At 42.2% G+C, this 576,716-nt stretch overlaps 2 protein-coding genes and 1 long non-coding RNA gene across 6 annotated transcripts; 2 read left to right on the top strand and 1 right to left on the bottom strand.

Moving 5' to 3' along the window:
- Positions 1 to 173,616: 173,616 nt before the first annotated feature.
- PDGFD (platelet derived growth factor D) lies at positions 173,617 to 395,972 on the bottom strand. Of its 4 annotated transcripts, none has more exons than XM_045895156.2 (7): positions 395,673 to 395,972; positions 248,530 to 248,716; positions 245,412 to 245,592; positions 204,884 to 204,946; positions 201,084 to 201,282; positions 186,692 to 186,906; positions 173,617 to 177,580 (listed from the first exon to the last, which is right to left on the bottom strand). In XM_045895156.2, exons 1-7 carry the CDS (start codon positions 395,794 to 395,796, stop codon positions 177,455 to 177,457), a joined length of 1,095 nt encoding a protein of 364 aa, XP_045751112.1. In that variant the 5' UTR covers positions 395,797 to 395,972; the 3' UTR covers positions 173,617 to 177,454. The 4 variants fall into 4 exon arrangements, with proteins under 4 accessions (XP_045751112.1, XP_045751111.1, XP_064433594.1 ...); XM_045895155.3 differs by having other exon boundaries at positions 248,530 to 248,734; positions 395,673 to 395,915; XM_064577524.1 differs by lacking the exon at positions 395,673 to 395,972 and adding an exon at positions 274,327 to 274,704 and having other exon boundaries at positions 248,530 to 248,734.
- DDI1 (DNA damage inducible 1 homolog 1) lies at positions 283,077 to 284,341 on the top strand. Its single transcript, XM_045895157.2, has one exon. It carries the CDS (start codon positions 283,121 to 283,123, stop codon positions 284,231 to 284,233), a length of 1,113 nt encoding a protein of 370 aa, XP_045751113.1. The 5' UTR covers positions 283,077 to 283,120; the 3' UTR covers positions 284,234 to 284,341.
- A 301-nt stretch (positions 395,973 to 396,273) lies between the features above and the next one.
- Positions 396,274 to 516,601, top strand: LOC135362435 (uncharacterized). The gene is made up of 4 exons (XR_010407132.1): positions 396,274 to 396,743; positions 406,959 to 407,014; positions 515,740 to 515,871; positions 516,409 to 516,601. It is a non-coding gene; the product is annotated as an uncharacterized LOC135362435 (long non-coding RNA).
- Positions 516,602 to 576,716: the final 60,115 nt, after the last annotated feature.

Genomic DNA, 576,716 nt, shown 5'->3' with positions numbered 1-576,716 from the left:
CCCCTCAGCCAACCCTGGAGGTAGCCTGCAGTCAGTTCCTGGCAGGCTAAAGGTTTCCTGGAGGTCTCGGCTTCAGAACACTTCCTAGACACCACAGGGTCTCCTTCCCAAGTGGAGCAGGATGGGAGTATGGGCAAGTTTAAACTCCAGGAACAAACCCTAAGCCGTGAGGAACATTGCTGGTGGACAAGTTCCCTGGCTTCCTCATCTGTCAGGGCCGAGTTCTCAGACTTGCTCCACACTTTATCATTCCCAGTGGGCTGGGGAGCCAGTCGCCCAAAGCAGAGACCCAGTCATTCATGGATCCTTCCTTCACTGGCTTGTCTTCCTCTCCAGCACTCCCTCCCCACTTCCTCAGGTCATCTTCTCAAGAGACTTGCACCCAAATATTTGACCCTGGGTCTGCTTTTGAAGAAACCCAAACTAAGGCAATAAGATTCATAAACTTGCATCTTTATTGCTCTGTGAACTTGAGTGATTTACTTTCATCTTTAACAGGGTCTATTTGCTCATTTATAAAACATGGGTAACATGTTCATAGCAGCAGTGTCCGCAATAGCCAAACTGTGGAAGGAGCCCAGATGTCCATCGACAGATGAATGGATAAAGAAGATGTGGTTCATATATACAATGGAATATTACTCAGCCATCAGAAAGGATGAAATCTTGCCATTTGCATTGACATGAATGGAACTAGAGGGTATTATGCTAAGTGAAATAAGTCTGTCAGAGAAAGACAACTTTCATATGATTTCACTCATATGTAGAATTTAAGAAACCAAACAGAGGAGCATAAGGGAAGGGAAAAAAAAATAAGATGGAATCAGAGATGGAGATGAACCATAAGAGACTCTTAACTACAGGGAACAAACTGAGGGTTGCTGGAAGGGGAGGTGGGAGAATGGGGTAACTGGGTGACGGGCGTTAAGGAGGGCATATGATGTAATGAGTGCCGGGTGTTATATGCAACTGATAAATCACTGAACTACCTCTGAAACTAATAATATACTATGTGTTAATTGAAGTAAAATAAAATTTTAAAAAATAATATTTAGGATTATTTTATGAAAACCTTGAGTACTTGCCATATTCGAGGACCTTAGTAAATAATGGGTATTTATAGATAATATGCTATTTGGCACATTGCTTTCCTACTTAAATTTCCAAAGAGCCAGAGGGTGGCTTTGCACTGTCCCAGGTCTGCTCCCCGGGAATTAAACACTGAGTGACCACAAAGGGAACCACATTCTTAGGTGGTAGAGAAACAGCAGTGAATAAATCAAAGTCCCTGCCTTTCCGAGCTTACGTTCCAGGGGCAAGGATTTGGATCATGGACAAATAATGAATCAATAGAGGATAAGGGGAAAAGGATTAAAAAAAAAACAAAAGAAAACAGAAAACGCAGGATAACGAGGATAGAGGGGAACAGGGATGGGGCATGCAGGTTATAATTTATAGAAGAGATCAGAAAGTCTTAGGTACGAGTTTTTTCTAGCTTTGAGATGTAATCAACATTGTGTAAATATTCGATTATATCTAATTGAAATGAGATAACAATCACATTGTGTAAATTGAAGGTGTACAACGTGATGATTTGGTACACATATTGTGAAATGATTGCTGCCATAAAGTTATGTCACATAATTTACTTATTGTGGAGAGAACTTTCAAGAATTGCTCTTAGCAATTTTCAAGTACAGAATACATACTGTTAATTACAGTCAGCATGCTATTGGATTCCAGAACTTTTTTGCCTTCTAACTTTAAGTTTGTATCCTTTGAGCAACATCTCATTGCCCGCCCTCACCCCCACCCCCACCCACCCATCACCGCCCCACTCTGTTTCCATGAGTTTGGATATTCTAGATTCCACATGTGAGATCATGCAGTAGGTCTTAGGCATATCTCACTTGACCTAACGCCTCCAAGGTCCATGCAAATAGGAGTTCCTTCCTCTTGATAGTGGAATAATGTAGGTATATACACACATACTTGTAAGTCACAGGTCATCCCTTCATCCATCGATGGGTGCTTAGGTCGATTCTGTGCCTTGGCTACTATAAATGCTGCTGCCATGAACATGGGGATAGGATAGCTCTTCATGTCCCTCACATATATATCCCCTCCTGGGAGAATTGCTGGATTATAGTCTTATTTTTAATTTGAGGGACATCTGTACCGTTGTCTACAGTGGCCACACCAGGTGACCGCCTGCCCACAGCCCACAGGGTTCCCTCTTCTCTACATGCACTTCAGTAGTTGTCATCTTGAGAAGGACATTTTGGAGCAAAGACTCCAAGGAGGGGAGCCAGTCATAGGGTTTCCCCAGGAAGGGCCAGATAGACAAGAGGGAAAGAAGCTGAAACATACTGTGATCTTGGAATCACAGGGAGGTCAGGGAATGGAGAAAGCCACAAGAAGGAGACAAAGACTAGATGGCTTTTCTCATCACTAAGACAGCTGCGACAAGATGGCCTTGGACTTCACAGCTCCTAGCGTGGGCTTTGAATTTTACTTAGAGTCCTCAGCAGAGACGTAGTACTATCTGAATTGTGTGTTCAAAAGTATGCTTCTGGCTGCTACGTGGGGAAAAGGCAAGAATGAGAGTTCGTAGGCTAGAAAGGAGGCAGGGGAGAAGTGACTGGATTGGCCCAAGTAGCCGTGGAGAGGATAAGTGTTGGGTTCTTACAGAAGGATTTTCCCATGAATTGGATGTGGGCTATGCAAGAGACAAGACTCAAGGACCATCCAGTATTTTTGGACTAAGTAACTAGAAGGCTGAACATGTCATTTACGTATCTGGGGAAGACTGTGGGAGGAATAGGCTTTTCTAGATAGAGAGCAGGTTTTTGCACGTGTTGGGTTTGTAATGTCCATTACTCATCCCAGCAGAGAACACCTCAGTGCATTGGTTAAGAACATGGATTCTAGAGCTGGATTTCCTGGTTTTGGTCCCAGCTTTGTCACTTACTTGCTGTGTGACCTCAGGATACTTGCTTTACCTATCTGTCCTCAGTTTCTTCATCTGTAAAATGGGACTAATAGTAAATTATTTAGTGAGTTAATACCTGTAGAGTGCTTAGTATAGTGTGTGAGGTAAACTGTATGTAAGAATATGTCAAATAAAATATTGGATGGGCATACACAGGAGGCTGGAGTTCAGAATAGAGGTCTGGGCTGTAGGCAGCAATCTGGAATCATCAGAGTGTAGATGCTGTTTTAAGCCATAGGATAGATGAGGTCATCTAGGGAGTTAAAGTAGACAAGGTAGCATCACAGGAGACCATCCTGGAGCAGGTCAAGGTTTCAAGTGAAGAAAATGTAAAGGATCCAAACCTACCAGTTGTTGATTCATTTTTAAGAAGTTAACGTTTTTTCATGTGCTTTCACATTACTCCTTGAAAATTCAGCTGAGTCACTTCCAGAGAATAGCATTCGCTTGAAAACGTGTCTGTGGTGGGTTCTGCCATGGAGCCAATGCTGAAATATCATTGGTCATTCTGGGAAGGCGGCTGGTGGGTCAGAAACTGCCAGCCATGCGTTACACGTTTTATTCCCATGAATAAGCAGGGGTAAAGCAGGGAGACATGATCATTTTTTCAAGACCAGGGTAACTTTCAAAGTATTCCCTTTGGCAGCCAACAGCTGTACTTAAATACCCCTCATTTCAGCATGTTGCTTTTTCATACACTATTTTGGGAATGAATGGTTATCAAATAACTAAGAACTATAAAAATCAGTTTCTATCTTTTATGGGTGACATCTGCTCTTAATTGTGGCCATTCAGATAACATATTTGCCATTCTAACCATTTTTAAAAGTGTAGTTCAGTGGCGTGGGTACCATTCACCCCACTATACTTCCAAACCTCTTCCCTCACCCCAAAGAGAAACTCTGTACCATTAGGCATGATCTTATTCCCCTGCTCACTCAATTCCTTACTAACCACTAGCAGACCTTCTCTATAATATTTGTCTGTTCTAGATATTTTAAGTGGAAAATAGGCTATTTGTCCTTCTGGCATCTTATTTCACTTAGCATACTTTAAGGTTCAGCCATGTTATAGCATGTATCAGAACTCAATTTTTTTTCTAGCTCACCAATAGCGCATAGTATGGATAGACCACATTTTGTTCATCCATTCTTCTATTGATGGACCCTTGGCTCATTTCCACCTTTTGGCTCCTGGGAATAATGCTGCGATGAATACTGGCATACAAGTATCCCTTTGTGTTCCTGTTCTCAATCCCTCTGGGTATGTATCTAGAAGTGGAATTGCTTGGTCATATGGTACCTGAGGTTTAGTTTTTTGAGCAATAGCCCAAACGCTTTCCACAGCAGCTGCACCACTGTGCATTCCCACCAGCAATATCCCAGGGTTCCAGTTACCGTGCATCCTTGCCAACCCTTGTTACCTTCCTTCCCCCCTCAGCATAGCCATCCGAGGGGGTACTTAGTAGCCTCTCACTGTGGTTCCCTTTTACATTTCCTTCCTTACCGTAAGGTTGAGCATCTTTTCATCTACTTATTGACCATGTGTTTAAGTTCTTTGGAGAACTGTCTATCCAAGTCCTTTACCCATTTTTTTTTTTAAGTTTGCATGTCTTTTTAAGTTGTAGGAGTCCTTTATATATTGTAGAAATTAATCCATTATCATATATATGGCTTCTAAGAAGTTTTCTCCCATTCTGTAGGTTATCTTTTTACTTTTTTGTTGATGCATAAAATTTTCATGAAATCAATTCTTTTGTTGTTTGTGCTTTTGATGTTATAGCTAAGATTTTTTTTGGCAAATCCAAGGTTATGAAGATTTACTATGTTTTCTTAGAGTATTACGGTTTTACTTCTTATATTTAGGTCATCAGTTCATTGAGTTAATTCTTTTGTATGAGGGGTAGCAATCAAATTGCCTTCTCTTGCACTAGAAATCTAGTTGTCCTTGTACTGTCCATTAAACAGACTATTCTTATCAAAAATCAACTGACCATAGATTTTTAGACTCCTCGTCTACACAATTCTATAAATACCACACAATCTTGGTTATTGTAGTTTTAAGTTTTGTAATCAGAAGTTTTTCCTCCAACTTTCTTCTTTCTCAAGATCGTTTTGGCTTTGCAGAGCCCTTTTCTACTCCTTGTGAATTTGAAGATCAGCTTTTCCATAATGCCAAGAAAACCCACAAAAACAAAAACAAAAACCCCCCAAACAAACCCATAGAATTTTGATAGTGGTTACTTTGAATCTGGACATTACTTCAGGTTCTATTGATATATTTTTTTAATTTTTTATTTTTTGACAGAGAGAGAGACAGCGAGAGAGGGAACACAAGTAGGGGGAGTGGGAGAGGGAGAAGCAGGCTTCCCGTGGAGCAGGGAGCCCAATGTGGGGCTCGATCCCAGGACGCTGGGATCAAGACCCAAGCCGAAGGCAGACACTTAACGACTGAGCCACCCAGGTGCCCCTCTATTGATATCTTAATATTAAATCATCCTATCCATGACACAGGGATATCTTTGCATTTATTTAGGTCTCCTGTAACTCCTTTCAGCAGTATTTTATAGTTTTCTATGTATACATCTTTCACCTACTTGGTTAAATTTACTTCTAGGTGTTTGATTCTTTTAGTTATTCCTGTAGGTGAAATCTCTTAAATTCCTTTACAAATTGTTCATTGCTCGGGTATCGAAACAGATGGGTTTTTGTGTGATCTTTAGCTTTCTTGAATTCATTTATTAGCCCTAACAACTTTTACATACTTTGGAATTTTCCATGTATAGGATCAGGTCATTTGTGAATAGAGAGTTTTCTTCCTTATGATGTGGATGTTTTTGATTTCTTGTCTCATTTCTGTGGTAGGACTCCCACTATCATGTTGAGTATGGATGGTGAAAGTAAAAGTCCTAGTCTTGTTCCTGACTTTAGGGATGAAGTCTTCAGTCTTTCACCATTTAATTTTTCATAGATGTCCTTTGTCAGGTTGAGGAAGTTACTTCTATTCCTATTTTTCTCAGTGTTTTGAATCATGAAAAGGTGCTGAATTTTGTCAAATGCCTTTTCTCCATCAATTGACATGGTCATGTGAATTTTTTCCTTGGTTCTAATAGTGTAGTGTATTGCCTCTGACTTTCTTAGATTGAGCCACCTTGGTTCATGATAAATCCCACTCGGTCCTGGTCAATATGGGTTTAATATGCTATTGGACTCAGTTTGTTAGTATATTGTTGAGGATTTTTGCATCTATATTCACAAGTATTTGTCTCTAAGTTTGTTTTCCGCCTTTAGTATCAAGGTAATGCTGGCTTTATAGAATGGGTAAGGGAAGGTTTCCTATTTTTTCCTGAAGAGTTTGGCAAAGATTGGGGGTAATTCTTCAGTGTTTGTTAGAATTCACCAGTGAAGCCATCTGGTCCTAGATTCTATTTGTTGGGAGGTTTTTCATTATTAATTTGAAATGTCTTAAATTGTAGGCATTTATGGCTATCAATTTCTGAGTACTTTTTTTTCCTGTATCCCACAAATCTTGGTGTGTTGTATTTTTCATTATCAAAGTATTTTATAATTCCCCTTGTCATTTCTTCTTTGACCCATTGGTTGCTCAAGAGTTATTTAATTCTAATTGTGTGTTTTCCCCATTTTCCTTGTGACAATTTCTAGCTTTGTCCTGCTGTGATCGGAGAAGATACTTTTCATCATTTAAATATTTTTAAATTTATTGTAAGCTGTTTTGTAGTGTAACATATGGTCTAGTCTAGTCAATATTCCACATGCACTTGAAAGGAGGGGAATATTAATGGGTTCCCAGGATTCTCGTGTCTGCTCTCCCCTTATTTTTAAGTAATCTGAATGCCCTATGTGGGGCTTGAACTCACGACCTTGAGATTAGGAGTTGCATGCTGTACCAACTGAGCCAGCCAGGCTCCCTGTCATAGGCACTTGAGATCAACCTGTGTTGTTCAGTGGAGTCTTCCATATATGGAGGATCTTCATTATTCATAGTTTCCCTATTCCATAATTAGCTTCCTCACTAATATTTGTATTTCTGAAATCACTACTTCTGATCCTTTTGCAGTCATTTGTGGGCGTGCATTCACTAAAAGAGGTGTTGCCTCAGGACATATTCCCAGCTCACATTGTGATGCTTTTCTTTTTTATTCCAGTTCTTATACTATAAACAAGTATCCTTTTGTGATTTAGTGCAATGTGTTTCAGTTTTGTGCTTTTTATTGGTGATTTTACTGTTTAAAGTGGATCCCAAGCATAGGGCAGAAATGCTGTCCAGTATTCCCAAGTGTAAGAAGGGTGTGATAGGTCAGATAATCTTTATTCAGATATGTGGTACAGTGCTGTTGGCTGGGAATTCAGGGTTGATGATTATACTATATATCAAATAATGTTTGGTTTTTTTTAACATTTTATTTGGGAGAGCACGCGCGCGTGCATGAACAGGGCAAAGGGGGAGGGAGAAGCAGACTCCCTGCCGAGCAGGGATCCCAATGTGGGGCTCTCTCCCAGGACCCCAGGATCATGATCTGAGATGAAACCAAGAGGTAGTCACTCAGCCGACTGAGCCACCCAGGCGCCCCATGTCTCATTGGTTTTTATTGTTCAACTGTATCTCCTTATTAATAGCCATCTAAACATTCTATCCATTACTGAAAATGGTGTTGAAATCTCCGATTGTTCCTGTAGAATTGATTTTCCCTTCAATTCTCAGTGTTTGCCTCATGGTTTGTAACTCTGTTGAGTACATAATTTCCTTGTCTCTTGTAATAGTTTTTGGTTCAAATCTATTTTGTTTTGTATTACTATGGCCACCTCAGCTATCTTGGTTACTAGTCGCATTTAACAGGTTTCTCTACATTCTCACTTTCCAGCTATTTCGGTCTTTGGATTTCAAGTGGGTCTCTTGTATACAGTATATAGTTGGTTTTCTTAAAATCCATTTTTCCTAGTTGGTTTTCTTAAAATCCATTTTTCCATCTGTGCTTTTATCAGAGTTTCATCCATTTACATTTGAAATGATTACCAATAAAGGGCTTATGTCTGCCATTTTGAGGTTTGCTTTTTGTATGCTTTATAGCTTCTGTGTGGGTGTCCGTTATCTAGAGATCGAAAAGAACGGAAAAAGGCTTACAATCCTCACAAAAAAGACTATCTTTGTGAAAAACCTTAACCTTAAAGCAACACTAGTTTAGAAAGATCCCCTCTGTGAGCTGAAGACCCATGGGGCTTTAGCACAGTGGTTTACCACCCCCCTAACTCCTTGGGTCCTAAAGTTAAAGCTGAAAGTTAAAGAATAATTTTCACCAGTGTAATTCAATATCATCCATCTATAGCTTTCAAATGTACTTTTAAAAAGAATATATATGTGGAGCTTCTAGTGGACTTGAGGCTAGACCATTGCATTTTTTCATCTTGATGGAGACTTATGTTCATCAGGTAACATCCATTAACTACCTGGGTCTTGAGGAGCCTTACTACATTTTCTTATGGGGTCTTCAATCATTTGCATCTGTAGCCCCCCAGCTTTTTCTGATGGCATCTTCAGCATTTCTGAGCTAGCTTCCTTTCTTCTCCACAAACTTGCTGAAATCACCCTGCAGTGCTTGAGCATAGAACAGAAGCATCCTACGCTCTCCAAGGCCTCCCAGAATAAGATAGAACCAGCTCTCAGCTTTTACCCATATATTTATCTTTGTGATTAAAAGTAAAACAGAGCCAACACTTTTCTTTTTGTTCACAGACATGAAGCGAACTTGAGTGAAAGGTTAGCCTTCTGCATTCGAACAATAAAGTCTCAAAAGAAAAAAAACCCCCACAACACAATAAGGCACCACCAAAAGCATCAAACATATAAGCGGAGCTAGTCAGCTGAAAGTCACAGGGAAGGGGAGGGTGTGCAGGCCTGGAGCCATGGGCCTCCCCCTGGTCTCTGTTCCACAATTTTGCCTACCAGTTCTCAACCTTGGCTACATTAGCATCACCAGGGAATTTTTACAAATCCTGATAGCCAGGCTTCTCCCCAGACCAATTAGAATATCTGGGAGTAGGACAGAGGCATTAGGACGTTTGAAAATTCCTGAGGCGATTCTGATGTGCAGCCAAGTCTGGAACCAGTGCAAGGGAGAGCAAAGCCACCGAAGCAGAGTCTACTCCATACTGGGAAGCAGTTTTTTTTTTTTCCCCCCTCCCATGAAGAACAGCCCGGGATGGTAGGAACAGCTAGATAGCTGGATTAATATAATTCCCTTTGCTTTGCTGTCATTTCACAAACAGGGTCAAAACAAAGTGAGATTTCTGAGGTCATGGAAATGTTAGCAGACTATTTTTTAAAAATAAAACAGGCCATGTGTTTAGAACCAAGCAACTTGATCTTTTGTAATAGGACTCCCGCGAGTATTTTTCAGATGGAATTATGCACGCCAGAGTTCAGAAGAAAGAAAAATAAGAATTATCCCATTCCCTACTTTGAAAAGTTAAATGATTAGAGAAAAATCCGTGGGGAATATTTCATTGCTTTCCTTGTGTGTACCCTCTATTCTATCAGGAGAGCACAAAGGGAATTAGTTAAGAGGCTCTCTGTAGCAACTCCACTTTGTCTGATTATGATTGGAGGAGATCCAAATATTGCTACTCTGAAGATCAGAACTATAAAGCATTTTTCCCCTCTTTACTCCATTTCAGGGAGATCTCATTGTCCTTATTTGGTGTATTTAGATATTAAAAAAATCAGATGAACAATCACAACACTATAGAAACTGCCAAGGTATAAGCTAGTAAATACATTTTGGAAAGTAACGTTCAAAATTGGTACAAGGAAGGTCTGGTAGTGAATGGCTGGACAATAAAAACAAAGATAGGGATTTCCAGAGGGAAAGGACTCACCCATTCTGATTTTTCAAGTTTTTTACATTTTGCCATAAGCGACCTTAATTCCTGCAAAGTATTCCTTGTAAGGAAGTCTCCCTTCGTGGTCTTGTGCAGATGGAGACCAAGTACAAAATGGAATCCTGGGAAGAGCCTTTTTGTTCCCACACATGAAGTCAACTGGCCAGTGAACACCCACCCCTCAGCTCCATCTGACCACAGGGAGCCCCAGGCATGACCAGCTTGAGGGCACAGCAGGAACAGAAGAGCGGACAGAAGGGGAGGGGAAGGCAGACTCACCCAGCAGTGAGTCCCATATTCACATGGAGACGATAGGGAAGTAATTTTCACAGTAACCTCCCATTTCCAGGTTTTAGATGTCACAGTGTAAAAATGGAAGAATTAACATTCTTGAGAGCGTCTTGCAGGTTTCCCAGGACTTAAGGTCTTTGCACGACTATGGAACCATACCCTTAGAAATCTGGAACCACTGCATTGGGCAAACATCCTTCAGCGCCACAGATCGAGCCTACAGGTCAGGTTTTAGGTATGAGGAAGAAAGGACATTTTCAACCAAGGCCAAAATTGCAAGTTTTAGCATATAAGGAAGAATTAAGTGAAGGGGAAGGGAAGGCAGAGTTGAGGAGAAGTAACAGTTGGGATTATTTTTTTGTATCCAAGGTATGGTGCAAGTGTGCTTGTCAGGCAGAGAGAGAGACTCAGGTGGGTTAAGAGACTTCCCTAAGTCTGGTCTGCTGGAAACTGGAGACACCACAATTCAACCCTGCTCCCTTGGGCTCCAGATGCCATCACACAGAAAAGAAAAACGAATATGCAAAACAAAAAGTACAAGAAGACACCATACCTCTACTCTCTACCCCTTCTCATTGTCTAGATGGGGTAGGATGTACACATACTCAGCAAATTGGTCGAAATATACTGATAGGCATACCCACTACTGCTCCCACTGGTGTTGCAGGTCATTCCACTGCACGTGGAGCCTTCCACTGCTCGCTGTGTCCCTGGCCTCCCATCCCTCTGAGGCTGAGAAGCCTCCTCTGCCAATGCTGGAGGAACGGTTCAGCTGCTGACAATTCTTCCCCACCTCCTCCATGCCCAGGCCTTGTGAGGGCTCAACATGTAGCCAACAGTGCACAGGTGGGTCCAGAAATTTTATGGTTCTGGAGCTGAGAATCCAGAAAAGGCTTTCCAGAGGGATGATGACTGAGCCCCAAGCCTGGCCACTCAAAGATGTGTTTGTTTACCAATCAAATGTTTAGAGTGGTCTCTGGATTTAGAGTGGTCTCGAGAACTACTTGACTCTCATTAAAATGTTATACGTGACTGTACTGAAGATGTGTAAAGCCTTTATGGGTACATGGCTCATATCTTCACACCGACTCTATGGTGAAGTCTTGGCTCCCTGTAGGTGAAGAAGTTAATGTTCAGACAGATTAGACAACTTGCCCAAAAGCACACAGTTCCGTTGTAGAATATCTGTTGTACAACCAACTGCTCTAAGAGGATGTAAATTCAATGTGTGTGGGCTCACCTGGCAAACTGATAACCACTTAAATAGAAAAAAATTAACACAAATGAGAAAGGTCTTTAAAAATGTACAAAGTACGCTATCAAAGATCTTCCTATATGCAGATCTACCTCATGTTTTTATGACTTTTGGTTTCCCTTTTTATGCATGTATTTAATGGATCTCATGTTACTGGGTGTCTAAATGGTTTCCAGTTTTCTGTTATCCCTAACAATGTTGCAGTGAATTTTCTTGCATATGATTTTGGCTTAGTACACTAGTTTATAAATTTTTAGCAGAACTGCAAAGTCAGAGTTAAAGCATTCCAAACATTTGAAGGGCAATTAACAATGTCTGTCAGAGTTGAATCTACTTACATTCTGAGCAAAACTGTATGAAAGGGCTTATTTCACCACAAACATTGGAATACTAGACATTATCAAACTTACTGTTTCCCCTGATTGGAGGGAGAGAACAGGGAATTTCATTTTTGAGATATAATTTACATGCCATAAAATCTGCCCTTTTAAAGAGTACAATTTTGTGGGGTTTTGTGTATTTATATTGTTGTGCAATCATTATTACTCTCTAATTCCAGAACACTTGTCACCCCAGAAGGAAACCACTCATCAGCAGTCCCTCTGCCTTCAACCAGCCCTCGGCCAACACATTCACCTTCTGCCTCTATGGATTTGCTTATTCTGGACATTTCACATACATGGATTGCAGATAAGCAATCGGACACATCTGGCTTCTTTCACTCAGCATAATGTTTTCAAGGTTCACCCATGTTGTAGCATGAGTCAGTCTTTCCTTGTTATGGTTGAATAATAATACTCCACTGGGGAGATATATGGTAATTTGTTCACCAGTTAATGCACAGGAGTGATTTCCACTTTCTGACATTGTGAATTAATGCTGTTATGAACATTAACGTACTAGTGTTTGGGTAAAGCTGGGTGTTGGGCTCTCTTGGGCAGATGTGTAGGAGTGGAATTGTCAGGTCACATGTTAACGCTGTTCCACATCTGAGGAGCCACTGAACTTGTCCAAGGTCCCTGAACCACGTTGCATTTCCACGATGAATGTACAAGTGCTCCAGTTTCTTCACATTCTCACCAATGCTTATTATCTTTTTATTAAAGCCATCCCAATGGCTGTGAAATTGTTCAAGGTAGACAGATTTACAGCTCCCTGCAGGTGCCCCCACCCTCTTCTGCCCCCTCCAGGGACGGCCAGGTTGCTGGTTTTGGAGCTAGATGAGGGCAAGTTGCAAAATGGTAAGTTAGAGTTTCCAAAGCTTGCTCCTCTTCCTAGTATTTTGCTGTATTTCTTCAATAAACTGTCTGGATTGCAGAAAGCCCTTTCCTAATTTCCATGGTCATGAAAAAGTTATTTTTTTATAGTGTTTGCCAGTTCTCATTGCTTTTATGGAGGAGAAAACTTCAGAGGTCCTTCCTCTGCCATTTTTACTGTTACTCCCACTTAACTTTTGAACTTCTTTGTAAATACTCATTCTGAGTTACAAAACCATTTTACAAGCGTACTTTTGGAAACACTTTATCCTGCTTATTAGGGAGAGCCTAAAATAGTTCCTCTCTCACCACTTGCAAGAACACACAGCTGGGCCAGTTCTCACAATCACACAGCCACCCCCTCATGCCACGTGGTTCAAACATTAGCCAGTCCTGCCACCTCTAATTTTTTTTTTTTTTTACCAGCTCATACTATGAAACTGCTACCATGACAGCCACTAAGTGTTAAGAGTACAATATAGATGTGGTGATCCACATCAAAAACCAATGATATATTGTATGGTGACTAACATAATTAAAAAAAAATCAAAGTAAAAATTTGGCAAGGGGGAAAAAAGTACAATATAGACACTGTCTATAGCTGTCTAGTGGAAATTCAGTATCATAAAGCTTTCCTAAAAAGATTCATTTCCTGTTAGATTATCTACTTGATAGACAACGTGGTTCCCAAGATGGTAAGACATCAAACAAATAGCAAGATGCAGGAGGGAGTAACCCCTAGCATGCTAAGCCTGGAGGAATTTAGGAAGGCAAAAAGGAGGTATCACAGTGGGATAGAACTTAAACCCTTCCAATTTACCCTAGGTGACTTTGCAGTATTCGATCGCTCATCTTTTCTAGTCTTACGGTCTTTATTGGGAAGTTGTATGGGAGAATCCTTGCCTTGTAGGGTTGTCATAAGGACGACACCTGTACGATGTGGCCTGGTCCAGGACCTGGCATTGACCAAGGGCAGTGTTTGCTGGAAGAGGAGGTCCAGATTTGATGAGTCAATAGGGCCGGAGTGGGGGAGATGGAGGACTGGGAGGGCTCTGGGATGGAGGAGAGATGGGGCTGCCACTGGCTGGGGGAGGTCAACCCCTCAGCAGCCAGAACCTCACTCCTGGTCCGCAGCTGAATCTCAGAGCTCCACGCAGGAGCTGATGCACAGCAGACAGCGCATGGAATACTGGCCTATCCTTTGTTTCTTCCATGTCCCTAAGATACCACCATCTCCATCCGTCATCACGGACTCAAGGACTCCTTCCCAACAGCTCGCGGCCACCTCTTGCTGCAGCTGGAAGCCACATCCCCTGGCTCCATTCTCAGGGCAAGGTCTCAGCTGCTGTTGTACTGGAGAAGTGCGCTGCCTCTGGCTTAGCGGTGAGTGTGGACTTCGAGCACTACTATCCATTGTAACTCCAACCAAGCGGACAGACAGGTTCCTCTTGTTTAATTGGCACCGGGTGAGCTGCAAACTGCATAGTGTGGACGAGTGAAATACCAGGCTCTGGCTGACATTTCCTTGTTGACAAAATTCAGCAAGCTCAGCCTCAGCAATGTTCCAGGAAGAACTACAGAAACAGTGCCGATTGGAGGGACCAAAATGTTCCCATGATTTTCTCCTCCTCTTATCTCTGCAGTTGCACAAAGAGCTAGTGTAGATGAAGGTGGGTCATGGCGATTTCTATGTGAAAAGACAGGCTTATTACTGATGAGGTCAACAGTCAAGATTGCACAACTCCAGGAAAGGTGTCACATAGGTCCCTGCAGAGCGCCAGCGAATGATGATATCTAATCTGCAGGGACCAGCAAATATTTAGTATTGATCTGGGTACTTGGGTCAGCACACCACCTCCTAGCAGCAGACTGCAGAAAGAAATTGTGACGATGTCAATGATGAGATGCCATAGACATAGCCAAGGAAAAAAAAATATAGAAAGTACTGGGAGTCGAGAAAAAAAGCTTTAGAAACAAATTTCTCTTGTGTGCATGTGTCCGTATCCACTGCACCGAAATTTGATCCACCGCCCACACAGCACATGGCTGCAGAGAAGACCGCCCAGGTACAAAATGGAGTACGGACATTATTTACTTTTGTTAATTTTTAAATCCATTTAAATGTGGTCCCGTTTTCAGTTCTTAAAAATTTTGTTTTAGAGGACTGTCCTGATAAACATGGATTCTTGAAGTGGCAAGATGTCGATTTTCATGTGACCTGAGTTACAGTTCCTATCAATTAGCCACTTAGCCTAACGGCTCATGTTTAATACAGGGCCTATCATATGGGAGGGACCTACAGAATGTTGTACCAGATAGGATTTATGTCTGAAAACTATACAAGGTTGAAAGTTTTAGGCTCCCACTGATGCCCCAGAATGAAGGGATGGAATGAAATTTTTACTTTTTAGAAATGAACATCAATTGTCAGATGAAATAATACAAGTAGAAAAGCCTTTAGTTCTTGTGATTTAGGAAAAAACCACTGTTCTATTCATGTATTCACAAGCATTTACTTTTTCTTAGAAGTCATTCTTGGTATCTGCAGATTTTCCTGTGACCATATGGGGGCCTACACTTCCATGACCCTCAATCCTAAACATTGTTTTCTTTGTTGCTGCTGCTGGCTATGGGTCCACCTGTCATTTTGTGGGTATTTCCGAGGGTGAAGGATGAGTCCCTACAGGCCAATTTGGTGGCAGAGGGAAACAGCCAAAGAGCAGGTAAAAACTCCTGGTCCCCCTTCTCAAAACTTCTGTTCAGAAATGGCTTAGGTCACGGCCACCTCCCCTCATTTGGTCAAATAGTGTCCTCGGGCTAAATCCAAAGTCAGTAAGACTAACCTATATTGCTCCCATGGCAGGAAAGGCTGAGTCCCAGGCCACAGTCCAGGGGTTTAGATTGCCAGATTCAACACTAGACTTCAGTCCTATTTCAGTCAAAAACAAGTTTTGAGTGTCAATGTGCCCAAAATCTTGAATGGAACATACTTATTGTATTTTTATGTTCTAACTGATGATCCTAGGCAGGGATGGATAATCCTGGGCCCAATACAGTACAATCTACTAATGCATCTCTGTGTTGCTCTACATTTATAACCAACTGATAAATTTATCCTTAATTGATCAGAGCTCAGAAAGCCTGCTTATTCTCCACTTCCTGAGTTTTTCTCTGCATTCACCTCGTCTAATGCCAACTGCTGTCATGTTAATGCCCAAATGACCCAGGCCTCTCTCCAAGAATTGAACTCCCCTAGAAGCACATACACTTACTCTCACCCAGCGCACAAACGAGTCCTGTGTGGGCAGCACCCATCGTCTCTCTACCTCTCCTCTTGCAAACCCCTGGCTGATCTCCACTACCTCCGTGCTGGGGACAGAGCTGGAGAGCATGGTTTGCCAAGGGGCCAGGGTCCCGGGCCCCAGAGTGGCTGCATGTCCAAGCACCAGGCTGGAACTGATGGAGGGTGGTCTTCTCTGGGCTCTGAGGGCTACTGGCATGGGGACCAGATGGACTGATCTCCAGGGCCTTTCACGAGAACCTCTGTAGCAGGTTGACCTTCAACTTCTAACTGGAGCAGCTCAGACTCTGTCCCAGGGACTTTGGGTTCCCCACTGTGCAGCCAAGCTTTAGGGTGTTTCCCGTGGGCCACTGCACCGCCCCCCCATGGTACTCTTGCCCTGGTGGGTCTCCCGCACCCTCGACTGCTCACATGCCACCTGCTTGCTCTTCCTCACACCTCCTGCTGGGGGTGGTCTTTCTCCTGCTTACCTGTGCCTCCTGAAGTTCGAAACTATTACTGCCTTCTCCTGGTGTGTTTGATCCTCCCCCCACCTGTAGTGGGCTTCATGGTTGATTCCCCAATATCAATTCTATTTGCTCCTCAATGAGGAGCAGCAAGCATGACGGAACGGACTTAAGGGTCACCCATCTGTATACCTGTGGTTGGTTCCCACCACTCAGTTCTGGGCCATGTGATACAGAGGTTGGCTAGAAGCTGCTGGAAAGGTCTTTGTTGCTCTGGAGAGAATGGGGTTATTTCTTCTTCAGGATGAACAAGGAAGCACAGAGCGGTAAATTCTATGTCCACCCTCCTGCAGCTGTAAGAGGAGCCAGGGCCAGGACAAAGCCAATGTGGGGCTAGCGGAGGACACAGAGGACAGAAACCGGGCCCTCCAGGACATACCCTCACCTGTGGCCCCATCAACTTCGAGGCTCACCCTCCTTCCAAGATGGCTGTGCTCGCTAACAAATGTGCTTGCTGTTCAAGCCGGTTTTGGTTTTCCATTCTTTGTAGCTGAAGGCATCTCGACTGACCCATCCCTAACCCTGTGTCCTCTCCCGCTCCCACGGAGACATCAAGATGGGGTTTGAATGTCATTTTCCTGGCGACGCCCGAGCCTGGGTTAGGGCCCTGGACTTCCCGCCTAGTTCTTGAGATGCTCATCACTGGCGAGGTAACACTTGTACCAGTCGCTACACGGTGATTCCCAAGGGGCAGGGACGGCTTCTGTCTTGCCCACAAGCACATCACCGTCACAATGCCAGCCACAGAGGGGATGTGTACTAAAGATCTGTTGAGGGAAGGGGCTCTAAGGCCTTGCTGTTTGATGTGCTGCTATGGGCATGTTTAACCACCGAGGCTGTCCTCACCTCTGGGGCCGGGTTCTTGCCTCCAGTTGGTTCGGGCAGCATTGCTTGCCCTCCTCAGTCCAGCCACTGGGGTTTCGCTCTCTCGCTAGAAGGCCTGGTCTTCACCTGCCTCCCCATCCACCAAGCTTGTCCTTCTAGGTTTCCCAGCTATCCGCTTTCTCATCACCTGATTTTTCCCAGGGCCATGTGATCAGCGTTGGGCTGCCTCCCCTGCCATGCCTGTCGGACCTGCATCAGCTGCACCTGCTGCTTCCCAGGCCCCCCACACGGGGTCATGGCAATGGTCAAGCTTCTTGCTTCTGAGGTAGCTTCCAAATAGGAGATAAACCTTCTGCAGGTTTTCTCTCTTCTGTTAAATCTACCGAAGGGGCAATGAACTAATGGGGTCAACAAGGCTCAGATCCCAAGGGCCTGGAAGTTCTTTGAACATTTTGTCAATACTGGCATTTTTTTTCCATGTAGCTCTGATGAAAAAGTTGAAGACATTTGAAAAAAAAAATACCAAAAAAAACCCCCACAACCCAGAAGTTGACTTTTTCACTTACACATGGAAATTAAAAGGTGTATGCACTGCGACAGACTATCAGACAATCTTTGGTGTCATGAATAGTGTGAAAAACTGGTCTATTATTCCTGAACGCACTCTACAATGGTCCTAATAGTTCTCAGAGTGGTATTGTGAGAACAAATATCCACTGCATTCCACTGCTGTATTTATCTTAGAGGAAAATCATGTGCAAGTATTTGTAATCTCTGCACAGCACAGGAGTTAAGTAAATAAGCAACACCCAGGGCTTTATTTTCAGGAGGAAAACTAAAGTGGTCTTACCCTACATTCAATTTAGGCCAATTCTTCCCTTCTGTCCCATGCCTTGGATGAACCAGTGCTTAAAAGAAAGCGCATGGAGGACAACGTAACTTTTCCTAGGTTACCAAATACAAGTAGAGGGAATCTTACAGAGAGCTGCCATCAATCAGCTTCAACAATTAGCTGAATATGGCCAGTCTTGCTTCATTGATATCCCTGTCCTGCTCTCTCTCCACCATTCTCTTATCTAATACCCTCAGTGAGAGAGGGACAATCCTAGCCCCGTCTACACTGGGGGAAATGAGGTTGAGAGAGATTGAAGGATATCCAGGTTATAGAGGGTGACAGCTGGCCAAGCCAGAACCCGAGACGACCTTGGACTTGCGTAATCTGAGCCTACTACAGCTTCTCAGCAAACATACCAGGTATGCACAACAATCACGAATGGATTTGCCAGTATCCACAGTGAATTGGTAAGTCGGTTAACTGGCTGAGCTTTAATTTTATACCCATACTGTGCTAACTACCAAAAAGGGAAAAATTGAGAAAGCAGAGTTACTAGTGAGTGGGTTTCACAATGGCAATTTTTAAGCCGCTTTGTGGTGTAATTTTAATACCACAAAATTCACCATTTCAAGTATGATTTAATGACAATGTATTTACAGAATTGTACCATCAATGGCAGTAATTTTTTTTTACTGTGTAAATCTGACTTGTTCCCCAGTGTCTGGAAATAGTGCTTGGAATATTGTGTGTTCAATAAGTATTTGTTAAGGTAAATGAAATGATTTAAGGAGTTTCCTGTATAGTTGGTTAGATAGGTAGAAACTGGTTTATAATAGCATACCAAATTTATCATTAAGATAATTAGGACACTGAGTAGTTTAATAATCACAAAGTACACAACTCACTATCTTTTAATTTGTTGGGTTATTTCCAGGGTGAGAATAAAACTTTCAGTAGCAAGAATTTCACCTGGTATATAGGGTAGGCTTAATACCTGCATAAGGAACAATAGTTTTCTCAGTATTTACAAAAGGGCACCTGGGTGGTACAGTTTAACATCAGACTCTTGGTTTTGGCTCAGGTTGTCATCTCAGGGTCCTGGGATTGAGCCCCAGGTCAGCCTCCATGCTTGGTGTGGAGTCTGCTTGAGACCGTCTAAAATAAATTTTTAAAAAAATTCCTGCTTCTGACAAGAACCAAAGAACACAGGATACACACTTGTAGCCCATGGTCTGAAGTCCCTAAAGACAGACACTGATGAGACACTATGTGCATCAAGAAGGCTTTTCTAGATGTTGGCTTGATGTGGGAAAATGCTTTTAGAAACAGAAGTTATAATTTGAAATGCAGGGTCATGAGATATGAATTCTCAGTCATACCCAGAGCTTGAGTTTTCAAAATAGAACTTCAGCTTTTAAATGAAATCTGAATCCTTACTGTCGTAAATAAAATCTGGAAGCATTTGTTGAATTTCATAAAGAGTTTTCATACAGCATGATGAAATTAAGGAATAGAAGCATACGCTGAAGTTAATTCTTCCCAAAAAAAATAGTTTAGTGATTGAAGTGAGACTATAAGCTCTATTCATATTTTTTAATGAGCAAACTTTTCAAATGTCAGTCTGGAAGTGTTCTAACTTTGTATTACATCCCTTTATTGTGGAGGGAACCGTTAGGATACAAAACAGCTTCATCTAAAAGAAGCATGAGGAACAAAAATAGAAACCAAACTTCAATTTTATAAAGTTTAAAGTTCATATAGATCTGACTTTGGATAATGTTTTAGTTCCATTTCTATTGGAGAAGCTAAGGTCAGCCCACATTGCTTGTGTACCTTCAGCTTGGACCGCTCAGAAAAACCTCCCCTCAAGTGTACCTTGCTGTCCTGTTGCCTTCCGAATACCTTTATAGAACTACATTTAGATCTGTTTCTGGAAGAGTACTCTGTCCAGCGTCTGTGTCCATCCGAGTCCATGAGTTGTACATTGTTCAGGACCACATCCAAGCTGTATTTGAGCTTCATCCATGAATAGAGCCCCATCTGTGGCCCAGAGCAGAGAGGTCAGCTCTCTTGGTGCGATTAAGCAGGGCAGGGGCCTCTGTGAGGACAACACAAGGAAGCCGTGTTGTGGGTGACTGATCATCTGGGTTCCTGGATTACTGGTTATGGAGGCAACCTAGTCAGCTAGGAAGGGTCAGAGTTTTAGAGGATGCATTCTGAAGTTTTAGAGGATGCATTCCGAAGTTTTAGAGGATGCATTCTGAAATTGTTGGATGCTACACACCTTTTTTTCCCACAAGCAATTTTCTGTGGGTACTCATGGGGGGTGGTCTTTGGGGACCAGCCATCTTTCCATCCAGTTTCTAAAGGCTTGCTATGCAATTCAGGGTGACTGGAGGGTAAGGAGAAAAGTACCATCTTGAAGTCAGTCAGACCTAGGTGTGAATCTCAGCTCCCCCGTTTTCTTGTGTGGGCTCTAGAAGGGAAGTTTCCTAGCTTCTGTTAAGCGAGCATAAGCACACTAGCTCTACCCCAGGCTTCTTGAAAGATGCAAATGAGATGCTGCTGCTGAGTGACTGGTCTGGCATATATTAAGCACATAACAGGGGAATGATAACATGGGATCCTGGATGTCCTTGTCAGCATCTAGATAACTCAAATTCATTTAAAAAAAAATTGGTTAAAGTGCTTGAGAAGTGAATAGGACCGTTTCCAACTTAAAATTTTGTGAGACCAACAGGTGTATTTAGCTGTATCACTAATCAGAATATAATCAAGTGGTCTAAAGCCTGGCTACATCAAGTATGGTCCATGGACCAGGAGCATCACCTCGGAGCTTATGAAAAGGACTCGAAGCCCACTCCAAGCTTTCTAGAGGAGAACCTGTATTTTTAACAAGGTCTCCACTTAAATCACAGGCACAAAGGAGTTTGCAAAGCTGTGGTGTCATGATTTTAGAAAATTCTATGGTGGCAGTTGGTACCAATGGGGAGATTGGAAGTCTTACCAGCAAGGTTGGGTCTTGAAGGATGACATGTTAAAGGACATAGAGCACATCCCAGGATGAGGACGTAGTGCCTCAAAGACACGAAGAGGTGAAATTTTGTTTCTCCCTTAAGACTTGTGATGTTCTGAGAAGCGATCAGTAGCTTCATCCGCTGGATTACAGAGAACATGGAATAGAACACCAGGAGAGGAGAGTGCGGGTGGTAGCAAATGGTGACCTGTCCTCGACGCCATGCTGTCAAGCATGCATAGTCTATGCAGAACGAGGACACGGCTATTTGGGGGCTGAAGGAACCATGTGAGGAGCAACTATGGAAGACTGGCTGAAGCCTAGAGAAGCAGGAGAAGCTGCTCAGGCAGCTGTTGTAAGAGCCCATCGAATGAAGCGGGCTTACAACATGTGGGCTAAAAAAGGAGACACAGGATCAGAAGGCCTTGCTCTGTGGAAAACCTGGCCACATGGGAGTGGTGTCAGCAACTCCATCAAGGAGGACTGATTTCAGAGTGGAGATGATGGGGTGAAGACCAAGAGATGAATGGAGATCATATGGCTAGGGAGGGGGAGGATCAGAAGGTGACCAGTTCAGTGTGGAACATATTTGACGTGCGGAGCTGACGGCCATCAGTTTGGAGGTGCACTGAAGGCGGTTTGGGCAGTGACAGGTCAAGGCAGAGATGCACATTTTGGAAGCATTTCTATGTAGATAGAAGTTTCAACTTGCGGCAGTGACTTAAAACCACCAAGTAATGAAGATAGTGTAAAAAAGACAAGAAACCAAGCACAACACACTGGAAATCACTTAAAACGTGAGAAAAAGCCATGCCAGTGTTCCTCAACTGTAAGACACTCCTTATGGCCACTGAAGACCTACCTGCCCCATTCCACCATATTCCTTTTCAAAATTGGGTTTAATATTAATGTGCTTCTTTAAAATCTCCAGGGATTTTTCCAGGCTCAGAACTTTGGTAGGAATGGCTTTAACTTTCAGAGTTCTGTCAGAAGGGAGACCAAGGAGCCATCCCAGTTAACTCCTTCCCCCGCAATGGCTGTCCACAGCTTGTCCATGACCAGAAACCACTGTTGTAACTACCCAGAATCTCAGTACTTCATTTGTGAAGTTTATCTTTTGCTTTTTGTGTAGACTCTCATACTCTTGTCTCCTGAAAACTTGAGCATATAAATAACTGGCTTGTTTATGGTGCTTCCTGTTCCTGTGATGATTTATGACTTAACTCCTTTATTTCTAATAACCCGGTGAGGGAAGGTTTTTACCTCCATTTGACAGATGACAGCTGAGGCTTACAGCAACTTTTCCCAAGGTCTCGTAGAGTGTGGTCCAACCCAGGTTGTGGAGTTTGAATTCCAATCTGTGTCCCCACTTTGTGCTCTTGCCCTTCACCTGTTAACATACCTCCCATCTACGCAAGCTCAGCGTCTTTGTCCACCCGGGCTGATGGGGTCACAGAACACCGTCAAGTGGGCGGCTTCTGAACAGAGACGTAGCTCTCAGTCTGGAGACTGGGAAGCCCAAGGCCAAGGGGCCAGGGGATTCGGTGTCTGGGAAGAACCAGTTTTCTGGTGCACAGATGGCCCTCTTTCCCTGTGTTCTGGGGTCTCATCAAGAAGAGCTCATCTCTGCGAGTTATCTACCAAGGGCCCACCTCCTCATATCCCCCCTTAGTAACCAGGTTTCAACACAGGATATTTAGGGGATACAAATATCTGGACCATAGCACTTAGAGGATGTACTTCCTGCAGATCACAATGATCCAGTGATTTCATGCGATAGAAAATACCCAGATTTCTGCCCTGGTTCATTGAGGCGCTGTCACTGCTGTTGACGATCCTTTCTCCTTGAAGCTGCGTCAAGGGCATCCTGTATTGATTAGCATATGGTAACCACACCAGGTAGATTGTTAATTGGAAGCCGTAGTGCATATAAAGTTATTTTTCTCTCAAAACTATACTAGGAAAAAAAGCTTTGCTTAGGCAGGATGTTGGGACAATTGTCCTCTTATTAGCAACCGTGCATTTGTCAACTAAGGACACACTCTGCAGCCTTGGGGGTTGTCCGAACAGGAGCTGGGTGAGGTCTAGACACCCGTGATGATACAATGGTCATGCTAGGGGTGGGCTGGCCAAAAAACAAAACTATCTTGAGGGGTTATTTTGAAGCAACTATATGGTGTGACAACCTTTATAACTTTTTTTTTTTTTACTCAGAACCATTCCTTTTTCTATATCTTTCTTTTGATACAATCCTCAAAAAGTAATAATTGCATAGAAAGTTGTATCTTTTTTAAGATTTATTTATTTATTTGAGAGAGAGAGAATGAGAGAGAGAGAACACATGAGAGGGGATAGGGTCAGAGGACAAAGCAGACTCCCTGCTGAGCAGGGAGCCCGATGTGGGACTTGATCCTGGGACTCCAGGATCATGACCTGAGCCAAAGGCAGTCGCTTAACCAACTGAGCCACCCAGGCGCCCAAGTTGTATCTATTTTTAAAAATAGACATGCACGTGGGAGCAATTTTAGAGTGAAGTAGAAAATGTGATGTCAAGTTACAATGTACTTTTTACACAGGAGGTTCCGTAAGAAGTGAAGCAGAGCTGAACAAATACATTTTAAATACCCCTACGGGCCAAGGGTCTGCGTGTTTGATGTCCACCATCATCCGAGAGTTTGTGTTGTCCTAGTGCATCAGGACACGGAGTATCACAGCCGCCATGTCAGGTAGGGGTGACCATCCTCTCTGAAGGTACATGTAGAGACAGAGGACCTCGCCAAGACCGTAGAGCTCCGAAGGGAGGGGAGAGCAAGGCCGCAACTGCAGAGAGCTGGGCTCCCGCGTGCTCCCCATCACCGCCCCGCGTGCTGATTTGCTCATCACAGCGCACCACCCGCGACCACTGGCGGCACTCGGGTCTGCTAGCTCCCTTTCAAGACGGGTCTCGGTTTACCTCTAGGAAAGCCGAGCAAAATCAACTGGAGGTTAGTGTTCGTTTAAACTCCGGACACCTGAGCACAAGCTTCTAAGCTTCCTTTCACAAGCCCCAAGCTGGAACCTTTAAGAGGCCCGGCCCTGGGTCCCCTGGGGGCACGGAGGACTCCTCTTCCCTGAACTCCATCACCGGACTTCCAGGAGGATCCCAAGGTGAAGCTCAAGGGACCCCAATATGCCCATGACAAAGCTGCCGGGGGCAACTGGGCGTAGTTCAGTGAGGGCAAGTATGGAAAACGGAAAACAGGAGTAAAACGCTGTCCTGAGAAGCCTGGCAGGCGGACTGACTGAGCCGATGAAGTCCCATTGTCATGCTGCCCAGTTAAGGCTGCGGTGACTACATGCGGGGACAGACAGCAATGCTTGTCTTGCAAGGCCAGCCATCAAACACACCCTACAGATGGGCCAGGCCCAGTTCTGCCATCCGGCAGTCGCCCAGAGCAAGGGACAGGTGGGGCCGGATGGTCACAGCCAGCCGATGTACCAGCTCTGGAATTGGGGCCTTAGTTCTTAATCCTCCCATATGGACATGCATGTGATATATATGCTGTGCATATGAAGTGTTTGTTGCTTGTTTTATGTATTTTTATAGATTTTGAGAAAGAGCGTGTGCACAAGCAGGGGGAGTGGAAGAGGGAGAAGCAGACTTCCCGTGGAGCAGGGAGCCTGATGCGGGGCTCGATCCCGGGACCCCAAGATCGTGACCCGAGCTGAAGGCAGACGCCTAATGACTGAGCCACCCAGGTGCCCCATTTTAAGTGTTTTATAGACCTTTACTCATTCTATTTATGTAGATGTATTACAAATCAATACACAAACATGCACTCATCCTACACTAATGAAGGAATCTTAGAAATCAGCCCGTATCTGTCATTTTACTGAACAAACTAGATCCCAAAAAGGTTAATCCCCACAGTCACAGACAGAAGCAGCGTGCCCAGTTTCCGTTCGCTGCGGAGCTCAGGCTGTGGATCAGGCAGAATCCAGGGTTGCTGACCAGCAATGGGGCTGGTATTCCCTCCCACCTGGGCTGCACTTTTCCCATCTGCACAATGAGGAGACCGTCTCCCCGTTATGTGGGGGGACAGCAAGGTTAAGTGAGGTCCCTCCTGACAGGGATGCCCATCCCCCATTCCCGGTACCTGGACGCTGCTCAGAGTCGTCTTCGCTCAACTTTGATTGCTCACAGCTACACAACATGCATTTTCCTCTAACATTACTGGGGAGTTAACATTTAGCCCCAGGTTATTTTCAGGATGTTTTGCAGCAACTGGTGGGGTAGACCTGGATCTGAAGTAACCCAGAGATGGCAGTCCCTACCTAGAGCGAACCCAGGCTTTGGGGGTGTCCACATCTCTTCCAGACCCCACCGTCCACAGGGCTGCCAGCCGTGTGAGGGTCTCGTATTATCTAGGAGTAAAGCACTGTTTCCTGGTTCCATCTTACGAAGGTTAGTAATGTAATGAGATAAAGCCCTCAAAGAATGCAGTGCTTTTTAAATCCTATTTTCAGATTTTTATTTCACATAGCTCAGACTTCTTAATCTGTCATAATTCAACTCCACATTTTCAACACTATGAATCATAAATAATCTCCTATTGTACAAGCTCACCCAGTTGCTCCAGGGAGGAGTTTTCTGGGACTCACCTAATTTCAAATAAGACAAAAAAAATCGATGAGTGCATGTTTCTCGTTTCAATAGGACTTCCTGAAAGGAGCCGTCACAAGTCTGTGTGCATGCCGACCTGAGGTCCAACAGACTCCTCTCTCCAGGATCAAGTTAAAATGTGTGAGTGGATGACAGAAAAAAAGCAGATAGGGATTCCCAATGACCTGTGGTTTCGGTTCATTTTTGAACTCCACTTCTGAGTACCGAAGACTTCTTCCACCCCTCAACCTTTTCCTTTTGTCCTTTATGACCTTTTAGGCAACACACTTAAATTAGCCATGACTGCCAGGTGCTCAGCTACTAACTGCAGTCTGGTCAACGTATGTTCTATCGTTCCCCGTGGCTGTAGCCACGCAGGGAAGATCAACCACCACAAACCGAGTGGTCAGTCCACTCATCTCACAAAAGCAACCGCTGAATGAAATTTAAGGTCTTAGAATTTCTGGTGGCAAGAGATGATCATGAGCAGTTGACCAGAATGTTCGGGTTTCCTTGGCCATCCTATTTCCTACATAAGTTGACATATGAGTTTCTAACTCTGAGTTTGGGGAGTCTTTCCTCAATATTGGATTACCATGGGGTAAAAGCCACAGAACCACAGGGCTGAGTCTGTCCTGCTGAGAAAAGGCTTTGAACCCTCAGAAATGCTAACAGGATGTGGACATCCCTCTGAAGGAACGTTCAGCCCAAGATGCTCACCTCTAGGACCTCCTGGTAGATAAAGACAGGTAAGTGGTGTTTGGGCTTTTAAGAATGCTGAGTCTCTAGTTAGAGCAACATTTGGGCAGAGGGAACAGGGACTGACCAGATGATCAGTGTCCACCACACATAGTCTCACATGCTTGGCTTGAAGCAACTCTTCACCCCAAGCCACACATTCGGCAAGGAGGTTTGAAATTGGAATCTAGATGCCCATTCTGCCTAGAGTCTTCCCCAGGATTAGTGGATATATCAAGATCTACAAAACTCTTTAGGCTTATTAGCACAGCATTTCCATATCTAAGTGTTCCCAGGAAATAACCAAAGAGGTCCACAAAGGGTATCAGGAATGTCCACTGGTGTTATTCATACTAAAAAAGGGTGGGGAGAATGAAGCCAGTCAGTAAGGGAAACAGGGTTCGGTTATAATGCAATTGTATGATGAAACATTATCTGGAAAGTTAAACATTTGACAGGAAACATTTAATGACAATGTTTATCAATGAAAGGATACAAAATTGTAAAGTTATTTACTCCACTATTTTTAAAATGTACACAAAAAATTCTAGACGGAAATAAGCATATACTTCTGAATAAGGAGCATACAATTTTTCGGGTTTTCAGTAACATAATATTGTACATGTTTTAGTGATAAAATATTTCTCAAGTAGTTGTATTAATTGAGGCTCTTGATCTAGTGACCGAGTTTTCAAAGGCTTTTCATAGAGGTTATCTTTAATTTCATGAAGTCATCTAGTGAATGGTCCTTCATCTTTGCAGGTGGGGAAACAGAGGCTCAGAGTAAAAGGAACCTGGCTGAGCTCACATGGTGGGACTTGGGGCTTGAACTCTGGGGACTTTTTTCATTTTCTTCCTGACCCTCAGACCATCTTTAAAGAGCCTGTGATTGGAGGATTCACCATCTATCATCTCTAGGGAGTCTCCTCTCAGCCTGCCTCTCTGCTTTTCTGTCGCACTGCTCTGGTTGTGGTTCTTAGACTTTGAAGTGGGATCTTCGCGGTAGTAGGCAACTTTTAAATTTCAGAGGTAGAGGTCAGTGCTTCATCAGTTGCATACAACACCCAGTGCTCATTACATCACGTGCCCTCCTTCATGCCCATTCCCCCAGCTACCCCATCTTCCCACCCTCTCCCCTCCAGCAACCCTGTTTCCTAGAGTTAAGGGTCTCTTATGGTTTGTCTCCATCTCTGATTTTGTCTGTTTTCCTCCCTTCCCCTATGAGCTTTTATATTCCACATGTGAGTGAAATCCTAGGATAACTTTTTCTAATCTGAAAACTCGAGTTGAATTGATAGCTGTGTTGCTCTTTATGGCTATAAAAAAATTTTAAAGTAGTTTTAATATCTAAGAGGCAAGGTTTATCACTAGATACTTGTGAATACACTCGAAGGATATTTCGTCACTGTTCAACTGTTTGAAGGACCCAAGTGATTAGTGGTCTACAGAAGGCCAGTCATTACTACTTACAGCTTACTACTTTTCCTAACCAGAAGGGAACACAGCCCCATGATTCTTCCCAGGGATGGAAAATTAATGGATTCATGTCAATAGGTCAAAATGAGTCATCTACATAATTCAAACTATATATATGTATGTATATATATATTATAGATCTAGTATTACATTTGCCTCATGAAGGATTAAGCTGTTCTATTCTTCTGGGTCCAAACTCTACAATGAAGTAGAAATTTAATAAAGAGGTAAGTTCTGGGGCCAATATAGTACAGTATCTTTAGCTTGTACTCTGTTTCCTCTGGAGATCAAAATTCATGTAATGCAATGTATTACTACAGGCAGAGTTGGGAGGCTCAGTCTTGGTGCTTCTGGGGAAAGCATGGCAAGAATGAACATGAACTAGCCAGTGTGTTCCTGATAATGTGAGCCTTCAGGCCAAAGAACCCAAATCTTGCCAAGAATCCAACTTGTGTCCTTATCTGATTAACCCACTAACAGAATACCATGGATGGGATGGGTTAAACAATTTCTCATAGTTCTGGAGAACTGGCAGTCCATACACTACCTTGCCTTGGGCAGATTGAAGCCAAAGGTCTTTTCTTATAAGACTGTCATTCCATCATAAGAGCCCTACCCCCACAACCTATTTCCCAAGACTTCATCTGCAAAGAGCATCCCATTGGGGGTTAGGGCTTTAATGTAAGGAGTTGCTGGGGGAGTTACCCAAACACTTTTTTCCATAACAACTTGCATGGATTGTCTAGAGCTAACCAGATTCCCAAGAGTTGCTAAATCCTGGGAAGCACGGAAGAATGTCTCCTTCACTGGACTGGAGAGGACAGCACCCATCCCTGCTTTCCTGACGGCTGGCAGCCAGTAGACCGTGCTTGCTCCGCCATCGAAGAGTGATGCTTGCTACGCCTCTGCTTTCCGGCTCAGACACTTGCTTCCGGGAGCCAGCTGAGCCTGCGGCCTTGCGCACTTGGAAGACACTACCTAGAACCTGGAAAGGGCAGGAAAGGAAGGGGATGAGGGACCATCACAACATGAATTGTCAAGAATCAATCAGGATCTGTTGTCAGTCCCAGAACTAATCCCTCGGTTTCCTTTATCCTTGAGCAGATCAGGGAGTCGTTTGTATTTTAGGTCTCCATGGCCATTGTTCCACGGTCACAGGCATTTGCAACAGCTCCCTTAAGATCACTTTGACTTAAAGATTCCCCTTTTTACGAAAGCAGCTTAATAAACTTGCAGTTAAAATCGTTTGTGCGTCCTCCTATGTGCATTCTCCTACACGAAGGGAACAATAGCATTTATGCTGGCAGAGGACATGTGAACATTTTTTTTTGGCACAGAGTATTTATGAAGAAAGGCACAGTATTATCTCTAGTTAGACGATTCACGCTTTGATGAGGCTAAGTTTAAGGATATAGATCCTGGCAAGCTAATCAGACTTGCTCCTCTTTCTTCTTCTAAAATGGACTGAGGATTCAAGTACGTTTTTCTCAGATTTTCAATATTCATGGAAGTCTGGAAAATAATGGTTAATCTTCATGTTCCTAGCACACCTCAGGTTCTCTGTGATAACAAGTTGAAGTCACGATTTCAAATTAACAGTACGTGAATATTGAGTATTTGCAGAATGAAAATATTCCCTCAACAGTGTTGGAAGCCAGATCAGTGTGAGATGGTGTAGAGCATGTTATAGGCCTCAAGCGAGGTAGCAAGGGTCTCACTGTTGCATTACCCCCAAATCCTTATGTTAAGACCTCATCCCTACTGTGATGGTGTTTGGAGGTGGGGTCTTTGGGAGGTGATTAGGTGAGGAGGGGGCCCTCAGGAACAGGATTCATTGCTTTTATAAGAGCATTTCTTCCCTCCTGCACTATGTGGGGACACAGGGACAAAATGGTCATCTACGAACCAACAAGAGGCTCTCGGGCAGGTACCTGATCTGCCCTCCATCTTGGACTCCTCAGCCTCCAGAAATGTGAGAAGTGAGTTTTTGTTGCTCAGAGGCCACCTGATCTGTGCTATTTTGTTAAAGCAACCCAAACACAGATGAAGACAAAGACTGTGTACCATGGTTATGAGCCATGGGAACCCAACCTGCATAAACGTTAGCTGGTTTGGTTGCATGGAAGCATCACCTGGGAAGAGTCTTGATGCGCATGCCCCATCCCCACAGTTAAATCGGAATCTCTAAGGGCAGGACCCAGGCATCGGAGAACATTGCCACGTGCTAAGTGAGAACTAATGCACAGTAGAGTTTGTCACTTAAAGCTGCTTTTGCAAACAATCTGTCCTGTGGACATTCCTGTAAGTGAGAAATGGTGGATACATGGTCCAGAAACTAAAAATTCCTCCAGCTTCTCTTAGGACACAAAAGGTCAAGGTGTGTTGGCAATTATCAAGAAAGTCTACTCAACTAATTGCTAGAATAAAGCCATTAGAAATTCAAATTCAGGTCTAAACATTCATCTGCCTGAAGATAAACATGAAAACTAAACGATTTTCATTTCAGTTCTATAATATTACTATCAAATTATAAGTGATTAGATGGACATGTCTAGAAATTCTTCGGATGTGTTGAACTTTCCAGGGATTTATAGGATTCATTTATTCAGCAGGTATTTTTTCGAGTTATTATGTACCAGCTCCCATTCTAGGCACTGGAGATGCTATAGTGAACAACGCCAAGTTCTTACACTTGTGGAATGGATATTCAGGTGGCAAGAGATGGCCAAACATTAGCATCTCTGGCCTGCAGCCTGGGATCTCATCCAGGCTCTTGGATAATGGTTCTCAAAACTCATGGCACAGCAGGGTCATGTGGGGGTGCTTGCTGAATGGTGGCTGTCTGGATCCTACTCCTGCAGCATCAGAATCAGCTCTAGTGTGGACATGTTCACACACACTTTTGGTAATTCTGAGCCAGGTGGTCCATTTACCATAGTGAGGAATACTAGCACCCATCTCATTTCTACTGGTGTCCAAGGAGCTCTATAGAGAGCAGGAGGATTCTTCAAGGCTTCTCTAGTAGTATACTCAGGTAGGAAGATGGAATCTTGGGAGGATAATGCTTGCTCTCTATAGGTGAATGGCTCTTGCCAGGAACTCTTCCTTTTAGAACAGAAAACATGGTTTCTAGGAATAGGTCTTAGGAGTAAGTTTGGCATACTAAAGATTCCCTTGAGATAAATACAAACTACTCAATTTACCTAGGTCACCTCAAAATGTGGCCATTTTGAGGGCAAAAGAAAGCCCAATAAAATAAGTTGTGGTTTGAGATTTGGATGCAACCCCAAAGCACCCACTATGGTCCAGGAGTGGAGGTGGACAAGCAGCTGGGAGATAGAAGGCTAGGGTGATTGTTAATATCTTTCTACAATTTTGATGAGACTTTAGTCAGTTCACTTCATCTTGCTAAGCTCCAGTTGATACAAGTTTGGTCACATGAGTTCCTGGGTTCCATTCTAACTAAGAATGCCCAGAGACCAGCCCAAATCTGCAGAGCAGGTCTAGCTCAAAGTGTTTTTACTCTGTAAAAAACCCACTAGTAGTTGTCATTGTTGAAGTAACTGCTTACGTGTTGGTCAGTGTTTCTTATATCACATGTGGCAGGAGGAAGACTAACTCTTCGTAGTCTTTGATCAAAGGGACTCAAATTAGTCCTTTAGTCAACTGAACAATCCATCCCCTACCAGGGTGACCAACTGTCTTTTTCTGGTTTCTGATTGAGACACTGAAGGGGTTCCTGGAACAGGGCACTTCCAGTGCTAAGGAAAAAGTGGGTCACCCTGCTCCTTGTCCAGCAGGTACTGCAGCATTATCTTCTCCGGGCATGACTAGCTTCATTTCAAAGACACAGGGCAGCACATAAAAAAAAGTTATTGAATTCCTTGCTAAACTGGGTGATACACTCTCCCAGTACAATAGGAATTCCGAGAAAGGTCAGAGTGGTCTGCAGTCACTGTAGAGCGTTTCATGAATTAGGAGGGACTGGGTCCAAGTTTTGTTACTTGCAATCCTGCTTCCTCCTTTACAAGAAATGTCATGCTTTCTTTTCTTAGAAACATGAAGAGGACTTTGAATATCCATTTTGAACTTAACAGGAAGGGGCAAAGAAGGTGGTTAGTTTAAAAGTTGAGAGAGAACATTTTGTCTAACCAATTAACATTCGTTCTTACAATAAAGATGAATATAGTTCCTGCCCTTGATGTGTTCATGTCTAGTGGGGTGTATGTATATTACTATGTAAAAGTGCTAAGTTCAGAGGTGCCTGAGGGCTCAGTCGGGGATGTGTCTGCCTTCAGCTCAGATCATGATCCCGGGGTCCTGGGATCGAGTCCCGCATCGGGCTCCCTGCTGAGCAGGGAGCCTGCTTCTCCTCCTCTCTGCCGCTCCCCCTGTTTGTGCTGTCAAATATTTTAAGAAGTGCTAAGTTCAGTTTTATGAGGGAAACCTGACAAATACTCCGTTACGGGCAAACCCCCCCCCCCCAACATGTGAAAGGAAATTGAAGTTCAATAAGTAGCCCTTTATTTAGTATCAATCTGTTGAACATCCTTTCAGGGCAACCAGAGTAGTTTGATTAATACTTTGTAGTGAAATAGCCCTGTAATGAGAAAAAAAATCATGCTGCCTATTTTAGAGTCTAATCATTTGTTTCTCCGTTTATTAGGATGCACCCCCTGTGCTCACTTTGGGGCAAACTCAAAAAGGTAGACTTCTCCAAGAGCAGTGGGGGTAATGAATGGAAATGCACAAAACATGCCCTTGGTGGACTCACGGCGGCCCCAGGAACTTGAGCTGTGTGGGCCTTGAGGTAGCCAGGTAGAAGTTAGTTAGGTGGTGGATTGGCTTTATGTGCTAGTGGGCTAACCCACAGAACAATTCTGAAGATGAAAAGTTCGAGATCTTCATGAATTCTAGCTGCTACTGCTAACAATCAGCACGCGAAGGAAGAGCTTTGTGCCCAGCACTGCACTAAGCGCTAGGGCCTCACTAATGAGGGAGGACCTGGACGAGCTGGCTGAGTCCAACAAAGGGCTTCTTGGTCTAGGCCTCTCCAGCAATGCCAAATAAATGCTGTATTATTGCTTATAAAGGAAAGGAGGAAAAAAAGGATGAAAGGAATATAGAATCAACTAGCCTTGTAGGTCAAGACACAGGATGGTAAGAGTTTGGGGACCCAACAGTATGGTGGATAGAAAGGATTTAATTTTCATGGCCTATCTCATGGACATCAATAGTATTTTTGGTAATTGCCACAGGGACATTATCTTTAGCTGTCAACACACAAAATCGGCAGCTGAGGGAACCCAGATAAGTTGCCTAGTGGCTGTTCACATAACGTAAAACCACACATATTGAAGGGAGGAGGGAGTTTGAGCCTCTTGCCTTAGACATTTAATCTCCCTAATGCCCCGAGAGATCTAAGATCCTGGTCTGATGCCAACTTTTGTATGACTGTTCGCTTAACCTGGGCATGTCTTCCTGCCTGGGAGCATCTGGACCATTTGCATTCTGGAGAAGAGAACCTGGGGAGGGATCACTGCCCCAGGGGCTCGAAAGGCCTGTGGAATGACCTACCTCTCCCTCTTTGAGGACACTGGTCCTCTGTGGGGGTCATGGGTTTTCCACCCACAAGTAACCAACTCCGAAAGACAGCATGATCAAGGTAAGACGCCATCACATCAAGCACTTAGATGGTTTGCAAACTGGCTTTGGGGATCCCTTGATTCCAGCCTTGTAGGTCTATAGTTTGAGAGAGAAGGGGGATGGGGGGGGGGCAGAGAGGATTTAAGCAGGTTCCACACCCAGTGCAGAGCCCTTCACGAGGCTCAACCTCACCACCCTGAGATCGTGACCGGAGCCGAAATCAAGTGTCAGATGCTTAACTGAGGGAACCACCCAGGCGCCCCCAGCCTTGTACGCATCTTGATCTGTGACTTCCAGGGTGAGCCGTCCTCCTCCCTGGAGGCTCTCTTTTGCTCCTTTCTGCCTGGATGTGCGTGTACCTGGGAGTGGTATTCTGTGCCCTGGGCTCTGAAGGTTTGGAGGTCTGGTGCATGGGGTCAAGTCTGGTCCCTGCTGTGTATCTGTCACTGCAGAGTTCTTTAACCTTTGTCACTTGGTTTTCTCTTGGGGATGTTCACGAGACTCCATAGCAGAGGATTAAATTAAGGACTGAAGATTATGAATGCAAAGCACCTGCCCAGTGCCTGACCCACGGGAAATAAATCTGCTCTTTTCACATGCCCTCCGCACAGGCAGCCCTCACTTTTCACTGACTTGCTGTGCCCTGGGCATGGGATATGGACAAGCCATGAGGAGCACACTCCCAGAGCCCGTGGCCAAGGCCGGACACCCCGCTGCCCCAGCTACACCCTCCCGTTTCCATACCAATTAGCCGGCAGAAGCATAGCTCCTAGTTATGATAGACAAACGGCGCTCAAGTCCTCTGCCCGTTCCTGCTCCCTGCGGTGACAGAGCGAGAACACTCCGGATGAGGGCTTCTCTGGGCTGTAATTTTGGGAGTCGGCCTTGGAATGAGGCTCTTGGTGTGGGTCCCGGGAGGCAGATAGGATCATCACAGACCAGCTTCTAATTTAGCAGGACACAGTCAATGAGCATGTGTGGTTCCAGGAAGTCCTTCCCAAGCCCAGAGGGCATTGTACCAGGCAAAGCAACCTGCATTTCCTGTGGGCAAGCTATCAAGGCTTTTTAAAAATCAGCATTTCCTGTTTTATATTTATTGGGGGCAGAATAAAACGAAGATCTCTTCATTGGTTTGCTCTTTTTTTCTGCTTTGTCTGCATAAAGATGCCCATCAGTTCAGAATCCTGTTTATACCTTTCCCTTGGTCAGGAAAATAAAGCAAGCCTCCCCCTCCGGCCCCCACCACCACCCGCACCTGAGCTCCGGGCCCCAGCATCTGACCACGGGCAATCTTCTCCCTCCTAGGCGTCAGCTCTTTGTAGACCGAGAACGGTTTAAGGTACAGCAGCATTCCTCAGGCCTTTGGCACAAATAATGCACATTTGCAAACGGACCTGCTGATGTTGCAGCTTGGGGTCATAAAGCCTGAGGTTCTGCAAGAGGCACGAAATTTCCTGCTGGGAGCAGGAAGCCATTGCTCAGTCCTTTGCAGGGCAACGGGTTTAATTAAGGTGTTTTATACAAACTTTTACACTTTTAAATGCAGGAATTTAAACATCCATAATATTAATTGTCTTTAAAAGCCTATTTTTCCCCTCAAAAAAAGACTGGCAGGTTTTCACTGAAGCAAATACTCCAGCATCAAGCTGTCTTGTTAGCTGCCAGGCTTCGCTTTGTCTCAGTAAATTAGCAGAATGTAGATGAGCCAGGGGCCGTGACAAATCTTGCTGATTGCGTCTCCTGGTTTTGCCTCAGACCCTTCAGGGCTCCCGATCTGGCACCACTTTCATGTGTAGCTGCAGGAAAATGACAGCGCTTTGTTCCTCCCTCAGAGTGCCTAGAAATGGTTACAAGGCATTTTGACAAGCGATAGGCCCCCTTTTCCCCCAGAGACGTGTGCTTTGAAATGGTGAAACATTAGACGGGGACGTGCCGTCTTGGGTGAGGGCTAGCCACGTAGAGCGCAGAAGCTCCTGGCGGACCCTGGCTGTCCTTGTTGGCCCCGCAAGCCCCTTTTCTGGAGGTGTGGCCGAGACACGTGAGCAGACTCACCCCCTAGGGGGCCTGCTTTGGTCCCCGTGCTAAAAGCCGGTCTCTGGGCTGACTCTGAACGCTACAGTTGAGGTAGTCGAGGATGACAGGCTGTCACGGACCTAAAAAATAGCAGCCCCGACCAGGGAATTAGGACCTGGTTCTCGCGTGGTTTCTGACACGGTGGCCTTAGACGAGTCAGTTCCCGACTGCAACTTCCCCTCAGCCATGACAGGGGTTTCGTGTTGGGGCGACACCCAGCGTCTACAAACCATAGCACTTAAGGCTTCCACGAGAAGCAAACAAAAGCAGGGCGCCTGGGGGGCTCAGTTGGTTAAGCGTCTGCCTTCAGCTCAGGTCATGATCCCGGGGTCCTGGGATCGAGCCCCAAGTCGGGCTCCCTGCTTGGTGGGGAGTCTGCGTCTCTGTGCCCTCCCCTGTTCACGCGGTCTTAAAGTCTTAAAAAAAAAAAGAATGCAGGTATGATAGGGTTTCTTCTACACAGAACTTGGAAGGCTAGCCAATTTTTTTTTTTTTTTTTTTGAAGCAATTTACTTTCGAGCTTTGACTTTGCTCTGGGTATCAAACTCCTTGTGGTAAGGATGTTTGATGGCGGTAAGTCAGGTGGACACAGCCTCATGAGCACCCCTGGGTTGGGTTGGGTTGGGCTGGGCTGGGCCCGGCCGGCAGGCCCCCCCACCCCGGGGCTGGTGGCCTCCTGCATGGCGGGGGGGGGGGGGGGGGGAACAGGGGAGGAAAGACTTTGGAGATATTTGAATGAAGTGGACATTGAATTCTCTTGTCTTTAAAGGGGAATCGATAATGACCACTTAATGGTTTAAGGAGCAATAAAATGCTGAATATAAAGTGCTTCGTATGAACTGGAAGGAGGTATGCAGATGCCAGGAATGGGCGAGGCTGGTCCAGAGCAAGATATGTGTGTGCATTCGAGTGGACAAGGCCCTCGTACAGAGACCCCGGCCCAGAGGTGCTGCCCACCCAGCCAAGAGCTGGGCACAAAGTACATGATCCCTATTTGTTGAAGGATTGAGTGAATGGTGGGACAGGACTACACAATGGGATTCTGGGGAAGGAGAGCCACCAACGATGGGCTGCAGGACACACCCATTCCAGCCCAAACTTCTAAGTCCATGTACCAGGTCTAAGAGGGGACATAGCTGGAATGCTAACCACTCCAAGGAAACATAGTATATGGATTACAATCAGGGGCTCTTAGGTCAGATCACCTGCATCCAAAACTCAGATTGGTGAACATCTCAGATAGCTCATGACCAACTTCTTTATCACTTCTGTGCCTTAGTCTCTTCATCGGTGATATGGGGAAGATGGTGATGAAGGGGATGGTGGGGTTATCTACCTTACAGGATTCCTTCAAGGTGTGTTCATAAGGCCAAGCACTCTAAGCGCTTAGGTAGAGCTTGAGCATACAAAGTTGGGTAATTATTCTATTTCAACAATGAAGGATCTTCAGTACCTGATGGTGTGCCATGTATTTATACACACATTTTAACTTTACCAAAACCTTGAGTGGGAGATATCTAGCCACCAGAAATTTAAAAAGCTTAGTACTTGAAGTCAGAGAAACAAGGCTTGAAAACTTGCTGTTTATGGACTCCGTGTACCTGGTCACTTCACATTACTTACAAGGAGATGCGTGCTCGTTTGGGCTGTTCTAGAGAAAGTACCGTAGCCTTGGTGGCTAGAACAAGGGAAGTTTTTTTTTGTCATGATTCTGGAGGAATCCAAGACCAAGGGCTGGCCAGTGCAGCTCCTGGCGAGAGGCCCTCTTCCCAGCTTGTAGACAGCCATCTTTTTGTGCCCTCACAGCAATCAGAATGTCAACACAGGAATTTGGTGGTGGTGGTGGGGGGGGGCACATTCAGTCCGTAACAGGAAAAATGCATCAAGGTTATGATGGCCAATATATATGAAAGGGATTTTTAAACCTTAAGGATTGCCTTACCTTTCTATAATGAAGAATTTTAATGTGTTTTCACATCTCATGTCAAGTAACCTATGGCTTTCATACCATAGGTTATAGTATTGTGATCTGTATAAGTTACATTAACACTTCATTACTGTTGGTAGAATAGGCTCAGCTGAGGGGGTTCTGATCTAGTGTCCCTCAAGTGGGTGAAATTAGACATTGGCTGTGGCTGGAGGCCCCTCAATACTGGACTGGGCAAGACAATCAAGATGGCTCCCTATATCGGCCCCAGGCTAGGACAGCTGCAGGAGCTAGGGGTGGCCAGGACTCTTCCTCCATGCAGTTAATGTGGGCTTCCTATCAGCAGGACAGCTCTACGTGGTCAGGATCCTCACATGGGGGCTGACTCCCACCAGAATGAGTGTTAAGACACCGAGGGAGAGACTCCAATGTCCTTCAAGCCTCCCCTCCCGTCGCCTGTTGGTTCTATAGGGCCAGCCCAGAGTCCTGGCAAGAGGACCACAAGAGTGTGAAGACCAGGATGCATGGCTATCTGGGAAGCCATCCCAAGAAAGGAGCTACTAGAAGCATAACAGTCACTTGGCATAGGATTCCCAGATTTAGGGGAGCATTCCAAGGAAGAAACTTTTGTTGTTTGCTGTTCAGACTGGAGAGTCCATTCATCCCTAGGAATCTTCCAGAGACGGTCTACAAATTCGAGACCAAGTTTCTTCTATCAACGTTCAACTTTAAAAGTGGTGTTGCTTCAGTATTGGTATGTACAGAATGCCCTGTGCAAGAACAGCTAAGGAGGACCTCAACACTTTCTCCAAGGTAAGTTTGACGCTATATTCCCCGGGTTCCTGGTAAGCCTCTGTCCGTGCCCCAGACCCTGGAGTGAACCTTCATATGCTTGGAGGCTCTGGGATGGAGATGTTTAAGGAAGTTCATGACAGTTCCCCTGGAGAACCTGTTCTAGCGATGGCCACTGAATTGGACTCAATTAGGAAGACCAGTCCTTTATTCATTCATCAGATTATCCTTCATAGCTCAGCCATGGGTTTGGCATCATGTATTAGCCTAAGTTTGGTGTCTGTACACACACACACATTAAAATAAATCTCAATGGTTTCCAGAAGGATCAGCTTAGGATTTAACCCGATGTTTGCACTAGGCAAGTTGTACAGCTTACTGTCCTCCCGATATTTTGTGCTTCAGTGTGCTTTAATTCAAAGTTCAGTTCAAGATCCACTTAACGGACCTGTTCCAGGAGTATTGCAACCTGCAGGAAATCCCGCCTGCCCCCGACCCTCCTAATACTGTTGGTTTTGCTTCCTGACGTGTACCTGCTGCCTCATAGCATATCCCGATCTCCCACATTTATTGAAATACCTAAAAACCTCCACTCTAATTCTTTATGATCTGTTTACTGGACTTGTTACGTATTATATAAAACCAAAATAACCAAATAGACATTTAAAATAGTAAACCATTTGGGTTAACTAAGTTCTACACTGACATGGGACTTGAACGGTCACTCCTGAGATGGAGTCACATGGTCTGCCAACTGAGCCAGCCAGGTGCCCACCCCAAATAGGATTTGGGCACCTTAAAAATTTTTTTGTTCACGGCTGTATCTTGAGCACCCACAAAAGCACCTGATGCAGATAATGTCACTGGAGTGTGTGGTGATGGAATCTTCTGGGCCTGTGCATGCCCTTAGCGCTTGAACCTAGGCCCTCACCAGTGGGTAAGTGGGCAGATGGCTCACGCCTCCGCTTCTCTGTACCGAGGGGACAGTAGACCCCTCCCCTATCCTGCAGAGATGTTGTCATGACAACTGTGTCCAGATCCACTGAGAGTTCACATATTCCCACAGGGGCAATCAGTTTCAGTTTGTAAACCTGTGGTTACTTGGATTTAAAAAAAGAGCATATAATCAAGCTACATTCAAATCTAACTGTGAAATGTGTCAGCTTAATTAGCCCCCTGTAACAGAACAAATTAACCTTCACCGTTGTCATCCCCCAGTGAGCCCATTTCTTCCCACTGGATATGGTTCCAGCTCATCTTTTTAAACTTCTGATTCCAGACAACATGGGGTACCCCAAATTCACCCAGGGCCACAAGTTTAGATTTCCTTGTCCCTCCGTCTCTGCCATGCCAATTATGGCTCTTGGCTCTGAGCCTCCGAGAGCGCAAGTACAGTGGGACGCTGGGCTACGGCGGGCTCAGAAGACCATTTGTAGCAGCCGTGGGATCCTGAACCCTCGAGGCCACAGCTTTCTGCAGACAGCAGGCTGGCTGCACGGGAATAATTTTACCCAGGTATTTTCTGTAAACTCCAACCAGCAGGCTCATGCTCCGAGCACTGGACTTTCCCCCGTGACCTCCATGGTGAGCAGGGGAATCAACCAAAACTTGGAGGCTGAAGACCTTTTGGGGACTCCCCCCACCGTCTTTCGTAGCCCCAAGCATCCTTCTTGGGGCTTTTCTGGTACCTCTCCACTTCTTTCCATGTTTGTCCTTCATGCACTCATTCCTTTAAGCAGGACACGATGGGATGTCCACACGCCAGGCACCAGGATGGAGGACAGCAGGTCAAGATGGCCAAGTTAGGTACATAGTTCCTGCTGCCAAGAGTTCAAGGTCTAACACTAGGGAGGGGCTCTGTGGTGCTCGCTTTTCTTCGAGCCCATGTTCAGCTAAGTAATTCAGCTTGCCTTGTGTGAACACGTGTTTAGATCTGAGCACTGACCCTGTGCAGAGAGTCAAGTAGGCATAGCGAGCGAATGCTTGTGGAAGGGCTAACTCACCTGGAAGGTGGGTTGGAAGGCCTTCTGGCTGACAAGGTGACTTACAGACCCAGGAAGTGTGGAGGAGAGAAAACTGTTTAAAAGATGGCTTTAAATGCCCAAGCGAGAGGAGAGCTTCACTGATTCTCAGAGGAGTCCCTGGAGGCTTGTGAACGGATTCACAGCAGATTGCTCGGCACGGCTGTTAGACTTTTCAGTCACAGGTGGGATGGGCTGGAACTGGGAGCCCGGGGGCCACAGAGTAGATTATTCTGGGAGTTTGGAGAAGTCATGAGGTGGTGGCAAAGGGACCAGTGTGAAGAGACAGCACTCAAGTTATGCTCCTGAAATTAGCCTTTTCAACTCCGGGAATGTGGGGAGTCAGAGGAAGCTGCCGCCAAGCTGTGCGCTCGCAGCCAGAGGGCATGCCCTCCCTCTACCTGGGATGAGGTTTGCATCTTAAGAGGCTTCCTTTCATCAAAATGGAGCTGTTAATCCTCAGGCTTGCACTCTGACTCTGGGCATTTTTACAACAGGGCAGACACCGAGAAACACTTGAAGCAGGGAATAAACCTAAGCTGCATGATCAATTCTGAAAGCTTCAAGTTTGTGTGTGTGTCTTAGACCTTTCATTCCATTCCCTGTGCATCTCTGGCCCTGCAGCTTTGTTGTGGTGCTGCCACTCACGGACCCTCAGCTTCGCTTCCCTCAGCCTCAGATGTGAGAAAATTAACTCCTAGGATCTGGGAGAATGGCCCGAACACATCAGTATAAGGCTTGTCAAGGGGTTTCTAGCAGCATCCGGAGGAACGGGCTTGGTCCCTCCCCTCCTTCCCATACGGTCCTTCCTGCGATCCGAAGTGGGCAGGTTCGTCCTGGTAAACAGGAAGGCCCAGGGGGCCCCAGGAATCCACAGCATCCACATTTCTCTGCACGGACCGAATGATCGCAGGTGAGGCAGGCGGCACCCCCATGGTGCTGGGGGGTGAGACCTGCTCTTTAGGTCCCAAACCATCTTCCCCTCTAACCCGTGAGAACTCTATTCATGTCACCCAATCAAAAATACGCTTAGGCAGACACTGCCCCAATATATACACACACCCCCACCCCCAGTTAGGACGAATACTTTATAGCTTGTAAGCAGTCACTGTCCAGATCCTTCCGAGCACCCGGTTGCTTCAGACAGCCTGGTAGCCCCAGCCCTTCCTCAGGGGCCCTGGTCTTCATATACACATCCTTTCCTAGAACCCCCAAACTAGAGGCCTCCCCCTCAGGCCAGTCCTGCAGCCACCATCTATTTCAAATGGCTGGGGCCTGTTGACCACAGAGGGACACCCGATTTCACCTCCTACCAGGGGCAAAGTGAGCTGCTAGAACGCTTGAAGCAGGCGATCATTTTGCCTTTGACTTCCCTCCATAGGGCCTTTGAGCAGGTGCATGAGGAACTGGGATGTACATACGGAAGGTGTGGTAGACAAGTAATAGCCCCAAAAATCTATCCATGACCTCATCCCTGGGCCTGTGAATGTGGAGTGGCTGGGACTTTGGGATAGGACTGAGAATCTTGAGACGGAAAGACCACCCTGCATTATGTAGGTGGGCCCTCAATGTCATGGGTCTTTGTACGAGGCAGAGACAGATGGACACAGGACACGGCAATGTGACCCCAGAAGCAGATTGAGAACCCAGCTATGAAGCCAGGAAGGCCGGCAGCCACCAGAAGCTGTAAGACCATGGAATGCCTCGCCCCTAGAGCTTCCGTAGCAAGCAGGGCCCCACCCATACCTTGATTCCAACCTCCGGATACGGATTTTTAACTTCTATCCCTGAGAACCGAGAGAAACTACCCAATTTGTGGCAATGGCTCCCAGCAGTCACAAACATTGAAGACAAAACTACATGCCCTCAGATAGACTAAGATTCTAGGGCTGGTACAGAACCAAGAACATAGTTCTGAAAGCATCAGAAGAGGCTGCAGAGACATGGTGGCCACAGAGCTGGGCCTGAACGGGCAAGCATTGGGTATGCCGAGACGTGTGACAAACAGTGTCTGAGAACAGGCAGTCCTTCCATCTGCCTGCAATGCCGTTTACACAGTGGAAGATGATAGGACCGTGGGAGACCACGGGCGGGGAGGGGGCACACAGAAGGGTACACACCCCACACGGGGGTGAAGATTCAGTGAAAACAGCTGTACGAAACCAAGCTAACCAGATACCTGTCTAGTCTGGGCGCAACCTTCCTCCTAGCTCTGCATGGACTGGCAGGAATGAAGGTCACGCAGCAGGCTTGGGGGCAGACCCCCAACAACCGTGCAGGACAGGCAGAGATTGCAATTTCACCATTGTCTACATCTAACCAATCAGCCCGAATAGGAAATAAATGGAGCTTCGGCAGAATCCTTTCTTTGACCTAGACAGAGCTAGAGCTGCGCGATTTCTAGATCACTTTAAAGTGTGCCTGAAAGGAGATAAAGATCACGGGAAAGTTCTCATGTGAGCAGATCCCTATAGGGACTGTTCAACAGTTAGCTTCCAAGTCCCCATGGCCGGGCCTGAGTGGCAGAGTGGACAAATGGGCACAGGGATGACAGGGGACCATCACTGGTGCTAAGCTCCTACTTGTGATCACCTTGGGACCCCGAACCTGGGTCCAGCACTCAGAGACCCCACCCTCAGAGGGGAGCTCACATTTGTCCAAGGTCAGGAGGCCTTTATAAGACTGTTTTCCAGGACAGTAAGAAAGGAAGTGGGGCTGAGCTCATTGGTTTTTCTTATTGATTTTAGAGTTCTTAAAAATTGCATTTCAAATGATTCATCTCAGCAGAAATGCTTATCATGCTTCTCACCCACTTCAGATTGCAATTTTTATTAGTTGGCTTTGGATGCTCTTAGAACTCATAATTGACTTAAATGCCAAATGGCTTCCAACTGTCACACATACCCTAAGGATTCCTACACCAGTTCTCATTTACTTCACATGCCTACCCAGCACATAAAGGGAGGCAGAGAGGTGCTTGACTATTGAGCTGCAGGGGGAAATCCATAGGATGCACTCAACAATGTTAAAACCAAAGAATTCTCTTTTAGAGAATTGCTAAGATCGGTCTGGACTAGATGTGCGTGATGTTCAGTTACCAGGTTGACTTAGAAATCCAGTTTTGGTTCGAAAGTCAGCTCAGGAAACAAACCATGTGTAGACAAAGCTCCCTTTGGCATTCCTGGATATTGTCCTAAACCAATAGTCGCTAGTGTACGTCAGTTAATGCTACAAGCTATTATGGGTCAAGGTGCAAAATGCAATTCTCTAGAGAACATGTCATGGCCACCACGTCTCTGGCCATGCTACTCAAACCATGGCAGACGGGCGAGAACGAAGGCATCCAAGGGATTAGGTTAGCCTGTGGATTTCTTCTAAGACACCAAGCATCCTCCCCCCTTATGAACTTGGGGATGTACAGGCCCCACCAGGGAAGCTTCCTCCTGTGGGACTATGGGAGATGCTCCTTGCTGATCAGATGTCCTCGTACCAGAGACCTTCTCTGGCCTCTGTACCACAGGCAGCTGCTTCCATTTCCCTTGAGGATTAACTCGAGGAGTCCATCTTTACTGAAAGCCTAATTCAAATTACCCTTCGTTCTGCTACAGGCGGAATTCCAAATATCTCGAACCCAAACGTAGTGCACCTTTCACTCCTCCATGCATTCAGCGAGTCTTTACTGAGCAGCTCTGTCCCAGGCAGTTGTAGGCGCAGTGGATGCAGTTAACTTTCAATGGGGAAGGGAAGAAATAAGCCAACTAATTTTTTTTATTCTTATGTTAATCCCCATACATTACATCATTAGTTTTAGATGAAGTGTTCCATGATTCATTGTTTGTGCATAACACCCAGTGCTCCATGCAGAATGTGCCCTCCTCAATACCCATTACCAGGCTAACCCATCCCCCCACCCCCTCCCCTCTAGAACCCTCAGTTTCTCAGAGTCCATCGTCTCATGGTTCGTCTCCCCCTCCGATTTCCCCTTCATTCTTTCCTTCCTGCTACTTTTGTTCCTTAACATATATTGCATTATTTCAGAGGTACAGATCTGAGATTCAACAGTCTTGCACAATTCACAGCGTTTACCAAAGCACATACCCTCCCCAGTGTCTATCACCCAGTCACCCCATCCCTCCCACCCCACCCCCCACTCCAGCAACCCTCAGTTTCCTGAGATTAAGAATTCCTCATATCCGTGAGGTCATATGATACAGGTCTTTCTCTTTTTGACTTATTTCGCTCAACATAATACCCTCCAGTTCCATCCACGTCATTGCAAATGGCAAGATCTCATTCCTTTTGAGAAACCAACTAATTTCAAAGTTTAAAAAAACACTAAAGGAGTACAGACAGGATACTGGTCTCGTGGGTGCGAGCATCTGTCCGGGCATAGACCGCATCTGCCGGATGCTATCGAGGGGGAGGAAGGAGTCCACTTGTGATGAGAACCGGAGTGTGTATGGACAATCCAGTCTTGCCCACCACCAGCTCCTAGCTCAGGCCATGGACGTGCTCCCCCTACCCTATAGCCATCCTTTAGCTCATCTACAACCCCCTAAAACGGCTTTCTCGGGACTCGTCTTAAAGCACCTACTAACTGTGGGATGCTTACTGCTCAAACCCTAGCATGTACCTTTTTACCTAAGGTCTCCTTTGAAACCTCAGGATTTCATGTAACAAGTCACATGCCCTAAGGATGCTCTTCCAAGAGGACCCTACAAGCAGATGAATCATCTGGAGGCTGCCAAAAGGCAGTTTTAATACAGAATTCTGGAAAGGTTTACCTAACCCCTGTTTAGAGGATGTTCGAAAAAAGGAGTCTCCTGAACGGTCCTGTTTACATTGGGCACCCCAGTACCGAAAGTCCAGGGGCCTGGGCATGAGTGGAGTTTGTTTCTAGCAATTTTATTATGGAAGAAGTTAGATTTCAGGTCTCTGCAGCTGTTAGCAATCCAGCTTGGCTGGGCCAGTGTTGACCAGTTTTTACCTTTCCACTATCCATTTCACCTTCTACCTGTGTTTACACCTCTAAAACGCTGTGAAATTTGCTGGTTTTGCATTAGTTTTTCCATTTTCTCCTAATATCAACTTATGAAGAGCTGAGCAGAGCACTTAAGTTCTCCAAGTGCTCTAACCAGGATGTCACGGAGATCAAGGTCTCCTGATTCTAAGCCCAGGACGGTTTCCTCTGCCCTATCGCTGACCAGACACCTACCACATGGATGAGTGGTATTTACGATTTATTTTTGGTTAACTTTCTAAAAATTCTCCCATTTTTGTTTTGTGTAAGTCAATTCATGAACTAAGTTGAAGAAAATTCAGTTACATAGAGAACACATGGATGGTCACCAGAGCCGGGGCGGGGGGGGGGGGGGGGAACAGGTGATGGGGATGAAGGAGTGTACCTGCCGTGATGAGCACCGAGTGGTGTATAGAACTGTTGAATCACTGTTGTACACCTGACATCTAACATGGTATGTTAACTACACTGGAATTAAAAACTCACAAATGATATAAATAGGCAGTTCCCCCTTGGTACTCAGTACAACACTCTCTCCCCCTGGAGAGACGGCTTTGTTCTTTTTTAATGTATTTTTACATATATTCTTATCAAAGGCATTTGTCATCCAAATATTAAGGGCACATTTAAAAATTTGATATACCGTTGACAAATTTATAAGGTAGCACTAGAAGTCCCTGTATTCTCAGTAAAGATCCCTTATTCTACCCCCTGAATCTGGAATTCTTTGATAGGCCGGTACCAGAGGGGAGTCCATGGGTGTGACTATGCTCCACTCAATTTCCTCATCTGCATCAAGAGTCCACCCGCTCTGCAGGGGTTTTGACACAGAATTGTGGGACTCTCCCTCCATTTGCCTCCTCCCTGGGGCAACTAATTATGCCTCTTAACATGGTTTATACCACCACTTCATTATCCCTTGAATTCCTGATTTTGTTTTGATTTTTCCATACAAGACTCACTCATCCAACACCAGACTTTGCCAAGTGTCCAGCTCTCCCAAGATGTTCAGACACATCAGGTATTCGGTTAAATTCACCTTCCCCAAAGAGTCTCTCCTGACCTTGCTCTGAATTCACCTGCTTTCTCCCTTAGCTTGGCATTCAGCCGTCATTCTGTGGTTTCTCTGTAATAAACCAGAGCATTCTCTGCCTTCTCTCAGGTTGCATTTCCTGTAACCCGTGTCTCCCTCCTGGTATTTTAGGGGATGGAGCATATTCTGAGCTTTCTAGGATGTGGGAAGGCAGTTGGTCAGACGGTCTCCCCAAGGTCTGTAGTCTACTCTCCAACGTGATTCAATTGTCTGGCCAAAAAAGTTGGAAATTTTTTCCTTCAGAATTTTGAGGGCATTGTTCTACTGCCTTCTGGTACCTGGGACTGAGAAGTCTGAAGTCACTCTTATGCCGGGTCTTCTGTAGGAAATCTACTTTTTGCTCTTTGGTAGCTTGAGAATCCCTCTGATGTTTGAGAATTTCCTAGCAACAGGACTATGGGTTATGTTCATACACAGAGAACAAACAATGGGTTACTTCAAAGGGAGCTCATTCTTTAGTTTGGGGGAATTTGCCATTTTATATAAAAAGGTGTATGTAAAATATTTTATGGTTTGCTTCTGATCGCATTTTCCTCTGGTCATTTTAGAGGCTCGAGAAGGAAAGTACATGCTGGATTCAATCTGCCTTCTTCATCCAGAGCTTCTGATTCTGCTTTTATGTAATTACCCCTAGTGATATTTTTCAAATTCATTCCAATGTAATTCAGCTAATGTCACGTCTACTTATTGTTTTGTTTGAATTTCCTGGAAGGAAAAAAATCTTCCTTGGTTCAACGGTCCTTCCAAGGAGGAACAACTCACCATCTCAACTCCATAGTCTCTAGAACACATTTCCTTTTCTACCAAGTAATGCTCTTAGGTACTAGGCATCGTGCTGAGGCTATCGGAGGAGTGAAGGTTATTGCAGGCCAGCCTCCTGTTTAGTGAGGATCTCTCCAGCACCTCTTTGCTAATGCTGCCATGTGGCTAAATGTGATCTTAAACAGATGAGAGCAAAAGTGTGTCTGGGACAACCGGGTACATGTAGGGAGATACCTTTCTGTAATTCCTAATTCCAAAACAGGTTTTTCAGGGCAGGATGGACGGGGGCTGCTAGGTACCAAGGCCGGGCCATATCCCAGTGAGAGGAGAGCAAACAACGCAGGGACAAGCAGGTAGACCCGTGGGAACCTTCAACATCCCCGGTGGCAAAGCTTGGGCTCAGGCAGAGCACTTTCCTGGGCAATGGATGGCTTAGTGGTGCTCAGGTTACAGGATCAGAGGAAGGAGCCCAGCACTCCATCACTATGGGGGTGGGGTGCGGGGTGAGGGGACCCAGGATCAAAGCAGGTAAGGATTCTGCTAAAAAAAAAAAAAGTACCAGATGGAGTTAAAGGAAGACTGCTGTAACAGAGCTCAGGACTATAATAGGGGTGAAAGATGAAAACCTCATTGAGTTACAGAAGGTGGGAGAGTTAAGCATGGGGGTGAGATACTGGAAAATTATTGGAGGTTACGTAGGAGGCTGGTCAATGTGATTAGGTTCTCTCCTTGCTAACCTATACTTAAGTTAGGCTACTTTGGAGACTAGGGGAGGCCCCTGAAGATTACAGGTCCAAGGGGAAGGCCTCCAGGTCCCTGACCGGTATTTCTGGGTTATAAAAGTGGTCTGAGGGTGAAGATTTACATCTTAGTCAAATTTAGGATTGCCAACTTTCTAAAGTAAATGCTTTAAGGAAAGGCAGGTCAAGGGCCTATAGTTAGGAAGAAACCGGTCTGAAACTTAGCCAACAGGAGAACATTAAGTCCGTCATAGTCAATGCCAGGTACCTCTGCCCCTAAGGTCTTGGAGGGGGCATCTTTTTCTTGGCCCCCTTAGCTCAGAATCTACCCACTGCTGTCCTCCCTGCCCCCCCAGGAAGTGGCACGGATCTCCTGTTGGATTACTCGAATCAACGGCAAAATTTTACCTACACATTTTAATCGGCCCTTGAAAAATTATAAATTCATTTAGCTAATAGAAACAGCTGTCTGTAGATATTAGCATTTTAAGGGCTAAGCAGCACTTTTTCCCCTCATCTTCAGTAATAGAGGTAACTGAAGGGTAAGAGGTATACATTACTCTGCATACACACGTGTACAAGGTTTTTAATCCTAGGAATCCATACAACTGATTTAATATACTTTAATATGCAATTCTTATTTCCCTATACTGGCCATCACACACAAAATGCTCTACCTTGCCACAGCCCACTACTGGATAATTCAAGTTGTCAGAACCCTAAATTATTGTTATATTTTTACCCACCCAGCTTATATTTGCCTTCTGAATTCTATTTCTATGAACTAATTCCAATCCTGGTGTATAGGCGGTCTCTGAAATAGGACAGAAATAAACCACAAGGGCAGGCAGGAATCCAGGGCAAGATCTTAGGATCTTAAGAGGGGAAACTGAGGAAGGTATTATGTGCAGAAAGGACCAAGATGGTGAAAGATATTAAAAAGCCTGCTTTGTTAGCAAATGGGGTCCCGGCCTGGAACTCTTTACTGGACCTTTGCATTTCATCAGGCCTGTCTCCACAGCATATTCGGTTCACAGGCGGAATGAAGGCTTTTGATGTCAGGTCAGGATTAAGTCAGGGAGAAGTCTGAACCAATTACAATTGGAGAGCCTCAACAGTGACCTTTCAGCAAAGGAGAATGGTCTTGTAAGTGGAATTTTCTAGTCGAAGGATATAAATACAGAGTATTTCTAGGAGCTCAGAAAATACAGGGTGTGGTCATGGTGCAAGGTTTAAGTGAGGAGGGTGTGCAGAATCTGGATTGGGAACCTAGGGTTCTCCCCTGGTGGCATCATCCATTTGCTCAACTCAGCTCAGTATGGCACCCACGTGAGGAGTCCCTGTTGGGTAGAATCATGCCCTGCTCTCCAAGTGGTTCCCAGACTGAAGGGTGGGTCAGAATAACCTGGGAATCTGCTTTTAAATCTTCTTCCAAGAAGTCTTCCAGGATGTTCAAGATGTTCAATAGCTTTCCCAGGTCATTCTGTTGCACCTGATACATTTCCAGCCCAGAAGCAGGAGTCTGAGCAAAGACTTTGTCCAGCTGAACAAAGGTGTTAACTAGGAGGATGGCAAAACTGAGCCCAGGGGGGAACATTTTGAATACATGTGGGGAGTGAGCTGCAGGTCAGCTGTGCACTTGGAACAGGAAATGGGGAGGAACAGTACTAGCCGGTCCTAGAGGGGGTATGACTGAAGCAACGTGGCTGTCAGTTTGGAAGTCACATGACATTCCTGGAGGACAGGTCCCAAGACAGGGGGAACAACTTTAACCATGGCCACTGGAAGGGCTTTAAGAAAAAAAGGAAACCAATTGCTGGTGGGGCATGGGAGGTGGGGGTGGGGAGTAGGCTCTGAAAGGACTGGTGCTGTGGGGAGTTTCTTCAGGAAAGGAAAAAGGGAGGATACCACGAGTCAAGGGTGCAGGTGGGAATCCTCAGGCACAAGCCAGCCCAGAGGAGGGGCTCACCTGGTTGGGCAGGGAAGCAGCTCGAGATTACGTCTGCACCGGGTCAGGACCTTGGAACAGTGCTCTTAAGGAACACTTCAGAGGGTTTTCCCAATTTGAGTTCTCCCCTGCCCAAGTCCATAGTTTTTGTTTTTGTTTTTTTTAAACAAATCCCTAGGCAGTGATATGGCTTTTTCAGACGTCCCAGATTTGTTGCAAAGGAAGAGACAGGACAAGACTATTCACTCTTGTAAAACCAAACCTAGGACCTGTCCCTAGACTTCACAGGGGTTTGATTACATGGAGAGAAAAAGCTGCATTACTCCTTAACCTACTATGCTTTACCTGGAAAGGATTGAGGGGGGCTGGAAAACCTCCTGTGAAGCAGAGGATTTTTAGGGTCATGAAGATACTCTGTAGGATGTTATGGTGATGGGACCAATACAACGTCTGGGACTCTAACTCCCAGAACGGACGCCAAAAGTGAACCCTAAGGTCAACTTGAACTTCAAGGGATTATCCTGGCTCCATCATTGTATCAGCATCGTTCTGGGCAGTAATGCTGATAATGGGGGTGGGTACACGTGTGTGGGGGCAGAAGTGGGGAGTCCCAGATCTCTCATTTGTGTTGAGCCTAAAACTGCTCCAAAATTAGTTTTTTTTTTTAAAAAAGAGCAAACTTGGCCTAGGCAACAACCCCGTGCCTTTTAGGATTGTATACACATCTGTAGAGAATTGCTATCAGTACTTCAGCCTTTAAGCAACCGGATTCCTTAGTTTCTAGAAATAACGGAGCATAGGACAAGTTACAACAGCAAATTAGGAGTTAATTGGATGCATTCTTTTACTTTTAGCTGCTGCAGGGCTATTAATACCACCTTTCCCTGAGGGGGTGGGGTGCACCTCTACCCTCCAAATGTGTAAGGACCCCTTTCTGCAAGGAGCTCTAGGCTTTTGACTGGGCAGTCCTAGCCTCATTCTTCCCATAGGGTTATCTGCAGAAAAGCGAGACTTGTATCCCCACCCCTTCCATCTTATGCCCCATGAGATTTAAATAGGATTTAGTTAGTACTCATGGTGCTGTGGTTAAGGACATAGGTTAGGCTCAGCTTGCACTTGAAATCTACTTTTTGCTACGTGAAGTTGTTAACCTCCCTGAACTTCACTTTTCCTCAAAGTAACATGGAGGGTGATCCGGCTTTCTTGACGGTTGAGATTTAAATGGCGTGATGCATGCAAAATGCTTAGCAAAGTACACTAATGTTCTAGAAGAGATGCCCTATCTTAGCTGTGCTCTTATAGCTGTCTAGATCAGCCGCCCAGTAAACCCAAGGGCAGGCAGGACGGCTCTAGTTCGTGAATCACTGATGGGCAGAGGCAGGAGATAGATCTAAAAGCAAGCCCAGAATACATGGTTTTTAACATTTCTGGCCTTACTTTAGCCCGAGAGGTGGAAGACTAAGTTAGGAACTCCGGTAAGGGAGGACAAATTTAGGACTGGCTGCGTCATGAGCAGGGTCGAGTGCCAAATGAAAACAGCTTGTTCAAGAATTAAGCTTCTAGGACAGAAAACAGAGCATTAAACCAGCCACAGGGCCTTCTGATTCCAACACCCTGTAAGTCTTCACAGGTGCTCCTCCATGAAGCTAACCATGAGGTCAGCTCAACTATTAAGTCATTTAATCTGGAATAGCCTTTTTCATTAAGCCACTAAAATTATCTCCAGGACCAGAACACCTGCAGGCCAGTGAAAAAGACAACAGGTAGTGCTTTCCAGGGCAAAACCACCACTAAGTTTTGAGCTTGAAAAGCTAAGGAAGAGGGAGAGCCCAACAGGAGAGACGGAACATGAGAGACCCTGTATTCTCAACTCCAGGAAAAGTCCTTCCCTAGCCTTAGGGCCTGACCCCCAAACTCCAGCAGGACTGGAATCAGAACTAAAGTGCACCCCAAACAGGCTCCCAGATTCCTCAAACCACAAAAAAGGTAGATTATAGGAATGGAAAGAAACAGGAACATTTGGGGCGCCTGGATGGCTCAGTCGTTAAGCGTCTGCCTTTGGCTCAGGTCATGATCCCAGGGTCCTGTGACTGAGCCCTGCATCGGGCTCCCTGCTCAGCAGGAGGCCTGCTTTGCCCTCTCCCACTCCCCCTGCTTGTGTTCCCTCTTTAAGTCTCTCACTGTCAAAATCCTTAAGAAAAAACAGGAACATTCACTTAAACCAACCACCCTTGTGTGTTGGAAGGTTTTGTCGGGAACAGAGCTCAGGTAAGTCTCCTACGAAAGTGAATCAGACATTCTAAGTTCCGACTGTTTAGAAGCAGAAAGTAGGTGTGGGATAGTTGGAGTCGGGGTAGGAAAGAGGAGCTTCTACCCGTTCTCAGCTGGCAAGACTAGCGGAGGCGGGGAAGGTGCTAGACTTAGCAAGGAAGCTTGGGTACGAAGACCCTGCTCGCAGCCTCCCTGGGAAGGCCGCTCTGCTCCCTCCCAGACCCTGAGCAGCGTCTTTGGGAAGCCCAGGCCCCGAGGTCCCAGCGGCCCTCAACCCACCAGCGAAGACCCTAGGGACCCAAGAAAGAGCAGCCCCTGACAGCAGCGAGTCTGGAAGGAGTTTGGTCGGCGGCATCGCTCTCATTTCATACCACCTTTGGTGTTCTTCGGAGCGCAAGGAAAGAGAGCAGAGTCAGGTGCCCAGGCTTTGACCTCCGGGGCACAGTTTTGGATTCAGAGAGAGAAAAAGGGAAGTCCCCCAATTCAGTGTGCCCCTCTCCCCCCACCCAGGCAGCAGCAGACTCCTCTCCAAGGAGGCCAACGCACAACAGCCCCCACAAGTTAGGCGAACAGAGTTCCCCGTCTCCCACTCCTCAGCCCACAGCTTCAGAAACAGAGGACGCCTCCAAGTGCCACCTAAATAGAAGGTGAGCGGGTGGGCTTGGTCAGAGCGGAGGCCCTGATTGGCCGGAGCCAAAGAGCCTTCTGGACGTGTTAAACCAGAGGCGAGGCCGCAGCTGAGGTTTTAATCGACAGACACGGGAGTATGTGCACCTGCGACTCGTGGGTCTAACTCACACTCCGCCCCGGTCGCTGCCAGTCACGAGTGGCACCTGCCGGAAACGGGCTTGAATCCGAAATTGGATCGGAAAGAAAACAACAAACAGCAATGTTACCCTGTTCCATGTAAAGAACAACAAGTATTTCTTTTCTTACGTAGTACAGAGAATGACCCAAGTCACATCACCTGCTGTGGGTGCAGAAAGTCCTGCCCACAACGTCTTCCGTTTAGGGTTTGTTTCATTTTTTTTTTTTTTTTGTTTTCCCTGCCCAGCTTTCTTTCTTTTTTTTTTTTATTCTTCCCCTCCCGCTATCATCTTCTTCTCCTTCTCCTTCTCCTTCTCCTTCTCCTTCTTTCTTCTTCTTCTAACATATATTGCATTATTTGTTTCAGAGGTACAGACCTGAGATTCAACAGTCTTGCACAATTCACAGCGCTTACCAGAGCACATACCCTCCCCAGTGTCTATCACCTAGTCACCCCATCCCTCCCACCCCACCCCCCACTCCAGCAACCCTCAGTTTGTTTCCTGAGATTAAGAATTCCTCATATCAGTGAGGTCATATGATACATGTCTTTCTCTGTTTGACTTATTTCACTCAACATAATACCCTCCAGTTCCATCCATGTCGTTGCAAATGGCAAGATCTCATTCCTTTTGATCCTGCCCAGCTTTCACCTTCTCCCTCAGAACCACGTTTGAGCAAAACAAGGCGGTGTCACAAGCCGCCGCTGAATCCCTCGCGCTCTCAGTTGTTCCTCTTGATGGTGCGGCCGACGTCAAGACCCACTTTTTAGGTTTAGAATTTTTCTCATCCTCAGGTTTGAGCTTCAGGGGCTGGATGAAATCTCTAGAGGACCACTGGAGCGAGACTCTTACTGTCACCCCACCAAAGCCGTGTTAGGTGAGGAGAGTTCATGTTGCCAGAATATTCACATTTGTTTGTTTGCTTGTATCTTGAGGATGCTGGTTTGCGGGGCGTCTGCGGGGCTCAGTCGGTGAAGTGTCGGTCTTCGGCTCAGGTCATTATGGGCTCCCTGCTCAGCGGGGAGTCTGCTTCTCCCTGTGCCCCCCCTTTAGTTCTCTCTGTCTCTTTCTCTTAAATGAGTAAATAAAATCTTAAAGAATGCTGGTTTGCTAATCAGAGTGGCGGGTGATAAGGCTAGAAACGTAGACAATAGTCATTTTTCTTCAATGCATTTTTGTAAATGGTGGTAAAATTCAGAACATAAAATTTGCAGTAATCACCATTTTTAAACACAGGGTTCAGTGGCGTTCGGTATGTTCACATTGTCATGTGACAGATCTCCAGAACTTTTTATCTTGCAGAACTGAAACTCTATGCCGATGGAACAACACTCCATTTCCCTGGCCCCCCGCCCTGGGCAGCCACCATGCCACGTTCCGATTATTTGACTTCTTTACGTGCCTCATATTAGTGAAATTATGCGATATTTGTCTTTTTGTGACTGGCTTATTTCAATGAGGATCCTGTCCTCAAGATTTATCCATGTTTTAGCATGTGATAGGATTTCTTTTTTTTAAAGCTGAATGATATTCCACTGTATGGATATATGACTTCTTCCTTATCCATTTACCTGTGAATGGTATTTGGGCTGCTTCCACCTGTCGGCTACTGGGAATAATGCTAATGAACATGGGGGAGCAAGGATCTTTTCATGAGGCTCTCTAGTTTCTTTTATAATGTGAAGGAGTGTGTAAGCACACTCTATTGCATATTGAAATATAAAAACTTAAAAGCTCATAATTTGTGAATTTATAAGTGAATTTGTATTCAGCGCAAACTTCTTTATTTTATTTATTTATTTATTTATTTATTCTTATGTTAATCCCCATACATTACATCATTAGTTTTAGATGAAGTGTTCCATGATTCATTGTTTGTGCATAACACCCAGTGCTCCATGCAGAATGTGCCCTCCTCCATACCCACCACCAGGCTAACCCATCCTCCCACCCCCCTCCCCTCTAGAACCCTGTTTGTTTTTCAGAGTCCATCGTCTCTCATGGTTCGTCTACTCCTCTGATTTCCCCCGCTTCATTCTTCCCCTCCCGCTACCTTCTTCTTCTTCTTTTTTTTTTCTTAACATATATTGCATTATTTGTTTCAGAGGTACAGATCTGAGAGTCAGCAGTCTTGCACAATTCACAGCACTTACCAGACAGTGCAAACTTCTTTAAAGCAGAAGGTCACTTTTTTGAGATATAACTGACATATTAATTCTAGGTGTACAACATAATATTTTGATATTGGCATACATTGTGAAATGATCACCAAAATAAGCCTAGTTAATGCCTATTACCATCCATAATTACACAATTTTTTCCTTATGATGAGATTTTTTAAGATCTACTCTTAGCAACTTTTGAATACACCATATACAGTATTACCAACTATATCACCATGTTGTACAATGTATCTCCATGAATTATTTTATAACTGGAAGTTCATGATTCTGACTTTCTTCACTAGTCTCCCACCTACCAGCCCCCATCTGGCAACCACCCATTTGTTCTCTGTATCTATGAGTTTGGTTTGTTTGCTTAGATCCCACAAATAAGGGGGAACATATGGTATGTGTCTTTCTCTATCCGACTTATTTTACTTAGTGCAATGCCCTCAGGTTCCATCCATGTTGTTGTCACAAATGGCAAGATTTCGTTCTTTCTTCTGGCTGAGCAGTATTCGTAGCATAAGTACATGTTTCCTTCATCTGTTTATCCATTGATGGACACTTACATTGTTTCCGTGTCTCAACTACCATAAATCATGCTGCTATGAATGTGAGGGTGCACATATCTTTTTGAATTATTGCTTTCATATTCTTCAGATAAATTCCCAGAATTGCAATCACCAGATCATATAGTAGTTCTATTTGCAATTTTTTGAGGAAACTCTGTACTGTTTTCCACAGTGGCTGCATCATTTGTATTCCCACCAACAGTGTAAGAGGGTTCCTTTTTCTTCACATCCTCCCAATATGTGCTATTTCTGGTCTTCTTGGTAAGAGCCATTTTAACAGGTGTGAGGTGATATCTCATTGTGATTTTGATTTGCATTTCCCTGATGATTAATGATGTTGAGCATCTTTTCATGTACCTATTGGTCATCTGTATGTCTTCCTTTGGAGAAAGGTCTATCCAGATACTCTGGCCATTTTTTAATCAGATTGTTATGTTTTGCTTTTGAATCCTATGAGTTCTTTATATAGTTTGTATACTAATCCCTTATCAGATTTATGATTTGCAAATATTTTATCCCATTTAGTAGATTGATTTTTCATTGTATTGATGGTTTCCTTTGTTGTGCAGAAGCTTTCTGATCTGATGTAGTCCCACTTGTTTATTTTTGCTTTTGTTGACTTTGATTCTGGAATCAGATCTCAAAAAAAAAAAAAAAAAAAAAAGCAAGACTGATGACAGGGAGCTTACTACCTGTTTTCTCCCAGGAGTTCTAGGCTTTCAGGTCTTACATTCAAGTCTTTAATCCATTTTGAGTTAATTTTTGCTCATGTAGATCTCCATAGGTTATTTGAAACTATGGGATTCCTGGTCCTGGATGTGTTTCCTTCCCCAGGTTAGGGAAGTTTTCAGCTATTATTTCTTCCAGTAACTTTTTTGCCCCTTTCCCTTCTCCTTCTGGGACCCCTATAATGAGAATGTTAGTCTGCTTCAGGTTCCCCATAAGTCCCTTATGCTATCTTAGTATTAGAGTTTATTATTCACATCAGGTTATTTTGGAAAATTGGCTAAAATGAGAAATAATAAGGTTAAAGCCACATCGATTTGTTCATCCAATCTCACGACAAAAGCTACGTGTGACTTTAAAGCCCTGAGCTCAGGTACTATTATAACCACGTACAGACTATTTCTATAGTAATGAGGAGAGAACACATTCAGCAGGATGGACTGTTTTCATTTGCTGTTATACAATACGATTCAGTAGGAAAGCAACTGAAGGGTATCTTCAATTTATGCTGCAGATTTGCAAATCAGCTACCGTTCTGTGCAGCTTGAAGGAAGAAGGTGTCCATCACCCAAACTCAGAAACCACTCCACACAAAAATGCTGCTGTGCCCCAAAGGGAGAAGTGTGGGGACATCCCTGTAAGCTGTGCCCCACTGAACCCAAGGTCAGTTCTCATCTGCGCTTCTCCTTGGACCATTCAAGGATCAGACTGGCCATGAAGTAGGTAAGATTATAGGCCTTCAAGAAAATAAGACAATTTATTGTGCGTCTGAGCAAAATGTTCATGAAAATCATTTTGTCCAAGGAGCTAGTTACTAAGTTTCTCTCTCTGGTTTGTGGGCTTGTCTTACTCCTCACTTTCTGCTATGTGAGGTGTGGCACTTCGGCCACCACGCCGTGCTTGGAGGGAGGCTGTCCCCCACAGCGGCTCCGGGCCTGTCCCTACGGAAGCAGGGTCACCGTGGGGCCTTGGCAGGTGGTGAGTGGCCGATGCTGGATTGCCAGCATCTCATAATGCTCCCACCCAGCCTCTTTCTTGCCCTTGTTCCAGCTCTTCTCTGTTCGCCGCGTCTATCCTGGAAAATCAAGCTCTACTTTTTTATTCTTTTCATTTCGATACCAGTCACATTATTGTACTGTTCTACTAGACATTTCATGGACGAGACACTGAAATGATCATGATTTAGCTCTGTGTTTAAAAAAAGTACCTGTTGCTTCATTGCTTTTTCCTCCTTTGCTAAAATATGGATGAGTGCAGAGAACCCAGCATCTGTAAACACTGGAAGTGTATCTCGCTGCCAGAGTCCCTGTGGTTACATTCTGGAAAGGAATGGTCCTGTGAGTAATACATCCGTGTCTTCCATTGGGATTTTATACATTAGAGAGTAAGCCACGTTGAACTCAAAGTAGGAAATACAAGTACCAAGATGGGATGGAAATAAGTTTTTCCATGATTCATGGGCCACTCCCTCAACAATAACTGCCGGGTCTCCCCCTGCCACAACGTATGGCTGGCTCTGGGGCACGAGGTCCTTCCTCATGTGGACCTCACAGTCGGATGCGGGAGCACAGACACTGGACTCGCTTGAAGAGATAGTGCAAAGTACATCAGAATGAGTCTTTGTGAAATTAAAAAGAAATTGTTAATGATCATAATCTTATTCTCTCATATGTTAAACACAAAATTTATCAGATTTTAGGATGTTTAGTAATAGGAAAGGCTGTGCACCCAGTGTAAATTCCACATGTTTAACCCTCTTATTAAGATTTCAAAGAATGGCCCCTATGGTTAACCTTTGACATCTTAATCCACACTCCAAATTGAATCCAAATATTACGACTTTTTATCTAAGAAATCTGAAGCAATTCACTAACCTGAATTAATCCTGGCGTCAATGCTGAGGGTTTGTCTGTGCATATTCGGAAGTGCTCTTTCCAGACAAGCTATCGGGGTATGAGGATTTCACCTGCAGTTACAGCTGCTTAAACAAATCCTTTAGCCTTTTGAGGCCTTTGAATATATCATGCAGATGGATAAATTATGTCTAATTACTTTGCAGCTCTGAAGTTAATGACATTGTGACTTTTATTAACTTACAGAAGATATAATATTCTTGACAAGGAAATGCCATTTCGTCACAGAATGAAAACACAATTGTCCATGTTTTCTCCTTGCAATCTTCAGTTACTGTCACGGTGTGCGTGAGAAATGAGCCTCCTCACCTTTGCACACCCTCGTATCTTTACTTTCTGACTTCACATCCCAACCTAAGACGTAACCCTCGATGACAGCCCATTACTATTCTGGGCCCAACATAGCTAAAAAAAACCCAAAACAATGTTATTTCTCAAAAATCTTCTTTTCCCAAAGGAAGATATTCTTTTCAAGAGATGGATCAGAATAAGAACAGTCAGTCTTCTAGGTGGATGGGTGAGGAGGCATATATGTTTTTTAGACTTCCTTGGGGAGACTTGTTTTCTCTCCATGGTTGTTTTGAGAGATCGTACCCTACACAGAATTTTTCTAGCCTTCTGCCTAATATTCACAACTGGTTTCAACATAACCCACAAATCTACTTGAATCTTGATTTTATTCAGTGTATTAATTTTGCTTAACCTCTGGCCTCTTATTTTATGTAAGTTTAGTCTTCTATTTTATAGCTGGAAAAAATCTATCATCTTTAAGTCCCCTTGGAGAACAACAGAATGTAAGGCCAAATGAGGTGCATGTAATTCTAGCTTTAAATAAGCAAAAACTTTTGATTTATGATAGAAGCCTGGTTTGAACCCTTTGAGCACATATTCCCAGACTTCTTTATAATATGGGAGGCTGAACAAAGTCCTGGAGTCACCCTTTTCATAAATACCTTTCTGAGAAGCTACTGTGCATAAGGCACTATTCTGGGTCTAAAGATAAAACAAACGAGATCCCTGCCTTCCTGATATTTAATCTCCTAGTTCAGGGGTCAGAAAACTCCAGCTGATTGGACAGATTTGGCTTGATGACTATTTTGTACTGTCCGTGAACTAAGAATGGTTTTTCTATGTTTATTTATTTGTTATTTTGGTTTTTTTGTAAAGATTTATCCATCTATTTTGAAAGAGAGAGAGAATGCGGAGAGAGAATCTCCAGCAGACTCCATGCTGAGTGCAGAGCCTGATGTGGGGCTCGATCCCAGGAGCCCGAGATCATGACCTGAGCCAAAATCAAAGGTTAGATGCTCATCCAGCTGAGCCACTCAGGTGCCCCTTGTTTTTCTATTTTTAAATGCTTGTAAAAAAATCGAGAAAAGCAGTATTTTGGGAGGTGAAGAGTATATGAAACTCAGACTTCAGTGTTCATAAAGTTTTATTGGAATATAACCATGCTCATTTGTCCACATATTGTCTACGGCTGTGTTTTCAAAGTAATGGCAATGTTGAGTAGTTGGAATGGACTGTCTGGTCTGCAAAGCCTAAGGTAGTTGCCATCTACTGTTTTATAAAAAGTTTTTAAATAGGTGGTCAGTTAAACAAGAAGCTTGTGGATGTGCTGAGGGCTCTCAGGGAAAGACATTGGGTGAGGAAATCTCATGTCTACTTTGAATAGGGTGAGAGGGAAGACCCCTTGGCGGAGGTGATATTTGAACTGAGTCCAGAAGGATAAATGTGTTTCAGCCATACAGACACTGGAAGAAAAGCATTCTACGTAGAGGCAATAGCAAGGCCAATGACCTACAAAGGTGAGAAAAGACTTGTTCGTCAAGGCCAACATGGTAGGAGCATCCCAAGTAGGTAGGAAAGAGGATCAGGGGAGATGCAGCAGTAGGCAGAGCATCTCAAGCAGGATCTTGGAGGCTTTGATAAAGAGTTTGGGCTTTATTCTGAGAGCAGTGGAAAGCTATGGAAGGATTTTAAGAAGAGGATATGATGTGGTCTGATCTACATATTTTCTGGAAGACTTCTTGGGCTATTGAATGGAGAATGGGTTTTAGGGAGGACAAGAGTACAAGCAAGGAGACAGAATGGAATACTATTATAGTCCAGACAAGTGATAGCAGTGGTCTGGGTTAAGATGGTACTGGAGTTGGAGAGATGTAAGAAGCTTTGAGATACATTTTGCCAGTGGCACCTGCCCAACATTACCCAAGTTGGAGATGAACTGGCCTTGGAATAGAAGGAAAGGGAGACTTCAAGATTCTTTCTTAAGTGTGTATGTGATCAGGGGCACCTGGGTGGCTTGATTGGTTAGGCGTCTGACTCTTGGTTTCAGCTCAGGTCATGATCTCGGGGTCATGATCTGGAGGTTGTGAGCTGGGGGTCGTGGGATTGGGCCCTGTTTTGGGCCATGTTCAGCATGGAGTCTTCTTGAGATTTTCTTCCTCCCTCCCTCTCTGTCTCTCCCCCCACCATTAATGCATACTCTCTCAAATAAATAAATAAAATCTTTAAAAAAAAGGTTGTACTTGATCAGCCAGGGGTATGGTGGTGACATTAATTCATTCAACAAATGTTTATTGAATGCCTACTGATCTAGGTTATAGGAAACAGCAGTGAACATAACCAATGAAGTCAATAATCAAATATGCACATAATTATACAAAATGTCAGATGAAGACAAATGCAGTGGGGTAAATAAATCAAAGCAGGATTAGAGGGACAGGGAGTCCTGGGAAGGAGTTTGTTGTTGCTATTGTTATTTTTTTTTTAAAGATTTTATTTATTTATTTGACAGAGAGACAGCGAGAGCAGGAACACAAGCAGGGGGAGTGAGAGAGGGAGAAGCAGGCTTCCGGCGGAGCAGAGAGCCCGATGTGGGGCTCAATCCCAGTATGCTGGGATCATGACTTGAGCCAAAGGCAGACCCTCAACGACTGAGCCACTCAGGCGCCTCTGTTGCTATTGTTATTTTAGAATACCCAGAAAGGTATTGGCTGCTAAGATGACATTTCAGAAAGCCTGCAAAGAAGGAAGACGAAGAAAGAATTTGGTGAATTAATTGTGCACATCTAGGGAAAAAGCATTCCAGATAAGTGAGCGGCAGGAGCAAAGACCCAGAGCCAAGTGCGTGCTTGACATATTTGAGGATGAGCGATGAAGGGAGAGTTATAATTAGTGGGATGAATGGTAGAAGCAGCCCAATCTTGTAGAGATTTGAGGGTCATAGGAAGAGTAGGCTTTTACTCAAAGTAGGATGGGATGCCACTGAAGGATTTGAGTCCCCAGGACTGATGGGAGCTGAAATACATCCAAACAGGAATGCCCTGGAAAGACTCTAGCACACAAGATTGTCGCACATTGCAGCCACGGAGGGACCAGTTAGGAAGACTTGGGAAGAAACCTGACAGGGAAAGAAAGCAAGAGCTTTATGCTGAACATGTTAATTTTAAGACCTCTAGTTTATGCCTGAATGCAAAGCAACTCTACCTAGAACTCAATGCCAAATAAACGATGGTATTTCCATTTTCCCTGTTAGAACAAACACTACCCTCAAAATATGTTTTTGGCCAACTTGTCTACTTAATACTATTGAGTTTAGTTAAGCACACATAATTAAAAATCACATATTATATAAAATAATTTTTGAAGTATAACTTTAAAATCAACTACACAAAATTTACTGATTCTTTCACTATGGCCATGTCTGTTTTTTCATTTTACAGAATCAAAAATTTTAAAGTATGCTGGCGGTATCAATTATCATTAGAAATTTGGTTTGGGAACTATATTCTCAAAATCTGCGAAGACCTGAATATAAAGCACTTCTTTTTTCCCCCTTAAACTGTGCTTCTGGGTAACACCGGAAGGAAGGAAAGAAGGAAGGAATACATGCGGGCATACGTACGTACATACATAGATCATCTCTGTGTTCAGGTGCACGCGATGACCACCTAGGAGAGTGGCTAAGCAAGCCTCTGGGAGAGTAAGGGATGAAGGCCAGGTAGCAGTCAACACAAGTGCACATTTATGAACAGCAGGAAAGCTGCTAAACCGGCTGGAGCTACGTCTCCAGCAGTGTTCAGGGCTCAAGTGACAGTGGCTCATCCAGGGCAAGAGTTCTACCAAAATGCCTGAGTGGGAATGCGTGAAAGGTGGATGGTATTTGCAAGGGCAAGGCTTTAGATGAGAAAAGACCAAATAGCAGATGGCATGAAGTGGAGAAATCCAAACTTCTCTTCTCTCACTCTCTTGGGGACTCCGGGATGCTGGTAAATCAGTGCTCAGCCTGCCCAGCGGAGCCCGGGAGCTCCATCAGCAAAGCCTCAGGTGGTGGGGCTGGAGTAGGTCAGGTCTCCGCTCAGCACTCTGTTCATACTCTGCGGCTGATTCCCAGCAGCCTGTGAGAGCAGCTCTGGAGAGAGCCGGAGTGGCCCTACGACCATGGGGCTGGGGTCCCTGTCCCCCAGCTCCACCCCTCCCCACACTGCCTCTAGCAGGGACACATAGCATCTTCATTTTGTTTTGGTTCTTAGAAACATCTTTATTCAAGTGGCTTTTTTCCCTTCAGCTTCATGGAGACATGATCGACATCCCATGCTGTGAACGTGTGAGGTGCGCACATGGTGTGTAAAGGTTTGACCTACCTGTGCTGTGACATGAGAGTCATGATAGGTTCACACCCAGCATCTCATTAAGATACAAAAAAATATGTGTATTGTTTACTTTTTTAAAAGGTCAAAAAGCAGAGCAAAAAAGAGGGAGAAAGAGGCAGAGACAGATGGGGGTGTAGGGACAGAACCTAAGAATGCATTGGAAAACATAAAAATGTCAAAGGAAGATGACATTTCTCTCCGTGAAGTCATTTTCTAAAAAGATTTATTTATTTAGGGGAGAGAGAGAGAGAATCTCAAGCAGACTCCTCCCTGAGTGCAGAACCTGACGCGGGGCTCGATCCAAGGATCCTGAGATCATGACCTGAGCCGAAATCAAGAGACAGACACTCAACCGACTGAGCCACCAGGCGCCCCTGTGAAGCCATTTTTGTCTCTCTTTGTTCCCCACACACAAATTTGAATGGGACATTTTTTTTAATTTACCACATTTTTCCAAAGACATGATTTTTCAGGGCAGCTTAGTTTTCCTTTTTACAATGTAGTTTATGAGCCACCGAATGATCAACATCACTACTGCTTCTATGTGCCCTAACACCTAAATGTGAAGGAAAGGTGTGGACAGTTTTCCCAAGGCCTCTCGGCGGAATGGGGTCTGTGAACTTACCTCACAGAGTTGCTGTGTCCAGTAAGGAGAATGTACGCAAGGGGTCTGCAGGGTGGTGGCTGGTAGTTGGTGCTCCACCATTGGTAGCAAGGGTCCCAGGAGGTCGGGGGCCCTTGAGGGGTGGCCGGAGGTTGGCTCAAACCCCAAAATACTGCTGCTTGCCACACCACCTTGGTCAACTTAACACCTCTACTCCTGTGAAAACCACACAGCACCTACCTAGACCAGACCTTCAATAAAGGGTAGTAATTACTATTACAGTTACCCTAGAAGGTGATGGCTACATGGTACTTGTTTGAGACACAAACTTCAAGCGTGGTTCCTGGCCATTGAGGGTGTGTGTGTGTGTGTGTGTGTGTGTGTGTGTGTGTGTGTGTAGGAGGGAGGAATCTGGTGAATGAACTTCCCACGCCTAGTTGTACTTTGTGCAGAAATGGGTAATGGACAGAGATCAAGAAGCTTCTTCTTAGCCACTTTTATCTGAGAAGATTTAGTTGTTCTTCAGAGAAGATAGTTAGCTGGGGGAATGTGAGTCAGGGGAGAGGGAAGGAACAGGCAGGCAACCAGGCTGGCGGGGGCAGGGCGTAAGGATAAGACACCAGGGTGCTGCCTTCCCGTCATCTTCTCACCCAGCCCCGCATGCCTCTTGACGAATATTTGCCTTATTAATGCACAGGTTCCATTTGGTGGAGGCAGGAATGAGCAATATTGGTTCATTTCATATTTACAGACATCATCAATCTTCCAGTGCCTTTAATCTTTGCTGGGTAATGCAACTTTTCCTGTTATTTCTCATGGAAGGCTGAAAAAAGTCAACGAAATTATGCCAACCCGTGTGTAGGACAGAAGACATTTTATAAGCAGCGATCATTTCACCACATGACTATTGGGTAATACCCTTTTTAAGAGCAGATATTTATATTTGTCTCATCAGAGAGATAGTATTCACTATCGGATTCACTGACTGATGCATTAAAATTATCTATGACTTCTACCTTTTCTACATAGAAACCTAAGTTTTGCATTAAGCCAGTTTTGTGACTGTCTTGCCAAGTGAGTTATGTTTTACAATGAGCAGAAACAAACAGGGAAGAAATAGGCTTCAGCACTAGTAAGACTTGTCTTCCCTTCTGCTTATACCCATGTGTTAGCTCTGCAGCCTTGGGCGATCTGCGGCTCAGTTTCTTATCTCTAACAGGGAATAATATTGGTCCCCCCAGGCTTGTTGTAAAGATCAAATGAGATCATTACATATAAAGCACTTAGCACAGTGCCTGACCTCCTATAATTGCTCAATAAATATTAACGTCCCACTCCCCCTCCTTCCCCTCCTTGGTTCTGGGCAGTGATCTCTGTGCTCAAGGTCATTTGGCTTCTGGCATCTGAGGAGCAAGAACCTCAGGGTCACTAGACACAGCTTTGCCATGTGTTTCCATTAGTCACATCTCTTCATTTTTCTGTCTGTAAACAAGGGGGTTGATACCAGAGCATCTAGCAACCTCACTGGCAAGGAATCAATGGATCAAAGAAGGAATGAGTGACAGGTGTATTTTATTTTATTTAAATTCAATTAATTACCATATAGTTTATTATTAGTTTCAGATGTAGAGGTCAGTGATTTATCAGTCTTACATAACACCCAGTTCTCATTACATCATGTGCCCTCCTTCATGCCCATCACCCAGTTACCCCATCCCCCACCCCTGCCCCTCCAGGAACCCTCAGTTTGTTTCCTATGATTAAGAGTCTCTTATGCTTTGATGGTATTTTGATAGGGATTACGTTGAATGTGTAGATTACTCTGGGTAGCATAGACATTTTAATAATGTTTGTTCTTCCAATCCACGAGCATGGAATATTTTTCCATTTTTTTGTGTCTTCCTCCATTTTTTTCATGAGCGTTCTACAGTTTTCAGAGTACAGGTCCTTTACCTCTTTGGTTAGGTTTATTCCTAGATACCTTTGGTTTTTGGTGCAATTGTAAATGAGATCAATTCCTTAATTTCTCTTTCTTCTGTCCATTGTTAGCATATAGAAATGGAACTGATTTCTGTGTATTCATTTTATATCCTGCCACAGTGGTGAGAGTGGACATCCCCCTGTGTTCCTGACCTTAGGGGGAAAGCTCTCAATTTCTCCCTGTTGAGAATGATATTTGTTGTAGGTTTTTCGTAGATGACTTTTATAATATTGAGATATGTTCTCTCTAGCCCTACACCGCAGAGAGTTTTAATCAAGAAAGGATGCTGTACTTTGTCAAATGCTTTTTCTGCATCAATTGAGAGGATCATATGGTTCTTGTCCTTTCTTTTATTTATGTATTGTATCACACTGATTGATTTTCAGATGTTAACCAAACTTGCACCCCAGGAATAAATCCCACTTGGTTGTGGTGAGTAATCTTTTTACTGTACTGTTAGATCTTATTGGCTAGTATCTTGGTGAGAATTTTTGCATCCATGTTCATCAGGGATATTGGTCTGTAATTCTCCTTTTTGGTGGGGTCTTTGGTTTTGGGATCAAGGTAATGCTAGCCTCATAGAAAGGGTTTGGAAACTTTCCTTCCATTTCTATTTTTTGAAACAGCTTCAGAAGAATAGGTATTAAATCTTCTTTAAATGTTTGGTAGGATTCCCCTGGGAAGTCTTCCAGCCCTGGACTCTTTTGTTTGTTGGGAGATATTGGATGACTGCTTCAATTTCTTTGCTGGCCATGGGCCTGTTCAGGTTTTCTATTTCTTCCTGTTTCAGTTTTGGTAGTTTATATGTTTCTAAGAATGCATCCATTTCTTCCAGACTGCCTGATTTGTTGGCATAGAGTTGCTCATAATATGTTGTTATTATTGTATTTCTTCGGTTTTGGTTGTGATAAGAATATTTCTTGACACATGCATATTGTATGCAGTTCAAATTTCAGTGTCCATAAATAAATTTCCATTGAAACACAGCTGCCTTCATTCCCTTTTTGGCATACGGCTGCTCTTGCACTATCATGGTAGAGTGGAGTTGTTGCAAGAGAAACGAAATTTTTTGATCCTCAAAGTCTTAAGTACTTACTATCTGACACTTTACAGAAAAAGTTTGCCGACCTCTGGATTAGGGGGTAACTTGAACTCACAATGGAGTCAGTTTTCCTCTACAATTTTTTTCATTGCTGTTAGGATCTCACACATCAGTCTTCTGCCTGTTGGTATTAGACTCAAAGATATGGACGACCTTCTCTCCTATCAAGGTGCTGTGCTGGGCCCTGCAGGTCTACACCGCCGGGAATCCCAGAGTTTCTGCAACGGCTCTTCTTAGGGAGCGACTGGTCAGGCTGAGTCTCTCGCTCTTGCTCTGTTCAGCCTCACACCGTGCCAGGATCTGAATGTTTGTGTCTCCCCAGAGTTCTTATGTTGAAATCCTAACTGCAAAGGTGATGGGGCTTTGGGGAATGTGATTAGACCATGAAGGTCCTGCCTTTTATGGAGACCCCAGAGAACTAGCTTGTCCCTTCCACTGTGTGAAGACACGACAAGAAGTCAGCAGTCTGCAACCCAGAAGAGGAGCTTCCCCAGAGCCGGACTGTGCTGGCCCCCTGATCATGGACTTCAGCCTCCAAAGCCATGAGCAATGAGGGTCTGCGGCATTTCGGTGTATAGTTGCCTATACAGACTAAGACGTACTCTCACAACATCAAGGTTTTCTCACATACTTGGGACTTGTCTAATGCACAGAGGAGAACTCTGATTTTCAGCTTTAAAAACAAACAGGTATTTCTATTTATTAATAGTCTCTTGAAAATGGACATTAAAATCTATGTCTTTCTGCCTAAAAAACAGACTGGTCTCATCTCCTTTGAAATAAAATGACCGAATGTCTATGGAGACTTTTCATCACTATGGGAGCTTGCTTACCTTCAGACAGGACCCTGAGATGTGGTTCTTCATCACCGGAGTCTGTTCTCTGCCTTCATTGGTGGAAAATGATGTAAGCTTTCTACCCATCTCTCTCACCAGTACCTTGATATCTCATAGGTTCAGCGAAGGTCGCACCCTCGGATTACTCAAGAATAAACTGCAGTGAATGAGTAAATGAGAAGAATCTGGGAAGTCGAAGCGAGAAGCATTCCTGCGAACGAGCTCTGTGAGTTCACGGAGAACTGACTGTAGACACCCGACGGTCTCTCTTCTGTCTTCAGAGAGAGCGCAACAGCTACTTCCCACACAATGTTTCCCTTGAAAACACCTTCAGAAGTACTCGTGAAAAATCTTGAATCACAGCCAAACCCATAAACCTGTTTTACTGATTCTTCGTAATGGCTCCAGGTCAAGACTAGTCAACAGCATAATCTCTGGCTTGGGGCGTTGTCCGGAACTGAGGGCTGTGGGCCCTCGACGGTGAATTCTCTATTGTTTTTGGCTCTCAGCAATCACAACTAGCCCAGACATGTTGACCTAAGCTAGCCATAATAGGCAGCTCCTTCCCAGCTCAGTCATCACAAGAATTAATGTGTCAAGAAAGATTTAGGAACTCAAGTTTCCCTCTGAGCCCTTGTTTCCATGGGCACACACTGCTCTTTTCTTTGTTTTGGGTACTTGCATGGTTAATACAAATAATCATGTAAAAATAAATAAAGACAAATAAATAAAAATTTAAAAATTATTGACTGGGTCATTCAGACACACATCTGTTATAAAAACATCCTATGACATAAATGTGATTATTTCCAAAACAGGTCAGGGACTTGCTCAAAGTCCTGCAGTTATTTCATGAAAGAAGCAAAATTCAAACCCCAGGCTCTGTGGTTCCAGAAATGAAACCTTTAATTTGAATCTATGTTTAGTCCTCACAGAGTGACTCTCAAATCCTGCTGCTGGAGTCTGGGGTCATGCAGGCTCGGGGAATTCTGCAGGCTGTGTCCCCCTCCTAAAGATTTATAACATACATTAGCCTAGTAGTGGCTCCAGGCTTATTAGTGGCTTCTGTATATGAATCTATTTATATTTCCTTAATGCTCCATTTCTTAAATTTATTTTCCTATGGACCCCCCTGCCCTCCCCCTCCCCCCTTTCCCCATAACAACTACGAACAACATGTGAGACGCACTGTGGGAAATGTTGTACCGGGTTGTTCAGGTACAACATTTGGCGTTAATGTTGTCCGCATTTGAAATCAATTGAGAAAATATTCCAGGATAAAAAAGAAAGAAAAAAAGCAGGGGTATGGGGGGGGGAGTAAGGAGGGAATAAAGAAGAAGAAAAAGAGGAGGAGGTAGAGGAGGAAGAAGAGAAGACAGAATGATCTGTCCCGAATGACCTGAACATAGGAAGAGGAGAGAAGAACGCATTATGGCCAAAAACATTCATTTGCCAAATCATTCACAGATTTGAGAGCATCTTGACACAAACTGAGTTTTTAACATGCCAGTATTTTGAAGCAATTAAAAAAAAGATTTTGGTAAGTAGCAAAAACATCTTTCAGCATGTTGTGAGTCCCTAACAGAGGGACACCAAGATTCAGTTGACACTGTCTGTCCTTCCGGGGAATCATAAGATATTAGGGCTTAAAAGACAAGGATAGAGATAGCATTAACAGCAGGGAGTGCATGACAAGTGCCCCTGGAAATGCAGATCGAGGGAGTCACAGTAGTTTGGGTGGGTGGGGGGCTTTTTTGGACATGTGACTGTGGGGCCCCACACCAGGACGCTGGTTCTTAGAAACTGCTTTTACAGCTAGATACCCAGGGCTCAAACTGGGCCCCACCACGTCTCAGCTGTGTGTTCTTAGACAACTTACTTAACTCATTTGTGCCTCAGTTTCCTCATCTGTAAATGGTGATCACAAGAGAATCTGCATCACAGTGTTGCTGTAAAGATTGAAGTGCTTCCAACACGCCAGCACACATAGGCCTTATGAGTGTCAATTATTACTGTGAGCTAAATTACTTTTTTGGAATACATTGGTGAAAAAGTGGAGATCTGAGAAACAGAGAAAAGGGTCTGGGAATGCCAGGCAAGACCAAGACGCACAATTTAGAAGTCACATTTGGTCTTGACCTATGTGCAGAAGAGAAGGAAGACTGGGAGGAACATGGGGTTTGAATAGCTAGAGAAAGTGGGATCTGGTCGCTCAGAAGGGAAGCGGGATGACCGCATATCCCAAAAATGGTAGCCGCACCGCGAACAGGTTGGCCTGGAAGTGACAGGGCAGGCGATCGGCCATTTTGACACCTCATGCTTACGAAAGCCCCAGCTGTTAGAACCGCCCACCCTGGAATATCAGTCGAGCAGCCCCGTGCTGACCCCGTAACAGTGCTTGTGGAAGGAGAGGTAGAGGGGGAACGGAGAACAAACAGGCCACTGTCGGAGGGCATAAACTTGAGGCAGAATACACCCCCAAGGGTGGGAGGATCGGTCTTGATTTCATCTTGAAAAACAAGAAATATGTTCAGGCAAATTGACGTTCTGTTTGTCTCTTTCAAAAGCTGGGGGTGGCTTATCATTGTTTGTCCCACAGATTGGTTTGGAAATTGCCAGCCAATTAAAATACACAAAGTTAGCAAAATTGGTTACTCGTTTCCCCAAAAATGCATACTGAATGTGCTGTAAATGAGCTTGCTTTCAAAAGTTCAGTGAAGTATATAGATTCCAGTTACTGGTAATGACTAAAAATAAAGCAATAAAAACCACACTCTGCTTTTTACCCTATATTTTCAGTTCTTGATGTGGCTCGCTGAAAAGTATAATTGAAAAGACTGGTTGAGTTATGCCTGCCAAAATCTGTCTTTGTTAACGTGGAAGTAAGAGAAGGTGTGGAGGTAGGGGACTGGTGGGACTGGTGGGAAGGGGGCTTGGGGGAGGGGGCAGGCTTCCACGGATGGAGGAGAAGATCCCCTGTATCTGCATTCCTCACCATAATTAGTGGTGGGTAAATCCCTGCGGTTTCTTGACCATCTGTCGGCTTCATAAAGACTGAGATTAGAGTCTCTCTGATATCAGTTGGTTCACACTGTAATGGCATTCCATTTTAAAATAGCTCCATTTGAGCAAAACTTGCAATATAATATTTACAACAATTATAAGAGAAACTGGACTGCTCCTTAAGCCACATGGGCCCATATATCTGAAGAACAAGTTACAGAAAAATTAATCTCAGGGGGTTTTAAAATAAATGACCAGAGAAAACTGGAACAGAATGATGAATGTGTAAGGTAACAGAAAACTCCAAAAAAATGAGCTCAAAGAAGGCTACTCTAACAAATGTGTTACCAGAGCACAAAAAGCAATGCGTCCACGTGTTAATTCCTTCAAGTCAGTAGTTCTCCACTGGTTGTCACAACTGGAGGGAGTGGGAGATATTGGCATATGGTGGGCAGATGTGAGAGATGGTGCCCAGCATCTTGCACAAATGTCAGACATACCAAGATGGAGAACTCCTGCTTCCTACTACGCGTAATTTTTGCAAACCCACTGTTTTTCTCATTGGAGCAAATGGTTGCTGGTGTATTGTCCAGGTCCTTCACAGACATTTTTCTGCTTTTAACAGCACTGGGTAACCCAATATTATAAAGAAATTGAATAAAATATGAATATGCAGATTAATGAATTACTCTGCCCTGGATACTTGCACAACCACCAGCCAGGTCAAGAAGGGTTGTCATTTTTTGCCATTCTAACTGGTATCTCAGTGTGGTTTTGATCTGAATTTCCCTGATGGCTAATGATGATGAACATTTTTTCATGTGTCTGTTAGCCATTTGTATGTCTTCTTTTGAGAAGTGTCTGTTCATGTCTTCTGCCCATTTTTTGACTTGATTATTTGTTTTTTGGGTGTTGAGTTTGAGAAGTTCTTTATAGATCTTGGAAATCATCGCTTTGTCTGTAGTGTCATTTGCAAATATCTTCTCCCATTCTGTGGGTTGCCTCTTCACCTTCATGATTGTGTCTTCAATGAACAATAAGTTTTTAATTGTAATGTAGTTGGTCAAATGTACATGTCTTTTACAGTCTGCTTAAGAAATTTTTTCTACCTTGCAATCATGAAGACAATCACTTATATTATTTTCCACAACGTTTATTATTTTGCCTTTTGTTTTAGGACCGTAATCCACTTTGAGCTGATTTGGATAGATGGTGTGAGAAAGAAGTTTTATTTTTCATTTATCTGTTTATTTATTTTAGTACATACTCCAGCCATAGGCATTGAGATAACTGTTTTTCCCCCACTGGTTTGCAGTGACCCAGTTATCACAAATCTAAATGTCCTTAACTATGTAGACCTTCAATTCTACTTCAGCGTTGTGTTGATGTTTGAGTTTATCCCACATTATCTTAATCAGTACAGCCTTATAGTAATCTTGGTATCGGAAGAGCAAGGTCTGAGACACCCTCTTCTTCAATAATGCCTGAGCTCTCTGCAGGCTTTTATTCTCGTGTGAATCTTAAAATCAGCCTTTCAGTTTTTTACACACACACACACACCCCACACATACATTTTAGAAATGTTAATGCCACCGCACTGAATCTATAACTTTTCAGTGTTGAGTCTTCCAATCCATAACACAATACAGCTCTCCAATTTGGAAGGTTTTCTTTAAAATATCTCATTAATGTTTTGTAGTGTTCCTTATAGGTCTAAAATAACACAGGGGGTAGAATTGTCAACTCAGACACACATGAATTATAGATTTTATTCCACAGAAAGCATTACTAATAATTCAAAGGATGCAGGATACAGAATAGAAGACTCAGGCAAAGTGCCATTCCTTTGGAGAAGTCCAAAGCTGTCAACATAGCTCCACAAAGATGCTGCTTGTTCCATGGGAGGGTGTGTTCTGGCTCAGACGTAACATGTGATGTGTAACCGGTGTATGTGGAATGCTGCTTACATCAAGGGAACCAATTTGATTAGCGATCATCCTCATTCTACACTCAACCTATGGCACAGCTTATGTGATGCTCTTCAGCCTGTCATGCCCTCAAGACACCATATGGTCCAGATTTCTTTACAAGTGGTAAATCGTGCTAAAAGCAATTTATCAGAAAAGGACTCTTATTTATCTTTCTGCTACTAAATACCATGAGCATGTTTACCAGCAGTTGATCTTCATCATCCTTTTTTTCTGAGCAAAGACAGAGGTTTGTTGATAAGCCTGCTACTCCCAACTTTCCTGCCAAGTAGCTTTATTAGGTATACTTCTGATGATTTAGTGATATTGGTGCTATTTTCAATGATGTCTTTCTTTTAAATATCATTGCTATCTCTTCATTGTTGGTATGTAGAAATATAATTTTTATATTTATATTGACTTTGTTTTTAGTAATAAAAAAACTTAAAAACTTACTAAGTTCTCTAAGTTTCTTAGACACTTATTAATTCTAATAATTTATCTGTAGATTATGTTATATTTTCTACTACCTGGGCATATAATTCTCTGTAATGAAAGCTTTCTTTCTTCCTTTTTTTCCTTCAGTGCTTATATTTTCTATTTGTAGGTCTCCTCATATTTCACTGACTGGGGCTCCAGTACAATGTTGAATAAAGTGGTGATAACATGGGCATGGCTGCTGATTGCAAAGGAACATATGTCGATGCTTCACTATTAAGTATGATATCTGCTGCGGTTTTTTGCAGATAACCTTTTTATCAGGTTAAGGAATACCCCTTCTCCTAATTTGCTAAAAAGCTTCATATTAAAGAGATGTTGCATTTTATCAGATGCTTGTTCTTTTTTGGTGCCCATTAAGATGATCATATATTTTTCCTTTTTTTATTTACGTGACTCATCACATTGATAGGTTTTCGACTATTACAACAACTTTGCCTTTCTAGAATAAATCCAACCTTACCATGATATTATATACTTACACACTGCTGAGTTCAATTTGCTAACATTTTGATTTCCATTTTCTCATCTGTATTCATGGGTGAGATAGGCCTGTGGCTCTTCTTTCTCGTATTATCCCTTATGAAGTTATGGCAATTCATAAAATGAACTGCTTAGTATTCATTTTTTCTTTATTTCACGGGAGAATTTGTGTACATTGTTATTATTTCTTCCTCAAATGTTTGTGCACTTTGCTGGTGAAACCATCTGGGGTTCACAGACTCTTTAATCGAAGCTTCTAAGTACAAGTGACTTCAGGGCTAACCTGGTGTTGTATATATGTGTAGCAGCAGAAAGTAGAGTAGGAAAAAAACATGGTGACCTACTACGGTTAATTGGGAAACACCTCAATGCATTCAAGAACAAATAAATCTGCCCACGGGTGCACAGGCATGCAGATGGACCAGCCTGCCACAGGTGCTGGAAGCCACGTGTCCTGAGTTCCTACTTTGAACTTCACCATACGGGGAATGCTGTAAAATACAGGGCCTTCAACAGCCTCTCACAATCCGAAGCCTTTATCTTAAATCATTTGTTTTTCTCACCCTAAGTACTGCATTCCTACCTGTTCCTCAGCCTAGATATTTCCAAAGAAATTGTGTTCTGGATGGCCCCAGGTAGGGTTGAGATGCAGAAAGATGGGCATGGGACCTTTTAAGACTTCATTACTCTATGCCTTGCTGAAAAGATAGACCCAAAGCTAAACAGATAAGAACTATTGGTCTTCCTAGAAGGAACATTTTGAGCCCAGCCTTTAGGAATGCCTTCTTGATGGCCTTCAATAGGCCATATTTGGGAAGTACAGCCTGGAGTTGAAGGCAAGCTGATTTTGTTCAAGGTTGCCAATAAAAATGGCTGTAAATAATGGGTTTCACTCAGTAGCTAATGCACACAGGGAAAAATAACTGAGAAAAAGAGAAGAATACCTAACATGCTATAATTACTTGCTGATCATCTATCTCTTTCTCCAAGCTTTTCCCGTATCATGGGATTTTCATTCCAAAGTATTCTCATTGAATATAAATTTCCAAATTAGTGACTTTAAATTATACCCACTGTACAGATTCAGCTCAAATTCTTTTTTCATCATGAAGCCTTTTTAGAACCAGCTCTGTGACCTCTTCTGTCCACGCTATCTATGTTTGCCATTATAATGCACATACTATTGACACATTCTTCATACTTCCGAGACTGCCTACACCAAACAGCAAGTAAATGGTGGGTATGGCTAGAACCCAAACCATCTGACCCAGCCCAGTTGTCTTTCCAGTAGAATCTTCCATCCTGTGACGTTCAGGGGCCACTACCTGGCCTAGTAGGAGGTTATTCCTGACATAAGGTTCAAGGCAAGTGTGCACAGCAGGGAATGAGGAGAGAGGAATTACCGAGTTTGTGCATAAGGATTACACTTTATGTCTTCTGTGGCACAAATAAAGAATTTGGGAGTAAAGGGACCCCTCTTACAAAACTGAGCAATGCACTTTCCCACCTGCTCCAGGGAGGAGACGTTCATTATTTCCTCCTTACCAGCCAAAGTCTACCCAATCGCTTCTCAGAACTGAAAATCATCCTTTTAATTTTGATAAGCACCTGGCCTTTACTGCAAAATTCTCTCCTTTCCCTGCCTGTTAAACAATTTTTAAAATAAAATCACATCATACTAATGGATGGGATTGTTGGATTCTCCGTGATCAGCTCCCGTCGGCAGCTCTCTCTTTAAACAATCATGTCAATGATTGCAAAAGGAAGGAAGGCACAGGGGAGCTTATGTTGGAGCTGATGCTGATGCACCTCTCATAAATGGTGGTGTCATGAAGATTTAATCACAAAACATCTATAAATGAGGGTTTTAAAGAGCCTATTCATGGTTCCTAATCTTTTTTCACCAGACTCACCAAATTCTGCAGCAGGCAGGGAGGAGACTGTATTTATGGCTCATTAATAAAGATTCCTTTCTAAAAAGCATGTCTTTTGCATAATCATGAAGATGAGGGAATCTTTAAAGGAATTATATCATTGCAAAAGCGACTGGTGTGTCTGATCAGCAATGATTCCATTCTTAACTGAGGTTTTATATTTGAATAATTCCTGCAAGTCTATCTTCTGTGCAAATACATTTTTGATTGGTAATAAGTGTTACTAGTTATTTCGTTTTCAGCCTACAGACTGATCTGATATGATCCTCTGCCTTTTCTATGTGGCCTTGATCGGCATTCCAAAAATTCATGTATGGAGATGGCAGAAGAACTGGGATGACACAGCACCTGAGGGGATAATGTGAAGAAAGTGCAAACAGTGGATAGAGCAGTCACTCTGGCAATTATGGGGTGTGAGAACAATATGGGTCTTCCCTGTGTTTGAGAGCAAGAAGAGAAATTTCTATTTTCCACATGACTTGTCGAAGACTGATCCAAGTACCTCCTTGCAAAACTCCTGGTTGCCAGTTTGTAAAATGGCACCATTAAAAAGCCCTTATTAATATTTCCAAAGCTGTGTGAGTTTCTGAGGAATATTTTGAAGCTCAAAGCCAATGTAATTATTGACATTTGACTTTGAAGCTCCTTGGCTATGAATGGTCATCTAGCATTTTCATTGCCCCCTCATTGCTGCGACTGTTGCCTCCACCTGCAGGACCACCAGCAGCCGCCACGGTGGGGGGGCCTCACCGCGTCCAACAGACCAGGGTGCTTGGCATGTGTTACATCTCATTTAATCCTCTTAATACTCGAGATAAGTTCTCCATGGACCTTTTCTCTGTGAGAAATCGGATTTAGGTAAGTTAATTAACCTGACTAAGATAACGGAGTTCAAAAGTTGGCAGTGGCTAGGATTGAACCAAAGCATTTTGAGGTCAAAATCCAAGGTTATTAACCACTGAGATATTCTGCTTCTAATCTGCTATGGAGTTAAAAACCAGGTGGTCAAACTCATTAAAACTGTATCTAAAGGTAAAGTATGTAAGTGCTGCCTTCTGTTTGAGAAATTCTAATAATAATGTCTCCGGGATTTGGGGTTGTAGATTCCAGCCATCATTGGGGAATGCAGAGGCATTAGGTCTATGAAACTATGCAAAATAGCTTACAATACACATATGGCTACTTTTCAGATGTGTGTATTTTCTTTAAGTCCCTTTGGAATGGTGCCCCCCCATCTCTCAGGACTGCCTGCCAATGGTCAACCGCTGTTCACAGGTGTATGTATTTAAAGGTAATGATTTCAATGTGTTAATAGAGTCATAGTCTGTTTCGTTTATTAGTGGAAAGAAGGACAGCACAGCGGTATGATTGAGCACATAAATTCTGAAGCCATATTTCCTGAGTTCATATCCCAGCTCTTTGACTCTCTAGTTGGGTGGCCTTGGCTACCTAGTCTCTCTAACTCACTTTCCTCACATGTAAAATGAGTTTTAAAATAGTAAGTCCCAGGGCGCCAGGTTGGCTCAGTCAGTTAAGTGTCCATCTCTTAATTTCAGCTCAGGTCATGATCTCGGGGTGGTGAGATTGAGCCCCATGTTGGGCTCTGCGCTCAGCGGGGAATGTGCTTGAGATTCTCTCTCGCCCTCTGCCCCTCCCCCCCTTTATTTTTATATAGTTATTTTTTAAAAGATTTTATTTTATTTATTTGACAGAGAGAGAGAACACAAGAGAGGGAAAACAAGCAGGGGGAGTGGGAGAGGGAGAAGCTGGCTTCCCACCGAGCAGGGAGCCCGATGTGGGACTTGATCCCAGAACTCTGGGATCATGACCTGAGCTGAAGGCAGACGCTTAGCAACTGAGCCACCCAGGCGCCCCATTCTTCCTCTTTAAAAAAAAAAAAGTACCTACCTCATAGGACCTTGTGAGGATCAAATGAATCAAATTTATATAACACTTAGAACACTTTCCAGTTCCCATAGTAAGCACCACGTTTTCATGGGTGCCAAATGCTAAATACATAACAAACTATCCATAAGAAGGTCTGCAAATATTTCAGATTAACCTGAAAATGCTAAGAACCCCACTGCTCTAGAACAGATACATTGAGATACCCTGTTTGGTTGTTTCAGAGAAGCTTTTAAAATCCTTCCAGGTTCTCACTTGTGTTGTGAGTGGTGCAGAGTGCTGGATAAATATTCTGTTCAGAGATAACCTCTCTGCCGTGTGCGAGGAATTAACATGCATGGGATTTGCACTTAGGTGCTGAAACACAGTCAATGCAAAATCATGCCATCTCTGGAGATTAACCTTTAATGCAAAGGCAACATGATACACAGAATCTAAACACAATGGACAAAGAAGAAATTGAAGGAAATACATTTTTCTTTTCCTACTCTTTCATTTTTATGTTTGGGGAAGTAAACCATTATTCTCACTTTTTTTTGTTTGTTTGTTTCATTAACCCAGTTTATATAATGTATTTCTCTCCCTGCCCATACATCTATACGAGTAAATAATTCTCTCATCAACTGAATTTTAAACTCAGATTCTTCATTAATTGTTATTTTTCTTCTCAAGCAGAAACTGGTTTATGCTCTGAATGTTGTTTGATAAGCCCCTGTATTTCTTTGTATTCACAGGTCCTGCTGCTGTCTGCTAAAGTCATTTCTTGGCAGTCTTGGGTGATTGCAGATGAAAAGGCTATGCGACTAAGTCCCCCGAAAGAAAGGGAGGAAGGATACTATTGAAACTCAGTAGAAAGATTCCAACCCAGGCAAATAAGGAAATAATTAAAAGCAGGAAAAACAACTGGGCTGTATCCTATCTCATGCAAATTAGAGAACCCAGGATTCTCTAAGAAAACCTTCACTCCCCCCCCCCGCCCCCCTGGCTCAGTCGGTTAAGCGTCTGCCTTCGGCTCAGGTCATGATCCTGGAGTCCTGGGATCAAGCCCCCTGCTCAGCGGGAAGCCTGCTTCTCCCTCTCCCACTCCCCCTGCTTGTGTTCCCTCTCTCGCTATGTCTCTGTCAAATAAATACATAAAATCTTTAAAAAAATTGTGGAGCTGGAACAAACACAGGAACAGACCCCCCCAAACAAGGCAGCAGGTAGCTAACACATTAGCATCCCAACGCCTGAGGACTGAGGCTCTGCATTGTGCCCTCCTCACTTGGGCCAACTGAGTCCTATGGGATTTGTTGACAACGTCTGAACAATGAACGGGAACTCTGTGAGGTGATACAAATAAAATGCTAAACATTTCCTACTTACATTTCCTCTCCCTTGGAAGGACAATAGAGTCATCTCTGGTACAGGAACAGAAAACAAAACCTGTCCGTCTGACGTACACGCTGAAAGAATGCCCCGCCTGTGTGTGTGTGGTACCAAAGGGAACAGACCAACCCTTCCTCTGGCTCTCTGGCTGTCTTTTACAATAGGCTGCACGCTTACGTTCATGTCATCCTCAACATCCAAAGGGCACATACTTTTCCACATTCATTCCACATGCCACAAGGACACAAAAGAGGCTGGACCACTTCTAAACGATTTCTTTAACACATCACCAAAAGCTCTTTTTTTAAAGAACGATTCTCAAAATTGAGTGCACATTAACCCAAAGATCTTGCTAAAATAAAGCTGCTGAGCCTTATCCTCCGTTTCTGATTTAGGATGTGTCAGGTGAGGCCAGAGAATTTGCACTTTTAACAGGTTCCCAGGGGATGCTGAGGCTGTCGGTTGTAGGACTACACTCTGAGAAACACTGGAACAGAGATTCATGCTAAGGGCCCAGAGGCTTCCAAACTTTTCTGCACGTTGGAATCATCTAGAGATATGGCAAACCACTGATGCCTGGCACCATCCCAGAAATTCTGATTTCACTGGTATGGGGGGTGACCTGTGTATTAGCATTTTACAGAGCTCCCCGTGTGATTCTGAAGTACAGCAAAGTTTGGGCCCTGGAATATTAGGTATACCTCTCTCTGCCTGTCCTTGTGACTAACATCTAGCAAAATCCTGCAAAGTTTTAATGCCCTTATTCCCTCATCCTTTTGTTTCACCGACATTTGGTAAGCAAAAGTCCCAAACTTGGGTCAGTCCATTAGCTGCATTGGTAACTTCTCCATCCATGTTGCTGTGCACTTCTGGAGAAAATAATGCGCCCTCAAACGTTTCCTATTGTCATGCCACAAGGCCTGATTCAGTTCATTTATTGTCATGCTCATTTTCTCTCTCCCCTGTGAGCTCTCTTTCTTCCTCTCTCATTTCTCATAATTTTTTTTCAAGCTCTCTCAACACCTTAAAACCTATTTCAGTGGGGCTGGGGCAGGTTTGCCCTCCAAGGGACATTGACAATGTCTGGCGATAATTTGGTTGTCACAAATGGTGGCAGATATCTATGCTATGGGCACCTAGTAGGTAGAGGTCAAGGATGATGCTGAACATCATACAAGGCACAGAAAGCCCCCACGACAAGGAATTATTCAAGCAGAATATCAAAGGAGCTGTGGTTGAGAAACACTAGCATCTCCACGTCACCTTCCCCAACTCAGCAGATGACAACACTTGAACTTCATAGAGAAAAGAGAGCCTGCCACCACCCCCCCCAGCCTCACGCTCACATATCCAAACATATTCTTACCTGTTCAGTTTGGTGTCTATAGACAGGTGAGTCTACAGCTAGTGTCATGCAGGTGCTCCTCCTCCCATCTTTAATCTCTTTGATCACTTCTGGAAGATAGAAAAGTACAAAATGAGTACCCATTATTCACTGATTTATTGTTTGATTCACATGGAAAATGTTATCTACTATGTGTCAGGTATTGTGCAAGGTGCTAGGAATATAATGCTGAACAAACTAGAAAGTCTCTGTCTTAAGTGATTTTCATGTCCAGTGGAAGAAACAGACATTTAATTAAATAATCCCCAAACAAATATTAATTACCAAATGTGATCAATGCTAAGCAAGCCTCTCACTGATGAACTTGACCTAGTACGAGAGGTCAGAGAAGCTTCTGTGAGATGGTGTTGGCTTCTGCTAGCATTAGGCTAGCTGGGCAGCAGGGGTGGGAATGGGGAGGAGGACCAAGCCCAGGCAGAAGAAATAGGACTCACTGAGGTCCTGAGGCCTGATGTCTAAAGCAAGTCTCACTGGAGGACATGAAAGAAGGTCAATGCTGATGGAGAACAGACGAGAGGGAAAGAGGCCCAGATGAAACAGGAGAGCAAGCCAGGGCCGGTTCTTTAATTCTTTCATTCATTCGACATGTAAGTATTGAATATTTCCTAGGATCCAGACCACCTGCTCTAGACACAGGAGATTTAGAAGTTGAGTTTTTTCTTCATCCTGGATGATACAGATCATGAAGACCAAAAGAAAACTATGTTTTGTGGTCACTGAAGAAGAGATGACTACATTGGAGGAGGGGAGTGGAAGCATGGTAGGAATAGTGAGTTTCCATTGTCACGTAGGGCACTGACACCTGGGTAAACCTGAGAAGGATGAAGGAGCAGACTCTGCCAGGAGAAACACCTTTCCCGCCAGAGGGGCCAGACAGAGCAAGAGCCCCGAGGGGAAGCACACCTGTTCAGTTCACACCTGAAGAGCAGTGAGGTGTGTGTGTGTGTCTGAGGCAGAATAAATGCAAGGGGAGAACAAAAGGAGGAAAGGACCAAAGGTAAGGGGAAACAGAGATTGACAGAGGGGATTAAAAACAGGACCCAACAATTATGCTGTCTAAACACACACACACACACCTCACTTTAAATATAATGACAGACAGGTTGCTAGTAAAAAGATGGAAAAAGATATGTCATGCAAGCGCTAATCAAAGAAAAGCAGAAGTGGCTACATTAATATTGGATAAAATAAACACTGGAACAAAAAAATTAATAGAGACAAAGAAGAACATTGTGTAATGATTAAAGGGTCAATCTACCATGAAGACATAGGAATCCTAAATGTGTGTGTACCAAACAACAGAGCTACAAAATATATGAAGTAAAAAGTATCAAACTACAAAGAGAAATAGACATACCCACAATTGTTGTTGGAAACTTCGACACCCTCTCTCAACAACTGGTAGAACAACTAGATAGAACATCACTGAGAATGTAAAATAATATCATCTACCAAGATCTTACTGACAGATATAGTCGATCTCATCTAATGGCAGCACAATACAGTCTTTTCAATTGCTCATGAAATATAAACTCAGATCAACCATATCCTGCATGATAAGACAAACCTCAGCACATTTAGAATAATTGAAATCATGTAGACTGTGTTCTCTGTCCGCAATGGGATTGAACTATAAATCAATACAAGAAAGATAAAAGGAAAATTTCCAAACACTCAGAAACTAAAGAACATACTGCTCGATAATCCATGGGTTAAAGAAAAAGTCTCAAGGAAAATTTTAAAAATTCAAGGAATTCAATGAACATGAAAATGCATGACATCACCATTTGCAGGACACAGTAAAGCGCCATTGCAAAGGAAATTTATAGTGTTCTACGCATACATTAGAAAATAAGAAAAGTCTCAATAATATAAATTCCCATGTGAAGTATCTAGAAAAAATGCAAAATAAAATCAGCAGAAGAAAAGAAATAAATATAAGAGCAGAAATGAATGAATATAAAAAACAGAAGAACAAGACAGAAAATCAATGAAACAGAGATGGTTCTTTGAAAAGGTCAATAAAACCAACAGATCTTCAGCAAGAGGAATGAGAGAGAGAGAGAGAGATTTACCAATATCAGGAGTGAAACAGGAACTATCAATACAGACCCCACAGATATCAAAAGGATACCCAGGGAATATTATGAACAACTCCACATGCATAAATTTGACAGTATACATGCAATGTACTAATTCCTCAAAATCACTAATACAATTCACCCAATATGAAATAATTTGAATAGCTCTATAAATAATAAGAAAATTGAATTCGTAACTTTGAAATTCACATAAAAGAAATTTCTAGGCACAGATGATTGCACTGAAGTATTCCCCCAAATGTTTAAAAAAAAAAGAACTAACACCCATTCTACACAATCTCCTCTGGAAAACAGAAGAGGAAGGAATACTTCCCAATTCACTGCATAAAGCTATTATTATTCTGATAGCAGAACTAAATGAAGACATACCACACCACTCACCCTCCTAAAAAAAAAAAAAAAAAAAAGCAAAAAAGAATGAAAGAAAACCACAGACCAATATCCTGCATGTATATGGATGTTGAAAACCTTAATGAAATATTAACAAACAGATATATTTAGCAATATATAAAGAATTATACACCATTATAAGTGGAGTTTAGTCCAGGGATGCAAGGTGGGTTAAATATTTGAAAATCAACCAATGTAATCCACCATATTAATAGGTTAAAGAAGAAAATCACATGATCATATCAATCAATGCAGCAAAAGCATTTGATAAAGTTCAACAACCATTCATGGTAAAAACTCTTAGAAAACTAGGAGCTTTCTCTTTTTGATAAAAAGCAAATACAAAAAATGCTGCAGGTAACATTACACTTAAAGTTGCAAAATGGAATGCTTCACCTCCTAGGATCAGGAACACAGTGAGGTATAGCTCTCATTTCTCTTATTTAACATAATGCTGGGAGTTCTAGTCAGTGCACTAGTGTAAGAAAAGGAAATAAAATGCATACAGATGAAAAAGAAAGAAAGCCATACAGATCAGAAAGGAATATGAGAAAATAAGAGACATACAGATCAGAAAGGAAGATGGTGGATGACACCATTGTCTACATAACAAACTTTAAGAGAAATCTACAAAAACCCTCCAAGAACTAAAAAGTGAGCCCAGTAAAGTCACAGTTTTGCAGGTCAATACACAAAAATCAAATGTATTTCTATATACTAACAATAAACCCATGGACACCAAAATTAAAAATACATAACATTTACAATTGTTCAAAAAATGAAGTACTTTGGTGTGTATCTAATAACTTTTATACTGAAAACTACAAAGCACTAATGAAAGAAATAAAAAAGAAGTTCTATATAAATGAAGAGACATACAATGTCATTGATTGGGAGACTCAGTGTAGTGAAGATAGCAATTCTCCCCAAATGGCGTACAGATTTAACACAACTCCTACCGAAATCCTAGCAAGATTTTTTTGTAGACTTAGACAAGATTATTTTAAAAATTATATGAAAACCAAAAAGAACTAGAAGAGGTAAAACAATTTTGCTAAGGAGAAAGTAGGATGAATTACCCAATTTCAAGACTTATTACATAGCAATCAAAATCACATAGTAATCAAAATCACATGATATTGTCAGAAAGATAGATCCACAGGTCAATGGAAGAGATCTGATTTTTGGCAAAGGTGCAAAGAAAATTCACTAGAGGAAAGACAGTCTTTTCAAGAAATAGGGCTTGAGCATTCTATAAGCGAAAAACAATAACAAGAACAAAACCCCTTTGACCTAAGGTATAAAAAAATTAGCTCAAAAGGGATCACACACTTCAGTTAAAATGTAAAACTATAAAACTTTTAGAAGAAATACAGGAAATCTTTGGAACCTACAGCAAGTCAAATAGTTCTTAAATCTGACACTCAAAGTACAATCCATTAAAGAAAAATTAATAAATTGGATTTTATCCAAATTAAAGACTTTTACTCTGTGAAAGACCAAACCAGCCAAATTGAAAATGCACGAAAGTAATAAAGAGACATTTCATCAGAGAGGATGTACAAATGGACCATGAGCACATGAAAAGATGTGTAGTATCATTAGCCACGAGAGAAATGCAAGTTGAAATCACAATTAAATATTGATTCACACCCATCAAAATGGCTAAAATAAAAAACCAGAGGAAACACTAAATTTTGGTGAGGATGCAGAGACATCAGATCACTCCCGCACTGCTGATGTCATGGAACGTGGTGCAGCCACTCTGGAAAAAAGTTGGCATTTCTTAAAAAAAACTAAGCATGCAACTACTGTAGGACCCAGCAAGTTCACTTCTGGGCATTCACCCGGAGAAATGAAGATGTATGTTCACACAAAGAAACCTAAGCATGAATGTTCATAGCAGCTTTACTAGTAATGGTCCCAAACTGGGAACAACCCAGAGGTCCATGGATGGGTAAATGGTTAAACAAAGTGCGGTCCATCCACACAATGGAATAGTACTTAGCACTGAAGAGAAATGAACTATGGGCACACACAACAGCCTGGATGAATCTCCGGAGAATTATGTTGACCACCCCCCCCAAAAGAAGCCAACGGCAAAAGGTCACATTGTTTAGAATTCCATTTAGATAACGTTCTTAAAAATGACCAAATATGGATCTGGAGAAGAGCTTAGGGATCGTCAGGGGTGAGGAGAAGTGGGTATGGCCATAAAAGGGTAACATGAAGGTCTTCGTGGGGGTACCAGCGTTCTGTGTCTTGACCCCATCAGTATCAAATCCTGCTGTGATATTTGCACCGTGGTTGTGCAACGTGTTATCACCGGAGGAAACCAGGTAAAGGGTATGGGGGATCTCTCTATGTTATTCCTTATAATTGCAAGTGAATCTACCATTATCTCAAAATATAAAGTTTAATCAAAAAAGTAATTAGCTCCATATTAACATAGGGCTCTGTTGGCACACCTCCTATGGGGCACCAGGATTGCTAACCCCCTTCTGCCCTCCTACCCCTGCCTCTCTCCAGCAAAAAGAGAGCTTTACTTTGAGGTGTGGCTTCTCCATGCAGATCCTACCCGCCAGCCACTTCAAGATGAGATTTTTCAGTGCATCATTTATGATTAGAGTTGGCCTTAACTTTTCTAAAAATGGAGGGGAAAATTACAGCAATGACTCATTTTATTTAGGAATTCTCGACCTCATTTTTTTTGACTTTTCATACTCAGTATCATACTGTGAGAAAATTAATTGGCAGATATTCTGAAAGAATGATGAATAAGATGATACGATATTTAAACTGTTTTTAAAGAAGATGAATACAACGGTTGATTTGTTTACAGTTGTGTTTTTGGGAAGACTGTGGGTTGTCCAGATGATGGTGCTAGAACAGTGTTGTTAAGTCGTGTGAGAGCAGGAAATTCACTCTGGGTCATTCAAAGTCAAAGGTGGATCCTTATTAATCACATTTTTAACTGTTTTTTTTTTTTTCCCAGGCCAGTTTTCATTGTCACCATCTTCATCACCAGATATTTAGTCGAAAAATTCATAGTCTGCATGGCAATGACAGAAATCCTTAGAAGGCCAGGCAATCCTATTCAAACCAGGAATTGTCGAACAAACTTCACTTATTCATGAAGCACCTGTTTAAGCTATTAAAGGGACATAATCAGTAAGAGAAGACTGTGTTAAAAGTGTCAGTTAGCCCCTCTTAGTACAACATAAATATTTTTTAAAGAGCTTATCAGAAGGGTTCATAGCCAAGAAATTTTCTCATAGGTTGTATATATACAGAAATTGTTTAAATTGTAACTATTCACATAAGGTAAGGAAATTAAACTGAATGAAAAGTAAGTTAATTTCTAGGGGTCACTAGTAGTCAAAAGAAATATACAACACCCATATTTTATATTAACCAGAGTGAAAAGCAACATGGTCAGAGACCGAAATCACACTGGATGCAGCCATGGTTCTGCTCTGGTTTATGAAAGTTGACCTTGAGGCTTTTCAAGTTGGAAAAAAAACCCCACAAAGAACAGACAACAAGTAATGGAAACAAAAGTCTTTTCCTTGCGTTCCTTTAGTTTGCAAAGTGTACTTTGTCATTTCTCACCTGGCTATGAAGTCTTTCGTCAAGCTGAAGAGTTACGAGAGAGAAGAAAGCAGAGAAACAGCTTCTCAAGAAGAGCATGTTGATTGCGTGCACTGAACCCTCTTGTAGGCGCCGAATCACAAGGACCACAGCACCCGCAAGTGACCCTTCACAAAACACGAACTTTCCCAGCCCTCAAAACTGCAGGAAAACTGGTGTGTTTTTACATTGAATACTGAAAAATAAGTCCTCATTCCCTCGCTCTCTCTCTCTAACACACACACACACACACACACACACACAGGGGATAATTCAATCACTCTTTAGGTTACCAGGGCGTCCTAAAGGCTACTGTTCCCTACTTGATAATGATCCAGAACTGATCTATAATTATCCCTTTACACTTTACAGAGCAGTTCATATATCTTAGAGACTCCACAAACGTAGTTTAAACATTGACTGCTTTTATTTCGAGCGCATGTCTTATGCAGGCTGAAAATGCTGACCTGGTTCAGGGGTGACAGCAGAGGAGGAGTGAAGTAGATTTCTTACAACATACAGGGGCCTCTGAAGGATCACACACGTGAAAGAAGGAAGCAAAATTTAAGACACCCTCTCTGTGGAGATGACCCTAAGGCTCTACTCTAAACGTCCCTCCTGAGCTCTGGGAGAGGCTTAGCTTAAGAAAGGTGTGTGGCTGGGGGTGGGCGGGGCAGGGGGGCACCTGGGTGACTGAGTCGGTGAGTGACTTGATTTCAGCTCAGCTCGTGATCTCAGGGTTGTGAGATCGAGCCCCATGTAGGGCTCCATGCTGGGCATGGAGCCTGCTTGAGATTCTCCCTCTGCCTCTGCCCCTCCCCATTTGTGCTGGGGTCTTTCCCTTTCTTCTAGATTGTAAGCTTCTTGAGGACAGGTATAATTTAAAATCTTATTTTCTCAAACAACCAGATCTGAGTATTTAATATAGTGGAAAGTGTATATTTATTTAATTGCAGTGAAATGAATTAAAACGGAGGTAATACTGAAGATTTTTATTTTTTATTTTCTCTAATGGTGTCCCCTTTCTCTTACTCCGCTTTCACACGTTACTTCAAAAATTGCTGCCTACCTGGTTCAAAAGCACCTCTTTTAGTTTCCATGGAAGATTGTCATGTTTGAGTATACATATATAAAGTTGGTTAGAGCTGGGTTTCCATAATATCGACAACAAATTCTCATTTGTTAACAGCATTAATTCAAACAGACTCTCCAAGGTAAACCAATAACTGATTTGAAGCTAGAACTACAAACAGAAATAAAATTGAAGTAATTGTCCAGTTTTTTCCCCACTACTGTGCTACAATTTTAATTTTTATGTATGGTAACAATTTCTACCCTTAATGCTAGAGAACAACTTTCGCAGCATGTTTTATTCTTCCTCTTAATCCACAAAAATTCATTGGGCAACTGGACACAAGGGACCAAAAATTATCTCCATCTTTGCTGTTAAGTCTACTCTAGTTGGAATCAAGACAGACTTGAAGCTTACCGTAATCCATGTTAAATTCTCTACGGATGTTTGGGTGCTCAAAGGACTGTAGTTTATGGGGGAAGGAGAATATAGATTTCTCCAGGAAAGTCAGAGGTCTTTCAGATAGGCAACATTTGGGTGGGGGGATTGGTGAACTTCTAGCTCGCCACCCAGACAAGCTCTCTGGGGAAAGGAGATGCCTGTGAAAAGGCACAGGGTGGTAGGGTGCCATTTTGAACTTGGAGACTCTGGGTCTCTAGAACGAACCCAAGGAAGACAGGAGTCGGTGGCTCTGCTAAGCTGGGACCCAAGGAAGACAGGAGTCGAGTGTCAGCAGGCTGAATGAGCCAGCTCATGGAAGGTACACACTACCGAGCCTTTGGGATTTTACGCAGGCCTCAAGGTATGGGAAGATCCCAAGCAAGGGGATGCTTCAGAATTTACTGCAGAAACAGCACTCTGTGACATTGGGGTAACAGGGCAGAAGGGTGAGAATGAATGAGCCCACATCTTAGTGGTGATCAATGAAAAGTTCATTCCCACTTACTGGTGGGTCAGTAGCGTCCTCAGATAACTCCTTACTCAGGACACAAGAAGGATTTCCATCTGGGGCCAAGCTTTACAGCAGAAGAGAAGAAGTTACATCAAAGTGACATTTAGTCACGTTTTAAAGTATGGAAGCATTCAAGCACTTATCCCAGCTAGGCTATGTGGAATTCATCCCAGATGCGTGAGTGCCTATCCGTGTCCCAGACGAGGTCAGAGGAGGAAATGCTCCAACCACCTGGCTTGCAATGTTACACAGACCTCAGTCTGGAAACCCCTTTGGTCCAACCTAAATTTATTTTCCTGTAGTTTAAGCTGACTTCCTTTTTCCCATCCTTGGGGAAGGTAAGGAACAGATGGTCGTAAACCACCAGATAATGACCCTTTATAGACTAGAGACACATATTTAATCATCTCCTCCCAGACAGCATTTCCCTGAGCTGAACAACAGAAACTCCAAACCAGTTTTATTCTTGGATACGTGGTCCGAAATCTGTGCCTTTGTTTGCTTACGGTGACCGTCCAGTTTCCTCTCTTCTTGCTTAGGTGTTCATTCACAAACAGGACAAGAGTCTTCAACAAATGGATCATGGTGTCCAAGTGCACTGGAAGCATTTCTCTGGGGAAACTCTATCCTGTAATAGTTGAATGTCCTTTTATGTGAGACCACTAGGCTCTCCACAGACTTTTGATAAATCTGTGCGGAGCCGTTTTCCCATCCCATGTTTGTGAACTCCGAACTTTTTGACGTGGCTACGGTTGCAGGAGGACTTTGCTTCGCTTCTTGGGACCTCTCTGCCCCTTGCCATGGACTTCCGGCATTTTTCTCCTTCTTTGGTATTGCATGACAGTCATTATTTATTTTACCTCGAGTTACAGCCAGAAATGGTTCAGATTTTCTGCATCTCCGCACTTCTAAAGCTCTGTCGGCTCCACACCCTCTGGAAAGTGTCATGGATTTCCCCTTGTACCAGGCTTCTGGGGCTCAAACTGAGGACTTCTGTGTGCACTGTTCCCCTGCCCACCTCACGCTTCCAAGCTCCTTAAAAGAAACACTGAAGGTCGAGTAATAACATTTATGGAGCACTCACTTTGGGCCACACACTGGGGAGGGCTAGGGGATAATCGTGACTCCTGCGGTCAACCCCTGCTTTCCGGGAGCTCAGAGCCCTGTAGGGGTCCGTCTGGCACATTCTTCATAGCGGCTGGATGCAGAGGAGAATTTCAGCCGCGTGAACTCCAGATGATCATCTGAGATGCGAATTATTCCTGAAGCCATCTGAGGAGCAAGGAAATGTTAATTTCCCCCATGCCATCCCTGCAAAGGGGGAAATGCAGGCTGCCTTTACTAGTCTATTAACACCCCTAATTTTGAAATAAGTTAAGGTTTTTAAATACTCTCCTAAGATTGTGTTCAATAAAATATACCGAACAGGACAATTCTGGGATGAACAGTTGAAATATGCCAAGAATAAATCCAAGAGCCCCTACATAACTCCTCACCAAGTATTGGGGAAAAAAGAGTAATCCCCCTTTTCTCTTGTCCCCCCAGTCCTCACAGTCTCTCTGGATCCCTGTAGGTTCAGACATCCGAGAAGAGCCTCAAATGAGCTCTCAGAAGGGAGCGTTTTCCCTGGTCTTCCATTCACATGACCATGTTTCCTGAGTGGATAGTGAGCGCCACAACTTCCTTTCCCTGGGCCCTCACGGTGCTGCAGACTTCATGTCCGCGGCCAGGTTCACGGCCAGGCACGTGCGGGACGTCTCCTAGCCGAGCGCTTGCCCTGAGGGAAGGTGGAGTTGGGCACCAGGAGGTTTGATCGGTAACCAGGTGTCAGGGCTGAGGGGGTGCAGTCACTGAAAACAGAGCAGGTGTCTTTAATCTTGTCCTTAGTCTGTCCCACAGAATGTGAGGTGGGCAGGACAAATCTCAAGTCACAGGTGAGGCGTGGCAGGTGACTGTGGGCCGTGCACCACGCCCGGGACACCTCACCTCGCCGTCTGTGGGCCCGGGCGCCCCCAGCATGACTGCAAGCTCTAGGCTGGAGCGCGGGTCTGGGGGATTCCCCGCTGACCCTGTCAAGGAGCCGGGATCTGTCCGGATTTAAGCCATCTCTTTCTTCTGGAACCAGCAGACCCAGAGGGCGGACCAGGACCCCCAGTCCAGTCACTACGACTAAGCAAGTTCCCTATTTCCTCTGGTCTGGGTGAGATGTTTATCCCCTGTAGAAGTGACTTTGGTGCTGGGCTTTTGTTCTAGAAGATCTCAGCCTGGAGTTTTGTTTGCTTGTTTGCTTCCTCATCTGCATCCTTGTTTGGGTTCCCAGCCCTGTTTCCTCCTCTGCTTGTTTGCTTGAGAGACACCCTGCCCTGTGTGGCTTCCTTCATTGCTGGCACGCACTTGGCACTGTTCACGGCCTGGGGCCCTGGAAGGGCCTGTGGGGTGGACGTGCAGAGCCGTGATCGGGGGCCTGGGGCCACCGCACCGACCTGGGGAGCACCAGCTCAGCTCCGGACAGATAGCCAGACAGAGAGATGACAAACCTCAGTTCCTGCACAAAAATAGGCCCGATTTGATTTTGCTACAACAGGCCAAGATCCTGCCTGGGCTCAGCAAAGGGAAGCGGACATTCACACCCCCCTACCGTCCTCCCTAACTCACATGCACGCTCCTGGGGGGCACTTCTCACCCACATTGTTGTTGCTCTTTTGTTATTTTTCTTTCTTTTTAATACAGATCACATTTTATTAAGACAAGAATAACTTGAGGTTTTTGAAACTCTTGGCTCATCTATTCTTCCAATGCCTTTGGTATTCAGCTGAACATCTAAACGTAAATTCTTAAATAATTAATTTTCTATTATAAAAACTGTAACCTGCTCATTATAGCAATTTTGAAAAACTAGGAAAGTACAAAGAAGAAAATCACCTTTCATCCCACCACTGGAACATAATCACCAAAAGTTAATTTATATTTATATTTATATCTATATTTATATTTATATTAACATACTTCTGATTGATTTTAAGGCACAGGTATGTCTATTTGTAAAAAAAAAAAAAAAAAGGAATAATGTTTCCATGGTTTTGTTTCAGTAGTTTACTTGTTTTAACAGTTAACATTTTAGGTATTTTTAAAAATATATTTTATAGAGAACTTTATATAAGCTTTCACTCTGTATTTTTAATTTTAGCGTTATTTTCATATAATAAAATGGACCAGTTTCCAGTGTTCAAATATATGCACTTGTGGACCCATGACAAGCAAGATGAAAAGCACTCCCATCACTCCGGGAGGTCACTCTGTGTACCTGATCCTCCCCGGTCCCTCCGCTCTGCGTCAGGTAACCACTCCTCTACTTTGTCACTATGGATTAGTCACTTCTAGAGTTTTATATAAATGGAATCATACAATATGTACCCTGTGTGTCTAGCTTCTTCCACACAACATAATTCTCTCGTGTGTTAGTAACCACGTATGATTATACTCACATAACCACCTGAAAATCTGCATTTTTCCATTTTATAAACCTACCATGAACATTTCCCACATCACTAATTATTTGCTTAAAAGTTAATTTTCAATGACTACATAGCATTTTGTTTTAGGGATATATCATAGTTTATCTCATAAATAAGATCCTTTTATTAATTGCTTTTGTTGTTTCAATAGTTTGCTTTTATAACCAAGAATGATTATTCATTCAAACCTGCACGCAGATTTGTGTACATGACCTAATTTCTGTGGGATAAATTTCTATGAAAGGATTTGCTAGGTTAAAAGGCTTTTGACATATATGGTGCCAATGTAATCTCCCACAAGCAACATACAAAAATATATGAGGGAAAACAATGTTTTGAAGCTGGAGGGGAACCTGGAGAAAAATCTGTTCAGAGGGCCTTAACCAGTGGGTGGGCGTATTCAGGGAGCTCTCTTCAAAGGCACCTGCATTTTATTCTAATTTGGTACCTATGAGGCTTAAGAGCTGTTGTTTTCTGTTTTAGGTTCTGCAGATGACTCAGTTGCACATTCCACATTAAGAATCCCTTCATTTTTTACAGATGAAGAAACTGAATCCCAGAGAGGCTAATGAAAGCCTCCTGATCCCGAAGCCCTTTCCTGTCCACTGGGGTGAACTTCCCTCCACACTGGTCACCCCTTATGTGCAAAGTGAGGCAATCAGCCACCAGCACAACTCGCTCTCCCCTCAGCAGCTGAACGGGGTGTCCCTCCCTGGTGGCCCTACACGTTCAAACAGCGCTTGAAGGTAATGAAGTTGATAAAGTGCCAGGACCACCTCAGCGGGCTCTCCACATGGAAGGGCCCCCAGGAAAGGTGTGATTCAAGAATCTTCTCGGAAGGTGTGGCTGCAGTCTGATGGCGGCCTTCCCTTTCCTGGCCACCCCTCGTCCCCGACTCCATTTCTTCACATCCTGTCCTCAGGGGAGACAAAGAAGCAAGGAGGGTCTCAGGGGAGCTCAGCAGTGAGTCCTTCTACCTGTCACACCAGCACATCCGGCCGTTCTGGGCTTCCTCGGCTGGGCTGCCTCTCCCGCAGGGACAGCTTCCGTTCCCGCCCTTTCCCACGGTGGCCGCAGGGTGGTCCCTTCCCCGCGTCCGCGTGCCCAGCCGATCTCGTGGCCGCCTCTCAGCTTCTCTGAGCCCCAGCTCAGCCCAGAGCCGGGCGAGCGCCTCTCCCGCCGTGCGCATTACGGAGACCGCACTGCCTTGCTTCTTGGAGCTCCCTGGGCGTGTGACGGAGAGGGGGTCACTCCATTCCTGATGGCGGTCCTCCCACAGGGCTAGACAGGAGTCTGGAGAGCAGCCTTGTTAAGGCTTCCAGTAAGTTCCTTCTCAGGAGCCCCTGAAGTAAGTAACACCCCGTGGAAACCAACAGTTGGTCCATTCTCCTCCGGAGTTCTCCAGGCATGCCTGCCTCCTGGGAGGGAGGGGACCCGTGTGACCGTCAGGGTTGGGGTGCCCTATTTATACCCACCGAGGCAGTCCTAGACATGTTGTCCGGCACGCCGTCAGTCCCCATAATCACAGCATTTCATTTGCATGGAATCAGGATTTTAGATGCAGATTATTATAAAGCCAAAGCAAAACACTCCTAAAGAGGGCCTTTAAGCTGCAGCTAATAACTTACAATAAGAATTTTTTTCTACACACAAGTCCTCAGAAATCAGTTAAAAGGAGATATCTTCATAAATCATGGCAGGAGAAACTGCTTGACCAGCAACGCCTCAGGGATCAATCCCCTGGCGAGGATGTATTTGCCTCTTCTTCCCACAACTGCTTTATCACTCTTGACCCCCCAGATCCACACCTATTCATGTCTTTATCCCCGTTCACAAATTGATATAAGAGAGGCCTTCATCATCGATCACTTTTCCTTCCCGAATGACTGACAAATTAATTATATTTTAATGGAAACTCTTGTTATCCAGTGAACTCAAGACCCTATTTGTAGGATGAAACCCATTTCACCAGTTTAAAAAGAAAAACAAACTCAGGCCATCAGAAAAGAGATGGGGAAAACTCGTCATCGTGGACATCCACGAAGTCCCATGCAGCCACCTGACCGATCTACCTGGCATGACGGCCCCAAGGCGTAAGTTCTGTTGGGCAAGATGCGCCTTCTCTCTTTTCCTAAAACTGGACTTAATTTCTACCTTGAGACCTGTTTCCGTAGGCTTCTCCAAGGTGACGCAAGTCACTCAGTGATTCCTCCATCATTTAAAATTCCAACTCAGCCAAATCCAGGAACCCCACCTTGTCGCAGCCCCGGACCCAAACCGAGAGAGTGCAGCATTGGTGAGAAGAGGACCAGATTATCAAATATTTTCTTCCAGAATCTTTGTATCTCTCACTTAAATCAAAACCTTTAATTTTAAAATTAAGAATATAAATTTTGGGGTTTGGGGTCCCCTCCCTCCACCATTGGACAATGTCAGCCTCATGCCTCCAAGCTAAGGTTGTGGGTGGGGGGTTAGAGTCTGTTGTAGGATTAAGGCAAATGCAAGAGAAATGCCCCATCTTCTGTGGTATTGATGTCATAGCTTAATTTACCAGATAAGGCTGATCAAGGCTCATGAAGGTGACATGAAGACAAGCAAGCAGGGGTGTGAGAGGGGCCACAATGATTTCCTGCAGCCCCTCCTAAGAAATCTGCAATTCTCCTGATTCCTTGGGAAACAGGCAGGCTTCTGTTGGCTCCCCGCAGAGCTGCCTGTGGTTGGGAGAAGCTGTCCCTTTGGTGCTGGCTTAGTGTTCCAAGATGCAAAGCCTGCTTCTTCTAGCCCAGGCCAGAAGGCAGCGTCCCTCACCTCCGTAACTCCCCTGCCCTGCGTTTACCGGCCAGGTCCCTGCGCACAACACCTCTAAGCTCACCTCCTTCTTCATCGAGATCCCCGCATATAAATTCCGTCCTTTCTAAATGTTATTATTAGCTCATAATTTTTATTCTACACCCCTCCTGAACTGACTTTTGGGAATGTTGCCATCTTTCCCACATTATTTTTCCTTCCCTTACGACACCTCTGACAAAAAAATATGATGTTGGGATGCATACTGCAGTTAGCTGCTGATACACCTTTCTCTTCTGTGAGATGGTGAGTTCCTTAAAGGTAGGGACCAGATCAGATTCAGCACCGGAAATCAGCACCCTGTTCAGAGCCTAACCATGCAGCAGGTGCTCAATGCATGTTTAGTGCAGAGTAAATGAAGTTATCCTTTCTGCTAATAAAAAATGTCAGGGGTGCCTGGGTGGCTCAGGGGGTTGAGCATCCGACTCTTGGTTTCAGCTCAGGTCATGATCTTGGGGTCCTGAGGTCAAGCCCTGCCTCGGGCTCTGCACTCAGTGGGGAGTCTGCTTGAGGATTCCTCTCTCCCTCTGCTCCTACTCCCATGCTAGCATGCTCTCTCTCTAAAAACAAAACAAAACAAAACAAAAAACAAAAAAAAAACAAAGAGAGGCGCCTGGATGGCTCAGTCGGTTAAGTGTCTGCCTTTGGCTCAAGTCATGATCTCCAGGTCTTGGGATCGAGCCCCATATAGGGCTCCCTGCTCAGTGGGGAGTCTGCTTCTCCCTCTGCCTCTCCCTGTGCTCATGCTCTCTCTCTCTCTCTCTCTCAAATAAAGAACTAAAATTAAAAAAAAAAAAGAATGTCAGATATCCTTTTAAAAGACTCATCTGCTTATACCGGATATAGTCAAGGTGAACGCCAAAGGCAATCTGCAGTCATTTAAATAATTTATCATTAATTACTGATTTGCTGTAAAAGGGGATATTGTCTAATCCTCTTCCAAGCAATGATTCAAAGCCCACAGACCAGGACACTTTAGACTTCTACAATAACATAAGAGTCAGCTCTCTGCCTGAGTCTGTCAGAAGCTACTGATTTATTAATATCACAATAGGGCCACAATAGCAAAACTGTTTCCTAAGCTACACTCCAGTTTTTTTCCCCATCATCTGGAATTGAACTACACAATAGGTATTATGAACTAAACTCACTGCTTGCTGTGCATCTGTTACCATACACACAGAAATCAAGATGAGAACAAATGGAGAAAATAGCAGAATGTCACCTCTTCTACCCAGTATATGCAGTGTGACTAGATTCAAGGCAGAGCAAGCCCTTCGTGTGCTTATAGATCCCTTTCAAATTCTTTGAATTATATATGAGCTCCAACTTGGAGTTGAGTAAGCTAATGTTTGTTTCATGAAGAATTTGTTCAGTGTTACATCTGGTGGGTAGTAGAGAGAGAAATAGCATCTAAATTCTAAAAATCTAAAAATGTGCAACTTAAAACACTCTTTGTCTGATTATATTGTCTCATGAAAGGTACTTGCAGCAATGAGAAACTCTTTAGCGGTACTTACTGGAAGGAATTAAAAATAGTTACACCAAGTCTCCAAATTCAGCTCATTTTAGAAAACAGGAAACAACCAGACTCTCACCAGCTTCAGAACTGTAAAAACTGTGAATGCTATTGCAAATACTCAGAAGTCATGTTTTTCATTGTGTTTTCATGTTCACATTTAAATATTTACTGACAATAAATGAGCAGAAGACATGAACAGACACTTCTCCGAAGAAGACATACAAATGGCTAACAGACACATGAAAAAATGTTCATCATCACTAGCCATCAGGGAAATTCAAATCAAAACCACACTGAGATACCACCTTACACTATTTAGAATGGCAAAAATTGAGAGGGCAAGAAACAACAAATGTTGGGAGAGATTGTGGAGAAAGGGGAACCCTCTTACAGTGTTGGTGGGAATGCAAGTTGGTACAGCCACTTTGGAAAACAGTGTGGAGGTGCCTCAAAAAAATTAAAAATAGAGCTATCCTATAATCCAGCAATTGCACTCCTGGGTATTCACCCCAAAGACACAGATGTAGTGAAAAGAAGGGCCATATGCACCCCAATGTTCATAGCAGCAATGTCCGCAATAGCCAAACTGTGGAAGAAGCCGAGATGCCCTTCAACAGATGAATGGATAAAGAAGATGTGGTCCATCTGAGAAACAAACTGAGGGTTTTAGAGGGGATGGGGTTGGGAGGATGGGTTAGTCCGGTGATGGGTATTACGAAGGGCATGTATTGCATGGAGCACTGGGTGTTGTATGCAAAAAATGAATCATGGACCACTACATCAAAAACTAATGATGTAATGTATGGTGACTAACATAACATAAATAAATAAATATTTACTGAACACTACTAATTCACTCATTCTGACTCGCTGAAATTACAAAAAGATGTGACTCAGTGCCAAACCAAAACTAAAGTCAACTTAGCTGATGAAGTCTTGTTAAATAAACTTAGTGAAATATTAAGTCATATTCAAAATGTTAATAAATACCAACTGATCTTTACTAGGGTGGAGTTGAAGATAATAATGTTACATATTAATGATTTTTCCCACTAATGAATAGCAGCTAGTTTTCACCAACTGAAGAAACATGACTCAGAGGTGGAATTTTAGTTAGAATGTTTAATAATTTCTAAGACTATGTTAATAAAACAATCAGAAACAACTGATATCTGTGCAGCTAGCAGTGATTTTGAAATTTTCCCAATAATCATCCCCCAAACATAGCGCCATTATTCACTGTATCTGACTTGACTGTTAGGACTTGTCTAATTTGATTGTGCCAGCTTATAAGAGTATTCAGCCCCCTCTCCCAGAACATCACGAGCCACATGGATGTAGCAGAGCTCGGTGGCTGGAGCTGGAGCTTTAATCCTAGCACCACTTTACTGGCTGTGTGGTCCTGAGTTCCTTAATCTCTCTGAGCCCCAGTTTTCCCAACCTATAAAATGGGGTGAAGGATCTTTGCTCTTCTTTGAGAATTAAATACAATTACGTAAATTATGGGCTTACTATAGGATAATAACCAATAAATGATATTTAGTAAGCAATTTTTATGGAGGATCAATTCTTAGGATGTGCCTCTCTTTCTGCATCACTAGAGACAAACACAACAGTCTGGTGTCAGCATGAGAAGCCAAGAACCACTCAAGTAATTGTTTGATAATAGCTACATTAGGTAGGACAAGGTCACTCTCAGAAGGTGGGTAACAGGCATGGAACGCTGTAAGAGGAAAGTGTTTTGTAAATATCCAAGAAGAGTTTAATCTAAAATCTTAACAAGGGAACAGTCTCATTGCTCCAGAAGAACAAATATTTATTGGAGACCTCAGTGTGCAAGGCCAGACCCTGTAAGAGACATACAGAAATTCATTTAGTAAGTGTTTATTTTGTCTCTACTGTGTGTTGGGCACTGCTCTATGTCCTGGAGTAAGAATGGTGAATCACAGAGTCAAACTGTCCAATCTCCTTCTAGAATAAGAAATATAAAGAAATCATGGGGCGCCTGGGTGGCTCAGTTGGTTAAGCGACTGCCTTCGGCTCAGGTCATGATCCTGGAGTCCCTGGATCGAGTCCCACATCGGGCTCCCTGCTCGGCAGGGAGCCTGCTTCTGCCTCTGACCCTCCCCCCTCTCATGTGCTCTCTCTCTCTCATTCTCTCTGTCTCAAAAAAAAAAAAAAAAAGAAATATAAAGAAATCATTCTTTTCTTCAAGAAATCATTCTTTTCTTCATTCATTTATTTAAGGATACATGAACTTTTCTACTTAAGAAAAGTATAACAACAATAACTGCAACAAAGGATACAAGAAATGTCACCAGGAGATTGGCAGGAACCCATGGTGTCCAAGAAACCAGAGTTCAAATCCAGATTCTGATAACACCTTTGGACCTCAGGACAAGAGGCCTTTTATTAGAGTCTCATATTCTTATGTGTAAAATATACCTATTTTATAAATATGCTTTCTAAAGTTGTTCTGATGGCTCAGTGGAATTACATGTGGAATTCTTTTGGGGAGTGACAAGGTAACATGCATGCTTTCATTGAGGAGGATACCAGACCAGTACCTTGAAGGACACGTAGGATTTGGCTAGACAGGCAAGGAGAGAGAATGCACTATGGGCCAAGGAAAGAGTTTGATGAGAGACATGAATTTGGGGAAGTAGAAGGAGTATTTGGAAGAAAGGGAGCTGACTGATTTGGGTACAGAAGAGTTCCTGCAGATAAGCAGGTAGAGAAACAACTCGAGGGATAGGTGGGCTCTGGATCCCAGACGAAGGAATTTCTGAGAGGTAGAACAGCTCACCCACAGTGGTAGACACTGAAACACCGATGATCAAGTGAATTTATCAAGGTTATATCATTAACAGTACAAGGAGAATCCCAATGTCTATCTGGTACTCTGTCTCCCTGATGGCCTGGCCAGTGGTTGAGATGACATCTTGTCATACTCCTGGTCAGTTCCTATCTGAACACTCACGGCCTGGTAGACATTTTTCATAATATACAGCAGATATCCTACCCGGCCCTCTAGTTTAAGTGTTGCATTTATGGCAAGAAAAAGCAATTCTTTTTTTTTTTTTTAAGATTTTATTTATTTATTTGACAGAGAGAGACACAGTGAGAGAGGGAACACAAGCAGGGGGAGTGGGAGAGGGAGAAGCAGGTTTCCTGCCGAGCAGGGAGCCCGATGCGGGGCTCGATCCCAGGACCCTGGGATCATGACCCCAGCTGAAGGCAGATGCTTAACGACTGAGCCACCCAGGCACCCCAAGAAAAAGCAATTCTAAAACGACCAACGGGAATGCAAAACAAGGGGTTATTTCTCAAAATGAGATGGCGCTTTGCAAAAATGAGCTGACTTTATGATGCCATCTGGAAAATGCTTTTGTATTCCCGACACACTGCACTGAGCGTAGCTTAAAGTTGACCAACCAGCTCTGAAATACTCTCTTCTGCTTCCCCACATATGGAAGGAACATACAGGAATAGACATTATTAGTCCTTGGACAACATATCTGGTGTGACTCATCAGCAATAAGGTGCACAGTTCTTGGCTGAATTTCCACTGAGCACATCAGCCTGACTCTGAGAATTCTGCAGCATTGAGCCAGTCCTTGGTTATTGACCTTGTTCAGAAACTGGTGCTTCCAAACCATAGTCCAATCGAGGAGATTTTTTTTCTCTCTTTCCTCCCTTTTTCCCTCCCTCCCTTCCTTTCTCCCTTATTCCTTCCTTTCAACATGTACAGGATGTCTGGAGTGTGTAATGCCCTGTGGAATACTCAGACCAAATTCCAAGGGGTCTGACCCCTAAGACACTGTATCCTAGTCAGACCTGTCACCTCTTTGGGTTTCCTCACAGTTTCCCCAGAACAACAATTTGTTCACATAATTTATTGTAATTGGATAGTGGAATTATGAGCAGAGAAATTCTCCTTTCTCAAATTCAGCAAGAGAACCTAATTTTAACACCAGTGGAAAAGATTTAGAATCCCATAAAATGAAAGAAACTTTCATTAATTTGGATAGGAATTAAGCTGAAGTTAACTTTGCTTTATATATAAAAAAAAAGTTGCCAATAAAATAGTCTAACACTTGCATAGAGGAACATTTAATTTGCTGAAGAGAACAAATTGCTTCCAAACAATTAAAAACACCAATTTATGTGTAAACAACCAGTATGTTAAGTACAAATCATTCTTCTCTATTTATTGAAGTAGCTTCCCAGCCCCCTTTCTTGATAGTACTTCATTAGTCTAACTTGAATTACTTTATTTAATTGAAATTAATAGACAACATTTCCTTTAAAAAATATTATTTTGTTGAAACTGACCACCCCCCAATTTGGCTACCCACTGAAAATGAGTAAGTCTGCTTTTAAAAACAATTCCTTTTTCTGTACAGTTTACAATAATGGTCAATACATTTTATATTTATGTGGCTGATTATATATCTTGGCTCCACCATTTACTACCTCTGTGACCCTTGAGGATTCAAACTTCTCTGAGCCTGACTTGAGTTCACAGTACAAATAATAGCTATTTAGCAACTGCTACATCACATTTATTGGGTGCTTAAAATGTGCCAGGCACTGTTGTAAGGGCTTTATACATATTAATCCATTTAATCCAACCATCAAGCCTATGACATAGATATTTTTATTTATTTTTAAGATATTTATTTTATTTTTTTAATTTTATTTTATTATGTTATGTTAGTCACCATATAACACATCATTGGTTTTTGATGTGGTGATCCACGATTCATTGTTTTCGTATAACACCCAGTGCTCCATGCAGTGCGTGCCCTCCTTAACCCTAGCTCACACATGTGCACTCTAGGTATTTATTTTAGAGAGAGAGCACACATGTGTGAGCTGAGTGCAGGGGCAGAGAGAGAGGGAGAGAGAATATCAAGCAGACTCCATGCCCAGTGGAGTCTGATATGGGGCTCCATCTCATGACCCTGAGATCACGACCTGAGTCGAAACCAAGAGTCCGATGCTCAAACATGTGAGCCACCCAGGTGCCCCTATGGCATAGATATTTTTATAAATCCATTTGACATACAAGGAAACTAAGTTTCAAAGAGGCTAATTGATAAGCCCAAGGTCACACAGCTGGCCAGTGGAGGGCCTTGGGTCCTAAGGAAGACAGTCTGAGGCCAGTCTTTACTTTCTAACTAGTTACACAAGTTGAAGATTAGAGAGGTTGATGTGTATGAAAAACTAGCAGGTGACCTCACACATGACAAAGCCCTGTTGCATGTATTTGCCTTACATTTCTGAGCACTGCTGAGGCTCCTTTTCCTCTCTGAGGTGTCAAGATGCTGCAGGGCCTCAGAGGTCGCTCCTGTCCCTTCTCTTCTCTACCCACACTCCCCCCACCCGCCCCCATGTGAACTCCTTCATGCCACACCTGTAAACACCATCTCTGCAGATGGCTCCATGAAGGAAACCATGCTCCTGTGTCTTTCCTCTCACACACTGACAATACTTCTGACCCCTGATATGTGGGTTTTCCACTCATTAACTAATGCTCAGGCACCAACTAGATGACCTAGAATTTAACTCAACTTTGACACTATCCATTTAGAGAGAGCCTCAGATCCCACAGATTCAGGGCTCAGTCCCATAGGATGGCCTCCGACCCCCACTTCAGACACCAATCGAAGTCCCAGGGTGTCCTTTGTACTTCTGACTGACAGGCTATAAATTGGGGTTTCCATGAACTGCCCCCTTGGGTTTGATTATTTGCTAGAACAGTTCACAGAACTCAGGGAAACACTTACTTATGTTTACCAGCTTATTATATAATAAGGGATGTGATAAAGGGACAGATGAACAGACAGATGAAGAGTACATAGGGTGAGATCTAGAAACTTCAGATCTAGAAATCTGAAAATTCCAAGACTACCTATGGCTTCATATTTCTGATGACCAACTCCCATGCAGAAACTACCCAGGGGCCCACAAGGAATCACCTCATTAGAGAAAACAAGACCTGTCTCTCACCTAGGAAATTCCAAGGGATTTAGGAACCAGGGTCAACAGCTCTCCATTTCCAACCCTGACATCTCCCACCTTCAGATTCATATGCCACACTGCTTATTTGTCAGATTTACATCATGTCTAAGAGGCAACTCAAACTCACACAGCCAAAAAGAGCACACTACAGTTTTCTCCTTCCAACATGTTTTTCCCTTTCAGTCTTTGTCCTTGGAAAATGGCATCACTATCAGCCCTTTTGCTCATGACAAAAAATCTAAGATTTTTGATTCCCACGTCAAGTCCTGTAAATCCCACAGATTCTTCCTCATCTTTTCTTCACTTGCACATACGTAGCCTCGTCCAAACCTCCACCCCTCCTACTTAACTCTGCCAGGAGCTTCCTAACTAATAACTATAAATCCCCCTCCTTTAGAAGTGGTGTTCTCCTTTTAAAATGTAACTCAGATTCTAAGTTGCTCACCTCCTTAAAATCTTCAACTGTCTTCTCATTGTATTCAAATTAAAGATTCATAAAGCTCCTGAAGATCCAGCCTCTGGCAAAACCTTCAGCCTCATCCCAGCTCCTTCTTTTCCTACACACTATGTCCAGCCGCACGAAGGCTCAGATGTTTAGGATCATTCCTGTTTTTGGACCTTCCCCCAGCCCTCCCTTACTCTGGAAACATGTTCTATTTGATCATCCAATGACGGGCTCTTTTATGTTACTTCAAAAGTCTACTTCAAATGCCACCTCTACAGAGAGTCTGTGAGGTGGCTCTATCACTTTACCCCTTCACATTTTCTTCACTGAGCTATTTATCACCTGATGATGGTTTTTAATGTCTGTTCCCTCTTTCCAAAAAGAGCAACACACACACATACACGCATGTGTGCATGCACACTTAAAAATATAAGTTCCATGAGAATGGGAATCTTGTTTTTTGTTGTTGTTGCTCTGATTCCAACACTTAGGGTGTAGGAGCCAGAAAAAGATACTCACTGAACTAATTATTGTACTAAGTTTTTGCTGAAAAGTTGCTGTTATTAATGGCCCTTCTTCACATCAAGGACAATTTGTGTCTCCTACATGGCTAACCATATTCCATGACAGGATGAGGTTTGGCCCAGTTCACTCCACTAGGTAGACTGAAAGGTGTCAAAGGGCGATGAAACTTCCTATTTTTCAGAAGCTGAGCAGCCATCCAGACTACTAGGCAGAATTTGGCATCTGGTGAGATTAGCTCTAAACCACAAGTGATACCTGGTAAACAGTTAGCTTCTACGTTCCCACTTGAAGTAATGGTAGTCCCCACACCAGAGGCCAGAACGCGGTGATGGGGAACCAGCATCAGGTCCTGGGAAGCACACGCAGGCTGGCAGGTGTGACGGATTTGGGGCAGGAGCCCAGCCACATGGCTGGGCTCAGAGGCCAGCTTCCAAGCACAGGGAAATAGGACTGACAGACACCAAGGGCAAAGCCTCATTTCTAGAAGGAATGGACATTAAATGTGCTGACAAACTTCAGGCACCTGAGCTCCAAGAACAAAGTAAGTTTCCACATATTCACATAAAGTAGAAAAGAGGGATGTGGCTCAAGAGTCAAGCAGAAGGCCACCCTCAGGGCTGAAGAGGGTGCAGGGGACTTGCCGCCAAGCATCAAGCTAGAAGCAGCCTTGAGAGTGAAGGAGGTCATCACGGGAGGCTGTGTTCCAAGCAGTGGGCAGTCCAGTCCGCCAGGAGGGCCCTATGGATCGCCTTTCACTGCATCATAACACTGTCAGACACGAGGCCCGAAAGCCCATCTTTCCTCCTGCTGCTTTCAATCAATATGATAGATCTTCCCCTCAGAGGCCTGTCTGAATCCTATTATTCTGCCTACACGCATGTGCAGTGAAATTAATGATGACTCCGGGCTTCAGAGCATCTGTAAACTGTTATTAGCACCATCCACACCAGCACTTTATTGACCTGCTCTATTAGGCATCGACTCCGTATGACCATTCTTTTTTAGGAAGCCGATGGGTTAACCTCCTCCTTCCTCTCTACCAAGAGTCAGGATAAGTGTAGACCAGATGAAGAGGGGGCTTCTGTCTCTGCTTCAGGACCAGACCAGGGATCATGAGGTTTAGAGCCCTGTGGATTTAGGTACACCTGGTAACACGGGATATTCTCTCCTCCAGGCTTGGGGCAGGCTCAGGAATTTGCTTGGAGGTAACTATGACACTGGTATATGAAGTGAATTTACCAAACGCTTAAAAGTGAAAAATCACAACCCCAGGATGAATATATAAGAACAAATTTAGGTTGGACCACTGATCACACTTGGTGCACAGATTGTTGAACATCCTCTTGTCAGGGACAATGAGGACAATATTTCAGTCCTGTCATTGTGAACTGCTGTAAGCTTTAATTCTGATGTGTTCTGATGGGGTGGCCAGGGGGCTCAGTGCCTCCTTCCAGTGACTCTGTGTTTGATGATGATTCCCATCAGGTTTGTGGGGTCTTCTCTGCAGCCTGTCCCCTTCCACACAATGGGCCCCAGTCAGGATCTGGCACGCAATGGACACTTAAGTCATCATGCTGAAAGAGTGTGCGAATGCTCCTTCCTTGGGAACATTGACTCTCTGGTTCACATACGCGGGACTCCCGTGATCAAAGCCCTGGCCTATGGTTTTCTGAGTGTTGTAGTAACAGAGAGTCCTGGTTGCTGCAAAGCAATGTTTAACAACCACTGGAAAAAACATGAACTCATTAATTCTGTAAGGCATATGTAGAGATCCACACATATGTAAATGCACAGACAGACAGAGAAGCACAGGTACTTCGTGAATGCATGCAGCCACATCCGGTGTGTACCCCACGGCTCATCTAAATGGAGGGGTGGGACTGCAAGATGTTCATGCTTGTCATGTCCTCTCTTCCACATACCAGAGTCATTGGCTGTAATCCAATTCATGTGCACTTCTTTACTTTTCCAAACACTGATCTTTTCTCAAAATCCAACATTCACGTAAGCGTTTTTGGAAGAGAACCCACAAGAAGGATTTTAGTGTCTTTGGGTGTGGGGGGAAAAATCTAGAGTGCTTCCCCATCAGGGTCCACAGAAGGGGTTAGGATAGATGGGGTGCCTTTTCATGGGAGTGGCAGTGTTGAATGCAGCGCCATCAGCAAGCAGAGGCACCCACACGGGGAAGGAGTGAAGGTGGATTTCCATCTCAACCGTGATTGCACTCTCCTCTAGCCAACGTCCTACTTCAGGGAAACATCAGTGACTATTTAACAGCTCATTCAAACATTTTCCACCCTTTAAGAAAGCTCCAATGTATATGATTGACAGAGATGATAACATTACAAAACTATTTTTCTCTGGAGAATCCTTGTTAAATTTGAGTCATGAATCTTAAGCAGGGAACTTTGGATGTGACATTCTATTTAAGCATCTGTTCAGCCAATATGTGATTACATATTATAATCTGCTTCAGTCACATTTGGTTCACCATTAATCAAAGACCAAAAGTTCGCATGATAGCTTTTTCAGTGTTGTTTCCCTAGTCTGTATCTGAGGAAGTGTATTTAGATGATTGTCGGGTGATAAGTCCCTATGAAAGTTTCTGCTGTGGAATGTCCAAATTATGGATTTTATGATTAAGAGATGTTAATCATTACAAAAATAGTCTGAAAAACTAGGGAAACTAGGAAACTAACCATCAATTATATCAACATTCTTTCCGTCTAAGTTGTTCAATATATTAAAAATGAAATTCTATGTTGTAGGAACTACTGGATCAAAATAAATAGGCTGTATTAATCCTTTCTCTTTTCTTTCTGATTTTCAAAATAACATCAGATTGAAAAATCGGTACACGTTTAAAGTTTTTGTTTTTATACTGCATTGTTTTTAAGAAGGTAAATCAGCAGTACCTTAATCCACAGGATTTGCTCCCATTGCTTACTAGTCGATATTGACATCAGAAGGTCTCACAGATAAATCCATTGCAAGTCTTCTACAGCAAGAGCCCTCGGTGCTTTATCAATCATCAATCTCAAAATTCAGCAAAAAAAAAGATGGTTTGGTTGTTGTTGTTTTCTTAACACCTATCACTTGGGCTTGTTTCTTTGGCCAATTTCTGCAGAAATAGTTAGAACTTCTCTTATTACTCTCTGAATAGGCTTTTCCAGTTTCTTCTTACAGAAGGGGGAATCATTTTATGAACACTTACAGGAAGTGAGACAGCATCAGGAGGTGACAGGACCTGTTCCAGGGAGAGACCCCTGTGTGGTCAGAGTCCAGGGAGAGGAAGCTCCTTCACAGAACATGGAGCCCGAGAGACTCTGACCACTAAAAATTCAACCTAAACCTAAACATTTTTATCAAATGTGCATTAATGGGCAGTGTTTGTGTGTGTACCTGTTTGAAGCATGTCTTTTTGAATCAAAGAAACCATGGATTTTATTTCTATTGAAGATGACTGAGGATTTGGGACAAATTGTCTTCAGACTGAATCTTATGTACTCTTCTCTCCCTGTGGCAAAGATAATGCTTGTGCATCAGCAAGGGTCTCCGTGCTCACTGGGCTCTGTGTTTTTTTGTTTGTTTGTTTGTTTCAACTAAAGCTTAGATTATCCAGCATTGACTTTTAACCAAGGATCAGTTTATTTTCTCATTTAAGGAATCATTTTCTTATAAGTGGAAAATAAATTGCACAGAACATTAATAAATTTTGCTTCTTTCCCAGATTTCTGCTGGCCTAAAGAACTCTATAGTTTCTCAAGCATGATGTGTATTACTGATTAATCCTAACACCAAAAGGAAGAAATGAGGAAACTTTATGTGCATACATAGATTATGCACACAAGTACACACACACATATCCCTTCAATACAGGTACTGATGAAACCAGGATTTTTGGGTGCATATGTACCACCCATTGACTGGACAACCACAACCTAGATGCAAGCAGACAGCAACTTTACTATTTTTCACAGCTTTTGCTTTAAACCCGCTCTTTCTTCTCTCCCTCTAGATGGAATCTGAGGCAGTCCCCATAACACTTTTAACCATATTTAGCTACTAACACACACTGTGTTAACATCCAGATCATTCTAATACCTATCTTCAAATTCTCATCAATTGTGCCTGACTCCGTGGAGACAGTGTGGTCATCTCTGTCCTCAGATTTGCTCTTCCCCTGCATTCTGTCCACACACCAGCCACCCTCAACTCTACAGGACAGGACACGACAGGGAAGGGGTGGAGAGGATCATGTCTGACTGGAACGCTGTGCATCTGGAACACTCCGCACATGACAGAGGTTCACATACTAAGTCCTTCTCTCTTGGAGGTTTTTGGCAGATTTTTAGAACCATGACCACTAAGGACTTTATACCTAAAGTTCTCAGTGGACGATGCCTTCTCACAAGCTCCCCCTCAGCCTCCACCTTCAGCCAGCACCCCACACAGAATCCCTCTTTCGGGATCATCTTCTCCGCCTGGGTAACATCTCCTTTGGGACAAATCAAATCCAGTCTTCCTTCTGCCAATGGGAGTGTAGCTCTCTTCTTCCCTTTGTGCCAATTTCAAGGATCCTCTTACTTTTAACATTTCTGAGCATGAGTTTCAAATTCCTAAACTTCATGTGAGCTTTGAATGATTCTATGAAGTCCCATCACTTGACTTGTGAGAAAAGGAGAGCACCTCTTTTCCTAAAGGAAAGGAGGGGAAATACGATGATGCTCCAGTAACACTCTCTGTTTCCAAAAGAACTCGCTCCCCATTTTCAGCAATGACATCAGAGCTGAACATTCTGTTGTCTGTCCTGCAGGTGGGGGTCAGGCAGATGCTAGCACAACCCGCCCCGGCCCCCTGATTTGGAAGTCCTGTATGTGGCGGGAGGAGGATGAGAAGGAACAACTCCCCATTCCTTCTCTGCCTTGATGGTGGGATTAGGAAGATGCCTCGAAGAAAGAAAGAAGGTTACCCAGTTGACAGACTTCCCAGAAAACAATGACCAGTGACTGCAGGAGAGTCTACTGAGGGAAGACTTGCAGTGGGATGTATGCGATCTCCCTAGGATGGCTCATGGAAAACAAACCTGCAATCCATGGATTTATCAGGTGTGGATCCTTGGAAATGTCATTGGAGCTAAATATCTATCTGGATGTAAAATGGAGATGTTCCACTGACTGAAACACCGCCTTTCTATGTAAGTAAGATCTCTGCACACACAATTTAGAGCCTTCTTACTTTGGGCCAACATGTATCTCTACACAGTAAGAGAGCCTGGGGACCTGCCTGGACCTCCCTCTGCTTTGGCTCTGCCTTGTGATTACTTGGATCCTTGAAATTCTTATTAAATCTTGAATTTGCATAAGATCTCTGATTCATGAAGAGTCTGAACTGACAATCCAATCTTCCGTGTTACTTCAGTGTTTTAACCCCTTGCTTTAAAAGGTAGGGTTACAAAAATAAATTAATAAATAATTAAAAAAAAGACAGAAAGAAAGAAAGAAAGAAAAGAAAAGAAAAGAAAAGAAAAGAAAGGGTGACTTTAAATCTATTTTTTTCAGGTTTGGTACCAGAAAAGAAAAAAGGATTCCCCGCACCCCCCCACTGGATATCTTCATTTACTAGAAAGTGTAAAGGAAACATCCCAATTTCCTTCGGTTCTGTTTTGGGGGCTCAAATCTGACAGGCACTGCCTGATACAAGAATTCTCCTGGTTCTAATATTCAGCGCAGCATGTCTTCAGGGTGACTGCCCTGAGAGCCCCCAGATGATGAAGCAAGTCCTTAAGGGTCAGGACCGCGTGGGCTTTGCCTCTGGATCATTGGTGCCTCGCACAAAGGAGATGCTCCAATCAATGAGCAGTGTTGATTTAAGTTGGAAGGTAGGGCTTTTCCTTTGCTGGAGTTTGGGAATGAGAGATGGGCCGGAGATAATATTTAATCTCGTCTTGGGGCTTTACTTTTGGCTGCAGGAAAAAGACCGCGGCACAGGCTGGGGCAAGAGAAGGCAGAAGGCACCGGAGAACCCAGAGAAGGCAGCCCTTGTCAGGAGGTTATGCGGAGACCTGGGCGGGGTCGCTTTGCTTTGGTTACAAATCATGTCCCAGATGAAGAGAGAAAGGCATTCTATTTATTCTTGGAGCAGGACTGCGCACGCAGTGTGACAACCAGGGGGATTACACAGCAGCAGGGTCCCTTGGAGAGTCGGGTTACTTTGGAAGCACCCAGAAACCCCAGTCTCGGCGAGAACCAGGGAGCTCGCGGGGAAAGCAAGGGTCACATGAAGGTGCTGTCCTCAAGCCATATGGTAGGAAGGAGACGACTATAAAAAGAGCATTACTGGGAGAACACAGAGGATTGTTCGTGACCAGGCGGAAGAAACGCCTGACGATTCAAAATACAAAGCTTCGGGGTCCTGGCTTCAGCAGAACAAGTCTGATTTTAAGAACTCGGGTACCAGTCATCCCAGATGATGCTTGAACGAAAAAGGTGACAGCCAGCCTGCATGGCTGTGGGGTACACGACTTTGGGAAGGACTTCCGAGATAGATGTCGATGGATCCCTTATTTTGGGGTTTTTAAATAGAGTACAAAACATTTAAATGTTTGTGAGGGTTTTTTCTGTTTTTGTCTTTACATAGACACATTTTTGTTTTACATAGACACATATGTTTGTTGAGTGCATCCAATGCCTCAGACGTTCCCCCGCCCACCATGTTTTATAATCCAAGTGAAAAAGGATTCAAAAAGGCATCTCATTGTGCTCAGTTTTAAAAAATACAATGAACTCTAGGATTGCAGGAGTTTGCTAATAGGCTGAACTGAAAAGGACACCGAGACTAGAGGAAGTTTTGATGGGGGAGAAGGTCCTGCCTTATGCAGGTTGGAGCAATGAAACGGTGACGTGTGCATATTCATGTCCAGGCGTCCTCAGACTGAGCTACTGGGCTCTGGAGAAATGCTGACTATAAACATTGGCCCGGTGAATGGAAAGATCTGATTGTTTCTTTTTCTAAGTGCAATAGGGTCAAATATGTTTCAGACCAGTTATTAAGGCAGGTACCCAGAAAAGTTGCCTTGGAGGGGTGAAGACAGATGAAGAGGTCATGAACTTGGGCGAGGATGCTACAGGAGAGTTAGGTCACAGACAAAGGTTTACGCAAAAATAGATCAATTCTGACGTACTGAGGGACTTACAAAATCTTTGGAAAGACTGGAAACAGGCTCTGGCTTGAGCTTCCGGAACTTCTCCCAGGGATGGGGACCCCACCTGAGCCGCGGTGTCAGATCAGGGGGCTGCCGAGCACGGTTTTTTTTTTTTTTTTTCCTTATGTTAATCCCCATACATTACATCATTAGTTTTAGATGTAGTGTTCCATGATTCATTGTTTGCGTATAACACCCAATGGTCCATGCAGAACGTGCCCTCCTCAATACCCACCACCAGGCTAACCCATCCTCCCACCCCCCTCCCCTCTAGAATCCTCAGTTTGTTTCTCAGAGTCCGTCGTCTCTCATGGTTCGTCTACCCCTCCCGATTTCCCCTGCTTCATTCTTCCCCTCCCGCTACCTTCTTCTTCTTCTTTTTTTTTCTTAACATATATTGCATTATTTGTTTCAGAGGTACAGATCTGAGATTCAACAGTCTTGCACAATTCACAGCGCTTACCAGAGCACATACCCTCCCCAGTGTCTATCACCCAGTCACCCCGTCCCTCCCACCCCACCCCCCACTCCAGCAACCCTCAGTTTGTTTCCTGCAATTAAGAATTCCTCATATCAGTGAGGTCATATGATACATGTCTTTCTCTGTTTGACTTATTTTGCTCAACATAATACCCTCCAGTTCCATCCACATCGTTGCAAATGGCAAGATCTCATTCCTTTTGATGGCTGCATAATATTCCATTGTATATATATACCACCTCTTCTTTATCCAGTCATCTGTCGATGGACATCTTGGCTCTTTCCACAGTTTGGCTATTGTGGACATTGCTGCTATAAACATCGGGGTGCATGTACCCCTTCGGATCCCTACTTTTGTATCTTTGGGGTAAATACCCAGTAGTGCAATTCCGAGCACGGTTTTTATACGGCCTCACGATTCACGTCGGAAAACGAACGCCAGGGCCTCTGACCTACTGGCTCCGTTTCAAGCGCAAATCTCATATGAGCGTCCAGGTTAGTAGAACCTAGATCATACCTGTAACTCCAGCTGCCAGGAAATCTGGGAAACATCGCTTTGAGCTTTCTGGCTTCGATATTTTGGGAAGACACGGGAACGAAGCCAGCCATGCCAGCTCGCTTCATCCCCGACCTTATGTTGTTTGTTTGTCCATATTATAAATATACGCTGAATTCCTGCCGTATTTTTCAGACACTATCTCTTGATCCAAAAATAAACAAGATAAAAAGGTAGAGAAAATAAGGTGTGTTCTTTTTCTCTTTTTTGTTTTCTTTTCTTTTCCCTTTTATTCCACTTCGGAAGTAGAATTTGGGGTAATAGGGTATGAGGCTGAGTGTGTGTTCTGGAGAAGGAAGAAGGCCAGGAGGGGCCCAGGGAACCACAGGCGGGAGCCGGCTGCGGGTCCTGGCTGCGCTCGTAGCCTCTGGGGAGGAGGACGGTGGGGTCAGGAGGCTGTGCAGGGGGTGAAGAGAGAGCGCCCGGGGCACAAGCCTGGCTCAGGACAGCACTGATCTAGGCCCGGCCAGAGGAGCTAGAAGGAAGGAACTGGAATACTCTACTGAGAAGAGAGCACACTGGCACCCAAGCCAGCAGGGGCCTGCCTGCAGCAGGTGGGCGGCAGTTAGGGGGAGCGGAGTGCCAGGGGCTCCCGGCGGCCCGAGAGGCAGCGGGCAGGGAGCGCGCCGAGCTCCGTGCTGAGTTCCAGTAGGCGCAGTCTCCCACCTAGAAGGAGGCCACCTATTTCACAAGAAGATTCCACCCATACGTGTTTCCTATTCCCAGTTTCTGGCTTGGACTGGAAACACTGTGAAGACATCTGGATACTAAATCCATGAAAATATGGGGAAAAATGAGTAAAGAAACAGTCACAGTTTGGTAATAGTTTAAGGTTTGGGTGAAATTATTATTTGAGAAAGAGTAGCTTAACCTTTTTCTTTAAAGATTTTATTTATTTATTTGACAGAGAGAGACACAGTGAGAGCAGGATCACAAGCAGAGGGAGAGGGAGAGAGAGAAACAGACTTCCCACGGAGCGGGCAGCCCGATGCGGGGCTCGATCCCAGGACCCTGGGACCATGACCTGAGCCGAAGGCAGACGCTTAACGACTGAGCCACCCAGGCGCCCCAAGAGTAGCTTAATCTTTAACATCTAACTTGAATTCTGCTCTTCCCTCCCTTCCTTTTCCTTCTTTCTCCAGGATTCTTGAAGGACTCTGTTAAGTGGAATTGTCCTAAATGTCACCTCAGGTGTCAGAAATCCAGCAAGGACTACAACCGGCCCTGGAAGCTAAGCTCCTGTGATTTCCAAGCCCATGTTTTTTTTCTGTGCACCTCACAGCTCTCTCCAGGACTGTTAATTGAATCAAAGTCTCCATAGTCAGGTCAGCACTTTGCTGACTTGGCCATAGGTAAATGAATGAACACGTAAACATCTGTCTCAGCACTCCCACACTCCACGTATACCTTGTAGTCTTCCCTCCTCGGAGCTTCTTCCCTTCCCATGTTCTTTCTCCTGTTTTCCTCCATCATAAAATCAGCCGCGAGGTTGCTCCTTGCCGTAGAAAACTGGATGGAGGGTGTCTCGGTGCTCTCAGGACACTGCACCAGTTGCCCATTACTGTTTCTACACTGTCTGGATGCACACAGCCTCTGCTGACCAGCCCTGGCAGGGGCCGTGAACCCCAGCCAGCCTCCGAGAAAGGAGAGCTTGAATGACCTAATAGGCAAAACCAAGAGTCTACTGATTGCTGGAGGCCGTGTCCCCAGTCCTGCAAGTTTAGGTCCACAAGATCGTGTGTCCATTGTGTAGAAGTCAGCACACAGCAGCTGTTACTTGGTCGTAAACTGATGCTCAGTCCCTGCCAATGGCCAAGGGCAGGACTGGGAAAGGACTGCTCTCGGCAGGGCTCACCTGACCCTGGGGCAGAATTTGGGGTTCCTCTGCTGGGTTTTCCTGGGGAGATAATCTTCTGAAGGACTAGGGCTGTGAGAACAATAACCTCATTTACCCCTTGAATTTTTCGTAGCCTATTTCTGCAAATGACCGATTCATAGGGTGAAAATAGCCTTTTATTTGAATTTAAGATACCAAAACAGAATAATGTTAAAGACGATTTTTAGTCAGGTCAGGGGCTCTTAACCTAGGGTCCACATGTGGAGTTTCAAAGGATCTATCAGTCCACAGAAATTAAAAGAAAGATGTGATAATTGGCATAGATGTACACTTTTGGTTTGTAGAGAAAAAATACACAAAAATAATATGAAATAAAAGAAGGAAGAAAGCTTAAAAATGCAAGTCTGGTAAATCGAAACACATGTGGACTGTGAAAACAACGATAATGTGTGCTTTGCAGAGAAAAACTAACTTAAATATTGGGCAGCAATGGAATCTAAGGTGGGAGGAGAACAGAGGAGCTTAAACAATCTCAGGTCCTCTTAGTGTTGCAGAGGAGGATTTAAATAATGATTAATTTTAGATCCTGTAGAGTTAAAAAGGCACGTAAATATTTTAAGATCAACACTAAAAGAAGAGAAATAGGATGTTTAATATTCAAGCTCTAAGTAATCAAGGGGGAAAGCAAACAACTCAGTTAATCCAAAGGAAGCAAGAAAGGATAAAGCTAAAAACAGAAAAGGCAGTTTAATGAGCACCAATAAGACAACATCTACGAATTCAAACAAATCAATAATCACAATCAGTAAGATGGAATGGTTCTTCAGGTTCAAAGACACAAAGTCTCACTATGCGCTCTTTTTCAAAGGCACATCTAAGTCAGAACATGGGACAGTTGAAAAGATGGTAAGAGATAGACCCGAAAAATACTAAACCAAACAAAGACTTGCTGGTCAGGACTTTAAGGCAAAAATAATCACTTGCAAACAAAAGAGGGTGAGCACATATTGATACAAAGTACAATTTGCCAGGAAGGTAAAACGATTCTAATGTTAGAGCTTATGGACACCTAAAATATTTCTTCAAAATATATAAAGTAAAAACTGATAGGCTACCATAAAAATCTGGTAAATCCACTATCATAGTAAGAAATTTCCACATGTCTTTCTCAGTCCTCAATACATGAAGCAGACCGAGACTCAGCAATGTTGCCAAAAGTGTAAAAAACACAAGTAACACAACTGATCCAACAAACATATAAAGACCCTTTTATCCAGTTTTTAGATCATTCTTTCAGACGCACAAGGAACATTTGCCCAAATTTATCACATACTTAGCCAAAATAGTCTTCAGATATTTCAGTCAGTATCAAATACATTTTCTCACTTCAAGACATTAATTTAGCTATAAATAAAAAAAGGAGGACTAAGAAAATCACATACATTTGAAAGTCTACAAGAGATCCCTTTTCTCCATAACCACACCAACCCTTGTTATCGCTTGTCTTTTTGGTGATGACCATTCTAACAGGTGTGAGGTGACATTTCATGGTGGTCTTGATGTCCATTTCCCTAATGACTAGTGATGTGGGGCATCTTTTCATGTACTGTTGGCCTTTTGTATATCTTCTTTGGAGAAAGATCTATTCAGATCCTCTGACCATTTTTTAATTGGGTTATTTATTTTTTTGCTATTGAGTTGTATAGGTTCTTTATATATTTTGAATATTAACCTCTTAGCAGATATATGGTTTGCAAATATTTTCCCCACTCACTTCGTTGATGGTCTTTGCTGTGCAAAAGCTTTTTAGTCTGATGTAGTCCCACTTGTTTATTTTTGATTTTGTTGCTTGTGCTTTAGGTGTATCCAAAATTTCACTACCAAGACCCATGTCAAGGGGCTTTATTCCTCTATTCTTTTCTAGGATTTTCATAGTTTCAGGTCTTACATTTAAATTAATCCATTTTGAGTTAGTTTTGTGAGTGGTGTGAGGTAGAGGTCTAGTTTCAATCCTTTATATACAAATACCCAGTTAGCCAAACACCATTTATTGAAGAAACTTTTCTCTACTGAGTATTTATTCTTGGTTCTCTTATCAAACATTAGTTGCCTGTATGTGCTTGGGTTTATTTCTGGCTCCTGATCCTGTTCCCTTGTCTATTTGTCTGTTTTTATGCCCAAACCATTTTGGTTTGATGACTATAGATTTACAGCATAGCTTGAAATGAGGAATTATGATGCCTCCTGCTTTGTTCTTCTTTCTCAGGATTGCTTTGGCTATTTGAGATCTTATGTGTTCCACATAAATTTTAGGGGTGTGTTTGTGTGTTTTAACATCCGTAAAAATTGCCCTTAGAATATTGTTAGCAATAGCATTGGTCTATGGATGTGGTAGTATCGATGTTTTAACAACATTAATTCTTCCAATTTAAGTTTAAAAGCAAACTTCTAAATATCTCTAAAGCAGAGAATAAATTATAATGGAAAATAGAAAATACTTGGAACTAAATGATAATGAGGATTAAGTATAAGATGTGTGGGTGACAGAGTCACAGAAGACTTCAACTGTGCCATGACTATTAAAGAGATGGAATCATAATTTAAAAGCCAACTGTACATAGGAAACCAGATACAGTTACACAGAAATTTGTACTGAATGTGTGTCAAATGGCTGATACCAACTGTATAGAAACAATTTCAGTAAACAGAAAAACGAAGGAACTTCTAAGGAGGCTATTTTTGAACTTGATAACTCTTGCAGTTAAGAAGATCATCAAAAGGGGCGCCTGGGTGGCTCAGCCGGTTAAGCGTCTGCCTTCGGCTCAGGTCATGATCCCGGGGTCCTGGGATCGAGCCCCGCGTCGGGCTCCCTGCTCAGTGAAGAGTCTGCTTCTCCCTCTCCCTCTGCCTGCCTCTCTGCCTACTTGTGCTCTCTCTCTCTCTGTCAAATAAATAAATAAAAAATCTTTAAAAAAAATCATCAAAAAATGAAACATTTCAGAACAATGCCATCCACAAACATGCTTGCAAAAATCTGAAACAAAATATTTAGACTTATTTCAGGCTTTTATAAAAAAAATAAGAAACATTAGAACTGAAGTATATCAATTTGAGGAAGACAAGACATCTTTTATGATCTTTAGGTCTCCTGACTTTCATCATTTTTTGTGTGTGTGTGAAGAATTCAGCTCTCAGGCTTTCATTGTTATTTTGAAATTAATGTCTTTTTTTTCCCTGGATTCTTTTAAGATTTTGTCCTTGTCTTTGGAGTGTAGCACTTTTACACTGATGAGTCAGAGTGGAATTACTTTGTATCTATCTTGTGTAGGGTCTTCAGAGCATCTTCATTTGGTACGCTAGTTTTTGCAAGTGTTTTGGGAAATTTTTGGTTATGATCTCTTCAAATATTACTTCTTCCCTATTCTCTTCCTCTACTCCTTCTGGGTCTCCAATTACATGCATATTACATATTTCACTATGTTATACATGCCTTTTATGCTTTTTTTGGAATTGGGTTTTGTGTGTGTGTGCTTCAGTATATTTTCTACTGGAAAGGGAATGCTTGGAAGCATGTTCCTGGCTGCACTCGATTTTTGTCCTGTATCTTTCCTGTTTGCTTTTTTTTTTTTTTTTTTGCCATGATACACCATACCATGAATACAATAGCTTCTAAGGTTTGTAAGAACTGCTAGTGAATCATCAAACATGAGGGAGGTCTTGGGGACCCCCAACACACACACCATTTATAAAAGCAATAAAATTAGCAAATCAAAGAATAGAACAAAGATGTGCAATTTCTCTAGACAGAAAATTATAAAACTTTAATGGAAAAACATTGAACAATATGTAATACGTCTAAAGATACTTCACATTCATGGATAAGAAGATTCAGTCTTAAAAATGTCAAATCTTGAAGAGTTAGCAATAAGATGATTCAAAATTTTACACGAAAGAGCAAAGAGCTGAGAATATTCAAAAGGATGAACACATTGGGAGAATATGGCACATTAAATATCAAAAGTTATAAATTTATGTCAATTAGGACTGGGAAGTATTGGATACAAGGGTAGTCAAATTGATCAATGAAGTGAGAATAGAAAACTCACATATCTGGAAGTTGTTCATTCTCACCTGATTAATAACTTAAATGTAAAAGTCAAAACTTCAAAACTTTTATTTTTATTTTTATTTATTTATTTATTTTTTAAATTTATTTGACAGAGAAAGACATAGTGAGAGAGGGAACCCAAGCAGGGGGAGTGGGAGAGGGAGAAGCGGGCTGCCCGCTGAGCAGGGAGCCCGATGCGGGGCTCGATCCCAGGACCCTGGGATCATGACCTGAGCCGAAGGCAGACGCTTAACGACTGAACCACCCAGGTGCCCCAAAACTTCAAAACTTTTAAAGGAAACATTGGAGAATATTTTTCTGGGCTTTGTAGAGAAGGGTTTCCACATAAGAGTCTAAAACCATAGTTCATTAAGGAAAGTATTAATAGGTCAACTTCACAAAAATAAAGTCCTTGTGTTCATCGAAAGATATCATACAAGAAGGGAAAATGGGAGCCACAACTCATCAATAAAGGACTAGGGCCTATAATGTACAACTACTAGAGCTAAGAAATTAGTAAGAGGATCACACCAAGATGGTGACATAGGAGGTTCCCGACCTTTCCTCCTCCCGTGGATGTGCAGAATGTATGGTTACATATGGATCAATTTCTTCTGACAGAAATCCAGAAATTACTTGAGTGACTCCTACATATCAGACAAATGAGAAAGTATCCACACTGAAATGGATAGGAAAGGCCAGGACACACTCTCACCCTGCCCCCCCGCCCCCACAGCACTGTGTTAAAATCGAGAGGGGTCTCCCAAGTTCTCATTGAGAAGCTAAGTATTTAAACCACTCATCTTGTGCCCCAAATTTTAAGGCTACTATCTAAGGGGGGGGGGGCTGCAATATCATTTAGATGTGAAACCTAACTGGGGCTGCATTCCCAAGTCTGACAGGACGATAACAAACAAAGGTACACAAACACTCCCTGAGGCTATCCTCCCCAGGCTCAGTGCAGAAGGAGCAGACAAAAATACCCTTCTCCCAGTTTTTCACTGGACAGGGTTTGAGTGCCTATTTTCCCAGCTGCTGCCTGAAGTTCCAGCTTCTCATCAGCTTGCATTTGGGTGTTGAATGGGATCCTCCCAGGAGACTAAAAGAACTGGTGGGTACTTCCCCTGGCTTTTCCCTCTGGCTTGCTCCAACAATAAAAAATCACATCACCAGCTTCTCCCTGGAAGGAGCTTGTCCACACATTCATCACTCCAACTTTGTGGTTGCTACACAAAGGACAGGAGCTCAAATCACCTCACTCTGATAGTAAATGCAGCTTGGCATTCACAAGTGCCATAGAACCTTAAACAACAACAACAAAATTGTTAAATGAGCACACAAACATATCCTAGAGTTATCCCCCTTGGACTCAGCACTGAGGAAGCAGGCAAAAATGCCCATGTCCACCTCTCAGTTTCTTCATGGAAGGAATATGACTATGTACTTCCCCAGCTGCTGCCCAAGATTTCAGCATCTAATCAGTCTGCATATGGGAGCTAACTGGATCCTCCCAGGGGCCTAAATGAGCTGGTGAGCATATCCCCTACTATCTCCTTTAGGCTACATCCAGCGGTAAAACCACATATCCAGCTTCTCCATGGAAGAAGGTTGTCCACACAGCTAGCACCCCAACCAATACAGCTGCCACCCAAAGGACTGGCTTCCAAATTGCCTAGTTCTGGGACCTGATGGGGCTTGATATTCACAAGTACCCCAGGACTACACAAGACAAACAGGTGGTTCTAATTAGGCACATAAGCCATTCTAGCAGCTATTCCCTTGGGTTCAGCACAAGAGTGAGGAGGCAAAAACAATCAGCTTCCACTTTCTTCCTGATAGGGGCTAGACTGCAGGTCTAACCTCATGATAGTCCCATCTGCTTCCTGAAGGCCAAGCTTCAAATTAGCTGTCATTGAGGAGTGGAAGGGTCAGGCAATCAATATTCCTCTGGGAGCCTGAACAGGCATATGGACCTTTAGGTCACTGAAAACTCTTGACATGCCCTCCTCTACTGGGAGCCGCTAAAAACAAAGATAGTAGCTTGGACAATCACAAAGATTTAAAAGGCAACCAGGAGTTCAGCCTGGGCTGCTGAAGAGGTTCATCTCTTCTATGAGGCCACTCTGTCAAGACTAAGAAAGGTGGACATTTCATCTAATGCATAGAAATAAATACAGAGCCAAAAAGAGAAAAAAAGAAAAAAGAAAAATCTCAAATAGAGACCCTAAATTCACAACTCCAGGAACTAGAAAAAGAATAAACTAAGCCCAAAGTTAGTAGAAGGGGGAAAATAGCAAAGAAAGATCAGAGCAGAAATAAATGAAATGGACTAGACTAGAAAGACAGTAGAAAGAATCAGAAAAATAAGAGTTGATTATTTTTTAAAAATTTGACAAAGCTTTAGCTGGAGTAACTCAGAGACAAGAGCTTCAAATAAATAAAATAAAAAATGAAGGAGGAGACATAGTAAGGGTCATAAGAAACTACTATAAATGATTATATGCCAACAGATTAGATAACCTAGAAGAAATGGATAAATTCCTAGAAACATACAGTCTATCCAAACTGAATCATGAAGAAATAGAAAATCTGAGTATACCAATTATTAGTGAGGACATGGAGTCAATAATTAAAAACCTTCCAACAGAGAGAAGTCTGGGACCAGATGGCTTAACTGGTGAATTCTATAAACTCTAAAGAAGAGATAATACCTATACTTCTCAGCTTTCTCCCAGAAATAGAATAGGAAGGAACACTTCCAAACTCATTTTCAGAGGCCAGTATTACCCTGATACCCAAGGTAGACCAAGGATGCCACAAGGAAAGAAAATTATCAGCCATTATCCCTGATGAAAATAGATGCAAAAATCCCCAACAAAATACTAGCAAACTGAATTCAACAGTTCCATAAAATGGTCATACACCAAGATCTAGTGAGACTGATTCCCAGGATGCAAGGATAGTTCAACATGTGCAAATCAATTCATGTGATACATTGCATTAACTAAATGAAGCTTAAAAATCATATGATCATCTCAATAGATGCAGAAAAGGAATTTGACAAAATTCAATGTTCTTTCACAATAAAAACTCTTACAAAGTAGGTGTAGAGGGAATATCCCTTGACATAAGAAAGGCCGTACATGGCAAACCCACAGCCAACATTATACTCAATGATGAAAAGCTGAAATGTTTTTCTTTAAAACAGGAACAAGACAAAGATGTCCACTCTTGTTACTGTTATTCAACACAATATTGGAAGTCGTACTCAGAGCAATTAGGCAAGAAAAGAGATAAAAATCATCCAAATCAGAAAGAAAGAAGTAAAACTGTCTGTGTAGATTACATAATCTTAAATATAAAAAACCCTAAAGATTTCACCCAAAAAACCCTGTTAGAACTAAGGAATGAACTCAGTAATGTTGTAGGATACAACATCAATATACAAAAATCAGTTGCATTTCTAGACACTAACAACAAACCGTTGGAAACAGAAATGAAGAAAACAATCCAATTTGCAAAAAAAATAATACATTTTAAGATAAATTCAACCAAGAAAGTGAGATATCTGTCACTGAAAAATATAAAGCACTGATGAAAAAAACTGAAGACACAAATAAAGGAAAGATATTCCATGCTCATGGATTTGAAGAATTAGTATTGTTGAAAATGTCCATACTACCCTAAGTGATCTACAGATTCAGTGTAATCCCCACCAAAAGTCCAGCGGCAAAAAGAAATAGAAAAAACACTCTAAAATTCATATGGAACCACAAAAGACCCCATAGTGCTAAAGCAACCTTGAGAAAGAAGAACAAGGCCAGAGGCACCACACTTCCGGATTTCAAACTATATTACAAAGCTATAGTAATCACAACAGTATGGTGTTGGCATAAAAACAGATACATAGATCAATGGAGCAGAACAGAGAGCCCCAAAATAACCCCATGTATATATCGTCAGTTAATTTGCTACAAAGACATCAAAAATACACAATGGAAAATTATGTTTTTTTCAATAAATGGTGCTGGGAAAATTGGACAACAATGCACAAAAGAATGAAACTGGAAGCTTCTAGTTACCATACACAAAAATCAACTCAAAATGGATTAATGACTTGTATGTAAGACTGGAACCATAAAAATCCTAGAAGAAAATATAGGGGGTAAGCTTTCTGACATTGATCCTGGCAATGATTTTTAGATTTGACATGAAAAGCACAGGAAATAAAAGAAACACTTAACAATGGGACTACATCAAGCTGAAATGCTTCAGTGTAGCAAAGGAAATCAACAAAATAAAAAGGCAATCTATGGAAAAAGAGAAAATATTTGAAAAACATGTATCTAGAAAGGGATGTTACCCAAAATATATAAGAAATTCATACACCTCAACAGCAAAAAATAAATAACAATTTAAAAATGGGCAAAGGACATCCATAGACACTTTTTTCATAAAAGCCATACAAATGGCCAACAGGTAGATGAAAAGGTGTTCAACATCACTCATCATCAGGAGAATACAAATTAAAACCACAATGAGATATCACCTCACATCTGTTAGGATGTCTGTTCTCAAAAATGCAAGAGATAATAAATGATAGCAAGGATGTATGCAAAAGAAAGTCTGATACCTTTGGTGGGAATGCAAACTATGGAAATAGTATGGAGATTCATCAAGAAATTTAAAATAGAACTACCCCATGATCCAGCAATCCCACATCTGGATATACATCCAAAAAAAAAAATTGTCGTGAAGAAATTTCTGTACTCTCATGTTCACTGAAGCATTATTTATGATAGCCATGGTATGAAAATAACATTAAGTGTCTATCAGTGGATGAATGAGTAAGGAAAAGTGAGATGTATATGTCATATAAAATATATGTAATTCTGCCTTTGGAAAGAATGATGAACTTGGAGGGCATTATGCTAAGTGAAATAAACCAGTCAGAGGAAGACAAACATGACATGATATCACTTATATGTGGAATCTTAAAAAAAAAAAAAGAAAGAAAGTCAAACTTACAGAAACAGTGTAGAATGATGGCTTGTGGGGTTGGGAGTGGGGGGTGGGGGAAGGTGGGGAAGGAAATGGGGAGAGTTTGGTAAAAGGGTACAAACTTTCAATTACCGTTGAATAAGTTCTGAGGATCTAGTGTAGTTTGTGCTGACTATAGTTTACAAACCTGTATTGTATAACTGAAATTTGCTAAAAGAGTCTTTAAAGAGGGCACATGATGTGATGAACACTGGGTATTATATGCAACTGATGAATTACTGACTGCCACATCTGAAACTAATGATGTAGTATATGTTGGCTAATTGAATTTAAATAAAAAAAGAGTCTTGAGAGTTCTCAGAAGAAAGAAAGAAAGAAAGAAAAGAAGAAAGAAAGAAAGAAAGAAAGAAAGAAAGAAAGAAAGAAAGAAAGGAAAGAAAGAAAGAAAGAAAGAAAGAAAGAAAGAAAGAAAGAAAGAAAGAAAGAAAGAAAGAAAAAGAAAAAGAAAGAAAGAGGGAGGGAAACGTGTGTATATCAAATCATCACATTGTATACTTTAAATCTATTATAATTTTGTCAATTATACCTCACTATAGCCAGAAAAAGGCTATAAGAAGATTACATCCCAATAGATGAAATGGTCAATAAAGAAACAGATAATTCAGAACATATACATATGAATATGTGATCAATGTGATCATTAACCAGAAAAATGTCTAAGACAATGAGATACCACTTTTTACCAGAGAGATTATATGTTTAAAAAAAAAAAAAGATAGTAGGAAGGGAAAAATGAAGGGAGGGAAATCGGACGGGGAGACGAACCATGAGAGACGATGGACTCTGAAAAACAAACTGAGGGTTCTAGAGGGGAGGGGGGTGGGGGGATGGGTTAGCCTGGTAATGGGTATTGAGGAGGGCACATTCTGCATGGAGCACTGGGTGTTATGCACAAACAATGAATCATGGAACACTACATCTGAAACTAATGATGCAATGTATGGTGGTTGACATAACATAATAAAATTAAATTAAAAAAAGAATTTAAAGAAAACAAAAACAAAAAAATTTAAATTGTCTAGAATGCGAAGTTCCGGAGAAGATACAGACTGGTGGAAATGCATTTCTGGTGGAGGAGTAATTTGGGGGAGCCACTTTGGAGACAGCCTCACAATAACACGTAAAATCAAACATGGATGTTCTCTATGAGTCAGCAGTTCAACTAGCGTGTACTCTAGGGAAATTGTTGTACACGTGGGCTAGGAGTCATATGCACGAGTCTTTGCTGCTGGGCTGTTGATAACAGCTGAAACTAGAATACCGGTATCCAGTAAAAAGTGGACATATAAATGGATTTATTATTTGCAGTATCACACAATGGAATGTTATGCAGCTGTCCACCAGTGTGGATGATTCTTAGAAAGCTAATTCTGAGAGAAGGAAAATTCAAGTATTTGAAGATTCAAAGATATAAACCTCAAAGCAAGCAAAACTGTACTATTTACTGGTTAGGCATAAATACACATATCGTTGAACGTTTTTTTAAAGGAAGCGATTGATCTACACAGAGTATCAGATGCCTGTTATCCAGGGAGAAGGAGTAAAATCATCTGACCTAAGAGACATCAAGGTAACAATGTTCTCTGACTATTGGTGGCTGGTGAGTAGGTAAGTGTTTGCTTTAATGTTGCTCTTTAAATTGGACATACATTTATATATACTCTTTTTTTTAGTAGAACGTATTTCAAAATAAATGAAGGAAAGTATTCTCCTAATAATTTAAAAGATTAAATGTGGCTGATTTCCACAATAACAAACAAGTCCCCAGAGCAAAGAACTATATTATGAATTAAGGAAATTTCTATATTTCTTTGTCTTATTTATTTCATACCATTAAGATATTCTGACTTATTTCTTGAGGTTTTGTTTTCAATTTCTCTTTCTCAAATTCACCAATCCTTTCATCGTCTGACACTTGTAATTATGGTCTAAGATGAATTTAGCTTAAAAATTCCTATTCTTCCAAATAGAAATATATGTGCAGATTGTCTTCCAAATTAGTGTCAGGATGTTTTCAATAATCTCTTCATTAATTTTGAAGCTAGAATTATTTAAGTGCCTTAAGACAAAGGCATTTATTTGGCAAAATCTTTCGTAGCCAAAGATAGCTTCATCCATTAGAATTACAAGGGTGCCAAGACTCAAAGACATAACTAATAGTCTGTTGGGCATCACTGTGCTTCACAATGAGAATATGTGATGTTTCTCAACGAATCAGGGGAAGCAAGGTACTGTAGGTTTTGTCTCCAGAGTGGCCGCAGGGAGGGTCAGCAGCTCACCAGAAACACCTGCTTCGGTGACACGGATTCAGTCTGGCTAACTTGGATGCTCGCTGGAAATAGATGCCTAGATTGCAGGGCCCCCACAGCGGCTATATTCACTACCGCTCTTATGTTTTCTGTGAGGGCAGTGTTTAGACACTTGTCCTTTTCTGAATGACCGTCCTGTTCCCAAAATAGTTATTCAGCAAAATCATCAGGGGACCACAATATCCGAGCGTCGAGCTGTCCATATGGCAACATGCCCGGGATACTAAATGCCACAAGATAAACAGAACCCATCATCCAGGAGTTTTCACTTCACCCAGAAACTTGGAGGTGAACATTTAGGTGATTTAATCTGGTATGAAATTCAAATCGTGTTTACATTAAAACAAAGAAACATTATGCAAGACTAAAGATTAAACTTCAGGCTTAAAGTGAGTTTCACATTTGTTTCCGATCCCTTTGGGATGCAGGCTCCCAGACCCCTTACCTCTCTCCTGTGCTGATGTACTAACTTCTGCCGCCTTGATGGAGAAACTTGGAAACATACTGCTCTCGGTTATTCCAGGATTCCTAGATCTTCAAGGACGGACCTGTGTTAACAAGGAAAGAGACAAGCGTGTTGATCCTAATGGGGGACTGACTTGCTGCTATAAAAGAACTTTTCTTTTCCTACATTAAGGATCATTTCACTGCCAAAATTCTGTATACCTGGGCTGATGAATTTTTAGCAGGAGTTGAGAGAAGTTTCGTACCTGAACAGGGGGCATGGAGAGAAGGAAGAAGTCCAGACCTAACAGCTCTTCTTAGCCAGAGGGTCATTCTCCAGAGAGAAAGCAGGTCTTTAAGGTAGAGCAACACAACCCATGAACTAGTCTGTGGGGAGAGAGAGGTGGTCTGCCTCAGTAAGGTGGAGGCAAGCAAAGAGTGTACCTGAAAGCACCCAGGGTTACCACAAGGCAGGGAACGGCGAGATGTGGCCAGTCAACGGTCAGGGGACAGATGGCAAAGATGAGCGAAGATGTTGGCCGGAGGTTACGTGGTGGAGAAGATGGATTGACCCCAGCAGGGGGTGCCAGCAAGAACCCTCACCTATTCGTTCAAACAAATTAGGACAAATCAAATGGTTTGGGGCAGAATTTGAAATAGTAGTGCCTGTGTCTCAAGTTCCTCACTTATAAAATGGGGAAATGCCTCCTTTGGGGGCCACGTGGGTTTAAAGAGCTACCTCAAATCATCTGGGATGGCACCTACTATAACATGGGTGCTCCGTAATGGAAGCGATTGCTGTTACCACCATCGAGATTGGCTGGTATGAGACCTATGTTGACTTCGACGTTGCAAAATAAACCCAAGAGTTTAAGGATCCGGATAGAAAAAGTGTGAAAACGGTCAATAAGACAGCAGCTATGAGCCACCCGGAGGGCTCTGTGACATGCAAGGGACTGTCACCCGCCAAGTCCTGCATGACCCGGTCTGCAGACACCAAAGGATGTTTCTTCTCCTTTCTCCTTCCCAGCTACTCAGTCCTCAGCGTCTTCCAGCCTTGACCTCCACTGACCCTCACTGAGATGGATGTCCTTCACTAGAATTCCCAGAAATCTGAGAATGGTTGAACCTACAACGAAGTCTCCCTTTTACTAAGGATCCATGCCTACGGAGCCACCCACCCCGGCACGTGCCTTCTTGCTGAGAAGGGCTGTCACATTTGTAATGGCTCACATCTGCTCCGCACTTGCTGCCGGTGGCCGGTCGTCAGGCCGCTCTTCTGATATTTCCTCCCACTCGCAAGGATGGCTTTGAAGGCCCAGGCTGCTGGGCACCACGGTCTTGGACTGGAACTTTTCAAACTTTCCTGGGGATAAGAATTACCCAGGTCTAGTCACAGCGCAGACTGGGACTCAGCAGGTCTGAGAGTCTGCAAGTCTAACGAGCTCGCGGGGGCTCTTAATGACGCCGGTCTGCAGAGCTCATGTCCAAGAGCAGGGCCCAAGCTAGGAGAAGGCAGGATGGGCCACTGTTGGGGCTCACTGGCTGCTTCCCCACATCTTGAATTTTATGTCGTCTGTGAGCAGCTCGGCAATGCTCATCCACCTCGTCCACCGGCCCCCAAGAGAGTGACCTAGCTCTAGCTTTTAGTGTGTTTTCAGAGACCAGAAAGGCCCAGCTCACTCCTGCTGCGGGGCTCCGCAGACGTGTGCGGGGTCGGCGAAACCGGTGAGCGTGTGGATTCTGCTAACCGGTGAGGGCCATGCATGTCTCATGAAAGCACATTGAGTCGTGTATCTGTGCTTACAAAAGATGAGGGAGAAAGTCAACTCCAGAGAAAATCCTGGTTGTTAGCTACGGAAGAGTTTAGCTGATTCCCTTCATTCTCCATCCCTTTTATCTTTCAGCAAAGCTGGCCCAGCCAACCACAAAATGGCCCCGGGAGGCTCGGCTCCCAGCAGGGCAAGAATCCAAGTCTTCTCCGCTTCACAAAAATGCCCTCTCTTTCAGAGGTATTTGTTTGAGATCTCTCTTTGCTGTTTTCACATCGCCCTGAAGTTATTTTCCAACAGAGTGTATACACGTTTTAATCAGCAGCATCTCAAGAGGAAAAGCTACCCTGCAATTAATGGCTCGAGCCATCGTGCTAGGTATAAGCCTGCCTCACAGTCATAGCCTCGTGCCGCGTGGCCGTGTTCACGCCAAAGCCACCCGCCATCCCGTCCGGATCGCCCGCATGGACAGCAGTAGCCAGGCGGGGCCGCCCCGCCTCGCAGCGCGTCTCAGCCCCCAGGCCAGGAGGAGGCCGCGCTGGCGGGGGTTCCTCTGCGGGCTGGAGAGGACGGTGAGGGCAGGCTGCGTTTTGTAGCTTCAGGGAGATGTAACCAATTAAAGGCAAATCGTGTCGCGCCCGAGATACGCTGCAAGACACAGTGCTTGCGGGGTCTCTGTTCTTCCTCTTCCTCTTTGGGCCTGATGCGTGGGAAAGCGCCCTGGCTTGTACGGAATACGACGTGCAGAAAGAATATTGCAGCATGAGAGATCAGAGTGGGTACCACTTACCAGAGCCATGCTGAGCCGTGCTGAAGCCTGAGGCCAAAGGAGGAGTCACTCCTACTGGAAACACTGACAACAGCCTGCATTTCACATTCTGATGTTTTGTTCAGGGTGGAGTTGGCATTTAGAGTTCTAAAAAAATCATGCGAAAATATTATTTTGATTGCCAGTTTTTGAATGCCCAGCCCCTAAATTTTGTGCAAGGCGAGTACCTCCCCTTCGTCTTGGCCCTGTCCTTAGGGGGGAAATCGTCTATTTAACTTGCAGGAAAGCTTATAAAGGCGGAGTCAGTGGCGCTACATATTGAACAAAAAGAAAAAAAATGATGGGTTTTCATGAACTGGAAATCAAAGCTAATAGGGTGTGGATGTTTTGCTGATTCTTGAATCTGCAGTGAGCAGAGGAAACGCTTTGAAACTCTTTCTCAAAGGCTCTTCTGTCTCGAACCTTAAAACACCTTATAAACGGAAAGCCCTTGTTGCATCTGACTGTATGAGATTTCAGTTTATTGGGTTTTTCTTCATCTTCCCACATCTTCTCTATAGTGATTTGCAACTTTTATCGAAGTTGAACTTTTAAGGCGCCTGACTGAAAGGCTGAGCTCCAAGTGTGGTAGTTACGGGAGGCAGGCGTCCCTCCCAAGCCCAGAGCATCGTCGAGTGCTCACTTTCCCACCGAAGTCTTCATCCGGGAAGACGGAAGCTGTCGCCTCCTTCCCCAGTCTCATCTCAAGATGGTCCTCGCAAGCTTGGCCGCGGAGCTGGGCTCAGGGGAGAAAGGACCGGCCTCTGACCCCCAGTCCTGTGACACTGGATGGGCTAAGCGGTGTGTTCCCCGTGTCCGTCCCCTCTCCTGTCAAGTGGCAGGAGCAGGACGGGACTGACACACTTACCTTACTGGGCTGTTTCCAAAACCGTTGACGTGAAACTGCTTTGTGAACCATGCAACGTCATGTTCAGTCTCATGGGTTGACCGCGAGCTTACCGAAGTGTAGAAGCCACTCCCCCACATTCACCACACGAGGACATTGTCACGAAGGGGGAATCGAGGAACTGCATGTACCGTCGCTGAGCTCGCCTGCTCTACCCTGAGTCAGCAGAGAGCTGGGGGCCCGATCGAGACAGCCAGCCTGGGCCGGGCACCCATCTCGCAACCAGGCCCCCCGGCCCCTCCTGGGGTTACTGTGGTGGCTCCGCTCTTGACATCCACACCTCGCCCCCCGCCCCCAGCCCTGCTCATCAGCGCTTCTCACCCTCGCAGCCAGAAGGATGAGTTTTAAAGATTTACTTATTTATTTAACAGAGACAGAGATAGCGAGAGCAGGAACACAAGCAGGGGGAGCGGGAGAGGGAGAAGCAGGCTTCCTGCCGAGCAGGGAGCCCGATGCGGGGCTCGATCCCAGGACCCCGGGATCATGACCTGAGCCGAAGGCAGACGCTTAACGACTGAGCCACCCAGGCCCCCGAGAATGATTCATAAATGCGAGTTGAATCGCATCACTCTTCTGCTCAGGACCCTCGGTGGTTTACCGTCTCCCTCAGCATGAAAGCCGCCTTTCCTGCCATGGCCGCTGAGACCCTCCAGAATCTTGTCTTGCTGCTCCTCCTGGTGCCTTTTTCCTCTTTTCCCATTTGCTTCCTGCATTCCTGCCACCCTGGTCTCCTCACTGTCCCTGTCCCTGCCCTCCTCTTGGGCAAATTACTTAAGTTCTCAGTGCTTCAACGTCCCTGTCTCTAAAATGGGCATAATAATAGCAAGAGCTTTAGGAGATTTCTGTTAGGATTAAATCCATTCGACAGTATGTTGAATGTTCAATATTATATTATCATTGTCATACTTTTTATTACCTTCATCTGATTTTCCCAAATCTCTGATGATTTGACTCCCGCACAGCAAAAATCTCTGAGATACTTTGTGGCTTCTTCCTACAAAGCATCTGTAAGACCCTTGCTGCAGAGAAATAAAACTCAGAGACATCAAATCTTCTCAGGTTCCCTGTTCCCTTGCTGCTAGGTCTTATGCACTTGTCGTTTGTCCTGAATTTTCTTCCTTACTCGTTGTCTAGTGAAAGTTGTTTTATGTTTCTCAATTCTGTCTGAGCTTCTCCCTTCGTTTCAGTGTAATGCCATTTTCCATCTTACCTTCATATTCTAGTTCATGCCCACACAGACACCCTGCCCTCCACTCTGTCTTCAATTCTTTCTGCAATTTTCACTCTGCCTTCTCTGCTCTCCCATGTGGGGGCAAGGGCACATTTATGTAACCTCTCTGGAAATCTTGTGTTTTGATGGAGAAAGATTGGCTTTCTGGCAGTTCTAAATATAGAGTAATTCCTTGAAGGAATGCATGATGGGGCCAGATCGTAATTCAATACATGGAACTTGACTACAAGGTAAAGATGTTGTCACAAGGAAAACAAATTCTCACTCACCTGTTCGGAAGGAGTCCAGCAGCAAGCTGACTTGATTATAATCTTCAAGCCACAGATCCATCAGTGTTTTGTTTTCCTAGCCTGGGAGGGAGATTGGAGTTTAGGTAGGAACTAAGCGATGAAGCCAATAAAGCAAGTCAATAAACCCTCTCCAGGTGAGGGGTAGGGGCCCGGGGAGAGTAGCGTAAGGCCGGGCAGGACGAGGTGGGAGCACCAAGCCAGCGCCTTCATGCACACTCTTCATCTTTTAAAAAGGAAGGACAGAGGGATGCCTGGGTGGCTCAGATGGTTGAGCGTCTGCCTTCGGCTCAGGTCATGATCCTGGAGTCCCAGGATCGAGCCCCGCATCGGGCTCCCTGCTCAGCGGGGAGCCTGCTTCTCCCTGCCTGCCACTCTGCCTAGTTGTGTTCTCTATCTTTGTCAAATAAATAAATAAAATCTTTAAAAAAAAAAAAGGAAGTACTAGAATTATAGTCAAAAGACTCCCATATCTAAAAAAAAAAAAAAAAAAGAAGGAAGGACAGAGCTTAATTTCATTTGCATTTTGTGAAAGAGTTTAAGCTTAATCATTTTAATATTCAGGGCTGAGTTAGATTCTTCAAAAGCACAATTAAATGGAGAATCATGTCCTCAGTGGCTCATACTTGTAAGAAACCAAATGGTTTGGATCAAAATACTTCCACAGCGCACCAGCATCAGCCTGTATCATTAAAATTATAAGGACAGACATAGCAACGCAGGGGGAAGAACATCGCTTGGGGATGTCTTACAGATTCAAATACAGTGAGGGTGACATTTGCAGGATTTAAGGAAGCTTTGCTGCTTTGGTCCATTGAGCCAGGTCCCTGTTTCCTTGTTCTATCAACAGACATGGTGATGCCGTCAAGTGTCGCTATGGGAATTAAATGAGATAACATAGGGCATGTCTTTACCTCAATGTTTGGCATGTGGATGAGGACCTGTATTTACTTTCTATGACGTCCAGCAAATTACCATAAGTTTAGTGGTTTTAAATAACAGGCATTCATAATCTCACAGTTCTGTCTGTCTGAAGTCCAAGCAGTATGGGCTGATTTCTCTGCTGCGTTCCCCTCCAGAGACTTGACTAGGGAAGGGTTTCTTTCCAAGCTCACTCAGGTTTTCTGCAGGATTCAGTTCCCTGCTAGCTTCGGCTGGGGCTTGCTCTCCCCTACTAGGGGCCCCTGTCAGAGTCAAAGTCCACGACAGAGAACCCCCTTCACTGAATCTCTCTTATACTTTTAATATCTGTGACTTCAGAAAGGGCTCGCCTGATGAGGTCAGGACCACCAGAATAATCTTCATTTCGGTTAGCTCAGAGTCAGCTGACGAATAACTAAGCCTGGGAGTGATAGCCCCTCCCATTCACACGGCTGACCGCTCTCAGGGAAAGGGATCATACAGGCACGTATGGGGCCGGGAATCTTGGCAGCCTTCTTGGAATTCTGCCCATTCAACAATTGCTGTTGTGTTTTGTTATGAGACATAAGTAAAGCAGACTGTCTCGGTGGGGAAAATAGCTCCAGTCAGTAAGGATTCCATATTGTATGGTGAGGCATTCCGCAGAAGTAAGACAGGTGTGAAACACAGCTGCATGGGTTAGAGCACCTGGAAAAGGTAAGGGATGGGGGCTTCTTAACTTGGCAGACCAAGGGGTGACTTAACCAATGACCCGACCCCTATGTGGAATCATGTTTGGCTTCAAATCCACGGAGGGCAGCGGAGGAGAAAACATTTAACCTAGAGCACACAGTTATGGGATGATCAGGAGGGAAGGCTAGAGCTCGTCTCCCAACGGGGACACTAAGTGTCCCATTACTCCTTCCCGTCCTGGGACTCTGCACTCCTTCCCATCCTGGGCCACACACCTGCTGGATCAGTTCTCTCCCCAGGATCCATGACAGCACCCTACTGTGTCGGTGAGAAAAATAGCTGGAGTCAGGATTCCTCCATTAAGACCCGTTAATAAGGGTGTACCGCCCACATAGCTTCTGGCGGCAGTTACAGAAAGAAGGGCTGTGTAAGAGAATCACAACACAAACCTCTTACAGTCCTCTCTCCCCTCCCAGCCCCCAAATCCCATTTGGCAGTGCGAGGACCAGAATTGCGCAGGACTTGGATGCTTTGCTCTCTCATGTCATTGTTGTCCTGAGCCCTTCCAGGCATGGACAGAGCTCACTGCTCAGGAGATTAACTTTCCAAACCGAAAATGCTTGACCCACTGGAAATCTATTCGTGGAACTTATTGTTATTTTCATCATTGGACCATGAAAAATAAATTCAACAGATAGAGTCCTAAAACCCTCGCCCATTATGAAATAGCTCAAACTTCTCAAAAGGTCCAAGAGTCAAAGGAGCTGGGAGATGTAGCATTACCTTCATCTACTTCTATATAATTTTTCCTTTCTCTTTTTTATATCTGGGATTTATGACTTGAGAAAGAGGTATTGTTGCTCTGATTACTGCCTGTTTCCCTGGCTAATGTGGCTTTCTCACCAGAAATCTTGAATACTTCTTTTTTTTAAGTTGAAAGCAAAGAGAAATTGTGATAGCTTCATCTGTTATCACTTAGACAATGAAATAATAATAATCTCTCAACTAGTAGAATAAGAAGACACTGTATACAAGGAGTAAATCCTTATGTTCTTGATTCTCATGAGGCACATGATTTTTCTCCTACCATCGAAAATTCAAGTATCTGGTCTTGAACTTCAAGAAGCATTTACGACTTGTTGATCTACTTATGGAGCTAAAAGAATATTCTACCAAAGATTATCCCTGCTGTTAAGTAACTCATTCAAGAGTTAAAGGAGACAGAAAAGGAGAGAGAGAGAGAGAGAGAGAGAGGGAATCCCAAGCAGATTCCCTGATGAGCACAGAGCCGGACACCGGGCTCCATCCCACGACCCTGAGATCATGACCTGAGCCGAAATCAAGAGTCATATGCTTAACTAACTGGCACTTCAAAATTTTTAAGTGATTTGTTGCGCCATTACTATTGCGGCATAAGAATTTGTGCCAAAATGTAGGAGTTTAAAACAACTCTTTTTCTTTCTCAAGATATACCGGTCAGGAATTTGGAAGAAGCTTGGCCAGGCAGCTCTCACTTAGTCTCTTGGGTGGTAGAAGCCAGATGTCACGGGTGCCTCCATCCTTGAAAGGCTAGACAGGACCGGGTGCCAGGATGGCTCGCTCACAGGACTGGCAGATGCTGCTGGGTGTCAGCTGGGGACACAGAGCGTACTGTTGACCTGACCACCCACAGAGAGCCTCTCCAGCCAGTGTGGTGGTCTCAGGATGACAAGACTTCTTACAGGATTTCTGGCTTCCCCCATAATCAGTACAGGACCCTCTGTGACCAGCTTCAGGAGTCCCAGGGCATCACTCCTGCCATACTCTAGTGGATGGAGCAATCGGAAGCCCACCAAGATACCAAAGAAGGGGTCATAAACTTCACCTTTTGGTAAAAGCAATGTCAGACTATGTCAGGGTTATGTTTATAAATTACCATACTTGGCTCAAAAACAGCCAGTAAGATCCTGCTCAAATGTATTATAAACAACAAAGCCTCTGATTGCAGCTCAAGTAATATATAGCAAAGGAGTCATTTTATTTGCAAATGAGAGAAACTTAATGCTACTGAGGTCAAGACTGAAAGAGGCTATAGGTTTGTGAAGCAGGTCATAGGAAAGACCGGATGAATCTGGCTTCAATCAACAGTGGTCACCAGGTACCACTGTGGGAGCTTTAGCCTCAAACCACATCTGCCTCTCTGCATGTGGGCTACTTGTCATGCCCTGCGACCACTGTCTTCACAATACTCCCAGCACCAGCCAAGGCCACCCAGAAGGGGTGCCCTGCTCCTTGGTTCATATCTGACACATCGCAGGGAAGGATTCAGAGACCCAGTGTTTATCACGTGTGCATACCTCTTTAATCTGTATGACAGATCCTATTCGAGTCACGTGGTTAGAACAGTCTTTACTAGAGGGCTGAAGATGAAATGGGGCGAACAGAGTGGGAAATGTGCACTATCGAGCAGTCAAGGGAGTTTACAGTGATTAGTGAGCTACCAACTTCTTTTGCTGAGAACTGCTTAATGAAACTTGTATAAACCTTGCACAGAGAGAAATCAGTCTTTAGCTCTCAGCAAACCTCTGTTGTCCAGAGAATCCATGGAAAACTGAGTGAAAGGCTATTTGATTAACTGATAAAGTAATGAGCCAGAAGTCAGAGCTGACACACACATACCTTCATCTATACGTGATGGCCAAGTATTTTCCCTTGATTATCTCATTTGGCTGTCACACAACAGCCAAGGTGATAGGGCAGGTTTTATCTCCACTTAGTAGAGGAGACACCCAAGACCCAGGAATTTTAAGTGACTCAATCCCAATCACGCAGGGAATAAATAGTAGAGCAAGCACTCAAACTCAGACTTCCCCGGATCTAGTACATTCTCCACCTCGCCACAGACTCTCCTGATGTAAAACTCCAGGCTCCCCGATGGCATGATAGACAAGAAAGGTCTTCTCTACTACTGGAAGGTCAACTACTTCACTGCTGAATCTTGGAGTAGCTGCCAACTGGAGCATTTCGGCTTCCACCACCGAAATTAAATAGGCCATCTTCATGCTGACTATATGAATCAACACATATCAGATAAATAAAATGCATTAGCTTCAACTCCTCTTTGCCGGTTCCCAGGAACACCGGATTTGGTCAGTCGGGCTTCATGGCAGGTGGAGGAACTGGCGTCAGACAGACCTCGGGAGTTATCTGTAGCTCCCGAAGTCAGATGTGGTCGGCTCAGGCTCATTTCACAGGTCCTCAGATCCTTGGCTCAAAGTGAAACCAAGTGGTCCTCAAAACTGTCTATGCTCAAAATGAAACACAAGCTCGGAACACACTTTGCTTGTGAAAACACAGTGAAAAGAACGTACACGCACATTTGCGTCCACTGGCTATGCCTCGTTTGCCTTTTGAAAGACTTCTGGGGGCGCCTGGGTGGCTCAGTCGTTAAGCGTCTGCCTTCGGCTCGGGTCATGGTCCCAGGGTCCTGGGATCGAGCCCCGCATCAGGCTCCCTGCTTCGTGGGAGGCCTGCTTCTCTCTCTCCCACTCCCCCTGCTTGTGTTCCCTCTCTCGCTGTGTCTCTCTCTGTCAAATAAATAAATAAAATCTTAAAAAAAAAAAAAGAAAGACTTCTTAAGAATCAAATGCCTGAAATATGATTGGTGGCAACTTTGGTATCAATGTAACCATCACTGAGAATTTCTTGAACTCAAGGGCTGAATTTTTTTAATCTTAACCCATGAATCCCTGAGGTCCTTCATTTGGTCAACATAAGCCAGAACCGATCATCTACCAAACTATGAAGTATACAGGTTTTCTCTGATGCCCTGGATCTCCTTTTCTACACCCATGTTCCTTCTTCTTTCCTTCTCCTCTTACTGTGGGCCCATCCTCCACCGGGAAGACACTGTTTGCATTAGACACATGCCCAGAAATGATGAGGAGGATGACGAGGACAGTGCCTTCCACTCATTGGGTGCCCACCATTTACACATTATTTACCCAGTGCTGATTAGGAGTCAGGTCAGGCTTTAAACTGTTTTGTGTAATCCTATCTGCCCTATGAGACTAATACTCTGTTTTCCCATTTTACAGATGTTAAAGCTGACATTCCTAGAGGGAAATAATTTGTCAGAAGCCCCACAGCTCAGGAGGGGTAGGCAGAGACTCAGTCTCCTGTTTGTGTGACTTCTGAGTCCATTTCCTTTATTATTCCAATCAACGTCATAAAGGGTGGCTAAATCAACCTAGTGTCTGTCCTCAGGTATTTTCACGTCAAAAGAGGATGGGCAGTAGAAAGTTGTGCTTAGTGGAAGTTTAAGAATTACAATTGGTGTGGCTCTTACAATGAGTAATAGGCTAATACCTAAAATATTTTCAAGTTGCTGGAAAAGGGCTTCCCAGCATCCCCCAAACCACACCACGTGGAGCAATGCTCTGTGCCTTCTGTGACCGCGATGAGCCTGAGGAGACCCAGTGATAGCGCCTAGCTCCTGGCTCTTGTTTCTCATCTGTAAAAGGGGGGAGTGAGGCCAGGTCACCCCCAGGGACTGTTCCAGCCCCGACACCCGGTTTGTGAAGGACAGAGCTTATCTTAGGGCTAACTGGTAACCCTGAAGTCCTAGTGTCCTCTCCTTTCAGAGCACCAGTTTCTTGGACCTTCTGTAAGTCTCCTGTGAGGTGCAAGATATCCTGTAAAACACAGTGAAGGCAATTCTTCAGTGACATGTCATAACAAATTACAGCCCTGAAACTGCTTCATCTCTCAACCTCCTTTCCCAGGAATTGGTAGTAAAGACGTAATGCTGTTTCCAGCCCCTTTCATCTTTAAAGCTCTTACTAAAACATCGAATTAATCTTCAAAATGTCACGAAGGGAGGCACAGTCCTAGCGCTGTCCCTCCTCTTGCCTTCTCTTTATTTTTCCTTGTCAGTCATGTTTTGAGAGTAGCATCACGGGAGACCTGCAAGGTCGTTTGCTTGAAAATCACATCTGATGCTTGGTTTTCACAAACATTCTCGCCAGGCACTCATCCAGCATGGGGAATAATTTCGGAGTGTCTTCCAAGCCCAAAGACCAAGCATTGCCCATCTGTCTATACATTTTATCCAACGAAGTAGAACCCCAAGTAGTGAGGTGAGTACACCCAACTGATGACTCTCCATCCAACTGATGTTGATTGGACTCTGCTTGGACCCCTGCAGCAAGCCGGGCCAATCAGACGACTCTCCTCCACAGCCAAAATGCCATGAAGCTACTACAGTATCAGCCTGGAGCCTGGACTGTCTTCTTAGATGGAGTTGATGATATTGGAAGGGAGGGTACATCTGCCTTCCTCAGTGAGCCCACCTGCAAAACTAGAAAGACGAGGCAGATGTGCAGCAGGGAACGGAGTCGGGACGTGGAGAAGAGAGTACGTCCTGGGTCTCATTCACTTTTCATTCACTGGCTCCATTCCTTGACTGCACCTTTTTATTGTGTCAACCTAGCATCTTCACTAACACCTGCAGCATGTGCTTGAACAACCCGAGTCACACATGACTCCCTGGACGTTTCTCTAGCACCTCTCATAACTCCCCATTCTTCTGGAATTCTTGGGGTCCAGAGAAAGACTCAGGAGTCAGAGATGTTTTCCTTTCCTCCAACTAGGGGTGGGGGTAGGTGTGGAAAAGGAGATACAGGCGAAAAGATCTGAGTATTTGTCTCTATTTTTACTGCCTTCTTTTGAATTCATTTCTTGCTGACAACACATGGTTTCCTGCCTCCTTTCCAGAAGGACTCTCACAGAGTTACATCCATTCTCTGCGTCGCTATAACGGAAAACGTAACAACAACATAAGCCCACTGCCTAATGGATTTGCCATTAGTCATATAAGTAGAAAGAATGGAACTTTTAAAATAGCAATGATGTTAATATTTTCTTTTTTAAAAAAATATTTTATTTGACAGAAAGAGCGAGCGTGCATGTGAGTGTGAGAGGGGGTAGGGGGAGAGGGAGAAGCAGACTCCCTGCTGAGTAAGGAGCCCGATGTGGGACTCGATCCCAGAACCCCTGGATCATGACCTGAATCAAAGGCAGACACTTAACCGACTGAGCCACCCAGGTGGCCCACTAATATTGTCTCATGTTTTCTAATTTATGCTTTGACCTTTCTACTTAATTTAATCGATCCTTTAAGTTCTTAGGTTGTGCCAAGCCATGTCATAAAATCATGGACTGTCAGAATGAATCAAAAGAAGAACATTATCCAAAGTATACACAACTGTAAATAACCCCTTCCTGGGTCCCCTGCCTGATGCAACCTGGAGGTGGCTACCGATAAAGCCAGCAGAATGGGATTTCAACTGGGAGCAATGACAGCTTAATGGAATCGGGAAACTTAGTACTTAACCCCCGGCTAGCTTTCAAAATGTCCTTTTGCCTGAGCTGACCTGAAGTGGATTGTCTCCTCCATCCCTGCCCACCATCTCCAGCCCCACCCATCTCAGAGGGGGGCCTAGGAGGCCAGGTCTGGGTTGCATCACTATTGGAAGGAACTGGTTAGCATTCCAGGGAAGGGTGTCAAGAACGGTGGGGGAGGGGTGCAGGGGAGCTCGACAGAATAGAGGCCTCTGAAGCCAAATTGAAATTCAACCTCGGTCATGGTTGTACCCTGCCCTAGAACACGGGGGTGGGCATCAGAGTGCCACTGTCCCCAGTGTCTAAAATATGTCATCTTGTCCTGGGCAGTAGAGAGCTGAGCCCTGCCCCCCTTGCCGCCCCCCCCCCCCCAGCCCCATGTGAGTAATGACGTGCTCTGTAAAAAGACAAAGGGTAGGAAATTCATCTTCAATATTCCCCTCAGAGTATACTTCCTGGCTGACCTCGGCACTATGACATTTCATTTGCTCACTCAGTGATCAAAAGCATTTGCCTTTAGAGGAGCTCCTACTTTGGGTCCTATTGGCTTATTATTTCATGGCTTATTATTTATAGTGGTTCTAAAAATGTGATTTCCTACATCAGCAGGAACCCCATTACCTGGAACTGGTTAGAAACGCACATTCTTGGGCCCCCCCTTAGATCTGCTAAATCAGAAGTTCTGGGTTGGTTTGGGGTTGAGCAATCTGTATTTCCACAAGCCCTGCAGGTGATTCTGCTGCCCGGTACGGATGGTGAGCCCCTGCGTGCTCCAGAGACCAGCCACTCCAGACAGGAGGTCTGTTTCATCTAATCCCTGGAAACGAGATTCTTCCCCTTCAGCAGTACAATGACGAGCTATACCGGAGCTTACAGCAAAAGTTAAAATCAACAAACCAATTCTGTCTTTATTTAAAATTCAGATATTTTGTCCACCATAAATTTTTGCCCTTTGTTTTGTTTTTTGAGAACATTTGTCCTTATTCCTGAGGGTTTTGGTGATGCCCTCGATTTTGTGCCTAGAAGGAATGCCTCACTCGCAGACCATGGTCCTGCCCTTGGAGAAGCCATTCTCACTGGAGAGAGGGGACAGCCTTTCAGAGCCATCAGCTTAATGCCATTGGGTTCTATAAGGCAGAGGACAGGCGCTCTGGGAGTGGGTGTGGAAGGCTCGCACGTCCTCCCTGCGGGAACAGAACTGCGAGCTGGCATACCACAGGCTGCCCTCAGCTGTGGGCTGTCGGGATGGGAATCTTGTAGAATTGCCAGGTCCGAAGATCTTTTTTCAACTTCAGGGATTTAAACAATACTTTCCGAAGTGGTCCTAAGACTTTTCTCCTCATGAGCGCAGTTTCAGCCAGAGGTGATGACTAATTTATTTGCTTCTGAGCGAACCCATGTTAATCAGGATGGACTAACTTGATTTAATGTGATGTCATGTGTACCCAGAGTTACGTTCCATTTTCTCGTCCTGTCACGGCTGATTAGTCACTGAACTGTGACAAGAGGGAGGTAATTCTCTCTGCAGGTCTGGAGCTCACCCCCGCCTATAGTTTTAGCTACAAAAGGGCGGAGCTGCTGAGGAGAGGGCCCGACACCGGATTGCCCAATAAACCAACCACCTTCTCTCCCATCTTCCTTCTTTTCATTCCTTTTTCATTTTAAACCACAGGGACAGAAAATAGAATACAAAAGCTGTGCATATAAAAGTTATAATTTAATTAAATGAAATCAATGACTCTCTGTAAGTTTTTAATTTTGGAAGAGATGCAAGCTTCTTTACCCAGCTAAGCTCATCTGCAGTCACCGAGGATGCTGAACCTACTTCTTGCTGAACAACAAACTCTGATTCAAGCTGGCTGCATATTTGGTAGGACATGACTCAGCGGCTGTGGGGGTAGTAAATGCCGTGGTGGTGCTCCCCGCCACAGACCTTCTTTAGATCTGAGGCACCCAGCCCCTGACTTCTGGGATGGTCGGGGTGATGGCTCTCACTGGAATTGCCCTAAGTCATCAGGATTGGCCTTGCGCAAAGTTACACCACCTCCAGGAGGGCATCCCACAAACCACAATATGCTAAAGCAGGGAGACAAAGACCCAGCCCCCATGGCACTCAATTTGGGACACTGGGAAGGACATCTCAGCTCCGAACATTCGACAGAATCAGCTGAGGCCTCAGCCACAAATGAGCTTCTCCTTCTGCCCACTCTCTGCCTTCCTCACTTCCTTAAAGCTGTCTCTCCAGAGAGACGCCCTCCCTTTATCCCACCCAGCTATCCATCTCGGTGGTGTCTTGGGATCTGTCCTCACGGAATTCAGGGGAACTATCATGGCTCTAGGAAGCAGACTGTAAATGGGACTTTGGAAACAGATCATCTACTGGCTGGTAGGCAATGAGGACCCCATCATTCAGTGGTAGGTGGAGAATGAACAGCACCTGGAATGCTGTAGCAGGGTGGTTGTTCAACTCTCACTAGTAGTGATCTGGGGGAAGAGTTTGGTCAAAAAGGATGCATTGACTTAGGTGACATGTCTGGTGTTCATGGAGTATAAAGGCAATGATAGCCATGAGAACCATGGGGTAGGTGGTTGATGCTGAGTACCAGGGATGAACTCAACAGATACAAGAGGCTCAGGGGGAGAAATCACCAATGCAAGATGGAATGGGAAGGCAAGAGAGGACTCCTTGGCAACATTTAAGGGATCTCCTGTGGCTGGAGGATCAGGCCCAAGACCAGGCTGAGGACTCAGTCATGAAAGTAGTGGTACTGAAGAGAAGGCCGGATTCTCTCCTGCAGCAGGCTTCCCATGCCAAAGGGATGACTCCACTAGGGAAGGAGCGGAGCCCTGAGACTTGGGGCAGGGATAGTGGCGTAGATGCATTTGGGAACCTTGAATTCCCAGATTCCTCTGACTGTTCTGGGCATTAAGAAGTGACCCACTCTTCACTTAAAGATAATACAGAGGCCTCAAATGAGGCAGGTGCCCTACAAGGTAAGGTCCACTTATGTCCTCCTGGAAACCAGAGCAATGACAAGGGTCTGGAATGGGGCATGCGCTGGGCCTGTGGAGGGAAGAAAGGAGCTATTCGCTGAGGAAGCTGTAGAATTTGGCTAATATGTTCTGGTGGAAACTGGAAAAAACACATATGGAACTGGATCTTGAGTGTTCTAGGTCAAGGACAGCACAATATAAGGCTGGCTACAGGAGAGCTTATTGATATGGAGTACTCTCCTAAATATAGGATGCAACACCGGGGTGCCTGGGTGGCTCAGTGGGTTAAGCATCTGACTCTTAATCTCAGGTCTTGATCTCAGGGTCATGAGCTCAAGCCCCACATGGGCTCCACATTGGGTGTGGAGCCTACTTAAAATATATACATATTTGATATACCACCTTAGCAAGGACCCTATTAGATGTGTTAACACACTCCGAGAATGGCTCTTGAAAGCTGGAAAAGGTAACAGCGTGGAATGAATAAAGTAGAAATGCCAGAGCTTATATGGCCGATTATAGAATACATGAACAAAAGGCTCAGAGAAGAGCACATGCTAGAGTGGATTTACTATGTAAAGCTGGAAAACTCTCCAGCTGTATACATTCTTCAGAGGGGTTCAGGGAACACTCCCTTTATCTAAGCAACATGCAATTTACTGCGCCAGAGTCCTGGGAGCCCACTTCCCAGCAGGATGGTGTGAGGGCTCAGCTGTGTAGTGTCTGTGGGGTGGGCCCTGCTGAGGTAGGTACTAGGACAAGACACCTGAACTTGCAAGGACCTGCATGCTCTGGACAAACAGCGGGGCCAGAGTCTTGCCATATGTGCTGCTGGAGCCCATGTGGTAGGAGCAGGGAAAATACAACATGGCGGCATCCCAGTACCAAGAAGAAAACATCTCCGTCCTGCAGTATCCCATCACCCTCCACTGACGTTATGCTTGCTGCAGAGGTGAAATGCTTGGAGTCCAGCTCCATCATCACAGAGCAGGTAATGCCTGACAGATGTGGAGATGAAAAGCAGCAAGTTGATTGATGTTGCGGTCTATGCTTTGGTAATTCATCCTCCTGTACACGTGCTACACACGTTTCATGCCATGTTTAAACAACTCTGTATTTCCACCCTCCTAAGACACAGTTATCCTGACAGGTGAAGAATTCCCACCCTTTCCCCAAAAGTCAGGAAGTGCACAGCCCCAAAGCTCATCCATGTCTGGCTGTATTAAGGACTCCCAAATTCCATCCCATTCCCACTGAATATTTTGTTAGTTAATGAGTACATTTGAAAATTAACCCAGAACTTGTATGTAAAATAAAATAAAAAATGGGCAAAGGAGAAAGAAAAAAATAATCTATACAAGTGAACACATACAACAAGCAAAGAAAAAATATGCAAAGCTCCTATAGTTCTTGTTCCTGTGATTGATTACAAGACTCCAGTGGATATTCAATTACCCTTTTTTTCTCCCACTATGATTTCTGTATTTCCCCCATCCTCAGCCAGAATCTTGGCTGATTTGGGTTATTTCCCAGCTGAAATGTCCCAAAGATCAATTCCCAAAGGGCTGAGGTTATCAACTGGCATCTCTCTTTGATGCTGTCATTTTCATTGCCTTTTTCTGTTGGGTCTGGAAGTACCCAGAGGCATTCCAGAAGTCCACTGGGTTGCAAACAAAACCCTCCTTGGCCGTACTGCAGCAGCAACCCAGTTTCCCCTTGGTATTCAAGATCCGTGACTCCAGCAAACACAGGAACTCTCCCACCTGTTTGTTCAAGTGGCATAAGGAGCCCGAAATGGTCAGGTAGGAGCCTCGTCTTCGAATTCAGTAGAAGCACCATTGTGTCCTTTGGTGAAGCATTCCTCTGTGAAGTCCTGAGACATCCAAACTCACAGAGCTCCGAGTCTCTCAGTTGATAAGCAGGAATTCTGGGAATGGGTTATCAAGCATCATGGTAAGAAGAGCCATCCCCATCCTTTGATTCCTGAAATGAAGACTCTTAGAGCAGAACTGACGGAGCCCTGATGCAGGACTATAAAGGTACACTGGTTACCCTGCCAAGTAAAAGCCAAGTGCGTTTTGTGTTCCTTCCAAATTGGTGTGGAAATGAAGGCATTGACGGGGTCACCGGCTTTATACCAAGTGTCAGAGTTCCTGTTGATCTGTTCCAGTGGAGATGATACCTCTGAAACAGCAACTGGAGTCACTGTCTGAGTTAGTTTGCAGTAGTCCCTGGTCATTCCCCAAGATCCATCGGACTTCGTCACAGGCCTAATGGTGAGTTAAATGGGAATGTGAGAGATATCCTCACCCCTTATATTTTCAAATCTCTGATGGTGACACGAGTCTCTGCAGTTTTTCTGGAGATGACGTACTGATTCTGGTTCACAATCTTGATCAGGAGAGGACATTCCAGGGACTTTCACTTAGTCATTGCTGCCATAATGACACACACCCCATGATCAGAGAGTTAATCTGGGGGCAAACTAAGCCCACTGTGAGTCAGATTGGAAGTAAGGCTCTATTCTTTCATTGCTGCCAGCCCCCACTTGACTGTTGAGTCAGTGGCATCAATTAGCATCAGTTAGGAACGATGACTTCATACTCCCTTAAAGATCGTTTTATTATACCCTCTCACTCTCATCAGTGACTACAGGATTCTTTTTGCGGTGGGGGTTTGCAACAACAGCACAGCGTCCTTCCTCAAGTTACTTGGCCTCTCTGGGTCTGCAAACCGACCAAGGTCTGGAAACCACTGAGAGGCCATGATTCTTCACTGTGGTGATTCAAGTCAGGGTTTTGGCTCCAGATCTAGAGTTTGTTACATCAGTCAAGAAAGATACTAGTGGGTTACCAATCTATTTCATTCCTAGAGCCACTCTGATCAGTTTGCCTCCTGTGGGATATCTCTGTAAAGCATTTTGGTTTCTGGTACATTTATGCTACGCTTTGGGGTAAATATTTCTATGTTATCTTTGTAGCTGAGTGCCGCGCTTGGTCTAACACCCTTAGAGTTCACTCCTGCACATCTTCCCCAGAGTTTACAATTCTTTTAGTGTGCAAGCTATTTTCCCTTGGGTTATAGTATGTCCTAGCCCCTTAGCACATGGGAGGGATTTGATCCTGGATTTAGCAGCAACAGAGTATGTTTGTGGTGTGTCTTGAGGGGGAAATGAGAATCCATTTCCAAGGCGTGTCTGAGGTGAGTTACCACAGGGCTTCCAAGCAAAGATAGGCTATCCTCCTCAGACACTGGAGAAGCTAGTGCTTTTGGTTAAGGGGGGCTCAGAATGACATGGGGATTCAATGTCTGCTTATGGGGGTCCAACCAATTGTTTCCACTCGAAGTTCCATGATTGCGTTCTTTCCTAACCAATGTCCTAAATGCCACATGAGAAGCTTGACAATACCGTGAATTTAAGTGTCACTGTAATTCAGCAACCCGCACAAGTAAATGTATTTTACTTCCAGCAATATTAGCCCCGTGGCTATAAGAAAAAGGAGATCCTTTCCAGGCTGTCATGGAAGCTCTCAGCCACTCAAGCTGGAAGTTAGAGGGACTGAGTGTGTCATTTTCTTTTCGTAGACGTTCAAGTGCATTGAAAAAATCAATCCCAAGTCACAGTCCTTGTAGTTATCGTTACTGCCATAAAAGTCAAGTGCAGCAACCACTTGGGGTCCCAAAGCACTTACTTCACTTGGCACTTCATCAAAATCAAACAAAGGTTATAGCGTGATTAATTAAAATGCCACCCTGTGCCAAGGGTTCCTACTACCCCGTCCCCCACTGTCAAGGAGCTTAGCACTTTAGCTGAAGGGCAGGACCAAACCGATTCCCAAATCCCATCTTTGACATATGACTGCCTCTACCAATCCTTTATCGGTCAGGTTCCCGTTTGGAGGGAGAAAACAAACAAGGAAAGTTTTTTCTTATATTTTATTTTATTTTATTTTTTAAAGATTTTATTTATTTATTTGAGAGAGAGAGAGAGTGTGAGCATGAGCAGGGGGAGTGGCAGAGAGAGAAGCAGGCTCCCTGCCGAGCAGGGATCCCAATGCGGGACTCAATCCCAGGACCCTGAGATCCTGACCTGAGCTGAAGGCAGACGCTTCACTGACTGAGCCACCCAGGCACTCCACACAAGGAAAGTTTAATATCAAACGTTATCATTATAACAGGGGAGTGACCCTAAATAATTCTGCAGGGCCTGGAAACAATACCTCGAAAAGGAACAAACTTGGAACAGAGGCCCCTGTGCAAAGCTGGGATTTAGACCTCGTCGGAGGTTCAGTTTCAGTCCTCTGGATGGAAAGAAGCTTCCCTGGGTTGCTCCAATTCCAGGCGAGCGAGGACGTCCCTGCTGGGCATGTCTGGATGATGATGGCGATGAGCCCACAGAGAGGGTCCAGGGTGGGTGGCCACTCACCAGCAGGGCAACAGGAGGGCCCCGCGGAGCGGTCCACGGGGAGGTGAGCACGTGGCCAGGGTCGGGACTGGGGCTGCAAACACCCAGGGGGCTGCAGAGGAGGGCCACCAGATCCTCCTCACGGCCAGGGCTGCGGCCATGTGACGGGAGCCGGAACGAACCGGAACGGCAGCTCTCTGGAGCCAGAAGGAGAAGCCCCTCCTCCTGAAACGCCTTCCCACCCCCAGGGCTCCCTGCTGACAACGGCGAGTTCATCCTTCCTGCAGCAGGGAAGCCTGACATGGGCCTCCTCCCATCATCACAGAAGCAGGTGCTGAGTGGTGGATTTGGGGCTGAGAGGCAATCCACTGGTAACTGAGCCCCGCTTCTCGCTTGAACTTGACCTTTCATACGTCCCTAGTTTCCCTGCTCCCCTTCTCCTCTCCGCTGTGGTCTGAGTCCAGCCACACACACGACACAGCCGCAGATCTAGGTTTCGGAGTCCAAGGACCCCATCACTCGAGGGGGGAGGTTCCAGGGGAGAGCGAGGGAGGGGGCGCAACCCACCCACTTACGTTCTTCAGTACAGAAGCTCATGCAGTGAGGGCGAGAAGCAATCCAGCAGTAAAAATGCTCCTGTGACCTTAATTCTCTCTCTCCCCTCCTCCTCTCTGTCCTGTCCCGTCCCGTGTCACAGGTCACACAGTTCTAAAAACCTGAAGACATCTTCCCCGTTCCTTCTGATCAGCCCCGGCAATGACTGACTTCAGTCCAGAAATACTGCTCTATTACCTGGCTCCCAGAGGCCTGGAGGGAGGGGTGCTGGCTCAGAATCTGCATTTGAACCTGTCCTAAGGCAAGTCGCTGATCAAACCTTACAGGAATTGCTGGTGGGAGGTTATCCCTGAGCAGGGCTCGCAGAAGATTTCTGTGACAAGTCTTTCCTGTGACACCATGTTCGCTTTCAACGGCAAATAAACATTTTCCAATTTCTGAGTCAATAAGCAATATGGCTTTCTAGAGACGGAGAGCAGGGTCTGGGGCTCGGGCACTGAAGCCTGCTAATTCTGCAGGAGGGCATCCCGTAGCAATTTCAGTACCATGCTTATCATGGCGCTGGTGGGCGAGGGAGCGGCTGCGGCAGGTGACCAAGGGCTCTGGGATTTGGGGCTGTGTGCGGCCGCCAGGCTACCAGCGACAGTGAATGACAGACGGAGCCGCGGCTCTTTCATTCCGAGGGACTCACACCGTTTGGATCGGTCAGCGTTCTCGCCTGCAATCTACAGAAGGGGTGCGGCAATCTCAGCCAGAAAGGGGGTGTGTTGGGAGGGCCCGGGGGGCTTGGAGAGCTAAGAGGAGACTGGAAACTCTGAGAACACAGGTGGGGACCACGGGGGCGCTAGGGGTTGGCAGCAGACGCGAGGCGAGGCTCGAGGGCAGACACTCACTAGTTGATCTGCTGCTGAGGAGGTGCCCTCCCGCCAGCCCGGGACCCCGGGTCACAGTTAGGGGAGAGCACATCTGACTGGCTGAGCTCAAGACACACGTCTGTCACCACCTCAGGGGAGGCAGTGCAAAGCACTCTGGCTGCCTTTGGAGACGGGATTGTTCACCCCCAAACTGTGCTTACTAAGAAATTCGGGCATTGATAGGAATTGGGGATTGGATGCTAGACAAAGATGGACGAAGGTCCCTCAAACAGTTCTTGCCCATTGTACCCCCTTTCAGGTGACTAGAGCTTAAGTCAGGTATGGGATGGAGGCAAAACCATTTCAGATCCTTCATACATTCATCCAGTCCGTCGTCTGCCCAGCTAACGAGCGGTCAGCATGGGCAAAGCGCCACATCCGGTCCTGGATTCGGTGAAGCCCACTGGCGCCCATCATGCACCCCCGGCCCCTCTCCCTTGTTCCTCTCCTCAGTCACCCACTCCCTCGTGGCTGTCTCCCCCAGCCCTGTCCCCTGAGCCCCTCCCCTGCCGCCCAGCCTTGGTCGGAAGGGAAATGAAGGCAAACCCGGACACGTCGCCAGGACTGCTATAAATCGTTCCGATAGGACCTAGCATCAAAAACATTTTCTGCCTTCTTTTTGGATTTCGGGGACCTGTGTCCTCCCTGGCCGCAAGCATCCCAGGCACCGTGTGGTGCACGGCCCGTGTGTGCTCAGGAAGGCAGCCGCCGTGTCCCGCAGAACCGGAGGCCCGACGCGGCTCCGCGGTGCCTCTTCCCAGCTGCGTGAGCCATTTCACTGCTTTTTCAAACACGGTGCAGTGCAATGCGCGCCTACAAACACTCACACGCGTGCCTACACGGGCGGCAAAGCTGTGGACGGGCGCAGGGAGGTGTGCGGGCTCTGGGTTCAGATGGACCTGCCATCGACATCCGGCTCCACCACAGACTTGTTGTGCAAGTTATTTACCTTCTTTATGTGAATTTCTGCAGCTGTCAAGTGAGACTAATGATCGTACCTATTTCATGGGGTTGTTGCAAGAATTAGAAGCTGTAACGCACGGAAAGCTCTTAGTTATTGCTCTGCGTAGAACACGCACTCAATAATAAACAGTAGCTCTTGCCAAACACATACATGTATACGCGTATCTTTGAATTACTAGCTCTGTAACCTTGAATAATCCCCTTAACCTCTCTGAGCCGCCTTTACAATTTGACATTAATAACCGCCTCCCAGCTTTGTTGTCAGGACTAAAGAAAAAGAGCAACTAGCATTTACTGAAGCCTTGTGACTCGGCCTGAAAGGCCTCTGCACAATGTAAAGCGCTGTGAGGAGGAAGACGTTGCGCACAGCCCCTGGCTAGAGGGTTTTCAACAGAAGGAGGAGGTTCACATTCATTTCACAATCACCTCTGACTCAAATGCCACTTGGGAAGCACAGACCTTTCGTTCTGAAGTGATCCACGTTCCAAACAGAAGGTTAAATAGCAAGTCACCATTCTGACCTTGCAATCAAAGGTAAGATCAATCTGTCGGCCTGTATTTATGAAGAAGAGAGGGAGCAATGACAATACCCTGCAATGAAGTTCACCTTGTTCCGGGGAAACTTCTCTGTGGCACACTGGAAACCGACACTGGGAAGTCTCTGGCACGGCTGTGCGTCCCTCCAGGAGGCGGGGCACAAAGCCACCCGGGGATAATGTGAGGGCCCGGGAGGGGCCATGCAGAATCGTTTAGCAGCCAGGAACTGAACAGTTACAGGGCCCCGTGACACCGCGGGTCCCTGAATGGGCTCCGGAGTCATGGGGGTCAACAGAAGGAAACGTCACACACAGGGGCCATTCACAGAAACCTACAGATGAGAAGGGGGGTTAAGGGAGCTTGGCCCTGATGGTGCGGGGCCAACAGGCTTCACATGAGAGCTGGCAAGAATCCAGGGCCATGGATGGCTTGTGTTTGCCTAAAAAGCCACCTTCCCCTTTGAACCTACAGGTGTTGGAGAATGCTGTTAGGGAGGAGACATGGGCCTGGCAAGCCGAGATCTTTTTCCTCTCTATCCTGGGGAACAGGTCGGGGGCTGGGAGTAGCAGCTTCTCACTCTTCACTCCAGGAATAAGGTAAACGGCCCGACTAACTTGGAACTCTTCCTCTCCAGTGAGTCGTTCATCACCTTAACTTGAAGCTAAATAAAAGTGGCGGCATAGGAGTGAGGGGCATTAATCGGGGTTATCCAGAGAAACAGGGCCCATAAGGAGGATAGGGAGGGAGGGCAGGGGGAAGGAGAGAGAAAGGAACCGGCTCATGCAATTATGGGTGCTGGCAAGTTTGAAGTCCATAGAGCAGTCCCAGTGAGCTGGAAATTCAGGTAAGAGTTGATATCACAGTTTTGTGTCTGAAATCTGCAGGGTGAGCCTGCAGCCTGGACACTCAGGCAGGATTTTTATGTTGAAACCCTGAGGCAGAATTCCTTCTTTGGGGAACCTCAGTCTTGGACTTGCAAAACTTCAACTGATTAGATGAGGCCCACCCACGCCATAGAGGGTAATCTGCTTTACTTAAAGTCAGCTGATTACAAATGTTAATCACATGCACAGATACCTTCACAGCAAGATCTAGACTAGGATTTGATCAAACAATTGGACATCATAGCCTAGCCAAGTGGACACATAAAATTAACCATCATAGCAGGAAAGAATAGTGACTAATTTTGCATGGGGTGGCTATAAAAACTCATAGAGGGGTTTATATATAAGATTTAGTCTTTAAGAAGTAGTAGAAGTTTGTTCTCTAAGACAACAAGGAAAGCAAAAAAAATTGCATGCCCGCAGACGCATGATGAGGAGAGTATGCTCCAGGAAGAAGCAATTTCTCAAGGTAGCTGAGCAGTGAGGTCCATATAGGGCAGGGGAAAAGGAGGCCGGAGAGCCTGCCTGGTGGGTCCTATTGGGAGTGACTTCAAAGGGACACATTTACCAGGTAAAGTTTGTTTGAAAAACGACAGAAAACCATTTAAAATGGGTATGAAAGCACCAGGGTAAAAATCTAAGTTCTAGAATAATGGTTCTCAAACCTGAGTGCAAACAAGAGTCACTTAATAGTTGATGAAAATGCCAATTCTCAGGACGTTCACCTAGATTTTACGAGTCTGTAGGCCCTGTTTGAGGTCTAGCCGTTGAACAGATTTTTAACAAGCATCTAATGATTCCCCTGCAGGTATGGTGGAGACCACACTTTGAGAAGCACTGTTCTAGAAGAGAACTCTGGCAGCAGAAGGTGCAACAAGCAGAGGGAGCAAGACAGCCACTGGCCTCAGTCAGGCGTTATTCCTGGGCACGAGCTCTGCTCACACGCGTCAGTCCTTCAGAGGTCGGGGGAGCGGAGCACTCTCTGGAGACAGAGAGCGTCACGGGCTCACCGTCTCTCTCCTCACTTGGATATCATTTGCTTACATATCAGGGGTGTAAAGTCGTGATTCATCTGCTTGGATGCCTTACAGGACAGTCAGTAAAACCATCCTTGAATTCTAGATTTTACCCCCTCAGACGTAAGTCCTCAGGAGAACAAGGATGGAGACAAATCCGCAGGGCTGGAACAAGGCTGACACAGAATGGGTTTGTGAGTGGGCAGAACCGAATGCCCCTGTTCTCTTGTGACAGATGTGTTTGCTCCCAGATTCCTCGGCTCCTGATAAAAGTCAGCTCCTGATGGTCTTTTTTCGCTAGTTTACCCGAAACGACCAGATGTTTCTGAATCCCAGGAGGCACTAAGACTCGGGCTCTGGTAGCAACTCCCAGCCCACATAAATACCAGTAATTCCATGCAGGCTGTGATGAATGGATTTGTCTTCCTGTCTCTTCTCTATCAACGTTCCTGCCTTTCCTTTGAAACTCATCTGGTCTAAGTAAAAATCGAAAGGCTCAGACCCACCCTCAAAGTTGGTCTTGCTTAAAAAAAAAAAAAAGAAAGGGTACAAGACATGGCTTCTGTGTTCATGAGGTTAATGACTCCAGGAGGAAAAAGACACACACCATAGTCAACATTAACCAAAAGTTGTTTTAGAATTGTCATACTGAATGATGATTACATTGCCAAAAGGTAGCAGAATTAGGAAGTAAAAAATAAAATAATATAAATAAAACAAAATAAAATAACAGAGTTGCTCTTGATGCCAGTGTCCCTAAACAGAGCCCCGGGGACAACGTTACCGACGAGGCCTTGCCCTTCTCCCTCATTCCCACTGCGGAGCCGTGGCTTGCCGCTGGGCCCTCCACTGTCCTCCTGGAGAGTGGGTCTCTGCCCTGAGCTCTGTCCACTTACTCAGGGCCCCGACTCATGGCCTAGCTCTCTCTGGCTCCTTACGCTACAAGCTGGACTATGTTCCACCCAAGGCGTCAACAGGGTCTCCATGCCGGGCCAGGGCTCCCGTGTGTCGGTGGCCTGCCCACGGCCGTAACTCACAAGGGCTCCGCATGGTGATTTGGGCCCAGGTGAAGCCATTTGCTCATTTTGTTCCTTAGGATATTATAGTTTGCATTTCCGGTCACCTCACTCCATGGGCCGGTTAGTCCTCAGGATAAGCTCTGCCTTGTCCTGGCTTCGTCCCCTACAAGACGATGGGGGAGGAGCTCGTGGATTCCACTTCCAAGCCTAAATGGGACGTGGCCTCACGTGAATGATCAAAATGCTGTGCTACGTCAAAGATATTTAAGTTTACATTTAAGTAGACTCCCTATTCAAATCCACATAACATTTCAGGAAATGCTGGAAAGACGATCCAAACTTGCATCCTGTTTTTCAGGGAAGACCCAGCATGAGCTACCTCCGTTCCTGCCTTTGAAGGAGGGTGGCACGTCAGAATGAATGCAGGGAAGGATGGAGAGGACTTCCCAGCCACACTTCCTGGTCTGGGTCGTCTGCACCAGCACAGATGTTGTTAACAGAACGGTATTTTCCTTTCTGGTTGGCAATTGTTCCTTGAGCATCTGACTCTTTGGGGTTAAGACCCCAGAGAGAGAGAGATGGGGTCAGCGGGAGGATGTGGGTACCGAAACCACTGGGAACTCTCAGGTCACGTATGTGAATCTAATCCGTGAGCTCCAGAGAACTCTTCCAATTGTGGCGTCACAGTCGTTCCAGGTGTAACATCAACACTTCAAGAATGGTCCACCCGTCCTTGTTAACAGAGCCTACTCATGGCCTCTCTGCGAGAAAACTCACTGTCTAGGGAGTCGTAGACAGAATATGCAGCAAGGAGATACTGTTCATAAATGCTAGGACCTCTTTGGTAGGAAGCTACCGCAGGAATACTAAGTTCCATTTTCACTTTCCAATGTGCCCGGAGGGGACACGGTCGCATGGTCCCCCTCGCTCTGCTGCAGACTCTTCCTCCAGAGAAGTTACTGCATCATGATAGACCATCAATGTCAGCTACTGGGCAACTGGCATCCATCTATGCTGATGTGGAAAATCAGTCTTGGTTCCCGAAGGCAGAGCAGCTGTGAGCAAGGGTCACAAAACAATTTCAGTTGCTCTTCTACTCTGTGCTGCTCTGAGGTAGCAGGTAGAAGAGCTCCTGTCCTGGCCACTTTAAGGGAAGGAATGATGGAGTCCAAATCACCGAGGGTGAGAAAGCCAAACGAAAGGCTGTCATTTTTTAAAGACTATAAAGGAGGTTAACCTGACCTTAGATATATGGAAGATTATGCTATTTCAAGTGTCGCCCACATCTGCCACGGCATCCGCCGAAAGCCCGATTTGGGTCCATTCAGCTCGCCCTGATCTCTGACAATAGTGGATATGATTCCAGCAGGGCACTTACCATCAGCGGGGGCTCCATTTCCATGCGTCCTTTACTCCCCCCAGCAGACTGCTCATTTCTGTCAAATTGTTTCCTTTCGGAACATCTCTCCCATCTATCCCGATTTTTCCTTTCCTTCTGGCAAAACGATCATCTAGAATTGCACCTAGATTTTTGAAAGATCCCTCTTTTAAGACTCTCGCCCTCCCATCCACTCCTTGAACTCACCACGGCAGTCCTGTTCTGTGCCAGGCATCCCCCATACACATATGTCCCCGTTTGAGAAAAATATTAAGGCTCAGAAAGGGTAATTGTGTGGAAAGTTCAAAGTCACATACCCAATACTTGGCAGGTCTGAATTTGACTCTGGATCTGAGTCTCCTGTTTTCCGTTCCACCCCAACCGTGGTCCCTCCACGCGACTTCCCCCCTAACCTGCTCCAACAAAACGCTTGTTCTTTCACAGCTCACTCAAAAATCTGCACTGGCCGACCCATTGCCAGGTTCCGGTCGCCATTTATAGAACCTGGAGCCAAAGCACTTCAGAAAGCTTGTTTTCCTTTCCTCTTTCTTAGATACTCTTCACTGGAAAAGGCAGCCTACTGATTCATGTCAGACATATCACGTATTCTGCCAATTCTGGACCCTGGTTCTCAGAATAACGCCTTCATTTGAAATGTTTGTCCAACTCCTACCTATTCAATTCACCTTCAATCTTGAAGGTCACACTTTGTCCCACATCTTTCTATGATTTCCCCAACCCCTGATGACTTTTTCTTCCTCTAAACTCTGGAAACACTATCTGTACAGATGGCTGGATTCAGGATTCAATTTAGAGAGACTTGATCTCACTGGAGATCCCTCTTGGGTGCATCCTGCAAACCGAGCCACACTGCGCGGCATCTCTGTCTGGACGGCTTCGTGTTACTTGACATAATGTGGACTAATGATTTCCTAAACTCCACTTCTTGCACTTGCCACAATGTTTCTTTTCTCATGCTACATCTGATGTCCATGAGGCTCGCTCACAGTGTCTCTTGGAACTCTTCCCCCCCGCCCCACTTCCAATTCATCCTTAAATCGTGATTTTTTTTTCTGTGACGTTTCTACTTGCTCCTTCTTTTTCCAAAGCTGCTATTTTAATTTAATTTCTTTTTACCTAATGTAGATGTAGCCACCAGCATCTAATACTAATCTATTCAGTGTATCCCAGTCAGACTAGTGTCCCTCTAGGATGCCTTGTTCTATTCGCAGTCCTTTATGCATGGCTTGGCCCTTCATTTGAGATCATCTGGTTCACCAGTTCGAACATGCATGCACGTCTTATTTGATACCACTGGATTATAAATTACATAAGACCTTTTGCTGCTTTTGTATAAATGGCTCGTGCTTCATGAAAACGTGCCGGTTGGGTGAACACCACTGCCATCATTTCACTCCCCATCTTGAAGTCCTACAGCATATCCACTGTCCATTTCCCAGCATCGCATTTCTACTTGCTCAGTTTCACTGTTAAAATCAAAGATCAATTCTGTTTTGAGGTTTATCCGCCAGGCTTTGCCAACCCCTTCCATGTTATTTTCTACCATAACCTCGCTGCTCTAAATAAGTGAGTCTGTATACTCTTACTGACCCTAGCCCTCTATCCCCTAAGGGATCCTGCTTTTCCTCTTACCTGGATGTCTGAATTCTCGATTGCTATGGACTGAGTATTTATATCCTCGTGGTAAGTATTTCATGTTAAAACCTATCCCCAGTGTGATGGTCCCAGAGGTGGAGGCTCTGGAGGTGATTAGATCATGAGGGGCGAGCCCTCATGGAGGGGAAGACAGTACTTATAAAAGAGACCCCAGAGAGATCCCTGTCCCTTCTGCCCTATGGGGTTGCAGCGGAAAGATGGCCATTGATGAGGGAGGGAGCTCTCATCAGACACCCGAGTCTGCCGGCGCCGTGATCTTGGACTCCCAAGCCTCCATGGGAGAGGTCCACTTTCGTTGTCAATAAGCTGCCCACTTCGTGGCATTTTGGTTATAGCTGCCCAAATCGATTGAGACCCCGATGTTCCAGCAGCTGTGTGTGTGCCATGCGCCATGCCAAGGAGGACGATCGCACGCCATCATGAAAGATGACCAAGAGCAGAAAGTGACAGAATAATTTATGGACGTTTCCTGATAACTCAACATGGAAATGTCCCAATTGATAGTTGGCTCACGAATCAAACCCTCACACCAAGCAGAGCAGAGTCACATTTTACCAAGGGATGAGGTTTTAGAGACAGCACGTAAGGTGGAAACTATGCAGAACATTTCTTAGGAAATGTTCTACTGACGCACGATCCCTTGCTAAGTCGGTCATGATCATTTTTCCTTTTTTTTTTTTTTAACTGGAAACTAGATGAAATTGTTGGCTTGAGTTGAGGACACATGTTAGAGAAAACAATTGTAACTTTAGATAACCAGTATTGTTCAGCTCGGCCAAATGCGCACATTATGAGAGGCTTGTGGGAAATGATACTGGCCGTGGGAAGAGCAGATCTGCATTCAGCCAGAGCGTAAATTCACTGTCAGAAATGGCAAGTTCTGCTCATGCATCACACTGCACAGACATGTGGTCGCTCTTTTTCCCAAAACACCATGAAGATCACAGAGACGTACTCAGTAGATGCTTGTGATTAGATTCATTAGTGTCACCCTTGCATTTGAGGAATCAGATTGCTGCCCCATCGCTCCCCTTTCCCCCACTTCCTCATTTTTGGGCCAATGGGCACCTGCCGCAGAGACCCCACATGGCCACACCAGCGGAGCACTTAGGGCCAAGCCGGGTGGGAGAACTTCCTGTGTGGTCTGGGGTGATGGGGACATTCGCATTCACTTTCTTCATTCCAAAGACAGAAAACAGAACTGAAGCCTCACCCAGGTTGACTCCATGGGGGAGTTCTTGCTAAGGAGAGAGTGGCTTATGGAAGTACTGCCTGTGATAAAGCTCTTTAATAATACTACAGCTTTACGGATCTTAGGAAAAGCACACCACCCTCATGTGAGTGATAAAAACCCACAGAATCTTTAAATTTCCTAACTCTGAGCAGTATTCATGTAGTGATCATACTCTTAAATTTTAGGTAGAAAAAATATAGGCTCTTGTCATATCTATGTAGTCTGTCCCAAATTTATAAATGGAAGAGTCCCCAAAGTTACTTGTAAGTCACATCTTTGGAATTTGGAACTATTTCCCCATAGGAATGCTGTAACCCACAGTAGTTCAGGGCCTAGGCCAGCCCTCAATGCCCTTTTTAGCCCATGATGAAGGTGAAATCAGGCAGGTGAAAAACCCCAAGCCAGCCCTCTCTCTCTGGGCCAACACTTGGCACCAGCCCTCGAACCCTAAGGACAAGATTAGACGCTGGCCGGAGGGTCCTCCAGTTATATCCTGAGGCAGCAGGAGAACAGGTTCAGGAGGCAGCTGTGGGTTGAAGCTACTGCTGGGGGGGACCTGCTACAAGGAAAGGGACTTCTCTTGAACATAACAAGTGCTGTGTTTTCACCACAGAAAGGACTCTCCCCTTCCTTCTCCTCTCCTGTCTTTCCACGTTATTTTCTTTTCTTGAAAGACAAGCAACTCTGAAATCTTCCCTTTCTACCCGAGAGACCTTAGTTACCTGTTGGTGCTTATACGTTGTAATAAATCACATTTAGCTGGCGCAGACCAGCCTTTTAATACCCAGCGGCTAATGTTATTATGGAGATGCTTTACCTACGATGTTGTACAGGAATTGACAAACCTGGGCATTTTCACAGGCAGGCAGCCTCGCTGTGGTAGTATTTCCTTAATGTTAGTGTGGTGGGGGGGCGCCTGGGTGGCTCAGTCGGTTAAGCGACTGCCTTCAGCTCAGGTCGTGATCCTGGAGTCCTGGGATTGAGTCCTGCGTCAGGCTCCCTGCTCGGCGGGGAGTCTGCTTCTCCCTCTGACCCTCCCCCCTCTTGTGCTCGCTCTCTCATTCTCTCTCTCAAAATAAAATCTTAAAAAACATTTAGTGTGGTAGGTACCAAACCAATGTGCTGGCAGCTACAGAGAGGAGCAAACAGAGTCACTTGGAAAGTAAAAGATGCCTATCACCTCACTCTCACTGAGGACCACTCTGTTGACCTTGCTAACAATGAGCAGCCTCTTCAAACAAAAGAGCCTGCTCCGGTCAGAATACAGGCTCTCCGCTGGTCCTCCATCAGGGGCCTCGGTTGACCAGAACTCTCCATCTTCGTGAGGTGGCCTATCCCTGAGCTCACTTGGGAGATGCAGGTCCCGACCCCATTACCTTGTCTCATTCACCATCAAGAGAAGCTCCTCTCACCCACTGAGCTGCTGGAGATGCAACATCTACACACTAAGGGCAGCCTCGTGGAACTTTCAGCCTAGCCTCTTTGTCTCACAGGCTGACCAGTACTCTCACATAAATAACCGCTCGGTTTCTGCTTGTCCCAGCTCAGGGCGTCCTAGAAGCGAAAACGTTTCCCGGCTTACCTTATGTCTGTTGCTCAGAACTCTGAGTTTGGCTTTCTTAGTTTAGTTAGGTCTCCTGGACCTCAGACGTGGGGCCATTCCAGAAAAACGGGAAAGCCTTAGGAAATAATGAACCAGCTTCCTTTACTGTCTTCAACTTTTCCAGTTGATAACTGAGAATCTCATGTGACACACAGGTGACAGGTGTAAGTCACGAGGTGGTGCCGAATCGCAGCCCTCCTGCTCATGGGAAAGTGGGCTCTGATCCTACCACTACTTAAGGTGAGACCCCGAGCAAATACTTAATTTCACCCAACTTCAATTTCATTGTTTGAAACAAAAATGATGAAGCCTGTTTCAACTCTCGGTACTGTTTCCTGGGTCAAATTAAAGAAGAGGTAATAATACATTTTAGGGAACATATGGCCTATGAAGCAATCACAAGGAATCACAGTGTTGGTCATCACCATCACCATAAACCTGTTCTGTAGCCTTTCAGCTGCTCTGAGGACAAGTGCCATGCTGACCTCCATGTGCCGCCAGCTACTTTCCCAAAGGATGCTCTGACCTTTTTGAAACCGTTCCCTGTGTCTTGGTCTGTTGCATTCCCCATTGAATGGCCTGTGCCCTGCCTCACCAGCAGTTATCAGCTCTCAGCTTTGTTTGTAAGCTTCTAAATCCACTTATTTTCCTTTTACTGTATATTGATGTCAATCTATAAATATTTATTGAGCACCTACTATATGTGTTAGACCCCTCACTAGTTCTTTGGAACGCAAAGAAGACTAAGGCACTGCCCCTGAACTAAAGGAATTTACAAGTGCTCTCAGGGACAGGAAAGGAAGGGGGAAGAAACACAGGAGGTTCCCTGGGATATCCTCAAGGGCCACAACCGGGAATAGCTCCCATTTACGCTGTATCGGTGAAGATCCGGCACATAACCCCAATAGGGCGATAAAAGAATCCGGGAAATGTGTCCTTCCTGTGTGCCCAGGAAGAAGAAACATGGGACAGAATGCACGGGCCACTTCACACTGTCTCTGCTGTGTGGCCCTCTTGTAAATCGTGATGTTGGTGCAGGCATGTGCACGGTGCTAGGGACGCGGGGAAGATCACCATCATTGAAATCTGCCGTGAGCCTGGGGAAGGGGACGTGACAGCAGAGCCTGGAAAGCTGAGTACACCTTTCTAGAGGAGCCAAACAGAGGAAGAAAACTTCACGGGGGGAATCAAGTGAGGTCATTGTTGAGGCATGGAGATGCATATGCTTCTGGGGAGAACAGCAGATTTATTAAAAGGAATGGTGCAGCTTTACAAAATATGGCAAAATATAGAACTGGAAAGATAGGTTGAAAGATTTCTAAGGCTTGCGAATACCAGGTTAGAATTTAAATTCGTTTTATCATGCCATGGGAAGCTATTCAATATTTTTAATGAGAAACGTTGACATAATTTGAAAAGAAAAGGTCTCCCGATGGCAAAATACAGCAGAAGTTGTAGTGTGCGGGACTAATTAAGAGATGAGCAAGACCGGTGGTTTTCACACTAGAATTTCCTGAGGAGCTTTAAAAATACAGATGTAAAGGCCCTCCCCTCTCCAGTTCAATCAGAATTTCTGGAACAAGTCCTGTATTTTTCAGAGCTGCCTAGGTAATGCTCATGGAGAGCCTGGACTGAGAGTCACTGGTGTATAGCAAAGTATAAATGCTTTAAGGGCAGTCTTGCTTATTAAACATTTTAAAACTCTGACTTTGGCAAATAATAAGATGACATGGTAATTTAATTGACTGATGGGTGGATACTTCTGGTCCTGAGTAGAATTTGTCTCACGCAGGCTGATGTAAAGTCTTGGATGGTCTCCATTCACAGGAGTAATTGACTCGGGACAGCAGTTTTTCCTGGATGAGGGGAGACTTCCTATGGCCAAACCCCGTGCCAGGCACTGTATTGAGGTCATCCTTAAATGTTCCTTATGCACACGTTAGATGCTGTTAGGTATAGGATTCATTAGCACTATTTAAGCACCTTCTAAAGTCATGTCTGTTTTGAAATATCTCCTTCAATAACATAGAGACTCATCAACCTATCTCCAAATCATTCTGATGCTTCCACTTTTTCACACCTTCTCCCTCTAGGAATTAGTGGGGCCCTTCTACTCACATCCTTGACCTCTGCCCCAGGTTCTGAGATCCCCACCCTCCTGGTCACCACCTTCCTATTCATGGTAGAATGAATGTCCCCCTTCCCCGGGGTGATCACATCGAGAAGAGCAGACACGCATGTTCCCCTTAGGAATGGGGTCCTCTAAATCTGGGGCACACTCTGGAGACTTTAAGCAGGGGAGACCTAGGTGTTATTGAAGTGTGCCTTTTCTCTGTGGATGCCCCTTATGTCTTGAACTCTCTGTATGGTCCATCACAGGCCCCGAGTTCACGTGAAGTTCTAAACTGTTCCCAGTATCCACGTTCACCATCTGGTCCTGGAGGGTCCCCTCTCAGCAACTGGACCCATTTGCGGGGAGTCTGTGCTCTTCCTCCATCCAAAGCAGTAACCCTAAGGAGTTCTTAGCGGGGGGAGCTGCGGTGCAACCCGGCTTTAAATAATGAAATTCTCCTGAGCCCCTCCACGTTCACATTCACAGTCACGAAGGAATCCAGCCTCTATGGTGCCATGCGGTCTCATGACCTGGGCGGTGCCCCCGCGCTAGGCCGCTGTGCCCTGGTGCGCCTCTGAGCGCCTGCAGTCCGCACAGCAAATGCCGGGCTTCCAGGCACCCACTCCCCGCCGCGCACACGCCCCATGCGCGCACCGGCTGCAGGGACCGTCGGCAGGAGCCTCCGGGATCCCCGTGGGCGCCCCACGCGTGCACCGGCTGCCCCGACCGTCGGCAGGCATCTCCGGGTTCCCCAGGGCCAACTGGAGAAGGAAAATTCGGCAATGCCCCCGGTCCCAGCTGTATTTCTCGAGGAACACATCAGCCTCTTCCGCGAGGCTATTGTGTGTGTCTTAAACGTTACACTGTAGTTACAAACAGTGAACACGCTTTACCTAAACCTGGTCACTCCATTTCTTACCTAAATTTCTGTCACTGATCTCCAGGGAACTGTATTCGGTTTATAGAAACGGCCACCTCCTTAGGAAGATGACACCGGATGCGGCTCGGCGGCAGAATTTGCCACTGTGTTTGCGCTCAACAGCTCGTGACTGGTGGGTCCCCTTCTCTCGGGCTCTTCCACGCTGGTGGGAGCGTGGGATGCAGAGAGAACTGCAGCTGTTCGGCCTGGGGGGCTTTGCAGAGGTAGCTCAGGGACCCTGCTGGAGCCAGAGGTGGCCCACCGGCTGCCCCCCGGCTGACCAGCTGGAGATGGAGCTGCTGGAGATTTTGACTACGGTTAGTCAACATCTTATGGGTGTTCAGATCCCAGTCTTGAGAAAACATGAGTGGAATACAAATCCTTGACATCACCCTTAACATCTCTTGTAATTTTTCGACACTGCTTTCAAAGTGAAAAATTTCCTCCTCACAGGAGTACAAAGCTGCCATGTGCGAAGCTGCGTGTTCCCATTTGCGTATCAGGCCCAGGAGGCTTTTCTAGCCTCAGCTCTTCTGTTCGCTGTTTCAGGCAGAAGAAAGAAAAGGCGGAGCTTTTCCAGTTTGGTGCAAATTAGACCTCTGATATGCAAAGAAAAGAAAGAGCAAGTTTTCCCTTTGCCCTAAGCTGAGCGTGACTTCGAATGACACAGCGAGAGCTTGGATGGAGCGAGAGGCTAATATGTCCACCCATCACCCCTTTGAAGTAACCTTGGAGTGCTTGGATGCTAGGTACTTCCAAACAGCTTTGTATCTCACTTCAGCGGTGAGCCTCCTGCGTTCAGAGATGTTGAGCCCTGGAAAGGACTGTATGGGTCTCATCTAGGGCATCCCAGGCGATGGAGCATCATCTCCGCAGGGTTGCTCAGCTGGTGACCGCCACCGGCTCTGCTCTCCATGAGGTGGGCTTGTCGACGCTTGCCTGGGTGACACCCGACCCGTGACTCAGGGACCAGAAGTGCCATTCCACCACCACCTCATGTATCTACGTCCACCCAAATAAAGCCTACACTTCTCTTGACCTTGACGGTTACTCTAAGGGAAGCAGGCTGAGGCCAGAACGGGTAGGGCTTCCCCAAGGTTGTATGGAAAGGTGGCAGCAGACTTGAGATACAAACCTAGGGCTCTGATTCTTCGCTCAGAGCTTACTCTGCACTCATATAAAGTGGCCATGGGTACTTGCCGTGACCACGCAAGAGAAAAAAGGAGAGCTCTCTGCTTTCAGGGACTCTGTACCCCAGCAACACACTCAGACATCACCCACAGGTGACGACCAGCAGCAGTGAAGAACCAGAACAGCTGAAATGAGCCGATTTATTTTTTGAATCCTCTCACTTCCCCGTAAGGAAGGGAAGGTTCTGCATATGTTTTTCTGACAGACATCTAGACCAAGTATCCAGTTAGTGAAATACAGTCCTAGCAACTCAAGTGCCAAGAAAGACAACGGCTTCCAGGACATTTAAGTGGCTGCTTAATTGATCCGGTTTCCTGGACACCTCTGATGTGTCACACACGGTCTTAGGCTTTAGGAAGTTAAAGGTAAGAAAGACAGCATCTGTCGGGCCTCTAGGGCCCAGGGCAGAGCAGGGGAGGGTCCTGTGAATGGAAGGGAGACTAGAGTGAAATGTCGCTGTGGGCATTAGAGGTCCGTAGGGGATGGTCTGACCCTGTCCGTGACAGCTCAGTGCAGGAGGTGGGGCGCAGGGGGACAAGGACGGCCTTGAGAGGTGGCATTTGGGCTCCTTGGAAGGATGTGTGGCCGCTCACCAAACAGAGAAGGCGGCATGGGCTCGAGCTGGCCTTCAGACGGAGCGAGCGGCGTGAGGTGCGCTCCCAGCCCTCAGTGTGGCTGGAGTCCTGTTCGAAACCCAGCTGCGCATGTTCCGCGGGTGAGGCAGACAGACCAGGGGAGCAGCCTCTTCCCAGCGGTCCGGGGTCCCATGCTTAGCGCTTAGGAGCACAGTCCCCGGAGCCAGACTCCCTCAGTTACGTTCTTAGCTTTGCCCCCTAAAATCTTCTCTTACTTTTCTCACCTTTAAATTGTGCACAGGAGAAGAGTAAGATTTTTGGAAGAGTTAAGTGAATGAATGAAGTACTTAGCAGAGTTCCTAGCACTTACTCGACGCATGGTACAGCGATTCTTGCCTGGACCGTGGGGAGAGTTCCTCGTCTTAAGTGCTTCTGTTCACAGAGCGCAGGTCTCTTCTCTCGGAGCCCTGAAGGGAGGGCGCTGATGGAGAGAGCACGGCTCAGTCGATGCTCCCTGTTGGGGGAAATGGCAGGAACCTTTCTTGTCCCTGGAAACAGTGATGTCACGCCTGGGATGGGGACGGAGGGGGTTGGAACGTGTAATTTCCCTTCCCCGTTTCATTTTAGCTCAGTTTTTACCAACATCTATTTACAATGCATAAAATAGCTCAGGTGTGTGGGCAGCCCGGCGCCCCCAGAAGGACGTTTGGTAAATGACAGGCCTCACGCGTTAGCTCCTCTCCAATGGAGGCAGGGACCAGCTCTCCCTGCGCTCCAGGTCCTTCTCAGCCCCTCCTGAGTTTTCGTTCGGTTTGGTCTGTGGGCTTCTTGTCCCACCTCCTACTAGTTTTGGTCCATAAAAAGTAAGATGCTTTCTGTCAGTTTGTCAGAGCCCTGGCCTCCTTGGCTGGAGAATAAAACTATAGTTTTCGGTTGCCACCCAAAGCCCACCTCGGGTCCCCCCAGCCGGACCGGCACAGAGCTCCTCACTCACAGCCCCCCATCCAGTCCCCCTTCCTGGGCTCCTTCTCGCCTTCCTCCCCAGCATCACCATCCAGGGTACCAACCCACTCTGTCACCTGACCAAAAGCACATTCTACAAAAATTCTATTGACAGTAATCTCCCTGTATCTCATAATTTACATTAGATGGAACTATTTGTCCTTAATTTTTTTGAAGATTTATTTATTTTAGAGAGAGACAGCATGAGAGGGAGGGGCAGAGGGAGGAAGCGAGAATCCCAAGCAGACTCCCCACTGAGCGCGGAGCCTGACACGAGGCTTGACCTCACGACCCTGAGACTGTGAGCTGAGTGGAAATCAAGAGCTGGATGCTTGACCCACTGAGACACCCAGGCGCCCCTACTTGTCCTTATTTTTAAAATTTTTCATAAGCAAAAGGAGTACAAATTATTTTTTGAAGGAAATAAAATTTACTTTTTACCAATGATAATGTCTTTCTCTGGGCAGGATACAGGACAGCCTGATCACCCAGCTTCCCTTGATGAGTTGCCAACTCCCCCCACACCTTTGGTCCCTGGCCCCTGGCTCTTCTCAGATGACTTTTAACAGGATCATTAGCATCTCCACAAATTCGATGCTTGGTCTCAGCCATTTGTGGATGTGATTCTAAATCAATATCTGATGTTTGGAAGATGGAATATTTATCCTTTCAGAGGATTTTAAGCCATGTTTATAGGAGATTGGATGACTGTGGAAATAACACAACTGGGTTCCACAGCAACACAGAAGTGCGTGGTGACCCTATGGAGGTGGTCTGGAGAGACAGCCCTGCTTGGTGCTTTATAAGAAGCTGACCAGTCTGTTTTCCTGAAAATGCTGAGTACTCTCTCACAGAAAAATTGCAACTGTTGGTGCAAGACGGGTTTTGAAGGAAAAACTCTGAAACAGGGATGATACCACGTAACTGGTAAGAGAAATCATTAAAGTGCTTAAAATAATTTAAAAACTCCTGATGGCCCCGAGCTCCTGATGGTTCCCGAGAGAGATCTGAAACCATGTTTTGTGAGACAAATAAAAAACTTCAGAGTTCAGTGTTCTCATGCTTTTCCTACAGGTGACTGAACATTTACCTTAACCTCTTCCCCGCATAGGTGATGGGCCTCACCTCGGCCTGTGAAGTCAGAGATCACACACTTAAAAGAAAACCCAGGAACTACAGCACAAAAGCCCCCATATCCCCACAACTTGACTTTTTTTGACTTACCTGTTGTCATGAGACGGTTTGGAGGGTGTGGTGGTAATTCGGGCGAACGTCATGAGAGCCTGGACTGGCGCAGGATGGAAAGGAGAGGTGGGGTAGGAGAAATCTCCGACAGAGCAGTGATTCCTAAAGCGTGGCCCCATGACCAGCAACGTCAGCCTCACCTGGGAACTGGTTCAAGAGTCAGTGATTGGCTTTCATCGCAGAGCCCGGGAATCACAACTGCGGGGGAGGGCCCATCGTGCTGGTTTACCAGGCCCTCCAGGTGATTCCGATGCTTCCTGATGTTGGAGGCCCACCCTTCAGCTTGATTTACAGGATGTGGACTTGTCTTGATGTTAGGAGAACAGGGGTGTGGGATGCCTCCCAGGTGTGAATGTCTGGTTCCGTCGTTGGCAAATTGGCCCACCGATGGCAGAAGGCCTCCTGGTCATTGGCCTCATATGACTGAGGACCCTAAAGAGGACTGGATTCATTTGCAGATATATACCTCCTACCACTCTTTCTCAAATGCTCCCTGCTTGACCTCTGACTCCAATATTCCACCGTGGCCTCTAAATGCTGAATGCAACGGTTGTTTCTAAACCCTTATCCTGCTGGTCCCTTCAGCAGCATTTGACACAATTGGCCAGGTGTGCCTTTTCAAATTGCTTATTCATTTGTCCCCAGGTGACACTGGCTCACCCAGATTAGGGTAAGTCAAGGAGGATGTATTTCCAAAGAAAGTAATGACCAAGTTATGAGTAGGGTGTGGGGGAAGGACAGGTGATACCCCAGGAGCTCGGGGCCATCAGGAGGGAAGTGCCACCACCTTTGAGATGTTGAGGGCAGGAGGAAGCTCCTGGAATCCCAGGGGAAACTGAGTCATGTAGCATGGGCCAGTCCTGGAGGAACAGTGACCTTCTGCTGAGGGTCCCAGCGGGCTGGAACCATCTCACAGGGAGAAAATGCCGTTGTTCTCAAAGCGTGGTCCCCAGCCCAGCAGCATCAGCATCTCCTGGGAACTTAAAATGCAAAACCTTTTCTCAGCCACGGATCAGAGAAGAATCAGACCTTCCGAGGATGGGGTCCAGCACTCTGCTTAATCATCCTTGTAGGTGGTTCTGAGGCATTTTTAAAGCCGAGAGCCACCGACGTGATCCTATGCTCTCCTTCCTCATCTCCTGTGGGGCTCCTTCCCAGGAGCCAAACCCGACCATCCGCTGGAGGAGGCGGGGGTCATTCCATTAGGATCAGCCTCCTGGGAATGAGTCCGTCCCTGGGATACGAGGCACAGCGTAGGGAACACAGTCCGTGGGGTTGAGATAGCGCTGTGGGGTGGCTATGCTCGAGGTGAGCCCCGCACACACAGACACTTGTCCGGTCACCATGTTGTACGCATGCACGTGACAGAACGCTGTGTCGACTCCGCTTCAATCATAAGTAAATAAGGGAACCTGCCCCCTCCCCCCGGCACTTCCGGGGGGGAGGATGGAGCCAAGGAACACACTACCTGCCGGTGGGTGCGCTCACTTGTTTTTAGGAAGTTTCCTTTCCCTTTCTTTCCTGCGCTGTTCACGCTCATCCCCCAGGGTATGTCATATTATCTTTATTTTGAAGGATATTTGTTAGTAAAATAACTGTTTCGAACCTAATTGGGAACAAGTGAAAGCATTTACTCCTGTATGCTCGGGCGCAGAGAAAAATATTTCAAATGTACGATTAAAAAAAGAGTAACAGCCAACAAAACAGATGTGCCTCCAGGGACAGAGATCCAGGTGGAGACCCGGAAGAAAGGAGCTGAAGGTACAGCAGCAAGGTGTTCGGCGCGACCACACACTCGTCAGACCGTCGTCTAACTTCCTGGCTGTCCCTGGCCCTTGACCCCTTGACGCCTCTCTTCTACTTCCTGTCCCCTCCCTCGTGGTGTCATCCAGGCTCCTGGCTCTAAACGCCAGCCCGGTCTGTGCATCACGATCAGCCCCTGCCCCCGGACTGGCTGTCCCCCTCTGTCCCTGCCCACGACGGGGGTGCTGACCCCCCTCCCCTCCCCGCCACAGATTCTCCAACTCAGACCCTGCGGCTCTCCCATCCCCACTCCGCCCCAAACCTGGGGCCATCTTTGACTCCGTCCTTCCTCTACGGCATCCTGTCCACCACCAAGTCCCTGCAGGGCTAGTTCCCCAATGTCCCAGGCTCCGAGCCTGGGTCAGCTTCCCCACGGCCACCACGGGCCTGGGTCCCCGTCAGCCGTCACCGTGCTGTGGCGGTGGTAACCACCTCCGAGTCTGTCTCTGAGCCTCGGCCCCCCACCCGCCTCAGCCCGCTCTCCGCAGAGCCGAGGTCTCCGTAGGAGTCACATCCCCTGATGCCTCGCCTCGAATCCTGTAGAGACGTCCTGTGCCTGCCGGGCCAGGTGATGCTGCAGAATCAGAAACCGGTTACCGCAGGCTCCTATTTCTCAGGAGGTACAGCTAGTCTGAGTCTCAGGGCTCTGCTCCCACAGTCGGGGAGACAGAGGCTCTTGTGCGCTTCCATCACCCCTGCAGCTGGAAACCGGGGGGTGGGTGGGACAGGCAGTATCTTTCCAAGATTCCACTCCCACCTCCCCTCCGCTGGCCAAACCGGGGCCGAGCTGTCCTGCAGGCCCCGAGGCACGCAGCAAGACGCCTTCGCCTGTCCCGCGTGTGCGGGCAGCGGGCGCAGACCAGGCTCGCTGGGGTCGGCTGCGCGTCATCTGGGGGAGCCCTCTTTGACACGTTTCTCATTCTCTCCTAGAGTCCGTGGACCAGAGCCGGGCATGTGTTTGGGTTTTGTTTGTTTCGTTTTGTTCATGGCGACGGCAGAAGATCAGGAGGGCAAGTCTCGCTTGGCAGGCACATCTCAAGGCCTTGCTTACATCTTGTCTCTTACATCCTGTTGTCCGAAGCAAGTCTCGTGGCCAAAACCACAGTCAAGGTGAAGCCAGGACACGTGTGCAGATGCAGAGAAGGAGTGAGGACTGGGGGGGAACATCCAATTTAGCACACCCTAACTTTAAGGGAGCAGGGTAATGTAATGTGCCTGGAAGGATGATTTGAAATGTTTGTTGAACCCCACTAACAATCCTTAGGAATATAAATTAGTGTCCTCATAATGGCCTACAAGACTCAATAAAATCTGGCTCCTATTAGCTTCCTAACTTCATCTCCTACCACTCAACCTAGCTGATGCCATTCCAGCCCCGCACCAAGCCAGCTTCTACCTCAGGGCCTTTGCACTTACTGTCCATTCTGCAGGGAATACTCTTTACAGATCTTTCCATGGCTTTCTCCCTTATATCCTTTGGGCCTTTACTTTAGATGAATACCTTATCTAAAATAGAATTCCCCTCCACCACTGACCCTCTTTCCCTGATTTTATTTATCTGTAGCCATAACACTTATTTCTGTCTCACACAGTATGTGCATCTTACTTATTTATCTGCCTCCTGTCATTATAAACTCTTCAGGGACAGGGATCTTGGTCTGTTTTGTCCCCTGTCCCCAGTCCCTGTAACTGTGCCTGGCATATACGAGAGTAGGCATTTAATGATTTTTTGTTGCTGTTGAATAAATGAATCAATATCCTGGAAGTTAATAGTTTTGTCATCAGAAACAGTGATTGTCTTTATATTTCAAAAGCCGATGGAGGGGTTCTGCTGCGTTCTCAGCCAGGTCCAGCCCAGGGGTACCGGCCGGCCCCTCCACATTATCCTAGTCCTCCATCTCATCTCTAAGTAATAACGTTAGGGAAAGGCAACTTTGCAGAATGAATGGGAGACCCCAGAGAAAGCTAGGATCTCCCGGCTAAGATCATGCTCTCGGGTCAGCGGTGGTCCCACGAGGACAAATGACTTCCCCAGGGACATCTGGCACTGTCACTAACGGGAAGACTGTTCTGGCTTCTCGTGCATGCAGTCCAGACGGTGCCACACAGCCTGTAAAGCACAGGACAGCCCCCGCAACAAAGAATCGTCCAGCGCCACGTGGTGACAGATCCGAGCTTGAGAAATCCTGTTCCAGGGGGAGCGGAGAGGCCCCCATCACAGTGGTTCTGGAAATTGCTTCGGGTAATCAGTTTTACCACCTATTCCGTGTGACCCAGTAAGAACTACAAGGGCAGGAATTGAGATGGTATTACTCATGGTGCATTCCCGGTGCCTTGTACGGTGCCTGATACATAGTAGATTCTCAAAAATCATTGCTGACTGAGTCACTGAGAAAAGGTATAATATTAAAACACTAGATCTATTCTAGACACATTACATTCTAGACATAAAACACGATTATGATTAAACTCTGGCTCGCCACCCTTATTTTGAGATCAAATTGAGAACTATTCACAGCTCTGTGTCTCTTAGTCTATTTTAATTTATATGAGAAGAAAAAGGAAAGTCATATTTGCTCCAATCTTGTGCAAAAGTTCATATATTTCTTGAAAATGTTTGCTGAAGGAATACGCCTCCTCCTATGGATAAAACAGCAACTGACTTTAGTTCCTGTGGAGCCTAGGCAGGGTGAGCTGGAGTGGAATTCAGAGAATTATTTCTGGTTTGTTTTTGAATGCATTTTTTGGCAAATAGTGGACCAAAATATTTCCTCATTTTCCTTTTTTTTCCCCAATTAATACACTTGCTATTTGGTCTGGGCTTTTCTCTCCTTCACGATGAGTGAAAGTTGTCTTTCTCAGCAAAGCTAACGTGTCCATCTGTTCATTGCTTCTTGTCAGAGTTTCTATCACGCCCAAGGGTCACTTCATTTGACACACAGGGACAAGTAATCTGTCTCACGCAAACCTCCACTTTTATGTAATAACCAAGATCAAATTTCGTATTGAGATAAGACTTAACCTGAAAAATATTAGTTTTTTTTTTTTAAACAAAATAGGGGTTTAGGTGAATCAGCAAAGTGATTGACTCCTATGTATTGAGAGCATACTTTCCCAGGAGACCCAGAAATCAACTTTTTCTTTTAAAAAAGAAAAAAGAAAAAAGAAAAAAACCTGACTCCAGATTCTAGGATTTACTAAAAGACTGTGCAAGTCTGAAGAAAACTCCCACCCCCAATCCTCCTGTATCAGGACCTTCCCCAGGGAGGTGAAATGTCCTAGCATCCACCTGGGAGTCGGGGCCATGCTCCCTGGAGACATTCTTGACCCTGCTCCCTCCCTCACACTCTACTTTTAAAGCTTTGCTTTTTAGGGTGCCTGGGTGGCTCAGTTGGTTAAGCGACTGCCTTCGGCTCACGTCATGATCCTGGAGTCCCGGGATCGAGTCCCGCATCGGACTCCCTGCTCAGCAGGGAGTCTGCTTCTCCCTCTGATCCTCCCCCCTCTCATGCCCTCTCTCTCTGTCTCATTCTCTCTCTCAAATAAATAAATAAAATCTTAAAAAAAAAAATTAAAAAAAAAAAAGCTTTGCTTTTTAGGTATCAGGAAACTGTCTGCTCTCACCTCCTCCACCGAGCCTCCCTCTCCCTCCTGAGCCTGTGGCCCCCGATGGTCTATCAGCTTCTACTCTGGTTTCCCACAGTCAACTCTCTACATAGTGATGGACCTTTTAACCATTTGTCCTAACATTTGCTCCCCTGGTCAAAACTCCTTGAGGACCTCCCAACACATTGAGAACCCAAAGTCCTTGCCATGACCTAAAAGACCCATATGAATTAACCCTGCATACTTCTTTCACTTCTGTTTTCTTCTGCAATATCCTAGCTCTCTTGCTTCTCCTCACACCATCCCTCACTTGTTTCTGCCCCAGGACCTTTGCACTTGCAAATGGTTTTCACTCAAAACCTCTATTTCAACACAATTCTTCCATCCACAGCACATTACCCTCGGATTCACACCTCTCCACGAGACATTCCTGGAGAACCCAGGAGTGGCATGTGGCCAGACCTCAGGACCCAGGGACACCAGGGATTCCGCCCCCACTACTTCTCCACCCTGGTGTCATTCTTCCCCTTCCTTTGTCTTGTCGCGGGAACTTCTCTGGGCTTTCTGGTCCATGTGGAAGCAGTGTGGTGCCAATAGCCATTGATGTTTACGTCTTACCATCCCAGCAACCCGAGAGACTATCTGGATTTCTGCTCAGTTCCATATATCGTGAGAAAGACTTAAGTCCTAGTTTGGGTCAGGTGCCGCTACCCTGGATATTCAGCTGAGATGTGTGTGTGTCGTTCCGTGAAATGTTACTTTGGCTGCAAGTCTGTGGGTGATGCCTCCAGTCCAGAGCTGCTCTGTCTGATGCATATTCATGTGTGGCCGTTCATACTTAAATGTACATCAGTTTAAGTTAGTACAACGAAGACGTCTTCAGCCTACAGCCACATTCTAGGCGCTCAACAGCCACACAGTTAGTGGCTTCAGGAGTGGGCTGGGCATCACGGCACCAAGTTCTGCACAGGGCCATAGCTAAAGCAGCTTTCCCCCGAAAAGGCATGGGGGGGGGTCCGGAGGGGTGTTTCTGGGCACGTAAATCAGTCGGCGTCTGCTACATCTTCTCTGCTGTACTTGATGAAACAGGCCCAGCCCCTTGGGACAATCTCTTCCCCTGCCACCCAGGCTGTTTTTATACTCTTGCAATTGTCCTGTCATTCTTTTCCCCCTTGGTCTTCCCCCTCCTCCAAGTGACTCAACCATTCCTGTAACTTTTAGTTGCTATATGATGATAGCTCCCAAGCTTATCTCTCTCACTCCCAGACCCTCTTCTGAGCTCCAGACCCACAGACCTAACCGCCGACCTAGTATCTCCGACTGAGTACGTCAAAGACGGTTTGCCATTATTGTCTCATATCGAGTTCTTGATCTACCACAAATCTCTTCTTCTTTCCGGGTCCCCATCTCAATAAATGGCATCTCTATCTGCCCAGTTTGTTATGCCAGAAGCCCTAGAAAAATCCCTGGCATCCTCCTCCACCTCCTTCTCAACACCCAATCCAAATCAACTGTGGTCAATTAAAAATTCAAAATACTTCTCTAATCGAGTCACAAGTTTATTTTCATTTCTAATACCACAGTCTCCTTCCACTTTCCTGCTGGCTAACATTTCTTCAAATTTCTGTTCCTGCTCTAATGTCTCCAGGAAATGACCATTTCTTAAGGAATCCCTTCCCTCCCCTGATGGAAGTTCTACCTTTTAGTGTCATCTCACCTCATGCTTTTGCTTTTCACAAATACAATGGATTATTTATTTAATATCTACCATCCCTTCTCTAGTTTGATAAGGGCAGAAAACGTGGCTGTTTTATTGTTTTCCAAATCTGTTATGTCTGGCACATGCCAGACACTTAACCAGCCCTCAGTTTTTACCCCATTTTGGAAACTTACTTGTGAGCTTTGCGAATTCCTCTTTTTTCGTCTTCTCTGTAGTTACGGGTGTCCTTCAGGTTCTGTTATTTATCTTCTTTCTCGTGGGTTCAGCTTTGCTCTTCTAAGGATGACTCCCAGTCATTTCACAAGCCCTGGCTCTTGAGACAACTGTGATCTCTTCTCTCAAAATTAGCCTCTTCTTCCTGCCTCCCTAGCGTTCTGTGGAGAATACTCTCAAAAGTCCAGCTCACAGGTCTTCTTCCTCTAGGACATGCCCTGAGCCTGCACTGCTCTCCTCAATTGAGTCATTAAGACCTCTGAATCCTCCTAACTTTCCTGGCAGTCCCAGCCCACCTTCTGGAAGTTGCAGTGCAGAGCCCCCACAACCACATGGGGCCTACACTCCTCCTGTCTCCGGCGTCTCGTCCCAAGAACTCTGAGGGGCTTTATAATTCACATGCCTACCCCCATCCTTCCTGCAGGTTGCCATTTCCAAAATGCAGAAATGTCCTGTTGGAAAGGCTCTGTCTTACCCTTCTGATTTTGTGAACGAGGAAACAGGTCCAGAAAGTGGTTGGCTGGTCACTGTACCCAAGACCTTTTAAGGTTCTCTCTGACGCATTGTGATGCTTGCAGCCCCACTATGCTTAAAAGCCCCCATGGCTTCCTCTCCTCCATGTAGAGGATAGGACTTTGTTAGCCATCCACACAAGACTTTGTGTAACCAGCTGCTTTTCTGCCTTCTCAAACTTACCACCAATTGTGATTCCTTCCGGCCACGTTACTTTTCATTCTTTGAAAGGCCCATGTTTCCCTCATGCATTTTTGCTGGGAGATCTTTGTTCTTCTTGTTTATCCCCCCTAGAATATCTGTCTCTACTTTTATCCTTTGTTGTAGACCTTGTATTTTGGCCCCAAAGCAATCCTGATACACAGTGTGTTTTTATACATTTTGTTGTTCAATGAACTAATGAAACATTTAACTTAGTCAGTTTTCCCCATATTGATGGTGACTACGTATCCTTTGATAGAAGTCAATAAATATCCACCACCACATTCTGAAGTTTGTATCAAAATGGACAATAATGGCAAACATTCATTTGGTGTGCTCAACTCACAAAAACCAGTGATTTCTTAACAGTTGGCACTCTAAGCTTATGAAGTGCTCCCTTGGGAAACCATTTGCTCTCCTGGTCTCCTTGAATGGCCCCCACCTCCTGTGCCTTCCCAAAGCAGACGCTGATCCTGATTCTCTCCGACCCTAAGATTGGTGGGTAGAGACTGGTGGGAAAAAAAGGAATGTGGGGGTCACAGGGAGAAGAGAAAGGCCAGAAGATACCAGAAGAGAATGAATTTGTAATATGACCTCAACCAGAGAGGTGGAGATTAGAGAACATGACCCAGAATATGTTCTTAAAAGAGAATCTATATTATAGGAATTATGTAAAATATAAATGGAATCCAAGAGTAATCTTAATGTTTGGTTCCTGGCCACTAAACCTGGCAGCCTGTATCCAACAGTTTAAAATAATTAAGAAGTCAGGGGCGCCTGGGTGGCTCCGATGGTTAAGCGTCTGCCTTCGGCTCAGGTCATGATCCCGGGGTCCTGGGATCGAGCCCCGCATCGGGCTCCCTGCTCTGCGGGGAGCCTGCTTCTCCCTCTGCCTCTCTCTCTCTTTCTCTGTGTCTCTCATGAATAAATAAACAAAAATCTTTAAAAATAAAATAAAATAAATAATTAAGAAGTCAAATGGTTTTATTGGAAAATGAAGGTTTCTTGGCCCATAACATGCTACATGAAGTATGGCCCCACTCTCTTCTAATGGGGTCTGCCAAAGAATTTTTACAGATCTCTATATAAATGAACTTTATTTAAAAAAGATACAAGTTAACTTGCAAATTCCGGACTGTAACCTGAAGGGCAAGCATGAAGTCTTAAATGAGGCGAATCATCCATTCCCCTTGGTGATGTCGCCCCCCCGGCACTCAGGAGACACCCCCTCCCACCCCAGGGCGGCAGGTCCTTAACTTGATCTTTAAAAACAACACAATTTAAGCGGATGTCAATAAAAACCAGTGAATTATAAGTATTCTCTCTTCCAGCATATTTGATCAGAGCTGTCGTCAATAAACAGAACTGTACTTCCTGGGATTTCAGGCATGAATACCAATCTATGAATTTTAATTTAATATTCTACCAGAGGACCCCGGGAGGATATGAACAATTTGGACATCTGTAAAGTTGTTCTTGGAGTAAAACTGGACACATGTATACTTCAGGAAATAACATAAGATGATTAAGGTATCTGCATTAAGATACTGTGTATACACACACACACAGATACAGATATATATATATTCAGATAACTTGTATATATATTCAGACAATTGTATACATATATATATATTCAGATAACTTGGATTTTTATATAAAAATCGTGAAAACCAAGTTATCCGAATTAACAACCATGCACAGCGTTATTTGATTCCTTCCTTCCTGTCCTTACCCACACTTTGACTCACACGTTAGCTGGTATTTCCGATGGTAAAATAGATTCTTGGCACAGAATACACGTCTCTACTCCCTTTCCCTGAACAACCGGAAACCGCTCACTCCACGAAGTGGCCGAGTTTCAGCCAACATGGATCAGCTCCTGTCCAGCCTCACGTAGGACAATGATGAAGACCAAGCTGCAAGCAAAAGCTCAAATTCTTGCAGTGAGCAGAGCTCTCTTTACACTGTGTCCCCGTGCCCCGGTCCCCTGATCGTACATCAAAGTCCATAGGCTCGCAGCCCCTCTCTGGCCTCCCTGAGCTGGGAGCACGCCCCCTCCGGCTGGGGGGCCCATCTAGAAAGACTTCCAGGGCAGACAAAAGGGAAATGAGTCGGGATGGTACTGATGTCAGGCCCCTAAGGAAGAGACAGCCTGTGAACTCTCTTCAGTGAGGAATGTCAGAGGCGACTGTATTTTGTTAAAAGGCCCGCGGGCAAACAGTCAGAGGCACAAATAGCAACAACAAGACCGCGAGACCTCAAGTCCCGCCGGCTGCCCAGCTCCGGGACAGAGACTGAGCAAAAGCCTGCTGCTAGGGGACAAGGTTCGCGCCGGTCCTACTTCCTCAAACCAAGCCCTCAGCCATCACCCCATCCTGTCATCCCAAATAGCTGCATGCATTGGTGAAAGTAAGGTCGTAACGCTGTATACCTTTTAAAACTGCAATTGGGAACTAAATAATGGAGTAGTTTTGTTCAAAAGCAATATATATTTTTCATGAAGATAAGAGCCATATTACATTTGCTATAGAAAAATGCTGCGAGAGGAAAAAGCCGCGTGTTACCGATATGACAAAAAACATAACAAATTCCACTTATGAAAGTGTTCTGCCCTATAAGAACATATTGAATGAAAGGCATTATTCCAGGTGAGTGAGCCATGCAGAAATGCAGATTGATTAGGGTTTGTTTTGAAACGTAATTTGTACGGCGAGCTTTTTTATTCCTTTGATGGCAATGAAACAGATTTATTGGCTACATGTTGCAAGTGCAATAGATAACAGATAACCAAGGGAGATGTTTTAATAAAACCCTCAGGAAAGAAGAAAGAAAAGTGAGTGAATATGCCTGCTTACATTTCAGCTAATAAATAAAAAGTACAGATAGGGCTTTAGCCGAAAACCATCCTGGTTATTGCAGCCTGGAAGGTTTATTGAAAATTGGGGTAGAACACTCTAATTTTTCATACTTACAACTACGACGTGAGCTGCACAAGCCAGAGAGGTGACACACATTTTGATTTGGGCACCCATGCCGACGTTTTCACGGTAAACTTGCACGTGCTCGTGAAGGGGACAAGGAGGTCCCTGACGGTGAGGGCCTCTGCTGTGGCTATTTCTGACTGTGCTCTGGGATTCTGGACAACTGAACAAGACAGTGATTTCACCACTCACTCCCTGCGGTCAGAACACTGGGCGCTTCTAGGGAAGTTTCCCATCTTCAATAAGCAATGGCCTTTTGTCTCAAAGAGCTGAGAGGAAAGGAGGATACGATGAAGGACGGTAGAGAACAGGGCCAATGCTTTGAAGTCCAAGCATCTGAGCCCCGGGGCTTACCCAGACCGCATCACACACCCCTCACTCAAACTGGTTCTAGTCACTAGGGACCTAGACTCATGGAAGAAATCGGCTCTCTTTTTGTTTCAAGGCAGCAGGAAAACTGGAACTCTCTCTGAGTAGCCCTGGAGCTATCTGGATTTCAGTGGTGCTCTCTCCCAAGAGCCTTGCTTTGGAGAATGATGAATCACCTCCTACTCCGGGAGTATCTCCTTTCCAATAGACACTGAGGAGCCAGGGAGGGAAAATGACCTTAAATACCAAGAATGACTGCTGATGCGAACTCAAGGTTTCTAGTGGTGGAGAGAGGCCAAATTTGTGTTCCTGTAACTTGCAGGACAGCTTCTTAGAACAAGCTCCACAGATCTGGAGAGAACCACAGACACCAGATCTGATTTCACTTAGTTCAGAAACAGGAATTCAGAATGGTGAGTGAGGGTACGATTAGGAATGTACATCAATAAAATCGGGTGGTTTTAATACACAAAAGCTTTTAGGCTATAAATAATTCATGATTCTTGCCAAATTTAAATGCCATTGTAAATCCACGTTTTTTGGAGAGTTTTGCACCCATTATTAAATATGATCCAATCAAATATTCCATCTGATTTCCAGTTCTGTTAATATTTCTGCATTCACTGTTCTTACTTTCAACTACCCAAATCTTTCAACGAACACTATTTTGAAAGGCTCATACAGAGTCCCCATGCCATTTTCTAAAAGGAGTTACTTCTGTGGAGGGGTTTCCAGAATGAAACAATTAAAAATTCTGCTACAGTTAATAAATTGTCTCTGGGAGGATTATAATAATAAACCTTCTGAGAAATTTTTTTGAGACAGGTGTTAAGTGAATTTGCATGCCTCAGCAAGATGCATAAAAAGAAGACTTAATGACTTAATTTCTAAAGCATCTATATTATTATGGCATGCTTCTGGAGATAGGTAATTATTGTCTACAGAGGTAAGCATGTAGTGCGTCCCATGGGAAAAACGGTCTGTGCCTTTTCCCCAGAAACCATAGTTTTCCTTTTTTTATATAATTAAGATGTTTATATAAGAAAAGCTAATTTATTGGCTTTTAATATACAAGGTGTTTTCTTTAAAAGAGCAAGATCCAAGATTGTTTTGTGATTCGAATTTAAAAATAAACAAAATAATCTTCTGAGTCTTCCAAGGCCATGTTTCATCTATTTAATATGTCCCTGAATTAGTCAAAAGATTTTAAGGGTCTAAATAACTCCACCATATGTCAGCTCTGGTATATCTGGTTGTATACACTGAATAAACCATTTGATGTATTTACACATAGACATGAGAATATATACGTATGTATAGATACATGTACATATTCTCTGACACTATTATTAAATGCAATCCTATATTCTGGGATATAGAAGTTGATGATATACCTTTCTACTTGCCATGGCTAACAAAGCTAGGTTGAAACTCAGCAACCATTTGTATTCATTGCTTTGCAGGCTAGTAGTTAAGTTCGGTTGCTGGTGGGAAAAGGGCCTCTTACCACACCCTCCTTAAACTAAAGATTCATTCATGCTCAGCGTAAGTATGTGCACATTCTATTATCGAGGCGGTCGTGAGCTGCAAATGCAGTCACAGCGTTCATGATGATCCAGCTGGATGTCAACGAGAGCCATGTGCTTTGCTCTGCCCCTCCTCTTGAAATGGCCGGGTTCAAACTTTAATACCTAGGACGAGAAGCATATCTCCTGTTAGAAAGCCCTGAGAGTTAAGCACAACTAGATGCCCCTTATGCTCTTTATGACAACTGGTTCCCAACCTTTTGAGAAGCCAGTGGGAACTCTGGGCTTGCTATTATGATGCACTCATGTAAATGTTTTTACAATCACCAGCTTCCTGACGTGGGTAGAGTGGTCTGCTGACCACAGAGTAACAGGTCCTACATTACGAGCCTGCAGTACCAGGACGAGCTCAGGGTCCTGGCAGGCACTTATCGATAGCTTTCAAAGGGCCTGTTTTGTGCTGAGTGTTGCTCCATGAACATAATACGCTGCTGTGGCTAAACGTTTGGTTAATGTAAAGTATTTTTGCCATGATGAAGGTGATTACTGGCCAAAATTAGGTGAAAATGTGTTTATGTTCTTATACATTTGTTAACACATAATACCTTTTACAATTCAAAACAGACCAGCTCCACTAAAATCTTCTACATTGATCTGTGTATCAGTACAGCATTTCTTCATAAAGCATATCCTTAATTTTTTGAATTAATAAGTTGATTATAATGACATGGATGGAGCTACAGAGTATCATGCTAAGGGAAATAAGTTAGAGAAAAACAGATACCATATGATTTCACTCATATGTGGAACTTAAGAAACAAAACAAATGAGCGAAGGAGAAAAAGAGAGAGAAAGAAAAGTCAAGAAACAGACTCTGAACTACAGAGGACACACTGATGGTGGCCAGAGGGGAGGGGGGCGGGGGGATGGGGGAACAGGTGCTGGGGATGAAGGAGGGCACCTGTCGTGATGAGCACCAGGTGATCTAGGGGAGTGTTGAATCACTACACTGTACCCCAGAAACTAATATTACACTGTAGGTTAACACACTGGAATTTAAATAAAAACTTACAAAAAATCTAAGTTGAAACCTAATTTTATAAGTTTACATGGAAGCTAGCTTCTTCCCTGCTGTGGCCTTCGCTGAAATCAAACATTACTCATCTCAGACACAATTACTTGGAAAATCATGTATGCACTATCACAGATACTATCTGGTCGGTTTAACTGCTTCTCTTCCGTATGTTCTTAGGTTCCTGTTAGCCTTTACTTTTGACTTTCTTCTTTTTTCCTTTCAGACTCTAAACTCCAGCAGGCGCTACCATACAATGATGTTGTATTTTATACTTTTCAAAGGATTTGCACAGACACATTATTTCTTTTGCCCTGCGACAAACCTTGTCACCTAGTAGAGGATGTCTCCTTATCCGCATTTTATAGATGGGAGGACTGAGACCCTCAAGGAGGCCGTGTGCCTTGTGCGGGGTCTTCTGGCTACTTCGACTCGCACACAGAGCTCTGTCCGCTAGGGTCCCAGCATGCTGGGACCAACGCCTCTTCGCCTATGATTTCCTTTTGTGTCTCCAAAGGGCGTCGGGCTCCACATGGGAACTGGAGTGGGGACTGAGATGCTTTGGCTGGCATACTCTGGTCTGTGGCAAAATCTTGCTTTAGAGTCTACAAGACTTTTCCTGGCATTCTTCCGACTCTTGACTATGAATTCTCTTCCCAGCAATTTGCTCCTCCTCACATCATTACCTGCCTTGAGTCACAAACAGACCAAAACCATCGACTAGGAAAAGCAGGTTCAGAGCCCTCAGCACTTTGTACCCCTTTGTGTAGCCAGGCTGGGCCGTGGGGGCCCCAGCAAAGAGGAGAATAAAGCACCTCGTTTGTTCCATGTTCAATCAAGCTACGGGGTCTGGTCTCTGCTAACACGGAGTGGGACATGGATTCCCACGTGTAGCAGAGCTTCAAAAGAATGTTTATGAGTACACAGTGGGGGCGGAAAGGGGTGCCCGACGAGGGTTCATGCCAGAGGCACAAAGACTCAAAAGTATCTGCTGTCGGTGAACTAGTCCAAACGGCAGTTCTGAGAGCTAATTCTGTTGTTCTCTTTTTCTCCTTCAACAACATGTATTGCACAGTTCACCCGATTTATTTTGTATTCTCTCTATTCATTGGATCATAAGTGCTTCGAAGGCAAGGATAGCAGAAACTACTACTAATATTGAGTATTTACTAGAAGCCACACACTGTTGAAAGTGACTTTGAAATACTACTTGGGCTTTCCTGCAACACTATTAGGTACTTTTCTAATTTTCATACGTAAGGAGAGAGATCAAGCTACTTGCCCAAAGTTACACAGTTGGCACCAGAATTTGACCCCATGTGGATAAGCTCACCTACGAAATGGGAACGGATGTTTGTATGGCTCAGTAGCATGTTGCGAACATAGCAGCTGGCGAAGAAGCGCCCCCTGGGTGGGTGGTGGCGCCAGCGGAGAAGTGAACACTCCTGTTCTCTCCTTTTCACCTCCTCCCTGCATCTCCTCTCATTACCTCCCTCCCTGCACCTCCAACAAACACAGGGGACAGACACACAAGCCAGGAAGTAAAGCAGAGGCCAAAGTAAGTGCCCCACGTGTGGGGCCACTTTTACCGATTTCACAGTTTGGGAAGAAGATTTAAAGTACTAAGAGCAGAATCACAATGGCATCTGCCTTCTGTGTGGGGCTCCGTGGTCTCTCTTGCAGGGAATTACAGGGGAAAAGAGATGTGGCTTCTTCATGAAAAAAAATAAGTAAAAAACCAAAAACGAAAACTACTCCTCCCCAAAAAAACCACCCAACAATAAGGGTTGAAGAATGTCTGGCATTTTGGGGTACTGAATAGCCCCGCCCATGACGGATCAGCAAGTCCAGCTGGGCTATATTTGGTCGGAGTGCCTTGGAAGGTGTTAGAGGTTTGAGTCCTACAGCTTCTCCGAGAATTTCTCCAATATGCATTAGTCACTGTCGTCCAAGATTCTATGTAAACCAGATTTGGGGGGTATGCAGATGCAGGGGAGGGAAATGACTCCTAAGACGATGAGCATATGATAAGCATAAGGCTGCTATGAAAGCCTAATGAGTGGTGATGACCGGCCCCTGGACACTCAGGGCTCTGGCAATCTGCTTTCTCATTTGATGGCAAACAAAAGAGTGTGAGGTGGGATGAGCGCAGAGCCCCAGCAGGTCTTCTAACTGGTCTCCTGATTGTTCAGGGATTTTCCCTGTGTTTTATATTAAGCAACATGAGCACAGTATAGATGTGTTTTGCTGATAAGAAGAGAAAAATGAATTGGCAGACACTTTCCCAGACAAGACCGGAAAGCACTGTTCGAACAAAGTGGAAATTGCGCTGTTTTCCTGGCTGATCACAGCACTGATGTTCAAAGCTTTCAGACCATGTAATAGTCTTAGGTTCAGGTACACAGCATTGAAAGGAGGAAGAAAGCAAAGCTGACTTGAGAGAGCATGGAAAGTTAAAAGAGAAATGAAAAGCCTTTATCTGGGAAGGCAAACTGGCTGGTTATAGGTTATCTGGTCACTTTCAAAGGGAAGGGATTAATTACAGCTGCCGAAGGACACTTACTAATAGGACCATCCCAAAATGCTTTCCTATTTTCCCAGCTAGGGTTCACAGCTGTGAGCACACCCTGAAATAAAATCCACCAACGAGCAGCCAGCCATTTCTTTTTACCTGTGGACGGAGATGGAAATCCTGAACCCTCTCCACCACCTGGAAAACCACACGAAGCCAGGCAAAGTTGACTTTTACTAATTGGACAATGACTAAGCCGGCTGGAGACTTTCATCAACACTACACAAAGTCAAAGATGCCCAGTCTGCAAATTACCACATCACAGAAAATATTTCACCTTGGTTACTCGCCTCGTTGCCAATAAACCACTGAATGAATCATTGCCATAAAGCTATTACACTAATAAAACAATACTAGGCAGAAAAGCTATTTGTTGAGTTGGGTTCTTTTTTATTGGGAATATAAAGAAAAAGGCTGTTAAGGCCTTGTAATAGTTCTCAGATTAATGGCTGACGTAGGAACAAAAACACATATTTCAGGACAAATGCATTGTATAAGCTGGAATCATTAAGAGTTTATTTAAGATTCTCCCCAACTTCTAAAGCAAGTGGTAGTCCAGATGCATAGTTTCTGATCTTAAATAAAAAAAAAAAAATCCTCCTAGTTTTGCCTCCATTTTGAATTTTTCCATGCTTCTAGGCTTTATGAAAAATGTGCGGAGAGTTTAGATTATTAAGGGCTGCTAGTCCATTTCTCTGAAACCTAGGTGATTACAAGCAAAAACATCTTGAGAAGGGATAACACATTATTTTCTGCCTGGGTAATTACTGAACTTGCAGCAGCCCCAGTAGATGCGGAGCGTCCTAGCGGAAGGGCTGACTGCACGTCATAAGATAGGGTACTTGGTAAGAAAGACCCCGATGACACAGTTTAGCAATGCTTCCCTGGACAAAGAAGTCTGCGGGGGACCAAAGGCTGGGATTAGAGTCAGGGTCCGTAAAACGCTCACGAGTACTGAAAATGCAATCTTGCTCTCTGGAGACATTACGTGTTCTGGGAGCACTCTGGGGTTACTGCAGGGTGCACCCAGCTGCAGTCCAACCTTTTTTATGCAGTCCATAACTCTGACAGCACCGTACAGGGCTCATGACTACCCACTGCAGAAAACGTAATGGAAGGTTAACCGGACACCAACTTCAGAGCATGGGATTAGCATGGAGGACCATTCATGTCACAAATGGTTTTGTCTATCTGAGAGGGAGCACACCCCAAGGCAGGTTTGCGAAGCGACGGCAGGAAGCTAGGTCTAGAAGGGAAAGAATGCGCACATTCAGTTGTACTTAAATGCAGGGTCCATTCACTCGGGGAGTCATCGAGGCTGCAAGGAAGCCAGACCTCTCCGAAAACTCCACCCACATCTGTTCTGGGCTTTCCATTCTTTAGCCTTTGTCCAGTATCCCCGTGAGCTAAGCATCAGTGTTACCACTGCTGCGTGAGTGAACTTTTCCATCAACATTAACTGTTCCCATCCTATCTTTATTCCTTTACATTGACCTAGCACTTCCATCACCAATTTGCTTACATTCTTCACGTAATGTCAGTTAAGGTAGGATCTGGGGGGTAGGATAGTGTAACAGTTAATGGATGCCATGTAACTTCAGGTCTGCCTGGGAACCTGAAATTGTGGGTTATTGTGGGGATGAAGTGAGAAACCCCCAGGGCCCCAGGCTGCCTCCCGTATGGCAAAGTTGGAACCAGAGGCCACGTCTTCCTTCCAGTCAGGCCATGTTTTGCTCTGTTGCCCTGTCTCTCATCGGAAACACAGGAAAAGCCCACGGGAGAGTGGTCTCCCGGTCTCACCCAAAGAGAGAGAAAGAGGAGGAAGCTGGGAGACGCTACACTAGCTCTAGAAATGCTACTTCCAGAAAAAGGGAAGAAATTTTCTTGACTTTTGTTATGGTTGGTTATAATCATAACCCCACATCTCACTGCTTTTGCCACAGAGGAGAAACTCTTTGGAAACAAATTTTTTTTTCTGTCTCCTTGATCTCAATTTCCAATTTTAGCTAAATTTGTTTCTATGGCAGATGCTTAAAACATGTAAAAACTAAAAGTACTATTCTTTTATCTCAAGTCTGAAGCTCAACAGTTTAAAACCTCTAATTAATCTTTTTGTTCATATATAAACATCTGCTTACATTTCCTAACTCTCAAGCTGTAATAGGAAGCAAATTTTTAATATAAAATTCTAGAGTGAAATAAAAATAATCATCTAGGGTCATTATTTTTGTCCAGAGACAGGAATGGTTGTGCCAGAAACAGAGACGGGTCTGGGCCGTGCCCTTCAATATGGCAGCCACCAGCCAAGTGTGGCTATTTACGTTTACATTAGTTAAATCATAGAAAATTCAAAGTCCGGTCTCCCGTTTGCGTTCCGTACACGTCAAGTGCCCCCTAGCCACACGCTGCTGGAGATTACTGTACTGGGCGGGGCAGGAAGGGAACATTTCCATCACTGCAGAAAGTTCTACTAGACAGGATAGCTGGTTATAGCAGCATCCGAGAGGAAGGACAGAAAAATTAACTCTGATCTTTCTCTCTCTGCTGCTTCGTGAGTTTTTGGCTCTTGCCCGAATGTCCATAGACAGGGGACCAGATGATGAAAAGCAGTTAAGTATTAATTTAAAAGGTCACTGTATTTCCAGGGAAGATCCTATTCCTTCATGGTGCATTATCAAGGCAAGATGGGAACTGAAATAACAGCATCCTCTAATTGTCTACACAACATGTTTTCTGGAAGCTTCCTTTTGAAAAATCCCTACCCCAAAGTATCTTTTGTATCCTATACATTCCAGGAGGCATCAAAAAACTATTATGAGCAAATAGGAAAAATACCTTAACAGGGTACCCACAAACTTTTGGAAAACAGAAAATCATAAAGGAAGTAACACTGTATCGCACAGTGAAAAAACGCTCAACCCCCTACTGGAGAAACAGCACGACCCGTGGAAAGAACAATTATCTAAGCTTCATTAGGAGCTTTATAATTTTTCAGATTTTATGCCCTAAACACTGAGTGCTGAAATATTTGCACAGAGTGACACAGGTCTGCTTATGTGACAAGTTCCAGTTACCCCTTTGAGGGTGCTCATGGCCCATGGAGACTCATTTCACATCTCATCAGTTATAACCAGAAGCTGAGGAAACTGGTTTCTCGTGTCTCTGGGGTAAGAACACAGACACAGAATACAACAAAGAACGAGGATTTTTCCCTAATGAGCCTGGCTCAAGCAACCCCCATTGCTGGAAACGGAACAAGCCTTCTACTCTTTTCCACCGGGCACTCAACAGAGTGATCGCTGGGACATGCTGCAAGGTATTTTAGGAGTCGCGGGGCAATGTGCCAGGCATGTTTGTTCCAGCTATGCAGCGGCTGAGGGAGGGATTGATGCTGTTCTGTCCGTTTGTCCAGCGCTTGGCAGAGTGATTTTGTGTAGAGCTCTGCAGACCCCAGAAGTAAAAATACTGTGATACAATGTTTCAAAGAGCTGCTTCAGAGAGCAGCTTCAAAAAGATGCTGACATCTCAGACCTGCTCATGTGATGAGCAGAGATCAAGGACTTCCCTTTCTAGATATTAATTGTGAACAGAAATTTACAGGTAACAGCTCTGGTGTGCAGAGACAAGAAAAGACGCAAGAGAAGGACCCTTCAGAGTCCTTTAGCGTTAACACTCTGGGAGGCGAGGGTTTTGTTTTTTTTTAAGGGGTTGGGTGTATGTTTAACTCTGCCATTTCCGCAATAAACAATTTAAAAAATGAAGCTGTAACTTTTATCTGAGCAGAGTCCAGAGGAAAATAAAGCACTCTACAGATAGATCAAAGGCCCCCACTTGAATGTTTTTTCTTCAGCGTTCTGCGTAGTAGAGATCTTGTCACTGGCTAGATTATTTTAACTCTGGCTTGATGACTGCATTCTGCACTGATCCTCAGGGTATGGCTAAACATTACAAAATGCAGCTTCTTGGATGCAAAGGATAACATCCAATCTAGAGTTCATCAGGTCATGCAAAAATAGAACACAATGAACATAGACTATAGCATTCTCTGGATATGAGAACATTTTTTTCCCCTGGAAAATTGCAGGGTGGAGTAAGGAATTCTTATGACTAAGAAAATAAGCTTTATGTAGGTCTAAAATAATGTGTTTCCCCATGTAAGGTAAGCATGGTCACTGTGGCATTTGACTTCTTACACTTCCCAAGTTGAAAATACCAGTTATGACCTATCCATTCTCTTTTAACTCCAAAGTCACCTCCTTAAACTTGTTCATATTGTTTTATTGTTTTTTAGGATTAAAAAAAAAAAACCCACCACCCAGTTTTACAAAGCTGAAGGCTTTATTTAGGGAGCACTCTCTATTCTTTGTTTTGAGTACAGAGGAAAAGCAACTCAAACAATCATTTCTAACAATAATGCCTGCTTCATTGTTTAGATTATATTCTTAAACACATTTCTGTATGATGTTTCACATCTTAGAAAATGCATTCCATATGCACTATTTTATTCAATCCCCAGAACCACTTTATAAGTGATTATCTGATATAATTTCTTAGTCCCATTTCACATATGTGAAAACCGAGTCTCTAAATTTTGTGACTTACAAATGTTCCCATGATTGGCAAGTAACAGCTGCTGCCGAGGTCAGGAGCAGCCCTGACTCCCCTTAAATCTACTCTTTCTTTAATGCTCAATAAAGTGCTATGTGTTTACAAAGGAAAAAGCACAGTGTTACTAGTGATAAGAACAGACTCTGGAACACAGAGTTCTGCTCTCTGCAGAAACTTGCTCTCCTTAAACTTTTGTTCCTCTTTGATCTTCATATTTACTTTTGTTTATTTTTGCATACTTTCACGGCTGATTCCCCAGGTAGCACTCAGCAGTATTTAGGAAAAATTGGTATTTTTAGAAGAAAAAGAATATCATATTTAGAGAATTAAAAAGTCTCAACTATAAATATTTTCTGTCAATTTACATTTTGCTGTCTTCACTCTGCTTAATTTCTTAAGGACTTGATTGAATTCAAGTTTGGCCCTTAGGATTTTCTTAAAGTAACCTAGATTTTGTAGTGATAGTCTTTATGAATTCTATCATATTACTACAAAGAAGCCACGTAAGCTCTGAATCACTGTGTCATGCATTTGATTATATAATCTAACAAGGATGTTGTCCCACAGGTTGTATTATGATGATTAGGAAAAAGAGTCCAGGGGCACCTGGCTGGCTCGGTCGGTTAAGTGTCTGCCTCGACTCAGGTCATGATCCTGGGGTCCTGGGATTGAGCCCCGCATCGGGTACCCCACTCGGTGAGGAGTCTACTTCTCCCTCTCTCTCTGACCCCCCCACCCCCTCGTGCTCTTGTTCTTTCTCTCTCAAGTGAATAAATAAATATTAAAAAAAAAAGAACAGAAAAAAAGAGTCCATCCTTCAGGAAGGACTTAACCTCTCTGGGGCATTTGGCTTGGCAATTTTAGCTCATGTATAATTTCGGCTCCCAGGCATCCCTCTGGCTGGGTGCCTTTGTGCAGTGAACAACCTGAACAACTGTACGCAATGTCCCGTTCGTCCAGCACCCTACGGATTACATAACATTGTGTTGCAGCACTGCAGCACGGACATGTGAGAAGGACATACCTCATGATACTTTTTCACGGTTTTCCCGGAGCTGCACGTGCAGGATTTCCAGTTGATGGTCCCACAGCCACAGTTGCCCCCACAACGCTGCACAAGGAGGCACCGGGGAAAGAAGACCACGTGCGTCAGCTTCAGCTCCTCTCTCAAGTTGACGGAGTAATTCCTGGGAGTGCAACTGTAGCGCTTGACGTCATCGTTGAGCCTGTCCAGGTCGACTGCAAGAAACACACGGGAGTGAGCGAGCACACGACCCGGAGCAAGAACTCCGGCAGGCGCTTTGGGAAGGGGTGGGAAGATGCCGTGAGGTGACCTTAATGCAGGGATCGAATCTGTCCTCGGGGTCTCCGTTAGGAACCTAACCTGGAAGGTGGAAAATCTGATTCTCTTTTGATCCCATCTGCTCTTCCAAAATAATAATAATATTAATAATACATAAAATAGTCAACAACAAAGGAAAAACAAACAAAAAAACTCTCAAAAACTTGGCTAAATCTTTATCTTGGTTCAAATTTCCTTATACCTTTTTTTAATATACAAAAAGAATTCTGAGGAAAGAAAATGAAATGTCCAGCAATTTAAAATAACTGCCTTTATCTTAAAAAAAAAAAGCCACCAAAATAAATCAGCTCTTGATTCTAAATAAAACCTGAATTCCAAACCATTATTTAAATATAATTTGAATTCTATCAGGGACCCATTAGGGACCACTACTCTATTATGTTTAGCTGGTGATGAAATTTTACAGTGGAGTGTGAAGAAGAAGAAGGTTTCAGTTTCATTTTAACTCCAAGGTCAACCAAAACGTCCCAGAAAACGGCATGTGGGGGCTATGCAGATGATGTGTGTTTGTGCGCTGGGTCCTGGACGGTGGCAGAGCCCAGAGGGTACAGCCTGGGCTCTGAAGCCAAGCCACAGCTTCCTGCCTCCCGGGAGCTAGAAGGTCACCCAGCTGCTTCCAACCTCTGCCTCCTCATCTTTACCTGTTTCACAGCCATGTTTGAAAGACTGAATCTAGTGATTGTCAAGGGGGAATGGTTACTGGGACTTCTGTGAATTAGGACCAGCACCCTCAATTTCCAAATTCAAGTCACAGATATTTACTTGGATTAAATTTATATTATCGTATTTACATAGGTTACATTCAACGTTCTCAAAAAGGCACCTAATCCTCCATGCACTTGGCGTGCAAGCCCTCTGACCACGCCCTGGAGTGCCTCCCTCGTCACCTGCCGGGCGGGCACAGGAGAAATCCCACAAAGGCTGGGCAGACAGCAGCAGGCTTACTCTGGACTCCAGCCCCTGCAAGGGTCTTGGTCTTAAACCCAAACTGCGTGAGGAGCAGTGAGAGTGCTCTTTTGGGGTGGAAGCCAGAGGCTAAGGATGCTGTCGGGAGAGCGCCCGTGAGGGAAACCAAAAGCAAAGAAGGTGCAGGTGGATGAAGAGTCCCCTTGACACCATGAAGTCAGTGGAAAGTCTGTCCATATGGCCGGGTGACCCCTTGAATAAGGAATTAATGGCAGTTGGATCGATGCCCTGCCCTGAGAGCCTTTCCTATGTGCGACTAGGCTTTGATTCTCAAGGGCAGGGAATTTTCCCCCCACTGCTACCTGCTGAGCCTGCGACACTGGGAGTGGGGGGCAGGGGGAGTGGGTGCTGAATAAATGCTGAATAATTTCTGTGCATCATTTATTGCTGTTTTTTCCTTCCTTTGTAAAGACATGTCCTAAGTTTAGCTATAATCAATGCAGATTTAAATTGAATGAACTGCGTCTCGGGAAAGGAAGCACTTTATTGCTGCTAAAGCCCTGAAAATAACCGCAAGCAAAGCGGGAAGGATTACATAAACGGATTACGAAGTGCAGCCGTCACCCATTGCACGTGTCACCTTGCGATACATAGTGACGCAGGGCCGTGCAGTGGACAGGGCTGGGCAGGCGGCCGGATGCGGGGGGCAGTGGGGGTCTATCTGGTCTGAGGCTGAGGAGTCAAGGCTGTTAGCAAGGAGACGTGGTGGGTGCGGGGAGGCAGAGGGGGGCAGGCAGGAAGGCGTGGTGCTGAGGGTCTCCAGGTCAGCCCCCTGCTAGGCACCTTCTACCTGTCACCGCACTTCACTGTCCCCCCCACCCTTTTAAGGTGAATGGTTAAGCGGGAAACTGGGATGTGGAGCTCTTCCCCCCTCTGCTCCAGTTTCTGGCACATCTAGGAGAACGGGGGCAGGCCAGGTCCCCCAGAGCCGGAGGAAGAAGACGGAGCTCCCTGGTGCTGTAGTGGGTCTGTGGTGGCGCAGCCTTCTCTCGGGGATACCCCCGAGCCCTGTGACAGCACGCCTCTCCTCTGGGGACTTAGCCAAACCCCAAGGTGCCCTCAGCAAACCAGGAAAAGGCACGTCCTCCTTACTCGTCTGGAAGCAGGACTCTTCCCACTGGGTAACTCTTTTACTGACCAGCACGGGTCCCCTCCGTTCCCTGCCCGCTGCGAACAGATGTACGACGCGGTCCGTTGTGGACATCCATTCACCGACGGGACCGATTCAGCCGTGGCCCAGGGTGACCGCCGTAGCCTCCAGCTGCCCGGCGCCTCGGGGCATTGAAAGCACCAAGGCACTCGGAGGAGACGGATGAGGCTGCCCCCAGAGCAGGACGCCGGACAGGAGGCTGAGGGGCCAGCGAGCTTGGGGGGCCTCCCCGGGCGGGGGCTCTGCTTGAGCCTCTGGAGGGAGAGCCTGGGAGAGGGCTGTGCTTTTAGAGGAACAGGACAGGGCAGCAAGGATGTCCCAAACTTAATTCAAAGTCCCGTGAATTTCATCTATTTCCCCTTATTTCACTCCGGGTGTACATAATGTTCTAATCCCTCTCTTGCTGTCCTTCTGAATTTGAGTCTTGTCTTTTCATGGGTCTCTGACATCTGTTTTCTGGGCTGGGCACCGACAATCTGTTGGAAGGGCTGAGAAGGGGCCACCGTCCTCAGAGCATCCCCCAGACAGGTTAGTCCAATGTGGGGCACTGCTCAGGACAGCAGGTGCACCCCTCTTCTTGCAGCCCTGGCCTCAAAGCCCAGGTCATTTGCAGAAGACCCTTGTGCTGTGATGAGTTCTGGGGTCTGAGCACTGGGTGGGGACGTGTCAAGCAGGGGACAGTGTTCAGTCTCCAACCCACTGAGGCTCAGGCGTACGAGGACAGGACGGAGAGTCAGCCCGGTCTGTTTGATCCCAGCCACCTACAGCCCTGAGTCCCCGGGAACGTGAGAAGCTCCTCACACACACGCCTGCAAGAACCACCCCGCCCCCTTCAGTGCTACGAATTACAAACCATTATTGCTCTCACTTTCACAGGGCAGGGAACTGAGCCTCTGAGAGGTTAAGAAAAACACTTGTCCACGGCCACACACCCAGTCAATGCCTAGTAGAGCTCGAGTTTGATCCAGGCTTTTTCATGCCTCTGCACGCTTATAACCGTAGTCTGAAGATCTGAAGGGAGGTGCAAAGGGCAGTTTCCACGAGCCACGCTGGGGTCTCCCCTCTGGGGGGCCGCTCGCTGTCCCAAGGACCAGGCTTCCCAGGTGTGTGACAGACGGTCACCTGCTGAGGAGGAACACCCAAGCCTGTACGCCCCATGCACACACATTCATTTATCGGGTGCTGCTGGAAAAGGTCACCAGGTTCTGGCTAACTGCCTAGAGCCTATTTCTTCTTTGGCGTCGAACAACATAATGAGTTTCTCTGTTTCCCCCAAACTGAAGGAGACTGTGTCTATGCACGATCTTCGTTTGAAGAAGAAATGAGGACAAATGCGTTCTTGCCCTCACCTGCCTGTGGTCTTAGTCATGAAAACCGGTTGGAAGCCCTTGCAAAGAGCTGAACAGATTGATAACAAAAATTTGTCTTCAGAGGGAACCCATGTTAGAGTCCTAAAGATTCTTTTTATGGGACAGATAAAGCCAGGACGGGAGCAGTTCATTGTATTATGTCTCGCTTTATGACGCTTTGCAGATACTTGTAGGTACTGCCTTTTTTCACAAATCGGAGGTCTGTGGCAACCCCGAGTCGTGTGAGTCTATCGGTGCCATTTCTTTTCCAGCACCATTTGTTCACTTTGTCGCATTTTGATGAATCTCACAATATTTCAAACTTTTTCATTATTATCATATCTGTTACGGTGATCTGTGATCAGCGATTATGACTCACTGAAAGCTCAGATGATGGCTAAGTATTTTTTAGTATTAAAGCATCTTTTAATTAAGCTACAAACATTGTTTTTTCAGACATAATGCTATTGCACACTTGACAGACTACAGCATAGCGTAAACACAGCTTTTATACACACCGGGAAACCACAACACTCATCTGACCTGCTCTCTTGCAATATTTGCTTCCTTGTTATGGAATAACCGGGCTGGAACCGGCTGCTCGGAGTCTCCGACGTGTGCCTGCAGGAGGGCTCACACGCTTGGCACGCACGGCGTGGGCGCTGATCCGCTCGTGATAACATTTTAGAAGTCTTCTGTAAGTGGATCATTTCAAGTTTTTTTGGTGTGAATATAAAAATTCACTGTGAAACAAAATAACGTCCTCCCTTCGAATGTAGGAAAGCATGGGTTTTTTTCTCCCCATGCATGTTTAATTTAATTCATGCCTGTTTGCTTAATAGGAGGATGATCCCCGTGGGTCAGTCTCTGGGTGTCAAGTTTATTGGCGGCTTTCATGTGCTGGTCTTTCCTCCACCTGCACTTACATGTCACTAGCCTTATCTTGATCTCCCTGAGTCCACTGGAGTCTCCAGTGAGATGTGCAGTCCTTAGAGAGAGCAGGAAGCATTTTCTAACAACCAGACCAAGCTTTTACAGCGCTAAGATTCTTTATAAACTCTTTCAGCACGCACTAATATGTACATACACATATACGTTTAGTATGTGGTAAGGCATGGGAAGTGCGTGTGCTTGACGTAGGGATCCATACATACATATATAATTTTTTATACCATGCTTTTGTCATTCTATTTCATTTTCCCTAGCACTCAAGTCTCCTAAGTCATTTTAATCTTCTAGGGCTCAAGTCAAAAGCCATATTCAGCCTCCATCTCTTCTGACTCCCTGCTATATGCTCACCACACCTTCTCTGCCTTCTGTTACAGTACGTACTTCACAGACCTTGCTTTGTCACTTTCTTTTATTTAGGTGTTTCTCTTCCATTAAAATACAAGGTTCTTGGAAACAGAGAGTTAATCCCCTTTTGATCCCTCCTCTCCTAGTGCTTTGCCCATAGTGGAGAGCCCAAATATAGGTCATTTAAGTCCTGCTCTCCTAAAATCATTTGGTTTCAACCAGGTCCTGATGGAGGAAATAGGGCATCCCTGAAGACAGAGCATGCGTGTGACATTTCAGGGTATTTGAAATAACTAAGTGCAGTAAAAAACAATTCAAGTCCCTATGGCACCCCAGACAGGTGTTTCTGATTTTCCTCAAATCTTTTGTGACTCTGAATGGATACCCATAAACTTAAAGTCAAGATCAGAAAGAATTTCGGACATTGATACCCCTGCTCATCAATCTAGATCTCCTTTGCAAGGATTAGGTCTGTAATGATGACTATCTGAAGGAATCAAACTGATGATGGTGTAGGTCAGGACTGAGAAACCAGCCTTCTGGAACCAACTCTCCCAAGGATGAACGATGACGCACGAAGATGGTTGGCACCAAGACCCACGGAATCTAGAAGCTGTGGCACAGAGAAAGGGTGGAGTCAAGAAGGCTCGCTCCCTGATTCGCACCTCGACGTGCTCAGGAATACGCCCTTTGCTTTCCCCATGGGGAAAAGTGCCACTACGTAAAGCACTAAAAATGGGCCTTTGATTCTACAACACTAGATTTACGAGGCTTTGGGTGAGGGTGGGAGGCAAGGGGGATATATGAATGACGGTAGTATTTTACACCAAGTAACTAGGGTTTCTCAGCCTTTTTCAAGGTTCGTAAATTCCCCAGGTGGAGTCTGTTCATCTTTATGGACATTACAACCTCACTGTGACTTTCAGATTCCCTCTTCTATAAATCAGCACATAATTGTGAAAACTGTTTCCACACCTCAACCCCAATTTGGAAGTGCAAATAAACCTGGAAAGAGCAATGATTTTATAACTTCTATTGAGAAAATATCAGGATATTTTAAACTTCAAATCATGGATTCCATGACTCCATTTGCTGGTTTAATTTCTAAAGAACAGATATATTTACCATGTGTATTTATAATGATTAACCTAAGTCACAAGGTTCCCAATCAGACAACACTGAATTTTCAGGGTTTAAAAACACTGCTAAGCGATGAGTGAATGGAAATGTACTGAGCACCTACTTTGTGCCTGGTTCTCTCTGAGAGGCTTTCATACACGCAACTCTCAGTGAATTCTGGTAACAAACCCTCATTGTAGACACGACTATCCCCATCTGATAGATGTGGGACCCGAGAGGCAGAGGAGTTAAGTGACCTGCCTAAGGTCCTTGGAAACATAGTAGGCATTTGACAAACACGTGGAACAAAGTGGGTGAGTGCTTGGCCATCTGCAAGGTGCTGAATGAGGCATGAAGGCAGTTGACATCATCAGAAGGCAATTCTCTGAACTCTAAGAACTGTGACCTGGCAGGATATGTGAAGTACATCTATGCAACGAAAAACAGGAAAACAAGCTAGGAGGTGAGTGAGAATCAAGGAGATCTTGAGACATCTTTCTCTCATGTACTAGACTGAGTCTCTGAGCTTGAAATACCACTGAGTTCCCCCACCTGGCCTGTGCAGCGAACAAACCCAGATTCATGGCATGGTTCTCTCCTTTGTAGCTGTTGCAGGACTGTTCCGATTTTCTTTTAGTATATAAAACGGGAATAACAGTACTCTCCTGCCAAGAAATTTATTAAGATGGAATGAGTTAAGGGGCGCCTGGGTGGCGCAGTTGGTTGAGTGTCTGACTCTTGGTTTCGGCTCAGGTCTTGATCTCAGGGTCGTGGGATCAAGCCCCACGTCAGGCTCCATGCTCAGTGCGGAGTCTGCTTGAGATTCTCTCTCTCTCTCCCTCTCACTCTGCCCCTCCTTCTCATGCTCTCTCTCTCTCTTTAAAATAAATAAATAAAATCCTAAAAAATAAAAATTGAATGAGTTAAGAGTATTTGAAGTACAGATCTAAATCCTAGCTCTCGGGAGTTATCCCCCACGACACTGTCGAAACGAGTGAAACAGATAAATGAGTAAGGTTAAGCACAGAACGCCCCAAAGAGCTGAGATGCTGCAGTTGGGGATCACTAAGGAAAGGAAGGTCATGTCCACCTTGATCTCAGTGTCAGACGGCAATGATCTTGTGTGTTCAGTTTAATTCCCTGGGACTGAGCACGGTTCTTTGCAAGTCAAGACTTAATGAGCCGGTCTTCCCAGCACCAGAAGTTCTGAAAGGACCATGTGCTGTAGGAAGGATGTGCTTCCTCCCTAAATCCGCAGGGGCACAGAGCAAAAGGATGCTGTGTGGGGGTGTCCCAATGCTTCCCAGAAAACGTAGGTAAGGGACCCACAAGGCAAAGACATCCATCATTAGCCAGAGTGACTGCTGTGTCCCTCCAGACACCGAAAGTTACCTACTGTTCTCCGCCATTAAATGGTGTTTTCCAAGCAATGTGCCTTCACAGGGGGTGGGGGCGGTAACAGGTGATGAAAGGGGGTCAGGATACCCACAAAGATGGACAACCTCATCATCTAGGAGAAAAGCAGAGGCGCCAGAAGGAAAAGGACTAAAATCTTATCCCTGCGCTGAGACTTCCTTCAAACCTTTTATGTGCGCCCGCATAGACACACACAATGTGATGGACAAAAATGCGGCTTTTATTAATGCCTTCCGGCGAACTGAGTGGGGAATCTAGATACTTACAAGTCATACGGGTCATCAACAGTGGCTATAGTCTAAAAAAAAGTGCTTTTCAAAGGAAACATCCAACAAGCAAAATGGCGCCAGAAAAGTTTCTGGGTAAACAGTATCCTAGAAAAGTTTAGTACTGCCAATCATTTTGTAAACTTGTAAGGAGTGTACTGATTTTACAGATCCTTAAACCTGACAATATTTGGATACTCTGTAGGAGGCTCTCCAGATTAGTGATGATTATCTTACCGCCCTAGCGGAAGAGTTCGCAGAAATATCTTGGTTCTGTGCAGTTTTACTGAAGTAACAATAGTAGCTATCATTCACTGGGGGCCCATGAGGTGTTAGTCTCTCTGATTAATCCTAACACAACTTTGCAAAGTGGTTATAATTAGAGCCATTTTGCAAAGTGCAGAACGCAGAGGCTCAGGGGTCTACGAGTGACTTCCCCGAGGCCATGTCCTCTGGATGTGAGTTAGAATTTTATCGCAAGTTTACTTGACTACAAAGTCCATGCTCTTCCCACTACGGCATCCTTTCTTTTGCTCTCTTTCTATCAAATTTGTGGAAGACAATTTTCACACTTATTAATAAAGATTGCTTTTACCTGGGGCATACCACATGGTTCAGCAAGTTCAATGAAGCCAACCCTCTTTCAACATCAGAAATTAGAAAAATAAATCCATTTTGATTTAACGTCCCCAGTACCTCTGTTTAACTGACAGAGAGGTAGTTACAGGGGACGATACCTCAAGACCGACTTACCGGATTCATCACTAGTGTCAGCCAAAGGCCTTTTGCAAGTTGCTACCCAGATAGCAAATAGGCAGATGAAGTTGCAAGCATTCATTTTGTGATGGCCTCAGTGTGTCCTAAACTATGTTCATGTCTTAATATACTATGAAATTACTTCCCTCATTTGAAATCATTTTGAAAGAGCAAAACCTGTACTTTCCTAGTTAATGGACAAGGGCATGACAAAGAAATGGCAATAAATGACTAATTTAAAAATTAGAAGTATTTTGATTTAGGAGAATTCAGAACCAAGTCAAACGTTTTGATATTAAACATATTTCTGCACTTAATCCTCAGCTTCTATGCCAGTTATTTACCTATAAATCATTTTCAAATGGTTAAGTGATTTAGATCTTAGAGCAAAATAATGTCACGTAAGAAATCACAGAGTTGGTATCTGAGCCTCTCAAGTCGGTTAATAACTGTCCCAGAGTTAGAACACCTAACCATTTAGCGTCTGTAAAAAATCACATATTTCAAACCCTGTCACTTAGAATCAATTTAATTATCAATACATTTACTCCACTCAATGTGGAAATACTGATTTTTTTTTTTTTTAAAGAGGAGTGTATGTGAATTTTGGCACAAGCATTAAAAAAGAGCAACACTTTGGGGAAGAATTTACTTGTGGTAAGTAAAACTGTAGTTCAAAACTAGTAGGTTGGAATGCTCCAACAATTATATCCATATTTAATTTAATTTAATTTATTTATTTTTAAAGATTTTATTTATTTATTTGACAGAGAGAGACACAGCGAGAGTGGGAACACAAGCAGGGGGAGTGGGAGCGGGAGAAGCAGGCCTCCCGCGGAGCAGGGAGCCCGATGCGGGGCTCGATCCCAGGACCCTGGGATCATGACCTGAACTGAAGGCAGACGCTTAACGACTGAGCCACCCAGGTGCCCCTATATCCATATTTTAATGCTAACACTGATGCTGTGGAAACAGGCTTCTCCCTTGTTGTAATTTGTTGGATTTTTTTCTATGACAAACACACTATTGTTTGGGAAAGGTAAGTTCTTCTGGAATAAGTAAAAAACACAACAGATCTCATTTACATTGTTAATGTCCATAAATGGCCTCTCGATGAGTGCCCACTCTAGTAGAGTTTAAGGCTGATCATTTCTTAATTTAAAGATATCCACTGTCATGCTATGAACTTGAATAAAGGTGCACTGCCCCTAAATTCAAAGGACTGTGTTTTAAAGAAATCACAGTACGGTTTCAGTTAGGCTACAATGGTCCTACGATGATTATATAGTTAACTTTTTACCTAATTACGTGCAAGGGTGTTATATCATTCGCGTACTCATCAGAAAAAGTAAATGCAACTTGAACTTGAAACAACTTTTTTTTTTTTTTTTAACTTTTAGGCAGCTTTCAAGTGAAAGCATGAGGTTGAAATTATTGGTTAAAAACTGAGTTTTGGAACTGCAGTTCTGTACAGATTTCGATGATACATGTTACCCTTTTCTCCAAACCCCCTAAGAAACTGAACATTGGATATATTAACTTGTTTTATTGTCTTCAGTCCAGAAACTTTTATAGACAAGTCTGAGCTTACCTATTACATGTGAGTTTTATAAAAGTCGACCTTGTGTGCTGAAGTTCTGGCTCCAATATGTGCAATGTTATTGTCCCTTTTCTCTCTCTCTTCTCCCCAAACCTTATTGTCCTCTTGCTTCCCATGTATGAGTCTCTTCTTAGAGAGACCTTGAATCTCACTGTCCCCAAATCTGCTTTCAAACAAACATTAGAAGCAAAGCACATAATTTAATTTTAAATATGTACTATTTTGACCTTGTTACAAATGTTCTTCACCCAGTGTGTTTGTGTATTATTTTAGAGTTTATAAAACTCCATGTTTGTACGTTCACATTGAAGAATCATCTTAGAATACTGCTCTTTGGTATCATGAAAAGTGCCACTTCGATTGATCTGGGCAAATCAGAAGAATGGATATTCAATAGCTATCCATAACTGATGTTTGTTTTTGTAAAACATCATTAAAGAATTACCATACTGCCAAGAGGAAAGTTTTTCAGGGATCCTATAAAGTTCACTCTTCACTGGACATTCAGTGGACCTCCATTATTTGTAACTATGTTTCCGTCTCCACTTTCCATTCGCTGCTCCCCTTCTTATATACCGGAACATAAACCGTGAGTTTGTACTTTTTAAGTTCTAAAAGCTGACGATGACAGCTGAGATATTAAACCGGACTTCTCTTCGTGTGTGAGACAGGCACGTAGGTGGTTTGGCAGCTGTGGTACGATAAACCGTGAAAGCCACACATTTATCCAAGTGCAGAGAGAGTGGTGACTGGCCAGGGTTAAATGAAACAGTACAGATCTGCCTTAGGGCCATTCTAAACAAGAGATTAAGAAGTGGAACCCAAGCCAACAAGGGAAAGAAATGTTGACTCTGTTAGGAATAAGTAGAATGTCACCTTGAATGTTCTTGCAAGGTCTTATCAGTAACCAAAGGCATTCTTAATAAAGCTACATTCCTCAGTCCTATGGGTGGGTTTCTGTAAACTTTGGAAATATACTCATGCTGGATTATTAGTATCTTTAATTCCACAAACATTAACGGAGCACCTAAAATGTGTCAGAGGCCGTGCCAAGAGCCCGAGATACAGATGAACAACGTCTAACACAGAGGCTCTCAATGCTGGCTGCCACTCAGGATCGATCTCAATCTCCCGCGGGCCATAAAATAACATCAACAGCTCAGCCCCACCCTCAGGGGTTCTGAGTCACTGTGTCTGCGACTAGGCGTCTGCAGCTTCTTACAGCTCCCCAGCGGACCTACTCTTCAGCTGGAGCGGAGACAGGACCCTGAGGTCCTAGGCTCTCATACTGCCTTAGAGAAAACCCCAAGACGTAGTTGACTACAGTAGTAGGACGGAAGGATGCCGTGGCCTCCCAAGTACCCCAGACTTTGTCTGGGGTGGCGGGCTTCACAGGCAGAGGATGAGGGACAAGGAAGGCTTCCCCAGCGCAGTGACGCAAACCTATTCCAGAATTCTCAGTAGCCAGAGCTAGCTAAGGTTGCTTGAACAAGTGGTATGTGCCAGGTTCTCTTGATGGCACCGCTAACAGCTATCAGAGGTAGGCGTGATACACACATTGCCAGAGGAAACTGAGGCACAGGAAGATCAGCGACTTGTTGAAAGTTCACACCACTTGTAAGTGGCAGAGTTAGGATTCGAACCAGACACTCTGCCTCCAACTCAACATGATCTCTGGGTGAAAGAAAGTAATGGATGTAGGTGATGTTTAAATTTTAAAAACCCAAAAGATAGATGTCAAGGAGAACTGCCTCTCAAACAGCTATCGTAGTGAACATACTTGAAGACAGTCAGATTTTATTATTTTTTTGGTCCAGTCCCATTTTTCCTGTTTTTCTGGGGTTTTCGAAACACTGTGAATCTTTTACTTTGCTTCAAGCTGACGTAAGTAGAGACCCAAAGACAGCAACACTACAGAAAAGCAATTTCTTGTCTGAGCTGAATCCAACCTGAGCCTCGGGGAGACTGTTTGAGAGCTACAGTGATCTGCCTACGGCACACCTCCATAATGTCGGGGCCACTAAGGACTTCTTTTGGTCCACCCCTTAGCTGTATGTTTTAAGTAGATAAGTTTCCAGACCTGAGCCATAAGCAGCAGACCTAGGCAGGAGTCAACTAATTAGTTATTCCAGTCCAAATGCTCCAACAAGTCACGCTTCCTGACAAGCATTTCCTACCAGAGTGGGCCAAGTTCACGGTTCTTCAAAGTACCCCTGACATTATAAAATGTAGGAAACAAGCTGTATGTTAGCTAACTACCTTCACATTTATGATGCAAATGAGCCTTACGAGATTCTTAGAGAAAATTTTAATGTAAATTTTAGCAAATAAAGCAAGAACGAATTACAGTTTTATTCAATAAAAGGTAATAAGATATTTTGCTATTAATTTGAATTAAACATGCAGAGATTCTCATCTCAGATCATATTGCTCAGATGTACAGGTAAGATATTTATTTTTTGCGACTTTCAGTATTATTGTTTTGACTCAAGATGTTTTCTTGGGAATGTTCCTCTCTCCTCCCTTAATATTTTCCTGAAACTCCCAGTTGAATGCATGCCCACACACAGACCTCCAAATCATCCCAGGCCTTCTTTGTTTCTTCTCTGGGACATGTATGTCCTGTGAAGCCTCCAGGACACCAAGCACGCAGTAGATCCTCATAAAACCATTTAAGAATAGACACTGAATGGGTTGAGGTGAAATCTTCTAAAGAGTTCTGACCACTGCTTTCCCAGGAGCCTATCTTGCCAGCACTGAGTCCTGAGCTAAATCAACATTCACATCTATTGGAGAGGTACAGCAGACCATCACGTGGGCACTGCCCCCAGAGGTGAGAGACCATGATGCTCATCTCCTCTCTACTACCCACTGGCCACACAGCTAGTACCAAAGTATTTACTTCCCCTGACAGGGAGGCTAATAATACCTTACTTGCCAAGATGCAAGAAGTCTGTCCACATGATTTTACAAGGTTTCTTCTAGCTCCTAACTATGACCCATCTTTGACTGCACCAAACCTTGCTCTCTTTCTTAGTCCCATACAAACAATACAGTTTGTGATAAACACAGAACTTCATCTGAAGCTGCTGTGGGAGAGATGTGTGATAAGACAGGCAGTAATCTGGGTATTTACCCCAAAGATACAAATGTAGGGATCCGAAGGGGTACGTGCACCCCGATGTTTATAGCAGCAATGTCCACAATAGCCAAACTATGGAAAGAGCCAAGATGTCCACTGACAGATGAATGGATAAAGGAGATGTGGTATATATATATATATATATATATATATATACACACACACACACACACACACACACACATATACACAATGGAATATTATGCAGCCATCAAAAGGAATGAGATCTTGCCATTTGCAATGATGTGGATGGAACTAGAGGGTATTGTGCTGAGCTAAATAAGTCAGTCAGAGAAAGACAAGTATCATATGATCTCACTGATATGAGGATTGAGAAACAACACAGAGGATCATGGGGGAAGGGAGGAAAAAAGGAAACAAGATGAAACCAGAGAGGGAGACAAACCATGAGAGACTCTTAATCTCAGGAAACAAACTGAGGGTTGCTGGAGTGGTGGGGGGTGGCATGGATGGGGTGGCTGGGTGATAGACATTGGGGAGGGCATGTGCTATGGTGAGCGCTGTGAATTGTGTAAGACTGATGAATCAAAGACCTGTACCTCTGAAACAAATAATACATTTTATGGTAAAAAAAAAAAAAAAAAAGATAATAGGAAGGGAAAAATGAAGGGGGGGAAATCGGAGGGAGAGATGAACCATGAAGAGACTACGGACTCCGAGAAACAAACTGAGGGTTCTAGAGGGGATGGGGCTGGGTGGATGGGTTAGCCTGGTGATGGGTATTAAAGAGGGCACGTTCTGCATGGAGCACTGGGTGTTAAACAAAAACAATGAATGGTGGAACACTACATCAAAAACTAATGATGTAATGTATGGTGATTAACATAACATAATAAAATAAAATAAAAAAAGAAGACTGGCAGTAATCCTCTGATTTTAGTGAATTAAATATATTGCATTTTTGTCCTTACTGAGAATAACTATCAGTGGTCTTATCTGTTTGTGAAGAACCTCCAAGGCTCTGTTTCTTACCTTTTGACTTCCTGTCATGGTAGGACCTGCCTCGATAATGGGGGGTTTCCAAATATAGATTCTCAAGATCTTCTTGCCACGATTCTGGATTAAAGTGCTTGAGCAGATCTTCCACGGTATCAAATTCTGCGACTGTTTTGTCCAGAGCATCCGCAGTGAGGGTGGGGTCCGTTACTGATGGAGAGTGATAGGATACCCCCTAAGAGTGACATACAGCTCAGTGTACTCAGAAAAAGTCCATTGCTATGAAATACAATAGTCATACAACTCTATGGAAGGAACATAAACAGGCTTCTGATGGTAAGACATTCTATGCATAAATATCATGCTCAAGTCCTCTGCCATAGTCCTGCCATATTCTTAAATAAGAGCGATTAATTGGTAAATGATAGTCATTCACATTTCTGCAAATCAAAACCAGGCAGATCATAAAACTTCCAGTTCATCTGAGATATAATCATTAAAGAAGATATTGACTAAATGGCAATATCAAAATTACATCATCCCCTGTCTTGGTTCGAGCTCCCAAGTCATCCGCATCTGCATCAGCAGTTAATGATTAGAATTTAAATTCTAAACTGCTTTCATAATCCATGCTCTCCTCCCACGTTTAGCCCCCACGTTTCTTCTTCATGGGTCACCTCGCATTGCAGGCATTGGGTGAGCAGGGTCTGAATCTCCTCTGGAGAGAATCTGATAAAATTTGGCATTTTCACCAGCTTATTTACTGGTTATCAACAAGAATAATTAGTCATGAAGCTTGCTCTCTCGACCAAGACTGGGAGATCCCAATGGGAAGCATATATATGTATTTTTAAAGTGCTGTTGCTTGCTCGTGATCCCAGCTGTCATTAAAATATTCTCAGAAATACTCTTTAAATGGGGAATGCAACATCACTGAAAATCTGGGAGGGATTATGTGGACTATGTCCCCACATAAGTTCCCAAGCACTTACTTCACTAACCCTTGGATAATCTAGAGGCAAATGAGCCATGATTCAAACATCTCTGTAAAAATTCATGACCCGTTAACAAGGAAATAGCACAGTCGCAAATGGTTTCAAAATGTCTTTCAAGAAACTGCCAAACAAACAAGATCCCTCAAGGGCAAATATCTCCTACCATTCCGGGAACGGGAACACGGGAATTAACAAGCACTCGTGTTCCTGAAACTTCATGCAGCATCCTAACAAGAACTACTATGTGCCACAGGGTTTCAGACAGCAAAGCCCACACTTCATGGTCTCACTTTCAGCTTAGGGTCTCTCTTTTTAACCAATCAAGGTCCAAAGGTCCGGAAGCCAGGGACTGGATGCCCACCTGCTTTCAGAGGAATGACGGTCCCTCTTTAGCAAACGAAGGCATTTTGCAAAAGCATTAACCCACACTCGTGTACCTTAAAGGCAGTTTTCAAATATGCCTGGTAGGGGAAAGGGAGTGGGGAAGAGGCTGGGAGATGTGAGCTAGACTGGTGAAGACAGCTGGCCAGCTCCCTATTCCAGGGGTGCACACGTGCGCATGCGTGTCTCATATAAACTGAACCCCGACCGAGGCACATCATTTCTGTCTTTCACATCCTTCTTGGCATCACGTGCTAGAGTCAGATATTATGACTCAGTCTCAAAATTTCAAACTCCCATTCAACTTTGTATTATCCGGATAATGTACAGTCCACCTGGCTCATCGTCACCAGATGATTTACAACTCCATCCCAAAGATGTGGGTCTGAGATCCAAAAATTCAAAAAGAGCTGCCCAAAGTTAGGTGCATGGCATCTCTATAAAAGCTCTGAAGTTAAAATGCTTCCCTGTGTTTGGAAACAACAGGAAGCCATTTTCATGCAAGTGCAGGCCTCTGTCAGTGGCTCTGGGGAATCCTTGGCAGAAAGTTTCCTGGGGTGGCTCCTCACAGGACCTAGAGCTTAGTGTCTACCTACACATCTCTCCAGGAGAAAGCTGCGAGGGGCTCTCCATGCCTGAGGGGGAGCCAGAAATCTAATCCCTCTGACATTTGTCTGCAGAGCAAATCCAAACAAACCACAGGTAAAATGTAAAACTGTCCTTAAGTGAGATAGTTAAGAAAATACTCATGGGTGATTAGAGGACCTAAAAAACTCACCAGAACATGTTTATTTCTGGGGTAATTATTTAAAAACTATTTTTGTGAGAAAGAACTAACTGGGTGTGCCCTTTTCCACACCACTGTAGATCCTATCTCATTCAGCTTTTGTTATATATTTATAAAAATCCACTCTAAAGCTAACTGATTGGATTTAAATTAACAATTTTTAAAAGAAAAATAATGCTCAGAAAACTAGAAACCACTTCCCACAAAAACAAAATATGGTTTATACAGAGTTAATGGTGGGTCCAAGGCTCCTTACTGCTATTCCAGAGGGTTCCTGAAAACCGGAACCCTGAGGAAAGAGACTGTTTCCCTGCTATTTCCAGAGGACGAAGCAGAACCTGGCTTTCGAGCTCCAACCAGAGAAGTGTCCAGGGGATATGGACCCAGTGCTGAGCTTCTGCTGATCCTCCAAACGGACGGTCAATCCTTTTCTTTAAGAGGACCTGCATTATCCTGCATTCGCTAAGCGTCCCTTAAGCTTGTAATTTCTGCACGTGGGGCATGAATGACTCAGCCCCTCTGAGCCATCACTAGAAGATGCTTGAGAAGCCAGAGGATTCGACAGAGTAGCACACCAGCGCCTGGCGGCAGAAGCCGTTACACCGTGAATCGTCGGCCTCAGGCTGCTAACCGGCCAAGCCTCCGCCTGGCCTCCCAGAGCGAAGGCTTCACCTGCCTCACAGTGATTGCCTGCACTTATCGAGGTTCAGAGCGTGCATTCGGGGCTGTCAAGAACAAATTAAACACTCTTAATATCACCATTAGAAACCCCACTGACCTCTTGAGTAGGCCATGTTGTTCTAGTCCAGCGGACACACCAGGTGAATTAAATAGTCACAGAACCCATAGCTAAGGAAACCCTGCCATCCGAAGGTATTGCTTTAAAAATACCCCAGAGAGCAAAGGATGGAGTATCACTTGAAAAAAAAAAAATCAACTCTGACTCAGCCACATGGGCTGACTTAGACCCATGGGCAAGCTTTCTCCACGCTCTTGACCTTCTAATGAACACCTACATTTATTATCTTGTATTTTATTGCTACATACGTGCTACTTATAGGATTGGTGAAAACAAGGTCTGTTCTTTCTGAACAAAGAGAAGTAGAATACTGAGAAATGACTAAATTTGGAGGAAAAAAATGGGGGGCATGAGCCATTTTACAGTTTCAGGGTGAGTTATGTTTTATTTCTAAGTCAAATAGAACACACGCCTGGTTTGTACTTAAGTTATCTTATTGTAAACACCAGGATTTTTCACATCTGAAACGATCCTTGAAAACACAAAGGTTAACAGCTTTCCCTGGAATATTCAAAACACTATTTCAAAATACCCCACTTGAGCTTGGGCCATGGACCAGTTGATACATTTGATATGTCTGGACAGTCGTCTAGTTGGAACATTCTACTTTGAAACTGATAAATACTGAAGTCATTATCTAGCCCGTGTTCCTACAATGGATACTGGCATTTCCTGAGAGCCTTTTTGAAGAGAGGGGGAAAAGGGCATGCGACACAGCCCGCTGAAACCATAAATGAAATGGAAGGACACATCATGATTGCAACGTGGCTTTTGGTGAAGCCCTAGGTCCTTCATGCAGCTGACGCTGTTCTGGGGTTGACCTTAGTTTCTCCATCAGCTTTTTTCACTGGCAACAGAAAAACACATTACTTACTGAGATAGAGCTTGTGACTGACTCCCAGTTGGTCTCTGAGTCTGCTGCGGGTTGGAAATCTTCCTAGAAGGCAAGAAACATCCACGTGAGTCAATCAAACCTCTGTGCAATTCATTACGTGCACAGTTTCAATATCTCAGCCCTCAGAATCTTCTTTCAACTAAATGACAACAGATATAAGGGCTACATTCTTGCCAGACAGTTCACCATTTGTCTTCAGCACCTCTCCTCAAGACCCCTTCTCATTCAAGACACGGACATTTATGGACATAAGGGATATATTCACATTTACTCTTAAGTACTGGTGAAATGGAAAATGTGCAGACAAGAGTTCAAATTTTAAGTTGGCCATCTGCCAGCGGCATGACCTCAGGCAATCTACCTAGCCTCTGCAATCCTTCTCTTCCTCATCTGTATGGGATGGTATGGGATGCTTAAATTAGAGGGTAGTTTTGAGAACTGAATGCACTAATTATATAATTATAACTAGCAGTTAATAAGGTCCTTAATAGAGAGTAATAATAGCCATTATCCGAATTGATGTTTATTTGGTTTGAACTAGGTTCTGTATCATGTTCAGTCCTGCCTCTTGAGCTGGTCTATGATATCAGTGATCTTTTCAAAGATAAATTCACCAGCAAAGGGCTATTCCTGACTCTGTCAGGAAACACCAGGAAGAATGGCAGGGGGAAGGAGATGGCCGTGGAGTGACAAAGTATTCCCCAAAGAACAAGATAAAAGGCAGACCCGAGAAAATTATCTCAGAGAGGCCTTGAAGGATTTGTGATAGCAATGGATCTCAGAGAAAGGAACTTCTCTTAAAAGGAAAATGTGTCTCCAATTTGTGTGACTTTCTTGTTAATTACTCTAGTACCAGTAACTTTAAAAAACATAATGGGAAGAAGAGCTGATTTTACCATTTTTACATGTCACAGATGGTTTCTTGACCCTGCTAACGTCAATCAACTTGGTTAAGGTCTTCTAGCCAGGCCAGATAGTAGGGTGTATTTTAAGATGATGCTGAGAAAAATTCAGATACTCAAATCTGGCAACCTATTTACCCAAGTATACTCACTGAATGAAGCTAAGTATCAGGTCTAAATTTCATTAACATTTTGAGGGGCTGCAAGTGCATTTGTTAATTGCTCATGATGAGACTGGATTATATATAAATGTCTGTGTTAAAAAAATTTAGTTGTTTACCAAGAAAGAACTAAGTCAAGTGTGAGGTTCAATGAAGGAACATCTATTAAAAACTGGCAAGGCATCATTATTCTTGTCTCTACCTCAGGAAAGATAAAAAAGAAAGAGAAAATTGGTCTCTGCACTCTGAAAGGTGAATTCCCACAGCAAAAGGATGGGTGCAAACAAATGAAGGTTGGTATTGATATGAGTCTGCATAAGCAGGTGAACAGGTGAAACTGGGCAAGAGAGCCAATGGCTTCTCCATATTGTGAAGGAACCACTGGTGGGAGGACATATGCCAGGTACGATAATAACCTGAGCAATCCTCACATCATAGAATTTTCATTTTCACTCATTCAATTCAATATTTGCTCATCACCGACTATGGGATACATTCTAAGCTTAGGGTAGAATCATGAGGAACTGAGAAACTATACCTCCCCTCAAGGAATTCAAAATGTAAACGTATTTATAACCAGGTAAAGAGCTCCTGCAATAAACTTATGTGTGTGCTGTAGAGACATTAAGGAAGGCAGTAGAAAATTTACCTGAGAGGAAGTGGGCTTGGAAAAATTTCACACAAGAACGTGACTCTCGAGCTGAGTCTTGTAGACTCAGGTAAGTAGATGAGTAAGTAGACGGCTACTTGCAAGAAAGGTCGGGTAGAAGACTCAAAGAAAGATAGATGTCTAGACGAATGTGAGGAACATATACTGGAAAAGAAGTTATTGGGGAAAATTAATGAGTCATGTTGGGTACAGCGTGTTTGAGGTGCCCACGCAATATCCAGCTAGTGACGTCCAGGACGCCATTGGCTATATGGGAGTGGTCCGCATGAGAGAGACCTGCACTTGGGATATAGACCCGAGAATCATCAGCACAATAATGGTAATGAAGCAAGTGATGGATTATGTTGATCGTGTGTGAAAATCAGAAAAGGGACAATCTTAAAATCTTGGAACTGGAAAGAATTTTAGTATCATCTCATGCAATCTCTTCATTTTAATGATTAGGAAACCAATTCTCAGAGAGATAAATAATGTGCTCCTTTATCATGTAGGCAAGTTCATGCAAAGCAGGACCACCAATGCACACTTCTAAGGAGGTGCTGTGTGGTGGTCTTTCATACCATTGTAGCTGGCTTGAATGAAACAGTGTCCAGAAGAAAGTTAGAAGTACAGCAGGAAAGACATAAAGCAGAGTACTGGTGGAAGGTTCTACAAGGATATCCTTTGAAGTACTCTTAGCAGTTTAGATTTTACATCTACACTTACTAAGTTCTGTGACTTCAATTTACTTTATTTTCTTGCATAGATATATGGTAAAAATGTTTCGTTAAGCATTTTTAAGTATAAAGGGCCTTCATGCCCATGAACCTAGACAAGCGTTGCACAAAGAACTTTTCATTTCTTCACTGTCCGGTTAGAAACTTTAATAGGCACCAAGGACAGAGGATTTCATTAAGTTCCAGATAAAAAGTAAATTCATCTTCTCTTAGCAGCATGAGTATTAGACTTTTTTAAAAAAAACAACCTTCCTTTAGGTTATTTCAAAATTTGCCATTATTTATAAATGACACATTTATAATGAGCTTTAAAAAAGGGAAAATTACTCCTTCTAAGAAGGAAGTACAGAATTTAGACCCGAAAGGACAAACTTGGCATCGGAAGGAACATAGCCATTTGCTTTCTAACGCTGTCGTTGGCATGAATTTCTCATCTCTGTCCACCATAATCTCACCAGTACGAGATACTGGTGGGCCTCCCAGCCGCTAGATTCTAAATGCTGCTACTGTATCTAGAGTCCACGCTTCACATGGCAGCCGAGATGCTCTTGTCTTTTCTGGCTTTACAAAAAACCACCGACATATAACATTGTACAGATTTAAGGTGTACAACATGATAATCTGATTCACGTGTAAATTGCTGAGTGGTTACCAAATAAGGTTGGTTAACATATCGATCACATAATTACAATTGTGTGTATGTGTGTGTGGTGAGAATATTTGAGAATTACTCTTTCTTAGCAACTTCCAAGTATATAATACAACACTGTTAATTATAGTCACTGTGCTGTGCATCAGATCCCCAGAACTTTGTGATCTTACAACTGGAAGTTTGTACCCTTTGACCAACAACTCCCCATTTTCCTATTTTCTTGTCCCTGGCAATTACCATACTACCGTGTTTCTGTGAGTTTGACTTTATCCCCCCTTCTTTCATAAAGTACACATACTATAGGTGAGATACAGGTTTTGTCTTTTTCTGTCTGACTTATTTTACTTAGTATAATGTCTAATGTCCTCAAGGTCCATCCGTGTTGTCACAAATGCAGGATTTCCTTCTTTCTCAAAGCTGAATATACATCTCTCACATTTTCTTTATCCGTTCTTCTGCCAATGAACACTTAGGTTGTTTCCATGTCTTGGCTATGGTGAATACACTGCAGTGAATGTGGGGGTGCAGATGTCTCCTCAATACAGTGACTTAGTTTCTTTCAGTTATATAACCAGAAGTGGGATTGCTGGATTGTATGATAGTTTTTTAATTTCTCAAGAAATTGCTGTTTTCTACAGTGGCTATACTCATCTACATTCCCATCAACAATACATTAATAATGTTCCCTCTTCCCAACTCCCTTGCCAACACTTGTTATCTCTTCTCTCTCTTTTTTTTTTTTAAAGATTTTATTTGTTTATTTGAAAGAGAATGAGAGAGAACACATGAGAGGGGGGAGGGTCAGAGGGAGAGGCAGACTCCCTGCCGAGCAGGGAGCCCGACGCGGGACTCGATCCCGGGACTCCAGGATCATGACCTGAGCCGAAGGCAGTCGCTTAATCAACTGAGCCACCCAGGCGCCCTTCTCTTTTTGATACTAGTCATTGTAATAGGTGTAAGGTGATTTCTCATTGTGCTTATGATTTGTGTTTCCCTGCTGATTAGTAATGTTGAGCATCTTTTCATGTACCTGTTGAGCATTTATATGTCTTCTCTGAAAAAAAAATAGGTCCTCTGCCAATTTTTAAATCAGATTATTTGGGGGTTTTTTTGCTATTGAATTGTATGGATTCCTTATATATTTTGGATGTTAATCTCTTTTCAGATATGTGGTTTGCAAATATTTTCTCCCATTCCCTAGGTTGCCTTTTCATTCTGCTGTTTCTTTTGCTGTGTAGAAGCTTTTATACTTTGACATAGTCCCACTGCTTATTTATTGCCTTTGCTTTTGATGCCATATCCAAAAAAATCATTATCAAAATGAATGTTTGGGGGATTTTCCCCTTTGTTTTCTTCTAGGAGTTTTACAGTTTCATGTCTTACATTGAAGTCGACTCCATATCAAGTAAGTGTTTGTGAGTGGTATTAAGATACGCGTCCAATTTCATTCTTTTATATGTGAATATCTAATTTTCCCAGCACTATTTATTGAACAGAGTATCTTTCCCCATCAAGTATTCTTGGCTCCTTTGTAAAATATTAGTTAACTGTATATGCATGGGTGTATTTTTGGGCTACTGTTTTCTACTGGTATCTTTTTAAGTGTAAATCAGATCACTTCGGTCTTCTGCTTAAATCCTTCTGATAGCTTTCCATTGCACTTAGAATCTGGTCTTATGTGATCTGACACATGCTTGTTTCCTCCCCAGCGTCTCTCTGATTTGATGTTCTATCTTTCTCAGAAACTGCACTCCCACCACTCTGGCCTTCTTACAGTCTTTCCAATAACACTCCAGGAGTCTCCCCTTCAAGTCTGGTGCTGCTCCCTATGCCCATGATGCACTTCCTCCAAACGTTCCAGTGATCGGCTCCTCATCATTTAGTTCTATGCTCAAACACTGCATCAGTAGGGAACCCCTCCTTGAACACTTCATTTAAAATACCCCTACTCTTGGCCACCCTCTCCACTTAATTTGCTTAATTTTATTTAAAGCATTTATGATTATCTGAAATGATTTTCTATTTGTTTTACTGTTCATGATCTCTTTCCCCAACTAGAATAAATGCTCTAGAATGGCAGGGAGCTTGTTTATTTCTTCTGTCTTCTATCCCAAATTCTTATCAGAGTTTTGGGGACACACTCCAATTCCACTGGTTCAGTGAGCATTATCAGGGATAATGTTCATCCACTTCCCCCGTACAGGCAAAGCAGTGGTTTAGAGCCAGGGCCCACTCTGATCAGTCGCTGCCCATGTCAAACTGTTCGCTACATGGTTTTAGAATCATCCTGGGTAGACAGCTTGCTTTTTCAAGCTCCAGGCTAATGAAAGACAAACTCCGCTATTATGGGTGCTCTTTGCAGAGCAGTGCCCTTAGCATGACTTAAATGCTAAAATAGAATGGTGAATAATCATTTAAAATGTATTGAAACAGTGAGCTTACAAAACCCCATTTCTCTTTTTTGTTATAACAAACTCCAACAAGTGCTTTAAATGCCATGTCCCATTCTTCCGAGGAGAGAGAACTATGTGTGAGCTCCAAGAAGTAAGTACTAATTCAGTGCTTCATTTCCTTACCTCCTGCTCCTACACTGCAGCCTGTTTCATCCTAAAAGAGAGAAGCTGCTGTTCTGGCTACTTTGTTCCCTTGGTCCCTGCAGGGACTGCACTTTGGTGCTATGGGTGACTTACTAAGGTCATATCTAGGGGTCCAAGCCATCCCTTGAGAGAAAAGCACGCTGCAGTGCAGAGAGCCAGAGGCACTGTCTAGCATCTCTGAACTAATTATGACTGGAGTCAGGACTAGAGTCCAAGAAGCTACTGTTCTCTCTAGGTTACGTGGTTTCCAACCCACCGAATAATGGCACACATCATCCTATAATTACAGGCATCTGCGTCGGCACTGCCTTAATCTAATAAGAATTCATTTACATCATTAAAAATAATTTATTCTCAGCTTATATCCTCACGTTATAATTCTTCATAATCATATACTGGCAGCGAAACTCATTATTTGGCATTTTGAAATGAAACCCACTCCCTTACACTCTATCTGGAGTAATTTTGAAAACATAGATGTGACTCTGAGATCTGTGCTTTTTTAAATAGCTTAGCTCTGGAAGTTTGATTTGTGTGAGAGAAAAGTCATTCACTAGGAAGTTGGGGAGGTATGGAAAAAGAACATCTTAAAGTATATGAAAACATACATAGATATTTGTATAATCGAAATGCGGGAGAAATAGTACCTTAAGCACTCATGCTAAAGTCAAGAAGCATAAAATTCGATACCTCTCACATCTACTAAATGTTGCATAAATCCAAAAAAATACCAAAAACAAAATTAAAAGCATAAAGATAAATGCACAAATATACTTGTAACAGATATAATAAACAGTTGACATCCTTAAAATAAAACAAACTCTTATACATGAAAAGGTTATAAGAGTATGTTTCATATCACCTAATTCTACTAGAAAAATGTACAGATATCTGATTGAAGCAAGACTGAAAATATATTCACAATATTGACATTGTTGATACTGAATGACACATGCTTTTATTTTCTTTCCTTTGTCTATTTTTATGTCCTCAATTTTTTATAATACATATCAAGTTTTAATAAGAAATTGATAAATTTCTTTCTTTTATCATGTTCAGCTAGCCAACATATAGTACATCATTAGTTTTTGATGCAGTGTTCAACGATTCATTAGTTGCATATAACACCCAATGCTCATCACATCACGTGCTCTCCTTAATGCCCATCACCTGGCTGCCCCCTGCCCCCTACCCCCTCCCCTCTGTAACCCTCAGTTTGTTTCCTAGAGTTAAGAGTCTCTCATGGTTCGTCTCCCCCTCTGATTTCTCCCCATTCAGGTTTTCCCTCCCTTCCCCTGTGGTCCTCTGCGCTATTCCTTATGTCCCACACATGAGTGAAACCCTATGATTTCTGAAACAAAAATGGAGGAGAGAAATGGACTGGAGCGCGTGAGCACCTACCCCTAAAGCCTTATGTTATATTGTTATAGATTGAATAGTGGCACCTACGTACTCCCTGCTGGAACATAAAAGCATTTTTGTAGAAGTAATTCTCACCGATTACTAGAGAGAATTGTTCAAAGACGGGACAATAAAGAATGGTTCTAGAATCATCACATTTGACTTGACCTAAAACCATGGCTAATTCAACACACACTTTTGATGTTTTAAAAACAACCACAAAAATATGCAGGTAGCCATCAGCTCAGTGTCCGATAGGCATGTGTCTGCCTCTGTCTGAGGACAATGAACTGAGAGCAAATCGAGCTGCAGATACAATGCACTACAGGTAATGAATATTCTCAATAATAATCTTCACCACTAAAGACAGACATGATTGGGGATTTCATTTTCAGACAGGATATGGCCAGATAACCCTTCCTTGCCATCAGTCACTTTGGGGCCATTCCAGAGGGAGGGAGGATATTACATGCTAACAAGTGAATAATCCACCCGTCCCCCTTCCCAGGCAAGCTTATACGTGTTCAGTCACCGAATGCCTGCAATGGATATCCAAATGGATCCCTCTCCTGAGCCTCAAGAGTAGAGCTGGGGACAACTGTCTTTTGAGCCTTTGGAGACAGCTGTTGCCAGGCCAACATTCCAAACATTTAGGATGATTAGTCGTACCACCTGTTTCTGGATCTCATGGAAGAGGGCTGTTCATTTTTATCCGAGGTGATTATGCAGTGTGTGAGGAGATGAGCCATAAACTGTTCATTGCTCAGAGGGATGTACTCTTCCATCTCTTCAAACAAAACATATGCACTTACTTAGAGATTTTGAAGAGCTTTCAACCAAAACAATGTTAACTTATTGGGGGATGACTTATTGGGGGAAAGTTTTGAAGAACATTTGTCAGAGTGTCTTCCTTAATTTTCAAAACTGTGCTTCTGTTTGATGTTTTCTATCCATTCCTCAGAAGCAGATAATAAAATAATAAAGTTCTCTCCTAATTCTAGCTGTGCTTCTTGATTAAGTGAAGGCTTAGAGGTGTTCATTTTGAAATGCTAAAGAAACAGAGGGATTTGTCGAGATTCATAGAACAATAACAAACAAACACACTGTCATCATTTATCCCCTAAGTGAGTCTTCATTTGTTCATGACCTACTGAGGAAAATACAAATAATGCTGACGTGCAGGCTTGTGCCCTGAGATCACTCTATGGGGGAGATCCTTTAGAACAAAGACTTCTTTTTTTTTTTTTTTAAAGATTTTATTTATTTATTTGACAGAGAGAGACACAGCGAGAGAGGGAACACAAGCAGGGGGAATGGGAGAGGGAGAAGCAGGCTTCCCGCGGAGCAGGGAGCCCGATGCGGGGCTCGATCCCAGGACCCTGGGATCATGACCTGAGCCGAAGGCAGATGCTTAACGACTGAGCCACCCAGGCGCCCTTAGAACAAAGACTTCTGATGCTCTAGTACATGAACTTCTGATATGTAGTCCAACCAATGTACATGCAAATAATGATACATCAGTGACTCAACGTCTATGGGAATTTATGAATAAAGCAAAAATTGAAAACCCTTCGGTTCCATCAAATGCTGTGATCCAACCAAGGCTTTACAAGTATATTTCATTACATGCTCATCATCAAATCAGTTCTTTAACAAGGAATATGGGAAAGGCCTTGGCTGGAGGCCAGCTTTTATTGGCAACGACGTTTGGTACAAGGATATCAAGAGTTCCAGAATCAATAATTAATAAGAATCAAAGAGTATCTTTCAAAGGTAGAGAATTTGCCTGTGAAATTAGTAACATATATTCTCAGAGCTCTAAGAAGCTGGACATCAATCAACTATGATTGGAAATAAAATATTAGTAAAATAAATATACCTTTAATAGCAAATACCCCCAGATAAGACCTACTTGCAGATTTCCACTGAAATCTGAGTTAGTTTCACAACTTTTTAAACCATTATTGACACTAAAGTACAGTGTTTTAATTTAGATCTTCTAGGATTCATCCACTAATCACCCATGAAATCTTGATGCTAATGTCAAAGTATTTTTTAAAAGTTCATTTTTTCTCTTAAAAGACAAGGAACTTCGGGCGCCTGGGTGGCTCAGTTGGTTAAGCGACTGCCTTCGGCTCAGGTCATGATCCTGGAGTCCCGGGATCGAGTCCCGCGTCGGGCTCCCTGCTCGGCAGGGAGTCTGCTTCTCCCTCTGACCCTCCTCCCTCTCATGCTCTCTGTCTCTCATTCTCTCTGTCTCAAATAAATAAATAAAATCTTAAAAAAAAAAAAAAAGACAAGGAACTTCTTATACTTGATAGTTTCTGATTTCTTTAGACCAAACTTAGTCTGGGAAGTTGTTACAACAGATGAGCAAAGAGGAGAGCAAACACCAGTCCAACGCGTAAGGAAGAAGGTTCCTCCAGCAGGCAGAGAAGAGGTCATTGACCCAGAGAGGGTGTCAAGAGGGCCAGAGCACAGAGCTGCGGAAGGGTCAAGGTGTGTCTGCAGACAGAGAGAGCAAGTCTAGGGAGACAGAAAAAAGATGAACCACCTGCCATTACTGTGGCCCATGGCCTGAGGAAACCACAAGGGTCCCGGAGAGGAGAGACGGAGGGGCAGGAAGGCTGATTCAGTTAACTCCGCGTTAGCCAAACGAGGACATCTTAGCGAGGGGCTGCACAGAAAATTACAAACTGCGAAATACAACTCTGCTCGTAGCTTTCACTGCGCTTCATACAGACCAAGTGATAAATGAACATTTAATTTTCATCTAGAAAGGTACTGCCGGAGGTCTTTCTTCACTGTGTTGCTGGAGAGCTAGGTGCAGGTTGAAATTTTGTTAATAGCTCTTATAAACGTGACGTGGTTCAGTGTTGAGAAAACTCTATGATTAATCACTTTTTTTTTTTTTAAGATTTTATTTATTTATTTGAGAGAGAGAGACAGAGAGCATGAGAGGGAGGAAGGCCAAAGGGAGAAGCAGACTCCCTGCTGAGCAGGGAGCCCGACACGGGACTCGATCCCGGGACTCCAGGATCATGACCCGAGCCGAAGGCAGTCGCTTAACCAACTGAGCCACCCAGGCGCCCTGATTAATCACTTTGTAACAACAGCTGCCTTTCACAGAGCGCAGATGACACACCAGGCACTACATGAAACCCTTCCGGTACATCACCCCACTCCTCATTTCTGCAGCTTTGACGATGCTTGAGGAACCTGCCCATGGGAGCGAGCTGGTCGTCAAGAGGCTCTGCAGATACCTGAACTTGAGGCTGACTCTCCACACTCTTTCCTCTCTGCTACAGGGCTCATCCTTTCATTTACAAAGAGTCCTTGTATAAGACAAAAAAACAAAACAAAAACACCCTTGATTTGTGCTAAGTACAGGTTTTCAGACATTTCTTAAATGCATTTCAAGAAAGAACATTTGGTTTGCTTCACCAGTAGCCTGAACATTATTAAAGATGGTACTTTTGGTATTGCTAAGCTAATCTTAAAGATATTTGCACTCCCAGGACAAAATGGATGGCTGAGGAGTTTATTTTGCTACCTTAGAAAAATTACAAGTTTGAAATGAAAAGAAGAAGTGTTGACCTGAATTATTCACATTTTCATTTCCTTGCACTTAGCATACTTCCTGGTACACAGTGAGGACTCGCTTTGCTTTCTGTTTGGTTTCTACTGCTGAGGGAGGAAATACACTCAAAATTCAACAAATCATTTCATTTTGATGGGATGACTGTGTTGAAAGGCACACTCCTAAAAACTTCAGAGTCTCTGTATCCGGATGGCGTTATATAAATGGATTACCTCCATCCTGGCCAAAAGCTAGTTATATTTATTAAAACAAATATTAGAAAACCTGAAAATTATGAACACTATGAAGATGAAGGCCAAGTCACCAAAATCCCTTCGCTAAAATCATTTCCTTTATGAACTCAAATGATCCCACTGCTAATTAAAACTTCTAAGGCCTAACTTTAAGGAGAAAATACCATTTGAAGTCCAAGAGACAAAGCCAGAGTCAACACAACTTGTCATTCTGCCAGGGAAAAGGGCTCATGAAACGTCATCCGGCAAGTGATAGGTTCATAAAGTGAAGAGGAACACCTTGGGGGAGAATCAGGGACAAGTCAGTCAAAAGCATTCAGAAAGCTGTTCATTCCTTTAAAAACCATGACTATTGCCTAGGGACGTGGCTTTGTGTTTTGGTGATGCATTTTCCCTGGACACCTTCATCCTCAGCCCTACACTGGACCAGAGCCGCCGCCCATTGTAATTACCATTTGGCACTCCAAGCTACCCGGAATGTAAGCTATTTAATAGCCACGTGAATATTGTAGAGCTCTGGAAATGAACTAACCGTTAATTCAAAACACAACCTTTTTCTTGGCCTGACGGTAAAGGGATTTCTGGGCACAATTCTGTGGTTAAACCAGCAGGTTGGTGAATGTCAAGTCTGAAACAAAAGTGTACCCAGGCCCCCGCAAATCACTCTTGACAAAAGGTGAGATTAGCACATTCTTGACCTTGCAGTTCCTCTTTTCACTCCTCAGGCAACTAGCAGCTCATCAAAGCAGGTCTCGGGTTTCAGGTCCCAAAAGCAGGCTTGCTGTCTGGGCCCATTAGCTGAGCGTGCTGGTGCTGAATCCCACATATACAGGTCGTGGGATTCATTCTGATCAGGGCTGGGAAAGCTTTGCACAAAGAAAAAACTCAATCTGGTGGCCAGGCTCCATGGTTAAACCGGGGAAAGAGACCTCCAGGGAACCGAAGCTCTACTTAGTCCACTTAACTTCATCATGACCCTGGAGTCAACAGCCCACAGCCTTCTCCTCGTGGGGGTTTAAACGAGAGATCCTGCAATTTGAGTCCTAGCCATTCATGTTTATGGGCCTTTACGATTCCTTCGTACTTGTGGTTATGATCAGCTACCAGCAGCATTTTTACTTTTGCCTGCGATTACATTAGCAGTACTCGTCAGTGATGCTCGTGAGTGAGAGCACGAGGCTTTGCACAGCAAAATCTTAATCCTAGATTGGCTCTCCTCGGCTTCTTGCTATACTTTTTTTTTGTACTATCACATGCTGTGTACTTAGAGAATGCAAATTCACTGCTGTGTTCCTCTAAGCCAAATATAATTATAAAGGTAATTTTTCCTGCCCCCAAAATTAAGAGATCCGTAACGCACTCCAAAGTCAAAGGGAAAACACTCGAGGGGTTGGGTGAACGCTTGCTGCCACTCTACCGGACTGGGAAGAGTCAGAGTGACGGCATTGCTGCTCAGGCCCGAAGACTGGCGGAGGTAGTCCCTGCACCTGGATGTTTTTTAGCACACCTGATATCTCACACACTTATACCCACTTCTTTACATCTCAGCAGCACAGTGTGGAGATGGAAGAATGCTAAGATCGCCAAGTCCAAAGCTCTCTTCACTATCTAAGATTGTTGAAGACCACAAGGTGTAACTCACTGTGCTAAGCCCTGGGCAAGGCACAGATGGGTAAGACGTCCAACCGCCTGGAGGAACCCATCGTCTAGATTAATTCTAATTCCCTACTCTTGTCGCTCCCTTTCACGTCAGCAACTTACATGAACGCTATTTACTTTTTCTTAGTGGCTTACGGTTAGGTGAAGTCGTCTGGCGGACTTCTAACTTTTACACTGCTCAGCCGCGGTACCTGCGACAGCATCTGTTAACTAACGTGCATCGAGTAAGTACTAGTTAAAGGAAAGCACAAACAGCTGCTGGATTGTGTGAGGAGCAAATGACAGGACTCCTACAAAGCCCTAGCGTACTGGCGGGCATGGGGTTGAGTGTTAATAGAGATCTGTGGAATAAATAAACGAATAATACAGGACCTATAGGAATGAACGCTCTATCAGGGCCATAAGCCAAGTCCTGTAGGTCTACACAGGAAGGAATGCTTGAAGTCCATCTGGAGGACTGGAGAAAGGTCTCAGAAAAAGTGGCCCTGGAGGTGACCCTAAATGATAATCAGGGCTTTTGACAATCAGGGGAGCAGACAGGTAGAGGGGAAAGTGGCAGAGTGGCATGATCTTGGACCTACTAAGAGTATGTGCCCAAAGCACCAGGCAGAAAAGGAGGCTGAAAAGGAGGGAACGGGACAGATCAGAGGGTCGTGGATGCCACACCGAGCATTTGGGGGGGGGGGGGGGCGTGCGGTATTTAATCATTCATTTACCAGGCATTTAAAGACGTCCACTATTTCTGACTAATGGTTCAAAGTGCTGGAGATACAGAAAAGAACATCAAGGTCACTGCTCTCAGGGAGCTTTCTTTCCAACTGCGCTTTGTCTGTATACAAGGAAACCAAGCTCCCTAAAGGTCAAGCATCAGCATCACCGGCCGATCCGGTGCCTGGAGCCTCGGTCTCTGGACAGTGCGCTACATTCCGCTACCCCATAGGGAGCCCATCGCTCTCGCCCTGCTCACATGCCTCCCTCTCTGTGTGTATGAAAACAACAAAAGAGAAAAAAGTGTTTTATCCTCGTGAATTCTGTGATCTTAAGCACCATAGCAGAGTTCCTAGAAAACACACAGTAAACAACGTTTCACTATTCTGAGAGATGAGAGCAGTTGAAAAAATTGAAACCAAGAAATCCAGTGCTGTTGGTTTGGAAACCCTTTCTGGAATATCCATAATCTTTTAAGGCGACCTTAGAATTAGGGGCCCTTCCTTATTTTGGAATCAAATCCCTAAAATGATAATGGCATTCTCAAATATAATTTAGTTCTATCTCATTTCTCAGCAGGGTACAAAATTACCTTTCTTCTTCAAAGAAGTTAGAATGTTTGCCTGATGAGAAGATTCGACAGATGGGGATCCCTTCGGGACTTTATGATGACCCCCGAGGGCAGTCAGCAGGGGCTGATCTGGTGGGATTACTGAGAGCTCTCTCTCCACCCAGCAGGGATCCTAAAGATGCCAGGATACAAATGGGCCTCAGTGGCTCTCATCAGAGGATCTCTAAGAACAAACAAAATAAAAGCAGACCCCGTGCCTTTAAAGGAAGAGCTGGGAGTCCTGAGCCTCTTTTGCTATTCACCTTGCTGAATAAGGACTGCAGCATTTCTGGTTGGTTAGAAGAGATTTCATACTCAGTGTGCTAAAGCATTTTTAAAACATGGCTTTGGAGACAGCATTCAGAATCGAATTCCACACGGAACATTGGCTGTGTGACCTTGGGAAAGGTAAACTCTCTATGCTTGGGAGTCCTGATCTGTAAAACGGGAAAAAAATTACCCTTTTTATCCCCCACAGGGTAGTTGAGGATTAAATTAGATTAACTCATGTGAAACTAACTAGCCCACACGGACATTCACTGCATTCTTCCCAAAACTAGTATGGTCTTTCCAATATGTTATCTTTCTGCTGGAAAGACGGCCACGTTAATTTAACACTTCTGCAAAGATCTTACAAGTTCTGGAGCTGGGCTGTCTGGATCCTGTCCCAACTCCACCACTGACCCGCACGAGTCCTTGCACCTAGTACTTAGCTTCTCTGTGCCTCAGTATTCTTACCTGAACATGGAGGTACCAGTAATTCCTATCTCAAAGGGATGGTCTGGATATTTCATAGATCATTATATGGAAAGCTGTTATAGAAAGGCTTAGACTTCACACATTTGCACATTTCTTGGAAAAAACGCTGATCGGCCCATCCAGACTACAATGGCCTGGCTTTTCTTCACCTAAAATGGGCATTGAGATTTTGAAATTTTCAAGAAGCTTTAACATTCCTCATCTCATTTCAATCTCTCTCCGCCACCACGTGAGCCGGGTATGGGCACAGATACGTTAGAAAAAATAACAGTTTGCATCTTCTCAGAGATTTCCTGACTGGTCTTTCTGCAACCATCGGGCAAAGGGATGTGTCTTCTTGGACTTTTTCTTAGGGGATGGAATGCACTCCTCCAGCCCCTTAACTAACTCCAATAGTCTCCCTACAAAAGGAGTTCTACCCCACCCTCCAGGAAATTACTGAGTGCTTACTACTTACTAGACACTGTTCTAGACATTGTTAAAACAGAGTCAACAAACCAAACATGGTCAATCTGGTCATGTGAGAACCAGGGGACAGAGGAACAGATGTATGCGGAAGTATTTTGCCCACTCTAAAACATTACACACATTCAAAGGACTGTTATTCATGCATTCTTCACATCAGCAAACAAAACATTTCAAAAGGGCAAGAACTTGGGCGCCTGGGTGGCTCAGTTGGTTAAGCGATTGCCTTAGGCTCAGGTCATGATCCTGGGGTCCCTGGATTGAGTCCCGCATCGGGCTCCCTGCTCGGGAGGGAGCCTGCTTCTGCCTCTGACCCTCCCCACTCTCATGTGCTCTCTCTCTCTCATTCTCTCTGTCTCAAATAAATAAATAAAAAAAAATCTTAAAAAAAAAAAAGGTCAAGAGCTTGCTTTAAAACAGTTGAAGGAATTTAAAGACTGCATGTATATGCAAACCGCTAATTCATGTAGTCTCCTGTCTTTTGGTAAAACATCTCTACGTCCATGGGGCACCTGGCGGCTCAGTAGGTGAAGCGTCTGCCTTCGGCTCAGGTCATGATCCCGGGGGGTCCTGGGATCGAGCCCCTGCTCAGTGGAGAACCTGCTTTTCCCCCCTGCTTGTGTGCTCTCTCTGTCAAATAAATAAGTAAAATCTTAAAAAAAATCTCTATGTCCAAACTATTGCCATTTCTAACTTACAAAATAATAACTTGTAATTGTGGTGCCCATGGAGACTTTACAAATCACCGACCAATGCCTTCAACTTCTAGGCACTGGGCTGCTCGTCTACCTTCTCAGGGATGCTCCCATTACCTTCCTTATGGGAGGGGTGTACTTCCTGCTCCCTTGAAGGCAGCCTTGGCCATGTGGCTTCCTTTAACCAACTGAAGATGAGGAGAAACTTTAAAACACATTGTGTGGTTCGGCCATCACTCTTTTCCCTCTGCTGTGCGTCCCCGAAGGCACTGAGCCTTCGGCCCCGACTCCCAAACGGAGAAGCTACGCGGAGCACTGCGGCTGGGGATTAGGAACGTACGTGTAACATGACTGGGAAGCCAACCTTGGCTTTTGTAAGCCACTGAAATTTCAGGCTTGTTGTTTGTTACTGCAGGATAACTTAGCAAACCATGACTATCTCAGGAGTAAGTGCCCAAGCGACTTTTCTAATGGGGACACGTCTAATTCACCAGAAAGCCAGAACGAGACTCTGCATCTCCTCAGGCCTCATCAAAGCTGTTTTCCACTCTAGCACATGCTTTAAGAAATGAGACACCTCCTCTAAATAGCTCTGCAGACCTCCAGAGTGATTTCTGGTCACTCATTGTTTTCCTCCCCAAATCCACTAGTGGCAAAGCAAGAGCGGTGCCCTCCTCTAGAGCACCCTTCCAATATCCACCGATCTCTGTCCCGATTCCATCAGTGTTGAAGAAGAGAAGGAAAATCATCTTGCTTTCAGAGGCCACTGACCTTACTGGAAGGGTCAGTGGATGTCCCCTACAATGTGCACAGGGAACGGGGGGTCCATGCAGAAGGTAGCCAGATGCAGCGGTACTCCTGGTCCAGGGTGGGAGTGAGGTATGCGTTCACCCCGAATCCAGGTGCTACTTCCAAATTTATCCCAGCCCAAGTTCTGATCCAAAAGATAGTGCAGTCCAGTGTTCACTTCTCATAATATGTCCCCTGATATTATCTCAGGTAATAGTTATATTTCAAAAAGGTAGAGAGTCCACAGAGTGGTAGAATGAAAAGGGAGGTAATCTCATACTAGATGTATTCGCAAAACACTATTTCTTCTTCCAATATCAGTTCCCTCCAGGGAAAATCACTGGCATTTAAAATAAATCATCTGTGAATGAAAACCTTATTTTATATGAAATGATACACAGGCCTTGACAGACACCAAACTGCATGTACTCTGCTCTCTCTGCACTTGACATGTGAGAAGCCAGAAGAAACTCTGTATCATTTAGGATGACTCTAAGAGCCGTCTATTAAAGTCCTCTTTCGAAGACACAGTAAACACATACTATATAAGTAGTATATTATGTGTCTTCCTTTCATGTAAAGCATTAAGTTAGGAAGGACATTAGGGGTCATGTAGTTCACAGCCCTGCAAAATGCAACAACTGTTTTTATCATCAAAAATGGTCAGCCGGTAGTCTTCATTTCTAGCTATGGAAGCTCTATTTTAAAACAAATCCAAAAAATAAAATAAAATAAATCCAATAGTTGCACAAGCCCCCTTTGATTTTATTTGAATTGGATGCCACGTTTTGCACAACGCTGTGTGTACCTGCTATGTTAATGGAATACTTATGGGAAGAAATGAGACCATTGAAACCCAAAGCCCCGGTCTATGGGCAGAGAAGAATCCGGTACCCATGGCAGGGAGGGGGATGGTGGGCCAGGGGGCTTCATGTTCTTCCTGAGGCTGAGTTCATGATCCAGCTCACACCATCTACTGGATTCAAATGCTGACCATAGTAGTCTCAACCCCAATGTGAAATTCACTGCCCTTTCAAGAAGTCTTTGGTGCACCCCTGTCATCCTGACTGACAGGTTTAGAGGAGGCCTCCTCAGCCTCAGGAAGAACATGAAAACCCTGACACTTCACGGCTTCTTGATATCCAGGCTGGAGGAAAGAAAAGCATCCCCCCCACCCCCGCCGCCGCCCCCAGCAGACTGAATAGGAAAGGAAACAATGGCAGAACGTCCGGCTGCTCTTGGGGGTCCCTCCCACAACCTGACTCAGCATGGGGACAGTACTGAGGGCTTCTGCCTCTAGCACTTAGCTATTCTCAGCGAAAACAGGAAAAGGAGGGGAGCTTTCTCCTGTTTCCTTATGATGTGGAGAGAGAACTGTGCCCCAGTACGGAACATACAGAAGCCAAAACGAGTTGGGTCAGGCAAAACCCATCCAGTTAGAATCACTGTATTCTCAGCTCTGTGCAGGATGCTTCCCATTGCGTTATGGGGGAGAGGCTGTGTGTGGGGGGGAGGACGGAAGAAAGACTGCTCAAGGCAAAACAACAGCCTCTTTAACCACGCCATCAGATAAAGCTGGGTTCCGGAAGCTAGGTATTTGCTCTGCTGCCCTCCAGGGCTCCATTCGTTTTCGCTCACCCGCCGGGGGCCTCGTCTACGCTCTCCTCCCTACTCAGCCAAGGCATATCTTAGACTTCATCAGAATCAACAACAACGTCAACAAAATCCTTCACTCTCCTGTGTTAAGTGGAAGATACTATTCTTTTAAGAGCAATAGCAACAACAAAAAAGCCATAAACTTTTATAGAAAATAAGAATATAAGTTAACAAGAGTCTTTGCTCTCAAGAGAGCACTACATTATCCTCTGCCAACTTCTTACTAAGGTTACGGATGGGATGGAAAGCTGATGATTTATTGTACGCCGTAAAGAATATTGCTTTTGGGAGCTGTTTTAACCTGGGCTCCATATTCTCTTCCAAAATAAAAAGGAAAACTTTAAATTGGATTTCTGACACCGGCTGAGTATTTTCAGTCTAAAAACATCGGAGTAGATTAATTTCAAAATGGGGCACCATAAGCATGAGATGGCTTCTGAGAGGCGACTGGCAGCGCCGTGGACGAACGCCCCCGAGACCCCAGACCCTTCCCTGAGCGCCCCCTTGCTCCCCTCTGAAGACGGAGCTTCCCTCGGGGCCGGCAGGAGAGCGGCCCTCTGAAATCCCTGCCAGGCTGGGAAATGTTGGCCTTCTGCTGGCCTCCATCCTGGTACCACCAAACCGTTGATATTTTCCGTACAATACATTCCCGTGGCCCCAAATCTCAAAGTTAGAGAAAGGATGCCCATCAGAGGCCATCCACATTACTGGCTTCTGACACATTCCTTGAAAGACACTGCAGGCATATACAAACACGTACATGGTCACCTCCTCTGAGACTCAAGACCCGCAGCCGTTCCTGATTATGTAATTCTTCTTCTCCTCACGATTTGCTACGTTCTTGCTTCTCCTGAAGTCCTGGTCACGTCCCCACATTCACTGAGTATGGCGGCATCTACGTTTCAGTATCTGCCCTCACCTCCTGCTGCCATCACCCTGAATGATGCCAGAGTCCATGTAGACAGCAGGGCGAATACCCTTCATCTGAGGTCCTTTGACTCATCTCTTTGGTGACCCCACTCCAGCAGCCCCTTCTATGTCCGAAATCTTAAAGGCACCATGCACCCTGTGGCCATGACCTCTATAATTTCATATGCTCTTGAGCTCTTGCTGCTCTCTCTCTGTCTTTAACCTCAATGAGCCCTCCAGACACTCAATACCTCCACGCCCCCCCAAGTTATCGGCCTTCTACTGATCTTAGAGGCCTTGTAGTCCATCACTTCCAGTCCTCTCTTATCAGTACTCCCTCACCACCTAGCTGTTCCTCAGCCCTCACACTGCCAAAGTCCTCTGGAGCAATCCCATCATTCTTCAACATCTGGATTTCTGCTGGAGGAAAATCACACACCCAGCACACCATGTTGCCTTTCTTTCTTATATCTCCACACCCCTCTCCTCTAGTTACCTGTCCGTCCAACCTATAAAAGATGTTTGAGTCTCTTTACCATCTTAAAAGTATCTTCCTGATTCAAACCTCCTCTCTAGGTATCTTTTGTTTAAATTTGCATCCATTCACACTCAAGCTTTTTGAAATAATAGCTTACACTTGGTGTTGACTGCAATTCTGGTCCATCTTTCATCCCATGGCAGCCTGGTTCTTGTTCCAATGAAAACACTCTTATTAATATTTTTAATAGCTTTTGAATTTCCAAAGCCAATGCACCCTTTCCATAGCCTTTGTTTTACCTGACACCTTTCTAACATTTAACGTTGTGGATGATGCCCTCCATAATCATCGCTTCCCTTGGCTTTTTGGTATTATGCTCTGGTGTTCTCCTTTTACTTCTCCACGTTATTTCTTCTCTGGATTCCTGTCTTTTAATGTCTTTTAAAATGTTAGTGTTTTCCAGGATTCTGATACTTGATACTTGGTACCTGGTTAAACTCACTGAATTTCGTGATGTCAGCAGTAATATGTATATGGATGATACCTAACTCCATATGCCAGGCCAAGAAATCTTTGCTGAGAATTAGATCATTTTGCCACATTCCCTCTGGCTCCCCCGCCCCCCGCCCCCATGGATGTCCCCTAAGCTCTTCAAACTCATCATGTCCAAAATGGTACTCATCAATATTCCCACAAAACCTGCTCATTGTCCTTTGTCCCCTTTCCTAGAAAGATACAATCACCTTCACTTGTTGTATATCATATACCTCAGTGTCATGCTGAAATATGCTCCAATTAGTCACTAAATTCTTCAGATCATAATGCTTAATCCTTCAAAACCATGTCTTCTACCCCAAGTTTTAAGTCAGAAGTCCATCACATCTCTTGTGGATTTCTATGATAGTTCCCTAACTAGTCTGTCTCTATTCATATCCAACTGCAATCTAACCTCCACTGGTCTGTCATATTGGTCGCCAAAAGTAAAATCAAAACAAAAATTGCTCCCCCACCCATGCAACTTCCAAACCCCAAATCCCTCAGAGGTTCTCAATAGCTTGTTGTCCTTTGATGAGTACATCAAAACCTTTAGTATCTGGTTCCCTCTTCCTCTCCTCTACGATTTCCAGTGAGTCGCTCTTATTAAGCCTCTGGGCTCTCAGAATTATTCCGTGCTTTATCAGCCCTTTTAAATTTGCCGAGGCCACTCCCTTTGCTTGGAAAGTTCCCCCAACCCTTTCCCTTTAGCTAACTCTGCCTTATCGTTTAGAACACAAATGAAATCACTTCCTTTGAGAAGCACTATTAGTTCTGATCCGTAGATGCTGCCTCCTCTGTGTTCCCAGAGTATAGAAAGACTTACAGTGTACTTTTCATTAATTTTCATGCGTCCACAGGAGCTAATATAGTTCCTGGAACATATCAGGCTCTCCATAAAGACTTGAAAAATGACTGAGTTCCAAAGGCATGATGTGACACTTGTCCTTATCAAATTCTTAATGAAGATCTATTATCTATGAAGCGGGAATTTGATTAGTAACTTTAAAGAACATATTTTCAAGTGGCCAACTCACTTTTAAGCTATTTTTATTCATAAAGGTGGCATAAAGTTAGATGTTGGCTTATGGGTTAATAATTATTTCTATTCGCAAACATTTCTAAATGTGTGACAACTAAAGGTTCTATAAAGTCACTTTCTTGGCAGCAAGACCACTGTTGACATTTGGTTTTATCTCTAAAAGTGTTTTTCTTCTTAGTAAGTTATTAAGGTATTGCCCTTAACATGAATGCTCTGAAGGTGGGGTAGTGGGTGACTAATTCAACTATTTCAAGGCCATGTGAAAAGAATATTTTCTCTATATTTCTGTCCTTTGATATCAGAACTACTCCTTCAGGAGCTTTTAGTATTGAAATTCAAGATATTGCAAAGGTTCCCATAGATGTAACTCTGGGTCAAAGTCTTTTTGAAAATTTATTCACTACACATAATTGGTTTCTTTTAGGGCAAAAAAAATATAGATTCAGGTAGCAATAAAATATTGAGACAAAACGATAACTGGTTTTCAAAATAATGTTAATTCTGGAACTTGAGAACTCTAAAATTGAAATGTTGCGAAAAGGCAAGATCATTTCACAAAACAGGAAACACTGATATTAAAAAGTACAAAAAGTCTTAAGAATTTAAAAGGAGAGTTTCCCTGCCATAGGTGATCATGTTTCATCAATCTGAAAGAAATGGAACAAAAATGGCTGTGCTAATTATAGACACTATACATTTCAGAGGAATTAAATTATTTACCTGACAAAGGTCCTTCGGTAACTTTCGCTAACTTGTATAATGTACATGGATAGGTTCCTTGTAGGGGGAAGGGTACAGTGGATTTCAGACATTCTTTATACAGAAATGTTACTATTACATCGGATATAAAACATCTCAAACTTGGAAGAACACAGACATTAGTGAAATCACCTCTAAATATCAATCATTGATGCCAAGTCACTATTACAAGGTATCGTATGGAATATGGAATAAATGGGTCTTTATAAAACGTTGTTCTGACTTTTTTGGTATCACTGAATCTAGAATTGTATCTGCTCTCCCTGAAATTTTAAAGGAGAGAGTTCCACTGCAAAATACAGCAAGTGATAACAAGCTATGGAGGGAACTGGTAACTGTTGAGATATTTCAAAGGCACCGAGACACAAGAGCGCTACTATTTGAAACTAGGAATCAATTGTTGGTGTGTGCGGTGCATTTGGCAAAATGGGAATCCGATTACCAAATCATTTTGTGAGTAGTTTTGTATAAGATGGTGACAAACTTGTGGGAATTCAGGAAGAGCTGATTGATGAACAGACTGAGGAAAATGATTTTCAAGACAAGATTATAAAAACTAAATATACTGTTCATTGACAAAGGAATTAAGTACTTGAAGTACACGATGTATAAAATTTTTCAGAGTTACTTAGGGGGATATGACACAAATTTCCAAGAATTCAAAATACATCACCATGAAGGGAAAGAATTGTTTACAATGTTCCCTGGGGGCAATAACTAGCAGTCAGGGCATGAAATTGAATAACACAAAATGTAGGCTCCGTATCTACAAAGTTTTCCCAATAGTGATATCTATTAAATTGTGGAATGGCCTCACAGTGGAAATAGTGGAAAAGCCATCGTGTAAGTCATTTCACACCAGAGTAGACAAAGTATTCAAAGATACACCTTTGGAAAGAAATCCACCCAACTGCTGTGATGGACAGTAAAATGAATGACCCGCTCGGGTTACCCATTTGTGCTTCTGGAAGTGTTACGTGTCTTTTGCTGAGCATCTGTCTTCTATGTGAACATATTCCTAACCCAGCTTTCATTTTATGTTTATGATTTCAATCTCTTTTGATTTTATTTTTCTAAAAGGCCTCTAGTTTGTAAACCCTTTGTTTTGCTTGGATTATAGTTTATGAAAATCACACTTAATAAGTTACTATCCTGAGCTTGCTATAAGGAAACTGCTTAGAGGAAAAAGCAATAAACCAGTTAGAATTTTAATCCACTTTACAATGTACTTGGAAGTACATACATCTAGTCATAAACTCATTGCCTTTGAAAGCTGATGAGAGAGCAGTAATGAATTTTATTTTATTTATTGATGTCAATCCGGTAGTAGAATCTTCTCTTTTAGCCATTTATGAATATGTCACTTTTTCATGTTTTATTAAACTCCAATCCTTTTGCTTATGGGCATTTATTAACTAATCTTCTCTTATATGACAATTTATGGGGAATGGATAGGCAATGGATTAAAAACAAGAGATATTTGGTACCTCTGACACATTGAAAATAGCTGCTTAATCATTTATGCTAACCTCAGTTATATTACATACATATTTATACCTCATAAAATCCTTGGCTATGTAAAAATTTGTTGTAAATTTCAAACATTTGCCAAAGGAACGAGAACCTAACACTTTATCTTTGTTTCAATATTCCATCTCATGTGTAAGATCCATTTAAACCTATTAAGGAATTCTCCCACCATAAAGCTGTTTCTTACTTCACAGATATTACAGCAGCAAAGAACCCTTGAGTTGTAATGCTTACCACACCCCCAGGTTCTTAGTTACATCAGTTTCAGATGTACTGCCCACTTTGGGAATACTCACGGCGTGAAAATATGGCATAAAGCATGCTCACAGTAAAGAGGGTCATACAAATGAGGAAATGGTGAAAGGAGGCTGTGGTTTGTGCAAATCTCCCCAACTTTCTCTTACTTCACAAAACCCCTCCCCTTCTTGCCTTTTTGTTTAAGTCCTAACAGGTCTTCTGTTCCCATTTCTCCTCAAAGCCCTGTCTCTAAAATACTCCAGGAAATCACAAGGGTCACTTTGGGCAATAAAAGGTGTAGAAAAGGCTTAGAGTAGAATTTCTGAAACCCAGCACTATTGACAGTTTGAGCTGGATAATTTTTTGCTGGGGTCGGGAAAGGAGGTGACCTGTACATTGTAGAATACTGACCAGCGTTCCTGGTCTCCACCTACTAGATGCCAGTGGATTCCCCCCACTGCCCTGTCAGTTGTGACAACCAAGAATGTTCCCAGACGTTGTCTAACATCTCAGGGTGGGGGCGGGGGGAGAGATCACCCCTGGTTGAGAACCACTGCTAGAGCAAGGGGGCAAGCGTGGGAGGAGCCACTGGATAAACTCATCTTTTGGTTCTTCCTCCTGACACCTCCGGGGTTCTGTGGAGAAGGCCACTGCAAGAGGGCTGGGCTGGGACTGGTTATCAAAAACAGGAGCCGTGGATACCCAGGCCGCATGGCCTTAGGGAATGAGATTGTGAAGCTCAGTGTTTGAAAACTCAACAACAGGTATCGGTAGGCTAATGCAAAGCCTCCCCTGGGAGAGGCACCCCAGACCCCTTTCTAAGAATGTCCTAGTGATAGGTTCACATCTGATTCTCTGAACCAATGACAGCAGGTGAAATGGATGGTGCAAATATTTCAACAGTTCAAGACATACAGATCTAGAGTGAGAAGTCTGCTGTCTAGCGGCATAAACATGGGCATACTTCATTGATTCCACGGACTGCACGTGACCTGGGGATGCCTACGGAGAACTTGAAAGGCTGCTTCCAGTTTTTGTCTGTGTGGCTTCAGTGAACAGGCCAATGTCAGAAGAAATTGTCACAAAAGTCTGGCAATAGGGGCACCTGGGTGGCTCAGTCGGTTAAGCGGCTGCCTTCGGCTCGGGTCATGATCCCAGGGTCCTGGAATCGAGTCACGCGTCGGGCTCCCTGCTCAGTGGAGAGTCTGCTTCTCCCTCTCTCTCTGCCTGCCTCTCTGCCTACTTGTGCTCTCTATCTCTCTGTCAAAATAAATAAATAACCCATGCTTTAGTTTAAAAAAAAAAAAAAAAGTCTGGCAATAACAGTTCACTCACTGGAATATACACCGTGAGTGTCAACAATGTGCACGGAGCTTTGCCAAGGCACAGAAATCAATAAAACAGGACCCTGGCCTTTGTGAAAGTTCAGGGTTAGCTTAACGTGTAAAAACAAGTGTCGCTCATTGGAACAATACAGTCTTGGAAGACTCACTGGAAGAATACAGAATGGGAGTCTTGTGTAGGCAGGAGGAAGGGTCACTTCCGACGGGGGAGGGAGAAGAGGCCCAACGAAGAGGTGGCTCTTGGAAAGGAGTTTTGAAAGATCCGAAGTAGGCGACAGTCCTGCACACCCACTATGTGCCGTCCTCTGCCAACAGCACATTCTATCTGTGGTGTTGACAGTCGGGCACTCACCGTGAGCCCTCAATGAGAGGGCTCAGGTCTGGGGAGCTGGAAGTCTCACTGAGAGCCCCCAAATCTGAGCAGAAGCAGAGTCTGCATTCAAATTCTAGAGCCTTCTCTAAGCAAAAGAAGCCTCATTAACTTGCAGAGGCTGTGAACACACCACAACTATTCTTGGCAATCTCCAATACACAGTGTGGCTGCAGACCCAGGGACAGATCAGCCAGGCTACAGCTAAGGGACAGAAAAGATCTGTTGTTCTGTTAGCATTTGGATGTTGTCACAGATAATGGGCAGCCACCGAAAGGTTTAAAGCAGAGGAGTGGCGTATTTATTTGGATTTGAGACTCAGAAAGGTCTCTTAGGCTGATGTGAGGAAGAAAGAAGGGATTCAGTGACAATCCTACAGGCAGAGAAACAAGGAAGGGAAGAGATTATGGCAGACTTAGGCAGAGTGATAGAAAAAAAAGGAAAAAAAAAGGGGGGGGCTCATAGAGAAAGAGATTAAGGAGTTAGGGAGGTAAAAAGGGAGTTGCATTTTTCCAAGTACAAAGAGAAAAGACAATGCCTGTACTCTCATTCAGTGTTTTCTTCTGCTGCCCAGCCCACACCAGGATAGAATGGGGACTCCAAATGGCGGGACACGAGAGTTCTGTGAGAGGTGCTCCCTTCTCCTGAGGTACCACCACTTCCAGCAATGGAGGAAATGCCGTCCAGCCCTGAAGTGACTGCACAGCACTATTCTGCACCTCCTTCATAATCTTTGTTCCATCCTCACTGATGATACTGTTAAGTGTTGTTTTAATTTCTCTTCAAAAGCTGGACCGGGGCCCTGGAATCCTCCAACGTACCAAGCACACAGCAGGTTCTCCATGATTACTTGTCGGACCAGCCACTTCGAAGCCCTCTTGGCAGTTAGAGTATCTGAGTATACATAGATGCATCAGATAACATGCTTATTACTTTGCTGCATTTTGGTATTTTTCATTCAAATATACCACGTCTAGAAATGAAGCTTAGTGGCAGTCCTCCTCTACCTAGAAAATCAGGGCAGGGCTGGGAGGACCAATTATCACTTATTATGTATTTGAGGATAATGGGATATATTCTGTATAGAAATTTTTCTTTTCCTTTAAACATGTGATTGCCAAAGGCCACCAGTCTAAATAAGATGAGGATGGAGCCATTCAAACCTGAAATGTGTCAAGAAGCAGGTTTATAGAAATTAAAGCAGAGGTTATACGATCATGAGAACAGGGGAAAAGAAGGCCAATACTATATATACAAACAACAACAAGCTCCCAGCTCTCCACAGCCTAGGAGATGGTGGGGGGATGGGGCTGCTGCAGGTGCCCTCCCAAAACATCATAAAATGTCTCATTCTCATTGCTAACACCTGAGCAAACAAACAGGCACTGTTAAATCTATTTTCTCTGTCACAACAAAAATTTTTTAAATAGCAAAATAGAAGAAATGTTCTCTTAACTGAAGGTCAGAGCAATGGTGTCTTCAAAATGAAATCCGGTTTACTGACAGAAAAAAATGGGCAAGGAACGGGGATGGTGTTTATAAGGTACGGGAGCTGCTTTGTTTTCTTTCTCATGAACATATCACAACTTGAACACTGTCTTTTAAAGTGGCCCCTTTCCTAAGGCCTCCACACAGAAAATTAACTAACGGAAGATATGAACTAGCACGCTGTTTAATTTGAAGGTAGTGTGGAATTAAGAAAACTCATTAATCAAGAGGTCTCTTTTTATGGGGCTTAAATATATTGACATTGGTGCGAAGTGTGGAATTCAATGACAGAACGCTATAGCCTATGGAGCTACTTAATGGAATTAAGAAGCACACTCGGTAGTTTGTTACAATATCTCAAAACGACGTGGTGCATTTACATTTTACAAAGTGCTTTCCCATATCTTATCTCATTTCATCCTACTATGTGCTAGGCACATAGTAAGTGTTCAGAGTGTGTTCCAGGAACTTACTGAACATTAATTCATTTAGGAACATTCACTAACACGTGCCTCTCCAATAAGTGATGCAGGGTAACAGACACAATTTAATGAAGGCTTGTCATTGTCTTTGAAGTGTTCCTAGTCCCGTGATGACATGAAATGTCCACACACAACGTAAGTGTTGTAAAACAGCTCTGGTGAACTCAGTGCTATGAAAGTGGTGAAAGGAGCAGCAAACGCGGACTTAGGGATGGCATCGTCAGAGAAGAGGGTGGATTCTGAAGCTTGGCTTCTAGATTAAGCATTCTTATCAAGGGAAATAGTTCTTAATGGGGCAGCACATCAGGATCAGCTGAGGAGCTCTGATAAATAAGCGTTTTGCACACCCTTTCCCTGAGATTCTGATTCAGTAAGTCGGGGAAAGTTCTGAGCACCTATATTTAAAAAAAAAAAAATCTTTAGGTGGTTCTAATGCAAACACTTGATTAAGAGTCATTTTCTTCGAACTGGGATGCTTCATGCTGTCTAAATTATGCTCTACGTGTTTAAGTCTAAAATGCCTTAGGTTGATTTTCTTCCTTTTAGCTTTAGGATTTATCACTTTTAAATGCAAGTAACTTGGGATGGGTAAGGCTTTAAGCTGTTATCAGTCAGTGACTCATTTTGATCCCTCGGCGTGGACTGAAGGATTCCCCCCTCTTCCTTGGGTCTGTTACTACTCCTTCTGTGACTCATATCCTGACCACCTTCTCTTTCCAAAGACATAGTTACTTTCTCTGTTCTTCCCTCCCACAGCCTCTTCTTTTTCATTTCAGTCATTGCTTATCACATCATGTCTGCTTAACCTGACTGTCTTGAGGGCAGGTTTCCCACCTTATTTGCATCCCCAGGACCCAGCCTGAACCCTGACATAGAGATGGAGATCCACAAGAATGCATGTAGAATAAATGAGTGATCGAATTAATCAGAGAAGTAATTTAAGCCTGGCCTACATGAGAGATCTGCTAGTGGTTTTGATCTGTGAGGAAAGAACCTTTTGGGCCGAGGTGAGATGAGTGGGAGTCAGGGTTGTAGATGATTTCAAAAGGAAACTGGGGACACAAAAAACAAGATCTTTGTCATTCTGCCTACAAGTGGGCTTTTGAAATAACCATTTTATTTTCATATTGATGATAGCATATATTTTTGTTACACAAGGGAGGCTCTTACAAAAGGCACAGAAGAAAATGGATCGTTTACAGTTGTTTTTCGTAACTAATTAAATAAAAAATTAGGCACTAGCCTGAAATGTGAATTTAGAGCTCTGCCTTTATAACTGTGTTTTTCCTTCAGAAATGATTTTTTGGTTAAGACTTTGCATTTATAAATATTTTGTAACAATTAAAAAAAAAAACTTTCCTATCCAGGTTATCCTCAGGGCTAAATGAAGTAAGTTTCTATTACAAATTCATATTTCTTTCTTGTCTGTTCTAGAGATATTTATTGTAGAGATTAAAACACTAGGTGGTTCAAGGTCTTTTTCTCCTTGTAAAAATAGCCAGTTTTAGCATTTCAGCATTTAGCATTTAGCATTCTTCCCCCCGAAATGTTGCCAGAAGATCCCATTGAGTACTTGTGGCCTATCTTTGAGCCAAAGAAATATTTTAGGGGCTATCTGCACACTGTTTTGTAGAATTAGGTGATGTCACAGCAGTGACATCAGGACTTTTCAAATCCAAATATACTACTAAAATTAGAATTTTTATATTGAAGGTATATTTCAAGATATTTTCATGAACAGTTCAAAAGGGACGAAGGTGTGGATCTAAGATAGCCTAATGAAGAAGAGCCATTAAGGGTTTTTGGCTTACGTCCCAAATCTGACTCAGGGTACATGCAGGTTTTCAGCTAGGCACCGGAATCACACTGCATAACTGCTCCTAGGGCTGACCTGTCAGGCCGATGATCTCCCCAGCGTTCGTCTGGTTTAACATGCTGTACACACTCAGTTGCGGTGTCCCCCAGATTCGTATCTTGCAACCTAACCCCCAGTGTGATGGTACTGGGGCCTGTGGGAGGTGATTCAGTCACAAATGTGATTAGTGCCTTATCAAAGAGGCTCCAGAGAGCTCTTACCTCTCCTGCCATGTGAGGTTATAGCAAAAAGACAGCCAACTATGAACCAGGAAGTGGGCCCTCAACAGACACCAAATTTGCCTTGAACTTGGACTTCCTAGCCTCCAAGACTGTGAAAAACAACTTTTAAGTCATCCAGGCTATGGTATTCCATTACAGCGGTGCAGACAGAAGACCTCTTAACCTTGGACCACTTAATTTCATTATAACCCTCCAAAGATATTTTTAGTAATAGGTCCATCTGTTGTACACAAACTGTACATCCAACCCAGACACCCTACAGGTAATCCTTGAGCAGCTTTATGATACAGGTGGAGCCTTCCCATTTTGCACATGAAGAAACAGCCGCTTGGGCAGTCTAAATGTGCATCCTAGGTCTCACGGGTAATACACAGATGTGAACTTGAGTGTTTCTGATTCATATATCCTCTGTCCTGTACGGAAAGCCTCAAAAAACCAAAGGAATGGCTTTGGAGTGTCTTAAAAACCTGGAAAGCTCTGGAGGCCTTGGGAAAGACCCTGAGCGTGACAGAATATCAGGACCCCAAAGACCACTTTTCCATTGTAAGAAGCCCTGAGTCTTCCAGGCTGCAGATTTTCTTCATGAGAAATAGAGGACCCGAACCATGTCTGCTACGATGTCCCAGTTACACAGTCGAGGTAAGAACGGCTGAGGTCAGGCTGCTACTGATGCAATTATATGCTCCGTGAGGCTGACAAGACAGACTTCACAATCAGAATACCGGCTTCCACGCCACAGTCCCCCTGATCTCTGACCCCAACAATGGCCCCCACTCTTCCATCCTCACGTCCAGCCCTCCAATGCCCAGTGAGTCCTAGACCAAAACAGCTAAGGCCCACTGGTATGTTGGTATGACTGCAAATCTCTCAGGTCTTAAGTCTGGAAAAAAACAGGCAATGGGCTGTTAGTACATCTTCTCTTTGTGCATCTCTGGGGATTGTTTCTTAATGTTTTTACTCCAAACTATGAGATGCATCATAGGAGCTCAATGAATACGTGTTGGTTCAGCTCAGTTAAACATCTTGAGACCTACTTAGAACAATACCCTGTGACAGACCTTCTGGAACAAGCCACTCCCTACCCTCAAGGAGAGACAGTGAGATGTGTACAAAGGTTTTTATGAATTAAAAAAAAGACTGGAAAGAAAGACATCAAAATATTCACAGAGGTTATATTTGCACCCAACTACTGGTGTTTTTTTTTTCTTTTTTCTTTATTACTATTCTATATATTTCCCAAACTATCTGGGATATGTGTTCATTATTTTTTCTTTGAAAAACTGTAATGTTGATAAAGACCAACAAGCTGGGAGGAGGGAGTGCAGGGAAATGAGCTAAGGACAGGTACTAGTTTTGACATTGAATATGCTTTGACCGGAGAGGGCTTGGATTTTTGAGGACAGGTATAGATATAGAAATGAAAATAAAATAGCAGGGATGAGAGGCAGAAAATCCTGAGGTAGTTGGGTCATCAGGGAATAGTGCTGTTTTGTCTGGAATGAAGAATGTATAGGGAAAAGAGAATGTTTTCTCTTTCTCCCAAGCTAGAATGTTAGCTTGGGATCAGAACAAGGAAGGCTCTCAGTACTGGAGTGAGGTGTTTGGACATAGGTTCATAGGAAATTGGAAGTCATTCACAAGTTTCAGCTGGAAAGTGATTTGGTCCCAGCTCTCCTTTAGCAGGCAGTTATGTTCTGGACAGACTGAAGGTAAGGGAGACAGGAGGTAGAGAGATTAATCAGGAAGGGATCAGCAGGACCCAGCCAAGAAGCAATGATTACTTATTTATTCATATATCTCTCTCTTCCAGAGGTGGCTCCATGCCTTTTTAATCTCTTTTTGATTTTTTTTTTTTTTTTTTTTTTTGCCTGCCTGCCTCCAATTTTCAATTGCAAAATAAGGAAAGAGTCACTTGGAATCTGTAGCTCAATATTTTCACAGGTGACAGAAGCAATGTTGAATGGAGATCGGCCTTAATGGGTCACATTCTCACTGATAAAGGGGACACTAAGGGCAGGTATTTTCAAGACGAGATGAGTCCTGTCTATATGATTAATTTCGAATTCCTTTGTTTAGCTGAGAGAGGAGACTGGCATTGCCCTGAAGTTCTCGGGACCTTCAACTTCCCAAAGTGGCTGATCTCTACAGAGAGGGAGCAGGTCAACCAGCTCTCCTTAGAACCAGAGCTGGGTGGGATTGAGTTCCCAAGGACTGTCACCAAAGATGATTGAAAAACACAAGCATAAATCAGTGTAGGCTTGGACCCTTCACGGAGCACACTGCTCTCTGTTTGCTCTTCTGGAGGGGAAACACTTCTATCTGTATTCCTGCCTCAGTTCACAGATACGGAGTCATCCACAAACATTTTTGGTCTCCTTCATCACAAATGCCTTCCCTTTATCACTTCTTCTACCCTCCTATGCTTCCTCCACCACATCCCCTTTCCCCATTTCTCTCTTGGGCTGCCTGCATTTGACTCCAACCATCAGGAGGGTCTCAGCTCCCCTCCATTTCCTGGCCCATCTGCTGCGCACTGGTGCGCTTGGAGTCTGCTGTCCTTACCAGCTGTCCTGCCTGTTTGTGACTACTGGGACCAGACCTACGATCTTCCGTGCAGGGGGAGGGGCATGTAAGTGTACCCCAGTCTCTTCTCTGGACCCCAGACTCCTCGAAAGAAGCCCTGGGTGTGAATCTGCATCTCAGGGGTAGCACACGCGCCTCTGGCTTTGGGTCCCCAACAAGTTCTCTAGTTTTACAAGAGAGTCTTGGGCTTTGGCATTTCTTAGAACACCATGAATAAAGCTGCTGCTTTGGTGATTTTTTTGGCTTCTTGTCTCTCTTTTCTACTGGGTAGAATAAAGGAAGCATAGTAAGTGGTTAGCAATTGTAACCTCCAACGTTTTGAGAGAACTCATCAGGATATTCTGAAATGCCCCCGTTTTTTCACCTTTGTGCCTTTATTTAGGCAATTCCCTTTTCCTGGGGTAATTCCCTGTCTCAGTCCAATGGTGGGGGACAGAAAATGTGACCCCAAGATATGTCACTTTGGCATAAGGAGTATTTTGAGCTGAGGGCAACTGAGAAGAAGAGACACAACTTCTGCCCTCCGCTATCTGCCTAGAAGCAGAATATAAATTTCTAAAGGGCTCCCCACTCCTCTCTCTACCAGAAAGGGCAGAAGTGAATCACCAGAGACAACTCTAGACCCTTACCAGCCTGGAGGCACCAGAGAAACCTACAGAACAAATCTGACTAACTGGCCCTTAGCTTCCATTAGCACCCCCCCATATTTACCTTCCCACAGTTTGCTACCCTGCAAACTCAAAGTCCCTTTCCTTTGTCTTGTCACTTCTCTGAAAATGTATTGTTCTTTCTGTCAAGATGGAATATAAACTCCAGTTCCAACTGCCCCTCCTTTCTGTGTGCCCCCCAATGTCCCACACACATTTCTTCACTGCGAAGCCCAATGGTTTATAATCGTGTGCCTTTCTCCAGCACAGGACTATCATTTTCTTATTATCCACATTAAGTTCTTATTTATTTATTAGTGAACATTAGGTAGAGATATTTTTTACTGAGGTTTGCTTCATAGCTTTTTAAGAAAGAAATAGGGCTCTGTTTTAGGCATATCTTAAATATGCAAGCCTTTTCTAATATAGTTGAATAGCTTTTTCCTTCATTTTTCTTTTTTCTCCAGCTACCAAAATATTAGTGCATTGAAGAGCAGTTATAGACAGAAAGTTATAGGTGTGTAAAGAGGCACAGTCATTTAGAGTCACTACAACTTTCCGGGTCTCAAGGACGAAAGTTTACTCATAGTGTGGCCACATAATCACACCCTAGATAAACAGGATGCTGGACTGTCCAAGTGTCATTAAACTCCCTCTCAAAGCTGGAGATGTGTTTACTCAGCACACGTGAAGTCATCTGCTCATGTGATGAGCACATGGGGGTCACGAGCAAAACGAATTACAGTGGTAAAGTAGTATTTCAGACACCGTTGGAAATGACGAGTCAACGTGGAAGAAAACATTCCCAGAGTCAGATAACGCCCACCGACAGTATGTGTGGGGCTCGGAGCTGCATCTATGGACCCAAAGGACATCGTGGATGAGAGGTGGGGGGTTCCCTGAGATTTTATGCATGATTTTAGATAGATTTCCTTTTCCCTGGAGGGTCCACAGCTTTTGTATCTCATGGATAGCATCTATGTGTGAGCTCTGTGACCACAGGCAAACTCATAACCGCTCTGGGTTTACGGTCTCATTTGTCAAGGTACATAGCCTGTGTTCATTGCCTCATTTGTAAAATAAGAAGGTTGGCCTCGGCACTAGATCTCGAAGATGTTGCAACTCTGTTCTATGTTCTTCTTGAAACCAGTCTTCATGCAGTGCATGGTTCAGTAGCAGACTGATTACTTACAGCATGGCAGGGCCTGAATTAAACACCTCATAGGTTCAATCATCACGGTAACCCAAGTGGGTGGATGCTATTATCCTCCTCCTCCTCATCTGTGCCAAATTAGCAGTTTCTAGGAGGGCAGGGACTTTGTTTTCTTCCCTACTCTCAATCCAGATGTGGCCTAGTGCACGGCACGTAGAAGATGCTCAGTGAAAAGCCTGCTGAGTAATGCACTGAGGCCAAAGTATGACAGCAAAAATGCAGAATTCAGGAGGGCCAGATAGTATCATGGGAGTGCATTCCACCTCACTTTTTCGTCTCCTCCTATTCCCTTAATCTTTCTTTTTTTTTAATTTACCTGCTCCTCTTCTGCTCCCCACCCCCAGCTGCTCCCCAGCTCAACTTCTCCTTTATTCCCTTCACCCACAATTTGTTTCTGGACCTCACCATACCCCTTGAGAGATTATCCTTTGCTCCAAGATTCTACTAAATTTTGCTCCTCAGTCTCTTGTGAATTCTATTAAAGTTTTCATCATGTGCTCAGGTTTTAGGAAAGCAATCTGATTAAAATAATGAATTCACTTCAAAATGTTCAACGTAATTAGTGAAATTTTAGGACGTTTGTAAAATTTCAAATAAGAACATTTATCTACCCGCGCCTACAAGATGGCGCAACAATGAGACTCTGTCCGTAAGACTGTGCGTTTCAACCCACATCCACTGAAGCAACTACTAGCCTTCCCAATCTGGCAGCCCACTGCAGGGACACTTGCCTAGGGCTTTCAGAGCATGCATCTGTCCCTCCCGCTCAGCTCCCCTCCTGTTTGTTTAAGATTTATTTATTTGAGAGAGAGCGAGCTCCCTTGCACATGTTGGGGGGAGGGACAGAGGGAGAAGGAGAGAATCTCAAGCAGATTCCCCACTGAGCACAGAGCCCAATGATCCCACGACCCTCAAATCATGAGCCGAGCCGAAATCAAGAGTCTGATGCTTAACCAACTGAGCCACCCAGGCGTCCCCGCTCCCCTCCTGTTTGGCCCTGACTGTGCCCCTCGTCTTCTCTCTGACCCACACTTTGTTTGAAGCCTTGTTGAGACTTTCTTCATATCTGCACTTAGCTGACTGTCTAAGTGCTGGAACCCTTGAGAGGCAAAGTAGGATGGGCTGAGATGAAGACACGGAATCTCCTTTCTCATCTTGGCTGAGACGAGTTAGGTGCTGTCCTCCCTCCCAGCAGCCTGAATCCCAAGGCACCAAGAGAATTATTGCTGTCAAGGGAAAGGTCTTCTCTTTCCTGTTTCAGGGTCTTAGGATTTCCTGTTCCTTTTGCTCATGGCTCCTCATGTGTGTTTCCTGCCCATCTTCCAGGTCTCAGTGCAAACTTCACATCCACGGATCTTCCTTGACACTCCAGCTGGACTGGGCTCCGGTCCTCATCACTGCCCATCACAGTGATCACTCACCTTCTTTCCTGCTTTTACTGAACTTCAAATAGTTTGTAAATATGTACTCACTTCCCTATTTACTTATGTGTTTATTGTCTGTACCTTCCACTATCATGCAAGATCCCAAGGGCAGAGACTCTGCCTGTGTTTTTCACTGCTGTGTCTCCAGGGAGCTGCACTGAGCCAGGCCCAGCTCTCCGTAGGCACTTAACGAACAACATCAGAGTCTATATAGCTCCCAAGCCTCCAGGAGGGTATATTTATAAGGAAAAAACTGATGGAGACAGCTACTGTGTGATCACCACCCTGACCTTGACCGTCCTTGGCTCTATATACACAGTCTGACTGTGTGGCCAGAGTTCCAATACATGTTCAGAATATCCAACAATTTTTTATCTGACTGTGCAAATTAAGACTTTCCACACATTTTACAAAGAAAGTGAATGAGGTTCTTCACTCTCCAGCTTTGTCTGAGAATTCAGCTTCGGGGAATAAGGATGAATTGCCCACACCATTAGTTTGTTTTTGCTCAACCAACTGGTAAGTTTTAGTTGAAAAAAATTAGAATCTGCAAAAGTTGTTGGAATTGAGAATCCTATCTTATTCAACTCCTTTGTTTTATTCCTCCTTTTTCTTCTCTTCCTTCTCTTCTTCTTTCCTTTCTCCCTTTCCTTCTAAAACCATGATTCAATCCAGAGTTTCAATATCAATGGAAATCGTAACTTCACCACTTAAAATTAATTCAAACTACAGAGATATATAGTTACGCAGCTGGTCTGATAAAATTGCTTTTTAATTGTTTATAAGAGGTACTAGCAAATTTCAAGTTATGAAATAACCTACAATTTGTTAATAAAAAACAAAGTTTTTGAATAGCTTTGAATGACTTAATGTTTTTGTTTTTGAATTTTAAAAAATGTACCTTACATTAAACACATGTACACACACACAAACAAAAGTTCTCATGTTTGTTACAATGTACTGTAAGATGTTTCTACCTTGGTTGGGAGGAAGGGATTATGGTTAGATGTGTATATATATATATATGTGCATACCCCTCACTGACACCAGGGCTGTTTGTATAGGACTGAGGAGTTCACTTGTCACCTGATATGTTAATAATAATACCAATGATAATAAGAATAGTAGATATTTAAGTAATTAATAAGTTCTAGGCAGTTTACAAAAGTTCTCTAATCTAATGCCTGCAACTACTTAATGTCTGGCAGTATTACCATTATTTTATGGATGAAGAAACTGCAGTGAGCCGTAGACCTGAAATTCATACCCATGGTTGTTGACTTCTCTGAAAAGCATCCACTGGGAGCCTTGTATTTGGATACATTTCCAATAACCTACTTAATGGTCTTCAAAAACAGATTCCTGACAACCCATCCATTCATTCCCCAACAAACTGGATTTGAGGTGGGAGAGCCTCATTTATTTAGACAATCACATCTTGCTAACAAGTATTTGAAAATAATTGTGCCCTCTGAAGTTTACCTATTCTCAGTAGAGTAAAAGTTAAGGAAAGAATGCTGAGGAGGACTGCAAAAAATGAAATTAGGCAGTTCTATTGAATCATATTTTATCAGGATAGAGTCAACTCATTAAATACACTAGCTAGCCATGTAGAAGGCATGTGTAGAATACCCACAGGAATACAGTTGTCCTACCCTTGAATAGTTCATTACCATTGTTGAAAATAAGACAACAGGCTTAAAATGGAGTAACTTATGCTAAGCTCCATGTTACCAAACTGAGACTTAATTACAGTGTTGGCTATCCCAGAAATGGAATCTTAAACCAGTCGGTCAGGAATCTCCTGATCAACACTAGTTATACAATCTGCCTGATAGACCCCTGCTATCTTCCAAGGAAAAGTAACCTTGCAGTAATGAACTCAGTTTTTTGCCTAGTATAACTTCCTTATTCCTGCTGCCTTCTGCCATAAAAGTCTTTCTGTTTGCACACCTCCTCCGAGCCCCTTCATGTCTGCTAGATTGGACACTACGTGATGAGTGAATCATTGAATAAAGCCAACAAAATCTGTAAAATTTACTCAGTTGAACTTTTTTTTGATACCATTAATCTGAAGCGACAGATATGTACACAATTAGTGATGGTAAATGCAGGATCATTAACGCCATTATTTATTGACCACTAAGTATGTGTTACCATCTAAAAACCACACACCAACTCCAATTATTATCCTCCTTTTACAGATGTAAAAGCAAAGGGTAAGAAACTTGTTTAATATCAGACCATTAGTAAGTAGGGAAACCTTATTCAACCCAAAGGGAGCTTTACGGCAAAACTGGTCCCATGAGGCCACACAGCCTTCTCTGAAAGAGACTGTGACAGGTGCTGTAGAAAAAGGTGGAAGGTCAAATTCCAAGCTTATCAAACACAATTGTAGTACATGAATCATTCCTAACGAAAAATAAGTGATCCTGATGTTAACCATTAGTCTCCCACACTTTGCTGGAATGACAAACTGACTAAAGATGAACACTGGACTTGGTATTCCAAACATATGAGCTGAGACCACGTAGATTTGATTCCAGTGCACAGGGCTCTTGTGGTCCTGGGCACCTGTTACTTACAGCCCCAGAGAACATCCCTGTACACCCGGAGGGTCACTGAGGTATGAGGAAGAAAGATGTTCCATGGGAAGCAGAGATGTGAAAAGGAAGAGAAGAGAAGGGAGGTGGTCATGATCTATCGAGATGGCTATGTGCCATCTTCCCAGCGAACTCTGACTCCTCAGGAACTACTCTCAGGCTCAAACGTCCCTGGAACCTACCATGCCTGAAGGTAGGGTTTGCAAAATCCTTAGAAGAAGTTTTCTGGGTCAGCGTAACATTGTAAAAATAATAATTTAGATAACACTTAGAGAGGGTTTGCTATTTTTAATCCCCCTGTCTCCATATTAGCTTATAGTTGGCCAACTTTAGGCTTTAAGCCCAGTCTCTGCAGAGTCTGTTATAAACACTGCTTTGAAGTCTCTGCAAGTACAACTTAAACACAAATAAAATGATCTTCCCAATACACTGCTTCAGCCATAGTGATCTTCTATCCCTGTTGAGCAAGAATCAAATGGAAGTTTTATCAAAAGCCACAGAGATCTACAGTCTATACACACCTGAAGGGTACGCTCACTCTACCTCTGGGGATTCAGCCACCAAAGTATTTTGGCTCTAGGTGGTCACATTTAGTGCCAGAAGCTTTTAGGAGCAGAAAAGGAGCCCGGAGCTATTCTTAGTGAATGCAGACCAAGAGGTCAGCAGGGAAATACGCAAAGAAGTGATCATTATCGTCATTCCTAAAACCCACAACTGAGTGTCCTGGTGGAGGTGAATGAGTAAGAGCGGGGAAGGACGCCAGTTTCCATGCTGACTACAGAGGCTGTTCAATAGGCCACTTACCACTGGCTAGTAAATGAGTGAGGAGCCTACACCATAACCCCAAACACCTCCAACAGGAGAATTCATTCTTCCCTAAATCCATACCTGTACTGTCTTTTCTACCAAAAAACCAAAAAAGGAATTATTTTGCCTTAGAGACACTGTATTAGAGTTAGGGTATTTCTAACTGACTTACGGACCATTCGATGTAGTTGTAACCGAAGTTCTACAAAAAGTATATCCATTAGCAGGAATAGTGCTTGGTATTTTAAGGGAAAAAAGGTCCTTCACTAAGCCTATCCATCATCATTCCAACATGCCAAGCCTGCTTTGTCCATGAACAGCAGAGAAGAGATGCACCGCTGGACACATAAAAGAAAGAAATGTAGAAATCAAAGGGTCACACTTCAATTCTAATGCTGGGCAGCACTGTGTGTTTGCAATAATGTAAATCTTGCTTGATGGATTGTTTTCAAATTAAAACTGGAATCAGTGTCACCTCATGCTATTTTTTCATTTATTCTGATGTAGAATTCACTTAGTATTTAATAACTCACTATAATGTAAAAAACAAAACAAAACAAAACAAAAAACAACCACCCACATCAGCTATAAAAAGCAAGGTTTTTTTCCATTCAAAATTTAACATAAGAGGGGAGCAAAACCACAGATCGACTCCATTCATAGCGCTGTGTTCTATTTTGATATCCATACTTTGAAAAGGGCCAGAGTCAAGTTGAATGGGAATAAAATGTGTTCGTGGGAAAACAAAAGGCATCATGCTATGAACATGAAGGACTCATGGATATCTAAGACAGCAAATAGGTAAAATTATCCCAGTGTCTCCTGGAGCTTAACTCATTATTCATTGTTCTCACTCCCCATGGCTTTGTGACTGATTGTCATCCCCACCAGATCATAAACTCCAGGGGTTCAAGGACCCTGTCTGTCCTGCCCACCTTTGTAGCCACGACACCTATCGGAGCGTTTGACAACGAGCAGGAACTTTCTAGTGTCTTATTAATGACTGCGTGAGTAAAGCAGACACCTGACGGCGTGTGACCGGAATTAACGACGATGTAGATTTTGACTCAATAAGAGGCTGAGCAATTTCCCCCAGTCAGAACCACTTAGAGTTGGGGATGGTGGCTGGTGTGTTGTAGAAGAGGTGAGATCACACATGAGCATGAGTGCAGCAAACAGAATGCAACTCTGGGGTCCGGACTGAGGCTTTACGATCTTCAAGAGGCTTGTTATCTCTGAGGCTCTATGATCATAACATAGACCCTTCCCCAGTCTGGATCAGAATTTAAACTAAAATCATTTAGACTCTTCTCTGGGGTTGGAATTACATAGACAATTTTTGAACCAAAGATGGTCAACTCTCAACTACCTTTTTTTTTTTGGCTGTACATTTATCCTATTTTAGCTGAATCAAAGGTAATACTGCTTTACTATCAACTATTTTACTTTTTCTAATTACCATGCTTCCTTTCAAAAGGTGTGGACCCAAGGGTTGACTTAATCGATCCACAATGGTGTTCCTTATGGAAGAAAGCTTTACCGTGTTGACTGTAGGGTAGGAACACAGCATACCACCGAGAATTAATAAAGTTCACCCTCACACCACTGCATTTAATCACAGAAAATATCTCCATACTTCATGAAACCAGTGTCTGCTTTTAATCACAGGGTGGTTTAGGCTACTTACCACAAAAGAATAATAAATCTTGAATCCAGGTTTAGCCACAAAGTAGTCATCAGACTTGAATGTTATTTTAATTTGGTTTGTTCTTGATGTTATCCTTGGAGGAACCTCCTTGTGTCCACACCACCGTCCTCTAATTATGGTACTGGTTTCAGATACATCTTCAACTTCCACAAAATCATACCTAGTTTCAATTTGACATAAATAAATGTATTTTGATTACAGGAGACTTTGAAATTCATACTTCTACTCAGAAATTAAAACTAACATATGTGACTTCTCATGACCTACTAACTAAAATGAGGATTAAAGCCCATTGAAATTTTGAAAGGAAACCTAGTTTTTTGGATTAAGTTTTTCAAATTCAAACTTCAATAATCTGAACGAACCTTGTGCACGTTTAGCCACGAGTATTCCCAAATCATCAGTAATCAAAATGGGCCACCTTCTGAGCATATGACTCGTAAGGGTCTCCTAGGAGAACTAGTAACTATAATCTATTGTCATCTATGGTCCTATTTTTGGAGATATAGCTCTAATTATATGTCCAAATATTTACTATATAAAGTTTTTCAAACAAATTCCCACTTTGAATTAACTCACCACATGCAGTGCTTCCTTAAGAAAGGACCTGTATCTACATAGCATATAGAATCAGCATCACATTACATCATCCCATTACAGAAAATACATGGTAAAATAAAATAAATCAATATTTTCTCTTTTTGGAAACTGTCTTTTGGAAGGATCATATCATAAAATAGGACAGTTTTCGTAGTAAAAAGCATTATGACTTTGGGGAGGGATGTGCCCTAACCATTACTGGAAGTATCTGGGACGCTTAAACCAGTGTGTGGATATGCTGAAGACCAGTTTCAGTTCTGACTTCGGGCAGAGAAACACGGAATGCCAAGGTTAAGGACAGGGGACAGTCCCTCTCTGAATGTTCCATATAACCTTTCCATCACGCAGTAGAACATCTTCAGTGACAGTGTACATCTTCTAGGGATCATCTCCCTTATTTTCAGACACCCCAAATCTTGGGACAGTCTACTTGGTGAGCTGAACTACCTGACCTTCAGTTCTGGGCATCAGTCTCTACCTCTCCCCAAAGACACGGGATGCTACGGTCACAATGCAGAGGATGAACACTTAGGGTGAGGAGTAGCTGCAAGCTCAACACACCGTGGATTTTCTGTCGCGACTGCCAAAAGGAATCAGCGTGAGAAACATCACAGGGGAATGTGAAGGAAACCCACCACAGAGCTCTTACCGAATCGGGCAGGGTAATCTCAGGAGTGGGTGAACTTATCACCCACTTACCCAACTTATCCAATATCCGTATCATGACTACGTTTCGCTGAAGTGACTTACGAGTCCCTTAATTCCTTTGCCTCAGTTTCCTTATGAGCAAAATAAAAGGTTTATACAAACTTACTAGCTGGATATCTCCTGGGTGTTGTGTAAATTAATTACTTAATGTTTTTATGGTGCTTGGAAGGTGAAAAGCACTCACAAAGAATCATTATTCAAGCAATAAAATATTACAGTGTAAACATCAAGGAGGCTTTGGAACAGATGGTAGGAAATCAATTGCATTTCATTTTATACACAGTATGTGTAAATCATAGTTACTGCACAAAGCATGAGTATACTTGAAACTTTGTTAATAACACCATAGGTCACCTTCACTTTTTTTTTTTTTTTTTTTTGAAAACACAACATCAGTGTAATTTTTACTCTGGATAAAGTCAAGAGAGCATCACTTTAATTCTTCGGGAGGGTCTGAGGCTCTGATGTGTCTCCTTCCCACCTTCCTCTCCCCTTTCCCACATCATACTTCTCTGCCTGCCTCCGTAAATTTGGAGAAGCAACTGGATTTTGATGAAGGGCCCTGAAAGGAAACCACTCTAGTGTCTTCTATTTTCAAGGCCTGGGTGCTGAAAGAGCTACTTCCCTACCAGGAACAAAATCCCAGCTCAGCAGCAGAGACCTGCCTTCCCGCCTGGGTCATCATCACCTCCTACAGTCTCCAAAAAAAAAAAAAGTCTCCCACCATCTTTTTTTCCAGCACAGAAAATGAGTTCTCCCTTTCAAGGTTGAAAAGACACGAGATCTGCTGGAGTTTGTTCTCTTTGTAAATATTAACGGGCTCTTCTGCCTGTATTTGTCTCTGATTTCTGCCATTACCCTCTGTGGTCCTAGAAAGTAATCGTCACTGCTGTTATTCTTGAAAACAACAGCCACATAAGAAAAGCTGTCAGCATGATAAACATGCAACAAAGGACAGCCAGATTTGAGGCACCCTCTTTTCCCGAGCCAGAGGGAAATAATGCTGCCAAAAGGATTTCGCTGTTGGGCAGGGCGTCGGCAACGGAGAAGGAGTGCATGCGGTGAGGTGCAGGAAGGAATCAAAACCCTCGCCAGCCTCGCGCGTGCTAATTAGGTGAATATGATGCTGGGCGCAGACCATTCAAGGAACAACCAGGACTTTCTCTGATAAATACGCTTGGAAGGGAGAAGATTCTCAGGCACGGTTTTCGTCGACCTCTGACCCAGGACGGACAGGAAATAGACCGTGCGGGGCTCCCAGAGCCTGGGGCTGACAGATGAGAGGCCTGAGGTTTCAGGGTACGGCCGGGACCCGGGCCTCGCCATCACCCCCTCCCAGCGCACGGGGGGCGATCAGGACTATGCACCAGGGACGGCTGCCTGGCTGAGTTCCCGGAGCTGGGCAGAGGGGAGCCGGGCGCAGGCTTGCACCAGAGCCACCGACGTGTCTACAGGTGACGTGGGACCCTGGATGCATCTACCTGCCCACAAAGGCTGCTCGGGGCCTGGCCGGAGCGGGGCCTCCGGGGGCCCCCTTCTCTGGCACTTGTGGGCCTGCATTTCCGGGAGAGGCACCAGGTGAGCAGGCCCTCTGCAGAGGCCGTCGGCACTCCAGTGTGTTCCACCCGCCAGGACAGACAGACGCAAACGCTTTCTGGGAAAAGGAGGGGGACGACAGACCTCGGGTAGGTCCTCGGGGCCTCCCCCAAGGTAAGTCTGGTGTGATGCCTTAAACCCATCTCTTCTTCACCTTGGAAGTGTGCCCCTGAAAGGGATTCTCCCCACTTACCTACAGATATCATTTTCGGCTTCCTCCAAGCCAAACTGGTGGTCGAAGGTGAGCTGTATCCTGGTTTTCTCCCGGGACTGGAGCCGCCATGTCAGGAGCAGGTTCCTGGGGTAGCTGTTGGGGAAGCGAGGACTCTGCACGTGGCCGTGTCCTGTCACCTGGATGGTCTCGTCTCTCCGGTACAAGTCTGTGAGGTGATTGCTCTCTGTTAGTAGTCACAACTGGTAGAAATTAGTATGTTGCTCCAGTTACAAGAAAGCAAACACAGAACAGTTTAAAAACATCACATGCTAAAGCACGTCTCCTGATTTTTGTCTAACAGCAGAAGGCCAAACAGCAGCCTTCCGGTTAAACAAGTAACATCCACATTCCTTCTGTGACCCCCCCACCTCCCCGGCTGCTGCAGACCCACACTACCTGCAAGATATTTTGTACTTGGAGAGCTCCTTAACATAATTTGTGACAAGGAAAATGAACAGTTATCTCAGAACTCGGGTTCATTCAGATCAATATGAAAATAAGTAAATAATTTCAAATAGTTCCTCCTTCCATGTAATATAAAAAAAAAATTTTTTTTTTTTTCTTTTTCTCTTTACCCTGACAGCGTGACGGCATGGCCTCAGTGATGAGCACAGGTCGGACTCAATAAATATCGTTGCAAGAATGGACAAGTGAACGAAACACATAAAAGAATCTCACGGTGCTTAGTGACCACTTATTTGTAATTCAAACAACATTTCCCAGTGGTTTCTCCATCATAAAAATCATTATTTCTTTGCCTTCATTTTTGGTGACTCAAAGGCCCGATTCTTTTTGTTGTTGTTTATTTATTAGAGAGAGAGCATGAGAAGGGGGAGAGGTAGAGGGAGGAGGAGAAGCTGACTCCAAGCTGAGCAGGGAGCCGGACGTGGGGCTTGATCCCAGGACTCTGGGATCACGACCAGAGCCGAAGGCAGACGACTGGGCCACCCAGGCACCCTTAAAGGCCTCATTCTTATTCTATTTTCTGTGTGTTGTATCATAAAGAACTTGTCTGGTCTTTGTCCTGGGTTCCTAGCAGGGAAGGCTATCCCCTTAGAATTTCCCAGGTTACTGAAGGGTCTTTGTTATTCATGATGGGCCCTGGGGACCACACCTGAGTTTACACTAATGAGGTGATTAGCCAACCAACGTGGGTTTGTGGGCCCCTAAACAGTTTCAGGACAGTGGCTGGCGGTAGAGTAAGACCAACCCCGTGGTCAGAGGGTTAGAGCTTGGAGCCCTGACATCAGCCTGACCTCCCAATCTCCCTGGAGGAAAGGGGCCCTGGGGACTGGGCCCAGTCATACTCTCAGTGATCCTATCAGTCACACCTGCAGAATGAAAGCCCAATAGAAACTCTGGTCCCAGAGGCTTGGGTCAACTTTCTGGCCGTGGTGTAAACATGGATGTGCTAGGAGGTGACATGTCCTGAGGACGTGAAAGCTTCATGCTTGGGACCCTCCCAGACCTCATCCCAGGTGTCTCTTCATCTGGCTGGTCCTGATTTGTACTCTGCACAAACTTAACAGTAAAACTGTAATTGTAACGATAGTGCTTTTTTGAGTTCTGTTAAGTCGGCCTTGCAAATTATCAAACTCTATGGGTTTGTGGGAAACCCCGAATCTACAGCCAGTTGGTAAGAAGTATGGGTTGACTGGTACCCCCTCCCAATCTGCAGCTGGTGTCTGAAGTGTAGTCTCGAAGGCGCTGTGCCCTTCCCCTGTGAACTCTGACCTCACTCTGGGTAGGTCTGTTGTTTTATCTTTCCCAATATCCAGAGCTCTTCGCATTTTAGATTTTGGCTGTTCAGACCCTGCCATTAGTGGGCCTCCTGCCACAGCCTATTTGCATTCTCCCGCAGAGAGTTTACTTTGAGTCCCTCTAATTCAGCGAGCCTGGTCAGGGAGGCTTAAATTGCTGGTGGAAACCACCGGAAGGTGGGCTTGCCCAGGGTGGCTGGCAAAGTGTCCCAAATAACAGAGGAAGGAAGAGGGAAGAAAGTGACATGCAAAAGCTTCTCTCCCTTTCACAAATGTTCTTGTGCGGACAGGAATTACTATATATATATATATATATATATATATATATATAGTTTTTACTTGTTCAGTGTTCAACGTGTTGGGCTTGCCCAGTTCGATTCTGCGTGGGAGAGAGTGCTGGAGGATCACAGGGGGCTGACAGGAGCTCTTCTCTGGAAACCAGGACATGAGTGACAGCTCTGGGTCTGTGGCCACCTCCATCGAGCTCAGCCACGCACGGCCTCCCGGGTGCCAACAGACAACGTCTCCCAGCTGACCCTTCCCTCCTCTCTTCCCCGGACCTTATGCTGAAAGTGGAGCCGTGAGAATTACCCGTCTGCTCATTTGGTCATAGGGGGCTTACAGGAAACGAGTGAGGGCTGTTTGCTAGGAAGAGAGATGTGAATGATCAGCCAATCAATAATCATTTATTAAGTGCAGACTGTAAACATAATGTTTTGCAGTGTTTTCAAAGGTAAAAGTTTTACCTTTACAATTGGTGCCATATTTCTGAGTACTATTATTTGCTTAATATTTCTCTAAATTAAGTTTTTTTTTTTTTAAGATTTTATTTATTTATTTGAGAGAGAGAGAATGAGAGACAGAGAGCATGAGAGGGGGGAGGGTCAGAGGGAGAAGCAGACTCACTGCCGAGCAGGGAGCCCGATGCGGGACTCGATCCCGGGACTCCAGGATCATGACCTGAGCCGAAGGCAGTCGCTTAACCAGCTGAGCCACCCAGGCGCCCTAAATTAAAATTTTTTTAGAGAGACAGAGCATGTGTGCACGTGCAAGTGAGTGGGAGGGAGGGACAGAAGGAGAGGGAGAGACAGAATCCCAAGCAGACTCCCTGATGAGCAGAGCCCGAGGTGGGGCACGATCTCAGGACCCCGAGATCAAGAAATCAAGAGCTGAAATCAGGAGTCAGATGCTTAACTGACTGAGCCACCCAAGAGCCCCTCTAAATTAGTATTTTTAATCAAAAGCAAATGTATTATAAAATAAAACTTTGTATCAATGTAAATAGCAACTAGATAACCACTTGCCATGAATAGAAGGTACCCGTAAATCTAAACATATAACATTATATAACATTTAAAAATATGCATCTGAGGTGTTGACATTGCTCATTTATCAAATAAGGAGTCTGAGCGGCTTGTTCTCCATCTGGTCTCCTTTGGCGGTACTATTCAGCGGTTGTGTGTTTTTGAGATCCAGATGCTATGTTACGTTTGGCTCCAATTTCAGAATGCTTCAAGAACAGTCCCTGCGTCTGTGGACCCGAGAAACACAGCCCCCGCACACCTCGCACGCGTTCGTAAGCCACGCATGAGGAACGGGAAGCGCTGGGTGTAAGGCCCTGGCTGCTTGAGGCTACGGTGAGTACAAGGCGGGTGCACGGGATTCCGCAAAGACATCTGCAGAACACCGGATCGGAGCAGAGTCCAAGCGGGCCCAAGTGGGACACGGGGCAGGTGGGGGCACCTGCAGCTTTTTTTTTTTTTTTTAAAGATTTTATTTATTTATTTGAGAGAGAGAGAATGAGAGAGAGAGAGCACATGAGAGGGGGGAGGAACAGGGGGAGAAGCAGACTCCCTGCCGAGCAGGGAGCCCGATGCGGGACTCGATCCAGGGACTCCAGGATCATGACCTGAGCTGAAGGCAGTCGCTTAACCGACTGAGCCACCCAGGCGCCCGGGACCTGCAGCTTTAAAGGTAAGTGACAGACACTGCTGAGAGCCGGCAGAAGCACCTGCACTCAAAAGAAGTGGACACAGGAAGGCTCTGCAAAGGGCCAAGGCTTGGGGGCTGAAGAAGATGAACGGGGAAGAGCACCTGCTGGGGGAACATCTCCTAGGTTCTGACCTAGAAGGGTGGGGAACAGTGAGGCCACATCAGGGGAATAAACCGAGCAGAACTTGCAGTTAAAGAAAGGAATGCAAAGGGCTGAGTCAGAGGTAGCAGCCACCAGCTGATCCCAAGGCCTGAGCCCCATGGGGTGACGCTGCAACCACAGGAGCTGAGTTTCGATGTGGTGAGAAGGAATTCCAGGGCAAACCTCAGCAGGCTTCTGGGGACAGGACCTAGACCTGCGCCAGGACAACAGCAGAGGTGTGGCGAGGGTCGGGAGGGCGAAGAGGAGCCTTGGGAACGCAGCCCTCCCAGGACTTGGGCTCTGGCACACATGCCCAGGGAAATCAGGAACAGGGACTCACAGCAGGGCGGGTCTACACCAACCGCCCAGGAAAGGGGCAGGTGCAAAACTCAGGGGTCAGGACTGTCCAATGCAGAGCAAGACCAAGGGACAAGGCACCGAGCAAAGACCACAGAACTTGGCCGTGGCCAAGTCCACGACACGGTGTACAGAGTTCTTCTGCAAGAAAGGGACTTCTTTTTCACTAGAACATCATTAAAGGCTAGACTGTCTTCAAAGTACTAACTCGGGTTATACATTAAATGCCTATTTTATACAGATAGATAAATTTTATGTATTTATTTGAGAAAGAGAGAGAAAGAGGGTGAGAGAGAGAGAGAAAGAGCACGAGTGGGAGGCAGAAGCAGAGGGAGAAGCAGGCTCCCCGCTGAGCAGGGAGCCTGATGCGGGACTTGATCCCAAGACCCTGAGATCATGACCTGAGCCGAAGGCAGACGCTTAACGACTGAGCCACCCGGGCGCCCCAAAATGCCTATTGTATTTTTAAGAAAGTGGGGTGGAGTGGGAGGCTTTCCTTCTTACATAGTTTAGGTAAGACAAAACTGTATTGAACTCTACTAACCTGAAGGGAAAAAAAAAATTTTTTTCTCAAGTTTTGTGATTTATTTTCCCTCAAAAATCAAAATCCTGCCAAAATACACACATACACAAATATGAGTACCAGCGATCCCTTGGCTAGAGCTCATTTTTGTGCCAGGCATTACTCCAAGCACTTTGCATGTTTCCTTTAGAGGATAAACTCTTTCCATACAGGACCGCGTGTGTTCATGTGAGCGTTTATAACAACCCACAGAGACAGATACTCTTATTACCACTCTGCAGAGGAAGAATCTCAGGCACAGAGAGGTCAAATAATTTATTTGAAGTCACAGAGCTGGTAAAGGGTGGAGTCAGAAGAAAAAGCCAGCAATCCGGTCCCAGACTTGATTCTTTCAACCCCTATGGCATAGAAGGTGTTCTTCCTTCTCGCTCTGAAACGTTCTAGAGGCAAGTTTATTTTACTTATTTATTTATTTAATCTTTTTTTTTTTAAACTTCAAATCAGTTAATTACCATACAGTGTATTATTAGTTTCAGAGGTAGAGTTTAGTGATCCATCAGAGGCAAGTTTAGATCCTTCGCTATCTGCAATCCACTTTGACTTCTGAGTCACACTGTTTACATATAATTTATAACTTCGTGCCAACTCAGGACTGTTCTTAGCAGAAGAGTTGTAATGAAATCATTCACTTTGGTGTCCAATAGCAGATAACATTTATGGAGCAATTACCATGTGCCAGGCACTCCATCCAGTAAGTTTAAATACGCTACTTCGCTGAATCTTCCCCAGAACCCTGTATGATTAGGAAATATCCCCTACTTCACAAAGGAAGCTCAGAGAATTTAAGGAGCCTGGGTCCTCAGGTCACAAAGATAGTGGTGGATCCGTGATTTGACCCCAGGCAGTCTGTCTTCAGAGCATGTGCCTTTAGCCAGAGCATTGTCCTAGCTGCTGAACTACAAAACTATGAAATACGTCATTTTTCATAAAGAATTTTTTTCCTTTTTAAAAATTTAAATTCAATTTAATTAACATACTGTGTACCATTAGTTTCAGAGGTCGAGGTCAGTGCTTCATCAGTCTCACATAACACCCAGTGCTCATCACATCACGTGCCCTCCTTCATGCCCGTCCCCCAGTGACCCCCATCGTCCCATCCTCCCTCCCCTCCAGCAACCCTCAGTTTGTTTCCTACAGTTAAGAGTCTCTTACGGTTTGTGTCCTTCTCTGATTTCATCTTGTTTTATTTTTCTCTCCCTTCCCCTATGCTCCTCTGTTTTGTTTCTTAAATTCCACATATGAGTGAGATCATATGATAATGGTCTTCCTCTGATGGACTCATTTCGCTCAGCATCATACCCTATGTATGTTTATATGGCAAGAATATAAGTTCTTATTTTACATTCTAATTCAGAAAGAAGTTCACATCCTCATAAACTCTGAGTTATGCATTTGATCTTCTTTTTTAAAGCCTATTAAAATGAAAAAAAGAAAAAAAACAAAGCCAAAGGTTATATTTGTCTATTCTGTCCCGAACCCTTTAAACAAACTCAGCTCATCCAACCAAGTATCAAAGGAGCTCATGGAGAGTCATTGTAGGCCCCATCACTCATCTCTGGGATTCATCTAGAACAGTGGTTCTCCAGGTGTGTCTCTCAAATCAGACTCATTAACATCACCTGGTAACTTATCAGAAATGCAGATACTGCATTTCTACTGAATGCCCCACCCCAGACCTACTGAAGCAGAAAAGTTGGGGGTGGAGACCAGCACTGTTTGTCTTAATAGACCCTCCAGATAATTCTACTAATGCCTAGATTGAGAACCACCCACCTGGCTGACCACCTCCCACGTTCCATCCTCTTGCTTGCTATTCCTGACTTACTGGTTGCTTCACCTCCTTGCTGTGACCCTACACCTCAAGTTCAATTTTTCATCTTGCCTCTCCAGCTGATGACCTGTCTTGGGCTCACTTTCCTGTGTGTGACCTTGGAACCTCTTCCAATTCATCCTCTCTGGTGCACAGTGACCCTACCGAGAGAGGCTACCTGTCTTACCGACTTTGACACAGAGCACCTGGGTGTCCCCCCTTCATCCAGCTTCCTCCGTGTCATGGAACAGAGACAGTCCTGGTCCCAACAGATACACAAGATAATCCATCGTCCCATAACATAATGTTTAAGAGGGAATGGAATCACGAATTATAGCAATACTCTTACTTCTTCTCAGATCATATTACCTATGACAGTATAAAATGCAAAGCCCAGATGTTGAGTGGTTAAATAGGATTAAAATACTTGATCCACAGGAACAAACAATGGTACAATTACAGACTGCACCACCTCACACAAATGCAGCGGGACAGGACAGGCATACACATTTGCCCCACTGTCCCCATAAGACATCCAGGAGCCAGCAGCATGACTGATGGTCACAAAAGCAAAGAATGGTCACCGGAGGCAGAAAATTCCTAACGTGCAAGGGGATATATTACAAAATTTCACTTGCAAAATGGCTCTGCCATAATTATACATATATAATTATAGAAACAATGTTTGCCCAGACTACACCTGAATGATACATAAACCGAGAAGCCCCACTTCTGCTGCTAAACAACCACAATAAGACTACTTAATTTTTGTAGGGAGTAATACAGTTGATAAGAATCCAATTTTGTAAGTCCATCATCAATATAAGTTTATGTAACAAAAAAGGAGGTAGTAAATATCATTGCTGTCATTCTGTTTTCTTCTTTTAAATTAAATTTTGTTTTGTTACTTTAACAGGGAATGAAACCAACCCAGAGAAGTTAAAGTGATTTGTTGCAAGTCAGAGGAATGGAAGCTGGTGTGGGTAAGAGCCTTCAATTCAGCTTTGCCATGTTCTGGTCCCGGGGGCTTTCCCCCACAACACACAATAGCATTAGACCCACCATGTCATCCTTCTGGCTTCTGTTTCTTAAACTGATACTTGAGGGGGCCGCCATCATGTGGCACTCAAGATTCTGTTCAGGTCCAAGGGACATGACACCTCCCCAATTTTCTTGTAAGGGATGGGGCTGCCAGTGGGTTGACCATGACGAAGTGGTCAAGGGTGAGGCAAAGATAGGACAATGGAATCCGAAATCCCAAATCTTCGACGGGATAGACACTTTTCCATCTAACAGTGATTTTATACATACTTGTATTCTGTCGTCTAAAATAACAGTGTAAATGGATAACTGCAACAAGTCGTTCAAACACACATTTAGGAAACTCTTTACTTCCTATAAACCAGAAAAGTATCCTGGGCACACAGCTAGCTACTTCGCACATAGATTTGCACTGAACACATTATGGAATAATGTAAATAAATCTTTTCATGTGAGAACAATGTATTCTATGTTTAGTGCTTTTTAAAAAAAGCTAAAGTGAGGCTGGTTAGGTAGGAGATAAAAACTGAAGATATTCAAAGGTGCTTCATTATTTCTTTAAGAGTCTCATAGGAAAGTAAAAAGAAAAGGTCATATGCAGAATATTATACTCCTTGAGGAAAAGGACTATGCTTTGTAACTCCAGCACCTTGCTGGTCTGGGCAAATAGAGACCCCGAAAATATATCTGTTAAATATACTGAATGGATGGTTACTGCAAATAATGCATATTCAGAGTTCTTCTTAAAACCTGAAAGTATCCTGAAGTAAGACAACAAAAAAAGGCAGCTTTATCAGAAATAAAGTTGAAACATGCCCAAATATTTTATTTCTTTTTTTAAAAATATTCATCATTTTTTTTTTGAGCGAGAGAGAAATGGGGGTGGGGGAGAACAGAAGCAGAGGGAAAGAGAAAATCTTAAGCAGACTCCCTGCTGAGCGTGGAGCCTGACACGGGGCTCGATCTCACGACCCTGAGATCAAGACCTGAGCTAAACCAAGAGTCAGACACTCAACCGACTGAGCCACCCAGGTGTCCCGGCAAGTATTTTCTTTCTTTTTTTTTTTCGATTTTGATGTAGCCAGTGGGCCTGACATCATGTGTGTGTGGGGGGTACATTTAGCAACAACATTAAAGGATTATTTTGGGGAGAATTCCACTGAAATGGTCCCTCCTCCTATTCTGTACTATTTCCATCAAAATCTGTTACCACCAGGTTCACGACAGCCACACTGGGAAAACCGGGGACCAAGAAAGAAAAGAAGAACGCTGGAATAAAAGCAGGGGAGTTTGCTGTTGTGAGTGGGGGCCATGCTCAGATCTATCGAGCACCATACGGAGTCAGGTGACTGGGCCCCCCAGATTGCAAGCCCCCAATTTGGAAGAGAAAAGCTCAACAAGACTAATCAGGGGTCAGGTCTGTGCCTTGCTTAATGCGTTATTCTTAGTATTACTACAAAACTAAGTCAAATTATCTTTGCATCCTCCCTCCATGGCTAACAACACAGTGTAGAAAACCTTCCTAGGATGCAAAATAGCACCTTCATTAGTAAGACGCAGTGCAGTGCATTATTGAAGATGCAAACAAAAAGTGGGGGAGAGGTGGAGAATATAAAAGAGGGTAGGGCAGGGAGTCTCTAATTTTAAAATGAATAGGTCAGTTTGTAGAACAGATCCTAAAACACACAATTGGGATGCAATTGAATTTAATTAGGAGATAATTTATGGGAAATTATCTAACTTAAAAAGCACAGGGTTGGAGTCTCACCATGTGAACTACTAAAGGTGAAAATAAGACCTCGTTAAAAATGTTCATTAAAAAATCAGTGTGAGAACATTTTCAACATTTTTTCCCCCTCTGTGTTTCCCAAGGCACCGAGGCTTGCAATCAATGAACTAAATTCTTCCCGGGACAGCTGGTGGGGCCATCTTCATTAAAGAAATTTTGGATAACACCTGGCATGTGTTCCTAGTGAAAACTAGTCTTCCCAAATCCCGTCAGCTCTCAAACAAGTTGCCTGTGCTCATTCTGCTTGTAAGCAACTCAAGAGCAAAGCTGATTAAACATCAGACATTTATTTAGCATTCTCCAGCAGAAATTTTTTTCTAAGAACCCCAGTTGTAATACAAAAACCTTTCTATTTATGAATTCAGGGAGGAGGGAATTGGTTGTCTGCCAGTTATGTATTATTATTATTTTTAAATCACAGTTCCTTTTGGCACAAACCAAAGCGTTAATGTTTTATAAACAAACTTCCTCAGAGTAACCATTTGGAGAGTGTTTTTGGAGAGTAATCACTTGATAATTCCCTGAGCTCAAAATTATTCTTCTTTAAGAATTTGAGTCTATCAAAATAGAAGAATAAAAAATACTATAATTTCTTTTTGAACATCTGCCAGAAATAGTCACCAGGCATGTAGTGATGCCCAAAGTACTGAACTGATAGTTACTAGTCCTCACCTCACCAGATCTCTTGACGTACAAGGTTTTGTTGTGTTATTGCAGAACACTGAGCAATTACAGGAGCCCCTCCCATCCATGGGACGTACACTCCAAGACCCCTGTGGATGCCTGAAACCACGGAGAGTACTGAATGCTATGTACACTATGTTTTCTCGATACATGCATACCCCTGATAAAGCTTAATTTATAAATCGGACACAATGAGGGATCAACAACAATAACTAACAGTAACCTACAACAATTATTACGTATACTGTGATGAAAGTTCTGTCATTGTGGGCTCTTTCTCAAAATCTCTTACTGTACTCATACTTTTGGTGATGATGTGAGGTGATGAAATGGACTAAGGTGAATGATGTCGGCACTCTGACGTGACATGAGGCTACTCCTGAACTTTCAACTATACATCAGAAGGAGGATCATCCACTTCCTGACCGCAGATGACCCAGGGTAACTGAATTTGGGGAAAGTAAAATCGCAAATATGGGGTGGAGGACCACTGTATACTCCTTCCTTGAAAATAGCTTCTATTTTATAGGTATGCTACAAAAAATGATTGCAAAATTCTATTAAAATGAAAATTATTTGGGTCTATATTTAGAAAATTAAAGTGAGTGAAAATAAAGATTGCCCAAAAATATCTACACTGCATTTTATCTCATTAGGGTAAGTCATATTCATTAACTCTCTTATAATTCTCTTTTCTTCTAGTATAGTCTTTTTGTGTTGTGATGTTGTTTACAAGTGAAAGACATGAAAAAAATGAATCAATAACATTCAGAACTGTGGCAGACGGGAAGGGAAATGCTGAGTGGCATGACAGGAAGTATTACAGGATCAAAGAGAGAGACCTTTTCAATTATACTAACTTAGTACCTAGAAAACAAGACAATCATAATGACAAAAAGATCTGCTTTAATCACTGGGAACACAGCTCAGATATAGAAAGATAAAAGGCAAAATAGAAGGAAAAGTCATGCCCAGGAAAAACTAGATCTCACCTCTTCCTAGCAAACACTGATTATATGAAAACTAATATTCTTACAAACAGCGTCAAGGAAGACGAAAGTATGAACTTTGAGTCTTCACAGACAGTGAGAATTTTCTGAAGTTACTTTATAGGGTAAATTTCAGGAAGAAGTCATCGGTCCAACAAAAGTGCCATGGAATTTGAATGGTGTGGAACAAAGAAGATGATTTTGAAATATCCTCATGATTAAAAACTTGAGTCGTGTGATAAGACAAAGCATTTTCCCAATCGCATTTGACTAGAGAGTCATCATCAAATCCAAGAGAAAACTGGCTATTCATATATGGCTTCTAATTTGTGATTTGTATATACCTCTCTATTTCCTATGTATATTAATTATCTCTCATGTAATAGACATGACCACATCATGTATATCTATAATTATACTTTTTATAGATTGAGTCATTTTTTAATACTGAATGTCATTGAAGTCCCCTCTTTTTTCACATACTAATATTTCAAAATAGGGAAGATTGTATGATTACTGTTAAAGGTAACTGTCTAGCTGTTAGGAAATGGAGAAAGGGCAGAGTTTTGTCTGTCTAAATTTAGTCATGCTCTTAAGAGATAATTATTCATCTGATTTCAAACTCAGCAGGGAGTTGGTGAGTTGCCAGAAAAATACATTTAAGTAAGGGACCTTGACCTTTTTTAGAACTTGTCTTGTTAGAGATGGCAAACGGGTTTTATTTGCCCAGCGGGTAAACTTGAATGGTGATGACCTCCTGCAATACTAACTTAGGATTCTGAGCCTGTATCTATTTTAAGTGGGGAAAATGGAAATGAGCAACAATGTCTGTCATGGGCCCAGAAACAACCCTTGTTTGCATCACTCACATTACCACTGACTCATACTCTAGGTCTCCTCGTTACTCCACATTTAGGTTTCTTCTTACCTGTTCAATGAGATGACAAATTGCTAGGTAATGGTATAAATCACAGTGGGTACTCAACCAATACTTGCTCAATGAATATTTGCTTGGGAGTTACACAGAAATTGGGTGGTTTTCCTGTCTAGGTCAAAGAAATCTCTGGGCAAATTAAATTTGTGTAGCACCTTATTTATATGTTCTTCAGAATATCTGTAAATGTTAGATTAAAATAATTTTCACAAAAAGCTAATATTTACTAAATATGTCTCAAGGAAAACAGTAAGTGCTTAATGTTTACTGGTCTGTTTAGAATCAAAGGGAACCTTATGCATTGGTCCTCATTATTACCACAAATTCAGAAAATCCCTTCAATGCATGACAGACAAATTTTCTTCTATATTTATTGACTTATTTTGTTGCATCAACTACTTCTAAATAGTAGACATCAGATTTCTGTAACCAGTTAAGCAGATGGAGGGGGAGAACTGGACAGATGAGCTAGTATTCTGGATTTTATTCTGCTCCTCACCTCCATGCTTTATACACCCAGTCAATCCAGTGCCGTTCACCACACACAGGCAAGCTCACCTACGGTCCTCAGCATGAGGCACAGTCCCCAGGATTTAGGGGATATTAATTGAGTGTCTGTTACAAGAGTAAATAAATGAACAAATACGGGAATTATATGAGTTGATAGATGATAGAAGAGACTGTCTTTCATCTCAAGTAAGATTACCTGTTTACTCTCTGTAACCATTTTAAAGCAAAAATTTAATAGCAAATGACAGTACCTTTGAGAGGAAAAACTAAGTGAAATGAGACACGGTCGTATATTTGGAGTCTGTCTATCTATCTATCTATCTATCATCTATCTATCTATCATCTATCTTTCTATCATCTATCTATGATAGAGTCAGACTGTCAAACTAGAAACTTGTAAATACCTTAACACATAGTGTCCTTTAGTGATTACTAAGACACTTGCAATATACCCTTGGCATATGAAACGTACGTCACTGTAAGCTAAGCTCACTCTCTTGTTGGACCACTCCTACGGTCATCTAGAATCACTTTTTCAGATGACATAGAGCAAAGGGTCTGGCCTTTTATAAAGGACAATTCATACCAGCATTTAATGAGTATTGAGAATGATAATGGTGTGTACATATATTGTTAAAAGGAATCTATCTGTGAACTCATATAGGCATGAGTCACACTGGAAGATTGGAAGACAACTTGGTAAAATGACTAGTGATATACCAGCATCTGTCTGGCTTCCCTGGGAGCGCATATATTTATAATATAGTCTCTTACACGACTAGCAGAAAACAATCTGAAGCTATTTTCTGGGATAAGACCCAAAGTGGTCCATCACTCCTTAAGCATTTACTCTGATCTCAGGGAGTGCCTGCTCGGAATCAGGAGTTACTTTCAGACTGTGCGCCAGGTTTATGTTTTCACCCTAAGTCGGATGCTGCGTGGTAGAAAGCGAAAGCTCCAGGTTCTTCTGTTAAAATTGTTTTTGCAAAGGGGAGGAAAAGATAGAACTTTCCATTCCCATCAGCTTAAGGCTTCAAGAATATTGCCATGGATCTGTTGCTCTGAACTCTTATAATGATATTTTTTATTTCATTCATAAACCATGAGTAATTGCTTTCAGACTTTACTAGATTTTCTTCTGAAACATAATAAAATTCTAACTTTTAAACTGAGCTACAGTGACTAATCCTCTGTGAGATTTCTACAGAGACCATATGCCATGAGAAGCCGGCGACTGAAAAACTGCTCTGTTTGTTTCTTAGATTGACAGGCTACTGTCTGAAAAAGAAATGCAGATTTTGTTTACTCTCAAAGGGTCTCAGGTGTGAATGAAGCTACACTTTTTTAAAGTTAATCTTAGAAAAAGAGCAGTTTCAGAGGCAAGAACTACTACAGGTCATCTCTTATGATACTTCAAATAAAAAAGACAAGACAACATTGCCTTTGCATCTGGAATATTGTTCTAAAAAGCATTTTAAAGCACCTGTGCACAAAGAAAAATGACGTATTTAACATTTTCCTTAAATAAAACAGTCCATTCAAAAGCATAGTTTTCTAACTAGTATATGTCTCTACATTAGACCTAGAGATATATACAGAACAAAATAGGGTTTTGGGAAGTGAGACACCTGAATAAATTGAAAAGTACCAGTGTATTGGGGCACCTGGGTGGCTCAGTAGGTTAAGACTCTTGATTTCAGCTTAGGTCATGATCTCAGGGTCGTGAGATCACTCAGCAGGGAGTCTGCTTAAGGTTCTCTCTCTCCCTCTCCTTCTGCCCCTCCCCTCCCCGCTCACACACACACGCAAATACTCTCTCTAAAATAAAGTCTTTAAAAAAAGTACCAGTGTATCAATATGCATTAGATTCTTCAGAATGTCATGTTTCACCAACTTATGATATCATGTACGTTTTGCATGGTCGTTCAATTTAGTTATTCACAGAATTTCTGTTTCTATTTTCACTTTTGGTTAAACACAGGGACCCAAAGACGATGCTCTCATGCACTTAACTCACATGGAAACTACTCTGAATACCAGCTGGTTTTTACTATTCATTCCATGCATGTCCTACAGAGTCCAAAAATCTCTGTAGAAATACATTCTCTCTCAATTTATCAATTTTTGAAGAGTAGAGAGCTCTCAAGCAATATCTGCTGATAGAATCCTTCTGAAATTCTGCCCACGGGGAGAGGTCCTTTGCTTTATTTGCACAGAGCCACACGTTGTGATCAAGTCATGGATCCCAGAAGCGAATTTAGGTTGCAAGTAGCAGATGAATGAACAAAAAAATGGCTGGACAATAAAGAAAAGGTGTCATCTCGGACTGGAAGTCTGGAATAGAACATTTTTTAGGGTGGGTTCACTCAAGATGTTGAGATGTCATCATGGGCTCCCACCTCTCTGCGCTGCTAGCTGGGCATGTGGGCTATTGTCAAAATTTGACAGAGGGTTACAAAAGCTCCAGCTAGTTCCTCCTCACAGGGTCGGATGCAGAGGCCAAGAAACGGCTTTCTTCTACATGAATCTCGTTTTAAGAAAGCAGAAACCTTTCTGGAACCCTCACGCCCTCCGGTAGGCAGGCTTTCCCTCAGACGCACACAACACACTTCCCCGGGCCGGGGGAGGCTGAGCCTGTCCTGAAACCCATGTCCCCCCACCAGGGTTCTGTGAGGAAGAAAAAGAGGTCCAGGGCAGCAAGAGGAGTGGCCATCAATGCTAGTGAGTTCACAACAAGTGTGTTTGTGTTTTTACCAAGGTCTTTAAAAGGCTGCTTGAAATATATATCCAGCCAAAGTCTCCTGAGTGCACGCTCCTTCAACATGGACAGGGCCCCATAACCACTGTGGGAATGAAAAAATGGATATAACATGGTTCTTACTCTGAAAAGGGTGTGTATAAGCTGTCTGGGGTGAAGGGGGGTTGGCAGGAAAATCTTTCCTTCTGCAGTTGGCATGCAGTGGCACTTAAGAAATATCGGTCATATTAGAATTTGGTGAAGGAAAGTTCTCTTTTTCAGCCCCCAGATGTCCCTATGTCCTTAGAACTACCTGTTAACATCTCTTTGGGAGTTTTCCTGTCAAGCATCCAACACACAGAGATAAATGCCAGAGACTCAGATAGGAAGATGTGACCTCTACTTGCAGATTTACATGGATTTAATAAGCAATAAAATGTGGAAGTCTTGATATTTTCTCTCGCCTGTGGGGTTCTCTGTGGGTCCTGACGTGTGTCTCATAAACACTGACTCAGGAGACACTGCCTACATCTTTATCGTCGTACATAGACCAGGATGCTAATTTCTGTGAGGAAGAGCGGACGCCTTCTATGGCGATACCGATGAGAGCCTCCCAGAAGGAAGCGCACCATATTCATTATAAGTGTTATTGATAGGATCCTTGGTGTTTGCCAAACAGGCCCTTTTGTAAAAGTGTGTCACTGACATTTAAACCTCTAGAAAAACTTGAAAACTAGTACAGTGACGACTCCTGTTCTCCCTGGTGAATAACTGTTGTACAGAAGGATTTTTTAATTAAAAAATAATCAAGAGTACCTTATGATGATATATGATAAGTGTGGTTGGGGGTGGAAAATAACATTTCTTGGGTCAGATTTTGTGACAGAAAACTTAACATGTGCTTTTTTATTGACTTTGCCTGAAACACTCACTCTCTTCCTGTCCTCCATTTTCCAGACCAGAAGCTTCTGGAAAATAAAGACTGGGTCTCATTCACTGTTGTTTCAGAACCCAGTGGGAGATAATAAAAGGCTTTCAATATATATTGAACAAAGGAATGAAATTTAGAATATTCTCAACACAAGAAAAATCTAAGGAGGCAGTACAGGCGAGGTTAAGCAATTAGTCCATTTGTTGACTGAGTTGGTTCATTTGTAGTTTTCTTTTCTTTCCTCCTCTTCTCTTCTCTTTTCAAGTAGGTTCCACACCTAGCATGGAGCTCAATGCGGGGCTTGAACTCATGACCCTGGATCAAGACTGGAACTCAGACCAAGAGTTGGACGCTTAACCGACTAAGCCACCCAAGTGCTCCTTATGTGCAGGTTTGAAGACAGGATTCACAAACCCTGCAGGCAAACCCCCAACACGTGCTCCTTCTGGGCTGTGGGGGGGTCCTGCCCAGCTCCCATGACACCCCGTTCTCTGTGAATGGCAATCCAGGGGGTGCCCAGGTGGCTCCCATTCCTCAGGGATGACATACAGACAGCAATGTCTGTACCAGATCACACGTCCCTCCCACCCCCCACCCCCCCGGCCCTCACACATCTGTCTGCTCTGCCTCCCTTTTCTGCCCCATGAATGAATTTGTCCTTGGGTCTCCAATGGGTAGCACCAGATGAGGCCCAGAAATACATAAGAAATAAACGATTCAGTGGTAATGAAGAAAAACTCTTCCTTGTCATCAACCAAATTTTACCACATTATGACTTGTACCCATTTAACCATAAACCATGAACATTTATTTAGCATTTATTATTTTGTACAAAGTACAATGATAGATGCTATGGGGCATAAATACAAAAAAACAAAACAAAACATAAATCCTAACAAAGCAAGGTACAGAGATGGAAAATCAAACACATTTAATCCTGAACGCCAGTTCCAAACACGTATGCGACTTTCCTCAGAGCAGCGCGCTGGGACCGTTTCTAAGGCTGCACAGGTGGTCTGGGGAAAGAGCTCCAGGTGTAATTATTATCAGTCCTGAGCACGGAGCAGGGATAGACGGCGATACCCCCATGTTCTATCTGCCACCCCTACTGTGAAAGGGCTAAGATGCACGAGTTTTTTAAAAAAAATGCATTTGAATGGAGTGTTTGGTATCACTTGCTAACTCTGTGTCTTTGCAAAAAATCAGGTAATGTAGGAGGCATTTTCTTCACCTGCAAAATAGTGATAACACTGACTTTCCTGTGGGACCGTGAGAAGGGCCCCCACCTCAGAAAAAGTAGAAATACTTTACAAAATCTAAAGCAGACATAGAGGAATGTCACTTGATTAGGCAGACATGCAGAAAAATAACAGAGAGGAGTAAATGAAAAATGAATTCTCGCAGCAAACATTTTAGGAGTTCAGAGAATGTGGGGCAGCAGTTTCTTAGCCCGATTTATTGCTTCAGAGAGAAGTAACATATGTAATAAAATGTAGAGATGTAGACATACATTAATATATTTGGCTTTCCTTGACTATTTCTAGAAATGTTAGGCCCCAGAGCTATTTCATTAAGTTTTTTCTAATAAGTTTGACATGACTGTGACTGTCGACATAAAACACTGAAGATATAAACTGCGTTACGTGTGACCTGATTTTATCCATTCAATGTGCCAAAGACATTATGGATAATTTATTGATGGCTCCTAAGTGAAAATAAAAAATGGAAAAAATGTTCCAATCTAACAAAAATGAGATAATATGAATGCAAAAGCAGGTAAGTATTAATAACCGAAAAAATTATTCTATTCTATCACAGCTGTAATTTGATAGGTACCTTGTACGCATCAGGCAACACAATGAATTGTTTCTCAAGTGTGCTGAAAAGGCAGTGGAAAACATATTTTTCTATTTAAATCTAAGGAAATGACTATATTTTAAGAGTACGGGGCAGGATATGGTCATATTTTGTATTCCATTTCTCCTGGGCCTTTACATAAGTGCCAAGTTTCCTATCTATCCTAATATTACATTATTCCCTGCATGAACCTGTCCCACTAATGGAACAGTTTCAAATAGGACCGTGAACGCCAATATAAAGATACTGAATTCATAATGTTTTAACTTCAGTTCTGAGGATTTATGTATCATCTAGAATTAGTGAAAGGATTGAAGTATTGGATTAAGGGATCCATCTAGAATTAGTGAAAGGATTGAAATATTGGATTAAGGGATCCATTCCTTAATATTGGATTAAGGATTGAAATATTGGATTAAGTAGGGTAAAACTACTTAAAGTGCCTGTTGGCTACATCATGAGGAGTAGGGGCCAGGCTGAAAATCAAAATATACCTTCCTTCACCAAAAATTTCTTGCTATAATAAACAATTTTAGTAAACTAACAGTGCACTTAGGGTCATAGTTAATCTACGTTTGGTGCAAATTTCTTATCTTACTGTGGACTGATAAAGGATTTCTGGGACTGACAGCAGGTCCATGGATTACATGTGAGTGGCAGTGGTCTAGGAAAAACTAGAAATGGATTGATTCTCCTCAGTCCGACCTACTGAATCATGAGACTTACTAATGCTAGAGAAGTATTCTACAGACTCCTTGCACAGCATTGCTTTGAGAGGGGAAAGGGCACTGGGATCGTCTTGAGTGCATGCTATGGTCGATTTCATTATTGTTCATATTGTTCCACTTACTTCATTATTTGCCATATGACTTTCTAGGAGTCCCTCTAGAGTCAATCCCTTCAATTTTCCTGTCCTATTGATGCTGGGTTTGGGAATGAGATTCAATGGAGACAACAGAGTGCAGGAAGAAGAGCTGATGTACCAATTCTGAGCGTAGACCTGAGGACTCATCCTATGTTTCTATTCAACCCTCCTGTGCTTCTACAATGGCCACAGAAGCACATGTTCTGGGTAGCCAGTTAGAACAAAGAGGAGAGACACATGGAGCAGATGCAGATCCAACCAAATGCAGCAGGCTACACCACACAAGCCTGGTTTAAGTCTATCAACCTCCATCTGGCCCCAGACACATGAGCGAGAGTAAGTAACTCTTGCTTTAAGACACTTAGTTTGGGGATGGTTGTTACACAGCTTATTCTTCAAATAATTAACTAATACAGGTATGCAGGGAATCTTACAAGAGTCAAGGTGAGGCGGGCTGCTGAGAGGGATAATGTCTGCGCAGCTATACTCACACCCTGGCTCCAGGCATGGTGGACGAGGTATCCGTAACCAGGTCTATGAGCAGTGCAAGGACAAAGTGCGGAGAGTCCCAGCTAGGGATCTGATACATGGGCAAGACCATCCTTCCTTATTTTCTTCCCCAGTTAGTGTAGTGAAAAACAAAAACAGAATGTAATACACAAACACCAGAAATTTGTTAGTGAAAGAGGAATGTTTCAAACTGGGATAGAACAGATTTAACCATTTACGAAAGAGGAGGAATTTCATGCCGAACAGAGAGTGCATGCTGGCTGGCATGAATAACACTGCACTCTTCAGTTTGTCTTCTTCAAATAGTCAGGCCACAGTCAAAGTAGAGTTCTCACTCCACAGTGTGGACCCAACTGATTTGCTACTCTTCTCTGTGTCTTCCTGTCGAGTTCTGACTTCATGGATCCCATCAGGATAGTGTTTGAGACTGGATATTTGGACTCAACATCTCAGAGAGACAGCTGTAATTTAATTGATGCACTAGAATAATGTTTTCATGATTACTGTTTAGAGTGTGACATTACACTAACACATACTTTCTACAGCACAAAGAACGACTCTTACCCCTCCTACTTCCTAGGTCGACTTCAAAATAAGTCTCTCCAGTTCCAGTTCCAACCACACAATGAGAAAGGAGAAAAATCTGACCTTAAAATTTACAACAATAAAAGTGAAACAGTATTTTATCCTGGTCTCTGTTTTTACAGGGCCAAAAGGCAAAATGCAGTGTGTACAGCTGAACCTTAACAAACAGTTAAATTTAGGCATGTACACACACACACACACACTAAGTACACAGGACTGTTGTTTTGTTAAAGTTCCCTGGATGCTATTTGGGTAATAACTACATAAAAATGCAAAAACGTTTTTTTTATTTTTTTATTTTTTCAAAGGTCCATTGCTTTGTACCTCCAGTTGGTCAGAAGTGAAAACTATGGAACAATTGTAGCCTGCAGTAACAACACACACACATAAACCTTTGATTTAACAACAGAGCCAAGCTCCAGGGCAGCTCACTTAATAACGTGACTGCAGCCATTTTGGGGGGCTCCCCAGGGTGAAATGTTCCACTTTGTATAGCTTTGTATACAATCAAAAATCTGCCGCAAGTATGACCTTGAATATCTTCTGGAATAAGGTATAATCAAATAACTAGGATCTCTAGGAAATAACAGCTGCAAGATGAGCAACAAAAATATGTCTTCTGAGCAGTGTTTTATTTACATCTTTCTGAAATGCAAACTTCTTTGCTCCAATGCATTTCAGATAGAATGTCTGCCATTCTTTTTTTTTTCTTTTTCAGGAAGCTCTTGGTCTCAAAAGATTCAAGCTTCCTTTTGCAATTAAAGCAGAGTTTCTTTCATCTCACTCAATTCACCGAAGACAGACTCATATAATCATTCTAGAAATGCCCCTACCTACCGAGCGACATTTAAGAAGGGTTGATTTTGAGTACAAGGGAAAAAAAGATGGTACTGACTCTTCTTTTATCAATAGTTCTTGCTTTTTCATGAAAAAAGGATGCTTTTGATCCATTCTTAGTAATTTAGGATTTCTTAGAAATTCTTTGCAATTTCTCCTTACGTCTAGTCTTAATATCATGTAAAGACAATCCACTGTTCAGAAATGTCACCTATGTTTTCCATGAGACAAATTATGTAGCCACAGAATAAAGGTTAAGTAAATGTGGCCTGGAGATTTGCTACACAGATGCTCACCATTTCTCTTCCAACAAGAAGCTAGTAGGATAGCCACTGGGAATTCTCAAGTGGAATTTCACAGGTTAGCAAAAATGCCTATTACAACTTTCACATTTGCTGCAGACATTCTCTTATAGACTATTTCCCTGTTACATCTAAAAGTCAAATTCACAGTGAAATTCCCACAACCTGTATCTCTAACATCAGCCAGATTTTAATATGCAAACATCGCTAACCTAAGGAAAAAAGGTGCACAAAGCTGGGACCCTTTGGCTGGTGTTAATATGATCTCAAAGGTGTCTTCAACATCTTTGCTTTTGACCAACTCTTAAAAACTTAAACATATGACATATTAACTAAGGCTATGAGGGAAAACATATCACATATGAGTGAAGAGGGGCTTTCCTTTCGGACCCTAGTGAACAAAAAGGTCTCACAAGACACAGAATTTGGCATTTAGTGTCAAGAAGTAGCTTTCACCTTGGGCTATAAGTTTGGATGATAAACGTAGGTGAATCAAAAGGATTAAAATCTCCAAGTATATGCCTAAGAATACATTTCCACATGGCGATATCATACGAAGAAAAATGGAACACAAGGACTTTTCATGCTGCTATTCTATTCATATTTCACATGTTGAACAAATTGGCCACAGAATACAATTTTTTTTCAAAGAACGACAATAAGTCGACTGAACTGCATACAAATAACTGATACTAAAGTCAGTGTCTAACGTTTTGCTAATATTGTCAAAAAATGAGAGATACACAGAAGGCTCCTGTCAAAAAACGTGCATACAAATTACCAATTTGCACATATAAGTGTCAAATCTGTACCATTGCTACTGAAGAGCTGATCTCAAGAAGTTGTGGGCAGAATGTAGAACACATCCTTTACTGAGGATCGTAACGTGATTGATGCTTTAAAATAAGCCCCAAATCAATGCCAGGTGGATTTCTCAGGAGCCAACAGGATGTCGACATTGAGAGCCTTCTTTAAGACATACAGAAATGGATGCACAGCACTAAAAGTTTCAAAGTAGGGAACTGAACCTTGGAATATCCAAAGTCCATGCCTTAAGACTTACGTCAAGCCGTCTTCCAGATACATTTTATTACATGTTGTAATTACCAAATACATAAAACTGTGAGATTTACTGACAGGGCACTTCGGAATCTGAATGAGCCAATTCAGAGCAACAGTTAAGAACACTGTTATAGAACGTGTAGAATTAATAAAAGCTACACTCACGTTGAACCCTGGGCCAGGTGCCAAGATTTTGACTGGATGGTGTGAAGTAGAAGTCCATTATCTTTTTGTAAAATCGACATGAATTATTTGAGACTCCAGAAGAAATCATTTGAGAAAAAATACCCATAACACAATAATAAATATGGTACTCCCCTTCCTCCAAATTCATTTAGGGTCTCTCTTCAGGTGCTGACACTGAGACCCAGAGGAGGGTGCAGGAGTCCTTATTTGGGAGCTCATTCCAGGGAGCACCGGTGAGAACGTGGCTAAACTGAGATAAAGCAAGAAGATCTAGCACATTATTGCCATGAGAACCTACAGTTCAACCCCTCTGAGGAACCACAGAGAACATCCTTGAGAAGCACCCCACAGAAAGATGGAGAAGCGGGGTGCTCATCCCCTGACTCTCATCTTTCGCTGCTTATGAGTTGTTTCTGTACTTCCAGGCTGAGGAGCACTGAGCAAGCTCCCCAGGTGCGGAGAAACCAAGACAGACCGGCGCTGAAAATGGGAAGACGACAGCACGTACAGGAACACAAATGCGGGCTCAGGGAGAAGCAGTGGGGTCAGCAATGGTGTCTGCTCCCCAAGCACAAGCATCCCAGAATCCCAGCTGCGTTTATGCAGCAGAGCTGTTAAGGACTGGAGCCCAGCCACTGGGAAGCAGAGGGGAAGTCTTTCTGAATCTTTCTTCTTTGCCCCTTTTCTCTTGGAGCGAACCTTTCACTGCCCATCAGGTCCTACGTGGACTCTCCACAGAGGCCCTCGATGTCCTGTGCATTCCTGCCCCATATGCCATACCCTGGTGGGGGGGTGAGGGTGTACTCCTGTGGGCCCTCCCACCACCGAGCTGGCTCCCCACTCCGTGCCTGAGGCTGTCCCACTCTGCTCTCGACGTGCACCCCATGAACACGACTGCGTTAGGAAAGGCCTCGGCCATAAATGCCCCATTCCACGTGAGCTTCTGGGCAGTGCTGCTCAGGGCCAGGCTTCCTTTGGACTCCCGCCCTCCTAGTGTGACCCTAACCTATTCCATCCTGAAAGGAAACTGCCCTCGGCCATAGAGTCAGGGCATCAGAGACTGAGTTGTCTCCTAATAGGATCAAAAGTGACCGCTGAATCGCAGACCTGCACCTCTGAAACATATACTACAGTATATGTTAAAAAATGAAGAAGGAGAAGGAGAAGGAGAAGGAGAAGGAGAAGAAGAAGAAGAAGAAGAAGAGAAGAAGAAGAAAAGAAGAAGATAGCAGGAGGGGAAGAATGAAGGGGGGGGAATCGGAGGGGGAGACGAACCATGAGAGACGATGGACTCTGAAAAACAAACAGGGTTCTAGAGGGGACAGGCGTGGGAGGATGGGTTAGCCTGGTGATGGGTATTGAGGAGGGCACATTCTGCATGGAGCACTGGGTATTATGCACAAACAATGAATCATGGAATACTACATCAAAAACTAATGATGTAATGTATGGTGATTAACATAATAAAAAAAATAAATGTAAGCCCCCCCCCCCCCAAAAAGTGATGTTCTAACACCTCTAGATCCATTAGTGAGGGTGGGAAAAGAACAGAAATTCTATTTGTATTTACTGTAACTGATCCATTTAAAAATAGTTTATTTTTTTAAGATTTATTTATTTATTTTGGAGGGGAGGGGCAGAGGGCAAGAGAGAGAATCTCGAGCAGACTCCCTGCTGAGCTTGGTCTCAGGACCCTGAGATCGTGACCTGAGGCAAAATCAAGAGTCGACGTTTAACCAACGGAACCATCCAGATACCCCATTAAAAAATAGTTTATAAACATTGAGAGTGTGAGCAAACTTTTTTTTTTTAAAGTAATGAGGTGCACCATCAACAAGGTTTAAAGGTCCTGCTAGGAGGGATATCAGATCTGTTGTCCAGTAGCCACAGGACAATGACCTCTGTCAACATGCCAGGTCTTCAAGGGAACTTTTAAATGGCTGCTCTCGATTGTGCCAAGAAGTCCCCCAGGTTTGCAACCTTGGGCCCGACGGTTAGGCTGGCCGTCCAAATGACTCTGGGTATCCACTTTGAGGGTTTGATTTCCTCAGTTCCGTAATGTGTTTTTTGTTTTTTCTTTTAAAAGGCCTTTGAGGAAGGTGACCTATGGAGTGAGGCCCTCTCACTGTCCCATCTAATACGTAACTATCCACAAGAGGGATTCTAAATCATAATTTACGGGAAAGATACTTATATTCATGGCATCCACCTCAACCGTTTGGTTGCATTCAAGTATTACTAACTTGATTTACTCTGTAATACTTTTTCACTCTTAATTAGGGTGAATGGATTGTCTTTACACTATGTTCTGTCTGCTTCATAATCCTATAAGCACCTTAGGAGCACAGGCCTCGTTGTTTTCTTTCTTTAACCTACAAGAACACCTCGCAGACTGTGATGGTTAAAAATGACACTGAATAAACTGTTGACATAATGTCCTATGAACGCATTTGCTTGGTCAACCCTTGAAGCCTACTTCCTGGTTTTGAAACAGATTTGGCAATCAGGTCTTGCTACTATTTTGGGCAGCTCAGAGCGCAAGGCTGAAGTGAGCAAGACACAACAGCATCCAATTCAAGTCAAGAAGCAGTTAAAATTAATCGACATATTTCCTTCAGGATTTATAAATTCCATCCTCTCTTCTTACTTCTCCAGGTTGCTAATTACTGTTTCTACTCATACGGGGAAACAATAATGGACTTTGGTAGAGTGTTGTTCTATTTACAAGACAAATTCAAATTATCCATTAAGTCCACATGGAAATCCTATGGAAAACAGATTATTGTCATCATCCCCATTTTACAAAAGAGGATAATGAAGCTCAGAGAATTTAATGCTTTGTCCAAGGGCATTCAGATAATAAGTGACAAATTCAGGGAACTTAAACCCTATTTTTATGACTTCAAAGCAACAACAGGCTTTCTATCTCACTAGTCTGTGTATCTTAGCCAGTTCGTGTGTGTGCATGTGCATGCGAGAGAGAGAGAGAGAGAGAGACTGTTCTTCCAGAATTGTAGTTATAAACACTGTTGTTTCATGTAAGGATAGAATAACATATTTTGATTAAATTTTTGATACTAGTTTCTGAAGATGCCTGTGTTTGGTTGACCTTCTTTTTAGTCACAGAGGCAGAATGAGTCAATAGTTTCAAGGAACAGAACACACAGCTTTCTTTTTAAGAAGTGATTCACTGAGAGCCTATTTTATTAAAAGTATAGCATGATTTACTCCCCCTCCAATCAAGGTTTCTTGTATCTAGGATCGTCCTAGTTATTTTAGATTAAAAATTCCATACCATAAAGAATGGTCTCACCTAGGACTATGAAAGAGAAGGTCGAGTGACCTGAGGTCAACTGCTGGAAGGCGTCCCTCACATCCATCCCAACCACACAAATCGCATCTCCTGCATGAAGTGGTCATTGGTTTTCTTTGTGGTTGTTGCTGTTTGTTATTAGGTTGGTCTGCTGCAAATTCAAGAGCTGATGATCCGGTTTGCTCTAAACTTCTATAAAGAAATAGTCTGGGAGCCCAACTTTAATATCAGAAACGATGACTACAGCAGGACTCCACATTTCTATTTTAATTGAATGCCAGTTTATTTCATGTTGCACAAGCAGTAATTTATGAGTTATCCTTAGAACATTTGGTCCCGTGTCTCAGCCACAGGCATGAAGGGTTCAGCACAACTCTCCATTCTCGATGAAAAACACTGCATTAAGAACATAAAATAAAACCAAGACTTTGCTCAAAATTAATAGTGCCTTAAGTTGTTTGGAAGATAAATAAGGAAATGCAGAAAAATAAAAGACTCAAAAACAGTTTTGTTAGGGTTGCCTGAGACCTTTCTGTTTCATTTCATTTACAGCTTGCAGAGAAAAAAAACAATCAATGATCTATCTTCTTTCTCTTCAACATCAGAAATTGGGTCTCTGATTTTGAAAGCCAGGGAACGCAGTTACTCGGATTAGTTCTTGTGCTCTGGAGGTCTCCAGGAAGAGACACTTATGGTCTGTACATAAGCAGCACTGAAATATTTCACCAATACATGAGTAAACAAGAGCATTATCAGTCATTGAGCACATTTTACGAGCTGAGTGAAAGAGAATATTCGTAAGTGGAATGGGAATGATAATGGAGCACAACGGGCATGGGAGTCTCAGAACAGAGACACCAACACCTCCAAACCTTTCTAATAATAGGAAGGAAAATGCTCTGCACTGGATGCCATTAAGATGGTCTAAGAAAGAATCCTTGTATCTGGGCTGCTAAATTTAATTTTTCTGAGAAAAACAGAATGTGAGTTGATTTCTCTTTTATTTGCTTTTTTTAAAAATAAAGCTTTTGTTTATCAGGCTTTGTTTCTCATTTTCATGGTTGGAATACAATGAAATCCTATTGACAGATGGGCTTTAGCCATGCTAATTACCACGGCGATCAATTAACTCAGCTGCTGTTTAGAAGAGAGGAAGTTACATAAACAACAATCTGGAAATTCTCTCTTTTATAAAGGCCATTGTAGAAACATCACCTATCATGCATATAATTAATGAAATATCCGGTAGACCATGTTATCATGGTACAGGGGGCTTTTGCATTTGAGACCTTTTCACTCTATCTTTGTCCTGTCAGGAAACGAGCGGACATCCACGCTGCAAAGACGGGTGGACCCGAAGTGTCAGCTTAAATAAAGTGACCTGCCACATCACTCACTTTGGAGTGGCCAGTGGCTGGAGGCCTCACATCCTTCCTGTCTGAGAGGACCGCACGCTATTACTCACGTGTCAGGGGCGAATGCGTGTGGAGAATGTCAAAACGGGTTAATTTCAGGAAGTTGTGCATCATCTCACAGATATGTGTGTTGTCCCATCAACACTTTTAAAGTACGATATCCACTGATTATACACATTTATGCTAAAAGCAACCACAAGGACTTGTGGATATTCCTGCGGTAGCCTCTGCCCATTTTCTAATGAAACCTCTGCCCAGGCTAGAGAGTAACATAAGCTAAGACAGACGGGCAACGGAATGCCAACGTCTTGAAGGAATCCTTCACTCGCCATAAAGCAGGTGAAGGTGAGCTGAGGAAGAGGCCATGCAGAGTTCAGTCCGGGCACCGCACGGGGTATTCCTCGCGGAGCCAAGACCGTCCCTTCACCAGGAAGGCTCTGACCGGAAGGAAACATGGGCGGAAACTCTTGTGTGTGTGTCTGTGTGAAAGCTGGGGACGGGAGGCTGCTGCCTCCGTTTGGTTACAGCAGCTACAAGGACAACAGTGAACAGTGAGCCGTACGTTTGTGTGAGGAGAAAGGAGTCAATGAGTGCTGTGATCAAGGGCTGCTCCTGCAAACCCAGGCAGGTAAGAGGGCACGATGGCCAAATCCCTCCTCTGGGCCCAACGCAGCAGCGCTGGGTGCAGTGAGCCTTCTGCAGGGTCCTGACCACGCCCTGCGCGACCCCAACGGGGAGCATTCATCTCTTCTGAGCAAGCACAACGTTCGACTTACACACCTACCATGACTCTTACTAACTTCTAGTACATAAAGTAATTCAAAGTACTTGAGTCTTATCTCTCCTTGTAGGTATTTTGTTCTTTGAAAGAGGAAAATGACTCCGAGTCGTCCTTCTGTCCTGGAAGCTACTAGTCCAATGACTTGCTTATAGGATGTGGCCATTAAATCTTTACTATGAGAAATTATTAACATGTTTCTGAGCTCATCTCCAGATGGCGCAAAAACTTAACAAAGTATGTAAATAAAAACAAGTCTATAATTTTCCAAATACATATTCTTCTGGACAATTAATAGGGCCAATTCAAGACATTTCCAAAGAACAGATTTCTTCCACTGATTTCCCACCAGGAATCACTATACAGGAAGAACAAGGAGGAACAGCAGAGAAATCACAAGTAAATTAGAACTAAATAAAAAACAAATACTAACAGTGGTTTCAGACCTTAGCAGCATCCTCCTAGCAGCATTAAGAAAGGACTCATGAAGATCTAGGACGTTAGTGACACTTTGATGGGGATTCCTGTCCAATCCATAGGGCTGTGGCTATTTTCCCAGTCATTCCAACACATTTGCTTGTACATCATGATTGACGCCCTTTGTTAGGAATTTTGTAGGGCTCAAGTTTGAATAAGATATCTCACATCAAAAAAAGAAAAGAAAAAACTAATGTAGGAAACATCCCACACAGTAATTTTATTTTTTTATTTTTTTAAGATTTTATTTATTAGAGACAGAGAGAGAGAAGTAGACTCCCCACTGAGCGGAGAGCCCGACGTGGGGCTCAATCCCAGGATGCCGAGATCATGACCTGAGCCGAAGGCAGACGCTTAACCCACTGAGCCACCCAGGTGCCCCGCACACAGTAGTTTTAATGAAATAAAAATATAATTTTAAAAATAAAAATATGATCTTTAGTAATGCTGCTAGCTTGCAAAACCCTTTGCATTGTCTTCTAGTTTGATACTTTAGTCAAACATATATCGTTCTTGGAAGATAAGGAATATGCTCAGAAATATATGTCAACCACCTGGAAAAGAAAGACACCTAGAAAATGCTCAAAAAGGAATATTTTGCTGATTGAATATTAACACCACATGAGAGGGAACCAGCTAATTTTCTCATTTTCAGGATAACACATAATTACCTAAATGTAATGAGGAATTAATGATGATATTAGTGTTAATATTCTGACAAAGAAAATTTATGTTGAAGTATTAAAGTGTATTTGAACTTATGCACAGGTCATGCTGGTATATCTAAACTACAGTGACAGTGTCTTTGAAATGTGCTGATTACAAGTTTACTACAAAAGAGTAAACATTAAAAAATGGTTTGAATGGTTTTCCTCAATGACAGCTGAATTCAAAACATCTTAAGTCCCCATTATCATTATCATTCCTATTAGTATTTTTTTTTTTTAAAGACCTTATTTATTTTTAGAGAGCGAGCGAGAGAGAAACAGCATGAGAGGGGCGAGGGTCAGAGGGAGAAGCAGGCTCCCCGCTCAGCGGGGAGCCCGATGTGGGACTCGATCCCAGGACCCCGGGATCATGACCCGAGCCGAAGGCAGACGCCCAACCATCTGAGCCACCCAGGCGCCCCCATTAGTATTTTTTACATGGTTATTCTCCATAGAGCAAAAATTTAAAAAATGGAAACATTCTTTTACTAAGGCACATTGGAAGTTAAGAAACAAGTAAGTATCAACCCATGAAATCATATATTTTTAAAGATTATATTTATTTATTTATTTGAGAGAGAGAGAGAGCAAGTGGAGGGGAGGGAGAGAGGGAGATGGACAAGCAGACTCCCCGCTGAGCATGGAGCCGGATGCGAGGCTTGATGCTAGGACCCCGAGATCATGACCTGAACCGAAACCAAGAGTCAGACGCTTAACCAACTGAGCCACCCAGATGCCCCCAGAAATTGTTTTTAATTTGTCTTTAATTTATTAAACTTATTTAATCTGTAAGTGTTTCTCTCACAAATTATAAGTAATCTACAAACCTTCCGTAATAAGGTGTGTGTCCTACACATCTGAGTATTTCTCATATGATTAAGACTCTGGAAGAGACTATAAAGCACAAAATCGTAGCAGCAAAGCTTCTTAAAAATAAGTAAACACACACACATGTATATCTAGACTTGGAAAGTAAAGCCAAAGCCAAAAGTTCTATAAAGCCAAAAGCTATCAAGAGATATTATTTTCAACATGCAATATATAACTTAAAATGCATCCCTTTTCATGACAAAATGTTAAAACAATAACCTGTAAAATAAAGTGATAAATACAATGCCCCCTAAAAGTGCTCCCTGCTGGAAAATGACATCATTTTTTAATTGTACATCCAAAGTGATTGAAAACATGTCCAGACTGAGTGTGCACCTGCTTTCTCTCTCCCCACAAATGTATATTTGTGTGTGTGTGTGTCCTCTGTCCATATTCTGTCTCCTTATAATAGAGAAAAACTCAGTAGCTGAGTTGCCAGCAGATTGATATGGAATAAACTGTCAGGTCTCATGAGTTTCTTCAATTATATACTGTTTATACATTTATTTAAGAGGTTTTATCATGGTGTTTAAATCTCAAAGATGGGCAATACTAAACCTCTCCAATGGGAAACCTTCAAACATATGAATGAAAGCTTGAACTTTCATCAGAGTATTGTCAATGTGCCTATTAAATAATTATCCAAAGAAATAAATGTCATTCATTTGCAACCTTGGAGGCACAATTTTTGTATTATTATAAAGCGAATGGCAGAACAGGAAGAAAATTCGTGGTTTAACCTCTACATCAGCTTTGAAAATTCTGCATCTTTCCTAAGTTGCTTTGCGAATTTCAAGTAAATATTGCCCTGTCTTAAGATTACATTTTATTTTTAAAATAGTAGCAGGCACATATTTCAAGGAAGGAATCCAAATGCAGCAAGCTAATATATTTGCTTAATGTGGTTTAATTATTATATATGCTACATACTGACATTGATGCCTCTACTCCTTTTTCACAGAAAAGACATTTATTTGCCCTGCAAAGCGAGGCATGGAACTTTAAGCTGTCAGCTGACTGTACTAAGTGAAACCATCAATTATCTGGATTTTTTTTTTTTTTTTGGCTGCGTTAAGGTTTTATAAAGAGGCAAATTATAAAGGGCATTATTGTGGATTTATTCCAAAAAATAACTTCAGGGCTGTTTCCTTGGCCGGCATGAAATCAGTGTCATCTTTTCTATTTTCTGGGTATTTAGGCTGTACAATGAGAATTGATTTTCTGAGCAATAGCCCCGAGACCTTGCAGGGGTCTCACTTATCGAAGAAAGGTTCGATTATGTTCCCATACTGTACTTACCAAGGAAGAAAAAGCAAGAGAATATACTTCACAGAAACTCCTCAGGAGAAGTTATAATAGCCTCCAGTTACCTGGATTTGCACATCGAGATAATTCAGATAGCCCATTTCTCAAAAGCCTGTGCAACAGGAATTTATGGTGTGGGAACATTTTATACTTAGGAGTATTTATATATACTCCCAGTGATCCCTGAGTTTATTACATAATCAGAGTAAGTTTTTAATTGCAATTTTGAGGTAAGATAATTACCTATATGGTATCTGACTCACCCACAGTGCTGAGTCAAATGAAAGAATCATACAGTATATACGGCCCCAGAAGGCTGTGTTTAGCACTTCAGATTCCAGGCTGCTCTGCAACAGAGATTTGAGGCCTGCATGGTGGCTGGAATAGAGGACACTAAGCTCCCTGATAATCCTGAATCCTATGGGATATTCTACGGAATGATGACACTTAATTGGCCAGACCTTGAGGCTTCTTGCTTTCCACTGTGTGTTCCCAGAAAATGGTAAAATAGTAAAAGGCACATGAATGCAAAATGCCAACAAAAGAATTACAGCAAGCTAATAAAACAGACTGCAAAGCTTAATTATGTTCAGTATCAAACAACGGTAATATGAAAAAAAAAAGATGTGAGCTTCTTTTGAATGTGAACCCTGGATTCTTGCTCTGCCAAAAAAAAGGGGGGGAGGGAAGCTTATTCTACAAAAATAATTTCATCCACTGTTTAAGAAAACAAAACCCTTGCATTATCTCCCTAGCTTACTAAGATTTTAAAACCGAACTGTGCAAAGTTGGTTGGTGGGAAGTGAAAAAGGACGTGGAATCGAAGCCTTGCTGGCTTCTGGCAGAGTCGTCTGGACGCTACGGGTCTCCTCTTACAGTTGCTCTCGAGCTCAGCACCACCACGGCTGATCTCTGACGAACTTATCAGGACACAAAAGAACTACAGAAGAAATTTGTTAACTTAATATTTTGAGTCAAAGGGCCATCCATCTCTACAAATAGTGAAGAATTGCTCTAAATAATTAATAATTTTCTACGTGAAAATTATAATGCTAGATTTTTTCCCCCTACAATTTTATAAAATCCTCCTTTTCCTGAAACGCTGCTGCCTTTCTGGTTAAGGGTGTGAAGTCGGGCCCCGCACTTCCCAGCCCTCAGTCTCCACCACGTTCACCCCCTGTGGCTGACTTCTCGCTGTCTCTCCAAGCCCAGGACTTTCAGGAAGCCTTCCCTGTTGGCACCCTCTCCACGTTCTGCATTTGTTCTCCAGATATTACTCATTTCTCCCATGTTGTATTGACTTCTCTGGTATTTTTTACCCCCCTGCGATTTGTGTGTGTGCATATGCATACGTGTGTGTATGTGTATGTGTGCGTGTATATATGTGTGCATACATGTGTGTGTATGCGTGTGTATGCATGTATGTGCACGTGTGTATGTATGTGTATGCACTGTGTGCATACATGCATGTATGCATGTGTGTACATGCATGCGTGTGCATACATGCATGTATGTGTGTGTATGTATATGTGCATGTGTGTATGCATGTGTATATGTACATCCATGTGTACACATGTATGTGTGCATGTGTATACATGCGTGCGTACACATGTGTGTGCATACGTGTGTGCACATGGGCACATGTCCTCTTTCAGACTGAGGCTCCCCTACGAGCATAGCCTGCACGAAACATTACTCACGTGTGCATCCCCAGAACTCGGCACACGCTTCACACCCACTGGGCGTCAGTCAACATTCCCAGTGTAAGTGAATAGGAGTATGCAAATACAGTGGTAACTGGACCCTGAGTGAGAGACAGTCCTGCATCTGAGACAAACAGGGGACACAGACTAGAACAGTTCTTCGGGCTGACGCAACCTGATGGTGCAGGTGTGACAGAACTTGAAGGTAAAGGGGGCTGGGCAAGGCGGAGCAGGTTGGCTCACACGCGGGAAGGCCGAGCCAGGGCCGAGGAGTCCTCACCAACAGCTGGAGGGTACAGAGAGAGAAGGCGCACTCAGGGTTGTACGCAGCCGCCACCTGCCCGGGCGCCCGCGAGCCCGCCCTCGGGGGTGCGGGGGAGGGCAGCGTGCCCTTCGGCCGAGGGGGGCCGCACGCGCGAGGCATTCGGGGCGCGCTGTGCCCCGCCCCGCGCCACACTGCCCTCCGCGCGGGCTCCCCTCACGCGTGCCCCGAGGCGTTCGCCGGCTGCGAACGGGTCCGCCCTTGCCCGCACGCTCCGCTCCACCCTCCCGCACCCGATGGCTCAACACCGCCCGTCCTTGTGGTCTCAGCGCCCCGCGTCGGCTTGGGTCCTCCTCCTCGTGCTCAAGAACCGCTCTCTGCGCCCTTGCGTCCTCCTCCCACTTTCGCCTCCGGGCAGCGGCGCCCCTCTGAGCCGGACAGACAGCATCTCCCGGTCCTCCCGCCCCCGCGGGGCCTTCCCAGCTCCTTACGTCAAATACGTGAAAACACAAGTACCCGTCGCAAGCGCCCGCCTCGACGGCTTCCCATCTCCCTTCTCCCCCTGCTCTTTTCCTTCGCCCCCTTTCTGTACTTGTGCAGGGAGGGTCCTTGCCTGGGACACGGTTACATATCCCGGGATCCAGGACGGGCTCTGGAGTCGGCCGCCACCCTGCTCTTCCCGGCGTCACACCCGCCCTTCCAAGTCGGGCTCCCTTCCCGGGGACCGGCCCGGCCTTGCCGTGCACTCTGGCTTCCGAGGGCCGAGCTCCGCTGTCCGGACTCGCGCTGACCGTCGGTCCCCGAGAGGCTGGGCCCCGCGGCCCGAGCCCAGCGCGCGCTCCCCGCCGCGCGGCAAACACGCACTCCCGTGGGGGGCGCGCGCGGGGGCGCGGACACGGCTCTCGGGCGGCCGGGCCGAGCAGGAGGGGCTGCAGGGGCGTCCGCCACGACACGCGCGCGGCGGGGCTGGGGGGCTGGGGGGGCCGGGGGGGGCGGGGCGGGGCTGGGGGGGCTGGGGGCGCCGGGCGGGGCTGGGGGGCTGGGGGGGCGGGGCGGGGCTGGGGGGGCTGGGGGGGTCTGGGGGCGCCGGGCGGGGCTGGGGGGGCCCCGGGTTCCACGCAGCGCCACACAAACGAGCCTGGAACGCGCGCCGCCCCGCAGGGTTCCGGGCGGGCGGCTACGACCCCCCGCGCACGCGGCGCCCCCGAGCAGCAGCCGCGCCGCCCGCCAGAGCCGCGCCAGCCGGCCGGGGCCCGCCCCGACGCCCGGGCCCCGTCATGCTGGTCACCGTGTACTGCGTGCGGAGGGACCTGTCCGAGGCCACCTTCTCCCTCCAGGTCAGCCCGGACCTGCGGCTGCACGACTTCCGCGGGCTCTGCGCGCTCGAGTGCGGCGTGCCCGCCGACGAGATCCAGCTCCTGTTCCTGGAGCGGCTGCTGGCCGACGACGGCCGCTCCCTGGGCGCCTACGGCCTGCGAGACGGCGACGTGGCGCTGCTGCTGCAGAAGGACGGCGCGGGGCCTCGGCCGCCCGCACGGGGCGCCGGCCTGCGGCGCCCCGACGGCCCGGCCTCCGGGGGGCAGGGGCCCGCGCGAGGCCGGCGCAGCCCGGCCCCGACGCGCAGCACGCTGCTGGCCACGGCCCCCGCCCCGGCGCTGCCCCAGGGGCGCAAGCAGCCCCCGGCCGAGGCCCCGCTCGGCGGCGGCCTCGAGACCCTCCCGCAGGCCCTCCCGCGGCAGCAGACGGACAGGGCGCTGCGCGCGCGGGAGCGGCTGCGTCTCGTGGCCGCCGACCCCTTCGATCTGGAGGCCCAGGCCAGAATAGAGGAAGAAATCCGGCGGCAGAACATTGAGGAGAACATGAGCATCGCGATGGAAGAGGCTCCGGAGAGCTTCGGGCAGGTGACCATGCTCTACATCAACTGCAAGGTGAACGGACACCCTCTGAAGGCCTTCGTGGACTCCGGGGCCCAGATGACCATTGTGAGCCAAGCTTGTGCCGGGAGATGTAACATCATACGGCTGCTGGACCGCCGCTGGGCTGGCATCGCCAAAGGGGTGGGCACGCAGAGGATTATTGGCCGGGTCCATCTGGCCCAGATGCAGATCGAAGGCGACTTCCTCCAGTGCTCCTTCTCTGTCCTGGAGGAGCAGCCCATGGACATGCTTCTAGGGCTGGACATGCTCAGGAGGCACCAGTGCTGCATCGACCTGAAGAAAAACGTGCTGGTGATCGGCACCACGGGCACGCAGACGCGCTTTCTGCCGGAGGGGGAGTTACCCCCGTGTGCCAAGCTGGTGTGCGGTGCCGGGCAAGAAGGCTCTCCAGACAAGGAAGCAGCGGATACCATTAAGCATTCGGGCAGGGACTCAGGACGGACAAAGCGCTGAAATGGGTTATGAGTACGCCACCACCTTGGGGAAGCCTCAGGTCCGGGGAGATCCTAAGACATGAGCTCACTGGCGATGTAATCATTAAAAACATCAGTGACAACCAAACCCGGCTTGGGGACTGCCTTCTGGGATCCGTCACTTGCTTGATCTTGGCCCCTCCCCCATTTCCCTTACCCAAAGATCACCAAGCCTCATCCCAGGAAGGCTCTGGAGGCTGCAGGTGATTTCCAGGTAACCCATGAAAGGAAACCTTTCGAGGCCCTGTCCCATCAGATTACAGGGTGGGGTGGCTTGTCCAAACCAGACGGTATTTTGCAGATTCCCTAGAAAAAGCCATCACTGCAGACCCTACCAAACATCTACACAAAACGATTTCAAATCAGCACTAACAATAATTTATATTAAGAGAAATATGCTTATCTTCCCACCAGATTTTGTTTTCTTTGGGAGAGTTCTTAGAAATGGTGACTCGGTTACACTCCAGTTGATTAATACTTACAAATATCTGTTTGGGACAGTATAAAGGCCGATTATTTCCTCATATTTCATGTCTTCCCTTCCACTGGACTCCCTTGGAGTCATGCTCGCTGCAATCTGCCCCTGCAGGCCATTTTTGCCACATTTGAGAAAATGGATTTTTCTTCAGGAAGTCTGAAATAATGTCCTCTTTCCCCTGCATTCAAAGAAACCCTGGTCATAAAACAAGGGCCAGCAAGCAGACTTTTTTTTTTTTTTTTTTTTAAATTATGGTGCATCTTGGAAGCCTAGTGGTTGTGACGGTGGGGCCAGTGGGGGGGTAGGAGCAGGCCATGGTCCAGATCCCTAATACTCATTTCAGCTACAGCATCTTTTTTTTTTTTTTTAAACAACAACAAACCTCTGCTCTATATATTAGACTGCTACAGAATATTGTGGGAACAGAGGGTTTCCCTATTAAAGTAACATTTGAAAACCTCTGAATGAGAAGACGTCTGAGCCCTCATTCAGCAATATGATCCATTCGAACAACCCACGCTGCGTTACTCCTGGAAGATCCGGGACCCATTACAATCTGTGGCTAAAACCCCTGACACAATGGGGTCCAGGTGCCTGAGGCCATCAGACTCAGAATGTTTCAGGGCAGTAACCCATCAAGACGGATATGAGAAAGAGGGTGCATTCAAAGTCAAGAAACACACGTTCTGATTCTAGCTCTGTATTACTTGGGCAAATCAGGTCACATTTTACACAACTCTGATTTCTCGTCTGTAAATTACGTTGGAGGGGAGAGCCATTTTCAGGTACCAAGATTATGTTACGATCGAGGGCATCCTTTCAGTTATTCTCTTTTCCCAACAAAATCTAAAGCCACTCAAAGCATTCCCTAAAGGCTACAGGGAAAAAAAAAAAAAAAAAAAGTCCTTCCCTACCATCACCTTTCCCTACCATGCCTTTCTTGGTCTGCTTCTCTTTTTTATTTTATTTTATTTTATTTATTTGAGAGAGAGAGAGAGCACAAGAGGGGGTAGGGTCAGAGGGAGAAGAAGACTCCCTGCTGAGCAGGGAGCCCGATGCGGGACTCGATCCTGGGACTCCGGGATCATGACCCGAGCTGAAGGCAGTCACTTAACCAACTGAGCCACCCAGGTGCCCTCCTGGTCTGCTTCGTGGTGAGACTAACCATCTTATTTCTCTAGCATCACCTCTCACCCTCCAGCCACCATTACTTTACCTCTCATGTTCTTCTTCCTTATAGTAGTGCTCCCATGATCACAAGCCCCAACCTTGTCTACATTCACAGCAAGGCTTATTACACTCACTAAACTGCTAAAAATGAGCAATGGACAGCCTCTTTTCTACTTTTGCTTCTAAGTACTCAGCAAACAGTAACTAACAAAATGAAGGAAGAAATCCAGAGTAAAGCCAGGGATAAGCCATTTAATGTCTGTCACTAGATGAAAACAGACCCGACAGATACAAGGATTCCTTCACAGATAAAAACATGCATGTTCCTCAGCAGTTTCTACCAGACTCTGTTTCCAGGCCCATTTATGGAAAATGCACGTCTGATGTGCATATGCCATATGGGACTACTTGATATAAAAGTTTGATATAGAGCCGATCAGGATAGCTAACCCGTAAAAGCCAATCTAAAAAATCATCAGGTCTTTAAACTGAAAGATGATCTGTACCATCGCAAATCCAAACATACACACCCTCCCTTCTCAGAGGAACATCCCTCCTAAAATAGCTACGGTGGTTCAGGACCAGTCTCAAGAATAATTCCTTTTTTCTGGTTTTGAGCTAAACTCTATTATTCCATAACTTCCAATAAACTTTGTCTTCACTCTTCCTTCTTCCAAGAACATATTTAATTAATGTAATTTCTCTGGCATGAAATAATCCTTTTAATATATGAAATCAATGTCACTTGAGTATTCTCTTTTGTAAGCTCTCACCGGATTATTTAACTATTTCTCATAGCGTAAGTTTGGAGTCATCTAAAAATTTCTGTCATGTTCCTTTGGACATATTCCAGCTTCTAAAAATATTACTTGAGTAAATGGGTTGGTAAATTAAAAATACTTTTATTGAACTGAAAAGTGACAATCTCAAAGAAAAATCAATAAACAGAGTGAATTAATTAAGCGATGTCCTTCCTGATTAATTTTTAACATCACTGTCTTTCAAATCAGAAAGTATTTTAAAAATTAGTTTCATGGATTTAAATCTTGACTCAATCCTGTGTACACTTGAATAGATCCTAATCAATTAAATTTTAAGTGGATTAGTTTTAAGAAAAGGTAACATCTTTTGCACGCCTATCATGTAAATTAGGTGCTATGCAAAGTACCTTGCATTATTACTGCCATTAATCCTCAGAAAAAACCCTCAAAATGGTCACCATTAATCTCATTTAACAGATGAGAAATTCAAGGCTCAGAATGACGAAACATTCAAAGACCCAAAGCTCCGTGTTTTTAAAACTTTTTCTTGACGACAATCTACATTTTAGATTGTGACCCAGTTTCACATCACACACACACACACACACACACCAGTCTGTATCTCTGAAACAAAAAGATCCTTGAAATAACATGAAATGTTTTATCCGTTCCCAGTCTATTACTTTGAAAAATTATATTTTTATTACTTAAGAAAATATATTAGACGTGTCCCACTCATTGTATCCCACCAACATATCCTGACCCACATTTGGAAAAACCTGACTCACCAGATCACTGAGTTGAGGTCTTTCTGATTTCAAATGACAAGTTCTCTCCACTATTCAACCTTCCTTATGTGTCACAGTGGAGTCCTAGCTACCAGTAAAAAGTGTTAGAAAATGTCGCTGATCGGATTCTTGCTACAGTATGTGACTAAACCGTGTACAGAAGTTTTCATAAAATGGGTGAGACTTCAGTGTTCAGGACCCTCCTTTGCTGAAATGAATGCCAATAAACAGCCCCACTGCTCTGTAAGTAAAACAAAAACCAAAACCTATAGAAATTACCTAAATGCTGCAAGTAAAAAGGACCCCAGAGAAGCGGCCAGCAGGGCACACACATCCGTTATTTATTGAACACCTATGAACCGAGCACTGAGCCAAGTTGTTACAAGCGGGGAAATGAGTAGGTTACAGTTCCAGACCGGAAGGTGAGCACAGCCTGGTAGGGCAGGGGAAAGACTTGTAACCAACTCAGGATGAAAAGGGTGCACATGGAATTAGTAATATGTTGGTGCAAACGAAGGAAGGGATTTTAATTTGGGGTTATTGTTAAAGGAAAAAACAAGCCAGTAAAATGCACTTTCAATATGTCTACAATGACCGTCACTGATGCCGGATGACAAAACGTTCTCTCCTCCTAAAGTTCAGGTTTCTAATATAGAACTTATAATATCTACTGTTGGGCATTATCTACTATTGGGAATTTGCTACCTGGAAGATGATGAACAAATCTTCATTTTCTCTCTACCCATTAGTAATCAGGATAAAGCATACCACATGATGACACTGACTTAATGCTGTTAAAGATAATAAGCCCTTAAAAAAATCCATTAATCCCTTGGTTTCTCCTAACGTCCATTTAAATGCCCATCTTACATGAAAGGAAATCACTACTGTTGATAAGCATGCATTTCAAGACTGCGGTAATGCATTCTGCCACAGTTAAACCAGAAGACCCATGTTCGAGATTTGTAGAACATACAGTCTCAACTTCTTTCTTACAATACCAGGTCATAAAGTTTCTCTTGTTCCTAGGGGAAAACCCACTCCCCCCCAGAGAAAAAAGAAATGGAGGTCTCCATATATGAACTCACTTTCATTGTAGGGACTAAATGTAGTTGGTTTTGTTTTGTTTTGTTTTGTTTTTAGTTTATTTGAGAGAGAGAAAGCAAGAGAGAGAGCACTAGTGGGGCGGGGGTGGGGGCAGAGGGAGAAGGAGAAGCAGACTCCCCACTCAGTGGGGAGCCAGATGCAGGACTTGATCCCAGGACCCTGTGATCATGACCTCAGCTGAAGGCAGACACAGCCAACTGAGCCACCCAGGCGCTCTTAAACGGTGCCTTTTTAAGAGAACACTGCATTTATTTCAGAGGGCCATTGCTGACATCCAACATTCCATAAAGAAAAATGTGAGTGAATGGTGGGAGAGTGATCTGGGATTCACACCAGGGGGAGACCGCTGGGGAAGATATTATTCAGTGCTAACATTCATAGCGGTTCTTTGAGGTTAACAAGAGCCTCAGAAACCAAAGAGGAACAAAGGTAAAGTAAGGGTAGAGAAGGAAGAGGGGATTAAAAAAAATCCAAAAAATCTGTGTTACTTTTAAAACTAATTCTCTCTTGGTTTAACTGCTGTTTCATAAGGTGGGTGGGGACTGGGCTGAGATTAAGGATTAGCTCTTAGGGCCACAATACCTCATCCATCCTTGGCAAGTTATCCAAAATGAAAATGTTTTCACATCCCAGCCTGAGTCCACCTGTTAGAATCTCAGAATTTCTAAGAGTCTGTGATCAGAAAAATGGGGTCTGCCATCCTGCTGTGCTTTTTTTCATGGATCCATTTAACAGGCTGTGGAGATGAGCCCGCCTGTGGTGGTTTTGTCTCTTATTACCACACTGAATGTTTTCTGATGGTTTCTTTCTTCTTCTTCTTCTTTTTGAAGAAAGACTTTTATGATGAATCCAGCTTTTCTATTTCTAATCAGTAAGGCTTATTTTATGAAATCATTAGAAAAATCATAAGATAATTTCCTGCTGTGTTGAAGTCCATGCGAGACAACATGAGCTCTACTCCAGGTGCGAGCGAAGTGTCTATTTTCCTACTGTTAATTGATATAGTGATGCTGTATCCCAATAAAATAGACACTGATTACCAACATAAGCATATCCCGGGTAAAATAATCACTTAATGCCATCAAATCCTTACCCTACAACATCAATCACTATTCTACAATCTTCCTCTCCTAGCACTTCACTACAAGGAGCTTGACATGGAGAGGAAAATTAATTTAAGGTTTCATTAATTCACATAGTCCCCCTTCAAACCCATGTCATGTCTAGGGATTTAATTAGTCTATCTGTCAGAAAGTATCAATGTTTCCCATTCATCGATGTCACTAAAAATTCAGTATTTTTTTTTCAAGAGTCCAGTCACTGTCCTCTGTCATGCAGAGAGACAAAGAAAAAATAAGTTGCCGTCACAGCCTTTAAAAGTTAGAGGAGCTAGAAAAAAATGCCAAGTAAATGGTTGCAAAATAATATTGAACTCTGTGCTGAATCATGAAATACAGAATATGAGTTCAGGGGATGATCTCCTGTATCCTGAGATGCTAACAACATCAGGACAGGCTCTCTTGGGCAAAATTTTATTGAGCACCTACTATATGCCCGGCGCTATTCAGGTGCTGGATTTGCAGCAACGATTTTCTGGTGCTCAGCGGTACTCTGATCTGTAGCCGGCCAAACGGGAGAATCTGTCCCCTCCTTAAAGATGGGCCATTCAGGGTTGTTTTGAGGTGACCCAGCTAACCAGGCCAGCTTGCCTGTGGCAGATTCTCAGGGTAAACTTCAAGGCCAAGTGTGTGGTCTGTTTCTGCCTTGACCCACGGTGACACCGAGCTCAATTTCCTTCCTATTACGGGCTTAGTCTTGGAGCGGGGTTTGACAACTGTAAACAAATACTTCTCTCACAAGCTAATGAAAAGGCGTAGGGCTCACACAATGCATGAACAACCAGCAACGCGGGCAGAAGAAGTTAACTATCGAGATGAGTCAATTTAATGGAACATTTGTCACAAACTTAAAGTCCAGGGAATGGGAGCTGGAGTTCTCATGGCCAATGAGACACCAACCAGATGGCACTTATATAAATGTTTGCGGACTCTGAAAACCTGGAATGGGGCCCAAATTACCAACAAAAATCTAGTAAGTGTTGGGGATTTCTGAAGTGATAATAATCCTGTTCATAATCATCTTTTGCATTTGGTATTTTATATGAGGCCAACAGTACCTGCTCAAAAAATATAGATTTAAAGAATGAATAAATGGAAAAGCCCCACATTTATTAACAAGCTGATGTAGAGGCTCCCTGCTCGGCGGGGCGTCTGCTTCTCCCTCTCCTGCTCCCCCCTCTCGTGCTCACTCTCTCTCTCTCTCAAATAAATAAATAAAATCTTAAAAAAAAAAACACACAAAAAAACCAAGCTGATGTAGAGAAAGTGTGACTTTGTATTTAATTTTTTATATAAAAATATTTAAGTATAATTGGATTATATAGAGACAGATTATCTTTGTATAATTAGAATAAATAAATATGTTCTGGGTTAATAACATGGTTGATATTTACATACACAGATTTAAATGTAAGTGATCCGAGAAATCAGTCCTGAAGGTGCTTTTAGTCTGGTAAACTTGCTAACTACTCCACTCTAAGGACAATTTAACTAGCGTTTGCAGGGGCCTCGTCACTCCTGCCCTCAGTCCTGGGCAAACCAGAACAGTCACCCTACAGATGTTGGAAGTGGGTCTTTGATTTAAGGCACATGAACACACTGCAGGAACCTCCAGACAAGCCGCAGACTTAACAGGCCTGAAGGATCGACTTATTGAAACACGTTCCTCAAATATGTCTGGACTGGAGAGTTAATCATTTTAAAAATCATAGAAAGTCACAACTTAAAAGAAGTACTAAAGAATTTAGTGAAAGAACCCTATATTTTTTTTTCAAGAAAATCCAGAAGTTGACAAAGCTGCTTTAATTGTCAAGACTTCCTAGAAGTGGTATGTATTTATACTATACAATATGGAAATGAAATGAGTGGAAATTGATGTCAGAAAATGGGAGCACAGGGTCCTCAAAATAAATATTTCAAATAACGATGAACTAGGATTATCCTGAAAAAGCACCAATAAAACAAAATTATGCCAGTGTTTACACTTAGGATGGATTGAATTCAAGTCTCAAAGTAAATCCCAGGTTTTGCACTTTAAGGGGCTCTCTGAACAGAAGAGCAGAAACTTCATAAAGGAACCCAAACAAAGAACGATGTCACCTCCGCATTTGGAATTGCCACGGAGCTAGGAGAAGGGCAAGATGCAAGGAAGAGACCGGGAGGTAGGTCTGCCCGCGGGGAAGCAGCAGAAGACAAGCGGGTTTCTGATAAGAAGTTGCGCTTACGGACGACAAAGGATGCCCGCAAGCAGCAGCTCAGCTGAGTATCTGGTCGAGGAGTGCAAGAAACACGGGAGGACCCCGAAGTGGCAGAAAGCCCGACAGAGCTGGGGGCTGGGAGGCAAGGGGAGGGAGGGCGGCCTGACAGTAACGTTGCCATGGAAGCCGAGGTCTGAGAAGGTTCTAAGGGAAAGGGGTCAACCACTAACGTACCACATAATGTGAAGAAAGGCAAAATGGCCAAGTGAGACTTTTACCTTCGCCACCAGAAGGACAATAAAGCCAGAGTGGCTTTCAGAGAATTGAGGGAGAGAAGTGGAAGACTTCAGGGCAGCCAGAAACACGTACACAAGGCAACTTTTCTTATCCATCGAGCCAGTTCTTCAATCCACCATTTCATAACCTTCCTTCTGGCCTATCTCCTCCACAATGTAGAAGGAACCGATAGTAAGAAAAACTATCTATAAATATACTGGAGCCAGGGCTCCAAGCGTTCGTTGTTCTACCAGAAACAACTGCAGACGTTAAACCAACAGACGGGCAGTTAGAGCAAAACAGAAGCAAAGGCATTCTGCGTTCAATCACCGCCAACTGCCGCCCCTCGGGATCCAGAGCCGGGACTGACAGAGACCCATCTCACGGCTAATCCACAAGCTCTCGGAGTTTCTGTCTCATCTGGCAAGGTCTCCACTGTGAGAGCCTCGTTATGGAACGACTCTTAAGTGTCTGGCCTCAAAGTCTCTTCATTAATGCAAGAAACCAAAACAGCACTTGCTCTTTTTCTCTAAGTGTTCAGTAACGAAGTTGTATGAAAAAATGCAAAAACCTTGGACGCCTGGGTGGCTCAGTTGGTTAAGCGACTGCCTTCAGCTCAGGTCATGGTCCTGGAGTCCCGGGATCGAGTCCCACATCGGGCTCCCTGCTCGGCAGGGAGTCTGCTTCTCCCTCTGACCCTCCTCCCTCTCATGCTGTCTCTCATTCTCTCTCTCTCAAATAAATAAATAAAATCTTTAAAAAAAAAAAAGAAAACTATAAAAAAAAAATGCAAAAACCTGTCCAGGCCCCCAACTCTTCACAGGGATTCAAGTTAAATTGCTTTTCACAAGCCATTTCGCAAAAACTCCAAAAGAACAGTGGAAAATATGCTGTTTGAAGTTTTATTTTTCGGAAGACATTCTAAACATCTTTAGAGTTGTGGCTGATACTCTAAAGGCACATGTGGAACTTTCAAATCCCCATCAGCACTGTCACTTTCGACGGCTCTGTGAAGGTCTGAAGCATCCGGCAACCACCTGAACAGTCTGGTAGGAAGTTCAGAGAAGAGGCGAACGGTTCGGCATCCTTTAACTGAAATGCCAGGAAGACTAAGTGAAGGTGACCGGTCAGATGAAATGCGTTACGTTCATTAACAGATGGCCAAAATGATTTACTAGTACGTAGCTACAGTAAATCTGCTATATCTTTGATAGTGATTAAAAAGCACTGACTTATTTCAGTCTCCCAAGACACAGATGAATCATCTCGTACACATTTGTGAGAAGACGAACAGCTTCCTGGATTCCATATGTAGAAGAGCCTTCAGTGAAAACCGGTGGGTATCGTAGGGAGGCAAAGAAAGAAACCATGCTTAGCGTTAGAAGCCAACTGAAGCAAATGTTTCCTGAAGAACAGTGGGTCCCACACTGCAGAGAGGTTAGGAAGAGGGCTGAGAATTTGTGGCTTGATTTGGCAAGATGGAGGTGGTCGTTGGCAGGAACGACGTTGTGGGTGCGGTGGAGACAGAAAGGTTAGTCTGAGGAGGCCGAGGGGTCTGCTGGAGGGAAGGAGATGGGGAGAGCTAGGACGAACAGCTGTCTCAGGACAGAATTCTTCCAGGGAAGCTGAAACATACCTTCGTAGATGAAGGGGCCATGAGAGCATCTGTCTTACTGCGCAAGTTACTGAGTATATGTACATGTTGACGGGAATAATCCAGTGGGAGGAAGAAAGTGAAGAAATGGCGAGAACAAGGAAACCTCAAGAAACACAGTTCTTGTGTGTGAGGGAGCGATGGGGCCTTCGGAGCAAGAATTCACGGCTCGTGGCTGGAAGTCAGGCAGAACACAGAGATGCAGACACGGGCTCGCAGAGCTGATGGTGGGAAGACAGCTAGTTAGCTCCACCTTCTATTCTCACAGGGACGTAAGGGCCAAGAGCACCCGCGAAGCGTGAGCGGAGGGTATGGAGGCCCAAAGACTGAGGGAATCAGAGTCATTCTGGAGCAAGAAAGACTGGACTGAGTCGGAAAGGGGACTGAATTTCAGACCAGTCCGGGCGGCCCACTTAAGATTCCAGTGTCAGTATTTTATTATTTTTTTTTATTATGTTCAGTTAGCTGCTGTGTAGTACATCATTAGTTTTTGATGTAGTGTTCAGTGATTCATTGGCTGCGTACCACACCCAGGATGCGTCACAGCACGTGCCCTCCTCAATACCCACCACCCTGTTACCCCCTCCCCCACCCTCCTTCCCTCTGAAACCCCCGGATTGTCAGTTTCAGTATTTTAAATAAAACTAGCTCTGCTGGGGCTCTACCCTCCGTGGGAAAAACGGGGGCTGAGGATCGCACCAGAATGCACCCAACTCTGAGGCTCTCACTGTAGCTTCAGGTGTCCATCTATCAGGGGAAGCTTTCACAGATGGATAAACCATGCATCCACTTAATTCACCACCACCAATCCCCGCCCTCAGCGCCCAAAGCAGTTTTAGGCTGAAAACAGGCTGCGAGCCAGGCAAAGTGAACAGAAGCTGCGCCTGCTATTTCCTCCGGCCTTAGACGTACTAATAAGCAGTGGAACAGGGTGCTGATTAAAGCCAGGAAAAGGAACAGCCCGCACAGGGTGATCCAGAAGTGAAAAATCAGCTGATTTATGGGAACCACGGTCATTAACTCTCATAATCATTACACAGAAGTGGATGCCCAGTAGCTGGGGGGGGGGGGGGGAGTTTTGGTATTCAGGTATCCCCAGAATGGTATTGAAGAGCATCTCACTACCATAAAATGAGAAAAATTAATTTTAATTTTAATTGTATTGACCATAAGGCCTCCAACGTGAACTGAGAATTAGTTGACAAGGACAGGGCAATTATTAAAGGCAATATATCAAATTCTACTCAGATGATCAGTGGGGTGCTCCAGGCACTGCTGTTCGTGACCTTTCTAGTTGACACTTTCATTAATGATGTCTAAGAGGAGAGCCAGCATGGGAATGGATTTTCAGAAATGATTCTACCACAGGAGTTATTCCAAATGCAAGCTTCCAACATCACAGGAATAACTTGAGTAGAAATGAATGCAAAGGTTCTTGGGAAGATGTAAAATTCAAGACAGGCAATTAGACAGTGAGATAACACAGATGGGTAAAGTTCTAGGTGAAAATCTTAAATAGTAGGATGGGGACAGTAGCAGACCATGCCACCCCCCCAAATCTGCCACTTTGACATCCCAATTATTTTGAGTTAAAGTTGCTTAAGAGACGAACCATGAGAGACTATGGACTCTGAGAAACAGACTGAGGGTTCTAGAGGGGAGGGGGGTGGGGGGATGGGTTAGCCTGGTGATGGGTATTGAGGAGGGCACGTTCTGCATGGAGCACTGGGTGTTATACGCAAACAATGGATCGTAGATCACTACATCAAAAACTAATGGTGTAATGTATGGTGATTAACATAACATAATAAAATAGAATTAAAAAAAAAAAAGAGCCAGGGTGAGAAAAACCCTCTGACCCTCCTTCACCCCCCTGAAAGCAGGAACTAAATCTCCCACGCAAAGGGCACCCTCCTTCTGCAAGCAGGGTAGAAGGCATCTCTACCACCAGAGATAGGGAACTCAAGGCTGAGAACTAAGGATAAATAAGCCTTGCTACTTCTTTCCTAATTTGCTACCCCACGCCCAAACTTCTTTGTCTTGCCAAATCTTCACAGATTGATTGTTTTCTTGTCAAAAAGGTATAAAAGCTGCCTACTTTGGTCACTTCTTTGAGTCTCGTATTTTTATGGGCTTCCATACATACCAAATTAGATTTGTTTTTGTTAATTTGTCTTATGTCTAACTATTAGATCAAAGGACCTAGAAGGGGAAATGGGAAAAAATTCCCCCCCTACAATGGTGATTCCTGGGGGGGATCCCCAATGATTACACAGTTCCCAAATAGTTTTATTAGTGACATTTATTGAATAAAAACACCTGCCAGATACTATAAACACCATCGTTGTGTCTACAGAATGTAATCACATATACTGCAAGTACACAAATAGCCATATGCTTTTTCAAAAAATTTAAGAAAACATTCTTGATATACATTTTCAATTGGGGTAAAATTCACGTAACATAAAATTAACCGTTTCGAAGTGAACAATTCAGTGGCCATGAATAAAGTCATAATGTGGTGTCACCAGCCCTCCACCTGTTCCAAAACATCATCACCCCAAAAGAAAACTGCACCCACTAGGCAGTTTCTCTGCACACCCCCGCCATCATCCTCCTAGCCACGGGCAACCCCCAATCTGTGCTTTGTCTTTTTGGATCTATGGATTCTGTATATTTCATCTAAACAGAATCATGCAACACGTGGCCATTTGTGTCTGGCTTCATTCACTTAGCGTAAGGTTCGGAAGCATGCATCGGTACCTCACTCCTTTCTGTGGCCGAAGCCAACGTGTTTTGAACGACGAAGTTGGCTTGCAAGCATGGCATGGACCCCCCTCCCAGTTCTGAGCGACAACAATACGCAGAACCCAGCAGAAATCCAGTGAAAACCAGCCTATTCTGATTAATGACAACTCTTACAGAGAGAAGAGCAAACAAGAGCTTGTTTTGTTAATTTTACTCTAAGGAATCATTCACGAAACTGAATATGCTGTCAGAGAAAACTTTCTTTACTTAAGTGACATTTTGATCTTTACTAAGGAGACATAATCAACATTCACTAATTACTGATGAGCTGGAAACTTTGGAATTCCTTAGCTAGAACGCAGAACGTACTCAGTAAATTTCTGCGGAGTGAATTGCAATAGGAATAGAGGAAACTTTGGTTTTGTTTGTTTGTTTGGGGTTTTTTTTCTGCCTTTTTTTTTTTTTTTCTGTCCATCTCGAATTAATGCAATATGGGTGACATGGAAGGCAGAGTTGTTCCTTTTTCATGGCAAAAACCATGTGGATTCTCAGAATTTTCATGAATCTGCTTCTAAAACTGGTAACTGACCTACGTCAGGGATGGGGGGACAGGTAGGCTTTCTATGAAATGTCCTGAGTAGTCTGTAGAAAAAGTCAGAAAGGATCTTCCTTTTTCCTGTTTTAATCTACATCTTTATTCTATGGGAGCTTTATTCTAACAATGTCTGGCACAGAATTTCTATGTTTTTATTCACTGACAGAAACACAGTGAAGTAATTTTTGAGACAGAATATTGGTCTTAACTATAATTTTTGGGCTATGATTTTAAGTCATCCTTTCTTCTATTAGTTGGTTTATATGCTTATGATTTAATTGACCACATACTTTCTTATTATGAAACCTGGAATGGGGAGCTTCTGTTAAGGACCTCATTCCATTGAACTGAAGTGGGACAGCAATCTAACTTGATTTCCTAATGATACTTTTGAGGGAAAAAATGGGCCCTTTTTATATCATAAGCGTTTTCAGAAAGAATACTAAGAAGCTGCGACTCCATTTACAATGTATACATTTTCCTCCAAGGAGACATTATTTCATTCTCTCTTGTATTTTAGATAGTTGGGTAAAAACACTATGCAAAATAACCGGAATTTGACTTTTCTCTGGTCTGTTTTTTCATAAATGTGTATCTTAAAGTTTGTGGTCATTTTATTTACTCATTTAATTTAAATGAGATAGCAATTCATTCCTGCAGAAACTAATCATTGCCCAGAGAGGTTTTAGAATGTAATTAGCTTATTACAAAAATGCGCCAGATGGGTCTACTATTCCTATGAAAACGTGTCCAACAGCTGTGAGAGCTATGAATTGAAGATCAATTATTTATAACTTTCAACGTAATTGTAGTCATCTATAAAACTAAATTGCAGCCACATAAAAATAAACTTTTTTTGGTGCCGAATCAGTTATACAGTTTGCAATAGAAGGTACAGAACGAGAAGCCCATATATTCAACAAGGCAGGATTTTATAAATACTTGCATAATCCAGAGAAATAGAACTAGATATGATGCTGAGACACAAAACAACACATGCTCAGTGTAAAATTTGATGAATCCATAAAACCGGATGAACCAATGGCCCTGAATTCCGGAGGCCTCCAAACGGCAGGGCAATCTTGGCTGTGAAAACACTGTCACGTAGCAGAGATAAACGAGATTTACGGTGTAGCCAGAGGCAGAACCGAGACATTTAGGAGGGGAGAAGATTCATGACCACGGAAGAGGCAGGGAGGCCAGCAGAAGAGGAGGCCTGATGCTTTTCACGAGCTCAGCTCGCTAGGAGCCCACGCGCCTACTGTTCCAACAGCGGGGGCCAGAGGGGTGGTCCTCAGGGAGCTCTGCAGCAAACACTACAGCTGCAAACGCCACCGTACACGGATGGCGTGTTCACCTCCCCAGTGGATTTTCACGGTTGGGCAACGATTACTAGAAAGGAGGAAGAATGTCTCCTGTTCCTGGGAAATACTGCGCTGGTAAAATGGCAGCTACATTTTTGCACAATATCCCCTGAAGATTGCTTGTTTAGCACTGTCATCCTCACATTCACTGTTGACCTTCAGCATTGGTGGTGTTTTAACTTAATTCTACTGGATGTTGGTCAAAGACTGAGGAAATCATCTACTCTCCCCATTCAATCATTTAAAAGAAATGGGTCAACCGTAACCAGAAAGTAGGCAAGTCTCAAGCAGGCAACACAAAGACAGATGAGAAACAAGTAAGAAATGTGAACTAATGTTCAGTCGCATTAGAAATAAAATAAACACACGGGCAATGAAGTGTCACCGGTAACAGGGGGCTGGCCAAGTCTTTGGATAAAGCACTTGGAATCGGAACAGAGAGAAGGGGATTCAGACAGTGACAATTCTCTCTCTCAAATAAATAAATCTTAAAAAAACCCTGACAATATGATTCTATATAAAGGGTCTAGAAAATCTAAAATAATTTGGGAAAAAAAAAAAAAAGCTGGAAATTACACAATACCTGATTTCAAGACCAAGCTGCTGTAATCAAGATAATTTGGTATTAGCATAATCACAGCCATATACATCTATAGAACACAATACAGAGTCCAGAAATAGACCCATACATACATGGTCAGTTGATTCTCAACCCATTCATATATGGTCAAAATAATCCAATGAAGAAGACTTGTTTTTTCAACAAGTGGTATTGGAACCAAAAGGCATCCATACTTTAAAAAAAAAAAAAAAAGGAGGCGCCTGGGTGGCTCAGTCATTAAGCGTCTGCCTTCGGCTCAGGTCATGGTGCAAGGGTCCTGGGATCAAGCCCCGCATTGGGCTCCCTGCTTGGCGGGAAGCCTGCTTCTCCCTCTCCCACCCCCCCTGCTTGTGTTCCATCTCTTGCTGTCTCTCTCTGTCAAATGAATAAAATCTTTAAAAAAAAAAAATACTCAAAATAGATCATAGACCTAAATGTAAAGCCTATAAAACTTCTGGAAAAAAACATAGAGGAGAAAATTTTCATGACAGAGATTAGGTAAAGACTTCTTAGAACACAAAAAGCATGAACCATAAAAGAAAAAAAAATTGATAAATTGGACCTCATCAAAGTTAAAAACTCTCTGAAAAACACTCCAAGAAACAGAAAAGAGAAACCTCAGACTGGGAGAAATTATCTGCAAAATGTGTATCTGATATACATATATATAGTAATATTATATATAAATATATATACATATATATATGTATATATATATATAAACTTTCATAATTTAATGGTAAGAAGAACCCAATACAAGATGGACAAAAGATGGGAAAAGACAGTTACCTAAAGAGGAGGTATGAAAAGATGCTCAACATTATTAGTCATTAGGGAAATGCAAATAAAACCACAGTGAGATATGAAGACACATATACCAGAGTGGCTAAAATTATACACCATGAGCAACTGACAACATTGAGTGCTGGCAAAGCTGTGGGGCATCTAGAACTCACACATGGTTGGCAGGTGTGCACAAAGGAGGGGCCATCTTGGAGAATTATGGTTTGGAATTTCATATAAACAGATACTTACTACACTTGTACCTATTTATACCAAAGGGATGACATCACAGAGACGTACACAACTATTCATAGTTCAGAGCAGTTTTGTCTGTAATAGCCCGCAAGCACTTGGATGGATTAGCAAATTATAGAATTTCCATACAATGGAAGACCAAAATAAAAATGAATAAACAACAGACACATGCAACGACACGGAGAGGTCTGTAAAGCACGTGCTAAATGAAAAAGTCCAGACACACAGGCTACACACTGCATCATCCCATCTATATGATATTTATTAAAAGGCAAAACTACAAAGATAGGACGGCATATCAAGGATCGCCCGAACATGGAGGCTGAAGAAGGGACTGACGACCGAGAAACTCCAGGGAGCATTTTCAGCGATGGAAACATTCTGTATCTTGATTGTGCTCATGGTTATGCAACCGTTGACATTTGTCAAAACTTGACCTGTACACCTAAAAATCGTGAATTTTACTAGGTGCAAGTTATACCTCAATACATCTGCCTAAAAAAATATATGTATTTCAATGATCAATTGGAGAGTTTGGAGGTAGGGAGATTCAGAGTAACTGCAGAACAGTATTTGTCCTTCTGAAGTTTCATTAACCCAGATGTGTTCTTCAAAATCCTGACATCGCCAAGCAAATATAAACCCCAAACATCCCTAAACAAATATAATTTTTATATGTATCTTTTACTAAAAAATAAACACTTTTTTAAGATTTATTTATTTATTTTAGAGAGAGAAAGAGCCTGTGTGTGGAGGGCAGAGGGAGAGAATCTCAAGCAGACTCCCCACTAAGCATGGAGCCTGATGCAGGGCTCAATCTCACGACCCTGAGATCATGACCTGAGCCGAAATCAAGAGTTGGACGCTTAACCAACTGAGCCACTCAGGTGCCCGCCCCCCAAAATAAACACTTTTTAAATGTAACTGTCAGCACTATCATTACTACATGATTTTTAAATATTCTTCCTTGTCCATTGTTTTGAAAAACTAAGCACAAAAGAACCTCCTTACAAGTGAAACACCCCTCCCACAGATGAAGAGCCCATAAAGTTTTATCTCTCCACTGTTGCAATATTATTTTAAGATCACTTAATTCAAATCTAGTTCTCTAATTGGCTGAGATTTTCCAGTTTATATTGTAAAAATTCCCACCTTAGAGCAGTTTCCTGTATATGCATTTTTTTTCCTCTGAGACCTTGTCTGCCTAAAGGACTACAACTAATTTCTCAGAACGGCTGACAGCCTTCTTCCCTGACAACTCTGCTGCAATTTCTCCCCTGTTCTCCAGGGCATCTAATTCATTTCCAGGATAGCACCCCTCTGACACCTATTTATCTCCAACTACAATGCCAACAGCAATTTTAGTTTATTTATCATTACTTGCCCAACTCTTAGCTAAGTGCCTCATACCTAGACGGCGTTAAATACAAGAATGCCATGGAAATAAATCATTTTCAACATCAGCTGTCGTTTCTCTGAATGGGAGATTTCGTCCCTGCAGCAGATTGGTCTAAATGGGTGGCAGGTAGCCCAGGAGAGACTTCAGAATGAAATGGCACTTCTGAAGGGCAGCGGACTAAATCTTAATTTGGTTTCGCTTGCCCGCCATTTGGGTATTTTCATCAAGGCAGTGTGTCATCCCCAATGACACACTAATGGGGGTCGCTTCAGAAACGTGCAGCGTTCCATCTGCAAAGTCTATACAGATCCACTGTGTTATAAATCTCATTCTGACTGTGTCTTGGACCAATCTTCACGTCTAGACCAGGGCTTTGCCCAGATCAGCAGCCCAGAGAGGCTCCAGGTGTCCACGTGAGGACACAACGTGGCTTCTTCCTCTCTGAGCCAGAACTTCGCACCTCTTGTAGACCAGGTGAGCATGCTTATCTGAGCCAGATGGCTGGTCCAGAAGTCTGGAGAAGCACAGTCCTGTGCATATGGAATCTGGGTACCCTGAGGGTAGTGGGAGCATAAAGTAGGCATCACCACTCTCTCCCAGATCAGGGCTGGGAAGGGCTGAAAGACTGCCTACAGGACGCTAATTCAGACCTATTTACACTGCTCAAGCTTCAAGTCTGCAAAGGTCCCTAGCCAAGGCGAATTCAGAGGGCTCCCTAGCAGGGAGTCCTATACACGCTTCTGCAAGTCCAGCTTATTAGCAGAGCGATAAAGACTTCATATTTACTAGATGAATCAACAAACCTACTACGTGCCAGGTCTGTTTCAGGAACCACATTTCCCAGATGGTATGTTCGGGTGTGGATATTTGATATGTTTTAAATTAAGTTTTCTGGTATTCTCTTGCTTCAAGTAGTTACAACCTGAATATCAACATGCTGGAGTTCAGGTATGTCCAGACCTCTCCTATCTTTGTATGATTTAGGGTTGTGCACCCCTCTATGTTCTGTTCACATACTTTGCTGCATTTCCTAGAATGACTCCTAAGTGAGATACCATCCTCTTTAATCAAAGCTAAGCTTTTCTAAAGCGAGAGAAGGGGAAATAAGAAGCTTTTCCATGACATTCTATTTGGACCTGGGGAATAAGGGCTGGCATCTGCTGGCTCCATCCTCAACTGGGATGGTCTCCCTATTCCCTAACAGCTCCCGGTGCTGCTCTCTGTCACCCGGAAACCAACACCTTCACCCAGCATTCTGGTTAGAACCTTGGCCAACTCTTCCGGGGATGCTTCTCATCCCTGCTCTTCTTGGCCACGGAAAAGGCAAACTCCTCCATCTGTTCTTGCCTCGTCTGTCATCCGATCTGGCTCTGTGCATCCTTTCTCCCTGACTCCATCTAATAAAAAAGACTTTTCTGATTTCAAATAAAGTATGAGAAACTGCATGATAGATGTATCAACTTGCTATGAAAATTATTATTATTATTATTATTTTGGTTACATTGCAAAAATATCCAGGTGGCAGCTCAGCACCTCAGGATATCTTAGAAATAATTACCTATATTAATTAAATATGCTTATCCACCCACTTAAATCCTCAATTTACTGCAGCACTAACCAGCTGAGAATCGACATACAAAGAAAACACGTTATTATGTTACTACAAACATCCTCTAAATGGTATGATAAAAAAAAAGGGTAAATTCAAACCTACTTTCTGGGCACGAAGGGGCATATTTGAAAATTCATATTAAGGGGAAAAAACAAAAATGTCTTCAATTAGATAATTACCATTATCCACAACAAATATGCTAATGAATTTGCTCATCAGATACACAGTCTTCTCTAGAGATACAAATATAGAGTATCTAGCAGAGCTATTAATTTGCTCTCCCCCATATTCTTACAAAACTTTGTGAACATCCATCATCCTTACACAACAACGACAACAAAAAAAGACAAAACCCCTCTAATTTCAAACCTCCGTATATTTGGGTTATATAAATACTTTATGAGGAGCTTCCCCAGAGACCCAGCAAACTAGGGCAGTTGCCCCAGGCTCCAAGCTTTGAAAAGGACTAACAAACATTCATTCAATTATGCTGCCAAATATCAGAGAAAGACGGTGGAGTGTCAGGGCTGGGCTGTTGGTCAAGGAAGGTAGTTTTGTCCTACAGGGAAAGATCTTGAGGGCTTTCCATAAATACATGCACTCAGGACATAGACTCCAGCATCATCCGCAACATTAAGTGAGACAGGACACCTCTCAGCAGGTCTTTAATGACATGTCGTTAAGTGTGTGTGTGTAGGTGTGTTTGTGTGCCTGTGTGTGCACATGCATATGAGGGGGTTGGTGAGGGGGTGAGAGAGAGAGGATGGATATATATATTGCTAAACCTGGCCCCATCACAAATTCTGATGTTTCAAAGGGCAGAGGAGGAGGGCAGGAGAGGACCAACGCAAGGAGGGAGAGGGATGGAGAAAGAAGCAGTTCAGAACATGTGGGTCACTTGCTCAGAACTTCACAGTCAGCGGTGGAGCCTGGATTTGGGGTCTAGGTCGCCGAGCTTCAAGCCTTCACTCTGAACCTACCCCATGCATGCCATGACTTTGGGATTTCCAACATGAAGTCAGTGAATATAAGCACAAGTACATTCCTAACATCCAAAATACGCCTTTCCTGGATGAGGTTGCTATGTGCTCAGAAGACAGAACAGTGTTGACTTTACCACCTGTCCTTTCCCACAGAGCACCCCTCACAGATATTACCCAGAACTGACCGTGTTGATGTGTTGGATTTATTCATTAAATCACCATGAGATAAACACCGTGACTAGGCTTCAAGGCCACCCAGTGGAAGTGCTGATGAACATACTGTACGAATTACACTTCCAAGCACTCTGTAGACAGACACCCAACGCCCCTGAGCGGGACACAGGGCCCAGGGCGGAATGAGTCGCCATGCACGGTGGAGAGATGCATTCCTGACACCTTCACAGACAGGGACACGTGATCTAAACGTCCACCTGGTATCTGGACAGGATAGGCACGGCACTTTCTACAACTGAGGCTTCATTTCCAAGAAAGTATTTTGGATTTTGATGAGCTTATGTATTTATAAAGTAAAAGACGCAAAGGAAAAAAGATCCAGGTAATAGAGAAGTGATGTGGAGGGAGGGAGGGAAATAAGACAGGGGCCACAACTGGGGAACAACAGCCATGACCCCGTGTCCCGTATTGTCATATCCACGCCTGTAAATGTTGCCTCTCCATCATTGCACATTCTGATTTTCACTTCAAACGGAGGATTATTACACAATTTAACACATAATTATTGATGCTGCAGATTAACAGAACCTGAAGTTGACATAAAATACAATTACTGGGGCACTGTTGCTAGATCTCAAAGGGCACTTCTTTACCTTATTCAGCTTTAACAAACTATCCTTCCAAACTCATGCCTCAGTAAAGGTTTAGATTTTTAGAAAGTGTTTAGCCTTAAACAAATTCTCAGCATGGGGAAGAGGATTTTAAATTACTTATAAACATTTATTTCTTACAAAGAACTGGTCTAAGGACTGGCAAAGAAATATAAATAAAACAAGAATAGCATATACAACTTATAACTGGCTTTTAAAAAATGTGTCAAAAAATTAACTGGCAATGAAAAAATCCCTCATTGCCATTCATTACTTAATCAAATCCAGCATGGTAGAAGATATTCAAAATGCAACAGTAAAGCCTAATGTTTGGTGATTCTTTGTTCCAACTTCTTTATCAAGGTAATGAAAACTATCCTCAACTCACTTGAAAACGTAAAGCACCGACTCCTCTCTCTATGTATTGTACCTTGTGTATTTGCTAGAGCAAAATTCTGTCAAGCACTAGAGACTTTTTATTCTGTCCTGGAGGATCTACAGCATATATTTATAAAATCACTGGAGAAATGCGAATGGGAAAACCAAGTCACTTTGACCAGTAAATAAAGTACAGAAATCTAAACAACCTGAATCGTTCCAAACATCCTAAATAAGATATCCGGTTGGTTAACTAAAAGTTAAGTAAATATTTTAATTTGGGGGCAGGGGGATATGGTATCCTGTAAATAATTTTTTTAAAGATTTTATTTATTCATTTGACAGAGAGCGAGCACAAGCAGGGGGAGAGACAGGCAGAGGGAGAGCGAGAAGCAGACGCTTAACTGACTGAGCCACCCAGGTGCCCACTATATATAAATTTTTACAGACAAGATATAAAGTTGAAAGTCTGTTTATTATTGAAACGTAAAGAAGCAGTAGCAGTATGCCCATTTTAAATCAGTGGGGGGATGACTGACTTTTGTATGGGAAGGCTATACCTTCCCCATCTTCTATATCCCAACAGGAATGTAAGCCATGTTTTGTTCACATCACCAAAAATCCTTTCTCCAGGGCTGTCTAACCCAATCATAAAATGCATTTTAAAAACACTGAAAATAAAAGAACCCAGTTGAACTGAATTGGGTAATATGTTTTGTCATATACAGTCTTAAGAGTTTATGAATGATCAGATACTTCCCTGAATAAAAAAGTGCGAACAATGTATTTCTTTTCAGGAATCTGTGCTGGGTCAGGTCTTATTACTGTAAAATCTAAAGAACGAGCACTCAGTCAAACCTCTGAGTGAGATGATGGAAATACTGGGTACCGGTAGCTCTCAGATAAGGAGAGGGAAATACACCAGCACACAGAAGCCAATAAACTCCTTGCACCAACAGTCAGAGCTAACACAGCGTAAAGAACGCATCGGGATATAGTCAACCCGTTAGATTCTTCAGAGTTTAGAGAGGAATGTTGAGGGCATTCGGAACACAGTTTTAAGCATATCTCAGAAGGAAGTGATATAAAACCTCTGTTATCACCCTATAAAACTATGAAATATTTAAAAATATACATCCACATTGCTGAATGATCCCAGACGGTATTTGCCTAGCTCCTACAATCAAATCCCACTCACCCATGGAGGATTTGCTGCAATATTCCCCTTCCTTGAAATCTTGAAGGGAAAGTACCCATACAACTGAATTCCAGGAGAGTTTGGTTTGTCTGTCTACAAATACTTAGTCTTCACCCTAAGTTGTGTATTCTAATTCTTTGCATAGTTATTGAGGACAAAATAAAGACCAGGCCCCATGCTAGGTTCTGGTGGGCAAGAATATGTGCTGAATATATATGTGAATTGTAAATGAAATGTCTGCATTAGGGTCATGTCAGCTCCCGTGATTATATACACACATTCAAACATCTCTCCAGAGTTTAAAAAAATACCCCTTAACGTAAGGGAGATATTTCTATATGTAGACATTCTGAGAAGTGTAACAGATTTTTTTTTTTTTTTTTGAGGCACGATCAAAAAAGACTTACGGTGTTCTCAATTACACTTTGAAAATCATTCCTTTTCAAGTAGGAAATACCTGCTCAAGTGTTTTTTAATGGCTTGAATAATTATTCTCACAATATTAAAACAGCCAGCTGAAAAGGGTACCAAGCAATTTTTCTTGTTTCACATGTATTAAGGAGCAAAGGTACTTCAAAATTTAAAATCTTTTTTTTTTTTTTTTACTGGAATTCAATCAAATTACATACACACACATATAGGCATGCACCTTTCAATTCTATTCAAAGTATTACCAGTGTACATACAAAGTCTCCTATTTCCTGCTGGTAGGATGTGAGACTGAAAGAAACACGGAGGTCAGCCAGGTGCACGCTGTCCTTTAGCGAGTCAGGACAATTCTAAAGAATATTAGATTCCAGTAGAAAAAACAGAAATTTTAAGATATGTTGAAGGATAAATGGCCTTTGCTCATGTCTGTGGCCTAAGCAGAACTAAATGAATATCTAGCTTTGAATTTCCTGCAATCTCCTTTCTTTGATCAACTAAAAGATTTTGAATACATCGAGCAGTTCTGCTCATCTGGTATCTGCAGCAATGGTAGATAAGAAAAATGTATTAAACCTGAGTTAATTAAAATGCTTTTGCTTTATTTCTTTGGTTGTTTCATGGGAATAATGCTAATAAGATTTCAGGAGAGAGAATTATATGTGCGAAGCTACCAAGATAATTCGTTAAGTGACAAAGAATCGTGCTATCACATGCTAAAATGCTAACACATAAAAGAGTAAGTTTCTTTCCCATGTAATTGTTTTTAACATGTGAGATCAGAAGGCAACTGGTTTGATTTTATCACTTCTCCATCTAGAAAACCGAAGGGTGACAATCAGGGCGACAGGGTTCTTGGGTAGGTCGCCTTGTTAAACCACACCCACGCCCCAGGCGCTAGAGATCAAAGCCTGCGTTTCAGAACCAAGCGCAGAATTAGGATTTGAACCCAGATCTGTCTGGCTCTGGAGGATGTAGCCGACCACCAACTGCTTTGTTTCTGACTACTTTGTACAGTCAGTGGACACACGCTTAACCCCAAAGGAGCGGGTTTTCGTGAGAGTATAATCAAATGCTGATGATTATTTCCTTCTTCGGCTGGGACGATCTCTCCTCCTGTAGCTTTTGTAATTTTGGATTAAAAAAAAGTCTCAGGACGTCACTGTGTATATAACTATGGTCTTTGTTCCAACGTGGGGATAGATCCAGAGTACAATTTAAGTATCCCTCTTAAGTTCCCAATACAGCAATAACAAAAACATTTTAGGATATTTACAGATAAGGCATTAACTATACTCAGATTATGGTTTACTAAAGTGTAGGACCTTCAGAAATCTTCTGTTTATATTCCAGTGATGACTTATCGATGGCAGATAGCAGCAAAAAACATACGGCTTCAGCAGATACTGGATCTGGGGGAAGAGCTACCTTACCTACTTACATAAAGTCTCTTCACTCCAAAAGCAGAAAAAGGCCTCGATGTGGGATGCTACCTAAATTGGGCCCAACCAAACTCCCACTCTTCAGTTTAATATCTCTGGCAATTGGTAAATAGATACCGCATTTTTATATAGTTTTCTCATGTTATTTGGTGTAAATTGGGCTTGAACAATACTGGTTAATTCATTAAACATGTTGATGAGAAACAGAAAATCATATATTTATATATCTGTGGATAACTTTTTAAAATACTTGGATATAACTTGAAGATGATAACAATAGTACAAAGAATTTATGAATACCCTTCACAGAGATTTTGACATTCCATGACAGTTGATTTACCCTTTTTTCTTCCTTTTCCCTTTTTACCTTATGTGCATGTGTGTATTTCCCCCCAAACTCTTTCAGAGTACGTTGCAGATGAGATGAGCTACTATTTCAATGTGTATTTTCTAAAAGCAAGGAATTCTCTTGTAGAGCTGTAGTGCAATTGTTAAAATCAGGAAACTGACCTTGATATAGTACTGTTATCTAATCTACAGATATGACCATATTCAATTTCTAAATTGTCCCAATAATGTCAAGAGCAAGTGAAAATCCAAGATAATGCAGTGCACTGCTGTCTTGCCTTTTTAGCCCCTTCCAATCTGAAAGAGTTTCTGAGTCTTCTCTTTCATGACACTGACATCTTTGAAGAGTACAGGCCAATTAGTTTGCAGGATACCATCAGCTGGGTTTGCTGGGGTTTCTTCATGATTAGACTCAGTTTGCACCCTTCTGGCAAGAATACCATAGAAGTTCTGCTGCGTCCTTCCATGCACCCTTTGTAGGAAGCCCATGCTAAGTGTTCCCACCTGAAGGTCATTATTTTACCTTTTGTTATAAATATAGATCTGCTGACAGATATTCTGAGACTAAATAAGTCTTCCGTTACTTCTGAAAGTTCACCCATTTCTTTAAGCATCCACTGATGTTTCTCCTCTAAATCATTTATTATCATGATGGCGGACAAATGGTGGTTTTCAAATTCCATTGTCCCTTCTACATTTATCAGATGGCTTTCTACTGAAACAAAAACCTCCTCAGAGGGGCTCCCAGACTCTAACTTTATTTAATAGTTGTAATCCTCCAGTATCATCATTTTGACATTTTTATCCCAGGTTTAGCCAGTAGGAACTCCTTCCTATTGATCCCTGTGTCCTACTGACGTGTCCTCATCGTTCTTTGAACACTTTGAACACTTCCTTACCATTTCACGCTAATCTTGGACTTTCTCTGCCCTGGCCCTGGAATCAGCCATTTCTTCAAGGAACCTCGGTCATCTTAGCGGAGAATGGTATGTAGAAACCAAGAACTAGGTACTAAGTGTGTTCATTCCTAGTACAGTGTCATGGGTTCTAGACCTTCTCAGAAAACAGAGCTAGGGATGTGTATAACTATCTATTAATGCAATCCATTAGTTCACACTGATACCTGAAATACAAATCCAAAAACACAGGGTTTGTTCTCTCTTTCCCTGTTTCCGTATTTATAATGTCCTTCTCCAGAGTGAGAACCCTGGCTCCCATTATCTATAATATATATACTTATTTGCTCAGGCATAGAATGAATAGAAAGTAGTTTCCTAAGGTAACTGACGACTAATTCCTGATTAAAAAGCATGGGTGGGTGGCCGACTAGCATTGCCTTAGTGGCTAGAAGTGTGGGCTTTTTAAATGAAACTTGATAATGTGATTATGAAATTTAAATATGTGAGCAAGGAGTCACAGATACACCTGAAAAGCAGGTATCAAGGCTGATTATGATGAAGGGTGGTCCTGGATCACATAATAACCAAGGAAGAGTGGAGGAGTAAGTTGCGGCTTAGTCAGTATGAACTAAAACAGGCAACAATATGGTTGAATCTTAGCAAAATCACACTAAGTGAAAAAGTCAGTCCAGGAAGATTATCCACAGTATGATACCTGTTTTATATAATAAGCAATTCGCAACAAAATTATATAAAAAGAAAAGGCAATGATGAGCAGGAGGTTGAGGATGCTGATTATCCTTGGAGGTAGCAGGTGGATGGAGAAATCATATGATTAAATGTAGGTCATTGCAAAACTTCTACTTTTTTGTTTTGCTCTGTTATTTTGAGAGAGTGAAAGCGTGCATGCAGATGGGGGATGGGGGATGGGGAAGAGGTATAGGGAGAGAGCATCTTAAGCAGGCTCCATGTGGGGCCTGGAGCCTGATGCAGGGCTTGATTTCAAGACCCTGAAATCATGACCTGAGCTGAAACTAGGAGTCAGAGGCTTAAGCTACTGAGCCACCCAGGTGCCCCTTTAGCTTTTGTTTTGTGTGTGGATTCATAAATTCTTATTACACCATTGAAAACCTAAATAAACTAATTTAAAGTAAACTAAGTCAAATGCAGTCCACACACGGACCAAAAATGCTATACGAAAGCTGGAAAATGTGCGACAACATTCAACATAGATTGGCTACCATCTAACTTTCTCTTTAATGACCCAGGGCATCATTTTGTAATGTAGTTACATTACATGAAACATGAAAAACGGTGGCAAATATGGCTGGGGTAAAATGGTCCCTGGTCATAGGAGATCCTGTCCTTTGCACTTTTAAAGTCAGTCCGCATATCTTAGCCATTTCTTTCTCACAAACAATCCAATGGAGCTTGCTATTGATGAATTTGCAAACCTCACTATTCTAATGAACGATTAGCTGTATCTAGCTCTATAAGCCTTTGGCAAGATACACTAAGTCTATCTGAATTCACCATTTGATTTTTCTGAGGGACACATTTTCCCTTTCTTTCTAGTTGTTACCTAATGAGAGATGTGCTTATGGGGTAGAATAATTTTGACACTTTGAAAAACCTTGGTACATGTCCCCAAGCTGAGCTGTCTGCCACCTGCCCTCCCTGGCATGCTGTCATCATACTTGGTGTTTTTCTCCCCCAACAATGCCAGGCACTGGGACTGCCTCTCTTTTCTCCTAGACTAGCTCTCTGATGACTTCTCATGGCTCATCTACCTTTATATCAGGAGCATTTAACACCTAGGTTATTGCAAAAGCCTCTTGGCAGAACCTCTTCCTGATGGCTCTGTGCTCTCTTTATCCATGATCGCAACTATTCCCCGAGTTACTATTTATTATTATTATTATTATTATTATTAGTGTGATCACATCACTCTCATCACTCTTCAGCTTAAAACCTTCAAATGTTTCCTATGCAAGAACAGAATGTATTTCTCCAGCTTTTTTTTTATTATTATGTTATGTTAATCAGCTTACATTACATCATTAGTTTTTGATGTAGTGTTTCACGATTCATTGTTTGCGTATAACACCCAGTGCTCCATGCAGTACGTGCCCTCCTTAATACCCATCACCGGGCTTGTATGAACGAGTCTCAGGGGTCTGCAAGTTCTATATAAGAATTTTTGAATTCTGTGTTTTAATTTCAGGTTCATCTTTGAAGAAAAACTTAAACTTATTCTAAATTATCTAGATAATTTTTTTAAACCTTTCATCATACTGGAATCTCCAAGGAGGCTTTGGAAAATATCAATCCACAGAGATCCAAACCCAGATGTATTATGATGTACTTGTTCTCAAAAAAGGGATGCATATCAAGCTTAGGAATTTGGACTATACATTCTCTAGGTGATGGGTTGTCTTAGAAGATTTTTAAGGAAGGAGCAAACAAAGGTAGATCTACATTTGGAAAGGCATTCCTGGGGCACTGTGTGGCTCAGTCGGTTAAGCATCTGCCTTCAGCTCAGGTCAGGTCCCAGGGTCCTGGGAATGAGTCCCACGTCAGGCTCCCTGCTCAGTGGGGAGCCTGCTTCTCCCTCTCCCCGCCCCCCTGCTCTCTTTCCCAAATAAAATATTAAAAAAAATAAAAATAAAAAAGCAATTGTTTTTGTATATACAATAAAAAATCTTAAAAAAAAAAAAGCAAAGGCATTCGTAGCAGCTCTGTGGATGATGGATTACTGGTGACAAGCCTGGAGGCTGGGGGCCATGAAGGTGGTAGTGAGGACAGCCAGGCAGGAGATAAAGAGCGCCAGATTTAAGGCTGTGTAAGTGGGAACCGCGAGTATATTAAGAGAGAGATGTGAAGGAGTGAAGACTACAGAGTTGGGAGGACTCTGGTGGGGACAACGGGCGGTGTCACTTTCCCCAACAGGAGAACAGCAGAGTAAGTAGGGATCTGGAAAGAACTGAGTGAGGAATGATGAGTTTAGCCCCACCCGCAGGGTTTCTGCCTGCCTGCAGGCCACCTGAGTACACAAGTCCAGAAGAGATGAGTCTTAAAAGTAAAACTTGATTGTTGGCGTTCATGATCCTACAAACCTTGGTAGCTTCTTTCCTTGCCTGCAATGGATCTAGATTTTCTCATGACCCTCCATCCCAAAGGAGAGCAGGGGAAAAATTCCCTTGCTGGCTAAATGCATTTCCGTGCTTGCAGTAATAGCATCGCTTATGGGCCTTGGGATCTAGCTGGGAGCTGACTGCCGCTGTCCTGGGGTCTGGGCAGACATGTCCCGGGGTCCCCTTGCCTCTGAGCCCTGGCCGCAGGGAATACGCTGCTCTCAGGCGGGCTCCACACAGGTTTGCCTCTTTTGCTATGGATCTGGACTAGGCATCCTCTCTGTGTCTTGTTCTCGCTGTCCCGCCCTTCAGCACCAGGGAGCCAGCCCACTAAGTACCCAATTCTCAGATCCCTCCTTTCCCATGGGGCCAGCCCACTAAGTACCCAACTCTCAGATCCCTCCTTTCCCATGGGGCCAGCCCACTAAGTACCCAACTCTCAGATCCCTCCTTTCCCAGGGGGTCAGCCCACTAAGTACCCAATTCTCAGATCCCTCCTTTCCCAGGGGGCCAGCCCACTAAGTACCCAATTCTCAGATCCCTCCTTTCCCAGGGAGCCAGCCCACTAAGTACCCAATTCTCAGATCCCTCCTTTCCCATGGGGCCAGCCCACTAAGTACCCAATTCTCAGATCCCTCCTTTCCCAGGGAGCCAGCCCACTAAGTACCCAATTCTCAGATCCCTCCTTTCCCAGGGAGCCAGCCCACTAAGTACCCAATTCTCAGATCCCTCCTTTCCCAGGGAGCCAGCCCACTAAGTACCCAATTCTCAGATCCCTCCTTTCCCATGGGGCCAGCCCACTAAGTACCCAATTCTCAGATCCCTCCTTTCCCATGCCAGCAGTTTTTAAGCTGATGGCCTCCCCTACCTCTTCTTTCTCACTCACTCCCTTACCCTACCCTTTTCTCCCACTCTCCCTGACTCAGACTTTCTTTTACCTCCCCGTGTCTTATAGGGGCTCCCCCTATTCACCTCCTCCCCAGGTGGTGTTTTACCCCTCACTCCCCGGGGCCATACTCTGGGGGTACAGGTGCACAAACTAACGTTCCCATTCAGGGAGAGAGCCTGGGAGGTATTCCAAAGGTTTAAAACACCCTTATTATCCTCACAACCACCTTATAAGCATTTTAATCTTCATCTGACAGATGAAGAAAGTGAGATGCAACATGGTTCAGGAACTCCCCATTTCTGCAGAGCAGAAGTTTCAGAAATAAAACCAGGTGTGGTAGATTTCAAAGGTGATCTATTCCCACTCCCTCCCACAGTGTCTGGGGGGCCAGGGAAGGAGGACATGGCTCTCTGGGCTTCCGTAGCTCCACGCGTAACCGCATACAGAGGGGAACATGGCAGCTCCCACAGGGTTTGGTCCCCACACATGGCCTGCCTTCTCCCATGCCCATTTGTTGCCCATGCACGGTAGAGATGTTACATGGCCCTAGCATTTTAGTGAGCACCTGCTCTCTCTCTGGACTCCTACTCTCTACTTTGGAAGTATCTATTTCTTACTTCTCTACTGCTGGGTCGCTTAATGATGCATTCCATGTGGTTTAGCTCCTCAACCTGAAAGTCCGATAAAATCTCATCCAAAATGCTTTTGAGTGTGTTAATGTGGACTAGTCAATATAATTCACGTTGACTTTGGAAGCGGCCCACCAAAATATTATTTCATTTTAGTAAGTTGATTATATTTTGACCCCAAAAAAGGCCTTTAAAATAATTATGGCCATGGTATGAAGTATTTAATATTTAGGCAATCAGCTGTTTACCAATAAGAGCAGAAATATTACAAAAAGTCATATTATTTACTCACTTCATATACTTTCTGTTTCCTAAATAAATATGAGATTTAACATTGTCTGGGCTTGCTTGTACTTTAAGAAAGCTTTCACTTAGCAATTGGCATACTAAGAAATGTTTTACCATGTAGATGCTTCTTAACGTCTACTTTGCATATTGCTTAAAAATAATTGCTTATGTTGCTATTTTCACTTTAGTAGAAAGTATTATTTAATTTTTCTCAGTTCTGACAATATCAAGCACAGATCAAAAATCTGAAAAAAACTCATCCACTGAATTAAAAACAATGTAGATGCATTCGCTGAATAATTCAGGCTCCACTCTCCCAGGCAAACAAGAAGTAGTCTGCCCTAGTATCTTCCTATCTTTAATTACATTAGCACAATGTGTAGGTGATAGTATTTACTCAAGAAAGATCTATGGCATTGCAATAAGCCATTTGTCACCTCACTCTTCTCAAATTATCAGGTTGGTACACCGTGAATTCTTGAACAGATATGCTAATTCTAGACTAAGGGCCACTTTCAAGCACTGTTGACAATTCCCTTTATGAGTGCTTTGTCTAGGTTATCCAACACACATATGGTAATAAGAGTAGCTGTAATCTGAAAAATTAATCTTTACATAAATACCTATATATTACCACATCCATGAATGAATTATTAATAGCTAGGATACAGAGAAAGAGGCTGAAAATATGATATAATGGCATTTATGCATAGTATAAATGTACATTTCTGAGCAGAGCAATGAACCTCTAAAAATTTATTCATTTTGTACATGCTTTGAAGTATATGTCACGCTCTTCGGATTAAACGATAATGGTACTGACATATCACTGTCTATGCATATGAACGTGACTGAAAAGCCCGATGAGTTACTCTTCATTTTCCCCACTAATTCTACAGTAAGTGGGATTAAATGAAGTGAAAAGAGGATTGGTACAGTCTGTCCTCGATCAGGAGAAAAGCGAGCACTTTTTATGTCTGAATCAATAAAATCCGTCCTTAGCACTGCCCTCACCTAAGAGCAGAATTTCCAAAGACTGAGATTCATTACATCTTTGGTCTTTTAACACTGTAACCTTTTGCCATTACCAACAAGGGAATAAGTTATGATACATGTGCTTATCAACAGGAAGTAACTGATGCTTAAGCCAAAAAAAAAAAACCCAAAAAGACCCCTCATGTAGTATCAACCATCACCAGATTTGAACTATAGGTCAGAAATTCAAGTACTTGAAAATCGCACATGGCAAAATAATAATAATAAAATGAAATCACGCATGACATTCAGTAATTCAATTATTACCCATGATCCATCTAATTCATTCATCCACTGGACAAGTATCTATAAACATTTGCTTTATTCAGGGACTGTATGAGATGTCAGGAATACATATATCGAGCAAAAGTATAGTGCTTGTCCTGAAGAAGCTTACAGACTTGTGTGTTTCCAAAACTGAAGCAAGTTCTACGCCACAAAGGGCCAACTGTGACCCTAAACTGTTCACCTTACATAAGGAGAGGAGGGAGGGATGGAGGGAGGGGGAGAGATAGGAGGGAGAGGAGCTGATCTGAATGAAGCCATTTAAACAAAACAGAAACAAGCCTTTAGCAAGGGAAGTAAACTATTCCGGTAGTTCAAAACTTGTGCAATTGAATTAATCAGCAAAAATGTCCTATATTTGTTGCTTCAGGGAGTCTAAAGAATAACTTTGTCTCATAATATTTTATTGTTTAATTAGGAAACCAAGAATTATTCAAGGCATATATTCAATTTAACTGTTAAATGGGTGGTACAAGGAGCAAGTTCTACAACAAATAACAGAGAGTAATCACTGGTGTTCTTTCTCATAATAAGTACAACAGTATGACTAATATTTCTGTCAATGAAAGTAATAATGCCAAGGATTATAGGAGAATGAAGAACCAGGGCAGCAAATCTTAAATGTATTAAAAACCAATTACACTCTAAACTAAGATCAATGAATGACAAACAGCAGAGTTGAACTTTTTAATTTGTGAGTTTTCTCTTCTTCAGAGAGAATTCAGAGAAGTGTGGACATGAAATGCTTGACTTTCATAGCAAGATCACTCCCCAGTAAGGGAACAAACAGTAGTATGTTATGGACTGAACGCAGAATTGACGTCATCCCATTCATTCCACAAACCATTACTGAGCCTCTGGACTGTGACGGCAACATTGTAACATGGGTATTAGGGACACACCTGGAAGGAGCCACGGGATGGATTTCAGACAAGCCTGTCGTCACTTCTATCTTACCACCAACCTCCCTCTCTCTCACAACCCTATTCAAACTCATGGTCCCCATGCTACCCAAAGGGGACAGGAATTGGTAGGCAAGAGGGGGTTATGGAGGCAGATGGAAAGGCTTGGTGGAAAACAAAGCTTTTAATCATGTTTTGAAATACGCAAGTAGCTGCACATAGGTAGACAGGAAGTGAACGCTAAGAAGTTGGGCATATAGAAGCACCCAAACCCCAAAACCTTAATATATAGAGGGGCATGTGTAAGACTGAAGCAGTAACAAGGAATGGTCTGACGCTGAAGCTTTTTAATTCAGATATTTAGGATGAGTCATTGGTCAAACTGTCTAAGGCAAGTTTCCTAAACGAAAGTACTTCTCAAACTTCCCTACCAAGAACTGTGGAAGTGAGAGGAGAGGAGATGTCCAGGCAGCCCGACCTAAATCTGGTCCTTTTTCAAAGTCTCCTGGAAATCTCATTTAAAATTTAAATTTGACTCCATGATATATCAATTGTGTCTTAATATTAAAGCCATGGCTTAAATACCTTCTGGAAAAGAAACAGACATTATGACATCATTTTGATTAATATGCAAGATACAACTCTGCACTGAGTTAAAAAGGTCTGAAAAGTGGGCTGAATTGAAGAGATTTGATACTCACTACCTATCCCTTTCAGCACCTCGACGATTTCTTATGGCCATATTGGTATCACAGTATTTCACGAACATACTCTGACGTGCGTTAGAGTAGCCAGCCTCCGGCATGCCCTTCCACCGTGATCCTTGCTCACCTCTTGTGTAGTGGGGTACCACACACACTGAAAGGGTGACCTGTATGACCAACACATATCGAGGAAGTGATGGTGGGTGACTTCTGAGAAGAGGCCATCCAAGACACTGCAGCTCCCATACGGGCCTCTGGGATTGCTGGCTCTGGGCGGAGCCAGCTGCCATGTCATGAGGACACTTACACAACCCTGTGGAGAAGCCCACGGGGGAAAACCTGAGGTCTCCAGTCAATAACCCAGCACCAACTCGCCAGTTATGTGAGTCAATGTGAAAACAGCCTCAGGCGTTTCAGAGGATTGCAGCCCTGGGTAATGTCTTCACCGCAGTTTCATAAAATAATCAGAGTTAGAAATGCCTAGCTAAGGCATTCCAAAAAAATCTTTTTATGAGACAGAGAGAGCACGTATGTGTGCATGAGGGGAGAGGAGGGGCAGAGGGAGAGACAGAATCCCAGGCAGGCTCCATGCTCAGTGCAGAGCCCAATGCGGGGCTCAATCTCATGACCCTGAGATCATGACCTGAGCCAAAATCAAGAGTTGGATGCCTAACCGACTGAGCCACTCAGGGTCCCTAAGCCATTCCAAAATCTTGACTTAGAAAACCACCAGGAGATAATACATATTTCTTGTTTTTCTTGTGCCACCAAGTTTTAGGATATTTTGTTATGCACAACAGATAAATAATACATAAGTGGATACAGATGGCAATTTTTTTTTAATTCTTCATGACACTATGTCAAGGCATTACCTGAAAGGAAGTGTGTAGAGCCCTTGCAATAAGCTGGTGGAGTTCTATTTTCAAGCTACTACTGACAGAAAATTCATTGAGTTAATCTTCTTGGTAAGAGGTAACGTTGCTTCTTTTATGTGACAGATTGAAATATTCTCTGAATCACTTTTCAGTTTGTTTTTTAATGCCTTGGAAAAATAAGTCATCAAAAGCTATTTTTCTTTCACCGCGAAACCTATAATTTCTGTCAAATCCAAATGAAGTAAGAACCACAAAAAACATATCGTCCATATGATCAACTTCCTTCATCCAACTATAAAATTTCACTTGTATTATACTAATGTTGATAGAAATGGTAAAAAAACCAAAAAACAACTTTTCAGTTTTGTAATTGCAGCTGTTGATAATAATATTCACCTAAAAATATGTAAAATAAACCAAATTTATGAGAACAAGATCAGCAGTTGATTCAGGTCTTTGTCTTTTGTCATGATGCCCCATACCTTCCCTTCCAAAAAAAAATAGCCACAATTCAAACCCAAGTTTCAGCACTTTAACAACCTTTCTCACCTTGAAATATATATTCATAGAATAAGCTTTTCAATTCATCTAGCAAATCACCATAAATTTGTCTAAAATGATAGCTATTTGAAGCACTTGATTTTCTAAAATAATATTTATTAATGATCCCATTGAAAACAAAAAGAGAACCATGGGCTGAAGTCAGTAAGGCAGTCAATTCTATTTTTTTATTTTTAAAAATTTTTTTTATTGTTAATATTAATCACCATACATTACATCATTAGTTTTAGATGAAGTGTTCCATGATTCATTGTTTGTGCACAACACCCAGTGCTCCATGCAGAACGTGCCCTCCTCAATACCCACCACCAGGCTAACCCATCCCCCACCCCCTCCCCTCTAGAACCCTGTTTGTTTTTCAGAGTCCATCGTCTCTCATGGTTCCTCTACCCCTCCGATTTCCCCCCCTTCATTCTTACCCTCCTGCTATCTTTTTTTTTTCTTAACATATATTGCATTATTTGTTTCAGAGGTACAGATCTGTGATTCAACAGTCTTGCACAATTCACAGCGCTTACCAGAGCACATACCCTCCCCAGTGTCTATCACCCAGTCACCCCATCCCTCCCACCCCACCCCCCACTCCAGCAACCCTCAGTTTGTTTCCTGAGATTAAGAATTCCTCGTATCAGTGAGGTCATATGATACACGTCTTTCTCTGACTGACTTATTTCGCTCAGCATAACACCCTCCAGTTCCATCCACGTCGTTGCAAATGGCAAGATCTCATTCCTTTTGATGGCTGCATAATATTCCATTGTATATATATATACACACCACATCTTCTTTATCCATTCATCTGTCGATGGACATCTTGCCTCTTTCCATAGTTTGGCTGTTGTGGACATTGCTGCTATAAACATCAGGGTGCACCTACCCCTTCAGATCCCTACATTTGTATCTTTGGGGTAAATACCCAGTAGTGCAATTGCTGGATCTTATGGTAGCTCTATTTTCAACTTTTTGAGGAACCTCCATACAGTTTTCCAGAGTGGTTGCACCAGCTTGCATTCCCACCAACAGTGTAGGAGGGTTCCCCTTTCTCCGCATCCCCGCCAACATCTGTCGTTTCCTGACTTGTTAATTTTAGCCATTCTGATGGGTGTGAGGTGGTATCTCATTGAGGTTTTGATTTGGATTTCCCTGATGCCAAGCGATGTTGAGCACTTTTTCATGTGTCTTTTGGCCATTTGGACATCTTCTTTGGAAAAATGTCTGTTCATGTCTTCTAGGCAGTCAATTCTTAATAAATGTAACCATGGCCTGGATAGAGTTGATTGAGTTCCCCAAATTTTGCTTTTCATAGAAATGTCAATTATTGCTAAACTTTGTCCCCGTTGCTGGCCGATCAGGCAATATAAAGTTTAATGTATTTTTGCTGATGACATTACATATATAAACGAAATCCATTAAAGTGTTAATTTTAATAGCTCTAAAATTATATTGACAGATGGGCAAGAAGTCAACCTCTCAAGCAGCTGTTTAGGGATACAGTCTCTGATGGTATCAAGAACGACGCTTTTCTAAGTGGTTACCTCTTTTTGACCCAGAAAAATTTCAATCTTATCCATGGCAAACTTTAACAAAATTCCTCCATTATGTAAATCCCACTTTCAAAGATCTTTCTAAAATTAGTCTTGAAGGAAATTCCAAGAAAAGTATTATTTTCTGGGTCCGGTTGTATCTTTTACCATATAGATTATAGTTATGATTTTTTTTTCATCCAAAAACACTAGTGACTCTCATTCAAAATTCATGTGTTTAAATTTTTGGTTCATCTATTTTAAGGATTGGTTCAAAACACTAAAGTTTAGGCTTATTTGTGTCATCACAGCTAATTAAAACCCATAAAATTTAAGTTTTAAGAACATCCTACCATTGTCTCTTAATACAAATATACTAGTGGTAACCAACAGCAAACATCTTCGGGGTCCTCTTCTTGTTAGTCGTGACCCTGTATATTTCAGGTTGCTGTAAGTTGCCCATATGATGTATTGGTTTCATAATATATTGGCTTCATATTTATATTCTAGTAGAAAATGAAATCCATTAAATTTTTAAGACTTAAAGAATGGTATAAAATTTATAAAAAATATCTTGGTATCTTGGTCATTTGTTAACCAACTGCAGGGAAAAGTGGAACAACAAATATATGGTGGTTTTCATACAAAGTATTTGATCTGGCCAAAGGTGGAGAAAAGCTGAAATGATGTGTGGGAGCAATATTTTTAACAGAAAGTTTGAAGTACCTGGCATATAAGAAACAAACATAATTCAAGAGTTGTCTCTGAAGGTTTTTGAAGACATTTTAAGAAATGGGGCATTCCATAATGAAGAGAAGTCCCATTACCTTTTATTTTCCTGAGCCTTGGTTGCTTTTTTCTATAGTTTGTGTTAAGACCACTAGATTACCTGATAACACAAAAGCATCAAATTTTCCAATCACTAATTACACAGAAAATTTGTCTATTCTCTAGGCTTTCAAACAAAAATAAAAATAAAAAATAAAATAAAATATGACACTGTCCCAACAGAGAAAAATTGGATTGTGTTGATTTAATTAGAGCATACACGTGACAAAATCCTGGAAGACTGCTTGTTGGGATGAGCGCTGGGCATTGTGTGTAAGCAATGAATCACTAAACGCTACTCCTGAAACCAATATTACACTATATGTTAACTAACTAGAATCTAAATAAAAACTTGAAACAAACAAACAATAACATATCCTCAAACTTCTAATAAAGCATTGACAGTGCAGGAAGATGCATCATATTGTTCTGAGCTTCACACTACCTGACACTCCGGCACGTTGGTCCATCTCACGTGGAGAAGAATGAGCATAAAGTAAGCTGTCCTCTGGACAGTGTTGTTAGATAAAATACAGGACAGTTAAAGTTTAACTTCAGATAAGCAATAAGCAATTAAGTATGTTTAAGTATGTCCCAAATATTGCATGGGACATATATATATTAAAAATTACTATTTATGTGAAATTTAAATTAGTCTGTGTGATGGTTGATTTTATGTGTCAACTCGACCCAGATTTATTTTAAGTATGTCTGTAAGGGTGTTTTGGGGTGAGATTACAGTTGAATCTGTTGCCTGAGCCAAAGCAGATTGTCCTCCCTAATGTGGAAGTCCCGCATCCAATCAGTAGAAGGCTTGAGTAGAACAAAAAGGCTGACATTCCAGCTGGTAAGAGGGAGCTGCTCCTGCCTTTCTTCCAGCTGAAGGCACTGGTCTTCACTTGTCATCCAGCTGAAGGCACTGGTCTTCACTGGTCATCTGGCTGAAGGCACTGGTCTTCACTGGTCACCCGGCTGAAGGCACTGGTCTTCACTGGTCATCTGGATGAAGGCACTGGTCTTTACTTTCCTTCAGACTCAAACTGAAACAGAGACTCTTCTTGGATCTCAGGCCTTTGGATTCAGATGGGAATTACATCACTGGCTCTCCTAGGTCTTAAAGCTTCCTGACTGCAGATCTTGGGACTCAGCCTTCATAATCACATGAACCAGTTCTTTATAATAAATATCTATATATGTATAGAATACCTGTTGGTTCTATTTCTCTGGAGAACCCTGACTAATACCGTCTGTATTTTTATTTGCTAAATATTGCAACCTTACCTCTGGGTCTGCATGACTCAATTCACAATGACTACACTTAAACCATTTTAAAATGTGTTTTGTCTCAGAATTTAATGTTTCCTGTGTTGTGGTGTTTATAATAATCAACATTGAAAGAAACCTGTGTGACACTAGGTGTAAGGGTGAGCTGTGACCTGGCTGAGCTAGGCGTGAACCTAGCTGTGTGAATTTATTGTTGCACAGAGACTGTTAAATTATTTCCACTTGGAGTGTCACATAAATTAAGATCTTTAATTACTGTATAATATATTCAAATAAATTACTCTCTAATCTAGCACAGGAATAAAAAACAAGCCCATTAAAAGCAACAGAACATGCCAAATCTCTCAGAATTAGTCTGTGGAATCTGAAAACTAGAAGGAATAGGTCTGAATAATTTATAAATCAAAGAAAAGATGTATTATTCAATCACCAGACTTTTTTTTTTAATCAAAACGTTACAGATTATTTTCAAGGTAATTGTGTTTTCTGCCAGGCATATATAATTACAGTTACAATACAGACAACAAAACTCACAAATTTAATCTGGGATCCAAATCTGGACACCCAGGGAACCCGACCCACAGATACATGTTATCTTCCCCTGCGTAGTCTTTTCTAAAAATTTAAATTAATTGACAATATTCTAAAATTGGTAGATTTCAACAGAATTCTACATTCTTGGCCCTCATGTGTGATCTGGCCATTATAGATCACTTCCACATGGTGACTCTACTCTGGCTCTTCTGGACCCAACCCTGAAAAGTCCTCTCAATTTACAGAGACTGCCTGGGTCCCACAGGCATTTGGGTTTGTAGTTCTTGGTTTTCCAAGGGAGGAAATGCTGGTAAGGCTTCAGAATTCTTTAATGTAATTCCAAAGGACACTGTCAATTCTGATGGTGCCAAAGAGGTCAAGATCCTACACTCAGGTTACAACAAGCAGCTGGGTCACTGAGAGCTGATCTACTGCCCCCCGTAGACATAAAGCTCCATGTGAAGAAAGCCTGACCTCAAATTCTGCGATGACAGTGAAGAAGAACACACGTGTATTAGCTCATCCACTCAAGAAGAGTGCCCTTGGTTCCCATGCTAGTCCAAGTACTCTTCTAGACACTGGGAAGAGCAACAGTGGATGCTTAGAGGAGATGCCCGAGCTCACACCGAGCTCACATGCAACAGACAAATCTGTAAGCAACATGGGTTGGGTGGTGGGAGCTGTTCAGGTGAAGACCAAGAAGTAGAGAACACAGAGCATGACCAAGAAACTATCTCACACTGCACAGTCAGGGAAGCTCTGAGAAAATGAGGCTTCAGCTGAGATTGAAAGATGGGACAGACAGGCCTGGAAGAGATCTGGGCTGTGATTTCCAGGAAGAAGAAAGTGCTAGTACCAAGGCCCTGAACTCAGTATAATGAAGGGACAGAAGGCAGAGGAGTGCAGGTGGGATGTAACAAGCAGAGGGAGGAGAGGTCTGAAAGGCAGGCTGGGGGCAGATTACTTATGGCAAAGCTCCTCAAACATTTTGTTCTAAAGCTCCTCTACGCATGTAAAAGAATAAACTTTACATATATAAAATATATAATATGTGAATAGTGTATTTTATGTTATATATTAATAATATAAAAATATATAAATAATCCATGACAGTAATATAACAATATGTAACATTATATACATATATATACACACATATGTATATGCTATTATATATATATATGGTCCCCTTCCCTCAGCTTCCAACAATGATGATACTTCACATAACCAGAGTACATTTCAAAACAAGGAAACTGATATTAGTACAATTCTAGTCACTCAGATACAGACCTTATTAATATTCCACCAGTTTGCACTTTTTGGGGTATATATTTCTATTGAGTTTTATCACATGGGTGGATCTGTGTAACCACAAGCACCACTATTCCAAGAAGTGTCCCATCACCACAAAGAAAACTGCTTGTTTACCTCTTAATTATCATACTTCCTGCAACCTTAGCTCCTGGCAACCACTGATATGTTTTCTCTAATTTTATCACCCTGGGAATATTATATAAATGTTATATAAGTTGGCTCTTTCATCTCACTCAGCACAATGTCCTTGAGATCCATGCACATGGCTCCATATTTCAATAGTTTGTCCCTTCTGAATGCTGAAGAGTGCTCCATGAATGGATATACCACAGTTTCTTTACCCCTTTGCTCACTGAAGCACATTTACATCCCTAAAAATTACTGATGACTCCAAACAGCTTTTGTTTATATGTGTTGTATATATGGAAAATGTACCATGTTGGAAATTCGATTGGAAGCATTTAAAAATAGTTATTAATTCACTTAAAACTAGCAATAACTCACTGTATGTTCATAGAAAAACCTACTTTTATGAGAAATAAATGTATTTTTTGAAAGAAAAGCAAGTCAGAAGAGTGGCATGTTTGCAGACGAATTTAATGTCCATCTCAACCAAAGACAGCTTCTGCATTCATTGAGCTGTGACATCACATGTCATGTGACCTCTGAGAACCTCCTCTAAACATTCATGAGAGAATGAGAGGGAAACGTAATGAACATCTTAGCATGATGAGGAAAAGCATTTTTGACCTTGTGGACCCCCTGAAAAGATCTCCGGGGCTCCTAGGATTTCTGGAACCACTGAAGAACCGCTGAGTGAGGGTCTTGGATGATAAAGGACTGGATTTTAAGAGAAGAAAGTTCACTGTAGAGTCTTAAGCAAAGATAGTGACATGATTTGATTTATACCTTTCTGAAACATCACTCCTCTGGCTTTGATGAGCATAATGAACGTCTCGGGTGGTTGGTGATGGCCAAGAATGGGGCAGGAGGCCTAAGTGGCAGTGAAGGGACAGCCCAGGAGGCTTCGGGAGCGCCCCCCCCCCAACAGGACACCATGGAGGCTGGAACCAGAGGGCCGGCAGGAAAACAACACTGACATGGTGCACCTGTGGTAAGTGGAGTCTACTGGTCATGGTGACGAAGGAGATGGGGGAGACCAGGGAAGGAAAGGAGGTGGGGGCCTCTCACACATTCTGCACCTCCACTGCTGTATGGATGATGTCTGCAGGAGCAGCACATTTTAGGGTGAATTTGGCAAAAGAGATAAGTATGTTTTTAATGGGGCATCTCCCTTCCTTCCCTCCTTCCCTCCCTCCTTCCTTCCTTCCTCCCCTCCTTCCTTTCTTCCCTCCATCCCTCCCTTCTTCCTTCCCTCCCTTCCTTCTTCCTTCCCTCCCTCCCTTTCCTTCCTTCCTTCCATCCTTCCTTCCTTCCTTCCTTCCTTCCTCCCTCCCTCCCTCCCTCCCTCCCTTCCCTCTTTCCCTTCCTTTCCTGTTCTTTTTTCTTCTTCTTCCCAAGCTGTTATTGTATGGATGCTGCATTCCATCATCAAAGACATCTTGTATTTAAAGGACTCTACCTCTTCTCTATTCCACTATTGTCCAAACACAGATTAGAACTAAGTATAGATTTTTACAGGCAGCTCTATAACAACATTTATAACTAAGAACGCACAAATGTTTAATGATTCCATTTGCTTCTCCATGTTGTTGGAACCTTCATTAGAAATAAACACAGAAGAGTTCAGACCAGAGGATATTAACTTCAGGTAAACATATCATCCAAACACTGTAATAATACTCACTTTTTCCCCCCAGATACTCATCTTGCTCAATTCTTTCAGAGGATATTGTATAAACAAAATTATTTTATTCACGTGAAAACTGAGGCATATGTTAGGCCCAAATGTAAACAGAGATTCCTCAGTATCAGCAGCAGATAATGAGAACGTCCCCTTTGTGCCAAGTAATGCTATTACAACAGATTCCAAATCATGGGAGAAGCAGTGTCTAAATCCTCCAAGAATAAATTATAAATACAAGGTTAGAATCAGCGGTCTTTAGTTTATAATGCCGTGCCCATAATGAGTTGATTCAAAGAGAGAGAGAGAGGGAGAGAGAAGCCCCTCTTGTTTCTCAGCCCTTAGGCCTCCTTTTTTGCCTTTATCTTTTCAGTGTCATTGACACATAATATTAAAAAACAAAATCTTTTCCTCAGTTTTCTTATTGTCGCAAAGACTCCAATGGCAAGCCATCTGCTTGCAGATGCCTTGTTGCTCACAGCTTCCTTATCTCCTCCTGAACGATGGTTCCATACAGTCTTAGGTTCAGAGTGCCCAGGGGCAATGTCTGAAATATTCTACCCCCAACACAAAGACACAGGGCTTCTAGTCAGGGTTTGGATCATGCCTTAGTGCTGTGTCCCAGACAGGCAGGCTTTAGTGACCCATCAAGAGAAAGACCTACAACACTTTCATTTGGAGTAATGGGTGGGAAGACCTGGACTAACATAACATAAAAAAAGACCTGGACTAATTTATTACAAAGTTCCGTGACATGGCTTACATATTCGATGGTCCAGTCATACTGAATAACACCCCTTGCACTTGCTCAATGAAATCTTATTTGTCCATCTAAAGGAAACGGAAGCTTCACATTTTTTGTGAAGACATCTCAGTAGAATTAACCATTTTTTTTCTGTGCTTTCATTACATCATACTGTCTCTTGACTGTATTCAAATGAATAGAGTAGAGTGAACTCCTCTGTGGCAGGCCCCGTGTCTAGTTTATCTCTCTGACACCTGCAGCTATTACAAGTGCCTATGTGTGATGGGTGTTCAGGACATTTTCAACTAAAACCCACACACAGAGGAAATTTTGCAGAGCTATAGTTTCAGTTAAATAAATAATTATAAGTTTACCTGTTTATTCTGCCTTACTGAATGTTCTTCAAAGGTGAGAATTATAGAAACCAGGTCTATACATACCCCATGGGGTTCAATATATCACCTATTCACTGACTGCATCATAATTTGCTTCTAAGCCCTCAATTCATTTCTTCATACTGAGAACCTTCATTACCTAGAACAATGCAAAGGGCAGATGCATACATACACAGAAGCACTACATAAAAGACTTCTGAAATATAAGGGATACCATGGTTTCTAAATATGACATTCAAAAATGAGAATTTTTGAGTCTGGACTCCTTGTCTGGATATTACAGCTTGGGAGAAGCTCTGCCTGAGTGACAGACACCTTTTCTCTGGAAGAAGGGAAGGCAGACTGCTCCAATGAAGCAGGCAACTTTGAGAAGGTCTCATAGGGAAGAGCGATGGAGTGAGGTGAGACCTTCCTGGACCAACAGCCAGGTCAGGCATGTCAGCCTGAAGAGGGTAAGTGAGGCTGCTAGGTACTGCAGCGGCCAGAGGACTCTCTCAGCTGGGTAAGCGCTCTTAGAGCTCACTGATCCCAAATCCTCCCCTCTATATCCAGAAAAGCTCTAGGGATGCAAGTGGCCATTAGCTCCTTCACGTAAGCACGAGCATCAAAGCGGAATAAAAAATTATAGAGAAAAAAATCCATCAGGAAGGGAAAGAGAAGAACGATAAGATACTACCTGTGTATCCAAAAGCTCAAGTCAGAAAGGCAAGAACAAATCAGCTAATTTGAGAGCCATAAATGTATGAGTCAGAAATGGCAAACTGGAATTACGAATCAAAGGCTGTCTTAAAACATGAGGCAGGAAATACTGTGGAGTCATCGGAGAATATTTCATGAAGACATTAGGTTTGGAAAATGACCCCACACTATAGGAACAACTGAATGAATGATAAAAAATCAGGGCTTATCTGGGGGTCATAAAATTAATTTACCCTGGATTTGGAACCACAGGAATTAGGAAAAAGAGGAGTCTAGAGAGTGTCTTCTCTTCTCTGAAGGGCACACAGAGCTTGAACCCCTAGGTGCCAAAGCCAGAGTGGTTCAAAGCAACACTGTAAAGCGGTAATTCACAGGTGACTCCAATATTCTTGATTTTCTAGGTACAGAGGCTTATGCCCTTTCTATACGGGTCTGATGTGAGAAATCCCAAGTTTATACAAAGTAAAAATTCAACTGTAAGAATAAAATAGTATCACACAGAACTTTGATGACATCAGCTTAGATGTTAGAGATTACTAAGTACTACTGCAAGAATTAAATCAACTGAATTTCACCAACCCTCATGGTAACTTATCATCTCCACTTGCCAGGTAAGGAAATGGGTCTTGGCAAGGTTAGGAAGTGTGTCTGCGGTTGGCCAGCCAAGGAGAGCACCTGGACTTGAATTTGTATTCATATTCTATCATAAGATGCAGACTTCTTGACTTTAAGAAAGACTTTATCAAAAAATGCTTTAAATAAAAGCCTCCCATGTGAAGCATAATCCATCTGTCATAACAAAATTAACAACTTACCAGTAACATACCTGTCAAAATATAGCAAAGGAAGGACAAATTGTACAGTTTCTATTGGAGTTCCCACTCTCTCTAGAGACAGAGATTTAAGAGTTGGTTCACCTGCCCCAGACCCAGACAGCAGAGAGTAGAACATACAACTCCTCACCCCCAAGTTAACTAAGATCAACAAGGAAAAACTATGAGTGTCCCTATCGATCAAGTCTCTAATATGGTTTCTAAAACACTGACTGCAGTGTCATCTCTTCCTTCAAAGACAGCAGCGGAAGGCAAGGAAAAGAAGAAATTTTAATTATATTTCCTCTCTTTTTTCCCCTCAAAACACTTTCCTTGGAACCATATTATGACATCAACAAGAATAAAAAGCTATGAATCTTACAGAAATTGATTCGCCATTTTTAACATTGGGTTTGCGGCTTCCACATCTGCACAAAATTTCCCCCTGTAACTCAGCGTTTGTGAGATCAGTCTTAGTGCTCGGTTAGTGCTGAAAACCAAGGTCCTGCAGAGCAAGGCACTGTGGGAAAATCTGCATTCACTGAAAAGAAGAAACATCCACAACACTATTTTCACAAAGACTATGTTTCAAGGAACATTTGCCTGCAATGGAGAAAGACAGCAAAATGGAATAAATGACTCTGTTTTTCCATTTGTGTCCGCATCCAGGCAGGCCCAGCAGCTAAGAACGTGCTTTCCCAACTCTGCCCGGAACCTGCCGTGTTATTGATCTCCCGGGTCTCTCTCGGGGGCAGCCACTCTGCCCATGATGCAGTTGATATTAGAACAGATGTAGTAGGGGCGCCTGGGTGGCTCAGATGGTTAAGCGTCTGCCTTCGGCTCAGGTCATGATCCCAGGGTCCTGGGATCGAGTCCCGCATCGGGCTCTCTGCTCCTTGGGAGCCTGCTTCTCCCTCTGCCTCTCTCTCTCTCTGTCTCTCATGAATAAATAAATAATAAAAAAAAATCTTTAAAAAGAACAGATGTAGTAACGTGGCCTGCAACTCCTCCTGCAGAAGCCCCTCGGGCAAGCGACCGCGTCTCACGCTGAAATCCCAAAGCATTCCCCAGGGCCTCCAGGCCAACCAGAACAAGATGATTTACACAGATTTATAGCTGATGCCTCCGGAGCATTGCAAATTAGAGTCTCTGACTGTCTCTAGCCAAAACCACACTTTTTTATATGTGTAAGAGCGGTAGAAACAATTTCATAAGTAATTTTCAAGTTGAACATATTTAAATATTAAAATCATGGTGATCATTTGTTTTTCCTTTCTTGAAAAGAATGGCTTCGTACTGTAGAATCAACTATGAAACACACTTTTATTTTAAGGGATAGATACCGTACAGTCCTTAGTTTGTGTCTAAGGAGGAGAAGCTTCCTCCGTTCCATATATTTCCATATTTTAGCCCCTCTCTGCTTCTGTGTGACCCTGATAGAGGGAGTCCCAGGAAACACGTCGCCCCGTGTGATGCAGCCCACACTCTCAGGGTGGATATGGGAAGACCGAGTCACATTTTATTCACTCCTGCAACAGTGCTCTGAGGAGAAAGGTTGACCAGCTGTCCCTAATGAGTCCGCTGTCAGGAGAAAGGTTGACCAGCTGTCCCTAACGAGTCTGCTGTCAGGAGAAAGGTTGACCAGCTGTCCCTAATGAGTCCGCTGTCAGGAGAAAGGTTGACCAGCTGTCCCTAACGAGTCTGCTTCCATGGTGTGATGAAGAGCAGGGCTCCCTGACTGTGCGCTTCAAGGAGGAGCAAGCTAAGACCGACTCCTGAGGAGTCAGGTTTTATGTGCTTAGAGTAGAGCCGACACCGTTTATGTAACGAATAATAACAATGGCCACTAAATAACTCACGGTTTCATAATCTTGATTTTGACTGGTTCCAAAATCTACACTTCTCATTGTGACAAGGATCTAACACTCGGGGGACCTGTAGGAGCAGCAGACCATGAGACCCCACTAAGCTGTCAGAAATAACTGCAGTCCTATCTGTCGGGATTGGAAACCAGCCTGGCTGGCAGTGAAGGACAGGATGGCATGACATAAGCACCCCCAGCACTTGTTACCCAGAACCTTCTATATGAGGCCTTTCCATATATTTCCTACACATTACCCTAAGTAGTTGTCATATCAGCCCTACAGAGGAAGGAGGACTACTTCTAGTTCAAAGGCAAAGTTAGTAAAGCTTAGAGAAAATGTGGGCTCCCCAAGCCAGTAAGATGGAGCAAGCCCACAAGACTCAGAGAGCAAGGTGACATTGCTAAGATCACACACCCAGTAAACGTCAGCCTCAGCACTTGAAACCCTATAAATCTGACTCAGACAATGAGTTTTCGGCTACAACATGTGGACCCCAATAGATCTGCAGCTTCTTCATATGCTTACACTAGTTTATAACTCCTGCTTACCAGGGATGGCCACAGTGTTTTTAGTGATTTACTCACTAAATCCTCAGAACAACCTCAGGAGAGTGGTAGTTTTATTGGTCACATTTTACAGAAGAGGAAAGAAAAGTGCCTATGATCACACCCAGCAGAACGCCCTACACCAGCCCCTATGCAATCCTCAACAAAACACACTGGGCATTCGACACACAGCACTCTGACCATTTTAGAGGCAATTAAAATGATATTCTAACAAATAAGAATTTTTCCCACAGATTAGAAAATGTCATTGCCGGGGTGCGTGGGTGACTCAGTCAGTTAAGCATCTGGCTTTTGGTTTTGCTTCAGGTCATGATCTCAGGGTCATGAGATCGAGCCCCACATTGGGCTCCATGCTTAGTGCAGAGTCACCTTGGGATTCTCTTTCCCTCTCCCTCTGCCCCTACCGCCAGCTCACTTGCTCTCTCTCTCTCAGATAAATAAGTGAACATTAAAAAAAAAAAAAAGAAAAAGAAAATGCCATTGCCAAAGGATCTGTTTTTATAATTAAAACATGTATCCACCTCTCCAAAAAAAAAGTACTAGTTCTGATCTTCTTGAAGAAAACAACTGCATATTATGTAGAGTTTTGTCACAGGCACATGAGCAAGTAATGATCAAAATTTTGAGAAACATAATCCCCCCTTTAAAAAAGTATACTCAATGCTGTTGGCTTTTCTGACATGAGCAAATGTGCTAAATGACACAAAAAGTAGAAAATCAATAGTGATTATATGGAAAAAGCAGAATATGATCACCTTGGGGTTTTAAAAATTGGTCCAGCCTTTTTCAGTCCTTCTCATATTCTGAAGGCTGACCCAAGAAGGGAAGGAGTCATTCAACAGGTAGGCTGAGAACATGACAGATGCAACCTTTTCCGTGACATTAAAAGCAGCTTAGAACAGCAAGTTCCATTGAGTACAGGAGTGTAAAGTAGATGGAGTCTGTCCTGGCTCTTCCCCCATCTGCTTTCTGAGCACCCCTCTCCTCCCTGCAGGGTCTCCCCAGTCCCAGGTCCACATACTCGGCTTGCCTTGGGTCAGCTGAAGCCAAAATGCTTCCAAGTTTCATGAGCTAGTAGCTCTTCTAGGAGAATCTGATTTTTCACTGGAATTCAGTATGCCTTCAAGAGGAAAAGGTAAGTTTTAGTGCTAAAGATTTTGGGAAAATTGAGAGGGTATAGGAGATTTTGCTGGTGCTTCATGGGCCAGCTCTGGAAGGGACTGATGCCCAGGTGCACGTATGGACACATGCAGAGCCTGGCTGCTCAGCCTGCTGAAAAGCCAGGGACATTCTCCCCAGTGCAGATGTTTTTAAATGAAGTACTTTGGGGTCCAAGGTCTCCTGGCCCAGGAGTGTGGAGAAAACAGACCAGACAAAACTCTGCTCTTCCTCTCTTCTTCCAACAAGACATCTCTTCTTTTATCAATTCATATATCAAGGTTCTATAGACTAGTTCTCCAATGGGTACAATCCCCATAGCATATCCTCCTAGTGAGCCTGCTTTTCTCTCCCTCAAACCTCCCAAACCTTCTCCCCTTCTTGCTTAGCCAATGACTGCTTTCTTCTTGGCCAGAAGATGGAATCCATGAGGGCTCACCTCCCTCATCTAATTGCATGGTTAAATGACAAAACGTCATGGGGCTCCACCCACCTTCTACTCCTTTCTCAGCAAAGGCCAGTGGCTCTCCCTTTCTTTAATCCTCTCTTCAAGGCCTTCCCACTCTGGCCATCTGCTCTTTCAATTCTAGTATCTCCATACCAAAAACAGAAATTCCTCTTTATCTCACCATCTCTGCCAGCTATGGCCCAATTTCCAATTTCTCCACTTTTTGTCAGAGAGACTGCCATTCCTACTCCTTCTTCACCTCGCCCCAGTCCTGCATCAGCCCCCACCCCAGGCCAGCACTTCTCACACACACCAGATTGTCTGTTGTTAGATTTAATTAGGTGTGAGGGCCACCTGGGTGGCTCAAGTCAGTTGAGCGTCTGACTCTTGATTTCAGCTCAGGCTGTGATCTCAGGGTCATGAGATCGAGCCCTGCATCAGGCCCAATGCTGAGCGTAGAGCCTATTTGAGATTATTCCCTCTCCCTCCACAGCTCCCCAACCCCACCACGCACACACTCTCTTGTGTGCTCTCTCTCCAAAACAAAACAAACATCAGGTGTGCTTTGATTCCTAAATGACCAGCCTCTCAGCAGCATTTGGGCATTTGGCACATCAGTCACCTCCTCCATCTTGACCACATCCTTTCTTGGTCTCCAAATCAGCACAGCTTGATTTTGCTCAGCCTCTCCCGGCTTCCCCCCATTGTTTTCAGCAGCATCTGCTGGCTCTCCCTCCTCTAACCTGGCTGTAAGTCCTGGAATTCCTTGGTAACCAACCCTGGCCCCTCTTCTTTTCTCTCTGCGTACAGTCTCCTTGGGATGTCCCATCTGTACAGTATCATTTCTGTGCCAAGGATGCCAAAATTTACATCTGAAGACCAGAAGCATATATCCAAAAACCTCCTTGAGATACAAGCATCCCAGACTTGACTTTTCCTAAATTAAACTCTCCACATTCCCCCTCAGTCCTTCCCCTTCTGTTCACATTACCACATTATCATCTGCCCAAGTTGCTCAGTTCAGCCTCGTGATCATCCTGTCTCCACCCTCAACCAATCGTTGGCCAAGTCCTGTCCGTTCTATTATCTCAACTATGTGCACACATTTCTTTCAGATTTTCTTCTCCAACTCTACTGCCAAGATTCTAGCCATGACATCAACCCTTATATGGACAAACGCAATAACCTCCTAACTGGCTTCTCCCGCGCCCGTCCTCCCTCTCCATAATGCCCAGAGATATTCCTAAAACATACATCAGGTCACGACAGTCTCCTTTTTAAAGCCGTCTGATGGCTTTCCACTAAAGTGAAAATAAAATGAAAACTCCTAAGCGTGCCCACAAAACTTTGCATGGTCTGACTCCTGCCTCGGTTTCCAACCCTCCTCCTGGCCCCATATTTCCTTTTCTTTTTTTTCTTTTTAAAGATTTTATTTATTTATTTGAGAGAGAGAGAATGAGAGAGAGAGAGAGAGCATGAGGGGGGGAGGGTCAGAGGGAGAAGCAGACTCCTCGCTGAGCAAGGAGCCCGATGCGGGACTCGATCCCGGGACTCCAGGATCATGACCTGAGCCGAAGGCAGTCGCCTAACCAACTGAGCCACCCAGGCGCCCTCATATTTCCTTTTCACGTAGATTCTCTGCCTGGAAACGTCTTCCCTCTGCTCTTCGGCTCTACTAATTCTTCAGATATCTGTTTAAATAGTACATCCTCAGAGGCCTTCTCTGACCACCCACTTGACGTAAAGGAACACAGTATTCTCTTACTACAATATAGTGATTTGTCTTGGTTTGTTTTATATCATCTAAGTAAACCATAATCTCCATGATGGTAAGAATGAGATCTTTATTTCTCCTAACAGTGCACACAGGAGGTGCTCAAGAATTATGTGTCAATTAATAAGCAGAAAAGATTTTGACTATTAAAAACCACTCTTCCCATTGAAGAGAGCAGCCCTCCGAGCCCTAATCTGGGCCCTGGAAATAGGAGGTGGGGGGTGGGGTGGGGGGTGGTGTTACAAGATCCTGTTTCCATCCTCGGTAACACTCTGCCATCTGTGCCTAAAATCCCCATTATAACATCTATTTCCCACGGCTGCGTCACTAACTGCGTAAGATGAAAAAAATGAGAGGAGCAGGAGAAAGAGGTGGGGAAAGGAGAAAAAGATTTAATATTTGTAGCTGACGCACACTGGATATGGAAGAAATATTCTCACTGTTCTCCTTTCAGATTTGGTCTATAAAACATGCTCTGTAGAAAAGCCTATCATCTCTGTAATGAACATTTGCACGTGCAATCCCCATTACTGTTAATGTTTGGAAAGGCCAAATATACAGCTTCCATCTTTAGCAGGGAGCATCCTACAAACTCCAGTATCATATTTATCTCTTCGCATCTTTCACACTCGAAATGAAATCGCTCTTACTGATATACAAGGAAATAAAAACGCGAGTTAGCTCTATTAGTTCTGAGATGACTCCACAGTCCGTACTTTGAAACACTAACTCATTCAATACTCCCCCAGTGGCATGAAAGAATTAATACAATCTGCAGATCTGCCTAAACATATTCCCAAGAGAACCACCGAGGCACGTGGGGAATGGGACATTATGTTCTGTTTCCTGTTATTACAGGTACATTTTCTGTAATGTGGTCCCTGAAAAGATAATAATTTCAATCTAAAAATACTAACTGAAGTTTATAAAAGAAGCCACAATTTGAGATTTCTCTAAGCATTTGTTCAGGAATTCAGATGTCCAATAACTGTCTCATTTTTCCTGCAAAAAAAAAGAGCTACATGGTTGCAAAAAAAAAAAAAAAAAGCTCTCTTATCTCTAGTTATTGTAATGTGGGTATTGGTCAAAATATCAGGAATGCTGGAAGAACAGCCATGGAGAGCATTACGTGTACTGTGCAATTTAAAGCCAAATGTTAGTGAAGATCAACAGATGTGAATACTGTATTTATTCACTTCTTGATTTCATCCTAGAATGAGGGGAAAAAAAAAGAAGTAAAGGACAAAATACAATCACCAATAGTCCCCAAACTCCATTTTTTCATTCAGCAAACATTTGTAGACTCGACTCTGCTTGGAGTGAGAAAAGATGAATAGAAGATCCACAGATCCTTTCATTCAATATGCACGATGTCTGCAGTCATTCAAAAAGCATCTCTGGGAGGTCCAGGCTTCCAGTGATGGAATGAATACGTCATGGGGAGGAAAGGTACAGCACAGGGAATATGGCGCTGTATGGGGACAGATGGCAGGACACCTGCGGTGAGCACAGCATCATGTGCAGAGATGCGAATCACATATTGTACACCTGAAACGATGTAACATCGCGCGTCAACTCTACTTCAATTAAAAAGAGAGAAGGGGGAAATGCACTTTTCCTACAAGTGTCATTCTGTAGGGGTTTCTGGGCTCACTAAGTTGTCTCATCTATGTGTGGCCAATATTTAATATCTGGAATATTTCAAGCCAGCACTGGTAACACATCTGTACACGGGACGAGCGCAGGATGTAAGGATGAGAGGCGATGCCCAGGGTACAACGACGTCCAGTGGTTTAAAGCTCCTTCCTCAAAGGGTGTAAAATTCCAGTTGTGCTAAGGGGTGGTTGTGATCAGACTGGTTAGAAGGAGATGAATTAGGTGGTTAGGTCTCGAATAACCACAAGCTGACTTCAGTGAAGGCACTATTTATGTCCTCTTAACACTGCTTTCATACTAAAGAGTTTTGTTCTTCACTATGTCAGGCCTTACAAGGCTTCTGGAAATCATCACTCCTCTACTCTTGAAGGAGAGGGTCAGTGAGGTCAAGAGGTTTGCCCCAGACCTCAGCAAGAGCTTGACACTCAGTGGAGATGCTGATTCTTCGTGCAATGCTGACATGATGAACTCACATGGTTTCCAAACAGTGTTCACACACCCAGCCGGCCGTGGACCTCTACCAAACACGCTGTATATAGCAAGGCAGACTGTTTAGGATCCAGTAGAAGTTAACGTTACACTATATAGAAACCCCTTCGACACTTTAGTAACAATAGGAACAAGGATAACTATGTGTAGAGTAGCGATAGTGTCCTTCCATTGTGCTAAGTACTGCAGATGGATTTTTCTAAGAACACCGACTGCCAACTCTATCATTACCCTTAGGTTACAAATGAAGAAACTGGGGCTTAGGACACTAAGCAATCTCTCAACAGGTAAGCAACCGGGCTTCCACCTACACCGGTCTGAATCTCCTGTTCTTACTTTAAACCTAACCATAGTGCCTCCTCCGAGCGCAAGCCACTTCTAAGTGGGGCTTTATGGCAAAGTCTACAGCAAGTTTCAGACGCTTGACATAGTGGGTCCATCGCCTTAGGAGAATTCCAGCCTTCCTTGCACTCCAAAAGCCGAAACGCCTTCTTCCTGCATAAAAATCACGTTCAACCGTAAGATAAGAGAATCTGCCCCTTAAAACGCCACCACAAAAACACTCGGCATGAAAATATTTTTATCCTCGTTGAGATGGGTCACCAACTTCAACCTGAAAACACATAATTTGTTTGACCTTGTCACTATAAAAATACCCACCTGGTGCCTACTACATGGCTGGCTTTGGGCAAAGCTTTTGTTTGGCAAAAGAAAGGCAAAGATTAGACATGGTGGCTATTTCTGTTCAGTTCTCTGCCTCTTTGCTGGGCTTGAGCTCTCTGAGATGCCAAGGAATCTGGACCTTCCAGAAGAGGAGGGAGGTGCAGAGAGACCACGGTGTGTCTGGGAGTGGAGGCTGTTCCCTTTAACTCACACTTTGACCTTCTCCTATGAGAAGTATTTGCCAATTCCAAGCACTCTAAAAGGCTGCAAAATATGTATCTAAAGGGGAAAGGCTTTCCTTTTATTTTTCTTCATTTTATTCACCAAATATGAAAAAGAAGGAAAAAGCAGTATGTGACACAGATAAGGGCCAGCCACAGGAAACATTATAAAATCTGCTGGAGATCTGTGTCTTATTTTTGAAAAAGTAGAAGAATTCCCTCATACAAATTATCGAGTGATTTCTTAAAATAATCTTAATAAAAGCAGCTGAAGACACTGAAAATTAAGTAAAATAGTAACACCTAACTTGCATCGGGGGCTTCCTCAGAGCCATTTCTCACAATAACCCCGGGAGGTGCATGCGTGAGCACTTACATTGCACCAACAGACCCAGATGCTCAGCCAATGAGCACAACCCTCCACAACTGGTCCGAGGCCTCGCCAGAATGGGAGCCCGGCTGTCCCGACCTGCAGTCTTCACCAACTTCTGAAGGACATCTTGCTTCTTAATTTACATCCTCTTAAAAAACATGAATAAACAACCAACACAGACAAAATTTATAACTATTGGTACCATCTGGGGTAAAGAAAGTGAAATATGGATTTTATAAGGTGTCAAATTTTCCTTCTGAATGTTCTTTCCCTTCCAAGTTCTATCATAAAGAAACAAATTACCAAAAAATAAAAAATGGAAAATCATGTGGTGGCTCAAGCTCAAACTCTGTCAAATATTGAGAAATGTGAAACAACCCCATCCTTTGCCCACGGCAAGACTATAAATGGAGACTGACATACAGTATGTCTAAATATTTAAGTTATGCATCGAGCAAACACATTGTTTAATGAGACATATTTCATCTCTCTACCTTGAAAATATAGCTTAAATTACTTTTATGGATATTTTGAAAATTTAATTAAATCATTAAATCTTCATAATTATAAAAATAAGACTACTCGTAAATCTGCTATTTCACGTCCACCTAGCTGCCCATGTCGGTGTCTTGTCTCACGCATGTTAGGTCTGCACTCACATGCACATTTTTAAGAATAACATGAATCGTGTTCTTTCGCAAACTGCTAATTAGCATGTTGTGAATACCACACTAGATGGTTAATACCTTTCAAACCGCAAGTTGGGAGCATGAAGAGAATCAAGAAAATGGATGCTCACAAAGAATAGAGAACAAAGCTTTTATCAATGCAAAAATCCACTGCATGCCTGCCGCCTGAGCAGAAGGGTTTGACAGGTGAATTAATCTTCTCCCTTCTTTAAGCATTTCCGCCACTTAAACCTCAGAGGCCATGTCCCTCCACCACCGGCAGTCCACATGCTTGTGGACATTCCAATGCATGTGCCTTGCTGGGGACTCAGGACAAGACGTGCCCAGAAGGGGTTCTGGGGCTGAGCAGGCTGCAGGACGCACTTGGGCAGCACAGACCAGAGCATCCTGAGCGACCGGGTGCTTCTGGGCTGTTCCCCATGGTTTTCTCCCTGTGTCTGTGCGTTTGATGAGCAGGGCCCACCAAAACATGGGTCCTAGGTCCTAGGGCGGGGGTCTCTCTGGCTTGGATCAAAGGTGGTACTATTTTGAAATCTATGAAATGACCTTTTGTTTTGAATTAGCACGTGGCTAAAAGCAAAGTTTCTGGAGCCCCACGATGAGGTTTCAAATCCCAGCTCGCCACTTACTGGTCATGTGACCACAAAAAAGTCCCTTTATCCTGGGCCTTAGAGTCCTCGTTTGCAAAATGTCAGTATTAACAGTGTCCAACTCCCAGATCTGTTCGATGAGGAGTAAGTCAACAAGTACATGGGAGGGGCTGACATGAGCGCTGGCATATTTTAATGGCTGTAGAAATATTACCCCTTTTTCTTTATAAGTACAACCATCTCTTTTGGGTGTTTTGTTTGTTTGCTCTGTAAATTTGATCAAGTCCTATTTCTAAGTGTCCATTTGTATGTAAACCTTTCACCTGAACAGATTTCTCTCCCTTTCTCAATAAGCAAAATATCCAAATAAAAATAGAAAACCATGTGTCTGTGTATGAAGGAATATATCCAATATTATGAGAATCTTTCATTAATGATTTACCACACATCTACATAGAACTTCCCCAAAGAAGTGCGCTAACAAGTCTCTAAGCACTATGCATCACTGGGAACAGGTGGGCTTATTCAGAAGGACCATGTAAAGCAGCTGTTTGTCACCTCAAACATTTACACCCCATGCAAATCTACATAGATTGACAGGAACACTACACGGGGAAACTGTTCTTTTTCACTAATAAGGACTTCCTTTTTGCTGCTCACCACAGATATCAGTATCATACAAGGTAAAATATAATTATAGTAAAAGTTAACACGGAAGTGAAATGTATTATGTGCCTGTCATGTGTGAAGCACTTTACATGCATTCCTCACGTGAGCCATACAGCAACCCCACAAGGGGACCCCATGGTGATCATTTGATAAGACAGGGAAGCAGAGATGAAGACCACCTACATGATGATTTGTCAGATTACACAGAGACTTAACAGCTGCGCTGGTATTTGAGCCCAGGTCTCTGATCTGAAGCCGCTGCCCGCCCCCCGCCCCCCATATGCAGCTACAGCAAGAAGGGAAGTTATGCTTACAAACTTTAGTTCTCAATATGATCCACTGTCCACTGTCTTATGTTGGTTAGCAACTAGTTTTCTCAAGTGACCTGAGCTAACTACCAAATCACAGGCACGAATCAAATGCCTGCTGGATAAAGACTAAGAGTTCAGAGCGGAGAACAAACCATAGGAAGAAGAAAACATCCACCCTGTTTATATAGGTAAACAAAGTCTTTGGTCAGTTATTCAACTGACCCTCAGAAGACTATTCTTGTAAAAGAAAAATGGTGTTTGTAGCTCCAATTATTCAAACTGTCTTGTTGTAAATGTTCTCATATTTTCCAAATGCTCGTTCGGCTTCACGTGCCATTTTCTCTACATGGAGTCAGTGATGGGCTGTATAGAGGTGAGAGCTCATAGAATCCAGCTGGGAATGCACATCGTTTCCAAATGACAGCAGGAAAATAACGTCAAAGGAAAATAAAGGAGAGGGACAGTAAGAGTGGATGAAGTACAAAGTTATCACGTGAAAGTATTCCTGGAGACTGTTGCTGGGTTTTGATGGAGAACTCATACTTCTTCAAAGAAAAAGTGAAGTTGTAAGTTTGTTACCTGTAAGATGTTTGTAGTATCAGGAATTAGGGAAAAGAACTTAAATTTGAGACTGGACTACAAAGAAGTCCAGAATGGTATGTGGGGTCATCAGAAATTCCTGACACAGGGATTGTGGGCAGGAAAGAGTATAATATTTACAACAGAGGAACTTTCAAGTATTATTAAATCTCCACTTAAAAATTAAGCCAGCACCACAGGGTATTGTAAATCACACATATATTAGAAACATATATTTCTGTACTGAGGAACAGAAAAAACTAGCTGACTTGAGAGCATTCAGACAGAATGCCTTAGTAAACTGTGTAATCTCAAGTTTCCATGCAGTCCAGTTGTAAACAAGATGAAGTAATTCCAATTTTTCAACACTTTGGCACTGTCTGTTCGCAAAGTTTCCTCATGAACCCACTAATTGATAGCACATGCTCTCATTTTTCATCTCTGAAGAATGTCATCATACCACCAAGGAACATAGCCAAACTTACAGCACACGCTGTTTCTTTTTTTGTTTGTTTCAAGGACAAAATCACTACGTCCGCATTAGCACACATTCCAAACTGTGACAGCAGAGACCACTGTTTGTTTCTAAAAATAGGCATAATTTATATTAATACAGATCACATGCTAATGGGGAGTCTGGGTGAGATGCTGGGATTGACACACAAAAGATAAAAACCCCACACACTCAGCCATTCAGCTAGTACCGATTGCCCATTCTGTGCGAGGCATTTGCTGCACGCTGCAAGGTAAAACAAAGAGGGTCAGCTGGGGCGCCTGGCTGCCTCGGTTGGTAGAGCATGCAACTCTTGATCTCGGGGTCATGAGTTTGAGACCCACGTAGAGTGTACAGATAACTAAAACTTTAAAAACAACAACAACAACAAAGACTGTTAGTTCTAGAACTTTCGCAAAGTGTAGTGGTAGAGATGAAACAACTCCTCGTTATTGTAATTTGTGGTAATCAGAATTCCAAGGTGACCCCCTAGGACCCATGCTTTTGTATGACCCCCCTCCCATGAGTGGGGGCAGGGCCAGTGAGGATGAGGGGATATCACTTCCATGATTAGGTTATACAATATGATAAAGCTAAAATAATTCTGCAGATGTAATGAAGGTCCCTAACTGGTTGACTTTAGATTATCCCTAAAAAGACTAAATCAGGTCTTTATAAAAGGTCTAAAGTTAAGAGATGAGAAGCAGCAGGGGTGTTCTCTTGTTGGTCTTGAAGAAGCAAACTGCCATTTTAGGGAGAAGGTCATGTGGCTGGGAATGGTGGGTGGCCTCTGGTTGCTGAGGACCTCAACCTGACAACCACAAAGAGCCAAATTCTCCTGACTAGTGAGCTTGGAAGAGAGCCCCGAACCTCAGATGAGACTGTAGCCCTAGCAACACCTTCATCTGCATTTGAGCAGAGGATCCAGTTAAACCATGTTCAGACTCCTGAGCTGCCGATGCTTTTGGATAATGAACAGGTGTTGCTTTGATCTGCTAAACTGGAGGTTATTTTTCAGAAATACAAAATGAATATATAAATCAGTGTACATTAAAAATGTAAAGATAAAGTCTTGTGAATTTCAGAATGAATCAAATCTTGTTTTTTCTCCAATCACAAAATTCACTGCACTTACAATAAGGCACTCGAGTCACTTAATAGCTATGTGACCTTTGGCAATTGACTCAACCTCTGTGTCTCAGTTTCTTCACCTACGAAATGGAGAATAATACATAGAGTCTGTGTGGGTTCAGTGAGGGAACAACACGTCTAATGCTAAACCCAGCTCCTGTCAAAGAGGAAGCTCTCCATAAAATACTATGATCGCTACTGTTACTGCTCTATTATTACCAGCATTATTAATCTGATTACAGCAAACATGTCTGGGTCACCCACTACACACCTGATGCCTAGCCCAGGCTGAAAAGTATGAATGGATGAAAAAATGAGTCTGTGACTCGGGAAGGGCTTCATGGAAATTGCAGACAACTGTGAATTTGACAGTCAGCAATATGTTTTAATCATTTATTCATTGAAAGAAAGTTATTGAGCCCTTGGGAATGATCTCCCTCACAGTGCCCAGGGCAGGTACTCTTCAGTGCGAACTGTCAGCGCTTGAGATGAAACAGACATGCGGTGCTGGAACCAGAGACTGGGCTGAGACAGAAAGCCTAGGAAAGCTTGCAATGGTTTGGACGGACTCAGCAACAGAATGCATCATGGTTTTAGTGGGCATAGGAAACCATGAGCCACAGGCCCCATGCTGTGTCTTTTCCCCAAACCCTGACCTGGGCCCTCTAACATTCACTGCCCTTACTTGAAAAGCTGATGCTTGAGGGCCAGCCTTCTCAGCATGAATCTAGGGGTTACTGTGATCCTCCCCAGAGACCAGGGAAGCTGGCCAATACCTCCCTTGCCCTCATCATAGCCCACCCCAAGTCACAAGGATCTCTTTGGAAGGAGCTTGCACCCCTGTCTGGGGCCCCAGTTTTTGCGGTTGCCACCTGAGAGATGAGCCCCCAATCCCCTGGCTCTGTCAACAGGGCTTGCATCCAGGAGTCCCACAGGATTGCAGCAAAAAAGGAAGAAATTCTCAACTGTCTAAAGAGCACCCCTGCACAGATATACACCCAGGCCCAGTGAAGAGGGAGTAGACAAAAATGACCATCTCCTGGAAGGGTCCTAACTGCATACTTTCCCTGCTGCTGCCTGAGGGTCCAGCCTCCAGCCAGGCTGCATTTAGGTACTAACTGCAGTCCCCCTCTTTGGAACACTGATGGGTCTTGGCACACCCTTAACTACTGGGAGCCACTGAGAACAAAGAAGTAAGTTTGGACAATCACAAAGTATAAGGAACAACTTGGGAGCACAGCCTGGGTTGATTGACAAGGTCCATCTCCCACACAAGCCCACTCTGTCAAGACTGGGAGAGGTAGCTGCACATTTTTATCTAATGCACAGGAACCAACATGGAGAGTCAAGGAAAATGAAGAAACAGGAATATGTTTCAAACATGAGAAAAAAATAAAACTCTAGACAAAGAGCCTAGTGAAACAGAGGTAAGTGATATATCTGATAGAGAGCTCGAAGTAAATCTCATAAAGATACTCACGGAAGTCAGGAGAAAATGCATGAACCGAGTGAGAATTTCAACAAAGAGGATATTTCAAAAGTACCAAATAGAAATCAAGAGCCAAAGAATATAATAATTAAACCGAAAAAAAAAAAATCAGTAGAAGGGTTTAATAGCAGACTACATGGAGCAGAAAAAAAAGATGAGTGAAGTTGAAGATGGGGCAGTGGAATTCATATGAGGGAGGGGGAAAGCACCAAAAAACAATAAAAAAGAATGAAGAGAGCCTTGTGGGACACAATAAAGTGGACCAATATATACATTATAGGGTCCCAGAAGGAAAAGATAGAGAGAAAGGGGCAGAAAGCTTATTCAAAGAGCTAATGTTTGAAAACTTACCTAATCTGGGGAAAGAAATAGATATCCAGACCCAGGAAACCCAGTTTCAAGTAAGATGGATCCAAAGAGACCCATATTGAGACACACTGTAATTAAAATGATGAAAGTTAAAGACAAGGAGAGAATGTTAAAAGCAGCAAGAGAAAAACAGCTTGTTACATACAAGGACCCCCCCCACCACCACCATAAGACTCTCAACAGATCTTTCTTTGTCAAAAAAGAAAGAGGTAACAAGTACTATTAAGCATGTGGATATAAGGGAATTCTTGTGCACTGTTGGTGGAAATGCAAACTGGTACAGTCACTATGGAAAATAGTGTGGAGGTTCCTCTAAAAATTAAAAATAGAACTACCATATGATACAACAATCCCACTTCTAGATATATATCCAAAGGGAATGAAAACAGGACCTCAAAAAGATATCTGCATTCCCATGTTGACAGCAGTATTATTTACAGTAGCCAAGATATGGAAACAACCTACGTGTTCATCAACAGATGAATGGATAAAGTAAATGTGGTATATATACATATATACGCACACACATATATATAAATGCACATATATACATATATACACACATATACATACACACATATATACATAGACATATTATATATATAGATCACACTTTCTTTATCCATTTATCTGCTGATGGACACATATGTATATATAGTGAAATACTCAGCCATAAGAAAGAAGAAAATCCTGGCATTTTAACAACACGGTCCTTGAGGGCATTAATGCTAAGTGAAAGAAGTCAAGAGAAAGAACACTGCATATTGTCTCTGTGTAGAATCTGAAACAGTCAAACTCACAGAAACAGATACTAGAATGGTGGTTGCCAGGGAGTGGGCCAGAGGGGACATAAGCTGTTGGTCTAAGAGTACAAATTCCTAGTTATACGATGAATAAATTGAGGATCCATGTACATCATGATGATTATGATTAATAATACTGTATTATGTACTTGAACAATATGTATCATTTACTCGCATAATACTTGCTAAGACAGGGAATCTTAAATGTTCTCCTCACAAAAAAGAAATGGTAAATAGGAGATGTGCAAATGCCATGGAGGCAATCATTTTACAATCGACCCATTGTATACCTTAAACTTAGACAATGCTTTATGTCAAATACATCTCAAAAAAGCTGAAAAAATAAAACAGAATTCGCTGCAGCGCCGTTACAAAACTCCGATCATGGCTGAGTGGTGGCCAATCTATGAGGTTAAGTGTTGCGTTTGCATTTTTGTCTCCCATCTCAATGGTAAGATTATGAGAGTTTTAGGGAAGATTCCAAGAATAACTAAAATCTTAGGATAAAATATTTTGAAAGCCACTGGAATGGGAGAAGGTATAAAAGTAAAGAAAGAAATTCTCCTAAACCTAAAAGAAACCTCCTAAAACATTTTGCATCTCCAAAAATGCTTTTTTAACCTAGTGCAGTTTTCACTCAAGGAAAATAAAGCTTCTGTTTTTGAGTGAAATTCTACAGGAGGAAAATGTTCCCAGGGTGTTTATTATTAAAAGTACAAGAATTTGAGGAATTTATTAATATAACAAAAACAATGACTATAACCACATAAACAACATGATTCCTAATAGCATGAATGTTTCCTATTTTTCTCCAGTTCTTAAAATTCCCATTCAGGAGAACTAAAATTATACACACAAACAGCATTTGTTAACAAACCCATCCTTTAATAAGATCTGTTTATTGATTATTTTCTTGAACAATTTACTCCCATTCTCCACCATTCTTGGTTCTGGATATCTTGGGCAATATTCTATTGAAAGAAACTCAGGCTGGGAAAACATAAGAAATGCTGATGATGGTGAGCACAGAGCAAACTTTAGACATCTGCTCACTCTACAGTTTAGATGAATTATCTAAACTATGAATTAGGAGACATAGGCAAGAAGAGTTAATCATAGGTAACTTCTTAAAATATACAGATCCGATATGGATCTGGAACTATAAGATCCATAATTAACTGAGAATTATAAAAAATCAAGTATGGTTACAAGTCATGGTAAAACAACTCAGAATTTTAAACATCTATTATTACTACATCTAACCCTACTCCAAGAGATAGCTTGTAACCTGTATAATTTGCTACAGAAATATGGTTCAGTAACTTTCAGGTCTTCAGGCTAAGGATTTCATTCAAATCCTAATTACACATCAGTCTCAAATAAGAATGTAAGACCAATGTGATTTTTTAGATTTTTGTTATCTCCATGATGTCTGTCATTTCAAAAATTAGAATTACAAAGTCATTTATTTTCTAACTAATTCCACTGATGAAAGAGACTATAAAGCAGAATTAGTAAGATGAGAACCAATGATGTGTTTTTGAAAATTAAGAATAGGACCTGTAACTGAAAGAGGTCTCTATTCAGTTGGAATATCTGGCTGGCCTTGACATCATTGTTTAGTAAGACCAACTTTAAAAATGAATTTTATGGGGCGGAGGCGGGGGGGACTGTCTACACCCAAGGTTGTAAGTTCCTCAGAAATCAAGAAGGTATTAATCCATTTTCAATCATTAAAAACACTGATTGAGTGCCTCTTTTTTGCTTGATAGTATAGTGGGTGCTGGGAATGCAACCATGTCCAAGCCAACACAAAGCGTACATTTTGCTGGGAGAACTGGCTAGAGATTAAGATAAAGTGATACATATAATATGGAAAAATTACACAAGATATGAGTCTGAGGAGTGAAGGGCGACTGGGAAGGAGCTGGGTAGGAAAACAGTGGTTGGGCGAGACCCATCCAAGGAGATACTAAACCCCATAAGTAACTAAGTTACATGCAATCCTACAGATCAACTAAACCATTAAATGATTTAATTTTGGGTGTAATTTAAAATGATTTTACAAAAATCTTTTCCCAAACTGGTTAAGATGAACCTTTCAGCACTATACCTACTAATGCTAGTTGGCAAGAATCAACATTAACGTGAAGAGTTGTCAGACTAGAGAATAAAACTGATTTTTAAACTAATTTTTTATAAATCAAGGCGCACACCAGGGATTTAAGAATAAAATAGAAGTGGGGCACCTGGGTGGTGCAGTTGGTTGAGCATCTGACACTTGGTATCAGCTCAGATCTGATCTCAGGGTCATGAGATTGAGCCCCACATTGGGCTCCATGTTCAACGCAGAGTCAGTTTAAGTTTCTTTCCCTCTGCCCCTCCCTGCCTCCCCCTTCTAAAATAAATAAATCTTTTTTTATTCTTTTTTTTAAAAGAATAAAATAGAAGTACAACTAAACACAATTAATGTTATGTTTTATTAAGGCAGAAAATTTTGTCTGGCAAACAAATTTTGTCTGGCAAACAGAAAATTTTGCCAGGCAAACAGTGCCTGGCAAAAAGAGGTTCAATATTTGTTAAATATTTGTTGAATGAATACGACACACAAAAAACTGAATATCTTATACAAAGCACAAGGATAAGGCAAAAAAAAAAAAAAAGTACAGGAAACCATCCCTTCCAACCTTGTATAACTTACAGGCCAGTAAGTAGAGGCTGAGCCATTTATAAAACATGGCAGAATGTAGTAAGGACAGTTCTTCCCCAGCACAGTGAGACAGGAAGAGAGAGGGAGGAAAGGAGAGCTATGAATTGATTCCAAAGGGGAAAACAGGAATGACTTTAAGAAGGAAGTAACATTCATGCAGACTGTGGAATTGGAAGAGGTTGGAGGAATGACAAAGGCTGCCTCAAAGACACACGTTGACCAATTTTGTCTTTAACAGGTATTACACACAAAACAACAGGTGTTTAAAAGCACAGAGAAAAGAAAGATGGGCCCCACCCAGGGAGGGGCCAGGAGTCAGCTATGAGTGACGTGAACATCATCTGTGAAGAGGGGGGAGAATGGGCCATGGAGGCCTTCAAGGCTGCCTGGGTCATCTGATATTGAGATTGAGGAGAAATCTAACCTAGAGCTGCTCTGGGTCCTCTCACGAGTTTACCAAGGCAGAGCAAGTTCTCAACTCAAACTGGCATCACATACATACTTAAGACCGGTCTCTCACCAAGCGTATTTCAGCTTTGCCCTACTGAAGGAGGACAGGTGCATCCTTGACATGACAAGAACCAATCTGTTTTGCACTGAAGCTACAACACACAGTCTAGAAAACTCATTTCTAAGTGATAACTCCACATCTTGCTCTCATCTAGATGTTTCCAACATTTTGTACCCTAAAGTCTGCCAAATGTTCCCGCGGTTTCCCCATGCCCCACATCACCCATCCACCAGTAAAAAAACTGTCTGAAGTTTGTCACCAAATTTGGGAAATCCTATCTGCAAGAATTAAAAATCCAATTACTACAAGCATACTACAAGCAGATAAATACAGGAACATTTACAGATACTGAAGAAAGCTCTATAAATCCAGAGGGAAAATACCTATTCAGAAATGATGGAGCACTTTCTTTCTCTGGGCCTCATCCTCCTTAGCAGTGAAAGGCAGGAACCATTCCTGATGTTCTCGCAGGTACCACCCAGCGGAGTGAGTCATCGGTCCTGGGAAACTTTCCACCCATGATTAAATGAAGGCTCTGATCCATTCCTTTGGCTCTCATTAGCAATATTGCTGCCTGATTTTGCTTTCTAGTCCAGATAACAATGTTCTCTACTTTTCAAGCATATTTGAAGAAAGTTCTGATGCTTAAGTTTAGCTAAATGACAGATGAGTAGGAATGTGCAAAATGACCTTTTTTAAACAAAGCATGGCTACAATAAAATGGACAAAAAAAAAACAAAACCCAAAAGCAAAGAGAGACACCTGCTTTAAGGATGTCTATCTTGGTCAAATCCAGAGAAAGCACAAAAGAGAGCTTCTTCAGGGAAAACAAAATAAAACAAACAAACAAAAAAAAAGAGGTCTGCAAATTTTATCCTACTATAAAGCTAAGGCTTTCAAGGTCAAGGAGGGCGGCCTATGGGAATAAATGTTTTGACAATAGCATATGATCCATGTTTCTTGGTTACTTCCATGTTTGGAATTTCAAAATCATGGGTTGGAAAACTTCAAAAACAAAAGAATTACAAAATCCTGCCAGTGTATGAAATAATGTCCTATCAGAGATGTTTTTACTGAGAAACTGACAGAGCTTTAGGGTCCCTCTCTTGCAAAGGGCTCCTTGTAAGGTACTGGGAAAGGCCCCAGCAATGTGTTTACCATGCCATATGTTTTAGTAAATTTTGCAAAAGTAAGATATTTTGAAAGCAATCAATTTAGACCATTGTCTCCTTCCATTCATTATATGCTCCATCAGGCCCCCTTGTGTCAGGTGATGATGGAGTGTGGGGGGAGCTACTGCAAGTCCTGCTAAGGAAAGCTGAGCTTGGTTTGCATTTAATGGGCTACATTCTGTGGTCCGTAGCCACGCCCTTGTATAGTCAAGTCTTCGCTGCCGTCCTGGTGTAGGAATGGCTTCCAGAAATATTCTACCACCTACCATGCTGACTCCCCACACACCTGTTGTCAGGACACGGAATTGCAAAGCCAGAGGTTCTGTAGAGACCAGACTAGGTCCTCTGGTGCCTGTTTCTAGAAGAACAGAGAGAGTGGAGGAGGATCAAGGTTTGAAATGTTGGAGTCAGTAGCTGGACTGTGGAAAAACCTTCTAAATCTTCCCAGTCATATATGAAAGACACTCGATGGAGGTTGGCAACAATTTCAAGAAAATACTGGAATCACTTAGTAACAAGTTGTGATGCTAAGAGAAACTTTTCCAAACTATTAATAAAAGAAAAGAAAAAAAAATTGATTAGCCATGCTAGCAGAAAGCTTGCATGAGCTTTCTACTCTTTACAGAAAAGAAAATGACAAGTCATGGTCATATGAAGAAATAATCCAAGAGTATGTAGTCAAAAAATATAGAAAAAAATTATAAAGACATGTCAGTCATTATATATATATATTATATATATATATAGTTTTTGGATATCAGTGGTACTTATTAGCATTTTTATATGTAATCTGTTGTTATTCATTCTCTCATCCTAAATATATATGCACTGTCGTACCTAAATTTCTGTTTTTCCTTTTCCCAAAAATTGTATAAGCTTAAACCCATACAAAACTTGGATTACTCCTTGTGCTCAGGACAATTTATGGTTCATCTCTCTCCATGACTTCACATGAAAAAAATCTGATGGGGAACTTACAAAACAACTGTTAATTCATACACAGACACAGAGCAGTGCGAGACAGGGAGAGATTCGTACCTTTCTGGTTCAGTGACAGATCAGTTAAGGACCACTCTGGGAAGCGAGAGCACTGTTCCTGAGCCCGGGGTTGGGGCCCATCTCCGGTCGGGGCTGGTGCAGCTGTGCTGGAGGCCAGGAGGGAAAGCCACAGCACCGCGTCTGGCAAATGCCTGCCTTGATCAGTTTTCCAGGACTGCCACATTCATTGCCCCAAACCTTGCAGCTGACTACGAATTCATTATCTCACAGTTGTCCAGGTTAGAAGTCCAAACTGAGCCTCATGAGCTAAAATCAGGGTGTTGCAGAGTGACGTTCTTTGGGTGACTATGGGGGAACCTCTTCCAGCTCCTAGAGGCCCTCATACATCCCTTGGGTCCTGGCCCCCTTCCTGCACCTTTGAGGTCAGGCTGGACTCCCACCCCTGCGGTCATGGCTCTGAATCTCCTTTACTGACCCCTTCTCCCACTTCTGAGGACCCTTATGATCACACTGGGCCCATCAGATATATATAGTTTTTGCCACAGATTAGCAACCTTAATTCCAACTGAAATTCTACAAAGTGGTGTCTGTGAGGAGGGAATGATTTCCTTTTTAATCTAAGAAAGCAACTGAGAACTCAAAGGGACAGCACACACCACCATCTTTTGTAATCTCCTGCTGCTTTTCATTAAAAACAGAACTTTGAATCCGAGTAGATTAGATTTTAAAGAACAAATAGGAAGTTTAATTTGACTGTCAACAATGCAGACCCTCCTTCTTTTCCTCAGGCACCCACAACGCTGGTTTTAATGCAGGCGACAATGTGAATAAATATTATGGGGTACATATTTGGAGTTTTAATTTAGTGAAGCAATTTTCACTAAATGAAATGTTTTCAAAACATCTGTATCTGGTGCGAGTACATTTCACAGTTCCTTGAAGAAAACTGTATGGTTTTTCCAGAATTACAGAAATTGAGAGCTAGGAAGACTATCTCAGAGATCATTTGGTCTAGCGCTACTCAAACCACCTGTGGTTTTTTTTTTAAAATGTTCAATCTGTCGTTGACTAATGATTTTGTAAACCATAATAAAAATGAATTATTTAAAAATGAAATAATAAAAAAATAAAATATGTAAGTTCTACTGTTTAATTACTAGATTCAGCAGACATAAAATTATTCTAGAAAATAACACAAAATGTGTAATACACACTTCCAATTTCTGTACTTAACTCAGGATACATGAGTTGGTTCATTGGTCATTATTGGTTCCCAAGCCATGCTTGGAGTGGTACTGATAAGGGTTTTATGGAAGAGCAACGTGAGAATCATAATAATTTCTCACTTTTGAGCACTGGTTATGTACCCAGCATTGCTCTAGATTCTTCCCATAATTTATTTTATTTAGTCTTCAGAAAATCCTTTTTGATATACACTATACTCATCTTACAGTTGAAAAAAACTGCTGTCTATAAAATATGACACATCTGAAAATATAGTTCAAACCCAGGGACATGCAAGTATCTTTCTCCTGTTCCTACCAGATACTTGAAACATAATCTTCCATAAATGTGTGTTCCTTTCTTCAGCTAGTCAAAAGGCTCATGAAAGGAAACATAAATATGCCCTTCATTTCCATTTTTAGAAGGCCAATCTTGGAACTTGCACAGCTTGGAACCGTACCTTGATCTTGCTGATTTTGTGTATATAAGTCGAACACGGAACAGAAGATTAGATGGAGAAAAACCTGATACGAAAACGGAAAATTATTAGCCCAGGCCTGGGCACGTAATGTCAACAGTTGTGGATACGGGACCCTGGATCTCCTACACACTATACACAGCTGTGTTTACATTTTTTCCCTACTAATGTTAATCCCAACAAATTAAAACACTGGGGAGTTCGGGGAGTTTTGTTATTTTTCTCTTTTTTCTAAAGAGTGTTTTCCTGGGAACTTCCATGGTAGTAAACATCTACTAAATACGGTATCTCATCTGGGAAATAATTCACTATTTCTTCCAAAAAACCAGAAACATAAACAAATGCAAACATAAAATCAGTAAGACACGAGCTGCGTCACATTTTTAAAACTTTTGACCATAAAAGTGATTATGTGACCCCTGGGAAGTAATACCCGGACCCTAATGATCTGCCCGGGTGCTGCTTTTGAACAAGGAGCGCCTTCTCTGCTATACATTGGCCTTTAAAAAAGAGAGAAAACTTTATATTCTACCTCTTTGTCTGCATACGAAAAGCAAACAGGGCACCAGGGCAATTATCTAGACAATTCAAGTAAAAAGTTCTTGAAATGTCTAGTTAAATTGCCTCAAACCACTGCTGTATTTGTCTAGGAAGATGAAAAGTAGAGTTGCTTAGTGACTGTTAAGTAATGAGTACAAGCATCTATTATTAATAAGCATTCTATCAATTTTTAAACCTAGTAAACTATTTGTCAGTAATACCCTGAAGCTATGAATTCAACTAATTAAATATGTTTAAAGTGGCATTCGTCTTTATTTTGAATTCATGAATTCAAAGGGAAAATAAATAACTTGTTAGCAAAGCTTGCAATTTTAATGCAGACTTTGAAAGATTTTTCAAATGCCCTTTGCTTTGTACACACCTGTATTCCTTTGTGTTCTGTGCCTCTTGGTGTTTGGTATTTCTTTAATATGACTCTTTCCTTCTCTTTTACCTGTTTAGTATCTACTGTAGTCACTGGTGCCGACTCCAGATAGTCAAGAAAAGTCGATAAAAATCAATTAAAAATTTGCTGCTAATTAGCAAAAGGCCCAAGTAACACAGCCCTTCCGTAGCGCATCACTGTGTTAGGCTGTGTGGTCTTCTCTCCGCTTTGCAAAGATAAGACCAAACCAATGCAGGCAGGCTTAATTTGGAGGCTGATTGTTTCTGTATTCACAGAGAGTCACTGACTGTCTGTCTCCTCCATATCAAACTCCCTGCTGGGGAACAACGGTGAAAAGGTTGTCCTTAACTCATGGAACTGACAGTTTTGTTGGTTGGTTGGTTTTTTTTCCTAAGAAGCAACTGAATTGTGGGAGAGGAGGGTTAAGGGTCTCCTAAGGACAGCCAATGCAAGACAGAGGTTTCCTGCAGAAGGAAGTGTGCATGAAAGATCTAAGTCAGAAATGAACAGGGAATATTCAAAGAGGTGGAAGGCCTCATCAGTAGCCAGCACGAAAGTACCGAGAACAGAGCCCGGGGCTGGATGCTTCAGGACCCACAGTGCTGCAAGCTACAGGTCACAGGGGGCACAGACAGGATGGTTGCTGTGTGGACGGAGACAGAAAGCTGTGGACACTCTTAAGGAGGTGATACAGAGCTTCTAGATAGATAAGATCCAGAGAGGGAAGAATGCAGCAGGGCTCCCCAACATCGGGCTCAAGTAGCTAAATGGCAGGGCTGCTCAATAAGCTACACAGGAGGAAGAATATATTTGGCAGGGAAAAAAATGATTTTTTTTGTTACGTTGAACTGATATAACATTGAGTGGCGAAATATGCAAGACGAGACGCCCAGGAGGCAGTTAGATATAAAGTCCGTCAGAGGAGGAGCACGTAAGAATCAGCAGCAAATGTGGTGATTTTGCTGGCATGACCACGGATGAGATCACTCCTAATGAAACTATGCAGCGTGGGGAGAGAACAGGGCTTAGACAGAATCCTGGACGACAGCGACCTTACATTTATCCAGCCTCTGTCTCTGTTACGACAACAGTGCTATGCAGCGGACCGTACCAGGCTCCAAATGCTGTGCGCGCCCAGGCATGCTGTCTGTAGGCTCAAGCCAACCGAAGTCCCTCCCGTCCTTCTCCCCACCCACCCCCCCGTCTCAGCACCAGAGAACCTCCGTGCCAGCCCGTCTCCTCCAGGGCAAAGAACAAAATAAATATCAATATATGTTAAGGGTTCTCAGGACAGAGGAAAGGGTCATTCTGTACATTCAGCTGTTAAGTCAGTGTAATGTGGGGACATTTCTAGGAGGCAGACTCCACTTTAAGGCACAAAAGAACTTTCTCACTTCTGAGTCCACAGCCGTGAAAGGGCTACATGGTATGCAGTGAGTCCCCCTTACTGGAAGTCCTGTAATTACATCCCAGATGGGATGTCTGTGAGTAGACTAGCAGATCATCTTTACGGCTCTCATCCTCGCTACGGATAATTACTATAAATGTTTATGTTCATTATTAAATCAGCTGTGTCCATTCGTGTTTGTTTGTTCCTCATTCGTTCAGAAGAGACACATAAAATTCATTTTACCGAAGTGGCTAGAAAAAGTTCAGATGTTTTTTACCAGTTTCCCGCGCAGCAAAGTTTTGAAAGGCAAATGTAAGTGTTTTAACGACGCAATGAACCTTTCTCAGTACCAGTACCAGCCCAAACATACCCTTTCCTAAAGACCCTCGAAAATGAGGTTTCCCTTCCCCTAGAAAAGCTGCACTCTACATTTGGACTTTCCTGTTCACATGAACTGCTTAAGAATTTAAAATAAAGGATCTTAAAGAATCCAGATGAATCTGTAAGGTAACTTTTTATACATCTTCAAGTAGCAAACAGTATACTTAAACAATCACGTACCTAGCATTTCTTTTAAATCAGATGAGTCAGAAATGCTAATTTTTAGACTTAATTGCCTTTTACTATTAAAATTGCTACAACCAAGACATTCTCCAGTAATGCCCATCTTCATTACCAAGAGCTTTGTCTTGACTCAGGAATTCCAGCTTCATCTGTGGGCAGCTATGCTCAGTTTCAGGAAGAGCCAGAACTTTTTTTTTTTTTTTTTTTTTAAGATTTTATTTATTTGACAGAGAAAGACACAGTGAGAGAGGGGAACACAAGCAGGGGGAGTGGGAGAGGGAGAAGCAGGCTCCCAAGGAGCAGGGAGCCCAATGCGGGACTCGATCCCAGGACCCTGGAATCATGACCTGAGCCGAAGGCAGACGCTTCACGACTGAGCCACCCAGGCGCCCCAGGAAGAGCCAGAACTTTACAAGTAGTAATGGGGAAGAAGGATGGGTATGAATGTAGAGGGTCAGTTAGGTCTCAGGGATGGTTAGAAAACATGCCTCCTTCACATCATGATGTCAAGAAGCATTTGATCTGGAATCTGAATTTCCTGCTTAGCAGCTCTTTGACCTTGACCAAGTTAATCAAACCCTCTAAATTTCCTTATGCGATAATAGGGCCAAAAATATACCTCACACGGTTGTTTTCTGGATCAAGTGAAATAATACATATAAAGGACTTCACGTAACAAGAAAATACAAACGTTCTCTTTTTATTATTATTATTACTTTAAACTGAGAGAATTTCTACCTTAACGTGTTTTTAAGTGACCTCAATTTCAGATTTTAAACTTGTTCATATGTAAGTTATCAGGGATATATTTACTTCAAAATGGAAATTATAGACTATAGATTTTCAGACCTAAGCTGAATAAAACCACATGAAATTATCCCAAAATGTTTCCTGCTTATAGATTCTCAAGAATATCTCACTCTTAGGAACATGTTAAGAATGCAAGTGCATGTTATTACATTATTGAGTATTTATCAATGACTCTTCTCATAAGAGCATGAAAAATCCCCGTAATTCTACTTGCAAAAATACAGAACTCCCTATAATTCTATTAGCAAATGGGCGGCATGAGTACTCCTCATGATGAAGTTAGGCAGTGAGTAAAGTTGTTCATACAATGAACAAGTGTGAAAAGCTGTAGGTGTTCATTTTGGGCCCAGAATAACAGTGACACCATCACAGAGAGCAGGCGTTCTTACGTCATACATATCATATGATGAAGACCCAAACTCAAATACAGAGGGCACAGCACCACCGAGTGACCGAACATGGTCACTGTAGTGGTGGGGGTTCAGGGGAAGAAATCTTTCCCACCACTCCTGATGGTTCCTTCCATGTGGCTAGAGTCCCAGGAGCATATCCCTAGCCTGTCACCACTCCCTTGCTTATTCTCCAAAAAGAGTAACTGGGTTGACAGTCAGTGAGTTTGGACTGAAAAGCGGGGCATGCATAATCCTCACTGTCCTGAAGAGAGTTCTCTACAGCAGGACATGGGAAAGCCCCCCTCAGTCCGACAGTGCTGAGGATCTAAGGCTGGGATTCCATCAGCAGTACGAAAAGGGACACTTAAAATAACATCCTGCAATCCCACTTGTACTAGAATCATCTACCTCGTCTTTTTGCTTACTTCACAGTGGTTTCAAACACCAGGTGGGGTCTCTTTAAACTCAAGCAAGTTCAACATTATTCACTTGATTTCTAAGGAGAAAAACAACTTTGGCTGAGCACCTACTATGTGCCAGGCATTATGCCAGATGCGGAAGGCATAACTGAAACACGACACCTGCTCTTCAGAAGATTAGGGTCTAGGAAGAGAGGGACACAGACACAGCACAGCAGTGTGGCAAGTGCATTACGTGTGACCCTCACGCCAATTACGTGTGCAGTTCCCAGCTAACGGAGGCTGTGAGAGCAGCTCACGCACAGGCAGTGGCCACAGCTCTAGCTCTCTCCCCCCAGCGCAGCAATGCATGCTACGATGCAATGAAAGGAGCAGGAATAACGGTGAAAGAACTCTAACATGCAGAAGACCCTTCGCAAACTACTGTACCCTCAGAGTAGCAAATTCCATGAGCTCCCCGACTGCGCAGGAAGCCGATGGAACATCAACGTGCCATCGCAGTCGAGTTCCAACTGTGCTCCTCGTGGGGTTGTCGACGGTCCCGGGGGGGGATCCTTACAGACCATGAGGGGCCCCGGGCCCTCCAGCAGCACACACCCCGTGCCCACCACCACACTAGCTCAGCTTTTTCCCATTTTCCATACAGTCATTCCCTGAATGTGATGCCTGGATCCCACCCTCAGACTCTCTGATTTAATTAGTACAAGTATGATCTGGACCAGGAGATTTTTCTAAGTTTCCAGGAGATTCCAACATATAGCAAGTGACACAGCCCGTGACACTGAAGAAATTGGAAGGAAAGGACAAAACCAGATTCATTTTTCAAAGAGCCCAGATTGTATTGGGTAGAAGCCTAGATTCTGATATGGCTCTAGTAAGCATTTACCATGAAATATGTGTTAAGTTCTAAACTATCTGGGCACCTGAGTGACTCAGTCGGGTAAGAGTCCTGGGATCGAGTTCTCCATCAGGCTCCCTGCTCGGTGGGGAGTCTGCTTCTCCCTCTGTCCCTCCTCCCTGCTTATGCACGCTCTCTTTCTCACTCTCTCTCTCACAAAAATAAATAAATAAAATCTTCAAAAAATATATATAAATTCTAAAATATGTATCCAGAGGTGACTGCACGGAGTAGCTTTCAATGTCACATTCCAGCTCTGGTATGCTTGTATACCAACCCAAGTTTTGTTTGCTAGTTTTCCAAGCAATGAAAATGATTAAGGCTCAATTAAAAAATATATATCTCTGTGTGTGTGTGTGTGTGTAGGTGTGTATATGTAGATTTCATGTATGTGTATATATATATATTTATATATGTGTAGATTTTTAACTACATCAGAGAGAGCTTTATCAGAGGCAGCTCAGAAACTGGATAAAGAATATGAACAATGAATCAGTCACAAGAACAAGATCCAGAGAAGCTCTTACAACCTCAACACAAAAATTCATGGACCTTCTCCTAGTCACTAGCACCACCACTTAGTCCATTTTAGCATCAGTATTAGTATTTGGTATTCTGATACATGTAGTCTCTGGGCCTCTCTCCACCCCAGTTATAAATTCCAAGGAAAAGGTTATTCACCGAGCATGGGCGCAGGAATGTCCATGGATCAATCCGTCATGGCCGGGAGCTGTCCTCAGGGAAGTGCTGTGAGCTGTGAGGGCTCCAGCCTTCCAACATCCCCAGCCCCAATTTCTGTCCTCCACCATGTGCTCGGTGCGCAGTCTATTCTGCTCACCCGAGAAGTGGAGGAGAGTATAAGAGACAGGGGGATATCTCACTGAGAAAACATAGTGTAGGTGGACCACACCTCAGCAATGGCTAGGACATCCTGAAAAAGGGGAGAGGAGACTGATAAATGATGGTCTACAAAGAAATGGACTAATCTATCAAAAAGTGCTGCAGAATGGAATTTGAAATTTGTGCCCCCCCAGTATCATGTGATGGTCCCTTCTGCACCTGTCCTCCCAACCCTTCCTGGATGAACAAAGCTTGACCCATTTCCAGGGGTATGATTTTGCTTCTCCCCGCGTTGGCCAGTGGTGTTGGGACAGTGTGATTTCTGAGTGATTTCCTACAGCACTGCTTCCTCCCTCCAAGGAGGGAGGTGATAACCACCATCCCAGGAATTCTCAAACGCCCAAACATAGCTCTAACCCAGGGAGCAGATGCCCTTCTCCTTGGCACGTCCACTAAATGCCAGTGGTACCCTCCACTCACCACAGCAACCAAAACACCCCTCGTGTTTCTAAACACCTCTAAGACAGTACTGTCATCCCCAGTTGATGTTGCTGGGCACATGAAAAGCCTGGTACAAATGCATGACTCCATGCATGAGAATATATTTCTCTTCTCTTTTATCAGCCTCCCATAAACAATAAATAAGAGATGTTTACTCTAGGGGCGCCTGGGTGGCTCAGTTGGTTAAGCGACTGCCTTCGGCTCAGGTCATGGTCCTGGAGTCCCGGGATCAAGTCCCGCATCGGGCTCCCTGCTCAGCAGGGGGTCTGCTTCTCCCTCTGACCCTCTTCCCTCTCATGCTCTCTGTCTCTCATTCTCTCTCTCTCAAATAAATAAATAAAATCTTAGGAAAAAAAAAGAGAGATGTTTACTATTAAAAGAAAAAGTGCTGATTCAGAAAAGGCAGTGTAGAATTGTTTTGCAATTCTGGCTTCTCTTGGGAAATCTAATTTATTGAACTATAAAATGAGAGCAAAATTTGTATGTGCTTGGAGGATTTCCAGGGAGGATTAAATGAGATAATGCACACAGATAATGTGCACGAAGCTCTTGGCATTGTCCCACCACGCTGAGATATATGCTCAATGAATGCTGCCAATTGTTATTTTTACTGTTGCTAGTACTGTTGCTCATAATTCTTAATTGCAATACTACATTCAGAAATTATCCTCACGGTGACCTAGAAATGCAAAGTCCAAACATCCCGTGATTCAGCACAGTCTCCAAATAAATGCTGTGGCCACCAGTTTCAGAGTCAACACTGCAAGTGTTCTGCACGTGCATCTTGAAAGTTTGGGAATAAACTGGAAACCTGTGTGAATCTTAGAAATGTAAGAGACACAGCAAACCGCAAGGGACCTGGCGGAGCGCATGCGGAGAGACCTCCAACTTGAGTTCTCTATTTGCCCAACAACGAAAGTCTCTCTCTGTGCCTACCATTTTCTTGTTTGTTTGTTTTTCCCCTCTCCTTCAGCAACATCAAAAAAGATTTGTTTTAAATCTTTCCAGGTAGCACTGCGTGGCCGCTATTCAGGCACCCTGGGGAGTGGTTTAATGATGAGGAAAGCCTGACACATTTCCCTCCCGTCCCCTGAAAACAACACGGCAGAAAGATCTTACAGCATTCCTTGTCAACTTTCCCCTTAACCTGCAACGTCGCCTCCGGTGATCCTCCCGAATCACGAGCAGAGGCATGGAAATAAATACACGCCTTCCCAGTCATGTCTCTAGGAATGTGCTCTTTTTCTTTTTTACTTGTAACAAAGAGGAGAGGGAAAAAGAGTAGAATAAAGCTTGTTGGGGCACCTGGGTGGCTCAGTCGTTAAGCGTCTGCCTTCGGCTCAGGTCACGATCCCAGCGTCCTGGGATGGAGCCCCGCATCCCTGCAGGGAGCCCGCTTCTCCCTCTCCCTCTACTATTCCCCTGCTTGTGCTCTCTCGCTCTCTCTGTCAAATAAATAAATAAATAAATAAAATCTTAAAAAAAAAAAGCTTGTTATCACGGTTGCTGGGAGCCTCGCACACCAACCTCAGATGCTTCTTTGAAGCCTCGAGGCGCGGACTTTACCATCTTAGAAGTTGGCACCAGAGCTCCTCTTAAAGAAGAAACTTCAAGTTAACCTCGATCAGCTTCTTGGAGGCAGAAAGTGAGGCATGAAGGCAAGAGTTGAAAGGAGACAATAAAAGGAAGAAACAGCTAACGCGCTCAGCACAGAAAGTTAAGGGGGGGCCTGCAGGTGGGAGCTGAAAAGCACAACGGGAGGCTGTAGTCTGCAGAAATTCAGGGGGATGGAGGCTCATGAAGGGCGTGTGATGAGGCAAAAAGACCCTCTATATTCTAAGTGCTTTCTCAATTCCCCCTTTCTCCACCCAAACTCTGAGCGAAGTCTAACGCAACCACACAGCCTTGCGAGCCGGGGCTGGGAAGGGAGGCCAGGCGTTATGGAGGAAGAGGAACCATGCTGTAGCTGCTGGTGACGGGCAGCTGTCTGGGTGTCTGGGCGCTGACCTGCCCCAAAGGCCATGGCCGCGCTCGGTGGAGCACCGAGAGGCAGCAGAACGACTCAAGGTGGGCATGAGATTAGCCCACTTTTCTCCAAATGCCCAGAGAGGCGACCTCAGCTTCTAGAGGAAGGGCAATGTCTGAGTTACACAAGTTAACATCGTTGCCTGCTGAAACGAGTAACAGATGATAAAAATATCCTTACACCAGCCTTCCTGACACTCACCTCATACTAGCCTTCTTTGAGGGCTGAACAAGCCCGGTGTGTTCACCCTCAGGGCCTCTGACTTTGCTATCCCTCCCCCCTGGAATGTTCTTCCTGGAGAATGGCTCATTTTTGTTATCTAATCTCAGTTGGGCTCAAATGACCTCAGAGAGACCTTCTCAGGCCACCTCTCTAAAGTAGCCCCCTGCCTTGGACCCAGCCAATTCCAATCACCTCATCCTGTTTTGTTATTTTCAGAGACCTTACAACTGTCTGCTATTTTTTGGCTTATTAATTGTATGTCCTTGAATCCAAGAGGCCATCAAGTACAAGATGTACCATTATTTGGTGTATTCTTAAGAAAAAAAGATGCTGCCAATTAAACTAAGACACATGTTTTTCTTTTCTTTTTTTTTTTAAAGATTTTTTTTTTTTTATTTGAGAGAGAGAGAATGAGAGACAGAGAGTATGAGAGGGAGGAGGGTCAGAGGGAGAAGCAGACTCCCCGCCGAGCAGGGAGCCCGATGCAGGACTCGATCCCGGGACTCCAGGATCATGACCTGAGCCGAAGGCAGTCGCTCAACCTACTGAGCCACCCAGGCGCCCCAAGACACATGTTTTTCTTAACGTTTTGAATTCTGATTATATATTTAATGGGAAGATGTTCTTTAGATCTACTGAGACATTGATTCTTATTGTATATCACTCTTTTACAAACATGAATAGGAAGATAAAAGTGAGATAGGCTGCTCATTGTCTTATGGTTAAATACAAAGTCATAGTCATTCTGCCAAGAATGAATGTTCATTATTTTCAATTTCAATGCTCTGTTTCTGGCTTCCTGCGGCAACAATAACTTTTTGCTTTAATGTCAAATGATACTGTAATCTTCTCCAAAAGATTTTAAATGGCAACTAAACTCAACCTGTGGACGCATAATGCAACACAACTGTGGCCACAATACGGACATCTTTTAACAAGTTTGGGCATAAGCAGGAAATGACCCATACATCAGACTGCTGCCTGGTCTGTGGTGGGAAACACACCTTTAATGGTGAGTCGCATCTGACTTCCAAATTACTAAAATGTGAAACAGAATGTGTATCTTAGAATCAGCACAATAAGCTCATTGATCATATACCATCTTGAAAACGTAAGATCTATGACAGCAAGAACCCTGCCTATATATCCCAACCGCCTAGAACACGGGAGGTACTCAAAACGTGTTTAATTCAAAGAATGAGGTGCGTTCTCTCTCCGAGCTAACACTTTACCATCCAGAGTGATGATGCCATGTGGGGTAACAGCTATAAATGCGATTTCTCTGTCAACTTCACAACAATTGGCATTTCTGGTCTGGTTTGGTAATTGTGCTATAAAGATTTGCTGGCACCAGTGAGAAGAAATGCCATCTAATCTCCTTAGACAGGGACACTGTCCTAGTGTTTTCCTCTAAGTATCCCAGATTGCAATGAACGGTAAAAACATCTTGGTGATCTACTCTCTGATGAGATAACCTGTAGGCTGAAATTCTCTTTTGCAGAAGCCAGAAAAGCAGAGATGAAATTGACAAGTGGCCCCAGGATGAATCTTTGGATGGACATATCAGCCGAGGCTCCTTTAAAAACATACTATCACCTTCAGGTTCAAGAAATCTGGAGATTTGAATATCCCCTGCCATGGCAAGCAGACCAAAGGACAGAAAGTATCAGACATCAAGGCAGAGTTGGATAAAACTCATCCTTTTATCCAACTGCATGATTTAATTCACATCACTTGTTCTTTTTTTTAATGGTTATTTCTTATCATACATTTTATTTCGTCTTTATTGGTAGAGAAGAGTATACCCCACCAAACGCAAACCAATCCAAACAACCTGCTTTCATCCAAGAGGCAACCGCATAGAGGTTCTTGTGCTTTACCTCCATTTACTGTAATCCAAGACCCAGTGATGTGGCAAACAACTTTTTCTTCTAATTTGTAAACCTCCCCAACCACCCACAGAGGTGACCCGCGCTCTACCTCAGAGCAGTATTTGACCAAAGGCAAATATAAAGCCAACTTTGCTTTACTGACTACAACCTTGCCCCTTGTTCAACTGTTTCGAGTTTACTCGGAGAGATGTTCGAACAAATACAACCTGCTGACCACCATGCCTAAGGACAGGGTGCTGGCAAAATCAAAATAACTTTTTGAGGAACAAATCACAGCCATCTAAATTACTACTTTGACAGAGTAATGGATCTTACAGATGAAAGAGAGCACAATCATTTATCTTGACTTCACAAGACTTGTCAGTTTTTCTTGGTCTTTTCTGAAGAACACAATCATAAATAATTTAGAAAATTGACTTAGACCTTAAAGGAGACAACTACAACCTGGGAATGGGAACTTTTTTTTTTTTAATGTTTTATTTATTTATTCATGAGAGTCAGAGAGAGAGATAGAGAGAGGCAGCGGCAGAGGGAGAAGCAGGCTCCCCGCCTAGCAGGGAGCCCGATGCGGGACTCGATCCCAGGACCCCGGGATCGTGACCTGAGCCAAAGGCAGAGGCCCAACCATCTGAGCCACCCAGGCGCCCCTGGGAATGGGAACTTTAAAAAAACAATAGTTGCCCTTGTCTCCTGGGGTAGAATGGAAATCATAAAGCAATTTGCCAGGGAAATTTATTGAGCCTGGTACTACCTGTAACTGATACGAGGCATTCCGATCTCGGACAATTCGACTGCATTCAATTCAGTCAAAATACATCTGCTTAATGGAACTGTAATGGGGTTGAATATTGCATATTACTTATTCTTATGTCAACTTCTTATTTTCTTTGATACTCTCTTTGCAGTTTGCTCAAACTGAACAGATCAGGGTTCTAATAAAATTCAATAAAAAACAAGCATCTTTTTTTCAAAAATTCTGCACAAGTAACATAATCTTGACATGACATGTGCAGATGAACCTAAGGTATTACTCTAAGAATGTCTTGTTTTTTTCTACTTTGTACAAAGATGAAACAATATGCTTAGCTATTTCCAAGAGCTAGACAAAAAGTGCTCACTGTCTGCAATTTGGGTTCCCTGGAGCCTCTTTTGAAACCTCTTTCCATGAGGGCCCCTGCCCTCCTGGTGATTTCTCCCTGGCATCTGCCAGTTGGATCATCTTTTCACTTCTCCTGTTCTCTCATATTCTAACATGAGTAAGGCAGGCTCATGAAACCATTCGATGAGGAAAGGAGTCTAGTGAGCTCCTTACTACAGATAATATACTTCCACACGGCATCATTTCAAAGAATTCTTTACGCCGAGCATTTATGCTTTTGCCGAGACCACTGTCTTCTCATCCAACCAGTGATTAGTCTGACATGGAGGTTTGTAAGAGTACAATTAGCTGATGTGTCGAAGTCAAACATACTTCTTCAAATACTGACGTCACCTTTCCATAATGACCTGAAAATACGCCAGGTGAACAATGTGACTGCATAACGTATCACTCAGTGAGTATATCAATCAGGGTAAGACTGTTGCCACAGTAACAAAACAGCCTTGACCTCTCGGCAGACCAACTCTAAGTCCGTTTCTCACACACACACAATCCAAAGCAGTCTGGGTAGCTCCACCATCTGGGACCCCAAGGTGGTTGTTGTAGGAGAAGCTGATGCAAGAGACAGATGCCCCTGCCTCTGCCCAGAATTGATCAAGGTCACTTCGACTACTGCCTGTGACCCAGAATTAGTTATGAAGACTCCATAAAGAAAGAGCTCATAAAGTAATGCCTACCTTTAGTAGTAACACTCAAGGAGGTTTAGTTATTATGTTATTATTATATATAAATACTACAGTTTCAATTCACTGTTATTATAGGAACAGAATATCTAAATATTTGCCTTTATTATTATCACCATCTCCATTATTATTACTATCATCATGGATTAATTTTGAATTCTGGTCATTTTATATTTTCCTAAGTGATAAAAATTGAGTAATAGGCATAAGAATTTTCTTGAAATCGATAACACATCCTAATTGAATAATGAACAAAACACATAAGTTCTCCAATTTTACCATTTATTTGTGAATTACAACAGGGAAAAAGTAACTGCTTGTAAATAGCATCTTTTCTTTATCAGTCATTTTCATCACAATGCTTGTGCTACCACCAAATAATGGTAAAACATGAAAATGAAATTTTACTTTAACTGTCCTTATAATGTCTGCAGTACACATACTTGGGGTCATGCATGGCCACAGACTTTCCAAGAACCTCGAAATGAGATGTGCTAAAATTTCCAGGGAGGAGCATATAGATTTGTACATTCGACAGTATTCTCTGAAACATTTCCTCAAAATCTCCCTGAAGAAGTATTTATTCTGCCCACCACTCTTACATGGTCTCATCTCCTTACAACTATAAGTGAGCTAAAAATACCTAAAATATCTTAGGAAAATCCCTTAGAAGTAACCCTTAGAGGTAAGATAATTTATTTTAGTTTGTTGAAAAATGTAAGAAAAAATGGTTAAAATTTGTCAGATTGTATTTCTTGTCAACAGGATGAACAGAAACAAATACTTTGCCCTGGGTTTTATAATTTTACTTATATGCAGATCAAGATCTCTCTGTTGTTAGATTTCACATTCAATCCATTAGTGAGTTTTGTCAGCTCAATCTCCAAAATACAGTCTGAATCCATCAACTTTTGGCCATCTCTATGGCCTCCGTCCTAAACCAAGGCACCATTACCTCCTGCTTGGATGAGTGCCACTGACCCCTAAGTATCTCTCTACTCTTAACCTATCTTTCTTCTCTCCCCGCCATAATCCATCCCCCTCCCCAACAGCCAAACTGATTTGGTTAAAAGTATGCAACACAGGACTTCCTACTACATTTAGAAAAAAACCCAACTTGGCCTCCAAGACCTACCAGATCTGCACGTCTACTTCTAGTCTAGTTCTCACTCACCATGTGCACGGATTTACCAAGGCTGCTGCAATGCATGGCCTCAGACTTTGTGGTTTACAACAACAGGGATTTCTCTCTCACAGTTTTTGAGGCCAGAAAGCCAAAAGCAAGGTGTTGGCAGGGCCATGTTCCTTCTAGAAGCTTCTAGGGGCTGCCAGCATTCTTTGGCTCATGGCTGCCTCACTCCGTCTCTGCCTCCTTCTTCACATTACTTCTCCTCTTCTGTCTGCATCTTATCTCTGTCTGCCTCTCTCTTATAAGAACTGTGATGGCATTGAGAGTCCACTCTGACGGTCCAAAATAATCTCCTTAGCTCAAGATCCTCAACATAATCACATCTGCGAAAACCCTCCAGATTAAGACCTGATAGCTTTGGGTGGACACGGGCTTATCTTTCTGTTCTCCTGACTCAGGGTGTTTGCACTGTGTTCCCACTGCCTGAGATTCTCCTTCTCCCAACCTTCACAAAGCCGATTCCTTGCTATCATTCCGGTCTCACTTCAAATGTCCTAAGAGTTTGTTTCTCTACAATCCCACCTAATATCACCACCTATCCACCCCACTCACTGTTACAGCTCTCGGTTTTACTTTACTTGTAACTTTTGGAGACCATCCTGATTATTTATAAGTGTCCTTTACCTCTCCCCACCGCACCACCCACCCCTAGGAAGCTGGTTCCATGAGAATAGGGCCTTAGCCTTCCCTGGCCATTACCGTACACCCAGGACCTTGAACGCAGCCTAGCACTATGATAAGCACTCAATTGTTTGTTGAACAGATGGAAGATCAAATGGTTGCTAGAGTCCAATAAAATGGCACCAAAGAGGACTTTTTTTGTTTTGACTAATATCCTGAATCTTTATAAATCATGAATAATGAAATGGGAATTCTAAATAATTTCATCAAGATTTTAGCAGGATTTTATAAGCTAAGGCAGTTTTTAAAAGCTGGAGAAACTTCCGTAAGGGAACTTCTTCGGGGCTATTTCTTAAAAGTCGTAACGATGAGTGAAGTTTCAACGTTCTCACTATATCTCCAGCTTCCATGCTGAAGAGAAGACGGCAAGGTTGCCCAAACATACGTACACAGTGGGGGCTGTCTAGTAGACATGATGGAGATGCTCTAGCGTATTCAAACGTGGTGGTGTTATCTGTGACAAGTGCTCTAGATCGCTGCAAATACCATCTTCATTTAGGACCTTACCGACATGTTTCACTATGGGCATCCTGTTTTTAATTCATAGGAACTCATTACTTCTCTTTGAGTTAAATACTAATAATAATCACTAATATCTACTGGGATCTACTATGTCATATAATACACTAGATAAGAGACTATATAAACTAGTCCTACAAAGCATGAATGCAATATCAGGGTTATGAGTTCTATTTTATCGATTAAAAAACAAACCAAAAGAACAGGAACACTGAGGTTCAAAGAGGCCGTGTGACCTCTTGTGTGACAAGGTGCTGAGCCCTAGTATATCCTGCCTCTGGTGTCTATGCAGGTCACCCACCAGGGACGTGATGGGGTCAAACTGCAGATGGGGACGTGATGGGGTCAAACTGCAGATGGGGGACGTGATGGGGTCAAACTGCAGATGGGGGACGTGATGGGGTCAAACTGCAGATGGGGGACGTGATGGGGGTCAAACTGCAGATGGGGACTTGATGGGGTCAAACTGTAGCCCTAGTATATCCTGCATGTGGTGTCTATGCAGATCACCCATCGGGGACGTGATGGGGTCAAACTGCAGACACCGAGCAGACACCAGAACAGTACCTCTTACTAATACGGCCCCATGTTAGGCCAGACAGATGCACAGATCACTCTGTGCTCACTCCTTGTTTCACCTAATAAACCTCTGACAACCACAGGCATTACTGTGACATTCATCATTCCTATCACCCACAAATGAAATATACAGGAAACATCAAAGAAGCAATTACATTTCTTCAGCGTTTTGTTTTCATCCCTTTGCAAATACAAACCCAGCTGTATTTATATGAATGTGTGTTCAGAGGTTACACACACACAGACACACATGTATGCTCATACACACGCAGTATCATCTTTGGAGTACTATGTACCAGATAACTGCTGTCAAAAATCCATAATGATTACACACATTAAACACTAGCCTTAGTTTTTTTTTTTTTTCAAGATTTTATTTATTTGCGAGAGAGCGAGAGCATGAGCATGAGCATGGGGAGAGGCAGAGGGAGAGGGAGAATCCCAAGCAGACTCTGAACCAAGCGGGGAGCCCTACACAGGACTCCCCACGACTTGAGCCGAAGTCAGACACTCAACCGAGACACCCAGGTACCCCCTTAGTTTTGTTTTCAGATGCTAAGCATCTCTAAGGAAATACATCCCATTTATCATAGTTAGAACATCCTAAGTATACTATTAAAAGAGATTACTGTGTTGGATTAGAAAACTTATCATATATACGAAATGCAATTCTAAACTGGGATAATAAAGCCTCATAAAAAGCCCAATTAATTTAAGTGCTACAACTCCAGGGACACTGGCTGTGGAGTCACACCATGGCCTTGACCATCTGAAGGCACCCAGTCCCCAGGACAGACTGATCCATCCATTAATGAAGCATCTCCAGGCCATATGCCAAAGTTCCGAGAACCCTCACTCTGTGTCCTTAAGAAGCTCACAGTCAGTAATTTGATTAAAACCATTATCTTAATTAAGAATACTTTGGTTTCAAGCAGCAACGTAGCTTGTGTAAAAAGAGGAACTTGGGGCAGACACAAAGAGTCTCCTGAAACCCAAAGCAGCATGTTGACTCAGGCCTCATGAGGGGCTGAAACCCATAACTCAATGTCAGAAACAGATCCACTCGCTGCGTCCGCAGGCCCCCGGCCCCCACCGGGCTAGGCCGCTGCAGCCTCCTTCCTCTTTTCTGATTGGCTTTCTGCACTTCTAAATGCACAGAAAGGCATCAGTCACTCCTCAGTTGAGCATTCAGTGACCTCATTTCTCAGTAGAGTCTTTGAGCCCAAATTCAAGCTTTCTACAAGGGGGTATCTGGTCGACCTGGCTGAGTCAAGCATCTGTCCGTGCCCAATGTCCTAAGGCCAGTGGGTCAGGGCAGGGGAGGCACCGGCCTCTCAGCAGGGACTGTAGTTAATCTCTCAGAGAAGGACCATGAGTAAAGAGGAAAACTAACCACTATGCCTCTTATATTAATAATTAGACAATCTCATTTTGATGGCATAATATCCCTAAAGCACTTAGTATAATCCCTTGAACTAGTAAGTCCTAAATAAACAGCAGTGACAATTTTCAGGGTTTTTTGCATCCCATGGTGTTAGGTGTTAGGGTAGAGTATGCCCAGAGACCTGGGGAGCCCAATACAGCGACTCCCATCTCAGCTGCGAGGGCCCCAGAAAGGCTTGTGAGTGGAGCTGGAGAAGGAGGAGCAATTACACAGGTAATGAAGGAAGTGTGTGTCCCAGGCTGGGGGGAGGGAGTATTCCAGAATACTATGGCATAAATAAAATCCCAGAGGAGAGAGAGAGAGCATGCTCTTTTCCAGAAACTCCAAGTGGTTTCATGCACCAAAGCTCAGAGTGCACGTGTGTGCAAAGGCGGGATGAGAGGAGGCTGGAGGGGCCCGAAGCCAGAACCTGAGCCTTATTCAGAAGGCTGTTCTATTCGGCGGCATTGAAGAATCTTGGAAAGGGGGGTACCTGATCAGACGTCCACCTGTTCCTTGTAGTATGAGGATATGGATTAGCTGACAGCAGGGTGGGAGTGAGGATCTCAGTGAACAGGAGCTCCATTCACCATTCATACAGATACCCCAGGAAAGGCTACTTTAGGAAAGGCTGGGATGAGTTTAGGTCTGTGCTCAGTGAATTTGAGGCACCTGAAAGACAGCTATGAGGTGTCTATAGGGAAATGAAGGAAAGGGTCATGCTCAAGAGAGAGGTCTAGGAAATGGGTGGAGGGAGAACAAGAAGACATAAAACACATGCACCAAGAGTTGTGGGAAATTGGATGTGGAGGCATCCGCTCTCGGGAAGGCTGGGAAGGGTTCTCAGCAGAAGGTCAGGTAACACGGGATTTGAGTTGGAAGGAGCAGAAGGGGGGCCTCCAGGTAGACCAGTGCAATAGGGTGCAGAGGGGAGGAGAGGCATCCCCAAGAAAGGGGAGTATAAATTCAGAGGCAAGTCTATGAGCCTTATCTTTGGAATCTGAGAAAGGAGGTGATACATCAGGCACCACTGAGCTCTTCAGTATCCAGGGAAAGACAGAGAATTGTCTGCATGATTCAGTCTTTAGAGAATGGACAGCCAAGAGGGCTAAGGTTGTACAGGAGTTAATGCTTGAGCTACTGTCCTATAACTATTCTGTAGAAACAAAAATAGAACATCTCTAAAATCCTGTTTGCAGGCTACCAGTTAAGCATGACAGATTGAGCAAACACGTTTACCTTCCCTTCCTCAAAAAACCCACGAAACATCACCTCCCAGTGTCAAAAGAAAATAATGTCTAAAATTGACAGATCTAGAAGATGCAAAGATAAAATAAAACAAATGCCAAGTAAAGCAAAACACCAGTGTCCTCTGGGAATTAGGACTAGAAGGACCGCCATTCATTATTATAAACCCAGAGAGACATCTGTTTGGTGTTTCAACTACAGACATGTATTACTCTGGCAAAAATACACATTTTATGAATTACAACATCAACACCATGAGAATGAGATTCAGGTTGCATGTAACTTTTCACAAATACACCTTCTCCGGTAATAAATCACATGAGAAGTGTGCTCATGTCTTACTAAATCTATGTCAACATGTGCTCTGCTGGGTGCATTCACCCCTCGCCAACACTTATCTATCAGCACTTTTATGCTTTATCGCAGATAAAATAGAATTATCTTGCCTGCCAGACCAAGTCCTTTTAAGAAACACTCAAAAACATTCGGTTCAACTCCCTAAAAGACTTTACACTCATATTTCACTTACAAACACCATACAATTTAGAACAAGAAGGGGCTTTGAGTGAAACCAATCCGACGTCCTCATTTTGCATCCGGAGAGGAAGCACGGAACGAGAGGATCTGCTAGAGGTCAGACAAGGATGCAGGGTCCTGACTGTCCATTCTTCGTTCCACTGACCCCGCATTTCTCAAGCCCTGGTCTATTGAACACTAGGCCCATTATACCAAATGGCTGTGCAAAATATTAACACCATTGTCAGTACTGAGAGCATTTAAAAATTTGTCTGTTGTTTAGAATTTCAGTCACAAAAAGGGATCTTTGAACAGTGAATGAATACAGAATCCCATCCTAAATGCACACAATGCTTCAGAACTCTCTTTATGACATGGCCATGGATAAGAAAGATTCACCCCCTGCCCTCCTGCAGCTGGAGCAGATGGGGGAGTTAGACCAAAAGTGTAAGAAAGCGTGGTGATGGACACTACAACACTTGACAGGAACTGGAACATTTTGCAAAACCCTCAAATCACAAATATGCCTCCAGATACAAAGTTTCCAGCACACTTTCTGGAGAGTCCAAGTAGAGCTTACTTGGTCAATTTTACCATTAGTCCAAGACAAAGTTAGAATGCTCCCGGAAGTACTGAACTCCCTCAGCATTCCATCCTTTAGAGAGTTCCAGCCGATTTGGAAGACGTCACTCAGTTGCTTTAGACCACCCACCGTGGCTGGCTGGCGGGGGCTCCCTGGCCGCCCCTGCTGGCTGACTTTCACGTCACAGATGCCCTGATGATAGACCGTGACCTTCCATTGTGCCTCCAATTCTTCTGCTAGCGATGCACACCACCTGTTTGTGCCTTCCCACTTACTGGATGCTGGGACACCTGTCTGCGGTTCTGCCCTTCTTAGGGGGCCCCTTTAATGCCACCTCCAGCTGCCTTCTCTGTGGAACCCCTCCCTCCCTCCCTCACCTACCCCGTCCAGAGCTAGAGTGTCCCCTCTGCAGGGAGATCCTGGGGTTTTTGCCACTGCTGTGCAGAAGCCTGTTTCCCCAGGAGAAACTGAGCTCCTGAAAGCAAGAAGCCATGCCACTCACCGTGCATCTTGCATTTAGCCAATTCTTGCTAGAGTGTGGGTATCGCATCCCACATGCCGGCCTATGTTACGGAGACGAACCTTTTCTTATTAAGAATAAATGATACAAATCTGTACATGTGATAGCTAATGTACTATAATAACTCTATGTGTGAAGGAACAGTGAAGTGCTGTACATTACCCCTAAAACGGTATTTACGGAATCGAGAAAAAATTGACAACAAATTCCAATTTAAACCTTAATTCTTTTTTTCATTAAAAAATAAATCTACTTTTAGGAAAACCCAATGAGGAAATCCACATTTACAAAGCAGTTATTTTAGATGGAGATTTGCATGACGAGAGGCATCACGATAAAGTTCCTTTAAAACGCAAAATCCTAAAAACGGTAAATAAATAGCAAAATCCCTGGTTAAACTGATCTTGTTTTGCAGCTTTTAAAATGCTTTGAATCTCTCACTGGGTTAGAAAAGTTTTTAGGTTTCCTCCCAGCCCCATGTGTATTATCAACAACGCATCTGGGTCTACGAGGGATATAGACTTACACGTATGTACTTTTAAACTCTTCTCCTATTTGATTAGAGGGCAGCCAGCACTCCTGCAGCTTAACCCCGTGAGCTAATTGCTACTAAACACGTGGTCAGCAAACGGGAGCAGGGGGGATGTCACGAGGAGCCCGTGAGATGCAGACCCTGAGGCTCACCACCGGCTCACCACCGGCACCCCGAATCGGCGGCGTCTTCACTTCAGCATGATCTGCAGGCATCCATATGCACAATCCGCTCCGAGAAGCAGGACTTTGCCTCACCTGCCTTTCCTTCTTTGTGGTCGGGATGTGTCACCTTGAAATAAAATAACTAAATAGCTCTAGTATGAAACATGCAGTAGAGTTATGCCATGCCTTTTACTGCACTTTGAATTTTTTCAGAATACGTTTAAATGCCCATGGTCCCCATCCATTCTTCCATCACCTGCTGTGACAACACTAGAGAATCGTACTAAGTGAGAGCTGGTGACCAAGTGTAGGACAGCTGCTTCCTCCTGCGGGGATCTGACCTCAGAGCGCGTTATACAGTGAGGAGAGAAGAAATGTAACTAGCAATGCAGGTAGCTGAGAAGTCAAACGGGACGATGACGGGGAGAAGGGGAGCACCAGATGCCCCAGGAGAAATTACTACCTGTTAAGCGTTGACACAGCAAGTTTGTATGGGTCCGACCTGAACCAGAAATGAGCTGCGAGGACAGCCATATCCAATTACAAACACTGGGGACTAAAGACCGACAGCCACGTGACGTGTAGAAGCTGCTGCTTTCGCCTGGACAAAAGATAATCTGGTGGTTTTCACCTGAAACCACAACTTCACATACAATGACATAACTGGAATCACCTGCGCCTTCCCTTGGTTCATAAAGAAAACTCTCTTCCCTGAAGACTGGCGTAGGCACCGCATGCAGTGACAAAGCTTTGGGCCCTTGCCATGTCGTAATAAATAACATGCCCCGAACCAAAAAAGCAAATGAAGTATCAGCACAGACAACTGCTCAGGCTGGTGTGCAAATTAAATCCTAATTAAACCATTTGAGTATCAGAACAAATATAGCCCCAAATTGCAATGCCAATTAGCATTCTGTTTATCAGTCATTACCATAAAACAAAGAGCAAATATAACCATGTTATTTTAATAAGGTCATAATCAGACTAAATTACGCTAGCAAAAAATGCAGAGACTCACAGCAAGATTCATATGCCAGTATTTCAGGAGAGATGACATAAAGAGATTGAGCTCATTTACAACCCGTGAGCGCACCAAAAATTCTGGAACCTCAATAATCCTCCGGGTCGAAACATAAGGAAACACAGGAACGTTAGCCCTCTATTTCTTTCCTAACCTCTGTGGAAGGAGTCCTCCAGGACTGTAACACCTTGGACAGGTTCTCTTTCTTCCCGTTGGAGCCTCGCCCTTCGGGGCCAAGAACTCCAACACCAGCCGCTCTCTGGAGACCAAGTCTACATTTCTAATTGCATCCCCCTCTGTATACGGCAACTCAGACAACACATCCGAACCCAAGCATTCCCACCCTCTAATTTCCCTACTACTGTTAATGTTTTAGCCCCTTCCCGGTAATCCAGGCATTTGCAATTCTCTTTTGTGGAACCGAACCCAATGTGTTGCAAACTCTATTTATTGATTTTACTGCTGAAATACCTCCTTTTCCTGGGACACCTGGGCGGCTCAGTCAGTTGGGCGTCTGCCTTCGGCTCAGGTCACGATCCTGGGGACCTGGGATGGAGCCCTGGGTGGGGCTCTCTGCTCAGTGGGGAGCCTGCTTCTCCCTCTGCCTCTCCCCCCCAGCTCATGTTCTCTCTCTCTCTGACACATAAATAAATAAATCTTAAAAAAAAAAAAAAGAAAAGAAATACCTCCTTCCCTTTCTATTCCCATAGCTAATAGCTACTTGTAGGCTTTGGCGATGTCTCACCTAGGCTACATTAATAGCCTCCTACCCAGTCCTCATTCGTTCTCCCACTCATTTGAATATGGCTGCCCAGGAGCAAAGGGCCCCCATGGCTTGGCCCCACCAGAACCTTGTTTGCTTCTTTTCCTTGTCTCCACCCACACGGCTGCTCCCTGATGCTCTTCCTTGTTATGCAATGTACCTTCTTCTTCCTAGAGATGCCCCTACACCTCTGCTTGCTCAAGTTTCCCCACCTGTAAGGCTCTCCCCAGACTCAGCTTTTGGAAAATGTTCTCACCTACAGTGGGTTGAATGGGGAGCCCTCCCCAAAAGATATGTCCACACTTTCATTTCAAACACTTGTGAATGTTTGGCAAAAGATGTGAGGAACTTTGGGATCTTGAAAAGAGTCTTCCTCAATTAAGCGTGTGAGTCCTACATACAATCTCAAGTATCCTTAAGCCAAGGGCCAACTGACCACAGAAGAGGAGAAGGCAACGGGACCACGCGAGCAGAGACTGCAGCAACGTGGCCAAAGCTAAGGAAAGCCAACAGCCATCAGAAGGTGAGGGACAGATCTTCCCCTAGAGTCTCTGCAGGGTATGTAGCCCTGCTAACACCTCGATATTGGTCTTCTAACCTCCAGAACTGTTAAAGAATAAATTTCTGTTGTTTTAAGCCCCCAAGCTTGTGTAATTGCCTTTACATATGTATGTAAAACATTGTCATACGTCTGGGTATGTGGGTACGTGTGAATATACACATAATATATCTATCCTTAGCCAATGTCGTTTTTTTAAATCTCCATCTTATTTACCCAGCATCGTACTTTACTAACAACAGACACCCAGCACATATTCATCAAATAAATCAATGAGTTTTCAAGTCTTTTTTTTTTATATATTTTATTTATTTATTTGACAGAGAGAGACAGCGAGAGAGGGAACACAAGCAGGGGGAGTGGGAGAGGGAGAAGCAGGCTTCCCGTGGAGCAGGGAGCCCGATGCGGGGCTTGATCCCAGGACCCTGGGATCATGACCTGAGCCGAAGGCAGATGCCTAAAGACTGAGCCACCCGAGTGCCCCAAAAGGTCTGCTATATTTTTATATGTAATTTTTTTGATAGAAAGCAGTAACTTCCTCTTTGGTCTGAGGAATACCTCCAGATCAGGAATTGTTTGCTGGGGCTATTTTAGAAAATTACTGATTAGATAATAAGATTTATACTAAAATATCTATGTGTAGCCTCCACATTTCTGAACATGCTAGAGCGGAGCAAACATGGGTTAGAAAGGGTTCTTGAACCAGTTCCTGTTGAATAAAGCAGAAACCCTGATGTTCTTGGAATTCTTATTTGATTTTGGCCGCCATGAAAACACAAAATCTAGTAACTGACTTTTGTTGAATCTATTTATTTTTATCCTTGGAAGCATCATTTACATTTTATGGCAACTCAAAGCTCTCTGGGGAAGAGATCTTGGGGGACCACCCTTGCCGTGGTTCTAGGATAGAGGCCCCTCCTCAGTACCCCCTTGACATGTTGAGCTCACACCCTTCACTCTGGGACAGTAATCTATTGGCCTCAAGGGTCTCCTAACCTTGAGAATCAAGGTGGAGAATCCTGTCTCTCTTACTACCATATCTGTAGCAGCTCAAGTGGTAGGCACAGAGTAGATACTCATCAAATGACTAATGAATCACACAAAACTCACACCCACAGGGCTGGATTTACATTATTTTCCTTGGTTACATTATAGAACTGATTTGTCTACTTTTCAAATCCAGTGAAGATTATTTAAAAGCAGCTTAAATTTCTGTCCTTTTCCTTAAGACAAGTTTGTATTTGCATACGTACTGCATTGAGACGTTAAAGAAAACATACTCAGAAATGGATTTCCTGACTTCCAACTTTACTTAGATCCATGTTTTTATTGCTAATGCATACTGCTAAAAAGTCAAGCCTCTCCTGAAGAGGCTGCAAACTGGCTTGATCTACAGCTTTGGCTCGAATACATTGCAGTAAACTGAATGCTGAAGGTTAAGATTATAAATAAAATCAACAACAACAAAGAGCCAGAAGTTCTCAATCCTTATGACTACTCTTTAGTTCAAAACGTTCAGTACAGCCATTGTATTTACCGTAAAGAAGCCCAAAGTGAACACAGCTTTGGAGAGGAGAGAGGTAGGTATGTTGATGATACACCAGGGCGGTGCTGAGGAAGGTGCTCTCATCCTGCCATCATCTTTACTGAGACTGGCACTTGCCACACCTAACAACAGGAGCCCTCCGCACTACTGCAGAAAAAGCAACAGAGGAGTAGTTGGAAGACGTGTACTTGAACCTTGACCCTGGCATGATCCACCGTGTGACTTCGGGCAGGTCACCGCACCTCTCTGTGCCATGATTTCATCAACCGTAGAGCGAGAAGACGGCCTAGACTACCCCAAAGAAGGCTTCCAGCGCTAAAATTTCCCGTCTACAAAGTCATCATGGAAACGTACCGTGAACACATCTGTTACTAGTACTCGTATGAGTTACGACTTTGATCATGGAAGGCATCCTCTGAAAGAAATGTTGAGCCTGAAAGATAAAAACCTGACAGACAGAGGGTGCTTGGGGGGCTCAGTCTGTGAGCCTCTGCCTCCGGCTCAGGTCATGATCTCGGGGTCCTGGGATCGAGCCCCATGTCGGACTCCCTGCTCGGTGGGGAGTCTGCATCTGCCTCTGCCTCTGCCCCTCCCGCTGCTCTCTGTTTCTGTCTCCCTCTCTCTCTCAAATAAATAAAATCTTTAAGAAAAAAAACACTGACAAACAACTGAATGCAGACACCTAAATGCCCCATCTTTCATTAAGTGTTGTTTCCCCAACATCATGTTAAGAGCTTTACATATGGTAATTATTGACTCTTCACATTCACCTTCTTATAGAGTGTTTTTCTTTTTCTTTTGTTTTTTGTGTGTGTTTTGCTTCCAATTTCCAATGCACCCAGGTGGGAGAGGGGTTGAGCACTTTCCCAAGAATACTTAGCTAGCAAGCGGTAGAGGCAGGATTTCAGCTGAGGTCTTGTTACTCTTAATCACTTTTCCACACAGCCTCCCATAAGCCAGGTTTCCTTATTTCCTTCATTAACATAAATTCATTAACCTCCGTTGGCATAAATTGGATGCTTGGTTATATAGTACACATGTCCCTTTGGGACGCCTGGGTGGCTCAGTCGGTTAAGCGTCTGCCTTCGGCTCAGGTCATGGTCCCGGGGTCCTGGGATCGAGTCCCGCGTCGGGCTCCCTGCTCCGCGGGGAGCCTGCTTCTCCCTCTGCCTCTGTCTCTCTCTCTCTCTCATGAATAAATAAATAAAATCTTTAAAAAATATATAGTACACATGTCCCTTTAAGACATTACTCTTTTCTATGCACATGTTTGAAATCACTGTACCCAACACAGTTGAAACAGTCCTGGATTGACCAATGTAAAATGCCTGTTAAAATGGGGAGTTTTACATTTTATTTTGGTTAAAACATAAATGTGCATTCCTGTGACCAGGTTCCGGTGAAGTACAAAGATCTTTTCTCTGCGTACATCTCATAACGATAAAATTCTTTGTGATCTTTCTTATATAAGCCATGTCCATAACGTATCCGTAATTTCCAATTTCTCTGTCTTGAAAGTAGAGAAAAACTTAAAGACACAAGTGAAGCCATTTATACATGGAGCCCTTCGGGCTGTTTAGATTTATTTATTTTCACTCTTTGTAAACAGTTGAGTTGTCTCAGTGATACCTAAGTCAACGACATTTTTTTAAGCAACTCACCATTAAAGTTTGGATTTTCCATTAAGTATTTACCGTAATAAATAATAAACCCTCTTGACTACACTCCTGTTTTGTTGTGCCACACGAATACTTAACTGAATTGTAATTATATCAACGTGTACAACTGGACGACAGGCGTCTGGGAACAAATACGACAGACCCTGGGATGTGTCTCTCTCAACGGTGCAAGCAGAAATGCAGTCAGGGTAGTAACACAAGCCTGGCAATCATGGGTATTGGTGTGGGAAACGAACACAGAAGAAAAATTATTAAATTCCCTTACTACCTACAGCCCATGGACAAGTCCTTGAAACAGGCAGAGTGACCTTCCTCTAGGAACTCAACTGCCTCAATGTTAATACTTTGCTAAGGGCAAAAGGCAATCCTAGCCTGACCCCCTCTCCCCCCAGGATCCTGTAAGCCTAACGTATAAAATTCCTTTGGGAACTTCCTTTATCTCTAACCCCCCCCCCAAGATTCATATTGTCAATCATCCCCCAAGCATACGACCCACCGATACACATCTGAAGGGTCTCGTGACTCAGGTTTTATTAGACAGTAATAAACGCCCTTGTCCTAACAACAGCTAGCCCCCTCGAGGGCCTGGAAACCTTGCTTCCAAAGTTCCTTAGAGACTTACGCTCTCCCTAACCCCTTCCCAGCTTGAAAGTCTATAATGGGCCACTCCTCATGATCCCGGTGCAGCTCTTTCTGCCCACAGGTCCTGTCCCCGTGCTTTAATAAAACCACCTTTTTGCACCAAAGACATCTCAAGAATTCTTTCTTGGCCATCGGCTTCAAACCGTAACATATTTCCTACATCAGGTATCACTCAAAGATTTTCCATTCACAATAGACCATGTGGTCAATTTACCTCTTGGGGTAAAAGAGCTCTTGCTGCATTGATTTGTTCACCTGGTGGAGGATATTTTCACATTTCTGCAGAGCAAATCTCACATGACTAAGAGAAATGCACCTTAATACCAGGGAAGGACCCAGATTTTGTGGGGTATGATGCTTATACAATCTGAGATGCTCTCTTTAAGAAAAAAAAAAAAAAATTATAAAGATAAACTTAGGTAACAGGGCCTCAGCAGGGACCTGGTGAGGAAGGGGGCCTGCAGCTTTAAGTATCCTCAGCCTCAAAGTTAGGCCATGGCTGCCACCCGAAGAGACCTTCCTCTTGCTACAAATCTGAGCTTCCCCAGAACTGCACTCCGCTGACATTCATTCCACCATTCAGCAAATACTGACTAAGCACTTCCTACACACCAGGTGCTACTCCAAGAGCCAAGGAGACAGCAGGGAATACAAGAGACCAAGTCTCCATCCTCACAGCTCAGATTCTTGGAAGGAGACAGGACATACACAAATAAAAATGAATGATACCACTTCAGGTAGAGGTGAGTGAGGGTGTTGCACAACATGCATAGTCAAGAAGGAATTGTTTTTAAAACCACTTCTCTGGAAACGGAAAGTGCCTCATGAGCAAAATGTTTTCACAGAAGTAGAGTCCTGCTGTGTCCTGACATATATAGAGCTCAGAGCTCATGAGGTCATTCCTTCCTTAGAACAAATCTTTTCCACCCTGGGTGTTTGTCCAGAACACAAAGGGCACCGTGCTGAGATCCTTCACAGGCTGAGCCCTCCGCCTGAGACCTCAGGCGGCGGAGCCCTCCGCCCACGGAAGAAATACATTCTGCAACAATGGAAACTGTATGGGGCGTTGTTACATACATGTTACATGTTACAGATGAACCCCTCACAGGAACATAATCCAAGGAGATGGTTTGAGAGTCTGTTACGGAAAAACAAGACACCCTTACGAGCTGCACTTACTCGACAGAATGCTTTTGCTTGCCCAAACTATTAACAAATTAAAAGGCCATGCTGACAAATGCCCAACCAAAAGTTTGGTAGAAATAAGCCACTGAACAAAAAGGAAGAATGATTTATATTTCTCTAATCATTTTTACTGAGCATCTTTCCATTGTGGACCACAGAGTGACTGGTAGGTCTGAGATTTTAAAACCAAAACGTCAGCGTCCTAACCTTTAACTTGCTTTAAAAAGGCAGGCTCCAAACAGATGCTGTTCAAGGCCTCTAAATCCAGGGAGATATGGGCTATTTGATAAAAAGCCATATCAGATTTCTAATAGGTTAAAGCCTCCCTCCGCACCTGGCATGACTTTGCTTTTCACAAATCTTTCACTGATCAGCCAGAAAGAGTCATTTTTAAAAACAGGGGATAAAAAAGAATGTTATCGTTACCGGAGTCAAATTAAGTTGTAAGTGAAAAAGAAAACCAAAGCTGGTTAAACACAGCTATTTTCCATCCATGACAGAGAAACGACGTGCCAGTGGTGTCTGCATAAGCAGCTTCTCAGGTATCAAAAACGTTGCACCTGCTATAAAAACTGAGTAGCCTGGCTGACGCGTATCTTCCAGATATGAGCCAACAGAAGCATAATGACACAAGGTGGGTTACGGGAGAATTTCAAGATTCAATGAAACTATAACAACATAGGAGCACTGCCCTTTTGATCATGTCAGGACTTCAACTGAGCCGAAAAACAGATAGCAGTTGAAGCCAGGATTTTCAAGATATTCTGATATGGAACTAGGGCAAAGGTAAGGCTCGTCTTCCTAGAGAATTCTCAAAGGCAGAGATCTAAATGCACCATTAAACTGTCAATATAGATTTCAAGGCCAGTGAAATGTATAAATGATTAGAAAACTGAGCTCAACAAATAGTTCAACTATCCATCCTTCACATCGAAAGATCTTTCATACCCTTTATTAGTTTCCCGTAGGTGCTGTAACAAATTGCCCCAGACTGACCGGCTTAAAACAACACACATTTATTCTCTTCCAGTTCTAGAGGCCAGACGTCTGAGACCGGGGCCATGATCCAAAATCAAGGTGCTGGCAGGGTTATGCTCCCTCTGGGTGCTCTAGGGGAGGATCTGTTGCTTGCCTCTCCTATTTTCTGGTGGTTCCTGGCATTCCATGACATGTGTCCACATCATTCCAGGCTCTGCTTCTATGGTCACACCACCCTCTCTTCTTCTCCCTGTGTCAGATCTCCCTCGGTCTCTCTCCTATAAGGAACTTAAAATCCCATCAGGACCCACTTGGAAAATCTAGGATGATCTCCCGCATCTCAAGATCCTTAGCTAAATCACACCTGCAAATTCTTTGCCCTATAAAGCCTTATTTAGAGATGCCAGAATTAGGGCATGCAACCTTTGAGGGCCACGAGTCTGCAGAAGACAGACTCCAGCACATAGCTTTCCAATCTGCCCCACGGTAGTCACTAAAAATGGTCATTTTTGTATGCCACTCTGCAATCTCTATGAAAGCTGGATGGACGCAATGTTTTTATATAGCAATTATGTGCTATTGCATGCCCATAACTGATTACTGTCCCCACCGTGGGAGTGAGTTGCAGGTTTCACGCTCCTGAGCTTTCACCTGCTCAACACTGTGCTCGTGTCTCCTCAGGATCTCACAGATGCAAGGATTCTGAGACGATGACTTCTCACTCCTGATATGATAGTAATGCTTTTGTCCCCCTGAATAACTCACTTCTGATAAACGTCTGGCAAGTAATGTGGAGTCTCCAGGGAGTTTCTGCAAGTCTAGAGGGGCGAACTAGCTGGTTTTGTGCTCAGGGGAAACTGGTCAGCTAAGGGCTATATAGGCCCATGCAAATGTCATTCAGAAAATAATTTTCAACTAATCAACATTTCTAAATTCTATTTTCATGAAGTTTAGGCATGCATGCAAACTGGGTGTGTAAATGACACCAAGCGATTCAGGAGTCATATAACTGATTAAACTATTTTAATTATATCTAAAATTTATTGAGATCACATAGATGAGAACGGTTGTATATTAGTGACAGATTACCATTATTGTTCATTTTTTTCCAATGTATTTGAAAAGTATGAAATTTCCCTAGTTTAACTCACATTCCCAAGAGAGGGAGTAAAAAAAATATGATGCATAAAGCTGTCTTTTTTCTACTGCCATCAAGTGGTCAAATAATCATATTGCATATGACATAGTAAAAAAGTTAATAAGTAAGCATTAAATAGTTAATGTGGGTTGCTAAGGGAGCCCACAGTTTTTGCTTTTGTGGTTCAGGAATATTTAGGCTAACATCTAAATACACAAAAGAGAAAATCAAGAAAGTACGACTCCCCATTCTATAATCAAAAGTTACTTTTCTGCTCAAATTTTAATGAATAGAATAGTAAGAACCAATGAGGGAGTTTGTTTTTCAACCTTTGAAGAATCCTGTGCTCTACAACGGCTTGACCAGTATCATTTTTTTTCTGAACTAAATATTAGGAGAGACGATGTATGGTTACAAGTAAGCCAACAGGACCAAGTCTTCAAACAAAAAGCCTAGGACACAGAATGATGGTGCCCAGGTGGACGCTGTCTTGTGCTTATTCACAGAGACGTTTTATCTCTTTGGCTGAAGTATAAGCTTTAAGAGAGTAGAGGCCGGGGCACCTGGGTGGCTCAGTCATTGGGCATCTGCCTTCAGCTCAGGTCATGGTCCCAGGGTCCTGGGATCGAGCCCCACATCGGGCTCCCTGCTCCATGGGAAGCCTGCTTCTCCCTCTCCCACTCCCCCTGCTTGTGTTCCCTCTCTCGCTGTGTCTCTCTCTGTCAAATAAATAAATAAAATCTTAAAAAAAAAAGAGTAGAGGCTGTGCCTAAGGCTTACCTGTTCCTACCTCAGTGCATCATCCAGAACTTGGCATGCAGGCAGCACTCAATAAGCATCTGCTGAGCCAATGAGCAGTGATCATGTTTACTGGAATTGGGTTTGGTGAAAAGCATTCATCTACAGAATTGAATCAAAACAATACAAAGCCACAGGAGTTCTTCTTAGGGTATTTAAATAATCCCCCCAGATGCTGTATTTAAACTAAATTCCAAATAGCTCTCACTTCATTCTTTTTTTTTTAATTAACAACTCTATAAAAATCCTTTAATTCCATATTTATTTCATCAATGAACTTTGTGCTTTTATAGGAAATACATATATTTTTTATTCCATTCAATGGCAACTTTCTTGTTTAATCCTCAGTAAAATAATAGATGGGTTAAACACGCACTTTCTGTATGCACAGAACAGAGATGCATTAATCTTTCTTAATGTCTGTTAATCATCCAGATTGAACCTGAAGACTTGTTTCCTGATCCTTAATGTCTTTCTTTTGAACTTTTATTAAGTAGCAGGAATTTCATGTAAAAACACTCAAATATTAATACTGGAAAGGAAAGTTGTATCTGAAAGGATTCATTGTAGTCAGTATATGCATGGAGGGTTTTTTTGGGGGGGGGTAAACTCTTCACACACTTCATTGATATTAGTCCAAAGTGAACCCCCAAATGCCATGCTTATGCCTAAGGCAACAGTCTAAAAGTATGTGTCATCTAGGCATTATCCACAAAGTCTGCTGGAAACAACCCTTCACACCAGCCACTGTGGATGAGGCTAGAGAGCGCTCTGCCATGTTGCAAGTGCTCCAGAATTACCAGGTTTTATTCTCACACGCCCACAACCATGAAATCTCTTACTTTAAAAGCACAATAAAACACTGTTGATTCTTCATGTTCACTGTGCATGTATTTCATATAAATAATGTTTCTCTCCTGGGGTGCCTGGGTGGCTCAGACGGTGAAGCGTCTGCCTTCGGCTCGGGTCATGATCCCGGGGTCCTGGGATCGAGCCCCGCATCGCGCTCCCTGCTCCACGGGAAGCCTGCTTCTCCCTCTGCCTGCCACTCCCCCTGCTCGTGCTCTCTCTCTCTCTAATAAATAAATAAAATCTTTTAAAAAAAATAATGTCTCTCTCCTGCCTCCCTGCCTCTAAGTTCCATCCGCGTGGGTCCCACACAGGCTCCCAAAGCCTGAAGAGTCTGTCTCCGTGACCTTCCCTTACCTGTTCCTCCTCTCCTATTGCCTAGCCTGTTCTGGATATAAATAGCCCCCAGACAATGAACAGAAACCTGTCACCCTCGAGTCAGGGTTTAAACACCCCTTCTCCCATTCCTTTACAGTCTGCTGGTGGGAGGGCTCGCGCAGTTCAAAGATCCGGCACAAAAAGGAGACCCTGGATGCCTTTGATTTACTGATTCCTGAAACTTTATTCTCCTGTGTGCCAGACAGTGAAATGGATGATGAAGATGCTTGGCTGCACTAAATACAGCAAGCACGCTCACATCCAAAAATGTCAGATATGTACATAAGTAAGTACCCTTATAGGCTTTATGATGGACATGTGGGATAAATAAAGGAGTAGCCAATTCTCCTTGGGGAGTGTTGGGGTCCAGAAAGGCGCAGAGTGATGTAGTCCCCCCACCCGTACACCCACCCATGGTCCAGGCAAACATAACTGTGCTGCATCTGAAAGAATTAACCACAAGGATTAATACTGCTAAGGCATTCACCACTGGATGAATAAGCTAATATTTAAAAAAAGTAATTATTTCACTCTCAGGCCTCTAAATTGGAGAGTTTACTCTAAGCCCTTACGGGATCGGCCAATGCAGACCTCAAGTTCAGAGCTCAGTGAAGAGGCAGAGGCAGTAAACGTATATTTACAGGTCTTTGACACATAAGCAGCAATTGACACTTTGGATAAAACAAAGATCTACCAGAGATTATCAGTGAGAAAAGTGAGACGATAAGGCTGAGGTCAGAGCCTTAAAAAAACATACCAGTATTTAAAGGGCAGATAGTGAGATGAAGACCCAGCTGAGGAGAAAAAAATAAGAGTGTGCTCAATGACATAAGAGAACAAAATCTATGTCAATGTCTGTGTTCAATGTCATATTTCAATAGCCATAAATACCCTTCTATTTAAAACATTTTAAGTTCATATATGTAGACATAGATATAGATAAACCTATATAATGTTTCTATACATATCTCCCCGCAAAATATTGCAATTGTAGCACTTACTGGGTTGTAATACATTTTTTATCTTTGAGTGCTCTTTCTGTACTAACAAAATCCCTACTACATTCTAAGATCTTTGCTCCTCCTTTCATTATTCATAATGGTTACAGGGACAATAACACATAAGATACACTTTTTAAGGCCTTCTCTAATCTTGCTCCTCTAAAGCACCTAAAACAAGCACTGTGTTATTTCTGGCTTTATTTCTATCACCATTCCAGACCTGGCACTTAGGAGCGGTTAAGGCAAAGGAGAGACAGTGTCAAGCCGAGGGAAGACAATGTTTCAAGATGAGACAAGCCCATCAGAGTGATGTCACAGGGACATCACCACAGTGACGTCAACCCAGAGCAGTTCAGTAGGGCCACGGGAGTGACTGCATGTCACAGTAGGTAAGGCAGAGGAGAGAAGGAGGAGACAGTGAGTCATGGTGAAACTGAAGATGCTTATGTGGTGATAAAGAAGAAAAATAGTAAAACAGCTTGTGTACATTGTGGGAGGGTGCAAGGAAACTTGACCACACATGTTGGCTGAGGAGATGGAGCCAGTAAGAAGGGCAAATTTAAAGACAGAAGAGGAGTAAACTGTGGGTTTAGGTCATGGGACTGAAGGAGTCAGCAGCTTTGTCCACAGGAGAGAGACCCTAACCACAAACCCTCACGCACAATGGACTGGAACAGAGTCTGACTTAAAAGAGCACTTCGGCCTCCCTGATCCTGACACAGTATTAATGCTGATACCAGGTTTAAGTAGTGATCGTTGTTTAGCAACTACACCATTTGTTGAAGCATTAGCTGTGTTCATTTAAACCAGTTAGACAATACAGACACAGATATAGACATATACATCCATCCATCCATCCAACCATCCATCCATCCATCCACCTATCTATCCATCCACCTATCTATCCATCTACCTATCCATCCATCCACCTATCTATCCACCCACCTATCTATCCATCTACCTATCCATCCATCCATCCATCCACCTATCCATTCATCCATCCATCCATCCATCCATCCATCCATCCATCCATCCATCCATCCATCTACCTATCTATCCATCCACCTATCTATCCATCTACCTATCCATCCAATCAGCTATCTATCTATCCAATCATCCATCCATCCATCCATCCATCCATCCATCCATCCATCTATCTATCCATCTATCTATCCATCCAGTCAGCTATCTATCTATCCAATCATCCATCCATCCATCCATCCATCCATCCATCCATCCATCCATCCATCCATCGTGGTATGAGCTGTTGTTAATCCAAGTTACTCCATTCTGTAATTATGTAGTTGCTCTTGTTTTCTAGCCAAAGAATGATATTTTTCACTTATTCCTGTTGAATTTCATAGAATCAGCCCATCATTTCCACCTAAGAGCATGTGGATTTTCTAATTCAGTAGTCAGCAAACTACAGCCTGTAGGCCCACTGCCTGTTTCTGCAAGTAACACTTTATTGGAATTAACACAGCCACACCTGCTCTTCTATGTAATTTCATGGCTGCTTTCACACTACAATGGTCAAGTCAAGTCATTGCAACAGAGACCTTATAGCCTGAAAGCCTAAAATATTTAGTATCTGGCCCTTTAGAGCAAAAGCCTGCATCTCTGCATCTACTCCAACTCTCTAACTATTCTTTACAGCTAAAATACCCAAGTTTAGCAGATGTGTTTTCTATGTCTTCACTCAAGTTATTAAGAATTCTGACCCCAATATGGTCTAATCCAAAGTGCCAATAAAATTCCTCTTCATCTCCCTCTTGACAAACACAAATCTACCACCAAAAGAATGATAATATGTTTATTATCATGCAGGCTACAATCATTCTTTTCCACAGTGTTGTCACAGAAATGCCAATTTTCTGGTTGAGATCCATATATACTTAAGCTAATACCACTCTCAGTTCAGGACTCTGGTAAACCCACCAAACACATTATCTAAACTTTCCTTTATGACTCAAGGACATAATTTTATTTCATTTATTTAATTTCTTTACAGAGAAAAAGAGGGAGCATGCTTGCAAGGGAGGTAGGGACGGGCAGAGGGAGAGAGAGAGAATCCCAAACAGACTCCCTGCTGAGCGCAGAGCCAGATGCGGGTCTTATTCTCACGACCTTGAGACCATGTCCTGAGCAGAAATCGAGAGCTGGACACTCAACCAACTGAGCCCCCAAGGCGCCTTAATCAAGGACATGATTTTAAAAATCAGCAACGTTACTGGGCTGTAATATAGTAATTCCCTAGTGACATCTGGAGCGAGGCATGTCTTAGCCCATTCAGAATGCTGCAATGAAATACCAGAGACTGAGTGGGTTTTAAACAACAGAAGTTTATTCCTCACAGTTCTAGAGGCCAGAAGTCCAAGATCAAGGCCTGGGCAGATCCAGTATTTTTTGCTGTATCCTCACATCACAGAAAGGGTGAGGGATGTCCCTGGTGTCCCTTGGATAAGGGCACTAATGCCATTAAAAACCTCCCAAAGGCTCCACCTCCTGATATCATCACACTGGGAGTTAAGATTTCAATGTATAGGGCGCCTGGGTGGCTCAGTTGGTTGGGCGACTGCCTTCAGCTCAGGTCATGATCCTGGAGTCCCGGGATCGAGTCCCGCATCGGGCTCCCTGCTCGGCAGGGAGCCTGCTTCTCCCTTTGACCCTCCCCCCTCTCATGTGCTCTCTGTCTCTCTCATTCTCTCTGTCTCAAATAAATAAATAAAATCTTTAAAAAAAAAAAAAGATTTCAATGTATGAATTCTGAGGGGACACAGACATTGCAGGCAGGAACTTTTTTGGCCTTATTCAATAAGAAGCCTAAGCCAGCTATGCTTGCTTAGATCTTATGAATGCTTTCCAAGGCGTGGAAATACCAAGAGGCAGAAAAACTACTAGCTGTCAGTTATCTGTACCAACAGCGTGCGTAACTCGAACCAGTCTTGTTCTCTATTCCAATATCACGCTCCTATTCTGCTATGGATGTAAAAACCACCAAAACAAGCGGGATGGAATTAGATGGAAAGTACAGGCGAAGAGTCTTTCAGTGTCTACCACATGAACTTATAAACTACAACACTGATGTTGGCTTTTAAGGGGATTTGCTGCATACTTAACTGGTTCATTTGGTTGCATTTTACATAGTAGAGGTTGCTGAAGAGCTAAAGTCTGTAAAAGTGGGCTGTTACTGAGCCGCTGGGGTGGCTCATTTGGTTAAGCATCCAACTCTTGATTTCCGTAGGAGTCATGATCTCTGGGTCATAAGATTGAGCCCCACGTCGGGCTCCAGGCTCCGCAGGGAGTCTGCTTAAGATTCTCTCTCTCTCTCCCCCCTCCCCCACTTATGCACTCCCTCTCTAAAATCAATCAATCAATCAATCAATCAAATCTTTAAAAAATAAAAGTGGGCCGTTGCTACATTGCTTATTGCATGTCTCAGTGAAATGCAGAACCTGTTGGGTCTGAAATGACTTGTTCAAAACTAACACGGCATATTATTCAGCATGCCCAGCAGTCCCAGGAAGGCCTGCTGGCCTCCAAATTCCAGAAATCAAGAATCCTATGATACAAGATTCCAAATCATGTCTGGCTCACTTTTGCAGGCAAAGCGCTGTCTAACGCTGTCTGTCCTCATCAACACTCTACCAAAAAAGTGCTCAAGGGAAAAACCTAAAATCAGAAAACACCCCTCCTCATACGAAAGACACCTCCTATGTCTGTAGCAGGCTGTTTCCGGAGATGCCTGTCTCCCAATTACACAAAAACCACCAACCTGCACACAGCACAAAGCACAAAAAAGCACAGTATTAATCTATGAATATTAAAGCTAATATATTGATGTCAGCATACCACGGGACAGAGCAGAGCAAAGATATATTATTATATGCATCACCAATGCATGTAAAAACAAGGCATACTTCATTCTCATTCTGGAAAAAAGTCCTTGGAAGAAAATATTTCTTCCCGTATGTGCCCTTGTGCACGTTAGTGTCTCATGAGCTTATTCCTTTATTCATGACTTACATCTGGTCCTGAAATACAGTGTGGGGAGGGGGAACATTTTTTTTTGGATGCAGTATTTGTCTTGGATTCTTTCTTTTTGGCTATTATGTATTATATCCCCCTGTACCTTTTTGCCCAAACCGTCCTTCACATAAAAGTCAATGTAAAAATGTTCCCTTTTAAATTGCATTAATTCTGAAATATGGAAGTTTGAAATACCTTAAAACGTGGTAAACACCCCAGACAGGCTGCTTTCCCTCTCTACATGATCTGAACGAGACCTCAGGTACAGGGAGCAGAATCTCGCATCTGGCATGCTGAGCCACAGCGGGGACACCCAGGGTGAGGGGACTTCAGTGACGTCCCAGGACACTGGCAACTCACATCTGGAAATTTCACGCTAGGAAAACCAGTCACGTCCACCACAATCATGCTGAAAATTAAGTGGTCCCGTGTTCATGTCCCAGGGGCAGCGGAAGTATAGGGAGACTGCTCCCGATCACATCACTGGCCTGGCTGACTTTCTCAGGAACGTTGGCAGTCAGTATTCAAACACAGCACAGGCCCTATCTTTCTCCAAACTCACTCTTTGGGTGGCTTCTCACCGCCCTACAAATAACGGCCGAACTCCCTAACATCACGTCCCAGGCCTTTACTTAGTGGACACCTGATGGCTACGTTCTCACCTCCAAATCTTGGCAAGGGCTGTCTCCCACTGGCAATCTCCACCCTCCTTCCTCACCGCCCCCAATTTCTAACTCCTACTCACCCTTCATTCCCCAGTTTAGACACCACTTCCTCCAGGAAGCCTTCCCCAATCCCTCAAATCTCCATTAGGTGCTCCTTGCGAATTCCCATACCCCTGTGCATTTCCTCCATAAAAGCAAATATCACACTACATTGGGCCTTCACACTTTTCTAATTGCAAAATAAATCCTCTTCAAATAAAACTCTTCTGATGGATTCAGATATGTGAAGCAAAAATGTAGAGACGTGTGTGAAATAGTTCTGTCGAAGAAGGGGCGGGGAATCCTGGGACTCTCCCGAATGCACCTGAAAGACAACAGTACCACACTGGCACGAAGTATGCTTTTGTCTCTATTGTCCAGGAGACTATAGGCTGGAAGAAGGCAGGACCCATGCATGTTTTATTCATAATGTGCTAGATAACTCTGCATCCAGCACAGCAACTGGCAAAGATTAGAGATACAATAAATAATTGCCACAGAGATGAATAAGTAACAGCGGGGGTCAGCAGCAGAGCTCAGGACAAAGAACTATTTGTACATTCATTTCCAAACTTCCATGTTTAGAGGACAGTCCAGACCAAGGAAGGAACGAACTAAAAGGAGACAACCTTAAAAAAGGACAGAGAGCTCAAACGTGATCCACTTCCACCTTTTTTAAGCCCTCTGACTCCTTTGTGAGAGACAAATCATTACCTAAAGGACAGGGCATAGATGAGCTAGGGGCAGCCACACCCGGCTCACTTAAAAGATGTTCTTATTTTAATATAAGGAAGAATTTTATTAATGCTTAGGAAGTACCTTTTTAAGCTAATCAGATCAATTCAGCTGGGAAAGTTGAAGAGTAGTTCCAGAAGGGAGATGATGTGCATTATGACTCAGCTCTCAAGGACAGACACATAAATACACACATCCTTCCAGACTCAGAATGACGGGGTTGAGACCACGCATACTCAAGAGACCTGTGTGACAGCATGCTTATCACTGGTCAGTAAAGATCGATGACTCTGGGTACTGCTCCATTGGTTGACCATACTGTTCTGAAACAATAAAGTTTTGCTCTCGTTGCTTGAAGGGAAATCCCATAAACAAAAATCAACGTCATTACCATAACTCACAACCTAGTGGCATTTCCTCCTATAGAGTGTACGTCCACCCTTTTAAACTCGTCTCTTTAGAAGAATCTATATTAAATACTATAACCCATGGCAGCAAGTCATAGCCATGTTAACATTTAAAATACATAATCACCACGATGCTCTATGAGATGATGAAACTTTGATGCCCTTAGAGTCGAACAGAAAATATAAACCCAGAAGAACATAAGACCTGACACTAACCTGATTCTCAGCTTTCCAACACTTTAAAAATAATTTGTTTATTTTAAATAATGCTGCAATAGACAGAACACATATCCTATATATAGGGGTGCATATAGAGGATACCGTATGTCCGTGTTACTTCAAAAAAACAAATAAACCCTAATAATTTGTTTACATTGTCCTCTGTTCTGTCGCCTTTTCTAACAGATCTAATCTTTGTCATCATTGACGACAGAAACCCACATTATCTAAGAAACAAGGTTGACTCCTTAAAGATCTAAGACCACAATTAGTAAACCTGCAGGCCTATGACTAGATAATGATAATGTAACAGACCATTCAAGTATCGGCATATTAAGCAAACAAACAACATTAAATTCAGAATCATTTCCCACCAGCACCTGAAAGTGACACAGAAAACAACAAAAGGTCAAGAAAAGGAAGAGTGCATCTGTATCCCCAATGCCCGCACCCCAGCAGGAAGTTCTGTCTAGCTCGATCTTAAAATAAGTAAGTAATACTGTCAGTTAATTGCTACCTTACACTTCTTGATCTACACTCTGAGCAACACCAGTTGTGACCAGTTATTACAAAAGCACCAACCGTGCAGGCACTAAGACAAGAATATGGGAATTCTGCTGCTAAATTAAGACTTTCCTCGTGCTGGAGGCAGAGCAGGAATGGGTATCAAAAGTAAATCAGTTACAAATAATAAATATGATATAAGGACGTATAAATAATCAATTAAGTTTTGCAAACGATACTTTTATCCTTCTTAGCTGCAGAATCTAGTTTCCTCCTGGAGACAGGGACCAAATTCAACCACCATTGGGTCACCCTGAGCCCTTCTGCAGGTGCTGGGAAGGGGTCTGCAGATAACCCCTTTACAATAAAAACATATTGTGATGGAGAGTTCTGGAAGGCCAGGAGACAGCAGCAGACCGGCCTCCTACACTGGGTAGAAGGAGATTATCATTGATCGATTCTAACACTTCTATACCATTTCTAGCTATTCCAGCTATCTGGAGCTATGAGGGACAGGTAGAATAAAAACACGGCTTCTGTGTGTCAGGCTGGACAGGATCCATCACATCGCATGCCCATGACAGGATGCCTGCCCTCTTTGTTCTTATCTTGACTCCAGCATTAAGTGGCAGCTAACAGGGTCAGTGGGAACAAACTGATGCACTCAACTGTGAATGAAGATAGTTCCATCATTAGATACCGATTTCTAAAACCCCTATTCAAGGGTCATGGCTAATTTTTTATTGTGACTTCCTACCACTTGTAGTAGGAGGGCCCGATTTTCTGAGGACCCTAAATTAATGTTTGGAAACTTCTATCTTCTGTATTTCTCCTTATTACATTCCATGCCCATGTCCTCTCCAGGATTACACCCTGTCTTAACATGACAATCAAAAGAACAAGATTATTGTTTTCATTAACAAAGGAACTTTGGGGGAACCAGTTAAAAATGTCTGGAATCAGAACAAGGGTTTTAATTTAATACATTATTACTTTCTCTCAACAGCCCAACTGTTGTGATTAAGATTTTCCAGATGATGTCTAGACTTTTTCAAAGAACCTTTATTCTTACCCCCTCAGCAAAACCCTATGGCAGTGTTTCTCAATTTTTTTTTTTTTCATTATCATCATTCCTCCCTTCAAGAGCCTGTTTAGACTTTTTTTTTCCTAATCATGTCTCCTCCCTATGAAATGTTAACACTACAGATACACTGTCTACCTCTTTATATATACTGGCCCTTTGGAGGACCACAAACCATTGTAGTATTTAAGATTTTTTCACCCTCTAAGATCTGATTTTGCTACTTTGGGGCAATTTTGTCTCTCTTTGAGAATGCATGCTCTGTAACACTTAAGAGTAAGATGCCTTTTGAGGGGCTCCTGGGTGGCTCAGTCAGTTAAGCATCTGCCTTCGGCTCAGGTCACGATCCCAGGGTCCTGGGATTGAGCCCCGCATCGGGCTCCCCGCTCCGCGGGAAGCCTGCTTCTCCCTCTTCCCCTGCTTGTGTTCCCTCTCTCGCTGTCAAATAAATAAATAAAATCTTTTAAAAAAAAAAAGAGTAAGATGCCTTTTGAAAATTGCCCAAACTAACAACCCATTATATTAGTTTTTTTACTCAGTATATAACAATTTTTTTTAATCTAACCTTTCCCCCCACCTATTTTTGTTTGCAAAATGAGACTGACATTGAGGAAAGTGTTGAGCAATCCAAATTAATCAAAATGTGTGTGCATGTGTGTGCTGTTAGTAATTGCAAAACAGCTTTAACTAAAATATGAATAAATTGCTCCAGGTTAGTTTTCAAAATTCTGATAAAATAAAGCCTTTATCATATAGACTAGACAGATGTACAGAGCTTTAACAATGAAAACTAAAAGGAGAGTATTCTTTTAAAAAAATATGAGCTGCATGCCTTGGTTTTAGTTGGAATCTTGGGTTACCAGGCAATGGTTACATACTTTTCACTTTCTGTCCTTGACATCTTGTAACTGATACTTGGGAGGCTAAGGATTACAAAATTATGGCTATGAAGTCATGCAAATTATACATGGCATTTTATTCTACACAGCTGAGAGGGCATATAAAGTGCAAACGTTAACAAATCCAAAAACTCAAGTAGGAGAAGATCATCCCTGGCAGAAACATTAATGAGAGAAGCAAAACTATAAAAGTTTGGTCTTGAGCCTAAACCTTTTTTTTAAGTTCTAGTAAGAAAACTCTGTACTTTAACTAAGATGGAGGGCAAGCCACTGCTGGAATATTTTACATAAAAACACTGTGATAAAGTAATTCTGGAAACACAGGGGCATCTTTTGGCCAGGCGGTGACCCTGAGGCTTCCCTGTGCCCTCTCCACATGACTACACCACCTTGTAAGACTCGAGCACACTGAAATCCACAGCCTACTTATCACCAGAAAATACACTAGGTTTTTGTTGTTGTTTCAAAGTTCAAAAGCCTTGCTGTAAAGTCCAAATTAAGGGCATATCAAGAGAGAAACTGATAAGGGAGTAAGATGGCTGCTGTGAATTTACTGGAGAACATGTACTGTCAAGTCCAACAGTGAAGCCATTAAGAAGAGCTTGGTGAGCTCTTTGGGGGATGTGTTAGAACTTTCAGCAGGCAGACAGAAAGAGAGGTGGTACTGAGGAAGGGAAAAACCCAAAGACTATGGGTCAGTTCAGGCAGATGGTGGAAACAGCTTCAGCTTCCTGGCAACATCAGCTGCAGTTGGGAATGAAAGAATGGATCAGGTTCGGGTCTTGGTGGTAGCCCAGAAACCAAACAAGCTCAGTTAAAGGGTCTGGGACCCACTGACCCGGGTGTCCTCCAGAGCAAAGGAGAACAAGCAAGCCTGCTTGGGACGCCGCTCAGGTTAGCTGGGCAGCCTCGCTTCTCGCAACAGCTGGAAAGCCTTCTGTGCGGGGACACCGGGAGCACATCCCCGTGCGGTGCTGACGAAGCCCCGGCTGTCCCCGTCTCCCGGACTCGGGGCTTCCGCACCCGCGGGGGAAACTCGCTCTGGGGACATGAAGGGCAAACGCTGCACGCGGCCATCTCCCCGAAGTAAGTAATACGCGAGTCCTCAGTTCAGACACGACTGCAGGACCGAAGGACATCCTTCCCCGTCCCCTCCGGATACGATAAAAGTGGAGTAGGTCGGCCAGAGCGCCACTGCCGAGCCGCTCCGCCCGTCGCAAACGCCCATCCATCGGGTTTCCAGCCCAAGGTCGGGCGCCTGGCCGGGGCGGCTGCAAGTCTGCGGCTCGGGACCCTGGGGTCGGCGGCTGCAGCGCAGGGGGGACTTCTCGGGGCGCCCGGAGGCCCCCGCGAGCCCCCGCCGCCGGCACGCGCGCCCAGGCCCCCAGGCCCCCCCGGGCAAGCAGACGCGCTCGGGCCGCCACGAGCGGAGCCCTCGGCAGGCTCCGGACGGAAAAGTTCTCTGACGACAACGACAGAGCGGAGGGACTCCTTAAAAACCAGCACCGAAGGAACCGAAAGGCGCGCCCTCACCATCTCGCCTGAGGCTGCCGTTGCGCAGAGCCCTGACCGAGGCGCCCTGCGGCGCCGCCCAGGCGTCCCGGCAGCCGCAGAAGTTCGCGCAGACCAGCGTGTAGACGAGGCCGAGCGGGCGCATCGGGACGCGGGGCCGGGGCCGCCCGCCGCCGCCTGCGCTCCCGGAGCCGCTGGCCGCGCTCGGCGCGCGCGTCCTGCTCGCCCGGCGGTCGGAGCGGCGGGCGCCGCCCTGGCCTGTGCCGCCGCGGGCCGAGCGACGGCGGCGCGCCCAGCCCGGGTCGGCGCTCGTCCGCCCCCTCCGGCGGCAGCTCGCGCGGCGGGGCGCGCGGGCCCGTGCGCCCTCCGCCGCCCCGCCGCCCCGCCCCGGCGGCGGGCCCCGGGGGCGGGGCGGCGGGGGGGGCGGGACGCGATGGGAGGGGGCGGGAGGGGGCCCGGCCCTGGCCCCGCGGCCGCCGCGCACCCGGCGCGGGGCAGCGCGCAGCCCGGGGAGGCGCTCGGTCCCAGCACGTCTGCCCCGGCGGCCTGCTGGTCCGCCCCGGGGCCGAACTCCCGCCCTGGGGGGGGGGGGGGGGGGGATGGGGCCTGCGGTTGGGCCGGAACCAGACTCCGCTCCTTCGCGACCTCACGAGGTGAGAGCGCGGGCCAGGGCAACGTAGGGGGCCTGATGCTGAGCCCTCTGAGCTCCGGTACGGCCGTGACCTTAGCCGAGTCGAGGTGATGTTCCCGCCAGTGGGACGGCGAGCAGACGTCCTTCTTATCTCAAGGGGCTCCAGTTGTGATGGCCCCGTGTGGTGAAGGGCACAAGAAATGGTCAGGGGTGCTCTCCTGTGCCCACTCCCACCCCCTGCGCAGTAGAAGGGGCTACAGGTCAGGGTGCGGGTGAGCTAGGGGCACACTGAAAGGTGAAGTCGACAGACCATTACATTCTTTTTCTTCAAGGTCCATAGCAAGAGGCAGGGAGCATCAGGCCTTTGGGCCTCCCTCCTCTCGGTATCTGGGAGCCCAGAGGCCCAGAGGAACGGACTGTGGATTCTAGGAACTTCTGCATCATGCAGCTATCTCCCCGGGGTAAGGAACTGTATTGGGAACGCAGTAGGTCTCGGCTCTGCTGCTTACCGGCTTTGTCACCTTGAGCGAATCACTTGACCTCTTGAGCCTCAGTGTCTTTACGTAGGAAAGGAGGGTAGCAACTTTGTATGGCTGTGGAGGGTAGCAGTCTGTATGGCTGTGGAGACAATTATATGAAATGATTTTGGCATTCAGCTTTGTAGCTGAATTAAAATCCAAATTTACATAATTTCTCAGCTGCTCATTGATGAGAACTAAAAGAGACATTTACTAGTAGTCTCTTTGAGGCCTTCCAGCCCCTGAAAGTCTGCGGTATGAGAAGTCAGTGATACCCAGATAAAGAGAGCCGGGAGCAGCTGAGAAGGGTACAAAGTTCGGGAAGAAAGTCATCTGACAACTACACTGACCAACATGGACTAGGATACCTGTGTTCTTTCCATATACGCAAAGATTCATGTGGTTCATCCCCTGGCATTTTGTCTAAAACAGTAGTTCACAAACTGCAGGTTTGTGGGTTGTGAAGTCAATTTCAAGACCAGCAATGATTACTTTTTTCTATTAATACTTTATTTTTCCAGAAAATTTTTAGGTTCACAGCAAAACCCAGTGAAAATTACGAAGATGTCCCATATGCACTTTGCCCAAACACAGGGGTAGCTTCTGCCATCATCAACAGGGCTGACCACAGTGGTGTATTTGTTACAGCTGACGATCCCACGCTGACACATCATACTCACCCATATATTTTAATGAGAGTCAGAGACTGATAAGACTGAGACTAATTAAAGTATATTATACCATTTTTAAAAAGTGATTGAAAATGCTCATTAAATTTCAGACCTAGACCCTGAAATGAGAATATAGGAAAAATGAAAAAAAAATGTGCAAGTGGTTTATGTTGTAAAAGTATCAAATGCTAAAGAGGATCATTTATCATAATATATAAAATACTGAATTTAAAGTATTCAAAGTAGTGTTGCCCAAGATACTAATACTGTGTAAAGGCATTGTAAATTCATAATGTCAAATATTGAGAATAGTAAAGGATGTCACATGGAATCTGCATTTTTTGATCTTTAATGTCAGTAAATACCCAAGGTCAATGATAAAACCAAAAAACTGGGGCGCCTGGGTGGCTCAGTCGGTTAAGCGACTGCCTTCAGCTCAGGTCATGATCCCAGGATCCTGGGATCGAGTCCCGCGTCGGGCTCCCTGCTCAGCGGGGAGTCTGCTTCTCCCTCTGCCTCTGCCCCTCCCCCTGCTTATGTTCGTTCTCTCTCAAATAAATAAAATCTCTGAAAAAAAAGAGTAGGGAGCTGTACGTAACCAACTCTTCTGAATCTGGTTTTCAATATTACCTAATTAATTCTTACAAATGAGGTTGATTACACCAACTAATGTATCATTGCACACAGAAGAGGCACTTGAGGAAGATATATTGAGAGACTGAGGAAGGTCTGGTAACAAGATTAAAGATGAGATGATTCAATTTTCTTTTTACCCGTATCTTAAACTAACTTAGCAAAACACTGAATTTGACATCGTGTTTTTAAATGCTTACAGGCCAGTTAGAAGAACGTGAGGGAACATAAAGAAGTCAGATTTATAAATACTTACTGCTGTTCAGAATAAATCAATTATTCTATATTTAGCCATTGTTCAATGACATTCATATAACTATAAAAGATACTTCTGTTTAGAAAACATTTTTAAATATGAGAGCAATTTATAATAGGTCCATGCAAAGTGACATTTATCCCAAACATATATATTCTCACAGTAATGATTTGCTAAAAGGGTAGGTTAGAATGTGACACGATTTTTTATCATATATTCTTTTCCTTACATAAACAGAACACAAGAATGGTGTTTTCCACTACATTTTCAAATATGCTTCTTTCAGGAATTCATAAAAGTCACAGTGGAAAAGGAACGAAATGGGGCGTGTCTCATTTCTGCAAGTGGCTCATACCAGTACCTTTTTTTTTTTTTTTTTTTTTTAACTAAACTTCTCCCAGCCTTTAACTTATAACTCAGTGCAGGACCTTTCTCTTGACTATAGACATCATGTTATGAAGCCTACTCTCTTCAAAGAGGACATCCCTGGGTTAGTCATCCTCCACTCACCGATCTCAGAAAAAGCAGAACACTCTGACATAAAATCCTAATTTCTGCTCTGCGAATAGACGACTGATCTTTGGCAGTATTGAAGTTCATGGGACGTAGATCTGTTCCTGCAAAAGGAGAGTGTTATAGTAGATGACCTTCAAGAATTCTTTTGGAAAATCTATTTTGTTTAATTTGTTAAACCTCATCATCATCTCTCTCTCTAAAACCATAGTCTACATATGTAGCTTTATCAAGTTCAAATGCATTTAAATAGTTTTTAGAAATTGTGAGTATATACAAGAACACAACATACAGGAAAGTTTTCTACAAATTTTAATGAGCTGACATTTGGAATTTCAATCACTAATATATACGGTAGTCCCTTCTGCTTATCTGTGGCTTCGCCATCAGCTGTTTCAATTACCAGCGGTCAACCGAAGTCCAGAGACTGTGATTGTCCTTCTGACGAATCTTTCAAAGGTCAATCGTAGCCTAGCTCTACGTCACAGCGCCCCGCATCCCTCATGCACCTCGCGTCCCCTCAGCTCATCATCTAGGCACTTGATCATCTCCTATCCTCATAAAAAGAGTGAGTCCAGTAAGATATTTTGATAGAGACAGAGAGAGATCACATTCCCATAACTTTTATTACGGTGTCCTATTATAATACTTCTATTTTATTATTATTGTTGTTAATCTCTTACTGTGCCTCATTTATAATTAAACTTTAACGTAGGTATGTACGTATAAGAAGAAACAGTATTTATAGGGTTCAGTACTCTCTGTAGTTTCAGGCACCCACTGGGGTCTTGGAACTTATCCCTTGTAGATAATGGGAGGACTCCTGTAATAAACTGATTAAACAGGTTGGCTTATCATCTAATATTAATAGTTACTTTTGTTTTCAAAATTATATTTTCTTTAGAGAAATCAGTGATTCTAATGCATAAAAATATAGAGAGCGGGGATATGTTTTAGTGGTGGGAATAACTGAGGAGATTAACTACAGTTGATTAAAATTGTGACAGATTCAGAGAAGAGACAAACTCTGGTGTTTTAAGACAGTTAGCAAAATCATTTTGACCTATGATTTGGCTCGGAAAAACTGGATTAAACTCAGTTGATTTTGTAATTGAATAAAAGATAATGTTTGAATAGTTGGTGCCAAAAACTGAAATTAAATATTCATGAGATGACAAACCATGGTGAGTTTTCTAAATAGTTCCAAATGATTCGAAAGACCCAGAATATCAACATGGTTACAGAATATTTTATATCAGGTATGTGCAAAATGTGCCATTAAATTATGTTTACTCATTGACAAGAAGCACATCATTTTTCAACCCATTCAATGAGTGTCTTTTAACATTTTCCTTTTGTTAAATTCTGTCATATTTTTAACTGACTCGTTCGCTACATGTAGCATAGTTTTCCTTTTGTCTCCATTATTATTAACAGTAAAATAATGTAGACTTTTTAAAGCACCTTTTCTTAAAAGTATCACATTCTCTGTAAAAAGTGTAGAAATGACTGAAATTAGGGCTCTTAGGAGGACTGAGACTCACTGACTTATTTAATTTCTTTCAAAATAACATTAATCTTTTCCTCTTTTCAATTCTTGGTGGGGGAGCCCATGCTCTGAGCAGGGCCCTTCCTCAAGAGGCGATGGTACTGAGTTCCTTCTCGTCAAGGACTTTTCTTTAAAATTATAATTGCAATGGCCCATACTAAATGTATAGCAAAAAATACAACTGTTAGATCTACTTGATCAACTCAAATGCAAGCCGATTTCTATTTTCTGAAGAAAATTCTTATACATAGTAATACAATCATAAGTCCAGGTGTGTTCAGTTTATCCTACACGCTTATGCTCTGTACATAATACATGTATGCGGTCACCACATGCTGTCTAGATTCCCACCCAGCAGTGTCAGGTACGGTTTCTCCAGCCAACCTGCTGGCATGTTTTGAGCACTAACTTCCAGATTCGATCTTTAAGAACTGGTTGTAGTGAGACTATCACCTTGACTCTTTGACAACTAACAGACCCAGTCAGTCAGTCAGCTAGTCTGTCCTGTCAAGCATTAGTTTCCTTTTACTCCATTGAATAAACCAGTGATTCAGCTTAATAGAATGAGTCACTGAGTTATATGTCTGTCATGGAAAAGAATCCCTATATCTATAATTTTTCTTCAGCTTAGTTATATGTTTTATTTCTATTTATCCATTCTCGAGCTGCATTATCTAAATTTAAGGTTTCAAAGATGAATATGTTGCATACACTGCAGAACTCCTTCCTTAATTGATCTGGGATGTCTGCCAGTCTCCTTTAGAATCCTGCACTTTTATCTTCACAAGATGCGCTTATATCCAGTGAACTGTCATACTTTGAGTTCTCTTCATTTCCTGAGCAACAAATTGGTATTCAGTTCCCTTTCCTTGAGTGAGAATTTTAATCCAATCAAGAAAATATTTCTCTATATTTATGTCCTGTGGAATTTCATATTATACATTTATTATTTTCCATTGAGCCCCTTTTGAATTTATTAATGACAGTATTTAAAACTTGAGTGAGTATTTAACCCTTAGTAATGACCAGATTCTTTATTCTTAGCCAACTAATTTCACCATTTGGATGTGTAATTCTCCTCCATCAAGGAGTTGCTTTTGAGGGTTTGAGACCGAGGCCATCTTTTGTGTTCTAAAATCTCGGTTATCTTTCCTGATTTCCCTTCTTACATCTTCTCTACTGAAGAAATAGCAGTGCACCGTGGAAGAGAAAAAAGTATTGAAAGTGTTGCAGAAAATGAATAATAAAATTTACTTTTTATAAAATTTTTTTATTTTGAGACAGAGAGAGCATGAGTGGGGCAAGGGGCAGAGGCAGACAGAGAATCTCAAGCAGGCTCCTGGCGGAGAGCAAAGCCCGACATGGGGCTTGATCCCACGACCCTGAGATCATGACCTGAGCCAAAAGCACAAGTCGGACGCTTAACTGACTGAGCCACCCAGACGCCCCCACAGTTTACTTTCAATAAGCTAACTTATGGTAGAAATAAATCATATCATTAGACGCTGACCCTGATTTTTCTCGTCGATTTTTTTTTTCTTTTGAGGCCATAAGGAATTTGTTTCCCAAGTGAAGACAGGAAGAGTCCCTCATTTGAAAATTTTAAACTTCTACCAAGGTGAGACTGTTTTGACAACAGGTGGACACTATTCACCAGTCTTATCAACATATTTTTGCAAATATTTTTTTAATCTGATTAATTGAAGAATCCTGAAATATAATCTAATGTGGCATCTTTGCCAGATCATGACCTGTTTTTCACGATTGTATTTTTTATGTTTGAGCCTAGGCTACTCTCCAAGCTATGAAAAGGCACTGCTAGTTCAAGCTGTGGGTTGGCCATTTCCGCTTTTGAGTTGGCTGGGGTGAAACTCCAGACCTCTCAGGAAGGTTTGAAGGAATCAGCAACCCTTGTTGACTTATGTAGCACAATCGATGAGATGCCATCTTGCGAATGGACTGGACAACGTGAAACAATAAAAAAAAGCGTGACAAAGAAAGGATGTGGGAGACCATAGAAAAGACGTAGGTCATTTCAAGGGAACAAAGGCAAATTAAAAAAAAAAAAAATCTGTCCAAATTATAGTTCTAACATAAATGGCTTGGCTTTAAAATCTGCCTGGGCGCCATGTGTAAATGTAGAGAAACTAATATGCATACTGATGAGGCCACAGGAACGGTGGAGCATCTGCCGAGAACCTGTCCTAATGATTATGAAGATAAAAACGCGAGAGTGGAAGTGGAGGGAGAACTGGGTAGGGGTGAAGGGTGCAGAGAGACACACAGATGATCTGCATGTACTTGAAGACCTACTATATGGAAAATGGTTTATGTAAATAAACCATCCCTGCTCTATAAAACATTTAGAACTAGGGACATTCTAATTCATACCATATTTAAAAAAAAAACACAGAAAACCTAGTTTGACCTGTTTAAAAATAGAATGAATTGTATCTTAGGACAGGAGTTGTTGTTGTTTAAATTACTAAAAGCATTATCGTGGGGACTGTTTTAACAACAGGAGCATTAAAAATGAAGTTACTTCACTAAGGAGAAGTTTTGAAAGGCCTTAAAAGTTTTTTCCCCAACTGTAGGATATTGTACTTTTATGGTTATATCTCCCCCAAGATTATCTAGTTTTTGAACAATAATCCTATTACTCGCGGCACAGCTGGGAATTTTTAATAGTTCTATTTCAGGTCATTTTCAAATGTTTTTAGTTATTAAGAGTGTTGTCTAGACCCCCGTGAAGCCCAGCAGCATTTTTAATATGATCCTAAGGCACACGCAGGATGGTATTACATTGAGAATAAAAAATACGCAAATTAATTGTCTCAATCTGACCAACATCTTGACCACACATACATTTTTCCCTAATGCATTAAAGTTGATGTAATTGTTTTTTATAATACAATATTAATTTTACCAAGCTTGGAATATTGTTGAATTCACTTCTGAAGCCAAACATAACTGTAGAAAATACGAAAACATTAAGGTCGATAAAATCTGGTATAACTTATTTTTCACGTTGTTTTGAAAATAACTTATTCAGCAACTTGAAGGAACTATAATAAAACTGAGGGGCAGTTTTTGAACATCCAAGCTAGGTGTTCCAAAGATCATTCTAGAAAGTCTGTGTGCTTTACTTCCCGAGAAAACTTTAGGCCCTAATACAGAGCTGGCTTGGTCTTAGTTTGTACATAATTTTAAACATTTTTAAAAAATATTTTATTTATTTGAGAGAGAGAGCAATAGCAGGGAGGGGCAGAGGGAGAGGGAGAAGGAGACTTCCCACTGAGCAGGGAGCCCGACACAGGGCTTGATCCCAGGACCCCGAGGTCATGACCCAAGCCGAAGGCAGACGCTTCACCAACTGAGCCATTCGGGTGCCCCTGTACATAATTTTAATTAGATCAAATATGAGGTTTCTCAAGTAGCAGACTGGAGGGTGGAACATCAAGAATAATATAGTAAAATTGAGAATGAGAGAGGATTTTTTAAACAATGTACAAAAAGAAGAACTAAAATTCAGTATGGAGGCTTTATTTACTATGCTTGCAAACATCCTGATATAACTCTTTGGAGCTCATAGATATCAATGGGATGTTCCATTAATTGAAAAATATAATAATGGTGCTTAATTACTGTAAATACATATAAATTCCTTTGGCTATGTTGTTTAATATGGTAAGGTTTTACATTACCAATATAATGGACATTTATTTTTAAAACTCAAATATTAATATTGTAACATATATGTATGTGTATACAAATTAACTCCAATTTAAACCAAAGCAATAATTGGCTAGCATTTGTAAAAACGATCTTTGTCAGAAATCAGCATTAGAGAATTTGAATGCTTTGTGCCCACATATCTTTATCCAAATATATACATGAAGACTTTGTTAATTTGTATAAGCAATATTAGAAATGATTTTTCATTAGTGAAGTGAATAGTGTCCTATATATGTGGTTGATAGGAAATATTGGTCAGACTCTCTTCTTTTTTTAAAAAAATTTTTATTAATATATAATATATTATTTATTTCAGGGGTACCGGTCTGTGATTCATCAGTCTTATATAATACCCAGTGCTCATTATAACACATACCCTCCCCAGTGTTCATCACTCAGTTACCCCATCCCCCACCCCCTCCACTCTAGCAACCTTCAATTGTTTCCTGAGATTAAGAGTCTCTTATGGTTTGTCTCCCTCTCTGGTTTCGTCTTGTTTCATTTTTTCCCCTCCCTTCCCCTATGATCCTCTGTCTTATTTCTCAAATTCCTCATATCAGTGAGATCATATGATACTTACCAATCACAGACTCTCTTCTTAAATGAATGAGGTATAAGAATTCAGCAAGGTCAGCAGTCGAATGTCTTTGGTGCAGAGTACAGTGTTTTCTTTTTTTTTAATTTAATTTAATTTTATTATGTTATGTTAGTCACCATACAATATATCATTAGTTTTTGATGTAATGTTCCATGATCCATTGTATTTGTATAACACCCAGTGCTCCATGCAGTACGTGCCCTCTTTAATACCCATCACCAGGCTAACCCATCCTCCCACCCCCATCCCCTCTAAAACCCTGTTTGTTTCTCAGAGCCCATAGTCTCTCATGGTTCATCTCTCCCTCCAATCCCCCCCCCCCATTTTTCCCTTCCTTCTCCTAATGTCCTCTATGCTATTCCTTATGTTCCACAAATAAGTGAAACCATATGATAATTGACTTTCTCTGCTTGACTTATTTCACTTAGCATACTCTCCTCCAGTCCCATCCATGCTGATGTAAAAGTTGGGTATTCATCCTTTCTGATGGCTGAGTAATATTCCATTGTCTATATGGACCACATCTTCTTTATCCATTCATCTGTTGAAGGGCATCTCAGCTCTTTCCACTGTTTGGCTATTGCGGACATTGCTGCTATGAACTTTGGGGTGCATATGGCCCTTCTTTTCACTACATCTGTGTCTTTGGGGTAAATACCCAGTAGTGCAATTGCTGGGTCATAGGGTAGCTCTGTTTTTAATTCTTTGAGGAACCTTCACACTGTTCTCCAAAGTGGCTGTACCAACTTGCATTCCCACCAACAGTGTAAGAGGGTTCCCCTTTCTCCACAACCTCTCCAACATTTGTTGTTTCTTGCCTTGTCAATTTTTGCCATTCTAAGTGGTGTTAAGATGGTATCTCAGTGTGGTTTTGATTTGAATTTCCCTGATGGCTAATGATGATGAGCATTTTTTCATGTGTCTGTTAGCCATTTGTATGTCTTCTTTTGGGAAGTGTCTGTTCATGTCTTCTGCCCATTTTTTGACTTGATTATTTGGTTTTGGGTGTTGAGTTTGAGAAGTTCTTTATATAGCACAGTCTTGACCAGACCCCATTGGATCTCTATCCTCTTGCTTCACAGAATTCCTTGTCTTGTGACCTAGTTACAAGGTCAGCTAGTCCTATACCCAGAATATCACTGTGTTCACTTCAGAGTAAGTCTGCCATGCAAGGTTGGAGTATCTTAACAGAATTAGACTGTCCCCAGAGCAGCTTTAAGAACCAGCTATTTGCTTTATACTTGTTTACTAATAACACTTATCTGTTTGGCATAGACATCCTTCTCTTGTGATATAACCGATAGGACAGTTGTGGGGGAAAGAACATTTAACCTTCATTTCCCCTAGCTACCAGAGATGGTTCATATTTTCCCAAAAAGCCTAGGATTTTCTTCATGGCCATATTAGGTCTGTTTACAAAACAAACATAACATTATAGAATTGTGTAACCACACTGTATGATAGAAGGCAAACAATTTTGTGCACAAATAAGATTCTGTTACCTAAAATTTATGTCATGACCATCTCATTCTTTGACAATACTGGATAAATATGGAGTTATCTGTATTAAAATCACATGCAAGCCCAGAGTTTTAGTAATTTCAAGTGCCACATAGCAAAGAGAAGACACTACAAAGAAACCCTACAAAGAATATTAGCTAACTATAATATTGTTCCTCAAAGCAAAAATTTTATAACATATTCTATTAAAAATGTTCTATAATCAAATAATTTTCAGAAGTGTTACATAATTTGCCACTCTTGGACAATCACAATATACATCCATATATTACAGGCTCTGAAAAAGTTGTATTAAAGCCTCCTGTTCAGTTTTGCTTAATCCAGCATTTCCCCAATATATTGAATTTGGGAAATACTGAGTTACAAGAAAACCCGACTTGGACTCACCTTTTAATTGAATTGTATGGTCAATATTTGGAGGATACTGATCAAAAACTAAGTTTTACATTTAAGAAGACTACCAGAAAGGTGAGGGAGGTGAGAATATTGAGTCACTGACAGGAGACATTGTAGAATCCTTGTAAAATAAGTTTTCATACATAAAATTGTCCTGGAGAGGAAAGACAAAAACTTCTTGACATATTTGGCCAATAGTGTACCATATATTGTCAATTCTAAGATGCATTTCATTTTCTCACTTTAAACAGCTCTACAATCAGAATAAACCCTTTGCTTCTTTCAGATACTCTTGGCCAAGCAGCAGTCAGAATAACATGGTGGACATCACCTGACACTTCGGTAAGATTAAGAAACTCCAGGCATCAAACCTGGTAGGAAGGCGTTCGTGGGTGGTAGAATATTCAAAGACAATAGTGGAGTACTTTGTAAATAAATGCTGTATCATGAACGTCCTTGATGACCCAGAAAATAACACTGTATGGAAAAACACAGAGTTCAATAATTATCAACCAAAAAATTTTTCAGGAGAGTTGGATTCTGGATTGGAATAAGTTTCAGGGATACTTAAACTTATGTATTCTGCTAATACTTTCATTTTTATTTATGCACAGAAGTAATTTAAAAAAATTATGTATGAATAAGTTATGTATGAAAATTAAGTATGAAAGAGTTCTTTGAATAAGCATAATGTTTCTAAAGGGAACAAAGCATTGATTAGTTTAATTAGGAGTTTAATTGACAGCTTTTTTCTTTCCCAAGGGTACACAAAATAATGACGTATCTTAAGACTTTATCTGAGCAATGTTTAACTATATTAATTCTCCAAAGGATGCTAGAACTTTAAAATATCCCTCATGTCATCAAATTTCTCAGAAGAATTCAATACTTTTTTACTAGTTTTATTTTCAGATAGATGTGTGCGTTCAGACTGACCATTTTTAGCAAGTCATAGAGAATTGATCTCATTGAAGGATGTCTGTCCGTAGCTGCAAGGACCATACTTGGCCTAAACTTGCAGTTTAGCTAATATTATTGCAGAATATTAGCTAACTATAATAACTGATTTTTTTTTTCTGGTGTGTTGGTTGGCACATGATAGGGATGATGGCGAAACAATACAGTTGACGAAAAACATGTTAAAGGATTACTGCCATTGGAATCTGCAATTATCTGATAAGCTCTTGGCTGAAAATCTGATGTATGAGTTTCCTTTCTAAAACCTGTGATGAGGCTTTTGTCTACACGGAAACATTAACTGACTGAAGCTATGTTCCAGATTTTTCATTTTGTCATTCTTCCTCATCACTGACTGTCTTGTGTTCCACTTCAGTAGATTTGAAATTCAATAGTAGGAAAGTTATGATCTCAAAAATACATACATTCTATTTTATTTATTGTATTTATTTTCCTCTTTTGTAAATCAGCAACTTTAACCTTTCCTTTTATCAGGGAGTTATTAAAAATGAAAAACCCTACCATATTTTAAGGGAGTTATGCTTCAGTGCAATGTGACTATAAAATCCGTCTTCATCTCTAGGGAAGGTAATGAATTCATATAAGTGCCATCATAATCTAGTCTTGTGCCCTCCCCACTTTTCTAATAAAAATGCAGAGAGAACATTGAGAAGCTCAAGATCGCTCTAAAGAAAATAGGGATTTACGGAATATAACCTCACCAGACTGTTGGTGAATTATGAAGGAAGAAAGGCATTTATTTTGAGAACCATGAGCATTAAAATATTCACCTTTGTGGAGGTGTTGCTGTGTTCATGAGTAGGGTCTGAATTAAGTTAATCTCAGCAAGAAGAACATGGTGGGTTTGTAAAATATTAAGTTATCCTGATTTTTTTCATTTTTTTCTGGCAGTTTTTTCCCATTAATATCAAATGGCTTATCTTTAGTCCTTGTAAAAGGACTTAAAAGTAGGATAAGGTTATTATAATAGTGATGCCGATGTCATTGGCCTCCAAAATTTGCATTTCCTTAAAATTTGTCTTTGTTATATCATTCCTATGGGTACATCTACCCAATGAAAATTAAAGGGGAGATATTTGGCACATACGTTGTTACCTCTTCACTGCATAAAATAACTGTGCCAGATTGATGAGCCAGTAATTCCATTTTTGAAACAATGAGTTATCCAAATTTTATGCTGACTTTGGCTATCACTACTAACATTGCCTTGCATGACACATTTTAAAAGTGGGGTTGGAATTTGAAGTTTAACTGTTGAGAGACCAGAGGAAGGAGGCTATATAGGGTGAGAGAAAGAGGGAGAGATTTTTGGAGACAAGTGACATAAAACTACATAGACAGACTCTTCCTTCCATTGGGAAAGCTTTAGGAGATGTGGAGATAGAGGATGAGTTTTAAGAAACAACTGTTAAATGAAAGAACAAAGTTGGATGTCTACGAAGCAAATTGTGGGAGGATAGTGCATCATAATTAGACCTGGGAGTGTCTCAAAGATGGGACAAGTGCACATGAAGCCCTATGACATGGCTTTGGTATAAAAAGGTAGAGCACAATTTATGGCAAAAAGCCCAGGTTTAGGGGCGGACTGAGGAGGATCAAAGGATGATCTCCACTAAAGGTGCTCAGATTACTTAAAGAATACTTTCCTCATCCGTAAAATGGGAAAACAGCATTATATTAGAGGTTCATTGTATTAGTGCTTGTCACATGGGAGGCGCTTTAAAAGCAAAGTCTACCATTTTAATAGGAAAAGAAGTTAACAGTCCAAAGAATATTAGGGTAGAAAACAGCACTTTTTCAGGGGTCACATAAAGGTAGTTGGCATTTGTTTATGTATGGGAAAAAGAGATTGGAATATATAAAGCGGAGAACTGGAGAAGATATAAGAGGTAAACTGAATAGATTGCTGGACCCAAGGAATTAAACCTCTGTTCTTTACTTCATTCAACCAGTATTTATTGAATGCCTGCTATGTGTCTGGCAATGTTCTAGTTGCTAGGGATAGAGCAATAACCTAAACACTCAAAGAACTAGCAGTCAACAATAGTTGGTAGAGGTAAAATACATACCAGGTTAGAATAAGAGCTAAGAGTAGAAAATAAAGCAGGGAATGGGATTATGAAGTGTCAGGAGTTTAGGATGGTTGGGGGCGGGGGATGGGAGTGTTGAAATTTTAGACAGATTGGCCAGGAAAGGTTTCTCTGAGAAAATGACTTTTCAAGTAAAAAGCTGAAGGAAGTGAGACAGCAAAGCATGCACGTATCGGAGGGAAGCACATTCCAGAGAGGAAACAAAAGTTGCAAACACCCTGTGGCGGGAGGGTGCCGCCATGTTCCCAGAACAGTAAGGAGGCCAGTGGGCTGGAGCTGGAGGAATAAGTGGGAGAGCTGAGGGACAAGGAGTGGCTGTGGGGTCCGATTGTTTGTAGGACTTTGGCAGGGGGGCATAGAGCAGACCTAGGCTTTTACTCTGAGTGAGATGAGAAGTCTTTGGGTTTGGAGCAGTGGTATGTTCTGACTTACATTTTAATAAGTTCATTACAGCTGCTGAAGTAAGAACGGCCCAGAAAGGGAGGTAGGCATGAGAGGAAGAGGGTCAATGCAGATATTTTGACTCTTGTGAATAAGAAATGGTGGTGAGTGGTGGAGTTGGGGGTAGCAGGAAGTGTTCAGATTATAAATACATTTTTAAGTAGAACCAGTGGGATTTGTTAGAGGATTGAATGCAGGGTATGAGAGAAAGGGAAGAGTCAGACATAATTCCAAGAATTTGGCAACTGGAAAGATGGAGGACACTGAAGGAGAGTCAGGTTTGGAGGGATTATCATGGTTCCCAGGTTGAGGCATGCAAGGTTGATATGCTTTTTAAACATCCCAGTGGAGATGTTTAATAGCTGGATATGCAAGCCATGAGATGGATAAGATTACTTAGGGAGTGATTTTGATAGAAAACCGAAAATAGCCGAGGACTGAGCCCTGTGAGCACTGGGGAGATAAGTAGGGACCAACAAGGGGTACTGAGAAGTGGCCAAAAATGTGAGAGAAAAAGACGCAAATGTGTGTTCTGGAAGCCAAGTGAAGATATTTCGTATTAACTAGCATATGGATTAGAAAAGCAAAAGAGCAATAAAAAGAGATATCTGAGACATGTAAGAACGTTTTTTTTTAAATTGGAGGAAAAAGTATATTCCTCAGTGGAGAACAACAGTGGGAAGGCCTCATTAGAACGGAATTAACCAGAAAGAACAGCACAGCAGTCTTTCAAGGCAGAGTAGTGATGACCATTCACACCAGAGTCACCTGAGATGTTCATTAAAACGCGCAGGTCCCTGAATTAGGATTTTTCATGGCAGACTGAGAATTTGTATTTTCAGAAAGCTCCACAGGTGATTCTTATACACATGACTAAGGTGAACGAAAATGTAAAACAGAAAATAGATTCCCAGGAGCAGTGAAATGATTTATATGTAAGTGTGCAAATGTAGGTTGTGAATATGGAGATGGGGTCACTGTTTCAGGCTCCCACACTCATGATCTATATTTTTATCCAAGAACAGGATTAGATCACAGCCATGCAGGGAAGAAATGGACTGCTTTACTTTCAAACCTAATATCCTTTTCCACCAAATATATTAGAAAACTCGAATTGACAACATTTATTTTTTTCCATTTCATTTCATGCTCTGTGGGGGAGGAATTGGAAATTGAAATTTGCAAGGCCTCCTGCGGGCTGGCCTCTGCCTCTAGGGTACACTTAGACAACAAGTCCAGTAGAACCCATCATTGCATTGCTATTATCCCACTGACACAGTGATTCTGCATGTCAAAAAGGATCCCCCTTTCTTGATGTAAGCACAACACACATGCACACACAGAACACTTGATACAGAAGCAGCATCTGCAAAAACCTATGAAAGACTCATGTCGGGCTTGTGGGAATCCAATACAGTGCTTCATGGGTAACTTCAGATGCTCCCATGTCAAAGCAAGATTTTACCCTTATCTTTAGGGTCATGGGAGATCTCAAATAGAGTTGATCACCCAGTATTGGATGTCCATGAGAAGTACAGCTCTGCAGAAACAGCATTAAAAACCGTAACGCAGGGGCGCCCGGGTGGCTCAGTCCATGAAGCATCTGCCTTCGGCTTGGGTCATGACCCCGGGGTCCTGGGATCTGGCTCCCTGCTCAGCGGGGAGCCTGCTTCTTTCTCTCTCTGTGTGTCTCTCTCATGAACGAATAAATAAAACCTTAAAAAAAACAACGTAGATTTCTAGTTCGGTGAACTCTGTATTTGGAAAGTGTGGACGGGATGAAGGGGGAGGGGTAGTGTACATAGTCAAAAGTAAGATGTGTAGAAAGAGCCTCTAATCTTTCTCTTGTGTTTTGTATATTTCACATATCATCCTGTGTGATTTACATCCATTGTCTCATTTTATCTTTGCAGTTCTATCAGGTAGAATAGATGAAGAAGCTGAAGCTCATTGACCCAAAGTTAAAAAGCGACAAAGTTAGAATTCTACAATAGGTCTGTCGTATGGGAACTTCTGTTTTTCCACTGTGCTGTTGGAGCTCTTTTGGAATTCAGTGTTGCTACTGGGGTTGCCGAATGGTACCACAGGGCTTGCATTACAGTTACATGTGTTACACCATCCAGATGCTTTCATGTTAAGCATGCAGTAAATATCTATGAGGTGTGTCATGGCAGAAATAACTAGGGTGAGCTATCAATCTAAGGAGTCTTAGGGTCTGGGACTAACCTCCTGTTGTCTAGGAATGCAAATATACAGAACCACAGGGAAATGGGGGGTACAGTGTCCTTACGGAGAGACTTCCTCCAGCTTCCTGCCTCTAGGCATCCTATCTGACCTCTACCCTCCCTCCGGGCTCTAGGTCACTTGGGCTTTTTATAAAGGATGGATGGTTACTAGTTATGCAGCTTCAAGTATCTTCCTGGCTGAACTTGTCCGCAAATAGATACTCTGAAGGGTTATTAGCCAGCTCACTGTATCTCAACTGTCAATAATTGTTTCCTTTCTTCTGTGTACTCGATTCTGTCCACAAATGGTTACATTGCCAACTGAAGGTCTTACTGTCATCCTCACCCCTCCTTCACCAGGGGTAGATTATCCCTACACATTAGAGCTTTTCCCCAGTCATTTGTTCTCTCTTGTTCTGACAGATCCCCGTTGCCCAGATGTTGGTAATGCTGCTGTTAGGCTTGAGGAGGTGTTCTGGGATATAGGATAATGGACTGAGGATCAAGTCATGGAGGCTTTAGTCTAATTCCCGCCATGAACTGCTGTTGGGTCCTTGGCAGGTTACATCTCTCTCCTGAGTCTTTGTTTCCTCATCTTCAAAACAGAGTGTTTCAACTCTCTTTCTATCCTTTCCCTAACATCCCATCACTCTGTGACGATTCTTTTCAAAAATACATCCAGAGAACCATGCATTTCCCTTGCTTTTGCTCTGTCTGTAGCCGAACAAGGTGTACATACAATTCCCTGTGGGGATAACCCATCATAGGCCATTTTATAAAAAGCAAGACATTTTTAGATGTAAACTTAATTTTCTTAATAACTTTTGTCTGGTTTTCTGAGTATAAAAATGACACATTGCCATTGGAAAAAATGGAAAACACAGGGCATATAAAGAGGAAGGTTGAAATCACATATAATTTTTCAACACAGTGAAAATCACTGCTTACATTTCAATGTTCTTGCTTGCTTGCTTCTTTCTTTGTTTTCTCCCTAAAATTAAGGCCATTTTCTCTTTTGTGTACTGCTCTTTTCCCTTCATTATGTTGTCCTGAGTATTTAATCTTATTAAGTAGTCTGAAAATATAATTTTATTTCTGCATAACTGTCCATGTTATTGTCATACCATACTAATGCAGTAATCTCTATGGTTGTACGTTGGTTTATTTTCAATATTGCATTATTTTGAATTATAATGTATGAATATCTGTGTGCATTTATGTGTTCAATGATTTTATCAATAACATAAATTTTTAGAAGTGGGATTACTGGTCAATTATTATAAATATTTGTCCACATGGGCTGGACCTTCTCTTTCCTGCCACCTTTCCTGTTTGACTCTGCTCTAGCCATGTGCATTTCACTGCTGTTGTGCTTTGCTAAGTTTGTTTCTCTCTCAGAGACCTTGATCATGCTGTGGGCTTTCTCCAGCCACAGTGCATCCCTGTTTCCAGATCTTCACAAGACTCACTCTCCCACTCCACTCTGTTCTGCTCCAGTGTCACCTTTTCATAGAGCATCCAGGACTCAGCAGTCCAAAATAGCCTCTCCCCCTGTGTTCTTTATCTACTTCCCCTGCTTTGTAAAACATTTGTTTGCCACCTAAAATCATGTTGTTTATTTATGTAACTGCCTCCTGTTTACTTTTTTACTGTCCACCTTCCCATTAGATGACAAGCTTCCTGAGCAGAGGAAGTGTGGCTTATCTTTTTCATTCTGGTATTAATTCCCATCACCTAGAGCCCTGTCTAGCATATACTAGTTGCTTAATAAATATTTTTTTCCAGTGAATTATTTGAAGTTGTCATTTACCCATTTGTCTTAGTCAGTTTGGGCGGCTATAATGGAAATACCGGAAACTTCTTTCTCACCGTCTGGAGTCTGGGAAGTCCCAGATCAAGGCGCTGGAGGATTCAGTGGCCGGTGAAGGTCTTTCCTGGCTCATATACATCTGTCTTCAGTTGTCTACCCGTGACAGGAGGCGTGAGAGGGCACTCTGGGGTCTCTTTTATAAAAGGGCACTGCTGCCATAATGAGGGCTCCCTGAGCATGTCCCAAAGACCCTCTAGGCATCCTATCTGTCCTAATACCATCACCCTGGAGCTTAGAAGCTCAGCACAGGAATTTTTAGGAGACAAAACCATTCAGTCCATAGTGCCATCTTTCTATTTGGATGTATCTCTTTTCCTCATAGAGAATATTTCAATGGAATAAGACCACTAGGGGCACATGGGTGGCTCAGTTGGTTAAGCGTTACCTTTGGCTCAGGTCACGATCCCAGGGTCCTAGGATCAAGCCCTGCATCGGGCTCCCTGCTCCGCGGGGAGCCTGCTTCTCCCTCTCCCTCTGCTGCTCCTCCTGCTTGTGCTCATGCTCTCTCTCTCTGTCAAGAAAATAAAATCTTAAAAAACAAAACAAAACAAGAATAAGGTCACTAATCTTGTTAATCCTTTAAATGTTATTATCTTATTAATCCAGATATATTTTATATATCCCATAACCCATATTTTTCCTGGTTAGTTGTTTGCCTTTTTAGAGTGATGAGTGGAAGAATTAAACATGTGTGCAGAAGTTCAAATTTTTCAGGAAGTCAGAAGATTAGAGGATGGTGGGGTGTAGGGGGAACTCTATGCTTGCCTTGTCCCTTGAACACAGCTAGATCAATATCAAATCATTCTGAACACCCAAGAAATCAATCTGAGGACTGAGAGGATGAACTGCACAACTAGAGGGAGAGGAGAGCCCAAGTCGTGCAAGAGTAGATTTGGGGGAGAAAAGGATTGCAGGTGCTGCAGAGAGGAGGGAGCCTTGATCATGGAAAGAGGGGGAGAGAGAGAGGCAGTGACAAAGAAGGAGAGAGAGAGCAGTGCACAGGGCATCACACAAGAAAAACACTTCCCCAAAACCATTACCTGGGAAAACAAGAGGAGCTGATTATCATGAGTTACTATAACCAGTGGAGCTCAAAGCCTGGAGTTTTAGAAGTCCATGCCATGGCCAGTGTGAAGCCTGGTGCGCGGAGAAGGAGGACGGAGGCACAGGAGAGGACAGCATGATCTGAGGATCCCCTGGGACGCACTGGGAGAGATGCTTCCCCCTTCTTGGAGTGCATCTGGGAGAAGTGGCATTGCCTCTCAGGGGACAAAAGAGCCTGCAGGCACCGTTGCCCTCCCCCGCCCCTTAAGCATAGGGACAGAGACACCTCCTGCAGGCAGTTAACCTGGACTCGGGCCTTTTTCTGCACTTCACTCTAAACTCCAAGCTCCTGTGCATTGGTACGACTGCTTTTCTGGAACAAACTAACACCAGCCCCAGTGTGGGTCCTCACCACACCAGGTCCCTAAAGTTTGGAGTTTTGAAATTTAGCTGGTATGCCAGAGATAAAACATAGGTGCACTGCCCTGCTGGGTGGACAGGGGGCCTGGACACTGGGCGAAGGCAGGTATCGGAGGGGAGATTGTTCGCTCTTCTGTGAGGGCTTCCCAGACAGTGGCAGATGTGAACTCCCCTCTACAGGAATGAGAGAAAGGACTGGTGCCATTTTTCTGCCCTGCCTGTCAGCAAGGACTGACTTCATTGGGCAACAGAGCACCAGCAGTGGAGGCCTGAGCCACTTACACCCCCTGCGCTCTGCAGGTATTCTTCACTAGGGCAAGTGGGCCTGAAAACCAGAGCAGCGGGTCCCTCCCCCAGAAGTCCAGCACAAATGCCCTGCATGCATAAGTCTACTCACTGTAGAGTACTGCAAAGCTTCAGCTCTAGTGGAACTAGGATCAAGCCTCTTTAAGCAAGCAGACCAGAGCACACTTAGTTAAAACTCGCCACACTCTGGGCAAGCTCCAAACACTTCCACTGCAGGCAAGGAGAAGCTCTGCCAAGGACTGACCTGAGGGAAAGAGCAGTCAGAACACAATAGCAGAGTGCACAGAATACACCAGAAACACTTCCTGAAGCTCCAGGCCCTGGGCAGTACTTGACCTCTTCTTCATAAAGGCATTACCTTCAGGAGCAGAAAACATAAAAGGTTTTCCTAACACACAGAAGAAGACAGAGATCTAGACAAAATGCCAAAATGGAGGAATGCATGCCCCCAAAAAGGAACAAGAAAACATTATGGCCTGGAATCTAACTGAAACACATAGAAGCAATATGCCTGATCCAGAATTTAAAGCAACAATCATAAGGCTACTAGCTGGGCTTGAGAAAAGCGTAGAAGACACCAGGGAGACCCTTACCGCAGAGATAAAAGACCTAAAAACTAGTCAGGCCAAAATAAAAAATGCTATAATTGATATGCAAAACTGACTGGATTTAATGACCATAACGATGGAAGAAGCAGAGGAATGAATCAGTGATATAGAAGATGAAATTATGGAAAATAATGGAGCTGAAAAGAAGAGGGAAAGAAAAGTATTGAATCGCAAATGTAGACTTAGTGAACTCAGCAAGTCCATAAAGTGTAATAACATTCATATCATAGGAGCCCCAGAAAAAGAGTGGGGGGGAAGAGGCAGAATGTTTATTTGAGCAAATTATAGCTGAAAACTTGCCTAATCGGGGGAAGGAAACAAGCATCCAGATCCAGGAGGTACAGAGAACTCCCATCAAAATCAACAAAAGCAGGCCAACACCAAGACATATTGTAGTAAAATTTGCAGAATACAGAGATAAAGAAAGAATTTCTGAAAGCAGCAAGGGAAAAGAAATCCCTAACCTACAAAGGAAGGCTAATCAGATTCACAGTAGATCTAACCACAGAAATTAGGCAGGCCAGAAGAGAGTGGCATGATAAATTCAATGTGCTGAATGGGAAAAATCTGCAGCCAAGAATACTTCCTTTTTCTTTTTTTAAAAATTTTTTATTGTTATGTTAGTCACCATACATTACATCATTAGTTTTTGATGTAGTGTTCCATGATTCATTGTTTGCATATAACACCCAGTGCTCCATGCAGAACATGCCCTCTTTAATACCCATCACCAGGCTAACCCATCCTCCCACCTCCCTCCCCTCTAGAACCCTCAGTTTGTTTTTCAGAGTCCATTGTCTTTCATGGTTCCTCTCCCCCTCCGATTCCCCCCCACTTCATCCTTCCCCTCCTGCTATCTTCTTCTTCTTCTTCTTCTTTTTTTTTTTTTTAACATATATTGTATTATTTGTTTCAGAGGTACAGATCTGTGATTCAACAGTCTTGCACAATTCACAGCACTCACCAAACCACATACCCTCCCCAATGTCTATCACCCAGCCACCCCATCCCTCCCACCCCCCACCGAGAATACTTTATCCATCAAGGCTGTCATTCAGAATAGAAGGAGAGAGAAAGAGTTTCCCAGGCAAATAAAAACTAAAGGAGTTTGTGACCACTAAACCAGTCATGCGGGAAATATTAGAGGAGACTTTTTGAGTGGGAAAGAAAGACCAAAATGACTAAGACTAGAAAGGAAGAGAGAAAATCTCCAGAAACAATGACTTAACAGGTAATACAATGGCACTAAATTCATATCTTTCAATAATTGCTCTGAATATAAATGGACTAAATGCTCCAATCAAAAGACATAGGGTATCAGAATGGATAAAAAAACAAGAACCATCTATATGCTGCCTACAAGAGACTCACTTAAAGACACCTGCAGATGGAAAGTCAGGGGGATGGAAAACAATTTATTATGCTAGTGGATGTCAAAAGAAAGCCAGAGTAGCCATACTTATATCAAACAAACTAGATTTTAAACTAAAGACTGTAACAAGAGAGGAAGAAGGTCACTATATCATCATTAGTGGGTCTATCCAGCAAGAAGATCTAACAATTGTAAATATTTATGCCCCCAGGTTGGGACTCCCAGATATATTAAACAATTAATAATAAACATAAAGAAACTCATTGATAATAATACAATAATAGTAGGGAACTTTAACACCCCACTCACATCAATGGACAGATCATCCAAGCAGAAAATCAACAAGGAAACAATGGCTTTGAATGACATACTGGACCAGACGGACTTCACAGATATATTCAGAACATTCCATCCTAAAGCAGCAGAATATAAATTATTTTCAAGTGCACATGGGACATTCTCCAGAATAGACCACATACTGGGTCACAAATCAGGCCTCAAGTACAAAAAGAATGAGATCATACCATGCATATTTTCAGACCACAATGCTATGAAACTTGAAGTCAGCCACAAGAAAAAATTTGGAAAGATCACAAATATATGGAGGATAACATCCTATTAAAGAGTGAATAGCTTAATTAGGAAATTAAAAAAGAAATAAAAAAATATACAGAAACAAATGAAAATGAGAACACGACAGTCCAAAACCTTTGGGATGCAACAAAAGCAGTCATAAACGGGAAGTTTATAGCAATACAGGCCTCCCTCAAGAAGCAAAAATCTCAAATGCACAACCTAACCTTACACCTAAATGAGTTAGAAAAAGAAAAACAAATGAAGCCTAAAGCCAGCAGAGGAAGGGAAATAAAGATTAGAGCAGAAATAAATCATGTAGAAACAACAATAACAACCACCAAAAAACCCAGTAGAACAGATCAATGAAACTAGGAGCTGGTTCTTTGAAAGAGTTAATAAAATTGATGAACCCCTAACCACACTTATCAAAAAGAAGAAAGAAAATAAATTAATAAATAAAATCATGAATGAGAGAGAAGAGATCACAATAAATACCACAGAAAGCAAACGGTTATAAGAGAATATTATGCAAAATTATACACCAACAATTTGGGCAATCTGGAAAAAAATGGATAAATTCCTGGAAACATATAAACTACCAAAACTGAATCAGGAAGAAATAGAAAATTTGAACATACATGACCAGCAAAGAAATGGAATCAGCATTCAAAAACCCCCAATAAACAAAAGTCCAGGGCCAGATGGCTTCATGGGCGGATTCTACCAAACATTTATTTTTTTAAGATTGATTTATTTATTTGAGAGAGAGAGAGTATGGGGGGAAGGGCAGAGGAGGAGGGAGAAGCAGACTTCCCACTGAACAGGGAGCCTGATGACATGGCGGCTCCATCCCAGGACCCTGAGATCATGACCTGAGCTGAAATCAAGAGTCAGATGCTCAACCAAGTGAGCCACCCAGGCGCCCTGCTACCAAGCGTTTAAAGAAGAGTTAATGCCTATTCTTCTCAGACCTTTCCAAAAAAAAGAAATGGAAGGAAAACTTCCAAACTCATCTTACGAGGCCAGCATTACCTTGATTCCAAAACCAGAGGAAGACCCCACTAAAAAGGAGAATTACAGGCCAACATCCCTGAGGAATATGGATGCAAAAATTCTCAACAAGATACTAGCAAATCAAATCTAACAGTACATTAAAATAATCTTCCAAATGGGATTTATTCCTGGGCTGCAAGGGTGGTTCAATATTTGCAAATGAATCAATGTGATTCATCACATTAATAAAAGAAAGGAAAAGAACCATATATGATCTTCTCAATACATGCAGAAAAAGCATTCGACAAAGTACAGCATCCATTTTTTTTTAAGACTTTATTTTATTTTAGAGAAAGAGAGAGAGGGAGAGAGAGAAGAGGGAGGAGCAGAGGGAGGAAGCAGACTTTCCACGGATTGCGGAGCCTGATGCAGGGCTTGATCTCATGACCCCAAGATCACAATCTGAGCCAGAACCAAGAGTTGGCTGCTCAAATGACTGAGCCACTCAGGCACCCCTACAGCATCCATTCTTGATAAAACCCTCAAAAAAAAAAAAACCCCTCAAAAAGTAGGGATAGGGTAGGGATACCTCAACATCATAAAAGCCATATACGAAAGACCCACAGCTAATATCATCCTCAATGGGGCAAAACTGAGAGCTTTTCCTCTAAGGTCAGGAAAAGAAAGGGAAGTCTGCTCTGACCACTGTTATTTAACATAGTACTGGAAGTCCTAGCCTTGGCAATCAGGTAACAAAAAGAAATAAAAGGCATTCCAATCAGCAAGGAAGAAGTCAAACTTTCACTCTTCACAGACGACATGATACTCTATGTAGAAAACCTGAAAGACCACCAAAAAATTGCTACAACTGATACACAAATTCAGTGAAGTCACAGAATACAAAATCAACATACAGAAATCTGTTGCGTTTCTATATACCAATAATGAAGCAGCATAAAGAGAAATCAAGGAATTGATCCCATTTACAATTGCACCAAAAACTGTAAGATATCTAGGAATAAACCTAACCAAATAAAAGATTTGTACTCGGAAAACTTTAAAACACGTATGAAAGAAATTGTGAAGATGACACGAAGAAATGGAAAAACATTAAATGCTCATGGATCATAAGAACAGATATTAATAAAATGTGTATACTACCCAAAGCAATCTACACATTTAATACAATCCCTATCAAAATACCACCAGCAGTTTTCACAGACGTAGGACAAACAATCCTAAAATGTGTATGGAACCACAAACGACCCCGATTGGCCAAAGCAATCTTGAAAAAGAAAAGCAAAGCTGGAAGCATCACAATTCTGGATTTCAAGCTCTGTTATAAAGCTGTGAACAACAAGACAGTATGGTCCTGGCACAAAAACAGACACACAGATCAGTGGAACAGAATAGAGAGCCCAGAGATGGACCCTCAACTCTATGGTCAACTAATCTTCAACATGAAAGAAAAAATATCCAATGGAAAAAAAGACCGTTTCTTCAACAAATGGTGTTGGGAAAACTGGACAGCCACATGCAGAAGAATGAAACTGGACCACTTTCTTATACCATACACAAAAATAAACTCAAAATGGATGAAAGACCTAAATGTGTGACAGGAATCCATCAGAATCCTAGTGGAGAACACAAGCAGAAACCTCTTTGACCTTGGCCACAGAAACATCTTACTAGACGTGTCTCTGTAGGCAAGGGAAACAAAAGCAGAAATGAACTATTGGGACCTCGTCAGGATAAGAAGCTTTTGCACAGCAAAGGAACCAATCAACAACACTAAAAGGCAGTCTATGGCATGGGAGGAGATATTCTCTAATGACATACCAGCTTAAGGGCTAGTATCCAAAATCTATTAAGAATTTATCAAACTCAATACCCAAAAAACAAATAATCCAGTTAAGAAATAGAAGATATGAATCGACATTTTTCCAAAGAAGACATCCAGATGGCTAACAGACACATGAAAAGATGCTCAACGTCACTCATCATCAGGGAAATACAAATAAAAACTAAAATGAGACACCACCTCACACCAGTCAGAATGGCTAAAATTAACAAGTCAGGAAACGACAAATGTTGGTGAGGATGCAGAGAAAGGGGAACCCTCCTACACTGTTGGTGGGAATGCAAGCTGGTGCAGCCACTCTGGAAAACAGTATAGAGCATCCTCAAAAGTTTAAAAACATAACTACCTATGACCCAGCATTTGCACTACTAGGTATTTAACCCAAATGATACAAAAACACTGATTCAAAGAGGCATATGCACCCCAATATTTATAGTAGCATTATCAACAATAGCCAAAATACAGAAAGAGCCCAGATGTCCATAGATTGTTGAATGGATAAAGAAGATGTGGTATGCATATACAGTGGAATGTTACTCGGCCATCAAAAAGAGGGAAATCTTGCCATTTCCAAAGACGTAAATGGAGCAATAGAGTGCATAATGCTATAGGAAATAAGTCAGTCAGAGAAAGACAAATACCATCTGATCTCACTCATATGTGAAATTTAAGAAACAAAACAGATGAACATAGGGGGAAGAAAAAAAAGAAAGAGAGAGGCAAACCATAAAACAGACTCTTAATGATAGAAAACAAACTGAGGGGGCGCCTGGGTGGCTCAGTCGGTTGAGCGACTGCCTTCGGCTCAGGTCATGATCCTGGAGTCCCTGGATCGGGTCCCGCATCGGGCTCCCTGCTCGGCAGGGAGTCTGCTTCTCCCTCTGACCCTCCCCCCTCTCATGTGCGCTCTCTCATTCTCTCTCTCTCAAATAAATAAATAAAATCTTAAAAAAAAAAAAGAAAACGAACCGAGGGTGGATGGAGGGAGGTGGGTGGGGGATGGGCTAGATGGGGGATGGGCATTAAGGAGGCACTTGTGATGGGCACTGGGTGTTGTATGTAAGTGATGAATCACTGAATTCTACTCCTGAAACTAATATTATAGTATGTGTTAACTAACTACAATTTAAATAAAAACTTGAAACTTTAAAAAAAATTTAGAAAGTCTTATTTGTTAAGTTTTTATTTTATGGTTCCCTTCTACAATATTGTATTCAGAAAGTCTCTCTGCAGCCCAATAACTGATAAATATTCACATATTATTTCTTCCAGTTTCTTTATTCCTTTTTATTGTTTAATTCTCAAATTCTGGGATTTATTTTGATGTATCTCATTTGTCTTATCTCCCCTCTTTAAGCTGAATACAATGAAACTCAGAAAGAATTTTAATAAACTGTTTACCAACATAGAGTTCTCGCTGTGGATATGCCCCTGGGTGAATTATGGAAAGTGCTGCAGATGGAAATTTTCTTTTTCCCAAGCTTAGTGCGTGTGCTACTGATTACAGGCATATTCCTTTCTCACACCAGGAACCATTGGAACCATTCTGATATGTATGCAAGGACAGCAATCACCTACAAGATATGTCTTGAAAAACACTGAAAACCTACTTTTTGAAATGCGGCTGCTCTTCCTAGGAAAGCGTTTGAATGTCGGTTCTTTTCTGCTTGAATGTGACGCCTTACGTGTTACTAGTTTTGCATACATGATCTCTCTTAGTGAGTTAAGGTGTTCATTCCTGTTACAGATTTTACAGATGAAGAAACTGATGCTCTACGGGGCTAAAAAAACATTCCTGAGGTGGTAGAGATAGTAAGTGGCAGAATTGTGGTATGTCATAGCAAAACCAATGATAAAACGCAATTTAAGCGTTCTCGTGATTACGAGAGACAGTCCTGAACTAAGTCCATCCCACAGCTTGTATGGTTGAATACTCACAACAACCTATAACACCTATTTGACAGAGAAGATGATTAAGATTTAGACACTTGCTCAAGGCCACACAACTACTCTGTTATACTCCTTCCAATAGTACTGTTTAAAAATGCCCTACTCGTTGGGGTAAAAGGGACTTTAGTGAGGGATCTGTATGAACTAGAGTTGGCTAACACTTATAACATAGAGACCCCCAAATTTATGATGGCTCAAACTCAGTTAAGGTGCTGTAAAAACCTGATATGTCCATTCTTAAAAGATCACCCATTCTGTAAAATTGCACATTAAAAATAATAGCACTTCTGGGGAAAATGGAGTTGGGGAAGACCCTTTGAAACCTAGGGAGCTTGGTAACTCTAAAGTTCTAGACAGAACACTAAAAACAATAAGAAAAAATATTAGTATATTAAGAAAGACATATTTCTAACTACCTGACATCCTGAAAAGGTAAATCTGTGGTAACAGAGAGGTATTGGTGAGTCCCAGAGATAGGGAGGAGGGAGGGATGAGCAGGTGGAATACAAGGATCTTTCAGCTGTTCCGGAAAATACCACAGTGATGGATACAGGTCATTGTACTTTTGTCAAAAAGGACAGAATGGCAAGAGTGAACCCTTGTGTAAACTATGGACTTGGGGATGACGCGCTATTGTCTGTTCATTGATGGTGACAAAGTACGAATCTGATGAAGATATTGAGAGTGGGTGGGATCTGTGTTAAGTGGTGGGGGTGGGGTCAGGGGCATATAGGATCCTGGTTCTTTCCACTCACTTTTGCTGTGAATCAGGTCTTCATTTCTGAAGTTCACGTTAAACTTCTGATAAGTAAGAAAACACTTAGAAGGCTCTTTTGACAAAGTGGGAGAATAAGGGTGGAAGAGTACGAGGAATAATCGAGCTTCAGAGTGCTGGAGACAAAGACCGAGGAGACCATGAGAAGTTAGAGATGCAGAGCAAGTGACCGAACTTGGGGCAACATGGAGTGGACGGAAGTCGCAGCTCTGTGCTGCTCTGTGACTCTGTTCAGCCGAACTAGAGAGCTGAGGTCTGTAGCTGTTGCCTCAGTACGCAAACCATGAGCACGTGTGGGGAGATCCCACATCAGGGTGCATCGCCCAGGCCTGATTCTAACCATTTTCCGTGTGGCAATCCTATACGAGCTAATCCACTGTAGAAACTGTAGTAGAACAGATTTGAGAGTTCTAGTCCTTCTTCAACTAACAGTATTTTTCCAGTGAACAGGTTGGCAGGATATCCTACCCCATCCAGTTTTTCAGGAGCCCAGACTTATGGATGCTTCCCGGGTGACCTTGGAGTGATCTCCATTTTAAGCAGTCAGGGGGAAAAAGAGCTCTGAGAAGTCTTTGTAAAGGATTTTCCTGGGCTAATCTTTGAGGAGGTGCTTATTACTTTCTCTCACACATTCCATTTTCTGGAATTTAATCTTATGGGCACACATAATGAAATGGAGCCCAGAAATGAGGTCAACTCTCCAGCCATGTACCCAAGAAGATGAGGAGAGCATGGATTTGGGGGGCAGGGGCAATATTTTATGCCACAAAATTATAACCAAAACTGATTTTACTGCAAAGTCTAAATCTGGGTGGGTACTCCCCCAGATGACTAGATATACTCTGCGAATATGGACTGTCCCTACAGGGTCTGTTACAGTACGATGTGCTTTGTACAGAGATGGCAGTAAGGTTAAAGACTCATGTTCTTAGAAAGGTCAGTAATGCACATTTACGCTGTAATCTGATGGCAAGAATTTAATGCCTAATGTAAAAAAAAAATTATATGCTTACCTTTAACATTTTTTGTTTTCAAAACTTCTATTGTAACACTTTAAGGTTAGTACCATGATTTGAGAGGTGAGGCGGCATGCTGGATAGAAAAAGTATGAGATTACACTATAGAAAATGCGATTCGAATTCTGACCCCACTGTATTCCACCTGTGCAATTTGGGGCAAAAGGATCGATTGTCTTGAGCCAGCACTTACTCGCCCATAAAAACAGAGATGGAAACACCTACCGCATAGGAAGTCAGCTTTATAAATCACAGGCTCAGTAAGAAGGCCAAGGGCTTTGGAGCCTGAACAAATGACTCCAAATTAAGTGGTGTGATTCTGGATATGCTATTTCTTATCCATGCAATCTTGGACAGATTATCTAATCTGTCTACACTTCGGTTTTATCATCTGCAAAACAGCAATAATGAGAATATGGTGTATCTGCTCTTAGGATGGATGGATGTCACCCAATAATGTGCCTGGTGCTTTCATCCATTTAGGAAGCATTCATCAAGTACGCACAGACGCATTCCTGTTCTCCGTAGCACGGAGAGGGACAATATCCATGTCTTTCGTGGAGTTTACCTTCTATTCGGAATTAAGGAAGGGGGGACCTGGATATAAAATAAGCAAATAAACAGACATGAAAAATTTCAGTAGCAATTAGCAATAAAAAGAAAATAAACCAAGTGATAAAATGCAGAATGACTTGGGGTTGAGTAGGGCTACTTTCCACAGGATGGTCATAGAAATCATCTTTCCTAAGGCCATATTTGATCTGAAAACTGAATGATGTAGAACAGTAGAAGAAATGAAATTAGGAAGAAGGGTTTTCCAGGCGAAGGAAAGAGTCAGTGCACAGCCCTTGAGGTTGGAGGGAAAAGGCCAGTGTGGCAGAAATATATTTGCGTGTGTGTGAGCAGAGAGACGAGAAAGGGGACTGCTCCTCTGGTCCAGGTCAGACGCCATGGTGCTCTGGACCAGGAGGATGCCCGTAGAGACGGGGCCGACCGAGTGGCTACAGGGATGCATTGTGGAGTCATTGCTCCTAGAGCGTATGTGAGAACTGAAAGAGGCAGATCAGTCGAGGCTGAGTGCTAGAGTTTGTCGGTAAATTTTAAGTGGTAGATATATATCAAAGCTGTATTTCATAAATGAAGACCTGATTAACTCAATACTTACTGTTCCTTTCTGAATAATTCCCCTCCCTCTGTCTCCCTTTATTTTCCCCTTTACCTTTTAAGGATGCTTGGAAGCTTCTGGGGTCAAATGTTTAATTTTTCTTCTCTGTTACTTCCTGCGGAGGAACTGGGGGCATCGTGAAGTAGATACAGAGAATCTAGAGGGGGTTTAAAAATAAACACTAGAGGAAGGGACTTCCAAAGACAATGACATTCGTGTCATGATCTGGGGAGTGTAAATCCATCAGCCCTTTGAAGTTAAAAATAAAGAAGGTAAAAATGAAGTCCTTCTTGGATTTGCTCTCAAGTGTCTTAAAAATGATGTGTCTACTGGGCAGCCCGACAGTACCCGAAACCTGCAAAAAATGTTCCCCAGTCCCCTTTTTGATTTGCATGCCAGAGGAGGAAAAACAGAATTCTTCTGAATATATAAGTAAGAAATACAAAAAGGGGAAAAAGAACCACCAGTTTTCATGATTTTCCCTTCTGCAAATTTTCCATACTGTTCCCATTTGGTAAAAGTAGGAAAATAGCTCTGAATGGGGAACAGTAGAACGCAGCATTCATGTCCCACAAAGCTAACTTGAAAAGTAGACTCCTTGCCTTTTCCTGTGCATCTGCGGGCATGCTGCTGCCGTCAAAGCAACTTCATTATGCTAAGATTTTTCCTTCTCAAAAGAAATGTTTAGTGGTTAGATAAATACAATTATAGTTAACTGTGAAAGGGACAAAGGGAACAGAAGGTACTTAATTATGCAAAATAGACTTTCCTTAAGACCTCACGTCTCCTCCCTACAGTCTCCTAAGGATAAAACAATCATAAAGCACACTTGCACAATTCAATATGACCCTTCAGGATTAATATAAATTTCAATACAGCAAAACATTAAACCAACTGCTTTTAACAAGTTTAAATGGGGGAATGAACAAGCCCATTGTAAGTAATCATGCAGAAATATCCACAGATACCATAAAAATATCACCCCAGAAAATGAAAATGAAGTCCTTGTCTGGTCCAGATAATTGTAGCACTTAACATGCCAGAGAGTCAGGCATTCGACCTAGATGAATATAAATTATTTATGCCTAGCTCAGGGTCTCCAAACTATAAGCTTCATCTTTAAAATGGTAGTTTTTTAGTGGGGGAAATATGTATTGGCTTCAAAGCCTTGTACCTTGCAGAGCTTTCTAATAGACTTCCATGTCTTTGTTTTACATAAGCAGCACAACTATTTTGCCCTGAGGTAATCCTGTGGTCCTCCAGAATTTACTATTGTGAGGCATGAAGCTTGGCAATTGCTATTCATTTCAAAGACATTCTTTTTTTTTTTTTTTTAAGGCTTATATATTTTAGAGAGAGAGAGTGAGCACAGGGGTGGGAGGTGTGGGGGGGAGGGACAGAGGGAGAGAGGATCCCGAGCAGACTCCCCACTGAGCATTGAGCCCCAGTCCCAGGACCCTGAGATCATGACCTGAGCTGAAATCAAGATTTGGGGGATTAACCGACTGTGTCACTCAAGCCCCCCAAGATATTTATTCTTCTCTATCAAATTATAAAAACAAATGCCTATTTGGGGATAATGATATTGTTAAATATCCTACTTTTGATAAGTTCAAAATCCATTATTAATTTGAACAATTTAAGCCCATAAAATGTCATGTTGATTATCAAAAAGTGTATTATAACAGTATCTTGGCATTTTCTTCCCCCATGATTTTATTCTATTGCTTAAAATTTCTTTAAAACCAAAGAGAAATTGGCGTGAATAGATCATGGGTTGCTGAATCCACACATGTCCCATAAAAGGACCTAGGAGTCCTTGGGAAGTGTATGATATGCGTCTCTTCATTACGGTCCCAGTAAAAACAATTACAACTACAGTTGATGGTCAGAGCATTTCTCAACAGAATCAGTTTCTTTTTTTTTTTTTTAAGATTTTATTTATTTGAGAGAGAGAGAGAGAGCTAGAGAGAGAGACTGCACACACGGGGTGGGGGGGACAGAGGGAGAAGCAGACTCCCGCGGAGCAGGGAGCCCGAGGCGGGGCTCAATCCCAGGACCCCAGGGATCATGACCCGAGCCGAAGGCTGATGCTTAACCAACTGAGCCATCCAGGTGTCCCAGAATCAATCAGTTTTTAAGAAACAAGTGGCTGCCTTCTCAGAAATGTCCTCATCTCATTCTGCATTGATATAACTAAGAAAACTTCAGTATGGCCAATGTTGGGCAATGTGATCCACTCATGAACATTGCCCAGTTGAAGAGTAGAACTGATACCAGGAAGTGTCAAATGAAGAAGAGGCCAGCGATTTACGCAATGATCCCAGGGCACGTGTAGATGCCCCGCCGACATTCTCCCTCATGCGTGGTCCTGACTTTTCATTCCAAATGTAAACTGAGTGTGTGCATGGGGTTAGCCCGCAGCATCCCTGTTAACATTTTAGGGTATAGTGTATCTCCGTGATTGGCACGGTCATGATTTTTTGGTAGGAAATACATTGTTGATCCTTAAATTTTAAAGGACGGTAAAGAGCCTCTCCCGCTTCTTCCTTCCCTAACATCTTCTCTCTTTTGAAAACTGTGATGATCTTTTACTTTAAAAAATTCTGGGTGCCTAGGTGGCTCAGTCATTAAGCGTCTGCCTTCGGCTCAGGTCATGATCCCAGGGTCCTGGGATCGAGCCCCACATCGGGCTCCCTGCTCCGCGGGAAGCCTGCTTCTCCCTCTCCCACTCACCCTGCTTGTGTTCCCTCTCTCGCTGTCTCTCTCTCTGTCAAATAAATAAATAAAATCTTAAAAAAATTAATAAAACCTTTTGCCTGTCTTAGTGTTTGTTCATCAATGCAAAAGATAACCTAAGGGAGCCTCCCTTGCCTGCCCACACACGCAGACTCTCAGAGCCAAGGTAATATTCATGTCCTGGTTAGTATATTTGCTTCAGGTGTAGGTAATAGAGACCCGTTTAAGCTTGCTCGTGAAAAGGAAATTTTTTGTAAATAGGTGTGGAGAATCCCACACCTATCCATGTTCGGGAGTGAAGTGTCATCTGGCCTCCCTGGGGTAGAGGCTGGGACCTGGGAAGCAGAGGACAGAGGCTGCTTGCCTCCTGGTGCTTGGGTCCTCCCGTATCCAGTTCCTCCTCAGCTGTCCCCCAAACACCTCCCTCCCTCTGAGATTCTCCTCTTGGATAACTTCCAAAGATTTGGGGTCTGTTAATGGCCTCCATAGCTTCAGTTCTATAAACTTTTCAGAGCAAGTGTTTATCACGGACTAGGTCTTTCCCTGGTACCCAGTGGCTCAAACTGCTGACGGACGATGTGTTTGGTGCACTTTATCTTTTGGAGCAAGATCTCTTGAAGGTATAGGTCAGGGCCTGTGGAGATGAGCCTCATCTGTTAAAGTCTCTGTGTTAGTCTGGTCAGCGGCCCTGGAAGGACTCAGGGTGGGTGTGGTCGGGAGGAGGCGGGGAGGTGGGGGCAGGGATAGTGAGCATATTTGGTCTAGTGTTTTCTCACCAGGGCAGTGGGCGGGGATTATTTCAGGATGATGAGAGCAGAACAAGTGAATGGCATTTTGAACGTAAAGACTTTAAAATTATGCACTCAGAATTCCATCCTATGGCAACTAGGACGTTGCTTTATATTTTATTTCATAATAGAAAACAAATTTAAATTCATGTTCTATTTGGTATATTCACTGATGCTATTAGACTAATCAATATCCATAAACACATTTTTGGAAGGAATTATAAACTACCATTTTCCCAAAGTTTTCATTGAGAGGGATGCTGAGCTGAGCACATGACAACATAGCATTTGCCAGTATGTAAACCAACAATGCAAGGATCAACCCATGTCTGTCTAAAAAATAAGATAAAAATTACTTCCTGTGCTTGTTAGTTTCAAAAAAAAAATGATGGTATATCTTATATGTGTTGATAGGTCATATGAGGTCAGCCCATGCAGTATGAGATTAAATATTTATTTGATAATATGTATCAAAATTGCTTTGAGAAAATGTCGGAGGATGTACTAATTAAAATACGGTGTGCTTGTGTGCAGCGTCTTATGCATGCCGCTGGGGACTCACATCTGAGATTGTGGAAAGAACCCCTAGGTTTAAGTTTTGTTTTTTTAACTTGTTAGCAGGATGGTGTTGGACAAGTCGGTTAACAATTCTGGGTATCAGTTTCTGTGTTTCTAAAATGTTGTGTCAAATAATGTGGTGTCTATATAAGCCCTTTGTAAACTCTAAAACGTTACCCAAGTATTAAACACTTTACTCCCTTTCGAGATGTAGATAAAGGGACAGTGGTAAAAGAGACTGTCTAGTTCAATTCCAGTATTCTTTATAGACATCATTTACCAATGAGTAACCTGTTGTCTTAAAATCACTAGAAGGATTGAATACTGTAATTATACCTATGACTTGCTGTGCACTCATTTATTGCAGCATTGAATCTTGTGTTGTTCAACAGAAGGGATTTAAAATATGTATCTTGGGTGGATTTTTCAAAGCTGATGCAATCGTTCCCATAATGTTTTGTGAGAAAAAGAACAATCTAATGGGGGAAAAAAAAAAAAAGATGTCTAACACTTTGTGCTCTCAAAGGCTTTGTGACCAGGTAACTGCTTAATAAACAGTGCTTTGCTTGCTCAGCACAGATTTAATCTTGTCTCTACAGAAACCTCAAGTATTCAAATACATGGCTTCATTTCTGAAATGGACTTACATACATGTCAAACATTATTTATGAAATGATTATGAAAACACTTTCCCACTAAAATTCTAGAGACTATCACATCTCTATCCTAATGCTATTTCTTTCCCCATATTTTATTGAGTTGAGTTAACCATCATTGGTTACTTCTTTTAAAGATTTATTTATTTATGAGAGAGAGAGCAGAGGGAAGGGGCAGAGTCCCACGCAGATTTGGCGCTGATTATGGAGCCCGACTTGGGGCTGGGTGCTGGGCTGGATCCCACAGCCCCAGGATCACGACTCCAGCCGAAGCCAAGAGTCAGAAGCCCGACCGATGGCACCACCCAGGCTCCCCAACTATCACTGGTTGGTTTTAAGCATCTAATTCTGGCTTTGGGACTAGACAAATGGTAACCTATTCTTCATGCTTTTACCAGTTTGTTCGAGATGTCACCTCCACAAACAACAGAACATGCAGACCCTGGTGTGAGGAGTTGATCACTGTTTTAACTTAGTGTGGGTCGCTCTTGTGGGCTGTGCCTGGCTGGACATCAAAAGCCGCTAGATGGGAATTCCCAGAGAGATTGTCCAGGCCCCGCACAGCAAAAATGTTGAGACCCATGACTTGGACGTTCTGCCTGTGGAGACAAGCCTTGCTGAGTTGTAAAATTATGGTCTTACACATTAAAAAAAAAAAAAATAGTGTCTGGTGCTAATGGGACTTAGGGGTAAACAGGGCAGAAAGCGTGGGATTCCACGTGCCCTTGCCGTGGTGGGTAATCTCTCTGTGAGGGCTGCTGTGAACGCTGAGCTTGGGCTGCTTCTCTGCAAGATGGATGAAGGACACAGGGAACACATTCTTCCTCTCTCACCAGGGTCCCTTCATTTTCCTTTGCAGGACTTGTTGGCCTCCTCGGAAGTAAACCTTGAACTGGGTCCAAATTGCCATTTTTATCCTCCTTGATCCTGGACCCAGACACTGGTCTGGTCTAATATAGCTACTTTAAGTTTATTCTTTAATGGAGACATGAAAAGAATTCCTGGAAATATTTCTCTCCATTGCATCCCTCTCCTGCTTTCAGCAGGTCTGGATGTCAGAGGCAAATCTATTTTTGCTTTTGCTCTGATATACATTTTCTGGTTCAGCTGGATCAGTGAAGCAACACATTTTTTCAAGGGCATATTTCTTTTAACGGCAGAAGTAATTCATTTTGGTAAAACATGAGCAGGGAACCTGTGGGCTGAGAAAAAACTCTAGCTGGATGCTTTATTTCATTTAGATTGGGGATTTCTAAAAATAAGGACCTATGGCTGACCTTTTCATTTTAAATAGTGACATTGTTACTTACTTATTCAATATGCGGATGGTGGTGTGGGCGGTATGGTAATATTTTTATTGGCATGAAAACTAAAAGCTCCGAGATATATTTAGCTCTATATGACTGCTTATTATTTCTACGTGGCCTGTGTCCTCTCTTAACCATAAAGAAGCAATCAAATGGAAAAAAAAAAAAAAAGGCTTCTCTCTTGGTAATTTTAAGGACAGCCAATTTAACTCTAACCTTTATTCACAATTCAACGTGTAGACTGCACTAGGTTGAGTAAGACAGAAGAGAAAATGTAAAAAGCACAGAAATCATGGTCTCGGGTTAAAATGCTTCAGCGACTCCCTTTTGCACTTATAATGAAATCGGAATGTCTTAATGTGGCCCAAGGCGCCCACCGTCTGGACTCTGCCTTGCTCTCCAGTGGCTGTTCTCATTCTTGCCCTCGCTCTCCACACGCCAGTCCCACCGCTCCCTTCCCTGTGCATGGACACACCAGCCCCTTACACACCTGAGCCTTCTCACAAGCTCATCCCCCTGTGCGAACATTATTCCTCCACTCGGTTTTTGTTTTTTTTTTTTTAAGATTGTATTTATTTAAGAGAGAGTGCACGAGCAGGAGGAGAGGCAGAGGGAGAAGCAGACCCCCCGCTGAGCAGGGAGCCCGATGCGGGGCTCGATCCCAGGACCCTGGGATCATGACCTGAGCCGAAGGCAGGTGCTTAACGACTGAGCCACCCACGCACCCCCTCCATTCTTTATTTAGGTGGCTGGCTTCCAGTCCTTTCCATGTTAGTGTTACTGCAATGTGGGAATTTCCCTGGCTAGTGTCTAAACAGATTCCAATCCTTTTCCTCACTATTACCTTCTGGGTTTACTCTAATTTCATTACTGTGCTATCACTCTTTGTGTGTGTTCAGTTGTTACAGTATGACCGTTGTTACAGTTCCTTCTCTCCAGGAGGCAGTACAGGGTAGTGGTGAAGGGTAGGGGTCAGGGTCCAATTCTAGCACGACGGCTACTGCTCATACAATTAGAGGAAAGGTATTGCATTCTTCTGGCTTCGGTTCCTCTCCCCACCGTAAAGTGGGGAAAATAAAAATCCCCCGCAATCTTTTTTAACAATTCATACTAATTTTGTTATTTTTTTATTAGAGCACTATAATGAAGACGTGAAATTATAAATTCATGTGGTAGATTTATTCATTAAATGATGAAACAACACAAATACTTTTAGAGTGATGTGCCAACAAAATTTAAATGTTTATCATTGATTAAGATTCAGATTTCAGATCAGGCACATAGTTTGGCTGATTCTGTGATGTGCATGAAGGTTGAAACGAGCAAGGGAGGAGGAAGGTGTCTGCATATACATCATTGCACAAACATTTTTATTTTATTTTATTTTTTTAAAGATTTTTTATTTATTTATTTACAGAGATAGAGAGCACAAGTAGGCAGTGGCAGACAGAGGGAGAGGGAGAAGCAGGCTCTCCGTCGAGCAGGGAGCCCGATGCGGGGCTCGATCCCAGGACCCTGGGATCATGACCTGAGCCGAAGGCAGACGCTTAACCGACTGAGCCACTCAGGCGCCCCTTCACAAACATTTTTAAAACCGAAAAAGATAATTAAGTTTTTGCATGGATAAATTAATGTTCAAACCTGTGGGCACCACAGACAGAAAATACTTAAGTGACAGAATTGGGTTTTTTAAGCAACAGCAACTTTACAAGCAGTAACACTTGCTTATACATGTATTAAAGCAACATTGTGTTAAGGCAAACAATTTTAGGTTAAAAGAGTTGCAGAATGAATGTGGAGTTCACACCTCATTTGCCCAGTACAATTTCCACTCACCTACTTCCCCCAGCTTATTAAGAACCCAGACAAATGCATTATTTGGGTATTAATTTCTCAATATTTAAACTATGTGAATTGACTAATTATTTTCCAAATACCAGAAACACATAAAAATACCAACACAAAATATTCTGCAAAAACGTAGAAATTAATGAGTTAATATATGCAAAGTATTTAAAATAATATTTCACTATCATAAGATCTCAACAAATTTTAGCTGATAGTATCAGATTATTGGCTATGTGAGTATCCAATATCATGAACAAGGTCTGGCACATCTTAGCTACTCAATAAAGTTTTTAAAGTGAATGAACAAATGAATTCATGAATGTATGAGCCACCAATGAGGGAGTAATCCCAAGAGCCTTGGCATGGTGGTCAAAGCTCCTGGGTGCTAGGTCCATTTCCACCACTGTTTTCTATGAATTGGGCTAATGACTTAACTTTCTTTCATATCCATTTCCTAATTAATAAATGGCATGCTCAGACTAGATGATCTCTAAATATTTTGTGATTCTACACCAGTCATGTAGGCCATGAGTTGAACATTTTGCTCTCCTTAGAATCTAAGAATGCTCTAAAAAGACTTAGAGCATCTACCCAGCCCCAATCTTCCTGGGTTTCTAAATGGTTTCTGGTCATCTGGAATCTACCGTAGGCACAGAGACAGAACTCCACCTGATTAAGTCCACTTGAAGAGTAGTCTTCTGGAATTGTCTAAGGATTGATATGTGTAAGAACACAGCACTCAACACATGAAAGGAACCAGTATTTTTCAAGTGACTTTTATATTCCAGTTTCTACCTAGAGTCCCTTTCATATATTTTACCATTTAATGCACCATCCCTACAGTGTAGGTATTTTATGCCCATTTTATAGATGATGAAACTGAGGTATGTATTAAGCTATTTGCCAGTGGTGGAAAGTGAATTAAACCCTTTGGAATCTGTATTTTGTTTTGTTATTTCACTTTAAAATTGAAATGTAATTGACATATACCATTCTATTAGTTTCAGGTGCACAGCATCATGATTCCATATGTGTGTATATTGCAAAATGATCACCATAGTAACTCTAGTTAATATCCATCACCACCCATAATTACTAAATTATTTTCCTTATGATGAGAACTTTTAGGTCTATTCTTTTAGAAACTTTCAAATATACAATACAGTATTATTAACTATAGTCACCAGGCTGTACATTACATCATCATCATCATTATTATTATTCCACATGTGAGATCCATAAAGTATTTGTTTTTCAATGTCTGACTTATTTCAGTGTGCATAATGCCCTCAAGATCCATCCATGTCACAAATGCCAGGATTTCCCTTTTTTTTTTTTTTCCCATGGACGAATACTATGTCATTATGTATATATATATCACATTTTCTTTATTCATCCATCCAGTGATGGACACCTAGATGGTTTCCATGTCTTGGCTGTTGTAAATCTGTAATGAACTTGGGGGTGGAGATAATTATAAATAGTACTGCAATGGACATGGGGATACAGATATCTCTTCAACACAGTGATCTTATTTCCTTTGGGTATATTCCCAGAAGTGGAATTGCTGGATCATATGGTAGTTCTATTTGCAATTTTTTGAGGAACTTCCATACTGTTTCCCACAGTGGCTGCGCTGGTAGACATTCCCACCAACAGTGCATGAGGGATCGCTTTTGTCCACATCCTTGCTGACCCTTGTTATTTCTTCTATTTTTGATAGTAGATAGCCATGCTAATAGTGGTGAGGTGATACCTCTTTGTGGCTTTGGTTTGCATTTCCCTGATGATCAGTGATGTTGAGCACATTTTCATGTGTCTGTTGGCCATCTGGATGTCTTCTTTGGAAATATGACTGTTCCAGATCCTCTGCCTATATTGTAATTGGATTGTTTGGTTTTTGCTATCGAGTTATAGGAGTTCTTTATGTATTTTGGGTATTATGGCCTTATTAGATATACGGTGGGGTAATGTCTTCTCCCATTCCATAAGTTGTCTTTTCATGTTTTTGATGGCCTCTTTTCCTTAGCAGAACCTTGATGTTTGATGTAGTTTCATTTGCTTGTTTTTGCTTTTGTTGCCTTTGCTTTTGGTGTCAAATCCAAAAAATCATTGCGAAGATTGATGTCAAGGAGCTCACACCCTATATTTTCTTCTAGGAGTTTTATGGCTTATCTTCAAGTCTTTAATTCATTTTGAGTTGATTTTTGCATATAATGTAAGAAAGTTGTCCAGTTTCATTCTTTTGTATGTAGCTGTCCAGTTTTCCCAACACCATTTGTTGAAAAGGCTGTCCTTTTCCCATTGTGTATTTTTGGCTTCTTCACCATAAATTAATTGACCATGTATGTATGGGTTTATTTCTGGGCTCTCTATTCTGTTCCATTGATCTATGTGTCTGTTTTATGCCAATACCATATTGTTTTAATTACTATACCTTTGTAGTACACTTTGAATGAGTAAATGCGATGCTACCAACTTTATTCTTCTTTCTCAAGATGGCTTTGGCTATTCATGGTCTTTTGTGGTTCCATACAAATTTTAGGTTGTTTGTTCTATTTCTGTGAAAAATGCCATTAGAATTTTGATAGGGATTGAATTAAATCTGTAGATTGCTTTGGGTCATGTGGGCATTTTAGCAATATTAATTCTTCCACTCCATAAGCATAGAATATCTTTCCATTTATTTGTGTCATCTTCAGTTTCCTTCATCAATGTTTTATAGTTTTCAGTGTACAGGTCTTTCACCTGCTTGGTTAAATGGAATCTTATTTTATTTTATTTTATTTTGAGAGAAAGAGAGAGCAAGAAGGGGGAGAGGCAGAAGGAGAGAGAGAGAGAGAGAATCTCAATCAGACTCTGTGCTGAGCACAGAGCCCAGGCTTGATTCCATGACCCTAAGATCATGACCTGAGCTGAAATCAAGAGTCAGACTCTTAACCAACTGAGCCACCCAGGTGTCTCTGGAATCTGTTTGAGAATGAGTGAATGAATCAGAAATGATATGAAGGAATAGACTATATACAGCAGTTGATGCAAGTGTATTCTTAAAGAGAAGCAGAGCATCTCTTGCCTGGAGTTCAATAATTCCCTATAGATTCAGTCTTCACCACATTTCACTTTCACCATCCTCTTCCCTTTGACAAGAATTTTGACTCATACCAGATATTCTATATCTAGGAGTGAGGGCAGAAAAGCACCAGAGAATGTAATTTTTAGTAAACACTTCGATATTCTTATATACACCATATTTTGAGATCCATTAATCTAGTCTTTCAGTTTCTTTTTTCCTATATCCCCCCATCCAGTCTAACTGTACTTCCCAATTTACTCAGCTATGAAGAACCATTTTATTGTATTAAAGGCTCTCTTGCCACTGTACTCATTCAACATTTTGTCCTTTTGTTTTATCTTTTCATAAAATGTTGAATCAATGTCACCTGCCTTATTTTGCTTTTATACCTGATCTCATGGATGTTGTTCGAGAAATTGCCAGTTGGGAGGCTGGAACCCACTAATCAACCCCCCTGGATTCTCAGAAATCCTTTTATTCATCCTTAATCTATTTTGTTCCATTGTCCATAAATTTTTTTTTAAAGATTTTATTTATTTATTTATTTGAGAGAGAGAATGAGATAGAGAGCATGAGAGGGGGGAGGGTCAGAGAGAGAGGCAGACTCCCTGCTGAGCAGGGAGCCCGATGCGGGACTCGATCCCGGGACTCCAGGATCATGACCTGAGCCGAAGGCAGTCGCTTAACCAACTGAGCCACCCAGGCGCCCCCATTGTCCATAAATTTTTAATGCAAAAACATTTCCATCCTCTTTAAGCCTCCTCCTTTCTTCCACTCTCTTCTCTTCTGAAGTGCTATGCTTGCTTGTAACCCTGAACCTTGGCCCTCAATGCTCCATCTGCCTAAAGTGTCCCACCCTGTTCTCCCTTTCCTGGCTCATAGTTACTTACATTTTATATTCCCTTCAAATGTTCCCTATGCATGAAATCTTTCCAGACCTCCTCAGATGGACTTAACCACTTTGTCCTTTGAGACACTATACAGATTTCTATTATAGCACCATATTTATTGTCCAACCTGGGACTCTTTAGACAGTGAAAGGATGCTAGCAAAAATTACATTATCCAATATGTTTAAATTAAGACTGTCCTGCAAAAAATGGAATGTGTGATCCCTCTATTGATAACTCATATATCTGTTTACGTGACTGTCTTCTCCTATTAATATCTTCATCGCCAGTGTTGTTTTTATCTTTTACCCCCAACTCCTAGCATAGTCCCTGGCACCTAGTCTGTGGTTGGCTGAGTAAATGAATGACTACAGGTTGTCTGTAAAAAGCATCAAAGAACAAAAAGCACAGGGCCCAGGCACCCTGTGAATCAGGCTGGGGCGGGGGGTGGTGGGTGTCTCAGTTTCTGCTCATCCATCTTCTTGCCCCTCACCTCTTCTCTGGCACATTACTCATTCTGTTTATTCTTTGTCATTCTGCTTTTGTTACTTGATCTTAAGCTGGAGATCAGGGGTTGAAAAAGATGTAAACAGAGATAGCTCTTAAATGTCAAATAAAAACATGCCTCTCCTGAGGGCTTTCATAATATCGAATATTTTTTTTTTACTTTTGTTCTCCTTTGCCAAATATTTTAGAAGAAGATCAAAGGTATTTTTCCACAATTGCCATACCTAAACATATTTTTTACTTCTGTGCTTGCTTTGAAGCAAAATTGTCTAAAAATATGCTGTTAATCTTGGCCTCTTGTGCTTTGACAGTCATGCCAAGCTCAGTGAGTAATTATAAAATAACTTAAATTGTTGAGCATTTTTTTTCCCTCTCCTTTCATGGTACCGTACCCTCACCCACCCACAAATTTAGCATGAGTTGAGTCCTGAAGGTAGGACACTGTGGTAGGTGCTGGGGATTCAGAGATAAATGAGACATAGGCTCTGCCTGCAATGAGTTTACGATCAAGCAAGTAGTTGCCCCTGATGGTCGAAACCATTCACCCAAAAACACTTCTTTATGCTTTACCTCTTCCCTTCACCTCACCCTTCCCACCCCTCCCCCCTACATTAGAACATATCCATCAGCTAGAACATTTGCCAAAAACTTCTTCGGGAACTGACATAACACTCATGGTAATAAGTCATAATGTCAGCATTAGTTTAGATAAAGGTTAAGGTGTTCTGACAAAAAGGCCATAAAATATAGCAGCTGACTGGGGATGGTGGGGGGCCAAGAGGAGGGGCAGCAGGGAAGGATTCCAAAGGCGCACAAGGAAATGTGGAGAGATGGTGGATTTCTTCGTTAGTGCGATTGTGGTGATGGTTTCACAGGCGTATACATAAATCAAAACATATCAAATTGTATAATTTAAATATGTGCAGATTATTGTATGTCAATTAGACATCAATAAATCTGTTAACAAATATTGAGGCTTAAATAAGACAGGGCTTTATTTCTCTCGTATGTATGTTTTTCTACATAGTCTGCCATAGATTTTCTACTTCTCAGGTCGTTCAGGGGCCCAGATTCCCTCCATCTTTTTGTTTCCTCATCTTCCTTGGGTGTCATTCTCATCTGCATGCTCAGTGTTGGTTTTCTACTATGACTTCTGACATACTTCATGAGGATAAAAAGCCATGCTTCAGGGAAAGTGAGTGACCTGAAATCAGAGATAATGTGGAAGATGCACTGATCCCTTCTACTCTTATTTCTTTTCCTGAATTTAACTATAAAGACACAAACACCTGTCTGTGAGGGAAATTAGGAAATATGGATCCTAACCAGATGGTTTTGTGTCCAAGGCAAACTCTATTAGAAAGGAAGTGAGGGGCGCCTGGGTGGCTCAGTTGGTTAAGCGACTGCCTTCGGCTCAGGTCATGATCCTGGAGTCCCGGGATCGAGTCCCGCATCGGGCTCCCTGCTCAGCAGGGGGTCTGCTTCTCCCTCTGACCCTCCCCCCTTCATGCTCTCTCTATCTCATTCTCTCTCTCAAATAAATAAATAAAATCTTAAAAAAAAAACCAAAAAAAAAAAAAAAGAAAGGAAGTGAGAAGGGGATTTGGTGAAGCAACTAGCCATCTGCACAGTGATCTTATTTATTGAATGCATACTCTGTGCTAAACCCTGTGTTAACTGACTTATTATATTGGCTAATCTGTTCTTCTCAACTCTTCTTTGAGAAAGCTGTGATTATTTGGCCTACACAAAAGTTGAGTAAAACACACAGGGACATGCAAGTTGCACGCTGTGTAATTCCAGGGCCTTCAATCACATAGACTATTGAATGGATGAGGCTCCTGGAGCTGTGTAACAAATGGTCTTCACACCTGGACTGTATGGCCATGTCTAGGACTTGGGAAAGGTTATGAACCTTCTCAAGTCACTTGCATGGGTGGTAGGTGTCAGAGCTGGGATTCCAGTGTGGCTGGGACAGCTCCAGAGCTTCTGCTCTTACTTACCTCGCCAAGCCTTGTGCTACCATGTTGGCAGGGACCACACCTTCATTTATTCCACTACCCCTTTATTTGACACAGACACTGAAATTCATTATTTTAACTACCATTCACCCTTGAACAATGTGGGGGTTAGGGCACCAACCCTGAACAGTAAAATCTTTGTGTAACTTTCAACTCCCCCAAAACTTAACTGCTAATTGGCTACTGTTGACTGAGAGCTTTACCAATAACATCAAACAGTTAATTAACATATTTTTAAAAAGATTTATCCATTTATTCTAGGGAGAGAGAAAGAGAGAGAGAGTCAGAGGAGGGGTAGAGGGAGAGAGTCTCAAGCAGACTCCCTGCCAAATGCGGATCCCATGACCCTGAGTTCACAACCTGAGCTGAAACCAAGAGTCGGACACTTAACCAGTTGAGCCACCCAGGTGTCCCAACGCATGTTGTACACCATGTACATTATATACCGTACTCTGAAAATAATCAGACCAAAGAAAATGTTATTAAGAAGATCATAAGGATAAGAAAATACACTTATAGTATTGTAATGTATTGATTGAATAAAATCTGTGTATCCAGTGGACTGGTACAGTTCAAACCACAGTTATTGAAGGGTCAGCTGGAATTCAGCTGATTCCACTTGCATTTCCTCCATATATTTAAAAAAATTTTTTTAAATGTATTCAAACTAAACAAAAAAAAAATAGATTACCCATGTCTCCCACTTCCCACCCCTGCCTCCTGCAACCACCAGTGTGTTCCCTGTATCTGTGAGCTTGATTTGGTGTTTTTTTTAGATTCTGCATGTAGGATCATATGGTGTTTGTCTTTTTCAGTCCGACTTATTTCACTTAGCATAACACCCCCAAGGTCCACCCATGGTGTCACAAATGGCAAGATTTTATTGTTTTTATGGCTGAATAATATTCCATTGTATGTATACCACAATTTCTTTATTCACTCATTCACTAGTGGACATTTAGTTTGTTTCCATATCTCAGTTATTGTAAACAATGCTGCAGTGAACATGGGGGTGCATGTATCTTTTCAAATTAACATTTTTGTTTCCTTGGGATAAAAACCTAGAAGTAGAATTGCTTGATCATATGGTAGTTCTATTTTTAAATTTTTGAAAAACTTCCATATGTTTTCCACAGTGGCTGCACCAGTTTGCATTCCCCCTAATGGTCTACAAGTCTTCCTTTTTCTCCACATCCTCACCAACACTTGCTATCTTGTCTTTTTGATCCAGTCATTCTAACAGATGAGGTGATATCTCATTGTGCTTTTGATTTGCATTTTCCTCGATGATTAATGATGTTGAACATCTTTTCATGTAACCCATTGGCCATCTGTATGTTTTTTTTTTTTTACCATAAGACTTCCATATAAATGTTTTTTTTTTATTCTTATGTTAATCCCCATACATTACATCATTAGTTTTAGATGAAGTGTTCCATGATTCATTGTTTGTGCATAACACCCAGTGCTCCATGCAGAACGTGCCCTCCTCAATACCCACCACCAGGCTAACCCATCCTCCCACCCCCCCCTCCCCTCTAGAACCCTCAGTTTGTTTCTCAGAGTCCATCGTCTCTCATGGTTCATCTACCCCTCCCGATTTCCCCCGCTTCATTCTTCCCCTCCCGCTACCTTCTTCTTCTTCTTTTTTTTTTCTTAACATATATTGCATTATTTGTTTCAGAGGTACAGATCTGAGATTCAACAGTCTTGCACAATTCACAGCATTTACCAGAGCACATACCCTCCCCAATGTCTATCACCCAGCCACCCCATCCCTCCCACCCCATCCCCCACTCCGGCAACCCTCAGTTTGTTTCCTGCGATTAAGAATTCCTCATATCAGTGAGGTCATATGATACATGTCTTTCTCTGTTTGACTTATTTCGCTCAGCATAATACCCTCCAGTTCCATCCACGTCGTTGCAAATGGCAAGATCTCATTCCTTTTGATGGCTGCATAATATTCCATTGTATATATATACCACATCTGTATGTTTTTATTTGAAATATATGTCTATTCAGATCTTCTGCTCATTTTTTAATCATTTTGTTTTTGTTTCTTTGTTGTTGAGTTGTATGAATTCTTTACATATTTTGGATTTTAGCCACTTATCAGCTATATAATTTGCAAATATTTTCTCCCATTCAGCATGTTGCCTTTTCATTTTTTCAATGGTTTCCTTTGCTGTGCAGAAGCTAAAAGTTTGATGTATTCGCACTTGTATATTTTTGCTTTTGTTGTTTTTGATTCAAAAAATTATCACCAAGACCTGTGTTAAAAGCCTTACTGCTTATGTTTTCTTCTAGGAGTTCTATTCTTTCAGGTCTTGCAGTTGACTCTTCAATTCATTTTTAGTTGATTTTTGTATATAGTGTAAGACAGTGGTCCAGTTGTTTTCTTTTGCATGTGGCTGTTCAGTTTTCCCAACACCTTTTATTGAGGAAACAGTGCTTTCACCATTGTCTATTCTTGGCTTCTTTGTCATAAATTAATTGGCCATATAGGTGTAGGTTTATTTCTGGGCTCTCTACTCTGTTGCATAGGTCTGTTTGCTTGTCTGTTTTATGCCAATACCATACTGTTTTAATTACTGAAATTTGTAGTGTTGTTGGAAATGAATATGTTGCCACCAGCTTTCTTTTTCTTTCTCAAGTTTGCTTTGGCTATTTGAGCTAATTTTCTCTTCAATTGGTATTTCACAGGTGAAAAGTCTTACCTGTTAGATCAGTGGTTGGCAGTTCTTTTTCTGGAAAGGACACATAGTAAATGCTTTAGGTTTGCAGACATACAGTCTGTCACAAATCCTCAAATCTACCATTATAGTGTCAAAGGATCCATAAACAATATGTAAATAAAAGAGAATGGCTGTGTTTCAGTAAAACTATTTTCGAAACAGAGACTGGGTCAAATTTGGCTCCCAGGAAATAGTTTCCCATGACTAGATAAGATGGGAATTCTAGTTCAATGCAGGATGTGTTAGGGCACATTGATATTTGGGGCACTCCTCAAGGAGAATGAGAACAACTTTTATCTACATGTGTTACCATCACGATTTACTGCTGACCCAGGGACACAGGAGCTGTAACCCACACCACAGCTGTTGCCCTGAGCCACTCTACTTTATACCCAAAGATCTTAACTCTGAAATTTTAGACTCAATTTCTAGATTTGAAACATTCCCAATCCAGACTTGTTAAGTCTTCTCTAAATATCAAGAAATTAGGGGCACCTGGATAGCTCAGTTGGTTAAGCATCTGCCTTCGGCTCAGATCATGATCCCAAGGTCCTGGGATGGAGCCCCACATCGGGCTCTCTGCTCAGTGGGGAGTCTGCTTCTCCTTCTGTGCTCTCCCCACGCCCTCTCAAATAAATAAAATCTTTTTAAAAATATCAAGAAATGATTGTAAAAAACTAAAGCTCCTAAGAGGTTGAGACCATGGGACTTACTCTATTTTATTGGGCACCATCCCTTCTAGCACATCCTATGCTCCATGTCCTTGTTTGCTCATTAAGTCTTCAACAGACTGTGTCTTCTTACGCTTCCTCCAGCCCTTCACTATCACCATTGCCTCAAATTTGAAGACGCTGCTCTCCTCTCTGCTTGGTCAATCCCCAGCCATCTTTTAAGGCCATGGGGCAAATGGTACCTCTGTTCTGAAGCTTCCCTGACTGACCCTCCTCCCACTTTCAACAGCAGATTATTCCTGCCTTATCTTTACTCCTACAAAATGTCTTAATTGACCATTGTGTTAGCTGTGCATTTGTCTGTTCTTCAGGTGAAGAGTGAGTACCTTGACAAGCAGAACTATGATTGTTCATTTTCATGTCTCTTACATCTAGGATAGTGTGTAGGTCGTAGCAAAAATAAAAGGCATGCTGTTGGATAAATGAAAGGATGATCTGTACTCAGCAATATCCTGTGGTGTTCTAGTGACATGGATGCAATGATAGTTGATAAATGTTTATTAAAAAAAACTTCATTAATCTTACGAATTCTCAATGAATTGCTATTCTTTATTAAGAGCTGTTAATATGACTTAAGGATTAATAAAGGAGGTGGTGAACTTGCCACTTCCTCTTTCTGTTCACAAAGAAAAATGATAAGGGCTAAATATAGAAATTTTTTTTTTATCATTTTCTACTTTAATTCTGATACTTTTGATTGGCCAGTTAAAACCCACCAATGATTGCTCATTCTCCCTCAAAGTGAGGGCCAAACTATTTAGCACATTGGCCACACGTTAGTATTACTTGGGAAGCTCTTGAAAGATGCTCATGCTTGGGCCCCAACCCAGACCAGTTAAATCAAGATCTCGATGGAGACACAAGAGTCAGAACGCTTTGATTCTCACTGGTGATCGCAATATGCAGCCCAGGTTATGACCTACAGTTATGGTTCCCACCCTTAGTTATTTCACATGGTAAAATGTTTAAATTTTAACTCTAATGCAATGGGAAGTAAACCTACCTGACATCTTAAAAGGATCAATGTAGATGGCAGAAGGGCAAGAGTAGAAGCCAGTGGACATGTTAGGAGGAAGTAGGACATTATCGTAACACTCCACGATTCTAGAGGGAAAAACAAATGTTTCCTGCTTAATTTTTAGGTACCCATATAATTCGGTTAATGAGAACACATTTTGAGAGCTTTCTAGTAAATTGCTGTTTTATTGGGCATATATGTCACATTTGCCATGCCCTATATCCCCCTTTAATTATTGAAGGACCTCATACACATTAAGCATTATATAATTATGTCTGACTTGCAAACATCTCACATGTGTAATCTGAGATAACCACTGCCTTATAAACTTTTATGGTGCATTTTAAGGCATGTAAAATTTAATATGATTTTGAATAATCACTTTCATTTAAAATTTCAGTGGTTAATATGCACACAAGTTAAAGTTTATTAAGAAGGTAAATGCCTAATGAGCAGAGGGGCAAAATAAAATGCTGCTGAATTAGGAAAGAAGCATTTTTTTATTACACATTTCATTATGTTTCGGTGTGACTTCTGCACATCGATGCTTGCAGCTGGCGCTCCTAGTTCTTAAAAGCCTGCCAAAATGTGTCATGTAGCTGCTTCTTGTCTTTCTCTCCAAATCTAAATGAGGTTTCCTCTAACTGAAATATCTCAATGAGACATATGGATGTCCCACCCATTTATTCACCAACTAAATGTCTATTGAGCACCTGCTTTGTGTGTTATACTATATGAAGTCCTGCCATCGACAAAATTAGCACACTCTCTTCATAATGGAAAATAGAATCGGGAGCATCTACAGTCTGGTAAATTCATGCATTTATTAAATATGTATTGACCTTCTACAATATTCAAGGTATGTTTCTAAGAGTTTGGAAGCTTAGAATTGAGTCTAGCATGCACACAAATACAAAAAACATTTCTAAAATAACATATGATAGGGAGTTAAAGCAAGTATATGAATCAGTGGCCTATAAAGTCAAAATTGTTATTTATCACTAGGCATGAATGTATCAAGCTCTATGAGAGCATAGAGGAGAGTGAGGTAACATCAGCTGGAGGTGTGGGGGCGGTGGTTGGGAATGACTTTGAGAAGGTGAAGGCATTGGATGTGGACTGGGAAGGATGTGCAGGATTGTATATCCAGGCATAAGTGCAGTACCTTCCTTGTAAATACCCCCGTGAGCAAAGGCAGGGAGGCAGAAAAGAGTAGAATTAAAGTGCAATTGTGTATAATTCTAATAAACTTGTGTGACTCAAAATGCAGTCTTATTACCTCACAGGCTTGGCACTTTTACTTGAGAAATAAGTATAGGATGAATGACAGTTTTCTTGGAAGGTTTGGCACTTTAAGAAAAGGGATTCTGATATCAAAATGGCCATTCCCCCACACAAGATATGTTCAAAATAAGAAAAGCCAGCTCCTTTGCCCCTAAATTGTTAATTGACAAGTATGGATTTGCTTAATGTTATTTGTTGACCAAACCTAATAATTTTTATGCAGTGAGGGTCATCCCCCCCTTTTTTAAATGCTTGTCCTTCTTAGTACTCTTCAATATTGCATTTACCCATTACGTTGAGACAGTCTCCTATTTGTTTTTGTGCTGTCAGTCCAACCGGCATCCCTGAGCTGAGGCTGTAGAGGTGTTAACTGAATGGCGCTCAGTGCAGAGCTGATCGTTAGGACACAGTGGTCACAATGGCCACCTTTTTGTGGTGTTCTCTGCATGCAAACCCTCTCTAGAGAATTGACATCCATGAACATAGTTATGCTCACCTCAGCCAGGTGAGGTAAATACTGCTATCTATCTCATTTTATTTTTTTAAGATTTTATTTATTTGACAGAGAGAGAGAGCACGTGCAAGCAGGGGGAGGGGCAGAGGGGGAGGGAGAAGCAGACTCGCCCCTGAGCAGGGAGCCCTGAGACCATGACCTGAGCTGAAGTCAGACGCTTAACCGGCTGAGCCACCCAGGTGCCCCTCTCTATCTCATTTTATAAAGAAGAATATTGAGGCTTGGGTAGCTCTAATGTCTTCATTAAGGTCACATCATTAGGATATGATTAAACTTGTGCTCAAGCCCAGGTCCACCAAAAGCAAATGCTCATATCCACAACATTCTGCTGTTTCCCATGAAAGTTAAGACCCTGTGCAAAGCTCCACTCATTTGCCTCAGTCCATCTTCAGGCTTCCGTACTAACAGTGCCCAGCTCCCCTTATGGGCACAAGACTTTCTTAACTTCTGTCGTCATTCTGTCTTAATTTAGTATCTCTTGAGAACCAGACCTACACAGGCAGTTTTTAGGGCAATGAAGCATTGGGAAGAAGCCCATAATCATCAAACAAAGGAGGTCATGAGTAAATCAACAAAATGATGGCCTGGGTGTGTGCCTCGCACAATATTCCAGTAGAATTCCACTCCGTCAGTTGTGTGGAGCTCTGGAGCAGAGCAGTCCCTGCAGGGCTAAATCTGAGGTCTGAGGAGAGGTTGCAGCATGCGTCCCCGCAACCATGACAGCACGGGACTGCTGGACAAACAGTGTTTGACAGAAGTCTTAGATCCTTTATACTCCTGGCACTTTGTTTCTCAGGGCATGAAACAAGTTTTCCAAATAGCAGAACCGGTATGAGAGAACACTAAGAAGGAGACATCCAAGGACAGGATGCTAAGTCATCATGGTCCTGGTAAAAGGAGAGCTACGGCTGGAAATGGAACAAGGTCCGGGAGGGCTGTGCAGAGACCCTGGCCAGCGGTCCCTCTGTCCAAATGCCCAGCCTTACTGAGTCATGGCATCTTGGCCCCGCGTGCCCAGGAAGGGCATTCAGTGAGCGTTTCTGCTGAACCATTTCTTCAGCCTGCACTCGCCTGGCCATTGTGCAGCATGATTACTCTGTATGGCAAACCAATTCAAAACAGTCCAGGCAGAGCTCCCCCATTTCTAATTCATTTCTAAGAAGCTGAAAAGGCCTTAGAGACAACACAATCAAGGGAAGAAAATTTGTTGTTTAAAAAAAGTGAAAATTGTCGTTAGGAAAATATTTTAGAGTCTGAGGTCAGTTTGGCAGAAGAATAATCATCAAGGCATCAGCATTTCCATGTCAAAGAGACTCCGAGCTAATGAGGGATGTACTGGCCAATTTCTACACTGCAATTTTATTTAACTGAGCTAACAACTGTTTATGGGTGCAGTGAGGTCAACTCTAAATTCATGTGAAATCCAAAGCTGAGAAAAAAATGAAGACCTGGTAAAAATGTTTTTTAAATTCCTAGAAAATAAAATTTTGCACCCCAAAATTGTTCTCAGTAAAGTATTAGTGAATATACAATTCTAGCATATTCATACACAATAGCTAAACGAAGGGCATGTTTTTATGTGTTTATCCAATACCGGCATATTCATATGCAATGCCTAAATAAAAGAAATGTTTTATGTGTTTGAGAATATAAATGGGCTACCACAAAAGGCTGTTCCTTTCTAAGAGGATACACGGGGAGTGATCTAAATTGAAGCTCATTTAGGTGGACAAACTTGTAGGCAATGACCTGCACTACTCTTGAAGTATTCTGATATTTTTCTATGACTGCAGTTTTTGCAATATTATGTTTAATATAAAATACTTATTCCTTGATAGCATCTTAATGACTTTCAGTATGACTTCATAAGGTATTGATTGGATCTTTATGGAGGAAAAACTCAGTCATTATTTTTTCTTTGTAAGAACACATAAGTTATTTTAAATGCATTTACTTCACTCCAGAAGTATAATAATTTTGAACTTCAGTGATCTTAGAGATTGAGCAATACAAGAGTAAACAAGACACAGATTTTGATCTCAGTGTTTACAACATAGTGAGAGATAAGGACAAGAAAACAGAAAATCAACGTATGTGTTGGACATCTAGCATAACTGAGTCCTCTGCTTCTGAGTGGATGGGGTGGACCTGGCTGTCAAGGATATTTTAGGATCAGTGTGCTAAGAATTGGAATGTTTTGGGTAGAAAAATGTGCTTCCATTCTGGGTACCTGTGTGCTAAATAGGAGACGTTTATTTTATCATTGGTTAATAATAGCTTTTTTTTTTTTTCCTGACCAGCTTCTCACTAGTTTGAAGGTAAAAGCAAGTGGCTACCTTTGCAAGCCCTTGGAGAGCCTTAGGCTCTGCTCCAAGAACACTGGAGTGCAGCAGTGCTGAGCTGAAGGAGCATGGGAAGATGCTAACCCACCGCTTCCCGCTTCTGCTCCTTCTTCTCTGCTCTTCTCCGCTCTTCTCCTAGGTTGTTATTTAGTTTGAATTTTTGTAGTAATGACATGGGGCACGGCAGGGTCATGGAAACTCTCAGGAGCTGCTGCATAAACATTGGTGAGCCACTGTTTTTACACCGAATTGGTCTATATTTTCTCTGCATACATTGCCCATGAAACGGTATCTATGCATATGAAATTGTAACAGCTGAGAATTATATACATTTGATTATTATCAGATGTATTCATCAATCCATATGTCAGAGAAATACACTCTACTCTCTGCTTAAGAATTATTTCTTGATTTTAGGAAGAGGGAAGCTGAAACAGAAAATGCATGTGTATAAATAAATAGCACAGAAGCAAAATTATTGTTTGTTCCAGTCAAGTTGCTTATAATAATAATGAGAAATACCAGATACCAATAATGCATGCAAAGCTATTTTGCTTTTGTGTCTAATTATTTTCAGTGCTGTATAACTCATTAATAATGGGCAACTGGTATAAAATATTCACATGGTTCTGCCATTATTTATATTTGAATCATGAGGTCTAACAGTCTTTGTCTTATGATTAAACAAGAGAGAATTTATTTCTAAATGGTGTTCCTTAAAAAATGATCAAAAGACATATGTGCAAAATGGGCCCATCTAAAGTATGAGACTGTCAAAACACATTCTTTCAGGAGGAATAAGAATATATACATGATTTAGCTTGATAGCAATCTATAAGTTGTTCAAAGTTATTATCTTTCAAGTGAATGAATTTATGAAAAATACAAAACCAGAGGGTAGCACTAAGAATGAGTTAATTCAATTTAATTCAAATTATATATTAAATATGCATTATGAGCTTGGTACTGAGCTCATGTCAACATTTCTCTCTGTCCTTTGTTTAGTTGGTTTGGTTTAAAAAGGTCCTACTTCTTCACAGCTTTACAAAAGCAGAAGAGGCATTGAAAGGCTGAATTCACTATTGAGAGTCATGGAGACACTCAGTATAATTGTGGGCAACTATACTGAATAACAGGACAATATAACAATAATAGTAATCATCATCATCATCACCATATTGCCACCATCATCATCATCACCATCATCATCACCATCATCACCATCATCATCACCATCATCACCACCAACATCACCGTCATCATACCGTCATCACCATCATCACCACCACCATCATCACCATCATCATCACTATCATCACCACCACCATCATCACCATCATCATCACCACCATCATCACCATCATCATCACCATCATCACCACCAACATCACCGTCATCATACCGTCATCACCATCATCACCACCACCATCATCACCATCATCATCACCACCATCATCACCATCATCATCACCAGCATCATCACCATCATCATCACCACCATCATCACCATCATCATCACCACCATCACCATCACCACCAACATCACCATCATCATCATCATCACCATCACCACCATCATCACCACCACCATCATCATCACCATCATCATCACCATCATCACCATCATCATCACCATCATCACCATATTGCCATCATCATATCAAAATGCCCTCCCACAGACCATTTTCTTTTCTTCTTTAGTACATTATTCACACACACTTGCCTCTACATTCCTTGTTTCCTTTTTTGTTACCAAAGTATAGTTGACACACAGTGTTACTTTAGTTACAGACCTACAGCCTAGGGATTCCACGAGGTCCACGTAAATGCTGTGCTCACCACAGGCCTCGCCACTGTCTGTCACCAGATGATGCTATTACAGTACCGTGGACTGTTTTCCTCTGCTGCGTCTTTTACTCTCCTGACTTACTCATTCGTAGCCTCAAGCCTCTGTCTCCCACTCTTCATTACTACATTATTAATACAATCTCTTTAACTGGAGGAGCATACTCTTTGGTTTTGTTGCATTAGTGGGTATTGAAAATCCCAGATGAACCCATTCCATGGATTAGTAGACAACTCACAAAGGTTAAAAACCAGATAGAAATGGAGTAGGAAACAAAGAGCAAGAACAGGGCAAAGAATATTGCTCAAGTCTATTGGTACGGGGTCTGAGTTTAATTTTATTGGGACCTTTCTCTTAGAGCTCGGTGAGCGGGGCCTGACTTAAAGGCAGTTGTTGATGTGATCATTGGATCACTTATTGCTACTTCTCCCTATGAAAAATCTGTTTCTGAAAGTAATGGTGACATTTGTTTTTCACAAAAGAGAGGTGGATGTAGTAGTTCTGGAAATCTTTTCAGAAATAAAACAGGTAGTCTGACGTTAACATATAGTGAGTTTCCTCCCTGAGCCTCTAGTTTAACCTGGAGGCCTTAAGGGAATGGGCCAGTGTTTTCCAATAAAACATACATTTTCTTATCCTTCATCAGTTAGTTTAACAAATAATTTAGTGCCTTCCCTGGGACAGGCACAGAGCCAGGCCCTGAAATTGGGGGGTGGCAAAGCAGATATGCTGCTCTTGTGGAATTTAAGTCAGCTACTGGATCCTGATTAAATGTTCTTGTGCTGTGTTATTCAGAGGCCCATATTTTACACCTCTTTCCCTGCTATTCATGCTACAATTCTTTTCTACATAATTCCGGACTTTACATAGTCTATTTTACCATTGGTTGTCTGTCAACCAAGTTGCTTCCAAAAAGTTTATTTGGGAAAATACACAGGTTATTCACGAGATGAAACTAATAGGGCATGGTTGAATTTCCCAAACCTCAATGAAAAATTAAATTGAATGTTCCCTGAATTGTACTCCTGAGTTTATTTCCCAGACTGGTCTATAAGCTCTGCTGAAAGGCAGAGTAACTTACTTATGGATCAATAATAAAGTTCAAGAATGACAGATATTAATGAAATGGCTGATAGGAAACATTCTAGAAACCTCAGTAATGATATAAATGTGAATAAAAATATCATATTTTGTGGCCAAATATATAAGCAAAAGAAATTGACACAGAAGTACATTTTTAGGTGATCATTATAAGCTACAGATTTTGTCTCATAGCATTCTAAGTCAGTTACTTCTTAGAATCCTAGAATCCTTAGGATCACCAAGAGCATTCATTTCTTCGCCTTTTGCTGGATTCTATTATGGCATCTGGACATGGATAAGTCTTGAAAATGCCTAGAGCATCAAAAAGCCCTCCAAACTAGCAGGGATATTCAGACTGAGACAGATGAAAAAATTGGCATATCCAAATGAAGCATGGTAGAGTGGGTATAGACCCATTAAACCTAGATCACTTCTTTGACTGTGAATGGCTTAAGCTGAGCTCTCCCCAAGAGCCAGGTACAGAGATAAGAGAATGAGAAGTCCTGGGGTTCGGCGAGAGAGATTTCTCAAGTTAGGTTCTCCAGAAGCAGACCCCAAGGAAACAGTTTGGGAACAAGTAGTTTATTTCAGAGGTGGATCTAGGAAATTGTAGGAGTTGAGTAGGCTAGTGCATTGAATCAGAATGGCAGAAGGTCAGAAAAGAGTGTGCTGTTTTGTAGGTTATTCCTACAAAGGAGGAATAACAGGGCTCAATCCCCCTGAAACCCAAAGGAAATACCATAGAACATTCTCTAAAGTTACCGAACTGAAGGGTGAAATAGTTGAGATTCTTTCCAGCTTCGCATCTGTCATTGATTTGATGGCCGCTTGCAAAGACATTAATTTTCTGTCACTTTGGCTTGCTCTGCATGCAGGCCAAGCGTGCTCCCTCAGCCAGAAAAGTAAAAATAGCCCTAAGTAATTGCAGTAAGGAAACTTCATCTTTTAGGGGTGACATCTAGGGGGACATGAGCACTGATACCACAGCACCTACTATGGAGACACACAGCTGAAATTATGTTTGTTGCAAGGGGTAACGGAAAAAGTCTCTTTTCTAGTGGACCTGGGTTTGAATCTTGATTTGTTTGCTTACCAGCTATGTAAACTTGGTTAATGTTCTTACATTTTTATAGCCTCAGTGTCTTCATTTATAAAGGAAGACACTGAGCCACTGACTGCCTTAAAGGACAATTGTAAAGATTAAATGGGACAATGGATGTGCAGACTTAACACAGAATGAGGCACTTAGGAGAGCCTAACAACTAGAAATTCATTGTTTATTCATTTATTCAGTATTTATTAAGTACGTACTATGTGCCAAGCCTGTGGTAGATGTTAGGGGCAGAAATGAATACAACAAATACACAACTTCATGTAGCTGGGACAGACACATAGTGAATAAACACACTTACATATTTAACCTGCTATTCTTCTTAGGACCCTCTGTGCTCTCACTCAGCCATCAAAGTGACCTCTGACTCCTTCATATTAGTCTTCTTTTTAGGGTGTTTTTTTCCTTAACTAGGTCTTCCCCACACCTCTCCTGGGACGTGGTGCTGCCTCTGTGTTGATTAGGGACCACTCCAAATGCCCACCCTCCCTTCTGTCAAAATATATACACCCTGTTGTATTTTCTAGAAAAGTGCTTTCAGTTTGTCATATCAGGAAAATTTGGAGAAACTCATTCTAACTATGTTGTCGATAGATGATACAGTGTAATGTATTATCTTCCCTTCAGATTTTTCTGTCTTTAGAATTTCAAGTAGTAGAAGAGGTTATTTTGATCAGTATGGTGCTCATCTACTCTGTCTTAGGGAATGAAGAAGATTTTAATTGCTCGCCTTTGGATGGGCATTTTACTTCCCTTACTCCTCGAAACACTCCTGTGAGGTAGGTATTAGTAGCGAATACCAATATTATATGGATAAAGACAGTGGAGCTTAGAGAGACACTGACTTGTCCAAGGTCATGCAGCAATGACGCTCGAAAATTGGGATTCAAAATGAGCTCTAAATATAGCGCATGTGCGCTTTTCTAATGTACTGTACCACCTGCCCAACACACCTGTTAAGAGCTTCTGCTTTAACTTAACTACTCAAGCGAGATGACTGTATGGCATGTGTCAACGTGGGGTCCATGCAGAAAGTGAGATTTCTGGAATGAATAATTAGAGTGCGTACTTGCTTGGTGAATAGAGGTGGGAGTGGGGGAGGATACTTCATACACACCCTTGTAGCTAATGATTACTGCGTACTTTGGTTAGAATTTGGAGGAGTAAGACTATTTGGCATAAGATACGCAAAGCTGAAGGAGAGATGCCATTTTCTGTTAAGCAGCAGAGATACCATCTGGGTATTTTCTCCAGTTACTGTTCCTTTTAAACATACAACATGCAAGCTGCTGAAAACAGCAGAGTCACACTTCTCAGTGCTCTCTGCTGGATGAGGCTGAGCTGGCTTAGAAATGGGACATTTCCAAAGAAATGCAGTTTTATTATCTCCAAATATATCTGCTAGCTCCAGGAACAGGTGAGTAGGTGAGGGAAAGAATGTGATATAGGGAAAGATAAAATTCAGCCTAAAACCATGCTTTTATTTTACTATAGCTTTGTGATCTTGGGCATGTTTCTTTTACATGATCCTTAGTTTTCTATAAAAGTTGAGATTATATTTGAAATTACATGTACTTATGAAGCTGGGTTTTTAAAAAAGATTTTATTTATTTATTTGAGAGAGAGAAGAGGGAGAGAGAGAAAAAGAGCAGGAGGAGGAACAGAGGGAGAGGAACAAGCAGACTCCTTGCTGAGAAGGGAGCCTGACGTGGGGCTCGATCCCATGACCCTGAGATCATGACCTGAGCCAAAACGAAGAGTCAGACTCTTAAAAGACTGAGCCATCCAAGGGGCCTCCATAAAGCTGGGGTTATAATGACTAGCCTTTATAATACATATGTTACGTAGACATTCACCAACTTGGTTAAAAATGAAGTCAAATAAACATGAATAGAACTTCTGCTAACTCCATATTTCTCTGGCAGTTATTTTCTGGATTCTTCAAGTGGTGTCTTTCAATCAATTATGTATCAAAGTTGTTACATAGTCTTGGCTTCAGCCCCCTTAAACTGCACAGACACCTCTGGCCTGAATCACCCTGAGAACTTTCTAGATCTGATAATATTCCTGAAGTGACAAGAAGATGACAGTCACTTTAGGAATGAGAAGAAGGAACTCTCCCCTTCTCTGAGTTGTCTCAGTTAGAAGAGCCCCCAAATGTTACATAATTAATAGATCCTGTCCATCACCCCCACCCCCACCCATTTCTCCAAAATCATACCAGCGAACTTCTTTTATATCACAATGTCAAAAGGGGGCAGAGCCGGGATTCAGAGTCCAGTGTGGGTCATAGAGCCAGAGCCCTCAAATGCTCAACTGCATTTGCTGGGCAGTTGAAATGGCCTTTCAGGTGAGATACAGCAGGTAACCCCACAGAGAATTCAAAGAAAACCCTGACCCGCATCTAGCTGGCCTGTGATTGCAGGAGCTCCCAGCTCACGTCTGGCCGCCAGCACCGAGACTCACTTCAGTGCTTCTAGTACTCCCTACAATTTCCAATTTCTGTTAGCCATGCTGGGGCTCCAACTCCCAAACCAAATCTTTTCTTTTGCCATGTTCCTATTCTCTCCAGCAATATCTCCTTCTGCTACTATTCAAGTTAGAGTGACAAGTCTCTCTAGGAATCTTCACTGTCTTTACACCCATTCCCCTCCCTTTAATGCTGTAATTTTTGCTTTTTTGATTCCACAGTTCCCTAATTTGGGGATTGCATTTCCCAAGATTAAATTTACAAGATTTAATCCCAAGATTAAAAGAGGGGCACATGGGTGGCTCAGTCATTTGAGCATCTGGACTCTTGATTTTGGCTCAGGTCATGATCTCAGGGTCTTGAGATCAAGCCCGACATTGGGCTCTGTGCTCAGTGGGGAGTCTGCTTGAGATTCTCTCTCTTCCTCTGCTCATCCCCTCCATGCTCGAATGCATGCTCTCTCTAAAATAAATAAATAAATAAATAAGCCTTTTTAAAAAAAAGTGTATGAAAGAACATGACCTAGGACCCTGTCAGCTGGGGAATCTTCATTGGATGGAGTTAATCTTAGACATTTAGGTCAGTTCCTAGACACACCCCAGGCAACAGTCACAAGAATCATATACAAAATCAAGTCAGCTACATGGTAGGCACTTCAGGGTAATTCTCTAGGTCCTGCTTCTCAAGCTCAACTTTGACATTTCGGTCTTTGTTCTTACCTGGTTTCCTCTCTTGGGCCTTTTTTTTTTTTTTTTTTACACATCCCAAATGCCTTCATATGAAATCTTGTTTGGACTGAATGCTTACATTTTTGATTAACATCTTCTCAAATACACTCTCTGTTCAGCCTCCTAGATCTTAACCACTGTCCTGACCCAGACTACCAGGATAATCATAACTACTGTTGTTGTTGTTAGATATCACTGTGTACCATTAACTGTTCTAATTGTTCATCCCACAAACATTTTTAATGTTCACATCAATACTTCACACTCAGTAACTCCTCTGGCTTTTCACTCATATTTGCCTTATTTCTTTGCCTCTTATTTCTCAATATAAGCCACTAGATACGGCAACCAGATGTTATATTCCATGCCCTCTTGTGTCTTTTTTGACTTCCAATTAACCTTTTAGACCATGTGACTTGAATTTTTAGAATTTACTCACACACTGTGTGTATTATCAGGTAAGAAGTACTCTAAGACTTCTACCCCCACTTCAAGGTGGGTATATACTTAGCTTCATCTAATCTACCCATCATAATATGCACTTGAAGAATGACTTTGATTTTCCAAAGTATGATCTTTGGTCCAAATCAAGGCTTACACTTGTTCTCTGTTTCTCTCTAGAACTGGAGAAACTTCTGTCAATCTCTGGACAGGATCTTGCCCCTAGCTTCCATTCACTTGACTAATACCCAGCTGAGCTTACTATGTCCCCTTTCGGGAAGACTGACATGATTGCACAATAGAAAGCATTGTCTTCGAGGCTATGGTGGGGGTGGGCAGAGAAGACGAGCATCAGTGGGACACAGTCCCAGTCTTAAAGGAACTTCCAATGTAATGAAGACCTAAGATGACTGAAGCTCCTGGAATGCTGGGTGGGGCCAAGAGGGAAGTGCTCTTCGCTCTCCCAGTGATTACAGTGAAGGAAGACATTTTAAATGGTCCTTGAAAAATATGTAGGGAGGAACAATAGTTAACACAGATGGTGTATAACACGGCAAAGTTTGGATTTAGGTGATCTGACATCCTATGCTTGGCTCTTAACCACTGTTTTCTAATGCCTCCGCATAGTATTTAAGAGGCAGGGGAAAGATAAATGTCTTCCAGGAACAAATCAATGAAGACACCAGGCGCAGAGCTCAGAGTGTGCTCCATTTGATGGAAACGAATGGTACCTCATGTGAAAGAGCAAGAGATGAAACTAGAAAGATATTTGGGACTGATTATTGAGGCCTTTGAATGTTTTGCTAAGAATTTTGAGAATAATTTGATCCTTAATTGATTCAGCAAATTTATATGAGCATGTACTAAGTATGAAGCATTAGCAGTGTGTTAGTGAATAAAGCAGTTTTAAGCAAGTGAGCAGGAGAAGACGGTATTAGAGTAATTTCATTTCACTTGTCAAGAACAAAAACAAATTTGAGTAGATTGAAGAGATTAAGTGAAGTCAATGACATATTATGCTCTTAAAAACAGATCGTGATGGAAATTACAGAAATAGGAGAGGATCAAATGGAGGCTGTAGTGAAGGATTGGGGGTGGGGTGGAAATTTTGAATGTGTGTAGACTGAGAAGTAAGAGAAACTGGGGAGGGATAAATTAGATAAGAGTGGGAATAATTCAAGGGACAGCTCTATAGGACATAGTGGTGAATAGATGTAAGATTGTACAGATAGAGGGCTTGACCTTAGAGCAGAGCAAGGCAGCCCCTTTCCCGTGATGGGAGTGAAGATGGTAAAGATGGATAGAACTACAGCCACACTTTGAGCTACAAGAGGGAGGTTGAGGACCCTTACTCTTACTCACTACTGTGTTTTAAATTAAGGAGGCTCCATCATCTGATGGAACTGTCAAGGGAAGAGTTAGGGCCTCGGGAAACTTTATGATGATTGTTCTGGAGGCTGAAGGAGGGGCTTGGCTTGGGATGGGCGAAGGAACTGCTGAGACTTATTCTGGGCCCAGATTCCCAACCACAAGTCCACATGAAGAGCTCACGAAGGGTTTCACGAATACCGCATTGACTACAAAGAAAATCGAGTGAAAATAAAATCTTAATAACCTCTGAGCACGTGGAGCAGCACAAGGTGGAAAGGCAAGTTCAATATTTTTATCTTTCAAAAGAGCTGCAGGCAAGGAAAAGTAGCCTAAAAGCAAAAAAAGAATGCAAGGTGTTATTATCCTGGAAAGTCAATGGTGTGTAATAAGAGATGGCTTTGATTTTTCTGCTTTTGAATACAGGGTGTAGGTTTTACAGGCTTGGGTTATGGCGTTTTACATCAATATAATATGGTTCTGAAGATAGGAGGCTTTTCTGCAAATGATCCCAGGGTTTTCACTACTCAGCACTATTGACCATGGGAAAACCACCAGAGTCATCAATCTTTCAGAGCAATTTCCCGTGCATTAAATACCACGTCTTCTTCCCTTCCTGCTTTTCCTTCATCTCTCCTTCCTTCCTGTCTTTTTGCTGCTGTGAATATAATATAATTCTTCACACATTCTAGTTAGGTTGTGATCATTACTGTGGCGATTACAGTTTCTTAGGTGGCTAATGCTTATAGGATTATCATAGTACATTGCTTTGTTGTCCTCCAAGGATGGTCTAAAATCAATGCTCAGCCAGTGATTCCCCCACGTTAGGAATCATCCAGAATTTCTCAAGGATTAACATCATGTAGCTTTTTTCCTAGCTCGAGTATGGATTACTAAATCTTCTGGTTGACATGGGGCGACAGGATGCAGAAAGAAAATTTATTACAAAACGAAGTAGAGCTTGACGAATTACAAAGCCATAAAGAACGATGTTGGGGGACAGTTGGGGCTGTAGTTTCACAGGTTATAGGGAATCGATGTCTCACAAGGTGTAGGGGTATAATGTTTGGATCAAGAAGAACAACTAGTGTTGCCCAGCAATTCCCTGAGCTATAGACAGCTGGATTTCCCCCATGTTCAGCACTGAATCGCTGAGGTGATTTTTTTATTTCCTACCAAGTTGATTCAACATTCTAACTACATTTAAGTTTTTCTCTAGACCCGTGCTCAGCCCTGTTAGATGTAATGTCCTCTTTTTATAATAATTCTCTACACCATTGCTCAGCCCTATTAGGCTTAATGTCCTCTTTTTATAATAATTACTTTTTTATGCCAGCTCCACAATTCTGAAATGAAATTAATAGATAATAACCAATCTACAAGCAAAATTTTCGAAACTCAATATAATGCTGTAACTATATTCCAGGGATGTAACGTCTCTGTATTTCAAGGGAAGGTGGTGTTTTGCCTTATTATATACCAAGAGTTGTTTGTTATTTTGGAAAATCATGTCACCAATGGAAATACTACTTTCAGAATTTGAGGAGGCCACACAACTGCAGTCATCTGCTTCTGAAGTCACCCATAGATTCAAGCATTCAGCTGCTTTAATATGTCTTCACGGGTAGTCATGCAAGAGCATTTACATATTTAAATGCACATTCTATTATAGTAAATTATTCCCTTTTATTTCTCCTTTGTTTTATATGTAGAGCATTTTTGAAATTTTGCACGTTGATGGGTTCCTACTAACTTCGTTTCAGAAGAATTAAGCAGGTCAGGACTCTAGTCATCTTAAGATTCAACTGAGCCTGAAGGCTCCACTCATGTAGTTATTTGCAGATTTTGGCTTCCTGTCCACGGGGCAACTGATGAACTGTTTCTTCTACGTTGGCCTCTCCGTAAGGTTGCTTACAACATGGCAGTTTGATTCCCCCATAGCAGGTGATACAACAGAGGGAGAAGGAAGGAGGGAGGGAGAGATATCAAAAATCTTATTTGATTTGTTTTAATTTAGTTACTACCATTCCAGCATTTCCTACCGTCATTCAAGGAAAATGTGCAATACTTGCTGAAAAGGCTCTGAACATCCCAAGTAACTTAACCAACATTTATGGGATAACACAATATGGAGGAAGTACTGCACTCGCAGCCCCAAATCCCAAGTCCTAACTCCAGTGCGGCCTATTACTCCTCCTTCACTGGTCCCATTAACCTTGGGCAAGTCACAACATTTTGTGACATGACAAGAAATAGCCTCTGTCTGTGTTTCCTGATGCAGAGATCCTAAAATGCTTATAATTTCCTGAGTAATAGGGGTGCTGAAAACATCTTTTGTTCTAATATTTGGTCTTTGACCCTGGTTCCTGATGCAAGAGTTCCTAAGACCCTTGGAATCTCCAGGGTGATGAGTGTCTTTTTGTATGTTAATGAGCTGCCTTCAGGATGGGGCCTGGTCACCAGAAAGACCAAGCCAAGTTTAGAGCTTAGAACTTCCAGGCCCATCTTGCATCTTCTGTGGAGAAGAGAGGGGCTGAAGACTGAGTACACGGTCAATCATGCCTATGTGATGAAATCTTCATAAAAATCCCTAAACTATGCAGTTAAGAGGGTTTCTGGGTTGGTGAGCACATCCATGTGCCAGGATGATGGTAAACCGCAATTCCATGGGGACAGGACCCTTCTGGACTTCACCTTGTGTAAGTCTTTATCTGTATCCTTCTGATAAACCAGTAAACATAAATGTTTCTCTGAGTTCTATGTACCATTATAATAAACTACTGAACCTAAGGAGGGTTAATGGGACCTCCCAGTCACAAGGACAGATGACAACTTGGAATGTGTCACTGGGGTCTGAAGTGGGGTGGGGCAGACTAACAGGACTGAGCCCTTAAACTGTGGGTCTATGCTAATTCCAGATAGTTAGTGTCATAATTGATTGCTAGAACATCCAGTTGGTGTTGGGAGAGTTGGAAAATTGGTCAGTGTGGGGAGACACAGTGACTTCTGGCGTCAGAAGAAGAAAGGAGCTTCTGTACCCAAACTAACATGAATTCACTCCTTGGTGAGTTGCAGGTAGAAACGACACTGGGTGGAGTGGTCACACAAAGGAAATTTTATTTGCAGCAAATAAGATCACAGGGAATAGTTTTCAAAGCTGTGACTCCCCAAGTGGGGATGAGTGCATTTCTTTTATTTGGGGTTAGGATGAGTATTCAGAAAGGGGAGTTTTGTCATCATATGTAGAGGTGGGCATAAAGTCATACATATGTACTTAGGAAATGTGCCTATATATGCACCGTATGTTAATGAAATCTCCTTGGGCAGAGACTTTAACATTATAATGAGGTAGAGGTAACTGTCAGATACTCCAGCATCTTTTCCTGTGGGTGTGAGTTGGTGGTTTGGTGGTTGAGCTCAGATTGGTCTAGGCCACTGGAGCTCTTCTTGGTACTTGCCTCCAAAAGATAAGGTGAACATTCCTGTGAAGACAGGGGATGTGTAGGGGTCTTGCTGGTGACAGTTTTAACCTCATTAACCCTATGGGGTGTGTTTTCACTTCCTCTTAATCTTTAAGCCTGGTTTTGATCATTTATATAAAGGAAGCCACAATACTCACATAAATTCCTAAGGGGTTCCTTCCAAGATGGGTAAAAAAAAAAAAATGGTTGTGGAGATACTTTGAGAACCGTGACATGTCAGACAACCTCAAGGGGTTATTATTATACGTACCATTGTTTCTGTGGGAAGGGCCTTCCAAGTTCAAAATAGCACTCATATAAATAAACTTGGAAAACACAATGCACTTGTATATTGGGAATTTCCTATATTTAAAACCCATGTTTATACAGATAAAATTGTCTGTGTAGTTCATGCGTAAGTCCTGATAAAGCCGTTGATGTGGAAATATTTTTACTCTGGTTAAATTTTAAGATTTTTGCCTGAATTATTTTTCAAATGAGATTCTCATGCCACTGAAACAGAGAGGAGAGACAAAAGAGAAGTGAAGCTAAAAACCTACCAGAACAAAAATTCGACTTCAGTATTACAAGGAGCCTCATAGTATTGAGTATACAACAGGCAATTAATGAATACCTTTCATGTAAGGCAGAATAAGTTTAAGGCCACACAACTAGATAGCCATGGAAAATACAATATGAAGAATAGGAGAAACTGTTGATTTTTCAGTTAGCGGAGTAGCAACAACAAAATGAAGCAATTAGACACAGTGAACTCTCAAGATAGCCTTCAGTGTAGATCAATGCAAATACTGCTTACTCCTCACTGTCCTCATATTCGGAATCAAAATCATTTTTGAGTGCCCATGCGTATGATGCACTGTGTATATCATGGAGACCTTTTACACAGTATTCATTAATGAGCTCCTCAAAACACAACTTTCCAAATAAAGTTAACAGGAGAAGCTTTGTTAGTTCTGCAAGAACCTGTGTAGGTCATTTGTGAAAAACAGCTTTTAACAATCTGAGCTAAAGCTTTAAATACTTCTGGTGTTGAATATAAAATCCAATCCTGATTAACTACTCACTCCTGAAAATCCAGATTCCAGATGTAACATACAGGCAGAGAGCAACAAATTAGCAATACTGGTCAAAATATGTGCTCAGAATTTTCCACTATCATGACTGTGATCATCATTATTGTCATTACTGACCATCTAATTAGTGAAACAGTATGCTGTTGTTCTGGGTTCTGCAAATAGCCCTATTGCCTGAAAATATAAAATCCAAAATTAGTTTACAGACAGATGATGCATATGGGAATCTTGCAGATAAATGGATTTTCTTTTAATAGGTGCATATTGAAGTGGGGCTGGAAGTTGAACAGGACAATAACATTTTAAAATTAGATGGTGTGGAACTACTCTTTCTTAGACTCTTCCCTTGGATTCTTTAATCTCTTCCCTCATCCACACATGAAATATTATATTCAGGTTCATGGGGCGCCTGGGTGGTGCAGTCTGTTAAGTGTCTTATTCTTGGTTTTGGCTCAGGTTGTGAGATCAAGCCCTGCATTGGGTTCTGTGCTGGGCGTAGAGCCTGCTTGAGATTCTCTCTCTTCCTCTCCCTCTGCCCCTCCCCCCACCTCTCTCTCTCTCTCTCTCTCTCTAAAGAAAAGAAATATTATATTCAGGTTCAATATCTCATATTCACCTTTCTCTATATAATCTCTCTAATGCATTTCCATTGTTTAACTTCCATTTATATGCTGATGATCCCAAAGCTTCTAGATCTACCCAAGACATCTTTCCAGATCAGTATTCTTAGTGTGTTTCATTGGCTTTTATGACCCTTTATCTAAACTGCTTCAACCTGTCCTTCATTTATGCAGACTGAACATCTTTTACCTCTTCCTAGAAATGATAGATGAGGTTTTTTTAAAAGGAATTAATCCTTCTTAATGTGGAAAAATAAGAAACAGAGTTATCCATACTATGAGAAATTCCTGAAAGACACCAAGCAGAAAATGACCTGAAATTGACTGAGTGATAATTAGTGAATTGTTGAGAAAAGGCCAGAAGGAGTTAGGAGGGTGAGCCACATGCAGAAAGAAAGACTACCAAGGAGAAGAGAGGGCCCAAGGGAGATCTATATGGTGACTTCTTGAAGACTTCCGTTCAGAGCAGAGGGTAATATTGGAGGACAACTATGCTGAGTCAAATGGTGAGCTTCAGAGGTATTTCCCATCAAACAAAAATAGCAAGCATAGTTCTAGGCCCTGAGAGGAGGCAGGGGAGCTGGCCACCTCAATGTGGTTGCCGGTTCCAAATTCCATCCCTTCTGCACAGCAATGAGAAGCAGGCTAGAGTAAACAGACACTGATCCTTGAAAGAATAGGAATCCTAAGATTCTTAAGGAAAACCAGTATCATGAAACAGAGGTGTCCAACAACAGAAAAACTAGCAACCAGAGAAATAGTTACTAGAACCATCAGGAAAGCCATAAGAATACTTGCTGTCCTCAGGGGGTAATGAAGACTTACCCATTGTGTCCAGTAGACCTCTTTAGTGTCACACCTCAGAAAAAAACTGGGGTAAATTTAAAAAACAGATTTATCAGAAGTATATGAAGACCTAGACATCTAGGATTAAAAATTGAACAAGAACCACAACAAGGACAAGGGCAGGGACCAAGCACTAGGAATTATGCAGAGAGGCACCTTCATCTGAAGATGAATATGATCCACACATTTCTATCTCCTTGGTTTCCTTTGATTAATATTTATGTCATAGGAGCGAGAGTATGATTTGCCTAGTTTAGACCATCTGGCCATGCCTTGTTTAGGGACAGGGCATGGACTAGATTTACAGTTCCATAGAATCTGTAAGATGGGAGAGAGGTGACTACTCAAAATAAAACTGGTGTGCTAGAAAGGCAAACACATTGAGGTATCACAAATAAAACAAATAGCTGTAAACATCCATGAAATGAGAATAGGAAGTGATGAAAAAAATAGCAAGAATTGGGAAAAATATGATCAACAGTATTTTTAAAAACTGGTGGATTTATGCTCATGCAGAATGGACACAGTTTAAGAGTGAATTTTTGAGCTCTGTGATTGGGCTAAAGGACTTCTCCCAGAATGAAGTTCTAAAGCACAAAGCGATATAAGGCAGTATGTTCTAAACACTACCTAGTAGCAGTTACAGAAACATAACATGGGAAAATTGGCGGGGAAGAAATACTAAAGTTTGTTGTGTAATACCTTCATTAGCATTTTAATATACTTTCTGATTTCTATCATCATTACTTCTTTGACCCACAGATTATTTGTGAGTTTCTCTAGTTAGATTTCTGTTACTCAATTTCTAGCTCAATTGTACTATGGTTAAGAGCATATTCTCAGAATGGGTTTCAATTCATTTAAATGTGTTGACTCTTGTTTTACTGACTAGCATATGAACTACTATATTTTTTTTTCTTTTTAAGTCAGAATAATATTTTATTATATGTATATACCACATTTTATTTATTCAACTGTTGATGGATATTTAGATCGCTCCCATCGATTGGCTATAGTGACTACCGCTGCTGTGAACATGGGTGTACAAGTTATCTCTTTACGACCTTGATCTCAGTTCTCTGGGGTATATATTCAGAGGTGGCATTGCAGGATCATATGGGAGTTCTAATTTTAATTCCTTTTGAAGAATGTTCATACTGTTTTCTTTAGTGACGGTACCATTTTAAAACCCTACCAGTGGGGCACCTGGGTGGCTCAGTTGGTTGAGCAACTGCCTTCGGCTCAGGTCATGCTCCTGGAGTCCCGGGATCAAGTCCCACATCAGGCTCCCTGCTCGGCGGGAAGCCTGCTTCTCCCTCTCCCACTCCCCCTGCTTGTGTTCCCTCTCTCGCTGTGTCTCTCTCTGTCAAATAAATAAATGAAATCTTTAAAAATAAATAAATGAATAATAAAACCCTACCAGCAGTGCACAGGGGTTCTAATTTATCCTCATCCTCTTCAATACTTCTTTGTCTTTTTTCATAGTAACTGTACTAACTAAATGTACTAATTAAATGTACTATGTAAATGTACAATGTAAATGTACAATTTAAATGTACAATGTAAATGTACTATGTAAATGTACAATGTAAATGTACTAACTAAAATGAAACTAACATTTCATTTTAATTTTTGTTGCATTTCTTTCATGATTAGTGATGTTGAGCATCTTTTTTTTTTGGATTTCATTTTTTTAAATTTTATTATGTTATGTTAATCCCCATACATCATTAGTTTTAGATGTAGTGTTCCATGATTCATTGTTTGCTTATAAGACCCAGTGCTCCATGCAGTACGTGCCCTCCTTAATACCCACCACCAGGCTAACCCATCCCCCCACCCCCCTCCCCTCTAGAACCCTCAGTTTGTTTCTCAGAGTCCATAGTCTCTCATGGTTCATCTCCCCCTCCCATTTCCCCACCCCTTCATTTTACCCTTCCTACTATCTTCTTCTTTTTTTAAACATATAATGTATTATTTGTTTCAGAGGTACAGGTCTATGATTCAACAGTCTTGACACCTCACAGCACTCACCATAACACATACCCTCCCCAGTGTCTATCACTCAGCCACCCCATCCCTCCCACCCCACCCCCCACTCCAGCAACCCTCGTTTGTTTCCTGCGATTAAGAATTCCTCATATCAGTGAGATCATATGATACATGTCTTGCTCTGATTGACTTATTTCACTCAGCATAATACCCTCCAGTTCCATCTACATCATTGCAAATGGCAAGATTTCATTTCCTTTGATGGCTGCATAATATTCCATTGTATATATATACCACTTCTTTTTTATCCATTCATCTGTCGATGGACATCTTGGCTCTTTCCATAGTTTGGCTATTGTGGACATTGCTGCTATAAACATTGGGGTGCACATACCCTTTCAGATCCCTACTTTTGTATCTTTGGGGTAAATACCCAGTAGTGCAATTGCTGGATCTTATGGTAGCTCTATTTTCAACTTTTTGAGGAACCTCCATACTGTTTTCCAGAGTGGCTGCACCAGCTTGCATTCCCACCAACAGTGTAGGAGGGTTCCCCTTTCTCTGAATCCCCGCCAACATCTGTCATTTCCTGACTTGTTAATTTTAGCCATTCTGACTGGTGTGAGGTGGTATCTCATTGAGGTTTTGATTTGGATTTCCCTGATGCCGAGCGATGTTGAGCACTTTTTCATGTGTCTGTTGGCCATTTGGATGTCTTCTTTTTTTTTTTTTTTTTTTATTTGAGAGAGAGAATGAGATAGAGCATGAGAGGGGGGAGAGTCAGAGGGAGAAGCAGACTCCCTGCTGAGCAGGGAGCCCAATGCGGGACTCGATCCCGGGACTCCAGGATCATGACCTGAGCCGAAGGCAGTCGCTTAACCAACTGAGCCACCCAGGCGCCCCATTTGGATGTCTTCTTTGCAGAAATGTCTGTTCATGTCTTCTGCCCATTTCTTGATTGGATTATTTGTTCTTTGGGTGTTGAGTTTGATAATTTCTTTATAGATTTCGGATACTAGCCCTTTATCTGATATGTCATTTGCAAATATCTTCTCCCATTCTGTCAGTTGTTTTTTGGTTTTATTGACTGTTTCTTTTGCTGTGCAGAAGCTTTTTATCTTGATGAAGTCCCAATAGTTCATTTTTGTCCTTGCTTCCCTTACCTTTGGCGATGTTTCTAGGAAGAAGTTGCTGCAGCTGAGGTCGAAGAGGTTGCTGCCTGTGTTCTCCTTTAGGATTTTGAAGGACTCCTGTCTCACATTTAGGTCTTTCAACAATTTTGAGTCTATTTTTGTGTGTGGTGTAAGGAAAGGGTCCAGTTTCATTCTTCTGCATGTGGCTGCCCAATTTTCCCAACACCATTTGTTGAAGAGACTGTCTTTTTTCCATTGGACATTCTTTCCTGCCTTGTCAAAGATTAGTTGATCACAGAGTTGAGGGTCCATTTCTGGGCTCTCTATTCTGTTCCATTGATCTGTGTGTCTGTTTTTGTACCAGTACCATACTGTCTTGATGATGACAGCTTTGTAATAGAGCTTGAAGTCCGGAATTGTGAAGGCACCAGCTTTGCTTTTCTTTTTCAACACTCCTCTGGCTATTCGGGGTCTTTTCTGGTTCCATACAAATTTTAGGATTATTTGTTCCATTTCTTTGAAAAAAGTGGATGGTATTTTGATCGGGATTGCATTAAATGTGTAGATTGCTCTAGGTAGCATTGACATCTTCACAATATTTGTTCTTCCAATCCATGAGCATGGAACATTTTTCCATTTCTTTGTGTCTTCCTCAATTTCTTTCATGAGTTTTTTATAGTTTTCTGAGTTAAGGATCAACTCCTTAATTTCTCTTTCTTCTGTCTTGTTGGTGTATAGAAATGCCACTGATTTCTGTGCATTGATTTTATATCCTGCCACTTTACTGAATTCCTATATGAGTTCTAGCAGTTTTGGGGTGGAGTCTTTTGGGTTTTCCACATAAAGTATCATACCATCTGCAAAGAGTGAGAGTTTGACTTCTTCTTTGCCAATTCGGATGCCTTTTATTTCTTTTTGTTGTCTGATTGCTGTGGCTAGGACTTTTAATACTATGTTGAATAACATTGGTGATAGTGGACATCCCTGCCGTGTCCCTGACCTTAGGGGGAAAGCTCTCATTTTTACCCCATTGAGAATGATATTTGCTGTGGGTTTTCGTTAGATGCCTTTTATGATATTGAGGTATGTACCCTCTATCCCTATACTCTGAAGAGTTTTGATCAAGAAAATATGCTGTACTTTGTCAAATGCTATTTCTGCATCTATTGAGAGGATCATATGGTTCTTGTTCTTTCTTTTATTAATGTATTGTATCACGTTCATTGATTTGTGGATGTTGAACCAAACTTGCAGCCCAGGAATAAATCCTGCTTGGTAGTGGTGAATAATCCTTTTAAAATGTACTGTTGGATCCTATTGGCTAGTATTTTGGTGAGAATTTTTCCATCCATGTTCATCAGGGATATTGGTCTGTAGTTCTCCTTTCTGATGGGGTCTTTGTCTGGTTTTGGGATAAAGGCATGGTGGCCTCATAAAATGAGTTTGGAAGTTTTCCTTCCATTTCTATTTTTTGGAACAGTTTCAGAAGAATAGGTATTAATTCTTCTTTAAATGTTTGGTAGAATTCCCCTGGGAAGCCATCTGGCCCTGGGCTCTTGTTTGTTGAGAGATTTTTAATGACTGCTTCAATTTCCTTAGTGGTTATAGGTCTGTTCAGGTTTTCCATTTCTTCTTGGTTCGGTTTTGGTAGTTTATACATCTCTAGGAATGCATCCATTTCTTCCAGGTTATCTAATTTGCTGGCATAGAGTTGCTCATGATATGTTATTATAATTGTTTGTATTTCTTTGGTGTTGGTTGTGATCTCTCCTCTTTCATTCATGATTTTATTTATTTGGGTTATTTCTCTTTTCTTTTTGATAAGTCTAGCCAGGAGTTTATCAATCTTATTCTTTCAAAGAATCATCTCCTAGTTTCATTGATCTGTTCTATTGTTCTTTTGGTTTCTATTTCATTGATTTCTGCTCTGATCTTTATTATTTCTCTTCTCCTGCTGGGTTTAGGCTTTATTTGCTATTCTTTCTCCAGCTCCTTTAGGTGTAGGGTTAGGTTGTGTATTTGGGACTTTTCTTGTTTCTTGAGAAAGGCTTGTATTGCTATATACTTTCCTCTTAGGGCTGCCTTTGCTGCATCCCAAAGATGTGTTGAATAGTTGTGTTTTCATTTTCATTGGTTTCCATGTATTTTTTTAAATTCTTCTTTAATTTCCTGGTTGACCCATTCATTCTTTAGTAGGATGCTCTTTAGCCTCCATGTATTTGAGTTCTTTCCGACTTTCCTCTTGTGATTGAGTTCTAGTTTCAAAGCATTGTGGTCTGAAAATAGGCAGGGAATGATCCCAATCTTTTGGTACCGGTTGAGACCTGATTTGTGACCTAGGATGTGATCGATTCTGGAGAATGTTCCATGGGCACTAGAGGAGAATGTGTATTCGGTTGCTTTGGGATGGAATGTTCTGAATATATCTGTCAAGTCCATTTGGTCCAGTGTGTCATTTAAAGTCTTTATTTCCTCGTTGATCTTTTGCTTAGATGATCTGTCCATTTCAGTAAGGGGGGTGTTAACATCCCCCACTATTATTGTATTGTTGTCAATGTGTTTCTTTGCTTTTGTTATTAATAGGCTCATATAATTGGCTGCTCCCATGTTAGGGGCATAGATGTTTACAATTATTAGATCTTCTTGTTGGATAGACCCTTTAAGTAGGATATAGTGTCCTTCCTCATCTCTTATAGCCTTTGGTTTAAAATCTAATTTGTCTGATATAAGGATTACCATCCCAGCTTTCTTTTGGTGTCCATTAGCAGGGTAAATCGTTTTCCGCCCCTTCACTTTCAATCTGGAGGTGTCTTTCGGTCTAAAATGAGTCTCTTGCAGACAGCATATTGGTGGGTCTTGTTTGTTTATCCAGTCTGATAGCGTGTGTCTTTTGATTGGGGCATTTAGCCCATTTACATTCAGGGTACCTATTGAAAGATATGAATTTAGTGCCATTGTATTGCCTGTAAGGTGACTGTTACTGTATATTATCTGTGTTCCTTTCTGGTCTGTGTTACATTTAGGCTCTCTCTTTGCTTAGAGGACCCCTTTCAATATTTCTTGTAGGGCTGGTTTCGTGTTTGCAAATTCCTTTAATTTTTGTTTGTCCTGGAAGCTTTTTATCTCTCCTTCAATTTTCAATGACAGCCTAGCTGGATATAGTATTCCTGGCTGCATATTTTTCTCATTTAGTGCTCTGACTATATCATGCCAGTCCTTTCTGGCCTGCCAGGTCTCTGTGGATAGGTCTGTTGCCAATCTAATGTTTCTACCATTGTAGGTTACAGCTATCTTGTCCCAAGCTGCTTTCAGAATTTTCTCTTTGTCTCTGAGACTCATAAGATTTACTATTATTAGATGTCGGGGTGTTGACCTATTTTTATTGATTTCGAGGGGGGTTTCTCTGTGCCTCCTGGATTTTGATGCTTATTTCATTTCCCAAATTAGGGAAGTTCTGTGTTATAATTTGCTCCAATATACCTTCTGCCCCTCTCTCTCTTTCTTCTTCTTCTGGGATCCCAATTATTCTAATATTGTTTCATCTTATGGTATCGCTTATCTCTCGAATTCTGCCCTCATGATCCAGTAGTTGTTTATCTCTCTTTTTCTCAGCTTCTTTATTTTCCATCATTTGGTCTTTTATATTACTAATTCTCTCTTCTGCCTCATTTATCCTAGCAGTTAGAGCCTCCATTTTTGATCGCACCTCATTAATAGCCTTTTTGATTTCGACTTGGTTAGACTTCAGTTCTTTTGTTTCTCCAGAAAGTGTTTCTCTAATATCTTCCATCCTTTTTTCAAGCCCAGCTAATATCTTTATAATCATCATTCTGAACTCTAGTTCCATCATCTTACTAATGTCCATATTGATTAGGTCCCTGGCAGTCGGTAATGCCTCTTGTTCTTTTTTTTTTGAGATGATTTTTTCCATCTTGTCATTTTGTCCAGAGGAGAATAGATGAATGAGAGAACAAAATGCTAACAGGGTAACAACGACCCCAGAAAAATATACACTAAATAAATCAGAAGAGACCTGAAACTGGGGGAAAAGAAAGGGAAAGAAAGAAAAAAGAAAAAAAAAGCAAAAGAAAAAGATTAAAAAAAAAGAATATGGTCAAATATGATCAGGCTGGTGACTAGATCAGTGCCACACACTAGATTTTGGATGTATTTTGGTCTGTTAGAAGAAAGTGCCTCCCAAAATTTTAAAGGACGAAATGTTTATATATGTACAAAAATAAGGGAAATATGATGAAGGGATGGAATATGACTGTAAAGATGAAAATTATAAAAGATTTTATAAAAGGAATTGAAAAGATAAAAAGTTGGTTGGAAAAAGAAAGATGAGAAATTAAAAAAAAGAAAAAGGGAGAGAATGTGATCAGGCAGGAGACTATAACAAAGCCATACACTAGAGATTTAGGGTATATTTTGGTCTGTTGAAAGAAACTGTATCCCAAAATTTTAAAGAGTGAATAACTTATATATATTATATATATTATATATATAATATATATATACACCAAAAATAAGGTTAACTACTATGAAGGGATAGAATATGACTCTAAAAACGAAAAATAAAAAAGATTTTTAAAAAAAGGAATTGATGAGATCTTGATTGAAAATGGGAAAAAGAAAAATTAAGAAAAAAGAAAAAGAAAAAAAAGAAAATTAAAAAAATTAACTTTGAAAGACTAAAGAATCATGGTAAAAAAGCCGTGAATTCTATGTGCAGTATTCCCCTAGCGCTGGAGTTCAGCCATTCTCATCAATGGGTAAAGTTGGTCTTGGCTGGCTGTTCTCGCTGCTCTTCTGGGGAGGGGCCTGTTGCCGTGGTTTCCAAATGTCTCTGCCGGAGGCGGAATTGCCCCGCCCTTGCCCCCTCCCGGCTAAGTGACCTGCTCGGGTTTGCTCTCCGGGGCTTTTGTTCCCTGCGAGCTTTCCGTACAGCTTTGGAGGCGGAGAGTGAAAATGGCGGCCTCCCAATCTCCGCCCGGAGGAGCCGAGAACTCGGGGCCCCGCTCCTCAGTGCGCCCCCAGAGAAAAGCCATCAGTCACTCCCGTCTCCCCGGTCACTCCGTGCTCGCCCGGCCTGTGACCGCGCGTTTCTATCTCTGGCCCCCGACCCCGTGTGGAGTCTTCAAACCCAGCAGATCCCTCCCGTACCGCTCCTCCTGGGGGAGGAAGGGGAGTCTCCCCGGATCTGCCGCTTGTGGGGTCCCTGCTGGAGGAGCAGGGCCCCGACTGGGCCGCGGATCACGGTCAATGGCCACCCCGAGCTGAGAGCCCGCGCCTGGGCTCCCCTCTGCAGCCGGCTTCCCTGCTCGTTACCTGGGAGCTCTGCCGCCCTCAGGCACCCCCGGTCTTTCTGTGACCCCGAGGGTCCTGAGACCACACTGTCCCGGAGGGTTCCACCCCCCGCTCAGCCACCAGAGTGACGTCCCTCAGCGGAGCAGACTTTTAAAAGTTCCGATTTTGTGCCCCGCGGCTCTATCACTTGCCAGAAGGGCCGTCGGAGGCCCCTCCCCCGCCGTCTATCCTCCCGAATCTCGCCTCGGATTCCCTTCTCCGCACGTCCTACCTTCCGGAAAGTGGTCGCTTTTCTGATGAGAGAGTTGTTGCTCTTCTTTTCTTCGATCTCCTGTTGAGTTCGTAGGTATTCAGAATGGTTTGATCCCTATCCAGCTGAATTCCTGAGACCAGACAAAATCCAGGTCTCCTACTCCTCCGCCATCTTGCTCCTGGCCGAACTACTATATTTTTATATATTCTGTGTGTACTTTTGGGGAATGTCTGCTCTGCCTTTTTGGATATAATGTTCTATACATGACAATATGTTGTCAAATTTATTAATTGTGTGGTTTAAATCTGCATTCTTCTCACTTATTTCATGTCAACTTTTATTTGTTACTAAGAGAAGTATGTTAAGCTTTTGTCACTATTATTTGTGACTTGTAATATTTAGTGTACAGGTCTTCCGTTATGTCAGTTTTATCCCCAAATATTTCATATTTTTGAGACTATTATGAAAATTACTTTTAATTTCAATTTTGGGTAATTCATTGTTGGTATATAGAAATACAACTGATTTGTGGATTTTGATTTTGTATCATGTAAACTTGTTCAACTCATTTATTAGTTCTAGTGACAGTTTAGTTGATTCTACAGGATTTTCCAAGTAGATAATTGGATCATCTATGAATAACAAATTTTACTTTTTCTTTTCTAATCTACACCCAAATTATTTCTTTCTGCTGCCTTTGTTTTACTGGAAAGAACCTCCAGGACGATATTGAATAGATATGATGAGAGTAAATGTCCCTGTCTTGCTCCTGACCTTTGGAGGAAAACATTTGGTCTTTCACTATTAAGTATTATATTAGTTATAGATTTTTATAGATTCGGTCAGATTGAGGAAGTTCTCACATACGTGGTTTTCTGAGAATTTTTATCAGGAATGGATATTGAATTTTTATCAAATGACTTTTCGGCATCTATGAAGGTGATCCTATGTTTGCCTATTTTGAATCTATTAATGTATTGAGTTAACAGTGATTGCATTTCAAATGTTAAACCATTCTTGATTTCTGGCATAAACCCTACTTGGAAATGATATATATTATTTTTGCATGTGCTATTAGATCTTACTGTTTACAATTTTAAAATATTTTAATCTGTATTCATGGGGAATATTGATCTATAGTGGTTTATTTTTTTCTTTGAATGCCTTTGTCTGTTTTTTTGTGACAGAGTAATATTGGTCTCATAGAGTTAGCAAACATTCCTTTGTTTTTCTGAAAGTTTGTAATAATTGGTAATATTTCTCATTTAAATGTTTGCTAGAATTCTCAGTAAACCTATCTGAGGTAGGAGGCTTATTTTCTACGAAGATTACCAATTCAATTTCTTTAATAGAACTATTCAGGTTTCTACTTCTTAAGTAAAATTTATCCAAGAAATGTGTCCATTTCATCTAATTGGCCAAATTTATTGGAATTCAGTTGTCCATAACAGTCCCTGAATTTTTTTAAAATCATGTTGCATACGTAGTGAATGTCATCTGTATACTTACTGATTTTCTGTCTGCTGATTCTGTCAATCGCTGGGAATGTGGTATTGAAATACCTAGTTACAATTGTGGATATGTTTATGTCCCCTTGCAGTTCCATCAGTTTTTATTTCATTCTTCACATTGGTAATTTATATCTTTTCTCTCTCTCTCTTTTTTTTTTCCTGCCTAGAAGTTTATCAATTTTAATTATCTTTTCAAAAAAACATTTTACATCACTGATTTTTCTATTGTTTTTCAGTTTTCCAGTTCATTGATTTCTACTCTGGGCTTTATTATTTTATTTGTTCTAATCTAGGTGTCGTAAGCTCTTTTTCTAGTTTCATAAGGTGAAAGCTGCTGTCATTTAGTCAACAATTTTCCTTTTTTATGGGGTAGATGTTTATTGCTGTAAATATCTCTTTCAAGACTGCTTTAGCAGCATCCCACAAATTTTAATATGTTGTGGTTTTATGTTCTTTAGTAAAAAATACTTTCTTACTCCTCTTTTGATTTCTTTTCTATTAGAAGGGTGTTACTTACCTTAAAAATACTTGGGAATTTTCAAAAGATGCTTCATTATCAGTTTTAAATATGATTCCATTATGGTCAGAGAACACAGTTTGTATGACCTAGGTCCTTACACATTTATTGAGAGTTGTGTTATGGGCCACAGTATGCTCAGTGAGCACAAGAAGATAACATATATTCTGCTGTTGCTAGGTGGAGTGTTTTATAAATATCAGTGAGATTCATTTGATTGATAGGGTTATTCAAGTCTTCTGCATCTTTACTGAATTTTTGTCCACTTGTGTCAATTACTCAGAGAGGATGTTGAAACTTTGAATTATAATTGTGGCTATGTCTTCATATCCATGCACTTCTATCAGTTTAATTTTAATATAGCTGTGTTACTAGGTCCATAAGCATTTAGAATTGTTACTTTCTCTTGAAGTATGTAATTCTTCACTATGAAATAAAAGTATCCATACAAATATTCTTTGAACTATGATCTATTGTATTTGATATTAATATAAACACTTTAGCTTTATTTTTTATTATTTTTATTAATGTCAGCCTGATGTATCCTTTTCCTTCATTTTACTTTTAACCCATTTGTGTCTTTATATTTAAAGTGGATTTCTTGCAGCATTGTAGAATAAATTCCTGCTTTTTTAAAATTAGTGTAACAATCTCTGTCTTTCAATTAGGGTGTTTATACTGTTTATATTTAATATGATTATTGATATAGTTGTATTTAAAAGAACAATCTTCCTGTTCTTTTGTATTTGTCTTATTTGTTCTATTTTTCTTCTTTACATTCCTTGAGTACAACTCTTTGTTTTGTATTTTAGTGGTTGCCTGAAGATTTACAGAATATATCTTTAATTTATCACAGTCTGCCTTCATGCTATATCATACTATTTTCCATATAGTATGCAATCCTTATAACACTGTACTTTAATTTTTCCTCTCCTGGCCTTTTTGCTATTATTGTCATATATTTTAATTTTTACATGCATTACAGACTCCACAATACTTTATCATTAGTTTTGTTTTAAAAGCAACTAAATTTTAAGGAGATTTAAATAGTAAGAAATATATTTTATATTTACTTACATAGTTACCATTTCTGGTGTGCTTTATTTCTTCATGTAAATTCAAATTTCCATTTTGTATTATTTTTCTTCAACCTGAGGATGTCCTTTAATAGTCATGAGTGTCTGCAGTGTGGTGAATTTTTCTCAGCTGCTGTTATGTCTGAAAATTTATTTTGCTTTTCTTTTGAAAGATATTGCAAACAGTAAAGAATCATATGTTGACTTTTTATTCTTTCAGTGCTTTCAAATATCATTTCAGCATTTACAAGGTTGTATTGTTTTGGATGAACAACTTGCTTTCAACCTTATCTTTGCTTCTCTCTATGTAATGTGTCTTCTTTCTCTGGATGTTTTTCAGATATTCTCTTTAACCCTGGCTTTAAGCAATGTAATTATCATGCACCTTGGTGTTGCTTTCTTTATATTTATTGTGCTAGGGTCTGTTGAGTTTCTTGGACCTGTGAGTTTATAATTTTGTTCAAATTTAGAAAAAAATGGCCATTATTTCTTCAAATATTTTTTGTCTCCTCTCCTTACCCTGCACTACCAATTGTTAAGGGATTCCAGTTATAAACATACTTGTCTACTTGAAGTTGTCTAAAGGTTTATGAGATTCTGCACCTTTTAAAAAAATCTTTTTAAATCCCTATTTTTATTCTGGTTAGTTTTTATTGCTATTTCTTCAGGTACTTTTATGTCTAATCTATCTTTAATACTACCAGCTTTTTTTTTTTTTTTTTTTTTTTTCAGTTCAGACATTATCGCTTTCATCAGTAGAAGTTTAATTTAGGGCTTTTTATTCCTTCATGTGTTTAATTAGCATATTTAATATTTCCTCTAGCTTCTTGAACATAAAGAATACAGTCATAATAATGGTCTCAATGTCCTTGTGTATAATTCTACGCTATCTGCCATTTTTCTCTTCTCTGTGGGCTGTATTTTCCCACATCTTTGTCTTCTTGGTAAGTTTTTACTGAATGCCAGGTATCATTACTTTTACCTGATTATGTGCTGGAGTTGTTATATTCCCATAAGCATTTTTTTTTTAAAGATTTTATGTACTTATTTGAGAGAGAGAGAGAACAAAGGGAGAATGAGAGGGGGAAGCAGACTCCATGCTGAGCAGAGAGCCCAACTCGGGGCTTGCTCCCAGGACCCTGGGATAATGACCTGAGCTGAGGGCAGACACTTCACCAACCGTGCCACCCAGGTGCCCTCCTATAAGTATTCTTGAACTTTATTCTAGGACGTGGTCAGTGTAGTTGTAAAGAGTTTGCTTTTCTTGAGTCTTGGTTTTAAAATTCCTCTGGTAGAACAAAATCTGTTTACTCTAGGGTTCACTTTTCCCTATTACTGAAGTGATACCCTTCTTGTAATTGTAACTGATGTTCTCTGAATTATGTGATTTTCTATTCTGCCTGCTGGAAACAGGGACTGGGACTATACCCAGCTCTATGTGAGTTGCAGTCATTATTCTATTTGCATTGCTTTTGGGTGGGTGTTTTTTTCTCTCTGACTGCAACTGTTCTCTTCACACACACGTGCTGAGCAGGAGTCACGTGAGCATTCACAGGGATACTCTCCAGATACCATAGTCATCACGTTTGATTGTGCCCACAGGGACCACAGTCCTTCCTTGCGTGATGCCCAGTGTCTTGAGTGCCATGATTGTAGATATTTTATTTTACTCCTTTTTCTTTTTTAGTTATTTAACACAGGGATGTAAATCTAATGTTTCTCCATCTTGATTAAAAGTGAATACACACACACACGCAGATATAGTTTTTAAAACATAATCCTGTTCTCTGTGGATACTTTTAAGTTGCCTTTCAAAATGCTGTACATAGTAACCCCTTTTACATTGTAATATGCATCAGATGCATTTTAGTATTGAAGCCTTTCCAGGTCTGTTTCTACAATCTCTTCTTTCTGCCAGTTGTTGAGCATGGCACCTTTTTCTGTGTATGCTTAGTTAGCTTTCCTATGAGTTTATCATTTTCCTTTTAAAATTAATGGTTGACCTCTCTGTGGTTTGAATCAAAGTGGCTGGCTCCAGAGATAATATGTTTTTGCTTCTGCTAGGCATATAGTGGGCACTATCAATTTAGAACCTCTGTAGGCTAGAAGGTTTTGAATCCACATGAGTAATGCAAGGTTTCTGGTGTGTGTGTGTGCATGTGTGTGTGTGTCTTGCTCTGCTCAGTGGTCAGGCAACTTTCCTTGCAGTGGATGGAGTTGCAGATTGGGTAGTGTGTGTCTGGTTTGTCCTTGTGAGGAGATTGTTCCTCTTTGGAGTCTGAGATTTAAGGAGAGAGGTTGTCTCATTACAGTTCCCACAGTGGAAACAGGCTCAAAATTTTGGATCCTATTCCCAGTGTCTTCTGGGGCCATCAAGTCCATTTTTACTAGTTTCTCTTGAGCTAATAGATGAACCCAAATGTCCATGTGTCGCTTCTCATTTATACTACATGCCATCTGCAGGTGAGCTACACTCCTGCTTCATGTGTATTCTCCATCCTGGGATACAGGTTTGCAAAGTGGGTCCCATATAGGATCTGGCATTCCTATAGCTTTGAAGACACCACTTCTGCCCATTTTCATTGGCCACAGCAAGTCACATGGATTTGCCTGCCATCAAGAAAGCAGGGACTGCATATAACCCTCTCACAGGGAGAGTTAATGTTAATGATATGAATTCTGTGATGCTTTTCACATGATTAATTTATCTTCTTTCAACACTTTCTGTTGATTCAGAAGGAGATTGGTCCAAATAGCTGAATCCTCCTTATGACTGAAAATGGAATGGTTGCATTGCTTTATATGTTTTTAAAAATTGTGGTAAAATGTACATAACATAAAGTTTACTATTTCAACCATCTTAAGTGTACAATTCAGTGGCATTAGTTGTTCAGCAGTTCTCATCACCATGCATCTCCAGAACTGTTTTCATCTTGCAAAACTGAAACTATGAACTTACTATTTTTTAAAAGATTTATTTATTTATTTGAAAGAGAGAGAGAGCAAGGGGAGGGGCATAGAGAGAGAGAGAATCTAAAGCAGATTCCCTGCTGAGTGAGGAGCCCGACACAGAGCTGGATCCCAGGACCCTGAGATTATGACCTGAGCCGAAATCAAGAGCAAGACGCTTAACCAACTGAACCACCCAGGTGCCCCGAAACTATGAACCTATTAAACAATAACTCCTGTCTTCTCCTTTCTACCAGCCCCTGGCAACCCGCATCCTACTTTCTATTTCTATGAATTTAGTTACTCTAATTACCTCATGTAAGTGGAATCATACAGTATTTATCCTTTTGTGGCAAACTTACTTCATTTAGCATAAGATCTTTAAGGTTTATCCATGTTGTAGCATGTGTCAGATTTTCATTCTTTTTTAAGCCTGGATAATATGGCATTCTATGTATGCACTGCATTTTGTTTATCCATTCATCTGTCAATGAACACATGGGTTGCTTCTACTTTTCCGTTATTGTGCATAATGCTTCTATGAACACAAGTGTACAAATAGCCACATGAGTCTTTGCTTTCAATTCTTTAGGGTGTATACCCAGCAGTGGAATTCCTGGGTCATGTGGTAATTCTATTTTTAGTTTTTTGAGGAACCTCCATACTGTTTCTCATAGTTTCTGTGCTATTTTACATTCCCACCACAAGCGCAACAAGAATTCCAATTTCTCTTCATCCTTGACAACACTTATTTTTTGTTTTTGATGATAGCTATCCTAGTGGGTATGAAGTGGTATCTCACTGTGGTTTTGATTTGCATTTTCCCAATGATTAGTGATGTTGAGCAGCTTTTAATGTGATTGCTGGACATTAGTATATCTTTTGGGGAGAAATATCTATTCAAGTTCTTTGCTCATTTTGAAATCGGATTATTGGTTTTTGAGTTATTGAGTTATAGGAATTCCTTATATATTCCGGATCTTAATCTGTTATTGGATATATGGTTTGAAGATATTTTCTCCCATCCCGTGGGTTGCCTTTTCACTCTGTTGATGTTGTGTACTTTGATGCACAAATTTTTAAAAGTTTTGTCATAATCTAATTTATCTATTTTTCCTATTGTTGCCAAAGCAGTTTTTTCTAAGACAAAGGAATTAAAAGGAAAAGTTTCATTTACGTAAGGTTTATTAGACTCTTTTGCATTCTGAAGTTCATCTAAATATTTATACTTTAAACACAGTTGTATTTTAGTAGAGGCAAATTTTAATGGAGGCGTTTAGTATGACCCCAAATGGGTTCTTGATTTATCCATAGTTTTCCTTTTTGACAATGTTTACCATAATGAAAAAAGAAACACTTAAAATTCCTTTGGCATTACACCTTTAGATTGTCGGCACTCTGAAAGGGCAGACAGACATTCGTGAATTTCAAAAGGCCAACAATCTTCTAGCAATTTGATTGGAATTGTTTAATTTACTGTCAGTCCCTCCATTTTTTTCACTGGAGTAGAAAATTGAATTGACAAGTTTTATTTTTGATACTTTATTTTTGGGTGAGGCCAGGGACTCCCCAATTCTGGTTCCTTCATTAAGGCTTATAGTGTATACTGCGGTGTTTTCAGGAATAGAAACAACATAGGAAAACATTTGGTGTTGTGATTGCATCAGTCAGGAGGTTACTTAAAGCTACTGTTTTCTGCTGGCAAATGAATATAACTCTAAATACATGCCCTTTCTTTTTATTTATTAAAAAAACTGCTCCTCCCCAGGAAATTGTCTTCAGAAAGCACTGATATGAACAGACTATTTTATATAGTAAGAAATTATACAGAAAATTACGTTTTTGCCTGGAGTATACTTAAACAATTTTGTGAAATGCAATGTTACTTACTCTTTTTGATAAGTGTGTCCTTTGCCCAAAATTTAAGCAATGATGTTTATTGAAATGTTCTTAGTATTCCCAGAACACACCTTGTTTGTTCTTGAGACAAAGCTATAACATTCAAGTAATATACTTCCTATTTTTTTTTTTTAAGATTTTATTTATTTGACAGAGAGAGAGACAGCGAGAGAGGGAACACGAGCAGGGGGAGTGGGAGAGGGAGAAGCAGGCCTCCCGCGGAGCAGGGAGCCCGATGCGGGGCTCGATCCCAGGACCCTGGGATCACGACCTGAGCTGAAGGCAGACGCTTAACGACTGAGCCACCCAGGCGCCCCTATCTTTTCTGTTGTTAAGAGCTGAGATATCATGAAGCCAGTGAAGAATGGCAGGTGTAGAAGCATGTCAAATGGAGCAGTCAGCAGATAAAATGTTGAGGGGACTTTCTTGTTTTTTTCCTACATTAAAATCTGTGGATCGGAGGAGTTAGGTTAGTTAGGAATAGGGGGCCAGTGTTGCTTTTAACCTTTCCTTGCATTTCTGTGTGTATTCTGCTGTCTCACATTTACTAGACATTTGCACACCTGATACATTGGAAGTAGAAGCTGACTTTTTATTCTTCCCTTCAAGAAATAGATGTTGAATTCGAAGAAGTAGGTTCCAGGAGAAAATTAGCCTACTGACTTATGATCTGAACCAGGAATATTTGACTGAGTTCAGGGCAGGAGTAAACAATTCACCAATTATATTGTACTATAATTTCATTTCTGAAGTTTGTTTTTTTGTTTTAGTAAAGTCTCTATCTTGAAGGTGACCTTCAGTAAATGAGCATTCCCTAAAACTTTGTAGGAATATTTATTTGAATTTTGCAAACCTCCTATTTCACTTTCACACCCGTCATTTTGTGTGGCCTTGCTAAGTGTTGAAATAGGTATTTAGGTGTGAAGAAAACCAACTTCATTTTATTCTAACCATTAATTTCATCTGATAATATCACTCTAAAGCAGATATTTGCTTTATTAAGACCAAAGGAGAGGAGAGAGTAATCTCTAGATGAAGAAGAATACTATTTTTCTTTCCATTTTTCACCCTTGGAGAAAAAAAAACAAACCACTGTCACCTCCACCACATGAATATAGAAAATGTTATAGCTGAAGGAATTATAGTTGCTTAAATCTAGTTATAAGTGTTTTTGTATTAAGTTAGTTTCCATAATGAGAAGTGTTAAAGGAACATCAAACACTGAAGACACGGTAACACTAAATTTGGGGGGAATACATTATTTAAAGAGGGCCACGGAAATATAGAAGGTTTTTTGGGGAAAAAATACCATTTAAGTTGAAGTTGTACAGCATCTAGTATTAACATTTCAGGGTTTAGGAAAATGGAAAGTTGTAATTTGTTGAATTATTAAATATATTGTTTGATATTTTTTTAATCCAGCCTAAGAAAGCACATACCTAACACTTCCTGTGCTCCATGCCTGGCTTCAGATGCCTCACACACATGAATCATTTATTCTTTATTGCAACCTCAGAGTGGAGGAGCTGCTTTTATCCCCATTTTACAGATGAAGCTTAAACACAAGGAGCTTCAGTAACAACATTCAAGGTTTCTGTGTATCAGGCCATGGGTATCTGTTATTCAGCCTACCCTGCATAGCATTTTCAAATCCTCTCTTTCTTATCCTTACAAATACAAACACAGATGGCTTGACCTCAGAGTGGCACAAAGAAAGCCCCTTCGCTGAAAATTGTCCCAGAATATTCCAAGATACCCCTTTTAAGGAAACCCTTTAAAATCATATATAAGATGTCCTGGACATGGTCTGTTATGTATTCCAAAAGTTAGTGTATCTACTCTCCACAACTCCCCACGTTCAGATCTTTAGATGATATTCTGTTTTCCCGAGGGGCTATTTGATATCACCATCACAAGACATTTGAGGGACAGAAAAACCAGGAAAGATGGTAGGGTGATCTATATTTTACCATCCAAACAAGGATACCTTTAAGAGTAAAAGAGGGAGTATTAGCAATTACAGTGGGATAACAAACTTAAACTTGGACTGTGTTGGACAAATGAGGATATAGAGTTGTCCTATCCAAAGGCTCCGATCATTGTGAGTCCCTCCATTGGTGCCAAGAAGGAATGTATTTAGGAATGTATTTACTCTGCTCTGTCACTTTGGTTCTTTCGCATATTTAGCAAAGATTCTTTAGCATATTTTGCATAAGATTCTGAAAACACTGGGCATACATAAAAAGCATGAATTAAGTGAGCATCCTCAAGATTAAAAACTTCTGATCTTCTAAAGGCACTGTTAAGAAAATGAAAAGTCAAACCACCAGCTAGGAGAAAATATTCCTGATACGTTTATCTGACAAAGGGCTTGTAGCCTTAATATTTTAAAAACTCTTGCAACTTGGAACACCTGGGTGGCTCAGTTGGTTAAGCGTTGGTCTTTGGCTCAGGTCATTATCCCAGGGTCCTGGGATCAAGCCCACATCTGGCTTCCTGCTCAGCAGGGAACTTGCCTTTCCATCTCCCTCTGCCTGCTACTCCCCTTGCTTGTGCTCTCTCTCTCTCTGTCAAATGAATAAATAAAATCTTTAAAAAAATAAAAATAAAAACTCTTTCAACTTAATAATAGGGCAAACAACCAAAATTTTTAAATGTACATAGAATTTAATATACACACAACAAAAGAATATATACAAAGGATCCATATACGCATGAAAAGATGTTCAGTATCAATTGTCATTAGAGAAATAAAATTGTAACAATGAGATACCACTACACCCCCTCCAGAATGGCTAAAATTAGTAACATTGACAATACTAAGTTTTGTCAAAGATGTGTAACAACTAGATCACTGCTGGAGGGAATGTAAATGCATTGATAGTTTGTTCTTTATAAAGTTACACATACAAATACATTATTACCCAGAAATTCCAATCCTTGGTATTTTCACAGGAAAAATTAGACTGTTTACACAAAGATTTGTACATGAGTATTTTTGACAACTTTATTTTTAACTGTGTCAAAGTGGTGATCACCACTCCTGGTGATCATCAATAGATGAATGGATAAACACATTATGGTTATTCTTACAGTGGAATACTATTCAAAAATAAGAATGAATGAACTACTCATACTTGCAACAACATGAGGCTTACAAACATCTTGCTGTGCAAAACCACCACTGCCAACAACAACAAAAGCCCCAAAACAAAAGGGTATGTACAGTATGACTTTATGTCTCCATTTGTTGATTAGAACAATCTAATCTCTAGTGACAGAATGCAAATTGGTGGCTTCTTGGGGTTGAGGGTAGAGGGTTATTGTCTGGAAAGAGGCATGGGGGAGCTTGTAGGGGTGATGGAAATGTTCTAAATTGGGACTGTACCGGTCACCACAAGAGTGTATAATAAATTCATCAAAACTTATTAAAATGTTTACATAAAATGGTTGCATTTTATTGTATGCACATTATACTTCAATGCTTATCTCAAAACATATTTGTAGCTATTTTTGTTACAAAAGTTATGCATTTCAGTGTTCTTTGTGCAATTTAAAAATACAAAATAGGTAAAGAGAATGTGACAGGGAAATAATCTATTCCTCAGAATACACACAGAGACACAGTCTGATAGCATGAAAATACTATATCTATGTACCTTTTTTATCTTCCCTTTAATTTTCACTCCCTGCTTATTGATTCCTGAATTGCGTCAAGTTTCAGTCTTAACTTGGTAGGGTCGGAAGCCTTCCCAGTTGTTCTGAAGATGTCATGCTTTCCCTCAGGAAAATAGAGGCAAGATCTACTTCTCAGGCTTAATCTGAGTTGTTCTCCCTCATTTGTAAAGTATAAGTAATGATACTCAGTTTATAGAACTCATTTTTTAAAAAAGATTTTATTTATTTATTTGAGAGAGAGAGTGTGCAAGGGAATGAGTGAGCTCAAGCTGGGTGGGGGGTGGGGGAAGGACAGAGGGAGAGGAAGAAGCAGACAGACTCCCCACCGCATAGAGAGCCAGCGGATGCAGATGCAGGCTGGATCCTCAGGACCTGAGCGAAGGCAGACTCTTACCTGACAGCCACCCAGGTGCCCCTAGAGCTCAATTTAAATACATTTAGATTTGCTATCAGAGAAACTCTTCCAAGATTCTATGTTCTACCTTTTGCTGCTCCTTCCTCCTCCTCTTCCTCCTCCTCCTCCTCCTCCTCCCTCTTCTTTTTTTTTTTAAAGATGAGCTAAAACTTTATTTTTTTTCATTTAAAAATGTTATTGAAGTGTAATTGGCATATGATGTCCTCTTAGTTTCAGGTGTACATCATAATAATTTGATAATAGTAATTTTATACATTATAATACAATTCTCATGGTAAGTCTAGTCACCATGCAAAGTTATAACAATATTACTGACCATATTTTCTGTGTTGTACTTTACATCCTGATGTCTTATTTATTGGATAACTGGAAATTTGTACCTCTTAATCCCCTTCCCCTATTTTGTCCATCCTCCCACCCATCTCCTTTCTGGAAGCCACCTGTTTATTCCCTGTATTTATGAGTCTTTTCCATTTTGTTTTGTTTGCTCATTTTTTTTTTTTGATTCCACATAAGTGAGATCAAATGGTATTTGTCTTTCTCTGTCTGACTTAACATTATACCCTCTAGATCCATCCATGTTATTGCAAATGGCAAGATCTCTTTCTTTTGGGGGCTGAATAATATTCCAGTGTATATATATCCCACATCTTCTTTATCCATCCATCAGCCAATGGACACTTGGGTTGCTTCTGTATCTTGGCTACTGTAAATAATGCTGTTAGCCTTATTTTAATTTTTGTCTCTTGGCATCAGTTGAATCTGGTCCTCACCTTGCTCCCCCTGGTCTCACATGCCCCTTCCCTTCGCTTGTTGCAGACACTACAAACTACACTGTGAGCTTTCTCCTGACCTGTGGATGATTCCAGGTCTAGCACTCCATCTTTATTCTTGGAGTAGAGCTTGAGTTCCAAACCCCAGATCCATTTTATCCTTGGGGAAGTTCCTTTGAGCTCTTCTTTTAGACTTTCAACACCTCTGATGAGAGCCAGCAATCTCTGTTAGAAGAAAATCTTTGGATCCTTCAAGTTCCTTGGTGCCTGGGCTGCAACTTGGACTGATTCAGTGACACCCCTGTCAGGACCACTTGCCTGTGATCTCTGGGTTTTACTCATGGACAGAAGGCACACCGTTTGCTAAGGAGCATCATCTCTCTCTCTTGACCTCACTCCCCCCTGCCAGCTTAACAACATGGCAAGAGGCACCTCACACTGTTTCTGATTACTTCTGATTGAAAGCAAAGTTGCTTTAATTAGATACATTCATTAGAAAGTCTGTTATCCAATCCCCTCATGTAGTAATGGATAATTTAAATAGAAATAATCATATTTTATTTAAAAAAACTAAAACAGTCATGTGCATGAGGTTTCGTTATCCACTGTTCACAGATCAGTTTTTACCTTCTGAAAGTTGATCTTTAAAACTAGCTTTATTCATTTTTTTTTCTTTTATAATACTCATTCTGAGTCTATATAGACAGAGTGACTTTGAAACAATGATTCACAGCAGGTTTTCAGTGGTACTACATAAGAGAGCAGAAGAAATGTGAGCAACCCATGGTATGTATTTGTATTTGAGGTTATAGGATGGAAATACCACTATAGATTAATGCTCAGAACTTTATTTCATTTGACAAGACTTGGTTTCCTTCTCTGTCAAAAGAAAAAAAAAAGAAGAAAATGAGGATGATTTTCCTCTTTCTGTCAGAATATTTTTATTTGGATCTAAATACACAAATATTAGTAATGTGTAAGAACATCTATAAGCACAAAAGTGCTATAGAAATACCACTTATTTTATTATATTTTTATGGGATATTTAATCCTTTGGATCAGAACTGATGGGAATAGATTTATTTGTAATCTAAAATGCCAACAAAGAGTGAAAATTCACATGAAGAATTACAGAGCAAGTAGATAATGTTTCAATCAAAATTGATTCAGTACTGCGAAAGGTATGGATTTCCCATATAAAACTTACACACACACACACACACACACACACATCAATGCATGTGGCTGTTTATTAAATCATTTTTGTAATTGAAAAGGTGAAAACAATCAAATGTTCATCTTCAGAAATTGGGTAAATTGTTGTGATAGTCATGTAATCTGTTTTTTTTTTTTTAAGATTTTATTTATTTATTTGAGACAGAATGAGAGACAGAGAGCATGAGAGGGGGAGGGCCAGAGGGAGAAGCAGACTCCCTGCCGAGCAGGGAGCCCGATGCGGGACTCGATCCCGGGACTCCAGGATCATGACCTGAGCCGAAGGCAGTTGCTTAACCAACTGAGCCACCCAGGCGCCCGATAGTCATGTAATCTAATACTAGTATCCTGTCACGAGAATGAAGGAGAAAGAGTGAGAACAATGACCACAATAAATTAGGCAAAAATAACTAAAAACAAGCATGATCCCATTTATGCTAATGATAGGTAGATAGACGATAGATAGATATGCAGAATCTCACACACAGATGTATAGCAGTTTTTAAGAACACACATCTGTTAATAGCTAACTCTGGAGAAGTATTTCACTTTTACTATTTTAACCTGGTTATTTGAATTTTGCAATGTAAAAGTTGACCTTTGCAATAAAAATAACAATTCAATAACCAATTAAAAATAAAATTTCAATCTCAAATACATAAACTATATTGTATTTAACCATAAGCAAACACATTAGGGATAGCCAGAAAATTGAATTTCAAACTCTGGAGCCCGGTTCTTTAGGACTAATTAAGTGGACTCAGTGGTCTCTCTTGCTCTTCTCCTGCCAAATATCCACTTGACTCTAACCTCCCAAACATCCATAACACTTTTAAGTTCTAGAACAAATCCTACAATTGAGTGCCTTTTTGCTTTTGCTACTGTGGTCTGCTATCTCGGGAATTACTTTCCCTTGTCTTTATCTGGATAGCTACTAATAGTCATTCAAGACTGTGCATCAGTATTAACCTTTCAAGGAAGAACTTATCAAGTCTGTCCCAGAATCCTGAATTGGACACCTTGATTCATGGCCCAGTAGTAACCTGACATACATCTATCCCATCACTTACCTCTGGACTGTCATGACGTATGTAATTGCTTTTACTGCACCTACATTACTGAAAGAAGGAATTCTGCATCACACTACCAATCTCAATAAGTCTTTTTTAAAGAATTGAATGAAAATCTATGAATATCTTGACTTTTCATTTGGTTCCTTTGCCAGTAACAAGGAAGCATGAGATAATCTTGATTTTCAAAATAAATTTTTCTATTTACACCTTCGAAAGATCTTGTCAATGAAAAAATGTAGCTGAAGAATGCTGGAAAGATCACAGAGGAACATGGAGTAAGGGATCTGAGTATATTTCTTGTTAATTTAAATTGGCTTCTGTGAAATAAAACAAACTTTACCTTTCAGGATTCTTTTGTGGATGAAATAAAGCACTGAATATAGAAGCTCTATGTAAATTATTATGAAATAAGATATTACTATATTTAATAATAGCAATATAAATTTAGAAGAACTTAGTTATTCCTTTAGGCAATTTGGACAAAGAGTAAAAATACTTTACACTTACTATTTAATGTAGACCTGTCCCTTTTGGACTGAATCTCATAGTTGACAATTCTTTTTCCATTTCTAAAATTTAATACTCTGAATTGACATTATTATAGTACCAGATATTGAAACAGAATTGTACAGGAAATTGGCAATAACTGTTAGAGAAATGAAGGCTAATTACTACACTCTGTACTTTCAGCACAATGTTGAAACTCTGACAACTCAGATGGGGAGGCTTGCTCATCACCATGGCAACGATTTTCAAGTTTGTTTTGCTTTTCTGAAAATGTAACCAGTCAAGCACAGTTAATTTATCTTGAGCAGAGTGAAAAATTGATTTTTTTTTTTTTAGTGATGCAATTAGGCTTAAAAAAATCAAGTTAAATAATGATAAGCACAGTTTAATTTGTTTACAGATCTTTAGGAACTGTATTTTGAGTTACAGCAAACAAAGAGTTGACTATAAAATAAGGAAGATGATTTGGCTGGTGGAATGTCCTAGTACTTTTTGGTTGTACCGTTCATTTGAAATCAAAGATGGTTGGTATAAATTAGTAACTTGCTTATATCATGACCTCAGTAAATGCTTCCTGACTATTCCAAAATTACTGACACACTTAACATGATCCATTCATCTAACTTAAAATAATACCTTTTTTTTTTTCTTAAAGAAACCTGTATATAGTCCAAACAAAAATTAGGGGTATATGACAGTATCTTGGAAATTGAGAATGTTCAAATTCTATTGTTAACATAATCAGGACGTATAAACAAATAACAAAGAAGGAACATGGGCTGATAGTATTTGAGCTCAAAAATCATTTTCCCTGAAAGTTGTATGTATGTCCTGAGACTTCAATCGTAAATTATGTGACAACAAGTAAAATATTGACCATATGTCTAATAACATGATTATTTACCTTATCTGTGTTCACCAAGGTTCCCTTGATTTTTTTCAAGTTATGTATTCTTATTTAAATTTAATTAATTTATTTTTTTTTTACACTAGCCCTTCTACCTTCTGACCTTTTCCCTGTTCCTTCTGCCTGGAATTTTTCCCTCAGCTTTTCACATGATTGGCTCATTTTCTTCCTTGATATTTTGGTTGAAATGTCTTCTCCCTCAGAGGCCTTTTCTGATTACACTGCCTGAAATGCCCCTGCCTCCCCTCCCCAGGTACTCTGGCTTTCATTAACTTGTTAAATCTTTTCATCACACTTACCATAATCTGTCAGCATATAAATCCATTAGGGCAGGAGCCAGGAATTAATGAAGAGTTACAGAATGAATAAATGAATGAATGAATAAATTTATGGGTATGATGACTTAAGAGTGTAATTTGTGAATACATGTATCTTCCCATCCTCTGAAAGAAGCAAACCAAGCATTGGTGATACTTATTAGTGCTTTCAAGGGGTTTCAGACAGTTATGGAGGTATGTGGAATAAAACAAGTATTTTTATCTTTTGTGTCCTGGTTATGAGTGTGCTAGTGAGGCCCAGGAAATTATAGCATGTAATAGAAACAAGTGTAACACTTCCCCATAGTCTAGGTTTGAGAGTTCAAGGAGACAGACATCGATGAGAGCTGGTCCAGTCATTGGGGACTTCGGGGAGAATGGGAGTCATCCTCAACATGCGTGGATGAGTGGATTTTGTCTTCCTCTATACAAACACTCAGAAATTTGGTGAGGATTAGGAATCTCATTCTATTTTAAGATATTCTTATTTAATAGGGCAAATTCCTTCATGTAAGTAAAAAAAAAATCTGAGAGCAGGCTCAGGATACATAATCCTTTGCTCCTGTGTATCTTGCTAAAGTCATTTGAATCCTCCATGATCATATTCCAGTGATGATGCTTTACTTGTCCTGCCTTCGGGAAGGACCCGCAGCATGCAAATGATGCACTTTGATGCACTGTTGGCCAGGCCAGGGGTTAATGATGGAAACTATGGTTACTAGATGGTCCCCACATTCTCAAAGGAGTGCTCAGCACTTTGCAACTGATTATCAAAACATTCTAGATTTCAGTTTCTTTTAACATTCTAGTCTGTATTCAGCCTTTCATGACTCATTTCATCAAGAGATCACAGAGTACACATACATTAATTACTGTTTTAAGTCATGGAAAATTCAGTGGTGACTTTTAACCAGTCATACATACGCTTTCTTTTACTAATGTCAAAAGGAATTTCTGTTTTAATAAATGTCAACAGCAAAAATATCCTACCAAAACTATTAAGTGCCAGATACCTATATTTAGATCCAATTCTTCTGTTTAAAAGTATGTAAAATTTGTAAATTTTAGATACTCATACTAAGTTGGAGTGGCCTCCAATTGAACAAAATTATACTCTTCAAAATCAATTGATTATTCACTGAGAGCTATAATATAATATTCTGAAAAGGCAGAGAAGCAAATTAGACAATCTGGTTGATGATCAAATAAGACACATTTACTGAAAAATCTATTCCCTCATATAACTCTATGGGTTTTATGTTTGATGTGCTGCAGTATTTATCATACCCTTTTGCTGTGCATTGGTAGGCAGCAGTGTTGTTTTTCTCATCCAGGGCCCTCAAACAATAATGAGCTCATTTGAAATGGATGGCTAGCATGCAAAATTGGGCTGTCATGATGAAAAATGTAAATTTGAGTTTTTTCACATCTCAGTGTAGTGAAATTTCTCCTGTAATGCAGCATAATCAAAAGATTATGAACTTGGGGGTCAGGCCAGAGATCAAATCCTGGCTGTCACCTACTTCTTGCATAACCATCATTGAGGGACTCACTTCTCTGAGGTGCAGTTTCATTGTTTATACAACAAAACAAAGTTAGAAAGGAATACTACCCATTTCATGTTGCACGGAGGTTGTGGATGCTTGGTGTAAATGAGCCACTCTGGAAGGTAGGCACTGAAGGCACTGGAACTTCTTGCCTTCAGACGCGGCACCATCATTATGTCATCTACCCAGAACGATGCAAGACAAATAATTTTGGACAGGGAAGAGTGAATTTTTGTCTATGTTGTCACTAACTCAGTCTTTAATCTCAGACAAGTATAATCTGGATTTCAGTGGCCTACTGTGTCAGTAACAACTGGGTCTCCCATGCCTCTCAGCTTCACATTCACCTCTCATTTTTTTTGCTTCATCACATAGAAGGTGCTGGAAGGACACCAGAGGAGGAAGGGGGAGCTTAGTCCTGGTTCTGGGGTGTATTTATGGTTAGCAGTCTCCTTGAGGGCAGAGCACAGGGAACCATCCAGTGGATGGTACCCTGGACCCCAGAGGGCAGGTTTCCAGGGAAATTCACCAGTGCAGTACCCCCCACCCCGCCGCCCCCGCACAAATCTCCCCACCATCCACTGGCGACATGCACCCTTTGCAATGATGTCCAGATTCTAGCCCTGGGAGTGTGTAGAGGGGTCTTCCGTATTGGTTCTTTCTTCAGGAATTCTGTCTCAGCCCTAGAATTGGGGGTTCTTCCCTATATCAGCTGTTTTTCTGCTCTTTACAGTTCTGAGTTTTATGTTTTCTGCTTAGTAGGTAATCCACTCTATTGTTAACATTTGTTTAAATTAAATTTTGCATGTTCAAATTCTATCTCCTGGTTAGCACACTTAGCAAATGGTTAGGAGGTTTTTAAAGACAACTTTTACCTCTGGCAGTCAGTGAGAGTTCATGGAATATGCTCGTGTTTGTTTTTGCGGAAGCGAGCCTCGTGGATGCATCCTCAGGAAGCCGGTAGCTGGTGTGGGCAACAGGTTCTTGTTTTTTATTTTTTTTGTATTGAAGGGAGTCATATGAAGCTGAAGACCCAAGAGAAGAGGGATAGGAATGAGGTCAAAAGCAGAGATTGGTGGGTTTAGATCAGGCAATTCTGCCTGAGATTTGGGCAATTTTCGGAATAGTAATAGTTGAAATTATCACCTGGGGAATATTTGAATAGCACACGTCTCCAAATCTTAACCCAGTCTGACTGAATCAACATGTCTGGGGTTGGGAACTGGCCTATGTATTTTGGAAAACTCTTTAGGTAATTCTGATATATTGCTCCCTCCCCATCACCAGATGTTAGTTAATTTGTAAGAAACTGTTCACTGAGCATCTATTATGTTCAAGAAGCAGTGCCAGCACCGTAGGCCGAGCCAAACTTTCCCAAGGGCTGTACGCTCAAGGAGTTTGTTGTCTGTTGGGAAAGAAAGAAAAGTGTACTTTTAACTAATACAAAAATCCTCCCACTGTGTGCCAGGCATGGTGCTAAGCATTTTACTCATGTATCTCCTTTAGTCTTGAAAACCCAGTGAGATAAGTGAAAATTTTAAGACATTTTATAGATAAGGAAACTAAAGCTCAGAATTTGAGTACGTTTTCTCACTAGAGATACTCAGAAAGCATTATCAGGATTCAAAGGAGGAAGAGAGAAAATCTTTATAGGAAGGGGACACTGAAGCTGATGCACTGATATTTTTGAGTTCTCAAATGTTTTCTTCTAAGAAACAGAAACCTGACTGGAAACCAGGATCCTTGTTCTTTTTCCTTTTCTTGTTTTTTTTTTCATTTAACTCATGACATGTTTTATTTAATTATTGTTCTGGTATTCTTCTTGATTTTTTTCATCTCAAATGTAGTCCTAGATCAAAGATTGAAAACCCAAATAATTAATGGCTGAAGAGGCTGGGTATAAACCCAAGAGTGAGTGGGAGGTGGAGACAGGAGAGGGTTACATGTGGAACATGTAGGCTCACAGTAGAGCGATGCCCAACTACAGATGATTTACATATTGATTGTAGGGGGCATACAAACACTGTCTGCGGGCAGGTCCCAGGTTCCCAGGCCTGGCTGGGAGGAAAGGCCTCACAAAGGGAGGCTTACAGATCTTCATTTAAGGTAGACACTTACCAACATCAAAGTCATTTTTTGGTCTCATTTTAAATTTTGGCTATTTGTGGGTTTCTATTGCAAGGCTTACTTCTGTCGTAGACTCTGCAGCAGGGTCCAGGGAGTGAGATGTGGTCTTTGGGGTGTGGTGGAAACAGAATTGCATAAAGATTCATGGGAACTGTGATGATCCTCTTTGTAGGGGATTTTCTAGTCCTTGTTCGTTCATACAAGCACTCCGCGGTAGAGAAGAAACTGATAAGTAGGTCTATCTGACTTCAAGCCCATATTGTATTCACTAGATAAGCATGAGACCATTTATGGACATTTCTTTGCAGATTGAGGAAAGTTGAACACAGATGATAAATTTTAAAAATACTAAAATTTCCTAGATAGGGAAATCGAAGAGGCACATGTAGCTCAGGAAGGCAGGGTGGCTAGATTGGGAAAATCAAGAAAAGCTTCAAGGAGCTGATGATGGTCTCTGACGTGGGTGTTGGAGGATGAGTAAGCTCTAATAGGTGGAATTTGGATAGAATTAGAGGCAGAATAAACAAATGGGCTGAACAAGGAATGTCTAGATGAAGGTCAGGGAACAGGAAATAGTATAGTTTATTTGAAATGTACAGTTATGTATCAGGAAGAGAAGGAAATCCATATGGATGGATTGGAGTCAAAACACAGGCTGGGAAGCTTATGAGCAAGGATATAACATGGCTGGATCTGTTCTTCAAGAAGGACAATCAAGTACACAGTCACTATATTGTAGCACCAAGAGAGTGCCTTAGGATGAGAGAGGCTCGTATGGGTGAGTGGGTGTGAAAGAGACCGTGGGGCTGGAAAGAGTCTGTAATAGATACATTGGAAGCAAAATCCATGACCTTTATTGGATTAATTCATTAGACTTAAAGCAAAATGCAGTCAGTGATACTTGCAAGAATCCGAGTTTCATAATTGAGAGTGCATGAATTTAAATAACAGAAAAGTTAAGAGAACATCTATTTGAGGAGTGGAGGAGATTGAGAAAGGGAAGTTGATGACCTCCATTAGTGACACAGTAAATTTGGAATACCATTGTAGGGTATTTCAAAACGTTTGTCTGGGGCTCAAAGAAGAGTAAGTAGTGTTAGAGGAAGATGCATAGGAGTCTTTAGTACAGAGGAATGGTCTAAAGTCACCCATAGCCTTTGAAAGTATCAGAGGAAAACTATACAAAGAGGAGGAGAGGGATGATCATTCAACTTTGGGGACATACCTGTTTGGGAAATTAGAGGAGGAAGTGGAGCTAGAGAGGACAGTGAGGTCCACAGAGTTGAAGCTGGAGGGGAGGAGGAGACAGAGGAGTGTGATTTTAATGAGGTTAAGGGAGAAGAGGGATTAATGTCGGGGCTTGGAACCAGCTCTTACCTTTGGTGACATTTGAAAATGCAGTTTTAGCAATTAAGGTGGAAACCAGATTGCAGGGGATTAAGCTTGTATTGGATGGTGAGGACAAAGGCCAGGAGAAGAGCCAGATCGTTCAAGAATTCTGATCATGATAGGTTGGGGAGAAGTAGGGCAAATGCTTGCCTAGTTCCTAACACCAAGGGCAGGTGCTTTCAAGGTAGGAGTGATCTGGGTGTGCTCAGGGACAGAGAGGTAACTCACAATAAATATTTTGTTGTAAAAAAGGACAGATGCAAATGCTTAGGTAAGATGGAGAGACATCCAGAATAGAACTTTCTGTGGAGCAGGAAGGAAGCTCTGTCGCCAAAGGCTTTTTCTGAATTAGGAGAGCAATTTGCATACACCTTGGCAAATTTGTTTTAAAATGGTTGGCTTGTTCATGGAATATTCTCCGTCTTTCTCTCATGCTCTTTCAACTTTTATTGAGAGGGAAAGAGAGAGAGAAATTCTGAGATTGTGAAATGTCTGGTTAAGTCCGACATTTCTGGCGTCCGCTCTAGCCGAGCAGAGCCCATGTTGCGCTTCTAGCTGACACCTGGGGACAACTTATTTACGAGCTGGTATCTGATTCTCAGACACTTCACAGCAGAGAGCATTCTGTAGGAAACTGAGGTCAATTAATGGCATGGTTACCCTACCCAGAGGGCTCTTGGCAGAAGTCCCTTTTTCTTAAATTTGCCTGCATAGCAAATCCATTGCCAAATACATGTTGGAAGTACTTGAGAAGTGGATTCTGAGAGATGAATCAGTGTTTGCTCAATAGAGTTTTCCCTGCATCAAGCAAACTTCATATATTTTGTGGGAAAAAACACTAAAAATTCCTTCCTAACCATTCTGAACATGATGAAATGGGTGTCTGAGGAGGCGTTTGGCGTGCCTATGGATTTATGACTGGCGGCACACCTTTAGGATGACCAAACGTTGCTGATGGGAGCGAGGCTAGTGCTTGATAATCAGCGACAGAGCAAACTACTGCATTGTTAGAAATCTTCGGGTTTCCTGGAGGCTGCTTTCTGACCTGGTAGAGTCTATGGGGTAACTAGTGGTATGTGCTAACTACGGGGAGTTCTTTGTTCTCTTGGGGACTTACCCTCGAGGGGAGATGTTGATATGCATGTGTGTGTGTCACATTTATTCTATTAAAAAGTAGTATAATTTTCTTTTGGTACCTATTTCCTATTTCTGTACGTGAGCCTCCTTCCTCGAAGCATAGAAGAATGGCCCAACAGACGAGGAAGGTGGTGGGCAGTATTTTCACAGAGAATCCCAGTGTTTATTTCACTACTGATTTTATTTTTTTCACCATTGATTTTTTTAGAAAATCACTCGTTAGACAGGCATGAATTTTCCTTTTCACTTGGGATTATCTGGGTGATGTTTCCTACATAAGGAAATTGGATGAAAGCCAAGAAGGAAGGCTTCTCATCAGATCTCAAGTGCTCGGAAGTTGGAGGAATAGCCCGGGGCAGCTTGCGGATGCCTGGGGCAGCTCCTCTGGGGCACGTGCATTATTAGCCATGGGGACGTCTCTTCTAATTCAGGACGTTTTGTCTTCCTGCCTCATCCATAGATAACGTTATGGGTCCACCCTTACTGATTTGTTGATTTTAGTGTTATCAGCTGCGTCTTCTGTATGAGAACTTTACAATATTACTGGGTCTTCTTTAGCTTACTTTTAAAGCCTCAAGAGTTTGTTTTTTTGTCTTTTGTTTTTTTTACTTACATCAGAGGCTTTATTTTACAATTCCTTTTTCTTGATCTATAGTTGAACTTTTCAAAAGCTGCCACAACTCTGGTAGATTTAAAAGTGAAATTTGAAAGAATCCAGCTTGTTTTAGGATTGGGTTCAGCTCCACGATCTCATCATGGGAGCTCATAGGATAAGAGTTATTGTTTCTCCCATAACAGGAAGTCTGGAGGTACACAATTTGGGGCTGTGTGTTTGTGCTACAACATGATACTCTTCTCTACTATTCGTAGCGTGTTGGTTTATTCTCATGATGACCGATGGCAGCAACATGGCAGAAGTATTTGCAGTCTTGTTTCAGCCATTCATTTAGGAGGAAAGGTAAAGATATCATGAGGAGGGAGGAATAGTCTTGTACCAGAAAAACTGCTTTCCCAGAAATTCTCTCCAACTGTCTCACTAGGTTGTGTGACATGACCACTCTTCTTGTAAGCGGGGCTGGGAATGCTGGATTTCAGATGGTAATATTGCTATTAAAAAAAAAAAACAAAAACAAAAAAACCCAGAGCTCTCTCAATAAGGAAGGGAGGCGTGCAAGAAACAATACGGCCGGTATCTTTTATAAGAACATCTTCTCCCAAAAAAATTCTGTTTAGGGATAGTTAATAGGTAAAATGACATTTTGTAAGAAAACAGGGAGAAATAATTAGATAGAAACAAGTCAGAGGGTTGGATCATATTATATTATATTACGTTGGGCAGCAAACTAGATTAGACCCATCAAAAAGATATGAAAACATAGTGATATTTATTTATTAATCTAATTTGTGGCATATCACTTTTCTGTAACATGTTTTGGTTTCTAGCCTGAGGGACTTTCTGGCTAAAACTACATTCTTTTGCTCATAAACAGAATTTCCTCTGAAATCTTACTCATTTCCTTAACTTGTGGACACAGTTTTCAATAGTGACATTCAAAAGGAGGAAGCTTTTTGTATCTGATTTAATTGGGATCAATAGCTGGTCCATTGTTTAAAAGTGTTCTTTAGAATAAGAGACCATGAACATTGTACATGATTTCTTAAAAAACTATTTTTTCAGATCTTTATTGTGGCAAAATATACATAATGTAAAATTTATCATTTTAACCTTTGCTAAATGTATAACAGTGGCATTAAGTGCATTTGTAATATTGTACTCCTCTCCATTTCCAGAACTTATTCATTATCCCAGATTGAAAATCTGTACCCATTAAACAATAACTCCCCATTAGCATACTACTCAGCATATTTTCAAAGTTCATGTTGTAGCATCTATCAGATTTTTATTCTTGTTAAAGCTGAATAAAATTCCATTGTGTGTATATACCACATTTCATTTATCCATTGATCTGTTGATGGACATTTGTGTTGTTTCTACCTTTCAACTACTGTGAATAATGCTGCTAAGGGTGTGCAAGTATGTGTTTGAATCTTACTTTCAGTTATTTGGGGTATAAACCTACAAGTGGAATTGCTGGGCTGTATGGAAATTCTGTGTTTAACTTTTTGAGGAAAAGTTTCCCACAGTCTTCATTCTTACATTCTCACAAGTAATACACAAGAATTCCAGTTTTTCAACATCCTCACCAGTGCTTACTATCCATTGTTTTTGGTAATGGTCCTCTTTAAAAGAAAAAAAAAAAAAAAGATTTATTTATTTATTTGAGAGAGAGAGAGAGAACACGCATGTGCACATGAGTAGGGGGAGGACAGAGGGAGAGAACCTTAAGCAGACTCCCCACTGAGTGTGGAGCCTGATGCTGGGTTTGATCTCACAACCCATGAGATCATGACCTGATCCAAAACCAAGAGTGAGACACTCAACCAATTAAGCCACCCAGATGCCTGGCAATGGTCCTCCTTATGGAGATGAAGTGATATCTCATTATATGATTTGCATTTCTTTAGTGACCAGTGATATTCACCATCTTTTAATGTATTTATTGACAATTTGTGTATGATCTTTGAAGAAATGGCTATTGAAGTCCTTTGCCCTTTAAAAAACTGGGTTGTTGTTGAGTTGTAGGAGTTCTTTGTATATTCTGAATATTAACCCCTTATCAGATATATGATTTATAAATATTTTTCTCCCATTCTGGGGCTTGCCTATTCACTTTGTTGATTATCCTTTAATGCACAGAAGTTTTTAATTTTGACATTGTCCAATTTATCTATTTTTTCCTTTATTTGCTTGTATCTTAAAAACAAATTTTGACTTAAAGTATTCAAATACACATGACTTAGTCAAACTTTGGAGGAAGGAAGGCTTTTTATTATGTTTGAATTGCTTGGAATTTTGTACATACTCTGATAAAATCTATTCCTAATCCATAATTTTTGGTTTCATAATTTATAAAGTCAAAGGAAAACATTGTGAATCATTTTGGAGGCAGAATTTTTTTTTCCAGATTTTAATTTTTGTCCTTTGGTTTTCTGGCCCACACTTAATTTTATACTTTTTTTTAAAAGCAATTCATTCTTTCTTTTTTTGTAATCTTTCCAAAGCATTCTACTTAGTTTTTGTGGGATTAAAAACTCTCTTTGTACACACATTTCAATAGATTATAGTACTGTTTCTCAAAAGATCTGCATAAATGACTTCTCCTTTCAATCCATCTTAGACTGATGCCTTTGTTAAATATAATAAAATTGAATTATTAGAAAAAATGAAATAAAATATATTTTTGTACAAAACATAATCCCATAGTAATTTTTTATTACTAGATTCAACAGACATGACATTGCAGCCCAATACATATAAGCTAAATAAACATATTTCCAGGAAAAAGGAAGAGAATTACAAAATCTGTACAAAGTGTCTATTGAAAGTGTGCATGTAGACAATTAATATGTAGAAGCATTATTATATTCACAACTCTGTCATCCTACAATTATAACTAAACAAAAACTGTAAAGGAAATAATAATGTATATTAAGTGCCTAGATGCAACATTTGAATGAACACCCTACATATTAATATTTGAAATTTCAGTGTGATAAATGTGTTTGATTGCTATTTTAATATAGTTTGGATTGACATTAATGCTATTCACAGAGGATAATGTATATCTACAAAAGTTTCTATATTATGTTTTATTTTTTTAAAGATTTTTATTTATTCGTTTGAGAGAGAGAGAGCACGAGCAGGGCAGAGAGGAGGAGAGGGAGAGGGAGAAGCAGGTTCCCCACTGAGCAGGGAGCCTGATGCAGGGCTTGATCCCAAGACCCCAGGATCATGACCTGAGCTGAAGGCAGATGCTTAACCATCTGAGCCGCCTAGGTGCCCCTCTATATTCTGTTTTAAAACACAATGGGAATAGAAAGTGATTTTAAAGCAATTTCAGTGAACCAGGGTCTTCATTTTTATCTTTTGTTTAAAATGATGTAAGTGGTCCTGCATTTTCAGAAGTAAATCTTCAATCTTTCAGCAGTGGTTAGTTCCAACAATGTTCCTGTGAAGGAAAAGTTGATGAAAGAAATAGATGCTGGATCCATGAACTTCTTATGCATGAATCTTCTTTTGAAGGAAAATAAAATTCAAAATGTTCTATCAAATTCTTATGGTGTTTGGTAATAGCTTTTCATTGATGTGTAATATTGAAGTCATCACCTACTCCATTAATCAATGTTGCTAAATTGTGGGGCATATCATGTCTCTAGAAATTCCACTCTTCCAAGCTTATAATGGTTGTTTTTGCCTTTCATTCTGCTTTTATCTTCCGTTGAAAAATATGTTACATTTTTCTCTTCCCATGGAAGTGTTAGTATTATTAAAAATATTTTTACATCAGACACATGACCCTGTCATTAACCATGGTTGGGATCAAATTTACTTTTTAAAATTTTATAAATTACAAAGAATTTATTTTGTAGTTTAAATATTCCCAAAAGAAATTGTTTCCGCCAAAACCACTGTGTATCAACAAGCAGTGACAGTGTTTATAATCAGCTTCCATTTGATCACTTGATAAAACAAATGTTGGTGAGGATGTGGAGAAAGGGAAACCCTCTTACACTGTTGGTGGGAATGCAAACTGGTGCAGCCACTCTGGAAAACAGTGTGGAGGTTCCTCAAGATGTTAAGAATAGAGCTACCCTACGATCCAGCAATTACACTATGAGGTATTAACCCCAAAGATACAGATGTAGTGAGAGGAAGGGACACATGCACCCCAATGTTCATAGCAGCAATGTCCACAATAGCCAAACTGTGGAAGGAGCCGAGATGCCTTTCAACAGATGAATGGATAAAGAAGATGTGGTTCATATATACAATGGAATATTACTCAGCCATCAGAAAGGATGAATACCTACCATTTGCATCAGCATGGATGGAACCGGAGGGGATTATGCTAAGTGAAATAAGTCAAGCAGAAAAAGACAATTATATGGTTTCACTCATATATGGAACATAAGCAATAGCATGGAGGACCATAGGGGAAGGGAGGGAAATTAAAAGGGGGAGAAATCAGAGAGGGAGATGAACCATGAGAGACTATGGAACCCAGGAAACAATCTGAGGGATTCAGAGGGGAGGAAGGTGAGGGGAGGGGGTAACAGAGTGATGGGTATTGAGGAGGGCACATGCTGTGATGAGCACTGGGTGTTATATGCAATTAATGAATCATTGAACATTACATCAAAAACTAATTATGTACTATACAGTGGCTAACTGAACATAATAACAAAAACAGTATTTTCAAATTTAACATTTTAGCCTTTATATAATTCACAGTTTTTACCATGCCAATAATTACACAGTTTGGTTTAGCTCACATTTTTTTTTTTATTGCAAGATTTTCTTGATGAAGAATACAGCAACAACGTGGATGGAACTGGAGGGTATTATGCTGAGCGAAATAAGTCAAACAGAGAAAGACATGTATCATATGACCTCACTGATATGAGGAATTCTTAATCTCAGGAAACAAACTGAGGGTTGCTGGAGTGGTGGGGGGTGGGAGGGATGGGATGCCTGGGTGATAGACACTGGGGAGGGTATGTGCTATGGTGAGCACTGTGAATTGTGCAAGACTGTTGAATCTCAGATCTGTACCTCTGAAACAAATAATGCAATATATTTTAAGAAAAAAAAAAAAGAAGAAGAAGAAGGTAGCGGGAGGGGAAGAATGAAGCGGGGGAAATCAGAGGGGTAGACGAACCATGAGAGATGATGGACTCTGAAAAACAAACAGGGTTCTAGAGGGGAGGGGGGTGGGAGGATGGGTTAGCCTGGTGATGGATATTAAAGAGGGCACGTATTGAATGGAGCACTGGGTGTTATACACAGCAATGAATCATGGGACACTACATCAAGAACTAGTGATGTAATGTATGGTGATTAACATAACATAATAAAAAAAGAAGAATACAGCATGTTGATTCACTTTCTCGCACAAAATCCTTAATCTTGGTAACTACTTTAAATGAATTCCTATTACTACTTCTAAGCCATCAGAACATATTTTCTCACAAAATGTAAATGCCAAACCATACCTGCTGACCCCGTTTATATGTTTGGTTGTTGTGGCAACATCGAGTGATTATGAGGGATTCTAGATACTCTCAATTTCTGTACTTCCTCCATTTATTTCCAGCCAGGGAATATTAGCCTTCCAACACCAGTATGACCACACTTTGAGCAGGGCTGGTTTACTTGATCTTTAAATAAATTACCTAATTACAGTAATAAGTAAAACTGGACTAAATCAATAAGGACCGATCAGGGTCGAAGGAAACAGATTTCCTCTCTTGATGGAAGAAAAGACAAAGAATTTGGCTACTTTTCATTTACCACAGTACACACTCCAATGACAATTCCTCCTACATGCAAAATATATTTACCCTTCCCAAGATTTTCGTCCCATTGTAGACTCAGGCTCAAATTCTGGGATCTCATCATATAAACAAGTCCAGTTGTGGGTGAAGCTTCTATTGGTCATATGAACTGAAGGGAAGTACCATGTCTTCCATAAACCCAAGAAAGATGTGTGGCAGGAACAGAGTAACGATAGTAAGCATTCCCGTTCAAGAAGTGGACAACGAAGGGCACATAGCTGCTCCTCTTCCACAGCAGTTATAAAATCCAGCTGGGCACATTAGCAGGTTCTCGTGGGCTGTGGGTAAGGAAATGTCCCTTTACAAGGACCTGTTTCTGTTTCTGGTACTTGTTCTCTCATCCTTGTTCCCCTCATCTCCTCAGCCCACCCTCTTTGTTCTTGGTTCTGATCTCTGAGCTATTCTTCCTTCTCTGTAGGAAATCACTCATGTTTGCATTTGAGGCGTGTTCTCACTTTGCTTCCAATTTTAGAAAGTTGGAGTCTGTTTTAGTCATCTATTGTTGCAACTATTTGTGGTTTAAAACAGCAGATACTTACGATCTCAGGGTTTCTGTGGGGTGAGATTTGATAGTGGCTCAGCGAGGCGGTTTGGGTTCAGCATCTCTCAGAGGGTTGCAGCTGGGATATCTGTAGGGGAGGTGGTCCTCTAAAGGCCGGGGCTGGAGGATCTGCTTCCACCATGGCTCACTCACACCACTACTGTTATAGCAAGCCTCAGGTCATCACTCAGTTCCTATTGGAAGGACTTTCATTTTCCCAACACACAGGTGTCTTCAAAGGCTGTTTGAAGGTTCGTGTGAAATGGCAGCAAACTTCCCGCCGAGGAGGTAACCAAAGAGAATTAGGAGGACGTCTCAGTGCTTTTCATGGCCTCGTCTCTGCAATCAGACTCGGCCCTATCCGCGTTGCTCTGTCTGCTAGACGTGAGTCACTAACGCCTCTCCACACTCAAGGAGAGGGGCAATTAGGCCCTACTTCTCCAGTGGAGGAGGGTCACAGAATTTGTGGACATACGTTAAAACCACCCCGGGGGTCCTACAGAGTCTTTTCATTTGAACCTTCTCTAGTCTGTTTACTTTAAACAGATACAAATTCCTTTAAAACTTTGTGAGATTCTTATGAATCTCACTAACACAAAAAGATATCGCAATTTTGAAACAGATGAAAATGCATGGCAGAAACTTGATTTCAGTCACTCTCCCTTGATCAAAAGATCTTCACAGTTCAAATGCCCAGGATGATCAGAAAGACAAGACACTTTTTTTTTCTCTCTCTCAGATGAAATAAGATAAAAGACCTCTTGTATTAATGTATTTAGAGCTCAGGATTTTAATAATAATTAAATGGGCACTTCTTTATAGAAGGAACCAAATCTCTTTCACTTGTTTTAGTGATTTAAGAAAAAGTCACACTTGTCAATAATGTTCTTAGGGAGCTAACAATCTTTGTTTAGAAATACTCAGAAAAGCTACAAGTTATGAAAAATGAGATACTGAAGTCTTGAGTTGGCTTGAGAAGAAATATCTAAGGGTCAGTACACAGGACATAAATGGGAATTCTGGAGTTGGTTTGGAAGATGTGCTGTTGAGAGAAGACAGGGGGAAAGGACCATGGAAGTAAGACAAAGCAAGGTAAGCAACAAGGAGGGGGGGATTGCCAAGGGGTGTTGATGAGAAATTTGTCTAATATTAAAGTTGTTAGCCTCTCCGTGAGAGAAAACTCCTTCATCTTGCCGAGTTTTCAACAAGCCTAGCACATGCAAATGTCCTGTATGAGATTCCATTCCATACCCAAGACCATGAGGAAAGAGGGGAGTTCCATGGGATATGGACTCCAATGATGGTGAAAACATGTAGAAGTCAGTCCATGAAGCTAAAATAACCCCGAGAACATAGATCTCTGCGAATGTACAAAAGGAAGCATGAGGGACAGTAGGTCTGAGCTGTTCACCCTGCTACCATTTTACCTTTGCCAGCAACCAGGCGGTGCTTTATAGTGTTTGCTGAATAAATGGATGGATTAAAGACAATGATCTCTGTATGGTTTAAAGGACCAAGCAAAATCACTTTGCAACTGTCAAACGTATTAATATTAATTCTCCATTGATTGCCCTTTATACATATTGTGTTGAATTATTAATTTAAACTGTCTGTGTGACATATTTCTTTTCTCTCTAAAGAGCTTTGGTTTGTTTGAACAATTTCTCCCCTCATAATATAATGCAGAACTGATTTAGTGAAAAATTATCTACCTTTGATGAGGTGGCAACCTTGTCTCTCTCTTGTTCTAAGACATTAAACCAACCTTTTCTCTCACTGAAATGTCTGTACGAAAATGTCATGTTTAACATCAATACATTGTGTGAGGAATTATGGTCAGCAGTTTAGTGAGGGTTTGTTTTAAGAGATCAGAGCTTTGAGATTAGTTGTGGTATCTTGTAGGAAAGCTAATGCCAGCCTATCACCATGGGTTACGTATGCCCTGAACCTATGGGCACAGGAGGATGCAGACTTCTCTCTTTGTGGTCTTTGTGAGCCAGGATGAAGGAAAAATAATTTCTCAGGTTTACACGATACCACGCTCTGGAGATAAAGGTTATAGTTCTCATTTTTAGTTTTGTATCTCTAGGGTTTCCCTAGGTCGTTGTATGTTGCTTCTAAACATACCCTCACCTTCTCTTGCTTGGCAGAAAAAGCATAGACTTACATCCACTTTGAATCTTTTACTCCTCTCCTCAGTAATTAGTGAATTTAAAATAAACCTTGATTTATCTTCAAAGGCAACTCAACACTTGATTATATTAGATGTGATTTAATATCACTACTCAGTGAACCTGTTCTTATTCCCCTAAAAACTGAAAAAAAAAAATAGTACATACTGAGTAGTTATTTTGGTGGATTGTACAAAGCCGATGCCACCGATTGGTCAGGACTATTACATAAAATCTTAGTCTCTTGCCCTGAATTAAAAGAACAACCTGGCAGTCGAATGCTATTTTAAAAATTAGCACAGATTTTAGGGAGTGGCTGGTACTGGGAATATGTGCACTTTAGCTGAATAAGTTGCAAAACAGAAAGAAATGCTCATTACTTAAATGGAAATAGCAAGTCTCACTCATTTAGGAGAGAAGCTGAAAAAAAGTGAAGGATTCCCACTGGGAAATTGGTTCCAGTGAATCAGCCCGGAGCCAGGCCCAGGTGTGCCTTTATTCCTTGCTCCAAGTAATTGAAATAGATTGTACCCTGAAGCAGTTTGGGGTTAAATTGACCCATCGAAAACCATTTTACTTTTTCATTTTTTTCTTTTCATTTTGTAAAATCTGCACATTTTCAATAATAAAGTAGGGTACTTTTTTTTTTCCCCCTATAAGATACTGAAATGTTAGACCTGAATAGCTGCTTTGGTAGTTATGGAGCTATTTTGTTTAAAGAAAATGAAGTTGCATAAAACTCTGTCTCCATTAGCCTGTTTGATTTCATCAGAGTTTTAAATTGTGAGGCTATGAAAAAAATTAATTTACATTTATCTTCAGAACATCCTGACCTCGTGCAGTAGATTCTAGGTAGCAAATACGCTAGCTAAGGATATTAATTCCTGGCTTTGTTTCTAGGGGATCATTTCATTATTATTATAAAACGCTGGGAGATACTAGATAATGTCTATCTGGGATGGAGCAAAAGATTACGTGGTATTGGAATAGGGAAAGAAATAAGCAATTCAGGGAAGGATCTAGAATAGACTAAAAGCAGTCAACAAAGTAAATGGCCAAAAATAGAAGAGACAACGTAATATATTATTACTAATAAAAGTCCTATTTTATTCCTGACTCTAAATAATTATGTGTCTAATTTTTAAAATATCACCATTTGATAATATGATACCAAGACTCTTTGAGTATCCAAATAGTGAATGTGGATAGATGAGCAGCTTTGGCATTTAATTCAGATTGGTACATCATTTTCATGAAATTTACTTTGGAACCTGGCTTATTCAGTTAAACTGGTCATGCTTCTAAGGGCAGATGATTGTTATAACTGAGCTGAAGTTGTTACAACTGAACGAGATACATAAAACTTGTTATGTGTACAAATTATGTTACGTGTAGAGCATATCCAGCATATGTATGGTTTTTACATATAGTAATAGATATATTAATGTAACTGCTCTAACAGTTGAAACATTTGCTTTGACTTTCATAAAGTTTTATTGGAGTATAGTTTACATACAGTGCAATGCATATGTGGAATACAGTTCGACAAGGGTTGATAAAGGCATATAGCCATATAACCAACACTACGATGAAAATATAGAACATTTCCATGAGCCCTTAAGATTCCCCGTGTTTCTGTACAGTCTAATCCCGCTATCCATTCCTGGACCCAGACAACCACTAATACACTTTCTATAAGTACAGAATAGAATTGCTTTTCTTAGAGTTTCAAATGAATAGAATCATATACTATTGGGTCCTGTATGCCTGGCTTCTTTTGCTCACATAATGTTTTGTTTACTCACCCATTATGTTGTGTATATCAGTTTTTCATTCCTTTTTATTGCTGTGTAGAATCCATTGTGTGGGTGTACTACACTTTGTTTGTCCATTCACCTGTTGGTGGATATTGGCTTCTTTCCGATCTGGAATATTATGAATAAAATTTCTACAAACAACCAAGTACAAGTCTTTGTCTACTTACAAGTTCTCCTTCCTTTTAGGGAACTACTTAAGAATGGAACAACTGGATTATAAGGCCAGCCCACATTTACCTTTATAATAAATGGCCAAAGATTTTTCCGAAGTGGTTATGCAACTTCGCATTCTCAGCAGCAATGTGTGAGAGTTCCTGTTCTCATTACCCCTTAGTATTTTGTCAGTCTTTTTATATTAACCATTAAGTATATAGTGGTATCTCACTGTGGCTTTAATTCGATTTTCTCTGATGACTAATAGTGGTGAATATTTTTGCATGTACTGACCGGTCATATTTTATTTTCTTTTGTAAAGTGTCTATTCAAATTTTTGTCAACATTTTAATAAGGGTGTTTGTCTTCTTATTGATATGTATCCCAAATATTTTCTCCCAGTATGGGGATTGCCTTTTCATTTTCCTAAAGAGAGAAAGATGTTGGTGAAGTCCTTTCCACTTATTATTCCTATTTCTTAGATACTTCCTATCTAAGAAATCTTTACCTATCTCAAGGTAAAAAGATTTTATCCTCTGTTTCTTCTAGAAGTTTCATAGATATGGCTTTTAAATTAGGTCTGGGATGCATTTCAGTTTAGCTTTTGTGTATGAAAAGAGGCAAAGGTAGAGATTCATCTTTCTCTCTATGAATGTGCAGTGTAGCACCATTTGGTGGAAAAAACTATTCATTCTCCACTGAATCACATTGGCACCTTTCCTGAAAATCAGTTGACATATGATTGTGTTTTGGGGTCTCTCTATTGTATGGCTTTGATCTGTATGCCTATTCTTATGCCAATACCACAAAATCTTGATTAAGAAATCTTGAAATCTGTTAGTGTATCTTCTTTAATTTTATTCTGTCAAAATTCCTTGCTATTCTATGTTCTTTGCGTATTTATATAAATTGTGGAATTGCCTTATCAATTTATATAAGAAGAACTAGTATTTTGATTGGGAATGAGTTCAATCTAAAGATCAGTATGTAGAAAATTGATGTGGTAACAATATTTGGTCTTTCAATTCATTAACATGATGTGCCTTTTGATTTACTTGTTTTAGATAATTTCTTTCAGCCATGTTTGATAGTTTTTAATATGTATGCCTTAACACCTCTTGTCCAGGCCTTGTATTCTGACCTTGTATTCTGACCTTGTATCCTGTGATCTTGCTAAATGCGCTTACTTTAATAGCTCTTTTATTACTGTTATTATTACTATGGTGAATATATTAGAATTTCTTTGATGAGGACATATCTTCTGCAGATAAAGCAATTGTATTTTCTCCTTTCCAATCTGCGTGGCTTTTCTTTTTCTTGACCATTGTGCTGACTGGGACCTCCAGTAGATATTGAATAGAAGTGGTGAGAGCCAACAGGCATCTTTACTTCTTCACTCTTAGGGAGGAAATATTCAGGCTTTCACCTTCATGATGTTAGCCCATTTTCATATATGTTCTTTATCAGTTTGAGGAGGTTCCTTTCCATTTCTAATTTGCTGTGATTTTTTATCATAAAACATTTTGAATTTTGTCAGTGCTCACCTGAGATGATCATGTGTGTTTTATGCTTTATTCAGCTGCTATGTTCAAGTACATTGATTTTTTGAATGTTAAAATGAGTTTGCATTCCAGTTATAAACACCATTTATGCATGGTACATTATCCTTTTCATATATTGTTGCATTTGATTTGCTAACTTCTTTTTAAGGATCTTATATTCATGTTCATGGTAGATATGGACCTGTAGTTTTCTTATTATGTCTTTGTTTTATTTTGGTATCAGGATAATTCTTCCCTCATAAAATTATTGAAAATAACATGTTCTCATTATCCTTTTATTGTCTTTTTGATCTGTAATTATGATCCTTCTTTTATTCCTGACCTTGATCATTTATGCTTTATTTCTTTTTTTCTTGATCCTTCTAACTAGATTTTTAGAAGTTTGTTGATTAAAAAAAACAACTTCTGGCTTGATTTTCTCTATGTTGTTTTTACCATTTCCTATTTATTAATTTTCTACTCTTTTTCACTTCCTTGCTTCTACTCAGTTTGGGGTTATTTTGTTTTTCATTTTATAGCTTCTTAAGGTGGATGCTTAGATCATTGCTTTTGGATCATTTAATTATCCCAATTCAAACATTTTAGCTGTAAATTTCCCAGTAATTAATTACTGCCCCAGGGGCATACCATAAATTTTGATTTGTTCTCATTTTCATTCAGTTCAAAATGTTCCCTTGTATATTTTTGTTTGACCTACTGATTATATCCAAGCCTATATTTATTTTGTTAATTATTAGAGTTTTTCCATACTTTTTCTGTATTGGTTTTGAATTCCATTCTGTTGTGGTCAGAGAACTTTGTATGATTTCAATCTTTTAAAATCTATTTAAACTTGGTTATGGCCTGCCATATAGTCTAATTAGCTGGATGCTTCATTCATGGATACCTGAAAATAATATGCAATTTTTATTTATGTGTGGGGTTGTCTACAAATGTCATTTTGGTCAACTATTGGTAGTGTGTTTTATATAATCTGTTGATTTCCTTTCTACTATGGGTTCCAGATTGTTTTGTTCTCCCTCATTTTACACCCACCTTCCCTTGCCAACTGCCAGAAACCTGGATTTCAAGCTCCAGCGACTGGCACAAGGAAAGCAGGCTTACAGAGACTATTTATACATACAGCTCCCAAAATGACATTAAATCTCCTAATGCTTTCTAATTGAACCTTGACTTTTCTAAATGAACCTTGACTTTTCTAATTGAACCTTGACTTACACACCTGTTCTGTTTTGACTTCTTTTAATGTTGTCTCCTGCTTTCCACTTTTATCTATTTTTATTGTTTTCAGGTATGTTTAGAAAATTATTTGTAAAAATAAATTGAAGGATGGATGGATGGATGGATGGATGGATGGATGGATGGATGGATTTATCTATCTACTGTTTCTCAGTGGTACCTGGAACCATCAACCCTCTAGGGTCATCCTAATTCAATTCTGGAGTTAAAATAACTCAAAGCTGAATTTCAGGTTCTTATACAAGCTGTTCACTTCCATTTTAACCTTCCTCTCTGGGTGCAACTTTTCTGGATTAACTGATAGGGTTCACCTATTCCCCCTACACTTGATAGGCCCTGGAATCTAATTCTTGTCCCCAGGTCCTCAATGCTATCCATCTTTCAGACTCTCAGCCAATCTTTTTGGGAAAAAAAACAACCCTCATAGTTGACATCCATCTCTGGGCCTCTTTTCTTTCCCCCGATACTGAGTAATCATGCACTATTTTACTGGTCCTTTGATGCGTTCCTACAAATGATTAGAAAAAATTTTTTTTTCAGTTATACTAGTTGCTTTCACAGAAGTTTAATCCAAATTACCTGGGTCATAGTTACTGGAAGCATAAGTCTTATCTACTTGAATTCATATTATCTTTGTGTGTTATATGTATCTAAGTGGTTATATCTTTTTTTTTTTTTTCTTAACAAGTAGATATAAGTAAGTTATTCACAGGATGAGTTCTGAACCCAGATTGCTTGTGTTTTTTCTTGGCTGCAACACTAACTAGCTATGTGACATTACCCAAGATACTTAAATCTCTCTGCTTCATTTTCTTCATGTGATTCTCTTGAGGATTAAATAAATTAATACAAGTTCAGCCCTGAGATTATTGACTTGCACATTTTAAGTATATGATCAATATTAGGTATTATTATTAGGTCCAGATTTATGTTAAATCAAGCCTAAATTAAAGTAAAATCAATGGATGGATCCAACATTGTGAGCAAGGAAGCTCATTTTTGTCTCATTTTTTGAGATAGCCTAGAAAAGAGTAAATTTCCAGGTTTTCTAATTCACTAGTTAACTCTAACCATGTACCACCAAGAATTTCCAGAGCTAATGGTATACATTCTGCATTCTTTTAATTTCCCTTGGGAACTAAATACAGTACAGGTAAGATTTTCCTTTGTTCCAGTGAAATCTATCCCCATGGCTTATAATCATGCCTTGGCTCTAGACATCTCTGTACCTTCTAGTACGACTTCTTGGATAGTAAATGCTTACGGTTAAAGACCTACATGCCTTTATGATAGGACCTTTCTTTACCCAGCTACTTTCTGGCCTTAATATTTTATTAGGAAGAAAATAAAAGTACCCTGTGTATTCTTTCCATTTTTTCATCTTTTATATAGAAACTGGATGTTTCTGAGTTGGGCTGAGAATCATCCTGGCTTTCCTGTGTCTGTAAGGAGAAAGAGTCCTACACTTCTTGCTGCCAACAATCACAAACACAAGAACCAGAGGTGGCTGTGTTAGGAAATACATCAGGACATATCTCAAAATGCGGCATCATGGATCATAAAGAACAAAAAGTAGACATCAATATCACCTCTTTCTCTTATGTTTTTCTAACAAACTGCGAAGACCAGTGCAAAGGAAATATAGTTATATTGCTTATATGCTCTCATTAGCAAATATAATGGAGAGACTGAAGTTCACATAATAGGCTTATGTTAAATCAGCTTCTCCCAAGTCAACAGAAATTTTCATTCGGAGAAATCATCTGAAAACCTCTAAATATATTTCAAACAATGAATATCTACCAGAATAAGAAAGCTAAATTGTGGTATGGATCCTATATGGATTCCCAAGTCCTCTGTACAGAACAACACTAGGCTTTCTTTCAAATTCTGTCCAGAATATATTACTTGAGAAATCCTAGCTGAGCGATTATGGATGGAAAATATTTTTGCAAGCATTTCAAAAAGCAGAGGTATATCTGAAATTACAAAGAAATGAATGATCTGGCATTTTCCTCAGGTCATGCCCTCTGCCAAACCATTTTTCTTATACTAACCTGGGTTTGCTCTATCGCCTGTGTGAAGAGCAATGTTGGAAAATGCCACTTGGAACAATAGATTCTATTCAGGTCATGTCACCTTTATGTCTTTTCAGATTCTGGGGAACATGTCATTTTTCCTGAAAATGGCATTCTGTGATATCCATAGTGAAGAGACTGTATTTTTTCCCCTCCAGTCTGTTTTTGTTGTTAAAGTTCCTAATATCGGGAGTGATCATTTAGGAGCTGCTTGTCCTGCACCTGAAGTCTCCGATAACCCATGATGCCAATCAATCAGTTACACAACTTGGGGGAAAGGGGGTGTTTTTTGTTTTGATTTTGCTCCTTTAACAAAGCTCCGGGGAAATCGTGGCTCTAGCAGTGCTGTGAGGTGACTGGGAGAGGGCCTGGAAAACACCGAGCTAGCTCCTCTCTTTCTTGAGACGTTCACGTCCTCCCTCTGCAGACTAGCACCTTGCTTATGGCAGCTTGGAGCTCCAGACTCGCCTCTCCCGGTTTTGTCTCTGAGCAGACACTGAGAGCTCCTTCCTCTGTCTCAAGATCAGAAACCTAAGGCGATTGTGGCTCGACCCAGCCGTGGTCAGGGACCTGGCCTGAGGTCGTCACAAGTGCCTGGGGTGGGGTGGGGATCCGCCTCCCTCGCCAGGCCACCCAACGAGGGGACGATTCTGTTGTCATCATTCAGTGGACGGGGTGTGTCCACCATGACTAAAGGCTTTCCTGGTTCTGCACTTATTTAAATATAACCTATATCACACCTACACACATTTCTTACCACCAACTACCTCTTGTCTATTTTCACATGTTCTCAGTTTCAAAACAAAAGTGCTTTAGAGCTTTGTATGTGGTTGGCCGTTTGATTTTTTGAGGGAAAATGTGGTGATCCACCATTATTAGGACATCAAGAACCTGGAGAATACTTAATGATAAAGGTGCCTGTGAACTCGGATCTCAGAGCAGCCTGACTCATGGAATATTTGTGCACTTCCGTACTTTCCATTCTCAGAGGAACTATCTAGATTTTGCTTGTTGCTCCAGGTCATGTTCCTAAACTGTCCAGAACATAATATCAGCTGAAGAGCTTATTAAAAATATAGGTTCACTGGCCCTGCCTCAGATCTACTGAAAAAAATAATCTGTATTCTTTTTTTTTAAGGTTTTTTAAATTTATTTGAGGGAGAGTGCATGCACATGCAAGAGGGGGCAGGGAAGGGCAGAGGGGGAGAGACAGAATCTCAAGCAGATTCCCTGCTGAGTGCGGAGCCTGACACAGGGCTCAATCTCACGATCCTGAGATAATGACCTGAGCCAAAATCAAGAGTCTGTTGCTTAACCAACTATGCCAACCAGTCACCCCAGAAAAAATAATCTGTATTCTTATAATCAATCAAGTCTGGAAGAAATGCAGGGTGTCAAGGTGAACTAGTGGATTACTTTGTCATTTTCTCTCTAAATGGGGGAATCTTGCTTATTGGTATGTGCAGAACCCAGAGGGATCAAAGTGGATTAAGGCAATGATCTGCTTTCTGATTGTTCAGCTATTTATTCTGTTACTAAAGCATTTTTTTCAGAGTACACATTATTTTTGGTTTTTTGAATTATTCATCAGTAACCTTGTTAATAAAATATATATATATTCTCTTCATCTGTTCATGGAAATGTTCTCTAAGAGTACCAAGATAAGTACCATGAATATTAGAAGGTAGGTTTTTCTTTACACATTTCTTTACATGGAGTAACTTCTTTGGTCTTTATCAAAACACTGTGAGTTTATTGGAGTCAGTATCTTCTGCTTTTAACAGAAGAGAAATATTAAAATTTAGAAGAACTAAGTCATTGCTTCATTTGACAAGATGAGTGCCCACAGAGCTATTGTGGGCCAACCCAGAGCTTCCTCCCCCAGACCCCAGTGCAGCCCTCCAGTGCCATACTCTTTCCTTCTGAGGGCTCAATGGCAGTTGTTACTCTAGCAAACTCCAGTTCATCTTATCCATTCATAAAATAAAAGTGATGATATATTACAGGTTTGTTGACAAGAGGAAATGTGAGATCAGCTTTGATAGATCTCTAGAAAGTTTAGAGCTGTACATAAAGCAGGTGGTGGATGATCTGCATCAGGGATGTGGGTACTCTCTCTTTCCTCTCAATATGTCATGTCTCCATTTCTATTTTACTATTTTACTTTCTAATAAATTAAAAACAAGCGACTTGTTTTGAAATTATGAGATGTTTAACAAATCAACACACAGTAAATTTTACAGAAAAATATTATATCTCAAAGCACCAGGCGACCAAGAAACATTAGGAATCAAGTCCGGCTCTTCCAGTAACTTCTGATATCATTGTAAGCCACTAATATTACCTTTTGAGGTTTTAAACTTTTATGTAAGAAAATAAAGAATATAGACTAGATTAACAATTCATATATAGGGGCGCCTGGGTGGCTCAGTTGGTTGAGCGACTGCCTTCGACTCAGGTCATGATCCTGGAGTCCCAGGATCGAGTCCCGCATCGGGCTCCCTGCTCGGCAGGGAGTCTGCTTCTCCCTCTGACCCTCTTCCCTCTCATGCTCTCTGTATCTCATTCTCTCTGTCTCAAATAAATAAATAAAATCTTTAAAAAAAAAATTCATATATATTTTGATACTAAAGATACACTTAATTATTTTTTCCCATGTACATGGTCCACTTTTTCAAAGACTTTTTTCAGTAGGAAAATTGCATTTAGAAAATAGTGTTTTTCTTTCATCTTCTAATTACTCATGAGATAAATGGCACATGTGAGTATGTATTATACATACTCCATCAATCAGAACTTACTGGAATGAAATAACTAGCTGTAGCACTGGGAAATTTAATTCCAGCTTTAAACTAAGAAACCAGTCTGTTATTTAATCTGTGGAAGGAGCACAAATGTAGCAGATGTTGGGCAGGTCACATTCCTATTTCCATTCTTAATACAAATACATGTCTATAGACATATACATTTTTCTAAATTTTTATTTAAGTTCCAGTTAGCTAACATACAGTGTGATACTAGTTCCAGATATAAAATATAGTGATTCAGTACTTCCATTCATCAGCTGGTGCTCATCATGACAGGTGCGCTCCTTCATCCCCCTCACTTGTCCCCCCACGCCCACCCACCTCCCCTCTGGTCACCATCAGTGTGTTCTCTGTAGTTCAGAGTCTGTTTCTTGGTGTGTGTGTGTCTCTCTCTCTTTTTCCCCCCATGTCCATTTGTTTTGTTTCTTAAATTCCACATGTGAGTAAAGTCATATGGTATTTGTTTTTCTCTGACTGACTTATTTCAGTTAGCATCACACTCTCTAGTTTCATCCATGTCATTGCAAATGGTAAGATTTCATTTTTATGGCTGAGTAATATTCCATTGTATATGTTTACCACTTTTTTATCCATTTATCAGCCAATGGACACTTGGGTTCTTTCCATAATTTGGCTATTGTTGATAATGCTGCTATAAACATAAGAGTGCATGTATCCTTTTGAATTAGTATTTTTGTATCCTTTGGGTAAATACTTATTTCCATCCTTATATTTGCTGTCTTGTAGGCATCATCCCTGATTCATTTCTGCTGGACCAGATGACTTCCCCCACATCATTCTAAGAGCCCATGCATTTTAATGGAAGTCAGCAAACTGTACCTTGAGACAAAAGCCAGAAACATAGAATGGAAACAGAAGGTAGGTGGGAGGTTATGTTGATTGCAAGAAATCAGAGAAGGAATTATAGAATTTGGAAAATGTTTTTCCTGTAGTGTGAACTGGCAAGCAATTCCATATACATGAAGTATTTTCAGCATGAATGTTCCCATCTTGGTGAAAGAAACTCCCCAACAAATGATTTTGAAATACATGTTCTTCTTGCCTATGGGATTTCAGTTTTCTTTCTTAGAATGTCTCAGAAGAAAGTTTGTTGGTTCTTTTTAAAAATATGTAGTTAAATAAATCAGAAGGACAACACAAAAGACAGGATGGGAAAATGATTAACCTCATCAAATAATACTTGTACCATGATTTTAAAAGAGGCAGAAACCCTCCAAATCTCACTACCTTGGTTCTCACTGAAACATGACCTTCTCTAGCAAGTGATTTTTCATCTCTAAACTTCAGAAGCTCCTCCTTCTCCCTTTAGTCCTTTTGTATGCCACCATAATACAGCCGTGTGCGGTGATCATTAAGTTACGTATCTGTCTTTCTCCCTGTATGGACTCCACGAAGTGTTCATGGGAACTAAGGACAGCTCCTAATCCTCAGGAAGTGATAAACGGACCTGAAGGAGGCATGGATCTCAAAGATCTGCAAAACCTCTCTGGGGCTTTTTAGTATAAAGGACTCCACACTGATTTTCAAGCTTACCTTGGTAATAATCTGGTTGCATTTAATAGTTCTCATTTGGGGAATTGTGTGTGAATTTTCCTCTACCTTCTGTGTTTTGTGTCTGCTGCATACTTCGTCACTATCATCTATTTATTGTTTTCTCCTGAGGTAGCATATAATTTCTCTAACCAGAACTTTTCTGCTTCTCATCAAATTTGTTTTTAGTGCATGCTTTCTCATATTTGGCAGTTAATGTGAGATGAGATAAAACAGAGTGGCAAGAGGAGGATCCAGCTTTTCTAATAAAATTTGTGTGTGTGTGTAGTCAAAAATGTACAGGCAATATAGAGGGATAAAATGACTGGATGTAAACATTTGTAGTATAGCACTAAATGCTTGCCTTTCCGTTTCTGAATATTTTCCAAAGCTTTAAAAAATGCTTCGCTGAAGCGGATGGAGAGTTGCAGGACATCTCAGAGCCCAGGGAACACAAAGTGGACTCATTGGCCTGGACAGGTGACGTAAGCCCAGGTAGGACGGCTGCCTGAGGTCATGTGCTAGCACCAGGAGATCTCTTCGGCCTCACAGAGGGACGAGAGACACTCTGGGCCCGCTTGAGGCAGGTTTTCTGGTCCCAGACTGCAGAAATGTGGGCTTCCCAGAAGCTATGCCCGCATCCTCACGAGAAATGGCGAACTTGGAGGAGGGAAAACAAAACAGCCACAGAGGGAGACAGGAAGGACACATGCAGATCTTGGCTATGGTCCTCGGGGATGTGATACAAATGATCCCCTGAGTGTTTAATCCCAAGCTGGTCTGTATGCAGACATTGGACCTGAAAAAATCAGAGGAAAAAAGATGAAACTAGAATGAGATCCACAAATACTTAAGATACTGAAATTATTTGCATAGGCCATATACTCACCTGTTTAATGTTGTAAATAAAAGAGGGAATCCAGAGTATGTGTAAAACAATAAGAGGCGTAATAATTAACCAGGCAAAATGTTAAAACAAAAACAAATGCAACCTACAGAAATGTAAAGTATAATAAGGTGATGAAAATGAGGGCCATAAAAGTGTTTTCTAAAATTGATTGCGGTGAGGGTGCACGGCTCTGTGAATATAGAGTGAACAGAAAACATTAATAAATGTGGGAGGAATTAGATTAATTTGGATTGAAGTTTTCTGATACTATACATGTGAGTTAAGGAAGAATGTGCCACACAGAACATACTGGGTCTGTCTGGACGACCAGTATATTAAACCGAACCTGGAAAATTGGATGAGAGCGGGTCATATACTGATTATATATTTGGACTAATGTGCTGAGCACATAACTCTGTATCACAAGGTTAGTATGACATAAAAAAGCTTCTCTTTCAACTTTTATAAAAATTCAAAGTACAGCTTGCATTCAAAGAAATGCACAAACATTAAGTTCACAGTTTGATAGATTTTGGCAATTGCATGCATCTGTTATCCACATATTAAGATGTAGGTGATTTCCATGACTTCAGAAAGATCATCTGTGCCCTGTCCCAGTCAACCCCACCTTCACTGAGGGACATTCATGGTTCTGAAATCTTTCACCAGAGACAAGTTTTTTGCTATCCTGTTTTTGTCTCTGTATACAGATTTTGCATGAAGGGATAATACAGGGTGAACTTTGCATAAGGCTTCTTCCACTCAGCGTCATGTTTTGGAGATGCATCCACATTGTTGAGTAGTTCGTTCCCCCTTAGCGTGGAGGAGTCTTCCATTATATGGAAATTATTTATCTCTTCTGATGGTGGACATTTGGGCTACTTTTTGGCTTTTCACTAATTTAAATAAGGTTGTTTTGAAGTAACACATTCCAGGGTTGTGTGTGTGTGTGTGTATGTGTGTGTTTATATGTTTTCATTTCTTTTGGATAAATGATGACTACATTTATGAGAAACTTCCAGAATGATTTCCAAACGTGTACCTTTTATATTCCCACCAGCAACATGTGAGAGTCTCAAGTTATCTTTTTACACTTTAACCATTCTCGTTGGGTAGATGATAGTATCACATTGTGGCTTTAATTTGCATTTTTCTGCTAACTAATGATGTTGAACTCACTCATGGGCTTCCTAGTCACTGGTATATAAACCTTGGTGAAATGCCCATTTTTATAACTGGGTTGATTTTATTATTTAGTTGTAGATGTTGCTTATATATTGTTGATTGAATTTCTTTGTAAGTTATATTTATTGCATATTTTTCCCAGTCTGAAGTTTGTATATCCATATTTTAAACAATATGAGCAAAATGTTTTAATTATGATAAGTTATTTTTGGTTAATGGTTTCTGTGTAGTATTCGTGAGCTTTTTTGTCCACCCCAATGTCAGCTCTAGGATGTGAAGCTAATCTACATTGAAAAGCAAGCTTTGGGGCGCCTGGGTGGCTCAGTCGTTAAGCGTCTGCCTTCAGCTCAGGTCATGATCCCGGGGCCCTGGGATCGAGCCCCTCCTAGGGCTCCCTGCTCTGGGGGAATCCTGCTTCTTCCTCTCCCACTCCCCCTGCTTGTGTTCTGTCTCTCACTGTGTCTCTCTCTGTCAAATAAATAAATAAAATCTTAAAAAAAGAAAAAGAAAAAAAGCAAGCTTTAACATGTAAGATTTTACATTAAGGTCTTTGATCTATCTCAAATTAATTTTTTTGTGTATAGGGCAAGGTATGGGTTAAGGTTCATTTTTTTTTTTCTCTTATGGATAGCCAGTCAGTCATTCCAGCACAGTTTATTCAAAACAACTTCCTTTCCCTATTTTAGTATCTGACACCTTGTTGGAAGTAAATGGATTGTTAGCTTTTTTTTTTTTTTAAGATTTTATTTGTATATTTGACAGAGAGAGACACATCGAGAGAGGGAACACAAGCAGGGGGAGTGGGAGAGGGAGAAGCAGACTCCCCGTGGAGGAGGGAGCCCGATGCGGGGCTCGATCCGATGTGGGATCATGACCTGAGCCGAAGGCAGTCGCTGAACCAACCGAGCCACCCAGGCACCCCAAAGTGTTAGTTTTTTTTTTTTTTTTTTAATTAAATCTCTTATTCTGTTAAATTGATCTACTTATCTATTTTTATGCCTACGACAGTACTATATGTCTTGATCAATGCAGCAATATAGTAAATCTTGAAATAAGATCGTGTATAACCTCTTTTATTTTCTTTTTAAAATTGTTTTAGCTGCTCTAGTCCCTTTTCTTTTCCATATCAAAAATTACTAGAGAGAATTAGCATTGCAACAATACTGAGTATTGTAATCCCCTGACATGATGTGTCTCTCTACTGGAATTTTGGGATGTCTCTGTTTAGTTCTTGATCAGTATAGCTAGAGTTTTTTCAATCTAGATTTTCTTGGTTTTTCTCAATTGTTCATCCATGTTTTATTTGATTAATTTTCACTGTTATCTTGTTTCTTTCCTTCATTCTGCTGACTTTAATTTTTAATATTTTTAATCTTTCTAATATCTTAAGGTAGAAGCTTTGACCATCGATATTGAACCATTATTCTTTTTCTAATACAAGCATTATATTAGTTTTCTAGAGCTACCATAAAAGGTGTCACAAAGTGGGCAGCTTAAACTATAGTAATTTTTGATCTTACAGCAACTTCTGGAGTCTAGAAGTCTGAGATCCAGGTGCTGGCAGAATTGGCTCTTTCTGAGAGTTGTGAGGTGGAATTTGCTCCAGGTCCCTTTCTTAGTTTCTGGTGGTTTGCTGGCAATCTTTGGCATTCCTGGTTGTATACCCGCATCATCCCAATCTCTACCTTCACCTTGACGTGGCGTTCTTCCTGTGTGTTCTTGTGTCCAAAATTCCACTTTCCTAAGGACACCAGTTCTATTTGATTAGGGGCCCACCCTACTCCAGGATGATCTTATCTTCACTAATTCTGTCTGTAGAGATACTCTTTCTAAATAAGGTCACAGTCTGAGTACTGTAGCTTGGGACTTCAACCTATGAATGGGGGGAACACAATTCAACCCATATCAAGCCTGAAAGTTCCCTTCTAAGTACTGCTAGATGGAATCCGAGAGATCCCGGTATATTATATATTCATTATCATTCAGCTTGAAATATTGTCCAACTCCCATTTTTATTTCTTTCCTAACACTTGGATTTAAAAATGTTTGATGTTTAATTTTGAAAGACTCAGTTTTCCGGGGTGCTGGGTGGTGCAGTCGGTTAAGTGTCCGAGTGGACTCTTGATTTTGGCTCAGGTCATGATCTCAGGGTCATGAGATCGGGCCCCGTGTCGGGCTCTGTGCTCAGCATGGAGTCTGCTGGAGATTCTCTCCATCTCCCTCTGCCTCTCCCACTTGTGACCTTTCTCTCTCTCTGAAATAAATAAATAAATCTTAAAAAAATATTTCATTTTCTTAGATGGCCTATCTTTATTGGTTTCTAATTTATTTCTGTTGATATTGGAGAACATACGACATGTGGTCTATTTTTAATGGTTTTATTGAGGTCTGATTAGAATGTAAAACAGTACACATATTGAAAGTGTACAATTGGATAAATGTTAAATATATACACGTCTGTGAACCTTCACCAGAACCAAGATGATGAACTTATCTATCAGCCCCCAAGGCGGTGTCTCTTGTGAACCCTTCCTCTCCTCCAATGACCAGGCAAACAGTGATCTATTTTCTGTATGTACAGAATAGTTTGCATTTTCTATTATTTTTCTATAAACTTTATCATACAGAACGCACTATTTTTTTGTCCGCCTTCTTTCACTGACCATAATTACTTTGTGATTCATCCATGCTGAAGCATGAATAACAGTTGATTTCTTTTTTATATTTGACTAGTTTGTCCAATTTTGCCAGGTTGTTTTCAGTGTTTGGTTATTACAAATAAAGCTGCTGTGAAAATCCGTGTGCAGGTCTTTGTGTGGGCATATGCTTTCATTTATCTCGGATAAATCTCTTGAAGCGGGTCGGGCACACATTCGCACAGGACCCCGGGGCACCAGCTGTATGTTCAAGTTTACAAGAAACCGACTGGCTGTTTTCCAAAGTGGTTGTGTAATTAATATTCCAAGTGGTGGTGTACAAGAGCCGTTCCACGTTTGTGACAACACTTGGTGTGATCAGACTTTTTAATTTCAGGCTCTCAGAATGATGGTTGTGTGGTGCTCTTCTCTCATTTTTTGGCTCTAATTTGCATTTCCCTAATAACTAGTCATGGTGCACAGGTTTTCCTTTGCTTATTTGCAATCTATATATACTCTTTGGTGAAGTGATTTTCTTATCTTTTACACAGTTTTAATGGATTATTTATTTTTAATTACTGAGTCTGAAGAACTATTTATGTATTCCGGATACAAATGTTTTATCAGATATGTGATTTGCAAATATTTTCTCTCAGTCTCTGACTTGTTTATTCATTTCCTCGGTAGTGTCCTTGAAGAGCAAAAATTCCTAATGCATTTTTAAAAGATGATTTACTTCTATTTTCAGATTCTTTTGTATTATTAGCAGAGTGTTGGCTTTGGTCTAGGTAGGCAAATTATTTATTTGCAGATAAGCTTCATCTTTTTGAGGCTGTTTTTAACCTTTGGTAGGATGGGTCTATAATACCATTTGCTGTAAATCTAGATGACCTCTTCTCCCATGGGGGCATTTGATGATTTACTACATGCCTGAATTGTGCAATGAAGCCACTTTTCTCTGACTGTTTGGAACTCAAATGCCTCCCCAACTTGTACAAATTCCCAGAGTATCTTAAAGCTCCTTTTATTTCTTTTCCTGGTCCTTTTTTCTTTCAAGTCCTCATGGAGTTCTGCCTTAAGCATATGTATTTTAGTGTTTGGCTAAACATTCAAGGGACATCCTGTGAGGATTCTGGAATTGTTTTTCCTGCACAGTTCCTTGTTCTCTGGTGCTCTGCCCCATAAACTGGAGACCCTCCAGGGGCCCTCACTCTCACTTCTGTCTCCTGAGCTCAGCGAGACCGCTCGGTTGTGAATGGATTTCGCATCCTTGCACTTTAGCCTGGAAAGTGGTGCCAGGCCCAAAGCAGGAACTTCAGGAAATTGCATTTTTTTTTCTCTCTCTCTCTTCTTTCCAGGTTTTCCATTCTGTGCTTCGTGCTATAAAACATCTGAATGCATTTACTTCCTATACTTGGTCCAGTTTTCTTGTTTCTAGTCAGGCTGCTTCATGGCTAACGGATGTCCATAAGCAAGTTTTAAAATGATCAAATCATTCACGGTTTCTGACTTGAACTACTTTCCCTGACTCATCTTGAACTTCCAGGTTCTTCGCTTCCTTCCCTGCTGGTAGTCTCTTTTCTTAGATAGCACTTTCTAGCACTTTTTTTTTTATATAGCCCTTTCAGGGATTTGACTTCCATTTCTCCTTTGTCAAGACCCACTCTTCAGCTATATTGCCAAGAGCTGCCCTGAAGAAATAAGTATTTTGCTTGCTTAAGCAATTTTGCAGGTTCACACAGGTGACTCCCTTTGCAGGTTTGGTCTCAACAATAATGAACATTGTAATGTTAGATAGGATTGTCTAGTTAGATATTGTCTTTTTTTTTATTAAAGATTTTTATTTATTTATTTGAGAGAGAGAGACTGAGAGAGAGAGCACATGACAGGGGGGAGGGTCAGAGGGAGAAGCAGACTCCCCGCCGAGCAGGGAGCCCGATGCGGGACTCGATCCAGGGACTCCAGGATCATGACCTGAGCCGAAGGCAGTCGCTCAACCAACCGAGCCATCCAGGCGCCCTAGATATTGTCTTTAAAGATCTTTGTCTTTGCAGTCCTTCCTTTCTAGATAAGACCTTGTCATGATAAGAAATAATAAGCAGTCCAATTTGAGGGTAATCTTAAGAATGAACTAATAATTAAATCCACTTATAAGGCTTACAGGCAGGGGTAGGAGAGAGGGGACAGGTGGGCTGGAGTTAGTCATAGCATGGTCTTGGCAGAGATTGATAGGAAATGATAAACCACAATGTCTCTGGAACATTTACTGGTCTTATCTTTAAAATGTATGGATCTGCAAGGACTTAACGTTAGATCAGTTTGTCTGTGATCTTATTTTGGACCATATGGATTTGATTGAACAGGTATTAAAAGAGTTTGCACTGAGCCTGTGATGTCCATCATGATGTGGTCTGGCAGTCTGTGTGTTTTGAGAGTCTGGGTACACTTTGCAAGTACACTTCTCTGTCCCCATAGCCCAGATGCCTGCCAGGCCTTTTTCATTCCATTTGCAACATGAGAATTACCAACTGTATTCGAGGTAGTGTGTCATGGAATTTAATTCCAAAGCTTAGAAAGAAATGAAGTATAACCGAATTGAGAATCTTAAGAAAATGTCTTTATGATTAATAATATTAATTTTCTGAAAGCAATTCAGAATTATATTCCCAGTACCAGACGTTTATTGAATGGATGAATGAAGGCAATTTTAAAAAGGTTATGAGACAAGAGACAGGAATTGGTAATGTGTGTAATCTTTTATCCTTGTGGACATAATTAAGTGAAACGTAATGTAGACACCTGAAATCTACAATTTAAGAAGCTATATAAAATTTAGATACTTCAGCTAGCTTCTCATGTAGGTGGTTCAAATCATTTCCAATGGTTACAGATCTGATTGGATTAGGAGGGACAGCAAGGCATTGGGAATTACATAGACACTGGTCATTAGCCTGGTAGTTTTATCACTAGTTGTAAGATCTTTAGGAAGTAGTGTTTCTCTAGTCTCTGTTGCTTCATCTGAAAAATGGGCACATTATTATGAATGGGAAGAGAATTAAGTGATTGACTACATATACTAAACATATTGCATCTGCTCAGAACATATTACTCAGCTTCGCTTCTCTTTTCATCATTGTAATCAATGTGTAAGTATATAAAGGTAATATTATATTTGTTAATAATGGTTATTTATTTGTTACTCTGTTTAAATGCAGATCCCCATACAAAACGCTAAACTTCTGACGAAAGATAAGAAAGAGAAGGGGAGAGAGAGAGCAGAGAGGAAAGATATCAAGGGCCATACAGAGAGGTCAAGTTTCACCCCAAATGAGTTATATCTCATGCTCCAGATTTTGAGTGCCTATGGAAATAAAAACTCTTAGAGGGAAAACATAGGTTAGATTATCTTTGTGTGTGTGTGTGTGTGTGTGTGTGCGGGGGTATTGTTCATTCAGTTTATTCAACCATCATTTGCCAATAATTTACCAAATGCCAGAGTGGACAAAATGCCAATAATACAGGAGGGGACTGTAAACCATAGAGTCTATCAGGAGAGATGCGTATGGTGCGTGAAGATTCGTGTTACAAAGGAGAGGAGTTGTAGCTTTGGGGTCATGTAACAAGGACCCCTACCTAGGCTGGGAGAGGACATCTGGGGAATCTTCTATGTGGAAGGGATATTTGAGCAAAGGACTAAGCATTGTAGAGTTTTCTAGGTCACAGAGTGGCCTGAGAAGTAGTGTGGGGATAGAATTCTTTGAAGATTCATCATCTCCACAAAGACCCTGAGACAGGAGAAAGCATGGTTTGCACAGAGACTGAAGCAGAGCTGCATGAAAGGGACTGGTAGTGCACCAAGGACAGGGTAGACCAGGACCCCCTAAGGGGAGGCTGAAGGAAGTCCAAGACTAAGTAACATCGGGTCTTATCTGCTATGTTAAATATTTTGGATTTTAAGAGCAATACAAAGTCATTGAAAGGTTTGAATCAGGGCAGTGCAACTGATTTGTGCTGTAAGAGAATCTGTTTCTCTGCAGTGGGATGCATATGTTTGAAGATAAAAGAGTGTTTATGCAAAAAAAAAAAAAAAAAAAGCCAGGAAATTGGTAGCTTCATGCAAGGCATGTCTAACAAGGATTTGCATTAGGGTGGTGACAGTAGGAATGAATAGACCAGGATAAGTTAGGAAGGTAGTTAAAAGTAAGCATCAACAGGGGGCACCTGGTGGGTTAAGCATCTGGCTCTTGATTTCAGCTCATGTCATGATCTCAGGGTCATGGAGTTGGGCTCCACACTGACCTGGGAGTCTGCTTGAAGATTCTCTTTCTCCCTCTGCCCCTCCCCACCTTTCTCTCTAAAACAAATGAATAAATATTAAAAAAAAAAAAAAAAAATTAGCATCAACAGGATTTTGCCCAGCAGGCAAATTCTGCCCTAAAAGCCCTCCCAACCTCCTCTACCCTCCTCCTTACTTGGAGAAGTTCTATGCATTCTTTAAATTTAAGCTCAAGTGCTACCTGCATTTTGATGACCTCCCTTCCACAGGCAGAGTTAGCAAATTATTATTATAGTACCTGGCAAATTAAAGGATTTTTAGACAGTGGATTTCAACTCTGGATATACATTGAAGGCATCTGGGGAACTAATACCTGCCTCCCACCCCAGACCAACTCTTTGTGAGTAGGGACAGAGTAAGAGTCTTGCTTGAAAGCTCTCCAGGTGATTCTGATATGTATGAACGGAAGGGAAACAGCACCAAAGGCATTTACCATATTGGCATTTCTGGCTGCTTTTTCCATTGGGCTGTACACGCGTGGACCAGGACTGGTTCCGAGAGTTTAGCACAGCAATGATACATCTTAATTTTCTGCTATATACTTAAATAAATTAAAATATGCAACTTGAATTACTTTTGGCCAATTGAGGCTTCTCTGCCCCTAAAGATGACTGAAAATAATTCAGAGGAGATCCATGAAGTGTCTGCCCTGGAAACACCTTACTGAGGTGGAAACAGGCATTTAAAATATAAAGTGTGTAACTGTTGCCAAAATATAAACATTGTTGCCCATGGCAACGTACCCTGACCTGGGCTCTGCCCAAGGATTTTTTTTTCTGACCTAAAAGAAAAACTTTTTTTAAAAAGTATATATTTCAATAAATGTACATTCCCCTAAAATACACAAGCTACTGGGCTACTTTGACCCTAATACCCAATCTGTTCCCAGGCATGGAGGCAATCTCTAGTCTGGTGGGAGTAGAAAAGGTACAGACTGATTTCTTCTACCTATCCCCACTTCGTCTAGCTCAGGGAGAGAAGCATAAGCTGATTTCTCTGAAAGCCTTATCATATTACTGGTTTTGGAATGACACTGCAGCTTGTCTATTACCACAATTCATGGGATGGATTTCACTGGCTTATGGTACAGCACCTGTTTAGTTTCTAAAGAAGCTGTTTGATCCCAACATAAAATGAATGACTGCCCAATTTCACATGAAGCCAAACAAATTTCAAGAAGGCTCGGGGAGGAGCAGAGGGACCCTTTCCATCCTGACTTGGACTCTGGCCCCACAGGAAGCGTCTGGACACCCATGCACACTGGTGCTGAATGGCCTTAGGGCTGTCATTCTTTCCTCTCATGTTCACACAGTATGCATTCTTAGAAAAGTGGTGGTTCTATCAAGGAGGGGATAAAGGACCAAATCAGAGACCTTAGCTATCCTGGCCTTCCTGTCTGGGAAGGAAATGAAGATAGGGGCGGGGGTAACCACAGAGCTGAGGCCAAATCCAAAGCAGAGGATTGACACAGAGGACAGGCAAGAGGCTGAGAATGAGTCCGGAGACCCAGCTTTGAGGGACTCCCTGAAGTAAGATCCTAGTACAGGGTGAGACTTCACCTTCCCCTTGCAACTCAAGTCAGAATAATAGGATTTTCCATGATTTTTTAAAAGGTTTATGGATGGGCGCCTGGGTGGCTCAGTTGGTTGAGCGACTGCCTTCGGCTCAGGTCATGATCCTGGAGGCCCCGGGATCGAGTCCCGCATCGGGCTCCCTGCTCAGGAGGGAACCTGCTTCTCCCTCTGACCCTCCCCCCTCTCATGTGCTCTCTCTCTCTCGTTCTCTCTGTCTCAAATAAATAAATTAAAAAAAAATCTTTAAAAAAAATAATAAAAGGTTTATGGATCTTCCCGATCTCATATCTGGTCTTTCTAACCCTGTTAATACCCTGCACCATTCTTGGAAGCATAGATCCAAGTTTCTGGTCTACCTCTACAGAATTTCATGGCATGAAATTTGTTCACTAATCTTATTCTTGCTTTCTGTATTAATTTCTTATCACCATGTGAAAAATGACCACAATCTTGGTGGTTTAAAACCACACATGCTTATTTAAAAACAACAACAACAAAAACATGTTTATGGATCAGAAGACTTAACATTTTTTTAAGTAAGCTCTATACCCAAGGTGGGGCTGGAACTCATGACCCTAAGATCAGGAGTCTCATGCTCTACTCACTGAGCCAGCCAGGTGCCCCAACACCCACACACACTCATTATTTTTTTAAAGGTTCCTTTATTTTAGGGAGGAAGGCAGAGGGAGAGAATCCTTAAACAGACTCCCAGCTGAGCACAGAGCCCTCCTGCAGCTTTTATGTAGGCTGTCCACAACAGGGTTGTTTCTTATTTCAGGCCCATAGGAGAATATGCTCCACTCCCAGTCTTTCTGGTCTCTTCTAAGGGCTCAGCTGATTCTGTCAGAAGGGCCCAAGATAAGTTCCCCGAGTTAAAGTCAATGGATTAGGAAGTTGGATAATACCTGAAAAATCCCTTCACAGAAATACCAGGCTAACTAGCAGGCATCACTAGTAATCAGTAACCAGGCATTCTGGTTACTACTGTTGCAGCATAAATTACCCCCAACTTACTGACTCATGGACATAGTTTATGTGAGCCAGGAATTTGAGGAGGGCTTGGTTAGGTGTTTCTGGTTTGGGGTTTCTCATCAGACTGCATTCAGAATGTGGCCGTTTTTGACTGTTGCTCACAGTGAGCTTTTCTCCCCATTTATTTGTCTCCCTTTCTCTCTCTCTCTCTCTCTCCACACACCACCCCTGCAGCCTTAGAGACTCAATCTGTCTGTTTACACAGGTTTTGGGGGCTGCTTATGGAATGACAGCTTCAGGGAAGTTTGCTGCTCACCTGGGGGCGCAGGACTCCCACACGAGGCCTTTACTGAGTTAAATAGAAGCTGTGTCACCTTTTCTAACCAAGCCCTAAGATCTCACCGAGTGTCACTTTTGCTGCATTCTAAGTGAGTTACAAACATAACCTACCTTATTCAAGGAGAAGGGAATTCTACTCCCTACTCAAGGGGTGTGACATGATTATAAAAGAACATGGGGGATGAGAGACGACATCAGGAACATTTTTGTATGATACCATTTGCTCCAAGAGGGAAGAGCCAGATGTGACAGTGGAATGTGAAATACATATAAAGGAATGCACATATATTTAACCATTTAAGTAGGAACGTCATGATTAAGGCCACTTTTTAAGGGACTCGATATTTTTATAAACATCATATTTATGGTTGTTTGCATGTTTACTGCATGGCTACTTCAATATAATGAGGCATTCACAGGTGTGTATGTCCTGGACCAAAAACAATGTTTATAGACTGAAAGGATGAATTAATAGATCCTGTTAAAGATTGTTGCTTTGGATGTTCTGACGAAAACATCTAGAAGGCAATTTAAAAAAAGAGTTTAATTTCAGGAGAAATACCAGGATCAGGGAATGGGGTTTGGGAGCATCTACACAGTGTCACTGACCTGGTCCAAGAAGACCAGCATGCCCATCTGGACTTGCATTGATACAGGAATGTTTGACTCAGGTTATCTGCATGAATGTGATGCAGTTTGGGGTCATTTTTGTCCGTGAGGAGGATGCTGTCTGCTCCACTCAGTTGACTTCTTCTTCCCACCCCTTGTCGTGATGATTCTGTGACAGGCACTGCTGGTGTCTATGAGGAGCCAAACCCAGACTCAGCCCGGCCTTTCTACTGACGCCTCCCTTTGAGGCCAGGTGGGGTGGGGGGGAGGGTGGCAGCTGTCCTAGCATTGCGGCTATAAAAGGTAGGTTTGGGTGAAGAGAAAGCAGCATCCTGAATCCTAGCCCTGTTGGGTATCAGCTCTGTGACCTTGGCCTTAATCCTTAGCAGCCTGTGTTCTCATCTGTAAAATTGGGAAAATAATACCTGGCAGAAATTATATGAGATTGTGAATATACAATGTAGAAGTTAATCAATAAATAAAACTACAGTTCTCTGGCTCAGGCTGATGATTCGGATGACTAATGGAGAAAAAGCACTGAATGCTTGATCTGAACATTTTCGGCTGTTGTTGATGGGTATTGGGTCAACTGTGAGTTAATCCATGAATTGTGAAGATTCACCTGCATTGATGCACAGAAACTCCCCAGATTTTACATTATAATATAATATAATATAATATAATATATATATATATATATATAATATAATATAATATAATATAATTTTTTATAGAAAATAAATAATTCAGTCTTTCCTCTAGCAGGGTTCACTGAAATGTTTTTTAGTACCGATAGCTTAGAAACATTTATTATTCACAGCCCACTCCTGATAACATGATGTACATTTCTAGGATTATTGTAAAGTTTTGAAAACCCATATTTAGATATGGTCTCTGGCTCTTTTTGTCAGAACCTCAAATGACTTGGTGGTAAGAGCATTGTAAGAAGCCAAGCTTGTATCTGGCTCCCAACAACCCCTTTACAGAAATGACTGAAAACCACATAAATAACCATCTCACTAAATCCTAATGAAATGTGTCCCTAAGTCAACTTCCTCTTAGCTGGGTTCCAAAATCACCCACAGCCACTCTAAAGGGATTTGATAGAAGGGAGCTGTGATGTAGAGGAAGAGGTGTTTCACAGGAATAGTGGTCCTCCCTGCAAAAATGTTTCACTTTGGCAAATTATACAAAACCGTATGACAATATGAATGAGAGAAAGTTGTGTAGTTGAGGGATCCTGAGCTAAAGCGTAGCACCTTCTGAGTAAAATCCCTACCCTTCGCCCATTCTGAAGTCCCCCTGCTGGAACAGCAGAAGCTGGGGCCAGAGCCTGGGGCCTTGGTAATGACTTTATTTCGCCATTCCTACTGTGAAGCCTCATTGGCCCCATTTCTGAGCCAGCTGCTGGGGGTTGGAGATGGGGGCTCAGCTCACAAACACAGGTTCCCGCAGCTCCATAACGAAACCGTCATCGAATGAACACATAGCCGCAGCTCCCTAATATCCGCTTTCTCCATTCTTGGGTTCACTCTCTTGTAGATCCCACTTGTACTGGTTTTGTGATTGCGTTCGCCCTTGGAACCATGCCAGCCTCCCACTACAGCTTCTTCCTACTCACACGCTGTCAGTCGTGTTCCAGAGTCGTAAAGCTTTGGGGTTAAAATCAATTGTGAATACCTGGAGCTGTCTGAATCACGCAGAAAGAGAGACCCTCCCTTCCCTGGTCATCCACGTAGTGGCCTCATCCTTACTGGGGTGAGAGAGAGCAGACGCCTAGGGGATGGGTCTGGTGGGCCATCCCCCAGGTGGACACATAACTCGAGGGGAAGGGAGAGATTTTTAAGTGGAGACTTCTACATTCATTGCATCTACAATAAGAGCCCCAGAAGGAAGGAACGAGCCCGCCATGATGGAGGATGGAAAGAGTGAACTTCCGTGTTGGGCTGAGATCTGGATCATCAGGAACGTCAGTTAGTATACCTCTGGCTCCACAGGATTATTGAGTGACAGAAGCCGAACGGGGCGTTAGAAATATCCCAGGTCTTACTTACATCTTCTTGTGCTTCAGGGAATTCTAGTCATGAAAAACAGGTTGATCTGAAATTTGCTTTCCTTGGGCCTTCCTCTCTTCTTGGTGGCTGGAAAGGGGATCACATCGCTTCTAAATGCGAGACATCACATGTTTAAGGAGCCCTTAGGACTAACTGCTGTTAACTTATCCTCAGCGGAAGCCTTCCTTTCGCAGGTACTTCTGCTACTCCACCTCACATTCACAGGGCAGTTAGATCTTTAAACCCCAGAACAGTAGGACCTCAAGTGAATCCCAGTCTAAATCTCATCAGACTCGGTTCCATCCTGTCCATGTCTTTCTGCATTGAACACATTTGCTTTACCTCCACCAGCTCCTTTCATTGGTGAATGTGATTCTGAATGCTTTGAACAAAACATTAATTTAAAAAGACCTCTAGCATGCCACTAGAAACATGATGGTTTCTAGGGTCCGCATGGTGCCTCTGTACCGTATTTTTTTTTTTTAACAAAGATTTTATTTATTTATTTCACAGAGAGAGACACAGCGAGAGAGGGAACACAAGCAGGGGGAGCAGGAGAGGGAAAAGCAGGCTCCCTGCTGAGCAGGGAGTCCACCGATCCCAGGACCCTGAGATCATGACCTGAGCCGAAGGCAGACACTTAATGACTGAGCCACCCAGGCACCCATGTACCGTGTTTGAAAATAGGTGCCCTTTCTCATGACAAAAATTAAACAATACATGATTTTTTTTATAACAGTAATAATGAGACACAAACAATTTACTCAAATTTTTGAGATTAAATAATAGAAAATTCAAATTTTAATCACAGTAAATGAGTACTTTAAGTAATTTGCATTAAAGTAGTTTTTGTAAAATAATTACATATTTTGCTTTCATGGAAACGGAAATGTTTATGACATTTTCAGTGATCTGATAATTGTGGTCTTTTTAAAAAATAATTACTAGATTAAATCTTCTTTTTTAGACTTTGACCTTAAGAAGTTTTTAAATGACTTTTAATGTTGAAATATTAGTTTCCTCTGGCAAATAATATTAACAAAATTAAATATATTCCATAAGCTATAAAAATTCAAAAACATGACCAATAAGTTATTGCTGTGAGCATTATAGGACAGAAATCATAATAGATATTTTTAAAAATTTTTTTAGGTCTTCAAAAATCTTTGTTATGTTTAGCAATAAATTTTAATGATACATTTTTACTTAGTTTCAGTAATCTATGTTCCTTGTAATTCTTCAAGTTACAAATGTAATCTCGAACATAAGAAAACTATGATATTTTTTCTGTATCATATTTATTTTAAAAATGAAAGTGTAGTAACCAATATGAAAACAAATTATTTTGAACTTTACTTCTGGGTTGTAGATGGGATTCTGTTAAAATAAGTTTTCTTCTTCCCTCTTTTAGTATTTTCTATGTTGGAGAAGCTGCTATTGATAACTGTCAAGATGCTTTGTTATACTTTTAGCTTCAAATATAGTATATGGTATATGAAGAGTATATGTTAGATGTCTCTTTGGTAAATATATGTATATGTATATTTGGCAAATGCAGTTTCTTAGTTTTTATTCAAGTATTTCCTTAATTCTCTTGATTGCTTTAGGGTGTTGGATGATAGTTCCTTTATAATTTTTGTTATAAAAATAATTTTACTTAAAATATCTTGCACTACGTATGAAGAATTCTGGCAAAAGCAGGTAAACTAACATTTAATTAAGCCTCTAGCTATTTGCCATTTATAGTAAAAGAGAATATAGAAACAACTTAAGTGATACCTTAAGAAAGAAAATGCATGTGTCCAGATTATGGACTATTTTAAACATTTCTGGAAAAGAAAAAGAAAAGGAGGTGTAGAGACAGGGCTTCTCTTGAAGGAAGCATCCCTAAGAGACATAGAGAACAATTACAATGAGTGGAGCTTGTTTGTTTTTAAGTTTATTGAAGTGTAATTTATATATTTCAGTACATTGTAAAGGCACGATTTTAGAGACTTTTGCGATCAATCCATATTCTCCTCCTGCCAGGCCCAGACAACCACAGATTTGCTCTCTGTCCTTTTGAAATTCCATACAAGTGCAATCATACAGTATGTGGGGCATTTTTGTAGGTGGCTCCTTTTGTGTAACATAGGGATCCACAGCCTTTTTTTCCTATGGGCCAAATACTAATTATTGTAGGTTCTATGAACTTTGTGGTTTCTACTGAGGCCACCGAGCTGTGCCATCTGATGCCTCATTTCAGGGAGAAAGCGTTCTGTCACCACTGGGTACGGAGGAAGCCGTAGGTTTTTCTTGGAATCCTTTACAAGATTGAGGAAATATCCTTCTATTCCTAGTCTCTGAGCATTTTTTTTCACAAATGAGTAATGAGTTTTGACAAATGTTTTGTCTGTGATTATTATCATTTGGATTTTGCCTTTTTTCTGTTAGTATTGTGCGTAATATTAACTGATTTTTTATTTAAATTCAATTAATTACCATATAGTGTATTACTAGTTTCAGAGGTAGAGTTCAGTGATTCATCAGTTGTCTGTAACACCCAAGGCTCATGACATCATGTGTCACACCAGTCTTTTCATTCCTGGGACAAACTGAGCTTGGTCACGGTATGTTATCTTTTTTACATATTGAATTTAATTGCTAGTATTTTGCTAAGGACTTTGTAATATGTACTCATGAAGGATATTAATCCATTGTAGGGTTTTGTTTTGTTTTGTTTTGTTTTCCTGTGATATCTTTGTGTGACTTTATTTTTATTTATTTATTTTTTTTTAAGATTTTATTTATTTATTTGGTAGTGCACAAGCAGGCAGACCAGCAGGCAGAAGGGAAGGGAGAAGGAGAAGCAGGCTCCCCGCTGAGCAAGGAGCCCCATGCAGGGCTCGATCCCAGGGTCCTGGGATCACGATCCGAGCCACAGGAAGATGCTCAACCAACTGAGCCACACAGGTGCCCCTTTGTGTGACTTTAGCATAAGGAAAATACTGGGCTAAAAGATTGGATTGTAAAGTGTTCTTCTCTCCATTTTGTAGAGTTTATGGAGGATTGGTATTGTTTTAATATTTGATAGAAATCATCAGTGAAGCCATCTGTCCTTGAGTTTTCTTTATGGGAACATTAAAAAATTCATTTTTTAAAAAAAATCAATTTCTTTACTTGGTTTAGAACTATTCATATTTCTGTTTCTTTTCCAGTCACTTTGGTGATTTACATGTTTTTAGAAATTTGTCTATTTTATCTAAATTTCCTAATTTTATTGGAATAAATTTGTTCATACTGTTTCTTTATAATTCTTTTAATTTTAGTAGGATTGGAAGTGATGTATCTCTTCCATCCCTGATTTCAGTGTGTCTTCTTTTTTCCCTGGTCAGCTTAGCTAAAGCTTGTCAGTTTTGTAGATTAACAAAAGAACTATTTCTTAGCTTCATTATTTGTTTTGATTATTTTTCTGTTTTTCTGTTTTATTGATTTCAGTTCAGATCTTCCCTATTTCTTTCCTTTTGCTGACTTTCAGTTGGTTTCCTTATTTTTTTTCTTTTTCAGTTTCTTAAGAAGCGTAGGCTATTTATTTGAGATGGATCTTCTTTTTTTTTCATTTAAATTCCAGTATAGTTAACATACAGTATAATATTAGTTTCAGATGTACAATATACTGATTCAACGCTTCCATACATCACCTGGTGCTCATCACGACAGGTGCACTCCTTCATCCCCATCACCTGTTTCTCCCATGCCCCCACCCACCTCCCCTCTGGTCACCATCAGTGTGTTCTCTAGAGTTCAGAATCTTTCTTGATTTGTCTCTCTCTCTTTTTCCCCTTTATTTGTTTTTTAAATTCCACATATGAGTAAAATTATATGGTATTTGTCTTTCTCTGACTGACTTATTTCACTTAGCATTATACTCTCTAGCTCCATCCATGGCATTGCAAATGGCAAGATTTCATTCCTTTTTATGGCTGAGTAATATTCCATTGTATATATATACCACTTCTTTATGCATTCATCAATCCATGGATACTTGGGCTGTTTCCATAATTTGGCCATTGTAGATAATGCTGCTTTAAACATTGGGGTGCATGTATCCTTTTGAATTAGTATTTTTGTATCCTTTGGAGAAATACCTAGTAGTGCAATTACTGGGTCTTAGGGTAGTTCTATTTTTAAGTTTTTGAGGACCCTCCATGCTGTTTTCCAGAGTGGCTGCACCAGTTTGCATTCCCACCAACAGTGTAAGAGGGTTCCCCTTTCTCCACATCCTTGCCAACACCTGTTGTTTCCTGTGTTGTTGATTTTAGCCAATCTTACAGTTGTGAGGTAATATTTCCTTGGGGTGTTGATTTGCATTTTCTTGATGATGAGTGATGTTGAGCATCTTTTCATGTGTCTATTGGCCATCTGGATGTCTTCTTTGGAAAAATGTCTATTCATGTCTTCAGCCCATTTTTAAATTTGATTATTCCTTTGGATGTTGCATTTTATAAGTTCTTTATATATTGTGGATACTAACCCTTTATCAGATATGTCATTTGCAAATACCTTTTCCAACTTCATAGGTTGCCTGATTGTTTCCTTTGCTGTGCAGAAGCTTTTTATTTTGATGTAGTCGCAATAATTTATTTTTGCTTTTATTTCCCTTGCCTCAGGAGACATATCTAGGAAGAAGTTTCTATGACCCATGTCAAAGAAGTTACTGCCTGTGTTCCCTTCTAGGATTTTGTGGTTTCAGGTCTCTCATTTAGGTCTTTGATCTATTTTGAATTTATTTTTTTGTATGGTGTAAGAAAGTGGTTAAGTTTCATTCTTCTGCATGTTTCTGTCCAGTTTTCCCAACACCATTTGTTGAAGAGACTGTCTTTTTCCCATTGGATAGTCTTTCCTGCTTTATCGAAGATTAGTTGACCATAGAGTTGTGGGTTTCTTTCTGGGTTTTCCATTCTGTTCTATTGATCTATGTGTCTGTTTTTGTGCCAGTACCATACTATTTGACTACTACACTTTTGTAATATAGCTAGAAGTCCAGAATTGTAATGCCTCCAGCTTTGCTTTTCTTTTTCAAGACTGCTTTGTCTATTCAGGGTCTTCTATGGTTCCACACAAATTTTAGGATTGTTTGTTGTAGCTCTGTGGAAAATGCTGGTAATATTTTGATAGGGATTGCATTAAATGTGTAGATTGCTTTGGGCAGTATTGAAATTTTAATAATATTCTTTCAATCCACGAGCATGGAATGTTTTTCCATTTCTTTGTGTCATGTTCAATTTCTTTCAGCACTATTTTATAGGTTTTTTACCCCTTTGGTTAGGTTTATTCCTAGGTTTCTTATTGTTGTTGGTACAATTGTAAATGGGATTGATTCCTTAATATCTCTTTCTACTGTTTCATTATTGGTGTATAGAAATGCAACAGATTTCTGGACATTGATGTATCCTGTAACTTTACTAAATTCGTGTATCAGTTCTAGCAGGTTTTTGGTGGGCTCTTTGGGCTTTCTATATGTAGTATCATGTCATCAGCAGATAATGACAATTTGACTTCTTCCTTACCAATTTGGATGCTTTATATATTTTTTTTAAAGATTTTATTTATTTATTTGACAGAGACACAGCAAGAGAGGAAACACAAGCAGGGGGAGAGGGAGAAGCAAGCTCTCCGCCGAGCAGGGAGCCCGATGCAGGGCTCGATCCCAGGACCCTGGGATCATGACCTGAGCCGAAGGCGGACGCTTAACAACTGAGCCCCCCAGGCGCCCCTGGATGCTTTATATTTTTGTTGTTGTTGTCTGATTGCTGTTGCTAGGACTTCCAGTACTATGCTGAATAAAAGTGGTCAGAGTGGACATCCCTGTATTGTTCCTGACTATAGAGGAAAAGCTCTCAGTTTCTCTCTATTTAGAGTGACATTACCTGTGGGTGTTTCATAGGTGGCCTTATTATACTGAGGTATGTTCCATTTAAACCTACTTTGTTTATGGTTTTAACACGAATGGATGTTTTACTTTGTCAAATGCTTCTTCTGCATCTATTGAAATGATCCTATGGTTCTTATCCTTTCTTTTATTGATGTGATGTATCATGTTGATTCATTTGGGAAAATGGAATCACTATTACAACTCAGGAATAAATGCCACTTGATCATGGTGAATGTTTTTTTAATACCTTGTTGGATTTGGTTTGCTAATATTTTGTTGAGGATTTTTGCATCTATGTTCATCAGAGATATTGGCCAGTAGTCTCTTTTTTAGTGGAATCTTTGTCTGGTTTTGGTATCAGGATAATGCTGGCCTCAGAATGAATTTGGAAGTTTTCATTCTTTTTCTATTTTTTTGAATAATTTGAGAAGAATAGGTATTAACTCTTCCTTAAATGTTTGGTAGAGTTTGTGAAGCCATCTGGCCCTGGACTTTTATTTGTTGGGAGTTTTTTGATTATTGATTCAATTTCTTTGCGGGTTATCAGTCTGTGCAAGTTTTCTATTTCTTCCTGTTTCAGTTTTCGTAGTTTGAAGGCTTTTAGGAATTTGTCTGTTTCTTCCAAATTGCCCAGTTTGTTGGCATATAATTTTTCTTAGTATTCTCTTAGAATTGTTTGTATTTCTGTGATGTTGGTTGTGATCTCTCCTCTTTCATTTGTGATTTTATTTATTTGGGTCCTTTATCTTTTCTTTTTTGATAAGTCTGGTCAGAGGTTTATTGATTTTATTTTTTCAAAGAACCAGCTCCTAGTTTTATTGATGTTTTATTATATTTTTAGTTTCTATATCATTTATTTCTGCTCTAATTTTTTTTTTTATTTCCTTCCTTCTACTGGCTTTAGGCCTCATTTCTTTTTCTTTTTCTAGCTCCTTTAGGTGTAAGGTTAAGTTGTTTATTTGACATTTTTCTTCCTTCATGATGTAGGCTTGTATTGCTACATACTTCCTCTTAGGACCACTTTCGCTGCATCCCAAAGGTTTTGGACCATTGTGTTTTCATTTTCATTTGTTTCCATATATTTTTAATTTCTTCTTTTATTTCCTTGCTGACCCATTCATTGTTTAGTAGCATATTATTTAACCTCTGTATATTTGTGGTCTTTCCAGATTTTTCCTTGTGGCTGACTTCTAGTTTTACAGTGTTGTGGTCAGAAAAGGTGCATGGCAGGACTTCAGTCTTCTTGTTTTTGTTGAGGCCTGTTTTTTGGGCTAATATGTGATCTATTCTGGAGAATGTTGCATGTGCCCTTGAAAAGAATGTGTGTTCTGCTGCTTTAGGATGAAATGTTCTGAATATACCCGTTAAGCTCATCCAGTCCAATGTGTCATTCGAAGCCATTGTTTCCTTGTTTATTTTGTATTTATTTATTTATTTATTTTTCTGTTTAGATGATCTGTCCATTGCTGTAAGGAGGGTGTTAAAGTCCCCTACTATTATTGTGTTATTATCAATTAGTTCCTTCATATTTGTTATTAACTGTTCTATATATTTAGGTGCTCCCATCTTGGGTGCATAAATATTCATAATTGTTATATTTTCTTGTTGGACTGTCCGCTTTATGATTATATAGTGTCCTTCCTTATTTCTTGTTACAGACTTCGTTGTAAAGTCTAGTTTGTGCAATGTAATTATTGCTACTCAGGCTTTCTTTTGATGTCCATTTGTGTGATAAACATCTCCAGAAACACTGCCTCTCAGGGATGCACTCAGAGAAGAGTGAATACTCTCTCCTCCCGTTGCCCCAGGCACTCTGCAGATGGGGCTGCTTCTCTGTTGTATGCCCCCGAGTTGTTTGCTGTTTGCCGGCTTGTCTCTGAGAGCAGTGTAGTCCCTCCAGGCTCTAATCCAGCCAAGCCCTCTGACCTTTGAAACTCCAGGATTAAGCCCCATTGGTTGCAAGAAGTCATGAAATTCAACCCCTGTGCCTCTCTCTCTCTCTCCCTCTTGTCTTTCTTCATGACCTCAGCTCCTTCTCCTCCTCAGCAGCCAGGATCCATTTCTCGCCTAAACCACATCTTTGTCTTTGCACTTCCTACCATCTTTGATGTGGCCTCTTCTCTTCTTCTGTTGTGGAATTTGTTCTGTCAGTCTTCAGGTCAATTTCTGGGGTATTTAGGATGATTTAATAGTTACGTAGTTGTATTAGTGGGATGAGGTGAGCCTAGGGTTCTCCTACTCTTCTGCCATCTTCCTGTCTCCTCTAGATAGCTCTTATTTTCTAATATAGGCATTTATATCTATAAATTTCTCTGTAAGGGCTGCATTAGCTACAGCACATGAATAGTAATATCTTTTGTTTTTGTTTTAATTCAGTTCAACATATTTTCAAAATTCCTTTTGATTTTATCTTTGATTGACATAATGGATTATTTAGAAGTGTTATTTATTTCTAAGTTGTTGAGGATTTATCTAATTCTTTTCTATTATAAACATCTAATTAATTCCACTGTGGTCAGGAAACGTACTTTCAGTTATTTTAATGTTTTTAAATTTATCAAAACTTAGTTGAGAATGTTGTTCAATCTTCTAAATCCTTGGTGATTTTCTGCTTAGGTTCTATCACTGACAGAATTGGGCATTAACATCTCTAATTATTATTGTTCATTTTTGTATATTTCTCCTTTCAAGTCTTTCCATTTTTGCTTCATGTATGTGGTGCTCTGTTGTTAGGTGCATACCTGTTTATAATTGTTATATCTTATTGATGAATTGACATTTTTACTATTAAGCCATGTTGTTTGACTCTATTAACATTTCTTTTCTTAAAGTCTATCTTTTTTGTGTTAAATATATAACCACTCACTTATAGTTATCATGTGCATGTCTATATTTTCATCTTTTTTTACTCTCCACTTTTTTGTGTCATTGAATCTAAATTGTGTCTTATGCATATTACATATAGTTGGACTTATACAAAATCTAGTCTGATAATCTGCCTTTTGATGGACTGCTTGGTGCACTTATATATATTCTAATTTTTGCTATGGTTGGATTTATATTTACCATTTTTTATTTGTTTTCCATGTGTCTCATGTATTTTTCTCTTTGTTCCTCCTTAGCGTTCCATTTCATTAATTTTTTTACTATATTTTTTGAGTTATTTTCTTAGTGGTTCTAGGGCATATGTATTTCAATTTAGCACCATCTACTTTAAGTTAATACTCACTTAATTTGGTAAAATATGTAAATTCCATTCCAAATTAGTTCCATTTCATCTCCCTCCTTAGTGCTATTATTGTTAAACATATCACATCTATATATTATTGTTAAACATATCACATCTATATATGCAATTCCAGCAATATAGTGTTCAAAACATTATGTCAGTATTTGTCCTTTTTTGTTTCATAGTCTCTGTTTTACACCAGTGATAATTACGTGTTTTCTTCTAATCAGATTTTAATTTTGAATGATTTAAACTATTACTGATGAGTAATTTCTTTATATTTGCTAAGCATGTTTGGTAAATGTCAACCTTTATGCACATTTTTAATCTTTAGTTTATATTTTCCATTTCCATAGGACTTCAATATGACAAAAACTATAGAAACTTGGGGGTAGAATAAACTAATCAGGACATAGTGATTTTATTTACTTTTGAAATATCTCACATGTTATTATATTTTTGAAAACTCCCAATCTTACTGTCTTTCGGAAATTTAAAACATTTTATGTGAATGTACCGTCACTTAGTATAGAAATTTTATGGCTGTGTAATTGGACCTGCAAAAGTGAATTCTTTTATTTGTGTGAGCATGTCATACCAGTTCTTCAAAGCCCTCTTCAAATATCATATATTTTATACATATTTCTCGGTTCATACTAGGCCCCACATTCCTCTCTTTTCTGAACTTCTAGAACATACTGCTTTATTCACCTGGTTATTAATGTGCTGCTTGATTAGTAAGTTTTCTCTTATGTTCATTTTTCTAAGTTTAATCATCATCCCAGTCTTTAGCACCATCATTATTATTAACACTTACTCAAACTTTTCGAAGTGTTTTACATGCATTACACCATTGAATATTTAGAGCACTTTTTATGTAGGCGTTAAGTGATATTCAAAATATTTGACAACGTATAAATCATGAGTGCTGGCCAAGCTGAATGGAGGTTAAACGACTATTACAATCATACTGACGGGCATTGGAGTAATATCAGCCAGGGAGGTATCATTATTATCATTTTAATTTTGTAGATCTGTTGTTTGGAAAACAACAACAACAACAACAACTAGACTGCTTAGTCTGTGCCTGACAGAAGGCTCAGAAAATACAAAGATAAATGAAAAAAACATGTTCCTTACTCCCATGGAATCTATATACTAGTTGGGAGGACATAAATAACAGCTAGAACCTTCCTTTTTTTCTTTTTTCCAGAACTTAGCATAATGACTTCTAAATAATAGACAATCACAGATATTTGTGATTGCCAATAGTAATGATAATGATGGCCCTGTTAGGAGTTAGGCAGGTTTGGAAGCAGCCAGTTTTCATATTAATAAGTGTTTTGAAAATGCACATCTGACTCTGATGTCTTCTGTACGTCTATAAAAATAAATAGGAGAGAACAGCAAAGAGGAGGACTTGGCGGTGAGCTTGTTTTCTATTTTAGTGGCTAATCTCAGATGAATTAGCAAGAAATAGAAATTGCATTAGAAAGAGCATGAAACCTTGTTTTTCCAAATGGATTTTACTTACCAACCACATTATTAGATAGGAATGCCTGCTGAGAAATAATATTATTTCTTCAGCCTCCATTCATATTTGTAAAGATAATGAAGCTGTGTCAGATATTTATGTAAACCCATTAGAAAGCTCATTCTTGAAATATTGCCATAAATAATCATTAAATATTCTTAGTAGGCATCTTCATTCTGATCCAAACTGAAGTGCTTTAAGTATTAATTAGGTGTTCAGTACCTAGTTAAACTAAATTAAAAATCTATTTCAAATTAAACCTAGAGGTACTAAAAATACTGTGGAAGCAAAAATACTATTGTGGAAATAGGACAGTGAACATCTTTCCAGGGCTGGGCTTCAGTGTGACAGACCTTTCCATGGGGACTCTACCCTGGGATGCTTAATGCGAGGCATTTCTAATCACAGATCTCCTGTTATAAATCTCCCCACCGCCCCCCAACATGCGTTCCCCCCCGTTCAGGACACTGGTACCAACAGATCCTATATCTTAGTCCCAATTTATGAGCATTGATGGATCATCACAGAACACTGTTATTCTTTGGGAAGATTGCTCTTCTTTCAATTTGGAGAAGAAAGGCTCTGTTTTAGTCCCAAGGAGGAGAGATCATGAAATGTGGCGTCAGAAGACCCTGACTCAAGGCCCTGCTTTGCTGTCTGTTAGCTCTTGGACAAGAAACTCTGTAAAACTTCAGTTTGTTTAACTGCTAAGTGGGGAGAGAGGTCACATCCCCTCACTGACATCTTGGGGGCACTAGGGTGACTGAATGACTGGCAGTGAAATTGCATGAAATGGAAAGCTAATAAATGTGTAACATTATGTAAATAGTAGTATTTGTGATGTAATTAAGTACAATGATTACATCTTATTCAGTCACCAATCATCTCATTTAATTTTCCTATCCCCCTGAGGGACCCATCACTAATTTTGTCCCAGAGACAATGGAAACTGAAGCTCAGAGAGGTTCAGAGATTGCCCAAGTGTAGCAGCAGAAACAGGGCTTAAAACCAGGTTTTATAATGCAAAAATCAGTTCCACTCCTCCTCGGATGTATATTCGCCAAGCCATTTATAATCGAGTGAAGGGGCAGGAAGCCTAGCAGGTGGCAGGAAGCAGAGGTTGCATCTCTGAGACTTAAAGTAGGCGCGGCATATGCCTTTTGCCTTAAGGAAACTTAATTTAGGAAAATCCTAAAATACGGAAAAATGAAAATTAAAGATAGATAGTATGTTTGTACTCAGGTGCCTTTCTAAGGTCACATGACCAGGGACATTTAAGAAGCTCTTTCTCGTACACAAAATTCTGTGCATCTATAAGCCTGGCTGCCATGTCCTGTTTCTCTTTCCATGCTACACCCCCATTGCACTTTCACAGGTGAATTACTTTCACTACGGTACACTAGCTAATCTCTACGCCCTCCTGAGTGGGAAAGATATTTTTCTTAATGTAGATCATAGGTATTGTTTCCCAGATCGGGGTTTAGAGTGGTGAGGAATGTGTGAAAAGGTGGTTGTATTGGTTTTCTATTGTTGCTATAACAAATTAGCACAGATTTATTGGCTTAGAACAATACAGCTTTATTCTCGTATATTTTTGGAACTTAGAAGTCCAGAATCATCCAATAAGGGGTTAATATCCAAAATATATAAAGAAAATATACAACTTAACACTCAAAATCAAACAATCCAATTTAAAAAAAAGAAAAAAGGGCAGAGGACCTGAATAGACATTTTTTCCAAAGAAGACATGCACAGGGCCAACAGACACATGAAAAGATGCTCAGCATCACTCATCATCTGGGAAATGCACATCAAAACCACAATGACCTACGACAGCATCACTCATCATCTGGGAAATGCACATCAAAACCACAATGACCTACGACCTCACACCTGTCAGAATGGCTAAAATAAAAAAAGACAAGAAACAACAAGCGTTAGAGAGGATGTGGAGAAAAAGGAAACCTCTTGGCTGGTGATGAGAATATAAGTTGGGACAGCCACTTTGGGAAACAGTATGGAAGTTCCTCAAAAAATTAAAAATAGAAATACCATACCATCCAATATTTCTAGTGTCAGGCAGAAAACAAGACAAAAACACTAGCTTGATAAGATATATGAACCCTAAGTTAATTACAGCATTATGTACAATAGCCAAGACATGGAAGCAACCTAAGTGTCCATCAATAGACGAACGGATAAGGCAAATGTGATTTATATATGCCATGATATATTACACAGCCATAAAAAAAGATATCATGCCATTTGTGAACACATGGATGGATCTAGAAGTTATTATACTAAGTGAAATAAGTTGGTCAGAGAAAGACAAATACCATATGATATATGATGCCACTAATAAATGGAAGCTTTCAGAAATGAATAAAGAAACAAATAACAGAATCAGAACTATAAATACAGAGAACAAACTGATGGTTGCCAGAGAGGAGAGGGGTGAGGGGACTGAGCAAAACAGATGAAGGGGAGAGGGAGACACAGGTCTCCAGTTATGGAATGAGTAAGTCACAGGAATAAAAAGCAGAGCATAAGGAATACAGTCATTGATATTATAATGGTGATGTAACAGGACATGTGGTGAGCACAGCAAAATGTATAAACCTGTCAAATCACTTAAGTTGCACACCTGAAACTAATGTAACATTGTGTATCAACTATACTGGAAAAAAAAAAAAAAGTCCAAAGTTCATCTCCTTGGTTTGAAGACATGATTTTACCAGGGCCTGGTTCCTCCTGGAGACTCTAGAGAAGAATCTGTTGCCTTGTCTTTTCCATTTTTTAGAAACCACCTGATTCTGTGGCTCATGCCCATCCTTCATCTTCAATGCCAGCAACACAGCATCTTCAATTCTATCTCTTTCCTTCTAAAGCTTACTTTGTCATTTCACCTTCTCTGCATTTGACCCTCTTGTCTCCATATTCCAAGGACCTGTGTGATGACCTCATTAGGCCCCTGTGAAAAGATCCAGGCTAATCTCCCCAACTCAAGATCCTTCATGACAGCTGCGAAGTTCCTTTTGCCCTTACATAGGCTGAGGTTCTGGCGATGAGGATGTGGACAATTGGGGGAGGGAATGGAGGGCATTATTCAGCCCACCATAATAGCTGATATTTTTATTTTGAAGTTGTTTTCACAGTCTTTTAATTTGTAGATATAATTTGTGTTTTCTACCAGATAACAATGTGAAGTGTAAAAATGGTTAATCATATTCTTTTTTTCTACTAGTTAAAAAAGGACTCAAGATTATATCTCTCTAAAGGCAAAAAGCAAGCCTCAGTCTTATGGGTCACAGTGCTTAGGACAGTATTTTCTTGTTATTTTAGTGACATACAGGATAGATACTGTTGGGTTTGGTACAGTAATTTAGGCATGACGAGGTCTGTGCTATCAATGAGTTTGGGGCTTATTAAATTTATTATTTCTAAATATACTATCAAGGCGTATATTCCATTCTTTACCATATACTCCAACAATCTTAGATAACAGAATTAATCACTATAATGAACAGGCAACAAAGATGTTTTGTAAAAACCATAATCAAAATACACTAGTCTTTTCAAAGCTCTCCCCCATAGTCAAAAATTCAAGACAGATTCAGAATCTTTAATCTATTTGTGTTGTAACAATAGAAACAGAAAATAGAGTTTAAGATGAAAGTGCTTTGTATTATTTAGCTTTTCCTTGTCCTTCACTGAGCACATCCTCAGGGACAGTGGATCTTTTCAGATAAAAACGCACAAGCGTAAGATCTTCAAGGTGTGTTGCGAACGGTTTCCTACTGGAGTTTGTGTTTTACAGGGTGGGTGTTTTTTAGGCCTGAACTTACAGTGTGGTTCTGCATGTCATGCCTTTGCAAGCATCAGTGACCAAGCTGATGTGGGGTCTGATGTGGGGATACGTGGTTTTCCCTTGCCTTTCTCCTCCGGCTGGAGAGCACGGCCGGGGCGGGCTCTCCGCTCAGAGCCCTGCTGACTCAGAGAGAAGATGCTACGGCATCCGGAAGAGCCATTCCCGGAATTTTGCTAACTCACTTCCTGGGCCCAGTCCTGGCATGCCCTGCTAGGACTGCTTCTGCGACGTGTGTGTGTGTGTGTGTGTGTGTGCAGTTATTCTTCACAAACTTTAGGCCAGTTTCTGTACTCATCCTACTACAATCTCATCATCGTTGACCTTAAACAGCCTCTCCTTACCTGCCAACAATTTGTTTGGGTTGCCTTCATCAGCACCCTTCACATTTTTTCAAAAACAAAAAAGCAACTTCACCATTTTCTTCTAAACGATGACCCTTCATCCGCAGGTAATTTGCTGCAGAAACGGAAGCCCCCAGATGCAGACTTGGCACAGTGAAGGGTCACAACAGCTTCTTGCTGTCTCTCTGCTTGTTAACAAACAGCGCTCTCTCCTTGCTGGGCAAAACGGTGTTGTTGGTTTTGTCTCCTGTGTGATCATCCGATTCCCATGATTTCCTCGTCCCTTATCATTTACACATGTCAAATCTCAACAAGCTTAATAGACAGACCAGAAAATAACAAGAATGGAGATTAAGAACAGGTGCTCAGAAATCAGAAAAGCTGGATTTGATGCAGGCGCCACAAGCGGGCACTTGGCCTGACCGTGCCACTTTCCAGAGCCCGCCTGCCCCTGTCTGCCCTCCTCTGAACAAGTGGATGATTATGGTAGACTTCACAAGGCCGTTGAAGATGAAATGATGCATGCAGAGGGCTTACAAGAGCGCCTGGCATGTGGTCCACACTCAGAAAGTTGGTGGTTAGAATTATTACTCTTCTTACCCAGCACATACTCAACATGCATTGAATGTTGTTTGCTGTGCTGTTGTTATCCTCTGGCCCCAGATGCCCTCACGTAGACTGAGTGATTTGGAAATAAAAGTCTATTTATATTTATGTTCTTCCAAGGCGTGTTGTCCATGGGATCCTGTCCCTGCAGGATGTGACGCCTCACTACCTTTTGAGATGGTGTAGGCTTGTAGGCCCCTTGCAGGCCCAGATCATTTGAGGACTGCACTGAGGTTAAGGACGGCCAGGCAGGCCTGGGCCAGGAGGAGAAAATGTTCTCTTCCCCTTATCTCATGTTGCAAGTTCTAAATGCCTGGATCAGCAGGAAGTGGCTCTTGCCTCGCTTAAAGTGTGTCTTTCTAATCAGAAGTGTTCTTTCTAAAGACAAAGAACATGTTGTCTCCAAAGGAAGGATGGCTAAGAGAATTCTTTGTTCTGCAAGCATAAACAGGATGTATTTTGTTCCTATTGCATTTCGTGTATATTTCACTTCACGGATGTTGGCTTGATACATTGTTATGTTTATCTGATCACTGCGAGTATATAGCTATGTGAGTAATAAACGGCAGTATGCAGTTGCAAGTGCTGCCTTTGCTCCGCATCCCCTGTGTCCTGGTGATTTCGTAGACCCTTACCCAGGGACCCCAACGCACTAGACGTTGACAGCCTTTCAGCCCCGTCCCTGCCTCTCCATGCGCTCGGTCTCTGTGCTCCAGCAGGGCTGGGGTGTACTCAGCTGCTTATTTAAATATTTCCAAGGGGGCGCCTGGGTGGCTCAGTCCTTAAGCCTCTGCCTTCAGCTCAGGTCATGATCCCAGGGTCCTGAGCCCCGCATCAGGCTCCGTGCTCGAGGTGGGGGGGGGAGCCTGCTTCTCCCTCTCCCTCTCCCCCTGCTTGTGTTCCCTCTCTCGCTGTGCCTCTGTCAGATAAATAAATAAAATCTTTTAAAAAATTAATATTTCCAAGGCGTTTTAAACAGTGGAGTAAGGACTCACTGCATGCAAGCTATTTGTATCTTTTCTATTGTTAATAACAGCAGGCTTTGCTCCCTCCCACCTGCCATCCCCTGTGGCGAGCTGTTGTCTCTTCTCAGAACACCTGTTGTCAGGGGCGCCTGGGTGGCTCAGTCGCTGGGCATCTGCCTTCGGCTCAGGTCATGATCCCAGGGTCCTGGGATCGAGCCCCGCATCGGGCTCCCTGCTCTGCGGGAAGCCTGCTTCTCCCTCTCCCACTCCCCCTGCTTGTGTTCCCTCTCTCGCTGTGTCTCTCTCTATCAAATAAATAAATCTTTAAAAAAAAAGAACACCTGTTGTCAGGCTGAGTCCAGGGCAGCCCATGGAAGAGTGCTTTCATTTTCTTTAAAATAAAGCAAAAAAAGGAGGCGCCTGGGTGGCTTGGTCAGTTAGGCATCTGCCTTCGGCTCGGCTCGGGTGGTGATCCCTGGGGTCCTGTTTCTCCCTCTTCCCACCCCCTCGTGCTCTTTTTCACTCTCTCTCTCAAATAAATAAATTCTTGAAAAAAAATAAAAAAAAGAAGAGAGGAATGTTGGTCTGTTAAGCAATTACACGTTTCTTGCGGATTTCTGGTTTTAGTGTTCTATTTTTCTTAGATTTGTTCCAGTTTTACTGAGATATATTTGACAAACAACATGGTGTAGATTTAAGGTGGACCGTGTGGTGATTTGATAAATGCCCATATTGTCGGGTGGTTTCCACAGTTAAGTTAGTTAACGCATCCACAGCCTCCTGTAGTTTCCCTTGTTACCCGAGGACTGGTGCATCTCTCTCCCCCTCTCAATCTCTCTTGTGTTTGCCTCGTTTACTGACTTCCTGCTTCTCCCATAAGACTCGGCTCAGGTGTGAACCGTTAGCTGGAAGGCTCACTTGTCTCCTGCCAGTGGCGGTGAGCGAGCCCTCCCCGACCACCCACGCCGCCCTGTTCAGCCCTCAAAGCCGAGAACATAGCCCACTGCGTCCGGATGTGCCCCTTGAAGCAGACTGAATTTAAACACTTGGGTGTTCCTCCTCTTTGCACCCCTGCTTCTAGAAAAGTGTCTGACACTAAGTCTCTCCTCCACTGATGCTTGCAGAATCAAGTAAGTAATAATTTGGAATTAGGATGCATGAATAAGTGGACTGATTGTGAGTTGGAAAGACACCCCCAGGAGGCTGAGCAAAGAGCAGGGACAAACGGGGGTCCTTCCATTTCCAAAGTTCCCATCCGCCTTTTACTCTCGGTAACTCAGTCTGAGTCACCGTGGCCACCAGGCCTGCCAGGGACAGTCAGTTCCCAGTAAGCCACTCAGCAGGTATATGAAGCTTCCTCCTAATTGCTCGGAACGTCGGAGTGATACAAAGCCTCTGGTCCCAGTAGCAGCAAGTGTGTTCTTGCCAGTGTAATAATCCCACGTGGTGGAGTCCCACCAGGGATTTTATGCCATTATGTGAACGCTTCCTTCTCCTTTTCCCCGGCTGAAAGTCTCATGAGGACACCTATCTGTCAGGAACCATGCAGTACGTATAACTGCTTCCTCATTCTGCTACGCTCTCTCAGGACCTCAGAGCAGGTCTCTACGATTTACCTGCGGTGGAGACGGAAGCAGTTATTCTCGTGGTCCAGGCTGAGAAAGTGGCAGGAAACAAAGCCAGCCACGTCCTGACTTAACTCTGAGGAGCTCTAAGGGAGCAAAGGGGAAGGCAGGATTTCCCAAGGGTGCTTTGAAGCTCCTGTGTGTCCTGGTTAAGAACACCCAGTCCTCCGAGGACCTGTTAAGATGGGTTGTGATGGGAAAGCCTCTCTTTCTCTTTTACTTCATCAAGCATTTCTTTTTTTTTAAATTTTATTTATTTGACAGAGAGAGAGAGCGAGCAAGAGAGAGCGCACAAGCAGGGGGAGCAGCAGAGGGAGAGGGAGAAGCAGGCTTCCCGAGGAGTAGGGAGCCCAATGCAGGGCTCAATCCCAGGACCCCGGGATCATGACCTGAGCCGAAGGCAGATGCTTAACCCACTGAGCCACCTAGGCGTCCCTCTTCAAGCATTTCTTAACAGAGGTCTCCACCTCCCCTCCTCTTTTCCTTCTTTTTTTTCCCCTCCTCAAGTAAATAAACCCCAAGGGAAACTCATTCAACTAATCGAATGTGAATATGGAATATTAGAAGCTATTTCCAACGATTAGCCCTTCATCGGCTTCCTGCAAATATTCCTGCATCAGTGAGACAGAGAGACATCGGGATGTCTGACCCCTGCTGACTTGGACAGACCCTCCCCGGGGGGGGGGGGGGGGGCGGGAATCAGTGTTTTTTTTTTTTAACTTAAACTTTAAATTTTCAGTTCCAAAATGATGGCAATGACAATCTAAGATACAAAGACCTTTTTGTGGTAACTTTTTTTTGGGGGGTTAGAGTTTGCTAAAGAGGCACAGGGAAAGGAAATGACAATGGATCCCTAGGGATAGAGAAATAAAGTGTTTCTTACAGCTCAGGATAGATGAGACCCCAGCAATGTCCCTCTGACAGTGGGCTTGATGAAGAATGAGCTCATCCTTTATCGATGGTGAACTCTGAGCCTCCTTTTAGGGAATAACTTCTTTCCACTCATTTTCTTTCTTGTCCTAGATTCTCGTTGCCGTATGCTTTTCATAGGGAAACATTAATCTTGAACTAAGGAAAAACAGTAATTGTAGTTAAGACTGATATTTAAGCTTTACATCAGTAAATCCTTGAATATCATTGGGTAGAATGTTATTGCTTAGAAATTTTTCATTCTATTTTATGAGTTCTTTTTAATCCTACTGTCAATGGGATGTGTTCGTGTAATTATTTCTTGCATAGAGGGGGTAGATTTTAAATAGGGTAACTAAATAATCTACACAGTAATTTCTGTATATGTAATGGTAAAACATAACATTCTATATGTAATATAGTCTGTTCCTCTATTATTTCAAACCATCTAAAACTGATTTTCAGTATAGGCACTAGTAAATAATTATTGTGTCAATGTTTAATCTTAAAGATCCTAAGGATTATAATTTTTTATTTAAAAATAAGCACAATAGTGGACTAGAAATAACATTAGTTTGAGTGCAAACACGGGGGTTTTAATCCAGTTCTGCCATGTGATAAGTAACAAGTGACTTTTCTTTCTGGGCCTTGGTTTTTTTTTCATGTAAAATGGAAATATTACCTATCAGGTCACCTGGTTGGCTCAGTTGGTTAAGCATCTGCCTTTGGCTCAGGTGATGATCTCAGGGTTCTGGAATCGAGTCCCACATCGGGCTCCCTGCTCAGTGGGGAGTCTGCTTCTCCCTCTGCCGCTCCCCTTGCTTGTGCTCTTTCTCAGTCTCTCTGTGTCAAATAAATAAAATCTTAAAAAAAAAAAGAAAGAATACCTACCATGCCTCAGAGTGTCTCACAGGGCCTTGGTATGAACCAAATGCAGTCATGTTTGGCAAAAGCAAATTTGCATTGGGTTATTATTATTTAAAATAATAAAGGTAAAATAGATATCTGGTTTGAAGAATTGCAGCCGTATCTTCAGGAAATAAAGTTAAGCAGCATCAACAATAAGATTAGATCCTCAAAAGTGACCTGAGACCACCTGACCAACTAAAGTTGTGAATCACTGGCTGGTTCACTGTATCATAATATACCTTAGAGAACAATCATTTTTACTTATTTTGATACCAGACACTGTGGAGATTACAGACCCTTTTTTCAAGGAGTTTATGACATAGCTATAGCTGGAGAATGATTTATTTCCATAAAATCATAAGAAAATGATATAAGAAGATAAAAACATAACAATGGCAGTACAGTAACTGGTTGGAGAGCAAGCATCTTGATGGTTTTTAGTCTTTGCTTCAAGGAGCAGGTGCTCCAGTCCGCTGGACAAGAATAACTGAAAAGAGCTTTGTTAACAGTCTCCTGTAGAATGTCAAGGGAGATCCATGAACAACCTTTAGTGAAAGCTCTAACCATCTTTCATTATCTGCCCCTTTCTCGATTTCCCACAGAATGCCTAGGCATCCTTCGCTCACCCGCCAGCAAACCTCCAACCCTGACGAAAAGCAGAGGTGTTCTTTTCTGCTTTTTTTAATTTTATTTTTATTTTATTATGTTATGTTAGTCACCATACATTACATCAATGGTTTTTGATGTGGTGATCCACGATCCATTTTTTTCCTATAACACCCAGTGCTCCATGCAGAACATGCCCTCCTTAATACCCATCACCGGGCTAGCCCATCCCCCCACCCCCCTCCCCTCTAAAACCATGTTTCTTTCTCAGAGTCCATAGTCTCTCATGGTTCATCTCTCCCTCCAATTCCCCCCCCCCCATTTTTCCCTTCCTTCTCCTAATGTCCTCCATGCTATTCCTTATGTTCCACAAATAAGAGATACCATATGATAATTGACTTTCTCTGCTTGACTTATTTCACTTAGCATAATCTCCTCCAGTCCCAACCATGTTGATGTAAAAGTTGGGTATTCATCCTTTCTGATGGTTGAGTAATATTCCATTGTATATATGGACCACATCTTCTTTATCCATTCATCTGTGGAAGGGCATCTCAGCTCTTTCCACAGTTTGGCTATTGCAGACATTGCTGCTATGAACATTGGGATGCATATGGCCCTTCTTTTCACTACATCTGTGTCTTTGGGGTAAATACCCAGGAGTGCAATTGCTGGGTCATAGGGTAGCTCTATTTTTAAGTTTTTGAGGAACCTCCACACTGTTTTCCAAAGTGGCTGCACCAACTTGCATTCCCACCAACAGTGTAAGAGGGTTCCCCTTTCTCCACAACCTCTCCAACATTTGTTGTTTCTTTCCCTGTTCATTTTTGCCATTCTAACTGGTGTAAGGTGGTATCTTAATGTGGTTTTGATTGGAATTTTCCTGATGGCTAATGATGATGAACATTTTTTCATGTGTCTGTTAGCCATTTGTATGTCTTCTTCAGAGAAGTGTCTTTTCATGTCATCTGCCCATTTTTTGGCTTGATTATTTGTTTTTTGGATTTTGAGTTTGAAAAGTTCTTTATAAATCTTGGATATCAGCCCTTTATCTGTAGTGTCATTTGCAAATATCTTCTCCCAATCTGTGGGTTGCCTCTGTTTTGTTGACTGTTTCCTTTGCTGTGCAGAAGCTTTTTATCTTGATGAAGTCCCAAAAGTTCATTTTTGCTTTTGTTTCACTAGCCTTTGGAGATGTATCTTGAAAGAAGTTGCTGTGGATGATGTCAAAGAGGTTACTGCCCATGTTCTCCTCTAGGATTTTGATGGATTCTTGTCTCACATTGAGGTCTTTCATCCATTTTGAGTTTATCTTTGTGTAGGGTGTTAGAGAATGGTCGAGTTTCAGGCTTCTACATGTGGCTGTCCAATTTTCCCAGCACCATTTATTGAGGAGACTGTCTTTTTTCCATTGCATGTTTTTTCCTGCTTTGTCAAAGATTATTTGACCATAGAGTTGAGGATCCCTATCTGGGCTCTCTATTCTGTTCCATTGGTCTATATGTCTGTTTTTGTGCCAGTGCCATGCTGTCTTGATGATCACAGCTTTGGAATATAGCTTGAAATCGGGCAACGTGATGCCTCCAGCTTTGTTTTTCTTTTTCAACATTTCCTTGGTTATTCGGGGTCTTTTCTGATTCCATACAAATTTTAGGATTGTTTTTTCCAGCACTTTGAAAAATGTCATTGGAATTTTGATCGGGATGGCATTGAACGTTAGATTGCTCTGGGTAGCATAGACATTTTAACAATGTTTATTCTTCTAATCCATGAGCATGGAATGTTTTTCCATCTTTTTGTGTCTTCTTCAATTTCTTTCATGAGTGTTCTGTAGTTCCTAGAGTATAGATCCTTTACCTTTTTGGTTAGATTTATTCCGAGGTATCTTATGGTTTTTGGTGCTATTGTAAATGGAATCATTTATCTAATTTCTCTTTCTACAGTTGCACTGTTAGTGTATAAGAAAGCAACTGATTTCTGTGCATTGATTTTGTATCCTGCCACATTACTGAATTGCTGTATGAGTTCTAGTATTTTGGGGGTGGACGCTTTTGGGTTTTCCACATAAAGTATCATGTCATCTGCGAAAAGAGAGAGTTTGACTTCTTCTTTGCCAATTTGAATACCTTTTATTTCTTTTTGTTGTCTGATTGCTGTTGCCAGAACTTCTAGTACTATGTTGAACAATAGTGGCGAGAATGGGCATCCTTGACATGTTCCTGATCTTAAGGGAAAGGCTCTCAGCTTTTCCCCATTGAGGATGATATTCACTGTGGGTTTTTCATAGATGGATTTTATGAACTGGAGGAATGTTCCCTCTATCCCTATACTCTGAAGAGTTTTAATCAGGAAAGGATGCCGTATTTTGTCAAAATGCTTTTTCTGCATCACTTGAGAGGACCATATGGTTCTTCTCTCTCCTCTTATTAATGTGTTCTATCACATTGATTGATTTGCAAATGTTGAACCACCCTTGCATCCCAGGGATAAATCCCATTTGGTTGTGGTGGATGATCTTTTTAATGTATTGTTGGGCCTATTAGCTAGGATTTTGTTGAGGATTTTGGAATCCATCGTTCATCAGGGATATCGGTCTGAAATTTTCCTTTTTGATGGGGTCTCTGCCTGGTTTGGGGATTGAGGTAATGCTGGCCTCATAGAAGGAGTCTGGAAGCTTTCTTTCTGTTTCTATTTTTTGAAACAGCTTCAGTAGAATAGGTATTATTTCGTCTTTGAATGTTTGGTAGAGTTCCCCAGGGAATCCATCAGGCCCTGGACTCTTGTTTTTTGGGAGGTTTTTGATCACTGCTTCAATCTCGTTACTGGTTATTGGCCTAATTAGGTTGTCAATTTCTTCCTGTTTCAGTCTTGGCAGCTTATAGGTTTCTAGGAAGGCATCCATTTCATCCAGATTGCTCAGTTTATTGGCATATAGTTGTTGATAATAATTTCTAATAATTGTTTCTATTTCCTTGGTGTTAGTCATGATCTCTCCCCTTTCATTCATAATTTTATTAATTTGGGTCCTTTCTCTTTTCTTTTGGATAAGTCTGGCCAGTGGTTTTTCGATCTTAGTCTTTCAAAGAACCAGCTTCTAGTTTTGTTGATCTGATCTACTGTATTTCTGGTTTCTAATTCACTGATCTCTGCTCTAATCTTAATTATTTCTCTTCTAATGCATGGCTTAGGCATCGTTTGTTGCTTTTTCTCTAGTTCTTTAAGGTGTAGAGTTAGTTGGTGAATTCGAGATTTTTCTATTTTTTTGAGTGAGGCTTGGATGGCTATGTATTTCCCCCTTAGGACCGCCTTTGCAGTATCCCATAGGTTTTGGACCAATGTGTTTTCGTTCTCATTGGTTTCCATGAATTGTTTAAGTTCTTCTTTGATTTCCTGGTTGACCCAAACATTCTTGAGCAGAGTGGTCTTTAGCTTCCAAGTGTTTGAATTTCTGCCAAATTTTTTCTTATGATTGAGTTCCAGTTTTAAAGCATTGTGGTCTGAGAATATGCAGGGAATAATCTCATTCTTTTGGTATCGGTTGAGTCCTGATTTGTGACCCAGTATGTGGTCTATTCTGGAGAAAGTTCCAGGAGTGCTCGAGAAGAATGAGTATTCTGTTGTTTTAGGGTGGAATGTTCTGTATATATCTATGAGGTCCATCTGGTCCAGTGTGTCATTCAAAGCTCTTGTTTCTTTGTTGATTTTCTGTTTAGATGATCTGTCTATTACTGAGAGTGGAGTATTGAGGTCTCCTACAATTAGTGTATTGTTATCAATATGACTCTTTATTTTGGTTAACAGTTGGCTTATGTAGATGGCTGCTCCCCAGTTGGGGGCGTGGATATTTATAATTGTTAGATCTTCCTGTGGAATAGACCCTTTAAGAATGATATAGTGTCCTTCTGAGTCTCTAACTACAGTCTTTAGCTTAAAATCTAATTTGTCTGATATAAGAATTGCTACCTCAGCTTTCTTTTGAGGTCCACTGGCATGGAAGATGGATCTCCATCCCTTCACTTTCAGTCTGGATGTATCTTTAGGTTCAAAATAAGGCTCTTATAGACAGCATATGGATGGGTCCTGTCTTTTTATCCAAACTGCAACCCTGTGCCATTTTATGGGAGCATTTAGGCCATTCATGCTGAGAGTGATTATTGAAAGATATGAATTAATTGTCATCACATTGCCTGTAGAAGACCTTGTTTTTATAGATTGTCCCTATAAATTTCTGTTGTATATCACTCTTGGGGTCTTTCTCCTTTTATAGAATCCCCCTTAATATTTCTTGCAGGGCCGGCTTAGTGGTCACATATTCTTTCAGTTTCTGCCGGTCTTGGAAGCTCTGCATCTCTCCATCCATTCTAAATGACACCTTTGCCAGATAAAGTATTCTTGGCTGCATGTTCTTGTCGTTTAGTACCCTGAATATGTCTTGCCATGCCTTTCTGGCTTGCCAGATCTCTGTGGATAGGTCTGACATTATTCTGATGTTCCTCCCTCTGTACGTAAGGAATCTCTTCCCCCTAACTGCCCTTAAGATGGTTTCCTTGGTTCTAAGATTTGGGAGTTTTACTATTACATGCTGGGTGTTGGCCTGTTTTCCTTGATCTTGGGAGGGGTCCTCTCTGCCTCTGGGACACAAATGTTTGTTTCATTTCCCAGATTAGGGAAGTTCTTGGCTATGATTTGCTCAAATATATCTCCTAGTCCTCTCTCTCTCCACCCCCTCTGGGGTCCCAATAATTCTGACATTGGAACGTTTCATGGTGTCACTTATTTCTCTGATTCTATTTTCATGGATTCTGAGTTGTTTTTCCCTGGCCTCCTCTTTTCCCTTTTTATCTATTAAATTGTGTTCCAGGTCACTAATTCATTCTTCTGCCTCACTTACCCTAGCTGTTAGATGATCTAGATTAGATTGGATCTCATTGATAGTGTTTTTAAGTTCTGCCAGTTCAGCTTTCATTTCTGCCCATAGAGACTCTATGTTGCCATTAATTGATTTCTCCATTCTAGCTATTGTCTTCACAATTGCTAGCCTGAATTCCATCTCCGACATCTTGGTTATATCTGTATCCATTTGTAAATCTGCGGCATAAGTCATAATCTCTGAGTCTGGGGTTCCTCCTCCTAGTCATTCTGTTGAGGGGTGGTTGAGAGAGTGTAGAGTCCAAATTACTGACCACAACCTGAGCAAGATGCACCTGTTTTCTAGGGACCTTAGGGTTGCTGGCTTCTTGTTTTCCCAGCCTGTCTCTGGGGGAGAGGCCTGTTGCGCTGTGACTCAGACCACCCTGTTTGGGCAGAGTTGCCCTGCCCCTGTGGCGGGGGATGGGCTCAGGGAAAACCGTTTTTTGGGGGCTTTTGTTCTCTGGTGGCTTTCCCTGGCAGCTTTCTGCATCTCTTCTGTGAGTCAGAGCAGAAGAGACCGTTTCCAACCCTTTGCGTCAGAGCTGAGAGATCGCAGTCTGTTCTTCAGTGAGCTCTCCAGGCCATACTATCTCTGTTTCTGTCTGTGCTGCTATAAACTGCAACATCCTGGGTTGTGTGCCCCTCTGCAGCGCTCCCAGTCCTCACCTCCAGGTCAGGGCACGTCTCTGCCTTTGCTTCTAAAACCGCCAGCTGCCTCCAGTTCGCACGTGCACCCCTGCCACTCCAGTTTCCGTCAGGGGGGCTGCCCCATGGTCCTTTCCCCGCCCCTATTGGTCTGCGAGTCTGTGTCCCATCCCCAGCGAGCAAGGCTGTCGCTCACTGGTGGGTAGGATCCCCACGGCCAGCCTCCCTCCTGCTGCCATTTATCCTCCAATATCTGCCCGCCGGATCATGGCTCCCTGCTTCGTACCTTGAAACCAACCGCCTGTGATATTCTGTTTGTAGAGCTCCAGATCTATCTTCTTACATCTCAGGCTGATTTCGTGGGTGTTCAGGGTGGTCTGGTAGATATCAGCTCAATTCCAGGGACCGGTTGGAATAGGGTCCCATACTCCTCCGCCGTCTTTTCCCAATCCCTTTTCTGCTTTCTTTTGCCTCCAACTCTCCTCATTGTGTTATGGACATCCATTCATCACCTGCATTCTCTTGAGTTGGCTTTCCCCATCTGCATCATCTCTTTCTCTTTCTTCCCTCCCTCATTCCCTCTTCCTTGCTTTCCCTCTCACGGTCAAATAAGGCTATTTCTCGCTGCATCAAATTGATACTGAACCAAAAAAAGTTCTCAGCGTCCTCTTACAGATTCCTGAAGCTTTCTACTTCCCTAGTGATGGAGTTAACTCACACAATACATCTAAAGCAAAGTGGTGGTATGATATCCTTCCCCCAAATTGCCATGAGTCACTGTGATTAACCTCCCGTCTGATAAATTTGGAGTGGCCTTGGAACAAATATAATGATAGATGAGGATACAATCAGATTTAATCAAGTTATGAGGGCTTCCTAAATGGTTTTTTTATGTGACTGGTGATAAATCAACATACAAAAATTAAGATGAAACGCAATCTCTGGAGCCCTGTTTACTCCCTAAGGGAGACATCCTTGTCCAATTCAGTGTAGAAACCTATTTAAAAAAGCCACAGAGTATTTCATTTCCCATTGGTTTTTGTTTTTAAACTTGCTTCAGGAAAACATAAACAATCTATTTGCAGTAAAGGTATGCTACATTTGCATAGTAAAACCAAACAAACAATTTGGTTTAATTATATAAATGTAAATAAAACAGCAATAAATAGTTCTTTTTTAAAATATTTTACTTATTTATGTAAACCAGGCTTAAATTATTCTGACCTATCTAATATTATTTAGTGTTCTGGGTGACTTCTGTTTTTACCATTAAAAAAATGTTTTTTGCTTTTAAAGACATGAAATTAAAACTCACAAAATATATACATTCATACCTATATATGACAAATATCATTGTCATATGAACATACACACTTATGAAAAATATTTTTGTCAATATATGTGTCAAAAAATATGTGCATGATAAATCTATCCCACATAAAGTACGGACTGCTGTAATAGCCTTGAAGTCTCTTTCCGTGTTGCTCTATGGACATACACACCTCTATTAGCAGAGTCACCCCAAAGATATGGAGAAATCACTAATCATCCCAGCTCAGTTAATACTGTGTTGTTTAAAAACCAACTCATAACTGATGCCAATAGAGGTTGAACCCAGTAAAATAGGACGTGATTGAAGAAACAAAGTACACTTGAAGCCTTCAAAAAAAAAAAAAAAAAAAGACCTGATGTGAAGACTTGCCATAAAGCTCATTAATTAAGGTACTGTTGTATTGGTGTGAATGGGATAGCATGCAAATCCAGAAATGGACCGCCATGAATATGATCAACTGATTTTTTTAAAGGTTTTATTTATTTATTTGACAGAGAGAGCAAGTGAGCATGAACAGGGGGAGCAGCAGAAGGAGAGGGAGAAGCAGGCTCCCCGTTGAGCAGGAAGCCTGATACGGGTCTTGATCTCATGACCTGAGCCAAAAGGCAGGTGCTTAATTGACTGAAACACCCAAGTGCCCTGATCAACTGATTTTTGATAAAATTGTAAAGTCTATAAAATAGAGAGGGATAGTATTTTAAAAAATGGTGCTGGATGTCCACTTGCAAAAACATGATCGTTGGCCTATTCCACACATCTTATGCAGACATAAAGTTATAATGGATCATAGACATAAATGTAACACATTAAACCATAAAAATAATAGGTAACAAAGACAGTAGAAAATATGCATGCCCTTGGGTTAGAGTGAGAGTTTTTAGAGATGATACTAAAAGCATAATCCACAAAAGGAAAAAAATTGATAAATTGGACTTTATAGAAATTTAAAACTTTTGCTTTGTAAAAGTTACTACTTAAGAGAATGAAAATGCATGTCACAGATATTTATAAATTATATTTCAACAAATAATCTTTATGCAGAATATATAAGTAATACTCTCCGTAATAAGTTGACAACCCAGTTTTGCAAATGGACAGAGATAGACATTTCACTGAAGAAAATTTATGGATTGCAAATAATTGTAGGAAAATATTCTCAACACTAGTCAATAGGGACATGAAAATTAAACACAGAGTTTCCACTATACACCCTTTAGGATGGCTAATTATAAACAAAAACAAAGGGAGAAAAACTTGACAATTCCAATTGTTAACAAGTACATGAAGCTACTTAAGTTCCCATGTTTTGCTGGTAGAGATGTAAGATTGGACAGGCACTATTGGAATCAGCTCCAAGGTTTCTTATAAATTTAGGCATCCCCAAGGGTGCCTGGGTGGCTCAATCGGCTAAGCATCCAACTCTTTGTTTCAGCTGAGGTCATGATCCCAGGGTCATGATATCAAGCCCCACATCGGGATCTATGCTCAGTGGGGTAACTGCTTAAGATTCTATCCCTCTCCCACTCTCTCTCTCTCTCTCTCTCAAATAAATAAATAAATCTTAAAAATAAAGTTATACATGCACATACCATGTGATCTGAAGATTTCAGTCCTACATATTTATCCAAAAGAAATAAAAACTTAATGTTTGCCGAATGTTTGTGTGAATATTTACAGCAGTTTTATTTATAGTACTAAATAAGTGGAAACAAGTCTGGTATCATTCAATGGGTTAATGGATAAACAATCTGTGCTACTTCTATAAATGAAGTACAACATAGCCATTTACAAAAAAAAAAAAAAAGTTGTGGGGAATAGTGTAGTGCCGGAAAGTGAGGAAGTACTTGAACAACAACATAAAACAAGATGTAAATACGTTGAAAGGGCACAAAGCAGCACCTAATGGCCAAAAGTGAAACAATTTATACAACCAAATAAATCATAATACTGGATTATAATACAAAGAATAATATATATATGTTCTAGTCCATAATATAAAAATATTTAGTCCATGTTATAAAAATAACTAAGAATAAATTAATGGGAGAGAATGGACAGTTCTTCCTTCTAAAAGAAATCCAATTAATAAATGTAGAAGGAATGAAGGAAATAAAAAAATTCTCCATGAGAACATCAGGTTAATGACTGCAGCATGCAAGATCTGCGAATGGATGCAAAAGTTAACGGACAAAACCTTAAGGAGAAAGAGTATATTTGCATAATTTCAGAGTATTTTCTACAACACAAATATTAATTACAAGGAAAAAACATAATAACTTTACATTAGAAGAATATGGCACATTGCCTAACCAATGGATGACATTTAACATCAGCAGAATATGATCCATCAATGTCATGCACCTTCAGAAAGATGCACTTAGGCACTTCACCTTTGTGGCGTTCTTTATGGGGATGCGTAGCCTCAGTCAGATTTCGAGAGGACACATGACAAACCCCAATTAAGAGACCTTTTATAAAATAAAATAATTGATCAGTACTCTTTAGAAGTCTCAAGATTGTGAAAGAGAAGGAAAGACTGAGGAACTGTCACAGATCAGAAGAGGCTAAGGAAACATGATGACTAGTTGAATTGAGGACCCTGAACAAGATCCGGGTGCAGGAAAAGAACATTCATGGAAGAGTTGGTTAGCTCCAAATAGGGTCTGTGGTTTCGTGCATTCTAAGGTACCAGTGTTAACTCCTTCGCTTTGGCAGCGGTGCTATGGTTCTGTAAGGTGTCGTCTTTAGGAAAGGCTGCATCACTATTGGAACACTCTCTACTACTTCTGTAACTCTTCTGGACATCTATTTTTTTCCCTTAATTTAAAAGGAGGTGGAAAGAGTTCAGAATCTTAAAATTGGTATTTTCTTCTCTAGGGATCTCTTCAAAATAAATAGCCTAAAAGATTATGACCTAGAAGGCGAGTTGTTAGAAAATACGACAGGGGTGCGGTCAACCACATAACAAGGCAGCTCACAAAGAGGCCGTCGGAACCAAGAGAAAAGGTAAGGGAAAAATGTGAGAGACATCACTACAGTTCACGGTGCCGAACAAAAGGAAGGGTCTCATCTTCACCAAGATTCTGGCCGGGATTTCATAAAGCTTTATTATTTTGTACATCAGCCAGCAGCCTTTAACAGGGCAATATACAATTAGGTTAGAGTTGGTTTTGTAAATAAACCAACAAAAGGTCCTGAGAAGAAAGTAGAAGTAGAAGAAGTTCTCAAAAACAAAGCCTCTATGGGAAGGGCATCACAGATCCAAGCAGAAAAGGGACAATCCCCTTTGAGAATGAGCATATCCGGTCATGGGTTCTGGAGTTGCCCATTAGGCCACAAATCTTAGCATTTGTCCTCACTGTTCTTCAGACGTGACATATTTGCTTTCCTTTTATAGATTTGCCAAGTGCAAAGATATGTGTTCTAATATGTCACTAGTTTCTTAGATTAAACTATGAAGAAGCATGTCAAAACAGGAAGGCCATCCAGAACAACAAACACGAGCTCTACCTTGCATATTGGTGCTAACATCTCCTGATCTTGTCCGTTTGAGGCCGCTGTTTCCATTCCTGGCTGAGAAAGTGCAGCCAGAAGAGGATACTCTGAAAATGATCTTGAGATCATGAAATTTGCCTATCTCTTTCTTAATCTGACTCCCTGGATTTTAGGCTGTTCTGTTAGTGGGAGGAGGGGCAGAAAGATTTACTATTTAAAGGAATCAGTAGTTTACTCTTCACACTTGTAGGAGTATCAGAGAGAACTTGGATTGGTGGACCCATTTCTGCCATCACCAAAGGAACCAGGCTCATCTTGTCCCAGCCCATCCCTCCCTTTCCCTCTTGCTGCAGGGCTTGGGTCACCAGAGACCACTGTCTACATTGCTGAAGCCTTGGAGTGCTACTCAAATTTGCAAGATGTAGACTTAGTAATCTGTGAAAGGAAAGGGGAAAGAACCTAAGGAAATGGGGTTTTACCTTGGGAGCAGTGACATTTTTCTCATAGATGGAGGTAAAGATTCAGAACAAGAGGTGAATGTAAAAGGCACATGAACTTCAAGTAAGAGGAGCTAGATTAGGAATCAAAGGGCATTCTCAGCTGAACCCCTCTTATGAGAGTCCATTGCCTTCAAGTGTCTTTTTCCTTGATGTTCAAAAAAAGTTCATATTAGAGCCTTAGTTTTCTTTTTTCTTTATTGCAAACCTCTTTAATCCTTTTCCTATTATCTTAAGCTCTCTGTGGAGAGGGACTCTGACTAATTAACTAGATTATAAATTTTTAGGTGAGGAACACTGTCCATGATGCTCAAAAAAGAAAGGTGCAAGAGATTCAGAAAGAGGTCTTCTGCTGACATAGGAAGCCACTGGCTGTGTCCTCTTGAAGGGGAAGAGAGAGGACTCGGTGGTCTCTCTGTTCCACTTGTTCTTCATGCTTTGTTGACACATTTCACAACATTTAGAGAGAGGTTTATTCAGGGTTATTTCTCTGGTTACAAAGAGCCAGTCCTAAAAGGGAATTTGGGACTTGGCATCCTAGGTATTTGGAAGGATCCATGCTTTTGAGTATTTCTATATACGTGTGTGTTAAATGTTTGAATCATTGTCCTCTGAACATTTCTGGAGACCACCAAAGCCATAAAGAGCTTCTAAGGATGTGAAGTGAGGTTGGAGGGGAATGTACATATGTGTGCTTCTGTTATATACTTCTGTGTGTGTGTGTATTTGTTTTCAACCATGTCTCTCTGTATATTAATCCTAGGTGACATAAATTTTACTTCAACATTTGAGAAAATGGATGCAGGATAGATTGTGATAATTGGGTTGACCTCTGATTAATTCAGTTCTAAATTACAGAATATTCAAATGGTCTTGCTCCTCGTGGGAAAGTGGGGGAATTACAGCAAGTTGAGAATTCTATAAAAATTGATTCTGATGTGTGTGTCTTATTTTCCTAAATTCGTACAGATTATGAGGGCCAAGGCTGCACCTTATATACTTCTTTTATATTTTCTTTCCGCCACAATACTAAGCATGTAATAAGCCTATATTTAATTAATTAATAATGAGTTAATAATAGAGAAGTATTATATAAATTAAAAACTCAGCTATTCAATATGTTGCCAATGATGGATGAAGGTTTTAAAAGAGCATGGAGAATATTTCTTAGAAAATCCGGCTTTACAACTAATTGGATGCATAAATTTGTTGTGTTTAAAATTGAAATTGGGCTGGGCACCTGGGTGGCTCAGATGGTTAAGCGTCTGCCTTCAGCTCAGGTCATGATCCCAGGGTCCTGGGATCGAGTCCTGCATCGGCTCTCTGCTCCTTGGGAGCCTGCTTCTCCCTCTGCCTCTCTCTCTCTGTCTCTCATGAATAAATAAATAAAATCTTTAAATAAATAAATAAATAAATAAATAAATAAATAAATAAATAAAATTGAAATTGGGCTAATAAAATTAGTGCAATTCATGTTCAGCTTGGTCCCAAAATTTGCATTATCTGATAAGCAATAGAAAATGTGAAGGCTAAGTTAAATATGGAGATAAAGTAGAGATTTATAATTTAATTTTAATAGGGGAGTCAATAGTGTCTGAAGAAACCTAGACTATTACTTATTTCCTAGAACAGGATCCTCACTGAGCCTGGTGGTCCTCATGAATCAGAGCCTCGTGTCTAGAGACACATGGCTTGCATTTGAATTTCAGATCTACTAGCTCTATGGCCCTAAGCGAGTTTCCTAAGCTCTCTGTGCTTCAGTTTACACTCCACAAATGGGGATAATGACAGAAGCTACCTCTCAGTCTACTTGTGAGGATCTATGGGTTGATTAATGGATTAATACATGCACATACTAAGTGTGTAGAGATGGCCTGGCACACATTAATTGATCAAAAATGTTATTTGTGAGCATGCAGTTTATGCTCATTTCCTGTTGCTCTTATAACAAATCCTCAAAGTTAGAGGCTTAAAACAAGACCATTTTATTATCTGGCTATATAACCTTAATATCTTACAATATTACCTTTTTATCTATCAGTAGGCTTCAAGTTTGATACAGGTCTTACTGGGCTAAAATTAAGATATGGTAAGACTGTGTTCCTTTCTGTAGGCTCTGGAGGAGGATCTGTTTCTCTGCTCATTTGTTTTGTTGTCAGAATTCCCTTCCTTGTAGTTGTTGGATCATTCTCTGAGTTTGTTGGCTAGGAACAAAGGCCATTTCCAGTTTCTGCCTTGTTACTTGGCTCATCTTCCTCCATCTTCAAAGTTGATACAGGCAGATGAAGTCCTTGTCCTGTCCCAATTCCTTACCTTCCTCGTATGGTTGTGTATCCCAGCCAGGAAAGGATCTTCATGGGATTGATGACACTGAGCCCACCCAGATAATCCAGGATTATCTTCCCACCTCAGAATCCTAACCCTTAATTGCACCTGCAAAGTTCCCTTTGTCATTTAAGGTGACAGTCACAAGTTCTGGGGACTGCTGTATGGAAATCCTTCCAGCCTGGAGGGGCTGTTACTTGTCTTACTGTGCTGGTGATGGCCTTGCAATTGAGGGCAAGATTGCAGAGTCAGAAATCACTGCATTGGTCAGGTGATCAGCAGGGGATTTTCTAGTTTCTTGTATGTTTTTCAAAGTGGGAAGGAGGAAGTGACAACCTACCCTGGAATCTCTGTCTGTGGGAGTGTTTATAAAATGCTCTGCCAGAACTTTTTTTTGGTGAGATAACAGGCATGAAATGAAAAAAAAAAAAAAAATGTATAGGAAGGCTCATGGCTTTTTGTCAAATAAGGCTGATACATAAAGCACGTTCAATCTGATTTTTTTTAAAGATTACTCATTTATTTGAGGGAGAGAGAGAAAGAGCAGAACTAGTGAGAGAGAACACAATTAGAGGGGAGGGGCAGAGGGAGAGGGAGAAGCAGGCTTTCTGCGGAGCAGGGAGCCCGATGCGGGGCTCGATCCCAGGACCCTGAGATCATGACCTGAGCCGAAGGCAGACGCTTGACTGATTAAGCCACCCAGGTACTCCTCAATCTGATTTTTTAATGGAAGATTATTTACCACCCTTAATATGCTAACGTTCATTGTGACTTCCAAAAAGGATGGATAGTGTTTCCTAATCTTATTTGACTATGGAAATTTTATTTTTATTTATTTATTGAGGGCCTCTGAATGACCTGTGGAAGTGATGGTCCAGGCACATGTCACTGTAGCAATGTTCTCAGCGAGCCGTGTGGACAAAGTCTCTCCTTGCTTAGGAAGCAGATCTGCAGGGAGACTCTACTCTGGCCATATTTAAATGTTGTCTTATGTATAACATCCTCTTTGGAGCTTGTTTTTCTTTCACAAGATAGAAAACATTTTACCCTACTTAGTGTATTTGGAAGCTTTTGTGCTAGTGGACATAGCCAATGGCTTCTGTCATTGGTAAAATAATAATAATTGTCATCAATATTGTTGAATTTGTGCTAGGCACTGTGTTAAGGACTTCATGAGTATTATTTCATTTCATCCTCATGATAACACTTGTGAGGTAGGTACAGTGATTATGAAGAAAGTGAAACTTGAGCAAAGTTAATACAGTAACTATTAGGTTTGGAAATCTAACCTAGGCTATGTTATTTCACGGCACATCCTCCCTTTTTCTGTTGTAGTGCTGCAATGCATATGGTTACAAATATGGAGCCTGATGCTACCGTAGATTTAAGGGTGGTCTTTATTTGGAAGTGGATAGTGGGGACTAAGGGACAATCTGAGGGTCAGGTGTGCATGTCTAGATGTGCCCTAGGGGTGACAGTCATTGTTTCTCTGCACAAGTCCTTTTCCTGAGAAACTGCCTCACTCCCCAAAGCCTCAGCTGACTTCCTTACACAACTCTTGTTTCCCTCTACTCTGCCCCACTTAAATAATTGTACCAGATAGAGAATCTGGACTCCAAAATAACCAGTCTACGAACGAGCCTGAGCCCATGAGATCATAGCTTGAGACTCTGAATTGAGTCACTGGGAACTGAGCTACATGAAAGTGTCATCAGAAAAAGGATCTAGTGTGAGGACCCATACAGAGCAGAGAGGTGGGTGCCCCCTGGAAAGGGCATTCGAAGTAGGTTTCTTCTACAAAACTGAAGAGACTGGAAAAGACAGATACAAAAGAGAATAAGAATTTCTACAGGGCTGGAGAGTGAGAACGTACAGTCTTTATGAAAGACTAAGAGTCCCTGTCGATTGGGAATTCTGCCAGTTGGTGAGAAGTGCCTGGTCACTGGGGAGGGTGATTCATCGAGCTGCCACTGCTTGATTAAAATATCCTGCAAAGTCTTCAAAATTCCCTTTGTGATATTTTTATGTCTGCTGAGCAACCCTCTGATCTTCATTTGTTTCCCATAGAGGCCTAACAGGTGGCAAATGTGGGTGACAGGAATATTGCTCACAGTGAATCACTAAATCATCATTCTGATTGGTAAATCAGTTTCTCCTCAGGAAGGTCGGGAAGAATCATAAGGTTTGATCACCTTTAGGTGAACAAATGGTTAAGAACCCTGAACCCCTTGAGGAGATGAGTGGCCAGATCCAATTCACCACCTCAGAGGCCTGAGTTGACCACCGGGCAGGCACTTGCTCATTCGTTCACTAATTAATTCAGCGAATATTTGGTGGGTGCTTTCCGCATGCCAGGAACTGCTCTAGACGTTGGACACCATGTTGTCAATAAAGGAGAAGTGCATGTCAGCCTCAGAGAAAAAGGAAACACAGTGATTTGTAAAAGTAAAGAAGTAGATACATGGATAAACAAATAAATAGATAGGAAAAATATCAGTGATAAGTGCTATCAAGAAAATTAAAACAAGGTACTATTAGAAGGTAACAGGGTGGCAGTCTCCTGAGAGACAGAGCAGAGCTGGTGAAAATCATAACCTTGAGATACAGGATCAAATTTATTTCTGTCATTTACTAGTGTCCGACCTTAGGCAGTTTTCTTAGCCTCTCTGTGCCTTAGTTTCTTCCTCTGAAAGTGAGGTTGATAACCATAAGGTTGACTTGTAGTTTTGTTATTAATACTGAGTTTATGTACATAAAGCATTTAGCATAGTGCTAGGCTTGTGGTGTGGTGTGAAAGTGTTGGTTGTTACTGTTTTTCTCACTTTTATTTAAAGACATTTTGCTGAGATTCGAATGAGCAGAAGGGTCGACCATATGAATCATGCAGGACATTTCAAGCAGAGGAGAAAGCAGGTGCCAAGTCCCAAAGGCAGAGAAGCAGGTGGTCTTGTTAGGGATGGGCCTGCAGGCTGGTGTGGCTGGAGTGTGGGCGGGGATGGAGGAGTCTGAGGAGGAGTCCCATGTGTGGTAAGCCAGGCTGGGTCAGGAAGGGCCCCAAACAGTGGGTGGGACTTGCTTTGAAAGCATTACACTTGTTTTGCTTGGAGACTGGAGAGAGGGTTATGGAGTAAGAGTAAGAGAAAAGAGACCAGTCAGGGTGCTATGTCAAAGCTAGGATGTATTACACCCACTTCAAAACCAACATGTGAAAGGACTTCACTAAGGAGCCCCTCTACCTATATGTGATGATGTAGTTAGCAGTGAAAAGGGAAAACAGAAACAGAATCTCTGGCCTCATGGAGCAACAATTACATTGTAAATCTTAACTTTGGGCAAGAAAACTTTCCCTTGGGTGTTCCCATCCCTTTTCCTAGGGCCCTTCCCAAAACAAATAAGTGATATTTCTGGGACACCCACAGCTGTAACTTACATCTCTCTTAAAGATGCTTATAGCATATGGATGTCATTCATCTCATATGGAAGGATCTTTCATCATCCCTTCAATTTGTAGAATGCTGAGATATCAGTTTGGGATTTTGTCACACCAGTCACTGTGTTAATGTATCAAAATGCATGCATTTACATGTGGATCAAGAGTTGGCTAGGGGTGCCTGGGTGGCTCAGTTGGTTAGGTGTCTGACTCGTGATTTCGGCTCAGGTCATGGCCTCAGGGTCGTGAGATAGAACTCAGTGAGGAGCATGCTTAAGATTCTCTCTCCTCCCTCTGTCCCTCCCTGGCCCTGCTCGTGTGTGCGTGTGTGCTCTCTCTCAAAAAGGGGGGGTTAGCTATGTGTATAAAATATGTCATTATTGGTAGAAGACAGGAATTGACAGACTTTCTACACTGTGGCTCTTCTGTCCTTCTTGTGCACTCTCGGTACAATTTACCTAGCTTAGTTTAGTTGGAAAAATTTCTAACTAAACAAGGTCAAATTGGCATAGATTTCTTTAGGTATGTTTAACAGATAGGTGATTTTGCCTTTTCTTTAAAGGATCAAACCTAGAACTTAGTCTCATTCTACTTACTATTTCTAAAATTGCTCCGACATCAAAAACCAGTTTTCAAAGTCGTGGGCTGTCTGCCTGATCTATTTACATCCCATAACTGGGATAACTGATATCTCAGCTCTCAAATTGTTCATTTAGGGGTCTCCTCGTTAGTATAGTGGTGAGTATCCCCGCCTGTCAAATTGTTCATTTAACTCTGGTGGTTTCCTTTCCACTTATACCAAAAAAAATTAAAATTAAAATAAAAAAAGAGAAAGTGAGATGCTGATTCACTCTTTTTCCCTTTTAATAATAAATAATCAGTTAATAAAATAATTGTGTAATAGCCTACTTTTTTGTAACACTAATTATTTCTGGGGTTTATTTTTCTGCTCAGTGTAATTTTTCAAGATTTCCCAAAAGATTGCTTAAATATATTCCTATATATAAGAAGAGAATGTGTCTTAAATATACTTTCCTCTCCAGGGAGACAAGAGATCAACTAGAGAATGTTCAGACCTCCTCATCTGCCTGGACTCTCTTCTTCACACAGATCTTACAGGCTCTAAAATACACAATCAGATTTTAATTAATGTATTTATCTACCTTTTGAGGTTTTCTTTAAAAAGTAATTAGTGCTGTAAGTGCTAAGTCTTACTGACTTCACACTTGACCTTATTCTGACAAGCCAGGCATTACAGAGAAGACTTGCCTAGAGCCTGGAGCTGCATGAGTAACACTCAAAGAAAAAGAAGATCATAAAATCAAGTGAAGAGAAGAGAAACACTTGCCCCTCTTTATCACAGCAATGGTTTGCATTTCCCCAAATGGTGGCCATCTTGCACCCACCCAACCTGTTCAGTGCACAGCGTTGAGCTGAGTTTCTTTGTTATTGAACAAGGATTCCAACGCACTCAGACGAAGTTTGGGTCATTACTCTGTTCTCTGTCATGAGCACTGCTCTCACTAAGATGTAGTTGATTCTTGAGAAAAAAGAATGAAACCAAAACCAAAACCTCGACATATGTTTTCACTATTCCGGGCAGCTGAGAAAACAAACAAATAAGCAGACAATCCAGGTAGAGTGGGCTGCATGTGAGCAGAAAGGCAATTGGATTCTATAAATATTTAAGTAAGAATTGCCCTCTGTGACTCACCGGCAGGAATGATCTAGGTGGACCCCTGCCACCTGCAGTAAATGCTAAGAACAATGAAGGAAGCTCAGAAATGTTTTGATCAGATCATGCAAAACTCTGGGCAAACGCTTTGCCCTTAAGTGAAATCAACCCTGCAATCCATATGCTTTAAGCCTCTGTAGATTGTTTACTGCTGTCAGAGCAGATGGGTCTGAGGATGCAAATGCAGCTTCCTGTTTTAAGACAAGCAGGCCTGTGTGCACGTGCGCACACACGGACCCAGACACCAAGGCACCATATGGCGCTGCCTATTGACCTTTGCAACATCAAGCTACCAAAATATATATGCTTATTTTAGGTGTAAGACTCATCTGCTTGACTTCTAATGAGAACTATTACCACACTCAAAAGTCTGTTTTAACTTCTGGTTTGATCTGGAGCCCAGTTCTATGTATTCCTTACAACCTGAATGTCCTCCATAGCCTGGAAACTTTCTCCCTAGAAGGCGCTCTGCTTACATCCAGAGAAGCAGTAAACTATGGCTCACTTCTGCTCTCTCTGCCATCCTTCTGAAGCACATGCACTCGCGGGATCACACCTTTGGATTCTTACCAAACTCTAAGACGACTACAGTTGCAGGCATGATGTGCTGTCTCTCCAAGACCCAGGCAAAGAAGACTTCCTGACCCCTGGGGTAGAAACTTTATTGGGCTCGCGTAGCTGGGCTAAGCTAATATATTGATAATTTTCATGACATGGAGCCAGTGTGAATCTCAGAGTCAAAAGGAAAACGGAGGCTCGTGCCATTTTATCCATTTATTATAAATGGTTCTGGGACTTACCTTCAGTTATTCGGCAAATACAGAACATTTAATAAGAACTAGGAATAACGAAAGAGTGGAACCACTAACTTACTTGGCCCTAGGAGGTGTCCACAGCTTACGGTGTGCGAGGACTCTGCCCGGTGCTCTATGGCAGCGTGGTGGACAGGCACTGCGCTGGCCCCGGCCGGGCTTACCCTGGGTGGACACCGTGGTTCACATCAAGAAGCTCATGGTCTGAAGGAGCTGAGACTTACGCAGAAGTAACGGTGAGCCTGTGTGGGGATACAGGCACCGCATGAGCTCACCGCTGGAGGGAGTAGTAGGGCCACAGGGGGTACAAAGTGGGGGTGGCAGAGGCACAAGCTGACCTGAGCTCCGAAGGACAGGCAGAGCCATAATGTGTCTCGGGAGGGGAACGGGCACGTTCAAATTCTAAATCTAGGACAGCACAGAAAATATTCTCATGTTAGTGGGAAGAGCAGACCAGGGTGAGGAAGCAGTGGGTGGGATGAACCGTCACTACTGGCTGCCTCCTCCCAGGACAAGGATAAGAACTAGGAATAACGAAAGAGTTATTGCCCTAGCCGGGCAATGTTCTCTGCCCTGGGGCACGACAGCAAACATAACAGACACTTACATGCCATAGCGATGTGATGGGCAGCTGGTGAAATGGTCCCCAATGAGCCCTACCTCCTGGAGGTTCTCTACTTATGTAACCCCATCACTCTTGGGTGTGGACTGGACCTTGGGACTTGCTTCTAATGACAGAATGTGGCAAAAGTGACGGGATGACACTTCAGGGATCATGTTATCAGGAGACGGTGATTCTCATCTCTCTCACTCCTCCCAGCTGTCATGGGGTGAGCTGCCCTACGGAAAGGTCCACGTGGCAGGGAACCGGCCAGTAAGAAACAGGCCAGCTGGCTGTGACTGAGCCTAGAAGTGGCTCCTCCCCCAGTCAACTTGACATGACTGCAGTCCTGGCCAAAAATTTGATTTCAGCCTTGTGAGTATCCCTGAGCCAGAGACAACCAAAATGATGTGTGATTTCCTACCCCCACAGAACCTATGATATAATACATGTTACACAGACATAAATAACTAATGTAGTGGAAAATAATCTTTCTCTCTTTTTCCTATACATACCTATAATGACTTATACAGGATAAAGGGGCCAATTGGGAGCTGGGAGTCCCAGGGATCAGCTGGAGGAGGTGGTGTTGCCGTTTTGTATGGAGTGATGAAGGATGACCACTAAGATCATGAGATATTTGAGCCAAACCCTCTCCCAAGGAGGGAGAGGGAGTGGGCAGTGTGGATTGCTGGGGGACGACGAACTAGGTCAAGAAGTCCTCAGGTACTAATGCCTTGGACAGCGGTGTGTGGGGTTTATTTGAGGAAAAGCAAGAGGCCAGTGTGGCTACTGGGCGGTAATGGCTGAAGAAGGGGTTGGTTATCTAGGAAGTCAGAGAACTACTGGGGGCAATGAATATATAGGACTTTAGAGGATATGGGAAGGCCATTGGATTTAATACTAAGTAAACTGGAAAGCTTCTGAAGGGATTTAAGCAAAGGAATGACATACCTGAGTTACATTAAAATATATGTGTAACTGACTGCTTTATAAAATGCTCTATAGGAAGGCAAGGGAGGAAGCAAAGGTATTAGTCAGGAGGCCATTATAATAACCTTGGTGAGAAACCATGGGTGGTTCAGATCCAGGAGGTAGCAGGTGGTAGGGCGGGAAGAAAGTATATTTTGAAGGTGGAGAAGACGTGATTTATGGATGGATTAGATGTAGGTGGGAAAGAAAGACAAGAGTCAAGAAAGACTCCAATACCCTGGCCTGAACATCTGTAAATGAAATTTCCATTTACTCTGTTGGAGAAGACTCTTTACAGAGGAGGATTTTTGAGGGGTGGGGAGAGTGCTGTGTAATCTGGAGTTGTTGTTTGTTTTGTTTTTAATCTATAAAGCTTGGGTTACTCCATACACATTCACGCAAAGATGGCAAATAAGCTCTGGGGAATCTGAGTCTGGAGGTCCGGGAATCCAGGCTGAAGTTCTACATTTAGGAACCATCAAGGTACAGATCACATTATGAGGCTAGTTATCATATCCTACATAATTTTAAGAGGTGCCACTTTCTTTTCATTCCTCAGAACATTATTCGTATTGAATACTTTGAATACTGTGAGGACTAGGACATTGGAATGATGAAAGACAGTCACCCTGTATGAGAGTGGGTGACACAACTCAGGCATTAATGGTAGGAAAGAAGGGGAGAGGTCTGCAGACTGGACCCTGGGAAGCCTAACATTGGATCTTAGGGAGCAGAAGGGACCAGCAAGGGAGGCTCAAAAAAGGAGGCCAGCTACGCAGGCGGGACGTGTCTAGAGAGTCAGGGAAAGAAGTTCTGTCAAGGAGCATAGAATAAGCTCTTGTGTGGACCTCTGCAGTGAAGAGGGATGAAGAAATTGAGAGGTAGCTGCAGAGGGAACGAGGTCAAAGCTGTGTTTGTGGTGCACAGTTTCAACTTTTAAGACGGAAGAAGTAGCAGTATGTTTGTGGAACTGGTAGGAACACTCCAGTAGAGAGAGGAGAAAATCAGATGGGCAGGAGGAGACTCAAATTGTCAGAGTGATGGTCTTGCTTGTGGGACAGATGAAGTGCTGAACCCATCGCACAGACATGCTGGTAAATGTTGGATTAGAAAGCGGGGTGTTCATCCACAGGGATGCACAGTAGGGTCAATCCTGGCAGGTGGACAGGTGGTTCTGGGGAGCCCATGAGATTTCTCTTTTGGCTGTGACTATTTTCTCAGTGAAATAGAGAACAAGGTTCCTGAGAGTGAGGCTGGGGGAGGAAGGAGAAGCAGGAAGTGAGTGGAGACAGAAAGAGGTAGTTAATTGTCATCTCGGAGCGTGGAAAAGGGACTGGGCTACCGGCACCATTCCTCCATAGCACTGGAATTACAAATAAAAATCTCTGTCAAGAAAGTGTCAAAGAAGGCATGGAAGGAAGGAAGGAAGGAAAGGAAGGAAGGAAGGAAGGAAGGAAGGAAGCAAGGAAGGAAGGAAAGAAGGAAGGAGGGAAGGGAGGGAGAAGAAGGAAGGAAGGAAGGAGGAAGGAAGGAAGGGAGAAGAAGGAAGGAAGGAGAAGGAAGGAGGAAGGAAGGACGGACAGACTGGAAGACTTAAAAGCAAAGCTAGATGATTGAGGACATTTGTGACCCATTGATCAGGAAAGTCTTAGCACCCTGATTTTCAGTGTCTGCACTCGAAGACAGTAAAAGTGCTCCAGCTGCCAAATACTGTAGTCCCCTTGAGCTGTTCCAATCAACTGGAATATGTTTAATTATAGTTCACTTATGTTTCCATAAGGAGGGAAATTCAAGAATTTTCTTTATCTCATATCAAACTCAGAAAGTTATTCTTTTTACCAAAAGGGACACAAAATAATTGCCCACCACCGAGTGTGAACATGAGGGAAATCTGATATAACATCGTGACGCTGCCTCTGTCATTGAGATTTGAATATGTAAAAGAAAACCATTTCCAGGGTAAGGAGTAATTAGCAGCAGATATTTTGCAGGATGTTTTGGGAGGAACAACTCTTAGGGCACATTAATAAGTAATCAAAGTTAAAAGGAACTTGGATTAACTCTAGGTGGTGACTGAGAATATCTGCAAACACTTCTTTGAACCCTGCTGATGGGGGAGAACAATCCGGGTGCAGTCAGCTTGGTCCAAAGGAGCACAGGGGAAGGACAGAAGTCAGTGGAATCTGAGCCCCCAGCTCAACTACCAGGATCACCGTCAAGACGATGGCTGCCATCATAGCGAGGCTTACGGCTACTTAAGCACTTACTAAAAGTCAAGCACTAACATAATATTGTACATGTATTAACTATTTAAGGAAAAAGAGACCATAAACTTCACGAGGAGAGAGACTAAACCTCATTCAGCTTCATAATCGAAGGCATCAAGTACAGGACTTGACATAGAGTAAGCACTCAATAAATGCTGTTGAACTCAACGGAAGAATAATCCAGGCTAGATTAAAGCTTGATTTATGCTGCCCAAGGGCTTTCACTGGTTCTTTAGTAAGGAAGAGCAGAATACTGGTGTTAGAATCTTAATACATGCTAGGTCTTCCGGGAAGACAAGCCCATTCCCTCTCCGAAAAGCATGGCCAGATGGGTCCCATGCTTGATTTCTTAAACTTGCAGCAATTCAGACTCCTCTGTTTTCATTCTTAAATGCCTCCTCAGTCATTTCCCCAAATGTCGACTTGTCCCAAGAGAGCTATATTGTCCCAGGCTCTACTCTCTGTTACATGGAAGACCCAGTGTGCATATGTGGGGGGTGCTTGGTAATATTCGGGGCATCAAATAGGGTACTTAGAAGGCATTGCCTCAGTGGTGGAGAAAAATTGACCCTGGAATAAAGCTGTTGTGGTTTAGCTTGAGAACTCTTTTTTTTTTTTCCCCATGTAACTGCTCTTTTTTTTTTTTAATTTTTTATTCTTATGTTAATCCCCATACATTACATCATTAGTTTTAGATGAAGTGTTCCATGATTCATTGTTTGTGCACAACACCCAGTGCTCCATGCAGAATGTGCCCTCCTCAATACCCACCACAGGGCTAACCCATCCTCCCACCCCCCTCCCCTCTAGAACCCTGTTTGTTTTTCAGAGTCCATCGTCTCTCATGGTTCGTCTACCCCTCCGATTTCCCCCGCTTCATTCTTCCCCTCCCGCTACCTTCTTCTTCTTCTTCTTCTTCTTTTTTTTTTTCTTAACAGAGAACTCTTTTTAAATTTTTGTTTACATTCCAGTTACTTAATATATAGTGTAATATTGGTTTCAGGAGTAGAATTTAGTGATTCATCAGTCCATACAATACCCAGTGCTCATCACAACTAATGCACTCCTTAATGCCCATCCCGCATCTTTCCCATCTTCTACCCACCTCCTTCCATCCACCCTCAGTTTGTTCTCTATAGTTAAGAGTGTCTTATGGTTTGCTTCCCTCTCTAGGTATTTATGTAAAGGATACAAAATTACAGATTCAAAGGGATACATGCACCCCGATATTTATAGCAGCATTAAATAATAGCCAAACTATGGAAAGAGCCCAAGTGTCCCATCGACTGATGAATGGATAATGAAGAGGTGTTGTATATATATGCAATGGAATATTACTCAAAAAGAATGAAATCTTGCCATTTGCAACACCATGGCTAGAGCTAGAGAGTATTATGCTAAACAAAATAAGTCATTCGGAGAAAGACAAATACCAAATGATTTCACTCATATGTGGAATTTAAGAAGCAAAACAGATGAACATAGCCTGAGAACTCTTAAAAAAGAACTTGAAAAACCAAAGTTGCCATATAACTGCATTCCATAACAGAGCTCAAAAATATTTAAAGGAATACAAAAACTGTCTAGCATCAACAAAATAAAATTCACCATGTCTAGTATCCAAAAAAATTAACAGGCATGCAAAGGGAGAGAAAAATACTTAATAATGAGGAAATCAAAAAATGACACAGATCCACCTCATGCCTGTTAGAATGCCTATCATTAAAAAAAGAACCCATACAAACAAACAACCCCCCCAAAAAACAAGAAATAACAGGTGTTGGTGGGGATGCAGAGAAAGGGGAACCCTCTTGGTCTGTTGGTGGAAACGCAAGCTGGTGCAGCCACTCTGGAAAACAGTATGGAGGGTCCTGAAAAAGTTAAAAATAGAGCTACCGTATGACCCAGCAAGTGCACTTCCGAGTATATACCTAAAGGAGACAAAACGTTATGTCTGAGAGAGAGCTGTACCCCTCACGTTCATAGCAGCGTGATTTACAGCAGTCAGGACAGAGGAACAACGTAAGTGCTACTAATGTATGAATGGATA

The sequence above is a fragment of the Mirounga angustirostris genome, unplaced genomic scaffold (genome assembly GCF_029215605.1).
Source record: "Mirounga angustirostris isolate CCGP_5_RB_7025 unplaced genomic scaffold, mMirAng1.0.hap1 SCAF_13, whole genome shotgun sequence".
NCBI classification, from domain to species: domain Eukaryota; kingdom Metazoa; phylum Chordata; class Mammalia; order Carnivora; family Phocidae; genus Mirounga; species Mirounga angustirostris.
This window is presented reverse-complemented; position numbering and strand designations above follow the sequence as displayed.

Bases quoted from the DNA above. Each gene is read 5' to 3' on its own strand.
- DDI1 (XM_045895157.2), top strand. From the start codon at position 283,121: ATGCTGGTCACCGTGTACTGCGTGCGGAGGGACCTGTCCGAGGCCACC.
- PDGFD (XM_045895155.3), bottom strand. From the start codon at position 395,796: ATGCGCCCGCTCGGCCTCGTCTACACGCTGGTCTGCGCGAACTTCTGC. The intron at 248,735-395,672 runs GTGAGGGCGCGC...GACTACTAACAG, and splicing joins CGGCAGCCTCAGGCGAGATG to AGAGCAATCACCTCACAGAC. The intron at 245,593-248,529 runs GTAAGTGGGGAG...AATTGAAACTAG, and splicing joins GCCGAAAATGATATCTGTAG to GTATGATTTTGTGGAAGTTG.